At 33.0% G+C, this 576,716-nt stretch overlaps 20 protein-coding genes across 27 annotated transcripts in view; 10 read left to right on the top strand and 10 right to left on the bottom strand.

The window, feature by feature from the left end:
- The first annotated feature begins 11,721 nt into the window (after window positions 1-11,721).
- LOC133184414 (nuclear inhibitor of protein phosphatase 1-like) lies at window positions 11,722-18,964 on the top strand. 2 transcript variants are annotated; one of them, XR_009720813.1, is made up of 8 exons: window positions 11,722-11,798; window positions 12,170-12,230; window positions 14,418-14,571; window positions 14,749-14,966; window positions 16,058-16,202; window positions 16,418-16,482; window positions 16,589-17,807; window positions 18,386-18,964. XR_009720813.1 is itself a non-coding variant. In XM_061319484.1 (7 exons), the coding sequence occupies exons 1-7, from the start codon at window positions 11,749-11,751 to the stop codon at window positions 16,913-16,915; spliced, it is 1,020 nt and encodes a 339-aa protein (XP_061175468.1). In that variant the 5' UTR covers window positions 11,722-11,748; the 3' UTR covers window positions 16,916-18,964. The 2 variants fall into 2 exon arrangements, 1 of the variants encoding a protein (XP_061175468.1); XM_061319484.1 differs by having other exon boundaries at window positions 16,589-18,964.
- Window positions 18,965-23,901: 4,937 nt separating this feature from the next.
- On the top strand, window positions 23,902-29,002 carry LOC133184743 (uncharacterized). The gene is made up of 2 exons (XM_061319815.1): window positions 23,902-24,043; window positions 26,311-29,002. The coding sequence occupies exon 2, from the start codon at window positions 26,746-26,748 to the stop codon at window positions 28,906-28,908; it is 2,163 nt and encodes a 720-aa protein (XP_061175799.1). The 5' UTR covers window positions 23,902-24,043; window positions 26,311-26,745; the 3' UTR covers window positions 28,909-29,002.
- A 42,869-nt stretch (window positions 29,003-71,871) lies between these two features.
- LOC133184428 (phospholipid phosphatase 1-like) lies at window positions 71,872-253,170 on the bottom strand. 3 transcript variants are annotated; one of them, XM_061319501.1, is made up of 7 exons: window positions 81,845-81,969; window positions 79,595-79,746; window positions 77,820-78,103; window positions 76,452-76,509; window positions 76,097-76,273; window positions 75,627-75,734; window positions 71,872-71,961 (listed from the first exon to the last, which is right to left on the bottom strand). In XM_061319501.1, the coding sequence occupies exons 1-7, from the start codon at window positions 81,897-81,899 to the stop codon at window positions 71,914-71,916; spliced, it is 882 nt and encodes a 293-aa protein (XP_061175485.1). In that variant the 5' UTR covers window positions 81,900-81,969; the 3' UTR covers window positions 71,872-71,913. The 3 variants fall into 3 exon arrangements, with proteins under 3 accessions (XP_061175485.1, XP_061175484.1, XP_061175483.1); XM_061319500.1 differs by lacking the exon at window positions 71,872-71,961 and adding an exon at window positions 253,154-253,170 and having other exon boundaries at window positions 73,580-75,734; window positions 81,845-81,928; XM_061319499.1 differs by lacking the exon at window positions 71,872-71,961 and having other exon boundaries at window positions 73,580-75,734.
- LOC133184744 (adenosine 5'-monophosphoramidase HINT3-like) lies at window positions 82,026-109,508 on the top strand. The gene is made up of 5 exons (XM_061319816.1): window positions 82,026-82,110; window positions 82,853-82,970; window positions 83,319-83,385; window positions 108,865-108,991; window positions 109,087-109,508. Exons 1-5 carry the CDS (start codon window positions 82,033-82,035, stop codon window positions 109,162-109,164), a joined length of 468 nt encoding a protein of 155 aa, XP_061175800.1. The 5' UTR covers window positions 82,026-82,032; the 3' UTR covers window positions 109,165-109,508.
- Window positions 153,544-158,223, top strand: LOC133184746 (growth/differentiation factor 8-like). Its single transcript, XM_061319817.1, has 2 exons — window positions 153,544-154,039; window positions 156,806-158,223. The coding sequence occupies exons 1-2, from the start codon at window positions 153,703-153,705 to the stop codon at window positions 157,621-157,623; spliced, it is 1,155 nt and encodes a 384-aa protein (XP_061175801.1). The 5' UTR covers window positions 153,544-153,702; the 3' UTR covers window positions 157,624-158,223.
- Window positions 191,513-233,702, top strand: LOC133184415 (coiled-coil and C2 domain-containing protein 2A-like). The gene is made up of 40 exons (XM_061319485.1): window positions 191,513-191,593; window positions 195,285-195,360; window positions 196,377-196,427; window positions 198,407-198,481; window positions 206,700-206,976; window positions 207,575-207,744; window positions 211,010-211,117; window positions 214,341-214,424; window positions 219,045-219,218; window positions 219,600-219,627; window positions 219,733-219,867; window positions 220,411-220,553; window positions 220,805-221,137; window positions 221,333-221,389; window positions 221,774-221,841; window positions 221,986-222,126; window positions 222,293-222,449; window positions 223,166-223,276; window positions 223,456-223,655; window positions 224,079-224,171; window positions 224,576-224,660; window positions 224,914-225,067; window positions 225,289-225,436; window positions 225,767-225,905; window positions 225,980-226,189; window positions 226,323-226,415; window positions 226,530-226,621; window positions 227,071-227,229; window positions 228,986-229,046; window positions 229,224-229,333; window positions 229,505-229,601; window positions 229,787-229,885; window positions 229,988-230,152; window positions 230,347-230,547; window positions 231,100-231,189; window positions 231,498-231,594; window positions 232,012-232,163; window positions 232,258-232,380; window positions 232,737-232,897; window positions 233,217-233,702. Exons 1-40 carry the CDS (start codon window positions 191,589-191,591, stop codon window positions 233,479-233,481), a joined length of 5,187 nt encoding a protein of 1,728 aa, XP_061175469.1. The 5' UTR covers window positions 191,513-191,588; the 3' UTR covers window positions 233,482-233,702.
- Window positions 235,978-237,765, top strand: LOC133184429 (uncharacterized). The gene has a single exon (XM_061319503.1). It carries the CDS (start codon window positions 236,378-236,380, stop codon window positions 237,263-237,265), a length of 888 nt encoding a protein of 295 aa, XP_061175487.1. The 5' UTR covers window positions 235,978-236,377; the 3' UTR covers window positions 237,266-237,765.
- LOC133184419 (lethal(3)malignant brain tumor-like protein 3) lies at window positions 247,160-270,995 on the bottom strand. The gene is made up of 22 exons (XM_061319488.1): window positions 270,981-270,995; window positions 269,876-270,084; window positions 261,702-261,800; window positions 261,307-261,401; window positions 260,859-261,026; window positions 260,317-260,623; window positions 257,147-258,318; window positions 256,123-256,297; window positions 254,389-254,527; window positions 254,069-254,194; window positions 253,845-253,923; window positions 253,382-253,616; window positions 252,217-252,311; window positions 251,764-251,992; window positions 251,457-251,539; window positions 251,114-251,339; window positions 250,827-250,923; window positions 250,575-250,742; window positions 248,938-249,102; window positions 248,641-248,714; window positions 248,302-248,546; window positions 247,160-248,012 (listed from the first exon to the last, which is right to left on the bottom strand). Exons 2-22 carry the CDS (start codon window positions 270,063-270,065, stop codon window positions 247,884-247,886), a joined length of 4,296 nt encoding a protein of 1,431 aa, XP_061175472.1. The 5' UTR covers window positions 270,066-270,084; window positions 270,981-270,995; the 3' UTR covers window positions 247,160-247,883.
- A 272-nt stretch (window positions 270,996-271,267) lies between these two features.
- Window positions 271,268-278,645, top strand: LOC133184432 (protein-L-isoaspartate O-methyltransferase domain-containing protein 1-like). Of its 2 annotated transcripts, none has more exons than XM_061319509.1 (5): window positions 271,268-271,348; window positions 273,864-274,180; window positions 275,161-275,435; window positions 275,548-275,665; window positions 276,082-278,645. In XM_061319509.1, exons 2-5 carry the CDS (start codon window positions 273,874-273,876, stop codon window positions 277,260-277,262), a joined length of 1,881 nt encoding a protein of 626 aa, XP_061175493.1. In that variant the 5' UTR covers window positions 271,268-271,348; window positions 273,864-273,873; the 3' UTR covers window positions 277,263-278,645. The 2 variants fall into 2 exon arrangements, with proteins under 2 accessions (XP_061175493.1, XP_061175494.1); XM_061319510.1 differs by lacking the exon at window positions 271,268-271,348 and adding an exon at window positions 271,455-271,512.
- A 10,710-nt stretch (window positions 278,646-289,355) lies between these two features.
- Window positions 289,356-308,959, bottom strand: LOC133184433 (myelin transcription factor 1-like). Its single transcript, XM_061319512.1, has 20 exons — window positions 308,844-308,959; window positions 307,276-307,370; window positions 302,085-302,127; window positions 299,495-299,523; window positions 299,243-299,264; window positions 298,128-298,520; window positions 297,742-297,811; window positions 297,602-297,642; window positions 297,467-297,494; window positions 297,293-297,355; window positions 297,027-297,097; window positions 296,603-296,719; window positions 293,923-294,268; window positions 293,242-293,265; window positions 292,462-292,647; window positions 291,787-291,927; window positions 291,560-291,622; window positions 291,048-291,158; window positions 290,493-290,653; window positions 289,356-289,916 (listed from the first exon to the last, which is right to left on the bottom strand). The coding sequence occupies exons 2-20, from the start codon at window positions 307,366-307,368 to the stop codon at window positions 289,531-289,533; spliced, it is 2,388 nt and encodes a 795-aa protein (XP_061175496.1). The 5' UTR covers window positions 307,369-307,370; window positions 308,844-308,959; the 3' UTR covers window positions 289,356-289,530.
- A 2,037-nt stretch (window positions 308,960-310,996) lies between these two features.
- On the bottom strand, window positions 310,997-322,491 carry LOC133184435 (EARP and GARP complex-interacting protein 1-like). Its single transcript, XM_061319514.1, has 9 exons — window positions 322,417-322,491; window positions 318,666-318,749; window positions 318,389-318,521; window positions 318,084-318,219; window positions 315,404-315,503; window positions 315,018-315,154; window positions 314,415-314,582; window positions 314,164-314,319; window positions 310,997-311,363 (listed from the first exon to the last, which is right to left on the bottom strand). The coding sequence occupies exons 1-9, from the start codon at window positions 322,456-322,458 to the stop codon at window positions 311,189-311,191; spliced, it is 1,131 nt and encodes a 376-aa protein (XP_061175498.1). The 5' UTR covers window positions 322,459-322,491; the 3' UTR covers window positions 310,997-311,188.
- A 1,619-nt stretch (window positions 322,492-324,110) lies between these two features.
- LOC133184434 (trafficking protein particle complex subunit 12-like) lies at window positions 324,111-329,514 on the top strand. The gene is made up of 12 exons (XM_061319513.1): window positions 324,111-325,102; window positions 325,269-325,531; window positions 325,823-325,939; window positions 326,111-326,224; window positions 326,929-327,067; window positions 327,144-327,256; window positions 327,407-327,479; window positions 327,630-327,703; window positions 328,117-328,215; window positions 328,325-328,422; window positions 328,986-329,073; window positions 329,163-329,514. The coding sequence occupies exons 1-12, from the start codon at window positions 324,115-324,117 to the stop codon at window positions 329,403-329,405; spliced, it is 2,409 nt and encodes an 802-aa protein (XP_061175497.1). The 5' UTR covers window positions 324,111-324,114; the 3' UTR covers window positions 329,406-329,514.
- A 2,607-nt stretch (window positions 329,515-332,121) lies between these two features.
- Window positions 332,122-338,202, bottom strand: LOC133184436 (uncharacterized protein C8orf76-like). Of its 2 annotated transcripts, none has more exons than XM_061319515.1 (9): window positions 338,152-338,202; window positions 337,386-337,515; window positions 336,265-336,388; window positions 335,277-335,389; window positions 334,966-335,050; window positions 333,475-333,643; window positions 332,884-332,956; window positions 332,484-332,543; window positions 332,122-332,391 (listed from the first exon to the last, which is right to left on the bottom strand). In XM_061319515.1, the coding sequence occupies exons 2-9, from the start codon at window positions 337,491-337,493 to the stop codon at window positions 332,272-332,274; spliced, it is 852 nt and encodes a 283-aa protein (XP_061175499.1). In that variant the 5' UTR covers window positions 337,494-337,515; window positions 338,152-338,202; the 3' UTR covers window positions 332,122-332,271. The 2 variants fall into 2 exon arrangements, with proteins under 2 accessions (XP_061175499.1, XP_061175500.1); XM_061319516.1 differs by having other exon boundaries at window positions 338,144-338,196.
- An 8,964-nt stretch (window positions 338,203-347,166) lies between these two features.
- On the bottom strand, window positions 347,167-401,296 carry LOC133184437 (laminin subunit alpha lam-3-like). The gene is made up of 63 exons (XM_061319517.1): window positions 401,108-401,296; window positions 394,905-395,194; window positions 385,606-385,848; window positions 385,082-385,141; window positions 383,954-384,076; window positions 382,819-382,908; window positions 382,547-382,658; window positions 381,785-381,903; window positions 381,537-381,701; window positions 379,717-379,872; window positions 379,348-379,488; window positions 378,522-378,533; window positions 377,091-377,288; window positions 376,842-376,943; window positions 376,479-376,699; window positions 374,790-374,901; window positions 374,449-374,562; window positions 373,698-373,924; window positions 373,281-373,489; window positions 372,781-372,887; window positions 372,332-372,509; window positions 371,949-372,058; window positions 371,078-371,261; window positions 370,541-370,680; window positions 370,192-370,425; window positions 369,053-369,193; window positions 367,625-367,798; window positions 367,322-367,504; window positions 367,038-367,156; window positions 366,628-366,742; window positions 364,821-364,961; window positions 364,415-364,536; window positions 364,121-364,204; window positions 362,582-362,772; window positions 362,193-362,335; window positions 361,897-361,989; window positions 361,072-361,183; window positions 360,692-360,848; window positions 360,023-360,218; window positions 359,769-359,885; window positions 359,322-359,479; window positions 359,013-359,151; window positions 358,437-358,533; window positions 357,769-357,885; window positions 357,251-357,430; window positions 357,006-357,160; window positions 356,698-356,847; window positions 356,290-356,441; window positions 355,810-355,960; window positions 355,570-355,700; window positions 355,280-355,445; window positions 354,481-354,628; window positions 352,319-352,454; window positions 351,883-352,000; window positions 351,576-351,722; window positions 351,296-351,435; window positions 350,446-350,628; window positions 350,033-350,323; window positions 349,436-349,781; window positions 348,959-349,112; window positions 348,645-348,769; window positions 348,263-348,476; window positions 347,167-348,125 (listed from the first exon to the last, which is right to left on the bottom strand). The coding sequence occupies exons 1-63, from the start codon at window positions 401,172-401,174 to the stop codon at window positions 347,968-347,970; spliced, it is 9,558 nt and encodes a 3,185-aa protein (XP_061175501.1). The 5' UTR covers window positions 401,175-401,296; the 3' UTR covers window positions 347,167-347,967.
- A 48,902-nt stretch (window positions 401,297-450,198) lies between these two features.
- Window positions 450,199-451,008, bottom strand: LOC133184558 (uncharacterized protein PF3D7_1120000-like). The gene has a single exon (XM_061319646.1). The coding sequence runs from the start codon at window positions 451,006-451,008 to the stop codon at window positions 450,205-450,207; it is 804 nt and encodes a 267-aa protein (XP_061175630.1). The 3' UTR covers window positions 450,199-450,204.
- Window positions 451,009-461,086: 10,078 nt separating this feature from the next.
- On the bottom strand, window positions 461,087-461,896 carry LOC133184559 (TNFAIP3-interacting protein 1-like). The gene has a single exon (XM_061319647.1). It carries the CDS (start codon window positions 461,894-461,896, stop codon window positions 461,093-461,095), a length of 804 nt encoding a protein of 267 aa, XP_061175631.1. The 3' UTR covers window positions 461,087-461,092.
- A 20,446-nt stretch (window positions 461,897-482,342) lies between these two features.
- Window positions 482,343-516,581, bottom strand: LOC133184438 (cadherin-23-like). Of its 3 annotated transcripts, XM_061319518.1 has the most exons (41): window positions 516,536-516,581; window positions 514,965-515,000; window positions 514,664-514,756; window positions 510,687-510,823; window positions 510,144-510,221; window positions 509,869-509,958; window positions 508,253-508,363; window positions 507,434-507,568; window positions 506,574-506,714; window positions 506,258-506,333; window positions 502,123-502,256; window positions 501,107-501,313; window positions 500,691-500,855; window positions 500,095-500,259; window positions 499,604-499,671; window positions 499,262-499,505; window positions 497,321-497,469; window positions 496,985-497,063; window positions 496,798-496,870; window positions 496,340-496,515; window positions 495,392-495,518; window positions 494,297-494,445; window positions 493,972-494,110; window positions 493,473-493,712; window positions 492,537-492,700; window positions 492,265-492,411; window positions 492,073-492,090; window positions 491,144-491,272; window positions 490,720-490,912; window positions 488,638-488,885; window positions 488,316-488,501; window positions 487,946-488,065; window positions 486,921-487,059; window positions 486,428-486,700; window positions 485,743-486,029; window positions 485,473-485,564; window positions 485,123-485,209; window positions 484,355-484,472; window positions 484,020-484,150; window positions 483,800-483,828; window positions 482,343-483,671 (listed from the first exon to the last, which is right to left on the bottom strand). In XM_061319518.1, the coding sequence occupies exons 1-41, from the start codon at window positions 516,558-516,560 to the stop codon at window positions 483,652-483,654; spliced, it is 5,418 nt and encodes a 1,805-aa protein (XP_061175502.1). In that variant the 5' UTR covers window positions 516,561-516,581; the 3' UTR covers window positions 482,343-483,651. The 3 variants fall into 3 exon arrangements, with proteins under 3 accessions (XP_061175502.1, XP_061175504.1, XP_061175505.1); XM_061319520.1 differs by lacking the exon at window positions 492,073-492,090; XM_061319521.1 differs by lacking the exons at window positions 482,343-483,671; window positions 483,800-483,828; window positions 492,073-492,090 and having other exon boundaries at window positions 484,016-484,150.
- Window positions 516,582-519,134: 2,553 nt separating this feature from the next.
- Window positions 519,135-550,455, top strand: LOC133184439 (cadherin-23-like). The gene is made up of 39 exons (XM_061319522.1): window positions 519,135-519,191; window positions 519,383-519,454; window positions 520,285-520,418; window positions 521,162-521,215; window positions 521,489-521,578; window positions 523,386-523,499; window positions 523,609-523,743; window positions 524,079-524,192; window positions 524,376-524,454; window positions 526,285-526,287; window positions 531,442-531,554; window positions 532,129-532,335; window positions 532,574-532,729; window positions 533,044-533,211; window positions 533,914-533,987; window positions 534,108-534,316; window positions 534,620-534,821; window positions 535,390-535,459; window positions 535,911-536,168; window positions 536,729-536,855; window positions 537,214-537,356; window positions 537,827-538,157; window positions 538,423-538,580; window positions 538,890-539,039; window positions 539,128-539,250; window positions 539,677-539,863; window positions 540,284-540,504; window positions 540,828-541,022; window positions 541,161-541,271; window positions 541,467-541,611; window positions 541,949-542,197; window positions 542,644-542,885; window positions 544,516-544,604; window positions 545,364-545,468; window positions 546,980-547,127; window positions 547,370-547,494; window positions 548,542-548,567; window positions 548,851-548,888; window positions 549,188-550,455. The coding sequence occupies exons 1-39, from the start codon at window positions 519,137-519,139 to the stop codon at window positions 549,455-549,457; spliced, it is 5,490 nt and encodes a 1,829-aa protein (XP_061175506.1). The 5' UTR covers window positions 519,135-519,136; the 3' UTR covers window positions 549,458-550,455.
- A 2,632-nt stretch (window positions 550,456-553,087) lies between these two features.
- LOC133184440 (GTP-binding protein 1-like) lies at window positions 553,088-571,131 on the top strand. Its single transcript, XM_061319523.1, has 11 exons — window positions 553,088-553,232; window positions 555,936-556,078; window positions 556,256-556,364; window positions 558,702-558,882; window positions 559,266-559,512; window positions 559,720-559,815; window positions 559,931-560,169; window positions 561,755-561,899; window positions 562,263-562,445; window positions 564,870-565,005; window positions 570,148-571,131. Exons 2-11 carry the CDS (start codon window positions 555,989-555,991, stop codon window positions 570,543-570,545), a joined length of 1,824 nt encoding a protein of 607 aa, XP_061175507.1. The 5' UTR covers window positions 553,088-553,232; window positions 555,936-555,988; the 3' UTR covers window positions 570,546-571,131.
- Window positions 571,132-575,132: 4,001 nt separating this feature from the next.
- Window positions 575,133-576,716, bottom strand: part of LOC133184441 (4-aminobutyrate aminotransferase, mitochondrial-like) — an 11,988-nt gene continuing 10,404 nt past the window's right edge. Inside the window, exons 10-13 of the mRNA XM_061319524.1 lie at window positions 576,582-576,716; window positions 576,299-576,445; window positions 576,063-576,174; window positions 575,133-575,815 (exon numbers count right to left, since the gene is read on the bottom strand). The exon at window positions 576,582-576,716 is cut by the window's right edge and continues 33 nt beyond it. Of these exons, the coding sequence (XP_061175508.1) occupies window positions 575,691-575,815; window positions 576,063-576,174; window positions 576,299-576,445; window positions 576,582-576,716 (519 nt within the window). The 3' untranslated portion in view covers window positions 575,133-575,690. The remainder of the gene's footprint in view (window positions 575,816-576,062; window positions 576,175-576,298; window positions 576,446-576,581) is intronic.

The raw sequence follows: 576,716 nt of genomic DNA on the forward strand, positions 1-576,716 counted from the left end.
CTTTTGATATCCTTGAAATTTTATCATCAACTTATTTATCAACAGCTTGCCTCACTTTAGAAATCGATTCTAGGTAGAACATACTCTTGCGTATCGAATCAACTGGGAGGCATAAGCTTCATATGGGTGATTTAAAAAAAAACATACACATAATCACAAGCTTGCACTAAAAATCACGCTATATGAATAAAAAGTAATAGCTCAGCATGTGTCTTTTGATACTGGTTAAATGATATGCCTGCTAGTATCTCATTGATATCTTAAGACACAAAAAATTATGCCCAAAAATGATGCTAAAAATGTCAAAAGTGCAACACCTCTGTGTTACATTTTGAAAATTTCATATAACGCGCATCATGATAAATATGCCGGCGTGAAGCGTCGTAGTTCATGTACCTCATGAATCTTCAAAAATTAAATTCATTTCTTAAAAATATTTTTAACAAATATTTGTTACATAAGCAAATTAGCATGATTTGAAGTCTAGAAAATATGAAAACATTTCCATAAATATGTAAAAATAGCAACTACAAACTGCTTTACAAAATTTGAGATATTGTGTGTTAAAAATTTTCATACGATGTTTAATAAAAAACATAATAGATATCAGAAGTTCAACAAAATAAGGTAAAATAGAATCACTTTATATTCTAGTTTTTTTTTTTTTATTTATCCAAACTTACTTTATTAAACTTCTTTTGGGGGGGGGGGGGGCTAAGATTTGAAGAATTAACTAAATTCATTAAAAGGTATTGTCTGGGAAACTTGTTGCATCGTATTTCTTTTTTTACAATGAAAACTTTTCAAACCAGAATTGACACAATTTATTTTAAATAATAATCAAAATGTGTGTTTTTTTTATACAAGTGAAGAAACTCAATAAAGGTTTAGACCTAATCCTTTACATCCCTGACCCAAGTCTAAAAGATAATAAAAAACAACAATTTCCTTAAACTTGATTATGTATTTCAGAATATAGTAATGTTTTCTTTTTCAAACGAAGTTCTACAAATAAAAATTCTGAAACTTTTTTACGCATTTGTCAATTTTATTGTCACTGCAAAATTTTAACTAGAATGTAACTACAATATGATGTTATAAATGAAAAATATTTTATGGTCAGTTGATTTTTTTCCCCAGAAAACATTTCAATTTGTTGGTTATTATTTTTGTCATCACATTTATCATGAAGTATTGTTGTTAGTTTGCCATAAGTGTCTTTCTCTAGTATAATATCCAAATATTTATAATAGATCTAAACACATGCTATACTGTTATACATTTCAACTGCGTGTTCGTCCCGTGTTCGTCAGAAAAAAACACACAAGAGAATTACTCGTTGAGACCCAAACCTTGGCATCAATCGCCTCTTTTAAACTTTGTATCTCTCTGTTGGGATGGGGGTCATTTTTCAACGGTGGTCAATTTCTTATAGGTTGCATTGGTAAAAAAAACTGACCCCTAGGGTTCTTTTTCTACAAAAAATTACATTTTTCTATGGCGGGGGGCCATTTTTCAACGTCGAAAACTGAAAAAGTGTTTCGTTTAGGGATTCTAAGCAAAATGATTACATCTCATTTGGTGACATTGATCAACGAGAAATAGTTCTTGATGAAAATACTGGTGACCGATTTATTTGATTAGATGCGGTTTACGTCCATCAAACATCTTTCTCGGGCAATGCATACAATTTTCCCAATATTCCAAATGCCTCAAACCACTCTCATTTATTTCTCTGTTTTGCTTTTTAATCTGACTATATAGGTTGTTCGTCATGGCTCCATTGTAATGTCTTTGCGTTACTCCGTAAATATTTACAGATTTGGGGGTTAAATCCCTCTAGCCATCAACTATATTGTCTTTTCTGATGGGAAAATCATTTATTTATTTATATTGGTACATTAGAAGATTATAATTTCCCCCCACTTTTTGTTAACCTTTATGTATCGAATTACAATGCTACGGTAGTGTGCCACCCGGTAAATTCAAAATTTACAACATGACAGTAGCTTAATATATTTCCATTATACTTGGAATGAAATCTTTCCTTTGTTATGTTGGTTCTGAAAATAGCTTAATATACCAATTGGCCTAAATTATAGTGCATTTACAAACATCCACAATATTTTATGCTATTAAGGAGAACCGACCCTCTGATAAGATAGATAACTTATCAAGTCAAAAAAATCCTAATACTACTCATAGTTTATTTACCCAGAGTTCAATAATGGAGACTTTCTAGGAGTCAATTCAATGAAAACCAACTTGTCCTGGAACCATTAATTTCTATTTCCTTTTACCTATATTGTTCAAATTGTTTTATTATACGTGCATGGTATAAAACATTTACATTCCAGTTTTAAAACCCTTACAAATTGAATAAATTCCATACTTTTATGAACCATTTTAAAAATGCTTTAATGTATCATGTACCATATTAGAATTTTTATTAGCATTACATTCTTCCCCGTGAAAAAATGTTTTGAAGAGAGACAACTCTTGCCAATGGAAGTACCGGTTTTCATTTTTTTTTTTACAAGAACATATAAACATTGTGATATTCTGACTTAGGAAGCAGCGCTTTATTTTGTTTTCTAATATGAATTTAATAGGTATGACACTAAATATAATTTTCATCTACACTTCATATTTTTAATTTTATGCTGTGATAATAAATTAATACTTTTCTTTTCTCTGTGTTAAAATTTCCTCATATCATGATTAATTTCTGAAAAAAATAAGCAGCGCTTCATACCTCATACTATTTTATTTCATCTGAATCTAATGCTACAGTTCTTGATGAAAATCGATGTTGGGAAGTTTAAGAAAATTGTGAAAATTAGAGCAGAGGGTCTTTAGTCCTTGAGTAAATCTACTTATAAACAAATACAAATTATACCTGTACCTGGCAAAAATTAATTATCTCAGACAAGAGCACTGAAATTTATAGAATTTGCATGAGATATATGAAGATATATTGAGTGGGTATTGAAAAATACAGATTTGCCTATTTGAACCAACTTAAACCAGAGAAATCTTTAATGTGTTCCATGTACGTTCTTTTGATATCATAGTATACTGATATATAGAATCTTTTTGATTTTACTTGGTCTTTATATTATAAAGCTACCGTAGCATTGTAACTCGATACATAAAAGTTAACAAAAAGTGGGGGGGGGGGGATTATAATCTTCTAATGTACCAATATGACTTTATACTATACTGTAAAAGCAGAAATATTCGTTGGAGATTAAATTTCATTTATTTCGTTGTAAACAATTATCAACGAAATTAAATCCCACACGAATTTTTTATATTACTATATATTAAAGAGGGTTATTTTCGTAACACGGAACCTTCTTAGGTGACTAATCCACGAAATTTTATCGCCACAAAATTTGTGCTTCTACGTTTCTAATTTCTCAATGGAGTGCGTAGCCTAATGGTGTACGCTGAACTGTTTTCGTGTTTTGGGTCTCCGTCCCCCCCCCCCCCCCTCCAAGTTCCATGGGTTTTTGTATTAATCATGGTTACAAGTATTTATAATCTCCGTTTGACACAAAATTAGTAAAGCAAATATACAGCTACTGTTAAAAGGAGAACAATAGACAAGCATGCGCTGACCATGTATAAAGTCAGTAAAAAAAGTGGGCGTCCTATTGTCGTACGGAGATTCAAGAAATTGTGATGACCCCCGCCTTTGAAAACAGATTCGTACTTCGTGAATACATACTTTTATTTAAAGTCATTACTTTAAGTTGTAGATTAGATGTTTACCCTTCCTGCAATTAAAAGAAAAATGCTTGTTTTGAAAGTTTATTTTGAAGCAAATTTCGCATGTCCTTAAGTGTAGTCATCCTTTGCAGCCTTCCATCGGCAATTGGTGGCGTCTACATAAAAGTGAACAATTCTCGAGAGGGACGTTAAACAACAAAAAATATTTAATTTTTAATCATCGTAAATTCCAAATAATATACACATCAGAAACAAACATATAGATCTATATATTATTGTTCCAGTCTGTTTGCTTACCATATGCATTTGAATTTAATGTTACCTGGACTAAAAAAACTTGAGATTTTCGACTATTTTGGAAAGAAGAGACACATAAAGATAAAAAGTGGTTACGATACTTAAGATGCAGCAGTATTTCCCGATACGAACATGGTGATCTAGACCTTTATGAAAACAAATAACTTAAACACAGTCAAGAAAATAATCTTGATAAATAATTCTGTAAAATGTCTTTTTTTATTTTTATTATTATTTAATATTATTAATTTTTCACTTATCATTTTTATTAATTGTATGAAAAAAATGTTTGATTTAATTATGTTGATATATAAAGAGAGGCTGCTGGTTCTGAAGTAATGAAAGAGAAATATATCGTATGTACTTTAAAAAAGTGTTTCTCGTGAACAGAGCATGAGTTTACGAAGAAATCTTTTAAATGATATACATAGAAGCAGTTCTGTATGCAAAGTAAATCTATTAATAGTAATAGGTACTTTCCTTTATATTATACCTCTTCAAAATCTTAGATCTCGTATAAGGAAAAGGGGGGAAATCAGTTTGGCCGCTCGACACCTCCAGAATAAAAACGTAAACGAAGTTCTTTTTATGCGACCGAAAAACATGTTGTCAAGAAAGTTTCAGTGGTCGATGTATGACAGACGACGTACACACAAGGGTTGTTGGGAAAGTTCGTGGACTAGCGCTATAAAATTAAAACAGCTTAAGATACATCAATGAATTTTTTTAACGTTTAATTAGCATCATCTTTTTTGTTTATATAATAAACTATACATCATTAGTTTTATTTTTTAATAAATTGTTGATGTTTTTGAAAGCAATGGTATGTCCAGGCGGCGCAACCTCGAAGATTACGTTTTTTCTACCTAAGTGTAACTGAGAAAAACTCTTTTTTATATGAGTATTTGTCATTCAAAATCCAGTTAATTCACTTATGTGGTATGACTAAATTGTACCGTAGAATTTGCAATTTTTACCCCATTCTGTAAGTTCTATGAAATTTTATCATAACTTTTATATGAAATGTCCAAACAATTATGGGGTTGTAATGACGTCAGAAAGGGGGTGGGTTTCTTTTTCCAATATTCTATAAAGTTTCACCCTCTTGGAAAACTGACATAGACCTAGGAAATATTTAAATGGGCTACTGAAAAATAAAATGCATTCATAGTACTTGTTTTTAAACGCCGAAAAGATTAGAGAGAAGAGAGATGTAAAAGTTAATGTCGATTTGTAGTAAGGGTGTTCAAAGATTGTCACGTCGAAAAGTGACGTTGATCATGTGTGATAGATGTTGAACTCCGACAAGCAAATATGCTGTTATAATCAAGTGAGGATTTTTCAGGCTCATTTACAATATTATATGCATTGAAATCAGCTGTTTGTGACATTGTAAAATCATATAAACAAGACGGGTTTAAATCTTTACTTAACTCCAAGGAAACTCATCAAGACAAGTGTATGAGGTAGAGAATGCGGACATTGAAAAACAATGACGTCATGAAACTAGATGGCGACAGCGCCGGGTGATCATATAATGACTTTTTCATTTTATGATAATTTGGTAAATATTCAAGGTATCAAGCTAGAATTTTCAACCTTTCGTTAACTTTTGTTGTTTTATGTTCATTAAAAATTTTGTAAGCATAGACTACATAGTATTGATTTTATCGCATCAGTCCACGAACTTTTCGAACAACCCTCTTGTACGAGGCGCCGTTTTAGTAGTTATTACCATTAAGTGATATCACCCTATTCGAATAGGTGATATCACATATTATAACAAGATATCACTCATTCAAATTGAATTGGAGATACATGTATCACCTATGTGAATATGGTAATATCATTATTTGAAAAGTTGATATCTCCAGTTCGAATAGGTGATATCACCAATTGAATATGTGATATCACCTTTTTGAATACGTGATATCAAATCAATTAATGGCAGTGAATACCAATACAGCCCCTCATAATCTAGACTCTATCAAACGAACATGGGATTTGATACTTTTTGAAATGCACCTAATAAATGTATTTGTGCATGCAACGCCTTTGCCGCCTTTGACCTGGGGATCGTTCAAGATCTTAGCGACTACGCGATTTTGAACGATTTGCTAGTCTAGCAGCTATGCAGGGAGAACTACATGTAGCATAAATATTTTATGCTAAGCACCAAAATCCACGATGACTTCCTTAGTAAACGCTTCGCATCATACGAGATACTAATAAAAGGTGTAGTTGTTTCTCCATCTTATCAAATTAAAAGTAAATTGACATGTACATTTTTGCTTGCGTTCACTTTGTTCCAAAAATTAGCTATTACTGACATATTTTATCCAAAATGTGACACCATATAGCTTAATATCTACCACCAAGCTGCTATGATTTTGAAAGCACCCCTGGAAGCGAAAAAAGGTGAGTTCGGGTGACATACGTTTTTGATTGCAAAAGTATATAAGTTTCTAGTTTCCTTACGTTATTTCAGACTGTAGGAGATTTTATTGTTATTTTTTTTGTTAGTTAACTACGTGTGTCTCAGCATTCATAAAAATTATATGCATGAGCATATTCTAGTTTGTACCCAAAGCTTGATTTACAGTAGGGTCCTTTCCGCTGAAATTCAGGGAAAGAATAAGACTTTAAAAATACAAGTCAGGGGCCTTAGTTTTGGGAAAGAACATGTTCTCAGGAAAACTTTTGTTTGTACATATGTCGAATGAATGAATTCAATGCACAATGTTTATTCGTACATATATGTAATGTAAATGAAAGCTTTAATTCATGTTTATGATCAGGGGCACAGATCCTTCCCCTCCCAACCAATCAAAATATGCATATGGACATTCCCCCCAAAAGTTACCTCTTTTTCGAAATTTTTACTATAAATATGATTGTATGAAATTATACTCATCTCTTAATTTTATCAAATTTTAATACCCTGTATATATGTCTTTTATTTTTGAAGAGAACGGTGACACTTCTCATGTTTTAACTTCATCGAAAATGGAACAGTTCTGCAGTTGAGCAATGCTTTATTATCAGCTTTGTTGTTTTGCATATGTTATTGAAAAACACAAAAAATATCATATCCAATAGCAAGAGGAAAAAATCGGGAAAGCATATCTATAAAACAATATTTCATCATAACAAAGCACTTTTTTACTCGTCTTAATGAAAGGAATCACTCCACCTAAATGTAGAAAGAGAGATGATGCTACTCTGTTCACTTTGACGACGAGTATCGAACATTCGTCCAGAACACTTTAATCTCATTTCCAAGCACTTTCGGTATAGAGTTTGAAATCGAAATACGTTTATTATGAAAATTACCGGATGTATGGTATGATTTACAAGAATGAGAGATGTTCCAATGTGATGCAAAACAAAGAACCATGGATTTGTGATGAAGCAAACAAAAACCTGAATGATTTCCTTCAAGTTGTTTGGAGTCGTCGTTAGTATGTACACCACTATAACAACTGAAATGGTACGAGATACTGTTCGGTTTGAATAACTTAGAAGTCCAAGTCCTCTGGCCGAGTCGCTCTCGCACCTGGGCGTAAGGGATTTCAATACTTGTAGCAATCCGAGCATTGTGACCGGGAAAATGAATACTAAAACGCTATAAGTTTTAACAGTTGCTTCTTTTGCCGAAACATCTCCTTTCCACAGTATAAACATATACGGAATTCCTGTTCCAAATGCGGCACTCCATGCTAGCAAAGATGTTAACAATATTCGTTTATGAGTCAACCATAGTTTATATTGTAGAGGATACGCAATCATGACGGCTTGTTGGACTGAAAGCAAGATAATGAATAAATACGAGCTGATGTATGCAGTTGTCAGCATGGTGTAAAGAATAAACCTGGTCACTTCAGTTGAGGCTTTCAAATAGCTGCGGAATTCAGCATCGATAAATTTGATCACAAGAAATATGAAATCAGAGATTGAAAGCATTATGAAACCCAAAATATTAGGTTTTCGAAAACGATCTCCAAAGAAAACGAGGATAAAAAGTAGCAAATTTAGCATAGATCCGATTAAGGCTAAACATTTCAAAAACATGAGCATGGTATCGCATTGATAATTACTCAAACAGGAATGCTGATCAAATTCCGCTAGTACACAGGAATACCAAGTTTGGTCATCTCCTGCTATATTCTGTGTTGTTGAATTAGACATTGTAGTATTGTACATAGAAATTGACACGTTCACTTTAGAGTTATGCCAATACGAAGTCTGAGTTATAAACATTTACACTGACTTGATGGAGCATCTGTCCACCAGCAACGTTAAACCAGAAAAGTAAGGTGTTCCGTTGGGGCCACTCACACCTTCGCACTCTCGCCTTTAGGGCGAAGATGCGAGAATGCGAAGTTACGAAGGCGAAAGTGCGAAGTTGCGAAGGCGAAGGAGCGATACTAGTATCGCGCCTTCGCTACTTCGCATTTTCGCCCTCGCACCTTCGCACTTTCGCCTTGCCTTTTTTGTGGAGTTCTCTATCATTTGAAGATAATTTTATTTATAAAAATGGCGTCTGCAGAAGAAGATGAACTGTTCAGTCTGTTGCGAAAATATATCCAGCAAGGATTTTCGCATAAGGAAATTCGAATGTTATTGTATTTAAACCACGGTATTGAATTAAGGTATGCTATTTAAGAAAGGTGACAGGAGTCTTGAAGTGCACACACATATAGTGGGCATTACGTTTTAAAATAGTTACATAATCTGGATAATGTTCAAGCCTAGTTGTACACTGGTTAACAGGTTAAAAGATATGTCAGATAACCCTGTAAAATATCAATGAATTTTTAATAATTAATTGATAGTAAGCACGACGCCTAATTTTTACAACTGTTTAGTCTCACCATCCATTTTGGCGCCGTCACACTAATCTAGCGCATGCGTACCAATAACATCCAAGAGCCCACTAAAATTAACTCATAACGATAAAGAGCTCCACAGAAGTAAAATGCGAAGGCGAAAGTGCGAAGTTGCGAAGGCGAAAATGCGATATTAGTATCGCTCCTTCGCCTTCGCACTCTCGCCTTCGCAACTTCGCACTTTCGTCTTCGCAAGGCGAAGGTGCGAGTGGCCCCAACGGAACACCATAAAAAATTTATCAGTCATCCATATTGTATCAATGTACGTGATTCGGTTGTCAACAATACATCAGTTTCATGTTTATGCGTGTTAATTTTCACTGTATTGTGGTGACTTTCCCTTTATGCCTCTAGTGCACGGGCACTTATTGTAATAATATTATACTTTCGTGTAAATTAGTTGAATCTGATTCGTCGAGCATCATATAATTATATATATATATATATATATATATATATATATATATATATATATATATATATATATATATATATATATATATATATATAAAACACTGAAAATTACCAGCCCAAGAAAACCGTTGTCTACCGCCTCAGTTTATAATTGTTTTCTTGAGGTGAAAATTTTCAATTGCCCTCAATAAAAGCAATATTTATATACTGTTCAAAAAAGAAAAACATAAAAGAAATAATGAATAATACCCTTAATAATCTAAAATAGTTTTGTCATATGTGATTCATTTGAGTAAAATACATTATTTGTTAACGCTTTTGTTAAATTTACAGCCATTCTACAAAACTGACAGACAAAAAACCTGATTTTGCAACATGCTAAAATTTGGTCTTTTTACACTTTTCATTTGTTGGTTTCTTATTTACAGTCTTCGGGTACAAAAGGGCTATCAAAAACTTTTTAAAAAACTATTTAAAAATGCTGCATCTGAATGTCACATAAAAAAGGAAATTGGGCGACTGGAAGTAGGTTGCCAGAGTCTTCAATTGCGCAATGTTTTAATGTTGCACAAAGCACCATATCTAACCTAAAAACAGATACATGTACCAACAGCAAGGTACAACAAATGATCGCAAACAATATCTGAATATAATAGATCACACGTGACATCAGCAGCACAGGATCGCAGTGGTTTGCGTAATTTTCATCAACATTTCGCAATGATGTCTACAGCATTAGATATCCTTGAACTATATACAGAATATCTAACAAGACCGTTTGCAATTGACTACAGATGCTGCAATTATCACCAGAGGACTTATTCATGCCATTGTCCTGACCCCACAACACCGCAAATATCGACTTCAAATGTCTCAGACCAACAGAGTCTGGCCACAGCACCACGGCAAAACAGTTTCATGGCCGTAGGAACCGGGGGCACGGGGGCCGTGCCCTCCCCCAATAATTTTGCCGATATATAGAATACTATAGAAAACTTAGCTGCTGTATGCTTGTGCCCCCTCAATAATAATGTCTGATGACCTTTTTTTTTTTTTTGGCTTGTCAAGGAATTTTCGTAGTACCTAGTGCCCCCCCCCCCCCCAACTGAAAATGTATGGTTGTGCCCCCTCAAAGTGATATTGCTTCCTACAGACCTGAGTTTGGTTTAGCTACTAATCTGTTTCTTACAAAGCCTGTTGTAAGAGTCGGAGTGCATATAAGCTTCGCAATAAGCGTTTTACAAAAAAAATTGCCTTCGGGAGGTTGATAGATTTGGTGTTGGTAGTGTAATATGTGGAAAAACAGTATTATATATAAGTAAGACTGTCTTGGTTCATTTTCGAAGGACTAACGGAAAAAAGTACTCTGACTATGTCCTACCTGCACACGTATTTCCAATAATGCAGCATCATGGAGCCGTATTTTAATCTGACAATACACAGCCATATATGGCTTCTTTGTCATGCGCATTCTTGCAAAGCCACAGCATCCTGTTCTGCCAGCAGCCTGGGCAATCTAAATCGTTAGATTTAAACTCCATTGAACATGGATTGTACAAAATGGATAAGCATATCCGCCAAAGACAATCGCATCCCCAGACTCTGCAATAGCTGACCAAAGCTCTACATTTAAAGTGGGATAGCCTTTCCATACAGTTTTAATGCACTCATTTGCGTCCAATGGGATGCCGTTTTAGGCTATCATTGGTGTCTGTGGGGGCATACCAGATATTGATCTTTGATGACCTTGAACAATCTATGATCGTAAAATTCTTGGGTATAATTATGACATTTAGATTGTATGTCTATAATTGTTTACCTTTAATTATGATATTTAAATTGCAGACCTATTATTTATTATTTGTTATGACATTTAGATTGTAGACCTGCATACATTGTTTACCACATTTCTATATTATCAATACATGTACATTATTATTCCAAATAATCTTTATGTTCAATGTGTCACTAAAATTTTATTGTAATCCTTTTTTTAAAGAGGATTTTTTGCATTATTGGAAATCTGAATGTGTGTTCAAGAGAAACAAAACATTCGAATTCCGAATAGCCATATACTTTGGCGGACAGACGGATTTGATCGCCGGTGGCCAGATAGCTTAGTTGGTAGAGCACCTGGCTGGAAATTCAGGGGGTCCGAATTCGAATCCCGGTAAGATCCGTCGCATTTTCTCCTCTCCCGTTACATTTGGTGCCGTGACCAGGATTTGGAATTGACAGATGAAAGACCTGCCCCTCTGACCAGTTTTCATAATTTTCGGCTAGACAGTCAAAAAATTTCCGCATGTTACGTTACCCTGCGTTTCTTTTTCCTTGTAGTTATTATTTTCATCGGGCTCGGAATTCAATAAATATATATTGAACCTTATTTACAGATGGCGCTCATGAGCTGAAAATGTCCAGCACAGTTGGACCACTTGTGAACAATTTTGAGGTCCCTTCGTGGTAAAAATTTTGTTTTTTGCTTCATTTGTTTGTAAACTAATTATATGCTCTTGTAAACTGTGACATATGAATTGTATATACCCTTGTTTTTGACAAACATGATGAATGCTCTGCAAGTCGGGCACGGTGCAACTTCAAGTCATGCATTCATCATGTTCATACGACATTGTTTTCTGATTCCTGATTATTTTCTTTCTCTCGCCAATATACATATTATTTATTAAATTTGCATATGTACTGATAGCTATAAAATCATTGGTGATATTAGATGAAACAGCTTAATTTGGCGACATTGATGAATCAGCTAACATAAACATGTAACAAGGCACTTGTATTATTTTAAAGATGTGTTTACTATTTTTTAAAATTAGGGCTGGAAAGCCTCCACCAGGACTACATTTGGATTGTATGAAGGATGGCAAAATGATTCAGGTAGACTTATTTTCATCAATTTGCAAATAAGGGTTATATTCCAAAAGTTCACCCAAGCAGGTTATATTTCATATCTATTAGACTAAGAGAAGTTATTATTACCCAGACAGGAAATATGAAAATATCTTAAACTGGTTATTTGTTAATCTTGCAGTAGATAAGTCCAGCGCAATCTCTTGATTTAGCTATGTAGCTTAATTTAGCTATACAGCATTATCAAGCTATTCAGAATACTTTATAAAGCTATTTTTTCACAAAAATGTTTTTTGTAAGAAATATACAAAATGTTGCAAATATTTGACTATTCATATATCTATGATGGACTATCAAAAAAGCAGGCATGTTTTTTTCCTCTTTAAAGCGGAATTTCGCTATTCCGATTTGCTCAATCATCTTAAAACTTCGTATTCCGCTTTTTTTAGTATCTCAATATTTTCCGAATATACCGTTTTAGTCTGTTTTTGGTTCACTTTATTCCTACTTTATTGATTAAATGTAATGTGCTATTTCATTGGTTCTTGGATTTTAGAAACATTAATTCAACCAATCGTTGGAAGTTTTACTAGAAGCATCCATCGCGGTAATGGATATGAAAATTGTACAATGTGAATAAAGTCTAGAGAATCAAATTGTTAAAGATGTTGTTCAAAGTATTTATTCAGCAAGTTGTTTTAAGATTTATTGGAAATGTTGAATGTTGTAACAGATGAAATTGATGAAATAACAGATGAAAGATGAAGTGAATTGATAATCCAAAGTGTCAAAGACAGTGACTATGGTAAAACGTTGGTAATAAGTAACATTTGTAATTTATTTTCCTTAAAAAGAAGATAATTTCAGAGTGAAAACTAAGTGCCAGGAAATGCTCAGAATGCAGGATTTTGCACCATTTACCCCAGAGCTTCTGGGGGCCTAGGTGGCCCCCAGAACCCCAGCCTATTTGGGGTCATCTATAAATCCGCTTTTTTCATTTGACTTCAGAATCATGTCTGAAAAAGCAATCAAAATCTAAGATAGTTCTAACATTTCAGCTTTTGAATACTTTTAAGCAAAGATGCATTTCTTTTGTTTGATAACTGTACACCACTTTGTGTGTGTGGAGGCGTGGATAAGTATGATATCTTCACATTGTGCTGAATTATTACCAATAATTTATTTTGTTGACCAGAACTGACCTCCTTCATAATTTCATTGTAGAATTAGGTAACTGTGTGGTCATAAATCAATTGCTTTATATATACATGTATCCAAAGAGGAGACACAATTTGATGAGATATTTTTACATGCATTGTTTTCAGAAGAGATCAAAGTTGAATACTATCACTGCACCAAGGTAAACTTTATGAACATGCTGAAAAAATACCACATTTAAGAAAAAAAGTGTGATAAAATAGCTAAATCAAGCTATTCTGAATAGCGTAATAATGCTTTATAGCTAATTCAAGTTACATGTACAGTATATAGCTTAATAAAGAGATTGTGCCAGACCTGGTATATCTGAATTACACAATCAAATAGAGGGATCTCAACTGGACACTAATCTTGATTATATTTGTATATAATGTACTTTGGGAGAAACAAATTAGACATTAGAGGATATGAATATGTGTTGAAACATTTCTTCTCATACTCCCTAAGAACTGGGCAGTTGCCTGTCAATGGTCACTTAGATGTTACATGTACAGTGTATTGGACAATTTTATTGATGTTGCAACCACTGGGGTGAGTGCAGTGTATTTATTACAGAATACCATCAAAAACCTTTTTATACACCATTAAATCTGGAGAGGAGGAGATCAGAAATACTTGACTGGCAAAGATGTTAAAAGATTGGATTTGCAGATAAAAATTGCACTTGGACAGTTGCATTGCTGTTGAATACATGGCAGCTAGTGCTTTTACACGAGTGCAACATTACATTGATATCGTATCAGCACATTCTGTTTTTAAGATTTAACAATGTGCTATAATATTATCTTACAAAACAAAAAGCAGTATTAATACAAAAAAGTAGGGTTATTTTGAGAATTGGAGTCATTTCCTCTGTTTTGACTTTACTTAATTAATCATACTTTATGCTTGAACATGTTAATATTTCTGAAGACTTGGTTCTTATTATGCAATTTAAATTTGTACAATTCTGAATTAAATTTAGTCACCATACACATTTTAAGACATGTTTTGTAGAAACTAATGATAGATGAGAAGAAGTGCTACTTTTTTGGGAGGAACAAACAGCTCTGCGACTTCTGCATCGACCACCAATCATGTTCTCGAGTTCATGCTGCTCTTGTTTGGCACAAACACTTATCACGACCCTTCATTGTAGACTTAGGAAGCAGTAAGTCATTTAGACAACAACAACAAATGTTCTCGAAATGTATTTTTTAAGTATATAGAAATAATTTATCATAAATTCCAATTAGCTTCTTGTAAAATATTGCTAGATGCAGTAAAGTTATATACAGTAAGCTATAAGTGAAAGTGAATGTTATGCAAGTTTCACATTTTTTTTCAGCTCATGGTACACATATTGGACATATTAGACTGGAAAGTAGGAAACCACAACAAGTTCCTATTGACAGCGAAATTCATTTTGGGGCATCAACTAGAATCTACATTATACGAGAACGACCTCAGGTCATCACAGGGCAGATATCTGATGACAAGGAGAAACGACGGGAGGACCTAGAAGGGGGACTCCTGGGATTACCGGAGACGGAAACGGAGCTTGACGTAATCAACTGATTTTATTTTATGGATATGAGACATCTTAGTTTTACATTATCTGCTATTTGTTCAGTATAAGAGATGGCAGATTAGATATGATATTGTTATTCTAGTTTATTTTGATATAATATTTCCAACAATATGAATAATTTCACAGTGTTGGATAGTTTATATAAATTGTTGGAAGATTTGATTAAAGCAGTTTAAGAGTGGTAAATAGTTTATTAATTGTTGAAGGTTACATAACATTTGTTGATAGCAAGTTAAAGCCACAAATATTTGTGAAAACTGTAGCAGAAGATTTATCACTACAAGTTAACATTTTATTTTTATTCCCTGACCCTGAAATGGCTGGGGCATATAGTATTACCCCTTTCTGTCCTTCATTCCGTCATTGTCATTCCACCATAGTTAATTTTCAAGACTTTTTTTTGCTGTAGTTGTATATAATGAACTGATTTTGGTTTATCTCTTGATGATGATGACTTACTAACAGATCAAGTTTGAGTTTCATGCTGATTGACACACTTTTACAAAAGTTATGGCCGTAAGACTTTGATAATTTCGTATAATTCACTGTTTTCCAGACTTTTTTATGCTACATTATATTCTTGTAGATATAATGAACTGATTTTTGGTATTTCTTTTGATATTTATGAAATACTGTTATTGATCAAGTTTGTGTTTGGTGTTGATATTTATGACATTCACATATTTAAAACTTGCAAGGGGGGGGGGGGGGGAGGCATTCCTGTCATACTGACACATCTAGTTTATAGCTAATTCTGGTTTTGTCATTTTCTCTACAAATTTGCAGGGCCAATGAGTTCTCAAGAATAAAAATGTCTAGATTTTTTTTAAATCAAATGTTTATCATACAGAATGGAGAGAAAAATCCAAAGAAACTTAAATAATTAAACTCCTAACCTAATTAAAAATTTCTTATGTTGTAGGTCTAGCAGTTTGGTGTTCATATGTATATTCTCTCTGACTTTTGATTATGCTCACTCTCTTTATACAGAACTGTATTTAAATGGCATTTTGAACAAAACAGAAACAGTAGTTAATTGCCTAGTATATGTTAATATTTTTTTCAGAATTTAACTGAATTCAATACTGCCCACAACAGACGCATATCCTCAATGGTAGACATTGGATCAGACAAAGGACCTAACCCAATGAAGAGGAAACACAGAAACCACCATGTCAATTTTGGGGAGGAAGATGACATCATCAACCCAGGTATGCAGTGCAAGATCACATGTTTTTTTTTAATGTCATTTTAATTTTTTGTTCAGTAGATTTTTAAGAATTTCAATTACTTAAAAGAGGTAAAGTATTATTGGTGTAGACCAATTCTAGTTTGCCATAATTGGGTAGTTTAAGAAGATATTATAATTTGTATAGTTTTGTGATTTATATGTAACTGTCTGAATTTTTTTGTTTGATTTCTACAGAAGACATAGATCCCTCAGTAGGACGATTTAGAAATATGATTCAGACAACAGTTATCCCTAACAAGGTAAGCGGATCTCATTATAAGGCTTTCTAATGCTTAAAGTGCACTTAATTATCGTAAAGTATTAAAATCTTGGTGATTTTAATACAATTTTATTTGTTTTTCACAGCGTCAAAAAATGGACACCGGTTTAGTTCAAAATACAACAATGACAGACAACATTACAAAGAGATTACAAAGCTTCTCTTATCAAACACCAAGTTTGTATGGTGATTTGACATCTGCTCCAAACACTTACAGTATAGCTGCTAAAATGGGACTTCATGTGCCCAATTTGGCTCCTGACATTGTACCAGACGAACCAGTGGCACCAGTTGTCACAGCTCATCCACCAGTGGTGTTTAATGTGGAAGAGGTCTCAAAAGAACCGAAGAAAAAGAAATATGCCAAGGAAATGTGGCCCGGCAAAAAACCTGTTCACTCACTTCTTGTTTAGCCCCCCCTCCCCCCTCCTTCTGCCGTCGCTGCTTTTGTTTTTTCTAAGAGGTCTATGTTTTGGAAAGTTCATTTTTTTCCATCATTTTTAGCTGAATTTTAATAACCAGTATCCTTACTATTATATCAGTCTAAATTTGTCAAAATAAGGCAGTAGATTTTAAGCATAACCATAATGCTTAATAGAACATGATTTGTTTTTAAAATTACTGTAGCTTCTTGATACATTACCTGTAGGTGGGCTTTTTGTATATTAGAGAAGTGTCTTGAAAGTTTTATTCACATTTTGTATGTTAGTTACATTGTGGCAAGACATTGTTGTTAAAAGTTGTGTGTGTTTGCAAAGAAAAAAAAAACAGGTTTAACTTGATAAATTTATGTGCATCTGGTTATTCTGCCAGAACAAAATTCAACTAAGGTTTTATCAGAATGTAATGGTAATTAAATATAAACATGTATTACTGTTCACTACCATCATAACAAATTCAATTTAAGTTTTATCAGAAATTATATAAACTTGATTTTCAGCATCTCGAACATGGATATCTTGAATACAATGGATATGTTGAAGTCATTTTGAAGTCCCAACTACTTATTCCTTAAGTATTTCACCCTGGATATCTCGAATCCTCTGTTATCTCGAAGTGTTTTCTCGGTCCCTTCAAGTTTGAGATAACGAGTTTTGACTGTATAAAGATATTGATAATAATTATGATGCTTGGGTGATGAATACTACAGGTATGTACATGTACCAGGTATATATTTTCTTTTTGTCATCATTGAATGTACAGTCTTGAAACAGTTTACTTCAGCATTGAAACTTTTTTGGGCACTATATTTAAATTCTTTCATTAGACAAAATTTATTATGTAATCTTGCATGTAAAGAAGAAGGTACGGTTTTGGCTTTATTGGGCCTAAAAATTTAATGTTTTCAAAAAGTTTTGAAATTGGCATTAATATGAGTTGAGTATATGAGTGTTATAATTCATGAAAGAATATGGCAAGAAGGAGGACCATTCTGCAAATATGGTGTCATTAATGTCGTATTTTTCTAAGTTTTAAGCAGAAAAGGGCTCAAAATGACTCATTTCAGGGGGTATTTTCCTTGAGAAAAATAGTGTCCACAGCCGTCGCCCACTTCAATATTCTGATATGTTGTGTAAAATTCTTTGAAAAATCATATTTCTCAAAATCTTTGTGGGCGATGCATGTGGTCTATATTATCTGAAAGAAAATTTCACTGAAAATTGATGTCTTCTGCAACTTTGTAAGAAAATACGGAAAAATGCACAAGTTTATGATGTCACAATTAGCATTAGGAAGTCAAATGAGAAAAACGATTTGTTTGATCATATTGCATGGAGTTTCAACATTTCAGAAAGCATGAATTTTAATTTCTTTCATCACTTTCATATTTTGGAAAAATACAGGGCCAGATTTGTATTGAAACTGTACCTGGTTCTTTACAGCAAAAAGTGAGTTTATTCTGTGTGTGTTCTGATTTTTTTTTCTTTAAAGGATACTGTAGGTTTTAAAACTAGGTTTCCATACAAAAATAATTACTCGACCAAGTAAAATACTTTCTGAATCTTTGTTTACAGAGAAAACCTATTCAAAAAATTTATAACAGTTCTTTGATACAATAATATGATCCTATGAATCATAAATTGTCCAACTACTCATTTCTTAATGTATTCAGATAAAAATCTAAATGTGAAAAATATACACATGCAATTAAAAAAATGGTGAAATACGCAGGAATTTTTTAACTGACATTCTTAATGTTATTTCAGATGATCTGCTTGTCTTTTAACACTCTTTTTGGGTATTTTGTTTGTAATTCTTCATGCAGCAATGTATATCAGTTTCAAACATGTTTATGGGAAATATGGTACATGAATGTGAAAATTCCATTTGTACATGTATGCATGAGAAAGTGAAAGTTTTGCTAAAACAAAGTCTAGAAATTGTAAAATTTTTGTTTGTAAATTTTCAAAATGATATAATTAGTCGTATGTATTCTGTAATAAAATGATTGGCGTATTTTTAGTTTTGAGTAGTTTTTGAATCGTTTAGCAGATATTTTTTGAAAGATGTTCAGTATATTATTTTTGCTATTAAAATGGCAGGATGTGACAGAGGTTGCTGTAAGTTTTATGTCCTTGGGTTGCGGTCGATTGATGGGGATCAGAGCAATTTTATTGCTAGTAGTGTTCCGCCTGTTGTTGACCTGACAAGTTAAAGATGGAGAGTATTGCCAGATTATTTGGCGTTAATTTGTTTGAAATTATCGATGGATAGCTGCAAGCTTCGACAGACGTCACAATGTTTTAATAAGTCTTCGTGTTGTCGTTTGTTGAATCGTCATAATCGTTTAAATTATTTTTACCGAGAGTTGTACGAGAGTTAACTCTCTTAGCATCATAATATACGGGTACCTCAGCCCTTTCTTTTCGGCAAAATTTCTACGAAGCATTTTAAAGCCTGTCGTTGAGAGCTCCAAGCACCACACATCGACACAAGCCATGGGTTTTCATGTCCATTTTATTTCCACACATGGGTTTGAGACGGTACTGATACTAATAAATCGTAGAAAGGAATTTACATTTGTTCAAATGAAAGGGCACTTTTTACCAAAGGAGCTACATGTAATTGGGAAATCTTATTCAGTATATGTGTACATGTTAATTATTAATTGTACTGGTATAGATGGGCTATGATATAGAAATATATAGGGGGGGGGGGGTATAAATGTTTTCTTCGACAAAGCCACACTGTGGGTAAATGAAGAATACTATTAGAGAAAAAGAAACCAGCAATTGCTTGAGGAAATATTTTGGGTGATATTATTCACAAAGATAAAATCTATTTTGAAAAAAAAAATCATCCTGAAAAGTATTGCAGTATACATCTTTTGATGTCACGTTTGTTTCAAAATATATACAAAGTTAATGTATACTTTTTAAAATTGTGGCCGACATTGTTTCTGTAAACTAAAACAACCAACAACCAATCAAACAACCCGTTCACTATCAGAATAAGGAAAAGAAATCGTAGTGTAGAAGACTGCAGTTATCAGCGCGGGGACTGTCACTTAAATTCAAAAACTCTCTTAATCTTATTATTATAGGAGAACCCTCTAATTAAGCACAGTTATTTGCATTGTAAACACATGTATATATTTTTACCACGTATAATGTAAAACTATATCTAGTGGAGAACTTTGCTTATCATTGAGAGTGCATATACAGTGTATACATTACTTTTAATTGGATTCAATCGTTGGTTTAATAAATGTGTAACAAAGGAATGCAGAGATCGACAGTTCATTGTTACATAACCCACAACTCTGTGAAAAAAACCTTCAGGTAGGTTGTTTCCAGTTAAGTTTATTTTTCGTTCAGACACTATTTCTTATCGATTTTAAATCTGTTCTCTATCTTAGGAGATAAATGAGAATAATATCCTATAACTGTCTCATTTATCTTGAGGACCAATCAGTTTTAGTTATGATTAAATGTATATTCTAATTGAAAGTAAGAGTATGTCAATATTTAAATTTTTAAATTCTTTCAATTTTTTTTCACTTGGGTATCCCGAATTGCACTTTACCGAGTGGCCAGCCAAACTAGTCTATTCTGTGTTGATCATTCAGAGAGAAGAATTTTTCCTATTCGTTTATATTGTCAAGGTGAAGAGAGTGGAAATGTACTTGGTCTGGATTTTCTATTTAAATTTAAAAAGAATCTACTTTGTAATTTTATTTGTGAGCAATTATTAATTGAAATTAATTTGATTTAAGTTTGTTGCAAACTAAATAACCCGGCATTTGAGAATTCATTCTATCAAGGACCTTCTCATTCTGTGCCTTGAGCTAGAGTCTCTTTCTATAGACACTCCAAACCATCTTCTTTCCCTTTGATCTTTTGTTGTTTCTACCTGAGACGAATTCTGGTCGTGTTCCTTACAAAACTAGCCAGATCCAACCCCCAAAATACACCATATTTTGACAAGTACTTGTGATACAAATAGAATTGGATTTCAACTTCTACTTACATTGGAACTGTAATAAGGGCTATTTAATACTTTATGAAAATATAAAAATATTAATTTTTCCATCCTGTCCTCATTTTTATCTACTTTAGATCAGATTTGAACACTAGCATGCTGAAATGTCGCGTCAAGTTTTAATAATTAATCTTAGACTGCACTTTTTCGTTTAAGATATTCAGGACTCTAAAGAATTTTCATTCCACGGAGTGTTCGATGCTGCAAATAATGCTTGATAGAGTTGCATGACACTTCATTTGGACAATTTGTCAATGTACTTTTATAAAAAGGTATCCTTCCAAGCTTTGCTTTTCTACTTGTCAAGAAATCGGGATAATTAATCATTGATCTAATCACATCAAAATTCCCGTGTGGCAGACAGTAAGATCAGAATAGAATCTCAGTTCTTCGGCTATACCGGAATGCATTTAAAGAATAGCAGTGGCGAAGAAATTTACACAAGGAAATTCCCATAGTTTGAATGGGGACCTGGTTCAGCTTTATCCGTCAATAATTCGACAAAACAACAAAACTAGCCAATATCTCCATACAACAGCAACATTCTATTTAAACTCGTATTCGGGCCGTATAGTTTATAAGATTTCGTTTGATCCTATGGGTAAATATTAATCTTCTTAAACAGGGTCTATCGCTCCTTGAATGGTATACACCGTAAGATTTCATTTATGAGTAAGATTGTTAAAAAATAAACTATAAGTTAACGTTCAATGGCTCGTGTTTGCAATATTTAACACGATATATGTAATACAGACCCCATTATTAAAATCAATAGTTTTTCTTGTTGATATTTGTAATCGGCGTGTCAACATGGACGAACTATACCAAACTTTTATGCTTTGTTAATAGCCTCACTTTTCATACAAACGATAAAGTTCGGCGGCTTTAGCAACGTCAGTGGTCCTTACTTTTGTCACATTTTCATCAGACGACCTCAGAGGAAGCAGACGTTACTTGTACAGAGGAAGCAGACGTTACTTGTAGAGGTAAGGTAGATTTTTATATGCATGTTAGCACAGATGTGCATTAAGTAAAAGCCGATTAATCCATATTATGCAGAAGATCAAAGAGCAAGAAACTGATATATAGGTGTGGAATGTCGCTGAATTTAAGATTTATGTGAGCCCGAACAATATTTGTAACAAAACGTTTCAAATGATGCAGTGACTAGTATATACTTGACATGTTACAAGTCATCACTGTGAATAAAGTAAAAGGACCACCCTCTGGCATTTATATTTGACAAAGATAAAAAAGAATCATTAATTTATGTATTTTAATCCTGAGTGAATTTGATGTCGCAAATACACTAAATTTGCACGAATCCTTTGATTGGTATTATAAGAGATTTAAGTGAAGACTGTGTCACGTCGTGATCTCACAACAAGTTCAATATTTAACTTCGATTAAAAGGAAAAACGTAGAGCGGTTTTACAAGCCTGTGTCAACTTTACATTCTTAGATTCTTGATACTTTTCATTAAAATAATTAGTGAAGATATTTTATAGTTTGATTTCTCGAGTAACAACTTTGTTGGACAGGTCATGAATGGAAAAGTTTTTGTCACTGAAGGCTCCCTGTGCAGTAATTCAGCACCCTTCTCTTGTGTTGAACACAATGACAGGGCAAATTTTCGAAAGGAATCTTATTTATATTTCCAATTTGTATTTGATTTGTTCACTCTGACAGGTCTTTGTTTGGTTGAGGGCATACACTAGAAAAAAAAAAAACTTAATTTCACTCAGACAGAAGTACAAAGAGTTGGGAATAAAATAAAAAAAAACTTTTCATACCCTCCTGACTGATAGAATACATAGATTCGGTCTTTTTATACCATCATTTCATTTTTAAGAGCATGGCTGGTTACCAGATAATAATGAAGTGGCCAGGAGGGCCAGAACGAAGTAAACAGATAAACAAAATATTCAAAAGCTGGGAAGAATGCCACCCATTGTATTAAAACTTATGGCACAAACAGACCCATTCGGGTCATCTTAAAGTTCCATCCGTCTGAGAGAGTCCCTGTAGACCAAATCCTGCAGAGAAGAAAGATAGAGTGGGGTAGATAAGTATGTATTGTCTATCAGTTATCATAGTTAATCATCATCAATAACAAGCCATCCGTTGAATTATGTCTGTGTTGAAGATCTTATTTCTATGGAGGAAATATAGCTTGGATTGATAACCTACATGTATTGATTTCATTGTTTAAGATTCACGTGGAATTTAAACTAACTCTACCCTTGATTTACGATATGGAATTAAAAAATCTTTATTGAAATGAGAGGAGCGTTCTATTTGTTTTATATTTTACTAGTCTAATGTAACAAGGAACCAGAAGATTTCAGCAAACTGGTTTGTAATGGACGTCTGTTGGCGCCTTATGGCGATTTGTTTGTTCACAATTAGTCTGCACTACCCTCTTCCTCTCGGTTTGGATTTTAAAAATCTATTACAAAATATTATCACGGTTTGTTATCTTTTCTTTTTCAAAGGATGAAAGAAAGATATCGGAGATTGGTCGATACGTGCTAGGTCACGTGATTTATGATGGAAAGTGTCACCAAATTTTCTCGAACCGAAAATTAAAATTCGATACAAAATGAAACATATGTAAAGTTCTTTTCATCTCTTTGAAATGTGGAAACAATAACAGTGTGAGAAAATTTTTACAAGTAACATATTTCTAGCTGCTTTTCTATTCTTGCAAACAATTCAAAAAACGTACTTAACAAAGAGTCTGAAATCTCAAGTGTCATCGATTGTGTGATAGATAGGCCGACTGCACGTTTTTCATACTGATAGATAAAGTAGCTATACGATAAAACAGTACTTTTTAAAAAAAGAAATAATCTATGATCTTTGTTACCCGAAAGACATAATAGCATTGGGTATTTGGCGCAAAAACAAGTTTTTGTGATAAAAAGCAGTCCGCTTCAGTAACTCTTCTTTGCCTTTCCAGATACCTTTCAAACCGGTGACTGACATGAAGATATTCAATCCGACATTCTTTTGTTGAGGACAATCTCTTTACAGACTTGCAGTACTTGGAAAGTTCGGTAAGATGTAATTATGCTTTTATCAGTTAATTAATTATATCGGTATTAGGAAAATATTAACATATACAACACGGTAATTACATTTAGACAACGCACTGAGATTCTTTATTGAAAGATTTGAAGGGTATACCAGCTATATTAAATAAATACTACATATCCTTTTTTTATTTGCTTGACAAATAAATCTCTTTAAATTCTTTAATCCCTAGTGTATGTTTTAATTTTAAACGCTGTTATACCTAGATTAGATGAATAACTCCCAGGTGTTAAAATTGAATGGTCCTTATTAGGAAACAGAGACCCGGGAATCTGTATAATAAAACAGCCATAGATAGACTGTGGAGCGATTACATTTTGGTAGTGATTCACTGGCCATGTTTGTAAATAATCGTCTTAGGTCTGTACAACATTGAACCAAACTGTCGCCAATAACCTCTTTATACGAGCACTAAGCCTTAGCAAGACTCGGTTGGGGTTCACAATTTGAGTTCTGATTGACATTTTTTACTTATTAAACTTGAGGTACACATGGTGTATAGACACTAATCCTTGGTCAACAAGAGGGGAAGTAAGAAGCAATTACTGGCATTTTAAAATACATGTGACATTAAATCTTGATTCATATAAGTAAAGTTGTTAATATCGTACGGTTCAAAGGCTTCAGTATTTACAGTTCTTTGTGGACAGTGTTGTGTTCGATTTGATGGTATTGATATGGAAATTTTATGGGGAAATTTTCGGTAATGTTAGTACAGATCTTTTGTATTGATGATATATCATATTTTTATGTCTTCGATTTTTATATACAACTTTTTATTTTCCATATTTATTGAAAATGGTAATTTCCTGGTCCTTGCATTGTTTTATTTTATTTATTTCATAAATGACGTTTGAAAATACGTTTTGAAAGAGTAAAAAAAGCTCCTTCCGTAAAGAAAACCCCAATCCTATATTATAGATACAGTTCTTAAAGTGCAGCTAAACTTGGTGTGGGAGAGCTGTAACAGACCACTTTTACCAACGCCCTGTATTATCTAGTAAAAGGAAAACTTAGAAAGCGACGGTCCCTTCTCAAATTCTTAAAGTTCTCAAATTCAGTATTAAGATGCTATCTTACTATTAGCATGCGTAATTCGGATTTGACGCTTAAAATAGGTTACATGACTTCTCTCTTTAAATTGAGCTATTTATTATCAAATTTAATGTGCCTCTCTCCTGCTGACACTTTACAAATAAAACTCTATAAAATTTACAGAAATGTTTATTTTTTGAATTTTTGTATTTCGAGTTCATACATAAAAGTAAGTTTTATTGACTTAAGGATTGTCCCTATACATACCATCACTTGCTAGAAACAAATTTGTAATTGTGTTGAATTACACGATGGTATCTGTCAAATATCGGCATCAGAGTTCATAATCATTAGGTTTTTTTCTTATCCTTTCGATTTTCAAATTCTGTGATATTTATCAAAACTAGCATATAAAATAGTAAAAACAGTTTTTTTTAATAACTAGCATATAATATAGTAATACCAGTTTATTGCTTTTAAAGGAATATATTTTCATAATTAACTGTCTCCTCTTGATCCCATTTACACTCTGAATATAAATGTTGCAATTAACCAAACAGCTATCCAGCATAACAAAGGCGATCTCGGGTAAGAGAGAAAGGGTACGTACCTGTTTTGTATTGTGACGTGCAGGGAATATATTTAGGAGAATGCGAAGTGATTATGTGATAATTGGCTTTCAACATAGGCATAAATCTTGGCTCACTGCTTAGAAAAGGTCGCGAATAGATATCCGATTTTTTCCGAATTACCATAGGTAATTATAGACTCCATAGATTCAAAATATATCTAAATCTTTTCCATACAAAAGTCAGTTTAAAAAGAAAGAGATTGTTATTTAGACTGTGTATCAAATTGAAGGGACTTGCAGTGCATGAACTTCTGTATCGGGTAAAAACTCAGACCTAGGACTATTTACATAGGCATAAATATCAGTACTTTTGTGTGGACATCACACGAAATGTCATTAAACCACTGAAAATAGATCCCGGATCGCAAGCCTCATTTTGATTTAACGCTTCATAAGAACGGAAAAGATGTTTTTATCTGATTCGATTCAATACCTCCCTGCACAACGTATGCGAATTTTGTCTACTCTTGCATTAAATTTAATGGTGTTATACTTTAAAATTTACATTGTTTAGATACGTATGCGGCTTAAAGAGTACACTTTTTGACTTCTTTCAATTTACAGGTTTACGAACTGGATCTCCCACAGGACTGGAGGATATGATTAATTCTTCGAGCAACTGACCAGCGAACCAGCAATGCATCACCAGATCAAAGATCTAAACGCTTCCATTTTATAGACAAAGACTTTAAAGACGCTACACCTGTTTGTAGTTTTAATCTTTGGATTTATCATGTAGGACTGCAAAGAAAGTTCCGAGCTCCCTCGCTAATTGATACGGGAGATGTTATCTGATTTCACTTTGCTGGATATGTTTTTTTAAATGAAAGTTGAAGTTGACAATAGAAGAGGAGTTGATTGAGAAATACAACACTATTGTCTGTGGACTATCAAGATTCCCCAGAAGGATTTACGAGTCTCCATGAATTTTTAATTTTTTTTCAAGGATTGTAACGTTGGAGCTATGGCACAATAATATGCTGTCTTCGGCGTGGAAATATGGGAATCGTAATTTCTCTTCTGAGCATGACGTCTTATATTGTGGAAACATCACTTCAAGTTAACGATGCTGCGACAAGCGAGGACTTGTGGAGGTCCGTGCTGGTTGCCACCATTATTGTGGCAGGGTTCGTTGTTACAAACATTTTATCTGCAGTATTGGTGTCCAGGACCATGGATTTCTCCGGGAAATCTTGTGGGAGGTTTATCTGTATTCTCATGCACTGTGGACAGATTGGTCTTCTATGGAGGTACCTCAAACTATTTATGTTGTATGACGAACACGACTGGAAAGAATTTGTTTTCTTAAGGACTATACAGACGATGATTCAAACAATACCCTATATTCTCTTAAAGGGAAATACTATGTTATACATGGCAGATTTCTCGGCCATATCTGTGACAGCTTTTTGTGTTTCTATAATCTCCTCTGGTTTTGTGTTTACAATGTTCAATCTCGGTAACTTACTTTTTGAATCAGATGAGTTTCTGGACCGGGATCGTCGAATCAAGAAACCATGTGGGACATTTTCACTTGTGATGGGAACGATTTTTATGTTAAGTTCCCGTTGTGGTGCTATTGTGGTGATGTCTTCTGTGTTAACGTTTTGGATCAGCATTCCCATTGGACTTCATTTCATAACACTTATACTGATACTCTCAATCAAAGCAAAGTGCAATAATCAATGTTCAGTATTTGAAATAATGAAAGTTTTAGGACTGTCTCTTTTGTGCACTTTTGATGCAATCGTACAGAAATTCAAAGTGATACATTGTACAGAAGTACTGTATTACAGTGCAATTCTTGTGGAAAATATCATCATGGTGGCTACCTGGGTGTTACTGTCCAGCCAAAGCTATGTCTTTAAATTATTCAGTGTTGTTGTTATATTGTGTAATTTTGTATTCGGTGTAATCCTAAAATCTTGTAGCTGTGGTTATATAGAAGAAAACGAAGACGATAATTTCTCGTCATCAGATGTTTTCGATTTTGAACAGACTACTCTGAAAATAGAGAGTTCAAATAAATATTCAAAGAAGAGGAAAACTGGAGATGTTAACCATCTTTCAAGTAATACGGCGTCTGAAATTAAGATAGAATCCATTTTTACGCCAATATCTGAATCCATGAGAATTCAGAAAAAGCTGTCAAAGAGTCAGTCAAGTAAAAGCTCTGGAAAAGGAAGTCTCGCAGTGGGCGAGAGTAACGGAGATTTAAACTCGAGTAACAGCAGAAACACGAATACACTGAATGTGAGTAAAAGAAGCAACAAACAGAATAAAAGTAAAGAAACAGATCTGGAACAATACAATGAACGTGCACGGATGTCAGCTATAACGATCGAAATGAAATCGCCAAAAGCGAAACAAAAACAGTCTCTTCAAGTCAGTGATACAAAAAATACAAACATAGCTTCTAAATCGCCACAAATAAAGAAATACTCAATGGGAAAGAAGCTTGATATACCTTTGTTTCCACAAGAATGCAACAATATAATAGGCAGCAAGGAATTTGGTTCTCCCAAACCCAAGCATATTTTAAGCAACTCTGTTGCAGAATACACGATGGACGATTCTTCGTCAGACTCATCGTACTCGGAATACCTCAGTTATAGTAGCTATTATGTAGATTCCACTGATTGGTCTTCTATGTCATGTGACTCAGATGGCGCGATGACATGGCCGCCATCAAATCCAATAACTCTTGTGAACATACACAGTTTACCAAAAGAAAAGTTAGAGACTACTGATAGTGTTCGTGTGTGGCTAAGTCGCTTAGACGAATGGGAACCTAGCTACGATACAACTCTCCCAGATTCTTGGGACGAAGCAGGAACCCCCGATGCAACACGTAGTGTGCATAGTATGGAAACAGAACACCACAACACTGAAATATTCAAAAGAAGCAGCTCTGTTCCTGAACCAAAGCATCATACCAATATAAGAAACAATAAAAGTTCACACAGTTTCGAAGGAGAAAATTCGCATGATCATTCATATATAAACCATGTGGATATTGCTGGAGAACAAATAAGTGTAGGATTACCTCACACTTCACAAACTATAGCTAGTAGTTGTGTTCAGGACGACAAAGAGACGTTTCTAGTCTGGCATGATGACTCCTTGAGTGCTCCAGATGTGGTCCAGGAGTCGGTTGTCTGACAGTGTTTCTTTAAATCTTCAGGAATTCCCACGTGCCAAATTTCATATTTTATGTAAAGAACATATTTTGAACGTTTTTGTTTCATTCCATTGAAAGCATCGTTGATAAATTTAACTTGTGTAAGAATAATAAACTTATAATAGTCATCAATGTTCATGCTAAATAAGTAAAGCACCAGAATGTGTTATTGGAGTTTTTATACAGGTATTTGTAATAAATGTATATGATAGGCCAGTAGTACTTGTATTTCAATTGATATCAGAAATGAGTTTAAAAAAAATCAATGCATGAAAATATCTTCAAGTGATTTGTGAAGCTTTTAAATGGATTTGTTTTTCTTAACACTCAATTTTTCACCTACTGTTTCTCAACTTATTTTTTCTGTACGTGATTTTGTTCACCTTTGTCAGTTAAAAGTCAATTTCAACTCCCATAATGTTTTACATACGATGTAAGAAAAAATAACTTGATATATTGTATAGTAATCTGATATAAAAATAAATTTATTGCTGTAAGTAAAGCAGACTAAGTAATTCTTTGTGTATTTTGAATTTCTACAGAAGGATCCAAATCTTTTGACAAAGCCGATGACATGACTTTGGTATTGACTTTATGGTACACTTTCTACCCTTCAGTACTTGAATCATCCGTAATCTAGTTGGTGGGAGACGGAGTCAATATTAGCTTATAATTGATCTGGTAACCAAACTGTATATGTTGAGGCTTCCTTACTACAAAGTCAACACACTTAGTGTCTTTATTGTCACGTACTGAGTACATTAGGTAATCAGTCTTTCAATGCAACACTCTAAGTGTAGAAGTGAATAAACTGATTAGAATGTGTAGGTATAAGTGACAAGTACTGAAAAATCTAGCTAAGATAACAGAACATTGTACTCGATAGTTCATTGTGTCTCCATTGCTGCGAGATTCTCGTAGAGAGATAACACAAAAGGAGAGGAAAGGAAAACTCTCGTGTTCACCATATCATTAGAGAAATCTTTTACTTTACCTTTGAATATAGAGTGAATAAATACTTTTTTTTCATACAAGTAAATCCAACAATGCTGCATGTATCCATTACAGGTTGGATTACAAACTTTCCGATTCGTTGATAAACTTGGTCAAGTACGTTTCACACAATGCAAGAGGGCTGCATGATAATGCAGATAGCAGTAGGATATCAGCTGAATTTATCATTTATTTCTAAATGTTGATGGACTCCACTCATCAATTAAAAAAACAATATACATGTTCAAGCATAAAAAGAAATTGCAATCAAAATATTTATTTTAAGCAACTATATGCCATTCAACAAACGTGTCGAATTTATTATCTTTGGGTGTAGAAATATATATGTCAAGAGTTTAAATATATTAAAAAATACACATTTTTTTCTGAAATATTAGGTAATTTATCGTTGACGATGAATAGTTAAAGATTTTTATTTTATCAATGAAGTGATAAAACCTAAACCAAGATTTGTGTAAATTAATGTTCTGCTTTTGTTTCATAACAAAAACCCATGCGATATAGTATCCATAGGCGTCTCATTTTTGACATTTTAATTATGCCTGCTTGTCAGGGATATGTGATATCCATTTTGTTAAATTTTTATAGTCTCTTAAATATATAGTAAAAACAACCTTATTAGACCTGTATGAGATCTTTAAATGGGTCGGAAAATGTGGATTTTACTTGATTGTAAATTAAGAATTACCATTGTTCAAAATCTAATTTGAAAAATTGGGCGTGATTTTTGATAACATTGAAATTCAGAATAATGTTTGATTATTAATATATTCTGCTGGCATCAAATACGGATATTGCAATTAAATTGCTGCCTCAGAGTTTTACGTCATGCAGGATGATGGTACATTTAAAAGACTGTATATGAGCCTACTCCAATTAACATAAAAGACAAAATTGTGAACTAAAGGATATTAAGTCGAAGTCGAGAGTTTTTAAGATAGTTACCAATTTTGCATACGATGTTAAATAAAAAAAAAACTTAGGCCTACAGATAGGGATCTTGTATGATAAACGCTAAACTAGGAGAACATTTGAAGTTGTATGATCAGGTCAATAAATTTTCATGTGGCCTGATCTCTTTTTCTTTCACCCGATGTTTTAATATGTAATCAAATTTTTTTTGTTCAACAAATTGTTCATATGATTTGTAATAATATAATCATGATAATTGATTGATTGATTGTATGTTGTTTTACTTCCCGTTTGAGAGACGTCACCATATACCGGTTCAAATTTAGACCTTTACTCGGCACTCAGGACCAACGTATCGTGCCAACGCCTGCCGTGACACGGGGCTCGGTTTTTAAGGTCTCACCCGAAGGACCCGCAACTTTCACTTCAAAGTGCCAAGCGCTTGGCGAAGGAACAGTATTTACCTATTTTTTGTCGACTTCGGTCAGTCGCTGTCAGGGCTCGAACCAAGGAAATTCCGATCATGGAGCGAGCGCTTTACCTACTCCGAATGAGCTACCGTGACGGTGTGTAAAAGAATAAGAAAAACTGTTGTGGAAAGAACATGTCGACCATTTAGTGTGCGAGGGTCATTCAATAATTAATGCAACAAACAGTTTATCATAATAAATGTAGAAGTATTTAATTTTATTTTTTAACAGTTGAAAAATTCTAGTAAGGTACTTCTAATCATAGAAAACTCCATGTAAGCATGGTCGCTACACTGAGCTGATAACTGTTTAAAAATGACCTCTGCCAAAAAGATGAAAATGAGGGCTTATGTGAAAACTGTGCTTTATTACATTGATAGCTGAAGAACCAATATCAAAGATATGATTTTAATATGTAGAAAGACTATAATCTTTCACGCTGAATAGTTTCCAGATGGATTCGGAAATTAAAAAGTAAAAAAGTACAAGTAAAAGATCGCAGACAAACTGGTCAATCGAAATCTGTAGGGGCACCAAAAATATCAATTTTATGAGAAACATGATATCTGAAAATGCCAGATTTACTTTGATAGATATTGCTAAGACGCTAAACATTTCATTGTCACAACAGTTTATAGAGTTCTGACATATGAAATAAATCTAACAATAATTCTATCAGATGGGTGCCTTATTTCCTTACAAATGCTTAAGTGAAAAACACACGTTAAATGACCCAATGGTTTATTTAAAAATGAACATTTTTACAAAAAAGAAGATTTGATAAACTTGAGTGATAGATGTCGTAACATGGGTATAGTTTTTAGGGCTGAGAAGGAAGATCAAGAATAAAATGTGGAATCAAAGAGGAAGCTTTCGTCCTATTATTGCAAAGAGAAGCAAGGTCTCCAAATATGTTTTATAAATTTTCTTTTTATTCAAGAGGTTCAGTAAAACACGTACATACAACCAAGGATGGACTATCAACGGTAACTTTTATGTTAAAGTTTCACTCAGGAAAGTTAAGCATATTTCCTGCAAAGCAAGTCCAAATACCGGTCCTCGGGGTATTTTTCTGTACCTGACAACGCTGCTGCAAATAAGCATAGAGAAATAAATTAAATTTTTGAGGAAAAGTAAGTTTACAAAGCTTAGCCATCCCCCATATTCCCTATATCTGATCATGAGCCATTATGAGATCTTTTTATTTCAAAAACGTATGAAAACAATCAAAGGAAGACTACAGTTTTGAGTATATCATGGAAAATGCTATTTATCAGTGTCTTTAAGGTACCCCTAAAGATGAGTTTGCTGAAGTCCCCTGGTCATTGGAACAAAGACTTTAGACATGTGTAAATGTTAACAGGGAATGCTTTTAGGGATTGAAAGTATTAAAAATCTGCTTTACGCGCTTTCCCTATTTTTAGTTGACATTATACATTTATTGACTGGGTTCAAGGGCAACATGCGTTCTGTCGGACCCAAGAATCAAACCGTTTGCCTGAGGCCGAAGGCAAATAGTTTGGATCGAGGGGTCGACAAAACGCATTTTACTCGAGAACCCATTCAATAAATGTTTTGTTATACCTTTTATTTATTTAATTATTTTTTGTTATACATGTATCTTTCGCTGGCTTCCATACCAACGAATGCAAATGAGATTTAGCTGACCCCGCTTACACTGTGACGTAAGCGGTCCAATATCTCGTCCACAGGTCCAATATCTCACTCTGCGGTCAAACATCGGTTTTTTTATGACCGCTCAGTAAAACATTAGAAATGTTTGACTTTTTAAAGTATAGATTTACATAGGAACTAATTTTTAAAGGTAAAACAATTTGCATTATTTACTGAACGACCCTGGTATGTGTGTGAACTCTAGTGGAAAAGAAGAGTAACAGCTTTAGCATCCGCCTTGATCCCTCTGTATTGAAGAGGTAAACGGAATAATCCTTAGTTAAATTATTAGTATTAAAACAATGACCGAAAAATAAGTGTGGATCATGGCATTCAAAATATAACAAGTATATTGTATTTGCAAACAATGTCATCATAACGACCATAGAATTCGCAAAATGCAGACTTGAATGGAGATTGTAGAGATCACTATGATAACAACAACTTATTTGTGAGTAGCCTGCATCGGTTTACAAACATGTTTTTGCGTACCGAATCACTTGAGAAACATTACACTGAAACACCATATGCAACTGATATAGGAATATTATTACATAAATAGGGGGCGTTGGAAAATTTGAAGTCACCCTGTTTGTCGTATGGTTTATCAAAATGTCTAAAGTCATTAAAACACCCAAATATGAAATATGTGACAGACGATCTGCTGTCTCTTACTTCGAGTTCAGTGGGATATATCGCATCAAAATATAAATGAACTATTATGAACTGATAAAATGCCGTCGATATATATCTAAATATCGAATTGAGGACCACATCAATACATTTCTCATGTAGGATATTTGAAAAAAATTCTGTATCATAAGAATATAAAAACAGGTCGACCAATAAAAGAAATGCAGATAGTGCCCATATCTTGATTCCAGACTGATTGTTAGAAGACCTGACCTACAAAGACTACAAAGATAATGTCAAGGAGGAAAGTCAGCATCTTTAAATATCACTTTCAGAGTACTTATTTGTATAATCAAAATGGTTTCTATCAAAATGATTTATAGATGACCAGACTGATTGTTAGAAGACCTGACCTACAAAGACTACAAAGATAATGTCAAGGAGGAAAGTCAGCATCTTTAAATATCACTTTCAGAGTACGTACCCATGACAGACGGCACAATTAAAATGTCAAAACTGAGACGCATATCGTATGGATTGTTTTCCAACAGAAATGGATTAATCGAATATGTTTATCACTTTATCAATAACAAAAATCTTCAAATTTTCATCTTTATTTCATTGTTTGTTTGTTTCTTTTTCTTTCTTTTTCTTTTTCTTTTTTTTTGCATAAACAAACGATTAATAACATAGATGAAACAAGCCATCCAACATGTTCTGCAATGGGTTGCCCATGTGTTTTCCCAGTATATGTTGTCTAACTTGTTAAGGGGGATAGCGCCCCCATAGGGGTATTTATCACTAGTACTTGTTGTGATATAACTATATATAATATTAATCATCTATGTCTAGTCTGTGAGTATGATATGCTAGTCATACAAGTTTGATGACGTAGAGCATTGCATTTTTGCCTTTTGATGATGTACAGTTACATTTTTTTCCATAGAACTGTAGGTAACTTGACTTAAGTATTTTGACATGGGTAAATTTGCATTATATGTCCTTTTGTATATATGTTTTTCTGATCACGTTATAAAACTGCTTTTACTTTTTCATGTACTCTACTTTGCAGTTGTGTTTATCATTGTTTTTACAGGGGATACTATTTCTATTTGTGTATATTTTCTCTGTCATTTGTTTTGTAATATTTTTAAATGGAAAATAAATGACATTCATCTCTCTGATGATATTATTTTCTATGGGTGAGAGGCAGTCATACATAAAAACGATTAATAATATAGATGAATTTTGGTGCATTAAAACTTTTGCTCAGATTTATATAAAAACTGTTTTGGTTTGTATGTTTAGTCACATGACTATCTTAAATTTCAAATTTAAATTTAAAATCTCAAAAATGAGATGAATTCGTGAAATTCAGGTATAAAAAACATACATACGCAAAAGCATATTTTAAAAAATGATATAATAGTTGGCCCTTGTCATAATTATATTATTAACATAATCGTCGATTTAAAAAAAATAAATAGAAACAAGATATAGTTGTATCAAAGTAATTAGCTTATTACTGGCACGCCAATTTTAACAGTGAATAAATTATAAGTAGATACCTTTTTAAATTAGTTTTATTGGTTGAAGGAGGTAATTAACGAAGCGTCAAAATACAGTTAACAAAATTAATCTACAGTGTCTACTTATAAATCCAAGTAATAATTTAGTTTATGTTTGTTTAGTAACGTCCCTTCGAGAAATTTTCACTCATATTGAGCCGCCACCACTTGCCATTAGAGGACTGCAAATTTAGACTTGTACTCGGCAGTTAGGGCCTTTGAACAGTGAGGGATCTTTTTCGTGCCAGCAACTACTGCGACACAGGACCTCGGTTGATACGGTCTCATCAGAAGAACCGGTCAACCCCTTAAGTAATAATTTGGTTGAATAAACAATAATTCTATTTTTTGTATCGGAAATATCTATTTATTTATAAACCAAGAACTCACAACTCTCATCTGTAAGGTCCATGACGAAAAGTTATTGATTAAAATCATAGTTAAGACACCCCCCCCCCCAAGTTACACTTCTTAAACTGTATTCTTCTATTCAGTAAAGAAGTACCTCTAATTTATCAATGCAAGTCCATATTTTATTATCAGTCCGCACAGACAGGCTCCATTAATCTGTATCATTACATATTAACGTGGTGTCTGTTTTTTTTTTGTTTGTTTTTTTTTTTGTTTTGTTTTTTTTTGTAAAGATTTGTACTGAGCTATGCAGCTGTAATTTGGAGATGGCGGAAGGCCAAAAATGTTGAAAAAAGTACACTTATATCTTTTGTGTAAAAGAGTGCATATGTATAGACAGAGTACATATAATCGTATCGTATGGATGAACAGGTAAATTTCCTTGTAAGAAAAAGAAAATCCTTTAATTATTGGTTAAAACTATAAGAAATAATGATTACTTTATTCTTAATGCGTATTTTATAATTAACATATTTAGCAGAACATGTAGTCTTTCTGAATTTCATTTTGTATTAAATTACTCACAATATAAGATATAAGAAAAATATACATACAAAGTTACTACTCCCGAGGTTATATTGGTATATTACTTAGTACACATAGAATTGTGTAATTAAGGAAAAAATGTACATACATTATAGCAAATGCAAGAAAAACAGTTTCTTTAAAAAATTCATAAATTACTGAAATTTTTATTATGTGATAATGTAATTAAATGCATATGTATGTAAATATTGTTATATTGTCTTTAAGATGTATGTCTTTAGACTCAAATAAACTAAACTGTTTTTGTTTTTAATGAAATATGGAGATAACGAAAAGTATTCAGGCTCAAAGTCCATTAAAACAATACAAATCGGGAGCAGAGCAAACACGGACCTCCAAAAACATCAGAGGTGGGATCAGGTGCCATGGAGGAGTGATCATCCCCTCCCGACCTGTCACACCCGCTGTGTGCTCCTTGTCATGATCGGGAAATAGCGGGAAATTCCTGGATTTCCAAGTGTAAAGTTAAAGCCAAGTTCTTCTAAAGTTCATCTTGAGACTTACAAAAATCTACAAGCATAAAATTACAAGCCTTTTCAGCTGGACCAATACCTATTATATAGGCAGTCCTTGTTATTCTTTTTTCACTTCCAGTATACTGAAAATGCGTGGAAGGATAGATGGTATGTTCTTTGCCTTTTTATTGTTAAATACGATTCTTGAATATAATTCTTAAACAATTCATTCTGACAAGGTGTTGAGATATTCTCCATCATATTTAGCCCATCCTCGACGGAATTCATGAAAGAAATGAAGTTCTGTCGCCATTTGAAAGATCAGGGCTCCTTGAATTTTGGACCTTTTAAAATGATTGCTTTCAGATTCTCACTTACTTCCAGAAATGATGTGTCCAGGAGGACTTTGGTTAAAAAGAGGAAGACTTGGAAGCATCTTGCTTAAGGTGGTCATTATCTAGGCATTGTAGGATTTGCTTATAATTTAAAAATTTGGATGATGGGCAAGGGAATATCTGTAGGAAATGCAGGGGGAAGAATTCAACTTAAAATATGACTGAATGCAAAACTGAACTTTTTATGATTAGAAATGTTACTTATCTTTGCAGCATCTATATGTTAATCGGCATATTAGTAAACAACAGTGATTTGGTGTTATTATCCCCATTAGATAATGCTAAAATCTTCGAATAGTTCAAAGTTTCAAATATTACATATGTTTGACATTCCACTCTATTTGCCGATTTTTTTTTATCTTCTCCATAATACATCTCCATGTATCTTATAAGAAGATAGAAAGAAAGGTAAGCGAGCTAACTCCATTATGCTATACGAGAATCAAACACTGTTACTTTTTTTACCTTTACTGCCCATGACCATGTCGTATGTTTCTTATTATATGCTGCAGCTCACGATTCAGCCCAGCCTTTCCTTTCTTGTTTTTTTAACCTAGCAGTTGTTTCTTATATGTTTTTGTTTTTAAACTCGCCTTTACATTTTCTTCCCTCACTGCTCAAAGGCCGCAAGTGCCAAGAACAGGTCTAAATATGCAGGCCTCCACCGGCAAGTGGTGGCGTCCCAGCTTGGGTGAAAAATTCTCAAAGAGACATTAAACAAATAAACAAATCTATCATCTTCTCTCTTTTTTTCTCGCTTTGTTAAAGTTTTAATCCACATACGCTGTTGTTTTTTTTTTATTTACACTCATATCTCATTGCAGTCTCCTAGATGTCTCTGTTACAATTGTCGATATGAGCCATCAATTATTAAGGCAGTGTGACTTCTATTATTTACAGAAATATAATTCAATAAAATATTCAAAATCATTGTGCAGTTTTATCAGAATTTGAAAAAACTAGAATTATGTCTACTATAACACATAATCTATATATTGACTATAACTATGATGCACCAATTTCAGCAGTTCTTCAACCCATCTACATGTACTCTAGTATACTAGTATAAAATTTCATAATTTTACCAGAAAAAGACGTTAATGGTAATCTAACAACAAAGCTTTATGAAAAATGTGATGACTTTAACTTTTCAATCGTCAACTTCCTTTACTTATGCAGCAATATAGAATTATCATCTGCATATGGGGTGTATATCTCTCAGTTGATTCGATACGCAAGAGCATGCTCTACGTATGAACAGTCTAAAAGATGTAAGTTATTGACAAACAAGTTGATGAAACAAGAATATCAACAGTCTTGTTTAAAGTCATCATTTCGTAAGTTCTATGGTTGTCAGCAAATACAATCTCTAAGTCATATGCTGACTGAAGTTTTTCATACTAATTGTTAGGCCATTATTTACGAACTGAATTGTCGCAGGAATTTCCCGCTATTTCCCGATCATGACAAGGAGCACACAGCGGGTGTGACAGGTCGGGAGGGGATGATCACTCCTCCATGGCACCTGATCCCACCTCTGATGTTTTTGGAGGTCCGTGTTTGCTCTGCTCCCGATTTGTATTGTTTTAATGGACTTTGAGCCTGAATACTTTTCGTTATCTCCATATTTCATTAAAAACAAAAACAGTTTAGTTTATTTGAGTCTAAAGACATACATCTTAAAGACAATATAACAATATTTACATACATATGCATTTAATTACATTATCACATAATAAAAATTTCAGTAATTTATGAATTTTTTAAAGAAACTGTTTTTCTTGCATTTGCTATAATGTATGTACATTTTTTCCTTAATTACACAATTCTATGTGTACTAAGTAATATACCAATATAACCTCGGGAGTAGTAACTTTGTATGTATATTTTTCTTATATCTTATATTGTGAGTATTTTAATACAAAATGAAATTCAGAAAGACTACATGTTCTGCTAAATATGTTAATTATAAAATACGCATTAAGAATAAAGTAATCATTATTTCTTATAGTTTTAACCAATAATTAAAGGATTTTCTTTTTCTTACAAGGAAATTTACCTGTTCATCCATACGATACGATTATATGTACTCTGTCTATACATATGCACTCTTTTACACAAAAGATATAAGTGTACTTTTTTCAACATTTTTGGCCTTCCGCCATCTCCAAATTACAGCTGCATAGCTCAGTACAAATCTTTACCAAAAAAAAAAAAAAAAAAAAAAAAAAAAAAAAAAAAAAAAAAAAACAAACAAACAAACAAAAAAACAGACACCACGTTAATATGTAATGATACAGATTAATGGAGCCTGTCTGTGCGGACTGATAATAAAATATGGACTTGCATTGATAAATTAGAGGTACTTCTTTACTGAATAGAAGAATACAGTTTAAGAAGTGTAACTTGGGGGGGGGGGTCTTAACTATGATTTTAATCAATAACTTTTCGTCATGGACCTTACAGATGAGAGTTGTGAGTTCTTGGTTTATAAATAAATAGATATTTCCGATACAAAAAATAGAATTATTGTTTATTCAACCAAATTATTACTTAAGGGGTTGACCGGTTCTTCTGATGAGACCGTATCAACCGAGGTCCTGTGTCGCAGTAGTTGCTGGCACGAAAAAGATCCCTCACTGTTCAAAGGCCCTAACTGCCGAGTACAAGTCTAAATTTGCAGTCCTCTAATGGCAAGTGGTGGCGGCTCAATATGAGTGAAAATTTTCTCGAAGGGACGTTACTAAACAAACATAAACTAAATTATTACTTGGATTTATAAGTAGACACTGTAGATTAATTTTGTTAACTGTATTTTGACGCTTCGTTAATTACCTCCTTCAACCAATAAAACTAATTTAAAAAGGTATCTACTTATAATTTATTCACTGTTAAAATTGGCGTGCCAGTAATAAGCTAATTACTTTGATACAACTATATCTTGTTTCTATTTATTTTTTTTTTAAATCGACGATTATGTTAATAATATAATTATGACAAGGGCCAACTATTATATCATTTTTTAAAATATGCTTTTGCGTATGTATGTTTTTTACACCTGAATTTCACGAATTCATCTCATTTTTGAGATTTTAAATTTAAATTTGAAATTTAAGATAGTCATGTGACTAAATATACAAACCAAAACAGTTTTTATATAAATCTGAGCAAAAGTTTTAATGCACCAAAATTCATCTATATTATTAATCGTTTTTATGTATGACTGCCTCTCACCCATAGAAAATAATATCATCAGAGAGATGAATGTCATTTATTTTCCATTTAAAAATATTACAAAACAAATGACAGAGAAAATATACACAAATAGAAATAGTATCCCCTGTAAAAACAATGATAAACACAACTGCAAAGTAGAGTACATGAAAAAGTAAAAGCAGTTTTATAACGTGATCAGAAAAACATATATACAAAAGGACATATAATGCAAATTTACCCATGTCAAAATACTTAAGTCAAGTTACCTACAGTTCTATGGAAAAAAATGTAACTGTACATCATCAAAAGGCAAAAATGCAATGCTCTACGTCATCAAACTTGTATGACTAGCATATCATACTCACAGACTAGACATAGATGATTAATATTATATATAGTTATATCACAACAAGTACTAGTGATAAATACCCCTATGGGGGCGCTATCCCCCTTAACAAGTTAGACAACATATACTGGGAAAACACATGGGCAACCCATTGCAGAACATGTTGGATGGCTTGTTTCATCTATGTTATTAATCGTTTGTTTATGCAAAAAAAAAAAAAGAAAAAGAAAGAAAAAGAAACAAACAAACAATGAAATAAAGATGAAAATTTGAAGATTTTTGTTATTGATAAAGTGATAAACATATTCGATTAATCCATTTCTGTTGGAAAACAAACCATACGATATGCGTCTCAGTTTTGACATTTTAATTGTGCCGTCTGTCATGGGTACGTGATATGCTTATTGTCCATTTTTATAATCTCCTTAATATATGGTAAAAGCAACCTTATTTTTGATATGATTTCTGTTAATGACGTAAATGGTTTAGAAATGGGTGGATCTCATTTGATTGTAAATTGAGATTAACCATTGAAATCCTTTTCTTTAAAATGTGATATTAAATTCAGAATGGTGTCTGGTAAACTAATAATTATTCTGTTGGCATCAATTTCGGTTGATGCAATGTAAAATTAGTTTACTTTTCCATGATTTCTACGTTTTACAAGATTATAATACATCTTCTTACTCCAGCACAAAAGATAATGACATAATTAATGTACACATTAAGCTGAGAGTTCTTTAGGGAGTTACCGATTTAGTAGACCTTATTGAATCCAGATATGTACATGATTGCTTAAACACGTGAAACAAGGATAAAAACAAAGTTGAATTCTATTCCCTTGGAAAGATTGCTTTTCTTCTTCTTCAGAAAATGTAGTATAGGCACTCATAAGGATACATAATGAGTAAAATTATTTATCATGAAGGAGAGTATACTAGTATGTCATACCATTATATTTCATGTGATATATGTTTGTTAATGTTTGTAATTACTTTCTTGACAGATTTACATGTAGTTATAATATATTTTAAATTATAGGGCTCAATCATCAATATGATATATTACAATGTAAAAAACATGTGAACCCTCACAGTGTCTTAATATTATTGGGCCTGTAACACGTTTTTCATACCAATTGTTAGGCCTTTGATTTGGCCACGGAATGTTCCGTCTACCTTATCAATACACAGTGCTCACAGCGGGTGTGACCGGTCAACGGGAGATCCCACCTCTGGAATTCCCAGGGGTCCGTGTTTTACGCCCTGATCAATGATTTGTATTGGGTTTTTTTTTATCACTATTCGTTATCTTCACCTTTTCATTCATACGTCATAGTGGCTATTCGTTAAAGCTATTATTATGTCGTCCAGATCTTAAGGCAGGACGACATATTGTAATCATTAGACCTAATATTTTGTCCGAGCATTTTTCTAGGAGATGACTTGGACAAACTTAATGAATCTTTTCAGAAATGACGATCAGCAACTTTAAATGTTCATTAAATATTTTCATTTTTCAATGACACCGTTGTCAAGGAAACGAAAAAGACAAATTTTGTCAACGAATGTTCTCACGGTTGGCTTGGACAATCTTTATGAAACTTTACAAATGCATTTACATTTAAGATTTTTAAAATTGTTTCCATTGCCATGGAAAAGGTTGAACCAACTTTTTCACACAACAAAAGAATTACATGTAACTAACGTGTACAGTTCGAGTTTTTTCTTTCGGATGGTAGAAAATCTGCCGTCACTTAATCATTATGAATGGATGTACATGTATGTACATATACACTGTTTAAATCGTTGAATTTAAAAACAGACACTTAAGACGCAACTTAATTAACTGGTAGATAGACATCACAAACAAAACATTTACTTCGTTATACAAGAGCTTGTCAATTTCTAAATCGAGGCAGGCTACTGAAAAATAAGTTGATTTTACAAGGGGTACCACAAATTTCGTTTAAAGTCAACATTTTGCAAATTCTTTGGTCGACACAATGACCTCGTTTGCAAATAGAACATACCTTTAGGTAGAATGTTGACTGACGATTTTAATACAAATTTAGGACATTACTTCTATACTAAACTATATACGGATTACTCCGTTTATCCGATCAAGACAAAGAGGGTATGACCAGTCGACAGGGTATGTTTACTCTTCCATGGTACCTGATCACACCTTTCATTTTTTCAGGGGTTCCTGGTCGCTCTGCTCTCAGTTTGTAAGGTTTTGTTGGACTTTTGAGCATGATTACTGTTTTTTATCTTCACATTTCATGCAAAAAAAAAATTATTTGTTTTCTGTATAATGTTCAGAAAATAATCTTTTATACAAATGAACATTTCGATCATTTAATTGTGTTTGTATGCAGTCTATGAGTGGAGAAATGATAACTTTTACAAAATACAAAAAAGAGTCTTCACTACTGTAAACTCAAGAAGAATTCCTATTTCGAAGCTATACTTGTACTGTGTATAAAGTTTTGTCAAATGAAGTTTTCGAAACATACCGAATAGTTTCTTTTTTCACAAAAGAGATCGACTTCTATCTCGCTATCATTTTTTATTTATTGTAGAAATGCTTCTATTGTTACATTCAAAATATAAATTTAAAAGATGTTATACTGACCGATATTTTATTTCCTATTTTATATAAAGTTTTACTCAAAGGGAAGCGAGTTAACTCAAACATGCTAATAGAGAATCGGACAATATTTTTTAACTTATTTTTACTCCCCATGAGCATTTCACTCCATACACACATATCTTCTTTTTGTTGTTCTTCTATAGCTCTCGCTAGAGCCAAATATATTCTGACTTATGCCACAGTTTTCTTTATTATGTCTTTCTGATTTTATTTCCTTTTCTTTTTTCCTATTGATTGCTATGTAATTTTAATGCATATATACTAATTCTTCTTATCTATGCCTTGTATATAGGACTGCACTTTTTATATAACAGTCTTCGTGAAAAGAAGATGAGTTTTGCCGAGAATATATTTTCACTGTGAAAATAATACGTCTGTGGAAATATTAATTTTGCTCAATTGATAAATTACAGTATTTTATGTGTTGAGAATGAAATAATTATATATTCAATTCAAATCATTTCAATTCTTTATTGACACTAAAGCACATTATAATACAAGAGTGTGTTGTAAGCCATGTACATTGTTTAATACACATTGCAAAAAAAAAAAAGAATATCATAATTTTACCAAGGTTTTGTTTCTACATTTAATGCGCATCATGATGCGCATTGAAGCGGTAAAATTTATCGTTTGAATAAAACGTTTTGAGCTTTCTTTTATTAAACGTTGGTCATTAAAAAATGAAACACACCCATTTCTTCAGAAAGAAAAAAAAGGTTTATTGCAGAGGAGAGTGGGTGGGGCAACGCAGGTCTGCGATGAGAAAGAGACCCCTCGTTTATTGTAATTTTTTTCACATGCTTTATTTGAATACCTGTATTTGTATTCCATAAATACAATTGCCATTGAGATTGACAGTCTACATAACCACGTCTTCGATCGATACACGTGTTGTGATAACTTCAATTATAATCAAACATGAAATTATGTACATATTCGTTGCAATACATGAGTTATACAGAAACGGGAGTCTCTCACTTTCTTCCTCAACTTCATAAAAAAAAACCCAATTTCAGCAAAACTGACATTGCTACTCTCAGAGAATGGTATTTCTTAAAATATTGCGACGAATATTGGTTCCTCCATTCTAAAGAAATGGGCGTGTCATTGTGTAACAATTTACGTTCGATAAGAAAGACCCAAACGTTCCATTCAAACGAAAATTTTACCACTTCAATGCGTATCATTGTGAGATTCGAATTCCATTGAACTCGAACGTAAAGACACCGCAGAGTCTGGCACATCCGTTGTATATCTGAATGTTTAAATAGGAAAAACCGTTAATGGCAAACTAACAACTAAACCTTATGAGAAACATGATGACTTCAACTTTTCTGTTGTCAATTCCCCTTACTTATGTAGCAATAAAACTCAATCAACTACATCTGAGTTTCTGTCTCCCATTTGATTCTGTTTACGAATGATTTTTAAACCGAGACAGGCTTCTGCCAAAGAAGTTGATATAACGAAAGTATAACAATTTTGTTTAAAGACAACACTTCTCCATGATTGATCCCACCTCTGCTGTTTTCAGAGGTCCATGTTTGCACTGCTCTCACTTTATATTGTTTAATTGGACTTTTCAGCAAGATAACTGTTCAGTATATATCTTCTAATTTCATGTTCAATTACAAGACAATCAAATAAAAAGATTTTTTTAATCTTTGACAATAGTTTTATAAAGGTAATAAAATCTTTCTTCCTCTTTAGGAATGACAGGATTGCAATAGTCCAATACAATCCACACTTTGCAAAACTTATTTCCCTTTGCGGGGTCAACAAAAAGATCAATAGGAAAAAAAACAACACTTCTAAACATTTGGGAACGCCGTGATAAATTCAAAGTGTTTAATTTTTTTCTTTCGATGTCTTATTGTCCCATTTCAGGGCAATCAAAATATAAGATCTAACGATTATTTTTAAGTCAAATTTCAAAGTTACAAACGTGAAATATCGAAGTCTAGTGTGAGATTCTATGGGTTTTCCCCTAAAGATGTCGGACAAGGGTGAAATATGATGAAAACGAACGGTAATCAAGCTCACAACTCCATTGAAACAATGCAAATTTGGAGCAGAGCAAACACGGATATCTTAAAGCATCAGAGGTCGGATCAGGTGTCGTGGAGGAGTAAGCATCCTCTGCCAACCGGCCACACTCGCCGAGTGATCATTATCATAATTTGGAAAACACAACTTATCCGAAGACAAGTCAGTGTGAAAATAATGATCTAACAATTTGCATGAAAAACATCAGTCAACATTCGACTTAATGATAAGTTATATTTGCTGACAAGGTCATTGTATTGACCAAAGAATTTGCGAAATGTTGACTTATTAGAAGACTGTTCATATCCTTGTATCATCAATTCTTCGTACCTAGAACATGCTCTTGTGTATCGAATCAACTGGGAGACATTATATCCGTATGCAGGTGATAATGGTATATTGCTGCATATATAAATATGAGAAGTTGATGATAGATAAGTTTATAATAAAGTTTTGTTGTAAGTTTCTATACATGTCTTTCCCTAATAAAATATCCAAACATGAAGCAGATGTTTCGGACTCTGTGGTGTCTATTATTTTGATTTCAAAGGGATAAATCGAATCAACCTAGGAATGAAAATTAATATTATTAATTGATAAAACGTCGTCGATATATCTAAATTTGAATTGAAGACCAAGCAAGAGACGACTTCTTTTCATGTAGAAGTATTTTATATAAATTCTGCTTCATATGAATGCAAAAATAGGTCTACTGATAACGAGGCGCAATTAATACCCAATGGGAATTCCAACAAATTGTTGGAAGATTGTATCTCCAAAAACTACAGAGATATCAGAAACTCAAGAATCTTTTTAATATCAACTTTGGAGTGTGTGTGTGCAATCAGATTTTTTAAACAAAATAACTTTGTAGAAGACCAATGACTTTGTGTTCCTTTTTTATTGAAAAAAAGCAGCTATCTATGATGTTTAAAAAACATGGACTGGAGTTTGTCGTAGGGGGTGGTTGTATGAAGTGTTATAAAATCGTGCGTTTTGATGTTATTGACCTCAGTAAAATTTTGTGATTTCAAATTTTCTCTGGAGTTTTTGAGTATTCCCATCTGATTAACACCACTTCTCAAAAATGTTGTACAGTGCTCCTGAAGTCTATTTCTGCTGTGAATATTTTGGTGAGTTTGGTAGAACATTTACTAAGACCCGCTATGCATCTTTGTAAGGATTTTTATGTAGTTTAGGAATCTAGTATGGGAATGGTAACTTGAGGTGACCTAAAATGTTACTATAGGCGGAAATTCTGTAGGGAAAAATTAGGTTATGGTGAAAAGAAAGGAAAATAAATAAGCGCCTCTATGTATTGTACAGTCTGTAATTATAATTATATTGAAGACAATTTCAACGTGTTTGAGTATTATATAAATGATTTTAACATTCCCCATTCAATCGCCTTTGTTTTTTACAATAACTAGACACGAATGTTAATGTTATTTGCAAACAACTGTAACTTGGGAAATAAAATAGCATTATAAAAGTCTACAATTTCAGACCAGAGAAAATGTATCATATACCAGTCATTCATGAAGTCTCAAATAGTTATCTATGTATATCAAGAGAGTTAACTCTTATTTGCCTTGACTGAGTATGAGGGTAACGATGGATTTGTTGGATCTGAAGATAAACATCTTGTCAGAAGACAGTAATGCTTTATTACACGATCAACTAACGAGCTGGTTGACAAACATCATCTATGTATTCAGGGTCAACGCGTGTGCATGGTCAATAATTTTTATGTTGGCCCGATATAGGAATCATAACTGGCCCAGTATCAAAATTGTTTGACTGTTCCTCTCACCATTGAATAATTGGACTCTTTATATGTACATATAGTATCTTTATAGTGAAATGTTTATAAGAGTATAACATACACATATAAGTGTGAGGAGCCGTTTTTTATTAACTGCCATTAAGAGATATACCTATTTGAATTGGTGATATTACTTATTCGAATAGGCGATATCACCTATTCAGTTTTTGATTTGGTGATATCACCTGTATATATTATATGTAGGGACTGTTTCTTCACCAAGGGCCCGGCATCAGAACTGAAAGTCTTTCGGTTGAGACCTAAAAAACCGAGGTCCCGTGTCACGGTAGGCGTTAGCACGATAAAGAACCCTCGCTGCTCACTGGCCCTCTGTGCCGAGTATAGATCTAAATTTGAAGCCATTCACTGGTATGTGGTGACGTCTCTATATGAGTGAAAAATTCTCGAATGGGACCTAAAACACCATACAATCAATCAATCAAGGGGAAGGGCAACCGAATTTGCCCAGGGTCAATCGAAATGCAATTTGTCATTTGAAAAATCGGGTTGTTCTATGGAATCTTTTCCTTTTCTGTGCATATAACATACCAATTGTTCATTGTTTCCCATGTGTGACGAAATAGAGACGTTTTCTTTATAACAGCGTATCTTCAACTTATTTGATCAATCAATGTCGAAATAGAAGAAGAAGTGGTTCAAATTAAGTTCAGCAAGACCAGAGAGTCTTTTATAATCTTTTTTGTAAATCTTAAAAAGTTACGCAATCAACATTATCATTTTTTCAGCAACAATAAGAAAATAATATCACTTTTTAAACGCTTTTTAAAATGTCATCCTTTGCTTTGGCGGCCACCGTATTTCTTTTTATGTAAGATGTCTTGAAGAAGGGACATTTTGTTATTTTATGTACTAAGAAATGCAAATAGATGATATCCCTCATTCGAATACGTGATACCACCAATTCAAAACAAATAGGTGATATCTATGGTGGCATATTTCTGCCCCCTAAATGCAAGATAAATTATGTTAACATGCAACATAATTATGTCAACATGCAAAATAATTATGTTGACATACAAGTTATCATTCTCTTCAGAGAATCTAATTTTAATGTTGGTAAACTTACTTACTAACGTTATTATATGACATCTTACAAGCAAGATACAACAGGATTATGGAGATATGCCACTTAATTATGTTAACATGCTAGATAATTATGTAGACATGCGATTTATTTGTGTCAACATGCAAGATAATTATGTTAACATGCGAGTTAATTATGTCATCATGCGAGATATGTATGTTAACATGCAACTTTTTATCTTGCATGTTGACATAAATACCTTGCATGTTAAAATATAACTCACATGTTGACATAAATAACTTGCATGTTAACATAAATAAGTTGCATGTTAACATAATTATCTTGCATGTTGACAGAAATAAGTTGCATGTCTACATAATTATTTAGCATGTTAACATAAATAAGTCGCACGTTGTCAAATTAAATATCTTTCATGTTAACATAATTATCTTGCATGTTAACATAAATAAGTTGCATGTCAACATATTTCTGTTGCAGCTTGCTCGTATGGTGTCATATACTGGCGTTAGTAAGTAATTTTACCAACATTAACATTAGATTCAAAAAGATGGGTAACATGCATGTCAACATAATTAGTTTGCATGTTGACATAATCATCTTGCATGTTGACATACTTTTCTTGCATGTTAACATAATTTATCTTGCATGTAGGGGGCAGAAATATGCCATCATAGATATCACCTACTCGAATAGGTGATATCACCTATTTGTTTCGAATAAGTGATATTACCCATTTGAATATATGACATCACTTAGGTGATTTTACATATTCAATTTGAATAGGTGACATCACTCATTTGAATAAGTGCTATCACCTATTTGAATAAGTGATATCACCTATTTGAATAAGTGATATCACTATTTGAATAGGTTATATTACCTATTTGAATAGGTGATATCACTTAATGACAAGTGATACCAAAACGGCGCCTCATACAAATGATTTTTCAGGCAGTAATCATCTATGAGGTTTCTTTGTCCACAATAAATCTCACATCTATAATTAGTTATCTTGATAGACTTTGCTGTGGAGACTTAAGAAACACACAGTTGACTTTAAGATAATAGTTACAATGAACCTCTAAGAATACTGCAGTAATGTAATTCTTTTATGCTTATTGAAATATCTCATATGCCTGTTGATTTAATATTAGAAAACTACACAGTACATAACAAACGTGCAATATCTATATTTCATTCGTACAGATTTTCTCCTCCAAAACAAAAATTAATAAGTGTTGGAAATGATAATTACATGCAGGAGCTGAATGACAATAATTAAATAGAAAGTCTTCAAAGAGGTTGGCTGTCTACGACTATCTATTAATAGATACACTCTGTAGAAAATAGAGAGGTCTTTAAATTGCAATACAATCATATTTTAATAGGGTCTAAATATGAATTATTTAATTTCATATATCTACATTTACCCATGTCTTGTCATTAATACATGCCCTTGAAATTCGGGTTTATATCTTCATAACTGCATGCACTGCATGTGACATGTTAACATTTTCTTTATAACCTTATTTGATAATCATTACGCCTGAAGGCGTGTTATATTCAAATTAGATCTATTATATGCCAGAAGGTGAAATGTGATTAAAATAAATAGTTTTATAGTAGTTCTGTAAAGAATATCAAGTTTGAGCCAGATAGGGTTTTTTACAATATAAAGTGTACATAAAAGTGCCTCATTTCTTGGTGAATATGAAGATTATAACCAACCTGGAAGCTGATGTTAATATTTTTTACATTCGTGATGTCAACACTTCTGCGAATCTTCACTGGTCAATCATCACATGCACGCCAAAAATGAGACTAATCCTGGAACATCTAAATTCAAAAGATTTATTCTTGTATATAAATAATTAAATTTCACTATAAAAACAGTGTTAATAAAATTTCATCATTTGAACTTTGCTGTCAATATTTTTTTTCTTAATTGATTAGTATTTTAACGTTTTCCTGTTTCAAGCATATTCATATTTTTGTAACATAATGGTTTATCCTGCTTTGATTGACTGGGCCATTTTTATAAATTACCTTTAAGACTGCTTTGACAAATCAAATTAGACTGATATACAGAGTATACTGACTCCTCACTTTTAATTGAAATAAATAGATACGATGTGTTTTACTTCACGCAATATATATTCAAAAAATCTGAATTGACTGGGCTATGTTTAAAAATACCCTTTCGATAAAGATATACAATGTACGAACCTCATTATCGCGAACTCGATGGGGTCGAGAAAAAAAATCGAGATATCCGGGGATTCGAGATAGCGAGGGTAAAATATTTATAGAATAAGTGGTTGGGACTTACAAATCACTTCGAAATATCCATGGTATTCGAGATATTGGTGTTCGAGATACCGAAGTTCAACTGTATATTGAATAATCATACAAGATTACAAATCCAAGGAATCCGTTGTGAGTGTTGTAGACCACCGGACTTTTTTTTAAAAATACGTTTTTACATAAAGAAAATCATAACAAGTTACCTTAATTTAATGTCATTCAGTTGTACTATATATACTGTACATGTAAAACACTGAGCATTTTTTTTTTATTTCTCCTATACATCAGTATTCATGTATAAATAATTATTCAGTTTTTTATTGTTAATTTAAATAATTAAACAGGTTTTAAAAATTTTGCTTGCCCTGATCAGCATTGAATTTTATTTTTAAATTTTCTAATGCTTTTATTAAATTTTGATGAACGTTCTTTATTCATCAGGTTTTAAAGGAAGTTTTATCTGGTCGATGTTTTATCAAAATCTATTGGTTTTATTTGAACATTGGATTAAATTTCTTTTTAGATGCGTTCAGTATCAATTGAAAACGAGGAAAAAGACTGATTATTCCACTACAGTTATTTCACGTTTATTCAACACGCCCACAATACATATGCAAAACGGGACCATACACAATTATGCAATCTTAATAAAGCAGGAAAATCTGATAATTCTAAAAGTGAAGAATTCGAAACGGTTAAGAGGGACAGCGTTTGAATGTGAACGAAATGAAAATAAGGTAGTGTTATTCTATATTGCACTCGAATTTAATTGGTAAACCTTACTCCAATTATCCAAATCAAGTGAAGCTTGAAAGAGTGTACCTACACTCGCTGCTTTTTATAGAAAGTTACCCAGAACGAGCCCTCACATAGGTTTGAAGGAAAATAAATATTTGAAAGTTGACCACTTATTTGTACAGCGAATTAAGGTTGTGTCGAAACAAGCCTAAGCGCTGAACGATTCAAATGCAATTAAAATGGTCGACCAGCTAACATTCATGGATATTCGAGATCCTTGATGCTGATCGTTCTATACAGTGGATAAAGCAAGAGAGGTAAAGAAATACAAAAAGCATGTGCAGGTAAGAATCATACTTATCATAATCAAATTTTAAGAATCTCAAAGACATCTATGTAATCAACACGTATAAAATTTAAAGTACACATATCTAAAGTTTAAAATTATTATTTAATAATTTCCTTTCCATGATATTATATATATTGAAAATATAAAGATCTGGACTAATGAGAATCTTTCAGTTTTTCTTCAAAAAGTTTGATAATTAGACTGAAGAGTAAAGTCTTTAACATGTATTGACGCGTAAATATATTCATTTTAATTGAGGTATGTAGGAGTGACATATAAAATATACATCCTTTATGAAAACATTCACTCTGGACTGAAAAGAAGTGAATGCTTTAAACTTCTGGTGTCATTTTAAAATCTTTACCGCTGATTATCCCAAGACTAAGGCAAAAATTCAACAGAGCGGTGTTGACATAGCTCAGTGAAGCAGTAAACACCCCATTTACACCAACATCCATCATTTATATAATTGAGTATAAAGTTACAATAAAAAGATTTCTCTCATCAAATTTCTGATGCAATCAATTCAATAATCATGTTTTTATGGAGAGCTGAGAAACTGAAAAGAAAATTAAAAATGAATGAATATGTTAGGAGCATAAAAAGATCTTCAAATCTTTTCTTTTTTTCAGATGGACATTCATGTCCAAGGTATTTTATATGTAAATTCTGTACCAGTATACTCCATTTCTCTTTAATTCTCCCCCAGATTGTACCAATAGTAAAAATGCAATACATACACTCAGCAAAACTATTCAATGGTTCATGAATTCATTTGAATTTAAAAAGAAAATTTTTTAAAGAATATTAGTTTAGGTCTTCAATTGCATGCGTGATTTTTATAACCTTGAAAAATAGCAATTTTCGTATCTCATTTCTGATTGATTTAAAAAGTTAAATGTGGAGATAGTTTAGCCATCAATGCTCTCATATTTCTATTGGGTAGAGGGTCTCACATTGTAACACTGTTATTTATAGATGTTATCACGCGAGTCTACTTTCAAAATTATGTATAGGACCCTCCGCTTATCCTGGAGATTGTGCCATGAAGAGAGGATCCGTTTTATTACCACATTTCCTATTTTTCTCTCTTGTTTCTTGCTTAAATCTAGGTGGTAATTTATTTTTTTTTTTTTGGTCAAACGTTCAATCTCTTGCTGTGGGAGGTGTGTAGTTGCATTTTTGCACTATATAGTATATGCACAGTTTTGCCACATTGTATGATTTTTTTTTAACCTCGAGCAACCTCAATCTTTAGATTCTCTAAACCTTTAGAGTCTCTAAATAAAGCAACGAGTATAGAATTTTTCCACCATCTAATTTCTGGTTCTAAAGAAACTATAGTTTTTCAAAATTATTGTATAGAGTTTTAATCAACATTTTTTACAACTCCTTTATCGTCACTCTCTACATTACACACAACGTGTATTTAGCATTGTTTGCCTTGCAATCTTTTATCAACAATTATTCAAAATATAAATCGCCAATATATTTCTTTAAATATATGAATTTTTAATTTGTGCGACCTTACATACATAAACTCGAAAGCAAATAATTTATAACCGATTTCTTCTATTTTGATCCATCTTTCTCCTCATTTTATGCTGATCATTTTTTTTAATGTTTTTATTTTTTCTAAAGTGAACAGATATATAATTTTGGTGAAGTGGAAATAGCTTTTTCTGCATTTCAAATAAATAGCTCAAATGAAAGAATTTTAATTCAAATTTACATGGTTAATAGTTTTTTAAGAGGATTTTTTTCAAAATAAATTACATAATACATGTACTTATAAAAATAAATTGCTGAACGAAAGGCCACGTTTGATATTTTTATGACATCTATCAACTTCTTTTTATAGACATGTTCCAACATAAAATTGCAAGTTTGCTTTGCCCGTTTTGTCTTTTTACTTTAAGGTTGTGCGTTCTCTAAGAACTAGTGTCAACATCGAAGGTTTTCAGAACGGTCCCACGTTAATCCATTGGCTATATTTGGACGACTAATGGAGTCCAACATGAAAACCGGTTATATGTTAGAACAAGCATTTCATACTTTAACAAATATTGACTTTTTCATTCAGGAGAATCATTTACACAAGTTAAAGGACGCCATTTATGAAGAAAAACGTTGCTGTGTTAGAAGTTTGGGGGTCTTTCGGCCATATTAGTCTCTATTGGTGGCGGTATGATTTAATGGCCGGTTCGGGTAACGATCATCAGAAGACAACCTCCTTGAGCATTGTGAGTATAATAGCAGTCAGCAGATGTCACGTTCAGAGTCGTTAACCCTTTACCACGTGGCAATAACCGCCTCATCAATTTCACCTCTGTATTTTGGTCTCTTTTGTATTGTAAATCTATTTTACGCATTGTGTTACACGGATTTATGTTACCAGAACGAAGTCTTCAGTTCGGGAATTGGAATACATCATAACATCATAACATTTTTACATGATTATTTTTTTTCTTTTGAGCTTGATTTGTTAATCATCATATTAAAAATAAATCAAATATCGAAAATCTGACCGATTTTTTTTTTTCAAATTCAAATATGTTTGTAAATTTGTAAATTATGTATCTATATGACTAGACGTCATTTTTAACACAGATAAAAATTTGCAATTAAGCAGTGCCGATTTCTCATTATTGACATGGGTATTGCTTTACTTAGTTGATCGAACATATGAATCGATGTTGAATAATTTACATTTTGTTTTGTGATTGTTTAGCAAGGGTCGGACTCCCCGCTTTTCACAAGACCCATTTAAATACTTTTATTGATGTATATTGAATTATGACAAGTGACGTCACCAAATGTTGTATAGACATTTTTTGAAACTCGATATCTCCAATTTTTCCTATTGAAAAGCAAAGCCATCAATAGCTTGAATAAAGCGAGTAGTTTAACACATGTGTAAAAGATCGATTATGGCACAAAATCGAGCAAATAAGAGATGTTTAAAGAATTTTCTTTCTGTACAATAATTAGCTAGAAATGTTGTAATTATGTTTGGGGTGTTCGGGACGGTCTTTGAATCGAGTACTTTCAAAACCTATTCAAACCTCAACAAATGAAGGGCTCTAAAGACGTTGCAGCTTTGCACCGGCTCATTGGACATTTTAATACCTTGTTAAATGATTTCCAAGTTACGGATAACGCCGTCTATTTTGCATGTTTTGTAGGCAATTATGAGTGTGATGTTTGAAGAGAATTTTGATCCAGACCAGGCAAGATGTTGGCATAGCTGATGATTTCTCTCAGCTCTGTCACATGCTGCCATTTCTGGGTCATCCCTAGCAACACCAGAGCAAAAAGAACCAGGCGGCTTAAAACGGTAAGCTAGTTTTTGTCTGAGGCCAGACTGCACCGGAAATACCTGTTTTTCACTTTATTCCTTTTCTTAGAGTTTTTATGCAAAAGTACTCGTAAAATTGCTTACTGTTAGTAAAAGCAAAAGTAGTACTTCCTGTTAGTGAAAGTAAAAATAGCTTACTATAAAACTATTAATCTATTTTTTAAATTTAATCTTTCTAATTTGTGAATTTAATTAAACAATTTCACAATAACAATATTTTGATCTGTGTAAAATCCTTATCTTTGAATGCCTCTTTCTGAGCTAGCTATGTACATTCTTGTGGCTTTAACTTCAATTTAACATTGGCAACACATGGAGATGTCTATCCATTACATGTACACGATAATTTGGTATGTTGTTTTCTACTCAGATTTAGATACAAATCCACATATTATCGTAGTATTGGAGTGATATTTCTTTGGAAAAACGAAATTTTCCATTTAAAAAAAATGGCAGATATGAATTGTAATGAGATAGTGAAATCAAGAAGACAAAATTAATGGAGCTTTTACCAATTGTCGACTTATCATATGTATATTTTTTTTTTTACATCTATTTCTTGATCGTACTATACTTTCGTATTGATTTAAATGCAGTTTACACAGTTTTTTATTCAGTATTTGAATTTTGACACCGATAATATCAGTTTTCTATGAATATGACATGTAGGTCAAAATCCGCTCGCTTGATTTTCTGCTGTTTGCTAGCAACCAAGGCATGCATAAACAGGAATGGATTCTTGCACGAAATATAAGTACTTGTGTAAATTTACAATTATTTGAAATCCAAACAAAAATCTGTCGTTTTCAATATCATAGGTTTTTGATTTAAGTAAGTTGTCAAGGTGAAACTGGAAGTTGATACGAATTCATCTCAACGCCTCGCAGATTTTTTTTTTTTCTTTTAAAAAGAAAACGCCTTGCTTCACTGTAGGCGGAGAACGGGAAAAAATTTCGAAATCTGTTTTTTAAAAATTCTTTTCATGAAGATTACTGATTCTTTATGCGGGTGTCCCAATTAAAGACGGGACAGAGATTAGAATCTAGTATCGTCTGTCTCGTTCATGACCAAAGATACCACATTTATCTTTGTCAGAAAAGGCACATTTCCCCATTCAGGTTCTGCAATAAAATTTCATACCTACATTTCTAGTTCTGGTTTTCTTTCGAAAATTTTCAATAGCCGATACCAGTAGAACTACTCGTTCTAAACAAACAAAACCCTGTCATAGCTTACTCTATAGGATTTTGTGAAAGTTCACATTTTTGCTAAGTCAACAATCTATACAGTTAGCGGCAGTTTTTACTAGCAAGCACAAACATTGTGTGCTTTATGTCTCTAAACGATTATAACGGGTTTAAGTGAATCTATTGACTGTTTAATAGGGTAGAATTTACAGAACTCGGTCATTTAAAAAGAGACTGTATCGAAAACTTTCAAAATTATACATTTATGTACCTAGTCTAGCTGACTATGTTTAAGCATGGCCAGCATTTCTTTCTATTTTTTGTACTATATCAAATACAAGGCAGGCCACAACTTTTATATACTCATACATTGTAGACAAAAAAGGACCATGAAGGCACGCGAATGGAAGGCATGAAAGTTTTAAATGAAGTATTGAAACAAAGGCATTGCAAATCCCAAACCAGGGACTGGCTATAAATAATACTGTACATATATTCTCTAATTGACCAGCAACTGCCAGCGAGCATATTTGCATATTGTAAAATTTGTTTTATTCAAGTTGAAAAAAAAAAAACATTTATACAATGTGCTTGTGTCATGTCGTTGTGATTAAGATTCAACATCAAACATCTCAAGTTTAGCCTTTTTAGCCGACTATTGGTCTTCAAAAATATTACTAGCAAAAAATATTTTCTATAAGTATATGAAAAACATTTGTTGTTGTTTTTTGTTGTTGCTTTATTTATTTATTTATTTTTTTTTTTTGGTTGACATTTTGCAAATGAAGGACAAAGCTTTCAGTAGGATATACATATTTATATAAAAAAAAGTTAGACTCCAAACTCTGAACGACCAGAATTTCAAAATGTGTACAATTTATTAATAGATAGTATTAAAGAAGGCAACCAATTGTATTTATGTATAACACACTTCTGATTAATCTAAATGACACAAAATAATCCTTGTAGCAAAAAGTTGATTTTTAGGTATCTTTGTGTTTTTTCACCGTATCTGTATTGAATTTAAAGTACCACTGGCATGGAAGAAATTAATTAAAAGAAAATTATACCTAAATTTATACTTTTACTTGCACAAAATTGCAAATCTCTGATTATTATTAAATAGAAAAAGAGAATTTGTATATATAAGTGTTGAAATGAGGCTCTTAAATGCCCATCTCTTTCGTCATGTGTATTATATGAAAATGATACTTGAAATAAAAAAAGAAGACAAATTCCATTTATTTAGCATTTGGAATAAAAAATACTAAAACAAATTCGATCAGAAATAAAAATGTTTTATGTCAAGCAGTCTCCGAATAAGATGGTTGGCCTCATAAATGAATTCTCAAAAGCATAAATATGTTCATTTTGTTAAACTTTTTCTTTTTGGACAATGAGTGTACATTTTTAAGATGTGTGTATTCCTAATTTAAAACAAAAAATTAATTAAGATTCCATTTCACGTCATAATGCCTTTGCATGGTTTGTTTAGGAAATTATTCTGTCCTCATCATGTTCCGATAATCATGATGCATTTGTGACATCTGTTTAAGCATTTTCCAAAATTTCCATCCAAATGATGTGAAGAGAAATATTAAGATATTAATGCTTTCTAAAGAACTAAGCTTCAAACAGATAAATAGATCTTACATATCTATGTAGTAGACATGGTGTAACAATTCTCAAATTAACCAACAGAACTTTCAAGAGGAAAGAAAACATTTTGCATTGTTATACCTTTAAAAATTAGTTCCTATATAAATCTATACTTTAAAAAGTCTAACATTCCTAATGTTTTACTGAGCGGTCATAAAAAAAAATCGATGTTTGACCGCAGAGTGAGATATTGGACCTGTGGACGAGATATTGGACCGCTTACGTCACACTGTGGGCGGGATTAGCTCAATCTTATTTGTATTCGTTGGTATGGAAGCCAGCGGCAAAAGAAACATGAATTATAAAATATAAATAAATAAATATAATGTATAACAAAACATTTATTGACTGTGTTTTCGGGCAAATGCGTTTTGTCGACCCCTCGAACCAAACTGTTTGCCTTCGGCCTAACGGCCTCAGGCAAACAGTTTGGTTCTTGGGTCCAACAAAACGCATGTTGCCCTCGAACCCTCAATAAATGTTGTCAATTAAGAAATAGAGCTAGTAGTTTAAATGCAGTCTTATTTGATCATTTTTCAACAGATGATGCGTCATGTAAAAGCGGTGGCTATTTTTTTGAGAATAATTTACATTATTTTTATCAACTATCTACTATATTATGAACAAAGACAATATCTGTCAGTAACTTTACAAAATTTTATGCTCCTTTTGACTCTGTTGTATTGAGTAGACAATTGTGATTTAAGGAGGTTGGATCCTGCTATCAAATGTGTTGAGAATTTTTTTTATCAAGTACATTTTTAGAATCTACATACATAGCTCAATTAAAAATCAGAACACAAAATGGGGGTTAATGCGCTTCTTTTGGCCCTACGGAGCGTTTAATATGACCTTTTTGCACTGTAATTACGTCTAACATATAAATTTTTCAAAGTTTTTCCTTCAATATTTTTTATTCAAATAAATTATCGGAATAAACACAGTCTCATTTCATCTTAAATAGACACATTAATATTCGTGACAACAAAAAAGTTTCAAATTACTTTGCATATTCAATTATTTGACCTTTCTGCACTCAAAAAAATGTCATTAAAAAAATAAAATAAAATTTAACAAGCAATAAAATCATTTGAAAGTAATGTCATTTTACTGAATTTAAGCAGAATTGTTAAAATTATCATATATATTCAGAAAAGAAAATTAAAAGTGGGGTCTAGGATGTTAATTTTTAGATATCACAAATAAAGTGTTAATTTTAAGCTTAATTTGGGGCTGTTTTTTTTTTCCTGGACTTTTACAATATATTTGCTATATTTGTCAAATATGATACAGAATTCATGACAGTTAAGTTAATATGTAATTTAGGACCAGTATAAAACAGTTCACTGCACAAATAACTAGGTGTGCAACTGCATGGAAAAATAGGAATCCAAACGTAACAATACAGTAACTGTAAATACTTGGAAAGAGAAAAATTAATCAATTTCTTTTTAAAAAAATCTTCCGCCACAAAATACAGTTTTGGTATGGAATTTAATCATGGGGTTTTAATTATTGTTTTAATGGACTTTGAGCTTGAATACTGTTCGTTATCTCCATATATTTCATTGAATATATTTTAATTTGCATTGTAGAATCCAAATTTATTATAAGACCGAAAACATTACGCAAATTTCTTAAATAGAGGTCAAGACAAAAATCTGCTAAAAAGCTCAGGAACGAACCTCTTTAATTCTAACACAGACATATTTGGTGCTTTCCTCTTTCTATTTTAAAAAATAAGAAAAGGTTGAAGTAACGTATTAGGTATTTATATTTCATTGCACATTTTTTCAGTATATATATCTGAGATAGATATTAACATACGTTTTAGATTGTATGCAATTTTTCTTTTTTGTTTTGTTTTGTTTATGTTTTTTTTAATTACTTGTTCTCCTTTCAATGTTACTTATTATTTTCAGATGATTTTTAAAATTTATAAATGACCTTATACCAAGGGAGAGGACTCCGATTAACATTTTGCCTGCTGTTCAATCCCTTGCCAATTATTTGAATTAAATTAACTCTGTTTTGTGATATAAAATTAAAACTAGTCCTTATTATACAGAATTTGTTCTTCGTTCAATTTAATATTAGCTTTGTGTATAATTATACATTGGTTACTGTTATTTCGTCACGTAGACATTTCATTTACATCTTTCGGGTACAGATTTTTTTTTTTTACATTTTAAACAGACATTTGCTAAGTATTGCTCAGTATTTTGCCTCTACAGTAAACATTAAAGATGTGAATCAACAATTGATAATATATATGTAATGTTGCATTAATCAGTGGATGTCTTGAACAAAACAATTGTATCATTAATCAACCATCATGCATACATATATTAACCACCAAAGATAGAGTCCACTGAAGATCCAAATTACATGTATATGAAAAGTGATGTAATGAAAGATATGAAATTCGTTTTACATACGTAAATTGCGTCCACAGTCATTCCACTAATAATTACAGTTATATAAATTTTCGTAAATGGAGGCGAAGTCATCCAGTGATGCTGCATTATATAATTAACGTGTATTTTTTTGGAATATAAGTGGTTACTACACGAACATGCACGCCCCCTTCACTGAACAGGTAACAGTGAGTTCATACATGATTAAAGGCGGAGTCAGATGATGTTATGTTTTGTTATATGTCTTGACTTCCAAGAAAATTTTGCAAAAGAAAATGAAAAATAAAAACGGTTTTTTTAACCAAAAGGACAACAGAATGGAGATAAGAACCACACACACACATACCCTCACACACACACACACACACCCTCCCTCTCACACCCACACACACACAAATGTCATTATTCATTCATTTCGAAGAAAATGCATCATAGAGAAGTGAATGAATATTCCTGCCTGGTACATGGTTAACAATTCAAATCATTAGCGTATAGGTAATACAACTGCCCTGACAGACAATTTGGGACATCATATATATGATCAAGATTTTAGACAATTTCTGAACATGAAACTAGATGCTGACATAAGACACTTAAACCCGCGCATAAGTGTTTGCTTCTAAATGGATTATTCTTCATACCTGAGTAACCAGTAAAGAAGCCACAGTAATTATCTACAATAATTTTCAATAATTTCCACAATAATTTGCATAAATGTGTCAAATTGAGCATAAAATGCTTGGGTGAGCTTGTGGTCCATGGGTCTTTTATGTTAGAATTTCGTATAATAAATTCATTACCAGTCTAAAATTAAATGAAACATAAATTCTGTTTCAAACGGAGTTTTGGAAAGAGGATTTTGTTTAAAAAATCGTTTTTAATTTTCAGCCCCCACCGGCCTCCAATATCTTACTGCACATCATAAGGAACTACCAATCATATTCCAGAAGATTATTGACTTCTGGGGAAAACTAAGAGGAATTCTGGGAACATAGTTTTTGTAGAAAAACATCGTTTTCCAGCCGCAACTGGACACCTGTTGAAAATAAAAAATTCTGAAATTGCACATCTACAAAACACTCCCTTATAGATCCGAGAGAGAAATGGCTCCTGCGTAATATGTAAAGAGTTCTGTGAACCAGATTATTATTTTTTTTAGAAAAACGCCATTTTGCAACAACCAATTGGCCTCCATGATGAAAATAAAAAAATTTTGAAATTGCACATCTACAGAACACCCCCAATTAGATTCGAGGGAGATGTGGCTATTGCGTAAAATGTGAAATGTAAGTTCATGTGTAAACCAAATTTTTGTAGAAAAAATTCCATTTTTTGACAACCATGTGGCCCCCATGATGAAAATGAAAATCCTGAAACCTTATTGCAGTTTTTTTTAGAAAGTGTTGGTATAAAAAATAGTCATTCAATTTCTAAACTTAATGAATACATATATTTTGCAGTTGGCTAAAAGTCGAAAGATTTACGCAACAAAATACAAAGCCAGAAACAAACCACCTTATCTATTGGTAGTCATCTAAAACCTGAGTTTCAATCAATCAGGCACTTATATTTGTGGGATTCTGACCTAAATATGTTGCTTTGCGTGGTTACAATCACTTCAGGTTTGTTGAATAATGAATTGATAATTTGATTAAATATTCAATGACAACTGAGTCAGACGAACAGTGCTATATTACCATGATAGCAATATTTTGCAGGCATCTGCTTCAAAATCTCAGAAATCTTTGAATTTCCCGCTAAAGGTAGTGATTAATCAAACAGTTTGGATATACTCGAGGCAAGAGGAGGGAAGCCTATTTGCATCCTGAGATTACCAATTATTAAAACAAACAAAAGATGAGATAACCGAGTAAGTAACTCTATGAAATTGCTGTTCATATCGTTCAGATATTATTGTCTTATTTTTAGTGGGGATTCACCGGAGGACTGTATAAAAAATGAATCTGTGCATATATTCTCAATTTGTCTAGCAACTGCAAGCGAGTGTTTTGCAATTTTAGATTAAAAAATATTTCTTTTATTCGGAGAAATTTACATAAATTGAAAAAGATATGTACATAGACAATGTACATGTGTCATGACGTTGTGGTTAAGTTTAAACCTCAATCAACTTTAGCAAAAAATTGGTCTTCAAAGTTATTAAGCAAAAGATTTTTCCGTAAATGTCTCAAAACATGTTTTTTCTCATACCGGTATTACAATGCAGATTTTGCAACTGAAGGGTAGAGCTTTCAGTAGGATAATACATACTATATAAAAATTTTAAGACAAACTTTAAACGATCAGAATTTCAAAATGTGCACACTTAATTTTTAAAACTTAACAGAGTATTAAAGAAGGCAACCAACTGTATTTACACACACTTCAATCTGATTAATCTAAATGACCAGTTGATTTTTAGGTATCTTTGTTTTTGTCAATACATCTGTATTGAATTAAAAGCGCCACTAGTATGAAAGAAATTAATTAAAAGAAAAATATACATATATCTCTACTTTTACTGGCACAAAATTGCAAATCTCTGATTATTATTTAATAGAAAAAGAGAATTTGGACGTATAGTTGTTCAAATGAGGCCCTAATTGTCCATCTCTTTTGTAATCTATCATATCAGAATGATGGTTGAAATTAAAAAAAAAAATAAAATTTCAATACTTCAGCGTTTTGGAAGAAAAAATACTAGAATACATTCGTTCGGAAACGAAAACATTTCATATCAAGCAGCCTAAATATTAGATGTTCGGCTTCATAAACGGAACTTCTCAAAAGCATGTACATGTATGCTACATTATGTGAATCTTTTTACATGGGACATTAAGTATTTTGCGTAGTTAAAATTAAATAAAAAAAAAATCCTGTTATTATGCCTTTACATGGTTTATGTAGGAAATATTTTGTCTTCATCTTGGCCTGTTTATCATGATGCATTTGTGTTACTAGTATCTGTTTAAGCATTTTCCAAACATTTTAGATCCAAATGATATGCAGAGAGAGATACATGTGTTAAGATATTAATTTTTTCTAGAGAACTAAGCCTCAAACAGACATGGAAAATATGTGATCATAATATACTGAAGTCTTATTTGATTATTTTAACAGTAAAAGTTGAAGATAATGAACAGTGATTGATCTAAAAAAAAAATGCAAACAATACAAATCTGTTAACAGGATAGAAAGCACGGACCCCCGAAATTCCAGAGGTGGGATAAGGTGCCTAGAAGGAGTAAGCATCCCCTGGCGATCGGTCACACATGCCGCGAGCCCTATGTATTGATCAGGTAGGCGGAATATTCCGTAGACAAATTTAGTAAAAAAAAAAAAAAAAAACCAGAGGCCTAACAATTGGTATAAAATGTATCAGTCAAAATACGATCCAGTGATAGGTTATATTTGCTAACAATGCCATTATAAATGACCATTGAATTTACGAAATGCTGACTATAAACGAGGTTGTTGAAATCCCTGTAACATTAACTTATCTGTCAGTAGCCTGTCTCGGGTTAAAAATTGATCGCACTTAGAGCATGCTCTTGAGTATCGAATAAGTTGGAGAGGTAAACACCATGTGCCAGTGATAGCTGAATATTACTACTTAAATAAAGAAAGTTGACGATGGAAAAGCTGAGGTCATCTCGTTTGTCATACAACTTAGCTGTAAGTTGGTCCTTCTCGTCTATAGTCAGTAAAACATCCAAATATGAAACGAATGTAGCAGACTCTGAGGTGTTTTAATTTCGAGTTCACTGGCATATTCCGATTCGACATATGAATGGAAGTAACCATTGTTAATTGAAAAAACGTCGTCGATATATCTGAATGTCCAGTTGAAGGCCACAGCAAGTGTTTTCTTCCTCTCATGTAGAAGTGTTTACTGCTTCATACGAATATAAAAACAGGTCGGCTAATAAAGGAGCACAAACAGTCCCCAGCGAAATTCTAGCAGTTTGTTGGAAGACCTGGTATCCAAAGACTATGTAGGTGTTATCAATGTGGAACTCCGACATCTTTTTAGGTCAGACGACATGTTCCTCAAATATACGTTTCGTAACTCTGGTATCATATAAAAAATTATTCATATATGTCATTCTCTTGTGATTTCTAAATTGTTCTCAAGACGTTTTAAAAAATAAGTACACAAAAAATTGTGACATTGCCAATTCAAAAGATTGCCCATAAGGATTATACAAGAAATACACCCTCTGGAATCTTGCTTAAATGCCTGGTAAGATACCTCAAATGTTTGTGAGGAAACTATTTAAAGTAGCAATACTTCAGTGACAAATTCTTGGGGAAAATTATATATTTTCGAGGAACGTGTCGTCTGACCGTAATTTTGTTGATTGACCAATCACAATACATGATAATTTCCAATTTCCATTTTTTTAAAGAAGCATTTGTCTATGATATAAAAAAGTTAAGTCTTTTATTTATCGTGAGAAGTAGTTGTATAAAGTGTAGAAAAGTCATACGTTTTAATGTCACTTACTTTTGAAAATTTTTGTGATTTTGAATTTTCTAAAAGTTCTTAGGGGTTTTTGAAAATCCACTTTTGATTTACACCACTTCTCGAATATGCAGTAGCACAGTACGTCTGAAAACCCTACTTTATAGCAGTTACTTTTTTGTGAGGAGTAAGGATAGGGCTAGGTAGAGCATTTACTGCACTCGTCAATGTATCTTTGTTGTAAGGACTTTATTAAGTTTAGGAATCCAGTATATGGTAGGTCGAACTCACCTTCGTTGACTGGAATGTTAAAAGTATTAAAAACTTAAATGTGATTTTTAGAGTTTCATCCTTAAAAAGTGAACTCAAGTATAAGTTGGATTTCCAGATGTAGAATTAAGGATTATAAAAAACTCAAACAAACTTTTTTTTAGAAATCAGCAACACTTTGCATAGATTTATTTCCCTATGGGTAACCTGAATCTACATGTAATTTGCCATGTAAAGTGGAAGAATTTTGTAAGTTTTTGTAACAATATTAAAATTCCTTTGCAAAAGTTTGTATAGAATAACAAAGAATACCATACAACGTCGCAAATCTACGCACGAAAGAAAACTTATGATTTCTTTATATTTTAGGGATTTATGATTTATGTCATTTCTATCCAGAATCAGTCAAAATATATATATATCAATCCATGCATCAGATTTTTGTTTGTACTATGTATCCTTAAAACCAATTGCAAGTTCTTCTCTAATACAGTTATATTAATGAGCCTTACAAACAAAAGCGATATTGTTGCAAGCCATGTCTGCTGGAACCCATAAAACATCTGTCATGTAAGAGCTTTGGCTATATTTCTATGAGGATACTTTACAGTATCTTTTTCAGTTGTCTACTAAATTATTAAAAAAAAGACAATTTTCTGCCAATAACTTAACAATATTTTTATGTTTCTCTTGACATCAAGACCCTGTTGTATGGAGTAGACAACTGAGATTTGATGTTAACACAAAAATATTTGATGCTGTTCATTTTTTTATTTAAAAAAACATGAAAGGATTGAAGTGATAAAAGAATGTTTTGGGTATTATTTATATTTTACTGCACATTCACCCCCCCAAATATATATATATATATATATATATATATATATATATATATATATATATATATATATATATATATATATATATATATATATATATATATATATATATATATATATACTATAATGAAAATGTGGGTTGTTATTATAGTACGGAGAATTTTTTGTCCCCCGCTTTCACTGAAAGTGGGGGATATTAATTTGGGTCTGTCCGTCCGTCCGTCTGTATTTCTGTCTGTCTGTAACACTTTCGTTTCCGCGCGATATCTCCAGAACCCTTTGAGCTTTCGCAATAAAATTTTGCATAGCAACTCCCTATGGCCTAAAGAAGAACCCTCTTGATTTTGAGGTTAAAAGGTCAAAGGTCAAGGTCATAAATTAACAATAAATTCTCTCTGTTTTAACACTTTCGTTTCCGCGCGATATCTCGAGAATCCTTTGAGCTTTTGCAATGAAATTTTACATAACCACTCCCTGTGGCTTAACGAAGACCCCTATTGATTTTTAGGTCAAAAGGTCAAAGTTGAAGGTCGTAAATTCAAACACTCCGTCTGTGTGTAACATTTTCGTTTCCGGGCGATATCTCAAGAAGCTTTTGAGCTTTTGCAATGAAATTTATATCATAACTCCCTATGGCCTCTTTCACCCCTCTCAAAGTGTCCCGCCCCCCTTTTTTATTTTTGTATTAAAAGTCGCTTGGCAGTATTTTTAGCATAGGGGCATGAGGAGAGTTATTACGTATAATACAGATTGTCGGCGGACTATATATTCTAATTACATCTATTAGAACTGTTTAGTAAAGGCTAAATTAGACACCATGTATTGTGTAAAATTTTGACAATATCGAACGTGAATACAAACATTATATGTGACCTAGTGTTTGCATTTAATTTGTTGTATAATCAAGTACCTCCGTGGTTTAGGAGTATGACTCTCGCTTAGCATATGAGAGGCCCCGGGTTCAAATCCCGGTCGTTCCTTTTTTTTTGGATTTTTTTTGGGGGGGGGGGATTTTTTTTTTTTTGCTATATAAATGATAGTATTCAGCATGTGAAATGAAAAAGTTATGACGTATGGCTTGTACAAACTCATAAAATCATTATTACAGTGTGATAAATATTCTATACAAAAAAGAATTTTCTATACACATATTAAAGAATAAGCAATCAAATCTTTATATTTTTTTATTTGCTTCAATATACATGTATACATTTAATAATTCTACAAATCAAGGGGGGGGGGGCGACCCCCCCCCCCGAACTGCGCATGCTCTTCTTTTTTCCCTAAGCGGGGAACACAAATTCTCTGAATTAGCTTGTTTTATTCAAGAGAAATATTTAAATGTCAAATGGGATTTTGAGAGAAAAACCAAAAAAGGTACTGGCGTAAATAATGTGAAATGAAATATATGGAGATAACGAACAGTATTCAAGCTCAAAAGTCCATTATACAATACGAAATAGGAGCAGAGCAAACACGGACCTCCAAACATCAGAGGTGGGATCAGGTGCCATGGAGGAGTGAGCATCCCCTGCCCACCGGTCACACCCGCCGTGTGCTCCTTGTCATGATCGGGAAATAACGGAAAAATCCGTCGACAATTCAGTGTGTAAATAATGGCCTAACAATTAGTATGAAAAACATCAGTCAGCATTTGACTCAATGATAAATTGTATTTGCTGACAAGGTCATTGTATCGACCATAGAACTTACGAAATGATGACTTTAAACGAGACAGCTGATATTCTTGTTTCATCAACTTATTTGTCAATAATTTACCTCGTTTTAGAAATTGTACATACATAGAGCATGCTCTTGCGTATCGAATCAACTGAGAGATATATACCCCGTGTGCAGGTGATGAAGGTATATTGCTGCATAAGTAAGGGAAGTTGACGATTGAAAAGTTAAAGTCATCACGTTTATCATAAAGCTTGGTTGTTAGATTACCATTAACGTCTTTTTCAAGTAAAATATCCAAATATGAAACAGATGTGTCAGACTCTGTGGTATCTTTTATCTCAAGTTCACCAGGATATATCGTATCGACATAAGAATGAAAATAGCCATTGTTAATTGACAATACGTCGTCGATATATCTAAATGTCGAGTTGAACGCCACAGCAAGTGTTTTCTTCTTTTCACGTACAAGATTTTGGACAAATTCTGCTTCATATGAATACAAAAAAAGGTCTGCTAATAACGGGGCGCAATTGGTACCCATAGATATTCCAATAGATTGTTGGAAGACCTGGTCTCCAAAAACCACATAGATATTGTCAATCAGAAACTCAAGCATCTTTTTAATGTCAACTTCAGAGTACTTGTGTGTACAATCAGAATGTTTTTAACGAAATAATTTTGCAAATGACCAATGACAAGGTAAGTATATTTACGAGTTCCATTTTTATTGAAAAAGCAGCTGTCAATGATATCAAAAAGCCTGGACTTTAATTTATCGTGGGGAATGGTTGTGTATAAATTTGAAAAGTCGTAAGTTTTTAAGCAGTTGATTTTGGTAAAATCTTGTGATTTCAAATTTTCCAAAAGTTCCTTGGAATTTTTAAGTATCCACATCTGATTTACACCACTTCTCGAATATATTGTTGCACAGTACTCTTGAAGTTAAAAATAAATTGTAAAAGATCTAGACATGATTTATAATTTCAGATCGACGATACATATGCAATCGATAGTGCTTAAATTTTCATTCGCATGTACTCCGGTGTTTGCACTTTTCCACGGAAAGTAGGCATAGTTGTGTTATCATAAATAATGTCCAGTGTAGAGTTGTCGTTCTTTCAGATGCGAGTTTGCTTTAGAATGAGTTAACATAAACTTCCTGCCATTTCGAATTTGTTCCAGATTACTTTCATCATTACGTATTTACGAAATATGTAATATAAAAAAGCCAATATGAAATTTTCATAGTTCAGATTAATATTTTTGATTAAAAAATGGGAAGTTGGAAATTTGAAGTGTTGAAGGTAAGTTAAAACAAGAGATTTTGTCGTAGGTTTTGAGAGACAAATTTCAGAAGGTTAAATATTGCTGAAACACCTGTCAACAAAATTCCAAACGTATGCCAAAATATATGAACGAAAATCAAGTAGTTAGTACTGACCATTTTGACATTAAATACCGACTTCCAACATTTATACTGTGCTATATGCAGCTGTTAACCGGAATTATATACAATGTTGCAACAACAAAATTATCCATTACGTAAAAATTATCTAATGTCATTAACTGGTTAGGTAACTTTCAGATCACTTTCCTTAAAAGACCATTTGTCATCTTGCTTTTAATAAACTTTTTCATGTTGTTTTGGATAAGATTTGCTTTTACATACACTATAGTGTATAAATAAATATGTATTACTTTTATGAAACAAAGTTTCCTACTTATGTAATGTTATAATCCTTAAACATTTTTTAGTCATGCAACATGACTTATCTGGCTTTTTTAGTATTTTCATCAGTATTGAATATTATAACAAGCTTTTTTTTTTTAAAATGCCCAACAAATGTGGTCATGTTAGTAGGCAGTTTTTTGTGTTTGAATTGGGGAAGGGGATGGGGGTCTGTATTGAGATTAAAATCATCAGTATGCTTATAACCCTCTCACTGCTTTTTTTCTAGACCGCGTGCTATGTGGGATTTCCAATCGCCATTGTTGTGATGCAGAACTTGAATCTGACAGAAAAATTTGTCATCCAAGATCTTATTGTAAGTAAATGCAAGGTGACAATACAGGCCAAATATTTACTTGCTACATACTGTATTACAGTTATATTATAAAATTTATTTTAAATTATATATTGAACTACTTTATATTATATTAAAGTAATAATTTAATACAAGTGAGTGGGACTGAGGAACACTTGATCAGGGGTCTTATCCCCCATTTAGACTCCTTGAGAGTCATTATTGCTAAAAATGTTATAATTATATGTTATTATAAACTGATGGGTTGTATTGCCCAAAGTTATATTCTGAATAAACTATACTCAAAGAAATTCTCCATTTTGACAGTCAATACCTTTAATGATTATTTTCCTTATAGTTATATCAATCTGTATTGTAATGCCAGTTGACAAATGTTGTTTATCATACATGGGAATAAGCCATGATGTAACCACAATGTCAAAATATTTCTAAGTTTTCATTACAAAGGAGAAGGGCATGTGTAATAGGAAAAGAGGAATGAACAAGCACATTTACGCATTGAAAAAATTTATGACTGGACCAGGGATCAAATCTGGGAACCCTATATTACTATATTGGTGCTCTAATCACTGAGCTATCCAGATCAATATCCACAATCTATATAGCCCAAGTTGAAATATATATGAAATGAATATGTTTGGGAACTTCTTGCACTTGCATTAATTTATTATTACATGAAATGGATAACAATCCACCTCTAAAGACCGAAAAAAAGATAATGTGTAAATAGAATTAGTACTGGTTAGAGTAATAATATGACTGCAGTCAAACAATTTCGCAAATTTCTTTCTTGAAGGAGTATTTTTTTTAAAATGCATAATTGGCATATTTTTTAATGGACTGATCATTACCTTTTTTGCAGGCTGAAGTTCAACAAAAAGATTTAAGAGGTGTAAGTAGGTGCAGCTTTAATTCCTAAAATATTATCATCTTGAAGTTCTTTTGACACATTTTCACCAATTAAGAATGGTGCCATTTCTAGGATTTTGTTGATTAAATTGGCAGCAATCCCCCCCCCCCCCTTCCATCTTTTACCTTATGATTACTTACGTAGTTATATCTTTTTGTAATAGGAAAAATAGGTAACTTCAAGTGCCTGTGTATTAAATATACCAAATTTTGACAAACTTTTGTAAATCAATAATACAAGCAATTCTGTTTAAAAGCTTAATATTTCTTCAAGAAATATGTTGACTTGATATGTTAAATATTTTTTATAATTTTATAGGAAAAAGTAATTCGGGAGAAGAAAAAAGAAATTTTGCTGAAGGACAAACAATACTGGGACTCATTGGCATCAAAAGCATAAACCATAGACTCTGTACAAAGCTGACAAACTTGTAAATAGTGTTCTTGTATGAGTGTTCAGAGTGACTGTGATTGACTATAAAAATAAATAAATCATGTAAAAAATGCCTAGTCATTTTATTATTCATCTGAGGCTTTTTTAGATTTGATCTTTATGTAGTGTTGTTGTCTCTACTATGCCCCACTTATGTTGAAGTACAGTGTAATAAAACATATTAAACTTAGCTATGAGAGATTGCATTAGGTCATATTGCTTATAAAGTTCATATTGTGGTCACGACTTCGAAGAAATACCAGTCAATTTATTTACTTTTTAAATGATCAGGAATATTTATGCTCTAGCTGTGATTAGTCTAGACTCCCTTTCCCAAGAACCTCAGAGCGAGTTTGTCTCAAAATGAGGTTTATTTGGGTTTTCCCCCCTTGAACAAACATAGATTTGCTGGGTACATTTTTTTTCAACCAATCAAATTGCTGATTTGTGTCGGTGTAAATGTAAACATGGTAGATCCCAGTACTGAAGAGACTTAACTCGTTTATAAATAAGTATTTTTTTTATTGTATTGTTTTCCACCATCAAGCTTTTGTTAAAATGATGAAATATAATTTGTTACACTACACATTATGTGTGTTTTATACTTGTTGGAGACAAGAACTTAGATGTCAAAAATGTTGTAAAATTCCTGATTATTAAATAAAATGGTTGTTGAATTTTTAATTTGGTCTATACTTGCGACTATGCAGACCTGGTCAGGTATTATTGGTTAATTATTTTGGCCTTCACTTCGGTCAATCAAAACCTGGTCAAAAGTAGATGTTATCAAAATTAAGTCAATAATTGTATAATATATGATCACATAGGAAATTAATTAAGACAACTTCATCATTATTTTGTTCATCTCCCTAGATTACATATAATCTTTAATAGGTCCAAATAGGGTTATAAACATTTGAAATTTTAGATTAAATGTACAGCCATCTTTATATTCATTGATTAAAAAAATGCAGACTGTTGTGTCCCATTGGAAAAATACACTGATAAAATAAAAAAAAAAAAAAAAGAAAATCCATAAGATCAAGAGACAAATAGTTCAACAAATTTTATTATCAACTTGTAAGCAAACATATATTATTGCTCCTGCAGAATACCAGTATACTCCAGTGTATTATCTGGCAACTAGAAAAAAAGGAAAGCACCTGTTAATTACTGAGAAGAAAATAATATACAAGAGGATTTAACATGAATAGTATAATTAACAATTTCAAATAATAATTTCTTTTCACTTCATTATCCAGAGTCCAAGGTATATATTATGTATAGTATAAACTATAAAGTATAAAAATTATAATAAATCAGAAACTTAAGTGCATCAGAGGATAAGGATTAAATGTTTATATAGTTGTAGAAAGCGGATTTTATATGTGCATTTTCATGAGTTCGAAGCATGTGTGACAATATTTTAAAAATCGTGTTTCAAAAAATAATGTCCACAGATCCTGATGCATTAACCAGCTAGTAAACATTGAACTTTTGATTCATTCTATCAAAAACTAATAAAGAGCCCAAAAATTATTAACTTCATATAACAATATATACAGTGTCATAAGAAACAGAATCTAAAAAAACAGTTTACCATATTTGGAATCAAGAAGGTATAGCAAGAGCAGAGCTGCTTTGTACTTAGTAAAAATGTGCATAAAAATTCGGATGTATAAGCATAAGATATAAAATTAAACACCTCAACAAATCAATGATAGATACTGAATTAAAAAATATCATGTTTTCTATGGTGTAATGTAGACTATCAGACTTGAGTTACATACAACCCTACACCAGCTAATACTGAAACCATTACATCTTGGTAAACTAGGTCTGTATGCTGAGAAAATGCACAATAGCAAAGGACACACAGTATAAATTAATTTGATTAAATTTAATTGCCATTTAAGTTTTTAGCCAGACCCCTTTTCGGAATTTTCATTATTATTAAACAGTATAACAAGTTTATAACAAACATGTTTTGCGTGCATGAATTATAACAGTCATTTTTACATGTATTTTATGACATATATCAACAAAATTTTTGCAGAGCAGAAGTAATTTGGTTGTTTTAAGTAATTTTTTATTTGTGTATATATCAGTGTTTTATTATAGTGAACTGAAAATGACATTGAAACCAACCACCCCTGGAAACCTTTTAGAAAAGAAAATTATATAAATTGAAACTATACACCCTCATTTAAAATTGCTTTATGTTATTCATTCAATGAGACGATAACAAATTCAACTTTCAAAATGTGAATTTTTGCAAATCTTTGTGTGAAACATGCACAGGTACCTAGCTACTAATATGTGAACCTTGTTTTGTCATAATACAATTGCATTTATGCCTGCACATCTGTGCACTCAACTACAAACCCTATAATTATGAAGGAGTAAAAAGATTTGCCGCTATTGTGACGTCAAACACCTGCTCTGACGTCGATCGACGTAGGTCTCCCCTGCTATTGAACAAATTACTGGAACTACTATATTGCTGCTAATCATTAAACCAGCTCTCTTGATTACATGTATTTCTATAACAGCTACGCTTATAAGCAGTGTCTGTATGGAAAAGCATGTGCCTATATACCATTTGAACAGTTTGTACTATGCCATGAACTGGTGCTTCTTGTGTAGAATTAGTTAATACTCATGCTCTGTTTTTGAAGAGACTGAAAATAGATTTTATAAACAAAAAAAAAAGTTTTGTTTTTTTTTAATATTACAAATTACAAAAAAATTAATTTCTCATCGTAAAATCATTTACAGTTTATTATTCATATTACCCAATCTAATTAAAATTATATGTGACCACATGGTACATTTGTAAAATTGTAAATGTCAGAAGGAAAAATTATAAACATAAATAAGTACATGTATTTCACACATTAATTCCTCTTAAATTAGAGCTGAGATTTGTGTCTCACTCCTACACATTATGCATAATAGAACAATTCCAGACACTAGGGCATGTACACATACCATATCTGCCAGAATTATTAGATATAAATACAGATAAAATTTACCATATACTGAATTCTATAACAAATAAACCTTAATTATATTGAATTTTCTGCTACTCCTAGATTGCATTGTATAAAACATAGACCCTAACTTTTAAAAAAAAAATTTAGTGCATAATTTCATTGTACAATGTATTGAAAAAGCGGGAGCTTAAACTTTGCTGTTGGGAAATAAATTTAACTCCCTGACTGATTTTTTCCTCTCTTATAAGATCAACTGCAGGAGTAGTTGAGATTAAATCTTAGTATTAATGACTTCATTGCTAAGTTCCTTAAAAGTATGGTTATTCTGTATAAATGACAAAACCTTGTGCTTACACACATGAAAACTATTTGAAATATTAGAAAACACCAGAAAAAATGTAATCCAGTTAGGCAAATCATGAACAATTTTTCATGGTTTATAAAAAAAAAGTGTTGTATGTTTATTTAGATGTAAAATGCTGGTCACAACAATAAAACAAGAGACCATCTGCTACATTGCTCACCTGAGTCACTTGGCCCTCCTGTTCTTCATCACAAGATTAAAAAAAATATTTTCAAACTTTAATCACATGAAAAATTCTTAACCCTATTGTGGCCTTACCCTAGTCCTCAAGGATTATGACATGACCTAACTATTTTAAATCAACACATCCTGGGGATTTTGAAAAAAAAAATGAATCAACAAAAATATGGAATATTTCCATGTGAAATCTCAGAATTTTTGTTTCAATTTCCTTTTAAAATATTCATCTCCTATTGTGGCCCACCCTACCCCAGGAGGGCTGTGATTTGTACCAACTTGAATCTTCATTACCTCAAAATGCTTGCTTGTTACCATAATATCAGAAATCATGACCTAGTTATACTTGAAAAAGATGATGGTTTTTAAACATGTTTCCTATATATTCCAAATGTAAATCTGAGATCCCCTATTGTTGCCCTAGCCTTCCCCATGGGGCCATGATTTGAACAAATTTGAATCTGCACTATCTGAAGATGATTGCATATTACATGTATTAATATCACTGATCATGGCCTGGTTGTTCTTGAGAAGAATAAGTGGTGGTTCTTGAGAAGAAGATTTTTAAATGACCCACCCAAATTTACATTATTTCTTAATTATCTAAATCCCATTTTCCCAAGAAAAATGGAAAATGTGGCAAGTTTGGTTGAAATTGGCCCAGTGGTTATTGAGAAGACGTCAAAAATGTTTAAAAGTTTACAGACGGACAGACAGATAAGTGGACAGACAGACATATTCTGAACAAAATGTGATCAGAAAAGTTCACTTGAACTTTCAGCTCAGCTGAGGTAAAAGGTCTTGAGAATAACATTTTGTTAATAAAATAAATAAAGCAAAATATTAATTTACAGTTCAGTGATATAAGATTTCTCATTCCTTGCTGTAGATGATTAGCTTGCCCTATGTGTATTGTTATATATGATATGTGCTTAGATATCTCATTATTAAGCTGTAAAGATTATCAGTATAATATATATCAGGGGTACCAACAGGCTAAAGCCTTTGGATTACAAAGATATAACAGGAGTAAATAAAGAATTGGAAGGATATATAACAAACAATAAATTTTAACATAAATAGAAAGAAATGTTGTTAACAGAAACACAAAACGCCAGCATTAAGCACTGTGCAATTAGTGGCCACAAGTACAACACGCGTAACTGCAAGAGGTCAAACTGCAAGAGGTCAAAAGGTGAAGATCAAGGTTGAGGTGAAGCAACATGACTGCCACCCCCAGTAGATAATTGTAAATCATTTGAATGTTTTACACTTAGCCGGTCTTCATCTGAATGTACGTTGTAGAGAGGAATGCTGGGATTACTGGCACTGCTCCGACAACACGCTACATCTGCCATTACATCTGACACAAAAAAGATCTGAAAAAAAAATAATGAATCAGAATGGGTTTCAAAGAATATGTAACTAATGAATGGGTTGTTCTGTCCCCAAAGAAGATTCAATATGCCATGTAGCATAAATCCATCTTAATAAAAATGCACTTACAGCATAAAATATAACAGATTTTTCTTGAAATAAGATTAGATTAAATCAAAACACATCAGATGAATTAACGATACATATATTCTCTTTATCGCTAACACATGTATTAACAAGTGTGTTAGATGTAAGTTATAATCTGAATGCAGTCATGAAGTATATTTACTTTAAAAGTGTAAATACATGTAAGCTATGAAAAAACTGATACATGTACATGACAAAAAAAAATTCAGACACTGACCACAAGAATGGCTACTGCAACTCCAAGAACAGACCCCCCTAACACATCACTCCAGTGGTGCATGTAGTCTGAGATCCTTGAGATAGAAGTGTAGTATGCAAATATAAACAGGACCATTTGTATCACTGGCCTCAGTAACCAACACTTTCTCCATGTCATTCTATTCTGGAGGTACATCTGTAAAACAGGTCAGAAGTACTGTCACTCTTAAATTTGAGCTTAGTCGTTGATATGAATTATCATGTTCTCTGGATTATGTGTGCTTAGTAAGTCACTGGTTTTGGCCTTTGGAGAAAACAGTGAAAAGTGACTGCATGGTTTATGAAAATGGATGAATAAACTGACGTATACTTACAATCGCAAAGAACATACAATACATTGTAATGGAACTGTGCCCAGATGGAAAAGACAATCTATAAAATAAAAGAGGGTGCCTGCAGCTAATTGTAACAGAAATACCTAATCTTATTCAGGTTAGCAATAAAAAGTTATTTTTTAAATGCTAAACTGGGTTAATACCTGTACCCATGGCACTATGTAAACTGCAATACTCAAAATATGGCAAAAATTGCATTCCTGTTAAAGCTCAACAGACAACTTTTGAACAAGCATTCTGAAAGTATTGCATTAGCAATACTAGTCCCCTACCGGCAAGTGTAATGTGGTTCCCGTTAAGAATTGAAAATGCCATAATTCCGTCAAAAATCAATGAAGCGGGGCAAAATGCAAACTTGATCTATAACTAATCAAGATAAAGTCACATACCAAAAATCAGTTCAATATCTGAAAGCGTTTAGAAGAAAATTGCGGAAAACCCCTAAAAATTGAAAAGGCCGTAATTCCGTCAAAAATCAATGAAGCGGAACGAAATGCGAACTTGATCTGTAACTCATCAAGATACACTCACATACCAAAAATCAGCTCAATATCTGCAAGCGTTTAGGAAAAAAGTGCGGAAAAACAAGTGGGACAGACTGACAGACAGACAGAGGGACAGACAGACAGACAGATGGACAGACAGACAGACAGACGGACGGACAGTCTCAGAGGAAACCTATAGTCCCCTCCGGTTTCACCGGTAGGGGACTAATAACAATTGTCTGTGACCTTCTAATGCCCTTGAATCAAGGTAATGATGTACATTGAATATTCTATGATGTACATGTATTAGGTTATTTTGTTCTCCAGTACAAAGTATACCTATGAAACACACATTTTACTCTTTGCTTCCTGTCAAGTTGACTTTCTTCAAATGATCTTAATTGTTTCAATAAAAAAAACACACCTTTGGTCATTTACTACCTTTATGGAGAGTATAAGCTAAAAAAAGATCTCCATTACAAAGTTATGAATTGGGTACCAATTCTATACTCCCATTTTCTTCTTCAAAATATGAACCAAAGGTGAATTTTACCATTATATTCCATGTGACCTTGACTTTCATCAAGTAACCTTTAATATCAAAATTCAGGACATATTCTTAGGTTCTACACAATCTTTGTGGCAAGAAGAGATTACAAAGTTTCTTTCCTTTTTTTAAAGTTACAGTGAGTTACAGACAGACAGACTGATACACATGATGATTTTTTTTATATACATGTAGATGGTTACACCCAAACTTTGTTTGCAAGGAGCATAAGTATTTGTTTTACACCATAAAGAGTCTGAATGTTCTTAAATAACCATTCAGTAATAAGTATACAATGTTTAAATAACTGAGTACCTAGCTTCTTTAATAGCTTCCAGGTCAGTCCCTGTACAGACATAATCTTCTATATAGCCTGTGTTCCAGGTACAATTCTGGATACTTGGTTTACATACACTGTAGAAATGAGGTCTCAGTCGTCCAATGCTATACTTGGCAATATCTGTCAACATCTGAGTAATTGCAGCCCCAAATAAAAAGGAACTCAGAGTTCTGTACACCGAAATCACAAACTTTCTTTTTGTTACATCAAGGAAATTTCTTTTGGAAACTGAAAACCTTGAAGCCTCTATAACAATAATCTACAATTAAAATGACTCTTTCAATTTAATTCTTTATTCTCTCCAAACCAGACCACTGGTACAAGAGGTACATATATACAATCAAAAATAACATTCAAGGGTCAAAAATAGACAAGTATATAAAGAAAAAAGAAAAGAATAAAGTAAAAATTATATTCAGTGTTATATTTGGAGGATTCAAGAAGGACAGACAATTTTTAAAATTTTCTTAATAAATTTTGACAATAATTTTTGTATTTCTACACTATTTGTGTTCACAAGTTCATTAAATTTAAAATGTTAGGATTTTTATAATATCTATTTTGGAGAAATATTTTTCTGTCTTTCAAAAGGTTCTTGCATTCCACATAACATAATGAAATTCATTTTATAGTCACAAATGGTACATCTTCTTAAATTTCTATCAGTATTATTCTACCTGTTTCAATTGGCAAATGATGATTACATGTCTGTAGTTTTGCAAGTGTAATTCTTAAATCTTTTGGTAAATTCAGCAAATAATTAAGACCAAAGTTTGTTTTAAAAATTCTATAATTAATACATTTGGATGTACTATCAAAAACGCTTCTCCATTCTTGTACAAATTGATTTTTCAAAGTTTCTTTAATAATTGACTTAGCCAGTTAAAGCTATAAAATGTTTGATTTGTCCATACATAATAATTCAGGATATCAGTTTTCTTGTATACATTTTATCCATGGGTGTACAAAAGACCCATCGATTATAAGACTTATAAAAATATGAATAAATCACATTCTTATAATTTTTTAATTATAAGATAATACAAGACCAAAGCATGAATTTTATCTTAATATTTTTTTTTTCAAAACACTTACATAAATCTTATCTTGCATGTCCATATCTGTTTCCCACAGGGCTATACATGCACATGTATTAAATAAAATATTGCTGACATACATGCACTTACTAAATTATGTGACTGCATGGTTTTGTTGAGTAATTTTCAACATTAATTTTGTTCCTTTTAATTTTATTGTATTTGCATAATCAGTTTATAAATATTAATTTACTAAAAAAAAATATACTAGGTTGAAAAAAAAAGCTGTGTCCTGTTTCCTTATCTATAATGAGTTTCCTGATAACAAGGGTGACAGGATCTTCATGCACAGTTATGCTACATTTCCTTTTTAAAAATATATACTCCTAATATTTGCCCCGCAAATCACTGAAAATAAATACAAATTATACATGTATGTGGAAAAAAGTTTAAAACTATTCAAAATCACATACCATAAATTAAGATATATTTAATATTTTATAAATATATAGAAAAGGTCATAACTTTATTTGATATAGCAAAAAAATGCATATGTTTACTTTAATTGAAACAATATTGCTTTGCAATGCAATTTGCAAGTAACTCAATAATTCTATCATTTGAAATATCATTGTATTCTAAAAATGCCATATTAGAGGTACTATGAGTTAAGAAAGCAGAACTTAAACTAGAAATAAGCAACAAAAACTTACAAACAATATAGGAATAGTTAAGCCAACAAATGAAGCAACCCACGTGGGAATTGTGTTAGGTTTATGTGGATGTTTAATACTTTCATCATCACAGTAGAACCCACGATGAAATGATTTTCCCAGAAGATACAAAATTAAACTAGGCAAGGCCACTACAACAGAAGCAATTTATATTCAAACTTACAGAATAAGTGTTTAAGACAGTAAGATAAAATAACATATTAAGATTGTATGTACTATTAGTAAGATACAAAAAAATAATGCATACATATTTATATAAACTTATCACATTTACTCCTTGATACAGTGGATATCATAGTATATGCATATTAACAGTTGTAACATGACAATTAGTGGTTTTTGTGTAAAAATGATGAAGTAAATTAAATAACATGTGATATAAAGAATATCCCATGGTTTGTGTCCAACTCTCATTTTCTATAACCAAGACTCAGGGATAGAAAACATACAACTTGTTGGATAAAAATCATATCCAACCACAAACAATGGGAGATCCTATCTATAATACACTGTACATGTATATAGTATACACTTATAAAAAAAAATTAAACTACGCTTTTGAAATTATTTTGATTATTTTAGGAATGACTCTAATTCTTGGACAATTTATTCGAGTATAACCTGGTTTGGGTCAGTTTACGCTTTATAATCCGCGAAGCAGATTATAAAACAGCATAAACTGACCCAAACCAGGTTATACTCGAATAATTTGGCCAAGAATTAGAGTCATTCCTTATAATTTAATTTTAAAATTATTAAATAACTATGGGACTAAAATTACGTTGCTTTTTATTAGTTCAAATTTGCCGCTCAATAATACAACCATAGTAACGGAAGTGATGGGAAGCGAGGGGAGGTAAAAACTGATACATAGGCCTAGCAGCCTTGTTGTTTGTTTACATGTGGTAAGATCGAATTATTGTTTGAAGTTAAAGGTACATTTATTGAATCTGGAATTTTCCATGAATCCCGAGGACTGGAAATGAGAGGATTGTATGGATACAGATGATTCAGCTGGTTGTCAGGGGGGAGTGTCCCCATACCAAACCAGGTTACACAGAAATAATTTGTGTTCCTTTTTGGATATTATTAACCAATCAGAGGCTAGAATACAAACAAAATTAAATTATTTAAAGATGACTTTTCTGAACTCAAAATATAATCTTTTCTCTATTTTTTAGGTATGCTACAGCTAGTTAGTTTATATTACATGAATTAGACATATAGTTTCAAAAAATATATGCATAAAATATGTAATTCATAGAATAAGCATGCTTACAGAAAAAAAAGTTACTAGCTCTTACAGAGTGGCTTAAGTTGACAACATTTGTTCATTACAAGTAAGAAATTTACATGTATTAGAACATAAAATACTTTTATAAGCTGTTTAATATCTATCATGACTACAGACTGAATGAAATGGATATTTTTATCTCCATATTTACAAAAATTAATTCATGCAAATGTTTTGTGAATTCCAGAGAAAAATGAAATTGATAAATATATAGTTGTGTGAACTTGTGAACTACCTCGTGTATTAATTCCTTACTATGAAGCTCTGTAACATACTACCCTATGCCTCAGGGCTTGGCGATCAATCAAATGTTCGAGGTCAAAGTAAAGCTGGGAAGTGAACATCCTTAATTTATGTCAAGTGGAAGGAAGTTTATGGGATAGTGTTTTTATGTATACAACTAAGAAAATATGTTTTAAAAAAACAAAGAGCTCGGTGTATTCTGCTATTGTTTATCATAATTTCAATGAATAATACATGTTTTCTGATTTCTCTTCTTCATATATTGCAATCATATGTATTATAAATGCACTGTACTAGCTTAATTACAGCTGTAATTTGGGAATTCAACAAATTTTATGCTCTTCATACAGTACCATAATAAATCTAAGTGGTAATAATTGTATATTGTGTGCATTTTCATTTTTATATTTGATATGACTCGCTGCGCATAATACTTGCACTCGCAGAAGTATATTGAATTTAAGGTTATATCAAAGTACAATTGTAGCATATATAACCAATATTTGATACAGTCAGCATTGCCCCAGATTCAAAGGCAATCATATCGAACTAGTCTTAAAACTGTAAAAAGAAGAGCAGAAATTAAATAAGACAAACTTTATCTCTCGAGAGCTTACATGTTTACCGGATTACTTTGTGGATGAAATGTTAATTATTTGTAAAAGTTAAAAAAAAATAAGATTAAAAAAAACCTGCTGTCAGACAGACTGCGTCAATAACCACCCTGTACACAATCTTCCGTATCATGTTGCCAATCTCTTTCAGAATACACACTACTTGTTCATTCTCACATGCCTCGATGTCCAAATTGTCAATAAGTCGTTATGTTACGCACTTACTTCCGGTTAAAGTGAAAGTAGTGTAGATACATTCATTCAGAATGTCAAAATCTGACAACAGATGTGTATTTTGTAGGATTGCCAATTTACAAGACCCTTACACAAGAATTTTGTTTCAGGTATTGTTAATTTTGCTTTCTTCACGAACAGAAAACCTATAAATGCTATATGCTCATCCAAAGACTTACAGTTGATCAGTAAAAAATAATGAAAATATACACATACAATTCAAGATACATGTATATATTTATTATGTTATTTAACTAAAGTTAAAACACGTACGACAAACAATCTAACTGCATTAAATTATAAAATTTTACCAGCGTACTCAATCGTTCTCTAGCGTACTCTGTTTAGTACTAGCAGGACCGGTTGATATAGTTAATTCGCAGTGGCACAGGATTCTTTATAATTATATTCTTTATTATAGTTTTAGTTTCACTAAGACATTAAAGACTAGTGCTGTTCTGTTTATTAAAATCTCTTAACCATCTTGTTCGGTTCATTTTGCCGTTATTTATGTAGATAGAATTATTCTGAAACACATGATTATTCTAAAGATATGGCTTAATCGCTTTTTTGGTTAAAATTAATTAATACATCGTTAGATAAAAGTTTTCCTAATTTCATTTGAGTCAATTTTTCAATGTCAGAGTAGAACCAGCTTTTTTCTATTTATTTGAGGTGGTTAGTGCTGGTTGAATAGTCATAAAACTGAGAATATTCATGAGCATTTTAAAATTATTAATCTTACTAAATCAAATGAAACAAACTAGATATTCTCATGAATTGATTTACCCTCTAATTCAGAGTTAAATTGAAATTCTGTCCATTTATATATTTATTCCTGTGCATTTTCAGGATGAGGAGTTTGTTGCATTCCGTGACATCAGACCTGCAGCAGATCATCATTACCTTATTGTAACTAAACAACATATAAAGAATCCCAAACAACTGAAGGCAGAGGACCTAGAAATGTGTATGTGCGTAAATAAAAAAAAATTTAAAAAGGAATAACTTCTTTCATCTCTCTTAGCTGTGCCTTAGTACTTGTACATAGTAAATTAACATTTCCAGAATTAATATTTCAAATTACTAAGTTGTATATTATTATTATTATTTATTTTTTTTACTATTATTTGCGGTTGTATGAAGTAAATTATCACAGTAGTGTACCAGGCTTTAAACTGAGTTACTTTATATTAGACAGTTTTTTTTTCTATTAGGAAATGTAATGTGACATACAAAGTAAAATTATTTCATTTTGATTTATAACTTATGTATATAATTAAAGAAAAATTTCTTTAGAGCTCGTATTTGTTTACAGTTGAACGACTAATTGCGACGGGAGAGAAGGTGTTGGAGAATGCTGGAGGGAAATATGAAGAGGCCAGGTAATTCTCTGTTTGACCTATGCCCACAGGTAACACTTTACCTGTAATCATCCATTTAGAGTTATTAAAGGTTACTGCATTCTGTGTAATCCTCCTGTTCAGTGTTTAGAGCTGAAACGAATGTTCGAATATTCGCGAATGAATAGTAAATGACGAATATTCGAATGGAAATTTAGCGTTCGAATATTCGGTCAAATGATTTGTACTTCAATTTTTTCTTTGTTGATAAAATTATATTGGTATTATAACGATGAAAACTTTTAGTATTAATAAGATTTAGAGCTACTTTATCCTATCAGTGCTCCAACTGCACTATTGACTACCTCTCAGGATTTTATTACTGTTAGAAAGTACTGGAAATATGATTAGAAATTTAAACAAAGAATGCAAATATTTTTTCTCAGTGTGAATCCCATTGAATATATGCTCAAGATATTTCATTTTCATATGGAGTGTTATTCACGCTACCAATTTCATCACTGATCGTATGCGTGGCCCCGCAATTCCCATGCGTTTTTCTATTACAGGTGTTACTTAATCACGCAAATGTGTTTGTTTTAAAAAGAGATAATTTTAAAAACTAATCACTGACTTTATTTTTTTTGAAACACGATTGTTTACAGATTGATCTCTGAAACAAGTGTCATGTTAGTACCATGTTTAGCAATGCGCAACGTGAATATACCGATAACGCACGTGGACTTTCACTTTTCTGCAGCATGTGTCATTGTAACTATCAAACTGTGACAACTTTTCTGTATTTTCCATGCATTAAATTTTATAATTTTTAGCATGTTAAGATGGCTTCCTATTTTAATATGTTAATTTACACATTTTGGGCAAATTTCTAACCTTTCGTCATAAAAAATAAAAAATGTCTATACTGCGTCATCAAATATATATATATATATATATATATATATATATATATATATATATATATATATATATATATATATATATATATATATCGTCAGTTTTTCATTTGGTACGAGGAAAAGCTGCATGCCTAACTTAAACAATGGGCAGTTTAACGTCAAATAACTATATCGAAATGAATTATATACGTATACAGAATTTTTATGGTCTGCAAATGTATCATAGCAAGATATACTTTAAATGTAACAACGACGAATATTCGAATACGAATAGAACAGTAGTCCCGAATTCGTTTGTACGATTAAGAAATTCGTTTGAACGATTTTTTAAAGTCGTTTGAACGATTTTTTAAAGTCGTTTGAACAATTTAGAAATTCGTTCGAACGATTTAGAAATTTGTTTGTACAATATTTTAGAATCGTTTGTGCGACTTAGAAAATCATTTGTACTATTTACAAAAACAAAGGAAATACATTGATCTGCAAATGAATATGCAATTCTCACACGACCTATTTTGAAACAATTGAAATTGATATAGACAGAACACTTTTTTGGCCAATTATGATTTATCTCCAAAGTAGAACACTTTTTTGGCCAATTATAATTAATCTCCAAAGTAGAAGTTTGAAAGTTCTCCCACTCGTACAAATGATTTGAAAAATCGTACAAACGATCGAAGAAATCATACAATAGAATTTCTGATTTCTACAAACGAATTTCTAAATCGTTCTAACGATTTAAAAAATCGTAAAAACGAATTTCTAAATCGTACAAACGATTTTAAAAACCCGTACAAACGATCTAAAAATCGTACAAACGAATTTCTAAATCATACTAACATTTCTTTAAATCTTTCAAGCGAATTTCTTAATTGTACAAACGAATTTGTTAATCATTATGACTTCGCCATTATGCACATATGGAAGTTGAGTTATTATTTTGTGAGTACAGTGCTCACAGTACTTCTAGTTTTGTATTACACTCAAGAAACTTTTTAAACAAATTGAAAATCATGGAGTGATTTATGGAAAGTAAGCCCTGCATTTGTATATAAAAGAGACAAAGAGAGTTTCTAAATGTTGAAAACAATATTTTATTAGATCTAGAGATCTAGAAGTGAATAAGATTGGGCAGCTGGCTCAGCTTATTTTAGCCCTCTCCCTACATCAGTCAAGGTGATTAAAAAAAATGTTTGCAAACATGTTTGCAAACTACTAGTAAGTGTCGAGCTCGAGTGTTATGGAGTTGTTTTTAATATATGGGTAAGATGCTACAGACCATGTGAAAAATGAAAGGGGTGGGGGGGGGGGGGGGGTAATGTTAAGAAACGTTCAAAACGCGATATTTTTAAGAGTATTCAGGGCGACAAAACATTGATTTCAAAATTAAATATCATGAGTTAAATTTAATTAAATGCAATGGCACTTTACAAATTAACAATCTAAATCTTTTTAAATGTGAAAATCTGTTGATCCTGTTAATAAATTTTGTAAAATAAAATTACGAAGCAGGTCTGTAGCAAAGGTTTTAAAAATGGGGTGGGGGGTTAAAAATATGACAAGCTTTCAAAAAGTGTCCAAACTCAAAAATCCTATTTTGTGTGTGTGTGTGTTGGGGGGGGGGGGGGTGTTCTTTTACTTTTTGTTGCATTTTTTTTAATCCTGGAATTTGCCAGTACTTGACCTTACAGAAACGAAAAGCATTTGTGAGTGGAAAGTTGGGGGTGTGGGTGTGTGCAGCATCTAAATGAAAATTTACCATAGCAAAAATCTATACTCAGAAAAAAAAGCTGGGGGGTGAAGGCTCACCGCGTTCTACGGGGCTGCGAGGAGTGACATTGTCCACGTATTTTTTTTTTAATGACCCTCGTATTTTCCATCGTATTTCTGTCTGTGTCATTTTGGTTGTTCTTTGTCAACATTCACAACATACAATATTGCTCCTTGTAATTAGTAGCCTCAAAAAAATTCAATATAACTTAAAATCTGGAATCACTTGGAATTTTTGTTTTATTCTTTACACGACTTTAATTTGAAATGCGTAGTAAAAATAAATTACTAAACTAGAAATAATGATATATATACATTTACAGATAACTGAACATTAAATATGTCTTGGAAATATTGATGATAATTTTATTCAGAAATCAGCTGGAAGAATCACTGTACTTGCAGCATGACTTCATTTAATTAAGTAATTACTTATTGGACAGAACTTCTTGTAAGTTTTATGGAATTTGAATTAACGTAGTTTTTGAAGTCTTCAGTTGGACCATTGAGAATGCAGTAACACTTCTCTGAAAGGATTTTTTAATCACCCACGACCTCTTTTGATTAGTTGAAAATTATTGAAGTGTTTTTATGCAATAAACTGTTGACTGATTTGAAGTTCTTCCTTCAGAAAACATGACTTAATTATTATGATTTTTGTCTTTTAATTCTGTGAATCCCAACTGCAATGTATCACCAGGAAAAATAAGTTTAATATATAAAATGTACAAAAATTTTGGAAAAACCAAAAATAAGGTTCGTATTACAGTAAGTAATGTACTTGGTATTCCTAATTTTGTATTATCAGAAGGAGGACACTTTCAGCAGTGATTGCGACAAATAAATTTGTAAGAAGTGGTTGATAATGTGGACTGGTCGTGCAACACTAGTACTTTCCGAGGACTCACTACTTATTGGCATTTTCATGAGATAATTACGAATTCTCCCTTTCTTTCATAAAAACACAGACATTTAGTTAGCTACATTGTATTCTAAAAATGCTTTAAGAATTGTAATGCATTATTCATAAACTTTGAAGAAAATATAACGGTCAATTAAAATAGTGAGTTGTAAGGTGTCAGATGAGGTACGTGTACTTGTAGATCTGTGGTGAGATGTAAAAATGAAAGAAAAAAAACCATATTGTTTTTTTCTTGTGAATGTAACGTCCTTACATGTAGGTTGACTGACCGCTGTTGACAATATGAGGCGTAAAAATAACGAGAAATATTGAAGCTAATGATACATATGGTGACCCCAATAAAATGATTTTGTTTTTCTATATTTCTTTATTATGGTAGGATCTGTAACAAACAAGACTAGAGGTTTTATGTCTCTTACATTCAAATAAATTGTTCCATACATGAAAGAGTACGCAACATGAGTTGTGAGTTGTATGTGATAATTTTCCCATCATTGAGTGCCTTGGACTGGAGGTTATACATGTAAAATATACAGAAAGCAGTTTTTAGAAATTAAAACACTATTGAAATAAATTTTCATCAATTAAAATCTTTAATTTTAAAATTTGTTTTGGTTATTAATATGAAAAACATTTACTGTTAATATATTTAAATCTGTGGATGAAGTCTTCAAAAACATTTTAGTTGTAGAAAAGAAATGTGAAATTATATTTTTTTAAAAATTGAAATGAAAAAACGAAATTCAAGAAAAATTGTTAATTTTCAAATTTAAAGTTACCACGATCAAAATTAAAATTAATTTTAATTAATTAAAAAAATTATATAAAGTGGAAATATTTAATATTTTCACAAAAATATTAGAATGCATGTCTGTAATATAGCTTATAAACTAAGCAAATTGATTTGTCGGGGGCAATTACAAAAGGTAGATGATTTGTTGATTTTTTAAATTTTGCATTGATTTTTGATTTCAATGGGGATTACATGTTGTAAATTGGGTAATTGGCAATTTATCTTATATTTCAATTTCTTTTTAAAATGTAATTGTTTTATATTGATTTTCTCATTTAAAATGTTTCTTGAAGATTTAATCCACATATTAAAAATGTTAACTAATAATGTTTTTCATATTCATTAATTTTTTTTAATTGAAAAAATAAAATGTCTACAAAACTCTTCTTGACAAGTTTTATTGGATATTCATATGCATTAATTAAAAATAAATTTTAAGCTCCGGGGTGTTTTATTTGCAACCAAAACAATTCCATTTTCTCTGGAAAATAAACCCCCCTCTCGTCCCTTTCCCAAATGAGCTTATATATATAGTGCAAATTCAACACTGTTCAAATCGTAACCCGGGGATTGAGTGGAGCCACAAGGTTTTACGTGGAAATATATAGGAAAAGTCTTTGAAAAATCTTTTCAAGAAGAACTGGACTATGATTAGTCAAATCAATATTTAAGCGTCCTTAGGTAATACGGATTCAATTTTGTTGAAATCTTTGCCCATGGGGTAAGGTTGGGCCACAATATGGGATCAAAGTTTTACATGGGAAAATTTGTGAAAAAAAACTGTCAAAAACTTCTCCAAAACAGCAAGACCATGATAAGCCATCTCAATATGCAAGTGTCCCCGAGTAATACAGATTCAGATTTGTTCAACTCATGTCCTCGGGAGTAGGATAGAGGCTCAGTTGGGGATTAAACTTTTGGATATATAGAAAATTGATAAATTCTCATCAAGAGCAGGAGAGCCACACTAATTCAAGTTTGTTCAAATTAATCACCTGAGGATATGTTGGGATATAGTCGGGGATCAAAATTTGCCTAGTGCATGTCTACAGAAAAGAAAAACCTTAGTAAATCTTTTCAGTAACAACAAGGCCATATTTTAATCAAATTGATATTGAAGCATCCCCATGACGTTTGGATTCGTTTGGTTGTCTTAGCCCCTTAGGGCCATAATTTAGAGGGTAAAAATGTTTCATGGGAATAGGGTGGAAAAAATCTTGAGTACGTTTTGTTCTCCCTGTTAACTTTATTTGTAGCATGGTCCCTGTAAAAAAAGAATCACTGGAAAGTGATGTTGATTATTTGAATACTCTGAATTGTAAATAGATTAAAGATAAGATCAGTAATTGAGGCATTTTTTTAAAATACATCTGGCATAATTGGAAGCTCGAACAAAAAGTCTAGTTTGATGGTCACTAAGGAGTTATCGCTCTTTTCACAGATTTAATTCATCTTCTGTAAGGTGCACCTCAAAAATATCTAAAAATTGTGCCTTAAAACAATAAATGCCTAATTTATGCAGGTTTTATCTCAATGTGGAAATAATTCCACAGCATTTAATATTCGTTTAAACTAATTGTTTTATGTAAGTTACTGGTTTATCGCATTTTATCTTACAATATGTCATTTATGTGTCTTAGTATTTATAATTTCGTACAAACTAAACCATATAATCAATCTTTTGAGAAAATATTCTATAAACTTCTTTTTATTCATTGAAAAAAAATTAAAATAATTCATACAAAAAGGACATTAATTTAATGAATGTTGATGAAGTTACTGTATAATCCTTTTTCACTCTAGTGTGGCATTGTGCGTTGTTCGTAAACTTCTGAAATTTTTCAGTTTTTTTCTCTGAATAAATTGAAACAGCTTCAATTAATTTATTTTGTGGCATCTATGAATAAAGTGGAATAAAATATAAGAATTTTATCATCCCAGTTTCCTAACAACCCATGGGGCATAACGGGTGGGTCCCAAAAATCAAAAATCTTAGAAATAAATTATACCCCTAAACAGCCAGCAGGCGAACTGTACGTGTGATTAGAATGAGCAGCTAGCCTCTACCAAAATTGAGAAATTCGTGTCTCCTAGGTCAATTAATCGTTACCAAATGGTTAGGTAAGTTGGTTATATTTGAATTATTTATTATAAGTGTATCTTTGAAAATCCTCTTGACTTTTTAACGTTTAGCAAGCAAATGGTATGCATGATGGCAGTTGTCTATTAGCCATATACCAAATTGTAAAAGTATTCCAAGGGCATAGGGCCCAGGGTTATTCATACATTTTAAATGTATATTAGTTGAAAAAAATATCTCCTGAGCTTATAGTTTAGGCTTTATGAATTTGATAATGAACATAGAGTCCTCATCAAAATTGTAAATAGCATGTCACGTGAGACCAGAGTAGAACTTACAGATGGGACTAAGTTGGTCGTACCCTGTAAAACTGATGATACTCATGTGAAAGTTAAGGCCCAGGGGCCTCTTGTTTAATTTGCACATTAAATACTACTTAACATTAAATAATGAAAAGTTATGTAAATTATATGACGTACAAATACCAACATGTTAATCAAAAATTCATTTACGTGTACATTATAACTGAATATCTAGTAGCGTCATTTAACATTTTCTCGTAGTTTTAGGCACAAATCATTGCAATATTTCTGCAAAAAAAAATAAAGCAATTCTCAATGTTTGTATGTGGGAGACGATCATCACAAATCCCCCCTACTTGGAAGTCTACCGGTATATATATCTGTTTTTCGAATGTTTGTACAAAGAAAATTTCTCCTCTTTGCCTCCTTTTTTCTATCCTACCCACGTTCTTTAATATTCAAATTTATAATGTTGATCTTTGGTTATTTATGAGGAATGGGTCTTGTAAAATAACTGCATATGCAATTCCGACTTTATACATACATCCCTACAAAAGTTAGAGAGCGGAAACTGAAAGTTTCTTATTATTTTCTAAGTTCAAGAGGGATATCTCTGTCAAAATTCATCGGACCATGACCAAATTCGAACTCCTGTATTTTTAGGTCACCTGAGGTCTAGGATGGGGCTGTATAGATCATATAGTGAAAGTGCATTATTTCTATGAAAATCTTCTTCTCTGCTCCTGGGTATTAAATAAACTAACTAAGTACATAGTTATGATGAGCAAGAGTGCCTCTTCCAAAATTGTGAATTTCATGGCCCCAGGGTCAGGGGTTCTGGTGTTTTCGCGAGGTTCTATTGATTATATAGTGAAAATGTATTAATTCTTTGAAAATCTTCTTCTCTGCTCCTGGGTATTAAATAAACTACATGTAAGTACATAGTTATGATGAGCAAGAGTGCCTCTTCCAAAATTGTGAATTTCATGGCCCCAGGGTCAGGGGTTCTGGTGTTAGGACGGAACTCTATTGATTATATAGTGAAAATGCATTAATTCTTTGAAAATCTTCTTCTCTGCTCCTGGGTATTAAATAAACTAAGTGCATAGTTATGATGAGCATGGTTGCCTCTTCCAGAATTGTGAATTTCATGGCCCCTGGGTCAAGGGTTCAGGTGTTAGGGCGGGGCTCTATTGATTACATAATAAAATTGCATTAATTCTTCGAAAAATCTTCTTCTCTGCTCCTGGGTATTAAATAAGTGCATAACTAAGTGCATAGTTATGACGAGCATGGTTGCCTCTTCCAAAATTGTGAATTGCATGACACTTTGGTCAGGGGTTCTGGTGTTGGGGCGGGGCTCTATTGATATATATATAGGGAAAATGCATTAATTCTTTGAAAATCTTCTTCTCTGCTCCTGGATATTAAATAAACTAAGTACAAAGTTATGATGAGCATGGCTGCCTCCTCAGAAATTATGAATTTCATGGCCCCCGGGTCAGGGTTTCTGGTGTTAGGGCAGGGCTCTATCAATTATATAGGGAAAATGCATAAATTCTTTCAAAATCTTCTTCTCTGCTCCTGGGTATTTTTCAAACAAAGAAATTGCATGGTTATGATAAGGAAGAATGCCTCATCCAAAATCGTGAAATTCATGGCCCCTGGGTCAGGGGTTCTGGTGAAGGAGGGGGGGGGGGGAGGCTCTATTGATTATATAGTGAAAATGCATAATTTCTTGCAAAATATTTTTTTTCTACTACTGGTTATAAAGCAAAGAAACAAGTGTATAGTTATGATGAGCAAGGGTACTTCTTCCAGAATTGTGAGTTCATGGCCAATGGATCAGATGTTTTGGTGTAAGGATGGGGCTTTATTTATTTAATAATATAGTGAAAATGCATTTCTTTGACTATCTTTTATGCTTCGGGGCATATTCGAGGCAAACAGTAAAAGTTTTAATATGCAAGGGTATATTTACCAGAATTTTGAACACCTGGACCATTTAGTCAAGTGTTCTGGTCCTGGCCAGGGCTCTGTTAACTTTTATTCTGCTGAGCAAAGTTATTCCCCTTTGCCAATCACCTTTGATAATAAATCAAGTGCTGTAAATAATGTATTTGAAAGGTTAATAGTATAAGAGAATTATGCAAGAATATTTATTGTATAATACAAAAAGTACTTTCATAGTTTTAATGATCAGGTAGACTTGGAAATAATAAATGAATAAAACGAGACAAAAATAACTTATCTTTTTAAATGTTCTTCAGGGGCCAAGAATGGCCGATGTGAGAAGTAATAATATGGGGTTAAAATAGACATTATGTTAATAGTCTGCATGGTAATAGTGATAAATGGGGGACAGATAGATAACTAGACCAATTATTTTGTTGATGCTAATCATACTATTTTTCTTGCTTTTGGGCAACAAAGCTTCATTTATCAGTTTATGGATCCTCTAAATTGTTGTATTGTACTCAGTTGACCGTTAAGGCCCATGGGCCTCTTGTTAGCTCTTCTGAGCCAAAGGCTTTAAGAGATAATGCTATGGCCATTTGTGCGGTGTGCATAATTTTTTTTTTAGAATATGGGCTATATCTCAAGAACCCCTTGGCCAATTTTTGTCAAATTTGTCACAGAGTATCCTTAGCCCAAGGGCTCTCATTTATCCTAAAACTAGGAATGTGACTCTTAAAAAGGGGTAGAAAATTAGGAAAATAAAAACAAAAGTACTGGTTGCTAAAAAATCTTTTTCTCAAGAACCACTGGGCAGATTATCACTAAACTTGCATAAGGATGAGAATATTATTGTAGATTAAAAATTGTTCAAGACAACACCCTGGGACAAAAGACATAGTCTGAAGTTCACTTCAAAGTTGACATTAATTGATGTTTTGTTAAAACTTTGCTATTTTATCCACGATAAGGCCTAGGATAATCAGATCTTGTTAGTTGATGCATCTAAGGACCTCTTGTTTTTAAACTGAAAAGTAGGTTATGATGATCTACTTTTTGAATTTTTCTGGTATTCATTTTCAAATTGATTTTGATGCATATCTTGAGTACTTTGAAGCATATGATCATCAAAACTTGTCAGTTGATGCATTATGGGACCTTAAAGTATACTACTAAAAGAAGTTAAGCGTGACCTTCTTTCTAAATTTCATGACTAATCATTTTCAAAACATTAAGTTCATTATATAGTGAGAGGTTTAGAATCATAGAAGCATGTAAGTTGATGCATCTTGGGGCCTTCGAATGACTTTTAGAGGAGACTTTACAAACCGAGGTGTCGTGTCATGGAAGGTGTTGGCACGATAAAGATCCCGTACTGCTCAATGGCCCAGAGGACCGAGTAAAGGTCTACATTGAAAGTCCTGGTATATGGTAACGTCATTATATAAAGTGAAAAATTCTTCAACGGGACGTAAAACAACATACAATGAATCAGTCAGTTGAATATATTTGAGAAAAAAAAATAGGTCACTGTGACCTACTATTTTAGGTCACCTGAGTCACTCGTAGGATGTTTTCAAAAAATGTAGGTCACAGTTTACTTTTTTTTTTAATTTCAAGGCTATAACTAAATACCGGGTATTTTGAATATTTTGACTTAGGAACGTCAGACTTTGTCAGTTGGTGCATCTTGGATTCTCACCAAAAAGTAATACAATATGACTTACATTGTATTTATGGAATTTCACACGTTTGTTTCAATATTTAAGACAAAAAAGTTTAAAATAATCAAATTTTGTTAGTTGGTTCATATTGGGTTCTTGGGATGTTTCTACCAAAGGTAGGTTGCTTTGTCCTATTATATGGAATTTCATAATTACCTCACTTTTATTATTTAGGATGAGACGTATTAGCAAACTTTGTCAGTTGATGCATCTTGGGCTCTCGGAGTGTGTTAAGAAAAGGTAGGTCACCGTGACCTATTTTTGGAATTTCAGACTTTTATCTAAATATTTAGGATAATTAGACGCTAAAAATATCAATCTTGGATATATAAGCTCTAATAGAATTGAAATTTTTACGATATCTTTTGTTTTTGTGTTTTAAGTTTCAATATTTCCTTCCAAAAATGTGCAATTAAATTGTTCACAAAAGCATGTTAGGTTAAACATTTTTTAGGTATATGAAAGAAGGAAATTTATTAATGAAATATTTATTTCGCTTATAAATTATTTGATTTTTCTATTTGAATAAAAAATTTAAAAATATATAATTCTAGTTATTGTAAGTGAAGGAATAGTCCCTTAGCAAATTCGAATGGCTAAATCTTTGTGCTATTTTCGTACTATGTTAACGTAAAGAATTAAATTAAGACATAAAAATCAAACAGAAATTTAAAATATGCGGAAGGGAGGCTATAAATTATTCAGCATCTATGAGGAAGATGTGACAATCATTGTAAATCGTTTGTAGTAAGGTGTCAGATGCGGTAGATCTGCGGTAAGATCAACAAAATGACAGAGACAGAAACAAAACCGCTTCAGAGCGCGCGAGTATGACTGCATTAAGATGATTGACAACATGGCTAAGTGAAATAGACACCAAGGCGAGGTAATAGCGTCCAATTGCTTAGGTATTATTACTGATTTATCTAGTGTTGATATTACGTCACAACAATAAATGACTTAATTTCTGATTTATGAGAGAGAGAGAGAGAGAGAGAGAGATTAGAAAACTATTTATTTTCCAAGCATCTGCTGTCATCTGATGTAGTTACACAAAAAATGATACAAACTAAAATAGTTGAATTGCACTTTTTTAAGGTCACCTGAGTCATCTGTTCAACTCTTTCAACTTCTTCTCTGAATCTGAAATAAGAAAGCATACGAAAAAGAAGCTAGCTACAAAACTAGTATTCTCTTCCAAAGACAAGACAAACTGTTAATGTTAATAAGTTGAAGGACCACTCCCCAAAATTGAGAAATCAATGACCTTTGAGTACCTTTGAGTAAAAGTTTACTTCCCTGGGGTGATGCATGGTTGAACTTTTATTGAAAATTCAGTGTTTTGGATTTCTTGACTTTTTCTTTTAATTCTGTCTTTACTCTTTCTGTATCCAATTAACTCAGTGAAATATTTATTGAAATGTAACACTGCTCCAATTATTTCAATTCTAAACTTTTTGTATTAAAATATGTAGGATGAATAAGAAATTGTAGAAGTTGAGCAAATTTTAGTTATTTTCCATCTAGGGTGACATTTTTTGCCGAATTCTGGTGGTGCATTGTCTGTTTCTGAAATTTCTATCCGTTCTCAGCCTTGACTAGTGTATCGTTCTTTCGGCTCTGCATTTCTTGGTTTTTAGCTCTACTGGTTAGAGACCAGAAGAGCTTTTGCATTAGTAAGGGTTCCGTCGTCCGTCCATCCATCCGTCTGCTTGTCTTTATAATTTTTTTTTCAAAACGGTACTCCTTTTGAAAAAGATAACGAACAGTGATCTATCTCAAAAAAGCATTAAGCAATATAAATTTGTGAAAAGAGAATAAAACACGAACCCCTGGCAATTCCAGAGGTGTGTCAAGTGTCTAGGAGGAGAAAGCATCCCCTCTATCGGTCACAATCGCCGCGAGCCCTATGTATATCTGATTTTAATAGGACTTGATATATAAAATAGGCTTTGTTACAACGCACTTTGAAAAATTATGGACTTTGGAAAAAAAATTCAAAGTGCGTTGAATTTGGGACCAAGTTAACGCACTTTGAAATAAAAATATTTCTTTTCAAAGTGCGCACTTTGAAAAATATGTGCACGGCTTGGTCAATATTCTTGCAAATTTTAGGTATGATAAATTATTTGAACCTGTTTGGATAACTTTTCGGTGATGACGTCACTTCAGGATCTGAGATATAGACGTTTTAAAGATTGTTATGGGTTGCCTAGTTCCCAAAGGTTCTCGTAAATGTAATAAAAGGGAAATGGGTCTTTAGTAATAATGGAGGAATGTTTGTTTAGTAGCACGATTTCGTTTCTTTTTTATTTACAGTCTTTAAAGCATCGCATTTCTCTGAGAAAAAAGGGAGCAATTATGATTTTTCCATTGAAAATAATTTTCCTGCAGAATATGATGGTCCTTTATAGTTATTTGATAAGTATTTAGAAGATGAAACAATTGTTTATTCCTGCACAACATGAGGGTCTTTTTTTTTTTTTTTTTTTTTTTTTTTTTTTTTTTACAGTTCTTTGATAAGTATTAAAAGGTATGAAGGAAATGTAACAAAATAATGCTGTCTATTACTTAAATCTAAGTCCAGAATTTTTGTTTTATACATATTTTTTATATATTTTTGTGTGTTAAGTGTCTCTATGGTAAAAAATGTTGATGAACACTCTTAACGCACTTTAAAAAAAATTTCAAAGTGCGTTGATTTTGTCCAAAATTTAACGCACTTTGAAAAAGTTTTTCAAAGTGCGTTGATTCTGTCCCAATTTTAACGCACTTTGAAATTTTTTTTCAAAGTACGTAATTTTTTCAAAGTGCGTTGCCACAAGGCTTTATAAGGATACATAATTCTGTATATTGGTTTTTGATTTCAACAAACGATGTTTACATGGTTTCTAGAAATAGAAATTTGTCTGAATTTTTTTCAAAATGCTACTACAGTTTTGGCCCGATTTCAGTAAGACTAAAAAAAGAAAGGTTTCTGAAATTCTTTCAAAATTCTATTCATACAGTTTCAGTTAAGATAAACCATTCCGTATTGGTTTTTGGTTTTAACAGTGGTAACAAAAATTAGAAATTTCTTTGAAAACGCTACTATTTAAAGAAAACTTACAAAACAGACATTTTTGGTCATATTGCTTGGTACAAAATGTAAACTATACCAAGATACATACGTAATTCTGCATGTTTATTGGGTTTTGATTTAGATGTACAGTTTTGCAATATTTAAGAATTATCGAAAAATTCCTTTCAACTCTATACTCCTCCTACCTTTTTAATAAACATTGTATACATCTGACCAAGGCTCGTACTAGTAATTCTTACTTATTTGTGTTAACATAGCTATTGTTTCAATTCCAGCTGTTATAACTATAGTCTTCAGACAATTTCACAGACTGTCTTTTCAGATATTAGTTTTGGAGAATTTTTTCTCAATTTTCCCATAGTTATTTCTTAATTTTGAAACTACAGAGTATTTTCAGCTAGTTCTATTACTACATGTAAATAGAATTAAAATAATAACATAAGAAATAGTGAAAAAATGCCTGCAAATTTATAACAAGTTCAAGCAACTATAACTACCCTTTGCAAAACAATTTATTTTACATTCTTTGACATTAATTACAGAAACAAATTGTCAAAACGCTTGACAATTGACGCAAAATGATTCATTTGAAATCTATGTATACAGCGTTAAAAATACAAATACTGAAGAGACGAGAAGACTGGAGTTATAGCGGAAGCCCGACAGGGAAGCAGGTTGTAAATACTCGCCATTATAGCACCGGTTTCCTTGTTGCTTTTTTGGATTCTTGTTTCCCAGTCAATGAAATACAACAAAGGGTTGTGGTTTTACATGATAATTGACTATAGAACTGACTTTTATGGCGCAATGTGTTGATTTATGTCAATCTGAAAATTTATATCCACCTAACAGCCCTCCCAAAGAAAATCACACTTGCTAACAAACGTATCAATGACTTAATAATATTACCAATGATAAATTACAGCATCAGTCAGTCTGATGATTGCATGGCAGTTTCAGGGAAATAGTAAATAAGATGACGCGTTGATAATAAGAAAATTACGTATTTTCGTATTTTTTTTTTTTTTTTTTTTTTTTTTTTTTTTTTTTTTTTGCAAGTTGAAGGTTTTTTTTTTTCCGAACATCTACAATTTTCTTGATCACTAATACTTTATGGATCGTTATCTTCTGAAACAGTTATGTTTATGTTGTATGTATGAAAAAAAATAGTGACATATAAAAAAATATTAAAAAATAACAGAAGTAGAACTTTACGAGGAAATAAAGCACATTTAAGTCGATTAAATGATTTTTAACAAATTATTGATGCAATATATATCTGTGTATTATGAGGATTAACAGTTATCTCTCTTTAAGTAGGGTAATTGGATTTATAGCTGATGGAGAAACTTAAGGGAATAAATTGAATATATACATATATACGATGGTTATTTAAAATTTCGCAGACTTTTGTCATAACTTTTTTACTTAACTTCAAATTTTAACCAAATTTGTTACACCTAAATTAACAATAGATTCAAATAATTTGAACAAAAAAAAATGGAATATATTTTTATAATAATATGAATTATCAAAGACTGAAGACAGAAAAAATAAGGACACGGAGCAGGGTCAAAATTGAATTATTTACTAATTATACACTTTATAATGTCTACAGACATATCTCTAATAAATCGTGCTTAAAAGAAATACAATTTTAATGTTCAAATTTAGTATTGTTCTATTACTTCAGATGCTAAAATGTAATATAATTCATCGCTTCGTTTAAAAGATATCAATTTCTTAAGACAGAGAGACTTCAAAAAAAAAAAAAGCAAAAAAACAAAAAAACAAAAAAACAAAAAAAAAAAAAAAAAACCATGACCTCGACGGACGTCACGGAGCAGCGAGTAGCGATAAAACTTCGCTTTGCATTCGGAAAACCTCTAAAACAAACACTGAAAATGCTGGAGGAACCAGGAAATGTATCCAAATTGAGCCGTGCATTTGTATATACATGGAAAAGACAGTTTTTGAATGGTAGAGACTTTGAATCGGACGATGGACGGTCTGCGAAGAAACAGATTATAAAAAGTTAGTAACGTCATGACCGTTCACGGTAGCTCAGTCGGTAGAGCGCTCGCTCCGTGATCGGGAGGTCGTGAGTTCGAATCTCGGCCGCGACTGACCTAAGTCGATAAAAAAAATGGGTAGCAACTGTTCCTTCGCCATGCGCTCGGCACTTTGAAGTGAAAGTTGCGGGTCCTTCGGATGAAACCTAAATACCGAGGCCCCGTATCACGGCAGGCGTTGGCACGATAAAGATCTCTCACTGCTCAATGGCCCTGAGTGCCGAGTAAAGGTCAAAATTTGAAGCCTTTCACCGGTATATGGTGACGTCTCTATATGAGTGAAAAATTCTCGAATGGGACGTAAAACAACATTCAATCAATCAGTCAGTAACGCCATGAAACGTGATGTGCACTTCATTGTTTCGGAACTTGTGAAAGCTGAGTTACGCGATAAAGAATTTGAAAACACTGACAATCTAACTGAATGTACTCTAACAATTGTAAGTAATCTAGGTTTCTAGTGTTATGGATACTTTTTTTTTCATTTTATTTTATTTTTTTTAATGGGTAAGACTCAACAAATCCTTTGTGAAATGAAAAGGCAGAGTAATTTTGAGATACTTTCAAGACGTTGTTTTTGACGTTACAATGTTTTTAAGCGTGCTCCATGGTGACAAAGCATGTTGCTTTTAAAATTGAGTAACAGGGTTCCATTTAATCAAATGAAATGAAACTTCACACATAGACAATATAAATGGTTTTACGTATCTTAAATTTTGTAAAAATACAATGTCGTAATATGATGAGGGACATTGTCTACGAATATATATATATATATATATATATATTCTCAGAGCAGAACCTGGATGCCATCTGATGTAATTTTCAGAAATATTTTTTCTCAGTAAGACAATTGGCTAGGAATGTCGAAATAAAATGTCATTGTAAATATTTTGTCAGAATTTTTAATCTCCTATGCTTCAGTGTTGCATATATATTGTCAACCATTAATTCAAAAATTAGCATTCGAAATTCAAAAAAAGTAAGTTCAATTACAGACTTGAACATACACGGAAGAACAATTGTAAATTTAAAAAAACAAAAACGTAAGATAGGACATTTCAGAAAAGTTATGTCAGTTTTGTGTTTAAGGACCTTTAGCACTTATGTTTGATTTTTTGGTTTCACGCCATCAATTTGATTGACAATCTGACAATAAGGTTCCGTACAGAAATGCCATGATTCAGTTATCATTATCTATCATTCGATCCTTATTTGCTGTAATCTACATCAATGCGGTTACTATGTCATGATGACGAGGACAACGCCGATTGTGGTAGAAATATCTTTCTGATCGATTTTACAGTTATTTCTTGAAATTTGTTTGGGGGTCTGTTTACAATAAAATCTTGTAAAATTTTCTCGAATCAGTTGCACACGCACACACATATAAATAAATAAATAAATAAATAAATAAATATATATATATATATATATATATATATATATATATATATATGGTGCTTAAGGTATTAAAAAATATATAAAAAATTGAAATTGTAACGTAAAATTGACCAATTATTCAATGGAAGAACTTCAATCCATTATAATATGAATATAAGAATATTTGATGAAATAAATTTCTTTAATGATCAACTCATGGATTTTGTCTTAATGAATGTTAAAAATGTAACTTTTTTTTAAAAAAAAGAAATCTTTATATTGCACAAATTAAAAATTTAAATAAATTATTTTATTCGTTAAAAAAGTATGATTTTGTACTTAGTAAAACATATTTCACTGAAAGAACCTTTGATTTAAAATAATTCAAAGTATTTCAAGGACATAAAAGATACCATTATATTTTTCCTAAGAATAATAGAATTTTAGGAATCTAAAAGATACGATGGATCTCTTTTAAAAAAAATTGTAGTTCTCTAAATGTACTGTATGAATACAAATTAAGAATCAAACGTTCAGACCATTCTTTAATCTTTAGGCATAGATGAATTGAAATATAGGTTTAAGGTTTTTTTAAAGCCTTTTTATAGAGTAAGTCTTAGAAAATCCCTTTCTTAAATAGCTATGGATCATTTAAAGTACATGTGATATAGATTCATATTTATCACAGTTTCATGGAAGCCAGGGTTTAGATTTCAAAAGGGGTTCTACGTTTTATCATAGGAGATTAAATTCTTGCTTGTCTGCACCAAAGCCTGAAGCAGACTCTCCTGTCTGTCACACATCGGTCAGTAGTTTGTCTCTGTTTTATTCACATTCTCATCATATCCACTTTTCAACTTTATTTAGGGAATATTGAGTAAAATTTTATTCAAATGAATGTTACCTTCCAATATAAGAATCAGCAAGAAACAATGAATTGTGTGTGAAACCGTTTGAAAATTATTCTTTTTTATTCTTAAAGCCTAGCTTAAAGCCTTCTTTATGAAATAGCTTTCAATCAGTTCCTTTACAGGGCTAGGAAAGATCGCAGTGTGGAAAAATGGTTTACCATAGGTATACTGTGTAAAGGAGACTTATTCTAGTTTAGAGACGAAGAAAATTTCTCATAGTAACATGTTCATGTCAGGAGATGACATCTAGATTCTTTGCATTATAAAAAAAATGTTTAAAACACAACACAACATTTTCATTATGAAATGTATAGATAACCAACAGTAATCATACACAAACTCCTATTAAACAAAACAATTTGTGAGCAATCAAAAATGAATCAGCTATGGCAATTTCGAATTTAATGTAGAAGAATTTGATGTAAGAGAATTTGGCAGTCTGTCTGTCTGTCCATCAATACTTTTTGTTGTTACACAATAACTCAGACAGTTTTCACCGTGTTTAAAGTTTGAACATAAAATCTCTATAATAAATGAAAGACACACATAATTTTTGGGTCATATTGCTAAAGCAGTTCTCAACGTTACAATTTCATATTTTAAACAGAAAGAGTTGATTATGAGTGAGACACCCCTTAAAATTTGATGTAATATCTTTTTGTTTGTATTTATATCTGTAAGTTATTATGTTTAGATATAAGTAATTTTAACAAATATACATGTACATATGTACGTGATTTTACCATGAGCAGAATGTTTTATTCCAAAAATTACTGTATCAAGTAAAATTAAATGCCACCTCCTGTGACAGCCCTCAGCGGAACCCTCAATTACTCTGTCAGTTTTCTTGTTTAAATTAACCTACTCTAGTGTTACATGTAGAGCCAAAATTCAAAGTTTTACATAAAAAAGGAAAAAAAATATTTTTAAAAAAACCTTCAAGTATGTTTTTTCTCAGGAACAAGGAGGGCAATGTAGATTCAAAATTTTTCAAGCCATGGCTCCAAGCGGACGCTGCGGTAGGTTGGACAACAACATGGGTACATGTATCAATAGGAAAAGATCTTTTAGACGTTTACTCCCCAACAACTGGGCCATGATAACTAATATGAATGTGCAGGCATCCTCAGCTAGTACAGATTAAAGTTTGTTAAAATCTTTGATGCGGAGGAAGGGTGGGCCACAATAGAAAACGTTTTTCATGGAAATATACAGGAAAAAACTTGAAAGTCGCAAGAACAGCAAACCATGATGACTATGTTTTAAAATATAAATATCCAGAGATCTTCTCAAAAGAGCTTGGCCAATATTAATCTTGCTGCTACGTATCTAATCCGATCAATTTTAGAATAAATTTGCCATTATTGACACACATGAAATTATCAGTTCTTGAACTAACCATGCACACAGAATACAAAAGAAAAAAATATTCAATCTCACATTTTAATACATTACTATGAGACCGTATAAACCGAGGTTCTTTGTCGCAGTAGGTGCTAGCACGAAAAAAGATCCCTCACTGCTCAATGGCCCTGAGTGCCGAGTATAGGTCAAATTTTGCAGCTCTCCACCGGCAAGTGGTGGCGTCTTAATATGAGTGTAAAATTCTCGAGAGGGACGTTAATAAACAAACAAACAATACAGTACTATGGCGGAAAACAGGTATCAATATGAAAAAATCTTCCAGTGCATAGGTTATCGAATGAAAACAAAATATGTGTAAAAATTGTCATCTTCCTGCACACAACCCAGCTTAAATTATCATTTACCATTAAAATATAAATTGTCTAAACTCTTACATTTCAAAGAAGATGGGTGCACATGACGAGCGAAAAGCCTATAGTGTGACAAACATGAAGGTGAAAAATTAAATTATATCCAAAATTTTCTTGATACTTCATCTAACATTAAAATAAATTTTACGTAAAATCTCTACAATTTGCAAAAATCTCACAAAGATTAAAATTATTTCCTTATGAAATATTATACACACACTAAAGAGGGCAAAAAGAGTCATTTTTTCACACTATAACACTATTTTCCGATATGAGTGGGTTTTCGCTCCATTTTTTTGAAAGTTAATCCTTAAAGTTTGCATAAAAATATACATTTTTTGGTTTCCAAAAATATGGAGCAAAGACCCACTATACCTTAAAAATATACTTTTATGACATAACATTCGCATCTTTTCGAGAAATACTTTAAGTCCATTAAGTCAAGGGTCATATCACAAACATGATTTAAATGCCACTATTCATCAGGACTTGTGTAGTCTAGTGGTTAGCGTGCTAGTCTCGAAAGAAAATGATACTCAGGATTTTTATTGCTAGGGTTCGAACCCCACGAATAGCACATTATTTTTTTAATAAAAGAATAAATTTTGCTGAGAAATTTTCCTCAGAAAAGTTTTGTTTATCATAATTTCATAAATTTCAATAATGAGAACTTTACTCTTAATACTAAATTCACAAATTGAAATGATTTTTTTTTATATATGAAGCTATAGGCCTTCTGCACGCTATGTTCACCCATCTCTTTATCAAAGAAAAAATAAAATGAAATATTACATGTAGATAGATTAGTTTTCTAAATAGTTATTTGCCAGTTCCAGATATGCTTGTTTACTTTGCCAAAAGCTTGCATATATATACATTGTACATGGAAATAATTTTAAATAGATACTAGATACTAACTATTATTGTACATAAGCACTGTTTGATATTCTTTCTATTGTATACTGTTAGGAACAAGAGTTGTGTGATATTTAAAAACAGGAGACGTTTTAAAAGGTAGCAAGAAGATACAGACTGTTAATTAAATGGGCCTCAGGTGTGAAAAAAAAACATAAGCTTACATGACAAAACATTTTAAAATGATGTCTTTACCAGATTAGAAAAAAACGTGACTTGATGTCATGGAAACTGTATTTTTAAGCTTACATGGCAAAAAAATTCCTGAGGTCCTGTATCCACTTTTGGGGACTCACCCATTATTATGACATACATTTAAAATTTTCAAGATTTTTTTTCCAGGTTAGGAGAACACGTGCTTTGATGCCATGGACACTGTATTTTAAGGTTTTCAGGGCAAATACGAACAAAAAGTATCGCGATCTATTTGCTGAAATCACAACTTCAAAATATGTACGTCTGTTATGTTACAGACTGCATCATCATTGGACGAGGAAATGAGCAAATGCGCTACTAATAAGTCATTTGGATTTCTATCTTTTATTAAAAACCAACACAATTTTTTGACTCCACGTCTTTACAACATAGGCACATGCTATAGGATAACTGTGGTCAACCAATGCATGCGTTTGTATGTCATCGTCAGCTTGAGCAAGCATTTGCAACGACAACCGACGTCTTCGATTACTACACCGTAATGACACAATTGCATATCATCTCCGTATGAAGTCATTATAGGTCATTATACTGTATGGCATGGTTTAATGACGAACACGAGATTGAAATCTAATGTGTATTCGTGTTTTTGACATTAATGTGGTGTGTGAGTGTTTGAATGTGAATGTGTACGTTTCTTTGTGTGTTTCCCTAAACTTATGCTGCAGTTTGCTCTGTGGACAGAGCTGTCTTGGGTAAAATTGGATCACGGATTCCTATCACTAGTTACTTCGAAAGAATTGGGTGTATTCTTAAAGCCATGCATGTAACAGCAGAGCCCTCTTGCTGGCCCTATGGAATTTTATTAATTAACTGGGATAAATTTGTTAAGCCCTTGCTATGATTTATAAATGTAAAAATTTTCAAGCCTTGAAGGGAGTGTTATTATTATTATACCCCCCCCCAACCACCCCTTGAAAGGCGGGTGGTATATAGTTATTAATCAATGAGTCTTTGGTTTTTATGCCCCGTATGGAAGATTCGGGGGTATATAGTTTTTGTTATGCCCTCGTATCGAAGATTCGGGGGTATATAGTTTTTGCCCTGTCCGTCCCTCTGTCTGTCTGTTTGTCTGTTTGTCCCCAAAAACTTTAACCTTGCCCATAACTTTTGATCTTTTGGAGCTATGACTTTCATATATTTCACATGTGTATTCCTTGTGACAAGACCTTTCTTTGGGTACCATCATATTGACCTTTTGACCTTGGAGTATAACCCACTTTCGCAAATTTTTTTGAAACTTTAACCTTGCCTATAACTTTTGAACAGTTGGCGCTTGGGGTTTCAAACTTCACTTATGTATTCCTTGTGACAAGACCTTCCTTTGGATACCAACAACTTTGACCTTTTGACCTTGACCTTGGAGTTTGACCTACTTTTGAAAAACTTTAACCTTGGCCGTAACTTTTGAACGGTTGGTGCTTGGGGTTTCAAACTTCACATGTGTCATCCTTATGACAAGACCTTTCTTTGGATACCAACAACTTTGACCCTTTGACCTTGACCTAGGAGTTTGACCTACTTTTGAAAAACTTTAACCTTGGCCATAACTTTTGAATGGTTAGTGCTAGGGCTTTCATACTTCACATATGTAATTCTTGTGACAAGACCTTCCTTTGGATACCAACCACTTTGACCCTTTGACCTTGACCTTGACCTAGGAGTTTGACCAACTTATGAAAAACTTTAACCTTGGCCATAACTTTTGAATGGTTGGTGTTAGGAGTTTCATACTTCACATATGTAATCCTTGTGACAAGGCCTTCCTTTGGATACCAACCACTTTGACCTTGACCTTGGAGTTTGACCTACTTTTGAAAACCTTTAATCTTTGTCATACTTTTTAAACATTTGGTGCTACGCTTTCATACTTCACATGTGCATTCCTTGGGACAAGACTTTCCTTTAGATACCAATAATTTTGGCATTGACCTTGACCTTGGAGCTTGACCTACTTTTAAAAAACTTTAACCTTGACCATAACATGTGAACGTTTGGCTCTAGGACTTTAACATTTCACGAACTTGTGACAAGACCTTCCCTTGGGGCCCCATTTGACTTTTAACTTTAACCTTAACCATAACTTTTGAACAGTTGGATCCAGGGCTTTCAAATTTCACAGGTATATTCCTCGAGACAGGACCTTTCTTTGGATACCAACATTTTTGATCTCTTAACCTGGAGTTTGACTTGCATTTGAGAAACTTTAAGCTTCGCCATAAGCTGCCATACGGGGGCATCAGTGTTTCACAATCAAATCTTGTTTTACAAGTTTAAAAAACCTCATTTTTAAAATCAAAATCACTTGTGATACGAGTGTTAGATATCTTACTGTTTTCTTGAAGCTCAGCTGAGCTTTTCTAAACAAACTTAAGACGGTGTGTGTCTGTGTGCCTACTGGTATGTATGCTTGGTTTGAACGTTTTGCATTCTCATCTTGTCCATAACCATTTATCCAGCTAATTTCAACCAAACTTGCCAAGAAGAAAAAATACATGAAGGGGCATAAAATTTTGTTCAAACTGAAGACAAAGCCTTTCCAAGAAATAATGTAAAAAGGTCACAAAATCTACTCAGGAACCGTCAGAAACGTGACAACTCATGTAAAAGCTTTTTAGTGCAGATCCAGTGTCCCTCCCCTGCTAGGGTTCGAATAGGGCAACAATAGAAATCAAGGTATGACATATATATTGGGGGGAGGTTATAATAAAATTTATCTTCTGTAGCACAGCAAGGTTCAGATAAGAGGTTCAAAGTTTTACAAATGTAGAAATATATGAAACATATCTTAAGATATATTCTTCTACAGGACATCAGGGATATGTATGTAATGAGTCAAGTTAGTATGCATGCATACATGTGCACTGTAGATTTAAGTTTGTTTAGTCGAGACAACCGGTGCTTGGGTGGGACCACAATAGAGGTTCAGTGTTTTACAAAGGTATAACAAGTGTAAAGTGTTTTAAATCTTCGTCTGCAGAGTAACAAGGCTGTAATTCTTCTCTTAAGAATAACGTGATGGGGGTGATCACTTCTCAGTTCGAAAGTTGGAAGGTATCGTTTGTCCCTTATCCCTATCTTTGAAAATATCTTGATGCAAGCATATACAAACTAATAATGTGTTCACTATTTATCTGATATACTTGTATATTGTTAAATGCATTCCCATTAACACAAATTTTAAGAAACACTTTTGAAATCTCCCTTGGTATATTTCAGTTTTTATTAAATATATAAATGTACTCATTTATCTGCAAACGTCCTTACTGTACTCATCTATAGCAGTTCTCCTTATTTCATAAGACAGCAGTAATTCCAGGTGCTCTCAAAGATGTGATTTAATTTACTTTGGGCTGTAAAACGACACGTCATATTCTCTCTCTCTCTCTCTCTCTCTCTCTCTCTCTAAATAGAAGAATCTGACAGTTCAAATTATACATGATATAAGAAAAAAGCATTTATTATATAGAACTATATCTTACTTGTATACGACTACTTTGCAAGAAAATTTGTTCAAAGAATGTGTAGAGAATGGTAAACCGTTATAAGATGCATTTTTTTAAAGTCTCGATTTTTTTCTTTATTTTCTTTTATTTCATAATCTGCAGTTGAGTTTTCTTCAACTTTCTTTTTATCGTACATGTGTGTCTTTTTTTTAAGAATACACCAACGTTTCTTTGTTCAAATAAAGGCAAAACAGTTAAACTCAACGTAATTTTATTAATTAATTCTTATATTTTCTATACCCGTACTTTCTAAAGCAAGTTTGAGTATATTGTCGTAACCCTGTTCTGTCCATCCGTCTATCACACTATCTTCTTCCTCTAACTACTCCTACATTTAAACAGCAGTCTTCTCATCTTTTGGAAAATGATTGTATGTCCCCTGTACATGTGAAAATAGATTTTGGAATTTCGCTATTCGCCCTGGGGATGCAAAAAAGCATGTATTTCTATAAAACCCCGGTTCCATTAATTCCTCTTACATTTTTCGTAGTAGCCCATTCATATTTTGGAATTTAATCAGGTATGTCCTGTAGATGTGCATTAAGGTTTCAGAATTTTCACCCTGGGGGCAATTGGGGATCAAACGCATTTTTTCTACAAAAACATTGTTCCTTTGACCCCTCTTAAATTTTTGCAGTAGCCAATTCATAATTTAGAATATTATTGGGAGCGTCCTGTAGATGTGCAATAAAGTTTCAAAGTTTTAATTTCCACCCTGGGGCGGATTGGGGGTTTAAAAACTTTTTCTACAAAAAAAAGTGGTTCTCTTAACTCTTCTTACATTTTTCTCAGTAGCCCATTGATAATTTAAAATGACTGGGAGTGTTTTGTAGATGTGCAATAAGGTTTCAGAATTTCGATTTCGCAAACACCTTTGCAGTTAACCTTTTAAAGTTTTTGCGTGCAAAGTATTAAGCATAAAAAAAGTTTGTAGCTGTAAGAATTTATCTTTTGTTCAATGCGAAATATGTTTTTTTTTTTTTTTTGTATTTTTTTTTAAATGAGACTGTTTTAGAGATGACTGTAAATACTGGCCCTTCTCCTATAATTGAGTTGTTTAAGTCTGACATTTCTAATATTGTTTTATATGAAATTCTACGTCAAACTGACCCTTGTCAAAATATGAAGTAATATCTATCTATAATGAAATTCTTTTCTGATCATAAATCAAGTATAAATATTTCTTTTTAATAGGTTTGGATTTCACTGGCCACCTTTTACGTCCGTGAACCACCTGCATTTACATGTTATATCCCCTGTATTGTCCATGAACTTTTTATCAAGACTAATATTCCGTGAAAATTCCTACTGGTTTGTGACGGTAAATAAGTCAATTAAATCGTCAAATTATTCCAAATTTTAATCAAAATTTAAATTTGATATTCAAAAGACTTTATAAACTTTTGGTATTTGCAGGCTAATTGGATGAGTAATCGGCTGAAAACAATGAAAAACGAATCGGCTGATAGGACCAAGGACCAGTCGAACCTATAGAAGACGTAAGTGTGAAGAACATTAATCAAGGCCTTAGGAATTCGATAGATCCCCTGTGACCTTCAGAATGTGTCAAACTTTAATACCAAGTTCAATTAGCTTCGAACACGAATGAAATGTCAATGATATTATCTAAAAATTACGTGATTATGAAGAATAAGAAGTACAGTGTATTCGGTCCTTAAGTATAGGAGTTTCGCTGCTGAAGACTTCTTTTGTTAATGTCAGGAATGATTGTTATATATTGTACTTTAAATTGATTATATTTTAAGTTGTTTTATTGTATGAACTATATAGTGAACGTTGATGTATATGCAAGTAAATTAATAAATGAAACAACGGAATCTTGGTTTTGTTGGGCAAACAAGATTAATGATAACTGAAGTCCCATAACAGGGACTTCTAAAAAGGAAGCAGAACCAAAAACCTAAAATTCTAGAGGGAAAAAGCATGTCGTATGAATAAAGTTATGACATCCCAGATAGTAAGGTATTTATCTTAAGTTCTAAGCAAAATCTTATCCACAGTTCTAACAAAATCTTATCCACAACTACATGTATAATATCTACTTGTAAGTTTTGTCGAATACATATCTCAAATTATTTTATATATTTAGACAGACTTGAAATATTTTAAGTTCTTGAGTGAAGAAAGTGGTTTGATGATAGGAAATTAGTAAAATTTGCGGTCCACCATCGTAAAGTGAATTAAATGTTTTGCGTACTTTATATAGCACGAAAGGAAAACAAATTGGAAAGGTCACAGAAATAAAGTGAAACAAAAGAAGATCATAGACGGAAGAAATATTCTTTGTATTTACCATGTATACATGTATAATTGATGAACAGAAAAAGCTCAATCTTAGACTTTTATCATGTAAATTAGGGATGGAACCTTTGTGTGTACTTTTTGTCAGGAAAGGTCTGTTGTTGCTTTTGTTTAAGCTCATCTACGTCTGAGGGATCGTTGATTAATGTGCAGATTTATTTTTGAATTCTTTTAGTTCTGAAGAAATACTAAAGGAATCATCTCTCTAGACATAGTAGCCTCTTAATGTGGGCGAAATCATCTCTAGGTTAACCATTGTCAAGGCTTGCCATGCTATATACTTTACATTCACATTAGAATGATTTACCACGAATTTTACACAACAGAAACGCTTGTCTATGTGTAAAATTGGCAGGTAGTCGTTTTGGAGTAACAAAAAAGTTTGTCTCTTTAAAGTTAGGGAATTGCAACTCCTTTGATTTTTGACATCTTCTTGATTGAGTAATACGGGAATTTACTAGAGAATGGACACCAGAGTTCGTACCTGCCACAGGGTATTTGCCACATTCCTTCAAAATGATGTAGAACTAGACAGTTCAAACGCCCTATCTGATAAGGTAGTCATTATTTCCACGCGCATTTTAAACATCTAGAAAAAAAGATGACCAGGTACGTAACCTGCAATGTTCTCAAACCGTGGTTTTATTTCTACTTATTTTCACATACTGATAATCTTGATTTATCATCTAGATTATTTAATAGAGTAGAGTTAATTAGTTATCCTAAATGAGAAAAATTCCATATTAAACAATTTAAACTTATTACCAGTGCAGTTTTAGATATCCATTGATTAAGAGATATGCTGTAAATTTTTCATGTTTTGTTCTTTCTTCTCAAAATTAATTTTATTTGAATTTATTTAATTTTACATTTTTTGTTAAAATAATTGGATTAGGCAGCAAGCATTACCTGTATGAGTATTTTCTTTAAAATTAAAATTACTGGAACAGTATTCACAATACTTGTTTTTGATAACAAAGATGCAGTAAGCAATTGTGGATGCTTGTTTCAGGAGCTCAGACATGACGTCAGTAAGTTCAAATTATATAACCAATGTAAATATTAAGAACTTATTTAACCCATGAATGACAAACTACTTTTTGCATCTTTTCCCTCTATGCAACCGCAAACTAATGGCTTTAATCAAGTACAGATACAGGATAATATAACTTTATGATAAACGTGACTTCACTTTTCCTATTGTCAACTCCCGTTATTTATGTACCAATATATCATAATGATTATCACTTGCATATGGAGTTCATGTCTCCCAGTCGATTTGATACGCAAGAACATGCTCTACGTTAGAACAATTTTTAAAACGAGGCAAGCTATTGACAACTAAATTGATGGTACAAAGATATCACCTGTCTCGTTTAAAGTCAACATTTCGGAAATTCTATGGTCGATACAAAGACCTTGTCAGCAAATACAATCAGTCGTAAAAATTGAATGTTGACCGACTTTTTCATACAACTTTTTAGGCCATTATTTTCATACTGAATTGTCTACGGATTTTTCCGTTTGCCCGATTATGACAAGGAGCACACGGCGGGTGTAACCGGTCGACAGGGGATGCACCTGATCCCACCTCTGAAGTTTTTCTTGAGGTCCGTGTTTGCTCTGCTCCCAATGTGTATTGTTTCAATGACTTTTGATTTTTTTTTTGACTTTTTGTTCGTTATCTTCATAGATCACTCCTATCACAAAATGTGCTTTAAGACAGAGAAATTTATGTAGTCTTGTTTTATTGTCAGAATACCAATTTTCACTATACCGTCTATGATTTTGTTGACAAAGACAGGGTATATGTACATTTCAAAATTTTTTTTAACCTTACATGCTTTTATGAACAAATTCTGGAGGTTGAATCATATTATCAAAAGTATTGAGAATTTTTTTTATCAAATTTATTTTTAGAATCTTTACACATAGCTTAATTAAAAATAAAAAAAAAATGGGGGTCAATGCGCTTCTTTTGGTCATACAGAGCATTTTAAAATATGACCTTTTTGCCTGTAATTACGTCTTACACATAAACCAATTTTTCAAAGTTTTTCCTCCTATTTTTTATCCAAATAAATCACGTGAACAAACACAGTTTTTTTTTTCATCTTAATAGTCACATTAAAATTTCTGACAACAAAAAAGTTTCATATTTCTACGCATAGTCAAATATTTGACCTTTTTGCACTCAAAAAATAAATTGGGCTATTTTTCCCCTGGACTCTCACAATATATTTGCTATATTTGTAAAATATCATGATGGAATTCATGACAGTTAATTTGATATATGATTTAGGACCAGCATAAAATATTTCACTGCACAAAATAATTCTGTGCAGTCTGCGTGTAAAAATAGGAATTCAAACTTAACAATACTGTAATTACTTCGAAAGAGAAAAATTGTTTATGTTCTTCTAAATAACCTTCAGCCACAAAATACATTGCCTCACTTAATTCTTTCGGTATGGAATTTAATCATGGGGTCTTAATTGAATATAAACATCTAGTTTAATTAGCATTGTAGAATCCAAATATTGTAAGAACTACAACATTATGCAGAATTTTTTAAAACAAGAGGTCAAATCAAAAATCTGCTCAAAAGCTCAGGAACGAACCTCTAAAAATGCTTATTTTTGAAGGAAACATAATGCCTCTAAACAAAAAGACAAACAAAAGATATGGTAAATTTTGCAAAATTATAGATTTTATTTTCATGATTGATATTTTTAGTTTGTAATACTTAGATACCCCCCCCCCCCCCCCCACTTGGCACGAATAACAGCCTTGATGCGACTAGTCATGTGGTGGGTTAAGTTTGACAGAGAATATTTGAAATTGAGTATCATTCCTGCTGGATTGCCTCCTACATATTATTTTAGTCGATTGCATGTTCTGAGCCAGAGTCTTCTTTATTCAAATCAAGACTATTTCCTGACCACGAAAGGGTAGAACCTGCATCGTGTTTTAGAAATTCTCTGTGCTTTATGAGTTATGGCACTGTGCCAAGTTCTGTTGAAATACAAATAATTATCTGGAAACTAACAGGTACTAAGCAAAAACATGATAGTAGCATCTTTCAGAATCTAATTCTGACGAAAGTTGAAAATAACAAATAAATAAGGACATACGCAACGTAGTTTGAACTTTACTGTCTTTTTCCCTGGAGTTGAAGAGTTCCAATACTTAAAGGAACTGTGTGCTACATTTTATTGTCTATATATGCTATTGTGCACTTCTTCTAGAACAAGTTTGGATAAACAAAACATCTAAAATATATGTTTAATAATTTTTGTAAATTTTTCTCTGAATTATACAAGAATTTCCATCATTTGATATCTTTTCAAAAACCCTGGTAATGCATTCTGATTTTATGTCTACAAACATCTGATGGCACTATTATCTGAAATTAAGAATATCTTGAAAAATTATCAGCAGGTAAAGTACGTTGCGTATGTCCTCACAAGTATATACTGAAGCAAACAAAAAAAATGACTTTGGAACCCACCCACCCCCCTAGAAAACGTAGACCCCACCATCACCACCACGAAAGAGGTGTTTTTCACGGTTGGGAAATGATATTTACGTTTTTAAACGTAAAATTTAAATTTAAATTTTTGGGTTGGAGTTTTTTTCACTGGGAGTGGATTCCTCCTGGAAGAAAATCCTGGTCCGCGCCTGTAGCATGCCTAGTTGCATTAAAGCTTTGGGGGCAAACAGGGAGTAACCATTTATTACAAAGTTATCAATCATGACTATAAAATTTATAATAATTTTGCAAAATTTATAATAGCTTTTATTTGTCTTTGTTTAGAAGCATTATATTTCTTTCAAAAATGTGCATCTTATTTGTTCACAAAAAACTTGTAAGGTTACAAAGATTTTGGAGCTGTGCAGTCCGTAAAGGTAAAAAGCGAACTATGGTAATGTTTAGGTTTGAAAAGTATAACAAAGTTGTATCAAATGGATATTTAAGGTACATTTTGTAGCAAAAACAATACCCAAAAGTTATATATATATATATATATATATATATATATATATATATATATATATATATATATATAGTAAAAATATCTTTTATGCTGAAGAAAACCCATTTTTTAAATCTTAAGACCACGCCTATTTAGTAGAGATAATTTAATATTATTATATCAATGTTTAAAAGTCCATGGGAGTAAGGCATTCTGATATTTCCAAATATTGCACAAGTGTCTTGACGCAAAAAGGTTGTAAACTACATTTAAAAAAAACCTTAGGTGCATCCGATAGTCATTTTTTTAACGTCATTCTTCTTCTTTTTTACTGCATAGTGAATAAACAGTGCTGGGGTCTCATTGTAAGAACTAGGACTATTAATTTGGAATGGAAGGTTGTGAGAGAATGATTGATGATAATTAATGTAACGTCTCAACATCGTCATCATTACATGAAACCCAAAAGGAAGTGCCGTGTCGTACCAACAGAAGTCCCTCGATCCTTTGACATGTAGCTTAACCTTCCATGGAACCCCGTGTGAACCATCAGCGAGTATATAGCAGAAAACAAGTGCTTTCAAATATTTTTTTATGCATGGAAAATTTTGATTAGCTATTTGAAAAAATAACATTTTCATTTCAGTCAAATTTTTCAGAATTTGACTGTTGAGTGTTCACTTGTATCACTTAGAAATTAAATATTTTCCACAGAATGGCATGCTGGAAAGTAATGCTTTCTTCCTCTTTCCGCATAACTTTACAACTAAAAAGAGGTTGTTTGTTTTCTTTATGTTGTATTTTAGAATCTAAATATGGATATTTGTAACAATACAAAAATAGTCTAAAATGATAGAGCACCAGAACACTTGCAGATTGTTAATTACAATATTAATTTCTTTATTTTTTCACACCCATAATCAATCATTTATTATTTTATGTATAATTAAGACATACGAACAAATAAAAAAGATTTCTAAATTATGTAATTTCATCGGCCAATAGAGAAAAATAATCCATGCTACGAGACTAACCCAGCGCAAGCATGATTCTTTCAAAACGTATCCTTAACGTTGATTTATATCGTGCCGCTCTATTGCTCTCACCAAACTTCCGGGCTCTACCTAGGTCCAAGTGACACAACCTTAAGTTGATGAATAGTATATACATATCTTTTAATCCCAACGTATTTTTTACTATATTGAGATTTATGTTTCTTGCCAGAATGAGAGTTTTAGCTCTTTTATCAAGTAGTTAATTTGTAAATTAGCATCTTCATTAAGGGCAGACACACATCAGCTGGTTTGCCAATCACACTGAAGAAGTTCACATCTGCATAAGGAACAAAACAAGAACGCTTATCTGCACTTAAATGTACTTCTGTATTCCTTATATATTTTTTTTTTGAGAGGAGGTGGGGGGGGGGTCTTGGATCACTTAGTTACAGATTACGCCATATCATTCTCTTTCTCTTTAAAACACTTTTTTCAAAAGGCCCTCCACAGTTTTGGTAGGATTCTTTAAAAAATTGCTAACAATAAATCTAACTACATACTACATCAATGTGCACATTTCTGTTTATTACTATTGTTTACTATAAACATTGTTACCGCTGTTGCAAACAAAAATTACAAATCTTTTAGATTAATTCAAAATTTCACTCAGACTGTTGTTTTTGGCCGATTTTGATAAGTTCTGGAAAACAGTGTACATAATTTAGTGCTAGTATATCATTTCTTGATTTCGATAAACGTTGTTGCCATTTTTATTGATAACTACTAAAAAAGTTAATCTATAGAAATGCTACAGTTGTACTCTTCTTTGAGGTTTTGTCTATGATTATAAATCATAGAGCAAAGCAAATATCGAGTACATACACGTTTGCTGTGATACATATTTTCTAATTCGCTTTAAAATTAGATTTCGATGAATTGTTGTGTCTGTAAATGAAATATAATTATCTTTTATTAAAATTTTAAGGCCATATTCCTCCTACAGTTCTTGTTTAATTTAAATAAAAACTAGTACTCTTGTACTTTTGAGAAAAATAAAAGCTTTAAAAGAAACATTATGTTAATTTTGCATATTTTCTCCTTGACTATTTTAAGTTCAACCATTAGGAGCTAATATCATCGGAGCCTTTTTTAATTTTGATTTGTAAAGGATCAACATAAGAAAATGTGTTTTCCTTTACTTGTAAATGCTTTTATTGCTCAGTTTCGATGTGCATTTTACATTATAAACTCAACAAATGAAGTCATATTAAAAGAACTAGTTTATAAGAGAGAGATGAGAGATTCTTCCGTTATTTCCCGAACATGACAAGGAGAACACGGCGGGTGTGACTGATCGGCAGGGGATGCTCACTCCCCCCCATGGCACCGGATCCCACCTCTGATGTTTTTGCAGGTCCATGTTTGCTCTGCTATCGATCTGTATTGTTTTAATGGACTTTGAGCTTAAAAACGTCGTTATCTCAATATTTCATGCAAGGAATAGGAAGTCCATCCTCAATTATATTCCTTTTATTTCAGGAAAAATATAAATATTCAGGAAAATAAATAAGAATGGAACCAGTACCTGAAACACTGCAAGGTAGCTAACCAATGCAAATACGTATATATTTTTGATTTTCAATACATGTTAAAACAAGTGTCCCATGGGCCTTGATTGTCACCTGAGTATCATGAGTTTTCAGGCCATGACAGCTTTGGATTCACCGAAAACTGGTATGAACTTATAAAACAAAAAAAAAAACACTGTTTGAAGAGGATCATAATCATGCACCTAGTCTCCTAGAAGTTCAGGAGCAAAGAAAAAAACGGTTCATTATTTCATAAATTTCAATGCAAAATCTGACCTATCCAATAGAGATTTTCAAAGGTGTAATGTATTTACAACATACAAACATAGCCACACACTGGGCTAAAACGCTGAACCCAAGAGGCATAAATATTATGATTTTTATTAAAGCCCAGATGTTTGTTATAATCATGCAAATAATATAATAAGTTTGCTCATTAGATGTCATTTTAGGCTCTAGAGAGGATTTTTTCAGAGTTTTAAAGTATGATCGGGTTTTCAAAAAATTCTGTTAATCAATTTTTATTTCATTTAAATAACTAAAACAACTTATAAGCTAACAAAAAAACCATAAAAGACACACAACACCATGGTTATTTTCATTCAATATGTCTAGGCTTACAAACCCTTCAAAATTAAACAACCAATTTTTAACACAGATAAAAAATATTAACAATAGGTCACCTGAATTTCTCATTTGACCTACAATAACATATGTACTATAATCTGAATCTGAGGATTAATGTTCACATTTTTTTCATTCTCCTTTCTCACTCAAAAGATAGTGTTCTTATATCACAATACACATACGTGTACATGTATATGCCACCTTTAGAATAAAATTTTGACCGCATATGTATTTGGTTGTTCGTCGTAGGATGCGTTACTGACGCACATTCACAATGTATACTTGTATCACTAAAGAACAAGCATATGAGAAAGGGAGTCGGAACACCTGTTAGCGCTGTAATTACTTGAAGACATTTTAGTCATTTGAAGACTTTCTAAAGATGTTGGTTCTCCTCAGTAGTTGGGGAAATCGATTGAGGACAAAATTAAAGAGGCGCCTTTTGCCCCTATACATCCTGTATAGAAAAAAATTTCAGGGTTAGCGGAAGTGTCATCATATATTCCAAAATAGGAATAGTTGTCTTAATTTATTGGAGAGAACATGCTAATGACGGATAATGAGATAGTTTGATGTACATCTAATACTAAAATTAACAATTGCAGACGAATATATTTTGATTTTATTGTTTACTAAGTCCAGCTGTTAAACGTACATCAAATAAAAACATAGAAACAAAAAAAAAATCAATGGAATATATATATATATATATATATATATATATATATATATATATATATATATATATATATATATATATATATATATATATATATATATATATATATATATATATATATTACATAGCATTTTTAAGGTATGTCAAGATACATTTAGTATTGTAATATCTAAATATTAATTCTTGTTTTAATTTTGTAATGTATCAGAATTAATATCATTAATATCGAAGCTCTAGAAGTATCTCCATTTATGCAAAAATCGTTTACATTATTTAACGAGCCTGATTCAGAAAATGAATTGTGCGTGAATGTAGCAGATTAAAACACATACTAACATTAACTTTTGTTCTATACATAAATCGAAGAACATACATATATTTATTATCTCTTTTATTCAAAGTTTGCTTTCAATAAAAGTAGGCATAGTTTTAAATTTGGCCCCTCTTTTAAAGGAATTTTCCTCATTGCTTGAACATTTTGAATGGACTATTTGAAATTTGAAGGAGCTAAAGCAAGTCCATACTTTGATTCGTTAACGTCAGTTACAAGCTAGTGTTCGTGATTATGGAAGTTACCCAGCACAGGCTCTTTTAGCACCATGTACATAAATGTCGGAAGATATTAATTTCGATTTAGCCCGTAGGTTCCTTAAAATGAATGCCAACAAAGGAATAGACGCTGTGAACAGTACTAACATTCTTAATCATAAAAAAGTTTAGACTTGCATTCCACCATATTTAAAGTTGAAATCTACACCCTGCATTTCCTACAGATATTCCCAAACTGTTTCTTCCAAACTTTTCAATTATAACTACTACCTTGTATTGCCTAGTTATTGAACATCTAAAACAAATTCCTCTAAGTGTTCTTGCTCTTCTTCGTTTTTCAACTATAGTCCCATTGGTGATGTAAATTTAATTGAAAATGACGACCTAAAAGATACCATTTTTAAAAGGTCCTAAATACACGGAGCCCCAATCTTTCATTTGTGAATTCTGTCGAGGATTTTGTCAGAGGATAGGCGAAACATAAAGAGGAAGACCTAAATACTTTGCCACAATGCATTACTAGTAAGTCTTTTAGAAATATTTTAAAGAATCATATCAGGAAGTTAAAAGGCATAATGCAAACCAAATATCCTTCCGTTTTCACTACATCGGAAGTGATAAAAGAATAAGAAAGACTACATGTACAATATGTTATGGTTCCAGCAGGAAAGACTTGTAACAATATCGTCTTTGTTTGTAAGACTCGTTATTACAACTGTATTTTTGAAGGACTTAGATTAAATTTTAAATGTGGAAATCCAATCTATAGTTCCCTTTCTAATGATGATTTCCTAGACAACTGCTTCTTCAATAAAACTGATTTAAATTTTACATGTTGAAATCCAACCTATAGTTCACTTTCGAAGGATGAAATTCTTTAAAATCATATTTCAGTCTACACTCCAGTCAAGGAGTGATTTCAATCTACCCTACTTATATTGGATTTCTAAACTTCATAAAAATCATGAAAAAATACACTGAGGCGCCTATATTTTCTCTTCACAAAAATATTAACTGCTGTAAAGGAGAGACTTCAGACATACAGTGCTATAGCATATCCGAGAAGAGGTGTAAATCAGATGTGGATTCTCAAAAATGTCAAAGAACTTTTAGAAAATTTAAAATCGCAAAACTTTTAAAAAGTCAATAATATCAAAACACGACTTTCCGATACTTTATATAACTATTTCTCATGATAAATTAAAAACTAGGCTTTTTGATATCCTAGACAACTGCTTCTTCAATAAAAACTGGAACTCTGAAATTATTCATATCTTGTGAGAGGTCATCTAAAAATTAACTTTGTAAAAATTCACTTTCATGCTATACGTCAATACTCTGAGGTGATATTAAAAGGATGTCGAAGTTCATTGCAAACCTCTGTGTAGTCTTTGGAAACTGGGCTCAGGGGCCATATATAAACTTAGATGAGCTCACTTTTGAGGTCGGTCTCAATTTTTCACTATGAATTTCTTTTGTGAAAGCAAGACAGATGTTATACTTAGATCGGCTAAGTTTTATAGGCCCGGAACCAGGATTTCCAACAATCTGTTGGAATTGCAGTGGACATTAATTGTGCTCCTTTAATAGCCGACCTGTTTTATATTCCTGTTAAGCAGATTTTATTCCAGAAACTTTTACATGAGATGAAGGAAACACGCTGTGGCATTCAACGCGACATTAAGATAATTTCGACGGTGTTTTATCAATTAATGATACTTATCGACTCGATATATCCCAGTATCTCGAAATTAAAGACACCACAGAGTCTACCACATCTGATCATATCTGGATGTTTTACTGACTTATAACTAGACTGTACGCTAACCAGATGACTTCATCTTTCCCATCGTCATCTTTCCTTATTTATGTAGTAATATTCAATTTTCACTTGCATATGGGGTTTCCGTCTCCCAACTTAATCTATATTCAAAGGCTGCTCTGAGTGCGATCAAGTTTTAAACCGAGACCAGGCAGGGGGTCAATTAGAATAGGAAAGTAAATAATTAAATTACAATTACTTGCTCAAAACCTTCAATTAAATTACCATTACAAGGATTTTGAAGTGTAATTAACCAAATTACAATACTTTGCAAATGTAATTGATTAAATTACAAATTACATTTTAAGAAAACACTTAAATAGATAGTCATGAACGTTCCTTCATATTCATATCAGACTCAATTACTCAGACTCAGTTACAACATTTTTTTTACCTAAACATTATTTAAATGTTTATGAATTGTTCAAATATTGTGTCCCCTAACCTATACATCTTTAACATTTGAAGATTTTCTTGAAGATACTTTCCACTGGGGCATTTGTGAAAGGAATAAATAGATAATGACTAGTAGCAAATTTACTCATGTTTGTACCGTGATCCATATGTGTTACAAAATTTGATGTTATTTTTAGCTTTATGATATATTTATGTAAAATAATGGATGCATTTTGCTTTGGTGTTTCCTTTTTTCAGCATTCTAACGTATATCTCAAACTGTTGGTATTTGACCTATTATGTGTCAAACTATCATTAGGCAAAGTCGAAATAAGATATCTATTAAAATTCAGTGTACAACTGTCAACTAAGACCACTAAATTAACACTTGTTAATCACTTCTAACACAAGCTGTAAAGAAAGGATTAGAAGCTGGACTAAGTGTTTTAATTGTCAATTCATAATCAATTTAATCAAAATTATTTATTCTATATATACATTATACACAGGAAAATTATTTTGATTTAAAAAAAAAATTTAAAGAGGAAACAACAATTCATTAAAAAGGGGAAATATGTAAATTCCCTTAAAAAATTAACCATCAGTTTTGTCCAAAAGATCAGTAAGGACAGATAATACAATCAAACTTCTTCAAAAAATCATGAAAATAACAACGTTAGTCATACATGTATTTATATAAGTAAAATGAATAAGTCTAACTACATAAATTTTACTTTTCATTCAAATTTTCACAATAATGTTCTGTAAAGTTATGAAATTTTGCACAGATTTATAAAGGTAATGGCAAAAAGGTAAAATTTTAAACATTAGAGAAGGTTTACAATTTCTTAATATTTCAGAAATGTGATATTTGGTTCATTTACAACCAAAATATGTCCAAAGACATGTATCAATCCAGGCATCGATTTGTTTGTTTGTATCATCTGTCCGTAAGCTGTCTTCAAAAGTGTGTATGGGGGGAGGGGTGGCTTCTCTTTCATTCATTGAGCATCAGCGTAATTGAATGTGATTGAAAAGTCATTGTGAATCACATGCCTTTTCTCAAAAGTATTGTAATTGATTAAATTAAAATCACATGTATATGAAAATTTGGCAAATTACACATTACTTTCAAATACGTCGACATTTGTAATTAATTACTGTCAATTACACATTACCATTACGCCAGCCAGGACCGAGACAGGCTACTGACAAATAAGTTGATCTTACAAGGATTTAAACAATCTCGAATTAAGTTAGCATTTTTTAAATTCTGTGGTCGTTATAATATTACCTAGCATTGGGTTGAATTTGACTGACATATAACATGTACATGTATATACCAATTGTTAGTCCTTTTATTTTATACTGAATTTGACTACGGATTATTCACCTGATCAGGACGGCTCACGACGGATGTGACCGGTCGACAGGGGATGCTTACTCCTCATTGGCACCTGATCTCTCCTCTGAAATTTCCAGGGGTCCATGTTTTATGCCCTGTTTATATATTTGTTTTGTTTGTAGTTGTTGTTTTTTTTTAGATCTATCACTGCTCGTTGTCTTCACCTATTTCATTATTTTTATTACGAGTTTATTTTGTCGTTGTTGTTTGCTTTTCCACAGGAAATAGAAATATGATTTTGATTGATCGATTATATGCTGTTTTAAGTCCCATTCGAAACGTTTTCACTTATATAGAGAGGTCACCATACACAGTTGAAGGGCTTTAAATTTATACCTTTACTCGGCACTCATGGCCATTGAGCAGTGAGAGATCTTTATCGTGCCAACGCCTGTGGTGACACGGGGCCTTCTGTTATTAAGGTCTTATCTGAAAGACCCGCGACTTTCACTTCAAAGTTCCAAGCACTTAGCAAAGGAACACTTAATAACTACTAGTATTTTTTATCGATTTAGGTCAGTCATGGCCCGGGTTTGAACCCACAAACTTCCGATCACGGAGCAAGTGCTTTAAATACTGAGCTACCGTGACGGTAAAATATATTTCTAACAAATACGGGTTAATCTTTTGTTTTTCATCTCAAAAGTGCGATCCTAATTCAAATAACGAGAAGTAATAAAAACAATAAAAAGCTTTATTTTTTTAGTTTCTTTAAGCAAAATGTGAAGGAAAAAGGGGAAAAACACAACATTAGAAACGCGGAAAAATTAATTTTCTTTTTCAAATATCTTATTTTGATTGATACTTTTAGTAGGAGTGTCAGCAAGAATTAGTTGGGTTTTTTTTACTCTACTTCCAAAAACTGGAGGATGCCTTTATATTACATTTAGATTAATACCATTTATATTTTTGTGTCATTACATTTAGATTAATACCATTCATATTTTTGTCATTTTTATCTTCTCTTTTTTAGTATTACTTTAGACGCCTTAAATATTTTTAAACAAATGTCGATATACCCACATCACAGATTCTAACTAAGCATCTAACAGATGCAGATATTAGAATCGACTAAACACGAAGTCTTTCTCTTGAATTACGAAATAGTCCATACGTCAAAATTACTGGATGCATTTATATAGTTTTTCAAAATAAAAAAAAATGAATGTCTGGAAAGGAAGTCTGTCTAGGCAGTGTTAAAATAGATCTGCAGCTACCTAAATATTTCGCAATGAGTCATCAGAATTTCTTACCCTTGTGGTCAAAAGATATTTCTGATCAGACATACCGAAAGAACAAAGTCAAATACGAAAGATTTTCTTTTTCTTGTCATTGTGTATCAAGGTTGGAGTAAAAATTATCATATTTTTAATTCCTGATATACTAGGTCGTCATTTGCAAAATTTCGAGTGTCTGCGTCTGGAAAATTCAAGGAATTTAAGTGGGGCTTATCCAACCTTTTTAGCAAAGATGAAACTTGACGTTGCTTTAGAGATTTTGACGTCATCATCCGTGTGCCGTAAGCCGATACCACGCATAATATAAAATCCCATATTTTGTTTATTTGAGCATATAAAACTTTGAAATTTGCCATGTATATTGATGAAATTTTATAGATCTATTTTTTTATGGTTTTATACCTGTAGGAAGCTGATATTAATAATGGTGTTTTGAAAATCATGTTTTATTGAATTGCTATAGAATTTTTTTTCTATATTTGTGTTTGGAATCCGGATACTATCCTTTTTTTAATGATTTAGTAAAAATGTAGTAAAGATTACCCCATAGTTATGGAATCTTTCCTGTAATTTACAAAAAGGACAAAGGAAATTATTTGAACATGTGGAGACAAATCAATTTTAGGTGAAAGACGCTATTAACTGTCGGTTTTGACAATTAGTAAATCATGTTATGAAGATGTACGTATTGCTTACAGATAAATCATCGTATGAATTGCAAACCAACTACGTTACTGTTTTTTTTAATGAAAAGAGCTCGGTGCTAATTCAGTGCTGGGTTATTACATTAAAAACTAAAAAAAAATATATAAAATAGCCAAAGATGTTTCATTCGTATATTTAATTCGATATCAATTGTATGTATGCTATTATAAACACATTGCAACACCGTCATCCATTTATTATCCTGTTTTTTCCCCTTTTATTCGACAATACCATGAAAGTTTCAGAATTTTATGTTGCAATCAATACATGTATGTCTGTTATGTCAAGGGCGTAATACATCAGAAATTTATAAGATTATTTATAGATGTAATCTCTTTTGATATTGACCGTGAAACACAAAAACTGGAGCACACTTGTAAGTATCTGTAGGAAAAAAATTGGAACGCACAGACTCTATACTTGACCCTAGAACTACTAAGATTGTTATCAGAGACTTCTTTTGCACTGTTACTGCCCGATATCACTGACCTTGAGATCTAAGAGAATGGATTATGATAGAAGTATTTCATTTAACCCTGTCAATATTGTCAGAAAATTGATGCTGAATTGAGTAAAGTCAGATTATCTTTGCATAAAACATGGAGTGTCGAGGGTGGGATTCAAGATTTCTTCAAGTAAAGAGTTCTTATTGGGAGAAATAGAAATGAGCGGCCAAGAGAAGCATAAAGATTTCAATGAGAAATAGCAATGGGAAGAGAAGCATAAAAATAACAATGGGAAATAGCAATGGGAAGAGTAGCATACAAATTTTGACATTTTATCTTAAACATTCTTCACACACATCCGAACTGAATCCATTCATATGGTGCTTGGAAATAAGACAAGCTTGTGTTAATTTGTCCTATAATGGTCCTGCATTACTACACAACATTGGTTTACTTCTGCAATGTTCACCGTACACTTCGAAATGTATGATAGGGGGTATCTTTTAACAAGAGCCACAAACTGCTAGCATGATTATAATAAGCAAATATAATACGTTAACTAAACTATGAAACTCAGGTGAAATTCCAGATTGGAGCTAATGTCTTAATATATTGGAAATGCATTACACCTTTAAAATTCTTCTCTTTCTCATATATATTGACGACGTTTTATCAATTAACCATTGTTATTTCTATTCAAATGTCGACTCGATATGTTCCAGTGAAATAAAAATAAAGGACACCACAGAGTCTGCAACATCTGTATAATATTTGGATGTTTCACTGACCATAGACAACAAGGGCCAATTAACAACTAAATTGTATGACAAACGAGGCTGTTGAAATCCCTGTAACATAAACTTATCAGTAAGTAGCCTGCCTCGCTTTAAAAATGGATCGTACTCAGAGCAAGATCTTGAGTGGCGAATAAGTTGGGAGACATAAACACCATATGCGGGTGATAGTGGAATATTACTACATAAATAGGAAAGTTGACGATGGAAAAGCTATGTCATCTCCTTTGTCATACAGTTTAGTTGTTCATTGTCCTCTATCGTCTATAGTCAGTAAAATATCTAAATATGAAGTAGAAGTGACAGACTCTGTGGTGTCTGTTATTTCAAGTTCACTTGGATATATCGATTCGGCATACGAATGAAAATAACTGTTGTTAATTGATAAAATATTTCGATATATCTGAATGTCAAATTGAAGGACACAGCTAGTGTTTTCTTCTTCTCATGTACAGGTTTTTGAATAAATTCTGCTTCATAAGAATATAAAAACAGGTCAGCTAATAAAGGAGCACAATTAGTGGCCATCAAAATTCCAACAGTTTGGTAGAAAACTTGGTCTCCGAAGGCTCCATAAATGTTGTCAATGAGGAACTCCAGCATCCTTTTAATATCAACTTCGGGGTACTTGTGTGTACAATCAGAGTGGTTTTTAACGAAGTAATTTTGTTGATGACCGATCACAAGATGTGAAAATTTCCGAGTTCTTTTTTTATTTAAGAAGTAGTTGTCAATGATATCAAAAAGTCTAGATTTTAATTTATCGTGAGGAATGGTTGTATAAAGTGTAGAAAAGTCGTAAGTTTTGAGTCTAAAAGTTTGATATGTTTCGTATGGAGTTATATATCTTGTCGTATTCTTAACTTATATGAAGTTTTTAAGAACCTTGTATTAAGTTTTTAATTCAAACCAAACAAAGTAGGAGGGTATTTGAAAGATTTTTAAACAAAGCAACATTACGAAAATCAAAATCAATATGCAGAATGACGTGCTTTATTAAATTAAGTCTACCTGTGTACTAAAATTAATTGAAATAAATGATGCAAAATGTGGGAGGCATAGCATTTTGAAAGATTTTCACACATTACACTGGTCATTGCATCCATAGCAACACAAAACTTATTGAAAACGTACACCTACAATTAGAATGATGTATGTTGATATTGTCAATGTATGTTCCAGGTTTTATTTAAACTAAGCCAAAACTACAGAAGGAGTTAATTTACAAAATACATTCTATTTTTAGTTACATGTATTAAGGTAACATAGTTTATTGAAAATAAAAATCTCAGAAGTGTGTAACTTTATTTTTTTTATTTCAAAACTTGGACCAATTTTTATTTAAATCAAATCACAACTGTAGGAGAAGTAGCATTTTGAAAGATTTTGACAGATTATTCTATAATTATCTACTGTACAAGTTTCATTGAAATTAGTGCAAAAGCTATTGAAAAGAATTTTACTCGTTCTTTTGTAACATTGACAACACCTTCCATAACAAAACGATAAATAGATACTATCGTACCTACACTGGATTCCAAATCTCCATAAAAATCCTTACAAACAAAGATGCATAGCGGGTTCCAGTAAATTTTCTACCAAGCCTCTTTCTTTACTCCTCACTAAAATATTTACAGCAGTGAAGGAAAAACTTCAGGAGTACTGTACAACAGTATATTCGAGAGGTGTTGTAAATCAGATGTTGATACTTAAAAATTCCAAGGAACTTTTAGAAAATTTAGAAAATTTGAAATCACAAAATTTCAACAAAATAAATAATATCAAAATGTTCGACTTTTCAACACTTTATACAACCATTCCCCACGAAAAGATAAAGTTCAGGCTTTTTGACATCATGGGCAGCTGTTTGGTTTTTTTTTTTTTTTTTTTTTTTTTTTTTTTTTTGTTTGTTTGTTTGTTTGTTTGTTTTTTTTTTTTTTGGTCTTTTTTTTTTTTTTTTTTTTTATCAATAAAAATGGAACTCGTAAATACACTTTCCTTGTCATTGGTCATTTGCAAAATTATTTTGTTCAAAAACATTCTGATTATACAAACAAGTACTCCGAAGTTGATGTTAAAAAGATGCTTGAGTTCTGTTGACAATATCTACAGGTGTATGTAGTTTATGGCTTGAATTTCTGATTGACAATATCAATGTAGTTTTTCAAGATCAGGTCTTCCAACAATCTGTTGGAATTCCAATGCATATCAATTGCGCCCCGTTATTAGCAGACCTATTTTTGTATTCAGATGAAGCAGAATTTATTAAAAAAAACTTCTACATGAGACGAAGAATATACTTGTCGTGGCCTTCAACTCGACTTTTAGCGACGACTTATTATCAATTAACAAGAGTTACTTCCATCCATATGTCAACTCGATATATCCCAGTGAGCTTGAAATAAAAGATAACACAAGGTCAGACACTTCTATTTCATATTTGGACATTTTAATAGAAAAAGACTTTAATGGTTACCTTACAACAAAGCTTTATGATAAACGTGATGACTTCAATTTTTCAAACGACAACTTTCCTTACTTATGTAGCGATATACCCTTATCACCTGCATATGTTGTTTTTGTCTCCCAGTTGAATCGATACGCAAGAGCATGCTCTACGTATGAACAATTTTAAAACAAGACAGCTATTGACAATCAAGTTGATTAATCAAAGATATCAACATTCTCGTTTGAAGTCATCATTTTGCAAGTGTTATGGTCGATACAATGACCATGTCAGCAAAATCAACCTATCATTAAGTCAAATGCTGACTGACTTTTTTCATTCTAATTATTAGGCCTTTATTTACACACTGAATTGTCTTCGGATTTTTCCGTTTTCCCGGTCATGACAAGGAGCACAAGGCGGGTGTGACCGGTCTGTAGGGGATGCTCAGTCCTCCATGGCACCTGATCCCACCTCTGATGTTTTTGGAGGTCCGTGTTTGCTCTGCTCCCGATTTGTATTGTTTAAATGGGCTTTGAGCATGAATGCTGTTCGTTATCTCCATATTTCATACTCCAATTAATTACCAAGTCCTGAAATCAGATCATAACTGTAGGAAAACATTTTAAAAATAATTTAACCGAAATCTCTGTTTTTATTGAATGTGCCATCATCTGTCTACTGAATTATGTATTGTGGTGTACTTCACTTGAGCATTTTTTTTTTAAATTTAAAAAAAAAAGCTGTAGAAGACAGTATTTTGAAAGCATATTCTATTTTGCCAACGATGATATCATCAATCATTGAAATCAAAAATGGGTATACGAATTATGTATCATGGTGTCCTTTCATTGTACATAGATTTAATGAAATAACAAAAAACAAAAAAGGGAGGTAATGTTTTGAAAGAATTCCACAGTTTTCTATTTTCAGTAATGGCAACACCATTTATCGAAATTAAAAAAAACAGAATCTTTGTCAACTCTACTTGTGAATATCAAGTTTTATTTAAGGCATACCGAAACTATAAGAGTAGTAGTATTTTGAACGAATTTTATTGAATATTATTTATTAGTAACCATGGTAACACTATCGGAATCAAGAATCAATGAACAGCGTTTATCTACTTTACTTATGGCATCTTCTTTTCTCTAATCATGGAGTTCAAAGTCACTAATGGTATTATTTAACTTTATAGATTATTTTGCATCCATTATAATATTCTCTACACATGGAAATTTTCGCTCCTTTCACCCTACTTAAAGGTGGGCGAATTTAAAACGGGGCGAATTCAAAAAACACAGTATAATTTCTTGAACAGAACTGTGTTTGGGCGAATTTAAGATGGGCAAAATTATTTTCAGGTGTGAAAGAGCGAAAATAACACGGGGTGAAAATAATCCTGTATACATTATCTTTATCATATTCTTCATTATAAGACGAAATCATAGTAATTTAAAACAATTTTCTGATCATTAATAGCCATGGATTCTACATTTTTATCCATATATCATCATGGACGTCGCTTCATTGGAGCTTACGTTACGGTTGATAAATGATACAATTCTGCCATTACTAAATACAAATGTCATCAACAAATGCTACATTATTTCACAAATGCTATGTTAAGTGATTACGTATCTTATATCATTACTTAATACGGAACTAATTAGCATTTCGTCATCTGTGACGTACAGTTTTGGGTCAAAATTATTCGTAACAAGAGGCCCATGGGCCACATCGCTCATCTGAGCACTTTGGCTAGGAAAAAGCAAAATTCAGTTTCGTATTAAAAAACTGAACTACATAAGTAGTCAGGGGGGAGAGATAATTTGAACAAACTTGAATCTATACTACCTGAGGATGCTTCCATATTTCTTTGACTAATCATGGCTTAAGTAGTTCTTTCAAGACTGTGATTGATCTACTGTGGCTTTGCCCTACCCCCGGGTATGTGTTTTGAACACACTTGAAACTATACTACCTGAACATGCTTCTGAATTAATTTGACTAATCATGGCCTTGCTGTTACATGTAATATGGAGAAAGTATATTTATGTCTTCTAATGCTAGGCAAGCTCACCGCAGCTAGTTTTTGCTAAATTTGTAAAAATCAAATAAAACACAATCATAGAGATGAATTATGTCATTTATTTAAATGACGGTATAAATGTAAACAATTTAACACACAAGAAGGGGATCAGGCTCACAAGCTCTGATTGTAAGTTACGTAAAATATGATAATGTCTGGTCCCCCCAAAAAACGAGTAGAAAAAAGTACATGTACATATAAAACAAGACAAACAAAACATCACAAGAAAAAGTTAGCAAAAAGATGGCACATCAAAACAAAATGGGCCAAGTACCTATAAGAAGACAATCAAAACTATCAAAAATATAGGGGAAAAAAAGAACATTAAGATGGCATATTAAAACAAAATGGCACATATAATATATTAATCATTAAAAGCGGGGTAGGATTGAAGGGGTGGTGGTGGGTCTTCAAATTAGACGTGCCTCGTGTAAACGGTGGTCAGCGTGTGGGTATCAAAATACAACTGACTCGCTAAGCTGACCACGTGACGTTATACCATCCTTGGCTAGGCGAAATTAATTAGTACATTGGCCAAGGCGTGGATCTAAATATTTTTACAATAAAGGAAGTTTACAAGCATTTAAGTCTTATAGAATCCTCTACATAAATACCCGCATTAAATACATAAATACAATTATTATTCTAATAATCGTTGTTTTATTGATATTGTATAGCTTTGGTCACCTTTTGTGGTCCCTCTCTACTCCTAGGGGTAATGATTTGAACAAATTTGAACCTACAACATCTGAGGATGCTTCTATATTAACACGATAAAGATTTTTCCTATGTATTCCTCTGTAAAATTTTGATCGCCCATTGTGGCCCAAACTTACCCCAGGGGATCATGATTTGAACAAACTTGAACCACACTACCTGAGGATGCCTCCAAACAAACATAATGAATATGACAAATCATGGCTTTGCTGTTCTTAATTAGAAGATTTTTTAAAAGATTTCCCTATGTATTCTAATGTAAAACTTTGATTGCTCATTGTGGCCCCACCCTACCCCCGGGGATTCATAATTTGAACAAACTTAATTCTACATTACCTGAGAATGATTCCATATAAATATGACAAATCATGTTTGCTGTTCTTGAAAAGAAGATTTTTCCTATGTAAAACTTTGATAACCGATTGTGGCCCCAACCTACCCCCGGGGGCCATGATTTGAACAAATTTGATTCTACAATACCCTAGGATGTTACCATATAAATATGATAAATCAGGGATTTGCTGTTCTTGAGAAGAATTTCCAAGATTTTTCCTATGTGTTCCTATGTAAAACTTGATCACCCATTGTGGCCCCACCCTTCCCCCGAGGTACCTGATATGAACAAATTTGGATCTACAGTGTACACTACCTGAGGATGCTTTCATATAAATATGACCAATCATGGCTTAGATGATCTTGAGAAGAAGTTTTTAAAGATTTTTTTCTATGTATTCTTATGTAAAACTTATAGCTTAGATTTGTGGCCCCACCCTACCCCAGGGGGTCATGATTTGAACAAACTTGAATCTACACTACCTGAGGGTGATTCCACGTAAGGTTCATATTTTCTAACCCATTGGTTCTTGAGAAGAAGAGTTTTTAAAGATGACATTAATTTTTCACTAATTCATAATTATCTCCCGTTGGAAGAGGGCGTGGCCCTTCATTTGAGCAAATTGGAATTTTCCTTACCCAAGGATACTTTGTGGCAAGTTTCGTTGAAATTGGCCCAGTGGTTCTTGAAAAGAAGTCGAAAATATAAAAAGTTTACAGACAGACGGACGCTGGACAAAATGTGATCAGAAAAGCTCACTCGAGCCTTCGGCTCAAGTGAACTAAAAATCATTAAAGGTTAATATTTTCAATATAACAGAGCTCGCACCCTGTTTACAAACACAGATGTTTCACGTGATGATATGAAGAATTTCCTTGTCATTGAATTTTAGGATATTTCATGTACGTTAAATTCATTCAACTAAAATTATTTTTAAATAAAGATAGAAAATTAAAATTGTAAACAAAACAGCAATATGCAACTGTGTCCAGGCGCCTTTAAAGTATAAGGGTTGTCTAGCGGAATATAAAGGTAAATGCAAGTTTTATTTAGATGTTAATCTTGATGATACAAAGCTTATAATACCGCTATTTTGATTCTTCAAATAATCATATGACCCGAGACTGAACGTTTGATCTGATGACGTCACGAAATCGATACCTTATTGATTTTGCATAAAACAAGAATTTTTAACCACTTTGTTAGTTACACCAATGCAAGGTATCGATGATAAAAAGGCATCGGATTTTCACGTTTATTTAGAATTGCCTCTAAAATTAATTAATATATGTATCACTCTCTTAGACCACCGTGCCAGGCCGCCCCTTTTGTCACGACACAAGGTTATATAACACTTCCTGGAGATGATTTACACTGTCTAGATTTCGCCACCAAAACATAAGCCAATTGTGTGTTTGGTAAGAAAATTATCATGCATGTACCTTATTCTTAATTAATTACAATTAATTTTTATTTCTATAGACTGAGATTCTCAATTCACATTGAAACAACTCCATTTTGGATTACCTACATAAAACACTAAGTAATATTTCGTGCAATTTTTACATAAGAATATGAGATCTTTCAAATCAGAGACATTTCTGTTTTGTTGTTTTGTTTTGTGTGTGTGAGAGAGAGAGAGGGTGTGAGTGTGTTTTCTTTCTTTCCTTTTTTATTATAATTGTTGTTGTTTTCTTTTTTCTTCTTTTTTTTTTTACTTTACAGGTATTTTTTATTACTTTTATTATTTTTTATGGGGGGGGGGGGGGATTGTTTTCCTTCTTATTCGGTTATTAATGTGTGTTTGTTTGTTTAACGAATTACAAATTGAATTTGCTTCTCGTCACGTACAGCATTTATACTGATATTATTTCAAATATATTATTTTTCTCATGCAGCTCTTCCACAAGTTTACAAATTCGACGTAAATATTTTATATATGTAGTTTTAGACTACAAGCTTAACATGACACGTTGTAGCAAATTCGACAAATCATTTTTCAATATGAACCACATATTAAATACACATGTAAGATCTCTGCATCTTTCATACATTTTTGAACATCTTGATACGCAGTTTAGCGTGACGCCATTTTCTTTACTTGTTGCTTACGAGGATTAGGGACAAGTATCTCTCTTGCCTGTACATAATTGGATACTTCTTATGTATAAAAACGACAATAAATATTGTATAATTTTTCTGTCATATATAAATTACGGTTTTTATACATAATATAATATGATATAATATAATAATATGATATAATAAAAAATGGAAAGGGTTTTAAATATTCATCCGCCATTAAAAAACACTCTAAAGACAATACCTTTACTAATTATCATGTTTTAAGGAGTTTGAAATACAGAGTTTGTTCACTGATAAATTTAAGAAAGGAGAAGTGCACTTTAATTCATCGCATTTCTCTGATCTAGACACAACTAACGTTTTTTTCTGCAAATGATTGCTGATAAAGACCTTGTGAATTATCTGAAAATGAAGTTAGATTGTCGTAGTCTCTTGTAGTTATTCGAAGAGTCCCCTCCTTGATCTCTTATGGGACGTTTAATTTAATTATTTGCTTTCTTATGTCCCCGTAATCGAAGAGTCGGGGGCATAATATTTATGATCTGTCCGTCCGTCTGTCTGTCTAGCTGCCTGTTTGTCCGCAAAAACTTTAATATGGCCCATAACTTTTGATTGGTTGGAGCTATGGCTTCTATATTTCACCTGTGCATCCTTGTGATAAGACCTTCCTTTGGGTACCAACATATTTGACAACTTGAAGTTTGACCCACTTTTGCAAAAAATTACCAAACTTGAACCTTTGTTATAACTTTCGAACAGTTGAAGCCAGGGCTTTCATATTTCACATGTATATTCAAGACCTTTCCATGGGTGTGAATATTTTTGACCTTGACCTTAATGTTTGACCCATTTAAAAAAAAACTTTAACCTTTGCCATAACTTTTGAACAGTTAGAACTAGGGTTTTTAAATTTCACAGGTATATTCCTTGTAACAAGGCCTTCCTTTGGTTACCAACAATTTAGACCTTTTGACCTTGACCTTGGAGTTTGACCTACTTTTGAAAAACTTTATCCTTTACCATAACGTTTGAACAGTTGGTGCTAGAGCTTTTATATTTTGCATGTGTATTTCTTATGATAAAGGTTTTTTCCTGCATACCATTAATTTTGACCCTTGGAGTTTGACCCACTTTTAGAAAACATTAACCTTGACTATAACTTTTGAATGGTTGGTGCTTGGGCTTTCATATTTTCCACGTATATCCATTGACACAAGTCCTTCATTTGGGAAACATTTTTGATCTTTTGGCCTTGACCTTGGAGTTTGATTTGCGTTTGAGAAACTTTATCATTCGCCTTAAGTTGCCATACAGAGGCATCAGTGTTTCACAAACACATCTCGTTTCCTTTGCAAATGAAAATAGGCTAAAAACAAATATCCTGAAAGTGTTAAATGTTTGATTTAACAAATGGTTTCCATAGAGTTTGAAGCTTACTAGGTTATAGATTATAACTAAACTTTGAAGTCGATATTACTTCTTGATAAATACGTGTTTATACTTGAGATTTTTACAGACTATTTTGAATTTCGACTACAAAAATATGTGCGGGTAATACTTGTTTGCACTAAAAATATCATGCGTTTCCAATAGATAATATAACAATGATATCACAATTTATTCACTTCGTTGCACTAAATTATTATATCAGTATTACTCGAAATCTAGGACATTTATTGTTTATACCTTAACCACAAAGCTCAATCCACTGCATATGGTGCTACAGAAAAAGAAAATATATAACCACATATTCAATTAAAAATGCATATAAAACATTTGAACCCGTTAAGTAAAAATTCACTCTTATGTCACACAGCCTTTCTGTAAATTAACGGAAATCCAGCAAGAAATTTATAAGAGAATTAAAGAAATACAAATCTTTTCAAACTTGACAGAAAAACATTGAAGATATGTACAACAGCAAGATGATCACGTTTGAACTATCAAATTAATTCGTTCAGTCGACACAGAAATTTATTGAGGTTGTATCTTTTTACGTCTGCCTTGTTTCCCGCAGTAACCTTGGCATCGATGCAGATTTTTAAGATACAATCTGTTTTGTTTGCTGGGCTTTTCTCCGGAAAATATATCCGCCATCTAATTGTACATTTTCAACACTTTTATTACTTTAAATTGCTTTTCGCAATTTATAAAAACGATGTTCTTTGCACGCTGTCTTCACAATAGACACAACATCCAAACGAAACATGCATAACGCTATAAAACCAACTCCTTCCTTAATTCTTGCATAAAAGAAATTGTTTTGCATGTTCGCCATGCCTTTCTTTAAGACGTTACCTTCATCAAACAGTTGACCTTCATTATGTTTCCTTCAGCGTATTTATCAAATGTTATTAGATTTTGATAGCAATTTTTTTTATTGCCTTTTGTACATGAGACAGTAATATTTCTAAATTTAAAAAAAATGTATTTTCATCCAACAGTGGCCGAATTGGAAGGTTCTTGAACAACCAATCAAAAAACGGACCATAAGAAGACGCTCTTTAGCTTAAAAACATTCTCACCTGGAATGCCTTCAATAGTTCTTTTTGAAGAAATGCTTACGTCCGATACATGGATCTGTAAAATATAAGATACGTATTATTTGTGCAAATAATTTTATGCTCTGAAATCATATGATATTCATTGAATTTTTTTTAACTCACTGATCACTAAAAATAACAAAATGTGTTTATGAAACACTGATGCCCCCTTATTGCAACTTATAGCGTTAAACTTTCTCACAGGCACATCAAATATGTTGGTACCCAAAGTAAGATGAATATAACTATGAAATATGAATGCCCTAGCAGAAACCATTGAAAAGATATGGAAAAGGTTAAAGTTTTTCAAAACTAAGTCAAACATCAAGGTCAAATGGTCAAATTTAATGGTGTCCAAAGAAAAACCTTCTCACAAGAAATATGCACGTGAAATATGAAAGTCCTAGCACCAACCGTTCAAAAGTTAATTAAGGCCAAGTTTAAGTTTTTCAAAAGTAGGTTAAACTCCAAGGTCAAAGTTGTTGGTATCCAAAGTAAGGTCTTGTCACAAGGATTACATATGTGAAGTATGAAAGTCCTTGCAACAAATGTTCAAAAGTAATGACCAAGTTCAAAGTTTTCCAAAAGTAGGTCAAACTACAAGGTCAATGGGCCATAATTGTTGGTTATTGTTGGTATCCAAAGGAAGATTTCGATACCTCACGATAAATCAAAAACTAGACTGTTTGTTCATAGATAACTGCTTCTTCAATGAAACTGGAAGTCGGAAATTTTTCTATCTTGTGATTAATATTGGTCACCAACAAAATTGTTAAAATCACTCTGATCACTCTGATTCTACACACAAGTACTCTGAAGTTGATATTAAAAGGATGCTGGAGTTCCTTATTGACAACATTTATTTATTCTTCGGAGACCAGAACTTCCAACAAACTGTTGGAATTTCGATGGACACTTACTGTGCTCCTTTATTAGCCGACCTGTTTTTAAATTCCTATGAATCAGATTTTATTCAAAAAATTCTACATGAGAGGATGAAATCGCTTGCTGTGGCCTTCAACTCGACATTTAGATATATCGACGATGTGTTATCAATTAACAATAGTAACCTTCATTCATATGGGTACAGTCCACTAATTGTTTTCCCATAGGCGGCAATGTTAACGTTTCTTCACACAGCAATGTCCCTAATTTTCGTTCAGCAGTGAGTGACCCCTCAAATCAAAGCACATCAAGTTGTCTTTCCTTGGTTAAAATCTCGAGGTGGCATGTCAGATTCGTTTTCCGGCAAAATGCGTCTGTCTGCGTTAACCTCTGAAAATGAAAGTGAAAGTAGGGGAATTCCAGACTTCTCACTGGTGTTATAATACATAAAATAATTCTGCCGATCTTATTGATAAATTACATCTGCCAAGCTTTTTTGCAAGGGAACATACTCCTTATCAACAAGTATGAGGCTCAGTTTAATACATTATCACAGTTTTTTTTATTCAGGTCTGCAAATTAAGGAACTTGTAATTTTTTCTGCACTACTTTCTTCCCCTACCGATTCTATAAATAATTAGAGCTATGTACCCATATGTCGATTCGATATATCCAAGTGAACTTGAAATAAAAGACACCACAAAGTCTGCCAAATCCGTTTCAAACTCCCCTTATTTATATTATTGTAGCAATATCCAGCTATCACCTGCATATAAAGTTTACATTTCCCAACTTATTGAATACTCAAGAGCATGCTTCGAGTACGACCAAATTTAAAACGGCAGGCTACTGACAAAGTGGAAGTTACATGAATTTCAACAACATCGATTGAAGTCAGTATTTTGTAAATTTTATGGTCGTTTTAATGACCTTGTATTTTGGCTGACTTGTTTAATACCAACTATTAGGCCTTTCTTTTTATACTGAATTTGACTACGGAATGTTCCGTCTACCTGATAAATACATACGGCTCACGGCAGATGTGACCGGTCAAAAGGTTATATACTTACTGACCCACCTCTGGAATTTCCAGGGGTCCGTGTTTTATGCCCTCTTCACAGAATTGTATTGTTTATAGATTTTTTTTTTAGATTGATTACTGTTTTTTATCTTCACATTTTCTTTCTGGACGATCGATTCCTGAACAAGTGATTCCCTTAATTTTAATCATCTCTCTTTAAAGATTACAGAACCCTTCGTTATTGCAAACTTCATAAAACTTTGCGATAGACGACTTGAAGCCACGTTTGGTTGAATTTCGTGTAGTGGTTCCAGTGAAAAATATGAATAGTGTACAAATGACAGATGCAACTTCTTGCATCAAAGCTCACTCTAGTACCGGCTCGAGGGGAACTAAAAAGTCTGTATGCTTGATGTTCAGAACTAAAGCTATAATATCGAGGTATGACCCCTCTTACCGGGAGACGTGATTTACAATTTACAAAGGCCTATTATGATGAAGCGTGTGTGTTGTATGTAATTGATTAAAGGGGGAAGGTATCTAAAGGATTTTTTTTTGATATACAAATTTATCTACCCCTAGACTGAAATCCATAAAAGATCCCGGATTTAATACTTTAGGGTTGAAAATAAATTATTATCTTTTTGGTATGAATTTAGACCTATGAATGAAATGGGGCATAAGATCCTACATAATAAAGAGTCTACTCCAGGATGAACAACAATCTGAGTGGAAAATAAACAATGCGTCGATTTCGTTCAAAAATTCCTGTAACTAAGAAACCAGTAATCCGTTGGCATTTTTTTCTCTCAAAATTTTAAGCATTTTTTGAGAGTTAATGCTTGTTGATGGAAACTGTAAGGGATAAATCGTCATTTTTTTTTTTCTTTTCCTTGTTTTTGTGTTTAATTTCGACATTGCAATCGCTTCAGTGGAACAGTGGAAGTTTAATTTAAAAGACTTAGACAAAACCGCATCACCATCAAAGATGTTAAGCATACTTTATACTGTATTGCGATTCAAGGTAAGGATTATAATACTAAGTATATATTTATATCACTTAGGGTTGTGGAAAAGGAGAATCATGATACTCAGTAAGTCACCTTTGAAAACCTTTAAAGCATTCAAATCTATCGTGAATACCAGCTTAATACATCTATTTGTATTACTACTAATAGTATGAATGATATTCCACCATATTTTAAGTTGAAGTCCACACCTTGTAATTCTTACAAATTATACATCGACAATTGCTTTCAAACCTTTTCAATCATTAAAAAAAAAACTCTGCCGTGCCTAGATATCGAGCATACATAATCCTCCAACGTGTTTATGTTCTTCACTCTGCAACTATAGTCCTGCTGGACACGTCATTACTGGTGGCGTAAATATATTTAATAATGAGGACCTTAAATCACTTATTATAAGAGGGTCAAAGTTTGAGGATCCCCAATCTTTCAACTGAAGAAGACTTTAATGATAACCTAACAACAAAGCTTTATGATAAACGTGATGGCTTCAATGTTTCAATCGTCAACTTCCCTTACTTATGTAGCAATATACCCTTATCTCCTGCAAATGGGGTGTTTGTTTCCCCGTTGATTCGATACGCAAAAGCATGCTCTACGGAAGAACAATTTTTAAAACAAGGCAAGCTATTGACAAACAAGTTCATGATACAAGAATATCAACAGTATCGTTTGAAGTCATCATTTTGCACGTTTTATGGTCGATACAATGACCTTGTCAGCAAATACAATATATCATAAAGTTAAATGCTGACTAACGTTTTTTCATACTTATAATGAGTTATTGTTAGGCCATTATTTACACACTGAAATTGTCTACGGAAATTTCCGTTTTTCACGATCATAACAAGGAGCAGACTGCGGATGTGACCGGCGGCAGGGGATGCTCACTCCTCCATGGCAGCTGCTCTCACCACTGGTGTTTTTGGAGGTTCGTGTTTGCTCTGCTGCTGATTTGTATGGTCTAAATTTATTTGAGCTTGAATACTGTTCGTTATCTTCTTATTTCATTAATGTCCATCCATTTGCAGCGATTTTTGTTTTTAGTGTTTTTTCAGATTATAACAATTTAAAATGATTTTTTATACTTCACGAAGACGATACTAACCACTAGTTACAGTGATTTAACTATAAAATCATTTCTTAAGTTACAGTGATTTAACTATAAAATCATTTCTTAAGGAATAATATCGTCGTATTGTCTCCTTAATGTTCTATAACTTATTTAAATACAGCAACTCGCCCTAGGCTGCCCCAAGACACCTAAAGCGTTTTCTTTTACTTTTGTAACTACATGTAGATGAATACTAGTAATTACAAACTGTCAAACTATAGTAAACTCTTTGAATTTTATTTAAAGCCTTTTGGTCGGATGTTTATCGTAACAAACTTAGAATTACCTGAATCGATTTCTGTCTACAGTATATTTAAACAAAATGTTGGCGATGTGTTAGACAGGATGTGAATAACTTGTGAATAACAAATAACTTGATAATTATGAGATGACGATTAAATGTGATAATTTCATCAGCCTAAGTACAATACCACAAGTATTTCTGCTCTTCCCGTAGTATTTCATCCTACGTGAATATACAGCTCAAAAATCTTTTTTTACCAAACATGCGTTTGTGATCAAATTGAATGCACATTTTTGAAAGAAATGCATTTCATCTAAACAATGATGCAAACAAAAGTTATTCTGAATTTTGCAATATTATCATGAGAGATATTTTTGTTTTTAGTAGTCAGTTGCTCCCCCTTTTGTGCGAATAACAGCTTTGAAAGGACTATTTGAAGGAATATTTGAAAGGCTTATTCATAGCTTAATGATGACATTCGGGGTCAAAGGTCCTTGCTCAAACAGGACACTTCTAAAATATTAAGTGGAGGCAAACAGCGGGAATCAAAAAAAGGATTCTGTAAAAACATTATTCATAAAACACCTAATAACTTTAAAGCTGTTTTTCATGCAAAAGGTAAAACAACTATATACGAAAAAAATATCAACCATGAATATAAAAACTATGATAAAATTGCAAAATTCATCATATCTTTTCCCCCTCTCTGTTTAGTAGCAATACATATCTTTCCAAAATGTGCATGAAATCTATTTCAGGTGTGCTAAGAAAAGAAAGGAGTAATTCTCTGCTGTCCAACTGTCAAGACAAATCTGGAAATAAGAACTGGATTTTCATCACCTTGCAATAAGACGCTTATTCTTTACTGGTGGTCCTGATCAGGGTCTTGGTCTTGCTGCAGAATTTATTATGATATTTACAGCTTAGCCTAAAGTCTTGCTGCAGAATTTATTATGATATTTACACCTTACCCTAAAGTCTTGCTGCAGAATTTATTATGATATTTACACCTTACCCTAAAGTCTTGTTGCAGAATTTATCAGGATATTTACACCTTACCCTAAAGTCTTGTTGCAGAATTTATCAGGATATTTACACCTTACCCTAAAGTCTTGTTGCAGAATTTATCAGGATATTTACACCTTACCATAAGGTCTTGTTGCAGAATTTATCAGGATATTTACACCTTACCCTAAGGTCTTGATGCAGGATTTATCTGGATATTTACAGCTTACCCTAAGGTCTTGATGCAGAATTTATCAGGATATTTACAGCTTACCTTACACAGCACTTATGTATCTTAATGTATTCTAGCTGTGTACAACAATTTTATTGAACAATATAGGGGAGCTAACATTTTAATAGAATTTAAAACATGTATATTTATTTTGTTGTTAATTTTTTAAAAGTCAATAAACAATATAATGTAACTGGATGACGTCTAATCTGTACCAGGTTTTAATTGAAATCAGACAGAATCAGTAGGAATAACATATACGAGAACTTGACAGATTATTTCTATTTGACTAGCCATGACAACAACCATAATCGAAATCATATGTATTTTATGTGTTTTCTAATTTATCTATTTAAGTAACCATGGCAACATCTGCATTAGAATTAAATGATATACGACAACTTACTAAACGAAAATATTTCTTTTTTAACAGTTTACAGTACAAGTGTGTATATAATTGACTTTGAAAGTACTTAAATACTTTTGGATTTAGAGAGCAATTAAACTTTAGAAGGATAATTAGTTTCATTTGCATTAAAAAAAATTATAATAATAAAAGTATAATTATATGCATGTTAAATAAATACTAATTACATAATATAAACATGTAATTGGAATACTTCAAGAAGCAAGATTTGAACAGACTCCAAATGACAACTCATGTATTCAGAAAATCATACATAAAGTTACGTTTAGAAATAGGAATGCGAAGAATATGAAACCAATGCTCAGAGGCGTTTCTAAAACATTTGCTGAACTGTTCAGAAAAGAACATTTTAGTATAAATTTGAAATGTTATTTGATACTGAGAATAAAAGTAAATAAAAACAATTTCATTGATATAGCTCCAGAGGGATTATAATCTCGTTCAGAAAAATAAGTGTCTGTTTTTTTTTAATTGATTTTTAGCTCTACTGGTCAGAGACCAGAAGAGCTTATGTGATAGTAAGGTGTCCGTCGTCCGTCTGTCTGTCTGTCTAGCTGTCCGTCCGTCTGTAAACAATTTTTCAAAATGCTACTCCTCCTACAGTTTTGGTCTGATTTCAATATAACTGGCACACAAGTAGACTACACTAAGTTACATAATTCTCTTTATCGGTTTTTGATTTCGATGAACGGTGTTGCCATGGTTACTAAAAATAGAAATTTCTGTGAAATACTTTCAAAATGCTACTCCTCCTACACTTTTTGTCTGATTTCAGTATAATGTGGCATACAAGTAGACTACAGAGATACATAATTGGTGTTATTGTTTTTTGATTTTGTTGAATGATGTTGCCATGGTTACTTAAATCAAAATTTCTGTAAAATTGTTTTAAAAGGCTACTCCTCCTACAGTTTTAGTCATATATAATAATAAATCTTGCCACAAAAGAGACTAAACCAAGAATCATTATTCTATTTATTGCTGTTGCAAAGTTTCAAGTCCAAGTGCTACTTTTATCTTCCTTTATAAATACAACCAGTAGAGCTACAGTCTCGTCAGAGACTTCTGGTTTTTCAAGGGGTGTGTTAAATCAATGAAATGTGTAAAACACATAAATAAATAAATAAAATTATTTATATTTTAATGCAACGATAAATATAAAAAAGAAGTAAGGTTTTTAATAAAAACAAGAAGAACTGCTTTAATGCTTACAATGTAAGAGGAGATCTTGAAACGAGTTTTTTCGGCCACAATTGGCCTCCCAGATGAAAATGAAAATTCATAAACCTTATTGCACATCTTATCATATTCCATAACCTAATGGCTAATGCGTTAAATGTAAGAGGGGTTTTTGGAACATTGGTTTGTAGAGAGAAAAAAAAGTCATTTTTTTTCGATCCCAATTGGCCCCAAGGATTAAAATGAAAATTCCAAATTTTGAAACCTTGCACTTCTAAAAGGCACCGCCATTCAAATTCTAAGGCAAAATTTGGCTACTGCATAAAATGTAAGAACAGCTCTTTGAAAAAAAATAGTTTTTGAATCTCCGGGATAAAAATTCCGAAACCTTACTGCACACCTGCAAAACACCACCAATTAATTCCAACAGATGACATGGCTACTGCCTAAAATGTAAGCGCACTTCTGGTAAACAGTTTTTAGAGAGAAAAAATTTCGACCCTCAAGCTAAAAATGACTAGATACTAGATACAGTCATAAGACAGTACTATCCGCAAGTGTTTGCCTCTTAATGTAAGCTAGCTCCCTTGTACTTAGGTAACCAAGAAACCATAATAGTTTATTCTATAATTTACATGAAATACATTATATATATATATATATATATATATATATATATATATATATATATATATATATATATATATATATATATATATATATATATATATATATATATATATATATATATATATATATATATATAAAATTCATTACCAGTTTGCAATTAAAGACTGTAATGAAGTAAATTCGATTTCTAAAAAAAGGAGTTACGGAAAGAATGCTTTTCTGTAAACAAAAAAGCAAAAAAAGGAAGAAATCGACCTAAAATTGGAAATTGATGATTTTTTTGTCCAAATTACCATTTAATAATTTTTTCAATGAATGGCATTTCTCGATCAAATCGAATATTTTAGAAATCGAAATGACATTTTTTTCGAAAATGAATTACATGAACTCAAACTTATATTGAAAGGGGGCTTTTAAAACTCACCCGGGTGATCTCGAATGACTTTGGAATCAAGCAAACCAACCTTTATCACCATTTCACAATTTATCTGTTTTCCTGCCACATTTGCCTCCTTGGAAAATTTCTACAGGATACCATCAAATTACCTTCCAAAAGAAAATGTATGAGGGGTCTGGGAACCGGGTTTCTGAAAAACAACGACCCTCATTTGACCCCTATGGTGAAAATGAAAATTCCGAAACCTTATTGTTTATTTACAGGACACCAACTATCATATTTCAAAAGATGAATTGGTTACTGCTTAAATTGTAAGAGAAGTTTGAACAAGAAGAAAGTGTGACAGATGGATACACGGACCAGGATAACAACAATATACCGAACTTTCTTTTTGAAAGGGCAGGTATAAGAATGGTTGAGATTTCAACCCTTAAACAAAAATATTCCTGCTGTACATGACAATGCACTAAGCACCAGGTGTTGTACATCGTTTTCGATCCCCAGTTGGCCCTAGGGTGAAAATGAAATTTCCGAAACCTTATTGCACATCTACAGGACACCAGCAAACATCTTCTAAAAGATAATTTGGCTGCTGCTTTAAATGGAGGAGGAGTTCTCGGAACTAGGGGATTTTTTTTAAGAAAAAAGTCATTTTTCGACCCCTATATGGCACCTAGGTTGAAAATGAAAATTCTGAAACCTTAACTGCACATCTACAGGACACCACCAATCGCCTTCCAAAAAGATGATTTGCCTTTTGCATTAAATGTAAGAGGGGTTCCGGAAAAACCAGGGGGGGGGGGGGGTTTAAGAAAAAATGAAATTGGCCCCCTAGGATGAACATGAAAATTTCGAAAGCTTATTGCATATCCACAGGACATCGCCAATCATCTTCCAAAAAATGTTTAAGTTACTGTGTTAAATGTAAAAAGTCTTTGAAAATCAGGGGGGTTGTAGAAAGTAAATTTTTGACCCCCGTTTATCCCTCAAGGTAAACTTGAAAACTTGAAAATTCAGAAACCTTATTACACGTCAATAGGACACCACCTATCATATTCCAAAAGATTAATTGGTTACTGCTTAAAACAAAAGAGGGGTTTGAGGAAGAAGAAAGCGTGACGGACGGACGTTCCGACGGATGGATTGACCAGGGTAACAACAATATACCCGAACTTTCTTTTGCCACCAATACGGCAGAATTGAACTTGGCAATTTACATAGCTAACACGTCGTCTTAAACCTTTGTTTAAAATATTTTCTTTCTTGTAAGAACTTTCCACCTTGTCCTTTTTTATGATCTTTGAAAAAAAGTTGTCACAGGAGCTGCTGAATTCAAATCAAGAAAACCTTAAAGTTTGCCTTTCACATCATTATCTTCTAAAAAGGAACTCACAAAAACATTGATGTCCATTTGCGACCATCATCAGAACATTGTCGCCCGCGTGGCGCAGTGGTTAGAGCGTCTGCTCTAGAGTCGTGGTGTAAGGAGTTGATCCTTACGTCGCGGGTTCGAATCCCACTGTGGGATGTGGAGACCGGTCCTTCGGATGAGACCGTATAAACCGAGGTCCCGTGTCGCAGTAGGTGCTGGCAGATCCCTCACTGCTCAATGGCCGTAAGTGCCGAGTATAGGACAAAATTTGCAGCTCTCCACCGGCAAGTGGTGGCGTCTCCATATGAGTGAAAAATTCTCGAGAGGGACGTTAAACAACATACAATCAATCAATCAATCATTATAACATTACTTATTCTATATGTGAAAGAGATAAAGATGATTATTGGGGTCTTTTTAATATTGTAATACATTTTGGAGTCTCTTGAAAAGGACATTCTCTATAATTCAAAAAAAAGGGCATTGGAAATAATAAGATGATTAAGTCCTTAGAGAATTTAAACCTTTAAAAGATTCCTCAAATGACAAGAAAGTGTCGTATATGTGCAGTAGAAATATTAAAAAGGCCCTAGTCTTGATTTTTAACGGAAATCAAAAAATAAGATTCATTCGTATCTGTTGGGATGCATAATTTTAGTACTGTATATTTATTAATCTTTATATCAAACCACACATTATAGTTGTTGAATGTTGTAACACTCTTGCGAGTCACAGCTGGCTTCACCGACTTTGTTCCAAAGAAAAAAAAGTTTACACTCCCAAATATAAATAAAGAAAACATTTTTATAACGCTTTTCTAACCAACATGACACTCCTAGAGAGGACCAAAAAATTAACGAAAAAAAAAATGTGACCTTTCCCCACCACAAATAACAAATCGTCGCGGACAGACCAATAGATATATTAAACTCATGAGTAAAAATGACCGGGATTCATTTGCAGATAAACCCTGTATAGATGTACCGACAAACGCGTATACCGGGTTATGTTAATTAAATATATGTAAGATCGGAACTATCTTTTGAATACCAGTCTTTATTTTTTCTTTTACAAAGTGTATCGTCTAATATGAGTTGTCTTGAATTGGATACAAGTGTTTAACTTGAATAGTTCAGAACTGTTACCACCTCAAGTGAATTTCAACTGATGTGAAAATAACTGAAAAAGAGAAAAATAAATGTCTGGGAAATTGTATTATTGACCATTTTTCCATCTTTTTTACAGATAATGACACAAGAAACTTTCGTGTGACAAAAATTAAAAAAAAAAAGAAAGTTTCATAACCATTAAGTATTGAGGACTTTTATCATAAATGTATAAAATATTTTTTGCCACGAATCCATTCCTTCTGAGGATTAATATGATTAATAATGGTAATTACAATGAAAATAATAGATTAGTGGCAATTTAATGCACTTTTTAAGATCTAAAAATTGAATCTTGCAATATGCATATTTCAAGAGAGAATCGGAGTCTGTGACGTCATATGGCGACTCCCTGGAAAAAGTAGTAGGAAAACTGGGAAATTTGTTTTCATAACGATTTTTAATTATTCGGCTTGCTTAAATGTCATACTTTTCTGCAATGATAATTATCTAATCAAGTAAGAATCTAATAAAAGATGAAAAACATTTACCCTCCAGCATCGTACTGTTGTTATTTGTCCTCATTTAAAGTAATGGATATGCTTAAGTCTCAAAGCCAAGTTGTTTTTTTTTTCAATATGCATGTACATAGTACTAGATGTGTATACAGTGGCGCCGCGGTAATCCGGACGCCAATAATCCGGACGTTTCACCTTCCGGACGATATTTTTTGGGAACCGATTTTTTCCACGTTATTCTGTCTCATTAATCCGGAAATTCGCGTTCCGGATCCGGACGGTTAATTTCTACTACAAAACGCAATATTTCATTTAAAAATGACTCGTTTATCCGGACGGTAATTTTTCGAGGAACGACTTTTCACATCTTTCTTGCAGTAGTGATAATTATTGTAAAAACATTGTCCGTGGAGTCAGTTTCAAGGCGGTTACCTGTGACCTCTAAACAATAGCGTCTATAATTAGCGTGTGTTTACCTCAGCTAAAACACACCTCTTTTATATTATAAAGCCCGAAGAATTTAGCTTATACTGTGCATTAATTAAATTGCTAACGTATATAAATTTATGAGAATTTTGGAGAGTTGTAAATAAAATTTTTACTGAATAATAAATCACGAGATTTCGTTGTGGTATCGAGTTACGTAAGTTTATCAAAATACGATCGTACATTATTTGAAACTTTTTTTTCTTTTCATAAGACAATTTATTATGATACTAATTCAAGAAAATATATTTCTATTAATGCACTAAGAAATACGTAACTGGCGTTAGTTATAAATGCCGATCACGTCTTTTTAAGATATACAACTTAGAGTTTATAGAAAAAGTATTGATAATCCTGAATATGGCTTGTGTTTTCGTTGAATGTTTGCAATACGTACTCTGATTGCAGTATTTAGTTACTTACTTCCCTATGTAGTGAATATACGCGGTTAATCATTTGAACATTCTCAATGGTGATAATGAACAGTTCTACTTAATATGAGCTTGAATAAATATAAAAAAAAAATTGCCGAAATAAAACTGTAGCAGATCAAAATTCGGTCAGCCCATGTAACTACATGTCAAATAGAGGGCGAATAAAGTTTCCTGTGTTAGAAAAGGAAGTCTCAACATAAAACTGCCTATCCATTTTTCATCGTGTAAATTACATTTTAATTTTTTTCTTTTTTTAAATATCTATCATTTCTTTTAAACTATAAAAATAAAATCAATAAGTCAAGGTAAAATGAAGGTGTTTTCTTTGCCTTCACATTTGATACCACTATGTTCATATGTATATGATTTAAGAGGGTACGCCTTTTAAGAAGTGATTCACGTATCCGGACGATTCATTTATCCGGACGATTTCGTTGGGGACGGAGGCGTCCGGATTAACGAGGCGCCACTGTATACAAATAAAAACTAGAGAGGGGGAAAATTCTCATTATACTGGATTGTGTCTCAGAGCATACAAAGCTTTTCTTTATATAACATGCAGAGGACACTTTCCACAAAGCATTTGTTAAAAAAGGAGCGACAAGCTGGTACATAATATTCTACAATTTATATATTTGAACAAGACATATTGACACTAACTAATGGTTTTAATCGTTATGTACGTTGTGGCAATGATGAAGCAAAAATGTATGGAGATTTTATGAACTGGTGTTTGTGTAAAGTTGAATTCAAAAATTGGTGTTATTTTGTGAAAGAGACAAGCCCTTTCTGTATTCGAAGCTTTGGTCCGTTATTTTTAAGTATATCAAAAACCAATTTTAAAGAGTACTTTCAGAATTCCAATATTTCATTATTTGAATGCTATCATTGAATTGGTTTGTGTCATTTCTTAGCATGAAATTCTGTTCAATCAAAATTTCACCAATATCAATCATCTTTAACTCAGACTTATATAAATTGTGTGTAGTTTTACGTTCCCGAATAGAACTGAAATGTCGTAGCTTGTGCCAAAGTAAGCCTCGGTTGCTTAAGGTTTCTTCTGAAAACAATTGTCAATTTACCTCTCAAAGAAGCTCTAAACAAATGAATTTTTTTTTTTTGGACTTTGAGAAAATTGTATCATTTAAAGGTGTACATTCTGAGTTGATCTAGTTCATTTTCAACATAGAGTACATGTATCTGCCATATTTCTCCAGGAAAAACGTTCAAAGACAATGAAGTATAAAGAACAGAAATCACTGTTGTTTACTTACATCGGGAAAATACATTCAAGTAATGCTCTTTAATTACTCTATCTTGGTCTAATATACTGTTAGGAATACAATTATCTGTTTCAAATCGTGTCATTTACTGAGATTTCCACATTTCTTTGTTCAATAAAGGGCAGATCACTCTAACTGCAAAATACTCCCATGTAAATAGAAACTCCAGTTAGCAGTGTTTAGAGCTTCCTTAACGAAAAGCGTTTGGCAAAGAAACAGTTACCTTAAATCAGACACAACCAGAGTTGAACCGACTAATTTTCACACTTTCACCATTTGGCTAAAACGACTTACACTTTGGTCAACCTTTCCAATTTTGTTTTTTTTTTTAATTGCATTAGGGTGTTTCTTTTTAATCCTGAAATTAGACTGCGTGTCTTCTATCGAATTTCGTCGTGATAAAAAAAAAATTAAAGAAAATGTGGAGAAAAAAGAATTGTTCGTGTCTTTCACAGGAAACTGGAAATTGAGATGAGACATATGCGGAAAAAAGATCTTATAATATTGATTTTCTAACATCATGTATGACCTTCAGGTGATTATTTGCTGTTCTGATTTTGACAAATCGCCATTCCACGATGAAGGCCAAATCCAGTTCTTAAAATACTCCCCAAGTCCACTTCATAGCCTCTGTTATTTCCTCAATATCTCTTAGCCAAATAAACAATGCATTAAATTCTCATCAAAAGGCTTTTCCGTATCCTCTAGTCATATTAAATCAGGTGAAACTTTTTGTTCCTTCATGGCCTAATCATGCTATATTACACTACAGGTCATGGTTATCCATATATTTAAACATCTATCTAAGTATACGAAATAATGCGTTTATTCCGGGAGCACTTTCATTTATAAATCTCTCCACTATGTGTCGTGTTGTACTTAAATTCGAAATCGTTTAATTTGATTGTATATTTATAATTACATTGTATGAATATGTATAAATCATCACATATTTTATATAAAAGGGAATCTTGAAGTGTTACAAATCATAAACAAATTTACTAAATTTTCTATCAAATTTTACTTAATTCTAATATTTGACAAAATATTAGCACATAAGTAATTAAGTATTCAAGTTTCAGTTTTATGTTATAAAAGTTGGATAGTCTTAAACAGTAGAGTAAAAGAGAATAATAATACCCTTCTGTATTAGCCCGAGACACCAATATCAGCCAGAGGGCCGAAGGCCCGAGTTCTAATATTGGTTGAGGGATGATAGAAGATGTGATGTGGAAAAGAGTATGTTTTATTATGTTTATTACATACTTAGTAATAAAATAAAGCAAACATTTACTTGAGCAAATACAAATAAATAATCAATGACTACCTTCTTATATCAAAGAACAGTAATGAATATCAAGTAAATGTGAACCCAAAAATAGGTGTATTATCAAAAGTACTGTTTTTAAAGGTTTAATCTACAGGGGACGTGATATAAATCTGTAGCAGCCCTGCAAATCCATATCAGCCCTGCAGATCCATATCAGTCCTTGAAGGTGATACAGCTATTGTGACGTCAGGCATATCGCATATGCACAAAAAAGTGTATTTATTACTAAGTTGTAATAAATCAGTTTATCCAATCAATACAAATTTATATTTAGTTTCAGGACATACCTCTGAAATCCTATCTAAGACTCATCTACCAAATCCATCGCTTAACTGGTATTATGTGTCAGTCACTGCAATTCGCATGGCCTTCATGTCTTTTTGTAGGTGAGTCTGCAATTACAATAAAAAGCAGAAAATTATAATTAAAGAAAGAAAACAGTGCAAAAAAGGTAAAAATTGATCAAAATCAACAGAGCTGCATTTCTTCGAAGCTTCGCGGAAAATAATGCCACGTCTGTATTTTAAGGAAGCTCTAAACACTAACAAAAAGTGTTTTTTGGACTTGGAGAAAAATATATGATATAAAGATGTGCATATTAAGACTATTTACTTTATTTTCAACATAGGGTACCTGCCTTATTTCCACAGGAAAAAAGGTTCAAAAAATATTCGTGAACAGAAATCACTGTTGTTTACTTATTTACATTGGGAAAATTAATGGAAATAATGATTTCATTTTTTTTCCTTCTTCTTCTAATATGATGCTAAGAATATTTTAATCTATTATAAACTGTAAATATCCATTTTTTCTATCTTACTTTTATGGGCAGATCACTCTAACTGCATAAAACTACCCTACAAGTAGAACTCTTTAGTGTGCAGTGTTTAGAGCTTCCTTAAAGCTACAATAAATATAAATAAACACAGCCATGACGATACAGTTGACCATTTACCGTTCTGAAACACTTCCACAGAGTGACTCCTAGTTATCATTTGTAGGGCTGGGCAACAATACAAAATCTCTAGCCAATACCCAGCCCTAATCATTTGTATTTTGTTGTAGTTTTTTTCCCAATTGTGCGAGTCTCATACTCTAGTTTGAACCGTAAAAGATAATGCTGCGATATTAAAATTTCGTCTAATTATCATAAATCCACTTCAAAAATATTTTTGTCGCTGACATCATGGCCTTGACCCCACGTTTTATTAAAGTATTTCTTTCAGAAATTTTATATCATTGAACCAAGAGAGACAGAGGTTTAATATAGAATCTGAATATTGCTAGTGGCAGTGTTTGTTTTAAGACACTTTAATAACAGACCTCATATCCTTGACCTTTCTGAAAAATCGAATATTGTCTTAAATTTAACTCTCTTAAATAGAGCTTTGGTATATCGTATGTTTTATTTGACATAAAACCTTTAGAAAATTCCATAGTTACCGGCCAGCATGTGATTTTGATCTTTCACCTAATCTTTCATAGTACAAGAAAATCAATGTATTGTACTCTTTATTCATTTAAACTATACCAGAGGGGATCTAGATCTATATTTCTATTTATTCACTGTGATCGTTCTTTATTTTTAAAAATTATTATTTTTATTTATTTATTTATTTCGTCTTTGTAAGATTATAGTAAATGTTACTATCAGTCTTTACATGGGAATTGTATTTTTTCATGAGACAATACATTTATGAAATTATTTATATTTATCCATTTTCCAAGTGTTTGCCTATCAAAATTAATTATGAAACATTATCTTATTTCTAAATGATACTTTCTAGAAATGTTTACATATTCACTTTTTTGGATCCCAACGTAGAATATATTTTATTTTGGTGTGTTTAGCGGAAATCACTGTTTTTGTAAGAAATGATGAATGTATGTAATCAGACAAAACTTCCATTGTCCACTCGTCCCACTGCGGTTTGGACAAAGTAAGTGTCCTCCCACGAATTTTAATTTCAAAACATACTTTTTGTTATGTCTACTTTATTCAAAACATTATCTTTTTTCTTATCTTTTAATTAAAATGTTTTTAAAATTTATATAATACTATAAAAATATACTGAAATGATGATTAAGATACATGTCTTTATTTTGTAGAAATATTTTACTATTTGTTCCTTTAATAGATAATGACGTTGATATATTTTCAGTCCCTCTTGCACACAATACAATTGAATTATAAACGTTAACAATTATCCGAAGTCGCTTGGACTTTTTTTTATTTTCCCGTAAATGCACAATATGACAAGTCAAAAGACAAGCGTGTATATATAAAGTCTCTTGTTTACGTTAAGGAACCTAGTTAATGTCCCTGTTTTGAAAGGCCACAAACTCTTTTTATTTGACAACCTTTAAATAGCTTCGAGTGTTAAATATAACATTAGACCCTCTAAAATAGAACTTCTGAATTGATTTTTTGCAGAATTTCATCAAGTCACTAAAGATATTTAAAATCCAATCTAGTGTTTCATCAAACAGTATGACGAGATTAGATCTTTATCAGAGGTGACGGGTATTTCTGGGTACGGTACGTATAGGTTTCGAATATTAAGCATCGTATAATATTTGATTTAAATTCATGTCTTATAAAATAGATAAATGGTCGAACATTGAGCCGAGCGCCTCTCCAAACTAGGCTTTAGAAGGCGATGTTCTTATGTTTTGTACATCGTAATCCCACTGTAAACATGTAGGGAGGATGAAATGAATGTGCAATTTGACTGTCTGTATACTGTCTGTATATAAGATAATATATGTCGTCATAAATCGCCATTATGTCAATTAACTACTGAATGCAGGGCGTGACTGCGCTTAACACAGAGAGAAACTCTGGAAGGGTTCCTGTCGTTAAAATAGTTTTAAATACTTAAGTGAACCACTAATCCACAGATTTAATGAGTGAGCTATCCAGTCTGGATATTAATAACATTTTTTTTTTACATAAATCATATTATGCATGTAATAAAACATAAGTAGTGAAATATGAATATAACGGCGTTAACCTAACCTTGAATTTTTTAAAAGTACATTGAAATGTTAATGCCAGACAATTTTATTATTACTAATTACGCATTTTTCAAGAGAGTAGTGCGGCGATAGTTACTCGAATCCATAATCTGACCCATATTTCAACAGCATTTTTTTCTATATTGGCACACAGTGTATCACTGCAGACAGATTCAGAAGAATTACATATCAATCAGCGGTTTCTTAAAGAGTGTAAATGAATGAAATGACGTCAATTTCTACATCGACCAATGATTATTCATTTTTCAAGTATAAAGTTACAATCATATCAGAATATTTATTGGGCAACAAGTATAAACATTTCCACGTGGTCGGAGGCGGGGCCAAATCAACCTACAAAATAATATTCAATGAACAGAACAACCCAGAGTTAAAAATCAGGCTATGTGTGTATATATATATCGTTTCAAACAAACTATTGTTCAAATACCTATCCGAAATTATAACATTTTATTATGACAAACTGTCTGTTGTTTGCTCAGAAACTTGACTACTGCTCTGGAAACAGACACGGATCATTAGAAGGGCTTTGCTACACGCTATGAAATTTTACTATGATTGTACTTTTCCAACGGTGTTGATTACGATGATGCAGTTGACCACACTGGTTGCCGCTAAGCCAGCCTCAATGTCCATTCCCGTTGATACTGACCAGCAAATTCATTTACAGCGACTTGAACTTTTTAAACAAAAAATTCTTGATGGTTTGCAGTATAAAAGTGCGCCTAGAGTGACTGCATTTAATGAAACTATCGCAGAGAAAAGGAAGTTAATACAAATGTATAGGAATTATATGCGAAAAAAGGACAGGAATTACCACCAGGAGTCCGAGCCTATTGAAGGCACCACCAAGATGTACCGTTATTTAATTAAGCCAGGTAAGATACTCCGGTGACTGCGTTTTACGACTTGGGGCTTCCGACATCAATGAGGACACTAGACAACTTCTAGAGTACGCGACTGGGCATTTATTGGTTTAAATAGAGTTTCAGGCATTTGAAAAATGAAGGCTATGCTAGATATTCCATATCAAATTTTATCACCTTGTACTTTCACTTTTAATGGCACATCATAACAATGACATCTCATAAATGTTTGTAATAAAAATCTAAAATTTTAGCAGATATTCAATCAAGCTAACCGTGCGTATAATATCCACGCGTCGAAGCTGACAAAATCGCGTGGAGAGAGTATTGCTTGTCATCTCCTTGAGTGTTATGAATATTGAATAAAGCTGTTAAAGAGATCAAGTCTATGTCGCTAAAGCGTCGAAATGTTTATTGGAATACCTGTGCATGTAAATAACTAAAATACCAACGGCCAACTGAGAATTAAGCATTTCACTTGAATTATTTCATTGCACGATAATCGGCGGCGCATTAAATAATGTAAAAGATCTTACACTCTCGTATAGTTCAGGTTTATCGAAGAAAAGAGTAAGCTCCTACAAATTGATTTTTGCCAGATCCTCTATTGTTATTCGAATGCCTATTTTTTTTACTCGCTTTAAAGTACATAATATACTGACTGGAATTCTGATCGTGTGAGATTGTAACCTAAAGAAAATGAACGCATAGAAGATGAATTTGACAGGATACACAGTTTTTTCAGTTAAATACACTCTAGATATTTATTTTTATCCCAGATTTCTTAACAATCCAAAAATGCGTCTAGGTAATAAACAACATATTCTGGACCATCGATAAAGAACAAGGACATCGTGTTGATGACTGAAATCGTAAATTTTGTCTTTTTAAGAACAGATCTTTTAATGTCTAATTCTCAATGAGCATAAATAAAATGCTAATTTCAAGGTTTAAATGACGAAGATGAATTTTGGAATGCTTAAAGGAAAAACAGGATAATAAACTTCGGCGATAAGTCTGCAAATTTTTTTTTAAATCAGTAGATAATGCACGAAAAGTATTTTTCGAAGTGTATATGCCTTGTATGGCACATACATGTAAAGTTTAATTCTATTCTTGTCAAATTATCGCTAAAGTATGTTATAAATATCAAGTGCTAGACATCTTACTTTTCATGATAGCTTGATACCCTTTATATGGCACCTGTTAGAAGACATTTGCTGTTCATGAATGTATGTTGGCAATACGGACGATTTCTTAACAGACAAGACTAGTAGCTTCAATTGGATGTAGTTCTTATTGACTGTTCTTTGGTCCTAAAGAACGGCACGGGTTTCTGACAGATAAAACACTTTAACAAGTACAATTCCGCTACAACAATTCATAATCGTTAGAAATGCCGAGCAGAGGTACGCAACAAACCCCAATTTATTCATTTCTTGTTAAGAATTTCAATCAGTCCAAAATGTATCAATCCACGCTGTAGTGGTGAAATATTATTTGAATAGTTGTTCTAAATGGCAAACGAGAATTGAAAATGATGTTTGAATTGAATTAACAATGCGTTTGACATTTAATAATGGAAAACCGACATTCGAATATTCTTTCAAATTTTTTTGTATATTTCTCTATACATCAATCAACACTATTTGTATTGCTTCGAATCACGCGGAAATTTTCTTTAAACTTGAATAATAAAACCGCCCTCAATATTTTCATGTAGTATATGTAAACAAGTTCGAAAACTGTTCAGATGTTGAAAAAGACTTAAAAAGTAAACATTTTCAATATATCTTCATTGCAATCAGCATAAATCCTCCACAAAAGCTATTATGATTTTTTTTTCTTCAAATGATTAGAATTAAAAAGCCCCGTGTTCTTCACATCTGATTTCTGAAGTCATTGTTATCCAAAAAAAAAATTAATAAAAATTCAACATTAAAAAAAATAAAATAATGAAATAAAAATTTTGCATGGATTCTGGACAGAAGCAGTCAGCGTACATGATGCCTTACATGTGATGCTAGAATGTGTGATATTGCCACAGCTCGTTCACTTCCGTCTTATTGAACCCAACTGACCCTGGAATTTATTTCACAGGGTCTTGGAGTGTTTTTGATGAGGTTCGTGACGGCCCGAACGTCGCGGTCCCATATTTCGCACCTCTTGTTATCAGTCTAGCTGTTAGTAGAACCATGTAAAATCGTGCGAAAAGTACCGATGAATTCCTTCCCATGATAAGATTCACGAAGTCCTTTCTCTAAATAATATAAAGTTTTTATAACATTTTTAAAATCGTCTATGGATATACCACTGTTCGCGAAATCATAGAGAACTATTTTTAATTGTAGGACTAGAATAGCTTATGCCCGTAAATCAATTATGATAAATGAGATACAGGTCCCACGAATGTCTGCCATATTTACAAACATTCCAAGTTTTGGGTCATCGCGTTCATAAGATTTCAGCCAAATATTTTAAATACTTAGATTAAGTCAAGAGATTTTTAGAAACAATAGCTTATCTACCCATGTACAGCACAGAGTTATGATTGCAAAACATGTCAGAGGTCTTCGACTGGAAATAAATCATTTGTTCCCTTCTACTTTGCATTAAACAAGTTATGTCTTACATTCTAACTTTATTTTCAAAGTAAAAGCTCCTGTAACACTTATTATTTATTTACCAGTTTTGTGATCTATGATACAATTTTAAAGATTTTCTGAAATGAATATTTTGTCTGAGAAGTTAATTTTTGGTGTTTTTTGTAATTTGCAGATAACAAAAAGGCAGAAGAGAGAAGACTGAGATTTTTCATTCAACCGGAAGTTAGCCATTCGGAAGACCACATGACAGAAGTAGCCGTATCTAGTGCAAAATTGAAACTATTCAAACATTCTTCATTGACGTCAACTCCTACGAATGAAGCTGAATTAAAAATTTTCATCAATAATCAAGTTTTGGAAACGTTAATCGAATCTAGAACTATTGATGTGAGTAGGGACGGTTGGGAAATATTCGACATTACCAAGGTTGTTCAAGACTGGATAGATGATCCAGAATTAAATTACGGAGTAGAAATTTATGCAGATGGCCTCGATACTGGTCAGTTAGTTTTCCCTTCTCTAGACATTACAGAAAGGAAGAGCTCAAAATTCAATACAACATCAACAAAAGACAATATTGTGGTTCCAATTCTAGAAATAAGAACGCATGAACGTTCAATATTAAAACGTGTCAAACGGCGAAATAATTTAGAAAGAAGAGACTGCGTCAAAGGAGATGGAGAAAGTAGGTGCTGTCGCTTCACAACGACCATAGCTTTCAGTGATTTGCACTGGGACGATTGGATAATTGCACCGCCCGAATACGAAGCCCATTACTGTGATGGAAGTTGTCCAGATCGCTTTAAAATGGCCAACACATTCGCAGGAATACAGGCGAGACTGCATACTTTATATCCTAACAAATTTCCCAAACCGTGCTGCGTTCCATCAAAGCTTAGTCCACTAACAATTCTTCATAAAGACAGTGATGGAAAATATCAGTTCACGGATTATCCAGACATGATCGTAGAGGACTGCAAGTGCGCATGACAGGAACTTAACGCTTATTTATTAATTATCCTCTTGTGTTCAAAAAGTAAGCGAATAAAACGCTCCCCATTTTCCACAGCTGTGCATCAGAGTTGCTGCTCAACTGAAGTGTTTGGACTCAAAAACGCCAGTTACTGCAAACTCACTTGCACTGAATTTAGCCATTTGAGAATTACAGTTTAGAATTGCAATGAGAAAAAAACTACTCAATGCTTTTTTTTATTTTGTTAATCTGCTTGTTTTTTTAAATACCTTTTGGTTACATGTATGTAGTCTCATAACAATGCAAGCACACTCAGAAGCAACCATCCTTCTTTGTAAGGCAGTCATTTTTTTTAAACAAGCCGCTTGGTAGTGGTTCTTCGTATACCTCTTTTGCAAATGTAATTCTTTAATGTGTTCAAAAGTTCCACCATCTGTCCACACTACTGCTCTCGGAGCAGTAAAAGTTTGCGTTTAGGGGACAACTTTCGGAGACTGTGAAGAGAATCTCATACAAATAGTATCTGTGATGAAGATGTGCTTGTATTTATATGTGTAAATGCTATATGAATGCTACTTGTATGTTCAGTTGTTAACTTATTAAAATCGTTATTGTTACAGAAATCTTATAACTGGTTTTACTTGTTTTCTTTATTTTTTTTTTATTTACACGCATTGATAATTTAAAGAAAAAAACAGACAAAAAATTAAAATATTCTGAAATATATTAAACTGAATATCATGAAAATATTTTGTATATACAAATGAACATGTTATTGAAAAACATCTCAACTTTTTTTTATAGATGTATAAAATTAATTGCCCATTTACAATTCAAATCATGAAAATCCTTGATTACCTGTAAACATTTTCTTGATACAAATATCTAAATTTCAAATACCCCAATAGGAAAAATACCTAAATATAAAATGTTCTACATTATACATATTGATTTTGTTCAAGGTCAGATGCGTGGAGCGATAGATGTATGGACTATCGATAATTCATATAAAATATTTAGGTTAGAAGGCAAAACGCAACGTTAAGGTTTCTCTTTTAAATCACGTTATTGTTGCGCATTATCATCATGTGTCACGCTGTCTTCCAGTCATATCGGGTATTGCACGCTAAGAAATAAACCTTGAATTAGCAGCTACTCTGCTGCTTATTGAAATAGTCAAAATTGTCCGCTCTGGGGAGTTTTGGTTATTTCTAGATTTCTCAAGATATATTTGGCATTGTTTGCACTTCTGTAACTTTTTAAAGATGGGAAACATCTTGTTTTTATCTGAATCGCCAAATGTAGGAGAAAACATAAAAAATGACAAGACTACAGGAGTTACTATATAAATGTAAATTCTAATGAGCTAAATCGGTAGTGTGTTCAGTTGGGTCACAAAGTCAGGAAATTTGAATTTAAGCGATGATAGGACGCTTACAATACACTGACAGGAAAGATGGGAATGCTATATTACATTCAAGGACAAGAATTCGATACTTGGTATTAAAATTTCTGTGTATAAATTGTTCCATTTTTATTACTAGTTTGTAATATGCTAAGTCACCCTCTGCTCAGTGTGTGTAACGTGTATATATGTATAGTGAGAGGAGGATAGGAATTATCATTCATTCTCAAAATAATTACTTCCATTTTAAAAAACTTTTACAATGCATCAATTGTGCAAGTTTGATTAAATGTTAGATTCCCAATTGTTCACTTCTCAAAATGTCATAAAGGTAAATAAGAGAGCTTAATATCCAGTCTTTGTGAACTCTATTACGAATAAACTAGGGACTCCTAAGCGGACAATATTCTCTACACCATTATAGTAATCAGGTTCTGGATTACTGCATTCAAATTCACAGATACGTAACGCAAGAGAACCTGGTTCACTATCAACTAATTATCAATGATGTATAATGAAATACGTTAACAGCCAAATATTTAACAAGGGCATTGGCCCTTTATTGCAGTTTTAAATCAAACCCAATGAAAAATGTTTATAAGCCCTTTTTATGTTTCTTTTAAAAGGGAGTAAGTAATGTAGAAACACCCCAGGTTTTTTTTTACACTGTAGCTTTATTTTGTGATTAACTTTTCTGTTATAAAAGAGAACTCTAATCTAGTTATATGGAGCAACCAGTTTTGATTTTAAAAGACTATTAGAATTACAAAAATGTATAATATCCATCAGTTGCCTAATTTTTAGCGTTTTTGACCCGTTATGATCGAGTCAAACTTTTAAATTGATTTGAAAAATTTAAATGGGGAATTTGTATGTAACATAACTTTTTGTATGTGTTTGCTTTGGATCACGCAAATTAAAGATTCCATTATATATATATATATATATATATATATATATATATATATATATATATATATATATATATATATATATATATATATATATATATATAACATTCAAACCGCCATTTTTGCAGTTCTGAAAAAAAAATAAGCACCGTCATATTCTAAGACGATCGTCTGGTACTTTTTATTGTGACCCCTATACTATCTTCGTTGGTAATCGTTCGTTTTTTTTAATTACCAAATAGTTCGTAAAAATTCCAGTATAGATATTTGTACAAGTTATATGTATAATAAAATAGCTTCATTGGCATTAGACTCCGCAAAAATGGCTGAACAGGACAAGCCAACTTCTTTGAAAATATTACCCAATCTTCTTTCCGAGCTGTTCTCAAACTTAGTTAACAATTACGTTGGCCTTTTAGATTTGATAATATTGGAGGTTTTTTACGCAATTAGTCTTTTGTCTTGTAGTCTCGTTACATCGGTCTTCTACAATTATGTTGGCTAGAACCTATCTGTTATGGCTCTGATGCCCGGTGGCGTGGGAGTGTCATTTCAACACATTGCAGGATTCTCCTCTGCTTTATTGTATTACTCAAAAACACTCTTCAACCAAACATCAATTTTTCATGATTTCTTGTAATTTCTGTGTCCTACCTTCTACTGATCAAAATTTCATCTCATATGCTTTTTTTAAGCCTCTAAGACAAAATCCGAATGTCACTTCTTCCTAGGATATATTTGGCCGAGTTTTTTAATGATTTGTACGTTATGTGGAGGGGAAAATCCGTGCCTCCTTCTTCTTCATCATGCAGGGTGGCATCTCTTAAAAGGGATAATTCTCCGTAATTAACCTATAACAATGGCCCTATCCCACGTTTTCCGACCTCCAGCGATACAGATGTCCATTTTCTTATGACTCACAATGGTACTGTAGATGGCACGGGTAACATAACACCGTAACATCGTGTGTGTTAGGACCCTCCGGTGAAAATCTTGAGATGTGATTTGTAAGTATGTATTTTTATAAATCAAAGCGTGAAAAATGTTTCTGAAACAGAGTCAACCCCAGTGTGTTTCTTAGCTGATAAGTGTGTGTGGCATTTTCCGTAAAATATCGGTAATAATATTTACATGTAACACGTATAGCTTTGAGTACAGGGTGAAACTAACTCTAGTTTTATTGTAGCTGTCACCCGTTTCACACCTCTTAAACTGACCTGTGGTTGAAAGCTGACACACGTCGTCTTATTCCAACAGATCACCATGGCATTTGACTTTGTGTAAATAAATTAGCAACCCATGCGACAAAACTGACACTTTGGACTGCAATGTACTGAAACAGATCTTATCACAGACAATGCAAATCAATCTTTGCCTAGGATAACACATGAAAGCAACATAAAACTTGCTTATTTCCAATGGGGTACTAAGATGTGACAAGACTTATAAAGTTACTTTTCAAGTTTAGATAATCTTTGCTGATAGTTTAGGGAAAACATTCTATATACATGTACATATTATGTACCCACAACTTGCATATAATTTCGATCCACTAAAGATTTACATGTAATATGACAAGCATAATCTAAAAAGCATCACTTATCAGAGTGAACCTCATGTTCAATTTATCTACAATATCTTTGCATAAAAGTTTCTGTAGCGCAGAAAATGAACTCATTTCTAACTAAAATGAGACACAGTGCAAGTCTCCTTAAGTCAGATCTTTTTAAAGTTAGGCTTTTAGATAACACTCGGTGTTCTTGTGGATATAGTAACAGAAAACACTGAACACCTCTTCCTGTATTGTAAAAAAAAATATGCTGAAATAAGAACAGAATTATTTCACACCATAAGAATGAACACAGGAGTAATAGACCTGGACACAATTCTATTTGGGAACACCCAAACTTTGGTTTACAAAATTAAAGCCATGCACAAATATATTTTAAAAAACTAAAAGAATTTTATAAATAACCAGCGTAACAATTCTGTATCTATTACAATCCCTCCCCATTCTTACCTACTTTTCCCCTTCCTTTCTCATTTCCCTGTACTTTTTTTGTATTGTACATTTGTTGGTTGTACATCACGTGTATATATTTATGTACATGCATATGTCATTTTATTTTTGTTGGAGAGGACAATCTAAGTTGGTAAGACTTGTGTCCAATCCTATTGATTATTTTCAATAGAATATGTTTAAATATGACTGATTGCACATTTCTACATTTTTTAATGATTATGGTCTTAACTTGTTAATATTGAGCACTCTCTCTCTCACTTTCCGACCTCTGGTTACCCAATACAGAGACCTGTTAAATGGACCGTTAATGACGACTTAATAGTATTACATTTAAGAAGTCAATGTATTAATTATATGTGCATTTAAATCAAGAGAACATGTAATTTGAATCGTCTTTGCTTTGTCCATTTCGTGGCCTAATAAATGAATGAAATTTTATATACGAGTTCATTGCAGGGGTACGGTTTTTTCTTTCGTCGTTTTTAAGGACTGGATAAACGAGATAAAATATTGCACATTTTAGAGGCATAAAGATTGTCCAAGCTTAGATTAGATAATTTCAAATCAATTTAAAATCAATACAATATAAGACTAGCACAATTGACTTTGTACATTCCAAAATTTAGAGTTGCATTTTTTACTGATTTCTCCGTCATCAAGACTGGAAATGAGCTAAAGGACTACTTAATACATCAGCAGTTACTGCTTTCAAATCTAAATCAGGATGAGGAAAGAAAATTCAAAACTGTTAATTAAGGAACAGAGCTAGCCTATTAAGAAATTCAATAACATTACAAAATCTGATTTATTTTTTTTTAAACAAGACATTTTGGTAAGGAGCAAATGGTTGTAATTATGATCTCAGTTACAGAAACGTCTGATGATTGTGCATCGATATATAAAATAAATATTATTTGAATTTAAATTTTATTTTCATGTATGAATGGAAATTACGCTGTGCTTGTTTCGAACGGAAAAATAATTCAATTATGTAGGTAAAATTTGGACTTTTTTTAGCACCAAGTAAGTCCAGAACCTTGGAGTAATAGAATTGTGCTAAAATGTTCTGTTTGAAAAAAGTTCGCAATCCCTATTTGATAATTATTAGAAACAATTCGCGCGCCCAACAAGAATGAGGTGTCACTATACCATAAATGAAAATGTCAAAGAAGTGTCTATTCCGAGTCTTTTGGCACATTGTAGGACTTTCTTTGTGCACTTTTCTTTTTATGGTGGATGAGTTTATAATTCGAAAACCACACGATTGTTTACTGACGTAACGATATCTAACTCAGCACTCTAAAGAGGGTCGTTAACGCCTATCAAAACACTTTCTTATCAGAAGTTACCATATTAAGCTATTAGTTCACTTAAAAAATTTTAAGAAATGCGTAGAAATTGTTTTCAACTCGACATATTTTGATGTGTGAAAACATCGATAAAACAAGAGCATTTTAAGATCCATAATGATACTTATGGGTCACAGGGCTCACCTATAAGTCACAATTTTCATTGGCAAATCGGATTTATGGGGGGCGCACCCGGCGCGTGCGCCCCATGAAATTGTCAAAATTAGAGTAAATCAGTTTCGTCGAGAAAATGTAAAAATGTCTACTCGGTAGACCTCAATTTAACACAACAAAATCTCTAGAATCCAGGAGCTTCCGGGGGCTTCGCCCCCCTGGATCCACTGGGGGCCTCAAGACAGCCCCCAGACCCCCTGCCTACTTTTTGCACCCCCTAACTTCAAATCCTGGATCCGCGCCTGCAAATTAATCTGAAATACAGTCCCACCCATTTGGTGTTAGCACAGAGCCATGCATATGATGTCTAATGATTTTACAGGATATGAAGATCCTTACAAAAAAGTCTGATAAATTATAGATTATCTTCAAGATGTTTCTACATTCTGTTGTTAAGCATTAAACACTATGCATGGCCATTTCCTGTTCTCTGGGAAGATGATTTGAAAACCGAATTTTGCAATATCTTACCGCATTTTTAACAAATGCATACTTCTTGGTGAATTCCCGTCTCATGGGTAAAGTTTGCAAACATCATTTGATCGACATAATCAGGCAGTTCCTGATTCTATTGCACAAGATGGTGAAACAAATTATGAACTATTATAATTGAAAATTTAATTTGTTTTACATTTTATTCCAGCGACCCTTTAGTGACGCTCCCCTAACAAAAAGTGCTATAGGTAACTAAAGTATCAAAGTTTTTACCATAGTAAATCAACGTTTTTACCATGGTTAATCAAAGTTTTTACTTTAGTAAATAAAAATATTTTTACTATGCATTTTATAATTAGATTGTTATATTGTAAGTTTTCCAATTCATACATGCTCATTTCTGACATTAAATGGAAATATTATTTGTATATTCAAATATAATTTTCATATTTATCATTATTGGTATTTAATTCAAGAGATTTTAAGTTTTGAAATCGCAAAAAAACCCTCTAAAGTTTCATAGTAAATCAAAGTATCAAAATATTTACCATAGTTAATTATAGTAAATTTTTGTTAGGGTCACGCTGACAATATTCAGTCATTTTTGAGCGCAAAATTTTATAAGGATTATAGTTTTGGGGAATTTTTCCTTTAGAAACAATACGAATCTGTTGTTTACCGGTGTTATAGAGTAGGATCTCCCCCATTGCCACTTTTCCCCCGGAAACTCTACTCAAAAGTTGGATTTCCCTTCGGGGGGAAATCACACACCAGAGCCAAATTTCCCCCTCTGTCTTTCCAAGAGTAGGATTTCCCCTACCCTGTACATAAATAAATTATATATATTACCCTCTGACAACTAAAGTATTTTGGCTAAATCTTGAAATGAAAGTTAACAGTTGTATTACATGGAAAAAAATCAATTATAATGTGAATTTTAAAAAAATATTTCGAACCATGTAGTTTCAACCCAAAATTTTTAGGAGTAGTACACACCAAAAGTTTACTTACGGGACATTCATTTTGTAAACATCTCTTTTAAATTGTGATTTCAGCATTGAAGACCGAGATAAGCTCTTATCATTATTTCTTTTTATTATTATCATCATTTTTAATATTTTATTCTTCGGGGAAAATGTAAATATAGATTTGCAGCAAATAAGACACTAAAAAACTTAAAATTTGCTGTTAATTTATTCATAATATAAATATCTCAATAAACATGCCAAGAAAAATCAGATGTACATCTTGCTTTTTTTTTTCAAATTAGAAATTAATAAGGGAAATTGATTAAACATTTGTGAGTGTTTATTTATCAAATAAATGCCAGTAAAAGCAAAGAAATATCTAACACATTTAAAAAGAAATTAAATTAAATTGCTAGATTTATAAGAGATATAATTATAATTATTACTTTCTAAATTTGAATTTTTATCCAATCCGGTTAGAAAGAAAAATAATTGAATTTATGCCTAAAAGCAATTTGCAACAGATAATCAAATATCAAAGTACATGTATTCTAAGTGGATGAAAACTGGCTCTGGGGGAAATCGCACTCTGTATATTACTACCAAACAGAGCAGGATTTCCCCCCGGAAAATTGAATCTGGTGTGGGATTTCTGTAGAGGAAATTCTACTCGAGTCATTTTTTCGTGGGGGAAATCCTACTCTGGAGCCAATTTTCCGGGGAGAAATCCTGCTCTAGATACAGTTTTCCGGGGGGGGGAGAGATTTTAGAGAGGAAAGCCTATACATGTACTCTACAAGACCGTTAATGTCATTCTGTGCAAAGTTTGGTGTTTGTGGAAAAGAATTTGAAAATGAAAAAGTGATAACACTAATCAAAAACAAACAATAAGATAGACATCGGAGCTACTCTGAACTTTAACCTCCGGCACAGGCGAGCTAAAATAGAATTGTACAACAGTTTCTTTAAATAGTCATACTGTTTTATATGCAGAGACCAATTGAGTTTCGGTTTTAATTTGGTGCCACGCATTCTAATCGGTTATCACGTATGCCTTCAGTTGTATAGCATGTCTACATGACACAGGACAGCGCCTCGCAGAAGTTGTGGTCTTGTGGGAGAGGAAATGACGACAAAGTGTCTCTTTCTACACACTGCAATTATTACATTTATGTCCCTCATTTTATGATAAATATTAATTTCTTTGATTAAATTCGCTTTAGACCTGTTATCAAAGTCCAGGCATGTGTAAATTTGAATTCCAGTATTCTGTACTTTATGCAATGAATTTCAGTTAATACTCTATATTTGAAATTCCTCATAAATAAAATTCGTACATTCCTATTTTTCTTTTCTCAGAAATAACAATATTATCTTAAACAACCGAAAAAGGGTTCTATAAAATATTTTTAAAACTATATATCAAAATATTTAATCTTTATTCAAAGGAATTGAGTTTTATTACTTAACTTTTATCATCAAATGTATTATCTAATTCATGCATTTTTTATAAATAATTGAATATTTGTCTTTCAATATAAGTCCTTTAATATTTTGGATATTTACCTATCCAAGTATTTGGTTTATGAAATATTTGAAACATGTTTCCATATTACTGACCATCTCATTTTCTACTGTTGCTTTTTTTTTCTTTTGTTTTGTTTTCCTTTTTCTTTTAAAGATTAGGATAGAAACAATGTTACAGTAATATGCTACTGTTCATAGCACCCAGTGTCATTGTATCTCTCAAACCTATACTGGCACATTTTATCGGATCCCATCCTTCTTTAAAGTGCTTAAGTCTGTGTCCAACAATCTAAAACTTTATATATGTACTGTTGATTGGGCTTGTGTTTAATAATGCCAACATAGATAAAAGATTAAAAAACCATTGTTAAAATATTGTGCATGAAAACTAACTTAAAGTAGCGAAACATATCCTGTATCTACCTGGCATTATTTTGGAAAATACTGTTATTAGACTTATTGCTTTTTTGACGGAAACCGAAAGGATAAATATGTAGAAGTTATTTTGGTAGATATTCTGATGCCCTGCTTGACACGGCCATTAATGGAACAGCCACTGATTTCAGTTTCTCGCTATATAGAAAATCTAAACCTCTGCTGGTACACTGCCCCGATTATTTAAATACCTTTAGCCAATTTCTTCAATATATCTGTAGCTTCAAAATCTTCAATAAAGATTGATGGAATTACACTTGATGAATGTTGGTATAGACAATAATATACATGCCTCATTGGTGGAGCACTTCAGGACTTTGTCAGGTATTATAAAAGAGATAATTTGCTACTTCCCTAATATTAATACATTCCCCAATAAAGAAAAAATATATACCTTAAAATACAAACGAGATATCGAGAAGCTTAGGCGATAACAGTGTCAAAAGTGGTAAATGAATTGCATGTTTAGGAAGTGATCACTTGTGATTATATATAAATATTGCTAGGTAGGCCGAGTTAAATTAGGACGAAGTTTTAAAAATGTCTTATAATGCCCCCGACTCTATAGGCTCTTCAGGATATTAAATGATGAAGTTTCAGAAATCTTTATCATTAACCCGTCTAGATGGAATGTTCGGGGGGTTTCAAAAATAAGGTCAATTTTTGGCACATTCCTGTTAAACTATAGTAAGGCAATATATTCATGGCCAATGCGAACTCTAGCGTTCAATTTAAATTAAGTTTTAAGAATAAAGAATTGTAGAATCGTAAAATCATATTTTCTTTTATCGCCCATACTGCCTTTATTTGTACACTGTAAATAAATTGGTCTTCCGATCTATTTTATATATGACTTTTCAACTCAAAATCAATTTCTATATTTCCATATCTGGACTGGTATGAAGGTGGATAATCGAAATTAAGTAAAAAAAAAAAAAGGAAGATAAAATATTTATCACAAATGATAATCACCAATAATACAGCTAAAAAATTGAACCAGAAGCATATTTTAAAGATGTTCATGTTGAGACGTCTATTATACATACAAATTTATATATATATATATATATATATATATATATATATATATATATATATATATATATATATATATATATATATATATATATATATATATATATATATATATATATATGCCACTCTGTTTAGTGTTTTCGATAATACATGTATTTACAAGTAGACCATAACTGAGTAAATTTTTAAAAATCAAAACAATATACGATAACTTACGAGGTTATCAGTATACACAGACTGCACTGTCCTGTCCGACGTTGCGCTAGATTGATATAATGAATAGGGATATCCTATTTTCATCCAACACTTCTTGTGTTTCTAAAAATGTATATACCGTTGAACAATCGTATATACCAATGTCAAATCAATAAACTAAATTTATTCCAATATTTTTCAGTTGTTTGTATAAATAGTTTGTCTCTGACGTCGTTTCAACTATATTAATTAAAACATGATTTTGTGATTGGACTATGTTCCATTCGGATGGCCGACGTTGCTTTTTCTGTCAATTTTTGAAACGTATTTCTTGCTTTTTTTCTTAATATCACTATCTGTACAATAAGCGATACTAAAGATATCAGAAAATGACGACAACCACTTTATTTGAGACTTATTTCATTTTTATTAAGTTTTGGCTTGTTTTAAAAAAAATAAACATTTTAATCCGAAAACTTTATTTCAAGGTTTATGACATTTTAACCCTGGGCGTGCGCAATTTCTGCGACCATTAAAGGCCGCAATTTTAAGAAAAATGTTTAGTTCAAACAACCAAAATGAAACGATTCTAACTTGAATTTTCATAAGAAATATTTTGATATACATTAAGTATATCTAGGACCATTCAGTGTAACAAAGAAGTCATTGTCCATGATCCTTATGGACAACCCTCGTATATATATATTGTAATTTGATAATGGGACGACTCTTTGTCCCAATTTCTCAAAAAAAAAAAAAAAAAAAAAAAAAAAAAAAAAAAAAAAAAACCAGAAAAAAAGAATGCTGTGTTTACAACGCAGCACTTCGAAAAATTACACACTTTGAAAAAAAGCGCGTTAAGGTATGTCACTCGTCAGCCTTTTAGAAAATTTCAGTCAGAACCTCTTACTTACAAACTATTTATTACAATTCAAACTTTATAACATATTGAAATTAAACAATGTAAAATGTTCAACATTCCATTAAAAAACTGCTCAAAAATTCACAAAGAAGCAAGATTTATAAGGGACTATTTCTTGTGGCGGAAGGATATTTAGCAGAAAATTCTGCAAATTTACACATTTATTAAATTTAATATCTTGGAACTTTAGCCTCACATACTTTTACTCAGAGAATATTTTCCATTATGATATGCCTGGAATATTAAATATAGGTCTCAATTTATATTTTTATAACAAAATTTACACCTTCGCTCAACAAACATTGCCAAGAAATGAACATATATTAAGGAAGTCGAGATAAAATTTACACAGTTTTTTGCCTGAAAATCGCATATTTTGACCAATATTTCAAAATTTACATCACTGACCCCAACTTTTTCTTTCATTATTTTAAACTACTCGATACTTTGGACCGATCAGCACTTAAGTCGTTAAAAGTTTGATACATGAAAATATTCTATTGCCTATTTAGATTTTTAATACCCCAAATATGAGACTTTTTAGTGCAAAAAGGTCACACAATAATTTACGCGCATTAATTTGCATGATTTGTTCAATGATAAATATTATTCAAACTATTTTACGTAAAATAAGATTATGTTTATTTCCATGGTTACATCTTATAAAATATGATAACGGTTAAAGTGATTAACCAAAGAGTTACAATTTAAGTGCAAAAAGGTCAACTTAATTGTACCGTACCTCAGTTAGATGCACACTGACCCCCCATTTTCTCTGCAATTTTGAGCCATACTATATGAGTACTTATCCAAAATATACTTCTCAAAAAATCCTTGATATAACAAATTTCACGAGTGACATACCTTAAATGTGGGACCAAGTTAACGCACTTTGAAAAAGAAATATCTCTTTTCAAAGTGCGTTGATATCGACCATATTAACGCACTTTGAAAAAAATGTGACAATATGAAACAATGGTTGACTCTTTTTCTGATAGTAGTACTCGCTCGACTGACTTTTTCATTAATAACTTTTACTAAAAAATTCTTCTCCTCGTTCTTGAAGAGGGTTGATCAATCCATCAGCGTCTGAAAGAAAAATAACAAAATAATGCAGTCTATTACTAAAATCTAAATCCAGATTTTTTGTTTTATACATTTTTTTTTCAAATTGCGTTAAATAAGTGTCTCCATGGTAAAAATGTTGATGAACACACTTAACGCACTTTGAAAAAAAAAATTCAAAGTGCGTAATTTTTTCAAAGTGCATTGCCACAATGCTTACTGACTCACTTTAAATGAAAAGACAGTGTTGAACAATGTGCATGTACTTCTTCACATGCACAATCAAAAACATGTAACACTGTGGAATTTGACCCATGTATTCCGAAATAAAAATTATTTGCCAATGCCTGATTAGACGGGTTTCACTAATTTCATGTATGTTAAAAGAATCGTCAAAATCGATTTCCAAGGGATGTTGGACTGATATGATCTGACATAGTGAAAACTAGTTTATATTGCCCTTTACATTAAAGAATCTCATTGTTAATTAAGGTAGAAGTTAATTGTCCACTTTTTTAAAAAAAGTTATTCAGATAAGCGGAATGGGGAGGCGGTCGTTTCTCTGCAGATTCCGATTTTTGGAAACAATTAGACAGTACAATATGAGTAATTATTTAAAATATCCATCCTTAATTGCAGATTGTGAAATGTCAGTGAGCAGATATGATGCGCAGTTTTAACAATGTGGTTTTGGAGAGCTCATGCACTGCATGAAGATTTTTGCCTTTGCTACCTATGGACGAGGTAAAGTGAGAGTTCTCATGTACTAAGTATAATATTATTCTCATTCCAAAAATTGCGAGGAAGACACACACACCTTGCAAATTGATGAAAATTATGAAAATGGTCTAATATTTGTAATACAAAAAGAAGAGTTGAATGCTGAAGCAGCTGTTTTATAAATAATTTTGAAGATGTGAACAAAATCTGGAGCAGATGTTGATTTTTTTATGAGAGACGCTGTGAGGTAGGTGATACTAATCGCCCATCGTTCAGATTTTGATTCCTAATTGCAGGAGACGATGGGTATAATTATGTCTTCATTGTTTAAAGAAATGTCTGCCTTTAGTTAAGGATTCGCCTAAAAAAAAGATGATATGGAATATGCTTATAATAATTTTACAGTTTGTCTTGCTAAGTATCTTATTCAAAATTTTTTGAAGAATACCTACATGCCAGGTCAAAACAGATAAGCGAAATAGATTTATTTAAGTGGCCTGTTAACCATTGTCTTCCATACATACTAGTATCTAGAATTGTTTGCTTTTGTTTTTATTCTTCAATCCATAGTTGCCTGATATTTGTTAATGAATCCGAAGGCTATAAAATGTTAGTTCGATGACTATTTTTAATTTATGAAGTTTTTGAATGCAATTTATTATTAAATTAATACTAGATTCCTTTGTGTCAAATTGATTACTTATTTTAAAAACAGTTCAAAATGTTTCTATGGCATGAATTGAATTTCATCAATGCATTTTGAATATTTACCCGTGAGATGTTTTAAATGTGCACTGAAGCAACCCTTGTTCGAACTTCGTACACTTTAGAAAAGCAAAATAATACAATGCAAATTTTAAGGGATTAGCCTCAAAATTCACGACATAAACAAAGTGACCTTATATACGTTAGATATGTGAATAGGATCCGGAGGATGATATGTAAAATGTGAAGATAACAAACAGTGATCAATCTCATAAAAACAGTAAAGAATACAAATAGTGAAGAAGACAAGAACACGGACCCTGGAAACGCTAGATCAGGTGCCTAGGAGGAGTAAGCATCCCCTGTTGACCGGTGACACCTGCCGTGAGCCCTATGTATTGATCAGTTACTGTATGTAGTTATTCTGTACATTTTTCATTCGCGATTGTAACAATTAAAATACTGAGTCTGTATGTACACCCATATTATGATTGATTGATTGATTGATTGTATGTTGTTTAACGTCCCGTTCGAGAATTTTTCACCATATAAAGACGTCACCATATACCAGTGCGCGATCGTGATTTGAACACACGACCTTCCGATCACGGAGCGCATCCATATTATGATATTAAAGGTAACACTGGTCATATTGATGCGAATACGCAGTAACGATTTCATGTATGACGTTTGCGGACTCATTTTGCATCCATTATGATATGATTGTACAATTTATATATCTCCATGCTAACTAATAGTGTAGTGATATAACTTCCAACATATAATATTTTTAGATAGCGATGTCATCCAGTACTAATAGGAGTTTTCCGTGCAATGATATGATAAAAATATATCATTATTGATGCAAATTCGATCACTAATGTTTGTGAAACACTGATGCCCCGTATGGCAGCTCACGGCAACGGCTACGGTTAAAGCTAAGTCAGATTTTATGGTTAAGAGGTCAAAATTGTTGGTACCCAAAGAAAGGACTTGTTACAAGGAATACAGAATTGAAATTTGAAAGCCCTAGCATCAACTTCTCAGAAGTTATGACAAAAATCTTTCAAAAGTAAACCAATCTCTTAGGTCAAAGTCATGAGGTCAAAAATGTTGATATTAAAAAAAAGTCTTTTCAGAGAGAATACAGGTGTGAAATATGAAAGCAGGGGTAATGACCATGGTTAATATCTTTCAAAAGGAGATCAAACTCCAAGATCAAGTCAAGAGATCAAAAATATTGGCACCCAAAGAAAGGTCTTGTCAGAAAAAATACACATATGAAAGCCCTAGCACAAACATTTCAAACATTATGGCTATATGATTAAATTTTTCGCGGACAATCTGACTGACAGGCAGACGGACAGACCAAAAACTATATGTCCCCAAATCGTCGATTACGGGTATATAAAATTCATTTGGATTAAAAATTCAATCCCAAAGTTTACCTATTGCATGCAGTTAATAAATATAATTTTTACGTTTTATTTTGAATAAATACATCACGACATTTTTCCAGTTTAATTTTTGAAACCGTCTTTTAGCCAGTAAAAATCTAACTTCATATTCTGCACATGCCAGAGATGAGTATATAGTACAATGTATATTGAGTGACCACGACAGTGCATGGTAGTAACACAATGTGACACTGAATTGTTCGATATGCCTATTATTGTCACAGCTTCCGTCTGGTATGAACTGAAGCAGGTTTCTGACATATACTAGTAAGATATTATTACAGGAATTTCAACAATCTCATTTAAAGTCAGCATTTCGTAATTTCTTTAGTCGTTATAATGACCTTGTTAGCTAATATAACCCATCATTGGGTCGTATTTTGACTGACATATTTCATACCAATTGTTAGGGATTTGTTTTAATATTACATTTGAGTACGGAATGTTGCTTCTTCCTGATCAATACACAGGACTCACGGCGGATGTGACCGGTCGACAAGGAATGCTTACTCCTCCTAGGCACCTGATCCCATCTCTGGAATTTCCGGGGCTCCGTGTTTCATGCCCTGTTCACAGATTTGTATTGTTTGTAGGTTTTCTGAGATCGATCACCTTTCGTTATATTCACTTTTTAGATGTAAGAACATCTAAACATGTCTGTTCGAGTACTAGATTTGTACCCTACAGCTTAAAAAATCAATCCTGGCAATTTTGTGTGTCGGGTATTTTGCATATTCTTTACAGAGAATGTCAAGTTGGTCTTTGTCGTTCTACACGTTTACAATATGCTTCAAAAAAATAACTAAAACTGAAAGTTCTTTTAAAAATTACTAGCATATATCTGAGATATGGGAAGAAATTCTTTAAAACCACAAATAAAACAAATGGTTAAAATTAATTCTACGTTTAACGTCACCTTAAAACTTTAAAACCTACTAGAGAGGGAGCAAAAATTAAACAAACAAAAAATTCAAACAAATGAGTATTTACTCATTTACAGGAATCTAAATACTGTTAATATTTGTTCATCATGTAGGCTTATTGTTTTATGATCATTTTTAGTCAATCTGTCAGTAGAAATGATACATATCTCAAATATACCTCATACAGGGCCCAAATGTTGTCTTTTCTTATGGAATGCAGTTTTCAGTTGCTAAAAGTCAAAGCAAACCGAAACTCAAACTTAAAAAATACCGATTTGTTTGTTTGTTTGTTTTTTCCCCACAATTTCCCACGCGCGCGGGTGACTTTAAATATAAAACTAACTTTGGACGATATTCATTTGTATAGTTTTTATATTGAATGTATTAAAAAGTGCTATAACATTTGATAAAAATATATGAAAATTTTCCAGATATTTATGGGTGTCTGTGACGACAAACTTCACAAGTGTCTTGAGGCATTCTTATATTATATATAAATATTGTGCTTTAAAATGAAAATGTTTTGCAAACATTTTTTATTGAGTCATGCTGAACAGAAGACGGTGACTATATTGATATATATTTTAATTATTTTTACTTACTGTGTGGCTAAAATTAAATTTAAAAAATCATTCCGTTGCACTGCAGTACCGGTATTTCATTACAGTTGAACTCTTCACTGAATTACACAAGAAATTAATTTACGATATGCACACAAATTCATACATTAGCAGGCCAACTTTTTAAAATGGATAATTTGAAAATTCCACAGGTCATTTCAGTTCTAATCTAACCATAAAATGGAGAAAATAATTTGGTCAAAATTCTTTAGTACAGAAAAGTTTAATCATCTTTTGATTTATGTTTATTAAGTAAGAATTTAATAATATTAAAACTATATATACCATGTAGATAGATGAATTTTTCCCGAAATATACATTACTAGTCTTCATTATGCAAAATACTAAAGCATTTTTGTGCATAAAATTCGTCAAAACACACAAAATAACATTGTACTGTTTCGAAAAACACATAAATCAAAAAAATTCTGTTTCCTCTTCAAACCATTTAATATTTAGATGACCATATGGCCTGTATATAATTATCCTAGCTTACAAGTACTGCTTTTCTTTTTATTTTACATTTTGGCACATCTTCATAAAAGTTTTCTGTAGGATACGTATCAGAATAAATGCTACAGGGTTTGATTTAAAATAAGCATTCAATTTCAAAATGAAAATTAAAAAATTATGCGATGTAAATATACTGGCTTAAACTGTTAAAAGCCATGGTATTTTGCATAATATTTTTTTTCAAGTTGCAAAGATTTTATATATATATATATATATATATATATATATATATATATATATATATATATATATATATATATATATATATATATATATATATATATGTATATATAAAATTGAAAAAAAACAGACATACATACCTACATACATACATACATACATATATATATATATATATATATATATATATATATATATATATATATATATATATATATATATATATATATATATATATATATATATATATATATATATATATGTAATTGTCATTTACCGATTCATAGGAGTTCTCCAAGCACGAAGAAAAAACAGATGCTGAATTTTGATTTTCCTCCTAATACCTATAGGTCTTAAGGGAACTTAAATAAATATGAAATGCATAATTTTGTTACTTCTACCCGTGTATTTACGACAAGGAATATTTTGAAATAATTGAAATCAAGTAGTTTCAAAAATATTCAGCTGATAAAATGCTTTTTCCTGCTGTACATGTAGATATTGAGCCATTGAGCTTTCTTCTATTTTTAGTACATATTTCATAGAATTAGTGCACATTGTAGCGTTTTTTGTTTGTTTTTTTTGTTTTGTTTTTTGTTTTTTCTTGAAATTGTATCTCTGATAAATATTAAGGTCTGACGTTCCTCAAATATCTGTTTTGTTTCTCCTTATAATATTTAAGAAATATTCATTTTGTGATTTCTAATCTGTTTTCAAAATGTCTTAGAAATAAATACAATAAAAATTGTGATATTGACAATTCAAGTGATTTCAAATAGGATTATATAGGAAACACCCTCTGGTATCTTGTGCAAATGCCTGGTACGGTACCTCAATTTTTTGTGAGGAAACTTGTTAAGGTAGCAGTACTTCAATGACAAATTCTTTGAAAAAAATATATATTATTGAGGAAAGTGTCATCTGACCTTAAGATTGTATAGAATATTTCAGGATTATTAATTTTCTGATATCTTTCTAAGTACACCTGTAGACCACATCTCAAAAGAAACGGTGCATGCTTTCTGCAAAGACGTAAATATGTAAAAGTGAGCATGGTAATATTTTGTCCTTGATGGGTCGTCTTGTTAATTTGAATTTGAATTTACTATTAAGTTGTTAATTCAAGCTTTACGGGTTTCATTTTATTATAATTTTAAAAAAGCAAACACAACAAACAAGTCAAACAGGGAAAATGTATTTCAAAAAATGCACTCGTTTCAATATCTCTTAGGCGTGATACTTTGTAGTAAGGATTCTTATGTTTTAAAGATTGTTTTTTAAAGATTTTCTAACTACATTGACCTTGCATTCAAGTTCCAAGTTAATCTTTAATCTTGAATGAATAAGGGAAGGAATTTCATTTTTGATTTAAAAAAAATGATTCGTATATAAATAAAATAATAGCAATTTGTTTATGTTTATTATGAAAATAAAACATACAAGGTAAAGATGTATTGCTTATGCCTGAGTTAACCGATGTATGTAATTTATAAGCCATAAATAACGCTGAAAGATACAGATATAATTCATTATACAAGTATTTAATTTTATTATACAGCGTGTGGTTTTTATCTCCTCAAAGACATAAAGACTTAAGGTGTTGTTTAAAGGAGAAAAGACATATTTTTGGTCAGGAAACTAACTTAACTTTTTGTCAGAAAACTAACCAATAGAATTCATGCGTTACTTTGAATATTCTAAGTTTATTGACATTGAAATAAACCATTTTCTTTTCTTGGTCAATGTTTTTTTAAACATCTTTACAATTTATAGATGCAAGTTTTATAACCGGAAAGTGTCAAAATCGGAGCTTTTATATACCTGTGAATTCCCAAATAGATTTTGTGTATAATCTCTGCATAATGTAATAACGCACATGTATAATATGATATTCAGATTTTCTTGTATATTTGCGGACGGCAATGGTATACATGTAATGCTGATCGCCTTCTGTAAAATGTAGTTCGCGCTTACATGTACTAGAGGTCCTGATACTAATTTTTTTAATGAGGACTTATTTTAATTCTGATCTCATCATTAAATTACAATAATCATGATGTCACAGGCACAATCTGAATGATTAATCTTGAAGAGGGATGACATTATTTAACATTAAGTGATGATATTTGAACAATTTTTGGATTTTATCTATTTATTTAAATTTATCCAAGGGTTGACTCAAATCTGAGGAAATTCTGAAGCAACCACAAACTTATTTCAGCGACATTGCAAGAAATGTCACCCTCACCTCTGTGTATATTGCATTTTTTGAATAGCAAGTAATGTAGTTATTTAGTGATTGGTCTCCATTTCAACAGAAATTTAGTTACCATTTGTATTGGATTCATAAATGAAGATTATCTTTTTTAAAAAAAAAAAGATAACATATACATGTATATGGATTGGAAAAATGAAAGCTTAGCCTCATAAATCGTGCATCAAGAAACCGATATCATTAATACTACATACAATACATAAACCGGTCGACAGGGCTGGTTACTCCTCCATGGCACCTGATCCCACCTCTATGTTTTTAGAGGTCCATGTTTGCTATGCTCCCTATTTGTGTTGTTCCAATAGACGTTTCAGCTTGATTACTGTTCGCTACCCTCATATTTCATATGTATTTAGCAAGAAAAAACTTTTCTGTGAATTACTTTTTTCTGCCTTAAAAAGTGTTTGATAACATTTTAAAAGAGTAAATAATTGACCATCTGCTTATCTTTAAAACGTTTGGGAAGGCTTTTTTTATATACATATTATCCTTTCAATTTTAGTTCACCTATTTTCAATAACTGTAGTATCATAGGACATGTTTGGTTTTATGCTCTTTTTTATTAATTTGAAAATTAAAAAAAGCACACCTGCAGTTATATATGCCACTAGTCGTTTTTTTTTAAATAAGTAAACGACACATACAAGTTGATGAAACAAGGACATCAACAGTCTCGTTTGAAATCATCATTTTGCAAGTTTTATGGTCGATGCAATGACCTTGTCAGCAAATACAACCTATCATTAAGTCAAACGCTGACTGACGTTTTATATACTAATTGTTAGGCCATTATTTACACACTGAATTGTCTACGGATTTTTCCGTTTTTCCCGATCATGACAAGGAGCACACGGCGGGTGTGACCGGTCGGCAGGGGATGCTCACTCCTCCATGGCACCTGATCCACCTCTGATGTTTTTTGGAGGTCCGTGTTTGCTCTGCTCCCGATTTGTATTGTTTAAATGGACTTTGAGCTTGAATACTGTTCGTTATCTCCATATTTCAAGCACAATACTAGTTCAAAGACAAAATTTGCTGGGATTAATTATTCAAAAATTTGACAATTACTTTAGTACATGAAATAATTAAAAAGCTATCACCGGAGGTGCTCTTTCCTTCCTCACATGTGAATAAAAACCCCATACTGTTGGTCCAAGTCTAGTGCTTGTTTTCAACTTATCTAATTTACAGTGTGTTGATTGATTTCAGACTTACATATTCTAGTCTTGTTATAAATGATAAAATCTTTATATATAATTTATACACCCTCTCCCCTACGTTTGACGCTGTGGTTCAGATGAGCTAAAGGTGTTCAAAATAAATAGTACACAGATTCTTATTTTAGTAGTTTGCTTCCTTGTTGCAATTCTTCTAAACTGAGGAAGATGGATTGTGTCTAAATTTTATTCATATAAAAAAGAAGGAACCAAGAGTTTCCGTTGACGATTTAGTCTGAGGTAGGGGGAGTAATGATGAATGATGGGACACCCTTGTCCATATCGATCGGAAGTCGCCCACCATTGATGACTGTTACTCTTAAGAATACTGATTAATACTCGCGAACTCATTTACATGAATAAACTTTCTTTTCAATTTGTATACCAATGATTTTTTCCCTTTTAAAGCTATACTTTTCTCCCGCTACTTTATTAAATGATTTATCATGCCTCATAAATCAATAAATGTTAACAAGTTTCTTCATATCCTGCGTGGGATTAAGGAAGGAAGATAGAAAATTTAGAGGCAAAATGAATGTCTGCTGCTGCGATTGTGAATTTAAAACACAATTTTAACAGAAATAAGAGAAATTATAAAGTTATGGTGTGACGATTGTGCACTTCATTCCCTCGCTCGAGAATCGACGAAGAAAGTCGCCCTATCATTACATTATTAAAAGTTCCTTTGACTGCAGAGTAAAAATGTATTCGATTTTTCAAAATAAAAGTATTTTCAGCAAATGCCAAGTTGAATCTGCAGTAGAAATTACAAGTAACATGCCAACATGACGTGTTTATGATGCCGATGCTCATCTCACGGACAAGCAACGCACGGTATATTGCGTTATCCAGTGCTAACCCTTATGTTATATGCAGTCTCACAAAGACCAAGAAAAGAAGACCAAGATGATCAAATAAGTCGAACTGAGTACAACATTTTGTAGAAGAGCAATTATAAGCACATTTTACCATTAATTATTAACCTTTAACAATGCACTTTTGTTCCCCGATACGATACTTTTATCAATGATTATATTCTGGTTTCTATAGCAAAGGCTCTCCCTGTTGCAAAAATTCCCCGGGGAAGATTTGCAATATAGCAGCCCTTCATCAGATTTGCTATATAGCAACCCTTCCCCCTGGATAATTTACAATATAGCAAATCTTCCCCCACGGAAGAACATGCAGGTCATGGTAGTCTAGTGGTAGTGCGCTCGCTTCGTGATCGTGAGGCCCGGGTTCGATTCTCGTTCGCCGCGCCGCGTCAAACCTAAGACGTAAATGTTCCTTCGCCAAGCGCCCGGCACTAGAAGTGAAAGTCACGGGTCTATCGGTAAGTTTTAAAAACCGAGGTCCCGTGCCACGGTAGGCTTTGGCACGATAAAGAACCCTCACTGCTCAATGTCCCTGAGTTCCGAGTATAGCCCTTCACCGGCATACGGTGACGTCTCTATATGAGTGAAAAATTCTCAAATGGGACGTCAAACAACATTCAATCAATCAAGCCCCTACGGAAGAAATGCTATATTGCAAATCTTCTCCCTAGGTATAATTGCTATATATATATATATATATACAGAAAATTTTCCCCTATTTGTTACATCCCGATATATATAGTAAATGTTCCACCAATTTTGTCACAGGCGCCTGAAAAGTGGACCGATACCCCACCCCACCCCCCTTTTTAATTAAAAAAATATAAGAGCTTATATTTTCTCAAAAATATAAAAAAAATTTCCTCATCAATCACATCCATATTTCGTTCTATGCAAGCAGATTGTACTTTTTCTAAAGTTTAGAGAATGACCTTGTATAGAACGACATATATGGATGTAATTAACGGGGAAATTTTAAATGTTAGAGAAATTATAAGCAAGAGGGGGTGGAGGGGGGCTATAGATCCATACTTCAGGCGCCTGTGATTTAGTATCCGGATTATGATTATTCCGATTTTTAAAAATTGTGTCATACGATCGAATTTTTTCTGAGTTATTCCCGGTTTTTAATGTTTAAAACATTTTATTTGTAAACAAAAAATCACTATAAACCGTGTTTAATGTGACATGAGATGCATTTTCATGACAGTTAACATTAAGATTTTGGTCTGTTGGAAATACCCAATGTAATGCATTTTAAACAATGAAAATGGAAGTTAAAAATAAAAAAAAATCGTGGGTTAAGCCAATCTGGCTATGTCCCTTTAATTAATTGTACATGTAAAATCAGAACCGATATGTAAATGTAGGAAGATCGGCTATGCGGAATCCTTGCTACTAGTATGTAGCAGAACTTCGTCCATTGGGAAGAATTTGTTATAATTATAACAATTCATCCAGGGGATTCTTTGCTCTGTAATAATTGTTTAATATAGGCAGTTTTTTTTTCAAACATCTGTCAAGAAAGCCTTCGATCTTTCTCTTCGTGTTCTCCAGCTTTCCGCACTTAAAAAAAAATGACAATCCCAAAACAGGTAAGAATTAACTTTAATCTAGAGATAACCTTATTTCATTTTTTTGTGTTTCACGTGTAAATCACGTACGTTAAGTTCCCAAAACAAAAACGTATTTTTAATCCGCTCTTGTGAAATATCTTGGTATTTACAGATAAATATGAAAGTTAGCAAAGGAATCAAAACAAATAATAAAGAAAAAAATTCAGTTAAAATCTGTTGGAGACTTTAAAAAAAATCGATCCTTTTGTCGGTGATATGCATATACCGTGTGTTGTGGATAGAGTAATTTCTATGAATGGCACGGAAAAAAGTTAAGACCTAGAACACGCTCAAATATTTGCACTTTGAGATACATGTACTGGCTTAGGACAAGCTCGAATTTAAAAAAAAAAAACTCTAGTAACCTTAATATATAATTATGAAAATGTTGGGGATATAATGTTTTTTTTTTTTTAAATTTTGTACCCATGAACCCTTTTGCCTGTACATATAGTCTGATCACATTTACATTTCAGAGAGAGAGAGAGAGAGAGAGCTGTCAAAACGGCCAATTCAGCTGGTCTAGGGTTCTTTGGGTTAAGTAAATTATATATATACATAACCTAGTCAATTGACTATACTTTATTCAAACAGTTTTTGGTAGAATTAACTAAATAACTGGGTGTGAGGACAATTACTCTGAATCCGTTTTAATCTTGATTTATGTACAGGGGGTTTGGACTTGTATATTGAATGTTTACATACAATAAAGAGGTATTCATTACCACCAGTGCGCTGCTGGACTCGTTACCAACGACAGATGGAAGGCAATGTCGGGTGGTTCCTGTACATATTTACAGATTTTTAACAAGAGAGTGTACCTCTTAGACTGTCGAACTTGCAGAAACCATTATTTTTCTTTTTCATATTTAGTTTATCAATATATTTATGTACACGCTTATTAACATAATTCAAGTGACTTACCCTTAGAATCTAATGGTCATTCAACGGTAGATGCAATTTGAAAATGTTTAATGTTTATTTTGTGTAGGTCTCAAAAGGCTTTATTAAGGGAAAAGCGGGGCACCAAAAAAGTAACAGTTACACTTACGTAATTGTTTCAGTTTACCTAATCATTTTATTATTGCATGAGTCAAAAATAAAACACCCTGTTACGATAATTAATTAAGCAGGAAAATCATGTCTTTTGTTTTATTTTGAATCCCTCGTTAGAAGACCAATATAATTCATTACTAATGGACGTTTTCAGTTTTCGTTACTGAACTGCAGTACTTATGATCCATGGAGCCATTTTGTTTTTCTGGTTAGTTCTCCAGGTACATTTGAACTAGGTCAGTCGCGACCATGATTCAAACACACGACCTTCCGATCACTGAGCGTGCTCTCTACCGACTGAGCTACCGTGACCCCCCCCCCCCCCCCTTTAAGTCGATACTCAATGGTACGATAATGAACTACATGGTCCTATTCGGATTCCATAAAAATATCTTTTGGAAAATTGTTGGAAACACGTTGAGTTCATGATACAGTACTTTGAAACTTTATGATATTCAGTTAATGATATTCAGTTACCACACAAACTTATATTTAAATACTATGAAAATACATGTACATCGGGATTGGTATTCCAAAATGGACCGTGTAGACTGACAATTGCAGTAAAGACAGAGTGAAATCTCTTTTGGAGGATTGTTGTAAACACGTATTAATAAATTGGAAAATATTTATTTATAATTATTCATTTGAGGGTTACGGAACCATATTTTCTTTGATTGTCAGATTCTATCGCAATCATACTATCCATGGATGCCATTATTTCTTCGCAGGCAAATGCATGAACTAAGGACATGTACATGCTAATAATAAATAAATAGTTTACCACTCTTAAATTTATTTCCATCTACAAGCTATATAGTCCTGGGTGAATGTTGAAAAACTTTTTTATAGTGATACACAACACGAGTCTCTTTGTGTTTACTTAACAAATTATGGACAGTATTTAAGTTCCAGACAGACAGACCAATTAATATATGCCATCAATTTTCGACCTTGGAATATAAAGAAAACTTATAGAGTACAGATAAGTTTGTCTTCCAATTGATGACAAGACATTTTTGTCTCTTTATGTCTGCTGACGATTCTTTTAATTCATTTGTTATAAGCAAGATCACTATTTTGAAAGCTAGGAAACAAAGCCCGAAGACTGAAATAAAAACAATGTCTATGAAGCTCGTTTAACATCTTCAAAGATGTCTCGTTCATACTGATGCTCTGATTTTTTTCTTTGAAATCTTGATCAGGTCTAGAAAAAAACTGGGTTGCAGATATCTTTTTTTAACTTCAATTACTTCCTATATTTCGTGATCCATAGTTATTTAAGTAAAGAAGATCCGATATTGTAATGCAATCAATGTGTTTCAAATATTATTTTGACAGAGGACTAATAAGTAGATGGGTGTTTTCAATTCTATACTGATTTACGTTATGATCTGTTACGATCTTAAAATATTTCTGTCTACCCGTAAAAGGGCATGAAATATTATCCATACAAACTGCTGGTTTATCACATATCGTTTGAGCTGCTATGTCGCACCCTAGTTATAAATATGATAATCACAGCTCGTTACAAAAACGCCTTTGGAATAGCACTATACATTCTTGTGCGGGGGAGACAGTGCAATAACCGAGGTATGAACACGATATATGGTCGGAAAATTGGGCTGAAGAATTGTAAAATTATTCTCTAAATGGGTGTTTGCTTATCATTTGATATGCGTTTATAAACTGACAAATCCCCTTTTTTTCATTTAACAGGGATAGAGTCGCATTACTTTTTGATAAGGGAACTTCAAAAGGAATTCAGTCTGGTTTGCCTTGCATCGTAAGGTGCTCTCCATACGAGCGGAAAAATCATCAGCATAAAAATAATAAATTTCACAATTACATGATATTAAAACGTCTACTTTGCGATGTGTTTATATATAGAAAGTTATGGCATATTTACATAAGTGCAGGGAATACATTTAGAATTGAAAATACCTTCATTTATAAGGGCAAAATTTGGCAAATTACGAACAATGAAACTCAATGTCGTAACGTTAAGCTCCTGCAGCAAAAATCTCGTTGAAAATAATACAACACTCAGCACGAGAGAAAGTGCTGATCAAGCTTTTAAAAGGAGATACAGATGTTAGAAATGGAGAACCGACGTCACAGTTATACTGGTCATTTCTGCAGATTCCTGAGACCAATTTCTGTGATTTGATGCAAAGCATGAATAATGCAAGAAATACTGTACCCAATAAATCACGTTAAGTATTATTTTTTCAGTAATATGAAGTAATAATACATGGATTGATCCTCTATTCTTGGTTGGTTTTTGTTAATTTTTCTCTATATAGAACACAGGTGGTGTGTCATGCTGTGATATCCAAAAAAAAAAAAAAAAGACCACGTGGGTATGAAATTTGTCTTGAATGATTTCGTCAATTTGCTAACAAAACTCCTCTGAATATATGTCATATTTAGTAAGATGTAGACATTGAACGTAAAATTCGTTATTAGGTGTGATATTTGAATTACAAAGTTCACTCTCTATCAGCTGTAAAGCAACTGAGTAATGGGAGGCAGGTGTGATCAAGGTGATTCATGTCACGTATTCACTTAAACAATTATTCATCGATTATTGAAAATAATCACTGATTGATCTGTGGTTGAATTTTCATACCTGTTCGTCAATGAAGTTATCCATTACTAGTATCTGATTCTCATTATATATATATATATATATATATATATATATATATATATATATATATATATATATATATATATATATATATATATATATATTAATTTTCAAGTGTCAGTTTATAATGAATATACATTTTATGAATGACTCAAATTTTGACTCAAGTTTAAGGCTGTTTCATGTGGGCCTGATTTATTTATTAAAAATTAATATTTTATATATATATATATATATATATATATATATATATATATATATATATATATATATATATATATATATATATATATATATATATATATATATATATATATGCTATAAACTAATGTCTAATAAGTGACACAATTAAAATGATTTATATTTTACTACCGAAACAGCCAGAATTGAGGTATCAAAGAGGTACGTGAGGTGCATCGTACTATCGGGGGAAGGGGGACCTGTTATAAGAGATTCCATGATTGGTGATTTTCGGTCTTCTATCGATCTTTCCCATTTGATCTTTACCGTGGTTACCGGGTTAGTTTGACAAGTTCTTGACATTTACTTATATATAATTGTAGTCTTTTTGATTTATCTACGTTTTCCTTCTTTCCTAAATACACATGTACATGTAAATCAACTACTAAATTGGTACTTCTCTCAACTTTTCATCAACACTGACTTCTACTTCTAATACGTTGCACTTAAAATCAGTTCCTCTGCACAATAAGCTGGAGTCAAAAAAGTCGAAGAAACTTCGAGTGCGATACACTTCTTCAAGAATTCATCGTTTATATATATGTATCTCCACATGTCTCACTGACATTTGGGGTGGTTTTGTTGATAAACTGATACTTTGATAGGAGGGCAATAAATATATCAAACATTATGAACATTGTATAAAGATCGTTTATTCATTTAAAGCCGTTTCCTCGCCGTTTATTTGTTTTGAAATACTTGTTGGAAGAGATTGAAATTGTTGAACATCCTTTGCATTCCAGAGACAATTGTAATAGGAGAATTCCGGACATTTTTAGACGCAGTGTACCAAGCCATGAAGTCTTTCCAGGACCGGAATGTCGTATTTACACAATCCCGAAATCTTAACGATTTTCGTGGATCTTATTCCACTATAGAGTCGTGGATACGTCCTCGGGTTGACGTTGCATAAACAGAGACTGGCAGTTTTTGTGCTATTTTTGTCTGTATAGTACACCGCCTTTCAAGTGTCTGCATGGTACCATCAGTGTTATATAAAAGATCCCATAGGTAAAATGTATTAGTTCGTAAGTAATATTAAAGATTTCAAAAAAAATTTCCTTGTGTTACATATTCAGATATTTTTCATCGTTGTTCTCAGTTGAAATTGCAATTATTTGGAGACAAAGTTAATATACATGTAGTGGTATTGCAGTGACGTCTATATCGATTTTGAAGACAATACTAGGGGGGAAAACAAAACAAAAAAATCAGAGCAAAAAACAAAGCAAAACAAAAACACAAACAAACAAACAAAAAATGGGAGAGGACTATCCAAGTTTTTAGAACTTGTGTCCAATCCCTTTGACATATTGTCAATAAAATATTTCAAAACAAACAAACAAAACAATAAAAAGGGGGAAAACACAAAACGTTAACAAAAACAAAAAAAAATATTTGTGTGATTTTGATGATTTAGTTGCACAATCTATTATTTCTCAAAAAATATATAACTAAGCTATGAAAAATATTAAAATATAAGTAAAGAAATCAAACCCTAATGATAATTTCATAAACAAGCATATGGTTTAGAACCTTCTCGATGAATAGAGGTATAGTGGTTGTTCTATGAAGCTGAAATTTGAACCTTTTCATGCAAAAAAAAAAAAGAGCTAACTTTTTGTAACTTATAACTTTTTTAGAAGGGTCTTTATTAATTTAGCAATTATTATAGCGCCATGATTAATTGGTCGCTAATTTTCTATTGTACCTCTGATGCCAAAGAAAGATACTTTTTATCAAATGTATACAAGGGTCGACGATTTTCAATCATGGCCAACTTGTAAATCAGTCGTGAACACGATATCTTGAATGGAGGTTAATTGTGACTATTTTCCCAGGACTCTTGATGTACGATCTCGTTGATGTGTATGATTCCGCCTTTCAGTAAAAGACCCGTGCCAGAAACGTGCGTGATGTCAGGGTCATGTGACATTCCTTCTTGTCGGTAACAAATCAGAATCGTCCAATTCGGGGTACGACCTAACACACGCTTCTGAGATGGTTATCGCTCGGTTATCACAGTCGCAGACTAACAGTATATCAAAAACAATCTCGGGCTACAACCTTTGCCTCGAAGACCAAACTACGGTCGCCATTGATGAAATCCTGAGCCGGAGATCATTTCTAAATCCGTAAATTATTAAATTATAATCTATTTGTCTCCGATCAGATATTTACAAATACATTACACATTTTCAGCGTATTGATACAAGGAGAAAAAAGCATACCGGGCCAAATAACAGAGATCAACCGATGTATTGACAAGAGCGAAGAAGATTAATTGCATAGATAAAACGACTCAATGTGACACCAAAGTTTGTATTGAATATTGTAAAACATTGTAACTCCTTACTTATCACATTGCTCCACATATATCAAATTGCGGTCAGTGGAAGTTCGATTAATTGATCCAAACCTAATTAAATAAAATGTGTATAACTATTTTCTTATCGACTGAAGTTAAAGATAAGTTCCGATACACATGTAAATAATTGAAGAACTTGTCGATTTCTCTTGTTCTGGATAAAAAAAAATCAAGTATTTGCACAGCAGGATAGCTTTTTACATAAACCTATTCAGATCCGAATGTGACATTGTACAAGTTTTCAAATAAATAGTATCATTTTTCACAGGTGAATTGTTTAAGACAGTGAGAGGAATAACGGAACGCTCGCATGCAATAAATGATTTATATTAGACTTGAGAATTGTATTTTAAAATGTGTTAAGTTATCGATGTAAACGAAAAAAAGTACACTTATTATTCATATGTGTCAGAACTGTGTCTTTTATTACTTAAGAGGTAACCTTGACTTTTGTCGCTTAGAATTCTTAACTTTTGAATTAAAATTTAATGATTATATTAATTATGAAATTAAAATAAAAAATTTAAATATCAGTGTTAAAGTCATGTACCTGATTATGGCACTCGTACCTACATGACTTTAGAATTTTATGTCTTTTGGTGGACTTTTATATGTATTACTCGTCAAACTGTAATGAAATAATATCATAAAAGTAAACTAAATATTTGAAAATGATGAATCTCATACGGTAGCAGAGGGCATCATAAGTGCATGAATTTTCATCTGCCTGTATTCTCGGCGACTGGTAGATGGACTAATACGGACAGATCTTTAAAAGAATATGGCATGTTTTCAGTAATACTCTATTATTTTGTAATAATGACGCTTCCTAATTTGACTTTGTACTCTGTATATATGTAAATATGTTCATATACCTCATATACCATTGTATGGTCTGAGCGTAGTGAACAAACAAGCGACTGTGCAGTTTCATCAAATCTATAGCACACATTATTTTATCACATTATTCAATCGTAAAATTTAATTTACCGAGTGATAGTATATTTTGATTTACTGGGTGATGATGTGTTTTGAATTTACTGGATGGAATATATTTTGTTTTTTCCTTCCACTCAGTCAATATAAAATTAATTACATGTATAAACAGTATAGCGTACGAATTTTATGGAGATATCTGTATCACAATCGTTTGATTGTCCTTTGAATGCAACATTCTGAATTTTCTTTTTTCTGAAGTTGGAGAAAATTCAAGGAATATTTGTCTTTTTTGTTTGCAAAGTCATTGAGAATTACTTCTACAATAATTTTTTTTTACTTAAAATCAAAATTGGAATTCATTTTATTCGAGTTCTGGTTGTCTATGATTTTCCATAGAGATTAAATTTCATGCAACAAAACTAGATTTTATGAGAGTAGTTTTAATTTTACTCAGAAATAGATGCAAGTACCGTCTCAGAGACTTCTATGTAAATGAATACATACGTATGTTTTTTCTTCCAAAAGCTGTTGACGTAAGACTGATGAAACTTTACTGGCCATCTTTCTGTAAAAATTCATTTTCTAATTTGTAAACTTTAGTAATATTTGCGGTTTGCATCATCATTATTATTTTTTTTTTTTTCATGAAATTTTTGAAAATCTTATTTTACTGTCATCAGAAAAAATTGAATTGTTTTGGAATTAAACGTACAAATTTTGAATTTCATGATTTAAAATTTGCACATGACTATTTTGTGCGAGAATGTGAACGAAAACAAACATGTTACGTGCATACGCGTATCTAGCGTGTGGGGAACGGGTCCTGACCCCCTTCCCTTTCTGGACTTTCAGAGTTTTCAAATTTGCACAGTAAAGTAAGGAAAACTTGATCTTGCGCCTCCCCCCTTAGAAAACACGGACCTCGGGTAAAATGGACAGGGGTCAGCAGAAATATATGAAGGGAAACAATTTGTCCTAACCCCCACCCCCCACCCCCGCCCCAATGTCCGCGAAATAGGTTTTTCGGATTTGACAAGTTGTTTACGTTTTTTGTTTTTGTTTGATTTTTTAGTGGGTATGCCCACACCATCCATTGGAGAAAATTCCTGGATCGGCGCATGAGGTGAAGACTTAAAAATTCTGTACAGGTATATACAATTTTAACCGTCCAAGAAAAAAAAAATTAAAAATGAGTATTCGTTTTTATTTACCATTTGTCTAAATATATGTTACAATAGCATCCTTTAAAGAACTTGAAACATTTTGAAAAATATATTCAATTCTTTTTACATGACGAATTTTCTAGTTCTCGTTGGGTTATCTGTGTCCTAGTTTAAAATTCAAAGACCTTAAAAGACTATCTATTATTGTATATCCTCTGTCACCATGGTGGACAGAGCACGATATGGCTCCATTTTGTACAGTTTATGACTGGGTGTGATAGTTTATTAATGGATAGATTCCGACGAGGAGTTAGATATGCTTGAAGATTTATTAATTTGATAAACACGCCCTTGTAATTTTTTTTTATTGATGAATATCTTCTTTGCAGATTAAATATGATATCCCGTCTTCAGATCCTAATCGGAGCCCCTCACATCATTAATTTTAGGTCTTTTGTTTAAGAAGATATCGGTTAGCTGAAAATAAACACAGGGGTCTATTTTGGGCGAGACACAGATTCAGAGACTATTGATTAGTGGGGACCTGAGAGGAACTGTTCCTGACAGCAAGTTATTTGAACTGTTTACACAAGTCTAAAACATCTCATCACCACCTGCTATTTCAAAGTGCAAGAATTCTCATGAAAATGGACGTACTCTAGTGTATACAAAGTATTAAAAAAAGAAGAATTCGTCTATATGTTTTGTTATTTATTCCCTAGACTAAAGAAATAAATTTTGTAAAATTCGTCTCACACCCACCCACCTCATTTTCAATTCCCGTCAAAAAATGAGAGAGAGAATTGACTGGTTTCAAATGACAGACTACTTAGATTTAGATACGTGGATTTTCTTTGATGATGTATGTTACAGTGCATCGATATCATACAATTATCAATAGTTATTCATTTGTAGTCTTCACTTAAGAAACCCTATATATGGGGAAACCCTATAAACAACTTCATATCGTACATTATATTGTAATTGGGCGTTGGTCTGTATTCAAAACTTACAAAGTACAATGAAATAAATGTTTGCATAATAAAAATTTTATCTGCAGAGTTAAAAAAGTGCATTAAGTTCAGTTTAAAAAAAATCAAGTATGTGATAATCTTCTTTCAATTAAATTTCTTTAAAGTTGAACATGGATGGCATTTACCTATGTGTCATTGTAAAATATCAATCTGATTTATTGCAGGTATCGAGGAATACGCCTTGATTTTATCAAAACATTTCACAAAAAGATTAATAAAAGACCATGAACTTAAAAGAGCACGCACAACAATGACATGTCCATCAGCGAGGCAAGTTTAGTTCTGATATTGACAAGTTTTTGTCAGATAGTGTAGTCACACATCCTGATGATTCACGAATTAACAAAGCGAAAATAATATTAAAATTTGTAATATTTTTCTAACATCACCAATAAAACAAAAAATTAACGTTAAAATTTGTAATATTTTTCGAACAATACCTTTTCCATATCTGAGTCAAATGAATGATATTATTTTAGTTTGCAGGAAAATTATCATTTGTTAGTAATTTTTATTTCAAGACTCATAACGACTTTCAAGGTCTAAAATATACCTTTACTGTTAGAAATCAATTACCCCGATTCGGGAAGCGGGGAAGGATGAAGAGGTGGACAATCATTTGCTTTCATTAAATAGATGAAGTAAATATGTACGGAAATTTAAAATCTTTAAAAAAAAAAAAAAAAAACAAATCAGATTTAACCGAATTATAATAAGTACGACCTGTTAAAAAAAATTAAGCACTCTTTCGTGTACGGAGATTCATTTGGACCCGCTTATTTTGGGTTCAAGTTTTGTCTTGTGAAAAAATGATAAACATTGGATATTGTATGAAAATGAAAGGATAAAATTGATTTTTTGTAAGAATATTTATCAGAAGTATTTGTAAACTCCATCTGACATTTACGTTAATTGTTGAAGATCTGGGGAAAAACGACATCAGTAGTTGCTACGAACGCTCCATGAAATTTTGGGTATACTGAGATGGCGTAAGTACCTGGTTTTTAAGTTGTAATTTGTTTGTTTTGAATTATTAAACTATTTTTATCCTTTTTTATGCAAAGATACATATCAATATCATAAGAGAGCGTCTTCCTGGTCGTTAAGATAAATGAATAAAAATTGAATACTTTTATTTAAGTCACCAGGTCCAGTACAATCAGTACATTTAGCTATTTAGCTAAAATTTTCTGCACTTTCTGGTAAAAATGCTAATTTAAGAAATAATTTTGATCTAGTAGCTAAATCAAGCTACTTCAGGTAAGTAAATAAAGCTATGTAGGTAATTCAAGCTACGTAGCCATGGTCAGGTCTAGGAAAATCACTATATTTAGCTATATAGCTAAATCTACCTATATAGCTTTATTTACCTATAAATATAGCTTTATTTAGCTATTTCAGAGTAAATTTCTGTTTTATGAAAAGCAGACGAAAAGTCGCATAATGAGGCAGTATTAGTTTTCAACTTTGAAATGGACTGAAAACAATTCACCAAAAACCCACTTTTAAAAATGTTTCTCCTTTTGTGCAATTGCAAAGATCTAAAAGTTTTGGGGCTATGTATAACAGTTAATCTGTGAATAAGCAGCTACTTTAACAAAGAAAAGCAGTTTTGGTCAACAAGATAATTGATTGGTAACAATTCAGCACAATGCAAGGCAATCACACTTAGTCATGCCTCATCGCACTTCCAGTAATGGACAGCTATCCAAACAATAGAGATGCATTTTTTGGTTAAAAAGTGTTTAAAAGAGGCAATGTTTTTACTATCTATGCCTTAGGTTGTTTTTATCAAACCTTTTTAAAAAAATATCAGCCATAATTTTCATGCGACTTTTTGTTTGCTTTTCATAAAACAGAAACTTATTCTAAAATAGCTAAATAAAGCTATATTATAAAGCTATATAGGTAAATTAAGCTATATAGCTAAATATAGTGATTTTCCTGGACCTGATGGTAGCTAAATCTAGTGATTTTACCAGACCAGGTCACTTAAAAAGTTGATTTAACAGGTTGGGCGCAATTCTCTTCTTTAGTAACTGTTACACTAAAAGGGAATTCTTCCTCTTTTCAGTAATAAAAAAACATTACTGTATAAAGTGTGTAAACATTGTGAGTATTCTTGCAACAGGTGTGAATTTTTCCCTTGGAAGTATATTATTATTATTTATTCAAAAACGTAAAATTTCAGAGCTTGGCTTCATGGAGGTGACATTTTTTGAACATGCATAGAAATTTAAACTCATACGCAACAGTAATCCACAACTTTTACTTTAATTTTCTCCATTGAGAAATGATTTGAAAAATTTGGGATCTTTTAAGGGCATTCATTCTAAAACCATCTTTGAATAAATATCTTTTAATATTTAAAATAATAATTTGCGTCTGTAAAAGAAGAAGTGGTATTGGAAAAATATTTTTACAGTGTCTTTGAAAGAAATGATACATATATATAATGAAATTAGAATGAATTAATTTATTTCATGTATGAGTAAGCAAGTGCTGTACGAATTCAATCTTACATTTTTAGCACCGATAGGCTTCCGTAAGAAATATATATCGTAGAAATATTTTATCACTCATTTTCAGTGTTTTGCAGTGGTAAATATTGCAGTTTTAAGCATACATACACTTAATAGACTATAAATATTTAGAGGATGTGAAAATATTCTTGCACTTAATCTTTTACTCAAAGCAAACACAAGAATAGAGGGGAAACTAGTGAAAATTCCCTTATACAGTTATGTTTTTTATTACTGAAAAGAGAAACAATTCCCTTTTAGCGTAACAGTTACTAAAGAAGGGAATTGTGCCCAACCTGTTTAAGAAAGATGTTGACACATTCATACCCGTATTCACACCTATGATAATGTCTTAATGTAGGTTTATTAAGTAAGCCACCATCAAGTAAACTGGGTTTAAACCCACTTGAGCTGAGTTGATGTAATCCTCACTTGTGTTTCTACTGAAAATAAAAAAAAAGTTCTACCTAAATTGCAAGAATCTTGTGTTTTTGACAGCATTTAATATAATAATGATCAGAGAAACAACAGTAGACACAGGGTAAATGCGAAGACAAATTTTAGCAGAAAAAGTTTTGTTCTGAACGTGTTCTTCATTACAATCATCTTTATTCAATATGACAAAGGCTACTCCACTTACTGCATAATTAAGTTTTCTAAGATTACAAAAGACCCAACAGAGAGTTTTCCATTGAAGCAATTGAAGCAGGAGTTATTTCCCTATGGCCGCCATATTGTAGGTCAACATGCCCAGATTCCTTCATTATTCAACCAAGTTAAACTTGTTGTGCTGGATGCTGAGGTGAAGAAAACACTGTTTTTCTTATGAATATATGTTTGTAAAACATTTTTTAATTCCTGATTTTAATATTGTTAAGATTTTTCCCCATATATTTTACGGATACATGTTTAAAATTGGTTGCTCAAAGAGGAAAATCCACTACTTTGCCCTACAAGATGGCGGCCAAGGGGAATAACTTCAGGGCAAAATAGGACATCATAGGAAAACTATATCTATTCAGGGACCTATATACTATATAGGTCCCTGATCTATTCAAGAACAGATTCATGAATTTTCTTAATTTTGTGGGCAGGGGCATACCTAGTCCGAAATATCTGATTTTTTCCTGGCTTTTTTATGATTTTGATATTTTACGTGCCAGGAAAACGTCGGAACCGGTGCCATTATGAAAACTGGAAATTTCGCCTTCTCCAACCGGAGTTGATTTTCGATACTTGCAAACCAAATTAAACGCCGAACTCACAATTTATTGATAACACAATGCTTCTAGTACTCGCCAATATCGATAAAAAGAAAACATCACTCCGCATTTCGATAAAGGACTTGCAAGATTTTAAAATGCATGAAATGAAAACAAATCTCAACAGTCAGATAAAATGTTTTCATCGGATTGTATATTTTATAAACGAACCATAAAAACAATGTTGGTGAGTACTAAAAGTATTGTACTATCGATGAGTTGTGAGTTTGACATTTAATTCGGTTCACAAGGATCAAAAATCAACCTGTTGGAGGCAGCGAATTCCCAGTTTTCATAATGGCGCCGGTTCTGACGTTTTGCTGGCACGTAAAATATCGAATTCGTAAAAAAGCCAGAAAAACGTCAGATATTTTGGACTAGGGCATGCATGTACCAGGTCAAAAAAACAAAAAAAAAAAAAAAGGAATGCAAAAAAGAAAAAGAAAACATCTTCCAATTCAATATTCTTTTCAAAGGAATAAAAAGCATATCAGCACTATTGCCTATTTTGTCACTTTCATTTTACATGTACATGTATATGCATGGCTTCCTATCAACTTAGGGCCAGTTTATAGGGGAGGGATGGGTGTCTGTGTTTCCTGAGGGGATTGAAAATCATTTTTGGGTTACTTAAATTTATATGAATTTTATGAAATTGAAAGTCTTAGTGGGGTTCAGATCCTGAGTGACCCTCCCTCCCCCCTCCACAACTCGTCTTTGCAATTAAATGCAAAACTCTCTAAATTGATCTGGAGATTGCAAAACTTTTGATTAGCCTATGAGTAAAATATGAATTAGAAGAATGAGTTCCAAATGGAAACAAACAAAATTTTAACTCAGTGCTTTGTGTTTATTGCTTCTTGGATTTATTTTTTATCTCTCTTTTTGCTGTTAAGTGACAAAAAGAAGAAAAAGAAAGCTTTGATAGATAATACAGAAGATGAGGAACGGGGTCTTGTCAATCCAAGTATGGTGAGTTTTATACAGTCTGTTGTTAAATAACGTCATCTACTTGTAAAAATGTATAAGACCTAACAGGTATGCAAATTTTTACTTTTTCTCTGTGCAACTAAGAAAATCAGCCCGAGTCAACAAATTAATTACTGTTTTTTATCCAGTTAAGCAATTTTTTCATCAATACTAAAAATGTATCTGTAAGGCTCTCAGACAACTTTATGAGACTGGGACCAGGGCTGATAAAATTGGGGAAATTATAGACCTTTTTGGGAATTTGTGGAAAAATATGCTATCAAATAAATTTCTGTTTTTCTGTACAAAAGAACAGGATTAGCAAGTTTACTTGTAGTTATTATATGTATACCCAAACACATTTCTCTAACATTTTGGTGAGTAATGATGTCGGAAAAATTAATACATTCAGTTGGGGGAAAAATATTGTGAATGGGTGCTTTTCACAGCCCCAATTAGAGACAATACTTAATATCGCAATTACTAAACTTAACAAAACTCTTTCGCGTTGGAGGTAAGAAATATGAATTACTGGGGGCAATGTGTTGTTCAATACATTACGATATCAATCACTGTAGATATTTAAATGATATAAAAGAAAGAAGTCCTGGTGAAATATCTTGCTAAATACTCAGTGCACCAGCTGAAAAAATTTAGGATATGCTAGTTCTCTTGGATTACATATTTGCGATTGTCACTAGCGTAATTAATACATTATGCCCCTTAAATGACGTGAGATTTGGAGCTTTCTTGACTTTATTGTGAAAAATTGGCAGTAAGTTAGATAGCACAAGGTTAAAGCGATACCAAGTATTGAGAGCCATCTTCACTAAAACAGCAATTGCTAGAAGGAATGAAAATTTTCTCTATATTTATACAGATATAAAAAAAAAATGAGCATTTGATGCAGAAATAAAACATTAAGACTAACTGCAAACTATAAAAAAAATGCATACATGATAACCCCCTGAAAACATTTTTTGGATCATTATTATTGTGTGAATGGTTTGATATTTTAGGATGAAGGATCTGACACACAGCAGCACAGTGGAGGTGAATCTTCAGTGGAGGTAATATTTTCTTTTCTTTCCCTAAAAAAAAACTTTCTATATACAATAAAACTTTGGTTTTGTTAGATATGTAAGTATATAAAGTTTAGGCTTGTTTGTTATAAATCATTTTGCCATATTCTTCAGAATTTAATCAACTTCAGGTTTTTTTTACTCCATAGCAAGGATTTTTATGCCCCCGTATCGAAGATTCGGAGGTATATAGTTTTTGCCCTGTCCGTCCGTCTGTCTAGCTGTTTGTCTGTTTATCTGTTTGTCTGTTTGTCCGCAAAAACTTTAACATTGCCCATAACTTTTGATTGGTTGGAGCTATGGCTTTCATATTTCACAGGTGTATTCCTTGTGAGAAGACCTTTCTTTGGGTACCAGCATATTTGACCTTTTGACCTTGACCTTGGAGTTTGACCCAGTTTTACAAAATTTTACCTAACATTAACCTTGACCATAACTTTTGAACAGTTGGTGCTGGGGCTTTCATATTTTACAAGTGTAATCCTTGTGACAAGACCTTCCTTTGGATACCAACAACTTTGACCCTTTGACCTTGACCTAGGAATTTGACATACTTTTGAAAAACTTTAATCTTGTCCATGACTTTTGAATGGTTGGTGTGAGGGCTTTCATACTTCACATGTGTAATCTTTGTGACAAGACCTTCCTTTGGATGCCAACATTTTTTACCCTTTTACCTTGGCCTTGGAGTTTGACCTACTTTTGGAAAACTTTAACCTTGGCCATAACTTTTGAACATTTGATGCTACAGCTTTCATACATCACATATGTAATCCTTGTGACAAGACCTTACTTTGAATACCAAAAACTTTGACCTTTTGACCTTGACCTTGGAGTTTGACATACTTTTGATAAACTTTAAACTTGGCCATATCTTTTGTACGGTTGGGATTGTAGGGATTTTATATATCACGTGTATTTCTTGTGAGAAGGCCTTTCCTTGGGCACCATTAATTTTGACCATTTGACCTTGACCTTGATGTTTGACTTACCTTTGAAAATTTTTAACCTTTTCCATATCTATTAAATGGTTGCTGCTAGGGCTTTCATATTTCACAGGTATATTCCCTTGGACAAGAACTGACTTTGGGTACCAACATATTTGATTTGCATTTGAGAAAGTTTAACCTTCGCTATAAGTTGCCATACGGGGGCATCAGTGTTTCACAAACACATCTTGTTTTAAGCTCATCTTGTCATTCCTATTTATTTGTTATTCTCCCTCTTTTATCCTGTTATGTATATGTAAATACCTCTGTCTCTTGAAACTTTTCTAATGATATATTACTAATATGACTAATATATAAAACCATAATGCTACAGTTCTGCAGCTATGTCCCACCCATCTTAAGTCTGGTATCTTATTTCATGGAGAAACTCTTACTGTCTTATGGATGTCACAATTGTTATTAAGTTTATACTCTACTTATTGAATAAAATAATAATGAAAATAAATAAAAGAGCAAAGTAAACCTGATTTTAGTCTTTACCTGGGAATTTTACTTTTTGGAAAATCAGTAGATGGCAAATGAAAATGGTAGTGAGGGGGCATTCATTATTTTCAGTAAAAATTGCAGTAGAGTGTGCTTAAAGGGCATTGGAGCTTATTAAGGTGAATATGATGTGTGTAAAAGTAAGTGAAATGATTGGTTGAATTGATTAATAAAAATGAAATCTGAGTTATAACATCAGATTATATGAATGTCAATTGCTCAGAGTACCAAATGCTATCACACCTATGATAAAAACAAGTATTGTGGCCTGTGGACCTCTTTTAAAATCTTGTCTCCACACTGGATTAAATGAGCATTGTTGCCCTAAGTTGGCTTTCTCTGAAACTTTTCTCTCACACTGGCTGTTCAAAGCATGGATATGAAACTATTGTCCTTGAACACTGAATTATTCAAGATAATGTTATATGTATACATGAGTATTTTTATTTTGAATATTTTATTATTTTAATAAAGCAGGTGGATGAAACTCAGGAGGCTGAATCTCTCATTAAAGACTTAAAAACAAAGCATCTAAGCAAACAGAAAGAGGTAAGCAATCAATTGTTTGTACATAATTGCTTAAAGTAAGTGTTTATGTATATATATTTTTTATCAATCTGATTAAAATTGATCCTTGATGCTTCTTTTTTTTTAATGATATATCGCTTTGAGCATCAAGGATCTGATTTTAATCAGATTGATTTTTTATAAAGTGCCGGTAATATGGAAATGAACAATTGGTGCATCAAATGATTTTGTCTATTCATGATTTATTTTGTTGTATTTTTTTTTTATGCCCAACCATGAATATGGTTGGGACTCTATATTGGGGATATAGTGTTTGTCTTGTCTGTCTTCTATTCATCTGTTTGTCTGACCATCACACTGTGCATTTCTCAGTTTCAAAGAAACTGTTTAAGATATTTTAACAAAAAATCATACGCTGATACATATTGGTGAAAGCTATTTAACTTTGGCATAATTTTCTGACCTTATAAATTCTCTCTTTGTTCCTACTTTGCCTCTATCTGCTTTTCAAAGTAACTATAAAAGGTACATATATGAAAAATCATATACTGATATATATTGGTGTGAACTACTCAGCTTGTGTCATTTTTTTTACCTTGATATCACTATTCTCGTTTTGCATTTATCCTTGTTTCAAAGAAACTGTTCAAGATTTTTTCATCAAACTTCATACAAATATACAGATTGATGAGAGCTATTCAACTGTGTCAGAATTTTCTGACCATGGCCTTCCTATCACATGAATTAATTGTTTGCATCTAGCACAGTTTAAAAGAAACTGTTCTTAATATTTTCATCAAACTTCACACATTAATACAAAGTGTGAGAGCCGTTCAATTGTGGCATTATTTTCTGACTTTAGGTCTTCCCTATGACCTGAACTTCCTTTTTGAAGATATTTAATGAAATGTATAACAAGTTTACATGTTGGTTAGAGCAATTAAACTGTCAGAATTTTCTGACCTTGACAAGACTGACTTTTCCATGATCTTGAACATCAGTTTTGAAGATTTTTTTAATCAATCTTTATGCAAAGATGCATATTGGTGAGAACAATTTAACTGTGTCAGAATTTTCTTACTTTGACCATTCATAGACTTTGAAGCCACTTTTCCTTCAATTTTCAATTACCTAAGTTTAAAAAAAGTGATCTAGATATTTCATCAAATTTTGTATACTTATACAAATTGGTGATAACAATTAAAATGTTGGATAATTTTCTTTCCTTGGCCTTTCCAATGACCTTGAATTTAACTTTTTCCTCATTTTGCTCTTAGTCAGAGTTATCCATAAGAATTAAAATAGCAGGGGACATTTAAAAAGTAGAAGGGGGTCAAGGGTTCCTTCATTAACAGGGTGATGGTGGAGAATACCAGAGTAACTGGGGGATTACGTCATGATAGGCGGGGAAGATGTTAGGGACAACCCTGTTAGTTCATCTTATTTAATTCCACAAAGGATTACTTCATCAAACTCCATACACAGATAAATTGTTTAAGATCATTTTAACTTTACATGCTAAATTACTTAAGATATCATTTATAATTTCGCTAAGTATGAGAAAATGAACTCCAAACAAAGAGACTTCATTTAGTTTTTAAATGCCTTCATTTTCCTGTTAAATTATAGATGGGATGAACCAACACTTTATTCCATGCTATAAAGGACACTACTTTACTGAAGGGGTCAGTACTGTATCTAGAAAAAATATGAAAATTATTCTTTCCTTCATTGTATTTTACTATTAGCTCAGACCAGAAAAGCAAAGTTGTAATACAAATGTACATTGGATGAGCATTCATGTCCTATGGACATTTTTTTTTTGTTCCTTGTACCTGATTTTCAACTGGGTAAGAGATGTTTTATTTTTTCTAGCATATAGGAAATTATAAGTGGTACAGAAACTTCATAATAACTGTTGATACTGAAGAAATTTGCTTCTTTTATTTCATCTTTTAGTCTTACAAAGTAGTTTTGGATCAGAGTTAAAAGTGAAATTTTATGGTCATGAAAAATTTTTTTTCAGTCTTTTACAACAGCAAAATATCAAAAGAAAATCTCATTGGACAGAGCTGACACAATTAGGTGCATTGATTACCCCAAAGCTTTACTTTAGTGTTTAATTGTTTACTTTCAAAAGTACATGTTCATAGTTGGAAATGTCAAATACTAGAAATTTGAAAATTATCTTTCACAATGTATTAAATATAAAACAAACATTATTTGTTTTTATCTGTGGGAAATTAGCAAGTCTTAATTTATTTCATTTTCAATGCAGTTAATGTTATTATTCAAGACCATCTTAGTATTTATATTATTATATCACCTGAGCCAAAGGCTCAAGTGAGCTTTTCTGATCAAAATTTGTCTGTCATTGTTGGCGCTGTTGTCAAAAACCTTTTACAATTTCGTTTTTTTCTTAGAACCACTGGGCCTATTTCAACCAAACTTGGCACAGAGTATCCTTGGGTAAAGGGGATTCAAATTTGTTCAAATGAAGTGCCACACCCTCTTCCAAGGGTAGATAATTAAGAAAAAGTAAAAAAAAATTGGTTGGGATCATTTTAAAATCGTCTTATCAAGAACCACTGGGCCAGAAAAGATGAAACTTATGTGAAAGCTTCCAGACAAAGTGTAGATTTAAATTTGTTCAAATCATGGCCCCTGGGGTAGGATGTGGCCACTGTGGGCATCAAAGTTGAATATGAAAAAAACTTTAGAAATCTTCTTCCCAAGAACAGCAAAGCCCTGATTAGTCATATCTTCAGGTAGTGTCGATTCAAGTCAGTTCACATCATGACCCCTGGGGATAGGATGGGGCCACAATGGTCGATCAAAGTTTTACATAGGAATACATAGGAAAAATCTTTAACACATCTTCTCAAGAATAACAAAGTCATGATTGGTCATTTTTATGTGGCAGCATCCTCAGGTAGTGTAGAATCAAGTTTGTTCAAATCATGACCCCCGGATGTAGAATGCAGGTCCACAATGAGCGATTTTTTTACTCAGGAATACATAGGAAAAATCTTTAAAAATCTTCTTATTTATGAAGAACAGCAAAGCTATGATTAGTTATATTGAAGCACCTTCAGGTAGTGAAGATTTAAGTTTGTTCAAATCATGACCCCTGGGGGTAGGGTGAGGCCAAAATGGTTGATCAAAGTTTTACATAGGAATACAAAGGAAAAATCTTTAAAAATCTTCCTCTCAAGAACAGCAAAACCATGATTGGTCATATTTATATGGAAGCACCCTCATGTTGTGTAGAATCAAATTTGTTGAAATCATTACTCCCAGAGGTAGGGTGAGGCCACAGTGAGTGATCAAAGTTTTACATGAATTGAACATGATTTGAACAAATTTGAATTTGAATTACCTGAGGATGCTTCTATATTAATATGCCTAAACATGGCTTTGTTGTTCTTGAGAAAAAGATTTTGAAGGATTTTTCCTATGTATTCCTATTTTTCCTACCACTTTTATATTTAAACTTTTCGATATTTAACTAATTTCTGCTTTTTCCTAGCAAAAGTGCTCGGGTGATCAATGTGGCCCATGGGCCACTTGTTTTTCTTGTAAGCATGGTAGATCAGTTAAATAGTGCAGCCAATGTTATGACTGTTAAATAATTTTGTTTTATTTTGTATCTGTGATCAAAATTCACCAGGTGGTATGACAATCATAATCAATGCTAAAAAGCTTTCATGCTCAAGGTCCTTGTGTAAATGATCTATGCCGTTTAATTTTGATCCTGTAAATCATGCATTTTGACATCTAATTGACTTATGAAATTTGCTACTATAGTGCAGTTTCGTAAGTTTAACCCTGGAATATTTAACTCCAAGGGGGTAATTGTGTTACATTGCACAAATCTCTTTGTTCTAATTTTGATATCCTTTCTAATAGACCAACACTTATTATTTGAGAATATATATTTAGTATAAATGGCACGTTTCATAGCATTATAATAGATGCCTCAAAGGCAATATTTATACTTCTTTAAATAGCTATCCTGGTATTTTTAAACCAATGTTAACCACTCGGTAAATTTCTGGTAATATATTTGGTTAATTAAAGCTTACATATGAGAGAAGGTCAGTTTTTGAATGGAATTGACTTGATTTTATGAAAAATATTTGGTATGTTTTATAATACATGTATATTACAAAAGTCTGGCAAATGACACAGAATTGATTTGGATTGGAGGATATTATTAATATTTGGAATAAAAACAAGTTAATAGAATGATAAATTATCAGAATTGCACAAGTTCCTTTCCTTGAAAATTGAATTTCAAATTTAATTTGAATATTAAAGTTTTATTTGCTAAATGAACAGGAAGTTTAGCAAATTTAACCTATTTTAGTTTTCAGAAGTGACAAGGTCAGTCATAAATTACATGTACTAGCATGTACATTCAAAAACCTAGGTTTGAATCACATATATGTAATATTCATTTGCATTATTCATTTGCATTGATTATAAATTGGTATGTTCAGAATGGGGGGGGGGGGGAGGGGTGGAGGGGGGGGGAGGTGATATATAATAAGTTGTAAAATAGATTAAAAATATAAAGAAATTTTTGCACTTTGTTTTTTGTTTGTTTTTTTTTGAAAGTCTAATTTGTTACTTTTGGTAGATTAAATGAACCAATTAATATGTGAGAAAATTTTGTTTTATCTCCCGATTAGTGCAGCTATTTATAATTATTAGTCTTTTGAAAGAAATAATATGTACAACTTATGAGAAAAAAATTATATTACTTGAATTTTGAAATTTTATTCAGTCAGAAGAAAATGATAACCATTTTCAATGTAATTGTAATTTCAGTGAGACTGAATTGAGACTGAAATACATGTATTGGCAATTACATACCTCCTAAAGTGATGCTCAACATTCCCCCCCCCCCCCCCCCCCATTAGTAATGTAATGATTGTCGCTGACTTTTGATTAGCAGTCATTAGAAATAAATGATATGAATAATAAATTGTTATTTTCATAATCGAAAATTGTTGACGTCAGTAATTTTTCATTGTACAAACTAACCTTTACTTTTTTTACCTTGCCTTAACAAAAAACAAAAATGGCTGATGAAGATAGTCTGTCTGGGACAGATAAAACAATAGTGAAAGTCAGAAATGACAGATCTATCCTTTTATGAAAATTCAAATTAAAAACATGACACTCTCTTTGTTGTAACAAGAAAAATGATAAACCTGCATTAAAACAGACGTTAGATATGAGACAATTGTCTGTAGATAATATGGAATAACGCAATCAAGGTTCATTGTACTTACTTATCTGGCCCTCTGTCTGTAGCTAATATCAGATAAATAATGCAACCAAAGTTCTTGTACTTACTTGTCTGTCCCTCTGTCTGTAGCTAATATGGGATAAACAATACAACCAAGGTTCATTGTACCTACTTGTCTGTCCCACTGTCTGTAGCTAATATGGGATAAACAATACAACCAAGGTTCATTGTACCTATTTGTCTATCCCTCTGTCTGTAGCTAATATGGGATAAACAATACAACCAAGGTTCATTGTACTTACTTGTCTGTCCCTCTGTAGCTAATATGCGATAAACAACACAACCAAGGTTCATTGTACTTACTTGTCTGTCCCACTTTCTGTAGCTAATATGGGATAAACAACGCTACCAAGATTCATTGTACTTGCTTGTCTGTCCCTCTGTCTGTAGCTAATATGGGATAAACAACACAACCAAAGTTCATTGCACTTGCTTGTCTGGCCCTCTGTCTGTAGCTAATATGGGATAAACAACGCTACCAAGATTCATTGTACTTGCTTGTCTGTCCCTCTGTCTGTAGCTAATATGGGATAAACAACACAACCAAAGTTCATTGTACTTGCTTGTCTGTCCCACTGTCTGTAGCTAATATGGGATAAAAAAAACACAACCAAAGTTCATTGCACTTGTTTGTCTGTCCCTCTGTCTGTAGCTAATATGGGATAAACAACACAGCCAAAGTTCATTGTACTTACTTGTCTGTCCCTCTGTCTGTAGCTAATATGGGATAAACAACACAACCAAGGTTCATTGTACCTACTTGTCTGTCCATCTGTCTGTAGCTAACATTGGATAAGCAATGCTACCAAGGTTCATTGTACTTACTTGTCTGTCCCTCTGTCTGTATGCCTGCAGATGCAAGGATTAGCTCATATTTTCTAAGCTTATCATACACTATATTGTTAGTCCATCACACTTTGCATAAAGCTCAGTTTCAAAGAAATTGTTGAAGCCAAAATTCATATACTGATACATTTTGGTGAAAGCTTTTTAACTATGGCATAATTTTCGTACCTTGACCTTCCCTGTGACCTTGACCTCAGTAATTCCCTTTTCTTCTTTCATTTTGAAGTTACCTAAGTTTAAAGAATATTATATTTTCGATAATTTCCTGATATTTTTATGCGTATACAAAATTGCTCAGTGCAATTAAAGTGTGGCTTAATTTCTTACCTTGACTTTTCCTATGACCCTGAATTTAACATTTTGCTCTGAGTTCATCTTATTTAATTCCATAAAGAATGGACTTGAAACAGTGGGACTTCATTTAGCTGTTACATAATAAGATGAGATGAATTAATATCAGACCAAAGAAGCATTTAAGGTATATTTCTTATCATGTTGCAATATAAATATATCTACCTTGGGTGGGGAATTCATCATCTATGGACATATTTCTAGTTCTAACTTACCACTAATGGCATCATTATTAATTTCCTCTTTTGACGTGTTGATAAAAGTGTTGATATATGCAGGATTTGAAATGAAATAAACCGTTTTTTTATTTTGCCCTGGCAATATGTTATTACAATGAGACTGTTCTTGATTTAACGTGTTTAATGAACAGGCACTACAAAGTAAATCAGTATGCATTGATTATATAGTAAAGGAATGTACTGAAGTAAAATAAAAGCTTTTCAATGGAAGCTCTTTATTTTATTATGCCATCCATGATTTTAAAAGTATGTGTAATTTTTAATTTCATGAACTTTTGTTTCCGCATTCATATGAACTATTTTTGAATCATGAAATGAAAAAGGAGATGAAATATAAGACCTCTCTTTGACAGAATGTCACATTGAGCATGGCCTTGCATTTGTCTTCAAAATAATTCTAAACATTCATTTTTGTGTACTTTATTGGTTCACTAATCAATATGAATTCGTCAAATGAAATGCCAAAATGAGATTCCTTTTCATGTATGATGTTTGAAATCTATGACAAAATAACAACTGATAGTTACAACTAATTTTAGCCCAATATTATTCGATTTTGTTCAATTTAATTTGCATGCTGCTGTCTTTATTTGGTAGATATGTAAAGTTTTGAGCACAGGTAGTTACAAGATAAAAATCATTATGAACTAATGTGTCCCACAGAAGTCAGTGTTAAACAAAAGTTTAATTACATCAATTCTCGGTACTTTATGTGAAATTCAAATCTCCAACCATGCTTTTGACCAGGTTTTCTTTTTTTAAAGTCCATACTTTACACAAAGATAACTTATGACCTGAGGGTGTGTCAAGACCTTGACCCAATGTAATTTGTACAAGTTCAAAGTCACTGGCATTATCTTGTAATGGAGAAACATTGTGAGCTCAAACAAAAGATTGCATATCAATCAATGTTGTTCTGTGACCTTGACCCAAGGTCTTTGGTTTAGTTTAAGGTCACTTGCAGAAAAAGTCTTAAAAAATTGTTTGGTCCATATTTTTGTAATAGAGAATTATTGAAGGTTCTTATATTAATTAAAGATTGGTTTTGGCCTGAAGGTATTTCATGATGATCTTTTCAAATTCAAGGTTACTAGTACAAAAATGGTTAAATTCTTGATTGTTCCACAACTTTGTAACAGAAAACCATTTGAAACCCATCCCTAGAGTTATTGATACAAAGAATGCTTTTGACTTGGGGGCTTGTCATTCTCTTCACCCAAGGTCATTTGGACTAGTTTAAGGTCATTGATAGAAAAATAAAATGCCACAATATCTTTAATTCAATTTTGAAGAAAAAAAAATTCTACCAGCAACTACACTTTATATTAAAAAATTGGAGGTAAGGGTATCATTTTGTGAGTTTGCTCGTAATATCTCTAGTTCAGCCTGTTAATTCATATCTAATTTTGACCCTGTTACAAATATGAAAGGGATGATACTGCATATATAATGTGTCATAAACTTACAATGAATTCTTGCAATTTAGCTTTCAAAAGTGAAGTCACCAAAAGATGACCTTGCTAAAGAACTACGCACCATTAAGAAGAAGAGTAAAGAAAAAGTGGATGAGACTATCAGACAGGAAGAGGCGGAGTTATCTGCAGCTGAGGATGGAACGGTTCCCATGCCAACAGAGGAGGAGGAGTTGGCAGAGACCCAACTTGGAGAGTCAGTAGTAACTTTTGCTGAAGAAGAATTACAACCAGAGGAAGATGCAGTGAAGAAGCTGAAGAGGAAGAAAGAAAAGGTGGAAGAGGAGGAGGGTAAACAAAATTATTCTTGTAAATAAATTGAAAGAATTCAAAATTATATTAGTTAAATACATTGGAATAAGAATTAAAACCCAAAATATATTATCTTATATTTACATTTGCTATGTTTTTCTATTAAGCCAACTGTGAAATTGATTTGAATGTCATTTTCATGTATACTCATGCGTAGAAGTATGCACAGAGAAACTCACGCTAAAGTGACGTCACAATGAGCTACAGAGACATTTATGAAAATGTAACGATATAGGGCAGCGAATGATTCAAACATTGAATGTATCTTTGGTGCTTTTGAACATGTAAAATGTAAATATAAGGAATATTTTTAAGTTTAGTGTGAATTATTGGTGTGTAAATCACACAGACTTCACAGCGCTTCATGAAATATGGCTACGTGACAAGTCTGTGTGATTTAAACCCCAAAAACTCACACAAAACTTAAAAACATTTCTTAAATATTAAGAAAGTATAAAGCATAAATATGTTTAATTTTGATATTGATAGCTGATAGAGTTTACAAATATTTGTGAATTTTATTCCCAAGTTTTTAAAGAGAGAACAGAAAGAGTTTGTTTTTATTTTTATTTTACAGTTGTTCCAATAAAAGATGAAGCAGAGGAAACAGTTAAAAAAGAGGAAGAGGCCCCTCCCCCTACCCAGCCCTCTTCCCCTCCCCCAGAGGAGACACCAAAAACTCTTCCTCGGGAGGAAGTGAAAACTCCTAGAGGACTCAGCATGAAGGCTCGACTCAAAAAAGCCAAGGTAATATCACCAAGATTTGCCTGAAAAAATAATAAAATATGATTTTATATTAAACTTTAGACACATTTATGTTAAACATTAGACATGTTTTTATGTTAAACATTAACCATACATTCATGTTAAACATTTAACATACATTTTTTATAAACTTTAGACATGCTTTTATGTTAAACATTAAACATGCTTTTGTGTTGAGCATTAGACACAGGGATTTATCAGTACCTTCTCAGGGGCCGAAATTCGGCCCCATTCCCAATTGAAAATGAGCTCACTTTTTTCCAATTTGGTTGTATTTTTTCCCAATTGGTGAACAATGCTTTTATATTCAATTTTCTTGGAAAAACACAGAGTAAAATTGTCAGATTGTCTGTAATTTTCATCTATTTAACTCATTTAGCAAAGCTACAGTCATAACACATGTTTAACAACACTGTAAAAACATCGCCAGTTTTTAATCCGAATTTCCTCCGTTTTTCTGAAAATGGTGATATTGTGTAATTGTATAGATTTATTAAGTTATTTCCATCTACTCAAATGATCTACGAATGAATGGTAAGGACTGTAGGCATTATTTCAGATAGAAAAATATATTTCAATGTTTTAATGCGTATTAATAGAGGATTTTGAGAAAATTTGTACTTTAGTATAATTTTTTGCAGGAGGTTTATTTTTTCCAGAAACAGATTCTATAATGACCTAAATTGAAATCTCATACACACATGTACTACCCTAAGTTGTATAAATACTTTACACTCACTGAAGTAAATTTTACTTTTATTAGTCTATTATTCATAATTGATCTTGTATGATGAAGTTGGATCATATTTAATTGTCTCTTTGGTTGTCCAAATTAGAGTTCATGCTGAAATGTTAAATGATTTACACTTGAATACATGATTTAAGTAACATTTTTAATTTTTCCCAATTTCATCAAATAGCCGATAATTTTTTCTCAATTCCCCAAAAATGGCATTTCCCATAACAGCCTGATAAATCCCTGAGACATACTTGTACGGTAAACCATAGACATGCTTATGTGTTAAGAGCCATTCTCTGTAATGACTTAAACTTTTATATAGGAGCTGTGGCATGCATAGTCTTAGAATTTCTCCAAACTCTCTATAATAAATGTCTTTGATACTGTAACCTCAAATCAGGCAAAAATTGGTTGCTACAGGTCATGGTTACCATAGCAACATGTCCTAAAGTTTGAAAAATGTCAGTTTTTTACATGTTCAGAGTCCCACAGTTAACGTTTGCAGCAAAGCAAACAAGTAGCAATGACTGTTTTTGAAAGTTGAAGGCCTGATGTCTTAAATGCATGATAAACATGTTTGGTAAATCAACTGTTATATATGTTACTATGGAAACAAAGTATTCAAAAGTAATAATTTTGTTCATTTAATTTTAAAAAGTCATACCCATAAGAATTAAAAACAAGTATAGATTGAAATGCAAACAAATAATAGACAAAAGATCCTTGTAACATAAACCAAGGACAAGATATGATATTTATTATAGGTTGGCAATGGTTGCCATGGTTTTAATACCACGAAGGGATTTTAAATTTACACTCTTGGTGTTTCAATCTTATCCTATCTTTTTAAAGAGCATATTTCTATATAACTTATGATCAATTTTTAAAGACGTTGGTGTGACCCTAATTTTCACTTTTCAAAAAAATTCTAATTCAGTTCTTTAAATAGAGCATTGCTATGGAAATTAGCCGAAAAAATATGCATAAAAATCTGAAAAATATTCTGTTTCCTTGGATACGTACCTTTGTATGTAGATTCCCAAAACTTTTATGATTGATATATATGAACAACTAACCTGACTTTCAATTTTGACTACCACCCAATCTCTAACTGGATGCAAAAAGCTGGTACATAGGGTTTAATATTAATGTGAAATTAACAAAATTGAACATTTTCACTTCTTGGTAACCATAGCAACAGTGTTGTATTTTTCAACAAACTTTAGCAATATATGATATTCAACTTTAGTTCTACAAGATAAGTACTATTCAAGGTGAGTCAAATAATATGTTTCCTGATTAAAAGGTAAGTAAATTCCTAAGGCAGTAAAAAATATCACTTTTAACAACTGGACATTGTTTCCATGGTTACACTGCCAAGTAGCAATTTATCCCAATTTTTCTTATGTTGTGGGTGTTGCAAGGTCCTAAGGATGTATATGTGCCAGTCATGAAGTTTATTGTTTTTCCTCAAGATAGTAGCATTAACCCAATCTTAGCAACAGATTTTGCATGGTTACACTGTGTTACCATGGCAACCATGAAAGTTATTTTTAGAATAATATTGCCAAAACCTAATTACTTAAGGTCAAATATTTTTATTGTTTTTCTTAGGTTGTTCATTGAGTTTGATCATGTAATACCTATCATTAGTGAATACTGAGCATTTTTCAGCATCTAAAATGTATTCCAAATGTACCCATTGTTACCACTTACTTAGAGATAAATTCAAAATAGTTTCTTTATAGCATAAGTGGCAACAAGGTGTCATGTTTTTGTGAGAATGGTTTGTTTGTTTTTCTTAGTCTTTATTAAGGCTTAATAAAGATTCAAAGTAGCTGAAAATCTCAATTTTTCCAACTTTTCTTGCTGTTACCATGGCAACCAAGACACATAGCAATGAAATTTTATTTGATATATGTTTCTGGTGTCAAGTTGTAATAATGGGCAAAGTTTCTTCAAAATCGGTGACCATGTGTGGCAAAGAAGTTTAATCACTATTAAATGTTTGACATGCTTGTCTTTCATACATTTGACATGCATTAATGTTTAATATTAGACATGCTTTTATTTTATTTTACAACTAGCTTTAGAATGTAGTTCATGATTATTGGCATAATAGCTCATGAACAAGCTTTTTTTTTCCTTTATAAGTGTTTACACTCTTTATTTCACTTGATTTTTGTCAATGGAAAACTTATTTGCAGCCCCTCATCCCCAAATATACCCCGGTAACTGCAGTGTTAATTAAATGGCATTTGGGTATTAAAATACACTAAACTAGTTAAAAACTGCCATTGGAAGATTTCAGCAAAAGAAATACATCTAAAAAGATAATATTGTTAAATTTGATTTATGATCAAATGTAATGGTATTAAAACAAAGGTTTTAAATAATTTTAGACATTGTTTTCTGATGTAATGATGTGTTTAAAATGGATTGATGATATTAAGTGTCATACATGTAGGTTTTGGCTAAATTTGAAAAATGTGAATGGAAATATTTTAGGAAGAGGCAGCTGCCAAGGCTGAAGAAGAAGTAAAAGAAGAGGAGAAGAAGGAGAGACAACTCAAGCGTGACAAGGACAAGAAGAAGACCCGCTTTGATCAGCCTGAGGTAAATTAAATATCACTATCCATTTGGGAAGCCTGAGATGAAATTAGACAAGTCACTCACTCTTATATGATTCTCTTTCATTTATGTTGCTTCATATATTTGATGTCAGTACATCACTGGAAAAAAGGTATTTGTGTATGTGTTTATATTACTCAAAGGTGCAGCAAAGGTTTTGAAATATCACATTGCCTAATGATTGGCAATCCCACCGAAAGAAATTTACAAATGTCAGTCATATATCAATGCAAAGTTGGGTTGATTTATGTAAATCTTGTGTACAAATTGAATTGTGCAGTAGTGTAGAGGAAATGATTCAGAAAATATCATAGATCATTCCTCTAATATGAATTGTCATTCCGAAAATTTAATGCTGGAGTTCCATGTTTAGGAAAGCTTTGTCAGTGATAATTGTCTAAGAGGTTCAGATAGGATATTTTTGATCTAATAAGAACAGAAGTTTTTAATGACTCAGATTTTGATTTGCAGAACAGAGATTTTTCAAATAATTGGAAGTTCATTATACATAATAAAGTAATTACCGATGCAAGAGAAATGAAAGAATAATTCATTTTTTCTTAAATAGTAATGCATTCTTAATGGTGCAAATGCTGATGTTCTCTAAAGACACCATTATACTGAACAATGCACATTCTATGATTTGCTCTCATTCCAAATCTCTTCCATGATGAACTTGTAATTAGGTATTATTTTCATCTCAAAAAAAATTATATTTTTAGCCTATTAAAGATCTAATGATTTTTTTCAGTCCAATCAGATTCTGGGCACTTAAGATTATGTAAATTAAGTTAAAATTACCACCAGACAGTAAAACCTTTGATATAAAGCTTCCATAAATTTAAATTTTTTGAAAGCTTGTAAAGAGAAAAACACACACACTTGATGTACGATTTTTTGGAATATTTTGAGAATAAATATGTAATGAATTTGAAGATGTCGGTAAACTAGTAACTGTCAAGTTGAGACACAGAATTCTTGTCAATTTCACACCAGTACAAAACATTGATTCATCCTCATTTGCATATTCATTTTCTTTTTTTTTTTTCAAAGTCTTTGATGTATTTATTGATGTACATATTCATAAGACATTTACGAGGCATATGATATTTTTGTTAGCCCAATTCTACGACCTTAAATAATTTAACGTGTTTCTTCCTTTCATGGTGGCACTCTCTTGCAGAAAAGGTTACAAAGGATGAGATCGTGTTAGAAATGCAGGGTCTAACCTCACCATTCTTTTGAGTAATATTTCTGTCACTCTGCACTATGAAGTATTTTGTTATTTAATACTCGTTTGTCAATGCTTTACAGAAACATGGTCAGGCAAGGAAATTTAATGAGGTAAAATGGCTCCTCCAGGGGTGTGGGCTGAAGTTATGACTTGGTTCCCTTTGTTATATGATTTACTGTGGGGTTGTTAAATGCATGATTATTAGGCAAATGAGTCGGGAGAGGGAAGATTGCACAGTGTGCGGCATGCAACACCAAAGCACAAAAATACACACAAATTAGGAAACTTGATTTCTTGGGTATTATGTAGCCAACACACAACTCCTTCCTCTATTAAGAAGAAATAGGATATCTTTAAAAAGGAGGGTTATGTTGCCAGTACATAAATTTTATTTTGATGTAAACTTACACAATATTAGAAGTGAACTTTCTGATATGAAATAAGATATCCTTTCAAATATGAATGCAAAATGGAGCATTATGATATCCAGTACACTTGATCACCCTTCTAAATTGTATAATAGATAGTTGTGTTTAAATTGATGATAATTCATCTGTCTGAAATTCGATTTTAGCATACATCCCCACCTAGTAACAGATTAACTGCTACTACCAGTTCTCTGTGGGGAGGGTTGGAGCTTATACTCTGGAACTCTGAAATTTGAAGCAAGGAGTCTCAGACTCTGATAACGTCTTTTATTTTTTCAACTGCCCTAGTATTTCTCTTTAATGACAGTTTGAGTGGAGTGGAGAGCTGCACTTTAAAGGGAGATTTAGTGCAGTAAACCCAAAACATAATTCTGTCATGGAAAGAAACATTTAAAATTGGCTTTTTGTAATTAACCTTATGAAAATTTGACATCAGCGTCTCTAGAGTAATCTGATGTATTGGCAAGATTGTCAGATTTACAGTAAAATAATGCATTTAAACTTACAATAATTGTCATTTAAATACAAAGACAGATTTGAAGTTATTATAAGTGTGAAAATATAAATCAGTAATGTGTCTAGATACTAATTATAAAACGAATGAATAGTTATCACTTTTTTTTCAGTCTCTTGTAGATTAAGAGTGTTTAATTTTTGTTGTTACCAGTCACGATTCCATGTTTTCTGAACTTCATTGTCAAATGCATCTTCGTATGTTTGATGACATTTTGTCAAACGCTAATTAATCAGACTACATAAACTCATGGTTCTTGACATATTTTACATATGTCCTCTAAGTCTGCTAGTAAATAAGGTCAGAGGGGGCACATTTCCTCATTCCCTTAATTTTTATCATAACAAGACCACAAAATATTTTGTCTTGGTTTATTGTGATGGGCTTTTTGGAGTCAAGGAAGAAAAGCAGCCAAGGAAAAGAAGAATTATAAACAAAAACAAGAGAAAATTAAATAAAATTGCTATTAACATCAGTTTGAAGGTTAATTATTTCCTGTTTTTAAGTACATTTTCATTTTCTGAGAGAAATAAAGTAATTTTTGAAAATGAATTTGAAAGAAAAAAATAAAATGTTACATTACAGTGATGAATTATAAATGATCACTGATGCACATAGAGGAATGCATGAAGTCTGTATGTGCACTTTTAAAAGTAGAGGAAATGGCTTGAAAATCACAAATTGCTTGCATTGAATAACAAAGACATCATTGGCCAAAGTCTGCATGCTTTTTATGTTCTAAGGAAGATGGTACCTAGAATCATTGCAAATATATATTTATATGTAATATGCAAATGAAGTTCCAGTTACACTGACTTGTATATGTTAATGTAGATGGGTTTGAGAATTTTTTTGTAGACATATATGCATGCACACATACATATATGATCTTAAAAATCAAAATAATTTCTCCAATACTTTCTTTTTTTTAACATATTACATGTGGTAGTTTATAAATTCTGGTGACCAAATTTTAGACTTTGCAGAGATTTTCATTTTATGTTTCAATCACAGACATTGTGTACTTGACAGGTTGATGAAGCTGAACTAGAGGAAAAAACTCGGGCTTTCCGATCCAGACTGAAGAAGGCAGGCAAACAGCCTCTGGAGGAAAAGGTACAGAAAGGATTGGATTCATTATCATACATTACAATAAGGAGTATGAGGAAATATTTATTTCTGTCCATCTGGAGTAGATTTTCAAAACACTGGTTAGTATGAACCAGTGGTTAAGGATCCTCCACACACCCCCAGCTTATGTTCTCATATTACTGAGCATTACATATAAAAAACATATCAACCTTTAAAAACTTGCCAAGAATTGAAATATAATTTATACTGATTTTTTTTTAATTTTAAGATTTTTCACCACCAAGTTTTGATAAGTAGCACAGCAAATTTTGTTTTTTCCTGGCATATATTATGAAGCTCAGAAAACAACCACAAAAACTTAATTTTATTAGTCAACATATTTTTTAAAGAAATTAATAAAAATTATAAAAAAAAAGAAATATAACTCATTTTATCTAAAATACATGGAGAAAAAAATTAGGGAAGACTCCCAGTAGTATAGAAGAAACATTAATGAATATAATTACAGAAAGAAATTTAATTTTAATCAAATTTATTGATTTAGAAAAAATACAGTCAAACCTTGTTATATCGAACTCATTGGGACCGAAAAAAAACTTCGAGATATCTGAGGATTCGAGATAACCAGGGTAAAATACTTAAAGAATAAGGAGTTGGGACTTCAAAATCACTTTGAGATATCCATGGTATTCGAGATATCAGTGTTCGAGATAGCGAAGTTCAATTGTATTTTCAAAATCTTTGGTATCAAAGTTCCTTTTTAGAGTTATCTTTCCTGTTACCCAGGACTCAAAAACTGGTAAGTTTCCGCATACATTGTCATACTCAAGTTTCTCATTATTAGCAACTGAACTGGACAGATATTTATGAGCAAAACTAGAAATGCACTCTATTTATCAGTATTTTATAAACACACAGTGAGATAGGTATTATTGAAACGCACAAATCAGTGTGCCAAAAATATAAACTTTTCACAACAGACTTTGTTGACGATATCACAATGGATTGATTAGCCTGAAAGTAGAAATAAACTTTATGTATTATCGTAGATATACCTGTTATTTACAAATTATTATGCTACAAAAACTCAAAGATCTGCTGTTCTTTATTGAACATATCTACACCTTTTTCTTTCGGTCACACCATGTCATCATCATGCCATGTGTTCATTGATTATGAATAGGGTGTCACTCTCAGTTTACTGCATATTTTTCCTTTGACAAAAATTTCATCTCTACAGCATTAATAAGACTCTCTTATTAATGCACAAAATCAGCGCACAAACTATATAAAACCGGAAGTAAACTATTTTTTTCTTGATATGCATCACAAGTCATGGGGTGTGGAGGACCCTTAAATCTTAGTGTCAACTTTAACCAGTGACTTGAGCAACCCAGTCCTGTCTATACTTCTGGTAAAAAGTTGTTTATAACTAGATGGCAGCCTCAATCACAAGTCATCTGAAGGTCAAGGTCACAGCAGTGGGATTGTTCTTAGTTTTTGTCTTTACAAGACAGAGGTATTAAAGATATTCCAGAAGTGTTACTTTTGACTAAAGGGTGTGTCATCACATTCAGTCTATTAAGTCATATGGCCAATATCAATGGCACCAAGGTTCTAGGTCTGAACAGGACTTCGCTGACTCAGAGATGGTAGAAATTCCATTAACAATGTTATACAGACAAAGATCATTATATGAGAGCATAGAGATCAAATTTGGACAGTTTTGATTTAATGAAATATTTCTTATTCAATTTCAGTTGTCTTCATTATAAATGCATGAACAGTTATATAACAGATATACATATATAATTTAATTTTGTTTGTATTCTAGCCTCTGATTGGTTAATATCCAAAAAGGAACACAAATTATTTCTGTATAACCTGGTTTGGTATGGGGACACCCCCCCCCCCTTTAAAGTACCTTTAACTTCAAACAATAATTCGATCTTACCACATGTAAACAACAAGGCTGCCAGGCCTATGTATCAGTTTTTACCTCCCCTTGCTTCCCATCACTTCTGTTACTTCCGTTACTATGGTTGTATTATTGAGCGGCAAATTTGAACTAATAAAAAGCAACGAAATTTTACGCCCATAGTTATTCAATGATTTTAAAATTAAATTATAAGGAATGACTCTAATTCTTGGCCAAATTATTCGAGTATAACCTGGTTTGGGTCAGTTAACGCTGTTTTATAATCCGCTTCGCGGATTATAAAGCGTAAACTGACCCAAACCAGGTTATACTCGAATAATTTGGCCAAGAATTAGAGTCATTCCTAAAAATAAGTACATGGTAAGAAGATGGGGAATTGGGGAAATCATGCTTGTTAAATATATTATAAAGCAAAATCTACTAGTCCTGCAATATATTACAATTAAATTGCAAGTATTGTTGTAAATGAACATCAAATGAGAATTTTTGAAAGTTTTTTTTAAATGATCTGGATGAATATTTATGGAATGCTATACAAATGAATTTATAAGACATTCTTTTAATTATGTTGTCAAGATTTTATTAATTTTTTATGTAATTTGCTAATTTAGAGCAGCCAAAATTTTTACAGGTACAAAAAGAGATTGAAGTCTAAAATATACCACATTTTTATAATCAAACTTTGACTTGTTGCAAATTTGAAATGGAAAGGGAAATGCAGCACTGGTTGTATTAGAAATTGATTCTTTGACCTGCAAAAAATAACATGAGAATAAGTAATTTGGTGTTAAGAGTCCTTGTCAAGTGCAAGTCGGCTTCTATATCAAGTTTACCTTTGAATTTTAATCTGTAATGTGTATTGAAGAACTTTGATCCAATTTCATGTCATTGGAATTATTATAGTACAAGTAACCTTGGGAAATATTTTTCTGTCCCTGGACCAAGGGAAAAAAACTACATTTTTCAAACATGTTCAATTAGATTTATTTTTCATTATTTTTATTTATTCATTTTTATATGTTAGATAAACATGACAGAATATTGACCTTATCCAGTAAGTGCCAGAATTAATTTTAGATCCAAACACATGTATCAAATTATTAGAATCTATAAAATAAAAAAACCCAAATAGATTCTATTTACAACCTTAGATACAAACCTGCATGAATTAAACATTGACATTGCTGACATGATCCAAACCACGAATTTAAAGAAGGATTCCAAAATGTTTACCACTTCATTCATTTAAAAAAGAAATAATATGACATTAATGAATAAATATGTGTACGAACATCAATTTTGTGGAGTTGAATATTTCAGAGAAATTGTTAAGATTCTATTGCTTAGAAACTGTCAAGAAAGTTTTTGATGTTAAAATATCAAAAATCATTTTGTCATTTCTACGAATTATTCAGCACAATTGATTAAGGAAGGGTGTGTTATAAAGCTTTATTTATATGACAAATATATCGGCTTATTTCCTAGTGACACTAAACGGTGATAATTTTGTTCAAATTCTCCTTTTTTTAAAAAAAAAAAATGTGGTTTTTCTTGGAATAACAGTATTGATATCGGCACTTAACATTGTGAAAAATTTGGAATTTACAAAGAAATAAATATTTAGCATCATAATATTTTTAAATTTTATAAGGATTTTAACTGGGTATAAAAGCAAATAAAGAGATATAATATGGATTGTAAAATTGTTTTTGACGTTCAAAATAAATAATGTTAATTCAGTGAGATCTTTGACAAACAGTAGCTGCACAAATGGCTAAAATTAATCATCTTTTCATTATTAAATTTTTTGGCTTATATCTTGATGTTTGACATGATACCATATAACAAGGAACTATAATGAAGACACAATTTTTTTTGTACTTTCTTAAATACATACTCATTTGGGCATTAGTTTTACATATTAATGGCCAGATGGAGAAACAAAAGTACAAATGTTGTTGACATTGACAGTGATTTACTTGTCCATAGATGCATTATACCATCATTATGACTAGTGAAGGTGGGATTAAAATAACCAAGGACTTGATTAAAAACTGTCCTCTCTCTCTCTCTCTCTCTCTCTCTCTCTCTCTCTCTCTCTCTGCATATAAATGGGGATATGTTCATTTAATTGTACAAGAATTCATGATTCCATTTCTGAGTAGTTTTGTTTCATGACAGTTACGAATGGATTTACACAGCAAGGTAACAGAGACATGTCTTCTGTCCTCTGTATTTCTATAAATCTCCCCTACACAATATCAGAACCACAGCAGCAGTTTATAGCAGCTTCCCTATCTATTTGCACATCTTTACACAATTGTTCATCAGTCACTGAAATCCCATGTTGTTCTTGTTGTAATGCAAGTTTTAATCATGTATAAAAACAAAGAAATGATCTACCATTTCATGTTCTGCCTGAACTTTCACATTTCTTCTACATTGTGAGACTGCTTTCTTGACTTGCAAAATTGAATGAATTAAAAGCTTTGATCTTCACACAAGGCATTTGAAGTACACAGCCCCTGTACATTAATGTCTTTTTGTAATGAGTTTTACTTTTAATCTTTAACATTTAATACATTTTGATTAAATGCACATGTTAGCAGAAAACTTTAATCTATAAAAAAAAATTCACATCTGTTTAAATGATATATATTATTCTTGTATCAGATTTTGATTATAATGCCTAATTCCTTCTGTAGGGTGTTTTTATGCCAACATCAGAGGAAGCTTTCGATTTTTTCACACATGACTTTGAACCAGAACCTGAGGAGCCAAAAGTTAAAGAGGAGGAGGAGGAGGAGGAAAAGCCTGAAGCTGAGGAGGAGAAAGAGGAGGGTGAGGAGGAAGCAGGACCTAGTGAGGAGGGGGAGGAGGTGAGGGGCTCTGTGTGTGTCAAATAATCAAGCTAATGATATTGTAGGTGTACTTTTTATGTGTACAAAATTCAGAACATTTTGGGATCATACAGTACTGTATGTGTACTTATGTGCACAAAATTTAGGGCATTTTTGTGTCAAGACCTAATCAGCAGAATTATGAAATATCATTTTCAAATGTTACTTTCATCGTTAATATGTTAACTCATAATTGGGTGGTGACCTTTAAGGAGAGCATTATAGACAAAGCATAAGGTGCTTGTATATATGAATCCTGTTGAAAAACAAATGTGAAATACAAATACACTAATTCAGAAGAAAAGATTGTTGATAATCAGTAGTTCGTCATTTTATATTTAATACTATTTTAAGGACAAGAAGAAGAAGAAAAAGGAGAAGGAAGAAGGTAAGGATTTATGTGTTCAGATGAGAAAGAAAGGTCACAAGCACAAATTGTAGAACTCTGTTGGAGAGAATATCATTTAACAGATGTTATGGTGGTGTTTTATAGATGAGGCGTATTTACTTGAGGATGTGGATGAGGAAGGGTACGGATATTACGCAATCAGGAAAACCGAGTATGATGATTCTCCAGAGACAGCCAAAAAGGAGGCAGAAAAACTCTTCTATCCTTCCGTTACTCCAGGTCAATGTTTTTCTATTCTATTATGCAGCTAAAAAAGGAAACATGTTTTATTCATCTGGAAGTTTGATGAAATGTAACCTATTTATTCATCTGGAAGGTCTGGTCAGGTCAAGAATTAAAACCACCGTTCTTGTCAGACTGTACCAAATTTTGTCATAACTTGTTAAACCAGGATTGTCAAATGTAGGACACTGTTTTGTTTTCTTCAAATGATGAGTTTCATATAAGTAAAGGCAAAAAAGAACTTGAGAAATCTAATCTGGCTGCCAAAATATTAAAAGATATTTTTAAAATATTGTTTGAATGTACAAAATGTTAATATTTTTTTCAGTTTAATTATTTCAAGCTCATTCCAGCTCGAGCTAAATGTAAATACCTGTAATGTAAATAATGTAAATAATTAACATGATACATGTAATAAAAATAAACTAAAAACTGTTTTCATACAAGAAGACTTTTACAGCATGAATCAGCACAAAAAAAAATTGTTCTGTAAATGAACGTTTTATGTTATGTGTAATTTTAACACTCCTTTATAAACAGTGACGGCTGAGGACAAATCCAAGATTTTGCATGACCAGCAGCCTCGGTTTCTAGAGGAGGAGGGGTTCTACGTAGGAACGAGGCCAAAAATATCAGGCTGGAATGTCAACAAGATGGAGAACAGACTGATCAAAGAACTCCATGTAATTATTTAATTTCAATTTATATATTGATTCTTACTGATGTAGGCCTTCATTGTTTTTTTTTGGTTTTTTTTGTTTTTTTTTTTACAAATTATATATTTATTATGGATTGTTTTCAAGGGATATAAATCAGAAATTTTTCATTGTTAATATCTAGTGATTTTTACCACTAGAGACCATATTTTTTTATTCTATTAATAACAAGATGTGTATTTACCTTGATGCTTCATCAAATATTTTTTTTTTTTAAGAAAGAAGATTGGTTTGGGGAGGATGGTAGGATGATTGTTCTGCCAAACCCCCTCCGCCCCACCCCCTCTCGGCCGGCTGTACCCGAGGAACAAGAACCTGAGTTGGAGACTCAGTACAGAAAGGCCATCATGCATGAGTATGACAACCGCTACATTGATGGCTCCCTGGATAATGCAGGATTTTACCAGCTGGATGTGGACATTAATTCTCTGACTTTCTCTCATCACCACCTGTTCAGCAGGGAGCATGTGTTGGCAAGAAGATTGACAGAATTGTATGAGGAATATTTGGACAGGCAGAAGAAAAATATGGCAGAGTATCTAACAGAGAAGGTAAGTACATGTAATTCCTGCAGAACAGTTTACAAGAAACAAAATTAGAGTAAAATGTAAATGAATGAACCACAAGTTTAAATGTACAAACAAAAGGAAATGAAGGTGTTATAAACATATTATTAATTTTTTATTAACTTGGGTAAGAGTTCTTTGGCATACAACAATAGCTTATTTATTCCCTTTTCTTTTTAGCTGAAAGCATTAAAATTGTCTGCAGTTCATTTAAGAGACCACATGACTTCTCACAAGGTTTGTAAAACTTTTTATAAGACAGGAATAAAAGTGTTATGGAGGGTAATTTTTTTAGGATAATTAAATAAACTTTTTGATGTTTAAACTTTAAAATGTGTATACAGTTTAGCAAAAAGGTAACATTTTCAAGGAAATCACTGAGGAAAATTAATAAACCCTTGTTGGTATTGGAGTTTTCAGTTAAAGTATACCAATCAAATGCATTAATCTTCAGCACAATTTGGATACAGGGTTTTCCCTTTAAATCACCTTTTTGCTCACATGGTCATGAATATTTCTTTTTAATGAAATAATCAACAAAGTGAGATGCAACGTCTGATAAATGTGTACATGTGGTTTTCGATCACATCGAAAGTCTGAACAACTTTGTTTTTCTTGCAGTCAGAACATGACTATGCAGATCGCTCAAACTTTGAGAGGAGACTCCAAGATTACAAAGATGAAATCAGGTAAATTGATAAAGCATTAAATAATGTAAAATGATTTTCTGTGATTTTTTTTAATTGAATAAATCAAGATATGTCATTTTGGAGAGTTCATTTTTTGTGTACATGTACATGTACTATATGAAGTAAAGATGTTTTACTTTCCAGACGAGCAAGAAACTTGAGGGATAAAGAGGAAAGGACAGATCGTCTGCTTCTAAAAGCCATTATAAAAACGTGGAAAGAAATCAAACAACAGAGAGAGAAGCAGAAGTATGTTAACACCCCTGTTAAGCTTCAGGTCATCACGTAAGTATCAAGTTCAGTGAAGAAGACTTCTAATAGAAGAAATTAATTCAGTCGTAAAATCTAATTAAAAAATCAGCATCAGAACATAGATCTGAAATTTGTGGTATGATTTTGATTATTTAAAAAATGAGACAAACATGAGGATTTTTTGATTGAATGATGACAGAGAGGACACAAACAAAGAAAAGGACACGACCCAGTGGAAGCTGGAGATTGAGGATGAGCTGGAGGAGGTGGAGGAAGAGGCTATGGAGATTTATAAGAAGAAGATGGCAGAATACGAGGAAGCAGTGAAGAAGCAGGCAGAGCAGAGGAAAGCCAAGGTACCTACAGCTAAGTTACTGCACACTATACTAGATATCTCCACACATTCTAAAACAGACAATACGTTCTGAAAGCAGACACAATACACTCGAAACGGATATCACTTACTGTAACAAGACACCACACCAAATATCCCACACACACCATAGGCAGAATACATATTCTGCATATAGACACCACAAACTGTAAGCAATAGTAGCAGAATATAAGCAGACACCACATACTAAAGCAGACACCTGCACACTGTAAGGAAATGCCACACATGTAAACAGAACACCACATGTACACTCTGACCAAAGTTAGAGAGAAACACTGAGTGGATCATATATGCTCTTAAATATTTACATGAAATTACAGTTTGCTATTCTTGAATTTTAAAATCTTGTAGAACTAGACACAAACATTAAATTCCTGGTAGATCAGTGACAAAAGATGAGTAACTCTACATATCCCGTGTCTGATTTTGAAGGAAAAAATGTTTTGTGTAAATGGAATAAAATGTTCTGTATGAAGATTATTTCAATATGTACTTGAATTGGATGTACAGTTAAACTTGCTTAAAGTACATGTATTTGATTATGAGGAATTCTTACATTTAGGAGATAGTTTTGAATTACATGTATATATGTATAATAACTGTAAAAAAAAATTGGCATAATTAACTTAGTTATGAGAAACACTTAGGTTAAGAAATTGATTGGTTTGTATTTTGTAGGAAGAGGCTCGAGTTAGGATACACAAGCGAGGTCGTAAACAATCTAAAGGCTCAAAAGGCTCCATGGGATCCAAAGCTTCACGACTTAGTGCTGAAAATGAACCTAATCCGGTATATGGTTTGAAACTTCCATCGATATGTCATCATTTCAGTTTGTGCAAAATGTTCCTTTAGATGGCTTTACTGAGGAAGTGTCACCCACTTCATTGCTTTTAGGATGTGAGCTAAATTGTGTAAGAGTAAAAAGTGCATGAGTTTTCGTGCAGAAAAGATCTGTTTTCTCTTTCCAGGAGGAAGAAGCTAAGGATCAGGAGATATTAAATGAACCTGAGATTGAGCTCCCAGACAAACCGGACGAATTCAACAGAGAACAGGCCAGGAAAGAAATCATTGCCAAAGTTAAGGAAATCAGGAGGAGGCCAGGGGAACCCAAAATGTACCCCGAGGTGACTAGTACCCAGTCAATCACAGAGGCCAGTAAATGTCCAAGGTAAGGCACAGACTCATCACAATAAAATTACTTAGACTAGTAAATGTCCGGTAAATACAATCCACAAACTCACAGAGGTCAGTTCAGGTCTTAAGTAAGGCAGTCTACCAATCACTTAGGTCAGTTCATGTCTAAAGTAAGGCACCCTGCCAATCAAAGTGGTCAATAAATATCCAAAGTAAGGCAACACACAATCTCAGAGGCCAGTTGTCCTTGGAAAGGCAGCAAGCCAATCACAGAGACACTAAATGTCCAAAGTAAGGCACAAAAACTCTGTAGAGAGGGCAGTAAATAATGATTCTGTAGTTTATATTTGTTGGAATTCTTTCAGAAATTTCCATTAGCTATATGTATATTGAATCAGAAATAAGGCTAAAGTGAAAATGCATCGTTTTGACCACTCATGACATCTTATCATTACAGAGCAGAGCAGCAAAGGCGAGAAGATGTCAGTAAATGTAAAATGTTCCTCAAGGTTTTATTCAACAACAAAGAAGTATCAAGGACTACGGCAAAGTATGTTTGCACATTTTCTTTTACCGGTAAACGATGTTTGTGTAACGTTACAGTCACCCCCATGAATATATTTCCAAATAGTGCTATTATTGGTGAAACAATAAAGTTGCAAAGTGTCATCTGCTCATTCTCTACCATTTTTCTGTGATTACAGTTTTTATTTTGGTCCATACTTGCCAACCTCCAACATGTGAAAATCTGGTCATGACCAGATTTGGAGAGTAAAAAATCTGGTCATAACGTGTAACGACATTCACTACATATTGACCATGATTAAATTATATATATATAAAAGCATTTGTGTATTGAGGATTATTTTATTAAAAAGAAACTTTAAATTACAATTGCAAAATTTGAATATATATATAATTATGCATTTTGCATTGAGAATTTTGTTTTTCTAGACCATTGACACAGGAATTCAAACTAAATTTTGGTCAGATATTCAACTTGAAAATAGTGCAGTGGCCTGAAAGTATCACATATCAGGTAAAGAATATTAAGTTCTGGGTTTTTTTTTTATCTCCCACATATTAATGTTCATACATTTTTTGTAAGACAAAAAAAAAGTTTTAGTCTGCAGAACGTTCATGTAAATCACAAAATCTTGTGTTTTAATTCCATTAAATGTTCTACCTAGAATAAACACATGTACAACGTACATAGAAAGAGATGTTCCATATCAGATAAGTTACATACTGTAATTAATGTTTGGTTCTTAATATCTTTTTATTCTATCAAGGTATATGAGAGCTATGGCTTTGGAGGAGAGATGCTTTGTGAGATAAACTCTAGTATTCCAGACGCTTCTGTTACCTCCCAGAGTGTTCAGCTAGAGAACTTAGACTTCAGCAGTGATCACAAAGTCAGCCATGGACATGAAGGCGTGGGTAGTGGTACGTATACAAAAACAGTTGTGTAATTAATTTTTCAAGTAAAAGCTTTGTCATCTCCATCATTTTACTGTTTTGTTGCTGCACATCAAAAAAGGGTAAAAAGAAAATCATGTACACTTGTATATATACATATAGTTCTCAATTAAGTCGATCAACAAAAAAGCTTCATGAATTACTCTGAAGTTTACACAAGTCTAAATCTAAGGTTTTCCTGTTCACAGGTGTACCTTTTACCTCTGGAGCTAAAAAAGAACTGACAGAGATTCTGTACACCACGGGAGAGCTGAGGAGCTCTGTGGCATGGGCCGTCAATGAGCAGGGGCAGCCCCTGGTACCACCAAGTTCACAGGAACAAAGCAACTTGTTCTAGTAAGTGTCAGGGGCAGTATATGTGTTTTTCATTATCCAGTGGAAAAGCAGTAAATAATGGAGAGAAAAAAACAAAAGAATCAGGTCAAACAAGCTTGCGTCAGTAAAAATTCCATGAATTCAAAATAGAGTGATTAATGAAAAATCATGGAAATCCAAATACATGTACTTTGTACAAGGTTATTTTACAGGATTCAAATTTGCACTTTCTTTGTAAATTATAGGATTTTATTTTAAATGTCATTAAATTTTAATGATTGGCACTTATTAAAAAAAGTATAACATAATATAAAAGTTTTTTTCAAAAAAATTAATCAATCTGTTTTATAGTGCTATGAGGAAGATGGACCCAGTCTCAGCTATTGGAGCCTCCGGAATAGTGGACATCCAGAAACTGGCTAAATGGTTTGAAGAATCCAGACTTGATCCAAATGATCCAGCTAATGCTGATCTTGTATACATGCTTAAGGTACACTTTTTCAAATTCATGCCCCTTTTTAATATCATATCGAGGAGAAAAATATCATTTCAGTTTTATTTTAGCCTAAGGGAGGTGACCCAACCCTGCTTGCACCAAAAGACTACTTTCGTTTGGAACAAATGCAAGAAGAGTTTAATTTCTGTGAAGATGAGGCTATTGAGGAAAGTAAACGATTTAAACTTATCCATCTCAGAGACAGCGAAGTGACAGAGTTCAAGAATTATAAAATGGTGCCACTTCTCGATAGAGATATTCCCAGGGATACATTCACAGTAAGAAAAAAAAAAACTGAAGTTATTCTCCTCCCACTTGTGGGGAAAAATTGTAAAATTCTGTAGACTCCTGAATGTCAATGTGCAATACATGTAACCCAGTAATGTTTCTTAATGAAAATTAATCTTCTAGGAGTATGAGAAGAAGAAAAGGGAGGAAGAAAAATACAAGGAGGATAAAGATATTGAAACTCATAGGGCAGCAGTGTCAAAGTTCATGCAGAGGGTAAGTTACCGTAATTCATATAATAGCTTGGAGACAGATTTGTTGTACACCATCAGGCTAAGACAAATGACATGGTTAAAAATGAGAATGATCCTGGTGAATTGAATGTTTTAGGTAAGGGAGCAGGTGATCAGAAGGTTCCGTCTGCTGGCCCATCAGAGACGTCTGGATGATGTCATCAATGAGGAGGCGGTGCCAAATATAGCGTATGTCATCTTCATTTTTTCATGTTAGCTTGGTCAAACCTCTAAAAATTGTCATGCCTAACACTGGGCATATTATCACTCTTTAATGAGCCTATATGCTTAGAACAAAAATCTTCTCAATTCTAAAAGTGATAGCACAGGAGCGGAAATGGCTTTTAAGAAAAATATTTCTCTGATTAAACAGTTACAGAGTACAGTAAAACACACTTATAGCAAACATGATTATGATGAATTGGCGCTTACAGCAAAGTGATTTTCATTCGTCGTGACTTTGAAACATATTATAAACCTGTAATAAAGTAAAATCGTTTGTCCCTGGCAATTTGTTGTAAGTGCATTTTTGTAGTTCCTTAGTTATACACGTAGAAGCTAATCATGGTGTTGGCTGTTAGCATGTTTTGCTATTTTTGAGTGACAATGATCTTATTTTGTTTGTGATGTTTTTATAGTTTGCTTGGTACAAGTGTACTCAAACTGACGGAGAGAAGAAGACCACTGCGAGTGGAACGAAAGGAAAGGAAAAAAGTAGTCCCCCAAACCATCGAAAATGTCAAGATCCTCGTCAACATCAATCGAGCTGTGTATGTCCCAAGGAGAGTCACAACCAGGTAAAATAAGGGAAATTCTTAAATAATGTTTTAAAAGTGCACAGGACATTTTAGTGGAATTTCTAAAGATGTAAATGGACATTTTAGTGGGAACTTTAGTAGACATTTTAGCAGAAGAATTGATTACATGTAAAAATTCAAAGGACATTTTAACAGAATTTTTTCAAAGATAATTTTAGTTCTTTCTGAACAATCAATGTAAAGTTGGAATAAAATGTCAATGCCTATTTTAAATCTTTTTAAATCTATTTGAAAAAAGTATCCTATAAATCTTCTGCTAAATGTCAACAAATTTTCTGCTTAAACATCCATTTTTTTCCCCCACCAAAACATTCCATCAATCTGCTTAAACGTCCAACACTGATTTTAATGTAAGATTTCTACATGTACTATTCCCTTGTCCAAACTATTCCCTTGTCCAAATATATATCTTTGTCTAGTTGTGTATTAAATCTGATATTAATACCATTTCCTTTGTTTCCTATACATATTGTTAATTATGACATCATTAATAAAAACAGAAAAATCCTCAAATTTATTTTATTTTCTTCCCATGTAATATCTAATTTTTCTGATATTTTTAACTTGATATCCTACCTTTTTTTTATATATATATATTTTTGATGATATTATAAGATTTAATAAATGTTTACTTTTGTTTCTTCCTTCAGACATTCTGGGTATACTTTAGCTAACTGCTTTGAGTTTTATAATATTAAATTAGGCTAGTATAGTATGGTTTCATGGCTTGTTTTTCATTAAATTGTACGTAATTCAACATTTAGTTAGTCTTAAAGAAATGGTTATTGCTTGCATTGAAAGTGTGGATGAAACTCATTCCAACTAAATTAATCAAAATTTAAAAGCAGGACAATCACAAGGCTTTTCAGTTCACTTTACTTCTGCAAGTTAGGAGCAGAAGAATCAATAGGACTAATTATGGCTTAGCTTTTCTCGAAAAGATTTTTCTTTTACACTTTGGTTACCTGTTGTGGCCCCACCCTACTTCTTGGGGGTTATGATTGGAACAAATTTGAATCTACACTACCTGAAGATGCTTCATATCAATATGATTAATCATGCCTCTGCTATCCTTGAGAAGAGGATTTTTTAACGATTTTTTTCTATTATTCCTATGTCAAACTTTGATTGCCTATTGTGGTCCAACCCTACTCCTGGGGGATCAAGATTTGAACAAAACTGAATCTGCAATACCTGAGGATGCTTCTATAATAATATGACTAATCATGGCTTTGTTGTTCTTGAAAAGAAGATTTACAAAGAATTGCACTCATAATTGTCTGTTAATTGTTTTAAAATATTTCATTGACAAAAGAGTGTCATGGTGGTGACTTACATTAAAAAAATAAGTAAATAAAAGATAAATGTCAGATTTTAGATCTTTTTGATATACACTATGAATATAAACCTAGGTGTATAGACTGATTTTTTTTCTTTTCAAACATTAAGTCACAGAAAATATGACAATTTCTCCTCAGGATTTCATTACATGCTTATTTAGTACATATACGTATATTGTAGATAGTGAATGCTGTATAGGAAAATCATATGCTCAAAAGTATTCAGTGCTTCAATAACTGTCCATCATATGTAGTTACAGAACTGCATCTATGAAATAAATTTAGTTAGCAGAAATTTATATTTCCTCATGAATTCTTCTTTTGTTCAACTTTTGATATACATGTATGTTTTCTGTATAAATATTACTTATGATAACTGTTCAATTGTATTGCAGTCAGGGTGGAGCTATGACAGCTCGGGAGCCTGATAAGGGAGTTAAGAACATTATAGGAGAGGTCAGTACAATCAACTCAAAGACAACAGATATACATTGGAACATTTCTCTGGGGTTTTGCTATTATTTAATTCTTGAATCATAATTTTGTGTTATGATTATGATCTATTACTTGTACCTTTTTCTTCAATACTGTGCAAACATGTTCATGTTGTACATGTATAACATAATTTTACAGACCCAGGTGCAGCCTTTTATTGAAGTCATGTTCCAAGATGTATTCCTCCAGACTGAGATTGCAGATGGTCCAAATCCAAGCTTTAATGAAGAACTGGAGATGCCATTTAAGTAAGAAAAACAGAATTTTATGAAAAAGCACATGGGTTTGATTGACTTTTTTTTCACCTGTATACTTTGCAGTATCAAATGACAAAACATTAAGAATTTAGCTTTTAAAAGAAAACTTCTTTGTTTGGTGTTAATAATAAGGTGAAGGGTGACTATGAATCTTTGTTTCAGGGCACCAAACGATGACTACACACCAGGAAATCTGCAGACTGTGACAGATAACATCTACCTTAATCTGTTTGATCAAGTGTTAATAGATATACAGGAGGTAAAAATGATATCAAAAGAAAAAACTAATGTTAAGATATAAAATGAAATTAGTTATACTTTGTTTTAAAGATCCATGCATTGCTGGTATCGTATGTAGATTGTCAGTATGAGTACTTTTGTGACTGTGTAGTGAGATATTTAACTATGGTGAATCATGTATTGGTCCTTTAAATTTGTATGTAGGATGACCGGCAGAGAGGCACCACTGTACATCAGAGGATAGAGAAGAAATGGCTGGGAGGGCTGACCATTCCATTCTCTACTGTCTACTTCAATGGAAAGGTAAAAAAAGGACCATTATTATTTGAAATCATGTATGAAGTTATATTCTATTGCATTGCCAAAAAAAGAGGATCCCTCATAATCTGATTTCTATCCTTGCAGATTGAGGGCACTTTTAAGCTGAACAAGCCCCCCATTTTGTTGGGGTACACACAGGGGCCTGATGAGGATGTAGGGCCATCCAACTCCCATGAGGACAATACTTATGTCAGTATATTTTTGACGATAGAACCCCCTCTACAACCTCCTGAACCAATGAGAGAAAGGGTAAGCCTGTTCATGGATATTGTTAAAGATGTGCCATTAATTCAGTGCTGTGTAAGCTTTGAGTTAGAATATTGTCTTTTAAATTGCCTATTTCAAAGTAACTTATTTTCTCTTACCTTTATAATATCAGTACATGATGCTGGTACTCTTAGAGTTATGGTTCTTTTAACACCATTTTAAAATATTTTGTGTAGTTTGCGACAACAGAAGATGAGAAACTGCTGCAATATGCTGAAAACTGGGAAAAAACACTAAATGCCAAGTTCAAGGACAGAGAATACAAAACAACTGTCATAGATGTCAATGGTAAAACTGTGTTTGTCACTCGATACTTCAAAGCCCTGGAGCCCCCACCAGAGATATTTGAAAACCAAGATACAGAGGTTAAGAAAATGGTAAGAAAGATGATATTGAATATTTCTATTAACTTATCAAAGGTAAATTTTAGCTTAGCTCAGCCTGTGCCTCAAGAAAATTATTCAGATCAAAGTTTGCTTAGCATCTTTCTAGCTGTACATCTGTGAATCTGTCCTTGTCCACTTTTCCAGTGAAATATTGAACAGAAATTTGTGAAATCTAATTTTAAGGTTTTTTTTATTGCTATTTCCTGAACACTGTAATGTCAGTAGTCAGTATTAATGATTTTATATCTAGGGTAACATTTGACTATGTTTTGTATTTATAGGAGATAGTTGCCCGTTATGTGTCTATGATTTTGACTATGTTTTGTATCTATAGGAGATAGTTGCCCGTTATGTGTCTATGATTTTGATTATGTTTTGTATCTATAGGAGATAGTTGCCCATTATGTGTGTATGATTTGGACTATATTTTGTATTACAGGAGATAGTTGCCCATTATGTGTCTATGATTTTGACTATGTTTTGTATTATAGAAGATAGTTGCCCGTTATGTGTCTATGATTTTGACTATGTTTTGTATTATAGGAGATCGTTGCCCGTTATGTGTCTATGATCCCGTCCGTGTCTGACAGTGTGGTGTTTCCAGGACTCTGTGACATCTGGAGCACATGTGATGTAAGTCAATAAATATTTACAATAGGCCTGTACCAAAGAAAGTAATGTGTTACATGTATATACCCTTTAAGTTGGTTTCCAAGGTTAATAGACTATGGTCAGGAGCAGGTGTCCTGTAACTCCCAATACTTACAAGTCATGTCTCGTCCAAGCTGTATTGCAGTGTCCAGTTTATGTAAGAATCGTAAGCACTGGAGAAATATAGGATTTGAGCATGCATGTCAGATGTCACAGGACATGTTACATTAATGTACATGTAATTGACTATAGAGGTTTTAATAGTTTTCCACATTTTCTTTGCCTTCCAGCAATTCCTTCAGATGATGGCTGGAGATGAGGAAGAGCATGCAGTCTTACTGGCCAACTACTTTATGTATATGAAGAAGACAACTTGGCTTATCATTGGTAAACTTCTCCTTACATACCTTTCATTATGATATGTGGAAGAAAAAAAAAAGATATTACAATTGAAAATACAGTCAAACCTCTTCCTGAACTTGATGGGACCAAGAAAACCCTTCAAGAAAACCAAAAATTTAAGATACTGACTTTTCAAGATAAACAAAGATTTAAGATATTGAAATACTGCGGCTAAAATACATAAAGAAAAAATGATTGGGACTTCCAGTCAGATTCTACATATCCATGGTAATCGAGATATCGATGTTGAAAACCTGAAAATTCAACTGTATATACCCAGTGTACTTGTTCTTTACTTGTACAAATTATTGACTATATGTAAAATTTCTGTAATTGATGGCCAATGCTGGTAATGAGATGACCTTTCTAAGTACATGTAATAATTTCTTATTCCTTATTTAGGAAAAGGTATCCCTGAGGGCCCCACAGCATATGTAATGACAGAGCAGGAAAGTGATTATTGGATCTGGAATGCTGGGACTGGCGAACATTTCAGTTACCATGACAGCTACTGTCCTCTACAGTCCATAAGCTGCTTGATCAATGCAGAAAATGTAGGTCAACAGATTTCAAGTATTGAAGGAAAATTTGTTTTATGATTAATTGGGCTACAGATTAAGTAATACTGTATTTGAATATTTGTTTTAGATATGGGGAAATGTTCAACAATATGAAAAACCTGCGCAGATGAACTTTGACCTTTCCCAAGGTTCCTCTTGGAGGCCATTTTTCTCTCGCAGTTTTCCGAACACAGGCATTGCAAGCTACCAGGTGATTATTCCTGTTACAATTCATATGGACAGTTTTCACAAGATAAACTCAGATTTCTATACTGAAGGGTTGCATTATTTCATATATTGACAGGCTAAAACAATTGTGCAAATGAACAAATTTCTATCAAAACTTTGCTACCTTGCTGCTTTATTGGACAAGGGACCCATGGGCCTTCATGGTCATCTAAGCAATATGAAGGACCTTATCTTATGGCACATCTCTATGGCCTTTTTTTTTATATATGATTTTCTGTAAAACTTTCATGTGTCCTTTTCAGCCATGATTGGAACAATTTGAACAAATCTTGAGTTCAAAGTGTACTGGTAATGTTTAAATGAAAACTTTCTTTTCAGCCCGAGAGACTGTACTATAAACCCACTAACAGGAATGCAGTTCTTGACCTTCAAGAGAAAATTGAAATGCTACTGAAAAACAAGATAATGGAGTGGAGGAGTAGGCTAATTACCCGCTGGAACCGACACTGTACCCAGATCATGAGAAAACTCCTCCCTTTGTAAGAATTCTTATTCAGTAATATTCATCTCTTTATCTTTTTGTTTTGTTTTGTTTTTGAAAGGGGGCAGCTTATATAGAAATGAAGATCTTTAGTTTTCAATTAATGAGAGGATTTAATAAAAAATGATTTGGAATAAATTTATGCCCCAATGGACATTGCCTAGTTCTATAATCCACATAGCAAAGAAGAAAGGGGATATGTTTTGTCTTTACTCTGAATTTATGATGTACCAGAATTTTCTCTAAAAGTAAAAGTTTTATGGTGTAATTCCTCCATTTTATAGCAAGAAATCATTTGAAATATTTTCTTGCCACAGTTTGGAGAATAATCTTGGCCGTAACCCAGGTGAGCAACACCTATCGGAGTTAGAATACACATTCTCCTCCTACAAAGTGTCTGGCTTCCCCATCAACATGCCTTACAGTGAGATCACATCTATTGTGGATGCTGTGTTCTCCACTCGAGTTCATGCTCACGAGACCAGTGATGTGGAATTTGCCCTGGCAGTTTACATTCACCCCTACCCTAATGATGTGTTATCTGTGTGGGTCTACGTGGCCTCACTGATTAGAAATCGATGATTGAACCTTTAAAACAGCTGTTTTTGAATGACAAGGAGATATTAGGATTTGTTATCAGACTGTGATATAAAGATTTATAGTGCATTTTATTTAATCATGAGAGAAAGTGTATTTTAGTGAGTAATTTAATTGTTAATGTATGTTTCATATCCGTCCAGTGATATTTGTTTAAGATCATGAATAAATGTGATAAATTCATGAATAAATAGAAGCGATATTTGGCCTTGTCTTTGTTCTCAAGTTCTTCCTGTGTGTTTAAATAGAGAAGGAAACAATTATTTAAGTCGTAGGATTGCTGAGATTACAAGGACTTTGTGCAAGTGCAATTCGGTTCTCATTTTCAAACAGAGCTCTTTTTAGCTCACCTGAACCATAGATTGTCCAATTCATAGCCCCAAGATTCAGAGTTGAGAAAGCAGTTCAAGGAAAACATCTTAATAAGACTTTAGTGGCTGAAATTGAAATGAGAGGAAACTCGAGCGGTGTGTATTTCAGTTTATCTAAAGCATTCACAGGCCTTTGAGGTCTAAAGCAAAAAAAAAAATCCCCATACTATAGTTATTAAAAAGTAAAGGGATTTTTTTATCAATGAAGAGAAAGGTTTAAAACGTCAGTGCATGTGAAAGCACTGCTGTTACCGGAGAAGGAACAGAATATGTTTTACACAAGAATATGTACGGAAAATAACTAGTTTTTTCCCCTCAGTATCAGTACAAGTCATCAGTTTTCTTAATTTGTATCCCTCTTGGCAAGCCTAGTGTCTTTAATTAATTCAATTGCTAAGCACTACATGTAATAATGTTAAAGATCTTTGATTTGTCTTTTCCGTAATTTTTGTTTTCATGACCACAGATAATATGCGACTACCTGTATTTAAATACTTTTTGTTTTAATCCCAGTTGTTACGTTTGGTTGGGTGGTTGGTTGTTATTTTTGTTTTGTTGTTTGGGGGGGGGGGGGTCTTGAAGTTTACCACCCCTTATGTAAAGTTGCAATGGCTGTCTATTCTTACAAGATCAGAGCAAGAACTCATCCGTGGTCTTTTCAGCAGTTTCAGAAATTTTAAATCAGAGAACCAATTGTCAATTTATCAAATCTATTCGACTTGCACCGAAATGTTAATATTTTAGGATTAAACAAAATTTTGACAGACCCTATTTAAACTTTTTTTTTAACGTATAGTGCTTGGTCTTTTAAGGGTGTTTTACATTTTAAAAACTATTCCTTGTTAAAACTCTTCTTCCGCCTCCCTGTGGTCAACAGGAGGCAATAAATATTACCTGGCTTACGGAAGAACTTCCTTTTTAAAAAAAACGCGGAAAAGCAGTTATGTTTTGACGTGGAAAAGCAGAATTTTTTTCGGGGTAGCAGTATATGGATTCGCGGAAAACCACAAACGAGCAACAAGAAATAATTTTTGGAATTGGTAGCAAAAAAAGCTCGTGCATTTGAAAACACATCACGTGCCAACATTGAACCATACAAATTTTGTACTCGTATTTTTTTTTAAGAAAATATTTAAAACCAAATTTCCTTGTTGAAACGCGTTTTCAAATAATGACTCGAGTGAGCGGTGTTTATCATTGGCATGTTATATATTGCCATCCTTATAGATTTTTCATTACGGGTCAATACTTTTTATTTGTTGCAAGAATTTGGTTTATTAACGATTTTTACAACTGTCTGTTGCCTTTGCAAGGATGGCAGTAAAATGCAGAGATAATGTTTTGGAAATCGTCAATGATTCATTGACAGTCCCTTTTAAGAATGGTTTTCTTAAATTCAAAAATATTTTAAAAAAAACAAACAAACAAACAACACAAAACAAAGGAAGACTGAACGAAAATAAACTTTGAACAAACAAAAAAAACAATCTTAAATAAAATAAAATAAAACTGAAGTCCACAAGTTACATAGAAGACGAGGATTGAATTTGTGTATTTTATAATCTTTAAAATCTATATTTGCTAACTGGATTACTGATTGGTTTCTGTATGCCTCAAATAATTTAAACCCTCGTAGAATTTCAATAGTTTTGATTACATGCTTTATGATGAAACACTGACGATTTCATGGTATTCGAAAACAGAAGCAATGGAGAGGAAACTGAAAATCTAGTGCATTGACTTTAAATGAGCAGATTTTGTGTCTAGCCTTTTATCTGCATACATATGCTTCACAGGACTTACGGAGCTTAAATTGTGATTCATTAGATGCGTGGCTACTCGTGTCTGCTTTGTGCCAAAATGGGGGGATTACAAAATTGATTTCTGGCCTCAGAAAAAGTTATTGAAACAATCCACCAATATTTGCTAGCTCATTTAATCTGTTGATTCAACGTTGCTTTCTATAGGTATGCCATTTTAAACTCTTACCCAAACACCGGAAAGACCCTGTGCTTAACATGAATCAATATTAGATATTGAGTTTTTTTGAAGAATGCAGATTGGATCGAATTTCTTTCAAATTTATTTATTTTCCGCTGCATTCGGGTTTAGCCATTTTTATTCATATGGTAATTGATGAGAAATTGATTGAGTTTGAAAAACCGTCATCGTGCTAGGAGACAATACACTCACTACCAAAGTGAACACAGTGACAATTTGTGGCCGTTATATATGGTGTTTTATCCATATTTGATATGTTGTTGAGTTATAAATACATGGTTACGTGCCGATATATGGCCGAGCAATTAACGAACTGATAGGCAGAATGTACCGATCTAATGCGCTCTATCTAGCTGTGATACTCGATACAGATAATTAAACACCCTATTGGGGGTACTTGGGTCGATCACAGCCTTAACGATATTGGAAGGTGTTAATTTGTGGTCGACACTAGAAGAGGAAGAATTAAAATTTAATTTGTCTGGTAATACTTTTAAGGAGTAGGCAAAATGTCCAAATTTATGTTTCATATAAGATTTTCTTGTGAAGAGGATTACCTTCACCAACACGAACTATATGAGATGCTGAGGTCGAGAAATTTATATCAGGTGCAATTTGATTTAAAGAAGAGACTGGAAAAGCGCATTCGGTCCATAGAACAGGCAGAGAAGATGGAAATCGCGACTTCTCAAAGCAAAAAAACTATGTTTCTTCAAACAGTTAAAGAGCGGATAAAGAAACGAAATCGATTTGGAGAAAGATACAAACGCCATTTTTCATTGGGGGATGTTGAGGAGGAAGAGGGTGAGGTATCCAAAACCCCTCGAATGTACCCCAGACAACAAAAAGAAGATCCACCCAGTACAAACGAAAGAGAAATCTCTAGAAGTCAAACTGCGCCGGAAATGGGGGTTCCACAGTCTTCCAAGGATGTAGAGGCCCCACTGGAAGAAGAGATCACGTTATTGAGACGCAACGTCACCTTTTGCGGCAAATCGTTTCCGATGGCAAAAAGCGCAAAACGCCGCCCAAAACCACAATACCTTCAGTCAGTTGAAGAGAATAAAGAAGTTGTAGAATCCACAGAGGATGGCGACAATAGTGGAAGTGATTTACGTTTACCAGACATAAAGCAAGAGACCCCCAAAACCGACGAAGGAAGAAGGGAACGCACTTTGTCTCCCGCCAAGCTGGCTGTTGTGAAAAATATGTCTATGTATGAATCTGGTGTTACAGCACCAGACGGTCGCCTGATACTGTCCAGACAGGACTATGATGAGTTCATTGATCAATACCGTCAGGCACAGAAGAATTGGCTGAAAAAACAGAGACGAAAGAGTGAAAGTCTAGAGGAGAAAATTAAAAACTTTAAAATTGTGGACGAAGAACCGTCGTAACACGGAATTCTTTTAACCTTAAAATCTCATTATGTACCCAAGTGATTATGGCTTTCATTCGAATCATTTGAACAATTTCTTGTGTATTTAGTGTCTTTTACTTTCTTTATAACGGTTGAAGGCCAGACCCTCTTATCGGTGCACTTCATGCCAATTAAAAGGAATTATTCGCAACAGGAATAACAGATACACGGATTTGAAAGTGTTTATATTCACATTAACGATTGATTGAATTTTTTTGTCACGTACTTTGTCTTATTTTATCAAACAGCAAGCTACAATTTGCTGTACATTTGTGAAAGGAGGAACAGGGTTCAAATTTGGCTGAAAGAGAAGTTACAAAACCAATTTATATTCATTTTTCATTATAATTATTATTTTTTATTTATGTATTTACTTTTTGTCAAATTAAATTTGATTTTTTTAAAAAGTCGATAACAGTAGATAATATGCAAATAATAATATTATATTGTGCTGCATTTCATACAAGATCTTGATCCTATTGCCATAATGACAGATGTCAAAATGTCAAAATTAAAGGGAAAAGTTTGTATTGTAATGTTAAAAAAATAAAATGGCAAAATAATTAGCCGTCTATTGTTATAAAATATTTAATGACACAATAAAAGGGGTTAATGACAGACAATTAAAATCAAGATTAAACAGAACAAACGTCAATTTGTTGAACAACTATAGGTAAGCATCTCATTTTAAAAAGAGTTGGAATTAGTTCATTTTCAATAAACAATCATAAACACAATTTTCTTACTCACAGCTAGCTTTGTGTCAATATATTGCTTTTTTATAGCGAAATTTACTCGTAAATATATTACTCATTACATTTTTCTTTGTCGCAATTCACAGCAACAAGGTGGTTGGGGGGAATACAAAATTGCGCCCCCCTTTCCAAACACATACTCAACCAGAGGTTGGTTCTTTTAACAAAGGGGAAAAAATAGCACCCGCACTTGAAACACTTTTTTTTTTAACTTTTTTATTTACAGAATTATGTATCATGCTGTTTCATAAACTTTTGTACCAAGTCTTTGTTGCAATCAATTTTTATCATTTTTAAAAATTTTCACATATTCTTTTTGAGTAGCTATGGTAACACCAAGAAGTACAATTATGTGTCTTAGTTTCGTGTACATGTACTTGCGTTCCAGGTTTAACTGAAATCAGACCAAAACTGAAGGAGGTGTAGAGTTTAAAAGAATTTCACACCATGTTCTATTTTCATGACACTGCAACATTGTTTATCCACATTTTAATGTATGTAAATGGTGAAGATTACATGAGCACATGCATGTACTGTAGTTCCACGTTTTATTGAAATTGGACAAATCTGTAGAAGTAGCGGTTTGAAAGAATTTCATAGAAATTACTTTTTTAGGAACCATGACAACACAGTTTGTCGAAATAAACAAACAATAATTTGTAGAATTGTTTGACATTATATTAGTCTACTTCTATAACAAGTTTTATTGAAATAGGACAAAACTGTAGGAGAAGTAGCGTTTTGAAAGAATTTCACAGACATTCATATCTTTAATAACCATGGCAACACCGTTCGTCGGAATCAAAAACCGATATAATAAATGGATGGATAGATAGATAGATAGACAAAATGATCTACATGCAGTACATGTCATTGTATTTATAGAAGTTGACGATTTATAACACTGTATATGTAAGTAATACTGATGATTGAAATAGTACTACCGTGTATCCTAATGCAAAGTGGGGAGATTCTACAATCCTCGCATTGCAAAAGATACCACGTTGCGATGCAAAAGTACTATTTTTACGATACATAAAGTGTTTTTTTTCTTTTTTACAATTACGTATTTTACATGTACTTAACATTTAAAGAAATGTTGTAATGTGACATTCTCTCCCTAGTATTAGTATTTAATGGCTTGTCTAGCCAGTTCACAAACAGCAGAAAGCACTTCAATATTTTCACAGTTTAGAACCCACAACAACTTATTTTCAGTATTTAAATGAGCAAAATTGATACAGTGTTTTTGTATAATATTCATCATGTTAATTCTCTCTTTCTGTAACATAATTCAAACATTCAAAAAGTGTGTGTTTATCGTCTTCAGTAACATTCATTGAGCATTTAGTACAAAGTCTTTGGTCTCTAGGAATGCCCAAATAACGACCTCTTTCTATTTGTAAATTGTGAGAAGGTGTACACAACCTACATATTACTTTCCTTTGTTCAAATGGTAGGCAAAGTGAATATTTTTCAAGTCCAAAATTTGTTTTGGTGCCCAGGTTACCTTCTTGTGACACTATTATTAAGTTCCACTGATTCAAGTAATATGCAAATAAAATATTTATTTATTTATTTATTTATTTATTTATTTATTTATTTATTTATTTATTTATTTATTGCATTTTGTCTTGAAAATTTGCAATTTATTTAAAAAAAAATCCCTTTTTAAAAACATTTCTACAATCTTACGAAATGTCCCATACCAGGATGGTATATTGTTACTCCAATTAATCTTACTTGGAGATACTTCTCTCAATAATGGAAATGACATGTCTTAGACATTCTAATCTATGGACATACATGTAATTCAAAATACTTTTTATAATATCACAATGAAGAGGGATCCTACCAAGCTCAGATAAGTTCATTACGAGGGGAAGTTTGCACTTTTTCTATGCAGTCCTAATATATTCTTGCCAGTGGCGGATTTAGGGGGGGGGGGCGTCCCCGGCGCCCCCCCCCCCCAAAAAAAAACTCTCAAAGTTAACGTAAATCATAGTTTCATCGAGAAAATGTAAAAATGTCTACTCGGTAGACCTCTTTTTTTACCCTGCAAAATCTCTAAAATCCAGGAGCTTCCGGGAGCTTCGCCCCCTGGGCCCCCACCAGGGCTTCGCCAGACCCCCTGCCTACTTTTTGCGCCCCCCTAACTTCAATTCCTGGATCCGCCCCTGCTTGTAAAATTTAAAGTGTAGATTCGTACACTTTGACTTATCAAAATGTCATACTAGTACACCGAGAGTTTTCAAGTTTTAAGGAAAATAATAGGTCGAATGATGTTCCCCCATATTTCATATCCATAAAGCAAGATGGGTTTTACTGTATGATCAAATACATGAAGGGATGTTTTGACACTTGGCTTCAAGGACAAAAAAACTTTTAGAAGTTTAAAATATGCTTTCAAAGCTTTTTATACAGGTCTTCCTTGGCATATGAGAAAGTTTCGGAGGCACTGGAGAGCACCCCTAAATATCTATAAGAAGACACAGATTCGAACATTTGGTCAAATAGCTTAAATTCTAATAATGTATCTTTTTGAAATCTAATTTTATGTTTAATCGATTAACAATAGTTATTTCTATTCATATGTCGACTTGTTATATCCCAGTGAATACCTTAGAGTCTGCCACATCTGTTTCATAATTGAATGCTTTACTATGGACGACGAGGGCCAACCAACAACAAAACCTTATGAAAAACGAGATAACTTAAGCTTTTCGATCGTCAACTTTCTGTATTTATGTAGTAATATTCCTCTATCACCTGCATATTGTCTTTATGTCGTCCAATTTATGTGATATTCAAGAGCTTGATCCGAGTACGATCAATTTTTAAGCTGATGATACTAACAAATAAGTTTATGTTACAGGGATTTCAGCAATCTCGTTTAAAGTTAGTACGAAATATCTGACGTTTTACAGGCATTTTTGATATTTGACGTGCCAGAAAAACGTAAGAGCCGAAAAGTGGAAATTTGCCACATGGGGCCCATGGTGTGAACAATTTACAATCTATACTACCACAAGAAGCTTTCATCTAATTTTCAGCTTTTCTGGTCCTTCTGAAACATCTTTATCCATATGCGACAATTTAGAATTTACAATACCTCACAAAGCTTTGACATAGGCTTCAGCTTTTCTGGCCCAGTGGTTATTGAGATGTCTTAATGATCCTTCCCTATTTTTACTTTTTCTTGATTATCTCCCCTTGGAAGGGGGCTTGGTTCTTCATTTTAATAATTTAGAATCCCCTTTACCCAGGGATGCTTCTTACCAAGTTTTGTTAAAATTAATGACCAAGTGGTTCTTGAGGAGAAGTTCAAAATGTGAAAAGCTTACAGACGAACGGACAGACGGTCAGACAGACGAACGGCGGACAACGGATGATCAGACATTGTTAGCCGTCGAATAAATATCTGAGCAAATATTTCAATAATTTTTTTTTTCTTTTCAATTTACTACATGTACATGTATTTATATTTAAATACTTGTGTTTATGATTGTTCCTTATTTATATGTAATTATTATCGGACAAAGACAAACTCTGTATTCATACTTCTGAGACTGTAATCATATGGACTGCAATAAGTTAATTTGTATATTTGTATGTATATAATTATATGTATCTGTACTTAATATCTAGAAGGCCCTGGGGAAGAATAGTGCATGCACTAACCAGGTTACCTTCTTTAAATAAAGTATTATTATTATTATTATTATTATTAGAAAAGCCCGGGTTTTCAGCCCATGTGAGCTTAAAAATGTTCACTGGCAAACGAAAGGCCGACGGACACATTAAAAGCTTTTCTTGTCTATGACCAGTAGAGCTAGAATTACATGTACTGGTGCCCTCTTTATGATGAGCCGAAACATCTTTGTCTACATGCGACAACTTCTATTGCAATTTTGTTATTCTTGTCAAAATATTTATATAATATTTCTCCCATCTACTGGGACTCATTTGGAACACCCCTTCGTAGAATAACAGAGCCTACGAATGCAATTGTAAGAAGTAGATCGCAAACGGACCTTCCCCAATTTACCTTCAAATGAATCCAACGGTGAAATATCGGAGGCAAAGCAAAATAAGCAACTACTCAACAAAAAGTCAATCTTCACAAGTCAAGGGTGTCTGATCCACTCTGCTCCTCATAAACGAGGAGCGGAGTGGATCAGAAACCCTGGACTTCGGAAGATGCAAAATTTCAGAAATTTACCCTTTTTGTTTCCATGGCAAAACAGCCATCTTGGAATTTTTATTCCAGAAACGTACGTGGGGAGAACAAGAATTCTTAACAAGCTTAATCAATTGAGCACGATTTTCTTAATTAATTTACATAAAAACATTTTAATTAGTGTAGAAAGGGTTTATAACTATTGTATACAGCTGGGCTTCTTTAGCAAGGAAATATACAAATTTGCAAGTTAATCGATTTGGAAAATCAAGATGCATATGCACTGTGTATTAAATTAATTGTAACAGCGTGACACATTACATTAATTGCAGACATTCTTGGAATGAATAACAAATTTAATATAATTAAAATAAATAAAATAATTGTTTTCTGTTTTCGAAAATATTTGAATATTTTTATGGCGAATTATCGGTAGGTAAAAATGTTTACATCATTAACAATTTTACATGGTACAATATTATTAGGGCGAGGAAATATACAAATTTACAAAATCGATTTGGAAGATACACAAGTCGATGGGACTGAGAAAATACTTCGAGATATCCGAGGATTCGAGATATCCAGGGTAAAATACTTAAGGAATAAGCGTTTGGGACTTCCAAATCACTTCGACATATCCATGGTATTGGAAATATCAGTGTTCGAGATACCGAAGTATGTGGACGATTTTAATAAATTCACCCATTTTTGAAAGAGATAATACAAAATAAATTAAGATTGGTAAAACACGTAAAATATTTCAAATAATTTTTAACGTATTTAATTCATTACTTTGTCTATCATAAAGCCATATTATTTTTCAAACTATCCAGCACTTCGCAAAGAACTCGGAACATCATTGAGTAGTCATACTGGTAACGATTTGGTGATTTTTGCGAGCGAGGGGAGAATTTGCTTTGCAGTGCCAATGTTTTTATTTGCTTGTTTTGCTGTACTTCTTTAACATACAACATATGAAACAATATAATAATGCACTATGCATACAACCAAGTAGAATATATACTTTTTGTAACTAGTCATTTGTAAAATATACACCACATGCAAAACCTGAAATCGTTCTCAAGGACATACTCAATGTAGTTTGAACTTTATAGTCTTTTCCCCTGGAGTTGGAGAGTTCTAATACCTAAAGGAGCTGTGTGTTACATTTTAATGTCTATATATTCTGCTGTACACTTCTAAAGCAAGTGTGGATAAACATCTAGAATATATGTTTAGTAATTTTTGTATATTTGTCTTTGAATTATACAAGAATTTTCATCAATTGATATCTTTTCATGCTGATTTTTTGTCTATGAACATTTGATGGCACTATAATCTTAAATTAAGAATATCTTTAAAAATTATCAGTAGGTAAGGTACCTTGCGTATGTCCTTAAACAAGTACCACTCAAGGGACAAATCTTACTTCTGATGAGAGATATGAAATCAAGATGAATAAAACAAAAAGCATATGCACTGTGTATTAAATTTATTGTAACAGCGTGACACATTAACTGCAGACATTCTTGGAATGAATAACAGACACATGAACAATGTACTTCAAATTTATCATCATAAACCCCCCCCCCCCTTTTCAAAAATCCAGTGATTCGACTCCAAGTACAACTTGCTAGCAGAGACCAAAGAAAACAAGAGGCCCAAGGGCCTTAACGGTCACCTGAGTACAATACAACAATTTAGAGGATCCATAGAGTATTAAAATGAAATGAAAGGTGAAGCTTTGTTGCCCAAAAGCAAGAAAAATAGGGTGACCAGGTTCAACAAAATAATTAGTCTACTATTCATTAACAGTTCATAAATTAGGTTCTAATCTGTTCCCCAATTATCACTATCACCATACAGTATATTACCAAACTATCAGTGCTTTTGTACTATTTTAATTCCTTGTTGTAATCGCTTACATTGGCCTCTCTTGGTCTTTGATGAACATTTAATAAGACAAGTTATTTTTGTCTCATTTTTATTTATCTATTACTTACAAGTCCACATGATCATTAAAACTATGAAAATACTTTTTGTATTATACAATAAAAATTCTTGCATAATTCTCTTATTCTATTAATTTTTCATGTACATTATTTACAATGATTAATTATCAAAAGTAAACGGCAAAGGCAAATAACTCCTCTCAGTAGAATGCAAATTAATTGAGCCCTGGCTAGGACCAGAACACTTGACCAAATGGTCCAGATGTTCAAAAATCTGGTAAAAATACCCTTCCTTATTACAACTTTTACACTTTTTGCGTCTGATATGCCCAAGTGCAGAGAAGATTTTTAAAGAAATAATGCATTTTCACTACAGATTCACTATATTATCAATAGAGCCCCTCCCCCCCCCCCCCTTCACCACCGAGAAACACCAGAGCCTCTCACCCTGGGACCAGAAGTTTCAAGTTTGCTCATCATAAGTAATCACTTTGTTTAACTGCTTAACATTAAGGAGCAGACAGGATCATTTAATAGAATTAATGCATTTTCACTACATTATCAACAGCCCCACCCTTATACCAGCACATCTGACCCAGGGGTCATGCAATTCACTAATCTGGAAGAAGCACTCTTGCTCATCATAACTATATACTTAGCTTCTTTGCTTTTTAACCAGAAGCAGAAAAGAATATTTTCAAAGAAATTTTGATTTTTCACTATATAATCAATAGAGCCCCCCCCCCCCTTTTGACAAGGATCCTTGACCCTGGGGCCATGAGATTCACAATTTTAGAAGAGGCATCCTTGCATATCATAACAATGTACTTAGTTTGTTTAAATAGTACCCAGGGGCAGAGAAGAAGATTTTCAAAGAAATAATTCACCTTCACTGTAGGAGCTATATAGCCCCACCCTAGCACAAGAACCCCTGTACCTGGGGCCATGAATTTCACAATTTTGGAAGAGGTGTCCTTGCTTATCATAATAATGTACTTAGTTTGTTTAAATAATACCCAGAAGCAGAGAAGAAGATTTTTAAAGCATTAATGCATTTTCACTATATAATAAATAGAGCCCCGCCCTTACATCAGAACCCCTGACCCAGGGGCCATGAAATTCACAATTTTGGTAGAGTTACTCTTGCTTATCATAACTATGTATTTAATTTGTTTAAATAATACCCAGGAGTAGAGAAGAAGATTTTCAAAGAAATAATGCACTTTCACTATATGATTTATATAGCCCCCCCCCCCCCCCCCAGCACCAGAACCCCTTACCCTGGGGCTATGAATTTCACAATTTTGGTAGAGTCACTCTTGCTTATCATAACTTTGTATTTAATTTGTTTCAATAATACCAAGGAGTAGAGAAGAAGATTTTTAAAGAAATAATGCACTTTCACTATATGATCTATATACCCCCCCCCCCCCCCCAGCACCAGAACCCTTGACCCTGGGGCCATGAATTTCACAATTTTGGTAGAGTCACCCTTGCTGATCATAACTCTGTATCTAATTTGTTTAAATAATACCCAGGAGTAGAGAAGAAGATTTTCAAAGAAATAATGCACATTCACTATATGATCTATATAGCCCCACCCTAGCACCAGAACCCCTGACCCTGGGGCCATGAATTTCACAATTTTGGTAGAGTCACCCTTGCTTATCATAACTATGTATTCAATTTGTTTCAATAATACCAAGGAGTAGAGAAGAAGATTTTCAAAGAAATAATGCACTTTCACTATATGATCTATATAGCCCCGCCCTAGCACCAGAACCCCTGACCCTGGGGCCATGAATTTCACAACTTTGGTAGAGGGCTCAATGCTTATTACAATCATGTCAACAGTTTGACTGCTTGATGTCCAGGAGTAAAGAAGAAGATTTTTAAAGATTGCATTAATTTTGATGGTTTTAGCCCCACCCCTCAGGCCCCAGGGGGGCAGGGACCATGAAATTCACAAATTTTGTTCCCCTTCACACATAGATGCCATATGCAAAAATTGGCTGAAATTGGTTCAGCGGTTTCAGAGAAGAAGCTGAAAATGTTCAAATGTTAACACACGACGCACGACGGACGATGACGGACGAAAACAGATAGCAATAGGTCACCTGAGTGACTCAGGTGACCTAAAAAATTGAAGAACTAACTTTTTCATATTTACCACCAAACTTTCATTTTAGTACAGTACATGTACCTCTTTCAACACACAATTTCATCATTATTTTGTATGATTTTTTGTTTGTTTGTTTTGAACATTTATTAACATAGATTGTTGGTGTGGCTTATTGTAAAATCCACTTAAATCTCCGTGAGCAGCAAGATTATAAAAGCAATTCAAGACTCAAAAATTTAGGCTAAACATACAATATTTTGCTGTGATTTCTTAAGCCTTGGATTTAATCTTTATATTTAATGATAAAGAAAATCATAGTAATTGTTATGACAGAACACAGCCAAATACATTTACTTTCTTAACAAAGATTAATTCAAAACATAAAATGAAATATTAGCCAGGGCAATAGATAATTTCAAGCAGCTGGTTGAAATACAGGACAATCTGCTATTATGATGACAATTCCATTTACTTTACAAATACTTGCACACAAATACATGTACCAGAATATAAACTTGGTAGAATCAATCCTTAATATTAAATCAAATAATCTATTCTTTTACTAAATAAATGCACCATATGCACTCTCTGTTTACTACAGATGAACAGATGAATTACTCTCTATTGATCAGAAAAGAAGAGTCTTACAAAACATGTACATGTATACATATAATTGTATATCTAACTTTTCCAGTGTTACAATGGATCTTAACCTTGACAAATTCTTGACTAGTGAGAATATCATAAGCTATGGACAATCTAAATGATAACTTCTATTATTTGTATACTTCTATGTTTATCAGGAATTATTTACTAAAATAAAAATAGATTAAGTGAATGATCAAAACAAATTAGAACAAAAGTATTCCATGATACTGGTAATTTTATATGTAATGAAAGCTGTGAAACATCCAAACATAAAATACAATAAAACTTCATTATTTTGAACTCGATGGGACAAGAAAAAAAAATTGAGATATCCTGGATTCAAGATTTGTGGGTTAAAATACATAAAGAAAAAGTGTTTAGGACTTGTATAACTAACTTTGACATATCCATGGTATTTGAGATACCCATGTTCAATGCAAGATACCAAAGTTCAACTTGATTTGTTACTTAAAAAAATCTATTTATTCATATTTGATGGATACTTACTAATTACCATTAAATTTTCCCATTTAATGAACTATAAACTGAAAAAGGACATCATATCTAGCAAACAATAAACAAATTTGATAGATGATTTTAATCCATTATAAAAACCATATAACCAGGTAATAGAGAACTGCATTACATAGACATGCACTGCCAATTATAATGACAAAATTCTCAAAAAATATACCTCTCATACATAAAGAAATAATTATCTACTGCTGCTTCAAGTTGCATTTTTATCTAATTCTTTAAATAAAAATCTAACTAAATGAACACCTGTAAATATTAACAATTAATGAAAGCAAAAAAAGCACTTTTTAAGCAATACTAAGTCATAACAAAAAAAAATTTACAGAATAGATAGCACAATGAGAGTAAATCAGAATGTTTGATCTGACTCGTATCAACGTTTATCACAATAGAGTTGAGTATCACACATCCAGGGAATTTTTGAACACCATTAGGCTGTTATATATCTTGATTGCCGGCCCTAACTTAATGTTTAAAATCTTGACCAGGTCTGCTTGAGAAATCAACAGGAAAGCCTCTCCATCAATTTGCTGTAAAGATATCAAACAAAAAAGGTAATGCATCAAATATGAATGCCCTATCTTCTCTCAATCAAAAGTTATCACCAACGTTCAATTTTTTTGCCCTATCTTTTCTCATTCAAAATTTATGATCAAGGTTAAAGTTTTTGTGACAGACTGAAAGATGAATGAGATTCAATGTCCCTTGGCTTTTGCAAAAGCTGGGGACAATAAGCAAAATTTTGATACGTCTCCCGAACATGTGGAAGAAGAAAGACAACTTAATCAACTTTTATATTCTGGTTTCTTTATGAATTACCTCCTCTTTGAACGTCTTGTAATGTTCCTCACAGCCAGGGAGAGTTTTGACAAATGCTGCCACTTGTTCGATGTTCCATTTTGCTACATCTGACCCCTTCAACCTATGAACACCTGGCAAAAGCTTAACATGTTGTTCCCAGCAGAGAGAGACATTTGGGTTAGGTGTAGTTGCCATGGCTGACTTGAAGACTGAGTTATGCACCCCATTTTGTAAGGTATCTTGTGGACTAGTGACATCTTGACCTAAAAACAAAAAAGGAAAATAATTATTTAATTTGCTGTATTGTTTATAATGCTGATTAACTAATTTTTCACAGTGAAATTCTCCATTAATTACCTCTTTCCTGTTTATATTTCAGTTTGGGAGTTTTTGGAGGAGGTCCTCTCTCTCCCATATTTAGATAGTAACTCCTTGGGAAAAGATAAAGAAATATTATCAGATTGTTTTAAACATATTTTTAAAAACCAAAAATTCATGTTTTAATTCTGTTGAATATAAATATCAATCTTTTAATTTCAAAATCAATCCCTCCCACAGTCATGCCTCATCCCACATTTCTCTTCTATGTTATCAAGTACAATACATAAGATGTAGCATAAGAATTTACATGAATATGTATCTAGAAAAGCTAACCTTGGTTTACGCCCACGTGTGGACTTTTTGGGGACAGTGTTTTCTGCCACTATTGACTGCTGTAACTGATTGCTCTGAGCTTTAGGACAACCTGACAGTTTGTGATGGGCTGAAAACTTCCCGGTCACATGACCCTGTCCATCACAACCTGGAGTCGGGCATTTTCTACAAACCAATATCCCTCTATGTATAAAACAGTTTTAGTATCTAATAAGTTTCCATTACTCTTTTATAATCAATAAACTTAAACTATGAAAACGGTTCTTGTAAGTTTTTAATATACTATTCCTTTCTAATTGGTATTGATAGACCAAGTATACTTCAAATATTAGAGTGTCAATCAGTGCATTTTTTAATGCAATATACCGTATAACGGGTATTTTCTGCTGTTGGAAATTTTTGCGATTTAACCCCTAAAAGATAGCAAATTAATTTCTGCGTTTTCAATTTCTGCGGTTGCATTATACCGCAAAAAATTATTTACTGGGTATGATCACCAATCTCTAAGAATTATGAGATAGCTGCCATGTTTACGTTTTATAAATTCATTGAGACATATTGATCAAAGTTGCATGAGAACTGGTATTAAGCTATTGAGCTTAATTAACTACTATCTTTCAGTTAGTCTTTGTAAAATTATGTTGAGTCCCAATTGAAATGAATTACTGCAGTATCGGTTCACCCAAACAACAATAAAAAATCTTTATTCTACATTGTAACAAACGTTTTATGTGATCTATTAAAATATTTTAATATATAGATAATTAATGCATCCAAGCCATATTCTAAAAAATACACTTTATAGTTAATTGCCATCAAAATTAATCAGGTGTTTATATTTTAAGCTCAAACAAATGCATAATCAAGTAACCTAAAGTTGACCGTGTACAAACACAGGTGCCATGTGCACTGAGGCATAACTAATCCTGTCAGTCGTCTGCATTGTGTAAAATTCACAAGACATTCAAGCCACTTTGTGTATACAAGCAGTAATTATGGTCTCCAGATAAAACACAACACTGAAAAAAGTGTTAAAGAAAGAAAGAAAAGCTACTATGTGTTGTTTGCAGCTATCAGAGTTTGGACTATTAATTGCGAAATCTCCTTTAGTCATTTACATGTATATCCGTATAAAATGAAGTAGGTACAAGAAAAGATGTTTTTGTATAAACTTATTAAATTAATACTATTTACAGCAACGTTTTAATTCAATATGTTTTGGTAAAATCCTGATATCTATAATCTTCAAATTTCGATGACACCCGAATTTTCTTGCTAACGAGGACATACGCACCACTTATCATACTTGCATGTATAAAATATATATCTGAAGAAGTATTGAAAAATATTTTGCAATTGTAATTTTTGCGGATTTGTCCTATCCGCAAAAATTGGACAACCGTAGAAAATACCGGTTATACGGTACATACATTCAAGTGAACCAGCATGTCATAATCTTAATTGTCATATACATAGGTGTTCAAACAAAATCTTTGAAAAGTGATGAGTTTTGACATTTTTGGAGTCACTTCCTTGGCTGCATGTTTTGCTCAATGTCAAAATGTTTTTGGCAATGATAATTAACTAATTACGAACTATTTAATATCTATTAATTTATTTTCATTACAACTACTGACTTGACAATTTCTGGTGAGTCTGGAGGTTCTGATTTGATCATCCTAGAGTCGACAGGAGAGGACGGTGTTGGGGTTTGGACCACCTCCTCAGCTCGCGTGGATCCCAGACGATCCTGCAGGGTAGACTCCCTGTTCATGTTTAAAGGTGAATAGGGACATCCAAAAGCACTAGCAAAAAATATTGTATTATGAAACCTATTCTACTCAAAATATTAGGAATAAAATAGTCACTTCTTTTATCTTATTTATTACCTGTGATGACCTGTATATTTGGCACCTTTGATGTGTCCTATACCTTTACATCCTGGTATAGGACAGCCAGTGGGTCCTGGGACAAGATCAGCTGGTGCTACAACAACAGTCAGTATTAATATCAGACATGCCACAGAACAAGTTCTTGTTCATTTTCAAGTTTTATCATATGAAATTATTTGGTCGTTGATGTTTTGGGTATTTTAAAATTTCAAAGTAAAATTATTTGGACACTGATTTTAAAATGTTTAAACTTTAAAATTATTTAGCAGTCGATGGATACGTACTGGGTGGGGCGGTAAGTGGATGACCTGTTTTATGACACCAGCCTGGAGGGTGGATGTCAGGGCAGTCGTCTTCCACCCAGTAGTCATAGCACTCATCCCACTCATCAAAGTGGAGCTTCAGGAGATGTCCATCCACCTCTGTCACCGTGGCTACCCGGATCAAAACTGGATTTCTCTTATCCACAGCTTCAATCTTCATACCGACCTCAAAGCCAACAGGGGATTGCTGGTAAAGGAAATGAACAAATTTTATCTTTTAAAATCTTTTTTAATGTTTTAATGATATACACATGTACAATTCCTGATATTCAAATTCTCTTATTTTTTTTTTCAAAATACTCACTGGTTTAAATGCTTTCTCTGGCACAGCCTCTGCCTCATTCCTCTCCAAGTACTCCTGCCAGTTGAAGTGAACATTTTCATATTCTGTAACATAAAATTAAAAGCTTACAATAACATCATGGTTTGACTTTGAATAGTTGATTCTATCTTCTTGAACTAGAAATCTGGCAAAATGCTAAACACAGTCAAATGACTGATGTAACTTGTTTTTTCAACAGAAACATACCACCAGTATAGTTTCATCTTGAAATATTTGATTCTATCTTCTTGAGCTAGAAATCTTGCAAAATTTTTCAACAGAAACATACCACCGGGTGGAGAGAGTGTTTTTCCATTTTCCTCACACCAGCCAACAGGATGAATATTCATGGATGTAATGTCACACCAATAATCATAGGTGTCTTCCCAGCCATCAAAATGGATCAGGATTTTGTTTGCCATCACATCATTAACAGTGGAAGCACAGATTAAATTACTATTCTTCTTGTCAACTGACTCCAACTTCTGGCCCACTTTAAATAAGTGAGGGGGAACAGGCTACAAAGATGGGGATTACATTCTATAAGATATCAATGAATGGAAAAAATACAATGATAAAACAGCACATGGAATAAGAACATCACAGATGGAAAACGCACCTTCAGTGCTTTTCCTGCACTTCTTTGCTAATCAAGGGTTTTTGGTCTGCTTTGCTCCCCATAAACAAAGAGACCAAAACCCCTTGGCTAGCGAAGAGATGGAAAACAAACGAATCCACCTACCTCTTGAGGAAGATTATTAAACAAAGACCTTGGAGCAGCAATTGCCTTTGATAACTTCAGATAGTTGAGCCAATGAAATCCATCAGTGGTAAACCCTGTAGATATAAAAGATACAATAGAATAAAATTCTGACAAGATTAAAAGACATATTAAAGTCATTATAAGATAAACACATAGGTAATCAGAGATTACAGAGCTCACCTCAATGAATGTTGTCTTTAAGTAAGGCAAAGTCCCACACTAAACTAATAATCTAGTAGTGTGCATCCCTAGATGCAACATTTATGTAATTTTGGTCTGATAGGGCTTGTAGTTACTTGGGAATGGACATATCTAAAAACTTTAAACTAGTCACTCATCCAGAAAATGTAAGTCAAATCCAGCATCTGAAGCAAGATTGAGAGTGGTCGTCCCTTGATGCATCATCCATGCAAGTTTGGTACAGATAGGCCTCATAGTTACTTGGAAATGAGATCTGCTCCAAAAACTTTAACCTGGTCACTCATCTGGAAAATGTTGGTCAGATCAAGCATCCCAAGCAAGTCCAGTAGTTTGCATTCTTAGACATATCATTCATGCAAGCTTGGGCTTATAGTTACTTGGAAATGAGATCTGCTCCAAAATTTTAACCTGGTCACTCATCTGGAAAATATAGGTCAGATCCAGCATCTGAAGCAAGTTAAGTAGTGTGCATCCTTAGGTCTATCATCCATGCAAGTTTGGTCAATATAGGACTTATAGTTACTTGGAAATGAGATCTGCTCCAATAACTTTAACCTGGTCACTCATCCAGAAAATGTAGGTCAGATCCAGCATCCGAAGCAAGTTCAGTAGTGTGCACCCTTAGATGTATCATCTATGCAAGTTTGGTCAATATAGGGCCTATAGTTACTTGGAAATGAGACCTGCTCCAAAAACTTTAACCTGCTCCAAAAACATTAACCTGGTCATTCTTTAGCTGAAATTGCAGCATCTGAAACCTTGACTGGTACAATGAACCACACTAGAAGCATCCTCCATACATCTCTGATTGATATAGGGCATAGAAGTACTTGAAAAGAAAACTGCTCCAAAAACTTTAACCTGGGATGCCAACACCCAGGGTATTACCTAAGCTCCCCCAACTTCGTTGAGGTGAGCTAAAAATCAAATACTCATTTCTTACCTTTTGGAGGCTGAAGAGTTCTGTTGTTCTCCTCACACCAACCAACCGGAAACAGAAACCCAGAGTCAGCATTTGTCCAGAAATCATAGCACTCTGAATATCCATCAAAGTGAAGCCTGATTCTAAACCCGCAGATTTCTGCGACAGTTAGAACACAAAACAGGGACTGGTGCTTAGGATCAACCCCCTCAAGTTTCATACCCAGCTTAAAGCCATTCTTATACACCGGAAAGGGCTAAAAAAAAAAAAAGAAAAAAGAAAGATAAACAAAATTTTAAAAATCTGTGATTCATTAATGTAGTATTAAAATAAACAGAAAAAAAAAGATTTTTCATGAAAGATTACAAAATTATTCAAAATTAGCTCATCTTTTTTTTCTGTTTCTTAATTTTAAGAGGTTAGGCAGCCAATATAAATATGTGCTGTAAAATGTCTCTTTTTAAATCAACCTCTGGCAACTTACTTCTTTAAACAATCTTAAAGGAGCACCTTGGGCTTTTGTTCTCTCCAAGTATGAAGCCCAGTTATGTAATTTTGGTTTTCTACCTGAAATTACAAATTAATTTTGAAAGAAAAGAAAGTAGTTAAAATCTTGTTTTCAATTTGAAAATGCACTACATTTTTACACTTAATGCTAGGACAAACAACCAACTGCAACCAAAAACAACTAACTCTACCAAGAGCAACTTGCCTGGTCCAGATTTGACAGGGACCCCATCTTCATCTAGGGTTCCTTTCAACAACATCAGCTTCTTTTTCTTCTTCCACATTTTAGACATAAAATGGCTATGTCCTCCTCTCCCTCTCATTTTTCTTCAAAAGACCATTTTTTTAAATAGAATATTTATCAATTCAAAAAGTCTCACAGAGTATGTATTTTTGTAGCTCTTTTTTTTTTCAAACATAAGAACCTAATAATTGAGAACTGTATAGCTTCACTTCTCTTCAGGTGGAGTAAAAATACACAGATTAGTGATTTTAAGAGTTTAGTTGTAAAAATGACCTACTTGGTAGTGAAGGTTGTAGCACAGGATTGGCTACAAAATCGACCAGATTTACAGAATTCACTAGCAAACCCAAACTCTCCACAGTTCATACACTGACAAACTTCATCTCTTACTTCTCCACTGGCATCAGGTAATTTATCTAGGAATAATAAAAAAAAAATGTTTGTTTTAGCTTTTTGCTTCTCTTGGCATCAAGCAAATTGACTTGCAACACTTTAAAGTATGAAATTATTACAGAAACTAGAAATATGTCCATAGGACATGAATGCCCCGCCAAGGGTATATTAGTAATGCAACATTTTAACACAAATTGAGAAAAGTGAGGTCAAGGTCAAAGGAAAGGTCAAGGTCAAAAAATATTGCTGCAGTTGAATAGCTTACATCAGTATGTATCAGCATATGACATTTGATTCAGAAACTAATTTAAGAAAAGTGAGGTCAAGATCAAAGGAAAGATCAAGATCAAAAAATGTTGATGTAGTTGAAAAGGTTACATCAGTATGTATTAGCATATGAAGTTTGATGAAAATATTATGAATGGTTTCTTTAAAACTGAGCTAAACACTAATTTAAGAAAAGTGAGTTCAAGGTCAAAGGAAAGGTCATGGTCAAAAAATATTGATGCAGTTGAATAGCTCTCATCAGTATGTATCAGCATATGAAGTTTGACACTAATTTAAGAAAAGTGAGGTCAAGGTCAAAAAATGTTGATGCAGTTGAAAAGGTTAAATCAGTATGTATTAGCATATGAAGTTTGATGAAAATATTATGAATGGTTTCTTTAAAACTGAGCTAAACACTAATTTAAGAAAAGTGAGTTCAAGGTCAAAGGAAAGGTCAAGGTCAAAAAATATTGATGCAGTTGAATAGCTCTCATCAGTATGTATCAGCATATGAAGTTTGACACTAATTTAAGAAAAGTGAGGTCAAGGTCAAAGGAAAGGTCAAGGTCAAAAAACTTTGCTGCAGTTGAATAGCTCTCATCAGTATGTATCAGCATATGAAGTTTGATAACACTATCTTGAATGGTATCTTTAAAACTGAGCTAAAAACTTATTTAAGAAAAGTGAGGTCAAGGTCAAAGGAAAGGTCAAGGTAAAAAATATTGATGCAGTTGAATAGCTCTCATCAGTATGTATCAGCATATGAAGTTTGTTAAAAATATCTTGAATGGTTTCATTAAAACAGAGCTAAACATTAATTTAAGAAAAGTGAGGTCAAGGTCAAAATAAAGGTCAAGGTCAAAAAAATGTTGATGCAATTGAATAGCTTACATCAGTATGTATCAACATATGAAGTTTGATTACACTATCTTGAATGGTATCTTTAAAACTGAGCTAAACACTAATTTAAGAAAAGTGAGGTCAAGGTCAAAGGAAAGGTCAAGGTCAAAAAATGTTGATGCAGTTGCATAGCCCTCATCAATATCTATCAGCATATGAAGTTTGATAAAAATATCTTGGATAGTTTCTTTGAAACTGAGCTTTGAACAGAGCTAAACGCAAAGTGTGACGGAAGGACAGACGGAAGGACAGAAGGGCGGAAGGACGGACATGACAAACACTATATGCCCCGGCCATATTCATGGCGGGGCATAAAAAGTCAGTTCCCATATAAAGGAAAGCTTGTTGCCATATGTGCAATCATCAATTTTTGATGCTATGCTTTAAAGTGATGCTTGCTGAAAAGGAAATGTAAACAAAAAAGCATACAAGGAAAACCAACAAAGCATACCATCTTTTTTCCTTCCCCCAGATTTTGTCTCTGTGTCACCACTACACCCTGGAGTGGCCTCTGTTTCCTTCTCTTTTGTTTCAGAGTCATCCATTTCAGTGCTGGAGTCCAGAGTCTCATTACATTCCAGCTCATCTGTTATCACTTCTAAAGCTCCAAACTCATTCATCTTAAACTGAAAACAATATACACACTTAAAAAATAATACGTAAATTGAAAATTGTAAATCATCACTGGTATTCACCGTTTTTGTAACTCCGGTGTTTATGAAAATTAAAAGAAAAGAACTAGGTTCACTTTATCCATAAAATGGCCCTGCCCATTTACCAATTAACTGACCAAGTCCCATTGTCCCATTTCAAACATCAATATAAAGAAGAGACTAAGTGCTTTCATTTCCTTTAAAAAAGTTTCCTATGAAAGTCTAGGTATTGAAAAACAGGCTTTGTGAAATTGCAATGTTCTTGAATTTTGAAGAAAATTGGTGTATTCATCTACCTTCAGCAAAGAATTAAAATATGAGCCAAAAGTCAATCCAAAAAATTAAAACACAGATTATAATCTTCTGAAACAGTTCTTTCATTATGTAATTGAACATTTTGGATAAGAGGTTGGGGTCTTTATGCAAATTATTGAAATAAAAATCTAAACTTTTGGGCCATATATGAGGAAAATTTAAGATTTAGGATTATGATGCAATTTATGACTTCATAATACATGGAATAGCAAGAAAATTATGTAATTTTTAATAGATATGCAGTCGCCAAGGGTTCACGTGAAATCTAAATAAATGTATTTTCAACTAAAACTGAGAAGTTTTGATTTTTCAGAAGTTCAAAGGGGAAAAAAAAAAACAAACCCTGAGTGAACCTTGTTTTTAAGAAACTTGATATCTCTTTATTAAACTCCTGTTTTCACTAAATCTCAAGATACCTCAATGTAAGGTAATGGTTCCTCAATGTTCTCCCCAGACTTGTAAACAATGGTACAGAAATACATAATGCATCACAAACAGATGGCTTACTTTAAGACTGCTGCCCTCGAGCTCCCCCACTCCATCCTTCCAGTCCATGGCCCCCACAGGATCAAAGTCCTCCTTCTCTTTCTCAGATCTCTTGCACTCTTTCTCTTTTTCAGATCTTTTGCCCTCAACCTCCTTCTCAGATCTCTTGCCCTCAACCTCCTTTTTCTCCTCTTGTTTTGAGGAGCTACCATCCTTTGGTGTATCTCCTTCCTCAGCCTTTGCCTCCTGTTTGACCTCTGCTGTAAATTTATCCTTCTCTGTGACCTCTGGTTTAGCTTTTTCACTTGCTTTTGTTTCTTTCTTTTCTTTTGGTTTCTTTTTCAAATCATCCTCCAAAGTCTGCACTGTAAGAGGTACCAGGCTTTTATTCTCCTCTTTTTCTGATGATTTCTCCTCCTTCTCTTTTTCTTTTTGAGTATCACTTGTCTTCTTCTTTGTCTGAGATTCACTTTTCAAAGACTTTTTCTCCTTCAAAGAATCTACATCAGCCAAGAAATTTGGCATATTATCCATTGCACTTGTTTCTGTGACCTTTTTTCTCTCAGATTCCTTATTGCTTTCTCCCTGCTTAACACCTTCCTGCTTATTTTCCTCTGTTACTTCACTTTTTTCTGAAGTGTCCATTTCCTCATTCTGACTACCCTGTTTGGACACCTGTTGGATGTTACCAGGATCTTGTTGGGATTCACTTGGTGTAGAGACATTTATTTTGCTAACATTTGGAGCTGGACTTCTCATCAATAATGGTGCACTGGTTGAAGCAGTCATTTGAAATGGCACAGTCATCACTCCAACTTTTGTTAATGCATTAGGAATGATGTGGGTAAATCTCGGGGTAGTTAATGTTCCCACCTGTGTCATTGCTGCAGGCTGAACATGAAAATGACTGCCTTTTTGTACAACAGGGATGGCAGAAGCCATTGATGTGGGAGACTGAGTGGATACTGCCACTGTGGTTGGCTTGGCTGGTAGCCCATTCTGTTGTGGTGTACCTACACTGGCTGTGGTTGTTTGGGATGGCAGATGTTTTGTACCTGTGATAACTTTATCTTTGGCATCTTGTTTTGACAAGTTTGTGGTGTCTGTTGCTACACTCCCTTGAATGCGAATTTTTGTTGGCAAAGCATTGGCAATGTTGCTGTTGGGTGTCATGCTGATAGGGGATACCGGTACTTCAATGTCAAAAATAAAAATTGTTATAGTTCATTTCAAAGAATAAAACTGCTTAAAATAAATGAAAGAAAAAGTGGGTAAGCTCACATACCCAACAATCTCATATTGCTCGACAGTGCTACACATAAAATAAGGTATGGCAATGCTATGTACTAAATACATAAAAAAATTATACACCCTCCCTTTAAACTTTTCCAGATGTTTGTGAAAATCCTAGATAAAAATCAGAATACCCTTTGAATATGCATTAGTGATGGGACATCAGTCAATTTTCATAATCGATCATCGGTTGGAATCGGTTACTGCTTCCGATGCGATTTTACCGATTATAATCGGATTTCATAGTTTTGTATACAAAAAGCAGACTATTACAATTATTTCATATTATTTCTCTACCATGAATACATAAAATGTATGATATATTATTTTCTTTGTTGTTTTGCTTCTTTTACACTTTCTAGGCCTAAAAAATCATGTTTGTTTCCTGTAATATTCCCAAAAAATCAAAGGTCGGTAGGTCGGGATATTTAAAAATTATTATTATTATTATTATATGAATAATGGAGTCAAGCATCCCGGGACTGATTTATCCAGATGTAATATTTACAGTGGCTGCCTAGCGGCAGAAAACGAACTTCAAAAAGTTGTGGGGGAAATTGATTACTCTATATATTTAAGGTAAATGTTGACTAAGTTGCATATTTTATATCTCAAATAAAAGATACAATAAATATTTTTTGAATAATAAAAAAAAATCAGCCGATTGATCAAACCAAAGAGCAAACACAGATTTGGCAGAAAAAAATCCACCCGGGGTAAATTTAATGGGTCGGTGGGGTTACAGGAAACAAACATAATGTTTTTAGGCCCTATATATGCACCTTTTGGTTCTTAATCACTTCTGCTCGTGCTAGTTGGCTAGTATCAGATGCAGACGCCATTTTCTTTCATTAAGAAGAAATAAATTTTAAACCAGAAATGGATAATTCCGGAATGTATTGTATTAGAGGTATGTTTCCAATGATCGATTATGAAAAATTATAATCGATCATCGGAATCGGTAGCATTTTTTCGTCGACAATCGATGTTTTCTGATTATTGGTACAACACTAATATGCATATCTACACAGTATGTCCATATTAACTACAGAGTTACATGAAAGTCTGTTGAGCAGTTTCGGAGGAGTTGCACTGACAAACTGTTTCAATAGTACATTGAATTTTGCTCAAATTTCCTTGCAACAATCTTCTTAAAAAGAGGCAGTAGTCCCAGAAAAAAAAAAAACTGAATCAGAATTTCCTGCAAATACACATATCTACACAGTATGTCCTTATTAACTGAAAAACTTCATGAAATTCTTTTCAGCAGTGTAAGAGGAGGAGTTGCATGGACAAGAATAGGATTGACGGACGACAAACGTCTGAGTTCAAAGGGGCATAACTCTCAGAAAAAATAAATTGAATGAAATTTTTTTGCAAATATGCACATCTCCACTATATGTCCTTATTAACTACAAAGTAATAGAGGAAAAACACAAGGATTTGGGCAAAATGCCGAATTCCCTTCCTAATAACAATGTTGGTAAAAGACTGCTCTCAGTAAAATCTCTTCTATTATATTCCATATACATGTAAGATTTACATGTCTACACAATAATAAAGTGATTGATATGTATACCATGAAGGAATTCTCTAAAACTCTTTAGTTCTTAATTTTGAACTCAATATTTTCAGATATTTTTATTTTTATTTGTAATATTACTTTATATTTAATCTCTTGGAACCATTGGCAACAAAATTTGACAATAGAAATTTCTAAATCTTACTAATGGCTAATGTCTTACTGCCTGCTGCAACAACATATCAAATTTGAATTTAATAGGACTGCCATTAAGTTATATGAAAAAAAATGTGGATGGACAGAGAGACAGGGTGATTACTAAAGGGCACCTGCCAAATCTTTTTTGAACTTAATAGCAAACTTCAGAAAAATTTACCTGGAAATCTCTTCAATGCTGTCATTGTGGTGACCGGAGTCTGTTGCTGGGCCAGAGAGGCAGATTGGGCCAACATAGCAACTGGTTTTCCACCTACATTGTGGATGTGAGAAATGTGGATTTGCTGGTTGGGGATCAGGCTTTTCCCTACATTCAGTGGTTTCACTTGGAAGTTCTGCTGAGGAAGCATTTTGGATACCATCTGAGGTCTCAATTGACCTTGGGCAGTTTGAAGGACATTGCTGGGCTGGCTTACTGATGCCTGTGAGTACTGAGCTAAGGTCACAGGTCCCAATGTTATCTGACCCTGAAAATTTATTTGTTGACATGTTATTGCACAGATAATTTTGTAACTTAATAAAAAGGTGCATGAAAATTCTAGATATTTATTTCATCTTTTTGAATAAAATCATTTCAATACTTCTTTAGGTAATTTATTTGACAGTCATTAATTGTTCTATTACATACAAGGAGAAATAACCGATGCAAAATTCCTCTTGTAAGCTTATACATTTACGAGACCATATTTGGGAATGTCTTACAGATTTTAAGTTTTGCTGCTGGAGTGGTAGAGGGGCTGGTAGTATGTTGGTTTGTCCTGCACCTTTGGACTGCAGGGCCTGAAGTGTTTGTAATGGTAAGGCCTGCTGTGGTACAAGAGTCATGGTTCCTGGTTTGACGGTGACTGACGTACCTGGTGCTTGGGATCCCTACACACATTTGCACAACAGAAAACTATTTTCATACACTTTTTTCTTTTCATTATGTCAAGAGAATATATATATATATATATATATATATATATATATATATATATATATATATATATATATATATATATATATATATACATATATATATATATATATATATATATATATATATATATATATATATATATATATATATATATTCATATTATATATACATGTATATACCTCTAAAAGATTTTATCTTGAAATTAATCTAATGTGTTACACCATTTCTTACCGTTATATTTTGAGCAAAATAAGTGACAGGGTTAGCTCCCCTAAGCTGAACATTTTGACTCTGTAGCTTCATACCAGCTGGATTCACTGGTAATCCTAAAAAAAAATACCATAAACTTTTACACTCAAATATTTTTTTCCCTACCCCCATACAATTAAAACAGTGATACAAAATCTTCAAATTTTCTACTGACATATAGATTGTGCAGTTAAATAAAATGCTGGTGGTGTTTTTTTTTTTGAGCAATGAAATTTTGTTAGGATGCAGAGGAAGGGGAGGAAATAAAATAAAGTATATAAAAGTAAGCATGCATGACATGAAGACAGAAGTCTAAAATGCTTTGGAATTGAAAAGAAAAGAACCACAAAAAATTAAAAGCGAGATGAAATTATTACCCTTGACCACTGACATGGTTCCTGGTTGAAGGCCTGATGTTGGCTTCAAAGAGCCAATCTGGGGTTGTTCCAACTCAGCTGGTTTCACATTGAAAACACCTGTACAAGTGAATTCATGCATGAAGGTAAAGGCTTTCAAAGATTGAATTTCTAGGTCCAAAATCCCCCTGAATCAGTCAGATTGTATTCTAAGACCATTAAAATGTGTATAAAAAGAAGTTGCCTTTGATGAAATGCAGATAGGATATGATATGATGCATGCATAAATTTATATACATATAAGTACAAATGTATCAGTCAAAGGCTGAATAAATTACTTAATTAACGACAATGCTAATTATATAATGTATATTATCTCACATTGAAAAAAAATTCGCTTTTTATACTAATACATGTATAAAAAACTAAAATTTATTAAACAATTCCAGAAAACATCTTTATCCTTTTAAACAGGACTGCATTAGGAAGTAAAGTCTCTGAAATTATATTCTATTTATGTACATCAGAAAAGAGCAACCAATAGGAGGGCTTTTTCCACAGCTGCATTAAATGACACTTTTTATTTATTTTATGGATATGTAACACGCCAGTATGTCACCTACATCAGCTACTCATATTAATTTTTTATAGATTAAGGACAATTAATACAAAAACAAATTATGCTTGGATTGATATAATAGTTGAACTTAGTTATCTCAAACACAGATATCTTGAATACCAGGGATATGGCAAAGTGTTTGGCAGTCCTAACCACTTTTTCCTTACATTTTACCCTCGATATCTCAAAGTTTAATCTTTGTCCTGTCGAGTTCAAGATAAGGAGGTTTGACTGTGAATTTCTAAATTATTAGGAAATTAATTGTGAACTTTCTTTGATGTTCAAAAGTCTACCTTTTTGTCACCAACCTAAAATCTATACTACTTTTTATCACTTTACAGGACATTGATATAAAAATATGTATGAAAAATGAAAATCTATGTTGCCTAATTTTCACTTGTATAAACATAAGTTCAACAGTATCTGTCTGGCATCAGGTAACTTTAAGGACACACACAACGTACCTTACCTGCTGATAATTTTTCAAGATATTCTTAATTTAAGATTATAATGCCATTAGATGTTCGTAGACAAAAATTCAGTATGCATTACCAGGGGTTTTGAAAAGATATCAGTTGATGAAAATTCCTGTATAATTCAAAGAAAAGTATACCAAAAATACTAAACATATATTCTAAATGTTTTGTTTATCCAAACTTGTTTTAGAAGAAGTGTACAGCAGCATGTATAGACATTAAAATTTAGCACACAGTTCCTTTAGGTATTGGAACTCTTCAACTCCAGGGAAAAAGAAAATAAAGTTCAAACTATGTTGCGTATGTCCTTAATTAGTGAAAAAAAAAAACCCAGAAACTTGAATCAATATTACATTGGAATGGTTGCATGAAATTGAATTTTGTGGCAGTCTGTTATTTTTTAGATATTTTTTTAATTTTAAATTCCATGTGATTTATTGTGGCACTGTTTTTTTTTTTATTCAGAATTTTTTTTTTAAATTTCATGTAAAACCTTGAATCCCTTATAATTGTGGTCTTATCCTATACCCATGGGGAATGGTTTGAAATGAAAAAAAAACTTAAAATAACACTGTATGAGGATGCTCTCACTCAACTCTGTGTCCCTGCTGTTCCCCATAAGGAGATTCATCTTTCTTTTTTTCTTTACAATCCTATAATCCTATGTAAAACTTGGGCCTCCTACTGTGGACCATTCCAGGCCCCACCCCCACCCCGTCCAAGATTAATTATGAATCTAATTTAATAAATGTCATTGCTGGGGAAACTTTTATTTTTGTCTCTTTTTTGAGAAAAAAATCTTTTAATGACCCCAGCATATTTTTGCTATCAATTTGCTGCTTAAGAATAGGGTCCATCCCCTCTGTTAAAAAAAAAACAAAACAAAAACAAGAGGCCCAAGGGCCTTAACGGTCACCTGAGTATGATACAACAATTTAAAGGATGCACAGAGTATAATATGAACTAAAAGGTGAAACTTTGTTGCCAAAAAGCAAGAAAAATAGGGTGATCATGATCAACAAAATAATTGGTCTTAATATTCATTAACAGTTTATAAATTATGTTCTATAAATCTGATCCCCATTTATCACTATCACCATACAGTATATTAACAAATTATCAATGCTTCTGTACTATTTTAATCCTTTGTTGAAATTTCTTACATTGGCCTCTCTTGGTCCTTGATGAACATTTAATAAGACAAGTTATTTTTGTCTCATTTTTATTTATCTACTACTTACAAGTCTATCTGATCATTAAAACTATGAAAGTACTTTTTGTATTACACAATAAAAGTTTTTGCATAATTATCTTATTCTATTTACCTTTCAAGTACATTATTTACAGTGATAAATTATCAAAAGTAAATGGCAAAGGGGAATAACTCTTCTCAGTAGAATACAAAATAATAGAGCCCTGGCCAGGACCAAATGGTCCAGATGTTCAAAAATCTGGTAAAAATAATCTTCCTTATTAAAACTTTTACTCTTTTTGCCTCTGATATGCCCAGGTGCAGAGAAGATTTTTAAAGAAATAATGCATTTTTACTACAGATTCACTATATTATCAATAGAGCCCCCCCCCCCCCCCCAACACCAGAGCTTCTGACCCTGGGACCATAAGTTTGCTCATCATAACTAATCACTTTGTTTATCTGCTTAACACCAAGGAGCAAACAGGATTATTTAATAGAATTAATGCATTTTTACTATATTATCAAGAGCCCCACCCTCACACCAGCACATCTGACCCAGGGGTCATGAAATTCACTACTCTGGAAGAAGCACTCTTGCTCGTCATAACTATACACTTAGCTTCATTGCTTTTTTAACCAGAAGCAGAAAGGAATATTTTCAAATAAATTTTGCTTTTTCACTTTATAATCAATAGAAGCCACCCCCCCCCCCCCCCCCCCGAGAACCCTTAAATATGGGGTCATAAAATTCACAATTTTGGAAGAGGCATCCTTGCCTATCATAACAATGTACTTAGTTTGTTTAAACAATACCCAGGGGCAGAGAAGAAGATTTTCAAAGAAATAATTCACCTTCACTACAGGATCTATATAGCCCCACCCTAGCACCAGAACTCCTGTCCCCGGGGCCATGAATTTCACAATTTTGGAAGAGGCATCATTGCTTATCATAACAATGTACTTAGTTTGTTTGAATAATACCCAGGGGCAGAGAAAAAGATTTTTAAAGAATTAAAACATTTTCACATTAAATCAATAGAGCCCCGCTCTAACACCAGAACCCCTGATCCAGGAGCCACGAATTTCACAATTTTGGAAGAGGCATCCTTGCTTATCAAAACTATGTATTTAATTTGTTTCAATAATACCCAGGAGCAGAGAAGTAGATTTTCAAAGAATTAAGGCATTTTCACTACATAATCAATAGAGCCCCGCCCTAACACCAGAACCCCTGCCCCTGGGGCCATAAAATTCATAATTTTGAAAGAGGCACTCTTGCTCATCATAACTATGTACTTAGTTACTTTATTTAATACCCAGGAGCAGAGAAGAAGATTTTCAAAGAATTAGTGCATTTTCACTACATAATCAATAGAGCCCCACCCTAACACCAGAACCCCTGCCCCTGGGGCCATGAAATTCATAATTTTGAAAGAGGCACTCTTGCTCATCATAACTATGTACTTAGTTACTTTATTTAATACCCAGGAGCAGAGAAGAAGATTTTCAAAGAATTAATGCATTTTCACTACATAATCAATAGAGCCCCGCCCTAACACCAGAACCCCTGACCCTGGGGCCATGAAATTCACAATTCTGGAAGAGGCACTCTTGCTCATCATAACTATGTACTTAGTTTCTTTATTTAATACCCAGGAGCAGAGAAGAAGACTTTCAATGAATTAATGCATTTTCACTATATAATCAATAGAGCCCCGCCCTTACACCAGAACCCCTGCCCCTGGGGCCATGAAATTCACAATTTTGAAAGAGGCACTCTTGCTCATCCTAACTATGTACTTAGTTACTTTATTTAATACCCAGGAGCAGAGAAGAAGATTTTCAAAGAACTAATGCATTTTCACTATATAATCAATAGAGCCCCGCCCTAACACCAAAACCCCTGACCCTGGGGCCATGAATTTCACAATTTTGGAAGAGGCACTCTTACTCATCATAACTATATACTTAATTAGTTTATTTAATACCCAGAAGCAGAGAAGAAGATTTTCAAAGAAATAATGCACTTTCACTATATAATCTATATAGCCCCTCCCTAGCACCAGAACCCCTGACCCTGGGGCCATGAATTTCACAATTTTGGTAGAGGGGTCAATGCTTATTACAATCATACCAACAGTTTGACTGCTTGATGTCCAGGAGTAAAGAAGAAGATTTTTAAAGATTGCATTAATTTTGGTGGTTTTAGCCCCACAAGAAAATTTTGCAGACAGGCCACAGAGAGAAGGTGAATAATGGACAAACTCAACATAGCTCACTTAAGTCTCTGGCCCAAGCAAACTGAAACTAATTTCAAAATAAAACACACACCTTTTTATTTCAAGTTTATCATGTGAAGAATCTTTCTACCATCACTGAAAAATTTCAGTCTTGTCTGGGGGTGTTTAATTGGAAGAAGACAAGATTCTATGCCCCAAATGTCCCCCTTTTACAATCCTAACTGAACATCAAAATCACTCCATTGATGTGACTGTATCAGATTATTCTATTTTAAGTTACCAAGGTAATATTGATTATCATAAAAAAAAGATGTAAAGAGTTATGTACCTTGGTGTAGACTACTTGTGTACCAAGTTTCATTGAAATTTGATCAAAGCAATAGAAGGTGTAGCTTTTTAAAAGAATCTGGCCAGTTTGAAATTCAGTAATAAAGTTAACAACATTTATGAAAATTTAATTGTAAAAAAAAAATTAAAAGCTTAAATATCTTGACATCTCATAGGATAAGATTGATTGATTGTTGCTTTATGTCCCTTTTGAGACTTTTCACTCATATGAAAAGTCACCAAATACTGGTTTCAAAATATGATCAAATGTTTGTGCTTTCAAAATGTATAGATAACATTGAATAGTGTATACAAATATCAAAATTTTAGCAAGGAGCATAAAACTACAATCAAAAGGGTCCGAATTAAGCTGGCTCCTCTAGAAGTAAACAAACATGAAGGCTTTCAAAAAATCTAACATATTTTTTAAAGATAAAGAGTTGATTTAAGAACTAAAAGGATTCACTCTAATTTTATTCCATCAATACAACTATATCAATCAATACATAAGCATTGCTTCTTCATAACTTGAACGTAATTTTAGTTTACGCAACGTCCTCAGATTTCTCATCAAAAATTACATCTTCAGCTTGTTTAAAATTCATTCATAGCCATTAAGTATATAATGGTTTACTTGTTTTGACAATAGTTATAAATTAGAAACTTGAAAATAAAATTTCAAATTTTGTAAAATGTTATTTATACAAGTTTTGTTTTAAGAAGTAACCATTTTTGTCCAAGATTTACTGTAATATGCAATGAACTTTGTCTAGTGGGGACAATTACCACAGTGACTAAGTGCTAAGGTACAGCAAATTCCTACGTGATCTTTATATGCTCACTCCCGTAAAAATCAATAAACACTAAACAGAATTATGTGACTCGGTGTGTACCAAGTTTTCTTCAAATTAAACCAAAAAAAGAAGAGTTATGAAGAAAATAATTCAACAGAATTCCTTTTATTCTCAGAAACCATCGCAACACCATTTATTGAAGTTGGGAATTATGTAAATTTATGTACCTAGTCCACCTGTGTACGAAATTTTACTGAGTTTGACAAAAACTGTAGAAGTAGTTGACAGAAATGTCTGTATTTAGTAAAATGGCAACATGGTTTATTGAAATAAAAAACAAATCAATGGAATTATAAATCTCAGTCATGTCTATTTGTATACCAATAACCATGTTCTACTTAAACTGGATAAACACTGTAAGAAGATTAGAATGTAGAAAAATTATTCACCGATCAAAAAAAAAAATTTGAATGTAGAAAAACTATTCACCGATCAAAAAAAAAAAAATTAGAATGTAGAAAAACTATTCACCGATCAACCCCCCCCCCCCCCCCCAAAACCAAAAAAAAACAAAAAAACAAAAACAAGAGGCCCATGGGCCACATCGCTCACCTGAGTAACTTTGGCCATGCTGTTCATTACCAGACTTCCCCCCTTGTAATACCTATTGTGGCCCCGCCCTACCACCGGGGGTCATGATTTGAACAATTTAGAATCTACACTACCCCAGGATACTTCCACATAAGTTTTGGCTTTTCTGGCTCAGTGGTTCTTGAGAAGAAGATTTTTAAAGATTTTTCCTATATATTTCAATGCAAAACTTGTATTCCCTATTGTGGCCCTGCCCTACCCCCGGGGGTCATGATTTGAACAATTTAGAATCTACACTACCTCAGGATGCTTCCACATAAGTTTTGGCTTTTCTGGCTCAGTGGTTCTTGAGAAGAAGATTTTTAAAGATTTTTCCTATATATTTCAATGCAAAACTTGTATTCCCTATTGTGGCCCTGCCCTAACCCCGGGGGTCATGATTTGAACAATTTAGAATCTACACTACCCCAGGATGCTTCCACATAAGTTTTGGCTTTTCTGGCTCAGTGGTTCTTGAGAAGAAGATTTTTAAAGATTTTTCCTACATATTTCAATGCAAAACTTGTATTCCCTATTGTGGCCCTGCCCTAACCCCGGGGGTCATGATTTAAACATTTCAGAATCTACACTGCCCCAGGATGCTTCCACATAAGTTTCAGCTTTTCTGGCTCAGTGGTTCTTGAGAAGAAGATTTTAAAAGATTTTTCCTATATATTTCAATGTAAAACTTGGATTCCCTATTGTGGCCCCGCCCTACCACCGGGGGTCATGATTTGAAAAATTCAGAATCTACACTATCCCAGGATGCTTCCACATAAGTTTCAGCTTTTCTGGCTCAGTGGTTCTTGAGAAGAAGATTTTTAAAGATTTTTCCTATATATTTCAATGTAAAACTTGGATTCCCTATTGTGGCCCCGCCCTACCACCGGGGGTCATGATTTTAACAATTTAGAATCTACACTATCTCAGGATGCTTCCACAAAAGTTTCAGCTTTTCTGGCTCAGTGGTTCTTGAGAAAAAGATTTTTTAATGACCCCACCTTATTTTTGTCTTTTCTTCATTATCTCCCCTTGTAAGGAGACTTGGCCCTTTATTTTAACAATTTAAACTCCCCTTCACCCAAGGGTACTTTGTACCAAGTTTGGTTAAAATTGGCCCAGTGGTTCTTGAGAAGAAGTTGAAAATGTGAAAAGTTTACAGACGGACGGACGGACGACGGACAACGGGTGATCAGAAAAGCTCACTTGAGCTTTTAGCTAAGGTGAGCTAAAAAGCTACGTGGAAAATGGACTCTGTATCATTGATTAAGCTTTTCTTGTCTTACACAACCAGAGCTGAATGTGCAAAATCATGGTGCATATCTGATAATCACTTTTAGTAATAGGAAAGTGTGGTCAAGTGGTTTGATAGACGTCACCCTTGTATATAGACAGTAAGAATCCTATTGTGGTCATTTGATATGACATTTCATTTTTCTTCAAACATTTATTGTCCAACCAGCTGTATTAGTTTAAATAGGGGTCCAACCTACTAAGGACCTGTATACATTTCACTGGGAGGTTATTTTCATGGTCTGTCACCATTTACCATTGAAACTATGTTTATTACTTAATGCCCAAGAGGTGTCATATTTATTATAGTACAAATCACTGATGTAATATATATCTTTTCTAGGGGAAAATAAACTATTCTGTAATAACCATGGATGAATTCATAACAAAAAATAATGTTTCTTCTATGAAAAAGTTAAAATGTTCTTAAACATCATTGTCTTGATGTTAAGAATTTTACTGCAACAAAAGATAAGTTTTGATACTCCATGAGAGAGCTTTTGTTGATGTCTTCTTCTTTTTTTTTGTTTTTGAATAAAGACTATACCAGGGCCATGCAATTCATATGTTAGTAGTGTCAAACAGTAGCTCAAAGGAAATATTTAAAACTTTAAAGCTTACCATTTGAAAATGTAACACTGATAACTGAACCTTGCTGCAAATTGTTATTGCTAGTGACACTGGTCGTCATCAAGGTCACCGGGGTTGCTATGGTAACAGATGTAAAAGGAATGTTTTCACTGGCTGTGACATCTTGCTTTGGCTTTTTAGTGGGTGGTGGATTACCATCCACATTCTGTTGTGAACTCATTTGAATTTTTTAAGAAATCCTGTGAAAATAATTATATAATTAAAACTGAGTAAATTCTAACTATTAAATAAACATTTTTTTTTTACAATGATGCGAAGTTTTTTTTTTAAAGTCATATGTCTTTTTCATGAAAGTCTTGTTCTACAGATTAAAATTTAAAAATATTTTAAAATTCTCAATATATAATAAGAAAATTGACAATTATATATCCAAAAAGTTAACTGAAAAAAACCTTTTTAGGTTCACATATATATCTGTAAAAATCTGCTGACATACAAAAGAGGAAGTTTTTTCTTATTTTTTTCTTTCCTTTTTTTTTTTAAATGAACATATACCATTTATTAAATCCCCTAATTTTCATGATTATATAAAAATGTAGAATAATCAAATAAGTTTTGTTTTTATATAATAAATAAGTTTATAAAATATTCCATGCTGATAAACGTCCCCAAGTGAAAAATTTTAATGTGAAAAATATGCGGATCTAAAGTTTCGTGTTCAATGCCTCGTTTTGGAGAGGAGATTTTATATGCATGACACAGTTCATAATCTACAACAAATATTATACAAAGTAACTTATTGTAAAACCTACGACAAAGTTGAAGTTGTAAATTATGAGACTGCTAAAATAACTAAAAGTTTTTCTATTAGTGCTATTTAAAACTTCCTGCATAATGTTTTAGTTAAGAAACACTGTTATTTTCGATGTCCTATTTCACTTGGAACAGCTCTACAAAACGAAAACGCGATAGTCATATTTCAAAAACATAGTAAAAACAACATGAAAATTAACTTATCTTCCATAAAAACTGTTGTATTAACGAGAACAAATATTTTTCTATTTGTTGAAACTTAAAGTTATGCATACCAAGGCGTTTTCAAAGTGTAAAACACAAAAATTGTAGTATAAAATACCTAAGTTTAGAACGCCATTGCGAGGAGCGCCTGACGGCGGGAGGAAAACATATTCGCTTAAAAGTCCATTCGGATGTTCTCTGAAATTATCGGCAACTTTTATTAGCTAATTTTAGATCGGATAAATTCGTAAATTATAATAATTTAATCCCACTTTAATTTTTTCCATATACATACAAAAAATATATACTTTTTATGATTTCATTGTGAAAATAATTTAAATACGATATTTGTCAATCTCTACTTTTTCAGTAGATATGACGTCACACATGTATGCGAGGAGAAGAAAAACATTGACCATTTTGCTGCAGGTTGAGTTCATAAATTTACTTACTAGAGACTGACAGTCCTGCATAAGATTTTACCAGGTAAAGATGTGTAAGATTCTTACTAAATAAATGTTAAATGAAGTCAAAGAATTTTTCCCTATGTTTATTTGAGCTTTGTTTTGGAGAAATTTTGACGTATTGTGTCATGACAGCTGATCTGAGTTTTGCTTACCCATTCAGGCCATTGTGTAATTGAAGTTGAGGTTATGAGCAAATATTTGCAGATTTGTTATGTTAAAAGTAATGTATTGCCAGCTATTTGTGATGTATAACATGGATGATATCCTTTTCCTTTGACAAGGCCATTGTTATTTCCTAATACGCAGTGCATTTTTTTTTCGTGGTCAATAAGTTGGTGGATCTTAAGGTGGTGGTTGATTATAATGTAGGAACCTTCACTGGTGGATTTAGAGAGAGGCATTGGGAGGGGTGCACCTCCCTAAAAAATCCAAAGATAAGGTTACAATGTATATTTAGGATAGAGCTACTGATTTATAAATAAAGGGGAAGAATAAAGGGGGAAACTTGTCATTATATCAAAAATAGATTAATGATATTTGGTACCCTTGATTAGTCAGTGTTGCATGGATTATACCCAGTACTTGATTTAAAGTGATCAGTTTTACAGGAGAAACGCATGGATTATACCTAGTACTTGATTTTAAGCGATCAGTGTTACTGGAAAAATACAGTTTCCAAAATCGGTCAGACTTTCCAAATTACAAACCTGCTACAGTTACTGACAATACTGAAGTTATAAGCAACTTTACTTGTCTCAGATTTATTTCAATGCCTTCACTATAACCTTCAAAAGTGAAATAGTTTTATTTACAGATAAAAATGGTGATCATTGATTGACAAGAATTTAAATACACCATGAAGTTTCTGTGGCTATGAAATAAATAAAAAGATGAGAATATCATCTTTTTAAAATTTTGATATAAAATACTTTGGTAGGCACTGTTCTAGGAAATTAGGGAGATAAGAGTTAGTCAGAACAAGAGCTTTTTTTCTTTTTATGCCCCCATGAAATTGCCAGGGCGTACAGGGGATGACAAATTCCATTGCCCGATGCCAGGGGCTTGTGAATTTTAAGGGTGGGCAAGTGAAATTTTATCAACCACTTGCCCGTGGACAAGTGACTTTAAATAATTGAATCCATATGTAAGTCATAGAAATAAAGCTAGACACAGGGGCTTGCATGATCTACTCGGTATTTGTCTTCCTATTTTTTGAACTATATATAAATATATACAGTATTAGTTTATGGTCATGATGGTGGGGCAAGCAAATATTCATGTAGGGCAGGTGAATTTTGACCATGCACTTGCCCTTGGACAAGTGCCTAAAAAATCTATTTGTCAGCCCCTGGCATATAGTGTTACCCTGTTCAGTCATTCTGTCATTCCATCATCATTCACTTTCCTTTCATTATCTCTGCAACAGTTGCACACATTCAACTCAAATTTGACATATGGATATGTCATAGGAATATGCAGGTCAAGTTCGAATTTGGTCATGGTCCGCTCATTATTGACAGAGTTATCCCTCTTGAACTTAGAAAAAAAATAAATTTTCAGTTTCAGCTCTCTAACTTTTGCAGGGATGTATGTATAAAGTTGAAATTGCATATTCAGGTATCTTATCAGAAAATACAGGTCATGTTTGAATTTGGTAATGGTCCGATGATTTTTGACAGAGTTATCCCTCTTGAACTTAGAAAAATAAGAAATTTTCAGTTTCTGCTCTCTAACTTTTGTAGGAATGTATGTAAAAGGTTGAAATTGCATATGCAGGTATTTTATCAGAAAATAGTCAGGTCAAGTTTGAATACAAATTTAAACTAAATATTGCATTTGAAATTTTGGCTGCTTGCGGGGCATTCATGGCGTTAACGACACATCCAGTTCATACATATCTTCACCATTTGCACTACAAAGTCTGACTCCAAAATCTTTATATATATATATATATACTTGCAATTTTTTATGCTAAAATTTCCTGAAAATAGTTTCTGTGGAGGCTAATTATTAGGTTTCACTTTACTTATAAAATCTCTAAAATTCAGGAGCATTGGGGTTTGGGGTGGATGGGAGATGTCAAGGCAGCCCCCAGACACATGGCTTCTAAAAGTGTTTTTAAGCCTGATATCCCCATGAAATTCCTGGATCTGCTCATGGTGCCATGTTTATATTTCAGCACAAGAGATTTGAAATATTGCATATTATTCATTTAACATAATGAATATAATGCATCAAGTAACATAAGGAGGATCTCACCCTCCCACAAGGTTATTTGAAATCACTTTTATAGAATAAACTCAAATAAAAATAGTTATTTATTTCTGATTAGTGAAAAAAAAATTGTAAAGGACAAGTAAAATTTCATATTCATTTTTGGTTTTCAGTATGCAGAAATTAGTTTGATAATTATTGTAATGGAGAGAGAGAAAGAGAGAGAGAAGCTTATAATATTAAAAAATATGCCATCACTGCATTTTCATTTTCACTTATAGTGTTACTGAAAGGGAATATTATGAGTTATTTCATTCAAGGTTATTAATAATGGGAGGAGCAGTGAGCACAGGTGAAGACAATGAGGAATTAGTGGATAACTTGGTGGATGCAGAGTATATCAAATCTCCACATGTGGAGAGGGCATTCCGAGCAGTAGATAGAGCTCACTACTACCTGCCAGAACACAGAGGCAATGCCTACAAAGATCTGGCTTGGAAACATGGACACCTACATCTATCTGCTCCTTGTATATACTCTGAAGTGATGGAATGTTTGGATATTAAGTCAGGGTTGTCTTTCCTGAACCTTGGCAGTGGAACTGGATACCTCAGTACCATGGTGGGACTGATATTAGGTACACCTAGAACAGTTCAACCTCTTTTGCATTATCCGTTTGATGGAAGTTCATTTATAAGAGAAATTATATTTTAAACGAAAAAAAGTAATTAGATATAGATAGAAATGGACTGAATTTAACTTTTCATTCAATCCAACATCAGTGGTGTATCTTCAATTATACTCATGTATGCATATCATTTTGTCAAAAAAAAAAAAAATATAAAGATAAATAAATTTAAGGGGGGAATAGAAAGTTAATATTGGAAATTAACAGTCAGTAGTTGGCATAGAAAAGTACAATGACTTTTATTTTATGAATAGTTTTCACATACATTTAGAGTTGGGGTTGCACAATGTATTCAAAAACACACATTTCCTTCTCAGTCATGGAAATTTTTTTTATCACGTGTACATGTAGTTTATATACATTTTTATCCAAATGCACTGATTAATGTATTTGTTTAAATCTCTTCTCAAATCACTCTGTCAACATACTTTAAGCTTGAGGATGAGTGATATGTTAAAGTTTTTACAACAGGTTCAAGCCAAACTTCAAGAATGATGCATACATGGATACTTAATATCTAACTTTTTTTGAGTGTTGCATCTGATTTATATTTTCCAAAATGAATGCCCTATTCAAGATTTAAAGAGAGGTTCATTCCTAAGTAACTGTAAGTTTTGTCTGGAACAATCAGATGTTACACCTGATGATACATATATCAGACTTGCTGCTTATGCTGCATCAGTGATTATTTTTTTTAGAGTAGTAGGTCTCTTTACTAGTACATGTACCTCTAAACCTTACCTGGGCTAAATAAGTCTACTGTAAGTATATTTTCTAGATGCATGTATAACAATCTGAAGTGATAAACTTATATGTATCTTAATGCATCATGAACATTCATTAGATATGAGACTTTGCTTAATGTAGATATTATTCATCAAGATGAACGATGTTATCTTTGATACCTGTATATGTGAATTCCACTATAGGTCCGTATGGAGTAAATCATGGAATTGAGCTTCACTCAGATGTAGTGGAATATGCACAGGAGAGGTTGAGAGAATTTACACACAAATGTAACAACTATGATGGATTTGACTTCTGTCCCCCATCGTTTGTGGTTGGGAACTGCCTCCAACTTCCCTCCAGTTGTAATATGTACGACCGTGTCTATTGTGGAGCATCGTGTCCACCAGAGCACGAAAACTACATGAAGAATCTTATCAAAGTTGGAGGAATACTTGTGATGCCTCTCAATGATCAGGTCTGTTTTTTATCTGAAAGAGATAACTGTGAAGTAAAAATATATAGAATGGTTTTTCAGTTTTAGACTTTTGGCATGGCATTTTTTATAAACTGTGAATTTATCATTATAGCTGGTGTGCATTACTAGGACGTCGGAGACTGTGTGGAGCTCCAAAAGCGTGATGTCTGTCTCATTCGCTACTCTGGTTACTCCAACACAAGCTGAAAATGTCAATGTGGTGGAACTCCGTAAGATATGATCAAGATGGTTTTAAAATAATCATAAAATCTATACATTAAAATTGTAAAAAAAGGAATGCAATGTTGCAAGTGTATTTAGCAATTCCTTTATTAATTGCATAATTATAGAGTTATCTTATTGTGAGGTAATTTCCTACTTATGCAACATTTATTACTTTCATTGAAAGGGAGAGGTCTTAGTCATGATCATGGCTGATGTAACATTTAACCTCTAATTTAAATAAGAGTCGTTGGCAAAAAAGATATTTTTATAATCATTGGTGTTAACTTGTCAAAGATTAAAACAGTATCTAAGCGTTTAAGTGAAAGTCTATTGTATGAGTAAATGAAAAATTGTAAGTGCATGTAATATCAGAGAGATCTTAATATTTTTTGAAACTGCCATTCTGTTTTTTTTTCAACAGCTGAGGTTCATATTCCAGGACTGCAGGATCTATGTCGTGTAGACATTAGGAGAATAATTCGAGAAAACATATATAATGATCATCCCGACTTAAAAACCATCAAAAAAAGAAAACCAAAGAAACCCAAAAAGAGATACTACAGACGTAGACCAAAGAAAATGGATGTGCTGCCCATGAGTATGGGAATGATGATTTTGAATGGTTTTGATGAAAGTGATGAAAGTGAATTAGAGAAAGATGACAATGGAGAAGTGTCTGACAACAGTGATGAAATGGAGGAGGATTCCGCTATAGATGGAGTATCTGATGAGGACTGTGGGTCAGTGGATCAAGCCTCTGCAAAAGGAAAGTCTCTAAAGGTGAAGAAAAATGGCAGACGTGCAAAAACTGACAGCGAAGAGGAACACACAGAGCCAAGAAGGAGGAGAATGGATACCAGACATGACTTTTCTGATCGATCTCTGATTCTTGCCAGCAGACTGCTGGAAGTGATGAACCAGGCACAAGAATTGGCAAGATCGTCTTCATCTAATAATCAGGGGTCATCGTCTGCTTCTGCCCTAGAGGAAATGAGAGAGGAAGAACCCTCCAAGTCTGAACAGAGAGACAGTGATCTGTATGAAGATGAAGATGAGATCTTCAATTCAGAACAAGATATGGAGAGTGATATGCAAGACAAAACTGGGTCACAAATTCCACCAGAAAATGAAAATCAAAGAAATGTTCAGGAAACAAATGACACAAAGCAAAATTTCCCTATGCCAAATGAAGATGATGATAATAGAATTTCTGTGATATCCTCAGACTCTGAACTCGAAAATGATGATGTGCTGGCAAGCATAAATTCCAATCTTGCTGCAAGGGAGAGAAAACAGAGGTGTATCTCATTGACAAGTGTGGACACCACAGCCACCTCAGGGATAGGTTCTCTGTCTGAAGCCTCAGCCCTGGAAGAGAATATGGAATCGGAGATGACAGAAAGTCTCAGTGAGAAGCTTTCTCCAAGTAGCAGTAGTCAGGAGAGTGGCAGAGTCGGCCCTGTGGTAGACAGTGAATCCGAGCCCGAGTCCAGTGTTCTACCACAATCTGAGGACCTTTTGAAGAAGTACATGATTGAGAAGATTGACACCCTCCCCCTGCCTGAGGCATTGAAGCTCTACCTTATGTATTATAGAAATTAAAGAAACCCAAATAAAAGAACATTGATAAATATGTGCCACAGTAGCCACACTAAGGTTTATGGACACAATTCACCTGTTTATGCACCACCTAATTTGTATATTTTGGGACTTATGATAATATGTGCACATATATATTTCAGAGCCTTCCTTGATTAAATATGAATAATCATTGATTCAGCTTGACAAAGCTATTGGAGACATTTATTTATTGTACATTGATAATTGTTGATAAACATGTAGTTGTCCTGCTTTTGGAGGAAGATTCTCATGTTGCTAGATAGACAATGTTTGTGCATTTGATGCTACTCTCACAATTCACTCAGGTTGTTTTTTGTTCATTTACCATTTCTTTTCAGTGCTAAATATTTACAAAAGCATTTTTGTCATAATAAAATTAAGACACATATTTTCAGAAGGAATTTATGTGTACAGTGTATGTTTACATGAGTAAACTGTGACTTACCATCTATACAGCTTATAGAGGGAGGGAGAAGAAAGGGACCTTGAAAGAATCCATTTGTGTGTTTGAGCCCTAACTCAGTTTTGTAAAGGATAGGTTTATTGTATCTTTGTCCACTGACCATATATTTCTTCCACACAATTTTAGTTAACCTGTATAGAAATATAGAAACACAACACACACAGAAAACTGGATGCCAGGCGAATATGTTGTATAAGCATTTAGCTTAGCACAAAGATGGGTTTGAAGTGGTATATAGAATGTTTCTTAAACACTTATAAGATTGGAAATTTGGTGAAGAAAGTACTTAATGTGTGTTGTACTGAGGAACTGATTGCATAAAATCTAGTCATCATCTCTTGTTTGCATGAATAAAACCATATACCAGTCAAAATGCTGTAATGCTATTTATGTATTATCTATTTTTCATTTTCTGTCTCTGATATTTTTTTTTCTCTGCTTGCTCCACTTTGTTTTTCTGTTCTGTCTTGATAAAGACTTAAAAGGTAAATGCAAAGGAAAACTTTCAAACCTTTCTTTATATGATTACTTGTAAATATCGAGTAGCATGAACGGACTCTTTGCATGCATGATTTTGTTTTTTTGTTTCTTTTTCAAAGTTTAATATCTAAACAGACCTTGTATTATTGTGCATTTCGTTAAAGCATGTTATCTAACAATAGTATTTTCTTTGGTAAACTTGATAAGTTAATGTCAATGGTATCAGTGAACTGAAATTTGCTTTAGTGCTACTTTTTTGTTTGTACATTAACCTTATGTAAATGCTTTAACATGAGTAAAAAAGTTCTTCAGAGCATGTTTATTGCTGTCATCTGTATGAAAATTGTAAATACATTAGACTTCATTCAGAGTTCTCAAATTGATATTTATGATAATTAAAGAATAAAGGTTTAAAAATCAAATTGTGCTCTTATTTTATTCCTGAAAGGTAATTTCAGACTAATTGTGTAACAGAAAAGGAGACAAGAGGCCCAAGGGCCTTGAATCGCTCTTCTGATAAACTGTACAACCTATCACTTCGCAGCAATGTTAAGGCTTCCCGAAGCTTTAAAATGCGCTCAAAACATAATATGTCATTGCGAGGTCGGTTTTGGTTTTAATTTATAAGTACTGAACTTTAGTACTTCCAATTTATATAGAGGGTTTCCTCGGCTATATATTAACATATTTGTTATGATATCACATGACTTTGTTGATCATGTGACGGTCATTTATAATTTTTTGAAGTGTTTCAAATAAATCGCTTCGGCGCAGCTGATTAACACAATAATTATTAACATTTTGTTATATAAATAAACTCATCGTATCCTTGTGTATCCGAAATGTGCTTGGGAAAAGTCATAGTATTACTTGGGTACAAAATATTTCCTGAGAAATTCAACTAACCTACAATTTTGAGGATATTTTCCACACAACATCGTAATCTGTATTAAAACAAAGCCAACACACATTTTTCCCATGCAAGATTCATTTAGAGAATAACCTCTTCTTACAGATTTCCACAAAAATTCTCAGATTAATCCTCATTAAACACCTGCGCCAGACTCTTTGATACACACAAAATAAACTCTACCTCCAACCAGGGGTATAAAACAGAGTACATTTCAAAAGTATATTTTTCATAAGCATTTTGAACATGCTGAATTTCAATCAAGAGTAGGTAAGCGGTGTAATTTTAAAATATTCGGACATATAAGACTTAAACAACTTCTAATGACCCGTGAATTTTGCAATAGCTATATAGCATTTTACATGCAGTTTGAAATAAAGTGTAAAGTTCATGACACTCACCCTGTCATAACACCTCATGTTTGCAGTGACTTGACGTCATTTTCCATTATGACGTCATATTTTGGTCGTTCAGAGATGTGAAGGCACAGAGTGCACTGTGATATTCTACGGGAAGCCTTAACCTACCTGTGTTCTATTTGAAGCCTCTAAGTATCCTGTATATTTAGATAAAGCCTTGAAATTCCAAAGGTAGGTCAACATGACCTCCATTTTAGATGAAACACTCTGAGAACCCAAGATGATTCTAAGCCAATTAGTATCTGAGAGTTGGTTATGGTGACCTACTTATCTTTTGTCATTCTCTGAGGACCCAAGATGCATCAACTAAGTTTGATGATTCTAAGCCAATTAATATTTTTAAAATCATAGCCATAAAATTTTAAAAGTAGGTCACAGTGACCTACTTTTCGGATGACATACTTTGAGGACCCAAAATGCATCAACTGACAAGGTTTGATGATTCTAAGCCAATAAGTACCTGATATATTTAAATAAAGCCATAAAATTTCAAAAAAAAGGTCACAGTGACCTCCTTTTCAGTTGCCGTACTCCAAGGACCCAAGATGCATCAACTGACAAAGTTTGATGATTCTACACCAATTAGTACCTGAAATATTTAATTTAAATATTTAATTAAAGCCATAATTTTTCAGAAGTAGGTCACGGTGACCTACTTTTGAGTCGACCTACTCCGAAGACCCAAGATGCATCAACTGACAAAGTTTGATGATTCTTAGCCAATTAGTACCCGAAAATATTTAATTATACTCATATAAATTGAAAAAGTAGGTCACTGTGACCTACTTTTCAGTCGACCTACTGTGAGGACCCAAGATATGTCAACTGACAAATTTTGATGATTCTAAGCCAAATAGTACCAGAAAAATATTAAATACAGCCATAAAATTTCAAAAGTAGGTCAGGATGACCTTCTTTTCAGTTGTCCTACTCCAAGGACCCAAGATGCATCAACTGACAAAGAATGATTCTAAGCCAATTAGTTCCTGAAATATTTTATTAAAGCCATAATTTTTCAATTTTATAGTCATATAAATTGAAAAGTAGGTCACGGTGACCTACTTTTCAGTTGACATTTTTTGAGGACCCAAGATGCATCAATTTACAAAGTTTTATGATCATAGGCCTTAAATTGTCCAAATTATGCCTCTAAAATGCTTTGAAATCAAATGCCCACAAAGTTTAAAAAGTAGGTCACTGTGACCTACTTTTTAATAAATATGTTTTATGGCCCAAAGATGCATAATCTTCCAAGATTTAATGATTCTAAACCTCTCAGTATTTGAATTAATGACCTTAATTGTTTTGAAAAAGATTAGCCATAAAATTCAAAAAGTAGGTCATGGTGACCTACTTTTTAGTCGACGTACTCTGAGGACCCAAGATACATCAACTGACAAAGTTTGATGATCATAGGCCTTAAATTGTTCAAAATATGCCTCTAAATCATTTTGAAAAGAATGGCCGCAAAATTTAAAAAGTAGGTCACCGTGACCTACTTTTGAGTCAACATAATATGAGGTCCTTAGATGCATCAACTAACAAGATTTGATGATCCTAGTCCTTATAGTAAGCAAAATATCAATATTTTAATAAAATGTAATTTTTGGTCAACTTTGAAGTGACCTTGAGACCACGCCCTTTGCCCCAGGGTAAATCCCCATGCAAATTTTAATCTACAACATATCCTCATCCTTTTGTTTAAGTTTGGTGATAATCTGCCCTGTGGTTCTTGAGAAGAAGATTTTTTTGCAACCAGTACTTTTGTTTCTATTTTCCTAATTATCTCCCCTTGTTTAAGGGTCACAACCCTAGTTTTAGTATAAACTGGAGCCCTTGGGCCAAGAATACCCTGTGACAAATTTGACAATAATTGGCCAAGGGGTTCTTGAGTTATGGCCCATATTCTAAAAGGTTTACACACACCACACAAATGGCCATAGCATTAGCTCTTTGAGCCTTTGGCTTAGAAGAGCTAAAAATGTATGGTTGGTCCAGGAATGGAACCTGGGACAACTTTAACACTAGTCAGGTGCTCTACTCTGGTCGATATCCATGGCCCAAACCACTACATTCCTCCTTCCTTAAATTGTCTTCGCTCTCAAAGACACAATCCAAACTCTTATTTTTCCTTGCCATGACTTTCAAGTCCAGGGGTGGTCAACAGTATCAAATCTGTAAAAGGAAAGAACATGTTTGGCTGAACCAGGAATTGAACCTGGTACCCCAATATCACTAGTCAGGTGCTCTACCAACTGAGCTAGCCAGGCCAAACCATTACAATAAAATATGTCCTCCAGATATATGTTAACTTTGAGTCCTCCAGATATATATGTTAACTTTGAGAGATATTGTCTTTGAAGATGTCCAATTGCATCTTTAAAACTTTAATCTCCAAAAATTATATTGCAATGCATTGACTTTTATGAGAAGACACTCTTAATAATGTACATTGCCTTTGAAGTACAGTCCAGCTATAAACAGAATGAATGAAACTTGTCTTTTCAGGGCTAGTATTTTTCCTCGTTATATTTTTTAACAAATGAAACATCTGTATTTTTAGCTCACCCGAGGGGAAGACTCAAGCAAGATCAAAATTTGTCTGTTACCTTTGGTTGTTGTTGTCAACATAAACTATTCACATCTGCATCTTCTTCTCCCGAACCACTGGGCCAATTTCAACCAAACCTGTCACAATTGAAGCATCCCTGGGCAAAGGGGATTCAAATTTGTTCAAATGAAGGGTCATGCCCTCTTTCAAGGGGAGATAATTAGCAAAAATTTAATGGCATCTTTCAAAAATCTTCTTCTCAAGAACTTAATTGGCCAGAAAAGTTGAAACTTGTGAAAAAGCTTCATTACATGGTGTAGATTCAAATTTGTTCAAATCATGAACCCTGGGGGTAAGTTGAGGCCAGAAGAGGTGATCGAAGCTGTACATGGAATATATAGGAAAAAATCTTCTCAAGAACCCCCTGGTCAGAGAAGTTCAAACATATATGTGAATTAGCTTCATTACATAGTGTAAATTCAAGTTTTCTTTTTTGTTCAAATCATGTTCCAAGGGTGCAGGGGTAGGGTTGGGCCACAATATGTGATCAAATTTCACATTTACAGGAAAAGAACATGCAGCTAAGACATGATTTATTAAGTCATTGATATAGAATTATCCTCAGGTAGTGTAGTCTAGATTCTGGTTTGTTCAAATCTTGTTCCCAGGGGTAGGGTTGGGCCACAATATGTGATCAAATTTCACATAGGAATATACAGGAAAAGAACAGCTAAGACATGATTAGTCATCGATATAGAATTATCCTCAGGTAGTTTAGTCTAGATTCAGGTTTGTTCAAATCATGACCCTTGGGAATAAGTTGTGGCCACAATAGTGATCAAAGTTTTACATAAGAATATATAGGAAAAAAAATCTCCTGATGTAGAACAGCAAGGCCATAGTTACTGTATATACTCGCCTATAAGTCAGTTTTTTGGGAGTAAAATTTTGGTCCAAAACTTGATGTCCTACTTATAGGCAAGTCGACATAAAAAGATTTGTATTTTTCTGGATGGTGAAATGTAGAATTTTATAAACATTTCTCACGATTATCATTGAACAAAGTCTGGATATATTATATCATTTATGTACTCTAAAATTATACATAAATTACAATTTAGTATTTACATATTTTAATAACTTTTTTTACCTTAAGTGTACATTATGTATTTTTCTAAATGATTTAAAATTAAATATTGGCATCATTTCTAAAAATATTAATCGATACCAGGTTAAAACATCAGAGCATTGATTTGAAATTGTCAACTGATTCTGGCAAAAAGCTGTACCGACTTATAAGCAAGTCAATTGCAAATCCCTCCAAAATAACCTCAAAAATACAACCGACTTATAGGCAGACCGACTTATAGGTGAGTATATATATGGTACTCAGGTGTTGTGGCCCATGGCTCTCTTGATAGTCTTGAATTACATACATATACTAATGGTATTTGTTTTATAAGTGGTCTTTACTATTATTAAATCAGTGGTTTCTCACTCTTTCTATGATTTAGCTGCTTTGTGCACAAGTCTATAAGACCTGTAAAAAATATTGTTCTACCTAAAAACAAGAAGCCCATTATTGGCCACATCATTTATCTGAGCACATTGGCTAGGAAAAAGCAGTATTGAAAAGATAATGGAGGGGGGGGGGGGGGGGTAGACAAACTTAAAAATTTACACTACCTCAGGAAGGTGTAAAAATTAAGAGATTGATTCAACCATAATTAATGAACATTTTACAAATGATAAAAAAAATTATGGTTTTCATAAGAAAGAAAGAAAATATTCAGTGGATGTAAATATATCATCTCTACTGATTCATCTATTTATTATCTTGATAATTTCCCATTTTGTTTAACTTGACAATAGACATTGAAATACCATGCATCCAGGAAATCTGTGCAGTTTTTTGAGACATGGCTTTAAGAAATGGAAGGCTCTGGATTAGGTTGCAATTAAAATTCCCCCAAATTTTCTTAATTCTATTTTAACAAGATGCCCTTGGGCCTTACCAGTCACCTGAGTAACTGCATCCTCTGTTGTCCAATGTATTTTTGGCATTTTGTAAGCACAAGACTTGAAGCAAGAGAATATTTGCATCCCCTCCCCCCCAAACTTAATCTCCTAAATGCTCAATTCCTAGTAAAGAAGATGATTTTTAAAGATGAAATACATTTTCATTATCATCTGCATTTAGAAACCATGACCTGTTAATGGCAGGGGTAATAAAATTCAATTGAAGTTGAAGTAACTAATTTCATCACTTATTAATAGATGATTATTTTTGAATATGAATTTCAATTTCCACAATAATCTACAAATACCGTACCTCCATGCTATAGCCTGAGCAACTTCAGCATATTTACCATTATATGGGTTATAAATTTCTCAATTTATATCGAGGCACACTTTTCTTGTAATAGCCATTACTGACTACGATAAAATTGTGATGAATCGGACCAGGATTTAAAGCCGGGCCCCCGAGGTCAGATGCTCTACTAACTGAGCTATCACGGGCAATCAAACCTGCCTGACCATCAAATCCCTTCCTCTGTAAAGGTCTTCTTCCCCAAAGACAACCCAGTTTCTTCCCTGATGCACCCTGAGGCCTGAATCCTCATGCAGGGGTTATGAAGTTTATAATTTATATTGAGGTCACCTGTATAATGTATATTATTGCTATATGCACTCTGCCTTGAACCTTCAGACATGGGTCAAGAATTTATCAATTATGTTAAGACTACCTTGCTTCTTATTGCTATTTACTCAATTTGACTCCTAGACAAGTAAAGGGGAGGACTCTTAACATGAAATACATATTACAATATACATGTACTGCATATAGCCTAAATCTGGAGCCTGAAACCTTAGGACTCTTAACATGAAATACTCATCACAATATACATGTACTGCATATAGCCTAACTCTAGAGCCTGAAACCTTAGGACTCTTAACATGAAATACATCATCACAATATACATGTACTGCATATAGCCTAACTCTAGAGCCTGAAACCTTAAGACTCTTAACATGAAATACATCCTCACAATATACATGTACAGCACATAGCCTAACTCTGGAGCCTAAAACCTTAAGAAAGGCATCATAAATTATATTTACTTGTTATACCATAACTATGCACTTGGTGTCTCCTCCATGGCCATAAGTGAGTCATAATTTCATTTTTACACTACATGTATATATTTCATTGAATAAACAATTTTTAATAAAAACTTATTGTGATGTCAATTTTAGCCAAATTTCCATTGGTTTTTCATTTCATCAGACTTGTTATTTTTTTTCTTCTTGTCTTATGCTGCTAAGCGAAATGATACACTAATAACTGAAAATAGATTATAAAATTCATTAAGGCAATTTTTCTTATCTCAAATTACAATGATTTCTTAACAAATTTGAATCATAAAATTGCAGTTTCGCCTCTGAAGTGTGATTACACCTTCAAGCCTACAGATAAAATTACTTTGAAATTGTGAAGAAAATGCAAGAGATACTGCATTTCATGATGCCATGGTCATAAAAAATGAAGCTGCAATGATTATCTGGAAAAAGGCAGTTTTCAATAAAATATGTTATTATAATAGCCAAAAAAAATAAATAAATAAATAAAATAAAAATTGTTTAATCATTGCAGTTTTACTGCCATTTTCTGCCCATCCCAGTGTTGGGGGGGGGGGGGGGGGGGGGTCATGGTATTCAAAAAGTACAAGACAAACTTTTCATCATGTGTCATCAATTTTATCCATGTGTTATTGAATGATTGGAATATGTTTTCAAGCACTTATATTACACAAGCATTATGTAACTCTCTATGTCCCATTAAATCAAGTCTAGTTCCTAATTAACTCAACATAAGCCCATAGGGAAATACAATTAAGTTTAATGTTTATTAAAAATATTGCACAATGTACACAAAATATAAAATTGATGCTGGTTTCAAATGTAAATATCAAAGCCACACATGACATGAATCTGAGCTTTTGGCAATAAGTACCAGTGTTTCTACATATAAAAATTAACTGAACAATAATGAACTCTTTTGATGAAAAAGAAATAACCTTGAATAGATACTGTATACAAATTTCATATCCCTTATTAATTTACATTTTTTTTTATTAGAGAAAATTCATGGTTTTTTGTTCCTATAATTTCTTGGTGAAATAAATATTTCTATAAAAAATTACCTGAAAACAGTAAAAATAAAACAATAGCAAAAAGAAAGTTGTACATAGTAATTGCAAAAGCTAAAGCTATTCACGCATTGTAAAAACAAACAAAGTTGTAAATACATTATCTGCATGCTCTCTGCTTTTACGGGGCTGAGTTTAATTACAAATGTATATTTTTTGTTCAGTGTCAAAGTACATTTGCACATTTGAAAGGTTCCATTTCAAACTCGGAGGAAATTGTTTTATGTAAACCATGGAGACTACTAGTATTTTATTTATATGAGCAGCTGAAATGTACCGATTGACTACAATCATGACAATACAAGCACCTGTTGAGGGATGATGAAAATGAAAACTAGTTCTAAATTAAATCTGGAATGTCCATGTATGCACAGTGTTTTAAGATAAAGCAATTAACAGGAATGTGCTTCTACAGAATAAGTGTAATTTAGCACCTCTATATTAATGTAATAAATAAAACTAAAATGTAACAATTAAATTACACACCCTGCATTATAATAAGGAAAGGAATGTTCATTATTGTAAACTATCTTAAAGAAATAAATAAAAAATGAAAACAGTCAAATCTTGTTATCTCGAACTTGATGAGACTGAGAAAAAACTTCAAGATATCCATGGGTTCGAGATATTGAGGGTAAAATCCTTAAAGAACAAGAGGCCCATGGGCCACATCGCTCACCTGAGTAACTTTGGCCATGCTGTTCTTTACCAGATTTCCCCCTTGTAATACATGTATACCTATTGTGGCCCCGCCCTACCCCCGGGGGTCAAAATTTGAACAATTTAAAATTTACACTACCTCAGGATGCTTCCAAATATGTCTCAGCTTTATTGGTCCAGATGTTCTTGAAAAGAAGATTTTTAAAGATTTTTCTTATATATTTCAATGTAAAACTTGGATTCCCTATTGTGTCCTGCTCTACCCCCGGGGGTCAAGATTTGAACAATTTATAATCTACACTACCCCAGGATGCTTTCACATAAGTTTCAGCTTTTCTGGCCCAGTGGTTCTTAGGAAGATTTGTAAAGATTTTTCTTATGTATTTCAATGTAAAACTTGGATTCCCTATTGTGTCCCGCCCTACCCCCGGGGGTCAAGATTTGAACAATTTATAATCTACACTACCCCAGGATGCTTCCACATAAGTTTCAGCTTTTCTGCCCAGTGGTTCTTGAGAAGAAGATTTGTAAAGATTTTTCTTATGTATTTCAATGTAAAACTTGGATTCCCTATTGTGGCCCCGCCCTACCCCGGGGGGTCATGATTTGAACAATTTAGAATCTACACTATCCCAGGATGCTTCCACATAAGTATTAGCTTTTCTGGCCCAGTGGTTCTTGAGAAGAAGATTTTTTAATTACCCCGCCCTATTTTTGTCTTTTCTTGATTATCTCCCCTTGTAAGGGGACTTGGCCCTTTATTTTAACAATTTACACTCCCCTTTCCAAGGATACTTTGTACCAAGTTTGGTTAAAATTGGCCCAGTGGTTCTTGAGAAGAAGTTGAAAATGTGAAAAGTTTACAGACGGACGGACGACGGACAACGGGTGATCAGAATAGCTCACTTGAGCTTTCAGCTCAGGTGAGCTAAAAAGGGCTTGGGACTTTCCAATCACTTTGACATATCCATTGTATTCAAGATATCCGTGTTTGAGATACTGAAGTTCAACTGTGTAAATACATATATATATATATATATATATATATATATATATATATATATATATATATATATATATATATATATATTTAAAACATTGCTGTGACGTCATGCCTTTGTTCTTGCAGTCTAAAAATTTACCTGTAGCCGTCCGATAATAATTAGCAGTCCAATAATATATTATCGGACGGCAGTGATAACAAAATCGGACAGTAGTTAAAAAACAACAACTAGAGTGAAATCAAGGTTTAATTTGTCCAGAAACCCCAAAAAAAGTTAGGGAGAAAAAAATCAGGGAAAGCGAACGCGAGGAAATTAAGTTGTTAAAAATAGCAAATCCAAGACGAAACTGGAGTTTTAACCTTCCTCAAAAGTAACACTTTCCATTCGGTTTTTTGCAAAGCGTTTTCGATACAGCACTGTGAATAAGCGAATTTAAATCCATTTCTGTTAAAGAAACAGGCTGCGAATCTCTTCATTTAACAAGGTTTGTTCGCCAATGACCGCACTTTTAAACCCAAGATTTTCATTATATCATCGAATCAAAATTTTAGATAAAAATCCGTGTTTTTACGCTAAATTCATTTTGAAGATATCATCCAACATTGTATCTGTATCAATGTCAAACGCACTTAATAAAAAAAATATATTCCGAATCATAAAAAAAAAACCTTCATCACCTGACCACTGTCCATAGTTCCTGCTAAGCCAAACGACTGCCACTGAATGAATGAAACAAAAGAGTTCACTCACTGATTTTACTGTCTAAAGAAAAAAAAACTTTCTCTTTTCTTTTGTCTACTTATTAGATGGTTTCAGGTAGAAAACTATTGATGCCTGAACTCCTATTGTGTAATTATCGGACTCCTCCAGGTAACTTTTGGACATTTAAATAGCAATGTTTTAAGTAAGATATATGCCTCATACAATTCTATATGTAAAATTATCAGACCGTTTTCGGCCCTAACGGGCCTCAAACAGTCTGATAATTTTACATATAGAACAGTATTCGGCATATATCCATTACATACACATAGTCAAACCTCGTTATCTCCAACTCAATGGGACCGAGAAAAAACTTTGAGATATCCAAGGGTTCGAGATAACGAGGGTAAAATACTTAAGAAATACGTGGTTAGGACTACCCAATCACTTCTACATATCCATGGTATTTGAGATATCCATGTTCGAGATACCAAAGTTCAACTGAAGTATATATATATATATATAACAATCTGACAATCAATTAAGGAATGCAGTGAATAAATAATGCATTTATGTGTACCTGGATTTAGTGTAAAGCAGATAAAATACATAAATATAATACTATGCCAAAAAAAAAAAAACTAACATAAAATAATATCAACAAATTATAAAAATTACAAGCAACAAATTAAAATAAATATATTCAATGAAATATTAGAGTAAATAAATATGAGACAGAACATGTACATGGAAACATTTTCCAGATACAACAAAATTCAGATTACTGACCACTACTAACATAAATTGCACTTTTCACAGAAGAGGCATTACATAATAAGCATTTAAACACTCAAGCTACTTGGATTTCTGATGCCCCTATACTAACAGCACTGTAATAACTGCTTCCATTATCACTCTGACTTGAGCATAATTTTTGAATTTGCTGGATGCAGGCCTCCAGATTTTCATCTGTGACCAATGCTGGGTTGAAGTGAGGTATGTTGAGCTTTGACAGGAGGGTTATGGATTCTTTCTTCAGAACATCCAAGTAGTTTTCTAGATGTTTATTTTGTTCTTCTATCTCATTGTTCTCTTTTTCCTTCTGAAGTACATGGTTTTCGAGAGAGGACACTTCAGACCTCATCTTAATCATTTCCGACTCCAGATCAGTGTTTGTTTTCTTGAGGTCCTGAATATCTGTTTCAATTTGAAGCAATTCCTCATCATTTTCCAAATCTACAAAAAAATCAATTATATAAAAAGAAGATACAGTAAAACATGCTTATAAGGAAGTGCCAGGGACAGGCGATTTTGCTTCATTATAAACATAATTTGTTATATCTTTATAGCTTAACAATACATTTAAAACCAATGGGAAATGAAAATCACTTTGCTATAAGAGTCTATTCATTATAAGCGTGTTCGCTATAAGCGTGTTTTACTGTACATGTGTATCACAATAATATATCTATCTGAAAAATATGAAATAAATAAATGTTTCACACTGACCTAATTCATGTGATAAAAAGAAAAGGTTGCTATTTTATAGTCATCTTTTGAAAATAAATAACCACATTCAATAAACAAAAACAAAACAAAACAATTCACCATATGACTCAGAAAAGTTGATGTTTATCAGGTATGCATACACAAATACCTAGCACAGAAAAATGTTCCCTTTCATGCAAATCCATTTGACAAAGTGTACCATATAGTCTCATCGAAATAAATTATGTAAATACAACTCTCCTAGCTCATCAGAGATTAGACCTAAAACCTAGTCTACATTTCCTAATTCTATAATGTATTTACCTTCTCCATTTTGTAGTTTACAATGAATGTTGGTGAGCTCTGCTGGACTGAGTTTAGCCTTCTTCATGGCTGAGGTTGCCCTTGGGCACCCAGAGAGGCTCCTGTGGGATAGGAAGCTTCCATTGGAGTGACCTGATCCATCACAGCCAGGGGTAGGGCACCTGTCAAAGAAACACCAATCAGAAAACTCCTCTTATAATATGCAAAAATTGAAACACATATCATCGATAGGCACATACTTCTTTGTGTATACTTGTTTATCTCTGCCAAGTTATTCACATACATGTAACTGTTCAAAGTTGACCTGTTGTTTTTTGTTTTTTTGTTTGGCAAGGCTGTTATGGCATATATTGTTTCCCTGCATAAATTGTCACTAGTGATGTACATGTATGCAGCCTTTTCTTATTATCACTCTTTGGAATATAATGTTGCTAGGATTCCCTTATTTTCCTGTTTGTAACTCATCAATGAGCAAATGGTTATACATGTATAAACCTTAAAATGAGACTTAATGGGTGTCTTTTTGAAAATCTACAACAATAAAGTCATTCTTACACAACTCCATCCATTTTGAGAGATTTTGCTAGATCTGGATCTTGTCCATCCAAGCTGGCAAGAAGCTGTCGTTGTATTTTGTGTTTGTTGGCAAGAGGGCATCCTGATGCACTAAATAAGGAAACAATCATGAATGGGGAAAATTAATTCAAATCTGAAATAGCTTTTAAAAGGAACCTTATCCAATAGTTTCTTTATAAAAATTAAAACATACTACAGTGTATTTCAAATTTAATAAAATTTACTCTAACTTCCTATTTTTCTTCACTGAATCTTATATATATCTCATGCAAACAAAATCTGTGAAGCACAACAAGTACAAAAAAAAGATAAAATAATTTAAATCCCCCTTTATCATTTGAACAGTATTCTTGAAAGCTACATAAATGATGCAGATATGCAATTACTGAAACTATCTCCCAAATTGCTTATAATGAAGAAAATATATATCAAGTACATATAAAAAGTTATAAAATACACAATTACACACAACATTTTACACCAACAATTACCTGCGATGAGACAGGTATTTTCCAGTTACATGACCTGTCCCATCACATCCAGGAATAGGACAGCTACAATCAAATTGACCAATCAAATAATTTAGTCTATAAACCCACACCTTAAACTTCTACAGCAAAAATTTAAGAACCATTCTAAGAAGAAACTTCCCAGAGAATATTATTATAGAAACTTATGAAGGGAATATTATTTTACATTAAATTCTATGATTTCCTACCGTAATGTCTCTTCTTCCATTCCACTCTCCCTCCCAATGACTCTTTTCAGCTTTGCAGCTCTGGGACATCCAGACAAGCTTCTGTGTGATGCATAGTTTCCTGTCACATGACCTGAACCATCACAGCCTGGAGTTGGGCATCTATTTGTTTCCATCAATCCAAAATTTATTCAATTTCAATTATATCAAATAGCTTTATGCAACACAAAACACTTCAATGAAACTGGAATCACTCGGTTTTGATTTACCATAGGCTTATCACAGAAACGCAATTTTCCACATAATATGAAAAGCATATTATTCAACATGTAAAAAGATATCTACCTGACAGACTTGTATTTATTTCTTTAAGTTTTATTCATCAGACTGTAACATGTTAAAGTCATCTATCTGAAGGACAACTTCTCTCTACTTCTTTAAGGTTTATTTATGTGATTGTAAAGATTAAAATATACAAAGATAAAAAGAAAGACAAAGAATACTACACTGAAGGCTCTTCTCATGCATGCAATATCTCAACTGGGAAAAAAAAACCCCTTGAACCAACAAATAATCAATAAAGAAAAAAAATCCACCTCACAACATCAAGAGAAGCTTGCAAAACAAATAAAGAAAAGAGTTTGGACAGTTTCAGTTACAATGGCAGGCATCTTAGCTGTGAGTCACATGACTTACTTCATTTCAACCTGATTGGCTTGCACAGTGGCTCTATCAGCCAATGGGCAACCAGAGAGACTTCGGTGGGAAGTGTAATTTCCAGTCACATGACCGGACCCATCACAACCTGGGTAGGGGCAGTTAGATGAATTTTTCCCCTCTGTCTCTGAACTAACTGATTCTATGTCTGCACTATCTCTGGAACTAAGTAGGGTAGAAATTTGCAGTGAATAATCAGGTTGTGCTTCAATATAATTTCTGGATGAGAAAAGGATAAAAGCTTGATTTTCCTTTAAATCAACAAGACAACAGAAACGCAGATATACCTTGGGTAAAATTAATCTATATAAAGCTAACAAAAATTAAATTAAGAAAGATTTTGTTTTTTATTTTCAGATTTTATGTACAAAAATATACAACAATGCAGAAGTGTCCTGCATAACAAGAGTACAAATTACTAAATCAAACCATGTTTTGCCAAATTCAATTTGATGTTAATAATAAAATGTGAAGAAATTTATCTTATTCCCATCTTATCTCTTTTTACAAGTTAACATATAGTGTACTCATTTGAACTCAACCATTATCTTATTTTACTAAGTTCATGAAACATCTGCAATCAATACTACTTTATTCAAGTTAATTAATCTGAGAATAAACCTTTATCAAAACATATGTGCTTCCCCTACATAACTAAGAATTTGGTGAAACTGGTTGAATTTGGTAAATCTATGAACATAACAGGTGATAAAACATTTTAACTCAATGACAGCAAGATAAAACAAAAAAAAAATTTACCTTTCAGCACTTAAGTCCCCCAATCTGGAATAAACAATATCTCATTAAACCTTTTGCTTCTTTAATTTCAAAAACATTGAAAACAAAAGTTACAGCCTTATCTGTGAATTTTTGGATGAATTTTAGGGACTTAAATGCTGAAATGAAGAAAAGCATTCATTTATTACAGTGTATCATTATGCAAACTTGCTTTAAAAAATGAACCAATTGAATATCAACACTTAATTCAAGAATCCCACTTTCATCATCTTAATTCATAAGCAGAAGGAAATTCATTTATTTTAATTTTGAACTACAATAAATTTATAATTACACTTCTTATTAAATCTTACATTTAACAAATTCATACAAACGAACGATCATTATTAAAAGTCAGCATGAGCATTCATGTAATATTGTGCTTCTAAAAAAAAAAAATTGTACATTCATGTAGATTTTTTAAATGCGTGTCACTGGAGTTCAAAATTGTAATTACTACAAATTTATTCAATATGCAAAATTCTGAGATGATGCTAGACTGACTTTCTAGTATTGACTTGAATATGTTTTCCATCAGGCCCAACAAAAACTGTGATGGGCTTGGTGTTCGATTTGTTGGCAGGAGTCAAAATGGTGCCATGACGTACTTGTGAGACCGGTTTGGACATCAAAGGATTGGGGATTGTCAAAGTAGTTACCGACCTGGTAAAACTCAGCTGTCTGGCGCCCTTACGATTCAGTATGTTGGGTGAAGTGGAGCTTCCTTCATCAGATGTGGACGGTTTGGATTCGCTTTTTTTATAAGTAGGTCGCCTCAGGATGCTTGGCCTGACTGGTTCTCGCTTGGGAACCTTGACAACCGGTGCAGCAGCTGGTTCCCTCTCCTCTCCCTTTGAACCAGAAAAACTTCCAGAGTCTAATTGGTTGTACTTTTCTAACTCCTTGGCAAGATTATTGCGAGGGGTTTGTTGGGATACCAGTGAAGACAAATCAGAACCCAGCTCCAACTGTTTTGTGAGGATCATGGGGCGTAAAACCCGGTCAGAATCTGTTCAGATAAAAGCAACCAATGAGAAATTTCTAAATGGGATTTGAAAACATAAAAATAATGTAAAAAAAATAAAAAACAAAACAAGGTAATCATAATTATATTTAAGAGATTTATCAACACATGTATCAATCTAAATTATCTACCGGTAATTATGTGCTTTATAGATGTAATTTCTTTTTTCCAGAGGCAAAAGAAATCTAAAACAAATACTGAAATTTCGGATATGATTTTTTCAACAGCAAATACCATGAAATTCTAAAATTGCATCTTTTATTATAACTTGAAAAAATATCCGAAATTTTTTCTTGCTAATTGGTACATGTTCTGTGATTTTTTTCTCCTGTGAGAATATACAGTCAAACTTCGTTGGGACGAAAATAATTTTGAGATATCCGAGGATTCAAGATGTTGAAAGTAAAATACTTAGAGAACAAATGGTTGAGACTTCCAAATCAGTGTGATATATCCATGGTATTTGGGATATCAGTGTTCGAGATACTGAAGTACAACTGTACATGTATTCAAGACATTCAAATAAGATTACTGACTTGTCATTGAAAGTACAAGATGATTTAATTTACACAAGATGTTGAATTTTCACAGAAAAGTCATTTACTTAGATCTGAAATTTACCTATCTTGAACATTTACTTCTTCAAACATTTTTCTTTCTTATATTCAATCTACAGGTAAGCCCTGAGGTGTTGACACAATTTTTCTTGCCAACTTATATAATACTAGTAAAATATAACTCTACTGTGACAGAGCTCAAATTATATCCCTCCCCAACTTGTACATATGATCTTGGTTCAAGGTCATGGCACATTCGTAGGTCATAAATAATCTTTGTATGAAGTATCAACTTCCATTGTTTCTCCACTGGAAAGTTATGGACCGGGCACAATTTTTTTTTTATATTTTTGCCAGTGACCTTAAACTTGCAAAAAGGACTTTAAGTTAAGGTCTTGACACACTCTCAGGTAATAAGCAATTTATTTGCCTTGTATGGAACTCTCTGTTTCCCCATTATAAAGATATGGCCTGGACACTATTGCAAACTACTGGACAGAGAGACTAAGAGACAGGTGTTCACGTTGATTCCTACATATCCCACAAACAGGGGATATAATTATAAACAGTAGGTAGAAATAAGACTTGAAGATAAAATTGGAAATTACATGTAATGGTAAACTTAAAAAACATGTCAAAGGATAGAGTTGTGTACATGTAAGTCTAAATGCAATAAAATTTCATACTACAAAACCTACTTTAACTTAATTAAGCTACTTTAATAATTTTCTGAAAGATTTGCAATATTTATATGCTTTCAATTCTTAATAATTTTCAATTTTTTGTACTCTTGATGAATAAGGTCTCAGAAATTCCTGTATATTCTGTGGTTTCATTAATATTTTCGTTGGCATTAATTTTCGTGGATTTAGTAAAAATCACTTTTTCGAGGATACGTAAATTCATGGATAATGATCATAAGAAAAAAAAAATTCAACTTTTCATTTTTTTTTTTTTTACTCTCTATATGCTTCAGCAGAAATCCCCACGCCATTTACAATTTTAAGAGTATGCTAATATTTTAAAACAACAAAGTAACGAAAGTTGAAATAGGCTTTTTCAAGGTTTATCATAAATCCAAATGGAGGCACCAAACTTCGACAAACATTTGATTTTGTGGATCTACTCAACAACGAACTCCATGAAAATCGGTGTTCCATGAATAAAGATGAAACCACAGTAGTAACTCACGATTTGAGTTACATGCTTAACTTCACTGCTGTGAATAAAAATTGGTACACAGTTTAAACAACTCAACAAACAGAAATTCAATCTTCAACTCAACAATATTCAACTCAACAGGAAAAAATGAACTAGTCTCTACTCACATTTATACAGCTACCATTCTACACAACGAGTAATCCAATCCAGAGCTGATTACATGCATATACTAATTGTAATTCTGTTAACTAACTCTGATAATTTTAACAATTCTGATTCATTCTACACTACAGAAATACAGAAAACATTACTTTTTAATAGGAATCTCAATCAAAAAATATCTACATGTTTGCTGGAAATCTCATCATACTGAATATATTTTTCTATAATACTCAACTTTGCATGTTTTTCTTTTTTTCCTGGACCTTGGAACAATTTAATAATAATTGCTTGAAACAATAGTTTTTACCATGTATTTTTTACATATTCTATCTTCCTAGGAAGATTAACTTTAAACAATGATGAGATTTTTTTTTAGCTCGATAATTATTACAACACTGATTCTGAATAAAGAAGCAAAAGGAATGGAGGAAGTACCAACCATTTTCTGCGGAGGTACATTTTTGTGCAGCCAGTCTGATGAGCTCTTTCTCATTGCAAGCGGCTAACACAGCTTTGGAGGGGTCGTCATCTTTTGGGAGCAAAACAAGGTGCAGACCTAACAGAAGAAAATCAAAAGAACAGCAAATAAAAATGTTATAAAGCTGGCATGAGCATGCACAACTAATTTTCATACATTCAAGGATCAACATAAGGCACTCTATAGCACAATTTCTGCCTTTTCTTCCCTATACACTGCATCAGATTTAAATATCATTTCAGTGTTATTTTTATCAATCATAGTACAAAATATTTTCTTTACTTGAATGGCAAAAAAAGCCAATATGTATACTACATTCAAACAAAAAAATTCTTAAAATTCAATTTGTCAAGTTTTCCTGATCACCTATGAGCTTGAGACTGACCTGATTTCTTTGCCGTTTGCTGTGTTGTTTGTACGAGTTTTCCCATAGCAGCTATGGGGCATCCTGATAAACTAAAATAAGACATGGTCAGCAATGTCTATGAGGTGAAGAAAAAATTCAAAATATGCAACAACAAAAAAAATTGACGAGAAATTATCAATCATTTGTTACCTTCAAAAAAGAGTTATAAAGAGTTATAGTTTCACAGTATACCGTAACTTTACAAACTGTTTAAAACAAATTAAGTTTTACGAATATCCTGTTACCTCCTATGAGTGGTTCTGTTTGCATTCACATGACCTTTGCCTGTACAACCAGGGGTAGGGCACCTGTAAACACGTGCACTTCCAATGATAAATAATGATTATGAATGAACAGTGAAATTCATTTTCTTTTTGTCTTAAGAATTAGTTTAGAGTCAAATTGAATTTTACACTAACCTGGCTAAATTTTCATGCATAGCCACAACTGAAAGACACAAAATTGTAATGATTAACACAGTCATTTAGTATATATCAACCATACTGACAGCAAATAATCCAATTTCATATTTTGACAGAAGTACCAGTACTTACTTTCTGGGGGAACCGTGCCCTTTTTTGGACATCCAGACAAACTGTAAGATTGATTTTCATTAGATAAAACACATCATTCTCTCTGTTACATTCTTATACAATCAGTTGTACAGATTTCTAATAAAAATGTCACAAATTACCTTCTGTGATGTGAATACAGCCCTGTTACGTGTCCAGAACCATCGCATCCAGGAGTTGGACACTTCATATCTGTAAAAAAAAATTTTCTTCAAATAATGAAGTTTATCATTTATTAAACAAACTTTGTGAAATTTTTTATTATCTTAACTTTGCTCAAAACTATTTAACCTTGTAATCTAAATATAAATTAACAATAAATTGGAAGATGTTTTACAAAAAGAACAAACATGTTCAACTAAACAGAGCCCAGTTCTTTATTTACTAGTTCTATGAAGAAAACCGTAAGTAGCGATGTACCCTGTGTTTATTAGCAGAAATAAAAAAGAAAGATGCACTTAAGCACTTGGAGTTAATGGGAAAAACATGTTACAATGTATGTTTTTACCTAGGCCAGACAAGTTTTCATCACTTCTCTGAGATTCATCTGCAATTTCTTTGTCTCTATTTTCATCTGATGACTTCCACTCGGCCACAACATGAAAATCATCATCTTCCTCGTCTTCATCCTTTATTTCCACTTTGACCTCTACTCCGTCTTTGTTAGCAGTATCTGGATGGCTACTACCCATCACCTCTTCCTTGATTTCCACATTGTCAGCACTCTTTAATACCACAGAGTATGCCACAGTCTCACTGTTTTCTGATTCTAATTTTATATCTGGCTTGTTGTCCCTTTCCTCAATAGCCTGATCTTCACCATCATCTTCAATCTTCAGAACCTTAGCTGGTTTTCCATTTCCTACATCCGCTCCTAGCTTCCTTTTTGGAGCAACTGTCTCTACCATAAAATAAAAAAGATGGGGATCCATCCAATTTGTTACCAGATCTTATGTTTTTTTCCTCCCAGAAATAACAATACATTTTTCTCCCTTCCCTTAGAAATCTGGCCAGAGGAAGAAATAAACCATTTTTTTGCAATGAAAAGGCTTTCTCCCCGTTCAGAATCATTATCCTCTGACCACGAATTTATAAAATATCCTTCATAAAATAGTGTTTTCTAAGGAATTCATGCAGTAAGAACATGAAGAAGTCACAAGAATTAGTATGACATTAATAAAAGTGAACTGTATCATTAAAGAAGAGAAAATTGTGTTATCTGATATTCACTATTAGAACAGATAAAGGATATTAGGAATTTAATTGAATATCAAAATACTGATATTCTGAATTAAGAATACTTAAATTACTTATATGGTAACTTAAATTAAATATGAAGATTAAATTAAATAAATGGATATGGATAACTGTATTTACTGTGTACCAGTATATGAATTTTGAAGTTATGTGGTACATGAAATTATTAAAAATTTCAGATGTGGACATCATTATTAAAAACATGCAATTTCAGATATTCTAGTAGCATGTGTATTGCTGGCCTGGCCTGACAATTAAATCCAAAGATATTCTTTATTGTATGATAGACAAGATGTATGATATTATTCTCATATCAGTTATATCAACATAAAGTTGGGGCTTATAGAGTACATTCATTATACTAACCCAGCTCTCCATATTCTGGTGTCTGAAAAACAAATGCATAAAAAGTTTTATCAGCAGATCACATGCTTCTTTTTCCTATATATATTAAGAATTTGTTCACTACTAGTAATGAAATAAAACTAGAACATTGTGGTTACACCCAAAATTGGAATCTACATCTTCTTAAACAAATAATTTAATTTCCTTAGAAATACTTCCTTTTTTTGACATTTTTTTCATATGAAATATATAAATATTGCATTAAAAAGTTACCTGTGTCATTTTAACATTTGTTTCAATGTCTGAAAAATAAAAGAGTACTAATTACTAGACCATTAAAAAAAAAAAATATTTTATAAGGCAAAATAATCCACACAATCCAAGTAATTTATGGAAACAAAGTATGAACATAATCTAAGCTTTACTAACATGGGGGTGGGTGAAAAAATGAAATATTATTTTAAAAGGTTTATTCAAATGCACACGAATGGTATTCTTCTTTATATACATATCAAAATAAATCAGAAGATCACTGCAAAAAAAAAATTTAGATTTCATGTAATATTTTTTTGGATCAATTAATATGTTGTCTCTCAACATCAACTTTTGTAATACCATGTGACTCTCAGTTTGTCAAATACTGAAAATAATGGCACCTAGTCTATTTTGAAGCCAATTTTGACTTTGTTATAAAACATAGTGGGGGTCAGAGAATTAGGAAGCATTTTACATGATGGAATATGCACTTGTGCATATAGAGATTGTAGTTCTTTGCTTTTACCGGTATATGAATATTCATTGTGTGGATAAGGCATTTATATTGTATAGGCATTGCCTGTTACCCCACTCCTATCAGATTTTTTTGAATAAATATTGTGAATACATGTAGCATCATTCATGAGAAAACCCAGGCATTCTGATTCAGTATGACAGAGGTTTTATAAAATCATTTTAGATGCCGAGTTCTCTACGTCTGTCTCCCTTAGGGATGACACATACTGGTTTTGGCATATGGTTGTCTGTCCAAAAAAAAATGTGTCTGGGTCAAAACCATGGAATACTTCCTCAAATTAATTGAAATTTTGTTGTTGTTGTCCACAAGCCTTAAGGCATACTGTCACTTTGTCTCAAGGTCATATCTTAAAGGTCAAAATACTAGAGTTGGGACTGTTGGGTCAGGGAATGTCAGAGGTAAACATCTGTTTAAAAGAAATCTAATGAAAAAAATCAATTTATGCCAACCAGGAAAGAAGTCCAACTAATTGTCACATAATATTAAGAATGAATTAGAAGGGGGGGGGGGGGGGCAATTCTAAGCAAATATTCTGCTAAAAATTTTTATTGGCAGTGCAGAAATACATTTGAAGCATCCACATTTATTTGCTAGCATCAGTTCTCAATACAGTAGTTCTTAGACTAAAGAACAACTTGATACAATACTGCGTGTAAACAACTGATATGACCAACAAGAGGACTTCTCCTTGTCATTAGTTTCCAGTATCTACTCATTGAGATGACAGACAAATATGATTGGACAAATAGTAATGAAGGCATCATCCTGGATCAATATTGCAGCTCCCCAATTATACATGTACATCTGATAACTGATTATTATTAACTTGAGATCTGCTATGAACTTGCCAGAGACAGGTATACCTCCACTGCATGACTGTGTACTTAATAACAAAATAAAATCAATCTCGCTAAATAAGCTTATTGCCCTGTTCATTTCTGACATCTTAAATTAATTTCTGTCAACCATACACAGATATTTATATTAATATATATTGATTCTGCAAGAGTTACACATTTTAATGAGATCAATCAATAAAAATATCTTATTTCAAATTTCCAAACAATCTGCAATTTGGTGATCTTTTTAACATTTATGAATTCTTCTGATTCATAGCTTTTATTCACTTTTTTCTAGGTTCCTTATAGGGATGAAGATGACCACACCCTTTTCCTACCTGATATCCTATTAACTGACAATCACAAGCCTCTTCAAGTTACCAGTGCTTTATACTTGTAAAGCATTTTCCTTTTTTTTTTTTTGGTTTGGAAGTTCAAAAAATAAAGCTTTGTAACTGATCTTCATTTTTTTTTTTCTTTCTTTATAGAAACTTTACTCTCGATATCACTGGAAATTCCATTTTTTCCCCTAGTCACTTGTGACTTAAGTACATACTAGAAGTGTTATTATACCTGCACTCTGTAGAGAATGCTCAGGTATATTATCCATTTTTCTGTCTGTCAGATTTTTTTTAATAAAATTTGGACACAATACTAAAGATATGTGTATATGTAAGAACTTCCTTCTTACTTTTTTTAAGTGGTCATCATTCCAAGTTACTGGAAGTGTGATATTTTATCACATATATAGTCAATGCTAAGAGACAATCTCTCCAGTCACATAACTTAATCGCAGTACTTTTTTTTTTTTTACTTATCTTATAAAATATATAAACATCATGTATCTGAAGATAGATTATTTGATAACCTGTTAAAATTAAGCTGCATTTTGTTATTGAAACCATTCAACTGTAACATCCAACAAGGTGACAAAACATGGCTTGTTGACTGTAGGTACCCAATAGCTTTTTAATACCCAGCACCTGTCTCTTCAAAATTTACCTTTTGTTAAGCACATCTGTCTCAGTCCCATATCATATATTCATTATTCAAAATAGTAAATTATGTATTCTGTGTATATGCAAACTTTCACCCCCCCCCTTTTTTTTTTAAATTAAGTTTCAAAGTTTCACCTCTATTATTAAAAATTTCAAACTTATTTTTATTTTCATAATATATATATGGCACTAGCTGAAAATGTATGAAAAGGAAGAATAAAAAAGAAACTTACTTAATTTTGAAGCAATGGTCTCATGAGATGGAAACTTGGTATCCTACAAAATAGAAGCACCCTCTTCTATAGAATATGTAATTATTATATAACTTTTAAAAAATTTGATTTAACCTAAAAGAATTAACTCCTATAAGTAAAGTGTACTTTCAGACATCTTTCATTCCGTACTCAACAAGTTTGGAAAAGTCAGCCATCTTGGATTCAGTGGGCACATTATCATAAAACTTTCCCTGATTCCTATTTCAGAATACAAATATCTGATTTTGCTTATTTTTGGAAGCTAAATCAATACATATTCATCATTAAATAATCATGTATCACTTTAAATCCCCAAACTACATGTGCAATCAACTTTGCAATTTCATACTTTGTTTGCTAATTAGACCCCATGACATCCTCCAGTTACTTACTTTTAGATTGTTGATATTCTTTAAAGCAAGCTTTCAAAAACTTTGTTAACTTTCCTCAACATTATCAATCTTCATAAAACTTGGTCCTAGGTTGTTTAAACTTCATATCTAACACAGTCATTTTCCAGTATTTCACTTTTTCAGCAGTTCTGGCAAAGTTTGCTGAGTTAGTTCCTCCAGAATTTACAAGAGGACTGCTTTATGATAATGCTTGCCATCTGTCTCATTATGCAGGCAACTGACATTATTCCCTATTTGGCCTTTGTCCTTCTTTTTGCAAGCATTTGATTGGTCCTCACAAGTTTTTGTTTGGATTTATAATCAGTTCCTATTATCAACTACTGTGAATTATTGAACACCCAAAAGCAGCTGGCTCTTGTCTAATTAGTAATGTGTACGTAAAACTAAAATAGATTCACTTGTCAAACTTCTCAGATGCTCATATATATTTTTCTTTATTCAGAATAATGGGGGAAAAACATTGTGTTAGTTATATTGCATAGAGAGGTTTAGCATAAACTACTGCTTTTCTAAGATGTTAAATAATGCCCATGGCCAACTCAATACATAAATGACAATATACTCATAAGTTATTAACTATTCTAAATACAATAAACAGATCCACACAACTAAAGATAATGTAGAAGTTTGAAAGTAAACCAAAGTATTGATTTTCTAAGACACACACTAGCAGTTTCTGAGGATGCTTGTAGCCTGGGTAGTTATGGAGATCTGGTCTATTGATTTTTGTCAGGAAAACTTTTACAAGTTTCCAACAGCTTAGGTACTGTCAACCTTACAAATAAAAATAGATCATTATATATTATTAAATTGTCAATACAAAAAATATCTCAAGTTTCTGAGCTTTTAGAGAGTTTAAACCAGAAATCAACAAAGTACAATGAAGGTGACAGAAAAATGAACATGTTTTGTTTGTCACAGAGATGTAGTGTCATAATGCCTGGCTTCCAATGCACCTGTTGTCTCCATGGCAACAAAAAAGTGCGAGGCAGATTAATCTCACAGTTAACAGGGATAATAACTAAAAATCTGATCAAAAGTCACTGATACCCATAACTTTATGTCTAAATAGGTGTATATAGATAATCAACAATCACATGACTTAACTTTAACTCTACATAAACTGCTGTTGCCCTGATTAACTTTAAAAGATAGAATTTCAAATCCTCCAAGTTGCAAAATAGTTTTTAGTGTGCATAATGTACGAAATTCTACCTCAACGAATAACCTTTTATTTTTATTCCTTTTGTACTTTGTTTGCTGTTCAGTGATTAATTTAGCAACGAAACGTATAGTTTTGACCTTCAAAGTTAGGAAATCTTAAATAATTTTAAACTAAAATTTTAAATTAAAAAATAAAACTTATATCCCCCCCCCCCTTTTCCTTTCTCGGTTCAAAATCTTTTTTGGACATTTATTAAAATAACTGCACTTCAGCCTATCAGATGGAAGGGAAATATTTAGTATTCAAAGTTCAATACTATCTTGACTTCTAAACAAACTCAATACTTCATTAACAGGTTGTATATATTGATTTTTCTCTGAGCTGAGGCACAGTTATACATTATGTTGATGGAGAATCAATAAGATTGGATCCAAACTCCTGAACTTTTCATATTTATTATATATACCATGAGTTGTGTTGCTGGAGACACCTCTGGACACTTTATGCCACATACATGGCTGCTATCCAATTAATTGTCATTACTGTGTAGCTGTGTGCAACAAATGCAACTTGCCCATTATTTAGCTGCATTTTATTAGTCCCCTGAAATTTCTACAGTAACAGGGCCTACAGGTTTCATCACTTAGTTGATTAATTTTGAATACAAAACACTGGAACTCCCTTGTGTAAGATTAAGATCAAATTAAGGAGGTGACAGATATGATAGTTTGATCTTGCAAACTGAATCTAAGTCAATGTTATACCAGTAATTAAAAAACAAAAACAAACAATTTTTGTTGAAACTTTTATCAAAAATAAAACAAAACAAGAGGCCCATGGGCCACAATGCTCATCTGATTAACATGGCCCTGCTGTTCTTCGTTAGCTGATTTTCCTCCCTATCTATTCCTACGTAATTTGTAAAACTTTGATCACATATTGTGGCCCCGTCCAACACCTGAGGTCATGATTTGAACAAACCTGATTCTATAAAACCTGAGGATAACTAATCATGACTTTGCTGTTCTTGAGAAGAGTTTTAAAGATTTTTCCTAAGTATTACTTCGATCACCATTGTGGCAACATTCTACCCCCAGGGATCATGATGTAAACAACCCTATCCATGCAGGGTCATGATCTGAACAAACTTGAACTACACTACCTGAGGATGCTTCAATATGAATAATCATGGCTTTGCTGTTCTTGAGAAGATTTTTTAAAGATTTTCCCTATATATATATTCCTATGTAAATATTTTATCATCCACTGGGGCCCCACCCTACCACCTAGGGTTATGATTTGAACTTGCATGAATCTACACTATATAATGAAGCTTTTACTAAAGTTTCATCTTATCTTAACCAATAGTTCTTGAGAAGAAGATTTTTGAAAAGATGCCATTTAATTTCTACTTATTCTTAATTATCTCTCATTGAAAGAGGGTACAGCCTTTTATTTGATTAAATATAAACCTTCTACACTCAAGTCTGCTATTTGGCAAGTTTGATTGAAATTGGCCCAGTGGTTCTTGAGAAGAAGTTGATAAAGTGGAAAGTTTACAATAAGAAGGACAGACAAACAGCCACAGCAGATGGATACCAAACTAAATGTGATCAGAAAAGCCCACTTGAGCTTTCAGCTCAGGTGAGCTAAAAACTTTACAAAAGATACTTAATCAACTGCTTAATAAAGGGTAATTCAAAATTTCCTTACAGAGTACAGGGCTCATTGTTAACTCTTGTCAGCTTGTCCGGTACCAGTGAAAAAAAATTATGGACAAGTGAATATTGCTGGGCACTTGTCTGATTGGACAAGTGCATTTTAATGTAAAGAAGTCTCTAAATTTTAAAAAGAACAACTGTTAAAAGTTTACTGGTACTTTAAAGATGGAAACAGTACATAAAACCAAACTTAGATCCTGATATGGATCGCTATGTAATTGAGTTCACACTCGATTGGGATCGAAGTTCACTAATTGCACACTACTGCAAAGGCATGGAACTTACCCATTACCGTCTTGCGAAGTTTGGATTCTGTTTTATTTTGACAGCATTTATATTGTCAGGACAGAAAGTCTAGAATTTGTTTTAGAAATTTTGTTTTATGTTTTTTGTTGTATTTTATATTTTTAGTTTTCCAGTTGACAGTATTAGATCTGTATTGAAAAATTTTCGGACAAGTGAAGTTGAAGTTCAGACAAGTTATTGCCTTTGTCACTTGTCCAAATGGACAAGTACGAAAAAAGTTAATGTTGAGCCCTGGAGTATGAAGAGTACATTAAGAGTCAAACACTTGCGTGCAGGAATTATTGTCTTATGGCAGCATCTATTTTTTTTTTGAGAGGGGTATTTAGTCAAAAATAGTCGAACAGGACCAAGACATATTCTCAAAGGAAAAGCCTAATGACGATACCGGTAATTATGGACTTTTAACCTTCTCTCTCTGAAAAAGGAGAGTTTTTTCCTTAAATATATTCCCTGCAAGTAAAACTGGAAGGCACCATAGGTTTCCTCTTTACAGTAGTAGTAGCTCTTACATTTTTAGGTCAAAGGTTGCTCATTCCATAGAATTTGTAATCACCATGAGTCAAGGTCATATGGATGAGGTAATGAAGTATTTCTCTTTTTCAATGACTTTCATAGACCATATAATGAAATTCAAAGATCTGTGCAAAAGACATGAACTATGAGTAAATCTGAATTACTCTGCATAATGCATATCCTAATGTTTCAATACTGTAATTCAGGGTTGCAAATAACATTTTAAACTTAGTGGCCATGCGGCCCCCCCAACTTCACAAGTTTTACTAGCATGCATTGATATTTTGGGGCCCACTATTTTCTATTCACTTGGTACCGGTAAAAAAAAAATCATTTCTTATGATAATCTCAAATACTTTCCTGTCCACAGTCTTTCAATTTTTCTTGGGATTTCAAAACCACTTGTATGAAGTTCAATGATTTCATTAATTCACTTCAAATTATGATTTTCAAATTGAAAGAAATGTTTCTACAGAAAAGATAATATTTTACCAACTTTCAAAGTTCATAGCTTGAAACATTTTTACCCACAGTAGCAGAAAAAAATTTAAAAACATTTTTATTTCAGGAGGAAAATAAATGAATACAGCTGCTGTGAATAATAAACACTGCAGCTTGATAGGAAAAGGACAAAAACCAGCTACTGTTGAGACATAAAAGGAAAATTTTTAAATAAATGTTGAAGGAATTTTCATGCTTTTAAGGAAGCGTTTTGTCGACACGATTCTGGATCCTTACAATGTTTTTATGGGAAGAAAACAGTGAAAATGAAAGTGCATTTAATAGTGGAACCAAGCCATGATCAGCTTCCGGAAAATGTCTGATAAAAATCTTACTGCCATGTGGGCGATAATATCCTCCAGAGTTGTTCGCCCACAGGCAAGAGTACTCACATTTGCGAGTGGTTATTTGCAACCCTGATATTTAAATTGATGTTGAATTTCTTTTTCTCTGTGTTAATTAAGTCATGTCTGTAATTTTTATGTAGTCCTGCTGATGTCAAGATACCACAGTTTAACTGCACGGTACTATTGTTATATAAATTGTCTTACCTCAATAACAACAACATGATCAACAGGCTCTTCCTTGATATCCTGTGATGTCAAATGAACTTCATACTCCAGAATTTCACATGGAGCGGACATCCCTACAAAAATTTGGAAACAATGTAATTTTAACAAAAAACAGGAAAATTTACCCACTGATTGTAAAGCAGAAAGATGATTAGTAATGAGTTGTGTAAGGTTGCACCATAAATAATCATTTTTTCATTCTCTTTTTATTGATGTTGGGCTTCAATCTTGTATATTATCAGGGACTTATATACAACTCCTTCAGTTAGTATATAAGTCTGTGATATATAGTATGCATAATTTCATTTAAATTACCCAAGAATAAAGTTAGGTATGAAACACTTATATACAGATCAGTATGTTGTATGTAAATATATATGCACTTGATCAATGAAACTGTCAAACTTATTTTTAAAAGATTTCATAACTAGTTAGGCCATGTCCTGCAATCTCTGTGGATATATAAATCCTTGCAATCAATGCCAAATAGCACTGCATGGCTTTCCAAAAAAAAATTTAAATAGAAACAATGGGTTCTTTTATAAAAATAGGTGATTTTTTAATTGAATATGTTATGGAATTTTTCCCCATCGAATATAATTTGGCCACTGCAATCATGATTTCCGCTGGGTAAAAGTACCTGCTAAGTATTGGCACTGATTTGAAAGGCCTAGCTGATGTAGAGAGGCCAGAGGACAAGGATTTGATAGTATGATCAACACATCTGCATTTCACAACCACTGGGAAAGACTGATAAAGCTTACAATCAAAAATTTTATTCAAAATATACAAACCATTCAGATTCCTTAATGTCCTTATAACCTGAATATAATTTTTCTTTCTTGAATATCAAATTCTAATTTATTTTCAGTTTTCCTCATTTATTTTACATCTTATTATTTTTAAAATGATATATTCAATAGAGTCAGCAAAATCATTTTTTTTTCATTAATCAGAGAAATCCCTATGAAAAAGAGAATTTTTCAACATATAACGTTATACAGGTACTGGCAGTCCCAACACACTGCAAGGAGTAAACATGCGAGTTATTTCCCTTCGTACAAGATGAGCAAAGCGTAAACATGCCTCGTTAGTTTCATGCTCGCAAGTGATTGTTTGCAATATAAGCTGATATGAATTAAAACGAACAAAGGTATCAATTTCCAATGTTAATATACGTGCAGATTGTCTGATCCGAGTCTGCAGTAACTCCACACTCTGATCAGACAGTAATAATATTCGTCCATGAGACGATCGACGACGAACTCGAAGAGTTCAACATGGCGGGAGTTTTAGCATTTCTGGACAATATCGCAACTAAAATGTTACAAAATGTATTCCCTTACTGTCGCAGAAGAATATGATAGAGTAATTTCACTCACTGATAGACTGTCAACATGGCAAATAACTTATGAAAGCATGTTATTTCTTTTGTTTACAACCATGCATGTGCAGTAGTTTTACTAACCGTTTACAATAAAAATATAGCCCAGCCTTTGCGCTCAAGTGCAACATAATCGATAAATACTATATTACCAAATGCTTACCTCCTCTAAATAGTCACACTTCAGTAAAGTTCAAAATGAATCGATTAAATTTAATTTCCAACTCAAACCACTTGTTTTCTTGTGCCTTGTAAACTTCGATATCCCAGACTGCATTACATTTGCTCAATACGCATGCGTGACTTCGTCAAGTTTAATGGCCGGCTTTGTTTAAAATGAGGCGGGATTCTTTATGTTTATGAATATTGTTTATATCTGTTAAGTTTTTTGGGTTTATGAAAACTTATATAAATTTATGAGCATGTGGTTACTTGCTTAAAGAATTCCAAATGAATTATAACGTAAATCTACTCTTGCTTGGAAAAAGCCAAAACCAAGAGTTGAGTTTCAATAAAATGACTTTTTAACTGTCAAGTAAATTTTCTGACTAAGCCAGATTTTTTTTTAATGTAAGAAATTTAACATTCTTAAGTACATAAAAAAAAACACTCAAGAATATGACATGATTGTATTCAAGTCATACAGAGTGTATATCCCCTACTACCCAAATATCCGTGTACATTATAATACGTCCAATGAACCCTAACTCCATCACCTAACAATATGCTATCATATTAATTAGAAATTTTTTTCCAGTGTAGTTTTTTCTCCATTCATCTTAAACTTGTAAACATAGAAAGTTTTGAAGATTTAAAATAGGAGTTAGGGGGGTTTGGAGATATAAGTTCATAAAATGGTACTCTTTCATTTGAAATTTATCCCTGTTGGGCTCTTTTATTTTTTTTTTCCGTATTTTCATGCCCCAGTAATCGAAGATTCAGGGGTACATAGTTTTTGTCCATCCATCATTCTAGCTGTCTGTTTGTCCGCAAAAACTTTAACCTTGCCCTTAACTTTTAATTGGTTTGAGATATCAATAGCTTTCATATTTCACATGTGTATTCCTTGTGACAAGACCTTCTTTTGGGTACCAACTTATTTGACCTCTTGACCTTGGAGTTTGACTCACTTTCGCAAAAATTTACCTAACTTTAACCTTAGCCATAACTTTTCAACAGTTGGTGCTAGGACTTTCATATTTCATATGTGTATTCATCGTGCCAAGACCTTTCCATGGGTGTAAATATTTTTGACCTTGACCTTAGAGATTAACCCACCTTAAAAATAACTTTAACCTTGGCCATAGTATATTCCTTGTGACAAGACCTTCCTTTGGATGCCAGCAATTTTTATCTTTTGACCCTGATCTTGGAGTTTGACCTACTTTTGAAAAACTTTAACCTTGGCCATAACTTTTGAACAGTTGGTGCTCGGGCTTTTATATTTTGCATATGTGTATTTCTGATGACAATGTTTTCCACTGTGTACCATTAATTTTGACCTTTGGCCTTGACCTTGGAGTTTGACCTACTTTTAGAAAACAATACCCTTGACTATAACTGTTGAATGATTGGTGCTTGGGCTTTCATAATTAAGATTTAAGCTGTTATTGGATACTGTTAATAACTCGCTGAAACAAACTCTGTTGTTGCTTTTGAATTAGATCTATAAAGATCAAGAGTACCTAAATTTAAAACACAGGAGCTGGCCACAATATTTTGTGATGCAGGGGCAAGGAGATATTCAGTTTAAATCACTTATTAAGAACTGGTTCCTATAAGAGATATTGCTCAGCCCGAAAACATCACAAACTTTTACTTTCAGTGAAAATAGAATTAAATAAAATTTGGTCCAGTTATTAAACTCCATTAATGTTTATTGTCTGCACAGATCTATTAGTTCTGAAGCTGACAAATTAAAATTAACATATGGAGCGCATTTATAATGTAATATCATGGTACAGTGCAACAGGTTAAATGAATGAGAGTTTTCAAATCACTATCTTGTATGGACATGATGTACTGGTATATAGAATCTTGATAAATAGAATTTTGGTAAATGGCACAGGGAAGGTGAAATGATATTCCTCCTATTAGAGAAGTCTGGTACAAAGACTGTAAATGGAGTACAAATCTATCAATAAGTAGTCACAACCAATCAGTTCATCATGATAGTTTTGCTGTATGGTGGAAATTCAGCAAAATATTAAATAAATTTTGCAGAAAGACTCTAAAGTTCTGAAAGATCAATCAATACTCTTTAGAACAGTGCCAAAATCTTGAGACACTTAAAAAATGCATTGTTGAACACGAGCATAAAATATGTACATTTTATTAATTTAATCTTAAAATTAAATAGGCATACAGTTGCATGTATATTGCACTTATCATTCATGCATACAAGTAAATGTTTGCACTTATGGGTATTGTAAAGTCCTTACACTGCCCTTACAGGAAATAAACAAAGTATCAAATATCTGAATAAAAGTTATTTTAAATGAGATAACATCATAAAAGAATTTTGTATTTTTCTGCACGAGGGACCCTGTTAATCACAAGACGACCATCGTAACTCAAGGAGGCAAATACCCAGGGATCAGCCGTGGACCAACAGGAGGCATAAACACTATCCTCATGCTCCTCGTAAGTTGCAATCACCCCGTCCTTTGGTGGCTCTGCTGACCTGACAATGAGAACAAGAGGCCCAAGGTCCTTAACGGTCACCTGAGTATAATACAACAATTTAGAAGTTAAATACACTGACAGATGAAGCTTTGTTGCCCTAAAGCAAGAGAAGTAGGAAGATCAGGATCAACAAAATAATTAGTCTAGTATTCAGTATCAACTCATAACTTAAGTTCTAATCTGTCCCCCACTTAATATTATCACCATGCAGACTATTAACAAACTATTAGTGCTTCTGTACTATTTTTAAACCCATATTAAGACCTCTAGCATTGACCTCTCTTATGGTCTTTGAAGAACTTTTAATAAGATAAGTTATTTTTGTCTCATTTTTATTTATCTATTACTTACAGGTCTGCCTGATTATTAAAACTAAGAAAGTACTTTTTGAATTATACGATAAACATTTTTGCATAATTATCTTATTCTATTAGTCTTTCAAATACATTATTTACAGTGATTAATTATCAAAGGTGAATGGAAAAGGGGAATAACTTCTCTCAGTAGAATACAAATTAATAGAGCCCTGTCCAGGACCAGACTGCTTAATAGACAAATTGTCCAGATGTTCAAAAATCTGGTAGAAATACACTTACTTATATCATTTAAACTTTTACTCAGTTTGCTTTCGAGAAGAATTTCACAGGTACAATGCATTTTCACTACAGATTCAACAAAGCCTTACCCTAACACCAGAACCCAAGACCAAAGGTCAAGAAATTTACAAATTTGGAAGAGTTACCCTCAGCATCATAACTATGGACTTCAAAGAATTAACACTTTTCCACTATATCATCAAAGCCCCCCCCCCCCCCTTCCTCGTTATGCCAGAACCCCTGACCCTAGGACCACAAGATTTAAAAATTCTGTTCGAAGCTCCCATCTTCATCATAGCTAAGCAATTTATTTATCAGCTCAACACTAAGGAGCAGACAGGATTACTTAATGATTAATTAATAGAATTAATGCATTTTCACTATATAATCAATAGAGCCCCCCTCCTCAAGAACCCCAAAAACTGAAGCCATGTATTTAAAAATTTTGGAAGAGGCATCCTTGCCTATCATAATCATGCACTTAGTTTGTTTAAATAATCTCCAGTAGCAAAGAAGAAGATTTTCATAGAATCAATGCATTTTCACTATATAATCAATAGAGCCCCGCCCTAACACAGGAACCCCTGACCCTGGGGCCATGAAATTCACAATTTTTAAAAAGGCATCCTTATGCATCATAACCATGCACTTAGTTTGTTTAAATAATACCCAGGAGCAGAGAAGAAGATTTTCAAAGAATTAATGCATTTTCACTATATAATCAATAGAGCCCTGCCCTAACACCAGAACCCCTGACCCAGGGGCCATGGCTTTCACAATTCTGGAAGGGGCCCACCTCCTCATCATAACTATGTACTTAGTTTATCACCTTAATGCCCAGGAGCAGAGGAGAAGATTTTCAAAGAATTAATGCATTTTCACTATATAGTCGATAGAACCCCGCCCTAACACCAGAACCCCTGACCCTGGGGCCATGAAATTCACAATGTGGGAAGAGGCTCTCTTGCTCATCATAACTATGTACTTAGTTACTTAATTTAATACCCAGGAGCAGAGAAGATTTTCAAAGAATTAATGCATTTTCACTAGATAGTTGATAGAGCCCCGCCCTAACACCAGAACCCCTGACCCTGGGGCCATGACATTCACAATTTTGGAAGATGCACTCTTGCTCATCATAACTATGTACTTAGTTACTTTACTTAATACCCAGGGGCAGAGAAGAAGATTTTCAAAGAATTAATGCTTTTTCACTATATAATCTATAGAGCCCCGCCCTAACACCAGAACCCCTGACCCTGGGGCCATGAATTTCACAATTTTGAAAGAGGCACTCTTGCTCATCATAACTATGTACTTAGTTACTTTATTTAATACCCAGGAGCAGAGAAGAAGATTTTCAAAGAATTAATGCATTTTCACTATATAATCAATAGAGCCCCGCCCTTACACCAGAACCCCTAACCCCGGGGCCATGAATTTCACAATTTTGGAAGAGGCACTCTTGCTCTTCATAACTATGTACATAATTACCTTATTTAATACCCAGGAGCAGAGAAGAAGATTTTCAAAGAAATAATGCACTTTCACTATATGATCTATATAGCCCAACCCTGGGGCCAGAACCCCTGACCTTGGGGCCATGAATTTCACAATTTTGGTAGAGGGCTCAATGCTTATTACAATCATGCCAACAGTTTCACTGCTTGATGTCCAGGAGTAAAGAAGAAGATTTTTAAAGATTGCATTATTTTTGGTGGTTTTAGCCCCACCCCTCAGGCCCCAGGGGGGCAGGGACCATGAAATTCAAAATTTTTGTTCCCCTTCACCCATAGATGCTATATGCCAAATTTGGTTGAAATTGGTTAAGCGGTTTCAGAGAAGAAGCTAAAAATGTTCAAATGTTAACGCACGAGAACGGATAGCAATAGGTCACCTGAGTGACTCAGGTGACCTAAAAACACCATCAATTTATTTTTTTCTTTAAACACATGCAAGTAGAAATTTTGTCTACTTCAATAGATCTGCTGGATAGTTTTATCTATATTTTAGTTATCAGTTGGCCTATAGACAACTACACTTGATGCCATGAAGATTTGCACATATCCAATGCATATACACATGTAATCTGTAACAAGTAATTGCTTTAACTGTAAATATTACAGAAATTAATGGAAAGTTTTGCTTTAAACTACATCTAACTGTCACATGTACAAGTAATATGAAAAAAATGGACGTTACTTGTCTTCGGCATCTTCATCGCTATCCTCATTTTCTGCGAGGTGACCATAAGGCTCTGAGGAGAGGGACACCACACTGTGTAAGATCACCCGACTGTCACTACTGGAACTTAATAACAGCTGATCATGAAAGTGGTTGTACTTCACAGACCACACCCTGACAAAAACATAGGGAAACATGCATGAAATTCATGTGTTAGACAAAGATGTGTGATCACGCATGTGTCATAAAGAGAGGGTGCAAATACTTACCAATGTGAATGCTCAGAAAGAACTTTAAGAGGCTCTGTTGGGTTTCTTGTGTCCCAGAATTTTATTTTACAGTCATCACCACAACTCACTAAGTAATATTGCTTATTGGGATTAAAGTCCATATCCCTCACTAACTGTCCATGAGCATTTTCTATGTTGTATACTTGTCTGTAAAGAAAGGAATTTCACTGTGATTATCAATTCTACAAATTGAATAAAAAATTCATTAGTTTTATTATTCTTTTCACCTAATACATGTACGGAATTACTTCAAATCACCAAAACATTCAATTATTTTCAGGATAATCCGTGTCTTTTTGGCCATTTCAAGCTCAACGTATTTAAGATATACCATCACAAAATAAAAAGATTTACTCATAAATAAACTTAACTTTCTGTGAACTTTTAAATACAGTACCAAAAAAAAAAAAAAAAAAGCTGCAAATCTGGTAAAACGGGGTGAGCAATGGTTGTCCATCACAATTTTGCCATACCAGAGAGCTATACAGAAAAATGTATGGTAAAAATATACTTAAACTGTACATTTATACCACTTAATTTAAAATAAATCTGCATCTTAGGTTGAATTCTGTGACTACTTACTTCATGGATCTTATGTCCCAGCCCCTAATGCAGGAATCATTAGCCGTGGCTACCTGTGTACAGTTGTGATGGGGGTTCCATCTCGCACAGGTGAATTTTGGCTGACCCTTACTTTCGAGGCCAGTAGATTCCTTAATCTTAAAAACATTTAAATGTTATGAATACCATCATTTTAGTTTCAAGTGGAAATATGTGAATGATATTTTTGTAAATGTATTTGGTTCCGTTTATTTTACATTTGATCTGAATCTGGAGATGGAAGAAATGAGGATTGGGAGATGTCTTAGGTATGGAAGAAATTTGTGTTTTTTCAACTATCGTTTAAAATCATTTATTGAAAGTAATCCATATTTAAATTTTTGTTATTTAAGGACAAGAATACTCACCTTGGCTACAGAGGATGAAGCATCAAAGTCCCAGGTGAGTAAATGACTGTCTGAGATACCGACTAGTGTAGTGGTATCACCTGTTGGGTGCCATAACACACTGAAAATACACAATATCAAGAAAATGTTGCTATTGTCTCTCAAAATGGCTAGTTTCAAACAAGAGGCCCATGGGCCATATCACTCACCTGAGCACTGCAGCTAGGAAAAAAACAAAAATCAGTTAAGTATTGAAAAGCTTACATGCATAATTGTTCTGACCTACCCCTAGCAAAGAGGGGGGGGGGGGGGATGGGGTTCATGATTTGAACGAAATTGAATCTACATTAACTAAGGATGCTTACATATTTCTTTGACTAACTGTGGCTTTTTTTCCTACAAGTTTGAACTTTCACTGTGGCCCAACCCTACCCCTGGGGGACATGATTTGAACAAACTTGAATCTATATGACCTAAGGATGCTTCCATATAGATATGAGCAATCACGGCTTTGCTGTCCTTGAGAAAAAGATTTTTAAAGATTTTTTCTATATACTCCTATGTTAAACTTTGATGTCCATTGTGGCCCAACCCTACCCCCGGGTGGTCATGATTTGAACAACTTGAATCCACACTACCTGAGGATGCTTCCATATAAATATGACCAATCATAGCTTTGCTGTTCTTGAGAAGAAGATTTTTAAAGATTTTTCTTATATATTCCTATGTAAAACTTTGATTGTCCATTGTGGCCCCACCCTATCCCCGGGGGTCATGCTTTGAACAAATTTGAATCTGCACTACCTGACAATGATTCCACATGAGTTTCATCTTTCCTGGACCATTTGTTCTTGAGAAGAAGATTTTTTAAAGATGCCATTAATTTTTCACTAATTTGTAATTATCTCCCCTTGGAAGAGGACTTGGCCCTTCATTTGAACAAACTTGAATCCCCTTGACCCAGGCATACTCTGTGCCAAGTTTGGTTGAAATTGGCCCAGTGGTTCTGGAGAAGAAGATGAAACTGTGAAAAGTTAACGACAACAACGACAACAGACAAATTTTGATCAGAGAAGCTCACTTGAGCCTTTGGCTCAGGTGAGCTAAAAATGTGAACTTACTGATACTTTAAATATAAATACTTGTACTTGGTTTTAGCATAGAGAATTACCTAGAAAGCTAACTAGCTATATTTGATTTTGGATTTGCAACATTCAAGCAAAGAAAGAATATCCTTACATATTAAGAAAACTAGAAATGTGTTCATGGGACATGAATGCCCTACCCAGGGTTCATTGGTAATGTAACATAAAGTAACATAAAAATCTGTATTGGTATATGAAGTTTGATGAAAATAACTTGAATACTTTCTTTAAAACTGAGTTTCATACAAAATAAATAGTAAGGGCAAAGGTCATTGGGAAGGTCAACATAAAAAAATTGGACATAGTTGATGAATTCTCTCATCAAAATATGTATCAGTGCATAAGCTTTCATAAAAATACCTTGAATAGTTTCTTTGAAACTGAGCTAATGAGCTTAATACAAATTTAAGAAAAGTAAGGTCAAGGTCAATGGAAAGGCCAAGGACAAAAAATGTTGATGCAGTTCAATAGAACTCATCAAAATATATCAGCAAATGAAGACTGATAAAATATTTTGATTTGTTTCTTAAAACTGAGCTAAACACAAATTAAAAGATCAGGGTAAAAATGTTGATAAAAAGTGAGATCAAAGTCAAAGGAAAGGTCATGGTAAAAAAATGTTGATGAAGTTGATTAGCTCTCAACAATACATATCAGCAAATAGTTTGATAAAAAAAAAAAACTTTCTTTGAAACTTAGCTAAACACAAATTAAAGAAAAGTGAGGTCAAGGTCAGAAGAAAGGTCAAGGTAAAAAAAAAATTGATAAAGTTGAATACTTCTCATCAATACATATCAGCACATAAGGTTTAATAAAATATATCAAATAGGAGCTGCAGAACTGTAGCATTATGGTTTATATTTTAGTCTTTGACCATAACACTACAGATCCTGTGATGTAAATAAAGCGCAATTTACGGCACAAGATTTTCTGCACACTTTGGGGATGTATTTCGCCACTTTCCAGCATTGGTCAATCAACGACCTTTAGTCCCCTAATTCTACACATATTGTATGACCAACCTGTATATTTTATCCACCTCCTAACCCTATATAGTCTCTACAGACCAATAAACTCGCTTGTTGTGACTTTGTTGTCGGACGGCATAAAAATTTTATTGGTCTGTAGAGACGACTATAAACACTGATAAATGGTTAATTAGGAGGTGGATAAAATATACAGGTTGGTTATAGAATATGTCTAGAATTAGGGGATGAAAGGTTGTTGATTGACCAAAAATGGAAAGTGGCGAAATACATCCCCAAAATGCATAGAAAATCTTGTGCCGTAAATTGCACTTTATTTACATAACAGGATCTGTAGCGTTATGGCCAACAACTAAAATATAAAACCATAATGCTACAGTTCTGCAGCTAATCAAATAGTTCATTTGAAACTGGTTCAAACAATAATATAAGAAAAGTGAGGTCAAGGTAAAAGGAAAGGTCAAGGTAAAAAAATAAAGGTGCTTTGCTATAAGAGTGTTTTACTGTATATACATGCAAAGAATGCATAACTAATTTGTGTATGAAGTAAATTCAAACTGATTCAGTAACCTCTTCATGTCACCGTAATCTGCATTGTTAAGATGGCAGACAAGTTCTAGACAGGAATGAGAACTGTCATCTGAATTATCCAAATCACATGGTATCCTCCATAGGGCAGCCTTCATTTCTGCCTTGGATTCTGAAGCTAGAATAATACTTTTCATTTAAGTACGAACACTGATATATGTACATACATTTAGTAGCATGGTTTGTACAGTATAAACATAATGAAAAGTTTACTTTTAAAATACCCTAACTGCAGAAGAAACTCATCATCACACACACATTTATTTTCAATTATTCTGCACTCTTACTTTTATTGTAGCATGTTGTCAGTAAATTCTTGTCAACAGTTGATGCGGTAAGATTCCATATCTCTCCTTCACGGTGTAGAAAAATATTTTTATTGAGAACATTGTTTTCATCATCAAAGTCAATATGATGAACCTAAAACATAGATAAATCATTGTTATTGAGATATACATTTGTATTTAAAAATACTGTACAGTAATACAGTGTTTTTACTGCAAACTTTTAAGTGGAGGTTGGCATTTCAGTAATTCTATAAAAGGTTAATTTAAGTATGGATACCTGATTCTCAGATCGAAGAGATTGTGTCCCAACCAGAAATCGTATCTGCTCTGTCTCAGCTGACTGTGCGGAGATTGATCTTGCCTGAAAATCAATAAAATATGTTCAATCTATAAACTAATGAGTATACATTGTATTGTTTGTTCTACATCATTAATTGAGGAAATACTTCTGAAAAAATCTGATGGTACACTAAATAGTTCTATCATTAAAATGATAATGACCAGGTTTAATGATACAATTCCATCTGTGTGTATGCAATATTTCTATGCATATGCTATGAACAATCCAGAAAGTTTCAAATGTCAACATGGCATGTATTTGAATGAGAAAAAAATGCTGAAAGATTTCAAAATGCTGATTTTTTTCTTTAATAATTATATGGATTTTTTTTAGGGTAGATGACATACACAAGCTCAAAAAGGTTTATGATTAATTTGATAGTTATTTTAAGTGCAATTCCTTTTGTATTTTGTATTCTTCAAAATCACGCCGCAGCAAATCTGCTTTGATTTGCTACATTGCAACTATGCAGACTTGTCGAAAATTGTCCATCCTATTGGTAAGGCCGGTAAAAATTTGCCTGGACTGGTAACTTACAAGAAAACGTCAGTCCAAATGACCGTTTGAAAAAATCGAGACGAAAATCTTAAAGATTAATTGGGATTGGGATGCACAGGTGAAGGTCACGAAAACAGAAGAGATGGAAGTGTGGAGATGATGGTCAATTAAATTTGTTAAAGCAAAGACATAAAACATGTCATTTATGTCTCTGATTAAAGACTCTCTATCCTAAGAAAAGAAACTTGTGAGATTGAAGACTGTTGAAAATATTAAGGACATTGGCAAGTCAGGGCTTTCCAGAGAAAAAAGGTTTAATACATGGGTTTTTTCACTTGTAAAATAGTGATTGAGAGTGATCTCCCGTGTAGAATTCTCTAAGCGGTGAAAACCAGTAAAGCGTATGTTACAGAGGTAAACAAAAGCACGTGTACTTCCTTCAACAGGTAGAATCATCTATACAGCAAGAAAGAAAAGTAGTAATGGCTTTGTTGTACATTGTATTCAGGGACAAAGACCAAACAGGTCATCATTTACCATAGTTATGCTCAGTATGCTGGGAAGGGCAAAGATGTGACATATGCTGAAAGGTAGGTCGACCATGCCCACTGAGAACAGTTCTTAGGTCGTGTGAAGGAATCAGCATTTAGTAATTACGAATAAAAGTTAAAAATAAATCCATGCTAATATTTTTATGACAATGTATTTCAATCAGTTCAGTCAATTACATGATAAAAACAATCAACCAGTCACTTGACCAATTTTAGCTGTTAAGGGACGCAACTCAAAAATGATGATCGGTGCTGGTATATCCATGTCTTTTTTCTATATATACATTTTCAACCAAAATATCTAGAAGTCATAGGAAATGAAGTTACAATAATGTATATAATACAAAAACTGTATGAAATAAATGGGTTTTGAAGAAATATTATGGTGAAAAATTATGTAGGTCCCTTTTATCAACATTTTACATAGAAAATGCATTAAGAATTGTAAAAACACTAATTTGACAAAATCTAAAAAAGAATGCTGGATTGGTAGGTAAAACGATCCAGAATATAGCATATTTAGTCCACTTAAACCTACTCAAATGTTCTTGAAAATTCTATACAATAACCAGGAACCTTGCCAATGTCCTTATATGGCATTTTGGTGCAGTTATTTATTTTCCTTTCTCAGTGTTAAAAAAGGGTACACGTATCTGGTCTGACAAAACTTCATCCAGTCCAACAGAACATTTGACTTTGTCAGACCAAATGTCTGAAAGTGATTTCAAAATTTCGACAAGTCTGACTATGGGACGTATTCTGCCTGTAGTTTGGGTTTGTCCCAAGATAGCTGCAGAACTGTAGCTCTCTGGTTGAGAAAATTCAGAAAGACAAACCAGAGAGCTACAATACTTGGCCATAAATGAGTCATAACTTTATTTTTCCACTACATACGTATTTCAATGAAAAATGCATTTTTCTAAAATATAATTGCAGTGTTATTTGTTGCTCATTTTTTATGACTAAAACATCATTAAATGTACAATTCTTTGCTGCTTCTTCACATAATTTAAAAATAATTCTATCTTTTGGAATTTTTGTGATATCACATGTCAAATGCAAAATAAAAAAAAATAAAGCTAAATACGGCGTATCTGAGATAAAAAATAAAAATAAGAGATTGAGTGAAGATAAACATGATATATGTTATTTATGTTCAAATTAAAATTCCCACCGATTTTGAACTTGAATAACCTCATGTTTCCACAGTTAGATTGATTTTAAATTGTCTGCTAATTAAATGCGGAGTCGGTAAGTAAATCGGTTATAATGTTTTAAATTTCTAATATCTTTGAAATGTGATTTATTTAAACTGTGTAATTAAATACTGTGCAGTATATGACCATAAGTGAGTCATAATGTCACATGGCTTCATACTTGTCAGTAGATAGAATGTTCTATCGTTAAAATGATATTGTCCTACGGACCCGGTTTAACGATAGAATTCGTTCCGTGTATTGGCAATGTTGCAAAATAAACACGGGCGATAACTCGAACTCTGTGCATTTTCTATGAACAATCTAGAGAGTTCCGAATGTAAACATTGCATTAAATTTAAAGCGAGGAAAAAACGTTGAGAAAATGAGTTGAATTTTCGTATTTATATGGATTATTTTTTAGGTTAAAAGGCATATACAATCTCAAAAAGGTTTGTTATCATTAATTTGGTAGATATTTTCAGTGCAACTCCTTTTATATTCTTCAAAATCATTTCGGAGTGGTTAGCTATATTTAGCTATATAGCTTAATTTACCTATATAGCTTTATTTACCTATATAATATAGCTTTATTTAGCTATTTTAGAATAAGTTTCTGTTTTATGAAAAGCAAACAAAAAGTCGCATGAAAATTATGGCTGATATTTTTTTAAAAAGGTTTGATAAAAACAACCTAGGGCATAGATAGTAAAAACATTGCCTCTTTTAAACACTTTTTAACCAAAAAATGCATCTCTATTGTTTGGATAGCTGTCCGTTACTGGAAGTGCGATGAGGCATGACTAAGTGTGATTGCCTTGCATTGTGCTGAATTATTACCAATCAATTATCTTGTTGACCAAAACTGCTTTTCTTTGTTAAAGTAGCTGCTTATTCACAGATTAACTGTTATACATAGCCCCAAAACTTTTAGATCTTTGATTGCAATTGCACAAAAGGAGAAACATTTTTAAAAGTGGGTTTTTGGTGAATTGTTTTCAGTCCATTTCAAAGTTGAAAACTAATACTGCTGCATTATGCGACTTTTTGTCTGCTTTTCATAAAACAGAAATTTACTCTGAAATAGCTAAATAAAGCTATATTATATAGGTAAATAAAGCTATATAGGTAGATTTAGCTATATAGCTAAATATAGTGATTTTCCTAGACCTGATATATATAACAATGTTACGCATTTAATACAAAAAATAATAGTCGAAGCGAGCAACAAAAGAGCAGCGGTGTAAATCGAGAGTTTTTACAATACTCGGATCGGTTTGTCTGTCCGAATTTTCTCAACTAGAGAGTTACAGTTCTGCAGCTAGTCCCAAGACAGTTATAACATTTTAGTTAAGCTGAACATTTTAATCAGGTAGTTGTAAGCAAAATACGTTTCATCTGATAAATAATGACATGAGCTTATATCAGATTAATGAGAAGTACTTGAAATTCTAATCCATAGATGACAGGAGCCTCATCTTCCATGGTGTTCAGTCTTTGATTGTCGTAATTTTCTCTCCTTCTCTTTAAAAGAAATATTGGGAACATTTTTAAAATAAAGCAATAAACAGAACAGATAGCGTATTTAAAAAATCATTTCAATGACTTTTCCTTTTAAAATTAAAATAAATGGGGACATCAAATTTTACGACATATGTCACAAAATATCACCTCAAGAAGTTCACAGTTTGAAGTTTCAGTACCAAGGCTGAAGGCAAGGTAAAGTGGTATGCTTTATGTAATATTTGGCTTATTTTGGTGCAGATTTTTACAGACGATTTTTTTTAATGCAAAACTGTGGAAATGATCATGTTATTTTGTCCGCTTTTCATGTCATTATCTCTGCTGGGACAGTAAACATGATAAAGTGAATCAATGTTGAATGAAAATGAAGTAGGCTTCCTTGAGCAGTCTAGACGAACTCTAAAAACGGCGTGAACTCCGAAAACGAAGTCTTTGGCTCCATCATGCATTGCGGCAAAATGGCGTCCGATGTAAATAAACGATGGATTGTCGTTCGCTTTCTCCAAATATACGGCTGCATAATGGCTGTATTTAGTGCATTGTGACTTTATTTTAATTTTTGTTGAAAGGATAATTATATTTATTAAATTATTTTGTGGATATTGACTTATTTATTGCTTCAAACTCTTGCATAGTAGTAAATTGGATATACGACAGTCACATCGAATTCAATACTGCCGGTAAGAATTATTTTCTTATTTGATTTATTGTCTCCTTGATTTAAATTTTATGTTGTTCCTACAATAAATGTGCTTTTATTTGTTTTTGAAGACACCCAGCTTATATTTATTTTAATTAAAAAATGCGTATTTCTCACCACAGAGGAGAGATATTCACAGGTTCATTTTTAGAAGACATGTTATGACCTTAATTTCTAGAAGAGTGGTTTTTAAAGATATCATATTGATAGCTAATAGTTTTAAAAATGTTTTTAGAATAATATCTGTTCGTATGTGATAAAAAATCGGTAAATAACGATTGTAAGAACTTACGCGTTCAATTCAGATGTCGTACACAAATAAAAATACCGGAATGCTAATTTATGTGTAAAATTCAGTAAAGTTTTTAACAGTTACAATATATATTGTCCCATTTTGCATATATATCCCTTTTATTATGCATATTTACTTCTCAAACGTATCATTTTCTCTGTAATTGACCTGACTTCAAACGTCAACTTTGAAAGTAAATATCTCCTTTTTTGCAAATAAAATCAAAAATCTGACAAATACGATCTCTTCCGAAGTCTTTTATTTAGCATTTCTGAGTACTGGCATAATTGCCATGCTTTCCAAAACTTTGCACAGACAGTTTTTGTAGACCCATCATTTTTGCCGAAAAATCGCCATTTTTTGTGCATGTGCGCATGCGCGGACTCTATTTTCGGAGTCTTTTTCAGTCTCAATTTCTTACTTCCGGAAACGCTGTTTTTGGAGTTCGTCTAGACTGTTGAGGTTTGAGTCAAAACATGATCAAGTCAAAATATCCCCATCCAGATTTAGACATTTCTGCACTAGTATAGTATTTCCCCAGAAGCTCATTTTTAATTATCACTACATGTGTAACAATTTTGGTAAGGATATGTAAGAAATTTTGTTCTTTTTATCATCTTAATAGATGTCAGGTGACAAGATTATTGATGTATTAGAAGATGAATTTCTTGACGATAGCCAGTTTGATGACAGCCTTCTCTCACCTGAAGTCACAAATCGGATTGTGCACTCGGCCACTTCAGACACCTTGGACTCTGTTGCGTTAGGACCAATGACTGATGAATTATCTCTACTGGAAGATCTCGGTGGCAGCAATCCAAGTATTGCAGAGGATGAAAGGTATGAAGATACTGGGATAGAGATATCAGGTTCAGGAGTGAAGGAAACAATCACAGAGAACCAAAGTACAGAGGTACCAATAAATTTAGACACAACCTCTGTAGAAACATTGGAAGAAAAGCTGTTTGGTAGTCCTGTTAAAGATCAAATCAATATAAGTAGCTACTTTACTAGTGACAGTCAGGAAAATGATCCATTTAGTGCACTAAGCAGTGGACAAAGTCAGGAGGAGGTTATACTGAGCTCACCACAAGCAGAGGAAACAGAGCAACCACAAGCAGTGGAAGTGAAACAACAAGATCTTTTCAATCAAACCAATGACCAACAATCTGAGACAAGAGATAGTGGTGAAATAGTAGTTCACCATGATATGTTAGAAAGGAGACTCTCTAAAGATGAGCCAGAAAGTGTTGATTTTGAAGCTGTTCCTGAGAATGATTTAAATGTTATGGAGGCCTCCATGCAGTTGATAGATGATAAAGAAGATTTTGAATCTTTCACTGCTGAGAGTGGCCCAGCAGACATTGACCAAGCAATTGGAGGAATAACAGATATCCATCTGAATGAAAGACATAGAACCACTTCAGAAACAATGCATCAAGACTACAATACACAATTATCCATATCCAGTCAGCATTCCCAGGGTGCAATACCAACTCCTCCCATAATTCCTTCTCCTGTCAATCAGCCATTCAGTGGACACCCTCTGTCGGCTGTAAATGTTGCACCATTATTGACACCAAGCACACCAGTCTTTCCAACACATGTTAATGGTAAGTTGAAAATTTGATTTATATTCCTACAAAGGATTATATGTAATCTTAAGTATACTTGACATTTTAGAACTTCGACTTTTCTCCTGGTTATTTTTGCTTTTCATCTTCAAGTATGGACATGTTTACTATGTGTACTATGGGGCTCTTTATTTATCTTTTGTAGAAGAAAAAGAGGCTGCAGTGCAGGGAACATTAGATTTGGAGAGTAGTGCTACTAACACATTCCAGTCTTTACCAAATGTAGATACCACAGATCCATTTACAACAAGCTTACAAATGAGCGAGTCTGACAGACAGCATGATGCCTGGATTCCAGCTGATGGCACCAGACAAACTCTACTGACAATAGCAACAAGTGTACCTGGTACTTACACCCCTTCCCTGGAGGAGCTGAGTACTCCTGGCATTGTGGTTGATGAACCACAGGTATTTAATATCTTTGAAACTTCATAAAAATGAGTTTTAATGACCAAAAAATGATTTAATAAAATTTTTATTATTTTTAAACTTTATAAAAGTGTGTTTTAATTTGAAAAAAAAAAAAGAATAAATAAAGTAAAATAGATAAATAAAATTGTTTTTACATAATTTGAATCACAAAAGTTGATTGCATGGCACTTGTTTTTCCTGTGCATGTCCAATAACATTGGATTTGAGCTTTATGTAAAGTTCTAAATTAAGATTAAATATATACATGTACATGTATCTGTATCATAGGGTGATCCTGTGAGAGATTTAGTGTACAGATATATGGGAGAACAGGAAGCTATCAAAAGACAAATTCTGACTGTAGACAGTGTGACACAGGATGTGGAGGGACTTAAAGCTCTCATTGTAAGAAAATGCAGCATTGGTCATATGTAAAAGGGACCAAATCAAAGCGTAATGTTACTAAAAAAAAGTTATGGCTTCCTTTCAACTAAAAAAGGAAACTCATTATTTTACCTTATCTATTATTCTTGTTGTGTTTCTATTGAATGTTTCTGTGGCATTTCATCATTGCAGAAAGGTGGTTGTTATCGATCAGCTATAGACATGTGCAGAAGGTTGTTAACAGCAGCGGGCCAGGGCCCTGGTAAAGCTGGTGAAATTACCCAGCATACAGTGCATACAATACAGGTAAATTTTTTTCCTCTTTTTGCACATTGTAACAGCTAATGTTGCAATTACCAATAGGGTTATTTCAAATAGGGGCTTTTAGCAACAGATATTGCACTAGTATACATGTATATACTGTTTAATCATAAGCCTAGCATGATATGTTTTACCCAAAATATCTTTTTATGAGAAAATTCAGCTTGAGAACTTTTGAGTTTTGATATAGAGTCTTTTGGTCATAGTAGATGTTCACATGTAGTAATCTTTTAATAATCTGTAAATGTACATTGTATATGTCATGTACTCTTTAGCAATGTTCAGTTGAAGGATTTTAATAGGACTCTAATTTGCATTATAATTTGCAATAAAGAGATAATCCATTAACCAGTGCTAGTTGATATGTAGTATACTACGCACAATTTTACAGCTTCGAAATGTACATGCACAGTGAAACTTGTGTAATCCAAATGTTGTGATTTGGAAAACTTGTCTAATACATGTACGATGTAAACTTTAAGTCCATTTCAGTAAATTCAATTGTTAGAAATGTCTAATCTGGAATGTTGTCTCAATTATCCTGCCAATTTTTATGAAACTGGTGGTGTCTGGATTAGAAAAGTTTTACTGTGTATTCATCTTATTAGTCCTCCACACATTAATATCCTGTAGTAACATACTTAGTAGTTCAAATGTGCAGTGCCCACTCTGTGTTCTATTCTTTACAGTTATGGTTTTGTCGTTTTACCCTTCTACTGAAACTAAGACTGTACAGTGTGGCAGAGTCAGAGATGCAGGCTTTCCAAAATCTAGACACCCCAGACCTCTACTTTGAATTTTATCCACACATTTATCCAGGTCGCAAAGGTTAGAACTTTTTCAATAGTTTCATACTTTATAAAAATTGCTTGAAGAACATTTGCATGTATTTATTTTGTTGTAGGATCCATGGTACCATTTGGGATGAGGATTTTACATGCTGAGATTCCACATTACATGGGAAGATCACAGGAGACAATAGACAGGCTTTACTACATACTGGCCGTCACTCAAAAGGTGTGTCATCCAAACTGTGTCAAAAACAGTTGCTCAAGTGAAAGTGTGTTTAATTTAACTGGTCCATAACTTTAAAGAATGCAAACTACTTCAATGATGGCAGGTTGTGCTTTTAATATATTAAAATGTAGACCATTTCTGTCATTGCAGATACTTAAAAACCTTCAAGAAGGATATGCAGAAGATGGAAGTGCAATACAGCTTAGTGATGGAAGCAGGAAAGGTATATATTGTGTGGAAAAAAGATTTTAAGCTTAACATTGGTTCTGTAAAATCTTAGATTGATAGCACTTAGATAATTGATTATGTTAAATTTTCCTTATCTCATTCATTAAATACATGTACATGTATATGTGCAATGCTTCCTTTTCAGGATCTTTGGAGATTTGGAAGGAACGTGAGAGACAAGTTTTATATGTCATTGGAAATACCTTCCTTGCATTAAGAGTAAGATCTCGTTTTGTACACACAATAATGCATAAAATAAATTTTTCAGCTTCTTTGTTAGAGTTGAAAGCTATTTACTAAGCAGCATTATCACTGTAGGACATACCCTTAAATTAAGCAGAATTTTCAGGAAGACTTGATATGTTTCAGCAAACTCTTCTTATTTTTGTCTTCAGGTTAAATAAACAAAAAATGTCACTTAGAATGAATATTGGAAAGATAAATCTCACCTACTGGATTTCTTATGCTATTTGTGATAAATCTTGATAGTTTAGAATTTTTTGTTTTAATATACCGGGGTAGTTTCATTAAAGATTCACGTTCAATAAAGGAAGATTTTAAAGTCCTCCAAGTCTTCTCATTCAAATGTTTGCTTCCTAGCTTGTTGCTCAATGTATTTTTACCTATTACAGGATTATGAAGCTGCCATGACCACATACAATAGTCTACTAGAGAAAGACCCCACAAGGAAGGCAGGACTACTCAGTGGAATGGGTCGTATTTACTTACAGGTAAACATAATGTATTGCAGGTGAAATGTGCTTGAAGCCTTATTACTACATAGTATGGATTACATGTATGGCAATGTTTTATGTTTGTTTTTGTTCTTTTTTTGTGCAGATGGGGAACGTTGACAAAGCCCAAGAGTGCTTTAAGCATTCAGAGGTGATCTCTAACAGTAGCGACAAATCTATACAATGTAGAAATGCTATCAACAGGTAATTTACACAGTTTTAACTTTCTAGCAGTAACAGCAATGATCTATCCGTATAGTGTAGGAATGCTATCATATATTCAATTTTAACACAATAGTAGTAACAGTAACAACAAATCAGTACAGTGAAGAAATGCTATCAATAGGTAGTTAATACAATTTTTGCTCACTAGTGAATCAATACAGTGTAAGAATGCTATCAAAAAGTAATTTACACAGTTTTTAACACACTGTTATATTGTATTTCCATTTATTATGAATATAATTTGCTTTAGTCAAACAACAGAATTGAACAGATATGTTATTTTACACGTTTCATAAATGGATTTCTTTAGTCAGTGTATGATCTATGATCAAGAAATTACGAGGGATGAATGTATGGAAATTTATTTCATGAATTTTATATACTCCCTGTTGAATAAAGCACAGTTTTACAATTTTGTGACTTTACATTTGCTTTCTTCAAATTATTGAAATAATAAATGTTTGCTCAGGGATATTTACATGTATCTTTTATATTGCATTTATTACATGTACATGCACGTGACTGTATCTTTTATATTGCAGGGGATTAGAGGCTATGTGTACGAACAATTTCTCAGATGCATATCAAAACTTCAAACAAGCCGTGGAAGCAGATCCTTCTAACACCTCTGTAAGATCATAGAATGACAAATATTGTTAATTTTAATACAAATCAGAGAAGCTTTTGAGTAAATATCTCCCCCTTCTTTCTTTTTACAGGCCGTCAACAATATGGCAGCTTGTTCACTTTATATGGGCAAACTGATGGATGCACTGAAGACGTTAGAAGTTTTGGTGCATGAAGACCCAGTAAGGAATCTTCATGAAGGAGTTTTATTCAATCTGTGTACATTGTATGAACTTGAGTCATCACGTGCTCTTCATAAGAAGCAGGCTTTACTGGACCTGGTCAGTCGACACAAAGGAGATGGTTTCCCAGCAGCTTGTCTTAAAATGGCTTAATAAACTGTAAATTTCTGTGGCATAGTGCAATAATTATTGATTACATGTACAGTATATTTGCATACATATATGCAGGACAAAGTTTTATTGAATAAATGTGTAAAATGTCTTGTGTTATTTATTGTGTTAAATGTTCGACAACCTTATTTAACAACTGCTATCAGAATCAGCAGCAGTAAATTGTAAACTTCAATGAAGTACTAGTATTCATGTCTCCCTTAAAAGTCACTCAGGTGACCTACATGTATTGCTAACTAGTCTCGTCTGTCGTCATGTGTTGCGGTCATTCGTAAACTTTTGAACACTACTACTTCTTCTCTTGAACTACTACAATTTTGGCATATTATAGCATCTATGTGTTATGGAGAACAAAACTTTTGACTTTCATGGTTCCCCCTGCTGGGCCTGAGGGCTAGGAAAATTCATGAAATATTCAACAAGAGGCCCAAGGGCCTTGAATCGCTCTTCTGATAAACTGTACAACCTATCACTTCTATTTGAAGCCTCTAAGTATCCTGTATATTTAGGTAAACCCTTGAAATTCCAATTCAAATTCTGAGAACCCAAGATGATTCTAAGCCAACTAGTACCTGAGAGTTGGTCAGGTGACCTACTTATCACTTGTCATTCTCTGAAGACCCATCAACTAAGTTTGATGATTCTAAGCCAATTAATACCTAAAATATTTTTTTAAATTATAACCATAAAATTTTATAGGTAGGTCAAAGTGACCTACTTTTCAGTTGTTGTACTCTAAGGACCCAAGATGCATCAACTGACAAAATTTGATGATTCTAAGCCAATTAGTACCCGAAATATTTAATTAAAGCCATAAATTTTCAAAAGTAGGTCACGGTGACCTACTTTTCAGTCAACCTAGTCCGAGGACCCAAGATGCATCAACTGACAAATTTTGATGATTCTAAGCCAAATAGTACCCGAAAATATTAAATACAGCCATAAAATTTCAAAAGTAGGTCACGGTGACCTACTTTTCAGTTGTTGTACTCCGAGGACCCAAGATGCATCAACTGACAAAGTTTGATGATTCTATGCCAATTAGTACCCAAAATATTTAATTAAAGCCATAAATTTTCAAAAGTAGGTCACGGTGACCTACTTTTCAGTTGTTGTACACCAAGGACCCAAGATGCATCCACTGACAAAGTTTGATGATTCTAAGCCAATTAGTACCTGAAATATTTAATTAAAGCCATAAATTTTTTAAAAAGTAGGTCACGGTGACCTACTTTTCAGTTGTTGTACTCCAAGGACCCAAGATGCATCAACTGACAAAGGTTGATGATTCTAAGCCAATTAGTACCCGAAATATTTAATTAAAGCCATAAATTTTCAAAAGTAGGTCATGGTGACCTACTTTTCAGTTGACGTTTTTTAAGGACCCAAGATGCATCAACACAAAGTTTTATGATCATAGGCTTTAAAATGTCCAAATTATGCCTCTAAAACGCTTTGAAATCCAATGCCTGCAAAGTTCAAAAAGTAGGTCACTGTGACCTACTTTTTAATAAATATGTTTTATGGCCCCAAAATGCATCATCTTACAAGGTTTAATGATTCTAAACCTCTCGTATTCAAATTAATGACCTACTTTTTAGTTGACGTACTTCGAGGACCCAAGATGCATCAACTGACAAAGTTTGATGATTATAGGCCTTAAGGACCCTTTCTACACTAGTACTGCACCCTATTTTCAGGGTACTTTTGTGTAATTAGACTGACCCACCATTTGACACATATGGATAGAATAAATTGTAATCTGAACTGTATTACATAATTTGAAATAAATCAAAGTATTCTAAGCATTTTATTAGACCAAAATAGAGCATTTGAAAACATTATTTACATGTATTTTATCCATTTGAGTAAGCAAAGGCAATTTTTCTTCATTATTACTTCATTGTCTTTGAAGATTTTTCCTGAATAAAAAAGGCACGCTCCCTATATTAAAAATGGGTTAATTAATTTCAAAATAACCTCCTTTACGCTATATAGTTTTCTCAAAGTCCAAAAAACATTTTTCATCGGTGTATAGAGGGTCCTTAAATTGTTCAAAATATGCCTCTAAATCATTTTGATAAAGAATGGCAGCAAAATTTAAAAAGTAGGTCACCGTGACCTACTTTTGAGTCAACATGATTTGAGGTCCTTAGATGCATCAACTGACAAGATTTGATGATCCTAGTCCTTATAGTAAGCAAAATATCAACATTTTAATAAAATGTAATATTTGGTCAACTTTGAAGTGACCTTGAGACCACGCCCTATGCCCCAGGGTAAATCCCCGTGCAAATTTTAATCTACAACATATCCTCATCCTTTTGTGTAAGTTTGGTAATAATCTGCCCAGTGTTTCTTGAGAAGAAGATTTTTTAGCAACCAGTAAATTTGTTTCTATTTTCCTAATTATCTCCCCTTGTTAAAGGGTCACAACCCTAGTTTTAGTACAAAAGGGAGCCCTTGGGCCAAGGATACCCTGTGACAAATTTGACAATAATTGGCCAAGGGGTTCTTGAGTTATGGCCCATATTCTAAAAAGTTTACGCACACCGCACAAATGGCCATAGCATTAGCTCTTTGAGCCTTTGGCTCAGAAGAGCTAAAAATGTATACAAACAGTGTGTCACTGTTTTTGAAGCCTTTGAGTCCAGAGTCTGGCAACATTTCCACTAACCAATAAAGAATAAGATCAGGAAAAATTATAAAGTTCATTATATACATGTAGTTCAATTTATGCAATGACTCTTTTTATTTTAAATGACAAATTGTCATATGATGTATCCTTTATTTTCCTAATGCAATTAGAAGCGAAACAAAATTGAAATGTTCTACAAAACATTAAATGCTATAAATTCCATTTAAACCAGCGATCTTCAAAGTCTAGATAATCCACATTTGGATTTTGTTCTGGTTCTTTGACGTCTTCCTCAGCATTGTCAAGTTTAAAGATGTCCTCACCCAAATGCTGCAGAAGTGAAGAAAAATATCACTAAAGATCAAAATGTATGAGGATTTCACAAGAAACCAAGCATGAACCATCACAAGTTATCGGTTTACCTTTTTGGCTGCTGATAAACATGACTCCGAAGGCTGTAATTTTTCTAAGTCTGCTTCCACCTGTGAATTGGAAATTTATAAATTGGAAAGAAATGTACTGAAAAAGGAGATTGCATAGCCATGCAATTCTTAGTGTAAATTATCTAAGATACAGAGTTAATTCAATAAACTGTTGAGGTAAAGTTCAAAACCATATACAGTAAAACATGGTTATAGCAAAATACATTTTAAATATAATGAATTCAAGCTTAAAGTGAAGTGATTCTTATTTTCTGTAGTTTTAAGACATATTATGAACTTAATGAATGTAATGAGCTACATTTATAATGAATCAAAATTGTCGTCCCTGGTACTTTGCTAAAATCAAGTTTCACTGTATTACTTCAATATACAATCTTACTTGTTTCATTAGGTGTTGATGCCTCTCCTTAACAAAGGAAACAACGGATGTTCTTACACTTCTAATAAGTAATCTGAAAATGGATATATACAGGAAGTTGTCGTAAATGCTGTTGAATCTTAAGCAAATAACTATGTAAATGACAACCATAAATGTTCAACTGATACAGAAAATATAATTGACAATTGAACAGATAAAACAGAACAAGTTTAAACTTTCTTAATAATACAGTGTAATGGTTAAGGCATTAAAATTTTTCCTCAACTGGTGACACACTATTTTGATATATGTGTACAACGTACATGTAGATGCATGTGTAGGTACATGGAAGTACCAGTACATTTTTTTCTGTCCCTCTAAAATATTGTTCGTTTGAATGTATCATTTATTTTGGACTCAGACAAGAAGAAAAAGAATTATTTTTTGATTCTGTGTATTTTTGGTGTTAAGTTCAAAAAAGGAAGAAATTTGTGATTTTTTGGCCTTAATAAGTGGGACTGATTTCTGCTTAACAAAAAAGACTCCCTGCAGAAATTAACATCAAAGTAAAAACTGTATATATGCTGATACATGTCTCAGAATACTTGATACCTAGCTCTGACGAGACAGGTGAGTAGTTTTGTGTACTCTTGGCTGTGTGGTTCACATTTCACAGAGTCATCACACCAGAATCTCGTCCAGTAACTATGTTTTAACATCAGCCAAAATTCTACATTAAAGGGATGTAAGTTGATCAGCTGTTTCAGTGTCGTTTCCTCATCTGTAAATGAAGAGACTAAAGATAAGTCAAAGTCAATTTATTTAAGGTTTTACTCTACATTTTCTATTAAAACATACATGTATTTTAATAATTTTACCCTGTATCAAAAAGAAAGAGTCTCTGTTCTAAATCTGACATGCTAGACTTGATTTTCAAGTCATCAAATACATGACTTTGACAGAAACATAAAGTTTTTCAAATTCCTCATTAATACTAGGATTGACTAAAACAGTAATTAAACAAGAGGCCTATGGGACACATCGCTCACCTAAGCACTTTGGCTAGGAAAAAGCAGAAATCAGTTCAGTATTGAAAAGTTTAAATATAAAAGTATGATTTGAACAAACCTGAATCTACACTACCTAAGGATGATTTTAAATTAAAATGACTAATAATGGCTTTGCTGTTCTTAAGAAGAAAATTTTTATTGATACATCTATATCCTTTATATTCCTTTGTATAAATTTGATTCCTTGTTATGGCCAATCATGGTTTTGCTGTTCTTGAGAAGATTTTTAAAGATTTTCCCATTGTATTCCTATGTAAATCTTTGATCCCCCATTGTGGCCCCACCCTACCCCAGAGGTTTGAACAAATTTGAATCTACACTACCTTCATGATGATTCCACATAAGTTTCATATTTTCTAGCACAGTGGTTCTTGAGAAGAAGATTTTCAAATGTGGCCATTAATTTTTCACAAATTCATAATTATCTCCCCTTGGAGAAAGGTGTGGCCCTTCATTTGAATAAACTTGAATCCACTTTACCAAAGGATACTTTGTGGCAAGTTGGTTGAGACTGGCCCAGTGGTTCTTGAGAAGAAGATGAAATGTGAAAAACTTACATTGACGACAGACAAATTTTGATCAGAAAAGCTCACTTGAGTCTTCGGCTCAGGTGAGCTAAAATGCAAGAAAGAAAGAATTGCAATGTCATGTGCACAAAAAGACTTTCTTATGAAAATTGTGCACCTATTCAATGATTAAAGCACATCAATCAGGTAACTTCAATAGAATATACTAGTAAATAAAATTATTTCATGGTCAATTCAATAAAGAGATTAAACAAAGATAAGTGAACTAGAGACACTATAAACCAGCTCATAATCAATAAAATAATACCCTCACAGCATTTTAAAAACTTGGAAAATAACCTTTGGTCAAGGTTAAAAAAATGAGCCTTCAATGTTTCTCCATTATGAAATTATGGGTCAGACATGATTGCATGGATAGACAGACAGCTAGATGGATTGAGACAGATGGAAAAAGAGATTCCTAGATACCACTCAAACTTCATTTGTTGGAGGTAGAAATCAAGTACCTTCTAAATGACATAGCCTGTGTTGTATCTGCTGTAGAAGAACATGAGTCTGTGTCCTTTGGTCTATATTTGTGCAACTGTTTATCTACAAGATAAATAGAGATTAGTAAATCTGAGGTTTACCTCTACAAGGTGTCCATTCAAATCATTACTTATCTGTTAAATCATATCTATTTGTGAAGTTCTTCCTAATATTATATAGACTCTAAAGCTTCAAATATGACACAGATACTGAAAACTTTGAGCGTAATAATATTTGACTGATTTCATTGTAAATAAGCTGATTTAATTAAAAATAAGCAAGCCGATACCAGACTTTGAGTAAGATCAAGAGCCTCAGCTGTTTTGTCAAGGGCAACATAGCACCTGGCTAGTGACTCATTTAAATCATGTCTCATACATCTGTTTGACAAAGGTAGGTTTTCTGTAAAATGGAAAATAAAGAAATTTTACTGTAAAAAATTCTAAAAATAAACTTTGAAAAAAATTTACAGACTCAATGGGGAAGACGTTTCCCTTTACTTTTTTTTTTATTTTTTTTCTTTAAACAAACCGAGTTTTACCATAATTCTCCAATTGCACAATGAAACAGACTTAAACTGTACCGAGGCTACTGAAAGTTTTAGATGGTTTCTAATGCTATACAGTAGACAATAACTGCAGGTTAACCAACAGGCAAAATGCTTAATTAACAGGGTATGCATTACAAAAAAGAGGCCTATGCGCCACAATGCTCATTTAAGTCCTCTTGACCATCCTGTTCTTCACAAGAATAAAAGAAAAAATATGCATCTGTATTTGCATGAAAATTCATATCCCATATTGTGGCCCCATCCTAAGCCTAAAGGATCATGACATAACATACTGTAAAATCAAATATTTTTGTGGGGGTCAAATTTTCTTGGTTTGAGGAAAACTATGGGTTTGTGGGGGAATTGATATCGTGAAAGAAGATTTGTTGAGTAGTTATAAACAAAATTTTACATTTCATAGTGGACATGATTTCGTGGGTCTCTTCATACCCTAAAAAACAATGAAAATTACCCCCCCCCCCCTTTTCAAAAATTAGCAATTTCACAGTAAATATAATAGAAAAATTTTCAGGGTCAGCTCATTTAATTTAGAGTTGGTCAGGAAACACAAAACACACTATTTATTTACATATCTACATATCTAGGCCTAAATATGTTTAAAAAGCAAGTTTACATCCTCTCTGTAAGAAATGCCCTTCTATGTGTATTTATTAGCTCATTTGCATTAACTCACCCATACCAAGCTTTAATGAACTTGTGTACCTACCCAATGCCTTTTTATAGCACGACACTGCTTCTTCATACTGTTTGTTGTAGTATCGCTGGTCTCCCCTGAATTTATAAATGTTGGCTGCTGTTTCTGAGTCTGACACTTCAGCATCTTCAAACCACTGCAAATTAAATATGCAAAAAGAGCCATAGCTGCCTTGTTGATGACAAGGCAGACTCAAGAATTTAAAAGGAAAGGAAATCACCTGTTTCTATTCGTAGATATATCTTTTCAATTCAAAATCAACCAATGTAATATCATTCGTACACAGGTGTTATATTTTCATAGGTGCAAGTATGTCATATAACAATCGTTTTACATGTTCATCACTCTAATTTTCAAACAAAAGGAAAGAAAATCAGTAAAAAATAAAACTAGTACCTATGAATTTGCAAAATTTAATTAGTTCAGAACTGTCTTTTCCCAGGATACTTTCATAGTGTAACAATTATATTATGACTTTTTGAAATTATGTTTATTACAAAAAATAATTAAGAAAACAAAGAAAAGATACACAAAAAAAAAAAAAAATAAATAAATAAATAAAAATAAAAAGGCATAAACGAAAAATGTTGGGCTCAAACTTGGAATCACCACATTTATATTCCAGCAACCATACATCTGTGCTACAAAATCATTGATGTCCACTCAATAAATCTAAGACAATTACTAAATCTTTATTGAATATGAGAAGGAAAATTGAGTATATATTTTCATCATTTTCAATATGAAGACCACTTTTAACCAAGCTAATCTAATTTTAATGAAATAAAGACATATTCAAAGAAAATTATTCAAATGTTGGTTTTCTTTGACAACAGTTTGTCTTTGTTTAGGTGGAAACTTCAATATTTACTATATACTTCATACAAACTCGCTGATTTTCACATGTATCATAAAAGGGAACTATTAAAAATTAAATTAAATATCATTATTTTCTAATTTGAGTTTACACATGTTTAAGCTGATTGCATAACAAAATTTTGGTTAAAAAAATGACTACTTAAGAAGGCAAAAATGCCTAATCAAGTGCACTATGGCTCTTTAATGTCCAAATTCATTAATTCATCATAACAATTTTCAGTCACAGACAGAACTTTGTGAATTATGAAACATACCATTGGACCACAGACTTTAGCATTATATGATCTGAGCTTTGACTCTTTCACATTTGTCCTCTTTTCTTCGATGAAGTCAGTATCCTCAAAATCCAATCCTAACTCCATCTTCCTTTGTTACAATATAGACCTGCATAATTATAATGAACATACATTTGTTTCACGTCTTGATATTGAAGGGCCTTTGATAACATGAACATGATGGGTTTTTTTACCACAATGCTCTTGTAATGCATATATCTTTGGAAAGTGAGACACAACATAATTTTCCTAAGATTTTTTTTCAAAGAAACCCATACCATCTTCACATATATAGTCAAAAAATACAAAATTAGAGACCAAGGATATCACCTAGTAATATTTAAACAAGATGAATACATGGTATATGAATGACCTGCTACACTGTATATGCAACATCTTGCTGATATTTTTTCAATCAACAATATTAGCTGAGCTTTTTGTTGATTGAAAAATCAAATCATGGTACAAATAAGAAGAGTCCACAATAATAAAACTGTAATAACGATGGCGGTGTGTAACCTCTACTGCATTACCACTGTCACTAGACTATACTTTCTTTACAGAAAGCTGGACAGGCACACGCACCTTTCACTTGTCAATAGCTGGGACATATCATAACGAAAAGAGGATTGTCGCATTCCTATCAATCTTAGGAATGTATGACATTAATAAAAATGAAAATTTACATCTTGATTTACAATTGCACTTTCTAAAATTAAAAAAGTAACAGACTGTACAGTCATACAGTGCAGTGTAGTCACAGTCGTGAGTGCCTTGTGTGCCTCTTGTGCTCTTGGAGGTATAATATGTATGCTTTTTTGGATCTCGTAACCAGCCTCTATAACCAGGCAGAGCGCATGCGCGCAATAAATTTCCATCGAGATCGGAAAACGGGAAGAGGAAATTCGGAATAAATAATGGAAACTAGTAATGCAGACTGATACTATAGTCAGATGCAGAAATTTATGCATAATTCGATCAACTTTTATTTAAAAAGCAGAAGAATAAATGAATCAACTTTACAGTTAGTTTTTATTTTAATTATTTATTTATTTATTTATTTATTTATTTATTTATTTATTTATTTATTTATTTATTTATTTATTTATTTATTTATTTATTTATTTATCTTTTTAATAATTATATAAGTAACTGATTAATTTATTAAAAAATGTATTTATGTATTTTTTTTAATTTATTACATTCTTTCCTTCATTTATTAATTATTCCATCCATTAATTAATTATTTATTAATTAATTCATTGATTTATTAATTTGTATGGTTGTTAGTTTATTTATCTATTTATTTATTTATTATTCTTATAATTAAATAATTAAGTAATTGATTAATTCATTAGGAAGTTCATTTATTTTTTTATTTATTTATTACATTCATTCCATCGTTTATTTCTTATTCTATTAATTAATTGATTAGTTTATTTATTTATTTATTTATTTATTTATTTATTTATTTATTTATTTATTTATTTATGTATTTATTTATTTATTCATTCATTCATGCATGCATTTATTTATTGATTTATTTATGCATCTATCATATATTACTTTTATAAATTAATTGTGTTTACAGGGTTTGTATACTTATTACCAGGGTCTGTTTATATATTGCCATAGTTTGTATTATGTATCACCAGGGTCGGTATTATCTATCACCAGGGTCTGTATACCTATCACCAGGGTCTGTATACCCATCACCAGGGTCTGTATACCCATCACCAGGGTCGGTATTATCTATCACCAGGGTCTATATACCCATCACCAGGGCCTGTATACCAATCACCAAGGTCTATATACCCATCACCAGGGTCTGTATAATCTATCACCAGGGGCTATATACCCATCACCAGGGTCTGTATACCCATCATTAGGGTCTGTATACCCATCACAAGGGTCTGTTTACCTATCACCAGGGTCTGTTTACCCATCACCAGGGTCTGTATACCTATTACCAGGGTCTGTATTATCTATCACCAGGGTCTATATACCCATTACCAGGGTCTGTATACCAATCACCAGGGTCTGTATACTCATCACCAGGGTCTGTATAATCTATCACCAGGGACTATATACCCATCACCAGGGTCTGTATACCTATCACCAGGGTATGTATACCTATCACCAGGGTCTGTATACCCATAACCAGGGTCTGAATTATCTATCACCAGGGTCTGTTTACCCATCACCAGGGTCTGTATACCTATTACCAGGGTCTGTATTATCTATCACCAGGGTCTATATACCCATCACCAGGGTCTGTATACCTATCACCAGGGTCTGTATACCTATCACCAGGGTCTGTATACCCATCACCAGGGTCTTTATACCCACCACCTTGATCTGTATATCCATCACCAGGGTCTGTATACCCATCACCTGTTTGTGTGACAAAAAAACTTGCCCATTACTTTTGATTGGTTGGATCTATGGTTTTCATATGTCACATGTGTATTTCTTGTGATAAAGCCTTTGTTTGGTTTCTAACGTATTTGACCTTTTGACCTTGATCTTGGAGTTTTGCCCACCTTTGCAAGAATTTACCAAACTTTAACCTTGGCTATAACTTTTGAACAGTTGGTGCAAGGGCTTTCATACTTTACATGTGTATTCCTTTCAACGGATATTTTCTAAAAAATTGACCTTGACCTTTGAGTTTTACCCATTTTTAAAAAAATTAACCTTGAGGAGTAAGTATCAGGGCCTTTATTTTCCACATGTGTATTCCTTGTGACAAATCCTTTCTTTGTGTTCCAACATATTTGAAATTTTGACCTTTATCTTGGAATAAGACCTACTTTTGAAAAACTTTAATCTTGGCCATATATTTTGGACAGTTGGTGCTAATGCTTTAAAGTTTTACATGTGTATTTCTTATGACAAGGCCTTACCCTGGGTACCTTTAATTTGACCCTTTGACCATGACCTTGCAGTTTGACCTACATTTAAAAAAACTTTAACCTGGGCTAAATCTTTTGAATGGTTAGTGCTTGGAATTTCACATTTCTCATATATTCGTGTATTCACTGAGAGTCCTTTCTTTGGGTAACAACATTTTTCAGCTATTAATATTTGAGTTTGAGTTGCATTTGAGAAACTTTAACCATTAGCCGAAAGCTGCCATACAGGGACATCAGTGTTTCACAAACACATCTTGTTTTAATTTGAAATACCAAACAAAATTAAATTGAAATATTCGATAAGAACCATTATAGTTTTTAAATAATTTTGTTCACTAAAGAAGAGAAAGTTCTTTGCTGTAAAGTTAGGTTTATTTGTACGTTTGTTTGTTCAATAATTTGTTTATTTATTTTTGGCCTGAAATGACCATGTTATTGACCATTCGAGAAATTAATATCAATACGATATGTTCTTTGATATCAAACATATAAAACTTTCATGAATACTTAGCTTTGAAGTCTGCATTTGGTCTGTGCGACTTTGTAAATATATTTTTTAATGAACGCTTGCACTGAAAATTTAAGTTTAATTTTAAATTTAAATTTAAGGAGGTATAACCTACCGATTACATGTATTTTTATTGGGGGAGGTGGGTTAAACTCACTATTTATAACAAGGTGTCGTCAGTCTAACTATCATGATAAATAAATAAGAATGACTAAATAATTGTCTGGAATGTGTTGCTTGGAATTTATTTCAAGGCCTAAACATATAGATCAAGGTGTAGGGAAAGGTAGACCAATAATAACGACCTCACTATAGATTTTCAATCCACCTTCTTCGGTGTAAATACTACAATTTTATTTATTTCATTTGTATTTACAATTCATCAAATTATAAATTCAGATTAACAATTTGTTATTACAATTTGTTATCTTTTATAAAACAAGTTAACTTTTTATAATTGAAAATTATTGATTAGTTGTTAAAGTGTTGTATAAATGTTTTCCATCCTGCTGGGTTAATGTTAAAGTATGAATTTGAATTCCCCCAATACTGATGTACAAAAATCACCGTTACAGAAAAAAATGCGAATAAAGCGTTAGATTAATTTATCTTATCCAAATAAAGAATTGAGAACGCTTAAACTGTTGCAAATTGTACATGTAGTCTAATACAGGAAAAATCTATGAAATATTTTGTTTATAAAACAAGTAAAATCAACAGTTAACACATTAATCACAGATTGTGTTTGTCTGCACATGATTAGAAAAATCGGCTTTCTAAGAAATTGCCCCAAAATGTACGATACATGGGAGAATTATTTGAAATCACAAAGATATAGTCAGATAGGAAACAAACTCACTCAATCTTGTAATTCATATTCGATTATCTTGTGATTTATTTTTGAAGGTTGTGAATACTTTATAATTATATTTAAAAAAAACCCTGTGATTCATATTTAATTATGCGATAATCTTGTGACTTATATGCGAAAAGTTCATATTCGAAATCTTGTTACTGTGTATTTTTTTTTAGGTGTGTCAAAATATTTATTTTCCTTAGTCGACTATTCGATAACATTATTCGAACGATAGTCGAATATTCGGAACATTTTCTTAAAATAAAATTTTAATATTTCAAACCTCACTTGTAAATGCAGGAGGTATTTATAACCAAAAAAACTTTTTACCTCATATATACAAAAAAGTAACATTAATTGCCTCTGTTGCACACAGATGTTTACAGGCACCTAACGTTTGGGCAGTGTGTTTAGATGAAATAAATTTAGACCGTAAATTATTCATATATCAGTTTTTATTTTAGCAAGCATTAAAAAAATTGCCAGCATGATATTTTTTAAAGTTTACAAAAATAAAGAGGGGGTGGGGGTGGGGGGTTAATACACACTATCTACACGTCTTACTCTGAATATATGTATTGTTAATAAAATTAATTTGGAAAGATATACATGTAAATATCATTACTTCAAATAAAACGTTTTATCATAATTATCATTTTATATTTAATGGAATTTTATTCAATTATTCTCCATTGCTAAAGCAAATTCGCCGGGACAGTCTATGTGTTTGTTCATCACAAAAACTTGAACATTCGTCATAATTTTTTGTTTAGTTTATCAATTTCAAGAAATATTCATCTAATAGAAAATGTATAATAATTTTGAAAAGATCAGACTCTCATATTCCACATATGAATTACGAATTACAGAATCTTTCTAATTTATTATTTTTTTTATCTTATGACCTTGTGAAATTTGATATACTTATAAAAAAATAACCCTGACCTAAGCTTAGTATGGAATGAGATATATGTTTTCATAATTCACATGTGCAATGCCCGTGACAAAACTATAACAAGTCAATGGAAAGTATGATCTTTGACCTTGACATTTGACCTTCTTTACAAAACTTTTAATTCTGGCCAAAGCTTTGCACCTGATGAGACAGGACTTTTATATTTTCATGTACATGTACATAGCTGTAACAAGACCCTCCAAATATACTCTGATTTTTAACCTCATAAACTTGACCTTGAAGTTTGACTTTCAAGTCATAACTCAATCCTTGGTCCAAAGCTTTTAAACAGAACATCCCACTTTAAAAATATATAATAATTTTAAATATGATGAGCTACCACGACAGTCACAATAAAAAAAAAAAAAAAAAAAAAAAGATTAAAGACATTACATATCATTTCCCTGTAGTGAAATACACTGGGTTTCCTTCTTGACAACATGACAGCTAGGGTTTGTAGAACACATATATTTTGGCACTATTATCCTACTGTTCTACTGTCATGAACATAGAAGAAATTTGAACTTTGTGCTGGTTGCTTTTCTTTTATGATATTTTTTTTTCATTTCACACTTTATTGATTAATTATGTAGATATGTATATGTTCACATTTTCTGAGGAACAAGTAAACAACATAACGGAATTTTAAGATTTCTCTCGATTTATGCAATAGAGGAATCAGGATACATTGACATTTACAATGTAAAGATATTTCCACACAAATTTAAATCTTTGTCCATTGTTATAAATTTCTATATCCTTTGCTTCCTCCTTGACAGGCTTACACTACAAAATAAAAAGTAAATAAGATCAATATAACATTAGAGTTAAGGCATCTTCTCCACAAGATGTTACGTTTATGACTAGAAACATGCAAAGAGACACCCTAAAAAGTAATTAAATTGGATTCCATTTTCATAATGCAAACTTGGTTGAAGGACACCCTACTAAAAAGATGGCTTTTAAACCCTGCGAGAGGGAAAGATAAACTGTGGTGATGGGTATATAGACCCTGGTGATGGGTATACAGACCCTGGTGATGGGTATACAGACCCTGGTGATGGGTATATAGACCCTGGTGATAGATTATACAGACCTTGGTGATAGGTATACAGACTTTGGTGATGGGTATAGAGACCCTGGTGATGGGTTTACATACCCTGGTGATGGGTATATATACCCTGGTGATAGATAATTCAGACCCTGGTGATGGGTATACAGACCCTGGTGATAGATAATACAGACCCTGGTGATGGGTATACAGACCCTGGTGATGGGTATATAGACCCTGGTGATAGACAATACGATCCTGGTGATAGGTATACAGACCCTGGTGATGGGTATACAGACCCTGGTGATGGGTATATAGACCCTGGTGATAGATTATACAGACCTTGGTGATAGGTATACAGACTTTGGTGATGGGTATAGAGACCCTGGTGATGGGTTTACATACCCTGGTGATGGGTATATATACCCTGGTGATAGATAATTCAGACCCTGGTGATGGGTATACAGACCCTGGTGATAGATAATACAGACCCTGGTGATGGGTATACAGACCCTGGTGATGGGTATATAGACCCTGGTGATAGACAATACGACCCTGGTGATAGGTATACAGACCCTGGTGATAGGTATACAGACCCTGGTGATGGGTATACAGACCCTGGTGATAGATTATACAGACCCTGGTGATGGGTATACAGACCCTGGTGATGGCTATACAGACCCTGGTGATGGGTATACAGACCCTGGTGGTGGGTTTACAGACCCTGGTGATGGGTATATATACCCTGGTGATATATAATTCAGACCCTGATGATGGGTATAAAGACCCTGGTGATGGGTATACAGACCCTGGTGATGGGTATATAGACCCTGGTGATAGATAATTCAGACCCTGGTGATGGGTATGCAGACCCTGGTGAGGGGTATACAGACCCTGCTGATAGGTATATATACCCTGGTGATAGGTATACAGACCCTGGTGATGGGTATATAGACCCTGGTGATAGACAATCCAGACCCTGGTGATAGGTATACAGACCCTGGTGATGGGTATACAGACCCTGGTGATAGGTATACAGACCCTGGTGATGGGTATATAGACCCTGGTGATAGACAATACGACCCTGGTGATAGGTATACAGACCCTGGTGATGGGTATACAGACCCTGGTGATAGGTATACAGACCCTAGTGATGGGTATACAGACCCTGGTGATAGATTATACAGACCCTGGTGATGGGTATACAGACCCTGGTGATGGGTATACAGACCCTGGTGATGGGTTTACAGACCCTGGTGATGGTTATACATGTATATACCCTGGTGATAGATAATTCAGACCCTGATGATGGGTATACAGACCCTGGTGATGGGTATACAGACCCTGGTGAAAGATATACAGACCCTGGTGATGGGTATACAGACCCTGGTGATGGGTTTACAGACCCTGGTGATGGGTATATATACCCTGGTGATAGATAATTCAGACCCTGGTGATGGGTATACAGACCCTGGTGAGGGGTATACAGACACTGGTGATGGGTATATAGACCCTGGTGATAGACAATACAGACCCTGGTGATAGGTATACAGACCCTGGTGATGGGTATACAGACCCTGGTGATAGGTATACAGACCCTGGTGATAGATAATACCGACCCTGGTGATACATAATACAAACTATGGCAATATATAAACAGACCCTGGTAATAAGTATACAAACCCTGTAAACACAATTAATTTATAAAAGAAATATATGATAAATGCATAAATAAATCAATAAATAAATGCATGCATGAATGAATGAATAAATAAATAAATAAATAAATAAATAAATAAATAAACTAATTAATTAATTAATAGAATAAGAAATAAACGAAGGAATGAATGTAATAAATAAATAAACAAATAAATGAACTTCCTAATGAATTAATCAATTACTTAATTATTTAATTATAAGAATGATAAATAAATGAATAGATAAATAAACTAACAACCATACAAATTAATAAATCAATGAATAAATAAATAAATAAAATAAATAATGGATGGAATAATTAATAAATGAAGGAAAGAATGCAATAAATAAAAAAAATACATAAATACATTTTTTAATAAATTAATCAGTTACTTATATAATTATTAGAAAGATAAATAAATAAATAAATTAAATGAATTATATAAATAAATAAATAAATGAAATAAATAAAAACTAACTGTAAAGTTGATTCATTTATTCTTCTGCTTTTTAAATTAAAGTTGATCGAATTATGGATAAATTTCTGCATCTGACTATAGTATCAGTCTGCATTACTAGTTTCCATTATTTATTCCGAATTTCCTCCTCCCGTTTTCCGATCTCGATAGAAATTTATTGCGCGCATGCGCTCTGCCTGGTTATAGAGGCTGGTTATGAGATCCAAAAAAGCATACATATCATACCTCGCTCTTGTGCGTTATGGAAACGAGAAGTCTATAAACGTCACTAATATTAAAACCAAATGCGTACATTTACAGAATCCGGAAAAAGCCACAGTTTTAATGAGAGAAAAGAGATGGTTTGCAATACAATTTAGTTTGTAGAAAAAAATACCATATATATATATATATTTATATTGTTACTGAAGCCAGGGGAAATAACTCTTTAAATAAATGTCTAACCTAATCCAAGTCTGTCACATGATCCTGTGCACTGGGGTCCCTAGTGATCATGGGACAAGTCCTACCTAGACTCAAAAGAAAAAAAATCTCCTTAAGGAGATATGCAACGTAGTTCGAACTTTATTGTCTTTTCCCCTGCAGTTGAAGAGTTCCAATACTTAAAGGAACTGTGTGCTACATTTTATTGTTTATGTATGCTGTTGAACACTTCTTCTAGAACAATTTTGGATGAACAAAAGATCTAGAATATATGTTAAGTAATTTTTGTAAATTTTCTTTGAATTATACAAGAATTTTCATCATTTGATATCTTTTTAAAACCCCTGGTAATGCATGCTGATTTTTGTCTACAAACATCTGATGGCACTATAATCTTAAATTAAGAATATCTTGAAAAATTATCAGTAGGTAAGGTACATTGCGTATATCCTTAATGTCTATGTCTGAAAAATTTGGACATTTCTTTTTAATTAATTCTTCAGTAGTGGCCAAGATATTATATCCTAAACTTTTCATATTACATGCAATTGAGGAACTCAGGTGAACCTGCCTAGATCCATGAACAAACTTAAATACATCCCCAACCATTCATTATAATAACTGCTAGTTTTACACTGAGTCTATAGAATTAGCAATTTTTCTGCACACTTTGCTACCTGGACATTGTTTCATTGGGGAAAATATTCTGCAATGTGGTCTTTGGATCATACATTGCATTTTTTTAATACTTTCCATTCAACCATTGTATGAGCACAATATTTTCTCCTTTTCCTCTTCAGTGACATGTTTCTAACTGAAATGTGCATGAATAATAAGAAACAATTGGTCATGTAGTATACATATGTAGACTCAATTTTATTAATTAAAGCATTTATTGTATACAAAGAGCACAACACTGCTCAATATCAACCTGCAATTCTTTTAAAAACAAAAGAATTTTTTTACTGTATAAATTAAAGATAATTAATTTACAATAAAGTCATCAAACTTATTCACTTAGAACATATTGTGTGAGTCAAAAATCAACACAGGGATTTAACTGACATTTACAGTATATCATAATTCATGCATAATCATACAAATTCATAAACAGACCGAAACGCTCCATTAAATAAGTAATTACCGGTATACACAGGTATACAAAAATGGACATGACACTTATAACACTCTCATTTCATAAACATTTAGAGATCACAATAAATCGAATCACAACAATTAAACACAGCTATAAATTACGTACAGAATCACAAATGTTGTACAAAATTAGCACCATTAAAATACATTGCATTTCAGATCCAGCAAATGTAAGATCTCATAAAGCCTGACATGTGCTCTTAATGATATTTAAAATGGTATGTAGTATGTAAAAAAATATATGGCTATTTGCCTTTTATACTGAAGTGGTGCAAATCAGCATTTCAATGAAATATCCATTGTAAAAACTGCTCAACAAACATTTCAGGATACATATTCGATTGTCACATCTTGATTTATAGTAAAATTACACCTGAAGTTATCCAATCATTAATAGATATAAATGGAATCCAAGTAGGTATTTAGCACTATTAAAGACACCTACCTATAGAGAGGGTATAAAGGGCTGAGGTAAAAGTTTATTTAAAATACAAAAATAATATAAGCTTAATTCCAAAACTTTAATAAGGACATCCAGTTCGCTGAATGTTTTCCTGTTCTACTAAAGAGAACCAGTCTACAGGCGTGGAGTTTATTTTGAAATTACGTAGACAGCCCTCAAATCCTTCTGGTGCTCCATCTTTCTGGTTGAAAGAGGCAATCTGTGTCACTGCATAATCTGAAACAAAAAAAAATATCATATAAAGTAGAAAAGGAATTCATTGAGAATCACAAATTGTGATAATAGTTAAAAAAAATTATGAGTAAGATATAAATTTAACATATCTCTAATATGTACTATTCAGGTAAACTTACCTGGTACCCCTCCCACATACAAAGCAGAGGAAGTGGTCACATTCCTGAATGTATCCTGGCTGCTCCCATACTGAGGGTCGCCACCATCCAGGACCAGCTTCACCACATTTCCAATCAGTGTGGCCTCCAGGGAGTGCCACTGGTCATTACAAATATTTACTGAATCTTCAGACTCTGCTGTGAATAGGGCCACATTAAACACAGAGAACTTCACCTGTCAACAAATGTAAAATTTTATAAATGGCTATCAACCTGAATCAGAATGAAAGGATTCTTAAGTTTAAATATAAACTTTTAAGTTCCATTTGAAATTTAGAGTAAATACAAGTAATTTTATAATTATAACTATACTACATGTATATGTGTATGAAGATATAGCTACCTTTCCCTGATGCAGCTCCAGTGTGACTGCGTGGTTATCAGTGATAGACAGAATAATACCATTGGGTTTGTGAGTACGGAATTCTAACTCAATCTTCATTTCTCGACCAACTACAAACTTACTGGCTATAGAAAAATATAATTGAAAGAAACGTAAGAGAGCATATGAAGTATTTCTTTACCAGTAGTATAATGAAATATTTATTTACCGTACTTATTTTTTTTTAATTTATTGTTTTGCTTACTGAAAAGTCAAGTGTATAATAAAACGATTAATAAAACTTGATATGCTTTTGATCTCCAATTGGAACCTACCTATGATTCCATATGAGTTTTCCTCCAGGAACACCCCAGGTTCCATATTGATGTAACAAGTTGTGATACCTTGTACATGAGTGGCATCAGCTATCATTATACTCCGAGTGTTTACAATGAAGTTCCTTAAACAGCCCCTCAGACTGTGCTTTACCTGAATTTTTTTTTTTAAAAAAACATGAATGTCTGATTTCTGTTTTATTACAATTCTTTTACTGTAGATATACTTATTTTAGCTGTGATCATATTTTAGCATTTATAGTGCTGTTTCTTGTCTGTTAATTCATGTACATGCTAATATATGATTAAATGAAATACATTTAGATGCTTCTTCCAGATATATTATTTGCTGATCAGTTGATGAGGAAGATTGCTCTAAATTTTGAGTAAGCTAATTCATATACCTTTACAGTACAAAACAAACATGATTTGCTCAATAATGCAAAAGAAATTCAGCTTATTGTACTCCGTACTTACCAAGTCCTTATTATTGACAGAAGTATAATTCACAATGGTTCCCACAATGAGAGGAGAGGTTATGGATAATTTCTTGGTGATCTTCCGTCTGTCCATTTCCACCTTGTCATCCACCTCCAGACTGATGCGGCGGCGGTCTTTTGAAACAACAGCTGTGTGCCACTTTCCATCTGTCACCACTTTAGAGGAGACAAATTTTTTGGCCTTTCCTCCATTATTTGTCCAGAACACGACAACAGATCCACCTTTTATTTGTGCTGCCACATACTCTGTGTAGTTTTTATTGGTCAATAGAAATACCGCTCCTTCATCATAAAATGTACGAAAGTCGAAGGAGATCTGAAACCTAAAAACAACGACATATGTTAGTCAAACATTTGCTAAGAAAAGGAAAACTTTATGAGGTCAACAATGCAATATTTTAGATGTCATTTTTGACCTGTACATGTACCTAAAAAAAACAAAACATTTCTGATACTCAGTACATGTATAAAAATGTATTTTTTTTCCACTATTGCATGCCCTGAAATCATTTGAATTTATGTTATGGAAGGTTTTGTATGGTGTGTACCTTTAACATAAGAAAACATGACTTACGATTCCTGAACCTCTGCTGGATCAAGTATCACTTTCCCATGACTGTTCTCTGAATTCCCAAATATCAGAGACAGAAGATTTTGCTGTAAATCTGGAGTCTTTGCACAGGAATTTGGAGAAATAGTTGAGGTGACAGCTTTGATGGTTGTGATGGCTGCCTTAGTTGTGGTGGTGGGTGGTGATTTTGTGGTTTGTGTATCTTGAATGCCTTGTGGATTTTGATTGGTTGAGAATCTACACCTTCCTATATCTGCTCTTTCAAACTGGAGAGGTGTGTTCAAGTTCAAAATTCTGTTTAAGAGAGACAAAAATAGTCATGCTGAAATCTTTCCCTCAGAAATACAAACAGGATAACATAATATTTAGGCATTCAGTAAGTTAATATGTAATTATGCAAGATCTGATGGACGTACTCTTGATTGATGATAATATCACTGACACATCCCTCCAGCCCCTGAGTGGTGGCTACCATAGCCTGCCCCTGAGGAAAGTTGAAGTTGATGATTCCTCCTACATACAGATGATCTACATTGATTTCATTCCTAATTAGTATGACTTCATCTAACTGGGCCTCATCATCTATGTACATGGTAATCCTGTGATCAACAGAAAAAAAGTGTATTCTGTAACTTGCAGTTGATATGCACCAAAATACCTCAAAGTATGACACAGATAAAAGAAATCTGATCTAACTAGATCTGTTTACTGGGACATATACCTTCTGCAGACAACCACTCAAAACTGCATAAGAGAAGTCATAAACTAAATTATTTTTACATTGTAAATTTACAAGACCTACAAAATAAGTTTAAGCTAGGGCCTTGGCACAACTTTCAGCCATAAACAATGTCTTTGGTCAAAATTGATCTTTTAATTTTTTTTTCTAGCATGACATTTTGAGGTGGACATGAAATTATACATTTCCAATTCCATAACTTTAACCTTGTCTGAATGATTTTAGGATCAAGTTCATGACATATTGTCTCTGTGACCTTGATATTGAAATGATCCTGCTCAAGGTCATGGGACATTCTCTGGTCAAAAGCTACCATTTAATTACATATAAAGTATCAACGTTGCTTATTCCAAAAGTAATGAGCAAAGTAAAGATGCAGGCAGATAAAAGAGACAGAGAAAAAAAATTGAATATTCTATTTCCCAAAATTTTCAATCTCTTGGGTGGGTTTTGCAACTTGATGGTGAACAAGGCATTATAAATGGCAAATGTAAAAACAAGTGCAAGTACTTTTAAAAGAAATTTACCTATCTCCAACTTTCTGGATGGCTACATTGTGCAAATGTCCATCATTAAAAGTTTTGGATGTTGTAATTTTTTTGGGAAGACTGTTGGTACTAAAACTTCCTTCAACTTTACCATTAGTCAGTACTATAGAGTAGAAGTTCTGAAAATTAAATTATACTTAATAAAATTAGAAAATAAATGAATGCCTTTTAAACATATGTATATTCTAAACTGCAAAATGGAAGAAAAAAATAGGAAGGAAATTGAAAAGTTAATCAAGAATTGCTGTTGAATACAAACCCTTTGATCATTATCATAGGCTAGCAAGAGAAGGGCATTTTTTTCCAATGTTTTAAAGGACAGAGAAAGATCAGCTTTATCTGTTGACAAGCTAGCTGCCTTATACTTTGCAAATCCATCTCCATAAAATGCAATCGTTTTGTAACCCTGAAAAACAAGAATTGCAGGATGTATAATTTCACAAAACTTTGAAATCACATGTCTTATTAACATGTGGTGATATATAAAGTTACTAATTTCCAATTCCAAAACATAATGTCTGTCCCAATCTCTAAGTGAGACAGTTAGAAGTAAACAAAATACACACCTCTGCTGGACACCCACTGGTGACCCCTACAGTTTCTCCAGTCAGAAGATCCTGGTTATCAATATCCATCTGGACTCGGCGAAGGCAGCCTAAAAGTCCAGTTCTCTTAATACTTCCCCTGTAGTAAAACAAGTGATGCCCTGATTTTATTATGAGAAATAATTGCACAAGATTTCTATATAAAACCTTTCTTAAAAAAATAATTTTTTACACTGCATTCTAAATCTCTTTAATGAGGGCCACAATGGATTTAAGTCAAATTGCTCTATTTTACTAGCAAATTTCAGAATAGAAAAAAAACCCCAGCTCATTTGATAAAAAACCTATCAAAGCACAATATATGTATATCCTTGGCATTTCTTGGTGGTGATAGATCATTTAATATAGCAGGCAATTCAAAATTGAGCTAAAATAATTCATTATAAATAGTAATCACCATTTCAAAAAAGGTTGTAGATCATAACTTTCAGGAATTCCTCCAAAATATAGTCTCTTCCCTTTCAACTCTAACCCTGTGTTACTTCCTGGAGCTGTCAAGAGCTGCATGTCTGAATTGTCAATCTGAAGGGAAGCTAAAATACACAAGGTATTCACATTACTAAATACACTAAGTACAATTCTACATATAATTTTTCCTTTAATTTTTTTTTTTAGTGTTGCTTTGCAAATACTTTATTCTTCAATAAATACTTTCTTTATTGACTTGACTAAATCTTTGTCAGAGTGCAAATTAAATTAATATTATTTTGTGTCCATATTCATTGTATATATATTAAAAAGTGTTTATTAATTACATTGAAGTGTTAGTATGCTAAGGATATAAATTTCACACACAAACCACATAAGTACAATGTATAGCACAAATACAAGTGTTGATAACTGCTAATTTAACTTTCACACAAGGTTTGTTTAGAGCATGCATGTACAGGTGAAGTATGTATAACTTTTCACTCATATCTACAATTCTAAATAAGCTATGTATTAGTTCGCCCATGGTGTGGCATAAATTAGTTCTACGGGGACAGGGAGTATAGCTACAGTTAAAAGTTACTAGTAATTAACGTTCTTGCTGAACTAAGCGAGGGTTTAATACAGTTAACAGCAAATTGAAGAAGCAATTTGTTACATATATCATTCCAAATATGAGTCGAAGTTTACATGTGGCTCAAACAGTGCATTAGTTGGTCTCCAACAATATACATATTAAATAAAGGAGCTTCTTTCACTTTTTCTTGATTCAAAATGCATGTCCAGTCTTACTTCCTACTTCACATTCAAGGCCAATGGCAACATAAGAATACTTTTTGCATTGAATAAAATAAAGTTTCAAGGTTGTTATAAGCCAGAGGCCATAATCTTCTCTTTGGAGTAGGTGAAAACTTAGGCTTGCAATAATGGTTGATGCACAGAACACAGTTTTGATAGTCCTTCTAGTGTGCAAGAAACATGTTCATGGTTAATATTTTGTGGTTCTTGGATGTGCTGGTAATTTTTTTTTGTGCTTTAATCAGCAGTGAATTCTTTCATACCTTAGCACTGAGTAATGAGAAAAAGCACTAAAGCATGATTTGAGCAGACTTAAGAACCCTCTATACACTGCACATTGAAGAGTTCTGATTCTGTGGAATTTATAAGCAGTTAGAGTAATTTGCCCTTAGATCTAAAATAAAATAAATTGAAATCTACACTGTATTACTCAATTTCTTATCAATTCAAGCAATTTCTTATCAATTCAAGCATTTTCTTAGGCCAAGATAAATAAATTGAACCCTTCATTTGTGTGTATTTTCCACATGTACGTAAACAACATTTATTTCCATTCATCAATTCATACTTGATTGTCTTTGAATAAAATTCTTGGGGGTAAATGCCAAATACCCCATGTTGAAAATGTAATAGATAAGCTTGTAATAGATAAGCTTTATATTTACACTTTTATACATATATATTTTCTAAATGTCTAAAAAACATTTTGATTCAGTGTATAGGGGTTCTTAATTAGATGTTTTCTTCTAGTATGTGTTGCATATTCTGTCTGGATAGTATCAAGTAAAAATACTTGCTTTTTACAGGGAAATTAGAAGTCAATGTAAAAAGATTACATATTTTGGGGGGAGAGGTGAAATTGTGTAAACATTACACCAAGGCAATCATTATCAATATCCAGTGAAAAATGAAAGTCACATTTGTTTGGTTGCCTATGACCTTCAAAATTCCTGTAAGTTTGTATGTGAATTAAGTGAAAGGCTAATCCCGAAGATGCTCCATGCAGTTTTTAAGACGATTTAACCAACTAATATCTTGTTTGATTGCCAAGTGATAATTTGTAACAGTTAGTACCCTGTAACCCACTTCTCTCAGCCTGTATTCGAACCCATGTATTGTTAGCGTAAGTTTTATTGGATTCCAAACGTGCAAAACTAACACCGCCAAGGTAAAACTTCAAAACCACTCGCTTATTTTCAAGCGTAAGTGATAAAAAATCACCCTGTAAGTATAAATTAATAGTGTGTTACTAAATGATCTGTATTAACAATGCATTAGTCTGTGGTGGATAGGTTAGCAGCAGCTTGTTAACGGCTGCCTGTGATTCTGTACCCGTCAGGAGTTGTCTCTGGGCTACGATGTTATGCCATTTGTTATCGTTATACGAGAAATTGCTGGAAATTGACAGAAAACTCTCGCCACCAGTATAGATCTGCAGAACCACTTTCTGATCTTGTAAACCAACATATAGAAAATCTCCCTGGAATCACAGTCAAGAAAATCATACATACATATTGAAAACAGATAAATCTGAAACAAAAAAATCTATATAGAGAAATTAAATATTTCATATATTTTCACAGGAAAACAAGTAACAGAACACTATTAGTAATTTGCTGAAAAATGACACATTATGAGGTATATATTTAAGTTACCGTACTAATTGTTATTTTAATTAACCCTCAGATATTACTTGAATACTCAAGCTGGTTAATGGCCAGTTAAAGCATGGTATAGATAGCTAAAAAGATGCGGTTAAAATTCCATGTCCTTGACAGTAAAGCAAAAATCAACAAGGACAATTGAAATTGTTTCATTTTATCCATAATTTGTTATATCCTTAATTTCTTAGTATGCAGTCTTAGGGGAGAGAATATTTTGTTTAAAACTTAAATTCCCTATAAACCCACTCTTTTTACTGTATTCTAAAAGCAACTTTTTATGAAGCCAGCCCTTGCTGAAAATGTGAACATCCAACCCCCCCCAGAAACTAAACCTTTTGACCCTGTGACCCTAAAATTTATCCACAGGAAATTAATGTCATCTACAATCCTACATTTAGTTAATATGAATCCAAATCCCAATGAATAGACATTGCTATCATACATGTATATGAACTGCTCTCACTTACAGTTTTGTTATTTCCAGTGAACAGTAAAATGGCATCCCTCCAGAACGTCTTAAACTCCATTTTGACGTAAAACTCGGTACTTCTGTAGTTCCTTATCTGAGGTTTGGCTGAATAACCCAAACCATTGAAGTGAAAGGTGCTAGCCCCTACCACAGTAACTGTAGGCCTGTGAAAAAGAGGCAATATGTGAAAAAGACTTGAGAAAAAAAATTACATAAACTTAACATTTTAAAGCTGAATTAATGATTAAGTGACAAAAGAATCCATCTTCAAACTGTAAAACTACTGACACATTCCTGCAGCCTCCACAACCTTGCTGACTGTTTGTCTTGAAGTTATGAAGTCCTATTTTCTGATCATCAATGTACATTTCATTCATACACCCAGAGAAGTTTGCTGTGCTTCCCAGTTCTTCTGACCTCTGAAATAGTGGCAATTTTTATCAATTAGCACAATGCCAGGTGTGCAGGTTTGAAACATGACATTTTCTTATCTTATACTCATTAACTTAAAAAGAATGATATACTTACATTTATGCCATATGGCAAACCAGCCACATAAAGCTCTGAGTTTTCATCCAGCTTCAGAAAAGAGCGACCAACAGGAGAGAATCCCTTCATTGTTTTCACAGTCTTCCCATTGGACAGTTTACTGACCTCCAATGTCCCTATATGACCACGTCTGAAACAAATTTATTGGTAATGATGACTTATTTTGTTACATACTATGAAATCTCTGGCCATAAAATTCTTTGGAATGATTTTAAATCATGCAGGCCAATTTAAGTGAACTGTTAAAAATCTGTAAGTTGGTACAGACATAACTACATGGTTCAACACCTTGTTATAAAACACATCACCTATATTGCAATCGATGAGATTGTAGACTTGTATGCAAGGGTTATTCACAAAAATTGAAGTCCCTATGAAATACATGTATACATAATGATTCAACAATATATACATGTACAAATACTTGATATCTGTACTTTTTTTCTGAACTTTCCCTACCTTTCAGCTTTGACATGGTACCACTTGTCTACAGTTTTGATAAAGTTGGCCTCATTCTGAATGGGAAGATCACTTGTGACACTACCAATGCCTGCTCCAACATTCCATAAAAATCGGATCTTTGCACTGATCATCTCCACTGCAAGGAACTCCTACACAGAGATAGATAGTTACACCCAATGGGAACAGTACACATGTTATTCAAATATGAATATAGCATTCTACTAAAACAGCCAACAGTATTTAATGGTAGCCTTTAATCAGTCTATTTTACTTGAAATGCAAAGCCAACATGAGAAAATCAATCCGATAATTCATTCACAAATGTCCAGAGTTTACTTCAATCATTGAAACTTGCCATATGACTAAATAAATGTAAATATAGATGAATCTATGAATGACACATACTGTGGGAGACTTTTGCAGCAACACAAAGATCTGGTTGTTTGTCGCTTTGTTTGTCTTAAAGGAAAAGGTAATTTTATTGGTGACACCAGCAGTGGACTTGGAGAAATAGGATCTCACACACTGCCCATTGGAAGAGAGTGACACCTTCACCTGTAGATAAATACAAATCATCTGAACAAGCCAAAAACATAAATTTTTTTTTGCTAAAACCAGCAGAATGGACTTCTCTCAAACAAGACGGCATGCAGTCTGAACATTCATTACGGGAATTATTCAACAGATCTTTTGTGCATCTTAACTGAACATACCTTCTCAGCTTGAGCACGAGCTTGTTTGATGTTATCTCTCAGCATCTTGAGTTTATCGTTGAGTCTGGACTCGGCAGTCATGGTTCTGTTAGCAGCTGACTCAACCCCATCAACAATGGCACTTATTTGCTGTATGTTTGCCTTTGCTGTGTCAACTTCAAGAAACAACATGAATTCATCAGCATCTTAACCTGTGTCTATATTGAAAATAATCTGAATAAAACCTTTTAAATGCTGGAACTCACTTGAATTCTCTATGTTTTCAAATATGCCATCAAACTGCACATCTTGAATTTGGTTTAGCTTTGGAATAAGATCTTTCTTTATGTTGCTGTCAATATTTCCTACAGTTTCCTCCAGAGATTCTAATTCCTCTGATGTCTTGTCAGTATCTTTAGAAATCTTCATAGCTCTGTCACTGAGGTCTGTCATGTAGTTAGAGGTAAAAATGAGTAACAATTCTAATTCTGGCATTGTTTGACTTACGCAAAAAGCAAGAATGAAAATAAAATTCAAAAAACAAGAACAACAACAACAAAAATACAGTGAAACCTGTCTTATCGACATGATTGGGAGCCAATTTTTGTCTCGGAATAGACAGGTGTTGGATTACACAGTGTAAAGAACATGGAAAATAGTAAAATGGGAATGAAAATGAATGTCAGAATTCCCAGTGAAACAGATTACACAGTTGTCAGATTAAACAGTTTTCACTGTATTGTTAATAAAAATATAAAATGAGATGCTGATTTTAAGATCTAACCTTTAGGTAGCTGTCTTAGAGCATCCTTGATATCAGATTGGCCTTGTCTGATTTTGCTTTGTTCTTCTTCCACGTGAAGCAAATCCTCATTCAAAACACTCAAATGCTTGTCCAAACCTAAAACGGGCAGTATAATCAACTTTTATCAAAATCATATCATCAATTCTTGCAGCTTTTTAGAGTAACTTCAAACTCTTGAAAACTCTAATGGAATTGGTAATCCCCAAAAGAGAAAAATTTTTATTACCAACTTTAAGGTCAAGGCTAAGCTAAACTTTACAGCATTAAAAATATCCTCCAGATTTACTTATTGAGTGATGTTAGAGGATCTGAAGAGGCAGCCCTCAACAGAGATATATGTTTTTCCATTTCCTAATATGAAAGGTCAAAGCAAAGGTCTACAGTGTATAAATCTAAAAGAGATTGCATGATGACCCAAATTCTATACCAATGTATAAACTAAGCTTATACTATGTTAAGACCAGCCATGAAGAACTAAATGCCACAGTTAAACAAAATTTTTGACTCAGACACTGTCTAAAGATTGCAATCCAGCCAAAGAAAAAATATGGCTTAGACACCACAGTGAAAGAAGGTTTAGAGATTTTAGAGTTAAACAATATCTCCATTTGTCTTAGCTAGACATAATAAATACATGTTTGACATACCTGGGACTTTACTCAGTGTTTTATTGGCTTGTCTTTGCAGTTCTCTGCTCCTGTTAAGTGAGCGCGACACCTCATCTGTGATGTTCTTCACCCCTGCCTGTACAAAAAATGTTCTTTTGTTTCATAAAGTAGACAAAACTTTTCCAGTTTGAGAACAAAATTAAAACAAGCAAGATTTTATTCCATTTGTGAAAGACATGAATTTGTGGCTTGAAGATTAATTGAATTTGTGGGTTGTTTAAAGATTGCTATGAGGGAAAAATTGCAGCAACTTCCATAAAAGATATGCTTTAATTAATAAACACACCCATAGAGTGGTATATTTCTTAAATCATGCAAAAATTACTTCTACTGATTACAGCTTGCACTTTTGAAATGCATTGACTGTATGAATGAATTAGATCAAGGGTTTTCCTGTGTCAAATGTAAAATGCAAGCATAATATCACTATTACACTGGAATGCTATTTTAGAGGTATATAGGTTTTTGCCACCTAAAACTAAATTATATAAGCCATAAAGTCCTTGACTTATTTCTTCACTTGTACCACCTTTATAAAACTGAACCAAAACCTACAATTTTGATTGATTCCTCTGCGGCTTTGATGGCTCGTTTGGCTGCTTCCTCTGCCTCATTGACAGCCTTTACAATATTGCCGTAAACCTGAGCAGCCTTCAGAGGGTCAGCTGCATCTGCCTTCGTTTTCTCAAACTCCCTAAAGATAAATTAATTTACAGATTAAATTAAATAATATCAAAGTGCATGTGCACTTTGATTTAATAGTAAACAGCTTTATCTTTATTCTGTTAAATACTGTATGACTTGTACTCTAAACACTGCAATCATTGATTTAATTAAGAAATATTCCTAGAAGAAAATTCTTACCTTTCCAGCTGTTCAGCATACTTTGACAGGTCTCTTGCATGACTTTCTGCTGCTCTGACTTTGGCCTCAGTCCCAGGAAGCTGACTTCTTGTGTTATTGACTTTTGATCTAAGTTCTGGCAAAATTTGGTCAAAGATGCTTGCTTTTCTTTCTACATCCTGAGGCATATAAAAAATCATTAAAAAATATGTCAAGTGGGTTGAATGTACTTTCAAACTAACTGCTCAATGGATTGAATGAAATACTGTAGATACACTTTTTTCCTGCGTGGGATTAATTAATTATTTATGCTATGTACGTGGAGCCATTTTTTTGTGGAAATCTGTCACCCACTGATTGAAAAGAAATTGTGATTCCGTGGAATTATGACCCCAATGAAAAAAAGTATGTTTACAGCATATAATTCCTGGGAGACAATTTTAGATACAATGGGAAAAAGAATTGTACTTTGATGTTTTCCTTGGCTTTGTCTAGTACCCCTGCTGATTCAATGTTGAGTTGATGGCCGTCTCCCAAAATTTTAACTGTATCATCATGGACTAGGTCTACATCAACCAACACATCCTGAAATAAATACATATAGGACACATATTCATTTTCCTGAAATAAAATTGACTCACATACATGCATATTCTAAATTTTTTTTTTCAATTTCTTTTCCAATATACATTTTAGCTTCTTTTTTTTTCTTTTTTTTTTACCTCTGTTTTATTTTGAATTCTGAGAATGTTACTCAACATTCTAAACACTTCATCTGACTGCCTGTGAGATTCATTAGAATGTTTCTGAAGGTCTTGAAGTTTATCCATTATGGCCTGAATTTCCTCCATAACTCCCGATGTGTTCACAAGTTTGTTCCTCATTTCCAACACTTCCTCTGATAATTTCTCAGCCAGTCTGAAAAGTGTGTTGTGATAAAGACTAACATTACAAATACAATATGAACAGGTATTTTCCAAATAATACACTGTACTTGACATGAGATACTCTTTTTTTTTCAAACTATCTCCACCATCGCTTTTTCTACATTATTACATCAACTGAATGCAAATACAGTTGAACTTCGGTATCTCGAACACTGATATATCAAAAACCATGGATATGTTGAAGTTATTTGGAAGTCCCAACCCCTTATTCTTTAAGTATTTTACCCTGGATATCTCGGATCCTCGGATATCTCGAAGTTTTTTTTCTCTGTCCCATTGGGTTCGAGATAATGAGGTTTGACTGTACTGTAATTCATCAAAAATGAAGCAGCCAGTATGTTTTTATTTAACATTTGTAACATTTACTGTATACATGCAAGCATTTCAAAATCCAAAGCCCCAAATACAAATAATAAAGCACTACAAAAAAAAAATTTCACTTACTTATTCTCTCTGAGTGCCCTCTCCAGGTTCCCTGAAAAATTTCTGCCTTTGATGTCCTTTAAAATGGCCCTCACTTTCTCCAAGGCATCAGTGACATTTATTCCACTTTTGTTATGGACAAGACCCTGAACAACATCCACTAGCTTATCCACAAATTCTGAAAATATGTCACTTATTTTACACAAAAAAAGCAGTCCATTTAGTGGTAGACCAACATTCAAACCTTCACATAGTGAAAGAATAAAATAGACAATCAATAAAAGATACATGTAGATAACTTTAAAAATCTGACAGCTTATAAATCATAACACTTAAAATAGTAAGGAATACATAACTGTCATTCATCAGTTAAGTTAAGAAATATCTTTGTTAGTTCTCACCTTTCATGTCCCTGACTGTGTCATTAAGATCTGCCTCCAGGTCTGTAGCATTCTTCTTCAGGGTAGCAGCTCTATCCTCCAGTGGGGCAGCTTTAAGCTTAGCTCTCCTGGACTAAAACATGTAACATCTAGCTTTAAAATATATGTCATATTCATGTGTTCAAATCCTCAAGATGATAAAAAGATAAACATGAATTTGTACTTGTATCACTTCTGTTTTACTTTACAAGAGACATTATTCTACATTAACAGGATAATCTACAGAGAAAAGCAAAGTGACTCAAAACAGATGTATAAAATATTGCTGAAAATTCCAGTTTAGCAGATGTGAATGATGGCAATATTCAAACACCAAATAGCGAGTTACAGATTATACTCTTAAGGAAAAAATCATTGTCACAACTTAGAGTTTGTAAAAAATAAATATTTAGTATATAGATGGATAAAAAAGAAATATAATCAAACTGTGTTATCTCGAACCTGATGGGGCCAAGAAAAACTTCAAGATATCTGAGCATTCAAGATATTGAAGGTAAAATACATAAAGAATAAGTGGTTGGGACTTCCAGATCACTTCGACATATCCATTGTATTCGAGATACCAAAGTTCAACTGTATATATGTCTTCTAAAAATGATGAAATGAGAAGCTATCTGCAGCTATTAGCAGTACAATCACACACACACCAAGAACATTGTGCAGATGGGCTACAGAGAGATTAATGCAAGCATTCTTTACATACAGTAATAGGACATACAGCATACAAGACTACAACATTACAGAACACATAATATACAAGGACTACACACAACCCTTAACACTCACTCTGGTGAGTAAGTCCTGTGAATCCCTCACAAGGTCATTTGTCTGATTCCTCAAATGATCCAGCTCTGCATTCCTTATCGTCTCCAACTCATCCTGTTGGTATTTATTCATACACAAGACTTATCATCACTCCTCTCATGACATTTTAAACATGTATGATTCCTTAATATTCTTACTGCTGGCAACTTTTTTTAAAAATTAAAGCAATCACTTCTTTTCCCACTCAGTTTATAATATGTGAAACTTTTCAGCATACAGAAAATGTTGCAAGGTTTCAACTTTTGAATTGTACATACCTTGAGTAATTCTGTTTCATTCTTGATTTTCCAGAGCTGGGTCCATGGGACAGGGAGCTTTCCAGTTAAGTTCACTTGACTGGTCATGTTTTCTAGGTCATCTAGTTCCCTCATCAGGTCAGCCGTGCAGCCCTCATCACATGCTGTAAGATCACATAACATAGAGATGACATTTTTAATCCTTTTTTTTTCAAAAAGAAATGTTTTCACATTTCTGGGAGCATCTCATCAAGTTGTAAACAGAAAAAAAAAAATAAATACTGCATTAACTTTCTTAATGTAATTACTTTTATTTGAGGATTAAAACGTTAACAGGATATTCTATGGAATACGTTTAATTGATGCCTTTTGTTCATATGTCAATGTATCTCAAGACATTAAACACTCACAAACACATTTCCCATCTTCTACAGCATATCTTGGCTGACATCCATCACATTTCTCCCCTGTTATTCCAGGAAGACACTGACATTGTCCACGAGCATTACATAAGGAAGATACGGATCCCTCCGGATTACAGTCACATGGCCGACACTTACCCCCTGTCTGTCGTGGGTTTCCATAGTAACCTTCTGCACATCTGCAAAAACATGTTCATCATTAAGCAAAGTAAAATTAAAGATACAATGTACATATATATATCAAGCAATAAATTTCAAAAGCTCTTTGGTTTGGCAGTTTATTAGATTTTTATAGGTATATTGTATAATTAATTTAGAAAATTAGTAGTGATTTTTTCCAATTTTTTTTCTTTGGGGGGGGGGGGGGGGGTTAAAAAAAAAAGCAAAACAATGTGAAAAGTATATAAATCAAGTAAGAAATTTATATAATCTCCAAATTTTTTTTCCTACATGTTTTTCCCTACATGTAATAGAATAAATTGTAACATATTATACATTTACAGGAACTTTTTTAACATATGTCTAACTTTTAGAAGAGAAAAAAATCACATAATTAAAAAGGAAAAATGAAAATCTTCTTTACAAATTTCATTTAGGACACAACCATTTAAAAAGAGTATTACCCATTAATACTCCTTGCATAAGCACCATCAAGCAGCATTAAAATGCACAGCAATAAGTACATGTTTTAAAACAAATTCCTTCTCACTGAATGACCCAATATCTCCTTCAGATGACAATGTCTATGAATTTAAATTTATGACAAGTGGAAAGGTGAATGATTTCTCAAAATGACAGATTAAAATTCAATGGAGAAAAATGTGCATTGTGTGAGGGTTGGTAATTGGTGTGGGATAATTAAGGTCTTATGACAACACTGTCTCAGGCCTGTCACTCATTATTGGGTATAATAACATGTAAATAATGGCTTATTATCCACTTATACAAATGTTGATTTAAACCATCATTATATTTTATGCTTCTCTTAATTTGATTTTACATACAATAGAGTGTATTTAAATTTTTAAAAGTATCAACATTTCTTAAGTCTTTTAAACAAATGAAAAAGTTTGCTCAAAGGAGTTGCATGTAAATATGGATTATCTATAACAACATTTAAACCAGGTATTAAACCTTTTAAGCATTTTTTTTTCTGGTGTGGCAATGCTTGACCATTAAAGAAATGTAACAAGTACTTCAAGCTTTTCATGTTTTTAATTTAAAATACATGTATTTGTGCACTAACATTCCCATTGTATTTAAATATACATGGATGCTGTGATAAATACTTTCAATTATAACATACATTTGTATTGTTTTAACATTGAAGTTAAACCCTGGATTATAGAGAAAAATATTTCTTAGAAGAAAAAATGTCGGTTCAATAAAATTGCTAAATACTAGCTGCCACCCTTACCACACAACACCTGAAGACTATGTACAACCTAAACAATATCATGATTTCTACAATATGGAAGTATCTATAATCTATTTTGCTATTAAGAAAAAAACTCAGAAAATACATACGATTCACATCTTGTACCAATATATCCTTCAGTGCAATTTGTGCAGTAAAGTTGGCCTCGGCGAATTTCACAGGTGCTGCTGAAACTGAACAGATTTTGGTACTGTCATTACATTTTTTCTACAAAACTAATACTTGAGGGGTTGTACATCTAAATTGACATCAAGGTTAATGCACATAAAAACCTTTAAGTTTTAACACAGAAAAACATAATTACTTCTTGTTGATGCTAGGACAGACATTAAGGTTAATATACATGAAAACCCTTAAGTTTTGTCACTGAGAAGCATTATTACTTGTTGTCAATGCTAGGACAGATGCAGGGTTGACAGTCAACAGGTGAACCTCTGGTCGCATCACCATAGAAACCAGGCAAGCATCTCTCACACTGACTTCCTGTTGTGTTATGCTGACAATTCTAGAATTGGTTTGTGATAATTATTCATCATAATCAATGTAAACTGGTTGATTACTGGTAATCCTTAACAAGTGTTTTATTAAACATAATCTTAATGCACACCTTTCCAGATTTTGTTTTACATGTACATGTATTTATATTTCATGAAATTCTATACATTAAACATCATCCACAAATCCTTAATTAATGAAAACATGTATCAAGATTATTTAGTCATAAATTTTAAGTATAAAATTGTTTCCATCCTTTACCATGATTAGCCCCCAGTATAAAATTGTTTGTACCTTACACACTCCTGTATTCCTGTCACAGATGTCCGAGTGCCTGTGGCAGTTACAAGGTACCACCTCTCCGATTACACGGATTGGATAAGACAGATCTATGGTGGAATTGTGCTTCAGTCTATAGTAGCCCTCTGCTGGATCCTGTCATAACAAAGGAGTCCATTTTTAAATTCTCTGAACACTTAAAGGGTTTTTATCACCTCTCAGAATTTTTTGATATGACAAAGTTTACACGCTATTAAAATCATATATTTAAAAATCTTTGCTAGAAAATTAATATTTTTAATGTTTCAGCGATTCAAAGTTTGATTTTCTCAATATGCATATTTTGATCGCCGATGTTACACGCCATTGCTCTGATGTCATAGGTGTCAATCCTGGTCAAGCGAAGTACTTATTGTGTATACAAAAGGGCTCAATGGTTGTGTCTATTAAAACTGTTAGAAAATAATTAAGTGATAATTGGATAATTGACAGCTAGTAAGGTATAATTTATTGCTTGAGGATTCACAAATGTGCACAAGAAAGGTTTTAGGAAGGTTTTTTCCCCCACATTTCTTGGACTTGGTCGAGAGATGAAAGGGGGGCCCTTTTCTGCAAATGCGATGGCTTTTATCTCCATTATAAACAATCGTTTATGCCCGAACGATCACAATTTTTTTTTCTGTCCTATAAAATATCTTAAGGAAAGATATCTTTAAAAAAATAATAAATGACAAACACGCATTTTTTAAAAGTCGCACAGAATCTAGTAGGAATGTTGTGAACTGTGTAATGGCGTATGGCACCACTGAAGAAATGTCATTTCTAGTACATGATATTCACTGCTAGAACAGATAGAAGATATACAGGATTTATTAATATATGATTAATTAAAATAATAATGAAAGAGAATTTTAAATTCCCATATTTATATATGTTTACGAAGTTAAACTTTAGTAATTCTTTCTATTTAGTTGAAGTCCCGAGTTGTCAACGGCTTCGTCTTCGGTGACCTCTCTCCAATTGTCAGCTTATTTTCTGGATATTTCTCTCTGCTAGATGTTCATACATAAAAGATTGACCGCCCATAACCAAAGGAATATAGTTAATGTCAAAATTTCAACCGGCCATATTGTGTATTCTATTTATTTAGCGTAAAAATCTATTCAATATATTTTTTTCTTACGATAAGCTTTACGAGTTCTGTGACCACTGACACCCACGATGTTTCATGACCACGTGACCCCTATCTAATTAGTGGAGATTTTTACTTCGAGGACCCTATATTACGGGCGTTTTATCGTCTAATTACGGCCGTTTTCAACATTATTTCATAATGAAACGATAATTATATGTTTCAAGAATATAATAATAGTGTTTCATTTTAAAGAAATTTAGATATGTGATAAAAACCCTTTAAATTCTGCTACACTAAAAATGATGAAAATGTGTTAAGGAGATACTGAAAATGACTTTTTATTTGTGAGAACTTTATTTTTGCGTAATTAATTGAAACTATCTGCTCATGAAATTTTTATTCTTGCATATATTTTTTTCATAAAGATTATATACAGCAATAACCACAATTCATGTTAATTTTGTCTCACTTAACTTGTAAATATCAAATAGCTATCTTGCAAAAATAAGGTGTCACGAAAATTTGTCAATTTACAGTTCATGAAAAGATTAAGATTATACAGTAATTCTTCTTAAAACATAAAACTATGAAATTGAAATGAAAAATCAATTGGGATAACAATTTTTTGACTGAGAAAAGAACATTTTTCGATCATTGTATCTTTATTTTTCACAGAAACTTCAATACCTGACAAGAAAGTCCCGAGTACTGTTGTGGACACTGACAAATCTCCACTCCTAATGCTGGGTTTTCTGTACTACCATTCCCTGGCTGGGCACTGTCCAGTGATACAGAAGTCAACCTGAAAGAAAAACAAAATTCTGGAGCAAAACACAACATAGAACACAGTAAAAACCTTAACTTTTCAGCAAGTAGTATGAAACAATGAATTATCTAGTATGAGAGATAAAACGAAGCAAGTTTTGCCCTAGTAGAAGGTTAAAAGTAAACATTTTTGTCCTTTTTGAATATCATGTTTTCAATTTACATAGATCATTGGAGCTAACTGACACATTTAGACAGCACCTAAAGACCATGATCTCTGAAGTGTGGTACTACCTCTACTATAAAAGAACACATATATAGTATTTCCTTACACAGCAGATCTAGCTTGGTCATCCTGAGTGGCCTTTATATAAATATCTGTAACATTCTGCAGCACAATCATCATCAAACTTCTGGTGGCATTACCAAAACCAACCACTCTCCATAAAGTCTAGAAACAAATTTACAAAATGTGTGGAAACTACTCTGAATATCAACAAACTCATTACATTTCTCTTATGAAAGTCATCTCAGTTAATAAATTTCAACTTCTAGTATGTTATGGTAAATTATTCTGCCTATGATTGGTATAGGTAAGGCTTCAGTATCCACTTACTGGGTGGAACTTGACGGAGATGGACCTCTCTCCTCTAGGTGACCATGGTGTACCAGTGTTATGAGTCATCTGGAACCTATTTCCCACCACTACAATGTCCGGACTTTCATCTACTCGAGTTGGAGGTCCACTGTCTGATCTGAACTGAGCACTAAACCTCATCTTCCCATTGTAAGACAAGGTCTGCAATAAAATATACTTTTTCAAATCACAGTATTCAAATCTGTTATCATTTGGAATATACTCACTCTAAAACATGCATTAACTTGTTCAAAGGTCTATGTATGTATTAAATTCACTCACCAAATCACCTAGATAACTAGCTGGCAGGCTCCAGTAAATTGGTTTGGTTGCTAGGGATTCTGGTACAGCAGCCCAGGTGGAGTTTTGTGGGATAACAACATGGGATTTATATTTTAAAGTGACCTTGTTTGTGACCCGAGGATCAAATGACACACTGTTTTCTGGAATTTCCATCTAGAATAAAGAGTACAGTAACATTAAAGATGTAGAACCACACTTTGTAACTTTCTTTAATTTTTGTACTGTACAGCACTAATATCATACTCATCTGGATAACAAAACATGAATATCATACATGAGGCTCATTTTCCCTGATAGTTACTTGAATAATGTTTACTTACTCATATAAAGACTTAAGCCACCATAGTGGCTCGTGCCCTTCAAAACTTTAAGGTAACTCTTAAATTAAGATACATGTACTTGCAAAGTATTTCTACATATTAGAACATTTTGAAAATCTTTTCATTTACTGATCTGAGGTACCATTATTTTAGAAAAATCAATCATCCAAATGATTTCACTGTTGGAAGCACTAATTTTAGAAAGTTTTTACTCTATCACGATTAGGGGTGCAACGATCCACCAACCTCACAATACGATACGTATCACCGTATTCAGTTCATGATACGATACGTATCACGATACATGACAAGGTTAAAAAGTCTTTCAAGTTTATCATCATAATTTTTTTTTTAAACTTGACAGGGTTATATCAAATGTTCATATTTTTTGATAATAATTAAAATATCATTTTGTTAACTTGAACTGGATCGATAGGTAGATCTTTGAGTTGTGACAATATTCTAAACCAGTGATGAACATTTACAGGGAACTATGGGACCTTACCTAATAATCTTTCTTTTAAATTGGAATAAAAAAGGAAGACATTGATTCTTTTATTCCTTTTATTTACGAAGAAAACCAGTTGTCATATTTCTTGTGTTAACACGTTTTAGTCAACAAGACAGCGAATTTTCATCGAAATACAATGCGTGATGAGATATCGTGTATTACCAAAGAATATGTTTAGATCTCAAGAGTTTATAATATGTCTTAACATCTTTAACTTTTAAGCATATTAAGTCCTTCTCTGTGTTAAATCTGACGTCTTTAAGATGCTGGAAATGAGTTTAACTGCCGTTAATGTGTTATCGTTGACCTCGAGTTTTGTGCAAAAGCCATTTTGAAATTGTAAACAAGGAAACAAAACAGACGATTCTGATAATTCTGGACCGATTGAACCGAACTGTGGTATCAATTAAGCGTATGGTGAGTTGAACCATGGAAAAATATACCGTGATATACCGACAAACAGTTTATCGTTGCACTCTTAATCAAGATTACACATATTATCCACGTATGATAAGTCATATACATATATTTACAATTACACATTTAATGTCCGTCAGTCTTCATTATACCGAGTACCTTATTCCAGATATAGGGCACCTGCTCACACCTATTTGACCGCTCGAAACAGAAGCAATCAGTGCAGCCATAAGGATTCGCTTTGTGCAGACTAAAGGATCCTGGTCTACATCGACCACATGTACGAGTTTCTACATTTTCCTGATAAAATGATGGAAATATTTCAATATACACATGTTAAATCATTAAATTTTCTACATTTATTTAGTAAATTTTAAATTTCAAAGTAATTTGATTTGAGACACTTTCTCAGCAATACTAAGTATATGCTGTCAATTTTTTTTTCCCATTGGATAGTGACATCTAGATGCTTTATGCAGTGAAACAAGTATAACCACATCAAGTCATTCTCCTAAACACATTTCTAATGTTTGAATACAAATTATTTGCTTACCAAAGCCTAGAATTGTCCAGTCTACATCAATTATGTACATAGATGACTATCAGACAAACAAACCATACAATGATGCAGTCATCTGCTATACCTCAAACAGACACATAGACACTGTCCACTGTTGTCAAACAGATAGACATACCTACGTTGTCATACTAACCGACATATCTTACATTTTCACTGTCCCCTGATGACAGATAGACATATCTTGCACTGAAACCACTCCCTACTGTCATTGAAAATACACTAGAGGTAGACCATACGATGACTATGTGCACCTAGCTATCAAACTGAGAGACTCATACTCATACCTTATACTGACACAATTCTCTGGAAAGTTCTTCATGTAATAATCATGCAGAAACCTCTATGCTGACAGTGTTCCACATCATCATACTAAAATACAGACAGACAGACTTACCTTACACTGACAGTGTCCTCTATTGTCACACTGACAGTCTGACAGACACCTGTAGAGTTGTCACAACTGCTCAGTTCTGTACTGTCAGTACTACACAGACTGACAGACTTACCTTACACAGACACTGTCCACTGTTGTCACACTGACAGACACCTGTAGAGTTGTCACAACTGCTCAGTTCTGTACTGTCAGTACTACACACACAGACAGACTTACCTTACACTGACACTGTCCTCTATTGTCACACTGACAGACACCTGTAGAGTTGTCACAACTGCTCAGTTCCGTACTGTCAGTACAACACACACAGACAGACACACTTACCTTACACTGACACTGTCCTCTATTGTCACACTGACAGACACCTGTAGAGTTGTCACAACTGTTCGGCTCTGTACCATCAGCACTACACAGACAGAGCTGACAGTTAGGATGGTTGTAGAATCCAGTTAGGCACTTGTCACACCTGTCACCTGTGAAGTCAGCCTTACAGGTACACTTTCCAGTATTTCTATCACACTGTCTGGATTCTGAGGTCTGGAGATTACAGTTGCAGGGCTGTAAAGAGACCTTAAAGCTTACAAAGTATGTCAAGTCTTGTTATTTTTTTGGAGGTTGCATTATTACTGATTCCACTTTGTTACCAAAAAAAAAAAATATGAGACAAAGTAACCTTGCATCCTTTGATGCTGTCATAGCCCCAGGTATTGGGTTGACATTCACCACACTGTGGTCCAGTAGTAAGGGGTGGACAGACACACTGACCAGTAATGGGATCACATACATGCCCTGCTTTATTACAGGGCTGACATCCTGTCAATAATTTACAAGTAATTCAATCATAATTTTTGACTGCACACACACCTTTTTTTTAATTATAACTTTGGTTTTACAAGTGACAGTAACACATACATGCACATATGAGTAAAAACCTTTCCCAGAGTAAATAAGCATGTTTTAGCATTCTGATAAAAACTATTTGGGAAAGAAATGAATTAACAAGATTTCATAAGCTTTATCAGAAATATTAAACACAAGTATATCCCAACGTTTATATAGGATTAATTGTTGTAACAATAAAATTTCTTTTTCCCAACTAGCTTTTTACACTTATCAGTTTGGTTGGGTTTTGAAAATTGACCAGCAATTGCTGCATTCTCTCATGCTCATCTGTCCATTCAACTAAATAAGTGAGATTAAAATGTCTTACGTTTGCAGCCGTTGATGGAGAATCCGTAATACCCTGGTTTACATTTCCCACACTGTTTTCCCTCCACTCCGGTTCTACAGGTACACTGACCGGTTCTCTGGTCACACTGTTGGTACACTGCCCCAAGTCTGTCACATTCACAAGGGGAGCAGCCATTACCTGTAGCCAGACCCCAGTAATTCTCCTATATAATATATGTCATACAATTCAATGATCATGAAATTTCATCATATTTGAAATGTTTTTTTTTTTTTCAAATTTGTTCTGAAATCATTTTTTAACCAAGATCATATCTCCATCTAGATTATTGGTAAATCTAATTGCCTATCTACTAAGTATAAGCAATTCTATTAAAGATATTCTACAAGTGCTGAATTATCTACTTGTTATGAAACAGCAGAAATATATAGGGAAACAAAAAAATATAAGCTAAATGCAATGAAAGACAAGATCATTTCTAGGAAAGCAGATGTAATAACTAAACACTTCATCAAGAACATGATACCCATGATTACTGCAAAGACACCTTGTAGAGAGTTGAAGCAACAGATTGCTTTGAGAAGTATATACAGTATAGACAGAAATATGTTATTTGTAGGCCTAAAAAGGTTAACTATTATGTTTACTACTCAAATGTTAAATAAAAGCACTATATTATACACAGGAAGAACACCATACTGTATGGTGAGCCAAGACAACCTTTTTTTTCCTTTTTGAAAATAAATACAGCTCATGCTGATACAAAGTACATGTACCGTTAATATATACATGGAATCTAGCCAGTTCTAACCCCTTAGATTCTGAGCAAAACAAAGCAAGGATCAGAAGCCCTACAGAGGGAAAAGAGAACTACCAGAAATTTCAGCATCACCTTGCACATATTGCAGCGAGATCCTGTGACATTGGGGAGACAGTTACAGACCCCTGTGACATCATCACAAAGGGCTGTCTGATTTGTTCCTTCATTGTTACAGCGGCAGTCTGGGAATGCATAATCTAATTTAGAGACTTGCAACCAACTTTTTAAAATTTCAAGGCAAAAATTGTACCCTCATGAAAAATAAAATGTAGTTTACATAAATTGATAAATAACTTTTCAATAGCTGTCTTCCCATTTTTTTTTTAACTGGGCATCAAATAATTCCAATACATGTATTTCAATAATCTATGAACCAAACATAGCAAATTTGGCATATCTATATTTCAAAAAATCAAAGTAACTACCGATCCCATTTTCTGTTACCTCCAACCTACCCTTGCAGCCTCTGGCTGAAAATCCATAAAATCCAGGCTGACATTTGTCACACCTCCTACCAGTAATGCCTATATTACAGAAGCATTGTCCACTAAAACTGTCACAGACTGATCCCCGTGATCCCTGGGGGTCACAATCACATGGCACACAACCCTCCTCAACATTGCCATAACCAGGCTACAACAAAGTGCTCCCTCAATTTATCCCACATGAAGGTGCATTAAATTTAATTGCACGATTTGAGAACTATATGCTTGTTAATATAAAATATCACGTCTTTTGCTGTTATTGCAAACATTCAATACAACTATCGGTGCAGAATTAGTTAACATTCATGATTTCTGCTATGAATAATTAGTGAAAAGTCAAATAAAACACAACTACGAACAGAAACAAATCACTCACACGATGTTAAATTTTGGTCAGTACTATAACACCTGCCAATTACCTGACACTGGTCACAGCGCCTCCCATAAAACCTGTCCTTACAAACACACCTCCCAGAATACTGCTCACAAGAACCATTTACTGAACCATTCAGATCACAACTGCATGCTGTAATCAAACCAGGTTAACTTTATATGACAATGGTCATTTGCTATTCCCCACCAAAACAGATTTTCTGGTATAGTCTTCAATTATTTTAAATTTATTTTTATACAAATTTTCATTGGTATGGCTCCTTTTCTATTCTGAATAGTTATAGAAAAATATTTGCATACACTGCACTCCCTTTAGAAGAAGAAATATTCCGATTCAGCCAACAACAGCAAACAGTTTAAGAAAATTAATAATTTATCACTTTAAAGAGGAAAGAATTTCAATCCCCTTCTTTCCCCAATCGCTGAGCAAAAAGGGAGAGGAGTGAACCATAGCTCTAGTTATTGTTTAATAACTAGGCTGTAATTATAACTGTGCAGTAATTATCTAAATCAGCTGATGACCTACCTGTACAGTCCCCATTAATAGCTGTACCATAGAAGCCATCCTTACACCTGTGACAGGTTGGTCCTTCCGTGTTGTTCAGACACTTCAAACATTCCCCCGTCTTTCTGTCACAGCTTGTAGGATTGCTGGTGTCGATGTTTCCCCCACAGGTACATGGCCGACAGAGTCCACCTACTTCAGTGGGATCCCCATAGTACCCAGGAGCACATCTACATGTAGTTTGATAGCAGTTCATTATTTAATAAATCAGTTAGTCAACTAGTCAAATAAATCAATTCATTGAATCAATGTTAAGTATTCCACATCAAAGTTTGTCAAAAGTTCAAATATCTATCTTAATCTAGATTTAATTATGTGCATGATGCAGACTTTTTTAATAAGATAAAAATGGAAAAGAAACCATATTTGACCTCTGACCTTTCACATCTGTCTCCCGTGTAGCCGACAGCACACTTGTCACACCTGTAATTGTCATAGTTTCCCACCTGCGGGATCAGCTGACAGGTAGGAGAGAACTGATTGGTTGGTTCTCTAAGTGGGCAGGCACATGGTTTACAATCCTCCTCTGTTCCTCGGCGGGGGTCTCCATAGTAACCAGGCAGACACTGATCACAGTTTTCTCCCATTGTAAAATGCAGACAGTTCTACATAAATAAATATACATACTTATAGGTTTTTTAATAAATAATATATTTTGGTATTCAAAGGAAACATTATTAATTATTCTAAAAATTTCCAATATGCAGCAAGCTACCAACATACAATCATTCTGTGGGAATAAAACATACAATGTAGCATAGCAAGAGACTTATTATAAATAATTGCAAGCTTAAGCTGTGTATAAATATTTGGTTTCCAGTACTATGAATCATTTTTATTCATGAGAATTTTATTTTTGTGTAATTACTTGACACAGTCTGCTTGCCAAAAATTTTGTTCTCATGTATGTTTTCATTAGTATAGATTACATACAGCAATATCAAGAATTCATGAAAAATTTGCCTGCCAATAAAGCCCAAATACCAATCTCGTCAAAAAAATTTAGTGATCTACAGTATTTAATGGGCACTAGATTTGATCCAAAAACTAATCTAAAATGACAAAGCCAAAATACATTTAGATACAGTCAACACAACCTAAAAATGAACAAGACAATATAAACACTCACAATACACTTTCCTGTGGTGATGTCACAGCGTTCTGCATGGTTGTTACAGTTACAAGGTAAACACATTCCTCCATAGAGCTTGTTACCCACTCTTCTGTACCCTGACTCACATTCCTTAAAAAAAAAAAAGAACTAATTGTCTTTAAACTGCACATTTGAATTCAGTCTAATATGTGAGTGCACATAAATTTGAGTTTCCTGATAAACACGATCAAGTATTTTTTTCATTGTTACATGAAGTTTTATTCTCAATTGAACTCAAAAAATTTCTCAATTTCAGGTTCAAAGGGAAATTACATGTATCTAAATAAATTTCTGAATGACCTGAGAGTTTGCCTTACTTCACAGGAGAGACCCTGGAATCCCCGGGGACAGGAACACTTCTCTACTGTCTTCAGGGTCTGGGTCTTATTGGACAAGGCACTCACTGCATCCAGAGTCACCTCCCGTAAGCTACAACAAAACAAATGTATAGTGCTAAAAAACAAAAAAGAAACAACACATATTTGGCCCTACTGTTCTTCTCCAGATGTTCTCCCTTATAATACTTATTGTGGCTCCACACCTACCCCTGGGGGTCATGTCTTAAACTATTTAGAACATACAATACCTCAGAAGGCTTCCACATAAATTTCACCTTTTCTGGCTCAGTGGTTCTTCAGAAGATTTTTTAAAGATTTTTCCTGTATATTTCAATGTAAAACTTTGATTCCCTTTTGTGTCCCCACCCCCACGGACTGACGGATGACGAACAACGGGTGATCAGAAAAGCTCACTTGAGCTTTCAGCTCAGGTGAGCTAAAAAGCAGAGGCAAACAAGCATTCTGAGAGTATTGCATTAGCAATACTAGTCCCCTACCGGCAAGTGTAATCTGGTTCCCGTTAAAAATTGAAAATGCCATAATTCCGTCAAAAATCAATGAAGCAGGACGAAATGCAAACTTGATCTATAACTAATCAAGGTAAAGTCACATACCAAAAATCAGCTCAATATTCGAAAGCGTTTAGAAGAAAATTGCGGAAAACCCTTAGAAATTGAAAAGGCCGTAATTCCGTCAAAAATCAATGAAGCGGAACGAAATGCAAACTTGATCTGTAACTCATCAAGATACACTTACATACCAAAAATCAGCTCAATATCTCCAAGCGTTTAGAAGAAAAGTGTGGAAAACCAAGTGGGACAGACTGACAGACAGACAGAGGGACAGACGGACAGACAGACAGACAGACAGACGGACGGACAGACTCAGAGGAAACCTATAGTCCCCTCCGGTTTCACCGGTAGGGGACTAATAAATTAAACACATCATGAATATTTGTATGGGTATTTCGTGAAATTTGTAAGACTGTGCAATGCAAACATTTTTCATTTATATTAGTACATGTACTTATTACATTCTTGAGGCTATTGTGCTAACACTTGATACTTTAGTCATCTTTTATTTATCTGTTCTCTAAAACAATTTACAAAAGTGTATTTTAACAAGCATTCTGAGAGTATTGCATTAGCAATACTAGTCCCCTACCAGCAAGTGTAATCTGGATCCCGTTAAGAATTGAAAATGCCATAATTCCGTCAAAAATCAATGAAGCGGGACGAAATGCAAACTTGATCTATAACTAATCAAGGTAAAGTCACATACCAAAAATCAGCTCAATATCTACAAGCGTTTAGAAGAAAATTGCGGAAAACCCATAAAAATTGAAAAGGCCGTACTTCCGTCAAAAATCAATGAAGCGGAACGAAATGCAAACTTGATCTGTAACTCATCAAGATACACTCACATACCAAAAATCAGCTCAATATCTGCAAGCGTTTAGGAAAAAAAGTGTGGAAAATCAAGTGGGACAGACTGACAGACAGACAGAGGGACAGACAGACAGACAGACAGACAGACGGACAGACAGACAGACAGACGGACGGACAGACTCATAGGAAACCTATAGTCCCCTCCGGTTTTACTGGTAGGGGACTAATAATATCTTATCAGTAAACACTCAATATACAAGTGTCCCCAAAATGCACTTACTATACAGCATTTTGTGCTGAGTGGTATGTAGCTCGTATTAGAAGCCTTTCTATGTTGAATAGGAGGAGCATGAATTCTTTCTTTGTGATTGGCTGGAGAGTCTCGTAACGGTCACTTTTCACCAATTGAAACCAACTTGACTCATTCAGTGTCACAGTTCTCTCCTCTTGAATATTTTCTCGCAGGTAACTCTTGCCGTTCACAATTGTCATGTTGCCACTCTATTGTTGGTCAAATGATGGTATCAATTTTAGACAAAATATTACAAAACAAATTTTTACAGCTTGTTATATTATTTATTACGTATCCTTAACATGCACTCTTACAATTTAATTTTAAAACCTTTGAAGATTAGAACCTCACCTGTATAATGACATCTACTCCATACATGTGTCTTTGGTAAGGTGCAGTACGATCAGTTTCATACTTCACTGTGTATTTCAGATTTCCTCCATATGATGTCAACTGGAATAATTTGAAGAATTCAAGTATATAATTTTAAGGTATAATTTTACCTTTATTCTCGGCATACTGCAGAATATCAGAGATACTTCATCACTGAATTAACTGAGTCTACATTTATTGGATTGTTTTGTAATTTAACTGCCTTACCCGATTGCCTAGGTATTTAAGCGGTGCCTGCCAGTAATACACCACCAGATCCTCGGCTGGATTTAGAGAGTTCTGACTGGCAGGGTAGGCCCTGTAAACTAACCATCCCTCCTCATCTTTTTGTATAAAATATGTGAAGCCACTGATGTCTACTGAGGTTACAGCCCAGCCACTCATTCCATCAGACATATCACTCACCTACAATTAATCAATCAATCAATACTGAACATGCATGCCTTTTCATATTTTATTGAGGTCAATAGCATGTTTTTAATAGTTTTTTTTTTTTAGGTTTGTTTGTTTGGGGTTTTTTTTTTTTTGGTCATAAAGCAGTACTTTAAACAAACTGCTATACAAGAACATACTGAAAAAATCTTGCTTTGCAGAAAGTATAAGCAGAAAGAGGTATTTTCTTTTTTGGTATTACATGTAATATATTTACATTGTGAACCTATCAGGTATATGTCACCTGATATACAATCATTTTAAAGTCACTTAGTCAAATTGTTCTGGTTTTTCCTAAAAAATAATTCTCCATGAAAAAATTTCCACTTGAGTAAAAAATTACATCCTAGAATTTGGTTTCTTTTAAAAGATATTAATTTCTAATTTTAAAATGTAATTTTTTCCAGTAAAAAATAGAGAATGCAAAGCTTTAGCAGTGACCTTGTAAACAAATTGTATGACGGAAATTAAACAAACCTGTGGTCATCCAAAACCTTTAACTGACTTTGGGTAAAAAGAAGAGACCCAAACAGGAAAAAAGACTGGAAAGCAACATATTTCTATATAATGTACATGAAAGAGAGCAAACGACGATGTGACTGCAGAAACTGCTTGGGCAGAACTCGAATCTAGAACATAATGCAAATGTTGCCAAAGGGTTTGTTTAGCTCTTGAAAGTGGTATAAAATATTCATAGCTTCTTGTCAGCAACATGGTTTTTGACCAAGATTTTCCTTATAAATATTTTTGTAACCCCTCCCCCCCAGTCCCATAATATATTTTTTTTTGCATATTCTATGTATAGTTGTACATTTATTGTGTCAGAAAACTATGCATCTCAATCGGACCAAGTGACTTTAAGTACAAAATATAGTACCAAAAGCCATTTCAGTAAGTAACATGTCATAGCAGACTTAACAAGAAGTTTAATTCTGCAAAAAAAAAAAACAAAAAAAAAAAAAAAACAAGGAATTAAAACCTTTTACTCGTGTCACCACAAAAACAATGTGAATACATGCTGTACTGTGTAAAGACAGAGTGTCATGTGACAGAAATGCTGCAGTGATATAACCTTAAAGCTTGGAAATAATCCATTGCTGTTGTTACACATTTAATTAAAAGCCTAAAAGTAATAGTCAAGACTTGGAAGAAGAGAAAAAGCATATAATTACAATAAAGGATTAAATTATCACATGTAATTCTTACCCCTTCTCCAATCTAATGAAAAATACCATACATTTCTGTAAGCTTCAATGTCTTTCAAATGCTTAAAGTATGTCAACTCTATGAACTCCTTTAATATACTAGCATTTTATATTCATAAGGTTATAATGTGCTAAATAATTCTCAAAAATAAATTTTTACAGGAGGACTCCAAATTTATGTACCGGTAGTTTAATGGGGAAAATTATAAGAAATTGATTCTATAACACTTGATTAAATGCAAATAATGACAAAGGATTGATAATCCTTAGAGTATGCATGACACATTATATAACCCCAAAATAATTTTAGTAATATGATATAGGTATGAATTTTCCAAAAATGGGCCATCTAATTTTAGGTCATGACACAACTCTCTGCATCATCTAACAAAGTTTCAAGATCCTAGGCCTGGAGAGCTAAATACAACCTGGATGTGATTTGAGCATGCATGCATAGCCATATAATTTAAAATGAAGTCGGTGACTTTTGTTGGGTTGCAACCCCCTCCTATTTCAAGACGAATCATCTGATGATCATAAGTCTTAAAAACAAATATGACCTACACAAAATAAAGCCAACAGACAGACTGATAAATTGATACATGGATGGACAAACAGAGGATGGGTAAAAAATACCATACCATAATAAGATGAATCAATAAACTACATATAATTAACTTTTACAAATTTAAGGAAATGTGATTCAATTAATATTCAAAATGTGAGACAAAAGAGTGAAAAATATTGTATGTTGAAATGTAAATGTTGATTGGTGTTTTGACACAGTTCACAAAATTTGTGCTATAAACACAATTGAATATCCTTACCTTGATCAAGCCCAGATTAGATGCCTGGCAGACAGATGACACCCCAAAACAAAAACATGACATACAGCCTACAGGGTTGTCCTTGTGGAGGTTAAAAAATCCCCTCTTACACCGGTCACACTTGAAGCCTTCAACATTCTCCTGAAAACCAAGTTTTTTAACAACTTGAATAAAGATTTCATATTTATACTTTGGTGTAATTATTAAATCACATCTTTCATATGAATTTTGTGGGAAAAACCTCATAAAGACTTTGACACAAGATTTTTCAAAGATGTTATTTCTACCTAATCTTCCCTCATTCATTTTTTTTAAAATTTATTTGTAAATAAAAAGGACCATGTCAATAAAGTTTTAACAGCTTATCACCTTGCACACACAATTTCCACTGCACTGCTGTGAATTCAGTGTTCCAGCACTGTTACATGGACATGGCTTACAGTATGGGTAACCATAGTAGCCGTACGCACACTCCTGACATGTTGGTCCCCCATAGCCTTCATTACACAAACAGTCTCCAGGTCTCTAAAAGAAAACCAAAACAATGGGGTAGTTACGTAACTTAATTTTGCAAATCTTTTCCTCTTAATTCTGCACAACTAAAAATATGTATTTTGTATATCACTAAAGACAAACCTAGGTAATCAAAGATTACAGAGCTCACCTTAATGAATGCCATCTATAAGTAAGATAATTCTCACATCAAATATTTTCTAGTTAATGTACATCCTGAGATCAATATTCATGCAAGTTTGGTTTAAGTAGGATTTATAGTTACTTGGGAATAGACCTGGGCTGGGATTCATAAAACTTCTTAGTATAATCTTAAGTTTAAAAAATCACTCAAGTTTTATATTTTATACTTAAGTCCCCTAAGTATTACTTAAATTTGGTAGAAATACTTAAGTGTAATTCATAAACATATTTAGTGCTTAAGTATTGACTTAAAGTTAAGTGTCCTCAGGAGGTGTCTTAAGTAGATAAGAAATACTTAAGTTTTCTTTATCAAAATAAAAATAATGCTTTACAGAAGACATTTTACTCTTTCAGTAAGAAACCATGCTATTACACCCAACTAGAAACTTGTTTTGACTTTGAGATGTTTATCAACTGGTAAGATGCAGTATAGTGCAATGTTGATGACAAAGTTGTATCAGTTGTGAAGTAATACACATGGAACTAAATACCTCCATCACAAAAGAGTGCACATTTTGTTCGAGAAATTGTATGCGTTGCTAGGGTGACCTAACTTAAGTGCTCTAATTTTCTCAGAATTAAACTTAGCTAAGAATTGCACTTAGAATTTATATGAATATGACTTAAGAATTTTTTCTTAGCTAAGAATTTATTTTATACTTAAGTGTGAAACTTAGCACAAATCTTAAGTATGTTTATGAATCCCAGCCCTGTTCCAAAAGCTTTAACCTGTTCACTCATCTGGAAAATGTAGGTCAGATCCAGTACGTCGGATAATATACATCCCTAGATGCATCATCAATGCAAGTTTAGTTCACGTAGGGATAATATTCACTCATCTGGAAATTGTAGGTCAGATCCAGCATCTGAAGCAAGTCTGGTAGTGTCCATCCCTATATGCATCAACCATGAAAGTTTATTCCAGGTAGGGCTTATAGTTACTTGGGAATGGACAGACTCTTAAAACTTTAACCTGGATACTAATGCCAGCGCTGGGGGTATAGCATAAGCTTATTTTGACTTTGTCGAGGTGAGGTAAATTTACATGAGGCCAAAAAAAATAATAGTCTTGTTTCCTGCTACCAGCCTGAAAAAAATAGGGTAGGTAGGTAGGAAAATTATTTTATTTTATATTTTTATTTTATTTTTTTCTGACAGCATTTTTTGGATATGAACTAATATAAGATCAAACTAAACATGTCACAGGTCAATATTGTCTTTTAAAAATTAAATTTCATGTCTTTTTATGCAGTGGGATTTTATGAAAGCCCATATTTAAAAGAAGAATTTCATGAAATGCTTGTTTTGTGTTAATACGGAAACCGATTACGGTGACAGAACAATGAAATTCCGGAAATTCCTGATTTTTTTTCTTCCAAAACTTAAAAAAAACTTTAGGGTCGGGTGCAAAAAACTAGGGTAGGTCGGGTAGCAGGAAACAAGACTATTATTTTTTTTGGCCTGAGAGTAAGTAAGTATATGATAAGATTTACCTTTCCTTCATTCAACAGACTGTCATCTTGAATACATTTTCCTGTTGACCCCAATGTGACCTCACATCGACAAGGTCGGCAAGGAAAGCGAGAGTTTGGTGTTTCCCCTAGGGGACGATAATATCCCTCTAAACACTTCTCACAATTGATTCCAGTGGTATAGTCCTATCACAAAAATTCAGAGGTGTCAATTACTGTTCTTCACTGTATTCTATTATTCAAATTTGTAAAGATGACCTTGACCTGACCTTGCAGTCTATACAGACACCACCTCCATCATACTCCCCAGCTGTGTTCAGACTCAGTTTCAAGGCATCCACTGTGGCATTATACACACACTCAGTAGAGTGTCCATGACAATTACATCCTGTAAAAGCAAACATAAATTCACTTTTCATATCATCATTTTATTCACTTTTTCAAATTTCATTAAAAAGTATGAAGTATTTTTTGTAACATAGAATTAAGAAATATGGGGCTTATTTCAAATGCTTTTTTCCTGAAAAATATATAGGTAAAACCTTTCAACATGGTCACAAATCAGCAAAATTATTCACTTTTATCATCTTTTATCTTAAGTATAATTTATGAAGTATATATAGCTGATCTTCTGGGACATAACTTGAACATTTTTTTTTTCCTGCACGAATCACGACTGCATATCACTTTCATATATTGCGACTTTGTTGATCAAAAGATGCTTAAAAAGAAACTCATGGGCCACAACACTCATAGAAGTCATATTTTGGGGTTTCAAACTTCAAGCCCTTTCTGTAACTGCAAGAGAAATAGGAGTTTGAAAGAAATTATTTCTATTTTAGTAACCGTGGCTACAGCATTCATCAGAATCAAAAACTGATACACTAAATTATGCATCTTGATGTAGCCTACTTTTGAGTTAGATAAACAGACAGACATGCTAGATGGATGGACAAACACTTTTCCAGCTGAAAGCTTTTTTGTTTGAATGTTCCTTGACCAGTAGAGCTATAAATGACTAAAGGTCCTACTTTCACATTTAAGGCCACTGTTTCCTGGTTGCCATGGTTTTTGGTAGTAGAATTCACAGCACTTCTCACAGTTATTGCCACAGGTATTGTGCTTACATTCACAATACAGTCTCTACAATATAGCAAATGAAATGCTATTAACATTTGAAATTCACTTCACCATTTTTTCATTTAATGACATGTCTATAACAATCATAAAACACAATCATGTATTGCTATATGAATATTTATATTACAGGAGTACACGGAATTATTTAGAGATATATACTTACATCAGTATTGGGTCTGGGTGAACAAGTTGCTGCATGACCATAGCATATACACTGCCCTCCTATAGAAATATCTTTTATTGAGTAAAAGTACTGAAATGAGAAAATTGAAGAAAAAAACCTTATATCTGAAACATTAGAAAACATACACTAGAAACCTCTGCAATGACTGTGTACATTATGCATGATATGGAAGTATTTTTCTAGTTCTAAACATATGCTGGTACACCTTAAACATAATTTTACTTTACATAACAAAAATGAATAAACTATAACAAGGGACCTTAGGACCTTTATGGTCACCTGAGAATCATGCAGCATTTTTTTCTATACCATCCATATCATATAGGCTACTTTACCTTTAAAAAACATGTAAACTTGTCATGTCTTTTTCTTACAATATCTGATCTGCACAAATTTTTTTAATACTTTTTCTCAATGATCTTGATATTAAGCCTCGGGTGAGGCAAATTAATTCTTAACCGATTCTCCTTACTCCTGAAAATCTTAGCATAAAACCTATTTCCTTGATTATACTGAAGCATGATCTCAGGTCTTTATTATTTTGTTATATCTGTTTCCTTGACTGACTCCAGAGTCAGAGCTTGAGATTCATTGGAAAACTTCTTTGTCTTAGAAGATGGGTCATATTTATTATTATCACCATGCAACTTCTTCATGCCCAGGAAAAAGGTTTCTGAAGATTTCCTTTATTTTGTAGGTTTATGGTTTCAGAGAGGAAGCTTACGAAAATGTTCAAAACTTTACAACCAGCAGATACTCGTATGAATGATGATGAAGCTAGACAAAATTAGCACTAAGGTCACATGACTCAGGTGAGCGAATATCAGCAGATAAAAAAAAAATCTGGATTGAAATACTTATCCATCTTTGCAAACAAAAGTTTCCAATCAAACACCTCTTTACACCTCTCTAAGTGAGAGTAGAGTTTGGATTGGAAACCATCATAATTATAGCCTTGAATTGAAAACCTTTTCTGTATTTTCAACTAATTTAAAATCCTAATTGACTGTATTGCAGACTATTTGGATTTTTCCATTAAAGTGCACACCAATAAATGGTGAATGTTCCTTAAAGTACATAAAAACCAAATGCTATCCTAAAAGAATAAGCTTACCCTTCTGGTAACAAATGGATCTATGAACTTGAGGTCACTGGTTGACCTAAAGGTCATAAGGTCAGCATTGAGTGTCCTTATCTTCTGTAATCTCAGTCTGATATAGCGGGCTGATGTAAACTCCTGTTACAATTTAAAATACCCACATATATCAATTATATCAATTACACCTCATAAATCTGAAGTAAGAAAGGAGGTATGATTGAAAATGACAGAAGAAATCTTTGTAAACCCTAAATGATGTTACAGAAATGCTGCATCATAACTGATTAAAAATGAGAGAGGATTGAATCAAAAGCCAACACTTTCAATTGAAGGCTTGATGTGTTAACCATTACTGGTTATTAGGGTGTAAGGAATGAAAGGTAATATTAATGTAGCTCTTCCCCTCTTCATGTGGATCACAACAACTGAATTTGAAAACTGGGTATTAACTTCACTAAAGTCCTCTTTTTTAAAAATTATTTTTGGCAATATATAATTATTTTCATTTTTTTAATCTATAGATGTAATCAAAAGGACTTTATATCAATGACATATCTCTAAGACACATGTACCGGTATATGTAAAATATCAAACAAGGTTAAGTTTCTTACATGTCAGTGGGACCATTAAAAAAATTCTGATATCAAGTTAATTTTTTAGAAAATTAACCTGTATCATCAAGTTTCTTGGTTTTTTTTTTTTTCACCCCACCAAACATGCTTCCCATAAAACACTGATGGAGTCATTTAGTGGAAACCTGAGTTTACCGAGGGAGACCTGATCTGCTCATGCATCTCTGATTAAACAGCTAAGTCCATGTTTATTAGAAGGGATTAGAAAGGAATTTTTGAGACATAAAACCTCCTGCATTTTACGATCAGTTGTGGATCATCTAAAAGAGTAATCAAGCCTCGTACCTTTACTTTGAAGTCTGTATCAGATTAAAGCATTCATAAAACAAGAGAACCCCATCAACCTGACAAAACAGCTAATGCCAGAAATTTATCTTCACACCAAGAACCATGTTTACATAGTAAATATACTATGTGGAAAATTAGCTTAATTTATGGGAAATCATACATGCTAATGTTAAATGAATTTGAAAGAACAAAACTTAATACTGTATAAGAGATGTAATCTTACAAGTAATGTCGGGCTGGGTTTCTTTACTCCTGGTCTTCCATTGACAAGCGATATGAAAATCTACAAAAAAGTATGAATTAAGGTACATTGCTTTTACACGCATATTAACAGGTAAAGGTAGCAGATTCATCACTTAAAATGACGTACACATAAAATAAAATCAAACACAGATATTTTTTTTCATTCATTTATAAATAACTCCATACTGAAACCAGTTCTATTGAAAAATGTCAACATTTTTGAAAAGATAGCTCACTTTGTAAACAAAATTAAACCATGCAGTTTATATTACTGATATTACATCTCATTATTTATATAATGTTGTGTTTTGCAAACAAAACATAAATATATAGCATTAAGCTGGCAGTCCTATATGAATGTTCTCTACATATTTAAATATATGATCATGTACATTCTTATTTGATCTCCTGGTGATATCTTGCAAAAATGAACTACTGCCTGATATTCTATATACATTTACTTCTTGTCCACAAATGAATTTTAAAAAATGGTTCAAATCCTACTTCTCCATTTTCCAGTGGGTAGATTTTTGAGTATTTTGTTGTGCAGATGACTTCATCATCTCTGAGGTAGGTTGGGATTTTGCGACTAGCCTTCAGACCGTATCTTTTTTTACAGTCACGATTACGGATTCCGAAGTATTGCCATGGCTGGTAATTGATACCATCAATAGATCTCTCTAAAATCCAGTTTCCTGGTCTAGGGGAGTTGGCTGATTTCACTATGACATAAGCTACCTGATAAACCTGGAATCAGAATAGCAAACTTTAATTCAATATTCTCATGGTGGGTATACCAATCAAAATACCTTATTATCATAAATTACAGAAGCAAAATTCAAATTAAAAAAAATTGAGATTGTATCAACATAATAAAGGTACTGTTAACTTTGAAGTAAATCAAATTAAATAAACATAATCCCTCTCAACATGGAAACCTCAGGGCAAAAAGTGCCTCTCATTGAAATCATTCACTTAAAATGCATCAATAAAAATTTCAGGTCTATTCTCATTGTGAGTGGTTATTAAATATTTTACGATAATGGTTATTATGTATCTCATAGAACCTTTTCTTATTGTAGTCAGGCACCTGTGTAGTTTTCCCATACTCTGTTTCACCAAATTCAACTATGATCGAACCAGGAGAAATTTCCCATATATACTTTTACACCGAGACAGGATATTTTTATAATTTATTAATATATACTTAATTTCCTAAGATTTGATGTAATTTGTAGTAATAAATTCTTTTGACATGTCAGCTACAATTTCAATAGCTCTTGATCATGACCTGCAACTCTATAAAGAAAAAAACATTAAAATCCTTGTCAGAAACACTTTGTCCTCTTGTGGGGTAATAAATCCTCATTTTCCTCTTACTTAGAAAAACATTACATTGTTCCATTAAAATTTAAGCAAATCAGGCATGAGAGATTTTAACTGATTGAAATTCCAAAACCTTTCTTCAATACAAGCATTGTTACAATTTGATTTTTAACTTTGATTCTCTAAGCTGATAGTAAGTGGACATTGTTTGGAAGAAAAAACACTTAAAAATAAGCATTTAAATCTTCTTCTTTTTTTTCTTAAATTTCAGACCAAGAACTGTTAAATTTTGTGCTCTTTATTCATAACATCTTTTAATATACAAACACTGCAGGTATATTACACATCCACACCATTCAAAAAATTTATTAAGCATATAATATACATAAGCTAACAGTATATATGCACTCAATGTATAAATATGAAAAAGTTATGCATAAAATTGTATATTCTCCCTACTTAAACTAATGATCATATATAATAATAAAACTACCAACATTATAAGTAAAATTTTATTCTTTTAAAAGAACCAGTGACTGTGGTCATTGACATTCATCAGCGTAATTCAAATATCTGTAGTGGACAGAGCGGTGGTCAGAAGTGACATTTATGTGACACTGTTTATGTCCCTACTGACACATAAATGACTTGATTGAATTATCTTGTAAATATATTACTGGTCTGCCATTTCTAGCACATTATACTTCAGTATGGTGTCTCTTGGTGGTAGGAGGAAGGTATCCAGCCATATATAAATCTGAACTGACTCCTACAACTTAAGCTCTCTTCAATGCTCAGAAACATCTTAATGTATTTCATATTAGTTATGCTTATGAAATGAGCAGCTCCTTCATGGAAGAAGGACAGGACTCTGTTCTACATGTCACCTGAATTATTTTCCCCTTACCCATTCATTTTTAAGTACACATTAAACACATTTCATGCTGTTTAAAGTTATATGGCTATATTTTACAGTTGTGACACACTTACATCTTAGTCAATGTATAGAAGCACCAACTTTAACAGGCCTACCTCCACTGAGAATTCAAGAGGTAAAAATAATTCATCTCTTCGACTCTATGTAGTGGCCAGCCACTTGAAGAAGGAATTTATGACCAGGGTGCATCCCTGTATCAACATTTCCTTTCAAAGAGTTAGTAATTAAATCTCTTCTATCAGATAGATCAAAAGTGTTACCTATTTCTTACAATATCTCAGACACCCCCTGCAAAGAAATCTTTTAGAAGAAATGAACATGCAAACCATTAATCAGGTGTTTAACTTCAATACAAAAGTTAGTTCACTGTTTGTACTCCTTGTTCAAATCAGTGTTATGAATATTAGATCATCCCTATATCATATCGACCAATTGTGTTTGCTTAACAAATAATAAAACTGCATGTAACATGACATAATCCCAAGCAATAAAGCTAAATCTATATATTTTCCAGGTGAGTTGAACTTTGACCTTTATCAGCTGTTAAACATAACCTGTCTCCAAAACTATAGTCCGTTTCCCTTTGTGTGAGCTCTTGGGATTTCAAAGGCTTAAATCTGCTAGTAAATCATCTTTATCGTCCTTATTTTCAATTTGGCAAGTGTTAATGGCTAAAAGCTTTTATTATTGGTTCTAATTTGCACCTGCCACCAAAGATAGAAATGGGTCACTCAATCCCAGACTAACTGGTAATTATATTAGATTGGCTTAAACAAATGTGTAATCCAAATTTTCATCTGGTATCATATCCTTTGTAAAATTATTGAATTAAAAATCCTAAATCCAGACGTGCATTTAGCTTTGCTCTAAGTATGAATATAATACTTAACAGTGGAAACCTAGTAGGACCTACATTTATCATTCTATATTTCAGACAATCAAGATTATCTATTGGCAAAAAGGATATAGTCAAATCTCATTATCTCGAACTCAATGGGACTGAGAAAAAACTTCGAGACATCCGAGGATTCGAGATTTCCTGGGTAAAATACTTAAAAAATAAGTGGTTGGGTCTTCAAAATCACTTTGTCATATCCAGAGGGTAAAAAGAAAAAAACTTTAGAAAAAAATGTGCAAATATAGTTTACAAATGGAGGGTTCAAATAACCCCACAAAAATGAAAGAAGCGTGACACTTTGTGAGAGACTTTTTTTAATCACTAGTACAAAAAATTAAATGGCAAAATAAAATGCATGAAACATGATAGTAATATTGCATATATATATTTGCCAGAAAATATAAATACTTTGTACTCTTTCAACAATATACACTTAAAAGATGTTTGATACAAGATCAAAGAGTTGAGATCTTTGTGATTCTATACACAGTCACCTGCCTGAAGAATGAACAAAATTGACCTGATTAAGATCCAGAATTCAGAGGCTTCATACATGACAACCCCTTGTCCCCAAGAACTGATGATATATCAAACAACAAAACAAACATTTTACAGGCATTTACAATGTCTCTTTCAACACTTAAATCCCTGCAAATATTGGACACTGATAATATTAAGATAAATCGAGGGGGTTCTTATCTCCCTTGAAGTACCCAGTTCCCAATACCACGTACTCTAGTTTGGCATGACCAGCGCACACTAAAATTTATTAATTTCATTAGAAGTCCTAATTTTACTCTTTTAGAAAGAAGTGCCTTTATTGGTAAAATTCTTTCAAGTTAATGTAGCTAGCTTTACGTATTTTTCAAGTTTATCACAAAAAAATCAGAGAACATCCTGTTCATGATCATGTACAGCAAATTGTGGTTTCAAGAAACCGTGCCTGACTCAGCCCCTTTAAAATTCACCTTGAAAATAATTGTATTTTGTGTGTGCAGTGCTTTTACAAACTAGAGATTTTAGGCACGAGTTCATTAGCTTGCAAGGTGTGGGATAGGGTAATTACGGGGTAGGTGGCTGTTATTTCGACCCACCACACTCAAGAAAATTAATGGGACCCTTTGCACTGCATTGTACCAGAATTATGCCTTAAAGCACTCTGCAATTTGAAAGCCCTGTTTACTTTTCTTTCTTGCCACATGCATACACTTGCTTTGGTCACGCAAGTCGAATATGCTACATCACTTTGAAATTCTTCAACCAAGTCAAAATTCTGCATGACTTAAGTTATACCAGTTTGTGTGTATGTGCTATACAAGCCTAAATTCTATCATCACTTATGACTCATTACATAGATTATAATTTTTTGTAATGACTAATAATAAAGAATTCCTAAAATTTGACATTAAAGCCCTAAAGTAAAGACATATTGGCAGACATCTAAACTATATTTTACTACCTTGCAGGGATAACTTAGCAGGCCAACCATCAATAATGCTATATGGTGGTCTTTTTTATTGCCATTTTTAAACATAACGAAGTTAAAATATCTAATTATTCAGGGGGAATAACCAGCTGGATTCAGTCTTGCATAAAATATGTGTAATTCTTAATCATTCTTGACAGAGTAATTGTTAAAGCCACATTTCCATTTCATTTGATCCAGTGTATTGAATAACTTTAATTTCTTACAATATTTTTTTTTAAAACTCATTTCATCAACAAATTCCAAGTCTTTTACAGGTGTAGTGTTCTAACAGAAAAACTAAACCCAGACAACAAAGCAAACAAGCTCATAAATAACAAATCAGATGAAGTGTAAGGTCTTTACAAACCTTGTTAAACCCTTTCACGGTCAATTGAGGACCAAATCACGCAGAATTGACATTTGTACTTTTAAATATATGAGTTTTTGTAAAGATAATAAACTCCAAACTTCCTTAATTTGCCTATGTCAGGATATTGTCAGATTAAAGTCTTATGTACAAAGGTATAGCTGATGTATCAGAGGTGTGTTGATTCCTCAGCTTCTTGTATTAATTACCAATCTCCTTCAGAAGTACAACTAAGGATTATCTGACACTAATGAATGCTGTCTTTTAAACTCCAAACTTCACTGTTACAACAAAAAAACAATTAAGAAAAAGAAAGGAAACTCATGTATTCACTCAATGCTCCAGTCAAAGGCAGGATAAGTATTTCATCTGCGTAACTGACCTTTTCTGAAGAGAACAGACATTGAAGTACTGAATAAGATATATCTATCTGTAAAAATTTAGAACAAAAGGAATTTTCATCTCACAGCACACAGTATACTACTATTCATCAATGTATTGGGTCAAATGAAAGGTAATTGTGTGTGACTCTGAATTTTTTACTGCTAATATCAAATGTGCTTATGTTCAATTTATTGTAATTACTAAATCATATGGAGACAGATATTTTATCCAGTACTCAAATTTTAGGTCTTTACATTTTATAATACCTTTGTAGGTGTAGGAGAAATGTAGAACTCAACCTACCCCCCCCCCCCCCAACTCCTTTTCATTTTGAATGTATAGACATCTAATTATTGACTACAGCTTTAAAAAACATTGTTTTTCACTATACTGTGCAACACACAATTGCCAAGATTAGATAACTTTTAGATATGCAATTAATCTGCCCTTTGAAAAGGGTTTCAAGAGTTGAAAGTAACTTTTTCTGTTAAGTGGTGCAAGAATTGCTACTGCACTTTACTTCATTCCTGATATTTTCTAAGTGAAGTGTGTTTGAATGGTTTTTTGTTTTCTCTAAAGTGTACTGCAAAGTTAAAAAGATTAATCATGTAAATATTCCCTAAACTTCAATTCCCACTGTTAAATGAACTTTTTCTGTATGTTTCATTTAATTCAACTATTAAACCTTGGGCATCAGGGTGAAGATAGGATCTAATTTATCAAATACTTTTGGATATCTGGGTGGTCAAATCAAGTGGTCAGTATTAGAAAGTATATCCAACACCTTGTGAAACTGATAATATTACACAGTTCACAATTTTTCAGCCACAACTACCAGTACATACATTAATTAGTTAAACTGAACTACCAGTACATACAGTTAGTTAAAGTGAAAAACTTGTGAAAAAGATTTCTTGGTAACCTGAATGTATGATCTGTCTTACACATTTTATAAGTTCTGAATTTATTGCCCCTTAGGTTTTAACTCCTGCGTTATAATTGTAATCAAGCTTACATTGGCAGATCCCTTTACTATCATTGCTGATTTTAGACTTCAATTTTAAAGCTAAGAGGATTATTTCTTATGACTAATCACGTTAAATGCATCTGGACATTGTGATTCTTTAATCAACAGTCACATTTTAATCTGCCCTCGTGCAATAGAACATAATTAACATAAGGTAGAGTGAGTCAACAATGGATTCTGTTTCTTCTGATTTTAATCCCCTTCCCTTTTCCACCCCCGTGTTTGCTGGGCATGCATCTCTTTGTCACTCATGGAAACATTAGATGATCCAGTGCAGATTTATAATGAGAAAAGTGCATAACATTAGCATAATTAGTCATTAGATTTTCAAAGACTTAAAATAGCTGTGCAAAGGCAGAGATACCTGTATTTAAAAAAAGAACTTCAGTGCATGTACTGAATAGTAATAAACATTTTGCTGTAGTTAAAATAAAAAAGTGCAAAACAGAATAGTGGTGTCAGAAATGTAAGTGCACTGTTATTTGTTATTAAATCATCTTAATGAAATAAAGAAGATACTGATAAGACTTGTTTAATGTTGTGCTCAAGAAGTATTTCATCCTTTCCAGCCCCCTCCCTTCCAACATGAGTTTGAGAATAGGATTGCGTCTTTCACACTGGGTTATTTGCTATCTAAATAGCGCCCTTTCACAAAGAATGATAGTCTCAACTTTTTTAAATCAATGACTAATAATTATTAGATGATAAAAGTCGAAACAGAAAGTACAACTACACAGTTTTATAATACAGAACTTATTATGAACAACCCAACATTGTACATTAGAATTTTTACAGCAAAATGAATTCCACAGCACCAGTTTTGTCACCTGACAAGAACTATTTCAGACCAAATCATGTTACTGATCAACAATACATCTGAAATACAAATCATCTTTGATCTCTTTCCTCATCAAGCAAAATATCTCCAGTCTGCTAAAGCACTATTCTTTATAATATTCCTCCACACTTTTTGTCTACATTTCAAAGGATTTTTAAGAGGGCATCAGAAGCATGCGAGAACAAGATTTCAATCTTTTAAAGGTCCTGCAAACCTTCTAGTTCATACTCTGAAAATTTTTAAAACTGAAAAAAAAAAATCTTGAAGAAGAAGTGGTGATCATATTTCTTATGCAAATACCCTCACAATGAAAGCATTACCGAACCACAAGAACATGTTCCAAAGTGACTCTGGAGAAATATGATTATATGAACTAGATATTAATTAGGTTAAAATAAAAAAAAAAAATAATAATAGTAATGGCTCAACCCATTACAAACTTGTGAAATTGAAAACATGGAAGACACATACAGAAGGTAAATGTCCAATTTCAAAATTACATGAATTTGTGCAGGGGTGGGGGAGGGTGGTTTGACTTCTTAACAGGGCTTTTAACCACTTTTTGGTATTGGGTAAAGTTACAATTGGTAGAACTTGAAGCATTATGGGGAAAATATTTAAAAATATTTTGACTTGACAATCAACATCAATTTATCATTACTATTGACAATTGGGTATTAACTTCATTCAGTTTGGGGAAAATGTTAACTATTTAGCATTAGGAACAGAATTGTTTCTCAGCCCCAGTCATAGACAATTGAGAGTCCAGTCCCAAGGATCATGTTGCAGTTTCAGATTTAAGTCAGATTTTTTTCACTGTTTCCCTTTCATCTGTTCATCTTCCTTTTCCTGTATCAATTTATAATAATAATCATTTCATGTTACAAATCTGAGACTGTTATCATCACCCTAATGCCTGGACTTAGTGGATTAACATTCGATTTTTGCAGTACCAAACTTGAAAGGATATAGGTTACTGTTGGATTTACAACACTTTATTCTTATCAAAAAATAAATGACTTCAAGTATTTGAAGATGATTCTAGCATTCTCCTTTTAAGTGACAAACGATAATATACTTTGGAAATTTATTTCTTTGAACCAGTGATTTTGAGTGATTACTGTATACAGGGAAATTTTGGCCCCCCCCTTTTTTTTGTCCGTTTCGCCCTGCTCAGAGGACGGCAAATTAAAATGGGGCGAATTCAAAAAACACAGTATAATTTCTTAAACAGACCTGTGATTGGGTGAATTTAAAGCGGGGCAAAATTATTTGAAAGTGTGAAAGGGCGAAAATAACCATATATATACATTATTTTTCAATATTAAAACATATTAAATAGGGAAATCTACTAAGGAACAAGAAACACTCAATGTGAGGTTTCTTTCACACAAATACACAAGAAAAATTCAGTTATACTACATTTTACTTTTCTTATGATGTTTTCTGGTCAATATTTCAAAATTGTCCTGATTTCTTTCCTCACAGATACTATTTGATACCACAATGTAAAAAGTCTCAGCAAGGGGACATTTTTGTCAAATCTTTTAAACTCCTTACCCCTTTAAACCTTTGCAGATCTATATATCATATGTGTGTGATAACACTTTAATGATGTATTTTTGGGGAAAAAGAGTTCATGAGGTCAATCAAATGTTATTCAAACAAGATCAGAGTCACCTATATACATGTGTGCCTTTTATGTTTGCACATCAAACTTTTAGTGTCAGTGTGAACATAGGTCTCTATACATAGATATTAACCTGATCTATATGCATGTATACTCAAAGTATACATTATGGTAAGCTTAGATAAATGATGTTCATTTTTATAAAGGGAATGGTTTTGTATGTTTAAGTAGATTGAATAGCATGCACGAGAGAGAGGGGGAATCTAAAACATACTTTAATCATATTAATAGAATTTGCAGACAGGAGATATTTAGTTACAACAAAAAAAAAAGAGTTCTAAGGATGTTCAACCATGACTTTCAAATAGTCATGATAATGAAACAAAAAGCATTCTACTTATTTAAAGGAACTTTCACATCCCCTGCAGGCATGGATCCAGGAATTGAAGTTAGAGGGGGCGCCAAAAGTAGGTAGGGGGTCTGGGGGCCGCCTTGAGGCCTCCAGTGGGTCCAGGGCAAAGCCCTGGTGGGGGCCCAGGGGGCGAAGCCCTCGGAAGCTCCTGGATTTTAGAGATTTTGTGGGGTAAAAATGAGGTCTACCGAGTAGACATTTTTACATTTTCTCGACGAAACTATGATTTACGCTAGCTATGACAATTTTAGGGGGGGGGGTGCGCGCCGGGTGCGCCCCCCCCCCCCCCTTTAAATCCGCCACTGCCCTGTATCAAATTTTCACAAGCACTTCATCTATGATGTGAAAAATTTATAGACAGATTTTTTTTTGTTTTAATCCTTTATTTCATATGTAAAATACTTCGTAGAGAAAAAAAATATCATAGTAATATGTTTCTGTATTGTACATAATTAAGAAAATGCATATTGAACTTGAATGTCTTTCAAGACTTCTCATATTTGCATACTAATTTACCTGTTTGAGGTCCAATGTAATTGTTACATAATTATACAGGGCTCCATTGGTTAGTGTTGGACTTTGCCACCATGAGTTCCTCCCATTAATGGCGTTAGTGATGGGATGACGGCGTCTTTCATCTCGACTCCTTGCATCACAGATGTCACAGTGTGAGTTCTTGTATGGGAAAATTTTAACATGGTCCACAAGCTTACAGAAAACCTCACTCTTTTCTTCTCCACAAGTAGCATTTACAGTTATGGTAGACCTTGTTGCTAAATTCAGGATATTTGGAAATAACCCTACATCTGAAAATAAAAACAGTACTTTTTATACTTATGCAGAAGACAATTCTTTGAAACTTTAATTACAATAAAATAAATAATGACTAGTATATCCATAGGACATGAATGCCACGACCAGGCTTCATTAGTAATACAGATGAAAATTTGTATTAGTGTATGAAGTTTGATGAGAATATCTTGAATAGTTTCTTTAAAATTAAAATCTAACAAAATGGATATAGATGATAAATTCTCACCAAATTATGTATAAATGCAAAAGCTTACATTTAAAAAAAAATCTTAAATGGTTTCTTTAAAACTAATTAAAATGCAAATTTAAGAAAAGTGAGGTAAATGTCACAGGAAAGGTCAAGGTCAACAGTTTTTGATGCATTAAATAGCTCTCACTAATATGTATCAGCATGTTAAGTTTGCTGAAATTATCTTCAATATTTTATTTTAAACAGAGCTAAACACTAATTTAAGAAAAGTGAGGTCAAGGTCAAAGGAAAGGTCAAGATCAAAAAATATTGATGCAGTTGAAAAGCTTACATTAGTATATATATTATATGTGAAGTTTGAAAAAAAGAACATGAATGGTTTCTTCGAAACTGAGCTAAACACAATTTAAGTAAAGTAATGTAAAGGTCAAAAGAAAGTTCAAGGTCAAAAAATGTTAATGCAGTTGAATCGCTCACAGCAGTATGTATCAACATATGAAGTTTGATTACACTATCATGAATGGTTACTCTAAAACTGAGCTAAACACTAATTTAAGAAAAGTGAGGTCAAGGTCAAAGGAAAGGTCAAGGTCAAAAATTGTTGATGCAATTGAATAGCTTACTTCAGTATGTATCAGCATATGAAGTTTAATAACACTATCTTAAATGGTTTCTTCAAAACTGAGCTAAACATTTATTAAAGAAAAGTGAGGTCAAGGTCAAAAGAAAGGTCAACATCAAAAAATCATGATGCAGTTGAATAGCTCTCATCAATATGTATCAGCTTATGAAGTTTGATAAAATTATCTTGAATAGTTTCTTTGAAACTGAGCTAATTGCAATGCATGACAGAAGGACAGAGAAATGGAAGATGGACATGACCTGCCATATTCATGGTAGGACATAAAAAATCTGGCTCAGAGGGGGTACCCCTCCCAGACCCTCAGTGCATCCCCCTTTCAAAACATCTGTTGATGGCCCTAAATATGCAATACAAATGTACATTCATTAACAGGTTGGGACCAAGCTCCCAAATGGGATATAATAGCCTGTTCAGGATAAAGTATTCCAACTGGTATATAAAACACTGCAAAAAATTAATATTTTTCATATAACTAAAAATGTTATAAATTTACATCAAAATGCTTCAAAATCAATAACTTTTGATGTATTCCCACTCTTTAGAAGATTGATCCCTTGGAAGTTCCTTAACTTCTTGGGGATCATAATCTCAGTGAGATTCATAGAGACTAAAAATATTGGTCTGGCGCCTCTTCATTCATGGAGACATCAGACCAAAATTTTTAGTCTCTATGAATCTCGCTGAGATTAAGGGATCAAACTTCCAAACATATGGGTTATAGAAAAAACTTGCTTGCCAAAAGTTGCATTCAATTTTATTTCATATTTATGCAGATTTACTCTTTTTATGGCCAAAATGAATTATTATATCCAAACTGTTAAATATCATATGATAACAGAGTTTTTGAAAACCATCCAGCCCCAAGACCATAAACTGAGAACAGACTTAAGTCAACATTTCAAACCAATATAACTTTTGAAATAATTTTGATATTGAAACAAAATTTTCATCATATATTTTAATTTAAATGTTATGTGAAATTGCAAATTTTTAAGCAAATACATTAAGGAAAACTCAAGATATCAAAAATCAAAATTTTGACTTAAGTCTATTCTCAGTTTATGGTCTTGGGGCCTGTCCTACCAGCAAAACTGACAGAAAATTGAAATGTTCGATGCAATTCGTTATACAGGGTTCGAAATTCACTATATACAACTCGCAAAATGCGAGTTAAAATTCCCAAATTGCGAGTTAAAAATTAGGTAACTCGCAAAAACTTGCAAGTCGATTTTTTTTGCATTGAAACTGTAGCAAAATTATATAATATGACAGAACACAATGCTTTTGATTTAAATCAGCAATTCAAATAAAAGCCACACTGTAGTTGTATTTTGTGTATTGTACAATAGTTACTTTTTCCTTAAGTTACATGTTTATATAATTTATATTTAATTTATATAAATTCAACTTTATATGAAAATTGCAAGTAGTCTTGTAAAATTGCGAGTTCACTTTCTTGGTACTCGCAATTATTTGCGAGTTGTAATTTTAGGGAGTTTCTAACCCTGTTATATCACCGGTCCACATGACCGATCATTTTCTGTTTACAATTCATTGTTTTTTTGTTTTTTTTGTACCCGTAAAGTTTTGTATTTTCATGGTAATCTTAAAAACCCTTTAGCAAGTTACTTTCCAGCAATATATCCAAAAAAAAAAAAAACTGGGGCAGATAATTCTAAGGCCATCCATTCCTTAAAAAATTGTTTGTTTGGAATTGCCGCTTGGGAGGTTTCAGACCCAGGAGGGAGGGAGGGAATTTTTTTTTTTTTTCAAAATTAAAGTTAAATTAAAAATTGATGATAAAAATCTCAATAAGGAATGAACACATTATTTTCTGCCTTTTTGTAAAGGGCATCTCCCATCAACCAGGAATCCAGTTTTGCTTAGATCCTACACTTATTAAGTGATTGGGTGGCACATATGGTAACTCATGAATTGATTGAATAAAAAAATCTACTTATTTTTGGTCAATAAAATTTTTCCAGTAATTACTCCAGTACAACTCCTTTTGTATTCTTCAATCTCCTTTTTGAGAAGATACACTCTGATTTGCTACATTTCAACTAGCAATATATGGGACATATTCTAACTGTGGTGAGGGCTTGCTTGTCTCGAGACATATTAGATTATTTTAATTAATTGTACCCTAGCTGATCTATTGCATTAATTGTCTCACAACTGGAGTTGTTACGATCAGCAGAATCATTCACACTAAATCTGGGTACTTCCAAGGTGCAGTTAGGTTGGCATTGATGTTCTGCAGCAATTTGATGTGTACTTTCAGGTGAAATGAAATGACCAGTCCCCACCAATGTCATATTCTTTTGAATTACATCATGAATTATACTAGAATTTATTCGGAGTTCGGACTGATAGAATTTGCTTCGGACTGGTAGAACATATTAAGTCATCAGTCCGAATGACTGATAGAAAATATTTGGTTTTTTTCGGAAACTCTGATAAGACGAGTTTTTAATAATCCCATTTGGGCGATTCGTCCCAATTAATTAACCTCGATCATGCTGATTAATACATCTTCAATCTTTTCGTATACTTCAATGTTATACTACAAGTATACCTAAATTTTCCTATTCATTTGTCATTAACTGATTATCCTCACCTGGTTTGAAATAATAATAAAAAAAAAAGGTGATGGAGCAGTCATCGATCCATCCCAAATTCTTCAGACCAGTTCACTACAAATCTCGCTGAGATTACACTTACCACCATTCGTAAAATGGATGGCTGTATTATTAGTATGTTTATTTTGAACACCATAACAATTTGCCACTGAAACGAAGCTATAAATTCTTAAAATCTGAAAAAATATCACTTCTGAGTCTGAAATAGTATATTTGCTTTTCCCTCCAATAAGTCAATGGTTAAATCGTTCTTCATATAATTCGATTTTCATCTACAGTACAGCCTATTAGCGAGTTAACCCACACTCGACGGGTACTTACTGACTCAGTCTCTGTTCTTATTCTGTTCTTATTTCCACGTGTAGACGTACTCATTTTGAAATATTCTGGAAGATATAACGTTAGAAACTACATTGCGTCTACTTTAGGGTTAGCTGCAGATCTGTAGAGTTCTCGCTGGTCTGAAAAAATTGGGATGGATCGATGACTGCTCCATCACCTTTTTTTTTTTATTATTATTTCAAACCAGGTGAGGATAATCAGTTAATGATAAGTTAACAAGAATCGTCCATCCCATTTTTTTTTCAGTCCAGCGAGCTACAGATCTGCAGCTACTTTAGGGTGGGGTGGGGGATGAAGTAGTACAAATCAAGTTGGACATGACAATGGTTATAGTTTCAACAAGCTCATAAACGCAACATAGATAAATTCAAAATAGTTCGCAAATTAAGATCAACGGAATCGATGTTTTAATGAATCGAGATATTACTGCGGCTGAAATGTGGGGGGGGGGGGGGGGGGGGGGGGGGTTGATGACGGGGAAGAGGAACTGTCTTGGTCAGCTTTACACTTAATCCTTGTCTCCGTAATTTTTTTTTTTTTTGTTAATATGTACAGGCTTATTTAAGAAAAAATATCAGACATTCTGTAGTTGACCATTTAAACAGTATAAAGTTTAGCTTAGAAAGCTTTATTCCAATTTCTGAATAATAGATATATAGTTGCACATTGCTCCAAAAATAAAACTACTAGGTGACTTAGCAAGATATGAGGTTATCCGAAAATCTAAGGCTAATGTGATAAAAACGATTCATATATTAAGAAAAAAACATATGCAACAAGATAGTTGTGAAACTAGATAAGATCTCATTAACGCTATTGGTGTTTAAGCCACTTTAATCCGAGGCCTGTATGTTTCTCATCAACAATGAAGAGGGGGAACTCTACGTCAAAATATTCACCTTAATCGACACACACTGGAGCTCATCTGGGCTCTCGTGAATGTCCTCACATTAAAAGGGAACAAATAGTTTAATTACAGAAATCAAACAAGAATTTCTACATGGAAGGGGGACTTCACACAAACTTCTTTTATCTGCAATTTCTACCGTAACAGCGTTTATGCCTTAAACCAATAAAACGACAATTCCTCGACCTATAATGTCCACAGATCTCATTCAAGGTGTTGACTGGTGCTGTTATCTGAATAAGTAAAATACGCTGCCTTATCGTAACATATTCTGAATAGCTTTGACATCAAATAAAAAAGCTCAAAGTACGAAAACGTTACCCAAACGCTTTCTGTAGAAATGCGAACAATTTTTCAGGTATAATACCTTGTACATCTCTTACTTGTTATGTCATATGTATTATAGGCACTTGCACCCACTAACTAAAACACTGGGAAGACAGCTAAAATTTTGAAACCGGTAGGTTAATTAAATGGGCGAACATTTTTTAGCACTTTGAGGAAAGTGCATGCGAAAGCTGTAAGATGGTACATTAAACCCTAAACATGTCCGGGAAAGAACCGTTAAATGATTTTACCCCCTGACGTAGTTTTTGTTTGATTCTATCAAAATCTAAAGCAACAGTTGGAGGCGACGATTAACTCATTAGCTCCCAATCTTTACAGCCTCATATCATCGAATTATCAGATGATCAGACTATAAAATGAGGAAGTGATGTTAGTTTCGTGTTAAAACACATTGCATATTAATGTAAATTAAATGTTTAAATATTTTTTTTACTGAACATGTCAACTGTCGCAAGAATAAAATTTATGTGCAACAGAGGAATATAACAACAGTCATTCTATTATTAAAATAGGTAAACCTTTCTGACACTGCAAAAATTTTAATTTAAGTTATACTCTGGGCAAATGATTCCCTTATAAAGTTAATCTGTTAATTCTCCAAAGATTATTGGAATTAGCTTCGAAAGTGCCCCAGTATGTCGATTACAGGTGCAAGAAATACGAAGTAACTAAAATACTGCTGACATTTTAACATTTTCCGTTCCTATAAATATATGTTCCATTAGATAAGATGAAATCCCGTTTTAATCAAGGTAAATATAAAAATCGAATTTAGTTCAAACCGCAACCTTAGATAAGATTGTATCACACACTCTTTCCGACAGGTAGACTTACCTTGGCATTTGATTACAGGTAAAATTAACATCCAAAAGACAAACACAAACCAGGTGACTTCATTCATTTTTCAATATTATTCATAAAAATATACCCATTTGTATAAAAATCATTTTATCCGATTTCTGACTTCACTACACCTATGGAGAAAGCAGACGCTCTCTAAATTTCCCGGCCCGTCACGCATGGGAGCCCACACTCTGACCGTAAAAATACCACTATAGTCTGTTTCCGGCCTAACAGCGTACCTGTGGAAGTTTTGCAGAGAAAGCAGAATTTCCTCCACTGGCATAACTAATGAATGAATGCCGTTACTGATAACAATCTACATGTATATAATGTACTTTTGTCGATTGGTCTGATAGATTTTAATCAAAATGCATAGAACATCCTGATTGGAGAGAACAAAACAATACTATTAATTGTTGGATCATCACCCCCCCCCCCCCCTTAAAGTTTCGTAGATCGTATAGAGGAGTTATAAGATATATATTCAAATTTACCTTATCCAAAATCAAAGAATGAAAAGCATAATAAAAACTTTTTAACATAATAAATGCTTTTTTAGGTGAACTTTTATTACATGTATTTTGAAAATGATCATGATTCAAATTGTTAAAAGTGAATATGTTAAAACAATTCATGTGCTAATTGAATATGTATTACATGTATATATACAGTTCATATATTCCGACCCAGAAAGTAAACTCGGGTAAAGAATCAACGAAAGCACTATTCTATGTAATTTTAAGACAGAATGCCGTGGAATGGAGGAGTTATTCCTCTTATCTCAAACCCTAAATGCTTGGTTTGAGTGAGAGAGAGAGAGAGAGACTCAGAGAGGTAGAGAGAGAGAGAGAGTTCCTTCTATATACAACGGAAATGGTGACAGTATCGAAAAAGAATTCATCCTCATTGGAAGAGGTACCATTTATAGTGGTTTAATCGAAATGGTAAATAAATTCAGAAGTTTTTACAGTAGAGCTCCTTTATGTCAGCGAACGTTAACTCTAACCAAACTATCAAACCAATCATACAACAAAAAACTGGCAAACGTTATAGACGCAAAATCCATTTGATATATATCAGTTAACTTTTATGATGCGTTTTCTTGACCTACTACTTAGCTTGACGGTAATACTATATATGTAGTGATTTTTCACATGGTATGAATTAATTCTGAATTAATTCATTAACATTTGCTTAAGCACCAAATCTTACTATTGCCCCTCCAATAGAGATCTTATATTCATATTAAAGGTCCATCTTTGATATCTCATATTTGCCAGTCAGAAATATTGTAGATGGAGCTAGATTTCATCTTCGCTAGCAGATCGTTTGTCAAAAGACGATCAGGAGCAATCTCCCTTGCAGGAGTGTCGTTCGTTCCTCTCTGAATGTAATAATGAGCCGGGAGCTTTGATCAAGCATACTGAGACAATTCGTACGAAAGCCCATTGAGCTCAGTTTCGTAGGTTGAAAAAAAAATCGCATTATAACGCAAAAGTTTCGCGTTTATTCGCGAAAGTTACGAGTAATAACGCGAAAGTTTCGCGTTTATTCGCGGAAGTTTCGATTATTTTATTTATATTATTTTTTTTACCTACGAAAATGAGTTAAATGGGCTTTTGTAAGTTCGTGAGTTAGCAAAATTATAGTTTTCTTTGATCAGACTTATCTCCTTAAAACTCGTTAATTACGACATAAGAAAGTCGTAACCAAAAGTCAACAAGACGTTAAATATCGTAATAACGAGAAAAAATTGACTTAATTTAATTTTAACTATACCGTAGTTCTCGCATTTATATCTAACGAATTTTTGTCTAAGTAATATCTAATTCTTATTTCTTTTTTATTATTATTATTTAGTGATGACGATCAGCTTTTTTAAGCTCACCTGAGCCGAAAGCTCAAGTGAGCTTTTCTTATCGAAGGGTGTCCGGTGCCCGTTTGTCGTCTGTAAACTTCTCACATTATCGACTTCTTCTCATGAACCAATGGACCAATTTCAACCGAACATGCCACAAAAGCATCCTCGGGAGGAAATTCATGTATCTTCAAATAAGGACTACATCCTCTTTCAAGGGGAGATAATACAGAATTAATGAAAATTTTATGACATCTATTGAAAGGGACATAGACACAGATTTGAAGTTAATATTTTCTCAAATTTTCTGTATAATATCATGACTTAAATGTTGCTATAGCATTTCACATGGAAATAGAATAAAAATCTTATTTTATCTGGATATTATTGAAACTACGAATTTCGGGACTCGTTTGATTGGCACATCCTTGCACTTTTACAAAGTAGACTTTATCCTTAATTCTTTATTGCATAATACACCCATATGGGTCAAGCAATACAATTCATAATAAGAAAAAAAAAACAAAGAACAATGAATGTATTTATACAATAGGCGCAATTTAAGTAATTTACTCCTTATATGTTACACCGATGTGGACCTTTTATTTCTTAATTCTAATGATTGTTTTATAAAAGTGAAAACAGCCGGTATAACTTGAATAGTTGGGCTAAGTATATATTCAAGTTTCTGTTTGGGTGATTTGAGATAGAATGAGGAACAATTATCTAACAGGGTTTTTATAAGTATATTCCTTGCTTGTATATTCAAATTACATTGTAAAAAGAAATGAAATTCATCATCAATAGCATTACATGAAGTGCATAATCTTTGTTGTCGAGGTATTTTGTTATGTCTACCAGTTTCAATCAGTAGGCAGTGGTCACTTGTTCGAAACTTAGTTAGTAATTGTCTATACTTGAAACTATATTCAAGCATAAGATATTCTTTCATATTAAGATTGTGTTTTATTTTACTGTACAAATATAGTTTGGAGTTTTCTGTGAATTTGGATACTTTTTCCATAGTCTTGCCTTGATAATTATCTAGTACTATTTTCTTCAACTTCTTTTTAACCGAATTTCGAATGTTGTCAAATTTTTCATTTTTTCCTGTAGTCATTGCTATTTAAATCATTTTCTTTAAATATAGACAGTGCGAGGGTATGCCACGAGTAAAATCCCTCTTCATGCAAAGACATATTGATATTTTTGATTCTTCAATCATGTGGTTTACATTCTGAGAGTTTAGTCGTACAAAGTACATGAACATCATAACTTGAGTTTTAATAAAAGAAGAAACTGGAAGTCTACCTAGTTCACACCATGATGAAATGTTGCATGCTGTTTTGTTGAGTCCTAGAACTGTTTTACAATATCTAGCATGTACTTTTTCATAGACAGATTTTTCCTGTAAAGCGAGATTATCACACGAGTTGTTATTTTTCATTGCTCTAAGTATTACTCTGTATGAAGGAAGATAATCATCCATAAACCAGATTTCACTATTAAAGCATAAAATAGGGCGAATAAGAGTGTCAAATAATTTACAAGACAAATTCACAGGTAATTGTGTGAAATTGGAGAAGATTTTTCTTAGGGAGAATATTACTTTTAAGCCTTTCTTAGACAGCTCTAGTACTCCTTTGTTTAAACTACCTTTGTGATCAATTATTGTTCCAAGGAAATTATATTCTTTTACTTCTTCAAGAGGGTGATTATCATAATAAAAAACATAAGTTGGTTTATATATTTTTTGAAAAGTTGAAACTTTTGTTTTTGTAGTATTAACAGTTAGTTGCCAATTTAAGCAATAATTCTGCAATTTGTGCAGTGTATTCTGTAAACCAGTATGGGACTCTGAGAGCAGAACAAGGTCATCTGCAAAGCTTAAACTAGATACATGTGTGTGTTCAAGTATGAGTGGATCACATGACATATCAAATGTGTTATGTAGGTCATTAATAAAACAGTTGAATAATGTTGGACTTAGACTATCTCCTTGTTTAACCCCTCTATCAAGTTTAAAATAATTAAAATGAGTGTTTTCGAATTTAACAGCTGATTCACATGATCTGTACATACTTTGAATAACTTAAAAGAATTTTTTTGACCAATTTGATTGTTCATTAATTTGTATAAAAGGCCATTATGCCAAACAGTGTCAAATGCTTTGCGCAGATCTACAAAGCATGCATATATTTTTGTTTTATTTCGAACAATATATTTTGTTATTAAAGTTTTAAGAACAAAAAGGCTGTCTGTTGTTCTGTGATCTGTTCTAAAGCCAAATTGTTGTTTTGAGAATAATTTATCATAATGTAGCATTAATCTTTTATTAAGTGTAGCACTAAAAAGTTTTGCTACGCAGTTCTGAAGTGAGATACCTCTATAATTATTTAGGTCATTCTTATCTCCAGATTTATAGATTAGAACAATAAATGATTTTCTCCATGCAGATGGGTATTCTCCAGTATGCAATATTAAGTTAAATAGTTTAACTATAGATTTACAAGTAACCACTGAGCTATGTTTTAATATTTCATTTGGAATAAGATCTGGTCCTGCACTTTTATTGATTATAAGCTTATGAATTAAGTTCTTAAATTCAGTGATGGTAAATGGTTGGTCAGTAATTTGGTTTTCTTCTAAAAAAGTTTTATACAGAGTTGCATGATCTTCAATCCTTTTCTGAAATTCTTTATTGTTTTTTTTACATATACATTGAGTCTTACAATGGTATATAACTTTATTGATGTTAACTAATATGTCTGCTGTATTATTAGAGCTTTTATTTCCTTTGAGAGAATTAAGCACTTCCCAGTATTGTTTGGGGTTTGTTTCTTTCCAATTCAATAATTTATCATATAATTCTTTCTAGAATAAATACTTTTTTTGTTTTTCCATTTTTTTTCATTTTTTTACAGTGAATAAAATAATCATGCCTAATTTTTGAATTAAAAGGTTCATTTTTCATCTTAGTTCCTAACATTATCACATTTTTTTTTTCAAATCTTTAAGCTGAGTGTCAAACCATGTTTTTTTTTTCTTAGCCTTTTTTTCTTACAATTGATGATTTTACAAGATTTTATTGCTAAATCTTGTAAAATTGAATTCAGTGCTTCTGTAGCTTTATCTATACCTTCTGCATTGTGTTCATAATTTGTATTTTCATAAGATAAAATTTGTTCTAATAATTTAGGATCAGACATAGCGTCTAATAATTTAGTTTTTGAAATATTTTCCCATTTATACGAGCATTTCAGAAATTTCAACTGTAAAGCTCTTGAGCTAGAAGCAACTTCACTATTTAGCTTATTGCACTGAATATACACAGATATTTGTGCATGATCTGATAAATATGTGGGATCAGATACTTGAAAAAAATTTATATTATTTAAAAGGTCCACATCGGCCAAAGCTTAGTCAACAGTACTAACTCCATTAGGTTTATAACAAGTAGAATTACCCACAGAATCGCCAACAAATCGACCATTCAAAATACGAACCTGGGAGGCAATGCAAAAATCTAGTAATTGTCTATCCCGAGCATTAAAGACTCCGTCTACCGAGTATCTAGGAATATCATGATCAACATTATAGTTATCTGGTAATAGGTCTTCTAAGTTTGTAGATAAGCAATTATCATTAATAATACAGTCAACATGATATGAAATTCGTGCATTTAAATCTCCAAGAATAAGAATATTGCAATTATTTTTAGATAATACTTTTGATACTTCAATTTCTTAATGCTTAAGAAAAGCAGAGATTTTGTTGTGTATTAATGAAAAAACTAAAGATATAATCCAGAAAATTCAGAGTAGAAATGTGAGAAAGCAAAACCAACTCACCAGTATTGTCAGTCCGTGCTCAATGATGTGTGCAGAATTTGATAAAGTGAATACACCCGGTGAAACGTAAACATCAACAATAACAGAGCTCGTGTCGTGATTACAAAACAGTTTACGTTCCACCGGGTGTGTTCAATTTGTTAAACTCTGCATAAGCATACTTCTATGTTCAGTTTTGGAGAACACTGCTGGACACAGTAACCCTCTAAAAATCACAAAATCGCAAAAATCATGATTAACGTCGCTCTCGAGAATTTTTCATTCATATGGAGACGCCACCACTTGCCGGTGGAGGGCTACAAATTTATACCTATACTCGGCACTCAGGGCCATTAAGAGTGAGGGATCTTTTTCGTGCCAACACCAACTGCGACACGGGACCCGGTTTATACGGTCTCATCCGAAGAAACGGTCTCCACGCCCCGCAGTGGCAGGAATGTATAGGAAATATCTTTAAAAATCTTTCTTTTCAAGAACAGCTAAGCCATCATTAGACATATTACTACAGAAGTATCCTCAGATAGTGTAGATTCAAGTTTGTTCAAATCATGACCCCTGGGGGTAGGGCGGGGCCACAAAAGTGGGCCAAGGTTTACATAGAAATATATAGGTGTAATGATTAAGGGGCATTTGAGTAAAACGCATTAAAGACTATAATATTTAACGGTGCCAACGTTCAACAATCAGATAAAATATTAGAGAGATAAAACATTTAAACTGTTTAAAGTTTTCATAACATTTTAGTAAATCACGCATGTACATAAACTATATAAACGATATCAGTTTTAACTAACTTTCTCAGTGATAAAAACATTCTCTGCCGGTTATAAAAAGAGAAGAAAAAAACGTCCAGTTAATATTGAATTACATACAATATAGAAAACAATAAAAACATTCTCTACCAGGTATAAGAAGAAATAAAACGTCTAGTTAATATTGAATTAAAACACAATTTAAAACATTGGTTCACATGTCACATTTCTTATACACGAGAGTAAGTTCCTCTTTAACAACCTGACTTTTACTCAAAATATCGACGCAATATACACCTTTTTCTCTGTAAATCATGGAAATGTTGAATATACGTCATTTTCCTGACGTCATATCTAACATGTGACGTCATGGCTGATGAAAATATTTAATGCTTTGTTTGTGTGTTTGTTGTGTAACGTCCCTCTCGAGAATTTTTCACTCATATGGAGACGCCACCACTTGCCGGTGGAGGGCCTATACTCGGCACTCAGGGCTATTGAGGGATCTTTTTCGTGCCAGCACCTGCTGCGACACGGTACCTCGGTTTATACGGTACCATCCGAAGGACTGGTCTCCACGTTCCACAGTGGGATTCGAACCCGCGACGTAAGGATCAACTCCTTACTCCGCGACTCTAGAGCGAACGCTCTAACCACTGCGCAACGCCGGCGAATGCTTTGAAGTTTGCAGATATCCCTCTGATTAAGAACATAAAATTTTATAGATTTCTCCATCAAAATTTGAGTTTGGGGGCAAATTTTGGTAATTATCAAAGATAGTCCTTTGCTAAAAATTTATCCACAGTAAAAATTTCCAGGTTTACGGTAGGACAAAATCTTTAAAAAAGAGTTGCAAGATCACTCTAAATCTTGTTTTATACAAAATAGACATCCGGGAACTTTTGCATATTGTATTGAAATTATGCTGTAAAGTTAAAATACAATGTTTTATTTTATGAGAGAAAGTGAAAGGGTAATGAGAAGCATTCAAAATTTAATTCAAAGCAATACAATCATGCTATTAGAATGTTAGAAAAATTTTTGCTCCGTTTCATTATCTAAGTATGCAGCTGTATTGTTCATGTAAGATGAGATTAAGATGTACGAGGGGTGATCAGAAAGTTCGCGAACTATCTCTATATTTACAAAACCAAAATTCAGATCAGAATATGTAGTCATACACGTGTTCTATAAATAGCAGATGTTATACATGTATTATGTTTAGCTCCAGGTTTGTGACGTCACAATGTGAAAATGACGTCAATATGTAGGTGACTTGTGACAAAAAATGGCTGACTCAGTCGTACTCGAGCAACGAACGGCTGAAAAGTTTAACGTATATCTAGGAAATTCCTTTGTAGTAGTATACAATAATTTGTACAAGTTTTATGAAGACCAAAGACTTGCCAGAAGTTCAATTATTAATTGGATTGATTGTTTTAGTGAAGGAAGGGAGATGGTTAAAAATGATGTTTGTTCTGTTGCCCAGTGAAAGCAAGCTGGGGAAGACATGTGTCTTTAGTTAAGCAATATGTAATGAAAGATCGCCAAGTTAAAGTTAGAAATATAGTTGAATATCTTAGCAATAATATGATTATTAAATCTCTACAATATCGTTTTCTTTAGACTTTAAACATATCAGATATGATAAAAAGAAGGCGCCCATCCTTTATCCACGCTGGATAAACGACGCTTCCAAGACAGCGGATTCGGATTGTGATGGTCCCCATGCTAATTATTGGAAAGGATATCCTTATCCACCCATCCTATTACCGAGATTTGGCCATTTCTGATAAATGGACTGTTCTTGTTATAAAAAAATAACTTGCATGGTAAGAAATATAAGACTCGGAAAAATCTTTCAGCTTCTGTGAACAGAACGCCAAGCGGCATGTCACGTGACTGCCTGTATCACGTGATTCGCGCATGGGCAGAACGGTGGCAAATATGCATTAAAATCGGAGAGGACTACTTTAAAAAATAATGAACACTGAAATCTAATTTTATTTCTTTTATGAAAGTAATTCAATTAGTTCGCGAACTTTTTGATCACCCCTCGTAATGTTCACCATGATAATTTTATGTGGGATATTCTATAAACTAGCAAGAAGGGTGTTTTGTAAAGGAACTTCAAGACTTCGGTTGAAAAGGGCATTGTTTTCTTTTTAGCTCACCTGAGCTGAAAGCTCAAGTGAGCTTTTCTGATCACCCGTTGTCCGTTGTCCGTCCGTCTATCTGTCCGTCCGTCCGTCCGTCCGTCTGTAAACTTTTCACATTTTCAACTTCTTCTCAAGAACCACTGGGCTAATTTTAACCAAACTTGGTACAAAGTATCCTTGGGTAAAGGGGAGTTTAAATTGTTAAAATAAAGGGCCAAGTCCCTTACAAGGGGAGATAATCAAGAAAAGACAAAAATAGGGTGGGGTCATTAAAAAATCTTCTTCTCAAGAACCACTGGGCCATAAATGTTGAAACTTATATGGAAGCATCCTGGGATAGTGTAGATTCTAAATTGTTAAAATCAGGACCCCCGGGGGTAGGGCGGGGCCACAGTAGGGAATCCAAGTTTTACATTGATATATATAGGAAAAATCTTTGAAAATCTTCTTCTCAAGAACCACTGGGCTAGAAAAGCTGAAACTTATATGGAAGCATCCTGGGGTAGTGTAGATTCTAAATTGTTCAAATCATGACCCCCGGGGGTAGGGCGGGGTCACAATAGGGAATCCAAGTTTTACATTGATATATATTGGAAAAATCTTTAAAAATCTTCTTTTCAAGAACCACTGGGCCAGAAAAGCTGAAACTTATATGGAAGCATGCTGGGGTAGTGTAGATTCTAAATTGTTAAAAACATGACCCCCGGGGGTAGGACGGGGTCACAATAGGGAGTACAAGTTTTACATTGAAATGTATTGGAAAAATCTTTAAAAATCTTCTCCTCAAGAACCACTGGGCCAGAAAAGCTGAAACTGAAGTTGGAGAATCCTCAGGTAGTGTAGATTCTAAATTGTTAAAATCATGACCCCCGGGGGTAGGGCGGGGCCACAATAGGAAATCCAAATTTTACATTGATATATATAGGAAAAATCTTTGAAAATCTTCTTCTCAAGAACCACTGGGCCAGAAAAGCTGAAACTTATGTGGAAGCATCCTGGGGTAGTAAAGATTCTAAATTGTTAAAATCATGACCCGGGGGGGGGGGGAGGGCGGGGCCACAATAGGGAATCCAAGTTTTACATTGAAATATATAGGAAAAATCTTTAAAAATCTTCTCCTCAAGAACCACTGGGCCAGAAAAGCTGAAACGTATGTGGAAGCATCCTGGGGTAGTGTAGATTCTAAATTGTTCAAATCAGGACCCCGGGGGTAGGGCGGGGCCACAATAGGTATTACATGGGGGGAAATCTGGTAAAGAACAGCAAGGCCAAAGGTACTCAGTTGAGCGATGTGGCCCATGGGCCTCTTGTTTACTAAAAAAATTGCTTTTGCTTTTAACATCGGGTAATAAATCCTAGTTTAAACCATTTTTTTTAGAATTACAAGCATAATGAATAAACATACACTTGACAAAGATTAAACGAGATTTGGAAACAATTTAAAAGCATATTTATCCGTCTCCTTATTACTGAGTATTTGATTTTGTAAATAAACACTTCCTTTTTTTTGTTATTCAGAACAAGGTTGAAACTATGAATAAAAGCTTTTTTTTATTTTATAGGCCTTTGTAAGATTTTTTTTTTTGGGGGGGGGGGATTTCAAGGGGAAAGAATACGATATATAACTGTTTATGAATATCTGGGTTTTTTTTCTTTGGAGGGAGGTTACGAATTAAAAGATTTTAAAAATAAATACACATAGTATAGTATAAACTAATACATGATGAAGAGAATATCCCAAAATGGGTCCCAAAAGGTCATGTGTGTTTGTTTGTAAACAAGGTGTTAATCGTTTTTCTGTATACTAATCTTGTGACTAAAATTGGAAAATGAATGTCAAAATCATGAACACCTATATTTAGAACATGAGAGAACAGCACCCTCAACTATATGTGCCCCCCCCCCTCCCCTTTACATATCTGCTGGTTGCAATTGTAATCTACGTGCACTTTTTTGTGAAATGTCAATGGCTTAATTCATTTTACTGACAACGGGAGAGCGAGGGGATTACAAAATTATTACACACTTATTTGGTTCTTATCTATTTATTTCTTAAATGAAATTTTCACTCTTCTTTTTTTCAACAAATCCTGACTGTGTTCCTTTAAAATCGGGGTTAATTGTAATAGTATTTTGGTGGGAAAATGAATTCCTTGGGTTTTGAAAGCGAAGACATTAAAGATTTCTTCAATTTTTTGAGGTAACGTTAATAGACAGAGAATTCTTGTATCATTTAGACTCTGCTCAAAGCAACAGTTTTCTATGCGACTTTTTTAGCAGGCACATACACTACAGCACAATGTTACTGCGACTCTTTAAGGCCAAAATTACCCAATATATATTTGAGCTCGATGACATTTACATATAATTCCACAACAGAGTATTTGTGCATACATGTATTTACAGGGACCTATATACTAGTATATAGGTCCCTGGTATTTACATGCGTTTGTAAAGTCTTTAAACATGATACAGATACCACGACAAAAAGTAAAATACGCAGAGTAACTCTAATTCTTCGTAATTTATAGATTTCATGTAAGCTCATATGGTTTATTATAGAAAATCCAAAAAATGCCAAAAAAAAAAAAAAAAAAAAAAACTAGCATTTTAAATCCAATCATATTTTTTCAGTACATATATATACAGAACATGTAAAATCTCTGGCTCAATGTTATCCTTTGAAAATGTACTATTTATGTACATGTAAAGTTCAGTAATGGACGTGTGCGTTGGGTCATACCCAGCGGTCCCGCGCGAGGTATATGTTGCGATTTCATTGCCATGGAGAAACATAGACAGAATATGAAACCAGCCTCTGGTCTTAACATCTTACATGTAATATGCAGCATGCACGGAATTTGCCGGATCCTGGATACGCACCTGTGCAGATGTCATAAAAAGCCAGAGATTCATGCCTGTAAGATTTCTTAATTTTAAGTGTACTTAAATAAACTGTATTTAGTATCTGACAATATATGGTTCCTCGAATAGGATTTTGGGTCGTGTTGCGAAGATAGAACTTGCTCTGCCCATCAGTCTATCAAGAAAATATAACAGGATCAGGTATGTGATAATTTCTTGAAATATTCGACGGGGGAAGGGGAGGGGGTTCGACGTAATGTGGGTAAACATACGTATTGTCGTGTTCTAAATTTACCACCCGGTAAATTCAAAATTTAGAACATGACAGTATGTCGGGGAAATGGGTTGATAGTGTGCGGATAATAAAAATCATTCACACACCCTTTTCCAATGTCGGACAGATTAAGTAGAAATAAAAAATGACAATATTTTGTAATTTTTAGAAAAGGAAAATTATAATACTAAAAGATAACGTTATTTTTGGCTCTCGATGTCGGGGGGGGGGGGGGTATTTTCACTTGATCTGTATAGGAAATGTTATAAAAACATTTTATTAGTATAACTTGACAACTTTTAAAATAATAATATTTTATAAAGGACTTTTACGTATATTCTATTTTCACAGTTACAATAATATGAAAAAGTATTTCGATTGCGCATTTAAGAATTAATCACATGCATGGAAAAAAATACATGTGCATATAATATAATGATTAAATAAATGTCTTACTGACTAATTTAACTAACATTTAAACGAAAATGCTTTTAAATTATTCAATCTTTTTATCAAAAAATGCTGTGAAAATGTAAAAATAATAAAAAAAAAAATCGCAATAAAAATAGAGAGAAATCACGCCGCAACATTTATGACGTCGCCAGGGACATATATGTCCCTCCCGCAGCGAACGGTAAAAGGACATATATGTCCTTCCCGCAGCCAGAGGGTTAATAAGCAAAGCATACTGTATTAAGTAGGTTCTTTTTTTATATTACTATCCCTGGAGTTAGAGTTGAACTGATATCAGAAGTCCGAATTTTACATAATTTAAAGAAGAACAAATCTTTTTTTTTAAAACAACATGTTGGTTGTATTGGTATCGAGGCATCCCAATGGTACGTTGATTTAACTTAGAATATTTACATTTCCAAATATTTTTCCTTAAGATTCTTTGCAAATTAGAAGACTGTTCATTTTCTCATGAACTACCATGGATGAGCATGTATATCTCCATTGTTACATCATAATACCGCACTCGACGTCAAAACTATAGTGCAAACTGTTTTGCTTAAAAAATGATAGTTGAATAGGGTAATTTATGGCGACATATCAGAAAAACAATGCAAATATAAGAAATGAATTTAATTTTTGAAGATTCATGAGGTACATGAACTACAACGCTTCACGCCGGCATATTTATCATGAAGCGCTTACGCACTTCATGAAATATGCCGTCGTGAAGCGTCGTAGTTTATGTCCTCATGAATCTTCAAAAATTAAATTCATTTCTTAAATAAATCTGAACTCCTTTAAGCCCAGGTGAGCGTTTTTTTTTTTTTTTTTTTTTTTTTTTTTTTTTTTTTTTTTTTGCCTAGCCAAACTAGTCATTCGATTTAAAAAAAAAACATTAACACGTAACTTTGCGAAAGTTCTTCGACTAAATTACCGAGTGTTAATTTTGATTCATATAAGAGAAAACAAATATTTAAGAATATGGGAATAAAAGAAATGCTCTCTAGTCTAGATCTTTTTTGAAACCTTTTTTTAAGCATAAAATGGAAAAAAAGTGTGTGTATTCAATCAGTTCTTAAATTCAATTAAGAAAAAAAAAATTGACTAAGTTAATTTTGATTGGACAATTTGACAGGCATCACAATGTATGGCTCTGTATTGCAGCAGTGTGAAGTATGGTGCAATTCTACTTGCGCATATCCAAACTAGTAATTCGATTAAAAAAAAACAGCATCACGTAACTTTGCGAAAGTCCTTCGACTTAATTACTGATTGTTAATTTTGATTCATATCAAAGAAAACAAATATTTAAGAATGTGAGAATAAAAGAATTGCTCTCTAGTCTGTTTATGAAACCGTTTTTTAAAGCATAAAAAAAAAGAGTGTGTGTATTCAATCAGTTTTATAAATTTAACACAATTTGGCAGGCTTCACAATGTATCGCACTGTATTGCAGCAGTGTGAAGTATGGTGCAATTCTACTTGTATTTAAACAAGTACTTACAAGTCAATGTATTAGAAATATCCCCCACCATCCACCCTCCAAAGACAGCTTTTATATACAATTTGTCCTTGTGATTGAATGTTTATTTGGAAATTTGCATAATGGAAGTTTTGTTTCAAAGTTCGATAACTCAAATTATGTCCCTTTGAACAACGTAGACAAAACGATCATTGATTTCTGCTTTATTTAATGTAAATGTTTAAGCAATGCTAACGAGTAACAGGCTTGTATACTATATATAAGAGGTTAGGGAGACATTCACAAATGACCATGTGTTAAAGTCTGAGTAAATAACGGTAATGTCGCGTGTAAAGGACTTAGTGTGAGCTTATCTCACTAAACAAGTACTGCTAAGCAGTATTGAAAAGCGCCTTGATTGGTCTACAAAGTCATCGGCGCTTTGTTTGAGTCTCAAAATATTCACTCATCAGTCAAACAGGAAAGTTTATTTTTTTTCACTGTTTTGCCTAATAATAAAAATTGACCAAGTATGTTTTAATTAGACAGCACATCAAGCATCACAATGCAATGTATTGTGGGACATTTATATTTTTATTTAACAGCAAAATTAATTAGCTTGCAATTAAAGAACTTCACTCGACACTCCAATTTTCCTCGGGATGTTTCGCATATATCCATATCAGTCTTTCAATTAAAAAGAAAAAACCCCAGCAAAAGTAACTGTTCTTTGATGAGAACTTAGCTCTAAGTACTGTTATCAGAATATATTCTGTTTATCCTTCCTGGTGCTTATCTGCATCACTCTCAAAATTTACACTCATCAGTCAAACATGAGATTTCTCTCTTTTTCAATCTTTCATATACCCAAACTAGGCGTTGCATAAAATAATAAACAGCAATGAAAAAAATTGTCCAAAAATCCTTCAACATTATTACTGCATTGTTAATTTAGATTCATATGAAAGAGAAGAATCATATAAGAAAATGTGAATGAAAATATTCCATCCAGTCTGTTTTTCAAAACTTTTTCAAAAATAAAAATATACTAGAAAATATGTTGATTTACACCTTTTTTTCAATACCATAATGTAAAACAGAAATGGACTTCATGTTATTGGTTGACATTGTATTGTAGTGCAGTGCAATAAAATGCAGTTAAATTCTTATTATGGTAAACAGTATAAATTCTCTTGCAAACAAAAAGATCCACTTATCAGTCAGAAAGAAGTGTTAATTTCTTTTGGATCTTTTGCGCATACCAAAACTAGTCATTCGATAAAAAAAAAAGGGCGTGTATCCAATCAGTTTTTCAATTCAATTAAGAAAAAAAAAATTGACTAAGTTGATTTTGTTTGGACAATTTGGCAGGCATCACAATGTATGGCATTTTATTGCAGCAGTGTGCAGTATGGTGCAAATCTACTTGCGCATACCCAAACTAGTCATTCGATAAAAAAAACAGCAACACGTAACTTTGCGAAAGTCCTTCAACTTAATTACTGATTGTTAATTTTGATTCATATCAAAGAAAACAAATATTTAAGAATATGGGAATAAAAGAAATGCTCTCTAGTCTAGCTCTTTTTTTGAAACCTTTTTTTAAAAGCATAAAATGAAAAAAGTGTGTGTATCCAATCAGTTTTTCAATTCAATTAAGAAAAAAAAAAATTGACTAAGTTGATTTTGTTTGGACAATTTGGCAGGCATCACAATGTATGGCATTTTATTGCAGCAGTGTGCAGTATGGTGCAAATCTACTTGCGCATACCCAAACTAGTCATTTGATAAAAAAAACAGCAACACGTAACTTTGCGAAAGTCCTTCAACTTAATTACTGATTGTTAATTTTGATTCATATCAAAGAAAACAAATATTTAAGAATATGGGAATCAAAGAAATGCTCTCTAGTCTAGCTCTTTTTTTGAAACCTTTTTTTAAAAGCATAAAATGAAAAAAGTGTGTGTATTCAATCAGTTTTTCAATTCAATTAAGAAAAAAAAAATTGACTAAGTTAATTTTGATTGGACAATTTGGCAGGCATCACAATGTATGGCATTTTATTGCAGCAGTGTGCAGTATGGTGCAAATCTACTTGCGCATACCCAAACTAGTCATTCGATTAAAAAAAACAGCAACACGTAACTTTGCGAAAGTCCTTCGACTTAATTACTGATTGTTAATTTTGACTCATATCAAAGAAAACAAATATTTAAGAATGTGAGAATAAAAAAAAGAAATGCTCTCTAGTCTGTTTATGAAACCGTTTTTTAAAGCATAAAATGAAAAAAAAAAGTGTGTGTATTCAGTCAGTTTTATAAATTCAACACAATTTGGCAGGCTTCACAATGTATCGCACTGTATTGCAGCAGTGTGAAGTATGGTGCAATTCTACTTGTATTTAAACAAGTACAATTATTTTACTTACAAGTCAATGTATTAGAAATATCCCCCACCATCCACCCTCCAAAGACAGCTTTTATATACAATTTGTCCTTGTGATTGAATGTTTATTTGGAAATTTGCATAATGGAAGTTTTGTTTCAAAGTTCGATAACTCAAATTATGTCCCTTTGAACAACGTAGACAAAACGATCATTGATTTCTGCTTTATTTAATGTAAATGTTTAAGCAATGCTAACGAGTAACAGGCTTGTATACTATATATAAGAGGTTAGGGAGACATTCACAAATGACCATGTGTTAAATTCTGAGTAAATAACGGTAATGTCGCGTGTAAAGGACTTAGTGTGAGCTTATCTCACTAAACAAGTACTGCTAAGCAGTATTGAAAAGCGTCTTGATTGGTCTACAAAGTCATCGGCGCTTTGTTTGAGTCTCAAAATATTCACTCATCAGTCAAACAGGAAAGTTTATTTTTTTTCACTGTTTTGCCTAATAATAAAAATTGACCAAGTATGTTTTAATTAGACAGCACATCAAGCATCACAATGCAATGTATTGTGGGACATTTATATTTTTATTTAACAGCAAAATTAATTAGCTTGCAATTAAAGAACTTCACTCGACACTCCAATTTTCCTCGGGATGTTTCGCATATATCCATATCAGTCTTTCAATTAAAAAGAAAAAACCCCAGCAAAAGTAACTGTTCTTTGATGAGAACTTAGCTCTAAGTACTGTTATCAGAATATATTCTGTTTATCCTTCCTGGTGCTTATCTGCATCACTCTCAAAATTTACACTCATCAGTCAAACATGAGATTTCTCTCTTTTTCAATCTTTCATATACCCAAACTAGGCGTTGCATAAAATAATAAACAGCAATGAAAAAAATTGTCCAAAAATCCTTCAACATTATTACTGCATTGTTAATTTAGATTCATATGAAAGAGAAGAATCATATAAGAAAATGTGAATGAAAATATTCCATCCAGTCTGTTTTTCAAAACTTTTTCAAAAATAAAAATATACTAGAAAATATGTTGATTTACACCTTTTTTTCAATACCATAATGTAAAACAGAAATGGACTTCATGTTATTGGTTGACATTGTATTGTAGTGCAGTGCAATAAAATGCAGTTAAATTCTTATTATGGTAAACAGTATAAATTCTCTTGCAAACAAAAAGATCCACTTATCAGTCAGAAAGAAGTGTTAATTTCTTTTGGATCTTTTGCGCATACCAAAACTAGTCATTCGATAAAAAAAAAAAGGGCGTGTATCCAATCAGTTTTTCAATTCAATTAAGAAAAAAAAAATTGACTAAGTTGATTTTGTTTGGACAATTTGGCAGGCATCACAATGTATGGCATTTTATTGCAGCAGTGTGCAGTATGGTGCAAATCTACTTGCGCATACCCAAACTAGTCATTTGATAAAAAAAACAGCAACACGTAACTTTGCGAAAGTCCTTCAACTTAATTACTGATTGTTAATTTTGACTCATATCAAAGAAAACAAATATTTAAGAATGTGAGAATAAAAAAAAGAAATGCTCTCTAGTCTAGCTCTTTTTTTGAAACCTTTTTTTAAAAGCATAAAATGAAAAAAGTGTGTGTATCCAATCAGTTTTTCAATTCAATTAAGAAAAAAAAAATTGACTAAGTTGATTTTGTTTGGACAATTTGGCAGGCATCACAATGTATGGCATTTTATTGCAGCAGTGTGCAGTATGGTGCAAATCTACTTGCGCATACCCAAACTAGTCATTTGATAAAAAAAACAGCAACACGTAACTTTGCGAAAGTCCTTCAACTTAATTACTGATTGTTAATTTTGACTCATATCAAAGAAAACAAATATTTAAGAATGTGAGAATAAAAAAAAGAAATGCTCTCTAGTCTGTTTATGAAACCGTTTTTTAAAGCATAAAATGAAAAAAAAAAGTGTGTGTATTCAGTCAGTTTTATAAATTCAGCACAATTTGGCAGGCTTCACAATGTATCGCACTGTATTGCAGCAGTGTGAAGTATGGTGCAATTCTACTTGTATTTAAACATGTACAATTATTTTACTTACAAGTCAATGTATTAGAAATATTCCCCACCATCCACCCTCCAAAGACAGCTTTTATATACAATTTGTCCTTGTGATTGAATGTTTATTTGGAAATTTGCATAATGGAAGTTTTGTTTCAAAGTTCGATAACTCAAATTATGTCCCTTTGAACAACGTAGACAAAACGATCATTGATTTCTGCTTTATTTAATGTAAATGTTTAAGCAATGCTAACGAGTAACAGGCTTGTATACTATATATAAGAGGTTAGGGAGACATTCACAAATGACCATGTGTTAAAGTCTGAGTAAATAACGGTAATGTCGCGTGTAAAGGACTTAGTGTGAGCTTATCTCACTAAACAAGTACTGCTAAGCAGTATTGAAAAGCGTCTTGATTGGTCTACAAAGTCATCGGCGCTTTGTTTGAGTCTCAAAATATTCACTCATCAGTCAAACAGGAAAGTTTATTTTTTTTCACTGTTTTGCCTAATAATAAAAATTGACCAAGTATGTTTTAATTAGACAGCACATCAAGCATCACAATGCAATGTATTGTGGGACATTTATATTTTTATTTAACAGCAAAATTAATTAGCTTGCAATTAAAGAACTTCACTCGACACTCCAATTTTCCTCGGGATGTTTCGCATATATCCATATCAGTCTTTCAATTAAAAAGAAAAAAACCCAGCAAAAGTAACTGTTCTTTGATGAGAACTTAGCTCTAAGTACTGTTATCAGAATATATTCTGTTTATCCTTCCTGGTGCTTATCTGCATCACTCTCAAAATTTACACTCATCAGTCAAACATGAGATTTCTCTCTTTTTCAATCTTTCATATACCCAAACTAGGCGTTGCATAAAATAATAAACAGCAATGAAAAAAATTGTCCAAAAATCCTTCAACATTATTACTGCATTGTTAATTTAGATTCATATGAAAGAGAAGAATCATATAAGAAAATGTGAATGAAAATATTCCATCCAGTCTGTTTTTCAAAACTTTTTCAAAAATAAAAATATACTAGAAAATATGTTGATTTACACCTTTTTTTCAATACCATAATGTAAAACAGAAATGGACTTCATGTTATTGGTTGACATTGTATTGTAGTGCAGTGCAATAAAATGCAGTTAAATTCTTATTATGGTAAACAGTATAAATTCTCTTGCAAACAAAAAGATCCACTTATCAGTCAGAAAGAAGTGTTAATTTCTTTTGGATCTTTTGCGCATACCAAAACTAGTCATTCGATAAAAAAAAAAAGGGCGTGTATCCAATCAGTTTTTCAATTCAATTAAGAAAAAAAAAATTGACTAAGTTGATTTTGTTTGGACAATTTGGCAGGCATCACAATGTATGGCATTTTATTGCAGCAGTGTGCAGTATGGTGCAAATCTACTTGCGCATACCCAAACTAGTCATTCGATAAAAAAAACAGCAACACGTAACTTTGCGAAAGTCCTTCAACTTAATTACTGATTGTTAATTTTGATTCATATCAAAGAAAACAAATATTTAAGAATATGGGAATAAAAGAAATGCTCTCTAGTCTAGCTCTTTTTTTGAAACCTTTTTTTAAAAGCATAAAATGAAAAAAGTGTGTGTATCCAATCAGTTTTTCAATTCAATTAAGAAAAAAAAAATTGACTAAGTTGATTTTGTTTGGACAATTTGGCAGGCATCACAATGTATGGCATTTTATTGCAGCAGTGTGCAGTATGGTGCAAATCTACTTGCGCATACCCAAACTAGTCATTTGATAAAAAAAACAGCAACACGTAACTTTGCGAAAGTCCTTCAACTTAATTACTGATTGTTAATTTTGACTCATAATCAAAGAAAACAAATATTTAAGAATGTGAGAATAAAAAAAAGAAATGCTCTCTAGTCTGTTTATGAAACCGTTTTTTAAAGCATAAAATGAAAAAAAAAGTGTGTGTATTCAGTCAGTTTTATAAATTCAACACAATTTGGCAGGCTTCACAATGTATCGCACTGTATTGCAGCAGTGTGAAGTATGGTGCAATTCTACTTGTATTTAAACAAGTACAATTATTTTACTTACAAGTCAATTGGCCGGTTGCGTACCTATGGCTCAGATAAGTACGGCTCAGCCGCTGATCCGCGGATCACGTAAGCCGGGTTTAAACCCCAGTTGAGTCGGGTTTACTTGAGACGTACTTCTGTTGCACGCTATAAAACTGAGTAAGGCTTACCTAATCTTGACTTACTCAAATGAAACTGTTGAAGGCTAGTAAGTTTCCTAATTTTACAGCTCTTCAAACATTTTTTGATAAATCTCGAAAGGATATATTTAAAAACAAAGATATATATTGATGGTAAATTGTTAATTAAAATGCAGAAAAAACTGCAATACAATTTAATTCAAACCACAGGATCTGTCATCGAAACTCAAACCATAAGAAAATATGAAATGGTAAACATAATACAGCTTTTCCAAAAGACAGAAGAGAGGAAAAACTGGGAGGGGGGTCTTGGGAATTAGTAACAATAGAAACAATACCAAAACTTAAGACAGAGGTAGGAACAATGTATATATTTAAATTTTCAATTTAATATCAAATGATACCTTTTCTGTAGATATCAAGCCATTAGTACTTAGTTGTTTAGAATGTTTAGTTTGATATACAACTAATGTAACAAAGAGATTATTTGGGCATTATTCATATAGCCAGCAATCCAGTGAAACATTCAATTCGGTACAAGTATTGATAAATGTGAGTTTGTTATCATGTTCTCAAGGATCAGGCCGTAAGCATTTTCAGTTGGGGGGGGGGGGGGGGCACAGCCAAACATTTTTAGTTGTGGGACCCAAATATCCTTGACAGGCAAATTAAAAAAAAAAGTCATCATACGTTATTATTGAGAAGCACAATCATACATTAGCTATATTTTCTAGAGTATTCTATATATCGGCAAAATTATTAAGGCTGGGCAGCCCCCCCCCCCCCCGGTCCTACGGCCATGTGGATAGCCTACACAAAGATAAAAAATAAACTTTTAATTTCTAAGAAATTCGGTTCGACATTATTAGAAACTATTAAAATGTGTATCACCAGCTGTTTGCATTGTTTGAAAGTGTGAAATTCGTAATTTGATTTAAATTTGGCATATGAGAAAGTTTATATAACTTTTTTTGTTATTTTACATTTGTGTACCCGAATAAATTCCCATTTAAAAATTTCTAGTAACTTTAGACTTCAGCTGCATCAGTGTTATTTAAAACGACACATTGAAGAAATGTGCCCAAAAAAAAATTCAATATGACCATAAAAAATTTCTAACTTGTAGAATAGCCTTTTTGATATGGCGAAATCTTTCAATACAATCATTGTCACCATAAAACATTTCTGGAACATCAAAACAGTTCGAAATTTCAAAATATTCTACCAAAAATCCATGGACACGATATCAAGCTGGGTTTAAACCACCCCTATACCAGGTTCAGAATTTACCGTAATTCTGAGCTGTACTCAGCCAAGCCTTACCTGTGTGCAACGTGTAAACTTGGATTTAAACCTGGAATCATTGATCGGAGGTTTAAATCCGAGATACGCAACCGGCCAAATGTATTAGAAATATTCCCCACCATCCACCCTCCAAAGACAGCTTTTATATACAATTTGTCCTTGTGATTGAATGTTTATTTGGAAATTTGCATAATGGAAGTTTTGTTTCAAAGTTCGATAACTCAAATTATGTCCCTTTGAACAACGTAGACAAAACGATCATTGATTTCTGCTTTATTTAATGTAAATGTTTAAGCAATGCTAACGAGTAACAGGCTTGTATACTATATATAAGAGGTTAGGGAGACATTCACAAATGACCATGTGTTAAAGTCTGAGTAAATAACGGTAATGTCGCGTGTAAAGGACTTAGTGTGAGCTTATCTCACTAAACAAGTACTGCTAAGCAGTATTGAAAAGCGTCTTGATTGGTCTACAAAGTCATCGGCGCTTTGTTTGAGTCTCAAAATATTCACTCATCAGTCAAACAGGAAAGTTTATTTTTTTTCACTGTTTTGCCTAATAATAAAAATTGACCAAGTATGTTTTAATTAGACAGCACATCAAGCATCACAATGCAATGTATTGTGGGACATTTATATTTTTATTTAACAGCAAAATTAATTAGCTTGCAATTAAAGAACTTCACTCGACACTCCAATTTTCCTCGGGATGTTTCGCATATATCCATATCAGTCTTTCAATTAAAAAGAAAAAAACCCAGCAAAAGTAACTGTTCTTTGATGAGAACTTAGCTCTAAGTACTGTTATCAGAATATATTCTGTTTATCCTTCCTGGTGCTTATCTGCATCACTCTCAAAATTTACACTCATCAGTCAAACATGAGATTTCTCTCTTTTTCAATCTTTCATATACCCAAACTAGGCGTTGCATAAAATAATAAACAGCAATGAAAAAAATTGTCCAAAAATCCTTCAACATTATTACTGCATTGTTAATTTAGATTCATATGAAAGAGAAGAATCATATAAGAAAATGTGAATGAAAATATTCCATCCAGTCTGTTTTTCAAAACTTTTTCAAAAATAAAAATATACTAGAAAATATGTTGATTTACACCTTTTTTTCAATACCATAATGTAAAACAGAAATGGACTTCATGTTATTGGTTGACATTGTATTGTAGTGCAGTGCAATAAAATGCAGTTAAATTCTTATTATGGTAAACAGTATAAATTCTCTTGCAAACAAAAAGATCCACTTATCAGTCAGAAAGAAGTGTTAATTTCTTTTGGATCTTTTGCGCATACCAAAACTAGTCATTCGATAAAAAAAAAAAAAGGGTGTGTATCCAATCAGTTTTTCAATTCAATTAAGAAAAAAAAAATTGACTAAGTTGATTTTGTTTGGACAATTTGGCAGGCATCACAATGTATGGCATTTTATTGCAGCAGTGTGCAGTATGGTGCAAATCTACTTGCGCATACCCAAACTAGTCATTCGATAAAAAAAACAGCAACAACGTAGACAAAACGATCATTGATTTCTGCTTTATTTAATGTAAATGTTTAAGCAATGCTAACGAGTAACAGGCTTGTATACTATATATAAGAGGTTAGGGAAACATTCACAAATGACCATGTGTTAAAGTCTGAGTAAATAACGGTAATGTCGCGTGTAAAGGAATTAGTGTGAGCATTATTGAAAAGCGTCTTGATTGGTCTACAAAGTCATCGGCGCTTTGTTTGAGTCTCAAAATATTCACTCATCAGTCAAACAGGAAAGTTTTTATTTTTTCACTGTTTTGCCTAATAATAAAAATTGACCAAGTATGTTTTAATTAGACAGCACATCAAGCATCACAATGCAATGTATTGTGGGACATTTATATTTTTGCGCATACTCAAACTAGTCATTCGATAATAAAAAAAAAGAGTAACACGTAACTTTGCGAAAGTCCTTCGACTTAATTACTGATTGTTAATTTTGATTCATATCAAAGAAAACAAACTGCAAGCAAATCGAAACCGATTCAATTCGGCTGTTGTCTTAAACAGGGACATTTGCAGCACACATGGTGTAAACATTTCCAATCAAACTTGCAGGAATAGGCTTCATGAAGCTAACCTGAAAGCAAGACATACTACACGCCCAGTTTTGACTGCAGACCACAGAGTAAGAAGAGACTTGAGTTGCAAGAGATCGTGCAAATTGGCAGATCCGTCACTTGACATCCGTACTCCCTAGAGACGAATCCAAATTCTGTGTAGATTTTAAAGATGGAAGGCGCCGGGTGTGGAGACAGAAGAATGAGTGTTTCAATGACTGCTGTGTGGTTCAACGCGATCGCTTTGGTGGAGGTTCTGTTATGGTGTGTGGTGGTATTTCTATTCAAGGGTCCACGGAGTTGTACATTATCAGAAATGGAGCACTGACCGGTATCAGATACTAGTATAGAAATGAGATTCTTCACCCAATCATAAGACCATTAGCCGGGTCAAAAGGTACAAAATTCGTTTTGATAGATGATAACGCCAGGCCACACAGAGTAAACATCGTGAACAAGTACCTTGAGGCAGAGACTATCGAGAGAATGGAATGGCCTTCGATCTCACCAGACGGCAATCCTATTAAACATGTCTGGGATGTTGTACAGAGGCAGATTCAGCAACGGGATTCTGCTCCATCCTATACTAATGAACTTGAAGTTGCTCTGTTTGATTGATTGATTTTATGTTGCTTTACGTCCCATTCGAGAATTTTTCACTCATATAGAGACGTCACCATATACCGGTGAAGGGCTTCAAATTTTGACCTTTACTCTGCACTCGGGGCCATTGAGCAGTGAGGGATCCTTATCGTGCCAACGCCTGCCGTGACACTGGGCCTCGATTTTTAAGATCTCACGCGAAGGACCCGCAACTTTCACTTCAAAGTGCCGAGCGCATGGCGAAGGAACAGTTGCTACCCATTTTTTATCGACTTAGGTCAGTCGCGGCCGAACTCACGACCTCCCGATCACGAAGCGAGTGCTCTACCGACTGATCTACCGTGAACGGTAAGTAGCTCTGTTAAAGAAATGGGATCGCATTTCCTAAAGGACCATCCGTTCACTCATTCGAAGTTTCCCAAGTCGATGCAGGGCTGTTATTCAGGTAAACGGAGGCCACACAAAGCATTTACATTTGTTTGATCAATGGTCCTTTTTGAATTTAACAAATTATGCTGGATATGGAAATTCACTCTGATTAGGAGGGTGTCTAAAATTGTTAGTCTTGTTCTGCCCAAGTGAACATTTACCATTAGTTTTTTTTTTATCAAATGTGTTGTTACTTTACATAACAACTTTGTGATTTATTTTGATCATGATTAACTTACCCTTAACCTTTTTTGTTGAGTATATATACATTACCTGTAGCAAAACCTTTCCAAAATACTACAGTTTTTGACCCAGTACCTTGACCTCGAAGTTTAACCTGCTTTTAAAACATTTAATCTTTGCTTATAACTTTTGGTTTAGAAAAGATAGAACCTTCATATTTGACATGTGCATTACCTGTGAGAATGCCATGGTTTTTGATCCCTTGACCGTCACCTTCATGTTTGACTTAATTTAAAAAAAAGCTTTGGTGATTACTTTTGAATGAAATATGATAGGGCGTTCATATTTGACAGTTGCATTACCTGTGTCAAAATGTTTCCGAATGTGATATGATGCTTGACCCCGTGACCTTAACCTTCAAGTTTGACCTAATTTTCAAACATTTTATCAGTGTTGCTAAATTTTAAAGGAGGGAAGATTGGGCATTCATATTTTACTCTTGCATTTCCTGTGAAAAGAATTCCCAAATGTACTATGATTTTTAACCCCTTGACCTTGAAGTTTGACCTAATTTTTCAACAAATTTAACATTTCTGATAACTTTTGATTGAGATAAGATATGACATTTACATTTGACATATGCATTATCTGTTTCAAAGCCTTTCCGATTTTATACTCTGGTTTTTGATATTTTTTTTATACTAGTGCATTACCTGTAACAAGACCTTTCGAATTGTAGTAAGATAGTTGACCTCATGATCTTGAAGTTTTATGTAGTTTTGAAAAGCTATAATCTTTGCCATAACTGTTATTAATTCAATAATTTATGTCTCTTTTGTATGATCCGCAGACAAAATAGGACACACAAAGAAGATAGTTACAAGATGCCATGAATAACGGCATCCCAAGCGGTTGACCACAATTCATTGAATTTGCTTGTTTCTAGTTTGTTCTCTGGCATGAAATTTATAACTTCGATCGATACTAGTATTTGATCTTTATACTATAGTACCAAATTCCTTCTTAATCCACACTAGATTTCTTGTCTTTCTATCCCTCTTTCCAATCTTTAGTTGCTCGGGTTAATCTTATCAGCCTTCAAACAACATAATATACAAGGTAAAAGTAGCGAACTGTGATTAATCTCATAAACCCAGTAAAGAAGACGAATCTGAACAGGACAAAAACACGGACCCCTGGAAACACCAGACTGAGAGTTTGGATCAGGTGTCTGGGAGGAGAAAGCATCCCCTGTCGACGGGTCACACCGCCCTAAGTAGTATGTATTCATCAGGTTGAGTGATCCAGTATAAAAAAATCACTTAACAATTGGTACATATGAAACATGTCAGGAAAAATATGACCCAATGATAGGTTAAATTGTATTTGTAACGACCAAGGGGACAAAAACGTTTTACAATTTATGGAAAGGATTCAGAGATCCAAATGTAAGAATGCTCATTGGTGGTGATTCAAGCTTGTTCAAACTATGCTTCCAGGGGCAAAAATGAGATTATAAAATGTTCAGAATTTTATTTTTTAAAAAGTTTAGATACCGCGAAAAAAAAGATGTTTTAGTGAAACTTTTATGCCCGTGTATGACAGCTCATGACAAAAGGTTAAAATTTCCTAAAGGCAAGTCAAACTCCAAGGTCAAGAGATCAAAAATGTTGGTACCCAAAAGAAAGGTTTTATCACAAGGAATACATCTGTGAAATGTGAAAGCCTCAGCAAAAAGCGTTCAAAAGTTATGGCCAAAGTTAAAGTTTTTCAAAAATTGGGTTAAACCCAAAGGTCAAGATCAAATAGGTCAATATTGTTGGCACCCAAGGGAACGTCTTGTAGCAAGGAATACACTTCTATTATTTGAAAGCCCTAGACAGACAGAGAGACAGACAGAGCAAAAACTTTGTCCCCCCGAATCTTCGATTATTGGGGACATAAAAGTGTAAGTGGAGTTCAGGAAACCAGGTTTTTGTAGAAAAATGTCGTTTTTGACCCCCAATGGCCCCACGGTGACAATCGAAATTCCAAAACTTTATTGTACAACTACAGGACACTTCCAAACACATTCCAATATGTGAATTGACTATTTCGAAAAATGTGTGAGGATTTCGGGGAACAAGGTTTTTTTTTTTTGCAGAAAAAAATTGATCCCCAATTACCAAAAAGGTGAAAACCGAAATTCTAAAAGCTTATTGCCATCGACAGGACGCCACCAATTTTATTCCAAAATATTTACTGCAATAAAATGTATGACGACTTCAAGAAACCAGTTTTTTTTAAAAAAGAAAAACGTCGTTTTTTGACCCTAATCGCCCCCGAGTGAAAATCGAAAATCCGAAACCTTATCACACATCTTCAGGACACTCCCAATTAGATTCCAAAATATTAATTGGCTACTGCGAAAAATGTAAGAGGAGTTTAGGGAACTATGTTTTTTGTAGAAAAAATGACGTTTTTTGACCCCCAAATCTCCCCCAGGGAGAAAACTGTAATTCGGAAACCTTATTGCACATCTACAAGACACCACAAATCATATTCCATAAGATGAACTAGTTACTGCAAGAAATGTTAAGGAGTTCAGGGAACCAGATTTTTGCATGAAAAGGTCGTTTTTGACCCCCAATTGCCCCCCCCCCCGGATGAAAATCGAAATTCCAAAACCTTATTGCACATCTACAAGATTCTCCCAATCACATTCCAAACATGAATTGGCTACGGCAAAAATGTAAGAGGAGTTCAGGGGACCAGGTTTTTGTAGAAAAACACTGGTTTTTTTAGACCCCCGTTTGGCCACCTAGGTGAAAATGAAAATTTCAAAATCTTTTTGTACATGTTCAAAGCACCAACAATTATATTCCAAAAGATGAGTTGGGTACTGCTTAATATGAAAGAGGAAGAAGACGGACAGACGGACGCTTCAGGATAACAACACTTTTTTCTAAAGTGCGGGTATTAAAATTCGTTTAACCTTAAGTTTTTGTAGGCTCATGGGCAATTGTTTAATTTTTTTCTTTATCATGTTTAACCCCAAGTTTATATTTCTTAAGAAAATTACAGAAAAATATACAAATCATTCAAGATCTTTTATGCTTAAACATTGAGACCTTTAATATCGTCTTATTCAGATCTTTGGACAGAAATGGTGCGAGAGCACAATATCAACGTATCTTTGACACAATCAGCCATGTTTAGATTGGAAACGTAGTATATATACAGCACTCAGTTAAAAAAAGAACATTGACGTCATTTTAGAATTCGAATTCTTCGACAGGTGACAAAACTGAGATAAACCTTACAGACTTCTAAGTAGAAATTGGCACCGGGACTTGTTTTCATTCTTGCTGATAAAAAAGGAAATAGAAGAGAATTTCAAATGAAACACAAAGCTTACTCGAATAAAATAAATCTTACTGGATTGCTAGTAAAGTTTGCAAGTTTCTAAATTTCAAGAATTCCCATGATTAACTTACTCTGAACATATCAATTTTTAGATACGTAAAATTAATTTTCATTGCCGATCTTTGTTTATGATAATTGAAATTTAAAGCAAATTTCTAAGTCTTATGTACTTAATCAAATTTTGCTTTTTAATTTGAAAAAGTGGTCATACTTTAGAATATAGTTCTTAAAGCTTGTAATTGTCCTACTAGTAATTAAACAAAACATTATCACATGGGGTCTGAATTATAAACACTGGATGATTATATTTTTGAAAATTTGAACATATTGGGGACTAAATTTATTTTTCTTTTTTTTCAAATCTATTGAAAAAAAAACCATGTTAATCAATTCAACATGTTAACCAAACACAAAAAAGTATATAACTTGCATGTGATATGATAAAAATCAATACATCTATTGAATTATAACACAGAATTACAAACGTCAATCAAGTTTTTGTGGCAAGAGGATTTCACAGAGAGCCATTCAGAATGAGATGGACACTAAAAAGTGTCTTAAAACACATTATTTCCATGTTTATAAACTAACAAAAAAAGAGCATGAATTATCGCCTGTCCTTTTGAAAAATGTCTATCCATCCATTTCTTTATTGACTACGGCTGAGGCACTACTCGAATGTTTTCTCCGCCGTTTTGAGTTGTAAATTTTGGGTCTGGTAGAAAACTGACAATTTTGACGGATATTTTATCCACGTATCCATTTTCCTTCAGTTTTTTATAAACCCAGAGAGTTTTGTTGTTCAGAGAGTACCATTTTTCTCCAATACGGCAAACTTCGATAGATCCCAAGCTTGAAATTTCACTTGGACTTTCCTGACATTTGTCCAGGATTTCGGATATAGTTTTTCCATGTCTGAAATGAGTTTTGATGGTATCCTGGGAGTAGTAAATTTCATTTGGATCAAGCTCCTCGGATTTCATTTTACCGGAAGTGTAATGAAGAGTTATTCACGACAAAAAATTCTGTTTTCCTTTTTCGGTCAAATGTTTTTACAGAAACGAAAATGCATATTGCTTATTCAACAATATGTGTATTTCGTATTCTTAAAAGGTTGTCTTGTATGCGCTTTGAGAATATCTTTCAAAAAAGGTCAACTATAGAGATATCTGACATTATGATAAGGTTTAAATGTCTATTTAATTTTGAGATAGGATACAGTCATGTACCTTGTAAGATATTCAAATAGGCAAAACAAATCAAAAAGAATATATTTAAATTCAACACGTTCAAATCTTCCGTGAAAATCTGCATGCAGATAACGTGGTATGTATAAATGTAACAATCGAATAAAAAAAAAACACCCTCCGCCACCAAAAAAAAGACTTTCTAGCATAAATTTAAGAATCTAAACAAATTATTTTTTTACATAGATAAATGCATTTCTTTTAATGAAGTCTCTAACTACTTCACCTTTTTTATTGCGATATTTATGGTGTATTTACTGACTAGATTGAAATGATCTAAAATTAATTGATCATCATATTGTACGGAAGAAAATACTGCTCAAACAACCCGTTTGTTCCTTAAACTTCAATTTGCCAACAAAGGTATTGACGCAGTTAATATAAGTAATAGTCTTAGTCACAAAAGGGTCCAGTCTTCTATTCAACCATATTTCCATTTGAAGTCCACACCTTGTATTTCTTACAAATATACATCGACTTTTAAATCCCTGGATTTAATTCAATACGCAAGGGCAAGTTCTACGTCCGAACAATTTCTATAAGGAGGCAAGCTATTGACAAACAAATTGATGAAACAAGGATAACAACAGTCTCGTTTGAAGTCAACATTTTGCATAGCTGAAGAACTGTAGCGTTATGATTTATATTTTAGTCTTTGACCATAACGCTACAGGTCCCGTAATGCAAATATTGTGCAATTTTCTGCGCACGGTTGGGGAGAATTTCTCCTCTTTCCAGCATTGGTCAATCAACTACCTCTCACTCCCTAATTCTAGACACATTCTTTAACTAACATGTGTATTTTATCTACCTCCTTACCCTTTATAGTCGTCTCTACAAGCCAGTGAACTCGCTTGTTTTGAATTTTTGTCGGATGGCAGAAAATTGAAAGCAAACGAGTTTATTGGTCTGTAGAGATGACTATAAAGGGTTATATATGTTATTCACCTGTGGTAAGTAATCCTGTAAATAAAGTAAAGGGTCAATTGTCAAAGGGTCAGTAACGTAAAGGTCAACTGAATAAGAAAATTATCCAAGACTTTTTATAATATATACTACTAAAAGTACTTTCATGGTTTTTAATGGTCTGGTACCCCTTACAAAAAATTTTCTATAATTAACTATAGTTTAGTGTACTAGTAGTTAACTAAAATACCGTATATTTGAGTTCGTCTCACAATTTGCGTCGTTATCAAAGCTCTACCCTGTTATGGTTCCCCTGTTATATACAGATACCTGTACTGATTATTTTCACACTGAATTATCGACGGATTTTCCCGTTATTTCCCGATCATGACAAGGAGCATACGGCGGATGTGACCGGTCGGCAGGAGATGCTCACTCCTCCATGGCACCTGATCCCATCTATATGTTTTAGAGGTGTTTGCTTTGCTCCAAGGTTTCTATTGTTTAATGGACTTTTGAGCTTGAATGTTGTTTGTTATCTCCATATATTTCATACAAAAAGCATAATTGTCATAGGCGTCGGAAGCAAATTGAAAGGGGGGGGGGGTAATTGAAAGAGAAAAAAATTCAAACCTGAAAAAACTTGATAAACAAAAAAAAAAAGGAAAACTGAAAATTGTCTGTAATCAATATTTTGAGCTAGACCAATTGAACATGGTAATGTTGATTATATCCACCCTATATATTTTATTACAGTTGTCACCTCTGCAGATTATTATCGTAGCTTGTTTTAACATATATATATATTTGTGTCTTACGTAATATACGAGGGTTGTTCGATAAATTCGTAGACGATCGCGATATATTTAGATTGCGTAATAGTACCCTTTCAATATTCTATCAATGAAATCTCTAAGAAAACTGTAATCGATATTTACAATATAAATAAAATGTTTGAAATAAAAACTAACTCAAATATCATTTAATTCTATGATATGACTCCTTGCGGTGCAGTAGGTAAAATGCACTACTTTAAAATTTAAATACTCAAATTGATAGGCAATAGATTTTTTTTTATTATGACGTTCAATATATTGCCACTCAGGTATTATCTTCAATGACGAAATGATGTCATATTTTCAAATTTTCGTACGGACACTTTGTTATAAAGAAACAGGTGATTCTAAAAGCCATCAAAATGAATATTGACGGTTCAATACAACGTCGGGAACAACAGGCTGCTATCAAAATCTGTTTCTACCTAGGGAAGACACTACAAGAACCTATCCAGATGATGGACATGGCCTATCATGTTTCCCTGGCGGTAGCTTACAAGTGGCATAAACGATTTAGGGAAGGAAGAGAATCCGTAGAAGATGATGAAAGACCTCAGGAAATTGACGCTACCGTATTGGCGTCATACGCGACGCAGTAAATGATGAAAGAATAACAATAGAAGACTTACAATGTATAGTTAGTAAATTGCTCAATTTCAACTGTTCAATTGATTTTTTACAAGAAAACATCAAGATGGAAAGAATATGCACTATTTAAACTCGAAATAAAAGCAGGTTTTACTCCGTATACCAAAAATAAGTTTAAAACTTCAGAGATGTATTTACCTAGAAGGTGTGTACTTTGAAAAAGAGTAGAAAATAATTGACGTCAACTTCGACGTTATTGAAAGTGATTTAACTGCGCCGCTTATCGATGCTATGCATCATAAATTTGTTTGGCGTTTCTATATTCTTTGATTTTTTTTCAAATTTTATGCGTTTTATCTTACCTAATACATTGACATTAAAAATAAATATATGTACATAAAGATGGTAAAATAGTGAAACTACGAATACGAACCTCGTATAGGGTTAATTTATGAAATTAAAAGATATCTTACCTTTCACTCTTTGAAACTCAGATTTTTGCTGCAAACTCACCAGCAATTATACTTTATTGCTGGTGTACCTTTTAAATAATTGTGATCAAACTCTGCGTCCAAAAGTTAAGGAGGAGTCAATCAATGCATATAGGAAATATTTCATGTTCATTTTTTTTAATCTGGTGGACAAAAGTAAAAAGTGTAGGTATAATGTAAAAGAGAAGGTATAATATAAAACAGTAGCAATAAAATAGATAGCCCTAATGCTATTAACATCGTGGCATACTTAGTATCAGTACTTAATTATAATATGTAAAGTTCTATTGACAGGCCCTAGTACAGTAATGTTAAAAACAAAATGTAGCACAGGAAGGTGACATATAACAAAAACTCATATGTGAGAATTATAAATATCTTAAGTATCATAGGACATACATATATACATACATACAAACACTTACAAAAAGACAAAACTATATGATCACAAAATTTATATGGGTCTTTTTCAAATAATAAACTCCGACGATGAAAAAAAAATGAAATTCTAACAATGAAAGTTTTTGAACGAAAAATATACATTTAGACAAACAGTGAGAGAGGCAAAGGGATAAAACAAAAAATACTAGTGTCTATTTCTACTCATAAAGTATTTATGTACAAAATTTGAAACTGATAGGTTGAAAACTATCTCCATTATAGTGCCACAATAAAAATCTTGACGGACAAACAGACCTCAAAACTATGAGTATCTTCCTCTTCTGGTCACCTCTCTCTGTGTTAAATGTGCTATATTTTTAAAATTTGTAAAATAGTTATGACCAAAACGTCATTGTCCTGATGGATATACATTCAGGCATACATAATATGGCCCTGAAATTTATAGGTGCCTTCCTCTTATAGTAGAGTACTTCTATTATCCTATCATAAAAAAATTCATGTACACATATACATTCATATATATCAACTCTTTCTTAAGCTTTGCCACCTCCGTCATTCCTTTTTTCCTTTCCTCAGATTGTTCAACTTTATTCCTCAGAAGTTCTTTGTTGGTTTCTTGAAGAACAGCTATGCCCTCTTCGGCTTTTTGAATACTTTTTTCGAGCTCGTCAATTTGCTTGATTTTTTTTGTGAATTTCTCTTTTTTGTTGTATCTGGATTTCTGTTATTTCTTCCTCCCTATATTGAAAAGACTCCTTCAACTCTTTTATTTTTTGGCTTGCCTCATGACGAATTTGTTCATTTTCTTCTTGAAATTTTTGAGCATCTAGTCGTATTTTAGTACGTAGCGCAAATATGATGTCTTCCATTTTTTGGTTATCATTGATTGTTTCTTCGTCTTCTTCTGAATCACTAGAAAGAGGAGTGGCTGATCTCGAAGATACAGAGTAACCTCTAGAATAACCTTTTCCTTTGAGACCCATTTCCAAAATCTGAAAGTTTTAAACATATGCACACGAAGTTTTAAGGATTAGCAACAGTCATACCATTTTGCTTATTCATTGTCTCAAAATGATGAGTTGATTATACAAATTCATTAAAATCATTAAGAAATATTTTTATCATAAGCAATTCAAGTAATCTTGCTTTAGAGATAACAATTCGTAATACCATATATTGTTCGATAAGAAATATATAAATGTATATATGTAAGTCTTAGATATATTTAGCCAGTGGTTTTGTATTCAGAAATCTTTATCCCCCCTCCCCCAAATTTTTTGTCTGAACTATAAACATTCTCTTATCAACTCAGATTGAGAAACGTGCAATACACCTGTAATTCGTACACGATTTATGTTAATAAATAAAAGACTTTATTTTGAAAACAGTGATTTCACTTCATCCCACACAGTTGAAGGCATATACATTTTCTGCCATTCTAGATTTCCTGATGTACATTTTGATAAAATGTGCTAAAAGTCGTATTCTGTTTCTGATGAAATTGGAAAATTATAACATTAGGAGCGAAGTATTTTGACAAAGAAAAACTGCTTTGCAGCAGAAAAAAACATTGTGATTTTTAATGTACCAAGAATATACAAGGATTTTACACGATTTTTTTTTTTTTTTTTTTTTTTTTTTGCTGTTTTATATAATATCACCTTTCTCACTCCCCTCAATAATTGCATATCCATTAAACCCTCAAATTCCTTATGTTAAAGATATTTTAGAAATATTTGAGACTGCAGAAAATTATTTGTTTGACTATGAAAATTTGCTGATTTGATCTCTATTTTAATGCAGCAAAATGAGAAAAAATGACGTTTAAAGTTTTTTTTTCAATTTTTTAAAAAAAAAGTTTAAAAGTTTAACATACTTCCCTTTCCCTTTGATAGCTGTCTGAGTCCGTGATTTCGCCATTTTGTTTGTAAGGCTAACACTAGACCTCCGCGATGCAAATCAACATTGTTAGTTTTTTTAAAATCAAAATCAGATTCGAAAAATCACGTGTTTCTAACATAGCAACAACAAAACAAAGTTTATTGGGATAGGAAGTAAACTGAAGTTTGGCTTCGTTTGTTGTCTAAGGCGTAACAAATGTTAATATTGAAGGTGCTAGTTTATCAAGAAGAATTTGTTAATTAAAATACCAAGATACAAATAATGTTTACATTATTGGCCCCCGCAATTAAGTGATCTAAGTGCTTATCGTAAAATATACCCGTGCTAAAAATGGAAAAAATCTATAACAGGGTCTTAATACAGAATTTAAACAAGGGCACAACAAGGCGGAGCATCCTTCTCAAGAGAGCAAATCCATCCTGATATAAATTATAGTATGAGATCTTTCGTTACTCACGCACGCACTCACCTACCCTAACACAAGCGCGTTACTATATCTCCAATTTCGTTGCGAAGGGATAACAATTGAATTAGTATCAGAATTTTGGAGAGAAGAACGAAGTATTGAAAATCAATAGTAAAAGACTTGAAAAATAATGGTTGTTTCTATAATAAAGAAGTTATAACCATAAACTACATGTATTACAATGCAATTTTTCTTTTCTATCTTTTTTCCCCTTAATTAACTGGCTTTTCTATTGGTTCTGGATTGCTGATCAGTTGCTTTGTGGCAACATTCTGGTTTTTTTTTGAGACTTTTCACTTTCTTCTTTTGTCGTTACACAGACACATTAATTTCTTTTTGCCAAATGGATTAATAAGAAATAAAAATTTCAGATTGCTCAGAATGAAATTTAGTTTCTCTAAAAATCGCAGGGTTTATAACCTTTTTAATGAAATATGGAGACAAGGAACAGTATTCAAGCCCAAAGTCCATTTAAACAATACAAATCGGAAGCAGAGCAAACACGGATCTCCAAAAACATCAGAGGTCGGATCAGGTGCCATGGAGGAGTGGAGCATCCCCTGCCGATCGGTCACACCCGCTGTGTGCTCCTTGTAATTAGAAATCAGTGGAGCTTTAGTCAGCCCTTTATATGAATATATGGAAAGAGAAAAACATTTCATCTCCACAAACTCCTCTCTTTGGACTGCATTTGTAGATTAAGAGTTTTTGATAAGTAAACCCATATTCTTACATCCGAGAAATATTCACACCCAATGCATGGCCATCTGTCAAGGGTGCGTGGAGAGCACAGTTGACGAGGGAACACGCCAACTCCTTTGAAAAAATTAATATTATGATGATGACTTGTTCCATATTTTAGAAAATTTTGCATAAAGTTTTGAGACAAAGTGCCTGTAGAAAGTGCATTTCATATTGTCCAACAGAATATGATGGTATGTGTATTGCACGCCGATTGCTTCAAAATTATTTTCTGCACGACCTTAAACAAAAATTACACGAGTAAGTAAAAACTTAATGAAAAAGTTAATGAAATTTACACAAACTATAGAAAAACTGCACAATCAACAAAATATTTATACGACATAGTGAGGAAATTACACAAACGTAAAAACGAAAACTGCACAAGTGAGAATACAACATCGACATACACTGTAATATGCTACGCATCCTCATTACGCACATTTTATTAATATTCATTAGAGAACAGCTCAATGTGGCTTTGATGCTTGAAACATATTATAAATACAAAAGGAGGAGTAATGTGTTAGTAATCTTTTTAAAAAAGATTCTTTTAAAATTCCGCTAGACTCTCAAGAATATGTACAACGTATATTATGTAGATAAATTGACTGGCACACAATCTTAAACTTGTAGTATATGAACACCCCCGAATAAAAGCATTCTACACAGAATACATGTATAGATAACGTAAAAAGGGGGTTGCATATTACCAGTTGTGTGTTTAATTGTTGGATTTTTGAAAGTATGTCATTCCTCTGTATAGCAATTTCTTTTGAAAGTTTAAAACAATGACATATAGGCCTAAATAAAAATAACATGTGATATAATACAGCCTGGGAGAGTTAACAACAAATCAAAACTCTTCTCCTCCACCACCCACTGAGTGTACTTTTTGTAATAATCAAGGATGTACATGCGTGACCTTTTCATACAGAGATCCCTCCCTGCTGGTTCTGGAACGAAATACACCTGTACGCTAATCGATTTATAGCTATTTGACACACCTATAATACCTTTTGATTAAAGATTATATTACTAGCTATTCATACAAAGATTTTGAAGCAATGTTGCGATCATCTGGGTTGTGGAATTTGACCAAAAACTTTTTGGGAGTCAACAGTAAAGAAAATCGAGCAAATAATAGTGCAACTTAAATTTTAATATTGAAACGCATATCTCACTTTTTGATATATGTATGTAATAAAGTACATGTAGTCTTAACTTTTGAGCAACGTGTGGTGATTTCATAAAACTCCACGAAAATGTAGAAAAATTATACAGTCGTTTTACTTATGTGAGTTAAAGCTTAATTTATGTTGTTTTTAATGTACCGGCGGTAGTCTATTTTGAATAGTTAAAATGCATATACAGGAGTTAAGAAAATTTAAAATTATAAAATACAGGCACGTAGTATCGTTTTTGAAAGGGATGGGGGCAGCCAGATGTTTTTTGACAACCTACCTACTTGGCTACACATGCATATTTATTTTCAATGCAGATTTTGACAACAATAAATTTGCACACGGTAATAAAACAAAGATTTCTTGAGGTTTATATTCATCACATGTTTTCTTATATTTATTTGTAGTCATGCTCGAAGTAAAACAATTTAAGACCTGGTTGATGCCATTGATACACATGTACAATATTGTTATAAAGCAAACTTTTTAATTACTTGTACATGTATACGTACAAAATACAAATTGCATAGATTAGGCTTTTTAACTCATAATCTGAATTTTCAAAAACGTTAGATATGCACATGAATGATGTTTTAAAAAGGGGATCTTGTATCAAATATGTTCCTTGAATGTTATTGAAGATTATTTTCATTTTATAATTATACAGTCATGTTCTTGTTATAATGATTATTGGGTAAAAAAGTGTTATTACAAAAACTTAGTGTTCGGAAAATAATTAAAATTTTATGCATACGAATTCGAAATGTGAAGAGAAATTGTTATCTTGGAAAATATTTGTCAAACCTCGAGCTCCATAAAGAACATGATTTATTTGCATTATTTAAGAGTGATAAAACACATTCTATATTCTTTCTATTTATTATAATATCCATTCCCATTTTCTTATTTGTAACACTGTGCGTAAATGTATTTAGTAATTCACTATGTTTTTAAAATTTCTGGTGTGTCATTATGGTCCAACGATTTGAAACTTTAAAAAATACATAAATTCAGATGTTGAGACTCCAATCAATCCACGAACCAGATCCGCCACTGATGGTATGTTTTACCAGTGCCAGGATCATTTGAGCAGCTTTTTGTTATTTTTAAGTAACAAAACACAAAACCGCATGTACTACAGCACATAGAGTATATATATTTTCCCTTTATCTGGTCCTTTTTATTAAAAGTGAAAAAAATTATCAAGTAATCGCCATTACGAATGAGGGTAACGCTTACCCTTAGGAATGTCTTGTTTTTTATTGAGTAGTTAATGACTGAAAATATGCGGTATCACGGAAGGAATTCATAATAGTGTAGGCTGATATCCTCATATTTTATAAGTAAAGATACGTTAATAATTAGAAATAATATATTTTTGTTTAGGTAATCCCCACTTTTTAATCTTTTTGAAAATTAAAAAAAAATAATAATGAATAATTTCCTGTTCCTAAATGAAAAAAAAAATCTGCCCATATGAATTCATAATTAGTACAAATGAGAAGTACCAAAATAAATTATAATCAGAAGTAATTCTGCCATCATTTTCATGAAGAATCCACTTTATTAATCATTTTATTATGCATGTGTTAATTTTATTTTATACAAGTACTTTCCGTTAAAGTTGTATCTATCAATTAGAGATTTTTAAAAGACCATAGAGCGTATATTTAAAAAAAAACTAAATAATTCTATCATTTTTTAAAAAGCAAGATATGTTTATCGTTAGGTATTTAGAGTTTGCTGTGTATTACTTTTAGTTCGAAGTCGAGTGCATCATATGCAATGGTACTTTTTTCCCCCGCATTCACACAAACATGCGATTCCTTTCCTGCCACAATTTATGTCCGGCATCATACAATACCTCCATATTTTGGCTAGGATCTAAGTCAATATAAGAAAAATATGATATCTCCGAACAACTTTTAATTTTTTTTCACACACTTCACAAGAAAACACTTCATCCGTTCGATTGGCATTAGCTAGAAATCAGACTGAGTTTTAGCAAAGAAATAATTAAGATAAAGACGCAAATAAACATGCATATCATCGTCAACGCCATTTTCTCTCGATTACGTCCAGCATTCATGAAGAGATAAAGAGTACAGAAAACCAAGAACACAATGAATATTCTATATGCATAATAATGATATGCGCAGCTGTATGCGCAGTAAAATTGTTTGTGTAATTTTTAGTTTCCTCTGCTCGTGCAGTTTTTGATTTTACGTTTGTGCATTTTATACCCCTTAATCGTGTAAAAAATTTCGGATTGGTGTATTTTTCGTTTTGTTTGTGTAAAAATCTTTCAAACTATGTGCAATTTTTACCGATACGTGCATTTTTATTTTACTCGTGTATATTTTTCATCAAGCTCGTGTATAAAATCATGATCGTTGTGCAGAAAATAATTTTGACGCAATCGGCGTGCCATAGTATGTGCATCAAATATAAACTGAAAGGAAAAAGAAACGCAGGGTAACATAATTAACGGAATATTTTTGATTCTGTGGCCGAAAATTATGAAAACTGGTCAAAAGTGTTTATTGGTAACTGGACGATTTCCAAATATGGAAGTCAAGAACGATAACTGAAAGTTGCTATAAATATACTTCATATAGACGTAAAATTTTTTTTTTGACCAATTCGGAAAACAGCATTTTTATACACCCCAAAACAGATTTCAAAGTAACAAAAGAGAACACGTGCTTTTGTTTTTTCCTCAAAAAGATTTTTTTTTGACAAAATATCTTTAGAAATAAGATGAACTGTTTGGAAGAATAGTGTATTCCCCACATATTTACCGTGAACAAACTTGATATTTTAATCTCGGGGAGAAAAAAAATTAATGCCTGTAACATGCGCTCTTTTACGGAAGAAAAGACATCGTCAAATTATTAATTTTCAATTACAATTATAACGTTTACCAGACAATGTTCTATGTTAGTAAATGTAATTTTGTTTAGCCGTCCGATTTTCATCGATAGCGTTAACTTTCCATCCGTATAGAAATGTTCATCGACTAGTTGTAAAATGTCACGTGTGTCATGAGTGCGGGCTGGACACCTTGTTAAATAATACACTTTAAACTTCCATAAAGAAAAATGTAAAATATGGGGAATAGGGAATGAAGATGCATGTTTTTTTATGATCATTTACCACGCATACCAGAAAATGGATGATTTTGTTATACAAAGGAAACAATAAAGACTTGTATCCCAAATATCAAAATATCTTTATGCCGGGCTCTAAAAACTGAAAATCTGAGGTATTTATATCAAATTTCTTAACGCAAGTTAACTATTTGAGTTTGCTACCTCATAGTGACAAATATTAATCCCACTTAAAATTTATTCCAAGCTTTTCAAGTCTTGTTTGTTCACGGTAGATATATATACTGTTTTATTTATAAATATGCCAGCCTTTAAAGTTTACAAAGGTTTGTTCTAAAAACTCTTTTGAACAAAAAAGTTTAAAACTACGTGTTTTATTCATTTTCTCATGGGTTTGTCTAAATGCCGTTATCTGATTGGTCAGAAGCATTGGCAGTTTGTTTGTAATGAGTATTTATAGCAAGTGACAGTGACAGTTATCATTATTGACTTCCATATTTGGAAATCGTCCAGACCTGGACATATCGTGGTACAGTTGCAACTGTTAGATGTATATTTCGGCTGCATTTCTTTCTTTTTCAATTGTTCTTCTCAAAGTGGCTTAAGGCCTTCCTAAAGCTGGTCTTATGAGTTTTTAAAAAGATGTACATTTGTTCTTCTTCCTAATCTTTTTATGTTCCATATTCTCCCTTTGCATTCTGTAGCATTTTATGAATATCTTTGTCTCCACGATCTTCTTTATTAAATACAACATATAAATTGGTTTACGTTTTCTATTGTTTCGTAAACTTTTTTTTTTTATAGAAATATGTCGTTTTTTTGACCCAATGACCTAAACCATAAAATTGAAAATGCTGAAACCTCATTGCGCTTCTATAGGATACCACCAATCATATCTCTAAAGATGATTTGGGTACTGTATAAGATACAAAAGAAGTTCTGGGAACCAGGTTTTCTTGTAAAAACGTCGTATTTCGACCCCCCCCCCAAAAAAAAAAAAAAAACAGTGTGGATTTGAAAATTCCAAAACCTTTTTGCACATCTCAGGGCATCACAATCATCCAAAGGATGATTTTGGTACGGTGTAAAATATTAGACGAGTTTTTTTTTGTAGAAAACGTCGTTCCTCGACCCCTAATTGGCCCCCAGAGTGAACATGAAAATTCCAAAACATCTATAGGTCAACATCAATCATATTCAGACCAGGATACCAACAATATATCCGAACATTCTTTAGTATTAAGCTCAATGTCCATTTAAATAATACAAATCAGGAGCAAAGCAGACACGGACCTTCAAAAACATCAGAGATGGGATCAAGTTTTATGGAGGAGTGAGCATCCCCTGCCGTGTGCTCCTTGTCATGATCGGGGAAACCCGAAAAATCCGTAGACAATTCGGTGTGGAAATAATGGTCTTACATCATTTGACTTAATGAATGGTTGTATTTGCTGACAAGGTCATTGTAACGACCATAAAACTTGCGAAATGATGACTTAAAACGAATCTGTTGATATCCTTGTTTTATCAACTTGCTTGTCAATAGCTTGCCTCGTTTTAGAAAATGTTCATACGTAGAGCATGCTCTTGCGTATCGAATCAACTAGGAGGGGGAAAAATCATTAGCAGGTGATAAGGGTATATTGCTACATAAGTAAGAGAAGTTGACGATTGAAAAATCTAAGCGGAAAAATAGTGGATAGAAAGACAATACTCAGTAGTGGAAGAAGTTATCAATGACCTTTATGGCACAGCAATTTTCAGCAAGCCTTACCTCTAAACTGCATACCACCATTTGAAACTTAAGAAACAGTGCAGATATATCAGCACATTTGACACACATTTAGGACTGTTCAGGTACAAACTAATGAACTTTTGTATCTCATCAGCCTAAGGAATATTTCAAGAGACAAAAAAATGCATCACATAAAATGTCAGACACGCAAAGAACACATCATAGTGTACAGAAAGACCCAGCAAGAATACGACTGTGCACTTGAAGCTACACATTTGGCACCGCAGAAAAGTTGATTTACAGTAAACAGTAACAAGTTAGAGCTTAACATGGACAAAATAACATTCTTTGGCATATAGTATTCTCCAAAGACGGAATCTTGCAAGACCCGAGAAAGGTCCAAGCTGTGAAGGATGCAATATCTCCATCAAATGTCGCAGAATTACGCAGTTTCTTAGGGATGCCAAACTACTCATCACGATTTATTTAAAACTATGATTCCATCTCCAAACCACTTCAAAATCTTTCTCGTCAATCCTATAAAGCAGAATTTACTCAAAAACTTCTCGAGAAGATTCAAAAATAAAAATCTTCCTGTGGCCTTCAGCTAAATATTAAGATATATCGAGGCGTTTTATCAATTGAAAAATTGATTCCATTCATATATCGACCTGGTGAAGTCGAACTAAAAGACATCGCAGAGTCTGACATATCTGTTTCATATTTGGATGTTTTATGGACTACAGACGATATGGGAAACTACTTTTTTAAATTTTTGTTGCAATATTACAATGTCACCTGCATAGTGTTTATTACTCCCAAATGATATGTTACTCAAGACCATGCTCTGAATACGATGAATTTTTAAACAGCGGCAATCCAATGACAAATAAGTTGATGTTTCAAGGATTTCAACAATCCTATTTAATGTCAGCTTCTCGCAAATTCTATATGTTCCAATTCAAGAAAAACAAGGACACACACACGAAGAGCCACACAATCGTTGCCGAATACTATATCTATGCTAGTCATGGAGGAGTTTCAAATATATAGAAGCATACAAGATGAACTAGTAATACACTGCTCTACTATACTGTTTTGCTTCGAAAAAAAAAATAATTATGCCAAAAACCTTCAGAGACCAGCCTATAAAATTGCGCACGAGGGACACCAAGGTCTTGCAAAAATGGAGGCATTTCTAAGATTCAAGGTCTGGTTTCCAGGAACAGAGTAGACATCTTGTCCAAGGACTGCTTGGCTTGTCAATAACCCAGTGAAGACAAGCGATAACACAAAAAATGTTAGAATCAACCCCCGGAACCTCAAAATGCTCTCACTGCCGATATCTATGGACCACTACACCTGTTTGTCATTATGGATGAATACTCAAGATACCCTGTGGTGGAAATCGTCAAATCTGTATCAGCCCACAGTGCGATACCTGTACTGGAAAGGTATTATCTACTTATGGAATCCCAGAAGTCATCAAGATAGACAACGGAAGTCTGTTTACTTGAAATTAATTGGATAGTATGCTAGCAATACCACGGCCAGGAACCGGTTAAGTTCTTTACAATACTGCTGTCAGAGACTTTTAAAGTTAAACACTAAAATGGTTTTTCATGACCGCACAGGTGTCATTTAAAAGATACAAGAATTTTCACTCAATGTTTTAAAATTTGTGTTTTTGTTTAATTCCAGGAATAAACTTAAATATTGGGGAACAGATACAACATTTAGCATTCACGACAAACATTTACGTCTTTGGTATCCGTATGAAAATAACAAATTTAAGCATATGATAATAGCAATAAACATCAGTTTTGCTGGTTGTCTGGAAGCAGCTCAAAATTCCAATAAATAAAAGAAACTGTGCAATAAAGTAAATTCCAATTGAATTTCTATGAGGTACGTGCATGTTTTTTTGGTGTGCATTCACGTCCATTGGTACAATACAAACAGGGAGTAGAGCAACCAGGGATCTCTGAAAACATCAAAGGTGGGATCAGGTGCCATGGAGGAGTAGGCATCTCCTGTCGATCGGTCACACCCGCCGCGTGCTACTTGTCATTATCGGGCAAACGAATTTTTTTGTATGTGCTAATAATGTCATTGTATCGACCATAGAATTTGCCAAATATTGAATTAAAACGGTATTCTTGATATCCTTGAATCATCAACTTAAATGTCAATAGCTTGTTTTGTTTGAGAAATCGTCAGTAGGTAGAACATGCATTCCATATGCAGGCGATAAAGGTTCGAGTTATTTCGAGTTCAAAGGGATATATCAAATCAACGTAGAAATGAAAATGAATATTATAAAGTTTTCGATATATCTAAATGTTGAATTGAAGGCCACAGCAAGAGACTTGATATTTTCACATAGAAGTTTTTGAGCAAATTCTGCTTCATATGAATAAAAACATAGGTCTGCTAATAACGGGGAGCAATTAGAACCAAGGGGAATTCCATCAGATTATGGGAAGACTTGAACTCCAAAACTACAAAGATATTGTCAATCAGTAACTCAAGCATCTTTTTAATATCAACTTCGGAGTACTTGTGTGTACAATCAGAATGTTTTTTAACAAACTAATTTTGCAAATGACCAATGACACGGTGTGTATATTTACAAGTTCCATTTTTATTGAAAAAGCAGCTGTCTTTGATGTAAGAAAGTCTGGACTTTAATTTATCATGGGAGATGATTGTATAAAGCATTGAAAAGTCGTATGTTTTAATGTTATTGTAAAATTTTGTGATTTTTAAAAAAAAAAATTTAAAAAGTTTCTTGGAATTTTTAAAGTATTCACATCTGATTTACACCACATTTCGAATAAACTGTTGTACAATACTCCTAAATTTTCTCCTTCACTGCTGTTAATGTTCAGTGAGGAGTAAAAGAAGAGGCTTGGTAGAATATTTAATGGAACCTGTTACGTATCTTTGTTTGTAAGGATTTTTATGTAGCTTAGGAATCCACTATAGGTATGGTAATTCAATTTCAATTTGATTGTTAGGAATATTAAAAACTGACATTTTTTTTTTTTGAAGAATTTCCTCCTTAGAAAGGGAACTATGAGTAAAAGTTGGATTACCACTTGAGAAACAAGTTTCGGTGATGAAACACAACACAACCTGTTTAGGGTTCTACACGAGACTTTATTGCCTGATTATTACTATCAATCAGTCAGAACCCTGCAATATTAACAATGTAACTCCTGTAAACATTAAGCATAATATTAAGCATAAACATAGCACACAATGATGATTGTCAAGGGACATAATTCCTTATACAAATAAGATATAAATTTCTCCAAAATTAAGGAACAATCAATTCTCGTCATAAAAACTTTACAATAATTATTATTATTATAATGTACATAAATAGTATGATAAATTATTTAACAGTCATAAAATTATTATATACCATTCAGTGAGAGTAAGTTTGTTATTGCATGTAGTTCACACATACAGACTCATGTCAATACAAAGTAATCTGTAAATTAAATAACTTCTTAATAATACATACCAGATCATAAAAATGTGGCCTTTAAAAATTATATAACAATGAGATCTTTCTATTTACATCATGTTTTAGAATATCATTCTCGCTGATCTCATTTACTCGGGAAAATGGTTTGGGAATATATAATGTATGCATTATTACAGTTTTGACATTTAATGAATCACAGAATAATGAATCACTTTTAAGTTTAGTCACATTAGAGAATGACATGACGATATGAAATGTATAAATGACATCATATCTTTAGTTTCGATTGATCGGTTTCCCTCTCTTTCAATTTTTCCCTCTATTTTGGTGGTATTTTTGATAAATAAAATGCATTAAACAGTAGCAGATCGTTCATTTATATCTAGGGTGTATACAGTACAATTCTGACAACGGACCGATGACAATGGACTGAGTTTTTGTAACTTAATTAAAGACAACGGACATAATTTGAATTAAAGCAACATTTTCAGTTTTCCTTTTGCTTTGATTTTTATTTCAGAGGCTTACAATACTTCACAATATTATCTGCACCTAGTGTTGGTTATTGCTTATGATATAAAAGAAAAATATATATTCATTTCAAAGATAAATTAACAAAACCAAAATCTATTTAAGCAGGGTGATGTATCGCCAACGCAAAATACTATAATATACTAGTAACCTATTAATATCGGATATGGTTCATGCAGCATCAAAACATAATTTCAGTTCTGTTCCCTATTGAGATTTGAGAAATTGTAGTCAATTAACTCGAAAACTGAAATAAATCTAATACAGTGAAACTTGTCGACTGGTTCCATAGAAATTGGCCAGATTTGACAACATTCCAGATTAGACAACATTTTAATCAATTGAATTTAATGAAATGGACTTAAACTAAATATCGAATTGGGCAAGATTTAAAAAATACACAACATCCGAATTACAGAGTTTTACTGTATTAGTTTTCTAGTTATGACACTGGACGAACACTGGACGAACATCATCTAAGCCCCACCTGTGTTGGTATGACAACGGTACTTAAAGGAACTTAACGTGTTTCTGGCTGTGAATATAGGATTCACTCAAAGAAAAAGTAGTCAGAGAAGGCTTCGAGCAAATGCTCAAGCAGAGGCATTTAACAAACCATTGATGAAAAACATCAAGCAGCTGGAATAGAGAGAAGAAACAGGAAACAGTCCATGTTCCAATTTCTCAGATAATACAGAACAACTTAGCAGAATTGAAATACTATTTAACAGAGAAGTAAAGACAGAGTTTACGTCTATCTCAAGGAAAGAAACCAGGAATGCTGGACTTGTAAATCAAATTGATGAAATCTCAAAAACATCGATGAAATTCAGTGCTAAGAAAGGATAAAAAACAAGAGAAAATAACGTTCAGAATGGAGCTCATGTACTTCTAATAAACGAGTTTAAGGATTCTAAGATCACATCATCGTACGATCCGGTCCCTCACATTGTGATTAGGAAAATAGGAAGTATGATAACCAAAAAGCAGGGAGATAGGAATGTTATACCAGTACATTCTTCTTCAAGAAAACGAGGTATGGACAGGAAACAGCAGAAACACTTGATTAAAAAGAGATAGACATCCCGACACAGAGGAAGGACTTTACAACTCTTCAGGGTCAAACACTGCGCCCTACAAGACAACGCAAGCAGCCATACTAAGAAGATTATGGGACGCGTGTGTTTGTGATCAATCAGTGAGTGGTATTATAATTATCTGCAGTGTTCATTGTTTTTGTTCTTGTTTGCCCAGCAATATGTCATGTATTAAGTGTTTTATTTTGTACCTGGGACATATTTATTTATGTGTATCGATGAACATTCATAAGAACTACTATTATACAATCATATATTAATGAAAATTTAAAAGGAAATTCTAGTCAGACATTTTATTAATATTTTATCAAAAGTTTGTTTAAATAATTTTAAATGTTCGATTGATAAAATTTCAAAACCAGAGAAGGGAGAGATGTAATATCCTACAATTTGTATTGCTCTCTGTATCGTCAATTAGTGCCAACCGTAGTTGTATGTTTCATTTTTGTATTGATTTTGTATTTTACATCGTGCACACTTTCAGGAATAAATAAGGTAAACGCGCCAACTGAGCCTTTCCTCAAACAAAGTCTGTGTACAAAATTTGAAAATATGATAGGTTGAAAATTGTCTACGTTATAGCACCACAATAAAAGTCTTGATGGACAGACGGACCTCAAAATTTACAGGCATGTTCCACTTATATATTTTCTGTGTAAAGAAGAAAGTACAGTTTTAGCTTTATTGTGTCCTAAAACTTTAATGTTTTTAAAAAGTTTTGAAACTGGCTTAAATATTAGTTGAGTATATGACTGTGAAAAATCAAGAAACAATATGGCATGAAGGAGTACCATTCTGGAAATTTGATGCATTTCTCTATTTCAAACAGAAAATGCCTCAAAACGACCCATTTCAAGGGTTATTTTCCTTAAGAAAATAATGTCCACAGCCATCGCCTACTTTAATTTTCGGATATGTTGTGTAAAATTCTTTGAAAAATCACATATCTCAAAATCTTTGTGGGCGATAGACAATATTATCTGAAAGAAAATTCCATTGAAAATTGGTGTCTTCTGCAACTTTTAAGAAAATACGGGAAAATGCACAAGTTTATGACGTCACAATTAGCATTTAGAAGGTCATGTGAGAAAAATGATTTGTATGATCTTTCTGTATGTAAGTTAAATGATTCAGAAAGCATGAGTTTTAATTTTTTTATTACATCACTTTCATTTTTAAGAAAAACACAGGGCAAGATTTGTATTGAAACTGTACCTTGTTCTTTAAAATGGTTATTACAAAAACTATTTTGAGTTACTGAGTCCTGATGACACTCAGACATACAAACAGACAGACAAAGTAATATGAGCCTGGAATGTTTAGTATCTTTCTCTTATAGTAAAGTACTTCTATACAAAATTTCAAAATGTAACGTTGAAAACCATTCGAGTTATTGCGTCATAACAAAACCTGTCGACAGATATACATACAGACAGACAGGCAAATTGATCTTGGTATATAGGTGTCTTGCTCTTATAGTTCTGTACATATCTTGAAAAAAAAATTATAGTGGAAAACTGTGAGATATTGCTTCAGTACAAAATTTTAAAAAAACAAAATTGTACAAACAGAAAAAGTAATTTGACCTAAAATTCTGTAGTTGTCTTGCTCTTAAAAAATTGAAAACATTTCGTTGAAAACTGGTTGAGTTATCGTTTCACAACGAAAGTGTTGACGGACAGACAGTTACAGGGACAGACCATGTGATTCCAATAGGGCTTCCGCATTTCATGCGAGGCCCTAACAATTAGGCCGATGTTACATAATCGTCTCTGAAACAGCGATTAAATGCAATTGCACCTCAGTTACCCTCTCTTTGCATGCCCATAAGATAATTCAAAATGCACTGAATTAGTTTCAATGACATCTTTTAAAGGCTTTATTATAGTCTTTTCTTGATATGACGATAACTTTAGAAGTTCTTTAGAATTAAGATTCTGTATATTCAGTGAATGGTTTTATATACGTTTATTTATGTATTATATTCATTGTCACTTTTTATTTCCCTGTGGCATCTTAAATTCCTTGACTTCTTTCACTTCTTTGCGCATTTCTTTCATTTCTGCCAGTAGCTGGCTCATGTCGCTTTTGAGACCATCATTTTGTGACTTTATTTTCTTATATTGTTCACGAACTTTTTGTATTTCTTTAGAATGTGACTGAATCAGTCTGTTGATTTCAGAATTTGCTTTCAATAAATCAGCTTCCAACATTTCCATTCTGCTATCACTGGTTCTTTCCTTTAGTTTAGATTCCTCCAGGTCATTTTTTGATATTTCTGCTGAGCTCTGCATGTCATTCATTTCTTTCTTCATTTGTTCAAGGCTTTGATAAACATCACTCAACTCTTTCTTAAGCTTTGCCACCTCCGTCATTCCTTTTTTCCTTTCCTCAGATTGTTCAGTTTTATTCTTCAAAAGTTCTTTGTTGGTTTCCTGAAGAACAGATATACCTTCTTCGGCTTTTTTAATGTTATTTTCGAGCTCTTCAATTTGCTTGATTTTTTCGCGAATTTCTCTTTTGTGTTTTTTCTGGATTTCTGTTATTTCATCCTCCCTATCTTGTAAAGATTCTTTCAACTCTTTTATTTTTCGGCTTGCCTCATGACGAATTTGTTCATTTTCTTCTTGAAATTTTTGAGCATCTAATCGTATTTTAGTACGTAGCGCAAATATGATGTCTTCCATTTTTTGATTATCATTGGTTTTCTCCGTGTCTTCCTCTGATTCACTAGAAAGAGGAGTGGCTGATCCCGAAGAATAACCTTTAGAATAACCTTTTCCTTTGAGCTCCATTTCCAAACTCTGCAATATTTAAATATATGCACAAGACGTGTTTTCGAAAGCGGCAGCATAATTAGCAACAGTCATTCCATTTTGATTATTCACTGTCTCAAAATGCTGGCTGGATTAATCAAAGGCATTAAAAAAATCATAAAGACATTTTTTCATTACAAACAAATCTCTCTCTCTCTCTCTCTCTCTCTCTCTCTCTCTCTCTCTCTCTCTCTCTCTCTCTATATATATATATATATATCAGCAGTCTCGTTTAAAGTCATCATTTCGTAAATTCTATGGTCGATACAATGACCTTGTCAGCAAATACAATCTATCATTAAATCAAATGCTGACTGGTTTTTTCATACTAATTGTTAGGTCACTGAATTGTCAACGGATTTTTCCGTTATTTCCCGATCATGACAAGGAGCACACGGCGGGTATGACCGGTCGGCAGGGGATGCTCACTCCTCCATGGCACCTGATCCCACCTCCGATGTCTTACTTAGAGGTCCGTGTTTGCTCTGATCTTATTTTGTAATGTTTAATGGACTTTTGAACCCGAATACTGTTCGTTATTTCCACATATTTCATATATATATATATATATATATATATATATATATATATATATATATATATATATATATATATATATATATATATATATATATATATATATACAAATATTTAGCAGGTGGTTCAGCATTCAAAATTTTTATTTTTTTCCCAGAAAACATCTTTTTCAACTCAGATCGAGTAAACACGTGTGATTCGTACCCGATTTAAAGATTGCCTAACTGATGAACATTTTGATAAATTGCGGAAAAAGTCTTATTCTGTATTTGATTGTAAAAAAATATAACATTATAAGCAAATTATTTTGACAAAGAAAAACTGCGTTGCAGTAGGACAAGCATATTGTGTTTTTTTTTTAATATAAAATGAATATACGAGAATTTTACATAAATGGATTCATTTTGCTGTTGTTTTTTTTTTTTAATATAATTTCACCCTTCTCTCTCCCTTCTCGCATTTTTTTTTTGTTTGACTAAGATGAATATATTATTTTATAATCAAAATATGATAATTTTTTTAAATATATTTTTCTCGAATCTTTGCTAATATGATCTTGATTTAAATGTAGCAAAATTAAAAAAAATTGTCGTTTAAAGTATTTTTAAATTTGGAGGAAAAAAGTTTAAAAACTTTACATACTTCCCTTTTCCCTTTGGTAGCTGTTTGGGTCTGTGATGTCGCCATCTTGTTTGTAAGGCTTACATTAGACCTCCGCGATGCAAATCAATTTATTTTAAAAATCAAAATTAGATTTGAAAAATCACGTGTTTCTAGCATAGCAACAACAAAACAAAGTTTACTGGAATAGGAAGTAAATTGACGCTCCGCTCCGTTTGTTGTCTACGATTAACAAAATGTCATTAAATATTGAATGTGCTAGTTTATCAAGAAGAATTAGTAAATCAAAATACTAAGACACAGAAAACCTTTATACTATTGATCACCAGCAACTGAGCGCTTATACATGGTGGCATGTTTTATAAGAATGGAATTATCGACCTAAGTCGATACAAAATAGGTAGCAACTGTTCCTTCGCCAAGCGCTTGGCACTTTGAAGTGAAAGTTGCGGGTCCTTGGGATGAGACATTAAAAACCGAGGCCCCGTGTCACGGTAAGCGTTGGCACGATAAAGAACCCTCACTGCTCAATGACCCGGAGTGCCGAGTGAAGGTCTAAATTAGAAGCCCTTCACCGGTATATGGTGACGTATAGAGTGAGTGAACATTTCAATCGTTTCCTTTTCTTTATAATATGCAACTTTTTGAAACGAAGTTGTTCACTAACATCAATATGTAGAGGTTATCACTTTCCAATACAAGAGGACAATGTTTTCATACTACTGTTTATAAATATGTTTCTGTGGCTAAAAAAGTCAATTCAGCTAAGTAATTTGACATGTATACTTGATTCTGCAAATAAAGATGTGCCCTATTAAAGAATGAGGCAGACAAAGAACAAAAAATGTTATTGTTTGCATTCGGTTGAGAAATTTTACAATTTTAGAACTACGACATTTTGTGTGTCTTGCGGTCACCTGAGTTACTAACATCTGTTTTTGTCCGTCGTCGTTCATCGTGCCTTGTAAGTTAACATTTGAACATTTTCAGCTTTTTCTCTGGAATCGATTTTACTTATTCCAACCAATTTTTGCATACAGCAACTACATTGACCTAAACTTCTGTAGTTGCTAAAGTTTTGGGTTTTCTGTTTACTTTCTTTTTTTCTGTCTTACTTTATCCTTCGCCTTTACTTTTCTCATGGTTCTGGATTGCTGATCAGTTGCTTTGTCTATCTTCGTGTGGCAACATTCTAATTTCTTTTTATTATTTTTTTTAGGGTAGGGGTTTCTTGACAGCTTATATTTGTCTGCTTCATAGTCGTCTTGCCATCTTTGACAACATTTTCACCAATGAAGAGGTAGTATGTCATTGACGTTTTCATTTTCAATATTAACTGATCGATAGACTTATTTTTTACTTGAGACACTTTCTTCTTTTTTCGTTACGCGGATAATTGTCCATTTCATTTTGCCAAATAGCCTAATCAGTATCAGAAATAAGGATTCCAGATTGCTCAAAAGAATGTAATTTCGTTTCTCTAAAAATTGCAGGGTTTATAACCTTTTCAATTTTCTCAGATTTTGACATACATTTTTTTAAAGATTATTTTAAAGTACAGATTTCTCTTATATTCATGTGGAGATTTTAAGCTTTGCTTGATACTGTTCTGTAAATAGACCTGTTGTTAACTTATGAATTCTCCAACTGACCGAAATTACCAAAAGGTGTACTATGTTTTGTTTTCTATCCAATGCCACGTCCTTTAATTTCCATCTTTTACTTTCTAAGTTTCACTGGCTTGAATCTTGATATATGTTAATGTTTATGCTTGCATAAACAAAGTTTGTGTCGGCAATCAACCTCCGGAATCTACGATTCCACAGTCCAAGTTTTAATCATAGTTTCTGTCTCTTGATTGGTCAATATAAATTGTCATCTATTGTTTTAGCGTCATTTGATCTGTGTACATGTTATCCGCCTCCCCCCCCCCCCCCCCTCACCGTTATTCTTGTAACCAATTCTCTTTAGGAATACCTAGCATGCAAGATGCAGATATGCCTTAGGCAAGTTTTTCTTATTCGTATTTGGGTATTTTTACATGTTGTACCTCAACATGCCAAAAAATTTTACCCCAAAATTTCAGGAAACAGACTCCATACTGTTCCAGCGGGCAGGTCATTTGCTTTGCTAAGCTAATGTGAACACGAGGCTCCCGAGTATATCAGTTTGACACCTCAAACTCCTCATACTTCACGAGTCCAGGAGCATGCCAGCTGGCTCTCCACCGACATGACCAGACCTATTTCTCAGCTCAACTTCCGGTTACCGCAGCACTGTTTGACACCTCAAACACCACAAACCGAGTTGTTGAGCCCTTCATCAGAACATACAGCATACTACCACTTGGTAGTATAGCACACCTCCCTGTTTTGTTTCAGGTGGACCTCTAGTCTGCGACATGGTTCTGATGCCTCTGTGTATCTTGCATAGCTGGGTTTTCCCCTTCGCCAAGTATATTTGTTTTAATTGTCAGTTGTATATAATCTGTGATATGTTTGTACATATGTTTTTATATTGCATAATATACTTTAAAACTCAAACTGTTTCAGTTGTTTGTCGAAACAAACTATATGCATAAATGTATACATGTATAACCTCTTTCTAATAAAGCAATGATGTAATGTTTTAAATTTTCCCTAATGGTGACGTTTAATAAAGCATTTGAAGGCCCGCTTGAAGCATTTATATCTAGTCCTGCTTAATGTAAATCTGCCTACAGGAATTTGGGTTTAATCATAATTACGAAACACCACAGCAGAAAAGAACGACACTAACTGTACTAAATACTAAGGATCAGGCCGATGAACGATTTGTCTAAGTGCTTCTTTCTGCATTTGCAATGCGGTTCTGATTTGAAAAAAAAATTAATAAATATTTTTTTCTTTGTATCCGTGAGGTTTTGTTGCTGTGTGTGTTTTGTGGTGGGATCATAGTTGCAACTTACTAGGAATTTATGTAAAAATAAAAGAAAAGAAAAGAAAAAAAGAATTAAAAAAAAACAAACAACTGATCACCGGGTGTTAGCTTGAATTGATTGGGTACGTATAGCTCCGCTCCTTCTATAACACGGTGAACGCAGTTTTTATTATAACATTCGTGACATCCTCTCTAAAATAACACCATACCTAAGCATAAAAACCCCTTCATACAGCGGTGTAGCTATGAGTAGCATAAACACAGTATGAATTTAGCTATTCAGTTATTTAGTATTATGACCAAATAAAATAAAAATTCTATTAAAAAAATTGATATACCATCGATTCTGAATTCTAAAACATTTTAAAGTGCAGAACTATAAAATCAAAATTAACAATATAAAATCCAATTAAATACAACATATTGAGATCCATGTAAATATAATTTAGTAATTTTATCACAAAACTGCCTTGGCGAATCGCAATAACATATTTCTGTCAAGTATATCATGGTACAGTTACGACTGTCAGATGTACGTTTCATCAGCTATATCAACGTCGTCCACAAAGTCGGTCATCATGGTCATAGAATCTTTTCGAGCAACTACAAGAATACAAATTGTGTAAGATTTTAAGTACTAAAATGACAGTAATATATTTGAAAGGCTGTTGATATAATACCTTTCAAATTCTACAGAATTAAATATTCTTTATACACTGTTTATTTATAAAGAAATCTGTTTCAAAAGGGTAAAATGAAGAATATTCTCACTACGTTTACTAAACATTATTTGCTTTGACGCACAATACCTTTTGCTCCTGTACTGGATCGTTTTTTCTTTTTAGAATTTTTGCCAACGATCTCCACTGAGAGGCCACCGTTTTTTGTGGTTAATTTCTCTTCTGGAATTCTTTCTTCAACTTTTACAGTTATCGCTTTCACTTTCAATTCTTTGAAAAGCCATAGTCTTCGATTGTCAAGTGTGTACCACTTTTCATCAACTTTACAGACTCCAATTTTAGGAATTCTACCTATTTCACTAGGATCCCTCTGACATTTATGTAGGGAGGAGTAAATACTTTTCCCGTCTTGGAAACATCTGTAAATTGTGTCTTGGGAGTAAAAGATTTCATCAAGTGATAAATATATCTCATTTGAAGTGTATTGAGCCATTTTCCTGACATGAAAGTAACAACGTCATACTCTGTTGAACTGTTGATTTTAACATTCGGGAAACCTCAGTCGTTGTTTGAATGTACGAAGAGAAAGGAATCTGCAGAAGATTACCGATTGATCTATATGTCAAGTTAACTGAATGGACGTGATATATATATATATATATATATATATATATATATATATATATATATATATATATATATATATATATATATATATATATATATATATATATATATTATATACATATATATATAATAATATATATATATATATATATATATATATATATATATATATATATATATATATATATATATATATATATATATATATATATATATATATATATATATATATATATATATATATATATATATATATATATATATATATATATATATATATATATATATATATAATTCTGCAAGTGGTGATTCACCTTATACTCATAGTTCCCTTTCTAAGGGGGAATTTCTTCAAAATTATATGTCAGTTTTAAATATTTTAATATTCCCAACAATCAAATTGAATTTGAATTACCATACCTAAACTGGATTCCTAAATTATATAAAAATCCTTTCAAACAAAGACATAGCGAGTTCCAGTAAATGTTCTACCAAGCCTCTTTCTTTACTCCTCACTTAAATACTAGTATTAACAGCAATAAAGGAGAAACTTCAGAAGTACTGTACAAGAATATATTTGAAAAGTGATGTAAATCAGACGTAGATACTAAAAAATTCCAAGGAACCTTTAAAAAATTTGAAATCTCAAAATTTTACTAAAGTCAATATAATCAAAACGTACGACTTTTCAACACTTTATTTAATCAATTAAAGTCCAGGCTTTTTGACATCATAGACAGCTGTTTTTTTGAAGAAAAAAACGGAACTCGTAAATTTACTTACCTTGTCATTGGTTATTTGCAAAATTATTTCGTTTAAAAACATTTTGATTTTACATACAAGTACTCCAAAGTTGATATTAAAAAGATGCTTTAGTTTCTGATTATCAATATCTAATTATTTTTTGGAGATCAGGTCTTCCAACAATCTGTTGGAATATCCACGGGTACTAATTGCGCTCTGTGATTAGCAGACCTATATCTGTATTCATATGAAGCAAAATTTATTAAAAAACTCCAACGTGAAAAGAAGAAGTCTCTGTGGCCTTCAATTCAATATTTAGATATATCGACGCCATTTTATCAATTAACAATATTCATATTCATTCCTACATTGATTCGATATATCCCTATGAATTCGAAATAAAAGATACCACCACAGAGTCTGACACATCTGTTTCATATTTGGATATTTTACTAGAAAAAGACGTTAATGGTTACCTTACAAAAAAACTTTAGTATAAACGTGATGACCAACTTTTCTTTCGTCAACTTCCCTTATTTTCTGTAGCAATATATCATTTTCACATGCATATGGAGTTTCTCCCAGTTAATTCGATACCAAGAGCATGCTCTATGTACGAACAATTTCTAAAACAAAGCAAGCTATTGACAAATAAGTTGGAACAAGGATATCAACAGTCTCGTTTAAAGTCAACATTTCGCAGATTCTATGGTCGATTGTCAGTAAATACAACTGATCATTTAGTCGAATGATGACTGACGTTTTTCATACCAATGGCTACGCCATTATTTTCACACTGAATAGTCTACGGAATTTTTCCGTTTGCCCGATCATGACAAGGAGCACACGGCGGGCGTGGCAGGCTGACAGGGAATGCTTACTCTTCCATAGCACCTGATCCTACCTCTGATGTTTTAAAAGTTCGTGTTTGCTCTGCTCCCAGTATGTTTTGTTTCCTCCCTTCCCCTCAACGATGCTATGCGCATTCCTGTATGTCGATAATTTATGGAGCTAAAAGGTATCAAATATACACACATTGTATAATAAATTTTGAATTAATATAAGTACATGAAATAAAGTACTTGTGTACATAGAAAAAAATACTTAAAAAAGGCTTCTGCTGGGAAAGTTGTGCTTGGGATAAACGCACGTATCTTAGTGCTTGCAGTTCTTCTAAATTTTGTTAAAGATAAATATTGTACAATTCTGTAAAAAGAAAAAAATGTATTTTATTTTTATGGGAAATAATATCATTTCACTATAGAATGAGGAACTAAATTTGTTTATCACTGAAATTCACATTAAAATGACCATACATTTACTCTCTTTCATGGCTTGGTGCGAAACTGCAAGTCACTACAAGACAAAAGTGATTCATATGTGCTGCTCTGGTCTGCAGGCGACATAAAAATTTATTTCACATTTGAAAATCTTTTCCTTCCTACTTTGAAAAAAGCAGTCAAACTACATGTATTTGCATGGGTATAATGAACAATTAGCTTTCAAACAAAATTGTGAAATCTATGATCCTTGGTCCAGGTGTCTAGCTGGCATCAGAGAAGGACTAAGTTGGTTTAACATTGAAAATATATTACACATTTAAAAATATGTCTTCCTTGACATCTAACTACAAACTGTTTTAAACTATTTTTAGAGCAATTAACACTATACCAATGTGTGAAATTTATGCCCCTTTCAACCCCCGGATATAAATAAGAAAGTCAAGAACGATAATCGTCACTTGCTATAAAAACTGATGCTTCTGACCAATCAGATAACGGCATTTAGACAAACCCATGAGAAAATAAATAAAACACGTGGTTTAAAACTTTTTTTGCTCAAAGGATTTTTTTTCAAAACAAACTTTTCGTAAACTTTATGCATATTTAGGAATAATACAGTATATATAACAATTCTACCGTGAACAAACACGACTTGATTGATTGATTAATTGTATGTTGTTTTACGTCCCATTCGAGAATTTTTCACTCATATAGAGACGTCACCTTATACCGGTGAAGGGCTTCAAATTTTGACCTTTCCTCGGCACTCAGGGCCATTGAGCAGTGAGGGATCTTTATCGTGCCAACGCCTGTCGTGACACTGGGCCTCGGTTTTTAAGGTCTCATCCGAAGGACCCGCAACTTTCACTTGCCGAGCGCATGGCGAAGGAACAGTTGCTACCCATTTATCGACTTAGGTCAGTCGCGGCTGAGATTCGAACTCACGACCTCCCGATCACGGAGCGAGCGCTCTACCGACTGAGCTACCGTGAACGGTTAAACACGACTTGAAAAGCTTAGAATAAATTTTAATTGGGATTAATATCTGTCACTATGAGGTAGCAATCCCAAATGGTTAACTTGCGTTAAGAAATTTGATAGAGTCACTTCAGATTTTCGGTTGTTTGAGCCCGGCAAAAAGATATTTTGATATTTGGGATATAACAGTCTTTATTATTTCCTTTGCAAAATAAAATCATCCAGTTTCTGGTATGCGTTGGAAGTTAGGATGTTAAAATACATTCATCTTCATTCCCTTTCCCCCACATTTTACCCCTTTCCTTAGCAAGTTTAAAATGTATTTATTATATAACATGGTATTTATCCCGCACTCATGAAACTCGTGATCTTTTAAAACTAGTCTATACGATGAACACTTGCGTGCTGCATATCTATACGCATGGAAAGTTCACGTTATCGATGAAAATCGGACGGCTAAGCAAAATTATATTTACCAACATAAAACATTTTCTGATAAACGTTATACATGTAATTGTAATTGATAATAATTTGATGGTGTGATCTATTCCATCATAACATATCGCATTTTGTTACACAGTTTAATGCATTCACTTAAAATGTCAAAGTTTGTTCACGGAAATTATGTAGGGAATATTTTATTCTTCCAAACTTTTTATCTTACTTTAAAGATATATTGTAAAAAAATCTTTTGAGGAAAAAAACCCAAAAAGCACGTGCTTTCTTCTGTTCCATTGAAATCTGTTTTGGGGTGTGTAAAAATGCTGTTTCCTGATTGGGCAAAAAAAAAAATTACGTTCATATGAAGTATATTTATAGCAACTCTCAGTTATCGCTCTTGACTCCCATATTTGGAAATCGCCCAAACCTGTTACAGCCAAACTTTATTGCAATAGTTTTAACAAAAACTACTTTGAGTTATGGTGTCCTGATGGATATGCATTCAGACATACATAGAGACAGACAAAGTGATATGACCCTGGAATGTTTAGGTCTCTTCCTCTTATAGCAAAGTACTTCTGTACAAAATTTCAATGATTTTTTTAATGATGTTACGTAGAAAACTATTTGAGTTATTGAATTATGATAAAAGTATCGAAAGATATACATTTTCATACATATATACAGACAGACAGGCAAAGTGATTTTATAGATTCTTGCTCTTATAGTTATGTACTTTTGTACATAAAACATTACGCTGAAAACTGTTTGAGTTATTGCGTCACAACAAAATTGTCATGGATATACATTCAGACACACACAGAGAGACAAAGTGATATGACCCAAAAGTCTTTTAGTCTTTAGTAGTCTTATAGGAACAAAATTGAAAACATTTCGTTGAAAACAAGTTATCGCATCACAACGAAAGAGTTGACGAACAGACAGCTACACGAACAGACTATGTGATTTCTATAGGGACCCTAACCTAACAATTAGGCCGATGTTACGTGATCGTCTCTGAAACAGATTATACATGCAATTGTACTTTAGAACCCTCTCTTTATACATTAATAAGATAATTCAAAATGCAATGAATGGATTTCAATGACAACTTTTAAATGCAATATTATAGTCTTTTCTTTATGTGACGATAATTTTAGAAGCTCTTGAAAATTCAGATCCTGGACATTCAGTGAATGGTTTTGCATACTTTTATATCTATTATGTTTATTGTCAATTTTTATTTCCCTGTGGCATTTGGAATTCCTTGACTTCTTTCACTTCTTTGCGCATTTCTTTCATTTCTGTTAGTAGCTCGCTAATGTCGCTTTTGAGACCATCATTTTGTGACTTTATTTTCTTATATTGTTCACGAACTTTTTGTATTTCTTTAGAATGTAATTTAATCAGTCTGTCAATTTCAGAATTTGCTTTCAATAAATCAGCTCCCAACATTTCGATTCTGCTATCACTGGATCCTTCCTTTGGTTTAGATTCCTTCAGGTCAGATTTTGATTGTTCACTGGAGCTCTGCATATCATTCATTTCTTTCTTCATTTGTTCAAGACTTTTGTAGACATCATTCAATTCCTCCTTAAGCATCGCCACCTCCGTCATTACTTTTTCCCTTTCCTCAGATTGTTCAGCTTTATTCTTCAGAAGTTCTTTGTTGGTCTCTTGAAGAACAGATATACCTTTTTCGGCTTTTTGAATATTTCTTTCGAGCTCGTCAATTTGCTTGATTTTTTCGCGAATTTCTCTTTTGTGTTTTATCTGGATTTCTGTTATTTCATCCTCCCTATCTTGTAAAGATTCTTTCAACTCTGTTATTTTTTGGCTTGCCTCATTACGAATTTTTTCATTTTCTTCTTGAAAATTTTTAGCATCTAATCGTATTTTAGTACGTAGTGCAAATATGATGTCTTCCATTTTTTGGTTATCATTGTTTTTTATCGCGTCTTCTTCTGAATCACTAGAAAGAGGAGTGGCTGTTCCCGAAGAATGACCCGCAGAATAACCTTTTCCTTTGAGCTCCATTTCCAAATTCTGCAATATATATATATATATATATATATATATATATATATATATATATATATATATATATATATATATATATATATATATATATATATATATATATATATATATATATATATATACAGTGAATGTGTGTGTAAATGTGAACAGTTGGTGTTAGGGTTTTCATACATGTACACTGAACCAAACTTCTAAGTGTTCACCTAACAATTTTTAAGTTTTAAAAAGCAAATGCATACAATAAATAATTTCTTTAATTCATGGTTAATGATGCATATTTCAGTTCGATGTTGCGTAAATTTCGTGTAAGTATCTCGTCAGAATTTTAAGCAAAGTGTCAAGGACATGATGTACCCTCAAAATGAAAATTCACATAAAATAATCTCTAAGGAATAAGACCACCACTCGCTTAAATTACTGCAAGGCATATTCTTTTCTCATGGATACCATGTACCCCTGAATAGGATATTGACCCATCTGCTGCCACACCTACTGCATGGATCTTTCTAAACCGTTGAAATTGTGGGGGGGGGGGGGTGCTTTGACATTCCTTACAAAAATCCCAAACGTATTCAATAGGATTCAGATCCGGGAATTTGACAGGGCATCATCACAGATACCTTTTGGTCAATATTCTTGGCCGTTTCGCACGTAAGTGTACCTCTTTAAGGATGATTCAGACTGTTTGAGATGATATTAGACTGCCACCAGCACCAATTTCTTATCATTTTCTTACCATTTAAGTCGTTTGTTTTAATGTTTCTAAAATTGTTCAGGACAATGTAACAAACTTTTAACCTAGTTGTGATGCAAAACGTTGACCTCAGACGAAGATCAAGATCACTTCCGGTTTGATGAAATTTTGTCCAAAACTTTCAAATTGAGACAAGCTGGCGATGAAAATGACGCAGAACCTATAGAAAAATGTGTTTAAATGGGTTTTTATACTTGTTGTTAATTTTTAAAAGTAATATCAAGGACAATTTAAACACTAAAATAAAAGTGAGTAAAACATGGTGCAAGGATGATCCGGTTAACAACATTCCAACGGCTCTCCCTCCTTTCTCAATGGTCATTTTGCCAATGTTTTGTGTTTTTTAGTTAAACCAGTTTTCAAAAATTGAAAATGGTCACAAAAAGATGCTGATCACACAAAACACTTGTCGCAAAGTACAGATTTATTGTTTTTACGCTTCGTCACGGTACATTGGTTTTCTTCGGTGATAATTGATTTTCTTTCAACAATTGTTGAGAAGACTCGTTGGTAATAATAATTTGAAAATATCATACCATTCTATCTTGTAGTTTTTAAATAAATACTTTTATTAGAGTGAACACTTAGAAGTTTTGTTAAGTGTATATTCCTTTTGACAAGACCTTCCTTTGGATACCAACAATCTTGGCATTGACCTTGGGGTTTCGACTACTTTAAAAAAAAAATAACCTTGGCCATTACATTTGGTTCTAGGGCTTTCACATGTCAGAATGATGTGTATCGCTTTAGACAAGACCTTCCCTTGGGCACCATTTTACCTTGACCTTGCCATTTTACTTACTTTGAAAAAACTTTAACCTTCGCCATAACTTTTCAACGGTTTGTACTAGGGCTTTCATATTTCACAGGTATATTTCTTGAGACAAGACCTTTCTTTGGGTACCAACATTTTTGATCTCTTGACCTGGAGTTTGACTTGCATTATCCATCTTGGCTATGCATTTTTTCCATTATTAAATGCTTTACTGATGTACATTTTGATAAATTGTGCAAAAATTCATATTCGTATTTGATTACATACATAAAATTTATTTAAACAATAAAATGCATTTTTTGAATGTCTGTATGGGAATAAACGCATAAGCGAGCTATGTAATTTTTTTCTGCAGAATGGAAGTGTTGGAAGCTGATTTATTGAAACAAATTCTCAAATTGACAGACTGATTTAGTTACTACATTCTTAAGAAATGCAGAAAGTTTGTGAAAAATACGTTTGTTGTTTATTTTTATTTCTCATTAAATAGTCAATTAAAGTAGAAATAAGTATGTGAAATATTATTATATTATTGAAATGTACGTCTTTGTATACATCATTAATGGAAGAGAAACAGCTTAAGCAGTCTATGCAGGTGGCTTGCTTAACCTGTGTGTTTGAACCTTTTAGGTTTCTGTGTTCAGCAAATTACAATACCGAGGAGTACAAAGAAGCTTTGGCGAGATTTAGTGAGACTACAGCGAAACTGCTAAAGGAACAGGTATATAATTCACAGAAGTAAAGTTAGGAAGTGACTAGTTTTTACCACTATGTATCAGTATCAGTGGAAATCTACCTCTTCTTCATGCTATTCTTTTGCAATTGTCTAATAAACTTTCCGTTTGAACAAACATGCTTGCACCATGCAGAAATTTTCTGGCGTCAGAATAAATTAACATGCTAAATGACCTAGGAAACCTACAGTCCCCTCCGGTTTCACTGGTAGGGGACTAATAAAAGTAGAATTTTAGTTTTCTCTACTCCATTTTATTAGGCGTTTTGCGTCTGTTTTCCTTTATTGTACTATGGGTTAATACATATGCCTTGTGGATTTTTAGCTTAAGACAAAAGACACGGGTTTGATCTCAATGTCAAATGTCAAAAAGCCCTTTGAGAGCCATTGTAAAGTTTGAAATGTAGAAGAGATGCTATGGTGCAAAGTTTTACTCATTCTTCTTATCATTAAAGCAAAGATGTTTCTGAACATGGCAAATACTACCTTTTATTATGTACATTGTATAAAATTTACGCTTAATCCCTATAGTAAACAAAGTAAAGAATAAATAACAAGATGTGTTTGTGAAACACTGATGCCCCCGTTTGGCAACTTATAGCGAAGGTTAAACTTTCTCAAATGCAAATCAAATATGTTGTTACGCAAAGTAAGGTCTTGTTCCGAAGAAAATACCTGTGAAATATGAAAGCCCTAGCAGCAATCATTGAAAAATATGGAAAAGGTTAAAGTTTTTCAAAAGTGAGTCAAACATCAAAGTCACGGTCAAAATTAATGGTGCCCAAGGAAAGGCCATATCACAAGAAATACACATGTGAGATATGAAAGCCTTAGCACCACCAATTCAAAAGTTATGGCCTAGGTTAAAGTTTTTCAAAAGTAGGTCAACCTCTAAGGTCAAAAGGTCAAAGTTGTTGGTATCCAAAGTAAGGTCTTGTCACAAGGATTACATATGTGAAGTATGAAAGCCCTAGAAACAACTGTTTAAAAGTTATGGCCAAGGTTAATGTTGGGTAAAATTTTGCAAAACTGGGTCAAACTCCAAGGTTAAGGTCAAAAGGTCAAATATGATGGTACCCAAAGAAAGGTCTTGTCACAAGGAATACACATGTGAAATATAAAAGCCATAGCTCCAACCAATCAAAAGTTATGGGCAAGGTTAAAGTTTTTGCGGACAAACAGACAGACAGCTAGACATACAGACGGACGGACAGGGCAAAAACTCTATGCCCCCGAATCTTCGATTACGGGAGCATAACAAAAGTATCACAAACACATTTATATCAACTTTATATCAAATTCTGATGTGAAGGTTTTGTTATGGGTATTTCAAAACACTATTTAACACGGAAAAGCCTTCGTTTCTTATAAAAGAAAACAGAAAAAAATATTTTAATTTTTTTTCTTTTTTGGCCGTCCGTTTAATATTTCATCTAGACTAACCTAAACCACATGTTTTAAAGAAAATGTAGTAGCCCAGCATACTTTGCTATTCGCGGACAGGACAATTGTTCTTCGGAAGAACCTCTGTGTCAATGTTTTACTAAATATTTTATTCATTAAACATGAATTGGACCGAATAGCAAACTTCATACCTATAATCATTCTGTGTGCTCAATAATAACAATAGCCATATAAGGTAAAAGAAGGCTTGTCATTGCTGTAGATATAATACACATTTACTGAGGTGAAATAGTCTCAGTTGAGCTCCAAACTTCGTTGTATATTATCACAAAAGGGATGTTTAAATCGCATTACAATCATTCTTTTTAAATCATGAAAATCTTTTCCAAAGTATTTCAAAGAAAAAAGAAACAAATTATGGCAATCTCCTGTTAGCTGCCACTTTATTTCAAGAGTCTGGTTATATACACTACAACCTTTGAGTAGGTCAACCAAGATCACGTGTGTTGAATATATGTCACAATAAGATTAGTAGGAATAGTTGCATAGCGGTGTTAAATTATTTCAAGTATTAAACGACCGTGATTTTCATGAGAAATAAAGGAGATAATATACAGTGGATGTCAATATAACAGTTTGTTATATCTATATTATATCTCTATTGAAAAAACTCAAATTTAATTGGCTTATTAGAAGGCTTTAAAACCCAATAATGCCTCCAAAAAGTGCTGTTCACAGCAATAATGGCTTAGGAATCATTGCAAACTGTGGGATATAATGACCCGATCATTATAACTAATGACGGCTCAATAATGACCTGTTAATCAAAATTCCATTCAAATTAAACTTTACGCAAACAGTAATGATTGTATATTGAAAAATCATGCCGCTATAAAATATGCATTGCCTGTTTATGATACAGAATACGATAGGCCTAGATATGTCATAAAATTTATCGTTTATTCATTGAAAATTTCGTTACAATGTCGAATTCAATGAATGCAGACTTGGTTCTTTTTATGAAGTTGAAACCTGGGCCAGATTTTCATTGTACTCGGGAATGGTAATTTTGAATTTATAAAATGCATGTTACTGAGAATCACGGGTTATGCATTTTTTCTGCAGCAGCTGCAACATTAATTCCCAAACGAAGTATTTTGACAAAGGAAAACTGCATTGGAGAAGAATTGAGAAATCGTCTTTTTTTAATTCAAATACATCTATAAGATATAAAGATTTTACATGAATGTATTAATTAATGCTTATTAATATAATTTCACCCTTCTCTCTCCATTCCCTTAATAACCACATACCACACTCCTATATCAAGGTATTTTATAGAAATATCCAATTCAGCAAATTCTATTTGTTTGACATGATGCAAATATTATTCTTAAATTTGATTATATTACTATTATTTTTTTAAATAAAATATTTTTCTCGAATCTTTTCTAGACTGATTGCACAAACATAATCTTAATTTGAATGCAGCAAAATGAGAAAAAAGGCATTTAAAGTATTTTTAAAATTTAAAAAAATTTAACATACTTCCCTTTTCCCTTTGATAGCTGTCTGAGCCTGTGAAGTCGCCATCTTGTTTTAAGGTTACATTAGACCCCTGCGATGCAGATCAACATTGTTACATATATTTAAATCAAAATTAGATTTGAAGAGTCACGTGTTTCTAGCAAAGCAACAACATAGAAACAACAAAACAGGGTTTATTGGGATAGGAAGTAATTTGAAGTTCGACTCCATTTTTTGGCTACAAAGGAAAACTAATCTCATCAATTAAATGTTAAATATCGAAGGTGCTAATTTATTCACGAAGAATTAGACTAAGTCTAAAATACACAATGTAAGTTAAAATACAAAGATCCTGAAAACATTTATACTATTGGCCACACAATTAAACGATGGTAAAATATACCATGATAAGAATGGAAAAATCTACGACAGGGTCATATTACAGAATTTAAATAATATCAATGGTATAAGAATTTCGGAGGGAGGAAATTGTTATTTAAAAACAATTGTTAAAGAAATTGCTAATAAAAGGACATAAAATTTACTTCTTCGTGCTGAAAATGTTCTCTGTCTACATGGGGTGGAACTAGTAAAGATTTAATTGAATGCTTGATAATAAAAACATGGACCTGTTGGCAACTCCTAAAAAGGAATTATAAGTGTTGGGTCATGGAGGAGTAAGAATCCCCTGTTGACAGGTCACATCCGCCGTGAGTCCTCTGTCATGAAACAGAGAAAACGGAGAAATCCGTAGTCAATTCAGTATGAAACTGGCCTAACAATTTGTTTGAAAGAGGTCAATTCGACCTAAAGACGGAATGTATTTTGTAAACTAGTCATTGTATCAGCCATAAAATTTGCGATATGTTGACTTTAAAGGAGATAATAGATACCCGGTATCATCAACTTTTTTGTCAGTAGACTGTCCCATTTTTTAGAAATTGTTAGTACAAAGACCATGTTCTTGCGTATCGAATCAACTTGGGAGGCATACCGGGGTTAAGTCCGATATATGCAGGTGATAATGGTATTTTCTACATAAATTAGAGAAGATGACGATAGAAAAGTTGAAATTCATCAAGTTTATCACAACGTTTAGTTGTTAGTTTGCCATCAATTCTTTCTCTAGTAAAATACCCAAATATGAAGCAGATATGCAAGACTTCGTGGAATCTCTCTTATTTTGGTTCCAAAGGCTTGTAGAAACTAGAAATATGTCCATAGGATATGAATATCCTGCCCAGGGTCCATAAGTAATGCAAAATGAAAATTTGTATTAGTGTGTGAAGTTTGATGAAAATATCTTGAATAGTTTCTTTGAAACTGAGTTTAATGCACAATAAATAGTAATGTCAAAGGTCATTGTGAAGGTCAAGGTAAAACAAAAAAAATCAGACAGTCAATAATTTCTCACCAAATAATGTATCAATGCATGAGCTTACATAAAATATCTTGAATAGTTTCTTTGAAACAGTGCTAAACACAAATTAGAGAAGAGTTAGATTAAGGTCAAAGGAAAGGTCAAGGACAAAAAAATTGCTGAAGTTGTATAGTTCTTTTCAATATGTATCAGAATATGAAGTTTGATAACAATATCTTGATTTGTTTCTGGGAAACTTAGCTAAACAAAAATTTGAGAAAAGTCAGGTCAAGTTAAAAGAAGAGGGCATGGTTATAAATGTTGATGTAATTGATTAGCTGTTATTAGTATGTATAAGCATATGAAGTTTGATGAATATATCTTTTATTTTTTTTATCAAATTTGAAGTCAAGGTCAAAGGAAAGGTAAAGGTAAAAAATATTGATGCAGTTGAATAGCTCTCACCAGTATGCATCTGCATATCAGGTTTGATAAAAATATCTTAAGGTTTCTTTGAAAATGATCAGTAATTAAAGAAAGCAAGGTCAAGGTAAAAGGAAAGACCAAGGTAAAAACTGGTGAAGCAGTTAAATAGCTCTCATCAATACGTATCAGCATACGAAATTTGATAAAAATATCTTGAATAGTTTCTGTGAAACTAAGCTAAACACAAACTTAAGAAAAGTGAAGTCAAAGGCAAAGGAAAGGTCAAGGTAAAAAAATTTGATGAAGTTGAATAGTTTTCATCAGTATCTGTCAGCATATAAGATTTGATAAAAATATCTTGAATAATTTTTTTGATTGATTGATTATAAATAATGTAAGTTTACCTCCCATTCGAGAATTTCTCACTCATATAGAGACGTTACCATATACCGATAAGGGCTTAGAATTTAGTCCTATACTTGACACTCAGCTAATGAGCAGTGAGTGTTTTTTTTTATTGTGCCAACGCCTACCATGACACGGGACCACGGTTTTTAAGGTTTCTTCCGAAAGACCCGTGACTTTCACTTCTAATGCCGGTGTCGCATAATATTTGGTCAAATATTATGCGACACCGGGCGCTTGGCGAAGGAACAGTGACTACCTATGTTTACGTCTTAGGTTTGACGCGGCGCGGCGCACAATAATCAACCCGGGCCCCCCGATCATGATGCAAACGTCCTACAACTAGGCTACCGTGAACAGTTAGTTCTTTTGAAAATTGAGCGAAACACTAATTTAAGAAAAGTATGGTCAATGTTACAGGGGAGGTCAAAAGATGCTGATGCAGTTGAATAGCTCTCATCAATATGTATCAGCATATGAAGTTTGATAAAAATATCTTGAATAGTTTCTTTGAAACTGAGTTAAACGCAAAGTGTGACGGAAAGACAGAAGGAAGGACGGAAAGCTGACAGGATAAACACTATATACCACGGCCATATTCATGACGGAGCATAAAAATCAATAAAATCGGGAATACACTTATTTCAAAATTTATTATAAGTTTTATCCTTTATTTCAAATAATTACACTGTAAAGGATCCACAGAAGTATAAAATAAAGCGAAATAAACAGATAAGTGCTTAGCACTAATAGTGAACCCATCTCATTCCCTCTCACATTGGCTTCTTTTGTTCTTTGAAGATCATTTAATGTACAAAGATAAGGTATTTTTGTCTCATTTTTATTTATCTATTATTTCCAAGTCTATGTGACCATTAAAAGCAAATGAAAGTACTTTTGTATTAAATTCTTGTATAATTCTCTTATTCAGTTGACCTTTAATGCATTCTTTGGTGATTACTAGTATATAAAATCGGTGATGAGTAAACGTTGGTCAAATCCAGTATCTGAAGCAACTCTGGTAGTGTGCACATCATGTTGCATCATCCGTGCAAGTTTGGCTCCGATAGGCCCTATAGTTCTTTGGTAATGGACCTGCTCCAAAAACTTGTCACTCATCCGAAAAATGTAGGTCAGATCCAGCATCCGAAGCAATTCCTCAGTGCTTTAGCTATATCATCCTTGTCTACAAAACCATCATCATTGTAAAAGCCAACTTACGCTTTTGAAGACTGTTCAGAACTTGACACTGCATGCGAATTAAAGTGAGTTTTTAACAAAATGTAGGAAGGATGTGGTCCTAATTTAAACTTTCTATCGAGAACCAAAATCATAGATCGAAGCACTTGCAACTGGATTTATCCATACTCAAAATATTTAAGTCACTTAAATATAAGAACTGCAAAATATTTTTAGGAGGAGATACCAACCTAGGCGACATCAACTGGACAATGGGTTGTAGAGCACAGGGAGCCAAAGATAAATCACACTGTGAAAAAAACAAACAAACCAAAAAAAAAAAAAACAAAACAAAAAAAAAAACAAAAAACAAAACATATATCTATACTGAACTGTTATAGGCTGGACCAAGTCAACACATTACAACACTTCTTTATAACATCACAGCCAACCCTTGTAGAAAAGGTTTATACCTGTCTACCAATTGAAATGAGCGACTAGCCATCCAAACATCAATCAAACAAATGAAGTCTACCAAGATCACTCGAACAATGGCTCCAAACATCAATCAAACAAATGAAGTCTACAAAGATCACTCGAACAGTTTACAACTTTTACTCTATATAAAAAATGTTAACTGGGAGATAGCAAAAATCAGCATGAGCTAAGTTGTCAGTGGAGGAAAACTAGAACTACTTTACGGATGCTGTTTTCAAAGTTATGGACACACGAATTCTCAAAAAGACAGTAAAGAAAAAGGGCGATATACTGTGGACGACAAGGGAAATGAGGTGAATCATACACAAAAAATGGATGTACTAGCATGCTTTGAAACATGAAAAACACATTGTTGCATCAGGAAGAACACACCACATCGAAAAACTTCTGGATGTATCTTAAGATACTATGGGGATTGAAACACTGAAAGAAAGGAGAGGGATAGCAGAAATACAATAAGAAAATGCTAACATATTAAATAAACAAGTTACATCAGTATTTATCAAGGAAGACGCACAAAAAACATTGCATAATAGGGATCATTGTCATTCACTTCGATGAGCAATATCATCATCGCAGACTCGGGAGTTAGAAAGAGTATCCAGATCCTAAACGGAAAAAAGCAAGTGGACCAGGTAAGATATCCATCACATTCTTGAAACATACAGCTGACATCATAACACGAGAATTATCTTTTATATTCCAAAAATCATTGGACCTAGTAGAAATACCAACAGACTGGAAAGATGCGAACAAAGTGCCAATTTACAAGAAAGGAGATAGAACAACACAGGCATACTAAAAACCAGAATCACTCAGTAGTTTTATAGAAAATGCTAGAACACGTAGTGGTCTCTCAGTTCATGGACCATCTAGATAGAGGAAACATCTTGCATGAAAATCAATATGGATTTCGAGCTAGACGATCATCCCAGCTGCTGATAACTGATGCCATCGCCAAACATCTAGACCAAGGATTGCAAGTTGATAGGAATGATGGACTTTTCAAACCTTCGACAAAGTTTGACACATACGTCTGTCCAAGAAACTCTAGTATTACAGGATACAGGGAACAACACAGAGATGGAATAACAATTTCTAGAAAGACCGTCATCAACAGTCGACAACGCTACATCTAGAACGACACCAGTAACATCCGGGGTTCCGACGGGAACTGTGCATGCTTATTCGAAACTATTTCTCATCTTTATTAACGACATTGCAGACAATATCATTTTTTCTATCCAGTTATTCGTGGGTGACTGTGCTATCTACTACTAGAACATTCTACCGGAATCAGTTGTAATATTACTATCGTTGGAAGAATTCAAAACATCCATCCAGAAGCTCCAACCCTGGTCCACACATTCTGCATACTAAATACAAACAGTGACATGTGCAGTATATATATGTTATGGTTTAACCATTTTTACATCTGGACACTGCCATTTCACTGCGCGCATATAATAAATAGTTTCTTCATCATTAAATGTCGGATTTTGATTAGTATCTGCGTTGAAGCTGAAGTTTAAAGTCGATCTTCATGGCCATAGAATATTTAAAAGCAACTACAATTTGCAGACTGTTTAGAAAAATATAGGGGACAATTAAATTACTAAGCTACGTAGACATTTCATCTACACAACTGTACTCTTTATACCTTTACAAGAGGCCCAAGGACCTTAACGTTCACCTGAGTATAATTCACAGAATTATGAAATACATACAACAAACTGATAGATAAAGCTATGTTGCTGTCATGACGTTGTCATGTTCTAAATTTTGTATTTACTCCCACCCGGTAAATTCAAAATTTAGTTGTCATGTTCTAAATTTTGTAGTTACTTCCAACCGGTAATTCAAAATTTAGAACAAGAACATTGCCCAAAAGCAAGAGAAATATAATGATTCGGGATCAACGAAATACTAGGTATAGTACTCCTTAACTTATCTGTTCCTGACCCAATTTTTCACAATTATTTTGTAAACTAATGAAAACAGTAGTGCTTGAGCACTATTGGTAAACCCATCTCATTCCCTGTCACATTGGCTTCTCTTGCTCTATGAAGAACATTTAATGTACAGACATTAAGGGTTTTGTTTCATTTTTATTTATCTATAATAAACAAGTCTACTTGACCATTAAGAACTATGGAAGTGCTTTTTGTATTATATATTATAAAAACCCTTGTATAAATCTCTTAATAAATTTGGCCTTTCATTTACAGTATTTAGTAATTAATTATCATAGGGTGAATAGCTGAAAATGTTCAAAAGTTTAAGACCAACGATCGACGCATGACGACGGACGAAAACAGATAGCAACAGGTCACCTGAGTGACCTAATGAAAAGCAAATAGGGAAAAATAACTGAAAAAGAGAACATTCTCACTGCATTAACACACACACCCTCTCTCTCACACACACACACCCTCACACACACCAATAAAACCCTTTCGGCTCCTGTACTGGATTGGTTTTTGGTCGCCCGAGTTACTCGGGTGACATATTGCTATCCGTTTTTGTATGTCGTGTCCTCGCTAAACCAATTTCAACCAATTTTGGCATACAGCAAGTATGGGTGAAAGAGAACAAAAATTATGAATTTTATGATCCCTCCCCCCAGGTCCTGAGGGATGGGGCTAAAACCACCAAACTAAATTTAATCCTTAAAATTCTTCTTCTTTACTCTTTGACATCAAGCAGTCAAACTCTTTAGCATGATTGTGATAAGCATTGAGCCCTCTACCAAAATTGTGAATTTCATGGCTCCCGAGTCAGGGGTTCTGGTGTTAGGGCAGGGATGTATTGATTATATAGTGAAAATGCATTAATTCTTTGAAAATCTTCTTCTCTGTTCCTGGGTATTATTTGACCAAACTAAGTACATGGTTATCATAAGCAAGGATGCCTCTTCCAAAATTGTGAAATTCATTATGGTCCCAGGGTTGGGGGTTCTGGTGAAAGGAGGCAGGGTCTATTGATTAAATAGTGAAAAAGCATAATTTCTTTGAAAATATTCTTTTCTGGTCCTGGTTATAAAGCAAAGAAAACTTAGTGTTTACTTACTAAGTATAGTATATACTATAGTATAGTTAATATAGTGAAAATGCATTATTTCTTAAATAATTTTGTCTGCTCCTTAGTGTTGAGCAGATAAACAAAGTGTATAGTTATGATGAACTAGGGTACTTCTTACGAAATTTTAAAATTTGTGGTCCCAGGGTCAGGAGTTATGGTGTTTCGGGGTGGGGGGGGGGGCTGTATTGATAATATAGTGAAAATGTGTTAATTCGTTGAAAATTTTCAACTAAGTGCATAGTTTGTGAATTTTATGACCCTGGGTCATGGGTTCTGGTGTTAGGGAAGGGCTGTGTTGAATCTGTGGGGAAAATGCATTATTTCTTTGAAATCTTGGCATTTTCGGAGGCAAACAGAGTAAAAATTTTAATAATCAAGGGTATTTTTACCTGATTTCTGAACATCTGGTCAAGTGTTCTTGTCCTGGCCAGGGCTCTATTAATTTGTTTTCTACTAAGAGATGTTATTCCCCTTTGCCAGTCACTTTTGATAATTATTTACTGTAAATAATGTATTTGAAAGGTTAATAAAATAAGATATTACGCAAGAATTTTTATTGTATAACACAAAAAGTACTTTCATAGTTTTGATGTCCAGACTTGTAAATAATAGATAAATAAAGATGAGACAAAAATAACTTATTAAATGTTCTTGAAAGACCAAGAGAGGCCAGTGTGAGAAGTCATAACATGGGTGGCCGCAGTGGTTAGAGTGTTCGCTCTAGAGTCGAGGAGTAATGAGTTGATCCTTACGTCGCGGGTTCGAATCCCACTGTGGAACGTGGAGACCGGTCCTTCGGATGAGACTGTACCGTGTCGCAGTAGGTGCTGGCACGAAAAAGATCCCTCACTGCTCAATAGCCCTGAGTGCCGAGTATAGGTCAAAATTTTCAGCCCTCCACCGGCAAGTGGTGGCGTCTCCATATGAGTGAAAAATTCTCGAGAGGGACGTTAAACAATGAACAAACGAACATAATATGGGGTTAAAAATAGCACAGACGCACTATTAGTTTGTTAATAGGCTGCATGGTGATAGAGATAAATTGGGGACAAAATAGAACTTAATATATGATCGAGTTGTTACTGAATCCTAGACTAATTTTTTTTTTTTATCCTGATCTCTATGGATCCTCTAAATTGTTGCATTAAACTCATGTGACCGTTGAGGACCTTGGGCCTCTTGTTCCTTTATAAACAAAGGGTGAACCTACACCATCCAGTGAACTAAACAGTGACTGAAAGGTCTTGAAAGGTCACTGAATGGCAGAGCTCTGCCATTCAGTCATCTTTCAATAGGCTTTCAGTTACCTTTCAGTTAACAGAATGGCAAGAGTTTCATCCTGTAAAAATTATAAAAATAACTGAAAAAAAGAGAACGTTCTCTCCGCATGAACCCCCCCCCCCCACTCCAATAAAACCCTTTCGGCTCCTGTAATGAATCGTTTGTCCTTTATAAAATTTTTGCCTACAATCTTCACCGAGAGGCCCCCGTGTATTTGTCGTTTTCTTCCGGAATGCTTTCTTCAACATATACAGTTATCGTTTCACTTTCATTTCTTTGAAAAGTCAGTCCTCGATTGTCGAGTGTGTACTTTTCAGCATTTTTTCTGACCCCAATATGAGGTATTTTATCTTTTTCACTAGGATCCCTCCATATTTTTGTAGAGAGGTGGGCTAATCTTTTACCTTCAAAACAACTCGTGTAGATTCAGATTGTGTATTGGGATTAAAAAGTTGCATTATAGGTGATACCTGTATCGCATTTGTATGGAACGCTAAATTATAACATATATTGAAATATTTGAACGTCTTCAAATATTTGTACCTACTAGTATCTTGTCGCCTGCGTGGCGCAGTGGTAAGAGCTTCTGCTCTAGAGTCGTGGAGTAAGGAGTTGATCCTTACGTTGCGGGTTCGAATCCCACTGTGGGACGTGGAGACCGGTCCTTCGGATGAGGTCCCATATCGCAGTAGGTGCTAGCAAGGAAAATATCCCTCAGTGCTCAATGGCCCTGAGCGCCGAGCATACGTCACAAAATTTGCAGCTCTCCACCGGCAAGTAGTGGCGTCTCCATTCTCGAGAGGAACGTTAAATAACAAACAAAACCTACTAGTATCTTCAAATAATTGAACTTATCTTCAAGTGAAATGAAGATAGGTACAATTGAATGAAAGATAGGTCTAAATGAATTAAATATAGGTCTAAATAAATTAAAGATAGGTGTAAATACCGGTACTTGAACCCAGGTTTAAATGAATTAAATCTATCTTTAATTTCATTACCAATATATTCAATTCAATTGAATTATACCTATTTTTAAATGCCACCTTACATATACATGTATATGTGTTCCAATTTTTGGGAAAAACATGTATATTATACGTTAATTCTGAGTAATATGTTATTTCCTTAAAGGAAGTTATTAAAACATGATAGAATAATATTCTCTCCGACCATTAAACAAAGAACCAATGATAAAGCTCATTACAATTATGAAAAGAATATATATATATATATATATATATATATATATATATATATATATATATATATATATATATATATATATATATATATATATATATACTTTCCATCACTTATTAATTAATGTTTATACAATATACATGTAATCCTTTGTTTGCACAAGTTTTGCACCTACACTGTAAAAAATAAGTGTTTTAAAAATAAACACCAAATTGCCACAGATAATAAACACTTCAACACGTTTAAAATTTAAACATCTCATGAAGTGTTTAAGAAATAAACACGTTAGAATGTTTAAATTCTAAACACATGAGGTTTAATATTTAAATACTTTTTTCTCATTCTGTTTAAATACTAAACACTTCAAAAACACAATATGTTTAAAGATTAAACACTGAATAAACACAAAGAGTTTACTAAATAAACACCGTACGTGTTTAAAATTTAAACATTTCATGTTTTAATAAATAAACACATTCAACCTAAACACTTAAACACTTAAACATGTTTATTCCATGCAACAGATAATAATCACTTAAACATGTTTATACGTCAATTTTTAAACACTTCAACGTGTTTAATTTACCAAATTAATAAACACTTAAAAGTGTTTATTAGTTTTCAAATTTTTATTTGAAACAAACATAAAATAGTACAAAACACACGGTGCTTGATGATGAACATGTACATAAAGCTTAATTAATAAATGAATTAATGTTGAATAGGTATTCAAACTTTATAAATAATTATAACATTAATCAATGCATTTGCTAACACATAGATACATAATTCAATTCAAGTTGAAAAACAGAATTATGATATCAAAACAGACTAGCATGAACATGTAAAACCTGCATATCAACTAAAATCCAATAAAATTGGTGGCGGGAAGGGGGAGGGGGGGTCTTTGAAATAGGAAAAAAACCCATACATTATCGCTTAGTAAAATGAAATATTTTTCAAGAGTAAAATTTTGAAACATTATTTAAAAAGGGCCAAGTCGTCCTTTACATCCTTTTGTTTTTTAAATAAAACAAACAAATTTATAAATAAATATAATTCAAAAAGACTGAAAATGTTATTTGTTGTCTGGGTACGGGATATATATGTATTACACTAATAAATCCAGTTGTAAATGCTACAAGTTTACTTTCATTGATATTCAGAGTTTTAACCAAATGAAGAAATTTTCCAATTTTGACCTATAAAGGACTAATTCATTAAATATTCTTGCAACTAGACAGGAGCTGCCGGGTATCACTCACTAAATTTCATATAATATTCTAACCAAATTAAACAGTCTAGCTCTTCTGGTTGTGTGAAAAATTCAGATTCTTCTGCAACGGATGATGATCTCTAGCTTTTCATTCTCCAAAACTGTATTCACCCAAGTAGTTTTAGTTCCTTATTCTCATCAGAAATATCCTGAAAAATAGAAAGATGAAAAAATATTCACTATGCAAATTCAGAAAATTATCTGTAAAAGAATACATTGAGAAAAAAAAAATGTTCATGTACCTGCAGGAGCAGCCCAACGGCAACAATTAAGGGGGGGGGGGGGGGCTACTCAAGGCGTTTTCTATCATGTAAACAAGACACACCCCAAAAATGTAAAGTTTCCTTAAAGAATACATGTACGGCGCGGGCTGGAGGTGAAAATTATTGTTGGTATATATGCGCGATTATAGTATCATTGCATGTTGTTAACGTTTATGTGTTGTGTATGGTCAGCAAATAATCATAACAATGCGTGATGGGGAGCATAAGGTTTACCAAAGGCGGGTAATTCGATTACATTTACTTACCAGGAATCAATGGTGTTTGTGTATGTGTGTGTGTGTGTGGGGGGGGGGGGGTTGGGGGGTTGACCCCTTTTCTTTGAAATGCTCTTTAAACTCACCTCTCAAGGTTAAGTATGATCTTCGTTTAAAATCCCTTTCCTTTAGCAGGTAATGTATGCTTCTCAGGATTCACAATAACAGATAAATGTCCCTGCAAATTAATTAGATATCACAAAGTATTAAAAAGACTACAGTATTTTATCGTCTATACAGCTGCGCATGGCCGTATTGCACTCAGACGATTACTAATTAACGATAGGAAACAATCCTGCATTTCATAGATGAAAAGCATGATTATAGATCTCTAATGTATTTAACATTCTTTTTTATCAGATTTTATATAAAGAAATGTATAAATACCTCCTGTTTCCTTGTTAGATATGGTGTTTCTTGTCAGTATATGCGTGATTCTACATCTTCTGCGTTCAAATGGCATTTTATGACATAATCAACTGCGTCATTTTCTATCATAACGTTTTAAACACTGGTGTTTAATTTGCAACTTCTATATAAATACCATGCGTTTAATTTATAAATATATATGGTTAAGAAATGAACACTCGTGTTGAACACCGGTGATTAAAATATTGATACAATTATAAAAATCATCATGATATTTGTTTCTCTTTCCCCTTTAACAGTTTATAAACAAATTGAATTCTTGGCACAAAATTACTGTAAATTAATGTTAATTGTAATTGCTCTAAGTATGATCTAAAGTCAACATATTGCCTGGCTATTCGTATTTTTTTCTGTGTCGAAAAATATCTACTATTATGTGCGGAATTACTTCATAAATTAAGAAATTGTACAAATGGCAAATGCACACAGATAATACTGAGAAGCAACACCTAATTTATTTCTTGATTTGATGCATATGAACATTACGTGTTTAAGATGGATGATTAAACATCCTGCTTATTGAACACCAGTTTAAATAGTCGTGTTTATATGTTAAACGCTAATGTTTTGTGTTTAAACACACTATGTTTAATTGTAAAACACGACTGTTTAAAAATTAAACACAAGTTAAACATCATTTTTTACAGTGTACTCCAACATGGGTTTTTACCTTTCGTTACCTGATTTTTAAAAAGTGGGAATAGGTGGATAAACCGAATGAACAGTTGAAATTGCGATAATGAGGAACACACCGACATAATGTGTGTTATTATACCTCTACTGATTTTTCCCTATATAACATTAGATCGTTAGGTGTGACTTATTCCCTAGAAATTGTTATGAATGGACTAATCCCCGTGCGTTAGTCAAGTGAGCTAATCCCTTCTTCGAAAGCTAATTCCCGGTTATCCGTAATCCTCTAGATTTTGCTTTTACATTGGTATGATACGTGAATGGACTAATCCCCGTGTGTTAGTTCAGTGAGCTAATCCCTGCTTTGAAATCACGCTATCTGAATCCTCTAAATTTTAGGATTGTATCGGTATTATAAAACAGTTAAAAGTATATCATCACGGGAGTTAGCAAGCTTTGCCTCGGGAAATAGTCCCGAGGCCTGTTCAACAGAGCGAGCGCTCGCGAACATTTCTGTTGGAGGGATAAGAAATTTTGGCGAGCGCTCGCGAACATTCGCTCTGTTGAACAGGCCTCTGGCCTTGGGGAACTGGAATCTTGCTAACTCCCTAAATGATATACTTTAACTGTATATTAAACGTATGTTGAATACTTTCCGTAAAAGAATAACAGTGAGTGAGTAGAGGATCACAACAATTTTTATTTCTAACAAAAACTTTAAAAAATAAATATAAATTATTTAAATAGCTAACACAAACATATAAAATTTTCAGCATAATTAAACGATACATATAAAACAAAAGTTTAACCTTTCTTGTAGCTTAAATACATACTGTACAAAATAAATAACAATCACCAATAACAAAAGTAGTACTTATACCAGTAATTCAAACTTTCTCTTGTCCATATTAAAACTTTTAGGTTTAAAATTATGAAAAAGTTCTAAAAGCTTGCAAAAAACTTTTTAAAATGTTCACTTCACAATTTTCTATGAATCGAAACGAAGAATCACTGCACAGGTGAACTGAAAACACTCTTCAGAGGTCCCAATAGTCATCCTCTTCTATAGGAAACGGTGAAGAAAGTCATAATGTTCTGTTGACATGGAAACTCCAAAAAGGATAGAAAAAAATGTTCTTCAAAAAAAGCCTTATATGGCTGGCTATCACCATCTCAGTATTTGGACGGACGTCCCTCCATTCTGGGTGGTGTACTTGCAGTCAGGTATGGAATCGGACTGATACACGGAGATCCTAGACAACCTACCCCTGGACTCCAATTGTTTGAACACCCACAGACGTCTATTGTCCAGCGTGAACCATCTACCGTCCCTCCTACACACGGTTATATTTGGAATTGTATCCATCACATTTATGTCATCCATACATTCTTGTAGAGTTTCATATATAGTACGTACACCCCTCCTAAAATGATCTTTGATTGTGGCCTGGGAAAAATAGATCTCACTTGGTCTCAGTTTCAAAGTCATGATGTTTGAAAACTCGGCTTTTTACCCCTTTACGTTCTGTTGGTGCACCACAAAATAGCAGATGGGTATTTTGTTGTTATTTATATATTAAACGTTACTATTTTTAAGCATTACATAATGATTTTTTCAAATTAAAATTTCTAAGAAGATAAAGTGAAAGTACTGGTACATGCAATGGACATTATATGTACGGAGAGAGTTTCCGTGACAAAGTAATTCTATTCTTGTTATGTACACGCTTTAGAGATAAAGCAAAAGATAAATTAATGATGGCTAATTCCAGTTACAAGGATTTGATGTAACAAAAGAGAAGGGGGAGGCCAAATGGTTGGATTATTGAGAGAGGGAGGAATACAACTCTTTATAAATGGGTTCTTGGTAACATTAGCCGTGCATGAAGTAATATATAATTTTTCGTTTAAACCGATGGTTAATGTTGACATGTAATTCAAAAAGTAAACTTTCAAAACATTCCCAAAGTCAGGCTCGTAATGTGCACCCGGGCATGGGGGTGGGGTGGTCGCTCTATGGTTTTGTATCGAAAAATTTAGTCAATTCTACCCCCTTCCCCACAATTTTTGTTTGTCAGCCACCAAGTAATTTAATCCAGAAAGGGGGGAGGGGTGGCACACTGACACTGATTGAAGAAAAAGGTTCCATTTCCTTACAAAATAAATGTATGTTACATAAAGAGCTAGGTTCACTTTATGCATAAAATGGCCCAGTAGATATACCAATTTATTGACTGACACCCTCTGTACCATTTTCAACATTAATATAAAGTAGAGACTTGGTGCTTTCAGTTTATATAACAGAATTGCCCTGGAAGAGTCCAGGCATTAAAAAACAGGTTGTGTGAAATTGCAATGTTATTGAATTTTGCAGAAAACAGGTGTCTTCGAGAACCTTCAGCAAAGAATTAAAATATGAGCACACCCCTCGATCCAAAAATTAAAATATATCTTATAATCTTCATTAACAGTTCTTTTATAATATATTTATACATCTTGGATCGGAGAATGTGCTGTATATGAAATATTAAAAAATGGCATCATCTTTTGGCAATTTTTGTAGAAATATTAAGGATATGTGAATAATGACACAATTCATGATGTCATAATGCATTTACTAGCAAGAAAATTACGTCATTTTCAATAGATATTCATTAACCAGGTGTTCAAGTATTATATATTGCCTTATCAACTAAAACTATGCAGTTTTAAATTTTCAGAAATTGACAGGGCCAAAAAAGGCCCTAAGTGGCTCTTGCTCTTTGGATAAACATGCTAAAAATTCTAGTACTTGTAATTTATAAGTACATGATAGAACAGATTGCTGCTGTAATATTTGATAAGATGATCCTTAAAATTCATTTCTGCACCCATTCATTTGGCTGCTTGGACAAGCTCCTACACCAGCTTTCATCAGAGAAAAAAGCACACCACCTTCCAATTGAATAAAAATATTTTATCAAAATTGCATCATAGTACAAAAATATGTATAAATAATATAAAAATATATGAAAATACACATCACTAACCGAGACAAAGATTAACAATAACAACCTTATCCTGCTCTCAATAAATGAATAATTTTCTTAAAGGGGCCTGGACAAAGATTTGAAGTTAATATTTTCACAAATTTTCTGTATAATATCATGGCTAATATGTTGCTATAGCATTTCATTTGGAAATATAATAAAAGTGTGTTCAGAAATGTTTTTTTATCTAGAAATAATTGATACTACGAATTTCGGGACACGTTTGATTGACACATCCTTGCACTTTCACAAAGTAAACTTTATCCTTAATACTTAAGGAAAGTAGAAATTTTGTTATGCATTAATGAAAAATATTAAAACTATAATCCAAAAATTCAGAGTAGAAATGTGAGAAAGCAAAACCAACTCACCAGTATTGTTAGTCCATACTCAGTGATGTGTGCAGAGTTTAACAAATTGAACACACCCCATGAAAAGCAAACATTAACATAACAGAGCTTGTGCCCTGTTTTCAAACACAGATGATTGACATGATGTAAAGAAGAATGTTGTCATTGAATCTTAGAATATTCATGCAAGTTCAATTCATTTAACGGGTTTTATTTTTTTTAATAAGCATAGAAATATAAAAGATAAACAATGCAACTGTGTCCAGACCCCTTTAAAAAGATTAATCTTTGTTAGAATTTTCAAAAAAAAAATTTCCAAAGCAGGCCTTGGAATATTACTTCAAAAAACTGGAATGTTTGTATATCTCGATATTCAGATAATTGTTATTGCTTTCACACAAATGAAAAGGTAACTCATTGTTTATAATTTTAGTGAGTAATAACCCTGAAGTGTCCTCATCAGCATATTTTCTAACACTTTCTTTTCCGCAATCAAGCAGCACTTTTCACTCTCCTCACACACTGAAAGACATTCATTCAGAATATTTCCTAAGTTATGGCAAGTTACTATATATGTTCATATAAAAAAATGACACTTTTCTCTCTTTGCCAGATGTGAAAACTCTCAGTAAAATCATGACTGTTACAAAATATTTTAACTTTCCTTTTTACAAAGATTAAGATTTCTTATACAGTTTCTTGTTAACTGAAAATTATCTTTTTCTCATTAAATGTTTCTCTATGTGCTGTGATATTTGTAAGCCTGGATCATGAAGCTATGTGGAGACAAGGATTTCCAGTAAAGTCAAGATTCTGAAGACTCTCCTCATGCACTCTTAAGAATTTAATTCCATCATCACTCTTTTTCCATCTAGTGAACTATATGCACAGCTGAAACGCATAAGAATTGTGATTAAGTTTGTATAATAAAGTTAAAGAAAAGATTTGTTACAATTCATGAACATCTTTACAGACTTTTAATTAACACTTGCCAACGATTAGATAGAAATCACACTTACTTGTTCTTGCTTGCATTGAATCTTTGTAACTGAAAAAGTAAAAATTATAATAAAGGAATGTGCATGATGCTTCATAAAGTTTCTGAATTCAAAACAGTTCATCTGAATATGTTATTTTTTGAATAACTATGAAAAGATATTTTGATTTAGCATTGCACAAATACAGAAAAAAATGTTTCCATTCTTCAATATGCAAATTTTTCGGAAATTCTTGACTTACTCATTATAAAGGACGATGACAGCGAAAATCAGGATGACAATGATGACAAACATGAAAATGGCAAAGGCTACCAGGACCCACCAGAAAGCAGACCACCCCTCTAATGTCTTAGTGGTGGCTGGCTCACAGGGCTGGAAGAGGAAACGACAGTTCTTAGTTCACTGGCCACATAAATCAAACTTCAAAGTTTTCAAATGCTGTTTTATAAAAAGCACTATGGGAAAGCTAATGAATGTTATAAAATCAAAGACTTGTCCAGCAGATATATGAATTTTTAATAAAAGCACATAGTTGACCAGTGCATTTGTAAATCGAGCAATGTAAACTAGACCTACCCCTGGACTATAGACATTCTTGGAAGTAAGTATTGACTGAACATCACCTAAAGCTGCCGTACCATCATAAGAATCCACAACACGGTTATTTCTCACAACAAAGAAACAGATATCTATCCTGAGGGAATAACAACATTTTTTAATACTATTGTAAATTTTCTTCACATGTGTATGAAGTTATACAACAGCTTAAATTATCTTTAATGCTGGAATGAAGCTAAGTCTCCGATGAGTCTCTACCTCTACTGGTTTGAACTTAAAAGAGTGTGGGAGAAAAGTAAAGCTTAGCCTTGTAATTAGTTTACATTTTACATAACAATTACTGGTATGTACAAAGTTGAAAACGGACAAACACAGGAAAAGTTGCATTTTTAAAGAATTTCACAGATTATTCTTTGTGGCCACCATAGTAAAATGTTCATCAAAATCTTAAAATGATACACAGAATAAAATATCTTGATAATAAGACTTGTGTCCAAACTTTAAGTGTATTAAAGTAGGCATGTTTCAATTTTTAAAAAATGTTGACAAACAGAAAACGGACACTTTACCGCTGCATAAGCTTTTCTTGACTAGCTTTGTCCAGTACAGCAAATAACTGTTAACATCTGAATTACTGTATACTTCACTTACATGTACATGTTATACTTTTAATTTCTGGAGAATTTTGGGTAAGATTTCCATCAATCAACATTTTTTCTGGGGGTAAAGGGAGATAACTGACATATCAAACATTAAATATGAGTACATTGATAAATGTTATCTTACTGATTAGCACTGGTGCCTGTGGCTGTAACATGGTAGCGAGTGTCTGTAGGAATATACAGCACAGAATCAGGACTGCCATTTAAACTCCTGAAAAATCACATACTAAAATTTTACATATTTCAAATTCCTAAATTATATATACATATATAAATATATATATATTAATACTCATCAAACATTTGATTTTACAGCCCTGAAGAAATGTAGAGGATAAGCAAAGGAAATAGTAAAACTGATTTCATCCTTTACAGTGAATAATATACATGTAAAGATCTCATTGACACTTTCAGAAACAGCAATAAACGAATAGGTTATTTTTCTTGGGAAAATATTGTGTGCACTGTACTTACCGTTCCAGATCATCAACAAACTGCTGCTGGTTACGACTTGAATCTGAAGCCATCACAACTCGAACTTGACTTGATTTTTCACCAATGTAAATCTAAACAGGATAGACAAATCATACAAATTTCACAGACTAAGAGAACATTATTAAATAAAGTTTTTATTTAAAAACTAAAATTCATGCATTTAAAAAAAAAGTCCATGCAAGGGCAAGAAAGTTCAGAATGTTTTCTCCTTTCTAAATAAATAGAAGTCTCTTTGTTAAGCATTTTTACCTTTAACTTGTATGTACTGTACATCTCAGATCTGAGGTAGTCTTCCCCTTTAATTGTCAGTTCAAAATATCCTCCAATGAAATATTTATAGGCTTGGAAGCCAACTGAGATCTGACCAGTTTCAGTGTTTATCTTGAATGCATCAAACACTGAAATGTTCCTCCTCTTGGCTGTGTTGATATACTGGGACTGAATGATGCTATATCGAACTCGACCTTTGTCCCCAATGTCAGGGTCACTAGCGGTTAGCTGATAAACATTGTCCTTTGTGGGATAGGCAAAAATATCTTTAAAAAATAAATGCATCAAATATCAACTGTCTGTAGAAAAAATTAATATCAAAATGATTTTAATTCTGAATTCCTATATGAACCATACAGAAAATCATTTTTGAAAGACAACAGCAGTGAGGACATAGTAAAAAGAAAGGTCAAGGTCATAAAAACTTGACACAGTTGACTTTCTCTCAACAGTATCTAGGTACAAAATTTGATGAAAAAATCTTGCATAACTCTAATTCTTTGAAACTGAGCTTTCTGCAAAGTGGCACATAACAGTTGAAAGGACAGAAAAACAGAGGACATACATGACAAACACTCTACATCCTTGCCAATACATGCTTAGGCATGTTAACTGTTACTTGACATTTTCACTATAATCAACCTAAGCATGACTGTTAACTTACAAGTATAGTCGCTGGTTAAGGAGAATGTTGGTTTATTGTCATTAACATCTGAAACAGACACCAGGAGAAACAGAACATCATCACCGGTGTACTGCTGAAGTTTTGTCTCCAGCTCCTGTTTACTGGGAAGTTCTCGTTTCCTACGTGTGCCAGGTTTTTTGGCTTGGACACAGATGAGGTAGGTACCCTGAGATTCTCTGTCAAGAACTTGATTTGTGGTGATTACTCCAGTTGAGGCATCAACTCTAAAACTCTGGGAGATGTTTGAGAAACCTGAAAATACAATCATTTTTTATTTTCTTTAATTTTTTGGGGGGTCAAAAATCACAATTGAATCATCTCTGCAAAGTTTATGCATTAATTATATAAAAGGGGGAGGAGTAAACCATTTATTTTTTCCTCAATTTCCTCTCTTGCATTTTTTAAATTCATTTATAAACTTTAAAGAAATGCCCTCTCCACTAAAGAATTCCCTGGAAAACAGATAACTTACAGTATAAGCTGTCATCGGTGAAGAAGCTGTACTGGACTGAGTTGTATGGAGACAGATCCAGATCACATGCTCTAGCTGTGTACACTACTGTCCCCACCGGCTCACTCTCACGAACAGAGGTCTCTGTTGGAATGTCATACTGAAAACACATCAAATCAAAGTTACTTTGTGAAATCACTTAGGAGTAATTGATTCATGTCATGGCTTTACCATAATGAGAGCAATAGAAATCTTTAAAAATATTATACCTGGTTAAACTGGTATTGTAAATGTAGTTATATTGAAGGGTTGAGAGTTTGATGATTTCTGTATTTTAGAAATATGATGAGTGAAAATGTTAAGGATCTACTAGTACATTGTATTTAAGATTGCTTTTTGTAAAGGATGAGAAAGCTGGATACTCTGACTTATCAATTTCGTTCATGTTTCTACAGTTTCCTTGTTTACAATATTACACTGAAATTTGTGTAGTCTGGAGAAAACACAACCCAGAAATACATGAATTGAGTAATTTTTTCTCATTACTGATTACCTTTGATATAAACAATTATCCTCAGATGTTATCATCAAATTAAATTTGTAGATTTAACCATTCTCCTTAACCCTATGGAAATTCTTCAAAACTGCCTCTAGGCCAGTAATAACTTTTGTACATTTGAACATCAGTGTATTACTATACCATAATATTTTAAATAAAATTAGCTCATATCTAGAAATGTTTTATGTTGTGTATAGAAGTTACAATGTCTTTTATGGTTCTTACTTCCCAGGGAGATTGTGTCAAGAATTTTTCTTCCTTTGGGAATTCATGTATAAAAATTTATTATTTTGCATTGTTGCACGTCTATAAACCACAAATTTTGTATACAGTGTAATAACCTTACAAGAGATCATAAAGAGGGATAAAACTGGTAAACAGTAACTTCGGTTTATCTGTTAGCCAGACCAGTTGACTTCTTTGTTGCAATTCTTTCTCCGTCTATATGTTAGCCAGACCAGTTGACTTATTCCACTTTTGTATTTACCTGTCTATCTGGACAGTTCTTAAAGGAAGGGTCTTCATCATTTATGTCCTGTAGTTTAATGGACAGAAGTCGAGTGCTCTGCAGAGTTCTGTTTAATGTATCAGTTGCAAGCAAGATCAACTGAAAATAAAAAAAATTACATGTATAGAACTTTTTTCAAACTATTGAAGAGAGATACTTTTAATGGCTTAAAAATTGTCCTTATCTTTGACAAGGATCAGAATGGCACTTAAATATATTTTAATGCTTTACATGTACACGCTCTTAAATATTTTTTCCAGCTGAAATTGTTTAATGTAAATGTGCCATCTCATTTAAATTTTGTCTTTCCTTATCTGAATTTAAAAGCTAATGGTTAATTATGACTTGCATCATGTGTCTCTTGTTTTTCTCTGTCCAGTGTGCGGTTACGGGCCACTGTGACAATCCCTGTGTCCTTGTCAATCACAAACTCGGACACATCCTCATTATCACTGAGGATTGAGTACTCAATAGATGCTCCTGGAGTACGGGGCACAGCTAGGGCTCGGATCACAGCAGTTCCAAGATCAGCATGCTGAAAACAATGAACCCCCAATTTTAAGAAGAAAGCAAAACAATTCTGTATAAACTTTTTAAAAAGAACATATGATGATGCATTAATTTAACCCTATTTTACTATAGACAGTGATTATCAAAAGATGGGATCTTACCTCAGTTATGTTCATAATAGTTACAACATTGGAGTCCCCAAAACGAGGTGAGATCCAGATAGGTTTTCCATTGTCCAGTTGTCCACTACTAACATTGATATTTACAATACATGAACTAATTAGGACAGGGATGCCACGGTCCTGGGCCTGGATCACCAGTCTGTATGGGGATTTGGCAGATGCTCCTCTAAGGGAGTTTTTGCTGTACAACATGCCACTTTCTGATGAAATTCCAAAGTAGTCCTCCTCTAAAAATAACCAAATAATTTAGTCAGGATTGTATTTTGAAGCAAAAGCAAGTCTGTTCTGTTAATTTTTAGCCAGGCTCCATAGCGTAAGCTATGGCCTGGCTTACGGGATCACCGATCTGCATGGATTAATCACAGGATGGTAACCCAACAACTGCCAATGTAAACATTATGCTTTTCAAATTAAATCAGTTACCATTCTCAGAAAATTCATGTTAATGATGCTGGGGTAAACGTTTTTAAATTTTCAAATATCAGAAATTTAGCTTTTCTCACGTCAGACAAGCTTTTAAGGAGAGCTAATACCTTTGTGAGAGTGAACATAACCTGAACACACAGGCCACATGTGACACACAATCAAGATAGTGACAATCTCTATTTATAGAATGACGGAAAACTTCACTGCTTCATTAGTGTGCATAGTAATGCGTACTTGTATGTCAAGCAGCCAACCTTGTTAGGTAAATGTTGTGATGTTTAGCATGTTAAATTAAAATAAAAAAAAATAATAATAAGAGGAAAAAATAATCAAAGATGACAATAAATGAAGTGATAGTATTGCGAATTGTGCGTTAAAAATATTGAACAAAATAATCTGGAGAATCCATTGGCAATTAAACGAAATGCACGTAATGTAATATGATATCCTGAAACTGAGGTTTAATACACAGTGTTATAAAGACTGAGGTGATTAAAAACCTGCTTTCCCTGTTTTTTAAAAACTTTTTAAATACATGTAATAAAATATTTGCCAAATAATATTTTCTGAACTTCTTACATAACAGTTATTTCATGTATGTTTTATGTAAAACGGTACTGGTCACTGCTCTATAAATGAGCCCAGCTCTATGTACTTCTGAGTACTTTTATTTTACACTAGCCGTAATTTAAAAAGTTTTTACCTACACTTCACTCATCAACTTTGATATAACAACAACATAATAATACGGTATTGCATTGATCTCCATTTTGAATATGAGAGTTTCAAGGTCGGTAAGAAACCATAGCAAAACAAATTTTCTGAATATATGTATAAAAATTATACATATATTCAGAAAATTTGTTTTGCTTTTTGTATTTCTTCCTCTTTTTTTCTAAAAATACTCTAAGTATTGTTTTTGTTGAGCATTATAACATATAAAGACCCATATTGGAGGGTGACCTGGCCCTCGATACTAATTACAGCAGGAGTGATGGACTCATTTTCTTTTTTTTTTTATTAGAAATTCCCACTGTAACAAGGGTCATGTTTGTATATGTGTATGTGATATTACTATTGTTATAAAAAGAAAAAATTTAAACAATCAATTACATATGCATAAAATTTCCTTTTTTCCAAATGTTTCTTCATTTTCTGAGGTTTATGTATCTATTACTGTGTATTGTGCATATATACATATATGGTTTATACAGATGTTGGTGGCATTATTAATAATTTATTCCTTATTGAATATAGTAGTATAAACAGTTGAATTGTGATGGAAGAGTAATACGCCCTGTGTACTAAACAATGTTAATTAACGTATCATTTTAGATTGATATTATTTATCAGTTGATTAAGTGTATTGTCATATTATCTTGGAACTGTCTGTGTATATTATATAATATTATACAAATGAATACATATTTAATAAAAAAACAAAAAACAAAAAAAAAAAAACAAAAAACCATAGACAGATGTTTCTACCAACTACATGTACAGAAGAAGGAACTTGACCTATAAAAATTCTGACATATTTTTCAAAATCTCCATATCTGATATATCCATTTGAAATAAAATGATTCAGCTGCTAAATCTGTCAAAGAAAAGAAGAGATGAATGAATTTTTCAAACCTGGTGTTCTTGGAGCAGGCTCTACTGATACTATGGTATAATCTATCTCTCCATTGACCCCACTGTCAAGGTCAGTGGCGCGTACCTCTCCAATGTTGGTGTTGAGATCATAGCTCTCTACGGTCAGGAAAGAATACTCACTGCTGGAGAACACTGGGGGGTTGTCATTTATATCTGTTACTTTTATGGTCAACTGCAAATTAACAAATCAAAGTCTGATCATGCACTGGAACATTTAAATGAATGAAAAATTGATGAAACTTTTAGTGAATTACACAGTATACACTACTATTTAACTGGACTATAAATGATGTGTTGTTTTCAAGCCCATGTTTTTTGACATGTATTTATGTGCAAATCATTTGAGCTTTGCTTTTTTTTCACAATCTAGTTAGATTACTGGTAGATGGTTTTGTATACATACAGGTACTGATGACCTCTGTCGGACTTCTGAGGACTGTGCTGATGGATTGTCTTGGGCAGTTAACAGTAGGTTGTACTCTGGGGTTGTCTCATGGTCCAAAATTGTTCCGTCACCGATCAAAATCAGTCCCTAAAAATAGGTTCTTAGATTAAGTTTACTCGTAAAGAAATCATGAAGAATAAGAGCAAAGCATGAATTACAAATGCTCTATTCCACACCTTATAGTACTGCCCAGAGTAAAATCATTTCTACAAGTCATAATATGATAGTGAGTTCTTGTGATGTGACAATAAATATAACTGTCAACTTGTGAAAGTATTCAGACAATGTGCTTCTTTGGCATCTTTCCTGCATTCACCATCAGCTGATTCAGTGATATATCAGACACATTCTCAGGCCGGTGCCATGGGCAAAAAGCAACCCCACTAGCAATGCTTTTCTTCAAACATAATTCCTTTCCCTTCTTGTATCAAATAACCCAGCTCTATCATAGGTGCATGCAAACATACAATTTTGAAACAAAATGTAAACAAGTTTTTTTTCACCTCATCCTCTGCTCTGGTCTACAAAAGCCAACCACATAGAAAGCTTACTTCATGCAGTTCAATGTATGTTATGCCTACTGTCTGATATATGTTTTGCACAGCAGTAACTTATATTTTGTTGACAAGAAAACAAATTCTGTATCATATGCATACTTGACAATTAATCAGATCTAAGGATCTAAAGTAGGTACCTATGCTCAAAATACTAGCTATAAGACACTGTCATAATAGCATGCTGCTATAAAAAATTTCAAACATTCATAATTATTTTTTTTCTTAATTTTCTAATGGAGTAATGTATGTATGCATATAAAATGTAAGAGCCATGCATCTGCACATTTCTCTCATTATCAGCTTCATTCTTAGACTGATACTGATACTTACAACTCCAACTTCATTAGTCTGAAATACAGGTGCTTTTCAAAGTCATTTACATGTCAAGTCTTTATTTAAATAATCACCCTGATTTGAAACAGCTTTTCTTTCTGCTATCTGATGGAAAAACAGTTTTAATAATTTTCTTGGTATTTGTATACTTATAAGCAAGAAAAAAAGAAAAGAAAAAAGATTACATACTGATTTTAGGATCATGAATTTGTCAAAGCCTTGTCCACTGAGCGAGTACTCGATCTCGGAATAACTTCCACTGTCTCTATCTCGAGCAAACACTGTGGCAATCTGATACGGATAAACTCGGTCCTCTGATACAGTGACTGTATATTTCTGAAGTAAAAAATATCAGATTAACTTTTCTTGTTCCATAATGAAATTTAGAGCTAAATACTTATGTTAATACCATAAACAAATTGCAAAACTGAAATCTCTGTTTTTTAAACTAAATGGCTTACTGCTTGTGTGAATTCTGGGACATTATCATTGATGTCCTGAACTTGAATGGTGATGTTAGCATCCACACTGCGGGTGCCATCTCGAGAAAATGCTCGTACACGGAATCTGACCAGTTTGGAGTTCAAGTTCTCATAATCCAAACGTCTATTTACTTTAATCTGCCCTGTAATAGTCAATGACTCAAGGTTAAAATAATAATTAAATTTCATATTGAATTGGACAAAAATGAATGTCAGACTGAAATAAATATTCCATGGTCATTATGGAACAGTTTTACCTGTAATAAGGGACTTTCTGTCACATGTTAACCTAACACATATTCTTCCCTATAGTTTTCCTTATACAATAACTAGCATTAAGCAATTATTTCTGTCTGATAGAGTTATTGGCCTTACTTTCACTGTCCTCAATGCACAAACCCTTTGTTTATTGACTTTAGTCCGCTATTTATGCTACATACTGTAAACCACTTTTTATTCATGAGAGCTTTACACGTAATTACACAAGACTGACCTCATGTGAAAATTTTATTCTTGGGTACATTTGTTTTATAATGAATTATACACAACAATGATCAAAATTCATGAAAATATTGTCTTGCTTATAAAACCCAAATAAAAATTTCCTAAAATAAGGTGTTGCAAAAATTTGGTGATCTACAGTCTTTATTTACTATTGTAAGCATGTTTTTTTTTTTTAAAGATGTAGTTACTGTTGCCTCTGATACTGTAACCAGACTCACTGTTTTTTTTTAATCTGGTTTTCTTGGAACTATTAAATCAAGAAAAATTCCTATGGTAAAATTACCACACATCAGTAACCTGTTTGAAGCCAAATCCTTTCATGCATGACATTTTTAAGACTCTTGATAGGGCACAACAAACAAAAAAGACTAATTATGGCTGAGAAACACTACAGTAATAGATACATTGTACCTGTTGTTTGATTGACAGAGAAGTAATCCCCTACATCGCCCATGTTAGGTTCTGCTACTTCCTGGAAGTTAGTGATTTGGAATGGTCCTTTGGGGTCTGTGGCTATAAGGGTAGATGTGACTGTACCAATGGCCACTTCCTCAGGCAGAGTGTAATAATATGTAGGGTTTGTTACAGTCCATGGAGGGGCAAAGTAGGGGGTAAGATCAGCTGAACCCAGAATTGTTATCAACACGAGGGCTAAAAATAAGATAATAAAACAATTATTGTTCATGTGCAATATATCTATACAAGATTTTGAAGAAATTCAACTTCAGATATACAGTGTATAATGTCAGTACATGTATTTCAAAAATAGCAGATATTTACAATTTCTAGAAAAACACTGATACAACTTTTGTAACGCAGTGCATTAACATTATTTTTCATACATAAATGTGAATTGTTTATCCATGGTTATTTAATATAAATTTCTTCACAAAAAATGTTTTTTTTTAACCTTTGGCTGTTTGTTCCTTATTATTTTCAGCATTTACATCCTTAACAATAACATTGAAATCTATTTCAGCTGCACTGTCACGACTAAGGGCTGATTTCACCTTAATCACACCAGATGTAGGCTCTATTTCAAAGGCTTCCTATAGGATACAAAAATACATATCAGCATCATAATTTCCTTGTAAATATTACAGAATTTTTCATTTTGATATTTTAAAATAAATATATATGTAAAAGAAGTGCCACTGTTTTCTAACCAAATGTACCTTTAAAAAAAAAAAATATGCTTGGTTAATCTAACAAAATTTCAAAGATTCCAGATATACCCTGAAGTCATAAGGATAATATGTTCGAATCTGTGTTCCATCTGTACTTTTTGCAATAATGGAAAGTCTGTCTATGGAATACTGAAGTGACTTGGTGCTGTCGGTGTCATTAGCCCTCACTTGTATTACAGATGTCCCGATAGAAACAGCTATAAAATAGTCCACAGAAGGCTTATAAAGAGACACAAAACTGCCAAAATTGACTAAACCAGAATTTTTGCATGGCCCATGCAAAAACTGTTCAATTCTAAGGTATAAAATTTCATACAATTCTGGGTTTTAGTACCTAAAAATCTCCTTTAATGGAGAATTTTTTTTTGTCTGATCCAAGTTGAAAATATAGCTTCACACCTCCCTTCTTATTATACATGTGCAGAAAAATTGAACACGTTACAATGGTCTCAAATCCAAAGAAATGGGATTTGGTAGACCAAGGATTTTGATACAATCTTAGAAAAAGATAATCATGACATTTTCCTTACCTTTTCATGCTCAATTCAATGTTGTTAACAAGTTTTATATATTATAATTAAAAATGGCATGACCTTCATATGGAAGGATTATAACGATGCAGTAAATACCTTTGCTTTTCTGGCACTTACACTTTGCACTCTTTGGTTGCTTTACAGGGGTTGGGTATGTAAAAACTTAACAATGCTCATATTTTTTTATTTATCTTTTGATTTATGATAAATATCACAATTTCAACTCATTATGATGCTTTAATGCAAAATTAAGACAATTTGCATTTAAAATACCAACTATATAATGATTTATGATATCTTTTAAATATTTTCACTTTTTTTTTTTTTTTTTTTTTTTTTTTTTTTTACATTAAATCATTTGGAAAATCTTATTAAATATAAAGCCTTACAAAGCTGAATTATAGAAACAAAATTTAAAGTAAGGTACACATATTTTAATATGTCATGTTACATTAAATAACTATTAAGCCTATTAGACAATAGAACATCAAAGAGCTCTACATTCTATGACATTTATACACCTAAACTACACAGATTATGTCATGATTTCATTTATCATCATCTATTTTATGGAGATACCCTAGATGATGTGCCAAGTGAAGGTACTTACTTTCTTGTACTGATCCAATGTACACTTGTTTTGAAAAGAATGGATCTTTGTTGTTGGAATCTGTGAGAGTCACAATGAGGGTGGTGGATCCAGTCCTGGGAGGACTGCCCTTGTCTCGGGCATGGATCTAAAACAGAATAAAAGTCCCAAAGTTACACTGGATAATTAAAACAGAGCACAGATCACTAGGTAAAAAGACATATGGAATACACTTTAATTAAGGAAGATATATGTGTATGTATCAAATCAAGATAAAAATAAACCCAGTCTGTAGTTCCCCTCTACTCTCCCAAACATAAATCGAAATACTTTAGTCAGTATACAAAGTGTAAATATTTCTGGTTTAAATTTTTTTTTAAAATAATTAAGCATATCTTTCATAATACATGTATTAGTTATCACACAGCCTCTGTTATAGTGAAAATGACCATTTACTGTCATGGTGTTGTCGTAATTCCTGACCACTTACTGTGATGTCATATCTCCTGACATCTGACCACTTACTGTGATGTCATATCTCCTGACATTTTCTGACCACTTACTGTGATGTCATATCTCCTGACATTGTCTGGCCACTTACTGTGATGTCACATCTCCTAACATCTGACCACTTACTGTGACACCATATCTCCTGACATTTTCTGACCACTTACTATGATGTCATATCTCCTGACATTTTCTGACCACTTACTGTGATGTCATATCTCCTGACATTGTCTGGCCACTTACTGTGATGTCACATCTCCTGACATCTGACCACTTACTGTGATATCATATCTCCTGACATTTTCTGACCACTTACTGTGATGTCATACCTCCTGACATCTGACCACTTACTGTGATGTCATATCTCCTGACATTGTCTGACCACTTACTGTGATGTCACATCTCCTGACATCTGACCACTTACTGTGATGTCATATTTCCTAACATTGTCTGACCACTTACTGTGATGTCATATCTCCTGACATTGTCCACATCTAAGGCTGCCCCACCACTAACTGTGACCTGTCCCTGTTGGTCAATGGTGAAGTGGTCCAGCCCTCCACTCCAGATATAATAAGAAATATTTCCATTGGATCCAAAGTCCTGATCAGTAGCTGACACAGTCTTTACAAAGGATCCTGATAATTAACATAATAATCTTTCATGAACTGATTGCTGAAAGCATTGAAAACTTTTTTTTTGGTTTTGTTTTCAACAAAATACATTCTTTTTTAAATACTAAATTCCTTCAACAGCCTTTTTTACAAGTATAAATGAATGAATATGCCAATATTAAATGAGTAAATGACTGTGCTTCAAAAGAATTGACATGTGCACCATATAAATTAATGTGTGCAATAATTAAACTGATTTATGCCTATTCTCATGACAGTAAAATACCCTGAAATCTTGGCATATACCTGGAGCAGATCCCTCACTGATCTGAGCTGTGTACTGAGACTGTAAAAATTGTGGGTCATGGTTGTTCTTGTCCTATTGTAAAATAAACAAAAGTCAAAGATCAAAAATAGCAAACACCTAGCTCTCAGAAGTTAACATATGATTCTGTACTCATCTACAAGAGCATTAGCTGTGTCTGACACTTACAATGATTAAGACATCTATAGTTGTGTTAGCAGACTGTGGGGGGACATCAGCATCGGTTGCTTGTACAATCAGTCTGAAACTGTCGAAAGAGAAAATACTCCATAAAAATAGGTCTTAATAAAATGTCCAATCAAAAATCACAATGTGCACGTATACATGTAAACTGTTTGACACTGTCCAATCAAAACAATCAAAGAGGATATATAAAGTCTGACACTATCCAATCAAAACTTTCAAACTGACTTGATCATAGTTCTACTCTACAAGAATAAAACCTTTGGAGATATTGATGTAAGTTTGCAATAAATGTCTTCCTAATGAACATATGTTTCTTACTATCCCCTCCTCTGGGGGGTCTCTTCATAGTTAAGTCCCCTGGACAGGGAGAGTACTCCCGTTCTACTGTTTAGAATAAAGGCATTATCAACAGTGTTTCCAGCAACAATAGTGTAGGTAATGTCATCCAGAGATTCTCTGTCTCGAGCCTACAAAGAAACGTTTTAATTATTAAGTGCTTGCAAACTAGGATCATCCCCGTTATTAGACAGATTTGTGAGCTCTTGGGATTTACTATTTTTGTGTTTTGTCTGCTGGGAACAGACCTGGGTATATGTTTCTATAGTTTGTGTCCCTGAGACTACCCAGGACAAAGATGTTTCCCCTGGCTATTGCTCTGTTATATTGATGCTAATACAAGGAGCTTCTGAATTAATACATCTAACAAATTTTGTCTATCTGAAACAGAATTATGACTTTCATTATTTTCAGATTTATTTGAATGCAGAATCGGAGGAAATGCAGATAAGAGCCAGGTTTGATTTTCAGTTTATGTTCCAGACATCAGACTGAAAAAGTCTCTCCCTAATGCATGCTAGGATCTGAAGCCCTCTTAATTATCGTGGTTATCTCCTAGACCCAGCCCTTAGTAGTTTTATTGCATACCCTTCAGGGAGTTGTCCTCCAAGGACCATCCTTGAGTACAGCTTATTGCAAGCTTGGATCAGCCCAGACTCTGTCAGGTTTGCATATACATGAATGTCTTTTGTAAAATGTGTTGTTTTTTATGTTTATTCAAACGTATGCAGTTTTTCAAGTTAGTGTGAGCATAATTTTTTTTGACTATTTGAAAATAATAATGATGATGTAACAAATAAACTCCTTATATCTGCCTTGGATGTGTATAGATGCACTTATTAGTACAATGAATACTATGGAAATCTGTCATATACACTATTCCAAATGTTTTATTGGAATAAATCATATTTTATATAATATATTTCACACCAGGGTTGGCCGGGAAATACCAGTGGTGGGAATTACCAGTGGTAAATACCGGTATTTCCCGTCCCGGGAAATACTACAAATTTTCTCTAAACTGGGAAATATTGGGAAATACTGGGAAATACAAAGTTAAAGATTTTTATTTCTTTAATTCATTCAATCTTATACAAAATTCAAAAATAAAATTAACATAAAAACAGGAGATGAATAATATTGAATATGTCTCAAATTGCAATTTAACATATTCAGAATGTATCATTACTCCAGGTCCCATACCCATAAGCATTCTGAAACATTTCCCTGCCTGTATGAAACTGAAGTTTTCCAATTCAAGTTTCTTTTCGGTTTTGAAAAATTATTATGTATAATATTAATTATAAATCCAAGAACAAAACAAACTCATTTTAATCCTTCTATAAACACTGGAGTTATTACAATCAATCATGTTGTTTTAACAAATTGCTCTGCACAGTTTTGTGCTCAATGAGTGTTCAAATACTAGTATGCATGCTTTTAAATTAGCACTACATATTTTTTATAAAGCTGAAATTCGTCATAGATTAATTTCTGGTTCTGGGATCTTTGGGTTCATTTCATCATTACATCTGACTCAAGCATGAAACAAATGACACTCATGACTGGTATATGAATATACTATTTTATAATTATACAAATGAATTACTTGGAAACCAGAATTTTTTAAATCAAGGACAGTGATACCAGTTAGATATCTTAGCCAATAAAAGGGTACTACATGTCAATGAAATGTTTAGCTATTTCTTATTTCCCAGTATTTCCTGAGAAATACCAGTAATTCCCGGTAATTACCAGTATTTCCCACCATCCTGGGAAATATGAGTATTTCCCAGTTTTTTGCCAACCCTGTTTCACACTCCAGTTTTCTTTTACAAATTCTTAACTAGTTACAAAAAACATTGAAATTCAGCAACTCATTCTCAAAGAAAATCTTACAACTTTGGATACTCTTATCCTTACCTTCACAATAACGGGGATCAAAATGTTGGTTTCTCCTTCATTCACAGAGGTTTGATAAGAATCAGGACTGAAGATTGGTCCAAAATCATTATAGTTGAGAACAGAAATTGTCAGGCTAACAGCAGACTCACGACTGGGGCTTCCCTTATCCTGGGCCCTAAATAACAGCTGATAGGATGTTGTGTCCTCATAATCTAGTGCCTGGGCTAGAGTAACAAGACCTGTGGATGGGTTGACATTGAACCTAGGTGCAGAAATATTAATTTACATAAATTGTATGGAATCTAATACAAACTTTCATAGAAAACATAAGAGATGCATATACATTATGATACTACTTGCTTTTCTAATCCTGTGCCACGAAGTGAATACTCTAAACGTCCATTTTCTCCACTGTCTCTATCTGAACCCTGAATGGAAAAAGCTCAGTTTACAAATTGACTTGGCACTGCATCAGGATGTACAAATTTGCCTAATTACTGACTGTTCTAAGTAAAGAGGTCTTGAATTTTTCTACTCATTCCTGTGAAACACTGCATGCCTGGCTCTATCAGTAATAACTTGAAAAACTTTAAACACCAGCATTACTTTGGAACACTTGCTATTTGCTTATATGTAAAACTGTAAATTTTAAATTTCTTTATCTATAGAGGAAGCAGACTACATGACTTAGAAATTGTTAAGTAATCTAGTACTTGGTGACATCCCTAAAATTGTTCAGATTTATTATCATTTACATCTATTGTTTATAATTAATAATCAAATAAAAGTCACAGTGACTATAAAGTTTAATTAAAGTGTTTAAAGTGCGATATTGTTCTGTTTTTGCATACAGTGATGGTGATGATGGAGCTGCCGACAGCTCGGTCTTCTCTCACTGAGGCAGAGTACTCAGAGGCTTGAAATACTGGCGTATTATCATTACTATCCTCCAAATTAATGATCACCGTTGTAGTGGACGAATGGTTAATGGGATTGTTGACATCTTGAGCTAACAACTGCAACATACAAGCATTAAAACATATCACACACAAATGTTGACATGTAACAAGCAGAGTTAATAAGACCTTTTTTCACATATTTTTGCAACTTCATGTATTTGTGAAGTGAAAGAAGCTTAAATACATACACAAAAAAAAAAAATAATAATAACTGAACACACAGATGAAAAGTCTCCTGAATACAGAGGTGACTCCTCATTGAAAATTTCAACACAAAAATGTTGGGTTTCACAAATTAAAATCATTGCCTTTTAATTTTTTGGAATTTGAACTCATTTGCTACAATTGACTTCACCATTCAACTTGGCATTATTTTGTTTCATGAACTTTACAAACACTTCATTTCAGTAAAACTTTCACCTGTATAGTTTAAAATCAGATACTTAAACCCAGCATGTGAAATTATTAAACAGAGAAATGTAACTTACCAAGATCTGTTGTGTGCGGACATTTGGGTTCTCGTAATCCAGTTGTTTGGCGTCAGTGACAATGAGAGAGGCTTGTGCCAGTTGTGAAGCCTGAGTGGGAGTCACTCTGAAGAGTCCTGGTACTGGCTGACTCAAGATGGATATGTTGAACAAGGCATTACTTGCCTAAAAACACAATACAAAGGAAAAAGTAAAAATTGCAGTGGTGGGGGGTTCACGTAATACAAAGTAAAAATTCATTGTAAATTTAGCATCAAGTCTTAAAATATTACATAGCAGTGAGATTATGTTCTAAAATTGTTGATGACAGTTTAGGGGATTGTGAATGTAACAAGATTCTACCTAACATACACAAGTACAATGTAAATATTAAAACTGGAAAAAAAAACATTTCACTCTAATTTCTGAACACTCACATCATCTGGGTCAGAGACTTTCACAGTAAGGCCTGGTAATGGAGTGGTTGAATTTGCGATGGAACTACTGCTGTCCATTTCTAACACTGACACATTATAAACAGGATGCTCAAATTTCGGGATGTTGTCGTCTTCATCCAGAATAGTTACAATGACCTTGGTTGTGACCCGCTGATCAGTTTCCACACCATTCTCCATCTCTATTGCCTAAAATATTTTACCAAATGAACACGAAGCTCAAAATGTTTGATCAGGAGACTAACAGAACTGATATTGACAGGAAATTCAAAAAAAAACTAAAACATGCCTATCATATTCAATCTGATTTGTGTTTTTATTCAGTAACAAAATACAGTAGAATCATTATTGTTCGTGGGGGACCAATACCATTGTTCTCGGATTTCATGGGTCATTCTTACACATGAATTTACACAAACATGAACTTTGTCAATGATTTGGATCATTTAATCCTTAGTACGTACGAGTTATCCATGGAAATTACCAGTATGTCCTCATGAAATAGTAAAATTCTGGTTGCCAACATTGACCCCCACAAATTAAAAAGATAATCCACAGCATTCAAATACAGTCAAGTCTCATTATCTCAAACTCGATGGAACAAAGAAAAAACTTTGAGATGTCCAAGACATTGAGATTTTGGGATTAAAATGCATAAAGAAAAAGTGTTTAGGACTTCCAACTCACTTTGACATATTCATGGTATTCGAGATATTAGGGTCCGAGATACCAAAGTTCAGGAATGCTCAAGTTTGTTCAAGTCTAACTATACTAAGGCATCAAAATAATTGGTTTTGAAACTTGGTTAAATATAACATTTATATCAAATTGGAATCCAGCTCTTTTTTGAAAACAGACAGATCCATAAACATATTTTTTTCCAGTATGAGTTGAGATTACCTTCAACTCATTCAAGATAACTTCTAATTCTTAATAGGGTTTCAATAACTATGGTAAAACATCAATGTACTAGTATTCAATGAGACTTTGACCCTTACCTCAACATCAAAATCATATCTGGCGAGTTGGGTTTCTCTGTCAATGTTCCCCAGGACCCTGATTTGGGACATGTAGCGAAGGTTTGAGCTGTCTATTGACTCCGCTGGAGTAATGAGGAACAGGTTGGAAGGGTCTTAATAAAATATAAAATAAAATAATAAACGTCTTTCCTAAAAGAATTTTATGTGTTTTTGACATCCCTATTTTTTCAATTACTATGTATACATACATATATATATATATTAATTGTAAATGCTATGATGTCAAAATTTTGCTTTATGATAACAAATATGTATTAGGATGTTAAACCAGAAGTCTCTGATGAGACTGTAGCTCTACTGGTCTGTTTGTATAACAAAAGAAAATTAGCACTTGGATTTGAAACATTGCAACATGCAACAATAAATAGAATTATGTATCTTAATGTAGTCTACTTTTGTGACAAGTTATATTGAAATCAAATGAAAACTAGGAAGAGTAGCGTTTTGAAAGTATTTCACGGAAATTTCTATTTTTAGTACCGGTAACCATGACAACACCATTCACCCAAATAAAAAAAACAGAAATACATATTATGTATCGTAGTGTATTCTAACTGTGTGCCAAATTAGATTGAAATCAGACCAAAATTGTAGGAGGAGTAACGTTTTAAAGGAATTTCACAGAAATTTCTATTTTAAGTAACCATGGCAACACTATTCATCGAATTCAAAAACCAATGCAATAAATTATGTATCTTAGTATAGTCTTCTTGTATGCCTAATTATATTAGAAGCAGACTAAAACTGTAGCAGGAGTAGTGTTTTAAAGGAATTTCACAGAAATTTCTATTTTTAGTAACCATGGCAACACCGTCCATTGAATTCAAAAACCGATGCAATCAATTATGCATCTTAGTGTAGTGTACTTGTGTGCCAAGTTATATTGAAATCGGACCAAAACTGTAGGAGGAGTAGCGTTTTAAAGGAATTTCACAGAAATTTCTATTTTTAGTAACCATGGCATCACCGTCCATCGAAATCAAAAACCGATGCACTTAATTATGTATCTTAGTGTAGTCTATTTGTGTGCCAAGTTATATTGAAATCGGACCAAAACTGTAGGAGGAGTAGCGTTTTAAAGGAATTTCACAGAAATTTCTATTTTTAGTGACCATGGCAACAACGTCCATCGAAAATCAAAAACCGATGCACTAAATTATGTATCTTAGTGTAGTCTACTTGTGTGCCAAGTTATATTGAAATCGTACCAAAACTGTAGGAGGAGTAGCGTTTTAAAGGAATTTCACAGAAATTTCTATTTTTAGTAACCATGGCAACACCGTCCATCGAAATCAAAAACCGATGCTCTAAATTATGTATCTTAGTGTAGTCTACTTGTGTGCCAAGTTATATTGAAATCGGACCAAAACTGTAGGAGGAGTAGCGTTTTAAAGGAATTTCACAGAAATTTCTATTTTTAGTAACCATGGCAACACCGTCCATCGAAATCAAAAACCGATGCACTAAATTATGTATCTTAGTGTAGTCTACTTGTGTGCCAAGTTATATTGAAATCGGACCAAAACTTTAGGAGGAGTAGCGTTTTAAAGGAATTTCACAGAAATTTATATTTTTAGTAACCATGGCAACACCGTCCATCGAAATCAAAAACCGATGCACTAAATTTTGTATCTTAGTGTAGTCTACTTGTGTGCCAAGTTATATTGAAATCGGACCAAAACTGTAGGAGGAGTAGCGTTTTGAAAAATTGTTTACAGACAGACGGACAGACAGACAGACAGACAGACAGACGGACGGACGGACGACGGACACCTTACTATCGCATAAGCTCTTCTGGTCTCTGACCAGTAGAGCTAAAAATGAACTGGATGCAGTATTCAGCATATCGACCACACCGTGAAAAATAAACACCTGTGCTTACCAAACAGTAAATTAAAATGATTGTATGGTAGACACACACAATAAAATGCACTTTCTGTGCACATTTATATTGAATTTTTTGTATAGAAACTTATTATGTTTCACATTAGTGAAAAATACATAGCTGCATCATGCACATCTAATATATACCTATCTTTAAGCTTCTGCTTCTAATTTTTTCTTAGAAAAAATAAAAAATATATCTATGCATGCAGGTCCACACTTTCGTTTTCTTTATTTTACATAACAAACATTAACATGCATTACAGTTACTTGAAGCATTCTAAGATAACTCTTCTTGAAAGAACAAACCTCTGACCCATTCAACTCTTTTATCCTCTCAAGATTAAAAGTTTGAGTTGAGTTTTAGCATTCTTTGCTGATGGTATATCCTGGGACTGACAATATAAATGTGATTACAAAGAATAATGCTTAAAATATCTATACTGTGATGTATGAGCATTCCTTAATTAAATGTGTACATATGCAATGTTATGCTTTTTACTGTTTATACATCATACAAATATAATGTTCTCTCTTTTTAATGTTTATACAATAATACATAGGCCCATAGTATGTTTGCTCTTTTATAATTTTTTTCCTTCTTTTTTCTTTTACAGATAAGCGTTAGATAAGAAAATACTCTCCAGATATTTATATCAAAGAATATTAATTTAAGATATCAGACTATGAACTGCAATTCATTGTATCATATATGTTCGTTGTGACTTTACACTCTGCCATTAATAATTTTTTCAGCATGCTTATATCTCATCTAATTACCATGCATCAATTAACTGCAGTATCCTTTCTATATAGATATACATTATAATCTGTTATCTAGATAAATTGCATGACAACTTGTGGTCAAAAAAAAAAAATAAATAAAAAATAAATTAATTAATTATAAATAAACATGAAACCGAGCTGCATAAATAGGAGACATTACATTTACTGTACATGTACTATTTAAAATCATCCAAATAAAATTCACTTGTGCAAATTCAAAACTCATTTAAGATATTTGAATCTTAGCAACTTAGGTGATATTAGAATTTCAGTAATAAGAAAGTTTTTAAGCCAGGACAACATGCAGGTAACTTTCATACATCAAATACATGTATATGCTTCAACATAAGAATGATCGCTGCCCCAACTATGCATTCTATACGTTCTAATTCAATTATCTTTAGGAATACCCACTCCTAGGAAAACATGTGTGACAAGCATCACATAACTACATGACCTTGATGACATAAGAACAACTATGCAAGTCTGAAAGTTGGGGAAAAAAGGTATGAGCCTATCCCCCCCCCCCTCTCAACTTTAAAAAAATAAAAATAAAAATTGTATTCCTCTTGAACAAAGAAAAATAAAATAATGATATAAAATAAATACAACCATTCCTTATAAATATGAAATTCGATCTGCAAATTTTTGGCAACTCGGCTGAAACAAATATTGCATGCAATAAAATATGAGATATCACTTTAAAGCTGTCATATTAAGAGGCCTACAATATTGAGCTTACCTCCCATTGCTTCAGCAACAAGACAATAAATAACGGCACATGAGTCAATTACATGTATATATAACATGCACATATACCAACATCTTTCCCATTCTTTACTATAACAAATACAGTTTATATATGTAATATTTATTGAAACAATAAAAAAAAAATAATTAAGATTTATTTCAGGGGGACAATTATAGTTTAGATATTTAGCAAGAACTACTATTTTCTGAAAAATAAAAATTGATACTTTACAGTAAAGCATGGTTACAGCAAACATGCTTCTACTGAATTCACACTTAGAGGGAAGTAATCTTCAATTCGTGTAGTTTTCAAAAGCATTATGAACTTTATAGATAAAACAAATCAAAATTATTTGTCCCTGGCACTTCACTAAAAGCATGTTTTACTGTATATTGATAGGAAATATTTATTATTTCAAATAATATGATTATCTTCTTTATTCATTCATTTAACTTAAAGACTGTCAATTTTTAAGAGTTTTGATTTTTAAATATTAGAGTACATGTATTGTGAATTTTAAATCTTTGAAAAATATCAGTTTTTAAGATTTTCCTCTTGAGATATCATAACCAAACTAAAACTCAGAGAAGCTAAATCTGACAGACAGAAATAAAAAGTAAAGAAAGAGAGAAAATATATATTAAAAAAATGCAGTATTGTAAATCTGTTTACCTTTATTGACTATTTTGATTGGTCGAGGGCTTCCTTCATCTCCATCTTGTGCAGTGATGGCACCTAATCTTGTACCCTTCAATACAGAATCAGGATTTAATCAAAAAGTAAAGAATAAAATTAATTTAATCAAACAAGTGATCCTTCAAAATCTCAACAATTTTGATACTGCCATGTGTGATCTGGAAAAATTATTTCATTTTTGGACTTGGAAGCATTATAAATAGCACATGAAATAAATTTTTAGTCAATTTACATGAAACTGTGTAAAGTTTATCTTAAAAATACTTGTCTTCTACATATTCAGAGAGCTTACATTTGGAGTATTTTCATACACAGTAACTGTGACTGGGGTATTGAGGAATCGGGGAGGAGAATCTTGTTGGTCAATCACTTCTATCAGAATGTTGATTGTCGAGCTCAGCTGTGAGCCACCTCCAAGTCGAGAAGGGTTGTCCTTCAAGGAAACATTGAATCATTGTGTTATCAATTACGCAATTAAATATTATACAAATATTTACATGTCTAATATCAAAAGCAAACATCTTATTGAAATACTGTAGATCACTTTTTATTCATGAGAACTTTATTTTCACGAAAATTTAATTCAACTTAATTTAATTTATATTTGTGGTACAAAAGATTATATAAAACAATAATCAGAGTTCGTGAAAATTATGTCTTGCTTATACATGTAAATACCAAATGGCCATCTCACAAAATTAAAGTGTCGCCAAAATTTGGTGATCTACAGTACTTGTCCTCAATAATTTTAGTCACATGCATATACTGTAAATGTACTTTTTAATTAACGTTCTGTATGCAGTCACAATTTTTCCATGGAACTTTGTCATAGCATACAAGTGCATTCAGGACATATAATGAGAATCCAAGATATCTGTGTAAATTTCTGCTGACAGGTTGAAAAGAAATTGTGATTCACCAGAATTATGACTCAAAGAAAAAAAGTATGTCAACAGTATATATATGTAGTTTTAAATCTAGTTTGAATATCAAAAAAAATATTTGCAAAAAATTACTTTATCCTGACATACTGCGCAATTTTTACTAGTCATTCTTAACAGCCATCTCTTACTGCTAGAAATCATATAGGAAATTATGGTGTTCAGCTGACTTCAAAACAATGATCCAGATACAGAGAAAACTAGCACTTACAATGGATTTGATGGTCATTGTGTATCCTTTCTTAACTTCATAATCCACTGTTCTCTTGAGATACACAAATCCTGTGTAGTTACCCTGGGAGTTCTGTCGTGTGTTTAATCCAAAAGTGTCGCAGGCTGACTGGCTCTGGAACACAGAGAAATGTAAATATCATCCACACGTTCAATTCTTATGGAACATAAAATCCTGCTGATTATAAAGAAAGGTATATTCTACAAATGCTACCAAGGGATTCCAAATGCAAAAACAATGTCAGTCATGTACATATTGCTGTGCATTGCAGTGCATGTTAACGGTTAAATTGACAAGTACATTGGTATACATTTATGTGCAAATGTAGCATCAGAATTTTTTTCAGGTGGCTCATTATGCAAAATTTAAAGTAGTGTATCTGGTCTCACTTTTTCTTATCATATTTACCAGTTTACAGTAATAAAGCAATTTTTTTCTTCTTTCCTAATTTTGGACAACATAGTTTGAGATCACTTGCCCAAAGGCCAAGTTAATATGAAAGTTAGTCTATCCCTGAATTGCTAATCCTCTTATTGATAAAATGTAGCAATAACGCACATCTGAAATCAAGGTGAAAAGTAGTGGGAGTGAGTTGTACTTTCTTGAAATGTAGGGGTAATGTGTCCCCCCCCCCCCCTTCAAGTATAGAGGCTACACAGAAACAGTATTCAAAATTTCAATTTCTCTCTGATCTGTGTCAAATATATATACTTCTTTATTCCTTATATTTCCTACTGAATCTCAAATGCAGGTGTAATCTATACATACTCGTAGTTGGTTTTTCCTTTGTTTTCTTACCTCTTGATTGTCTGGAATGACATAACAGGAGAGTTGGATCTCGGAATAGTAACCAACATCTAGATCTCGCACTAGAATGGAACTGTACAAAGTTGTTCCAATCAAAGCATTCTGTTACAAAATACAAGTGTAATATTACATTACATGTAATAGGTTAAATGTACATTAAAATCCCATCATAATATATAGGATGTAAGTAATAATAAATACAGAATGTTACAGCACCCTCATTTTATATGGGTTGTCCCCAGAGCTCCCACTGGAGCGAAAATATTTTTGGCCACTTTTCGCGATGAAAGGAATCACATTTTTACATCTCGTCTCGACATGTGTACAGTGTTAAACACTCCACTAATAGCACTATTTCAATTTGTTTATATCACAGGCATTGTCTTAAAATTGTAAAATTTAGAGTTGTATCCACTTACAAAACTGATATAGGAATTATTTCTACATTTATACAATTAATTTGATACTGATATTAGCCAACTCTTGACAGTAGATGTCCTCTTGTTCATAACTTTTTAGCCTGGGGAGGGGGGTTACAGACTTAGTAAAGATATATGACATTTTTTTTAAAAATGAAAAAATAATATAATAGGCGAAAATTTTAATCATATCAACAATTTACTGTGAAAAGAAGTAATTAAAATGAGGTTTAAAACTTGGCTTAATTTAACAACTTGGACACTGGGTGTATATGCATTTAAATTCATATAACTGAAAATAATTCAGTGTAATTGACAAAAGTATTGTTTTGTTTCCAAGCCAGTATCTCTTTCACTCTTTGTCAGTTTATGGTATAATGAACACACTATTTTGACTTTAATCAGGTAAAATTAGCAGCCATGCTCTGCAATTTTCGTCATGTTTTCCTACTTTCGGTTTAAAAAAACAATCTATATAGATCCAGATTTTATTGATTAAAATCTTTTATTAACTAACTTCATCTCCCAAAAACACTTCGTCTTTCTTTGTTTAATCCATCTTATATTATTTCAAGTAATTTTGTATCCCCTTACTGCTCCAGGCTAAAGTTACCTACTAAATCAGCTGTGTGCGTTCAAGCGAGACGTAATTTCCTACATGTACATTGCTTTGTTAATTTCATGGAGTTTTCACACCCTGAATTCACACGTCTGCTTGCATTAAATAAACAAAGGGGCTAATATGTATACATTGAATAAACAAAGGAGATAGCCAGGAGTACACACACTTTTGTATGGAATATCTAAAAAAAATTTCTTTTTCGCCACTTTTGAATTTCTTTTCGCCACTTTTGGAAAAAATTCGCAATTGGCGCAAATGGCAAATCACAGCTCGAGCCCTGGTTGTCCCTAAGACCCGAGGGTTTGGGAATTTCTCTGCCTAAAATGACATAATCCCCTGGCTATTTTGGTATTCTCCCTTAACCCCTTGTTAGGGGAGGAACCCCAGACCCCCTTCTACTTTTTAATTCCCCCTGCTATTTCAATTCTTAGGGACAACCCTGACTTCATCTACATGTTACATTATGGCACAGCCACTTGTCATAAAATACAGAGTATAACAATAGCATCTATTTGATCAAGATATATTAAATTGAATTCCTTTATCATCTGTTTCATGATATTTACCTCTGCTACTTTTGCATTGTATGGTAAATTTTGAAAAGTTGGTACTTCATCATTGACATCCAGAACTGTGATAGTAATGGAGGTATCAGCCTAAAAGAGTCAATTCATATAATTATTCCAAATCAGTCTCAAAGCATTTAAAGTCCGAGACACTCATTAAAAAGGAGAGTATGACATAAACACAACAGAATTACTTAGAGTTAATTTATTTTCCAATGATTTTTAGGGAAAAAAACTTTCAAATATTGTTACATTGTACTACTTTTGATACTTACAGACAGTCTAACTCCCTGGTTTGTGATATAGTAAGCCACAAATATCACCTTCAAATTATTTCCTGTTGAAGAAGCTGCCTATAAAAGACAAAATATTACCTGTAACCAGTAATGAATATTTACAAAATGACATCTTACTCTGGCCATGTCATGGCTCTACAGCCCATGGGTCAAAATGTTTTCACCTGCTTCATACTGGCTGTAACTTTATACAAATCAGAAAAGCATAGCACATCAGATACCCACAGGTCATCTTGTCTTGTAAGTCATCAGTATAAAGAGACATACAAAATATCAGCACATTATCTACAAGCTCAGCAAAAATTGTCTGAACTTAGTAGGTTTAACTATGATTGATGTAATGGATGGAAAGGGGAATATGTCCTAGCCATTTCATTCATGGTGTGGGCATAAAAATCACCTTACTTTTTGTTAAAAAAAAAAAAAAATACCCTATGTAAAACCCTTAAAGTTTGTAAAATTTCTGCCTCTAGTAGTTCCCTCAAAAGTCCCATGGTCAAAACATATTTTAAATCAACCAACCTCTCTATCCAATGGCCTGGCAAGCAAGACGGATCCATCCTGTTTGACATCCAAAGTCTGCTGGCTTAAAGCTTCATATAGTACTACTGCATTAGGATTTTGGGGAACATGGGCTTTCAATTTTCCAAGTTCTGTTCCTAATAATGATATGAAGAAATTAATGTACAGTGAAAAAGTTTTAGCTACCTTTGAGACAGGTTTACAAAATTTATAATTAAATAATGAAGGCAGACAGTTGTGAAAATTTAATTTCCTCTGAGGAAAAAGAAACAAGACTCCCATGGCCCAAAACATCACCTGAGTCACTCTTCCTGACAGATGAATATACAGTCAAACCTCATTATCTCGAACTCGAAGGGACCAAGAAGAAACTTCGAGATATCCGAGGATTCAAGATATCGAGGGTAAAATACTTAAAGAATAAGTGGTTGGGACATGCAAATCACTTCGATATATCCATGGTATTCGAGATATCAGTGTTCGAGATAACAAAGTTCAACTGTATTAGTAAATTACTCATTATTGTAACCATCAACTTTAATTCCATGATTTCAACAAATTAAATTTACAATATATTTACTAAGTGAGGTGAAGTTTACAAACAATACCCCTTTTCTTCTTGCAATTTGTATATTTTGTGTAAAACTTTTTGACCCTTTATTGTGAGCCCACAGGGCTCCAAGACCATTACTTGAGCCAGGTCTTGATAAGCCCTCTTAGGGACAGGGTCTTGTATCCTTTCATTCTAGAATATAAGAGAAATTAACGTAGGTCGCGGGTTTGCTGACGTCGTTAAAACTGGGTACGCAATTTGTATGATTTGGGCGACTTTCTTGTGCACATTTGATTATGACGTCACAATGAAAAAGAAATCTGCGATGATTTTTGTTTAATTAAATTCTTCAGTATATCATTATTTAGCTATAACTTTTCTTGGAATTGGTAGTTTAGTGTTATATTATTTAAGCAACAACTTATCACAAATAATGAAGGCTTTTTACGATTTGTATAGTCGATACAATACTAAGATAAAACTTTTGTTGGAATTGGTAATTTAGTGAAGAAGGTTTATTCGAATGATCAACACTGGAAATATTAAAAAAAGTTTAATTATTTATTAATCAATCGCATCTTCTCGGGCCTTTCCTGCAATCTTGGAAAAACCAGTGGTTGTTTTTTGGCTCGTCGGAAAGGCCCGAGAAATTGAGATTGATTTGTTTTCACTTGGTATCGCGAAACGATATGGACACAAGGTTCAACTGACCTTTTTTTCCCTTGACCGTATTTGAATTATCAGTTTGTTTTATTAAGAAAGAAGCCATTATCTAAAAAAAATAATCGCAAATACACCTGTTATACATCAAAAGATTAAATTTTATTTTTAAACAGGTTATTTTTTAAAATATATAGATGTACAAGTTTATCATAAATTAAATACTGCTAAGGTACGATGAAACATTGAGACAATTTTTTAGCGACACTGACCTCCTGTTAGGGGACAACTATTTGTTTCTGAGGGAGAGGTTGGGGGGGGAGGGGGGAATTTTACCGAGTCAGATTGTTTATTTTCATGTCGGTGAAGGACAGATTATTTATTTCCAAAAAAAAACAAGGACAGATTATTTATTTCTTCTTCACTAAAAAAAGTCTGACAAGCAAAAAACAAAACAAAACAAAACAAAACAAAACAAAACAAAACAAAGTTGAAAACTCCCAGAGGGGGGTGGGTCTAGATGTCGTCTTTGACAGATTATTTATTTTCTTGCCCAGTCGAGGACAGATTATTTATTTTCAACATTTTCGAGTACAGATTATTTATTTCCAAAATCTGTAAGCCCCCTCCCCCCTGAAATGATCATCCCCTAAGCAACAGCTTGCAATGCTGTAACCTACAGATTTTATTCGCTACTTTGCTTTCCATGTCCAACAAGTAGATTAATGTTATTAAAAAAAATTGGCTGTTGATTACGTCAATAAAATTAATTTTTAAATCCTTGTCCCATTTACCCCTCTGAAAATGTGGTATGTAAAAATAAATATTTTGTTTTAATATATACTGGAAAAATATTGTATTTAGTCGGGACGATATTTGGCAGAAATTCGTAGATTTGAGCGCCTTCCTGAATGGTCAAAATAAAAACATTTTATATACTTGAATTACTTGAATTAAAGGATACCGTTTTCTGCCAGCACGCTTGAAAAGAAAAATACACAGCCAAATGTAAGGATACGTCTAATCAACGAAAAAAAGCAAAACAAACAGAAAACAATACATAAAGAAAGTAAATTGGAAGAAAGAAACTAAAGGATTGATTGTTGTTTTACGTCCCTTGCGAGAATTTTCACTAATATAAGACGTACAAAAACCCTAATCTGAAGAGAAACATGTCTAACAATCATTTCATTGATATAAAATTATGATGATACGATTCAAGGGTCACTTGAAAGCAGATAGATGTGAATTTCTTTTTTTTAAAAAATTATTTTAGCTTATTTTTCTGCACTGAATACCGGATAGATATTCACGACATCAAGCATGACGTCGCGATATTTTATGACGTCGTTCTTAAAAATGTTACATTTTGCGATATAAAAGCAATTATCCACATTTAAATTACGCGAAAACTAACCCGAAGACATATTAATTTTTTCACATTGTTTTATTTCAAATCAATCCTTTGTTAAAATACCAAAGGGAAAACAATTTCGTCTGCACCATTTAAAAGTTATTGATATTTTTTGAAACAAAATCTTGCCTCAAAATGAGCCGAAAATGACGTTTTTCTTATATAATTCAATAGAATAACGTCAAAAATGTAACGACAACAATGGCATGTTTGGGATTTAATTACACAAAAAGGATGCAGATGAATTTTATAAAATTTTCAGAGAATATAAAACGAAGGTAGAGGATTCATATAACTAATTTTCATGGTATGTTTTCGGACACTTTTAAATGGCCCGCAAACCCGCGACCTACGTTAAGAAATTAAGGGATGTATTTTTTGTGAAACCTCTTATTAATTTAAAATCAAATTTGAGATTGACCATTGGGAGACAAAAAACCCACTCAATCCATTATTTATGGAAGCAATAAATTTACATGGAAAATAATGTCTTAAATTTGGGGGAGGGGGGGGGGGGAGGGAATCTGACAATTTCCAAATGGGACCAGGTTCTTTCACAGGACCCAGGTGTGGAGCATATTAACCGCTGTAAACAAGCTAGAGTCTACACTGCAAAAAAATGCTTACATTTTACTGTAATTGTGACCATTCTGTTCTTGAAAAGAATAAGTGTAAAAACTCTATCCAATAAATTTCCATGTAAAATTTCCTACTATGACCCCACCCAAGTACAAGGGGTCATGATCTGCTAAACTTGAGAGGAAACTTTCAAATTTAAGTTGTTTTTTTCTTGAGAATAAGTTTCTAAAATGATCTTTTCAGTATTTCTTAATCATCTCCCCTTGAAAAATGGCAATTGCTTTCATTTAAAGAAACTTGAATATCAGTTACCAATCAATGCTTTTGGTTGATATTGGTCAAGTGGTTATGGAGATCACTCTAAAACATATCTGACTTTCAGCAACACTCCCTACAACACCTATGACCTTACCTACTGTGAAACTCTCTACAACACCTGTAACCTTATCTACTGTGACACTCTCTACAACACCTGTGACCTTACCTACTGTGACACTCTCTACAACACCTGTGACCTTATTTACAGGTGACACTCTCTACAATACCTGTGACCTTAACTTACTGTGACACTCTCTACAATACCTATGACCTTAACTTACTGTGACACCCACTGAAACAACTACTGACACTCTAAACATCTGAGGACCTACATGCTGTATTTGATCTGGATCATACTTTTTTCCTTACATAAATATACTGCTAGCAGTTTGACAGCAGGCTATTCTAGCCCACTAGTGTATATGACACTTTTTACAGCATTTGTAAACTTACCTATTGCAACACTCTCCAGAACACCCTGTGTGACAAGTCTTTGTCGCAAGTCTCCATCTATACCTGTTGTATTGACAGTGTCGAATACTGGAGCTGTAAAAAGCAATGTCAATTTCTGTACAAGGACATCTGCCCCCGATAATATATGGACAATAATGGAAATACCCAATAGTTAACTGATGCTAATTGTAGATTTTTTTTAAACTTCGAAATATTTAAAAGCATGTCAGACATTTATAAACAGACAATTTTAATAAATATCTCTATCAGTCAAACAAACATGAAAATACATCTTTCTTACCATAATTAACTTGTCCATTTGCTACTACAAACAGTCCTGTGAATACAAAGTTATAAACAAGTTAATGTTAAATATCATTATATACTTTATTATACACAATTTTTAAATTTACATATTCCTATCACTGTATCAATAGGAATATGAATAGGCAATGATTAACATAGCCATTTGCACTTCAGCTACATTGTATCTAAGCTTTCTTTTTGAAAACTGCACCAGCATTTAATAATGCTATTTAAAGCAATATGAGCTGCATTTTTGAAAATTTAATTTTGCTGTTAAAATGTGCTGTTATGATAAATCTGTATGTAATTTTACCTTTTATGATCAAATAGACTAAAATAAAGTAGTAATTTTTTTCAGAAGAAAGATTTCTGTTCAATGAAATGTATCAGAAATCAATATTGTACAGGACGACAATAATGTAATTTTGCTTCAATCAAAGCTTATAAATAGTTCTTCCATTGCAAACATGAACAACGAAAGTTTATAAGCATTCTTTTTTTTTTTTTTGTCATTGAAATAGTTAATTACAATATTGCAACAAATATTTCCGACATCAAAGTTGCAGCTCATATTGCTAGTGTCTACAGGAAACATGGACCCCGCCATTACTTTATCAAGTGCTCTAACCACTGAACTATTCAGATCATAGGTGCTTGGTTTCAGAACCTTTAAAAAAAGTCTAGAAAGGTCAGAAACATTCAAACTGCTCCAAACTTGTTCTCTCTAGACTTTCCGATCATAGGTGCTTGGTTTCAGAACCTTTAAAAAAAGTCTAGAAAGGTCAGAAACTGCTCCAAACTTGTTCTCTCTAGACTTTCCGTGTAATTCTGGGATGTTTCTACATTTTACATAGTCAGAAATCGTCACTTCTGTTGCTTTCAGTTTCAGTGCTAGATATCGAGGATGTTTTAATTTACTGCATGTTTTATATGGCAAGTTCAAATCAGCAGACGATAGAAAGGCATTATTTAATCATTTTTGAAGCTAGATCTCACCTGACACTGGTAGGAAAAGTGAAGATATTGATTAAAATCAAGTGTGAACTGAGGCACCCCTTTAAATCCAAGATGGCAACTGTCATACCTTCACTCTTTTTATATACAGTTATGTTATTTTTTTTATTAGGTGCTAATTTCAGCAATTTTTGATTTTTAATTTACAGAGTGTATTCAGACACACCTAGCAAAACACATAATACACAAAACCATCCTGAAACCAAGTGCCTATGATTATAAGACTGATGCATGCCAACAGTCCATAGGGTAGGGTGGTGTAATTTTGAACGATTATTTTTTTTTGTACTTAAGTTTTGTTCAAGAGTGTCACTGTCTGTGTATATGCTAGAGCCATAATTACTGGACATTTTTTTTCCTTTGGAATATACATTGTTTTTATGTATTTATCATCATAATGTGAAATAATATGAAATAAATATGTTCGATTTACATGATTTGTGTGTTGGATAATTCCAAGCATTAATTAAGCATGCATATATAGACTTTATAAATCTAATGAACAATGTAAAACACCAATACTGGCAGATTTGAGTGAATAAATGTCTTTACCAGCAACCAGGAGGAGCATCTCCATGTCTTCCCGACAATGTCGACTCTATAAGATAAAAAAACACGATGTTTAATTTTGCCATGTTTAATTAATAATTATTATTATTAAAGGTGAGTTGAAATATGCGACTGTAGTTTATATTCAATAAATGTACTGATTGATCAGTATAAAATGTTAACATACTTTACTTTATACCCATTTATTTGGGTGTTCATGTTCTAAATGAGACATGTGTTCTCTAGTATCGTGAGATGTGAAACTGTGACGAATATTAATACATCCAATCCAAAGAAATAAGTAATTTCTGCATTTTGTGATATCGTCAACTGATTCTACGAGCTTACCTCTAATTGGTGTCAACTTCACACCCGATGATGAAAATCTTAGAGAAGTCCTGTGTATTGACCAGGTAAGAAAAACCGGTTTTTCAAGTTTAAATATAGCCCCGTTGTTATTATTTTCATTCATCCCGCCTACATTGAAAATGTAATAATTTCAGATGAAGAATTATAATTTTATCAAAACGAAATAGATTAACTTTTTTGTAATAATAAGTCATAATAAAATTTATTGCACTCAAAAATATATTAAACTTATTTTTTGTAGATAAGATGATGTTTAATTTTTATTGATTCCAATTTTGTTTGATGAGATACTTATTATCACATTCTTCGTTTTGGTAGAGAAAACTCCTATAAACAATTATCAGGTAAGAGGGCACATGTCATGTATATTCATTAAGTTACAGGTAGATACGCCTTTGTAAACCAGTCTTGAGGATAAAAATAGAAATCCTAAAGCATGTCTACAGGGCGGTGAGCATAAATATACTGGGTAAGTACACTACATGTATTTCATACATCTTTTCATGTATTTTGTAAATTCAGAAACGGCTGGGTTTTTTTTTACCCCATTTCCAAGAGAATTAAATTGCTGCTGATTCAGTGATCCTTTGAGCTGCTTAATAAGAGACCTAGCTACTCCCAGTATGCAGGTTAGATTATTTCAAATGAAGACTTATAAACATGTATATCAGTTCAAATGAACACTTATTTACAGCTATATCAGTTAAATTGTTTAATTTTGTCAGTGAAGTGATGTCTGTGTAATTAAAGGCAGGTATAGGTGGTATCAATTAAGTCAATTTGTGACCTGACAGACTCATAACCAAGTCATAACCAAGTCAACTCGAAGCACAAACCAAACACATCAACTCGCAACCAAACAGCAAAGTCAACTTGTATATAAAAATATAGGCTTTTATAGCAAGACCCTAGTTACGAGTTCATAGTTGGTTTTTGTGGGGATCGAGAAGTCAAGTTGTACCCTTAGATAGAGGCAAAATTATCATGTCTCCTGTCTGGTTTTGAGTTGACTGTAGAGTTTTGAAGTGTTTTATATTGTTATCATAGTTTAACTAACATAAGATTTTCATATGAAATAAATATTGGAAATATAGATCTACTTTTAATGTAATTGTGAGTTATAGCACAAAAAATATGTACTTGCAGATTTCTTGCATGAAAAACTTGAAACATCCCCCCTTTTTTTTCTTCTTTTTTAAAGGTTTTCGGTCATTTATGACAAATTATATTGTTTCTCCATGCTTTCTCAGGTTTATTTAACATTTTCATTTATACAAATAAGTAATCATGTTTAATATCAATGTGCATTTGTTAAATGTATATAATTGAAATATATCATTTACACTAAGTTATGAATCATTGTAATGTTCTATGAAGGAGTCAACTTGTAAGCAGTCTTCATGGTTACAAGTTCAACAGACTTTTGCCTTTTGGTTAGGAGTTGATGTATTGGTTTGCAGTGACTGTCAGAAATGTATATTAAAATCTGTGTCCAGTTTAATTGTAGCTTTTTGATAGATAAATATTGGAAGTTGAAACTCCAAAGAAAGGTTGTTTTGTCATAACTTTGACCCAAAGTTATTTTCAGGCAAGTTCAAGGTCACACACGAAAAATGTGTAAAATTGATGATCAATTAAGAACTTTGTAATAGAAGAACATAGGAAGTTCATACTTTACCCAAAATTAATTATGATGAGAATGTATGTCATTTTGTTGAACCAAAGTTATATGGACACTTTAAATTAATTGCAGCAGGGTAATTAATTTTTACCCTCACAGTACCTCTAGATTTGAAATATTGATTGAAATATTTGATTTGAAATATCAATTGAAATAATAGTACTCAAACAATGGGAGAATATTAAGTTTTTAATTATATAATTTAATTTATTTTTATGTCATATATTAATTGAAACTTCTGATAATTTTTTATATACTTTTAAAATAAAAGGTGTTTATTCATTTACATTGTTACATAATGGCCCTTCACAACTGGGAAAGACAAACATGTGTTAATAAGCAACAATAAGACTGTTGCTGCTTAACTAAAATTTGCTCATGCATATTAAAAATTAGATGCTCTAAAGCTGCAATAATCACAGTTTAATTTAAGCAGAGAAAGTATATCATATATTATGTATCTGCTAAAATATTTGTTGAGAATCTCACAGCATGCAATATGCCTTTTGCACTTCATTTCTTTGTTTTTTCAGGGCAGAAAACTGAAAAACAGGATGTGGCTATCATTGGTGATTGGTCTCTGCACCATTAGTGCCCTTGCTATGTTGGGTATACATGTTTTTTTTGAATATGATATTTATGATAAGATTTAACTTTTAGGGTTATGTGTAAATTCAATCTGAATACTTATTACTTTTTGTCAAGGAAGTCGTTTTAGTATGATCTAACGGATAATTTTAAAGAAGAACCACAAGTCAGATGCATTTTGTTATGCTTATTTATTTATTAAACTATTGCAGTAAGAGGTCAGGAACCTCCCACATGGATCAATGACATGAATGCATTAAGAATCGAAGAGAATACAGCAGTGGGTAAGTAATGGTACAAGCCATGCAGGTTGTACTGTCAACTGTGTCAAAACAATGTTTACTTAATATATAATTTTTTAAGTTTCTGCTCCATTTTTTACATAGTAAGAATATTGTTTTTTTTGAAAGAGGATGAAAAATTGTACAGTAACTGATATTGTGAGGGAAATTACCATTTTAACCATGTATAGTTTGAACATGAAAGAATATGTTGTAGCAACCATTTTCCTATGATTTTAAAATTAGCAAATTTAAAAGTTTCATCAATAATTTTGTTTAGATGTTAGATCATGGTGTTTGAATTAAACCTTATATTTTATGATGTAAATAATGTCTTATAAAACACTTTAATTGTAAATTATTTGGCAATTAATTCTGGAAGACAGGAAGAACTTACTTTCAAAACCATGGAAGATATATTGCTTTCTTTGCAAATCTGATAGTGAAGACAGATTTCAGTCTTAGGCAGTAATCGTGTAAATCAACTATTTATTTGGATAAATATATTTTTAAAAAGGGCTTTAAGATTAGAAATTGTGATTTGATTTTAATTCAGATTTTCCACATTTGATGTATTCACTCATAAACATGTACAAACACAAATCAACCGACCTATTTGCTTCTAAATTTCACTGACATTTTACATACCAAATATTTTTGATTTATTTAATATATTAGTAAAAATCAATTTGTCAATTTTCTTTGGCATGTACTGATATTGATATTTTTTGTGCAGGGATGGAGGATGAATAATTATGTATGTATAAGATTTAAGTCTTTTGCTGTAAGTGAGATGAAATTGACTATTAATTTTTCTGTATATGTGTTAATAGGAACTGTTGTATATACACTATTGGCCCAGGGAGGGGGACCTGATGGTATCACCTATGATATGCTAGAAACAGATAAATTCATTGTCAACAGAGCAACAGGTGAAGTAACATTGAGGAGGCTGCTGGACTATGAGGTAATTTAAATGTATTTTAATTTCATATGCCCTTTTGGGGGGTCAGAGGTCAAGGTCAGAATTTATGTATTGTATGTAATGGTCTCTATATGATAACTTCGATTCGATTTGAGCTTATGCAATGAATTTTTATATCATAAGTTAACTTTGTATGAGTTAATAAAGTAGACCCCATTGATTTTGAGGCTAAAAAATCAAGGTAAGAAATAAAGAAGGTAATAAGAAAGGGGATGCTTACTCCTCCATGGTACCTGATCCCATCTCTGATGTTTTAGAGGTCAGTATTTGCTCTGCTCCCAATTTATATTGTTTCAATGGACCTGTGAGCTTGATTACTGTTCATAATCTCCATATTTCATTCATATATATTGAATCGAATGGTTTTCAGATGATAAGAAGTTCTCTGTGACTTTTCACAATCAAACTGAAGTGGTAACTCTCTTTAGCTTAAAAAGGGACCTCTATCAAATTTGAGGTCAAAAGATTAAAGGTCAAGGTCATTCCTTCAATTCTTTTTAGGTCTTCCAGCCACTTACTCTGTCCCTTAGTAGTGAACATAAATTCATGGAATAATCTTGTTGAATTTTACAGTCAATTCAAAATGAAGATCCATTTTGTGGATTTTTTTTTCAATAGAATGAATTAATGATTTGTTTATATGGAATTCAAACCCATGTGATTGAGATAGTTAGAATAGAAATTGATTTTATGTACATAAAATGGTATATCCTTATGTATTGTAGACAAACCCAACTTTACTAGTTACAGTGAAAGCCACTGGCAGCAATGGATTAGTGGTAATTAATAAGTCTTTAAAAATTATGATAGTTGTAACCTGTAACTACTAAATAAATATTTTTTTAAGGTAACAAATACTTGTACCAATACATGTATCAGTATCTTAATGTGACTTAAAATTTGTATGCCTGACAAAGACTAACACACATTGAAAAAAAATAATATGATTGAAGAAAGTTTAAGAAAGAAAAGTAGGATAAATGAAAAAGCTTGTGTTCAGGTAGTTTGATTATTATCAATTAATGATTTGTGGTGATTGTCTTCAATTATAGGCTCAAAGGCAGTCCAGAGTCGTTATCATTGATGCTAATGATGAACCACCCGTATTTGCTAGAGACACACTGACAGCACAAGTGTCTGAGGTGAGTTATGATTTTCAAATGCATGTAGAATATTACTCAATAAGCATGAAACTTAACTGATTTTTTGATATGGCGGAATCATTGATTTAAAAATATAAATGATATTGAATGAGCTAACAAAATTTCATCCAGATTTACCAGACATACTGGTAATTGTATGCTCCCTTTTTTTAATTTTGGAAATTACATAAATTTAAGCAACTACAGCTAAACTTCGAAATCTCGAACATGGATATCTCGAATACCCTGGATATGTCGAAGTAAGGCCACGGTCCCGACGAAATTTGCTTTATAAATGATTAAATAAACCCCTCTATGTCGAACACGGTAATGTCGAACACCCCGGTTATCTCGAAGTAAAATTGTGTACCCATTCATTAAAATCACATGCGTTATCTCGAAGTCAGGACAATTTTCCGCTCTGATGATCAAGTCCGTTAGGTAAACTGAACGCGTTATTGATAATACCTACCTGTCTGTCACGCTCGGGTTACCTGTGTTCCTGTGATCAACAGATAATAGCGCATTAATTATACGAAGTGTATGTATGGCTTACCTTGATTGTAATTATGCAAGCCAAAGGTTGTGTGTATTAGTCTAATGCATACGCGTGGATGACACGTTAATTGTTTTGTGGCTTGGGTACGTTTATCTTGATAATCGCTATTTAATGCTATGTGAAATAGACGTGCATACATAGTTTATGGATATGAAAGTGAAAATTATAAACATCGAAGTAAAACAAAATTTTGTAATTTAATGCAATTAGAATTTATTTTCCCTATATGAGCGTGCAGAATTTACAATCATCTGTACACACCACCATGTGAGCATGTGTTGCAGTGAAAACTTGTGCTATAGTGCCCTGTGATTCAGTGTTGTTCTGTTGTTAGACAAAAGTGCATGATTCTTCTTTTGCATTTGATTTTATTATGGTAAAATAATTTTCTTTTAACTGATTTTACATGTGTGAACATGTTTTTCCAATAAAAGAAAATGTATATTTCGTTTGCTAGAGGTTGACTTGCCGCGTTGGTAGAAGGATTATACTTCTGTGCATATTATACAAGCCTTTTATTTTGTAAATCATAAAGAGGATGTAATTTTTTTTTGGATTGCTAAATACATGTACATGTATATTAAAGAAATCGTATACAGAATTTCGAACAAGAAGGAATTTGACATGTTCTTACTATTAAGTACATGTTCATTGCACTAAGTTTATTTGAAGTTCATTTGAATTATAACCCTCGATATGTCGAACCCCCGGATATCTCGAAGTTCATCAACGGTCCCGTCAACTTCGAGATAACGAAGTTTAACTGTATTGATAAAAAATATAAATAATTACATGTATTATACAGTTTAATAACACTTAAAAATTATAAGTTAAAAATTCATTATATGGTATTTGTGATATAGATGTAGGCCATAACCTTTAATAAATTAACCCCCTATCCCCACCCCTTTTCGATGGGATTACTGACAACACTTTACAGGTAAAGAACATCTAAGCTGAAAAATAACAGTAGCTGAACCAGTCATGGTGTAAACACAGTTGCAGTTAGTACTGTATTCAAAACCTGCAGTTACACAGAAAGGATTAACAAACCATGTAGGGGATGTGGTCTAATAACTGTACTGTACCTCAACCATCACCTCAGGGTCATTGGTGGGGTTGGTATTGCATGGGGTTACGTGTATATAGTTGATAGCTGCAGAATTTCATGGCTATGCTAAGGTCCATAAATCTTATTTTACATGTCTGTTTTGCTCAGATTTTGAAGAAGTATTTTTTTAATCTTAGGATGCAGGAATTGGTACAACAGTGTATATCAACCTCCGAGTCACTGATGTTGACACATCTAACACTGGTACAATTACGGTGAATTGTAATGTTACCAAAGCGTTAGCTAGTCCTGTAAGTATGCATTATCATGTAGGAAGATTATAAGGTACATGTACTTGATTTTTTGTTAATATAAGAATTTTGAGATTTTTCTTTTTTTTTTTTTCATTTGTTTTTCTAGTACGTTGATGTTTGTAACAAGTTTAAACTAAGTCGTCAGACATCTTCCAACAAGGATTGGAATGGATTTATTTATTTAGATGGAACTCTGGATTATGAAACTAGACCATTTTACCAGATGCCTCTAACAGCTTTTGTAAGTACTTGATGACATTCACCGTAAACTACAGGGCCTTAAAATACTACCACATTTGTCTCCCCTGACAGCTCATGATTTTTTCTATGCTCAGATGAAGGATGATGGGACTTTTTCCTGACCCCCAAAAAGTGAATGACATCTTAAGGGTTGGTCCAGTAAAAATAAAAGGAGATGAAACACTTAGAATAGCTAGATAAAAAAAAAAACATTTATGAACTTGACCTTTGAAGAACCCCACCCTCATAAGTTAAACCCTAATTTTGAATGGAAGAGCCCAAACCTAATCTTGAATAAAAGAAATATTAGATTGTTTTTGTTTTCTTCTTTGCTAGGATGGTGTACACTACACAGACAGAAGTTTAGAAATAACAGTGTTGAATGTCCAGGATGCCCCACCCAGATTTATTATAGCCAATGATGTTAACAAACCAGAAGGATTACCAGCGGTAAACTTACCTCCCTTCTCATTTAATAGTTTTACAAGAAATGTTTGTCAAGAAATTTATGTATGCAGATCATTCAAAGTTCTTCAAAGATCAAAGATTCAAAATATCTGCAAAATATTTAAAATAATCAGATTATAAACTACATGTATCACTGGTTTAAATGCTTGCTGTTTGTGATGACAGGGCACTAATTTGAACTATGTGAAAGCAGTAGATGGAGACACAAGCAATCCAAGAGACATTCAATATTATTTTACAAGAAGTAAGTTTTACAATAAATTAAATAATTTGAATATTTGAACCAGCATGCATTGATTTATATTTTCACTCAGTGATTGGAAGTATTTTATATTGTGTTTTGTTATTGCAATACTTTTTCTCTTCAAGGACATATGAAATGCATTTTTGTTTTTTAGTTTTATAAGTTGTGCAGAATTAAGAGGAAAAGATGTTCATAATTGAGGTACATAATTAGCCCTTTCCTATGGAAGGAAAAGTCCTGAATGATAATTGGGATCCCATGCCAAGGGGGGTGCCCTAAAATTATCAGCCGATCTGTCTGTCAGTCCATCTGTTAACATTTATGTAAAATGATAACTTGAGCACTTGTTAACCTACAGACTTCATATTTGCTATATTTACATAGCTGAAGGATAATTAGTGGATGACAAAGTTTTTAGGTTACTTAAGTAGTCAAAGATCAGGGTAAAAGTCAAAATAGTATATCTTAGAGACTTCATACATGCTACAGTAACATATATTGAGGCAAAGAATGTTAGTGAAAGACACCTGTAGTTTTTGGGTCACTTGGTCAGAGCTCAAGGATATTGATATGATGCAATAACTTGGACATTTCGTAATATAAATATTTCAAATTTAGTGTTTAGATGGGGAAGGAGATGTAGTTTTTGGGATCGCTTGGTCAAGGTCAAGATTATTCATGATCATTGTGTTGCAATATCCAAAATATTTTGTAATCAACAGACTGTGAAGGTGGGAGAATGATGAGAGAAAAGAATCTAGAGATTTTGAGGTCACTGCCAAAGGTTAAGGTCAATGTATGAAGATTATTGGTATTATCTTTGTGATGTAAGGCCAAAGGGCCAAGACCATTGATACTGTTATTTCTTATTTAAGTGATTCAGTATACTAAATATGGAATTTTTAAAAAAAATAATGTAAACCACTTTGACCTTTGAATGAATAACTTACAATATTTTAAAGTTTATTCCTCTGACCATTATTTACCAATGTAGAGTCATCCAAAGGTCAAAGTGGTTTATACTCACATGACCACATTTTGATATGATTAAAATTTTTATTATATTCCAACATGCAGGCTTCTTATTCATGAATAAAAAATAGAAACCTTTACTGATTCTTGGGTATATTGGTAAAAAAATTAAGATTATTAATTTAAATAACCTTGTTTGACTTTGTCAGTTATCTAAAACTTTAACCAAACTTTAACTTTGGTCATAACTTTCGAACAGTTGGTGCTAGGGCTTTCATACTTCACATTTGTATTTCTTGTGACAAGACCTTTTCTTGCGCACCATTAATTTTGACCTTGACCTCGACATTTGACTTACTTTTGAAAAACTTTAACCTTGGTCATAGCTTTCGAACAGTTGGTGCTAGGGCTTTCATATCTCACAGGTTTACTCCTTGAGACAAGACTTTTCTTTGGTTATCAACATTTTCAATCTCTTGACCTTGACTTTAAAGTTTGATTTGTATTTGAGAAACTCTCATCTTCACCATACGCTGCTATATGGGGGCATCATTGTTTCACAAACACATCTTGTTTTAAGCTAAAAAACTGATAATGATATAATTTAAATGCATCTGGTTTCGCAAAACAGAAAGAGAGGAAGACTTTCCCAGAGTCTTTCCATTATTTTAATTGTGCACAGTGAACATTGATTTATATATTTTACCATTTTAAGTTGGTATATTATGTTTTGATTCATTTCTTTTTGTTTGTTTGTTGTTTGTTTATTCATGTAGTTATTTACATTGTTTATTAAATTATTTTTTTGATATTTAGTTCAATGATTTTTTCTTTTCACAATTTTCACTTCATTTACAGATGGTAAGTGTACAGCACATTACAGTTTTCTCCCCTTTTAAGTTCTAGAAATTGCACCACAGTAAGCTTAATTTAACATTAATGGCCAATTTTTTTTTACCTTATAATTACTAAAAATAATTGCAGTGGTAAGGAGAAGGAATAAATATTGAACAACTCTTATGTTTTCAAGAGTTGGTCTGCCTAAACTTTCTAAGTGTTAAGTTTTCGGGGTTTGTTGGTTTGGTAAAATGGAATGTAGTTTATTTAGACTGCTAATTTTCTTTGACCTTTGGATTTTTGTGTATTTTTTCAGTGTTGTGTGCTCATATTTTCTTATGAAAATGAGTCTTTGTTGTCAGATATAACATTGCACATTTATTTATAAATATTGTTTATTCTTACAGTAAAATTAATACCTCAAATTATCTTATAAACTAATATTTATTAATTACTTTTTTATTTCTGTTATATACAATATTACATGTATAGGATCTTTAGAGAATTTGAAACTGTTTATTTTGCCAAAGACAAGAATTTAAGAGTTTATGCAAATGGTAAAGTAATGATCCATTGTCCAACCTGTATGATCTCTCTGTCTATTTCTTTATTTATAGAAACAATTTTTCAAAATTTTGTCCAATGTAAAGAAAACTAGGTTTACTACTAAAAGATACATGACTCTTGTTATTATTTTTTTTTTTAAATTTCAATAAATGATGCTATCAGTGAAAACCACCTACTTCTACAAGTTTTGTAAGATTTCAGTACATTTTGGTATTAAATGATACAAGCTATATACATGTATTTAAAAAAAAGATCAAAGGTTTAGTCAGGATCATTTGTTAAATTAATTCAAATTTAACTTCTCCGTCAATATTTGTCTGATTTTATTAGGCAATATTTCTGCAAGTGTCACCTTTTTTATTTCAAGAAAAATAATTCTTTGAATTAATTTTGGAATATGATTGTGAGAATGTTATTTAAGGTAGACTTCAGTAAAACAGGCTATATAACAGCTCACAGACAGCTAAATCTAAAAAATAAAATAATAGCACATTCAAAATTATCTATTTTTAATTTCATTTTACACCAAGAGAACATAATTATTTGATCACATGAGATTTTATTGACAAATCTCTAAGATTTAAGGTACCAGCTAGTAGTTTCCTTTTTCAACCATACCTAACAGTGTAGATAAGGGGATACATGTATACATACTTTTTTAGCTCACCTGAGCTGAAAGCTCAAGTGAGCTTTTCTGATCACCCGTTGTCCGTCGTCCGTCCGTCCGTCTGTCCGTCCGTCCGTTTGTAAAGTTTTCACATTTTCAACTTCTTCTCAAGAACCACTGGGCCAATTTTAACCAAACTTGGTACAAAGTACCCTTGGGTGAAGGGGAGTTTAAATTGTTAAAATAAAGGGCCAAGTCCCCTTACAAGGGGAGATAATCAAGAAAAGACAAAAATAGGGTGGGGTCATTAAAAAATCTTCTTCTCAAGAACCACTGGGCCAGAAAAGCTGAAACTTAAGTGGAAGCATCCTGGGATAGTGTAGATTCTAAATTGTTAAAATCATTACCCCCGGGGGTAGGGCGGGGCCACAATAGGGAATCCAAGTTTTACATTGAAATATATAGGGAAAATCTTTAAAAATCTTCTTCTCAAGAACCACTGAGCCAGAAAAGCTGAAACTTAGGTGGAAGCATCCTTGGATAGTGTAGGTTCTAAATTGTTCAAATCATGACCTGCGGGGGTAGGGCGGGGCCACAATAGGGAATCCAAGTTTTACATTGAAATATATAGGGAAAATCTTTAAAAATCTTCTTCTCAAGAACCACTGGGCCAGAAAAGCTGAAACTTAGGTGGAAGCATCCTTGGATAGTGTAGGTTCTAAATTGTTCAAATCATGACCCCCGGGGGTAGGGCGGGGCCACAATAGGGAATCCAAGTTTTACATTGAAATATATAGGAAAAATCTTTAAAAATCTTCTCAAGAACCACTGAGCCAGAAAAGCTGAAACTTATGTGGAAGCATCCTGGGGTAGTGTAGATTCTAAATTGTTGAAATCTCGACCCCCGAGGGTAGGGCAGGGCCACAATAGGGAATACAAGTTTTGCATTGAAATATATAGGAAAAAACTTTAAAAATCTTCTTCTCAAGAACTGTTGAGCCAGAAAAGCTGAAACTTATGTGGAAGCATCCTGGGGTAGTGTAGATTTTAAATTGTTCAAATCATGACCCCCGGGGGTAGGGCAGGGCCACAATAGGGAATACAAGTTTTACATTGAAATATATAGGAAGAATCTTTAAAAATCTTCTTCTCAAGAACCACTGAGCCAGAAAAGCTGAAACTTATGTGGAAGCATCCTGGGGTAGTGTAGATTCTAAATTGTTAAAATTATGACCCCCGGGGGTAGGGCGGGGCCACAATAGGGAATACAAGTTTTACATTGAAATATATAGGAAGAATCTTTAAAAATCTTCTTCTCAAGAACCACTGGGCCAGAAAAGCTGAAACTTAAGTGGAAGCATCCTGGGGTAATGTAGATTCTAAATTGTCAAAATCATGACCTGCGGGGGTAGGGCGGGGCCACAATAGGGAATACAAGTTTTACATTAAAATATATAGGAAGAATCTTTAAGAATCTTCTTCTCAAGAACCGCTGAGCCAGAAAAACTGAAACTTATGTGGAAGCATCCTGGGGTAGTGTAGATTCTAAATTGTTCAAATCATGACCCCGGGGGTAGGGTGGGGCCACAATAGGGAAACATTGAAATATATAGGAAAAATCTTTAAAAATCTTCTCAAGAACCACTGGACCAGAAAAACTGAAACTTATGTGGAAGCATCCTGGGGTAGTGTAGATTCTAAATTGTTCAAATCATGGCCCCCGGGGGTAGGGCGGGGCCACAATAGGTATTACAAGGGGGGAAGTCTGGTAATGAACAGCATGGCCAAATTTACTCAGGTGAGTGATGTGGCCCATGGGCCTCTTGTTTGTTTTCCATAACCTCTTTTTAAAAACCATAACCAGTAGAGCTTCAGTCTTGGTTTTTGGTTTTTGTTATATTAATTCTGTGTAATATTTTATTATGCTTAAACAATGCTTCCTTTTATGTATATTATTTAATATTTTTTAAAAGCACAAATTATTACTTTTCAGTGTAGGATTTTTAGCTCATATGTGCTGAAGGTTCATTTGAGCTTTTCTAATCAAAATTTGTCTGTTGTCTGTCATTGACAATATAAACTTTTCACAACATCATCTTCTCCAAAATACTGGGCCAATTTCAACCAAAATTTCCACAAGGCATCCTTGAGTGAAGGGGATTCAAGTTTTTGTATGAAGGCCACATCCTTTTTCAAGAGGAGATAATTAAGAATTAGTGAAAATTTAATGGCACCTTTCAAAAGTCTTCTTCTCAAGAAACATTAGGCCAGAAGAGTTTAAACTTATTTGAAAGCTTTATTACAAAATCTACATTCAGGTTTGTTCAAATCATGAGCCCCAGGGGTAGGATGGGGCAATAATAGTTGATCAAAGTTTTACATACTGGTATGCATAGAAAAAAAATCTTTAAAAATCTTTTCTCAAGAAAGGTAAAGCCAGGAATAGACATATTAATACTGAAGTATCCTCAGGTAGCGTAGATTTAAGTACTCAAGTACCCCAAGGGGTAGGGTTGGGCCACAATAAGCAATCAGAGTTTTACATAGGATATAGGGGAAAAGGTCTTTAAAAATCCTCTTCTCAAGAACAGCAAATGCATGATTTAAGTCATATTGATATGGAAGAATCTTCAGGTAGTGTAGATCCAAGTTTGTTCAAATTATGACTTCCCAGGTAGTTGCTGGCCACAATAATGATCAAAGTTTTACTTAGGAATGTATACATGATAAAGGAAAAAGGTCTTTAAAAATCTTCTCAAGAACAGCCAAGGCATGATTAGTCATATTGATACTAAATCAGCCTCAAGTAGTGTAGATGATTTTTTTTTCAGATCATGACCCCTTTGAGTAGATTAGGGCCACAATAGGCAATCAGAGTTTTACATAGGAATATATATTGGGAAAAAATCTGCTGTTGAAGAACAATAAGTTATATATAAATAGGACTTAGGTGAGCATTGTAGCCAAAGAGCCACTTGTTTTTTTACCCTCTTTTCATCATTTTTTTTAGAGTAAAGTCAGCTTAAATAGGTCTTCATCTGTATGATTTACTTAATTACCAGTTATTATAACAGTTTTACAAATTCAACTCAAACTACATATGACACATCATAATGGTTTCTTAAATACATTCTTCATTTGACGAACCTTTCATTTTTATAGGATATGGAATAAGAACTGCTTTTTTTAGTCTCATTCCTATTTACTCAAAGTGCTGTGTGAAGGAGACTTACATGTTGAGCTTTCATAAATGTTCTTTCTCTCTCCAATGCATTATTTTCAGTCTTGAGTGTACATAGTATATCAGATAATTTAAGACTGATTTTTTTTAGAACACATGAATACAAAGTACAGTGTATTTACAATAAAATAGATAGGAAACTTATAATACTTATTGCTGGTTAAGGAGTAAATATCATCAGTTGATTTCTATCTGAGTAATCTAGATTATATTCATTTGTTAGGTGTAGTGGATATGGTTTGACAATTTTTCTTGCAATTTTAATTCGGAACACGATTTTTGCATGCTGCGACAAGGTTTGCAGACTGCATATTGCTTTAGTTAGTTGAACGCTTTTAGAATAACAGAGCTTTATCAAATTAAATAAAAAAAATTTTTTTGAAAAGCATAAAAATTGAAATTAAAAATCACAGAAAAAAAAAAATGCAAGCAATGAAAGTATGTACTTGAAACTGTCATGCAAGCTGAATGGTGAATATACATGTACTGTTTTTAATGGTCAGTTTCTAAAAAGCTTTAAAAAAAAAATAAAAATTATAAAAGCAGATTTATTTCAAAAACAAGCAAGTACTCTTCTTAAAATCAATTGCCTTGGTAGTTAAGTAAAAAATATAATTAAGAATCTGTTAAAATGAATTAAAAATGAATTTGATGTCTGACAATTTACATACCTCATGATAAGAAATGTTGAAAAAAAACCTTAATTGTTTTAGATATCCATTGTCTAATAAGCTAACAATGTCATTTATATTTTTTCTTGCAGCTACTGGAACCAAATTTGCAATTGATCCCATAACTGGAAATATAACTAATACAATCCCTTTGGATCGGGAAAGTCCAGAATTTTCCAGGGGTCATGAAGATTTGGGCATCATTGTAAGTAATAGAATACCGGTATACTGTTGTGTAAGATGATTTCATGTTACAATTAACCAACTCCAACCAATTCAGCAACGGCACAAAAATTCTTGTCTTTTATTTATGCGTTTCAATTTGAAATAAAAGTCCTTACCTCAAAGATGTCAATCTCTCATTTTTTGAATATCTGTGGGAAAGATTTACATATTTTACATTTGTGTGATGTTCAAAAATTCAATTCCAAATGCCTTTTTTTAGAGAAGTCTGTTCTCTACTTAAAACTTATCATCCTTTTTATTTTTCATTTATTTTCAATTATGGTAATACATAAAGTCAACATTCCTACAATTGATTGAAATGATATAGTATGAATTCTTGTCAGTTATGTCACCTTAATTTGTTCATAACTAAAAGACAACCAACCATATGAATGTAATTGCTCAGTTCCCACTACCAATAAAAAAAAATATATGAAGTGATGTCCAACCCTCCAATACACTTTTTTCAGGAATAGACCTCATGCTTATGTTTTAATTTTCATTATATTTATTGCTAGTCTTGTACAGGTTAATGCTCATCAAAATATTTTTAGGCACGTGAAGTCATCAGTTTAAACCCACTGGTGCTGGGAGATGATGATCAAACAACAGCTAGAACTACAGTTCGCATCAACATTTACGATATCAACGACCAGGCACCAACCTTTAACCCTGTCAACTACCAAGTATCCATTCCTGAGGATACCCCAAACAAAACCCCCCTGCCTAACCTGAGTCTGAGTGTTACTGATTTAGATGTCGTAAGTTTTCATCAAATTCTGTCCTTAGATTCTAGCAAATAATCTTGCAAATATGGATTTAAAATTCTTCAAAGTAAGTGTATTACATACTTCTTTTTATTTTCTTTTGAGAAATGATATTTGATTGTCAGTTTTTGTTCTGTGTTTAATTATTCATAATAACTTATATAGATTTTGATATTTAAAAATTTGATGTCATGTACTCATTAATAATCATACATGTGATTGTATTGGACAGGGACCCAATGGTGTGTACACTCTGACCATGGACCAGTACACAGCTGAGTTTGAAGTCTCCCCTTCTGTTGGACAAGGAAGCACGCCAGCCATTATTCTTGTCAGGAATACCTCCCTCATAGATTACGAAAGGGGACCAAGACAGTACATCATGAGGGTAAGGTGGAATGTGATAAAGAGAAGGGGTCCACTAAAATATATTTGGAGTGAAAGTTAAAACTAAAAACCTCTTGGCAGCCTCTGCAGCTAGCTTAGTCTTATGTTAGATCTTTGGTTGTAGGGGCTGCATGTTCAAATTCTTGTGATTTTCCAGTTCCAATAAGCATTATGTCATTGATTACTCAAAAGGTTATAAATTCTCTCTGATTAATAATGAAGAAAAAAAATCACCATAAACGGTAGGTATTTACTATTTTAGAATTGTTTCCTACAGGTATGTTTTAATGTATGTTGTATTCTTTGTGGAATTAGGTGGTTGCTATTGAGACTCAAAACCAAACAACTAAACAATCAGGAACAGCCACAGTTACTGTGAATATTCTAGATGTCAACGACAATCTGCCACAATTCAATCAACCCAGCTACAGCGAGAACATTCTGGAGACTGCCCCAGGTGGCACCAGTGTCACCAAAATACAGGTATTACCTCCCCTTACTATAAGTGCCAATTGTCTGGAATTTTTCGTTGTGTGATAGAAATTAATGTTTTTTTTGTTAGATATACTTGTTATAGGTGGCTGTTACCTATCAGTTTGTTTCTCTTAAAATTTATTTTTCAATGTTGCTCAATCATTTTTTTTCACTCATCTCAACAAAACTTGGGTATAAGTGTGGACAGCATCAAGATACTTAATTCTATTTACTGATTTTTGATTTTGATAAACAGTGCTGCCATTGGTATTAAAAATAATGTGTGACAGTTTGTCAAAATGCTCCTTTTCCTACAGTTTGGCCTGATTTCATTAAGATTTGGCACATTGGTAGACTACATATATATTATTTTATTTATTGAATTTCAGTTTCATCGAACCTAATTCTTTATATTGGTTTTTGATTTTTGATGAATGATTTGCCATAGTAAAGTAATTAAAGAATAATTTGTCAATTTTTTTTCCCAAATACATGTACTACTTCTCTTATCATTTTGGTCCGATTCTTAAAAAAAAAAATTATTTTCAAGCATTCTATAAATTTATTTTAAAAATAGACATACTAATGATTGATTGTTAATTGCATTAAATGTTGTTTCCATGATAACTAGAAATAAAAATTTTCCTATTGAATAACATAAAATATTGTATCATTGTGTGAGACAATACTGTATCACATTGACTTTTTCAGGCAACAGATCCTGATTCAGGCATTCGTGGCACCAATGGTATTCGGTTTGGCCTGATTGGTGATGGCACAAATCTGTAAGAATTTATATGAAAGGCAATTTAACATGAAGTCCGTATAAAAGATAGAATTTATTGATTCTGTTTGTCAGCTTATTGTTAAAATATATAATTGCCATTCAAATGTTTTGACTTCAGGTTTCGAATCGATCCCTCTTCTGGAGTTGTATTTGTGGAAAACTGTCCCACCCCTGGTGACGGAAATTGTATTGACTACGAGAAAAAGCGACGTTATGATCTGACTGTGACGGCTCGAGACGAAGAAGGATCAGGACAAGCAGTTACTATCAACCTCATCATCAACATCTTGGATGTCAATGACAATGCCCCAGAATTCACAACTGCAGGTATGCTTTGTATGCTTAATCAGTTGAATTAAGTCATAAAAAAGAATGCTTTCCAATTTCCTGCAAATCTTGTAGTCTAGCATACGCAAAGGTACACTCGTCGAACCTTGATTTTGATAGAAAAAAAGACATGATTTCAGTGTAAGTGTATCTTTATTCAGACCACTACAAGTGGACCACATTTTTGTTAGAGATATTTTGTTTTTTGATGCAGAAGTTTACTAAAACATGCATGTTCAAAAAGAATTCACATAATTTTGTTCAGTTACCAATATATAAGAAATGTTCTTATTTTTTCTACAGAATATACCAGTTACATTGAAGAGAGCAAGACAGAGCCTAACCCAGTTGTCATAGTAACAGCCAATGATCCTGATTCTAACAGTGCGGTCACACATTCTGTGGTTTCTGACACTACCAACCTGTGGCAGATTGATCGAAACAGTGGTAAAGTCACAGCTAAACGACCCATTTATTACAGTGACACCCCATCAAACCAAGGATTGTAAGTAACCTTCAATGATTTGGGGGGAAAGGGGAGGTAAGTTACAGCTATTAACAATAGGGTGGTGTGCGGTAGCAGATGGTGGTCTTTCTTATGAAAACTAGGATAGAATCAAATACAAAAGGTAACTCAGTTTGAAGATAAACTGCCAGCTTTTAAATTGGTCTAAACATTTGTTGAAAACTTATGTCAGCTTATTCAACTCATTCTGATTTTACTTTTATAGAATACTGTAAAAGCAGAAATATTTGATGGGGACGGGGATTAAATTTAATATATTTCGTTGTTAACAATTATCAAGAAATTAAATCCCACATAAAATATTTATATGACCATAAATTAAATAGGGTTATTTTTGAAACAACGAAATTTAATGCCCATGAAAGCTTTTTAGAGGACAAATCCCTACGAAAATATGGACTTCTACAGTATAGTATTAAATCAGGGTTGAAACTAGAAGTGAAAATTAGAGTTTTGATTAAGTTTTTGCCAAAGTGAATGCAGTACATGTAAAGAAGTCAAGTTTCTGGTTGAGAAATCAGATTTAGGATCTCATTTTACCTTTCAGCTTTATCATCACTGTACAAGCAACTGATGGAAAATTCAACCCTACTGCAAATGTGCGGATTTATGTCATAGTAAGTTTTTACAGTGTTTGACTTGCGTAGGCATTTTTCAGTCATCTATCTATCATTTATAGTGAAACTGGCTCTAGGCACACACAGAAAAATCTGTTCAAAAGAAGAGTCTTACATAGAGTAACATGTTGTGTTGTAATATTATTTAAATATGGTTACTCAGGTGAGAGTTAAAGCCCTTTGACCTTTCTTTAAGTATTTTCAAGCAGTGAATTCTGCTTATGCAATGTAATTTAGACTCGCTAACTATTTCTGTACCTTTAAAAGAGGAAAGTGCAGAACTGTGAACAAGAATATTTTACTTGATGGAAGTTGATGCAGAATTTGCAAAAAAAGAAAAATGTTGAATGACTATATTGAAGAAGATAGTAGTTGCCAAGGACAGGTGGTTTACAGTATTTTGATCTGGAATACATTTACAAGTTTTATTAAAATTGTTCTTTTCATACAGGATATAAATGATAATGCTCCAATATTTGAAGCCAGCAATTACCGAGAAGTGATCAGTGAAACAACACTAGGAAATGTATATGTACTGACCGTCAAAGCTAATGACAGAGATTCCCCTACAACGGGTGCTGGAATCATCGATTACAGCATTGAAGTCGGAGCCAGCGGTAAATTTGTCATCAATGGGACATCAGGTGTTATCACGACATCACCAGATGCCACCTTTGATTATGATTTGGCCCGCATGTATAACATGACTGTAAGTACATGTATTTATTTTGGCAACAAAATTTCCTGCTTAATTCCCGGAGCCTTTGCCTTGAATTTTCATTTTTTTTTCCCTATATGATATTAGTAGATTCATACTTGAATACCTTGGTTATGTTCAATTGAGCCAGAGGTCTGGAAAGTATAAGGAACTAGCTCTTCAACTTTCATGTCTCAAACAGAAAGTAGAAGTCTATCTTTCTATCAATCCTAACACCATTGGGGATATTAAGAGTTCACTGTTTTTGTAAAAAAAAAAAAGGGGGGGTGGGGAGGGGGAAGGTGGTTTATTATTGTGGATGCTAGCTGTCACTGAGATTAAAACATAATTCATTTAGTAAATTAATTCCTCTTCACCATCCATTTCATTGACAACTGTATAACTCAGAAAACATACTAGCAAACCTCCAGATATAGATTGCATCACTATAACTGATATCTTTCATTTTCATAAAGTTATCATTTTTAAAAATCCTTTTGGTTTAAAGACAGAACTTTCTTATAATGAAATACTGTGGTACTCATTTCACACCCTTTGACCTTTTTCTGCAGGTGAAGGCCAGGGACAGAGGTCGTCCACAGCAGACAGGCACCTGCTTTGTGACTATAGACATCATAGACACAAACAATAAGGATCCTTTCTTCACTCCTTCAACACAAAGAGCAGATGTCTATGAAAGTAACTACATATTACCTCCCTTCCTAGATCATGCAATGAAGGCTAATATAAAGACAGTTTTTGACTGTGTTTTCAGTAAAATGATGTTTGGAAGAATGGATGCAATATTTTACAATTTGAAAATAACCTGTTCAACAGGCAACCAAATTTTGGCAATTAGAATTATTTTACATGTATTTCACAGAAAATACATGTTCAACAGAAATCTGAATGTTTATTCATTGTATTTGTGAATCCTGCATTTTTTTAATGTTAAAAGTTCCTTTCCACCTGTACTTTTATGCCTGTAGCTGTTATAACCTTGTTTGTAGCTGTTATAAGGTTGACTGATTTGATCACAGATATAACTTTGTTCCAGATGTCCCCGTGGGATTCAGTGTTCATAAGATGTTGGCTACTGATCCAGATGACCAATCTCAGCTGAACTTTTTCATTGTTGAACCTATAACTGCAATCACTCCAGATGGAGTCCTCGTAGATAGAAACCTGTATGATATCACGGTAAGTAGACAGTAGAACTCTAGAATATCTCTGAAAGTATACAGTAATATCACAGACTGGAAATCTACTTTTATAGATAACTAATTTTTCTCAAGATAAATCTTTGCTTATTAGTGAGGAAAAAAATTCAAGAGTTTTAGTTATTGTATGTTTAACCTAATAATAACAAATATGCGTTAGAATGAAATTTTTGTGAGAAGATGTTTTCACGTTTTTATTTGAAAATAAAGTTTTCGAAAATAAAAAGTGACTGAATTACAGTATACTATCATGGGTGACTTTCCCTTTATTATTTATGTATAAAATATGTCCCTGTATATTTTACTCTGTTTACTCTGAAGTGAAAAGAATATGTCAGTTGGTTTTGGAAGTCTGTCGTCAATTTATGTCGCTAAATTTTATCTGAAGTGCTATTCTATTAATGTACATATACGTGTATATTTTCTAAATTTTCAAATTCTTTTATACAGCAACTGTTCTCTATAGAACAGCAGACTGGGAACGTGAACACGAAGAGTAAGCTAGACCGAGATCGTGCCTCCGTAGTGACCCTGACCATGAATGTTGTAGACATAACTGCAAGTCCACGGCAGACAGGAACAGGGCAACTTATCATCAACATTCTGGAGTACAATGACCAGCGACCAGAGTTTCTACCCTACAGAAATGTGACAATTGATGAAGAACAACCCATAGGAACTTTTGTGATGGCATTACTGGCCACTGATCAGGATGATCCCATCGCAGAGTACCAGATTATCAATAATCCAAATGGCTTCTTTGCCATTGGTTACCAGACTGGTAAAGTGCTAATTTTTGAAAATTAAAAATTTAGTTTTATAATTTGTACTTTAAAGCCAGTGTGAGTGATACTGAGTATTTGGGCATTTATTAAAAATAGGTTCCGAGGTGTATTCTAGTTTATCCATATCCATTCTTTCAAATAATGACTTGAAAAGAGAGAACAAAATTATTTAATTTATGATTGTTCTTAATTTTTTTCTTTATAATTTTTAAGTTTTATAATCATCAGTTATGTTACTGTGAGATGATTTGTAATTTATAGGTGTGGTGAGCATCAGTAGTCGTATAGATTTTGAGTTGGTCGAATCCTCCTCCTTCACCGCCCAGGTGTGGGACAGTGGTACCCCCCGCCTTGACAACACAGCCACCGTATATGTCACCATCAACAACATCAACGACAATTCACCGATATTTGATAAGGTAACTATAGAGAACCTTGTCATTCATTTATATTCAAAAGCACACAGTTTTCAAAAATTAAAGTTCAAATTATATATCAGTGTCCATCAAAAATAAAAATAAAATGTCTAAACACATTGAATTTTATATGAAATTATTGAGAAACATCCTATAGAAGTATGTACTAAATCTGCATAGGATGAATTAGATTCTTGTCATTCGGTATTAATATATTAACAAGCAAATTTAATGATTAAAAAAAAAAGAAATCAGATGCTTTATCTACTTTCTTTTACAAGTATTCATACAGAATGTTGTTAATTATTACAGGGTGCTTACCCAGTCAGGATCCCAGAAAACTCACAAGGGGGTAGATTTGTGACAAATGTCAGGGCGGAAGACAAGGATAAAGGGGATTATGGTGTGGTGCGATATTCCCTCGATCCACAAGAGACCAGGTTTACCATCGACAGTGTCTCAGTAAGTTAATTTTTATTGACTGATACTTTTAAAGTTTTTGCTTCTTTAACTATGATGTACACAATTTGTTCTTATTTTCCTTGTGCAGGGAGAGATAAGAGTAGCACCAGGGGCAAAACTAGATCGTGAAGAACTGAGTGACATTAGTATTCAGGTCACAGCCTCAGATAGCCCCTTGGATGCTGTTGTTCGCAGATACTCCACTGTAACGGTAAATAAGAATTTGCAAATTAGTGAGTAAATATTTAATTAAAATATCTTTGAAGATAATTAAATGCTGTAGATGATATTAACATCTGTTGTTTGCATTAGTCAATTATGAAAGCAATATAAAGTACTTTATAGAGTCACATATTATACATGTATTCATTTTAACCTCTAGAAAAATTTAGCACAATTTTGTATCATGCATTCTTTGGTGTATTCATTCTTTTGTGTATTCATGACTTAGTGCTGTCAGGGCTTCAGCATGGTATACTTCAAAGATTTATTTTTATTTTAATGTTGATCAATGAAAGGCACATTCCTGGTTGTGCTAAATGTACCAGAATTTGAATTCAGCGAAAATGAGAGCAGAAATTCAGTCTGTTGATTTAAAAAAAATGCCAGTACACAATTTCTTTGAAATTATTTTTAGGTTTATATCACCCTGGAGGATGAGAATGACAACCCCCCTATTTTCAATCAGCTAGAGTACCGTCAACAGATCATTGAGACCATCCCTATATATACCCACGTTCTGCAGGTGTTTGCTAATGATGCAGATGCTGGAAACAATGCTAGGTTACTATTCTCTAAGGTTCCCAACTCAGGAGACCCTGACAGTAAGTACTAGAAGGTCAAAATTTAGTGCATTTTTCCTCTTCAGTAGATTAGTATAATCATAAATTAAAGCACATTAGTCTTTTAAATTACATTGAGTAGTTTTTAATAATTTTTTGTATAGTATGAATTAGCAGACAAAAACTGTGACAAATGTGATTACTGTTTAAATAAGTACATTTATAGGATGTTTGAATAATGACTAATTATGCCAATTTTCAATCCATGAATTCCAACTACTTGATGTACTTAAAATGTTAAACAATTGTGTTTATTACATTAAGCAAACATAGATGCTAAAGCAGTTTGATGTTGTTTCTACGAATGTCCTGTATTTATGGTAATACTGATAGAGAAACCATTTAAATAAGTGACACACAAAAGATACTAGGACTTATTATTTCTTTAACACTTTTTTTCAGATTTCTTTGCAATTCAACCATCAAATGGAAGAATCAGTGTAAACAAAAGCTTGTTGAGGAACTCGGGGACATATGTGTTCTATGTCATGGCACGTGATGAGAATGGCAGTGGACCATTTAACAGCACAGCCAAAGTGACTATCATTGTATTAGAAGCCACAAACTCGCCTCCAGAATGGACAATTCCACCTCTGGATAACATGACAATCAGTGTTTTAGAGGTAAGTCACAATGTACATGTGTTGAGAGGTAGAAAAGATTATACTGTCATTTTGTTGACTATTAATTAACCTTTTGATTATACACATGTTAAGTGAAATCATTGGTGGCTTCTTAGTGTTGATGCACACATTAAATAGTCTTTACGCTGGTCAATTGCTGTGCCACAATAAAAGCAAAATTTTAAGTCAATACAGCCTAGGTGTAGTATACACTTAATTGCAATACATGTAAAACTTACCAAATAAACTTCCCCCCTATCTTTGTTTCATCATAAAATTGAGATTCTTGAAGTTTCTTGAGCAAGTCATTTATTGAACCACAGGAGCAATATCTTGGAATGTTGGTATATGATGTGGAAGCAGAAGATGCTGATCGTAATGACAATGGAATTGTGGACTACGGATTCTACGTAAATGGTGTGTATACCACCACCACTAACGAATTCCGCATCAACTCCATCACAGGAGTCATCAGGGCTGAAAAGGTCTATGACAGGGAAACCAGAGATCGCTACCTGGTAAGGAAAACATCTTAATAAGAAGATTATCATTTATTTGTGTTGTCTTTTTGTGTAAGTAGATACTTGTATTTGAACATGTTTTGTATCATTATGCAACTTAATTGACTTAACGTATTTGATGTGAATTATTTACAGCTCCTCCTGGTGGCACGCGACCGCGGTGACCCATATCTTGAAACTACTCGATATTTATCAGTCAAAATTCTGGACGTCAATGATAATGTTCCCAAGTTCCCAACCAATTCTGTAAGTCTTCTGTATCCTTAAAAAAGCTATCCATTTTTTCTCTCCACTAAATCAAGAAAATGAAAAAATATATTTTACACATGTAAATGTATTTTGTGTATTTCCCAGTGGAGATTTGTAAAGTTTCTCAGTTTCTTTGGAATAAAATCTCAAGACCCAATATATCTGAACATGATGCTTTGATTTCAATCTTAGAATGGTGAGACTAAACAAATCCAGTTTGAAGATGTAGATGAGAATAAACCAGTCAATTCTTCCCTCGGAAGACTAAAGGGAAGCAGCTTTGAAGCCAAGGACATTGATGATGCTCAGTATGCCAAAGTCTATTATTACATCATCAGTAAGTAGTATTTTATTTTGTAGCTTTTTTATTTAAAATATAAAGGTGAAGCATGGGAAATAAACTGCACAATGTTTTTTTTTTTTTGTTTAGTGCAGGGTTTGGCTATAAATTTTTTAAAACAAGGACACTGTTTTTACTTAGTTTATGAAGGTCTAAAATGCCTGTAATGTAATAGATGGTTCACTAATAAAATCTACAATCAACTAAAAACAAATTTAGGAATCCATTATCCTTCAAGCTATGTCAACATCCATGCAAATGTAAAGTTGTAGCTCCTGTGTTAGTTTGTGAATTCCTGAATATTTACTTATATATTTGATTTTACTGTTATCAGGTGGAAATGAGAAGGGCTATTTCAGTTTGGTCCCAGAAACTGGAGAATTAATCTTAGCCAAAAGACTGGATAGAGAAGTGCAAAGTGTGTATCTCCTGGACATCCAGGCCACAAACAATATCAGTGATTATACTGTTATCCGGAATAGACGTAAGCGAGCCCTGGATCCAAGTATAGCCACATGGAGGATCCAGATCAAAAATGCCAATGACGTACGACCTGACTTTACCAAAAATCTGTATCATGGCTGTAAGTAGAGTCTTTCTTTCATTGACACGATGTATATTAAGATATATTGGTACAAACTCTCTTATATACTGTACACATTAGATACATTTGAAATAGGTTCATTCATTGCTTTGGTACTGATTGCATAAATGTATGATACAAAATACATGTATGTCAGATTATTATTTATCCTGTTGTATCCTGCAGGGAGCATAGCAATATATAAGTGTTATTAACATACTTGGTTTTAGAAGCAAATACATAAAGTCACATCTTGTCTCAAATGCAACACAATGGTAATCAAATTTTAGCTGGCTATAATGAAGTATGGATAGAATGAAGCATTTTGTTGGTGGACCTCAGAGATTGGCTTTAAATGTGTTAAAGTATTATGCTCAAGTCTTCTTTCCATGTATATTAGATGTATCAATATCACACTGTAGTTTTTTTTTTCTTTTATAAATCAGGTATCTCAGTCCGCTCCTCTCTGGGTCAAAGCATAATGAAGGTAGAGGCTGTGGATGCTGATTCTGTAGGCTCCGTAACTTACTCCATACAGCAGGGAAACAGAGACAATGCTATCGGAATCGACTCTGTCACAGGCGTTCTGTATAATGCCATTCTGATGAATAACTATGGAGGCAGTACCTTTGACCTGAAGCTTAGAGCTACTGACCAAGGGACATTGTACCATAATACCACTGCCCTGGTAGGTCATGTTTAAGAAAAATATATGAAAGTCAGATGTCATATTTTTGCCCTTTGCCAAACACCAGTGGATTAGCCAGTCAAAATGCACTTTACAAAACAGTTGCATGAGAATATCTATCTTTTGAATAGAGCATATCATGCTGATTTTCTGCCATACTCATTCCACGTATACTGTAAAAGTGGTTATTTACGTGTGGGGGGAAATTTACACTACTTACACGGTAAGCTTAGAACCGCGTAAAATACCCCACACGTAAGGTCACAAAATTTCAAAATTCTGGAATCATTCTAGACTAATCCTAATACTGTTTGACCGGTCGAACCAGTCGTATATTAATCGTGGTTTTGAACGCATGTGAGTAGATAAATACATCACAAACAGTGATGAAAACATAACTGTTCTTTTTTTTTTAATTGTGCAATGAAAAATGCATCTTCATATTAAATATTTTAAAGCAATGTCGCGCAATTAAAGCTTCAAAACATCGATACTCATTTTCATTTCCTTTGTATGTATGTGTACGTCCCTCTTAATTTCAATTAATCAGTCCAAAATATTACACAAACTCGGTCACTACAAACATACCTATTGAATTAATTGTCAAAACTTGCAACACAGATCCCACTTAGAAGTTTGAACTTGCGTAAATAATTGCAATACGGCGTACACCAGTTGTTCACACTTCACCGCTTTTGACTGTGCAGATTGTCGTTATCATTATAAATCCAAGGAACATGCACATATGGATGACCAGTATAAATTCTTTTTGTTTTGTTTTGTTTGTTTATAATTATTTCTAAATTATTCTTTTCTATTCATTCATGTAAACTACTTGACCTTTTCAAAGGGGAACAACTAGATGTAAGTAATGATGGTCGCACAATTTTTTCTCAGTAATTTGTGCGACTGCGTATATTTCACCAATGCATAATGTTTGACGGTCACAAACCAGTGTAAATAAGCACTTTTACAGTATGTAGCAATATACATGTATTAGGAGAAAACATTGATACTTAGCAGGTCACCATTCCATTAACCTTTTTATTACCTTTTAATTATTGATCCTTCTGAGCAAGAAAGTAAGGATATCATAGATTCCTATTTACAAATATGTTCTAGCATCAGTGTGTGCAAAATTTCAGTTTGGGAGTGCAGAATTTTTTTTTTTGATGAAATGACACAGACATGCAGATCAATGATGAGACTACTCTCAACATATTGCAAATCTACAGTATTTCAGGCAGTCCTCTACTTACCTGGTTCATACTATGCTTATACAGTATGTGGAGGAAATCATACCACATGCATTACAAAAATGCCAGTGGTAAAACACATATACATGTATTGCAATTTTATAGCAAGAGGAGTATTTGGAGCTTAGCAAATAAGTACAGGATTCAAAATACAGTATAACACCGTTATAGCAAACACGCTTATAATGAATTCATGTTTACGGCAAAGTGATTTTCAATCCCTGTGGTTTTCAAACGTATTCTTAACGGATATAATGAAATATGTTTATAACGAATCGAAATTGCATGTCCCTGGCACTTCACTTTAAGCGTGTTTTACAGTATTTGGATTTTAATGATTGTAATGACATGTTAATAACAACATCTTTTGGTAGGTTTTTGTTACGGAACCAAGTCGGGAAGTCAAGTTGGTTGTAAAACAGCCAGCTACAGAAGTCAGACAGTTCTTTGAACAGATTAAAAAGTAAGTCTTCTAGAAAGTAGCATGTGTATGCAGATGTTGTTTATAATTGTATACTTCAAGAAGTCCGGCTGCAGTATCTAAGATATTTATCATTATGGTGGATTTTATAATGATTATAGTTGAGTAAAAATTAAGAACAGATATATGAATGTGAATAAACAGTAAAACCTCATTATCTCGAACTCAATGTGACCAAGTAAAAATTTTGAGATATCCAAGGATCTGAGATATCCAGGGTAAAGTACTTAAAGAATAAGGGATTGGGACTTCCAGATCACTTTGACATATGCATGGTACTCCAGATATCAGTGTTCAAGATACCAAAGTTCAACTGTAGATATAATGAAATACAAGGCTACTGTCATGAAATGTAAGCGATATTTGGCCGAGGGTAAGAAAACGTGATAGAGGGCGAGGCTTGCCGAGCCCTCTATCACGTTTTCGACCCGAGCTCAAATCACTTATATTTCAAGACAGTATTTATGTATTTTGTTTATTCTGCAATATATTTTTACATCAGACCTCCAAAACTAGCTATTTTTCAACCGATTTAGGTACATCTCTGCAGTTGTAACTAAGACGCAATGGCGTAAACATTGCAACGTGTACGATGTCACAATGCTTTTAGAACGTCGGAATACATGCACAAGGTTTTATTAGGGCATTGACCGAATAAAGCTTTGGTTTATTAGGTTACCTTTATTGGGTCAATGCAAGGGGTAGTTGCAGGATAAATGACCATATGTATTTCTTTACTAGGTCTCTTCAGAAGTCTAACCAAGAAGGCAATGTGGTATTTGACTTTATATGTTCTACCAAGATTGTTGACCATGTTCTAGATGATGGACAGACGACTTCCTTGTGGTATGTTAAAGTGAATAAATTTAGATTAGTCATATATAAAATGGCATTAAATATCAAAATCTTTGTTTAAGGACTTATTGGCATAATTAGAAATAATCCAATCAGCATTGTAATTCATTATACATGTACTTGCTTTATATTTAGCTCACCTGAGCTGAAAGCTCCGGTGAGCTTTTCTGATCACCCATTGCCCGGCGTCCGGCCATCTGTGTGTCCGTCTGTCTGTAAACTTTTCACATTTTTGACTTCTTCTCATATACCACTCGGCCAATTTTAACCAAAGTTGGTACAAAGCAAATTATTTAAATGGAGGGCCAAGTCCCCTTCCAAGGGGAGATAATCAAAAAAGGCAAAAATATGGTGGTGGTCATTAAAAATTAAAAATTTTCTTCACAAGAACTACTGGACCAGAAAAGCTAAAACTTATGTGGAAGCTTTCTTCGGTAGTGTTAATTCAAAACTTTTCACATCATGTCTCCTGAGGTAGGATGAGGCCACAAAAGGGAATCAAAATTTGAGATTGAAACATATAAGAAAAATCTTTAAAAATCTTCTCGTGAAGATCCACTAGACCAGAAAAGCTGAAACTTAAGTGAAAGCTTTCGGAAGTAGTTTAGATTGTAAAATCTTCAAAATCATGTTCACCAGGATTAAGATGGGTTCACAATAGAGAATCAAGGTTTAACATTGAAAAATATAGGAAAAATTTTAAAAATCTTCTTCTCAAGAACTCATGGACCAGAGAAGATTGAAATTTAGTTAAAAGCTTTCTGAGGTTGTGTAGATGGAAATCTTCTTCTCAAGAACCCATGGACCAGAGAAGATTGAAATTTAGTTAAAAGCTTTCTGAGGTTGTGTAGATGGTAAATTGTTCAGATCATAGTCCCCGGGGGTAGGGTGGGGCACAATAGGGATTATAGAAGCAAAATCTTTAAAACTCCTCAAGAAAAAATCCATGATAAATTATATTAATGCCAAAGCATCCTCTGGTAATGAAGATCCATTTTTGTTCAAATTACAGCCCCTGTGTATAGGCTGGGGCCACAAAAGGTGATCAAAAATATGGAGGAATACATGTATTTGGGTGGGGGGGGGGATCTAATGCAGAACAGCAAATCAAAAGTGACTCAGGTGAGCTTTGTGCCACATGAGCCTCTTTTAAACACAGTCAAAAACACTAAAATATATAATGACGTGCTGGTGTAGTTCAGTACTGGATTAAAATACATGTTTTGTGACTCAAGTGTGTGAAATATTTTTGTTTGCAGGTTAGGGAATAAGTTAAGGTGAAGGATCAATGTCAAGTACTCTCACCTTAATTAATATGATATGCACTTTTTTTTCATTGAACCACTTGTGTGAAATGCTGTGATTAAAATGCTTGCAAGAGAACTGCATTGTAAACTGCTAAAAAAAAATCATTTATTATTTTTCCAAAAAAAACTTGGAAGTATAAAATACACAGTTCTAATAAAATGCAGTTGTAAGATTGATGTTGTATTTATGTTTAGGTCTGATGTGTACATCTCAGCTGTGTGTCGTAACTGTTATAATTCCCCGTACTATATCTACCCTGGTGAAACATTACTCAGTCTACTCAACCAACAAAGAAATGCAAACAGGGATCAGTTTGAAATGTTATACATTGAAAGCATGGAGGTTAGACAATTTTAAAAATAATTCTTATTTTGGAGGTCTATACATTTTCCCCATTGATACACTAACAGTAATTTTACCTGTTTTCACACTTAGGTATAAAGTGCAAATTCTACTTGTATCTGAGTAATTTTAGTAAACTTGTCATGACAGTTATAATAAAGGAACTACATAAACACTGTAAAAGGGGAAAAATTCTTATCAAACACATAAAACAGATTTTCATTACTTTTGGGTTTTTTTAGCGAGGTGATGTGGAAAAGGAGTATCTGGACCGCACTCCCACCCTAGTGGTGATGATCCTTGTCATCATCCTCATAATCCTCGCTCTCCTCTTCCTCCTGCTGGCATGCTGCTTTATCAGAAACAAGTAAGTTATTAAATGTCCCCTCCCACCCACCACAACCATCCAATGGTGATCTTTGTCATCATCCTCATAATTCTTGCTCTCCTCTTCCTCCTGCAAACCTGTTGTTTTATCAGAAACAGGTAAGTGAAGTCATTCATTGCCCCACCCTAGTGGTGATGATCCTTGTGAAGACACTCATTGTCCCACCCTAGATGTGATGATCTTTGGGAAGTCATTCATTGTCCCACCCTAATGGTGATGATCCTTGTGAAGTCATTCATTGCACCACCCTAGTTGTGATGATCCTTGTGAAGACACTCATTGTCCCATCCTGGTGGTGATGATCCTTGTGAAGACACTCATTGTCCCACCCTAGTGGTGATGATCCTTGTGAAGACACTCATTGTCCCACCCTAGTGGTGATGATCGTTGTGAAGTCATTCATTGTCCCACCCTAGTGGTGATGATCCTTGTGAAGACACTCATTGTCCCACCCTAGTTGTGATGATCCTTGTGAAGACACTCATTGTCCCACCCTAGTGGTGATGATCCTTGTTAAGACATTCATTGCCCCACCCCAGTAGTGATGATCCTTGTGAAGTCATTCATTGTCCCACCCTAGTGGTGATGATCCATAGGAAGTCATTTATTGTCCCATCCTAGTGGTGATGATCCTCGTCATCCTCATAATCCTCACTCTCCTCTGCCTCCTGTTGGCACACTGGTTCATCAGAAAAAGGCAAGTGAAATCAACATTGTGACTGTAAATACTGTAAAACTTTGTTCTGTTGTTGTGTACAATTTAAGTTCCTTATGTTTAAATTAAAGTTACCATAACATAAAGTTTTGAATACTATCTTCTATTTGAAAAGCTTCAAAACTTTAACAAAATATCTACTGAACTTCAACATTTTGATTCCAAGAGAAGATCAGGCTTGTACAGTATATGCATATAAAGTACATTTTTTATGTTGAAGAATTCAGATAAAAGATATGCATATATTCTTTTTATTCCAAAAAAAAATGTACAATAGTGCAAAATCTTAATATTATATTTTATTTTTCCAGAAACAAGAGAAAGGAAGAGAGATTACGTAAGTTAATTATTATTTTTAGATATAAATACAGTAAAGAATGCCTATAGTTAAGTGCCAGGGATGAACAATTTTGATTCATTACTAAAAATAATTCATTATATTTGATAAATTCAAAACAGGTTTTAAAACTACAGTGAATGAAAATTAGTTTGCTGTAAGCATGAATTAATTTTAAGTATGTCTGCAATAACTGTGTTTTACTATACCAGTATATGATTGAAGTTTATACTTGTAAATTTTATATTTATTTGCTTTTAATGAAAACTGAACTTCTTTGAAGGCTACAAGAGCAGTTATAGAGCACCACCATATGATTCAGTAAGTCAGTGTCTGAACACTCTGATTTTTCTGATTCTTTAATCAATAAATCACAGGAATTGCAAAGAAGCTGGTCATGGAAAACCACAAAATGGGATACTCATGTTGAATCAGAACTTTCAATTAAAATTCTGGATCAAATGTGTGAAGGAAATAAATAACAATACAGAACATCTTATAAGTAAAAGAAAAAGGTTTATATTAAAACAATTTTGAAATCTATATCTTTTAATTGAGATTTTGTTGTTGTTGTTGTAATACCAAGGTATTAATATTTCATTATTGTGTACTCTTTATAGTCATTTCAACAAGTAGATCAGTTTGCGGCATATGATAATCGAGGATACGAGCCAACAGAGGCTGCCCCTCGAGAACCAATGTATGCCAAAGTTTCCAAAGATCCTGTCAGTCGAGCACCTGAGCCCATTCCTCAGCAGACAGAGGAAATTAATGTAATAATGAAGGATGACGATAGTCCAGAAACCAGCCCCCCAGCCAGCCCTAAAGAGACACCCCGCCTCTCAGATCCAGCAGAGGAAGATTATAGGATAGAGACAGAGGTCATGTGACCTAGCAGTGATTGGACAATTTTAAGATAGAAATGATTGGTCAATTGTAGCCTAGCAGTGATTGGACAATTGTATTAAGCTAGCAGCCAGAGGAAACCATTTAAAATGCTAGAAAATCAAGAGGGTTGTTTTAAATGTCACTTGCCATGTAAAGATATACAATACAACTGATTATTCAATTCTTTTGATATTTTCATGTGTTAATTCTAAGGTTGTGATATTTTGCTTAATTAAAGAGAAATTTTGAGACCTGAGGTAGTAATTGTTATCTACCGTTATCATTTCGAGCAATTCTGATTAGGATTGTTAATTATCCTGCGACAATTTTGTGTAGCTTGTTAACTATTATTTGTTAAAAAATAATGTTTGGCAAATTACGGTTAGGGGTAAATGACACTTTTTTAAAGGGATAATCTCATGACTTCTTTCTCTACTATATAAGTTAATGTTTTTCATTGCAAAGCAAAACAGATGGGTACAATTCAGATACTGTTAAAGAATACATGCTAGACTTTGTACATGTTTTCATTATTATTTTTCAAATAAGGGTAGCACAGCACTTAGTAGTATTTTAATGTGATAGGTGATATACACATACATGTATAATGCTTTCTTCCTCTCAAATTACAATATTAAGTAAATATGACAACATTCCGATTTTAGGGTAAGAAAAAAAAACATTTATTTATAGAACAGAAATTGTGATATTCTTCTATTGCAGTAATGAGAGTACAGAGTGAAGAATGATCGTGAAGTTTCAGTAATTTACATTTTGTCACATATATTGTTTACTAAGTGCTAAAATGTTAACGACTTGAAAGTAATAGAAATTCCAGTGGACATTTTACTGTATCTTTGACAGAAGAGAATCTCATTGTTTCATAGTGAGTGTGAATGCATGAATATTTTGAAGAACTGTGTGCTATTTTACATTCCTGTAACCTTTTTGATACAAATATATTTTTTTTATGAAGATGTATTAAAGTCTATATGATTAACGTTAAAATGTTTGTTTATTTTTTAGCTCTACTGGTCAGAGACCAGAAGAGCTTGTGATAGTAAGGTGTCCGTCGTCTGTCTGTAAACAATTTTTCAAAATGCTACTCCTCATACAGTTTTGATTTGATTTCAATATAACTTGACACACAAGTAGACTACACTAAGATACATAATTTTGTGTAGGCCTATCGTTTTTTTTTTTTATTTCAATGAACAGTGTTGCCATGGTTACTGAAAATAGAAATTTCTGTGAAATTCTTTTAAAAGGCTACTCCTCCTACAATTTTATTCTGATTGCAATCTTGCCACAAAAAGAGACTAAATCAAGGACCATTATTCTATTTATTGCTGTTGCAAAGTTTTAAGTCCAAGTGTTCCTTTAATTTTTTTCTTCCTTTGTTTTAAGTACAAACCAGTAGAGCTACAGTCTCGACAGAGATTTCTGGGTTTTTTTTTTCCATTTTCCTGATATCAATTAAAGAACTAAGGTAACTATTATCAACTGTTTGAAAGGACTTCATTCTAAATACAAGATAATTTTCACACATACCCTTTATTTTTGCCCTAATTGTCTAAGGAAAGGATTTTAATAGTAATTCTGAAAGTCATTCTAAATACATGTACATGAAAATCCCCCCCCCCCCCTTTATTTTTGCCCTGTTTGTCAAAAGGAAAGGCCTTTAATGAAATTCTAAAGGACATTTTTAAATACATGACCCCCTCCCCCTTTTCATTTTCACCCTCATTGTCAAAAGGAAAAGACTTTAATAGAAATTCTAAAAGTCATTCTAAATACAGGAAAATTGAGTGACTCCCCTTTATTTTGCCCACATTGTTGATAGGAAAAGACTTAAATAGAAATTTTAAAAGTCATTCTAAATATAAAAAATCCCCCCTTTTATTTTTACCCTCATCATCAATAGGAAAGGACTTTGATAGAAATTCCAAAAGTCATTTTAAATACAAGAAAATTCCTTCCCCTTTTATTTTTGCCCTTATTGTCGATAGGCAAATTCAAAACAGCTTATTCAAACAGAGCTCTCTCTCTTTTATCACTACTGTATGAAAATTTAAAAATGGATGAAGTGTAATAGGGTGAAATTATGCTACAAGTAAGTGGTAAATGAAACTGAATAGGAATGCATCCAGTTTCAATGTATTGGTTTACTGGGGACAAGTCCCATATTCATTGTTCAGGTCTTCTAGATCACTAATGGGTCCTATTTCTATCTTTTTCTCTTCCAACAGGCCTATATATGGTCATGCAAATACCCGATACTGAATTTTTGAAAATCTTCTTTCACTAATGGACATTTAGAAGTAAATTAATTGAATAATTATAATCAGTATTTATAACCCTTTATCAAAATAATGAAATTCATGTCCCCTGGGCCAGCTGTCCAGATCCAGGTTGGGGCAATAGTCCATCATGCTGTAATTTAATTACAAGGTTCAATTTTATTAACTGGCAAATTTAGCAATTTAGTCTTTAAAAGTGTGCATTTATTATTAGCATTATTTATTTTTAAGTGATTCAATAATTAACTCAAATATTGTATGGTGAATTAATTAATTATTAGCATCTTTTTAGCACTGCCAGAGTCATTGCTAATAATGCCAAAATTAGATGCTAAAAAATATTTGATTTTTTTAATGATTTGTTCAAGTTCAAAGTCTATAAACAATACTCTTTGAAAATTCTATAATTTACATGATATATATATTACTGAAAAATCAAAACACCTTATGACTTTTGAGGGTGCAAAATTATTTTTAAGTCGTAATTCACTAAAACCCAGAAGTTTTTTGAAGAGTCTTTTAAACATACCAATATAATAGCCCTGCATCATATATATGGCTCAAAAAAGAGATGAAGTTGAATTTCTTATAAGAAGGTCAAAGATCAACAAGGTCACAAGGTCTGCAAGTAAATTCATAAGTTAATGATCTGTTAAAAAGTGTAAATATATGTGTGCTAAATATAAAAGCCATATTATAAATTTGTCAATTTAAAGAATTTCATTATAATACTTTTTTTTTAATTTAAAGGTCAAGATCAAGGTCACAAGGTTTGGTGGATTTACAAAGAGACTAATGTGCCAAACAATGCATTATGCAAAATCAGCCTCATAACACAGACTTTATACAGATGGCGGGCAAAGTGATGAGTGTAATTCAATCTGTTTTGACAGGCATAACCCCCCCCCCCCCCAAAAAAAAAAAAAAAAACAAAAAACATATTTGTATTTATGAGATCTGCATGTGTATTTTTAGCTGCACTTTAAACCATAGTTACATGAAGTATGAAGTGTAAGTAGAAATCAGATATTCATTCTTAAATTCACATAAGGTCAATATTCATTTGTTAGCAGTTCTCAACCTATGCCATTAGCAGCTAGATTATAAGTTTGATGGAGAGACTTTTTTCTTTTGTCTCTTCAAAAATTAGTTTTTCTGCCTCAAGTCATGAAGCATTTGTCTATTTAAGGATCAGATGAAACTGATCAAAATAGGTAAAGTATCAAAGCTAATATTTAGTTTTTGTGTTTTCATCATCTACCCTTTGAAGGAGATAGTATGCAAGTTTCTACTTTTACCCCGTGCCTCATCCGGATTTATTGGACATTGACGATTCGAAAATTAGACTTTGCTGATGACATGGTGGTGCAACTACAATCTAACGAAAGCAAAATATTTATTGGAATCTGGCCATATTCACCGAATTTCGACGCTATTGCATCATATATTTGAATGCATATAAAGTATATGTAGAAAGGTACGATGTAATTTTTCGCACTACTTAGAATGCATCTGTTCAAAGTAGGGGTTTATCTGTTTTTCCTTCCAAAGTTTCATTGGAGTCGAATTAAACTCTTCAAAAGAAATTTCATAACATAAGGCACATAATGTGATAAAAGCGGATTAATTAATTGAAAGTGATCAGGGACCCAGGCGAGGATAAACGAATCTGTGGTTCTTTTTCCTCGTTTCTATACAAACTGTTCAGTACCGGTGAGTTACACTTAATTTGCGTGATATATTATCATGATTATAGTTAGAATACTCTAGACAAACCCTCACCACAGTGAAAATACGTACCATATAGTTGCAATGTAGCAAAATAGAGTGGATCTTCGTATTTCAAATACAAAGAAAAAAATTATTTTGTGTTTGAAGAATACAAAAGGAGTTATACTAAAAATAAGGCCACAATTAAAATATTGTTGGTTTGGCGTTGCCGACTTAGTCTTTATACGTTTGGGTCGGTAGGTAGGGAAAATATTTTTTTTAATTTAAATTTCAGAAATGGTACATGTTGTTAGTATCCGAACGCCGTGGGTTTCCGATAGTTTAACAACAACCACAGTCCGAATTGATTTTCAGATTTGTCATTGATTTTCAAACCCTATTAGATTTAAACCTTTAATATACGTAGTATTAAAAATCACTGACATTAAATTTTTGTAAATTCGAATCATGTGCACGAATCCAAGCATGGCAGCTAGACTAGCAAATTGGACAGGACATTGTACCATGAAATTTCTATTTCGAAGTGGTATATCTTATTCATCAGTTTACTTTTAAAAACCACATTACCACAGAGAGTCATGCCATCAACTTCTGTTATACCGAGTTTACATTTTACCGCTTTCGACAGCCATGCTTGGATTCGTGATACGCATTAATTCAACATCACATAGACGCTTATAAATGAAAACTGTTTGATCAATCAAGCGTTTACATGATTCTTTCCCATTCTGTTTATATTACACAAACGTACAAACACCTAAATCCGGATGAATATAACGAAATAAAAATTATGATCAGTATCTGTTGAAAAAATTCTTCGGACCGCACCGATTTATGTGAGTCGGCCGGCAACGCCAAACAAAGCTAATTTTATTTTTGGCCTAAGTACCAATTTTTTATGAGCTTGTACATGTTATATGTATATGCCTTCTACCCTAAAAAATAATACAAATAAAAATAAAAAGTAGGAGGTATCGTTTGGGCTTTATTGTGCCCCAAAAATTCAATGTTTTCAAAAAAGATATAAAATTGGCTTCAATATGAGTTGAGAATATGAATGTGATGAATCAGGAAAGAATACGGCATGAAGGAGAACCATTCTGGAAATATGATGTCACTATTTTGGTAAATTCTAAGTTTTAAATGGAAAAAACCCTCAAAATGACTCATTTCTAAGGTTATTTTTCTTAAAAATAGTGTCCACAGTCGTCACCCACTTTAATTTCAAATATGTTGTGTAAAATCCTTTGAAAAACCACATTTCTCAAAATCTTTGGGGTGATACATTCTCACTATTATCTGAAAGAAAAGGCCACTGAAAATTTTTGTCTTAAATTCTGCATGTTCAAATACAAAAGTTCACAACGTTAAAATTAGCATGTAGGAGGTCATATGAGAAAAACAATTTGTATGTTCTAACTGCAAGGAATTTCATCAGAAAAGCATTAGTTTTTATTTCTTACATCACTTTCATATTTTAAAAAAATACAGGGCTAGATTTGTATGGAAACAGGACCTTGTTCTTCAACTCATTTTCTCAACATTTTTTTGTTTCTGACTTCAGCACCAATATGAATTTAACTGTAGATCAAAATACACAACCTAAAGAGTACTGATATAGGATAATGCCAGGGACTGTTACATACTTATATAAATAAATATATTAAAGGCGGAGTTGGGAATCTCTCTTATTTATGTCTCTGATGTTTCAGGAGTATTGATCGTAACAATTACATGTTATACAATACACAGTAACACTTGTATACAATACACAGTAACACTTGTATACTGTACGAACATAATTATATACTAAATGTTGCATAGCACACAGGTTGGGGACCGTTTGCAATTTGGGCAAAATCATGAATAAGTGCTATCAGTATTTATGCATTATATCTGTATAGAATTGGATTTTGATGGTATTCATAAGCTAGACGTGAACAAAGGAATCAAAGTTTAAAACAAAAAAAATTAATCCTGTTGAAATTAGTACATAGGCAGTATTTGTATTCCACAATTTCTTTGTAGTGTACGTTGGTTATGAAATTTTGCATTTCCTGTAACAGTGAAAGACAATGAAATGACTTCACAGTGATCAACTGTTTGAGAAATTCAAAATATACATACATTGAAAATGAATTTCAAAGATCAATTTAAAATGCATGTTTCAAGCTAAAAAAGAATTCAAGTGTAAGCTTTTAGAATGTTAGTAATAGTCTTGCATACATTTTTTCATTATCTGCAAATTTGATGCACATGTGCCTAGTGTAATATTATGATACCAGTGCAATTTGAAAAATCCTTTATTGGTTCAAAAGCAGGATGTAGTACGATGTATTAGTATGGCCTATTACTGAAGCTGCATCTCATGTAGTACATAGGAAAAGATATGACTGCTGAAATTAGATGTACCTTTAGTATTTACTTACTCAAGGTTTTGATATTACAGAATAACCTGTACAGCTTAAGTCATTGACTGTTAAGGAGATAAAGATCTGTAAAATGGCAGCCAGAGTGGAGATGGAGAATGGGGAGAATTTATTTTCTCCGGAGGAAGAAAAAGATGTGGATATGTCCTCTGTTGTTGGCAAGGTTAGTTACCGGCACTTTGTTTGTGCTGATTTGCAGATAAGCTATCTCATAATTTTAATTGGCTTATTTTAAAAGTTTTTTACTTCTTGCTTTGAAGTTTTGCCTTTATTGTATAATATGATGACATGTTTGAAACTGTTAAATTCATTTTTTTTAAATTGAAACATTTTTCTAAAGGCACATTTAGTAAGTCCAAACAACGAGGAATATGACATCATTGTGGACACAATTAAAGAAAGACTTGATGAAGGACAGGGAGAAACTATCTATGAAATTGGGACTGGAGGTAAAATTGGTTAAGACTTGTTTTTAGCTCACCTGAGCTGAAAGCTCAAGTGAGCTTTTCTGATCACCTGTTCTCCATCGTCTGTCTGTCCATCTGTAAACTTTTCACATTTTCAACTTCTTCTCAAGAACCACTGGGCCAATTAAAACCAAAGTTGTTACAAAGCATCCTTGGGTGAAGAGGAGTTGTTAAGATGAAGGGCCAAGTCCCCTTCCAAGGGGAGATATCAAGGAAAGACAAAAATAGGATGGGGTCATTAAAAAATCTTCTTCTCAAGAACCACTGGGCCAGAAAAGCTGAAACTTATGTGGAAGCCTCCTGAGGTAGTGTAGATTCTAAATTGTTCAAATCATCATCATCCCCCCCCCCCCCCCCCCCCCCCCGGTAGGGTGGAGCCAAAATAGGGAACCAACGTTTTACATTGAAATGTATAGGAAAAATCTTTTTCTCAAGAACCACTTGGCAAAAAAAAGCTGAAACTTATATGAAAGCCTACTGAGGTAGTGTAGTCAAGTTTTGCATCAAATATATAGGAAAAATCTTTAAAAATCTTCTTTTCAAGACCACTGGGCCAGAAAAGCTGAAACTTATGTGGAGGCTTTCTTAGGTAGTGTAGATTCTAAATTGTTCAAATCCTAGATCCCGGGGTTAGGGTGGGGCCAAAATAGGGAATCAAAAGTTTTACATTGAAATACATGTATATAGGAAAAATCTTTAAAAATCTTCTTTTCAAGAACTACTGGGCCAGAGAAGCTGCAATTTATGTGGAAGCCTCCTGAGCTAGTGTAGATTCTAAATTGTTCAATTCATAGCCCCGGGGGTAGGATGGTGCCACAATAGCAATCGAAGTTTTACATTTACCATTTTGTAAGCTCAGTGCTCAGAGTACCTATAGTTCTATTTAAAATGGTACCAGGCTTATTGCTTTAATTAAATGTTGTTTCCCCTGAAATCTTCAACTCTGTTAACAATAACTTGTACTGGGATAAATCCTGATGCTATGAAAGTAAATTGATGACTGTTTAAAATATATATATATGTATATGCACCCAATTACAAATTTTGTTACTTATTAGACAACTATGTTTAGGTTACTTTGAGCAACTGAGGCATTTACTGAAATTTATAATAAACAACAAGAAATTCAGATTTAAAAATTTATGCTTGAATATTGTCCTTTTGTTACAAGGTATATAATTATTTTATAGTTATAAATTGATAACATTGTAACAAAACTGATTTTTTTTTTTCAAGCGTTGAACTGAAATTTACTGAATGCTCCCTTTTATTCAGTAGATGTAGTAACTGAGACAGTAACAATCAGATTTTAATGACATCAGTGAAAAAGAAAATGTGGATTACTTTTTATTACACAGACATTTTCTAACTCAAAAGCAGTCTATATCTTAAGGACATTGGCAAGGTTCCTGGTTATCGTATAGAATTTTTCAAGAACTCTTGAGTAGGTTTAATTGTACTAAACAGGCTATATTCTGGATCGTTTAACCTATGAAGCCAACCTTCTTTTTTAAATTTTGTCAAATCAGTGGTTTTACAATTCTCAATGCATTTCCTATGTAAAATGTTGATAAAAGGGACCTACATAATTTTTCACGATAATATTTCTCCAAAACCCACTTATTTCATATAGTTTTTGTATCATATACATTATTGTATCTTCATTTCCTATGAATTCTAGATATTTTGGCTGAAAATGTATATAAAGAAACAAGACATGGACATACCTGCAGCGATCATGTATTTTTGAGTTGCTTCCCTTAACAGCTAAAATTGGTCAAGAGACTGGTTCGTTGTTTCTGTGATGTAATTGACTGAATTGATGAAACACATTGTCATAAAAATATTTGCATTTTTTTTTTAACTTTTTTATTCGTAGTTTCTAAACGTTGCTACCTTCACACCTAAGAACTGTTCTCACTCGGCCTACCTTTCAGATGTCACATCTTTGCCCTTCCCAGTATACGCGCTGAGCATAACTATGGTAAATGATGACCTGTTGACTCTTTGTCCCTGAATACAATGTACAACAACGCCTTTATTACTTTTCTTTCTTGCTGTGTAGATGATTCTACCCGTTGACGGAGGTAAACGTGCTTTTGTTTACCTCTGTAAACATACGCTTTATTGGTTTTCACCGCTTATAGAATTCTACACGGGAGATCACTCTCAATCACTATTTTATAAGTGAACAAACCCATGTATTAAACCTTTTTTCTCCAGAAAACCCTGACTTGCCAATGTCCTTAAACTTGAAGTTCAGAACTGAAATGTTGTTTCTGCTTTAATTCTCCTTTAACTGTATTTTGTGACTTGCAGAGGGGGATTCTCCAGGTCTCTCACCAGAGGACATGCAGGCATCCATAGCTACACTTAAAAGCATAGCAGAATCTCTAAACTTAGAAATGGTGCAGCTACGTGAGAGAAAAGAGGGAGAGGGGCTGGTGACTGAGTATTTACTGAGAAAGACATTAGATAATGATGACTTCATGGAAGTCAGGTAAGAGTTGTTTCCCTTAAAAATCTTAGTAAAGAGTAGAAAGATGTCAAGACATCCATTGAATCATATCTTATTGTTGATTTTATGCAGAGTTGTTTCTTTTATGGGTGCATTTATATTTATTACTGATAATGAATCAGGCAAACAATGTATGAATCATAGAACCAAACAAGTTGCAATTTGTAGCGGGGGCACCATTTTAGATTCATTTGCAATAGATCTATCTGCCATCCTGGGTAGTATGTGACTCGCATGGATATAAGCTCTGGTCTTTCGTGAATGATCTGAATTTTTTAATAGGATTTCCACATTCAAAATCTTTCTAAAATTCATCGCCAAGATTTCTTTAAAGTACAATCTCCGTATTCATGTTTGTTTTATAGGGTGGCAGTTGTTGGCAATGTAGATGCAGGAAAAAGTACATTACTGGGAGTTTTGACTCATGGTGACCTTGACAATGGACGTGGCATGGCCAGACAGAGACTCTTTCGACACAAACATGAGATGGAATCAGGGCGTACCAGCAGTGTGGGCAATGATATTCTGGGATTTGATGCAGCTGGACATGTTGTAAACAAACCTGATCATGGAAACCTAGACTGGATCAAAATTTGTGAAAAGTCTTCAAAGGTAATAATGCTTCATTAAATAACTCTGTTATATTGAACTGTAAACTTTACAATCAAGCAATGCAATAAAATCTTATGCACAAGTTTTATGCATTCAACATTTACATCTTTTAAGAATTATTTCTTTGTTCAAAAATTATATTGAAGACAGCATATGTTTATGAAATTATGAAATGGATTTAAGTTTATGGTGTCGGTTAAATTACAGGTAATCACATTTATTGACTTAGCGGGTCATGAAAAGTATCTAAAGACCACAGTGTTTGGGATGACAGGACATGCACCAGACTTTGCCATGTTAATGGTTAGTACGCGTATTTTGAGAAGTGTTGAACCAGTGCATTGTGTTTGTGTTGAAGAGTTTTTGCTTAGTGCACATAAAGGGATGCCTGTACTAATAACTGCTGGTTGATTTGCAGGTTGGATCCAATGCTGGTGTCATAGGAATGACCAAGGAGCACCTGGGTCTGGCTCTGGCCTTAAATGTCCCTGTATTTGTTGTTGTGACAAAAATTGACATGTGTCCTCCAAATGTACTACAGGAGACTTTAAAAATGTTACAGAGGATTCTCAAGTCCCCGGGGTGCAGGAAGATCCCAGTTATTGTACAAAACACAGATGATGTTGTATGTTCAGCAACTAATTTCACATCTGAAAGGTATGTCATGAAAAGAAATGTCAGTTTTCCTGAAATTTAACTGTTTTCATATGCATATCTTTTTTAAGTATGAAGGTAATCCAGTGTAGTTTTGCATTGAAGTGAAAGTATGGTAGAAACTGTATCTCAAGTAGTTTATTTGCATTATCCTTCACAAGGCCACCATGATAAATTTTAAATGATAGAATTGTGGTCTGCCTCTTTTGAGGTCTCATTGGTTATTGTGCAGTTATTTATGGCATATTGTAGCTGTCTTGTGTGTCCTGTTTTGTCTATCCATCATACATACATGTAAAAGATTTTAATTTTTGAATTTATAAAAGTTGCAGTCATGAATAAAGTTTCTAAAAACTTTATCAAACTTCAAGGTTATTAAGGTCATGAGGTCAAAAGTCATAAAACATTCTGAAAGGTTAAGTGTGAAATTCTTATCTCCTCTTGTTCAAAGCTGTTACGAATACATGTATTAAAATTGTTTAAAAGTAGATCAAACTTCAACGTCAAATGATACATTTGGAAAGATCTTGTCATATGTAGTTCACAAGGTTATGTCCAATGTTAAAGTTTTTGAAAAAGACGGACAGATGGATGGACAGATTGACAGAGAAATGATATTTAATGTCCCAAAGACAAATATGAATAGCTGTTTTGGAATCTATACGAACTTCTCCTCTGGGTAATAATTTGTAAAATTTTAATTTTCTTTAGTATTTCTTCATGTACTGTATAGGGGATTAATTTCACGGGTTGTAATTTTCACATTTTTCTCACCTCTGACATGATCGCGGTTTGTTGAATTCACGGAATTATATAATATTATATGTAATAAATGTTACCTCCCTTGTCTATATCCGTTTAATCCATAGCGTAGCTAGAACGATCATTGTTATGTATTCAGTTCACGAACAACAGGGTAAATTTATATAGAATAGTAAAATTTAATAATTAATTGATGATTAATTAAAACAAGTGCAGTGATTAAAATTCCTTGACTATAAATGTCGAATGACTTTCCTATATGCTATTACGTTGGGTGCATATATACACCCCACGATCTTCTTTCCATAGGGAAAAAACACTGGACCGTAATAAATGTGTTAATGTAAGTCGACGAAATAATATCCTTCCACATCTTCAGCAAGTTCGATAGTTATTTGAATGATTTTTTTTAACCAAAATGCCGATAATGCAGGTAACAAATACACATGGTAACATTAGTTACGCACGGATAATCAAAACCCATGACCCACGTGTTTTGATCGATGAAACATGTAGCGTTGGCTATTAAAACAGCTTTTTAACAAATACAGGTTATTATTTTCTGATTTGAATTAAAGTAAAGCGTGATGATTAAAATAATTGAATGACAAGTACTACTCGTAAGTACTGAAGGACCATGTACTGCACGTATATATATACCTATCGTAGTATATTCTCAAATTTCCAAATGAAACATCCGCAGTTACTGAAAACTTATTCACTGTTTCTTGAATTCACGGATTTATTAACACCGTGAATGTAGTGAATATTAATACTGCGAGTTATTTTCCCCCATACAGTACATTACACAAATTTTTTATTTCAGAATGTGTCCAATATTTCAAGTGTCAAATGTAACAGGAGAAAACCTTGATTTGTTAAAAATGTTCCTTAATCTGTTATCGACACGATTAAAATCTGAAACCTCAGCACCAGCAGAATTCCAAATAGATGACACATTCTCAGTACCGGTGGGTATTGTGTGAATTTAAGACTGAGTTAAGATGTACATGTAATGTACTTTACCCATAGCTACTTAATTCTGTACAGTATATTTCATAATTTAATCAATTGATTAGTCAAAATGATTCAAGTTTATGCAGATATTTTAGCATATTAGGGAAAGTTTTTCCTTACGAAAATCTGATATTGAATTAAGTTGTTAATTTATGAGAGAACAACCTACTAAGGAATTACAGAAATAAATTCTCTTGTTTTTTACCTGTTGAATACATATACCTACAGTTCACAGTAAATAAAAAATTCCACATATGTATTTATCATTTTTATTTGTTGAAGTTTGAAAGAAATCTAATTGCTTGACTCTGTAACAGGGTGTTGGAACCGTTGTATCAGGGACTCTACTTCAGGGTATGATTAAATTGAATGACACCTTACTACTGGGACCTGATGCCCTTGGGCATTTTCAGCCAATCACTGTCAAGAGCATTCATCGTAAACGTATGCCAGTAAGAGAGGTCAAAGGAGGTCAAACAGCATCATTCTCACTTAAAAAGGTAAGAAGTAATCATTATAGAATATAATCATAAGAAATACAAAATTTGCATGGATTAATTGAAGTGTTTATGTCATTACAGTGAAACCTGTCTGACATTCACTAGATCAAAAATATTTTGTGCCGCAATGGACAGGTGTCTGATTGCACAGTGTAAAGAACATAGAAAATACTAGTAGTTAAGTGGGAATAAAAATGAAGGTTGGACTGTACAGTGTAATGGATTGCAGAGTGTCAGATTAGACAGTTTTTAGCTCACCTCAACGAAGATGGGGGAGCTTATGTAATACCCTCGGCGTCGGCGTCCTAGGTTAAGGTTTTTGGAGCAGTTTTCTTTTCAAGTACTTCTATAGCCTATATTAGTCAGAGATGCATGGAGGATACTTCTAGTGTGTTTTATTGTACCAGTCAAGGTTTCAGATGCTGCAATTTCAGCTAAAGAATGACCAGGTTAATGTTTTTGGAGCAGGATAAAGTTTTTGGAGCAGGTCTCATTTCCAAGTAACTATAAGCCCTATATTGACCAAACTTGCATGGATGATACATCTAAGGATGCACACTACTGAACTTGCTTCGGATGCTGGATCTGACCTACATTTTCTGGATGAGTGACTAGGTTAAAGTTTTTGGAGTAGATTTCATTTCCAAGTAACTATAAGCCCTATATTGACCAAACTTGCATGGATGATACATCTAAGGATGCACACTACTTGACTTGCTTCGGATGCTGGATCTGACCTATATTTTCTGGATGAGTGACTAGGTTAAGGTTTTTGGAGCAGATCTCATTTCCAAGTAACTATAAGCCCTATACTGACCAAACTTGCATGGATGATACATCTAAGGATGCACACTACTGGACTTGCTTCGGATGCTGAATCTGAACTATATTTTATGGATGAGTGACCAGGTTAAACTTTTGAGAGCAGATTTCATTTCCAAGTAACTATAAGCCCTATATTGACCAAACTTGCATGGATGATACATCTAAGGATGCACACTACTTGACTTGCTTCGGATGCTGGATCTGACCTATATTTTCTGGATGAGTGACTAGGTTAAGGTTTTTGGAGCAGATCTCATTTCCAAGTAACTATAAGCCCTATATTGACCAATCTTGCATGGATGATACATCTAAGGATGCACACTACTGGACTTGCTTCGGATGCTGAATCTGACCTATATTTTATGGATGAGTGACCAGGTTAAAGTTTTTAGAGCAGATGTCATTTCCAAGTATCTATAAGCCCTATATTGACCAAACTTGCATGGATGATACATCTAAGGATGTACACTACTGGACTTGCTTCGGATGCTGGATCTGACCTACATTTTCCAGATGAGTGACTAGGTTAAAGTTTTTGGAGTAGATCTCATTTCCAAGTAACTATAAGCCCTATATTGACCAAACTTGCATGGATGATACATCTAAGGATGCACACTACTGGACTTGCTTCGGATGCTGGATCTGACCTACATTTTCGGGATGAGTGACTAGATTAAAGTTTTTGGAGCAGATGTCATTTCCAAGTATCTATAAACCCTATATTGACCAAACTTGCATGGATGATACATCTAAGGATGTACACTACTGGACTTGCTTCGGATGCTGGATCTGACCTATATTTTACGGATGAGTAACCAGGTTGAAGTTTTTGGAGCAGATCTCATTTCCAAGTAACTGCAAGCCCTATATTGACTAAACTTGCATGGATGATACATCTAAGGATGTACACTACTGGATTTGCTTCGGATGCTGAATCTGACCTATATTTTATGGATGAGTGACCAGGTTAAAGTTTTTGGAGCAGATGTCATTTCCAAGTAACTATAAACCCTATATTGACCAAACTTGCATGGATGATACATCTAAGGATGCACACTACTGGATTTGCTTCGGATGCTGGATCTGAGTTACATTTGAGTTACATTGAGTGACCAGGTTAAGGTTTTTGGAGCAGATCTCATTTCCAAGTAACTATAAGGCCTATCTGAACCAAACTTGCATGGATGATGCATCAAGGGACGAACAATCTCAAAACTTGCCTCGGATGCTGGATTTGACTTACATTTTCTGGATGAGTGACTAGTTTTAAGTTTTCAGATAAGTCTATTCCCAAGTAACTGCAAGCCCTATCAGACCAAAATTGCATAAATGTTATACTAGGGATGCACACTCCTAGATTATTAGTTTAGTGTGGGACTTTACCTTACTTAAAGACAACATTCGTTGAGGTGAGCTCTGTAATTTCTGATTACCTATGTTTACTCTGTTGATTTCTTTTCTGACTAAAGAATAACATTTGTTACAAATATGGTGAAAGAATTTCATAAGAATTGGAAAATTTTATTTAAAAGATGTCAAATTGTCTTATGTTTTAAAAATGTGCAGTCTTTATTATTAATTTTTATGTGTTTTGTCCAGGTAAAAAGGTCATCAATACGAAAAGGAATGGTGATGGTTTCTCAAAAACTAGAACCAAAGGCTTGCTGGGAGTTTGAAGGAGAGATTTTAGTTTTACATCATCCGACAACAATAAGTGTGCGGTACCAGGCTATGGGTAAGATTTTATCTCAGCTACTGACCAGGGTACAAAATTCCTGTCCAAGATTAGTTCCACTTTATTTACATTACAGGATATGTAGCATTATGGTCAAAGACTAAAATATAAAACCATAATGCTACAGTTCTGCAGCTATATTTATATGTAAGCATCTTCAGGTAGTCATTTAAGTTTAGTCAAATAATGACCCCCAGGGATGGGTTGGGGCCACAATGGGCAATGTTATACATAGGAATACATAGGATTTTTTAGCCGGGCTTTGCTGAAAGCAAAGTCCTGGCTGTAGGCATCCTGATCGACTGCCTTACTATAAATAGCACAGTTTAGAAAAGTAAACAAAAAGCCGAACAGCATCAAAGCAGACGCTTCCGATAAACAAAATAGTCACAATGAGAGATGATACGGTACTTAAACAAATATTTTTAACATCTCAATCTTTGAAAATGTTAATTGATCAATATTTTTGTTTGAAAATTAAATTGAAAGAGGAATTAGATATTTACTTTATTAGGGTAATCGTGATATACATGTAACAATTTGTGTACATGCGCTACGTTATACTGAATGCATATTGTAAGCGAACTATTTTCAATAGCGCGGGCTTTTCAACATGTTTCTATATTGAATTGTTGAAGAATTTCACATCGTTTTCGTCGATGCTGTGCGAGTGGTTATATTCTCTGTTTTATTTTTTATCAAAATAATAGATAAGTGAATTGGAATTTGAAGAATTAATATGAGTTATGCCTGAAGTCGCTTTTCAATGTATCAGTGTATCTACATGTAGTTGGCGATAAAAGTACTGTTTGTTTGAAACTAAAAGAATATCTCTAAAAATATGCGCATTACTTTAACTATTCTAAGACTGAATTGCTAGGTCAATTTTAAGTTATGAGAAAAAATTCTTATTGAATAGAAAATATGCGAGAAATCCTTGGAAATACATGTATAATTTATTAAATTTTAAAATCATAAAATATCTGCACATGTATGTTAAATGATTACCTAGTATTTTGAAATTCTTGACAATGACCATGTAAGAAAGTTCAGCTAAAACATTTAAATTGAAAAGAAATTCAGAGAAATTTTATTTTCAAAGTCTACCATGAAATTATTTCTTGACATGTAAATTATATCTTATGATTGAGTTGTCTTTTTAAAAAGCTGACACTTTAAAAAAGAGAGCGAAAATTAATTTACTTGCATTTAAGCATTTCGTTATATATTAAGAGCAATCTTGGACTTGTTCATCTTTGAATTCAGATTATTATGGAGAGGCCTGAACGTTGAATTTCCTTAGATTTGAACATTTTTAAAAGATTGGAATTAAAAAAAATATTTTCCTATGTTAGAATTATAATGATGTTTGTATGTAAATATTCCCAGGATTATTCTTACAGTCGTAATACTGGCAATGATTTCAATATATTACTCTAATAAATTAAAATTTGAATGCGTTTAAAGAAAAGGGTTTGAAAATACGGTATTGCTTCAATAATTCTGAATGCAATTAACATAACTTTCTCCTTTTAAATATAATTTCGAACAAAAATCGTTATGATGGTTAATATCTTGTGTAAAGGTGATTTAAATAAAGTTCACAATGCAATTCCATTTGGTTAATATTTTTATTAAAAACTTTTAATTTAGATGACTGGGTTAAAGATTTATATTCTGTGAGCATGTAATATGAAATAAATAAAAATGTAAATATAGAAATTTCATGTGAATATGTGTATGTATATATTGATTATTTATATCCATAAATGATCAATCAGTTAAGCATTGAAAATTTCTTTGCTTACAAATTCTGATAAATTTTTTGACAAAAGCTACATGCTTTGTTTTGTGAAAATTTTGTGGAGACTTCTCCACTTGGATTTATCTCGCATGTGCTCCCAGAGCACTTAACAGTATATTGAGCGTGCGCGCGCTTTTCAATAGAAAGTGTCTAAAAACACATACAAGCTCCCAATGGTGCTGGGAAATAAAAAAGTCGTTCATGTAAATAAATAATTTTAAAAAAATACATATAAATAAATACATATAAAAATGTTTATTAGTCTTTATCTAAGTATAACACAATATTTTTAGAAATCGTTGGTTAGTCTTTGCTTCAAAATTTCCTGTTCAGAATGAAGAGCCGACTATGAACAAGCCATAAAGACATGAATATATCATGATTTTCTCAGGCAATGACCATTTTGGTCAAACATGGAACTAGAACTAGACTCATACATGAATTCATGTCATAAAAATAGATAATTATCAATTCCGTGTAGCTGGTTTCCTAGAGGTCCAGAAATAAAGAATATTTTTCACTGATAAATACAGGCATGTAGATCGTTTTTAAAGAAGAAAAAAAAAAGGAAAACTGCCCTATTCCTTGCGAGAAGGGGTAGGGTTGGGTTCCAACTTACGTTCACATTTCGAATTTTATCAATACATTACCAAATTATCGTAATTTTAATATGCTACAGCAAAATGAAGGGTACAATCTAATTAACGATAGACCATCCATTTTGCTTTTAGTAAACCTGTCAGTCGCTCGTGACAAATACCCGGTAAATTTACGAAGAGTGAGATAAGAAGTCTAATTTAAATTCGATTGCAAAGAGTCAATCAACCTTTCAATGTTCATTTTCCGTTGTAAAAGTTTATGTTTGAAAAATGGTGACGCCCATAGCTCCCCCCCATACTATGTGCCTGTATTAATCAGCAAAACCACTCAAAGTGCACTGTCACCATGTATACCCATTGTGAGCTTAATTTTCAGAAAGGTATAAATGTATTTTCATTAAAAATATGACCAACTAAGTCCTATCTTGATTCTAAACCGTTGGGTTCTGGACCATTAATTTTAATATTGGTAGATGGGTTATTGTTAATCATAATCCTACAAACTCTACCTGTAAAATATAAATGGCCAGAAAGAAAGATTTTTAAATGTGTACTAATTTCGGAATAGATAATATACTCGAATAATTAAAGCCCGGCTTTCAGTACTTTCAGTACTTTGATTTTTAGCTCACCTGAGCTGAAAGCTCAAGTGAGCTTTTCTGATCACCCGTTGTCCGTCCGTCCGTCTGTCCGTCTGTCCGTCCGTCCGTCCGTCCGTCTGTCCGTCCGTCTGTAAACTTTTCACATTTTCAACTTCTTCTCAAGAACCACTGGGCCAATTTTAACCAAACTTGGTACAAAGTATCCTTTGGTGAAGGGGAGTGTAAATTGTTAAAATAAAGGGCCAAGTCCCCTTACAAGGGGAGATAATCAAGAAAAGACAAAAATAGGGTGGGGTCATTAAAAAATCTTCTTCTTAAGAACCACTGGGCCAGAAAAACTGAAACTTATGTGGAAACATCCTGGGGTAGTGTAGATTTTAAATTGTTAAAATCATGACCCCCGGGGGTAGGGCGGGGCCACAATAGGGAATCCAAGTTTTACATTGAAATACATAAGAAAAATCTTAAAAAATCTTCTTCTCAAGAACCACTGGGCCAGAAAAGCTGAAACTTATATGGAAGCATCCTGAGGTAGTGTAGATTCTAAATTATTCAAATCATGACCCCCGGGGGAAGGGCGGGGCCACAATAGGGAATCCAAGTTTGACATTGAAATATATAGGAAAAATCTTAAAAAATCTTCTTCTCAAGAACCACTGGGCCAGAAAAGCTGAAACTTAAATGGAAGCATCCTGAGGTAGTGTAGAATCTAAATTGTTCAAATCATGACCCCCGGGGGTAAGGCGGGGCCACAATAGGGAATCCAAGTTTGATATTGAAATATATAGGAAAAATCTTAAAAAATCTTCTTCTCCAGAACCACTGGGCCAGAAATACTGAAACTTATATGGAAGCATCCTGGGGTAGTGTAGAATCTAAATTGTTCAAATCATGACCCCCGGGGGTAGGGCGGGGCCACAGTAGGGAATCCAAGTTTGACATTGAAATATATAGGAAAAATCTTAAAAAATCTTCTTCTCAAGAACCACTAGGCCAGAAAAAGTGAAACTTATATGGAAGCATCCTGAGGTAGTGTAGATTCTAAATTGTTTAAATCATGACCCCCGGGGGTAGGGCGGGGACATAATAGGGAATTCAAGTTTTACATTGATATACAGAAGAAAAATCTTTAAAAATCTTCTTCTCAAGAACCACTGGGCCAGAAAAGCTGAAACTTATAAGGAAGCATCCTGGGGTAGTGTAGATTCTAAATTATTCAAATCTTGACCCCCGGGGGTAGGGCGGGACACAATAGGGAATCCAAGTTTTACATTGAAATATATAAGAAAAATCTTAAAAAATCTTCTTTTCAAGAACCACTGGACCAATAAAGCTGAGACATATTTGGAAGCATCCAGAGGTAGTGTAGATTCTAAATTGTTCAAATTTTGTTCCCCTGGGGTAGGGCGGGGCCACAATAGGTATATTAAAAGGGGGGAAATCTGGTAAAGAACAGCATGGCCAAAGTTACTCAGGTGAGCGATGTGGCCCATGGGCCTCTTGTTTTTAAATCTTCTTCTCAAGAACAGCAAACAGGTGAATGAGTCATATTTACATGTCTGTGGAAACATCTCTGGTAGTGTAGATTCAAATTTGTTCAAATCATGACCTCCCAGGGTAGGGTAGGGTGACAGTGGGCAATCATAATTTTACATAGTGAATATATAGGAAAAAATATTTAAAATCTTCTCAAGAACAGCAAACCCATTATTAGTTCCCTAAACGCTTGCAGATATTGAGCTGATTTTTGGTATATGAGTGTATCTTGATGAGTTACAGATCAAATTTGCATTTTGTTCCGCTTCATTGACTTTTGACAGAATTATGTCATTTTCAATTTTTAACAGGAACCAGATTACACTTGCTGGTAGGGGACTAGTATTGCTAATGCAATACTTTCCGAATGCTAGTTAGTCATATTAATGTAGAGTCATCCTCAGGTATTGTTGAAGCAAGTTTGTTCAAATCCTGTGGGGTAGGGTTGGACCACAATAGTGATTTAAGTTTTACATAACAAATTATAGGGAAAATAATTTGCTGATGAGAAACAAAAAGGCCAATGTTACTCAGGTGAGTCTTGTGGCCCATGGGCCTCACGTTTTTCAGTTCTTTATTTTATGTCAATTTTCCTTTACAGTACATGTAGGAAGTGTTCGACAAACTGCCACCATAATGAGCATGACCAAAGAACACCTACGAACAGGTGACAAGTCAATTGTGAGATTCCGCTTCATAAAGAATCCGGAGTATTTAAAGACTGACATGCGTATGGTGTTCCGAGAAGGAAGAACAAAGGCCATTGGCAACATAACAAAACTATACCCACATGTCAGTGCAGTTGCTCAGAACACTCGACAACAGCGGGCAGCCAAGAAAGCGCAGGAAGCAAACCACCAGGTCCATCCTCAAAATGAACCGCAGAAACCCAGTAAAAAACGCAGAACACGGAACAGCAGCAAAAACCTAGACATGGAGGAATCCAAAGAGAATGTTCCATCATCAAGTTCTGTTCAGGAAGTGACAGTTCAGTCATGAATCAAAACTTAGTGGGTATTCTTTTAGGTCATGTTTCTGTAAGGCAGTTAACACACCTGAAAATGCCAGAATTTCCAATATCATTTTTGCATGCTTTTGTCTTATGGCATTCATTAAGTGTTGGAGCCAAAAAAATCTTCATAAGTGAAAGACTTGCAGCTAAGCATTGTTTTTAGATTTATATCAAATCAAATTTTTATACTGCAAGATTAATCTAAGATTTTTTAAATTCATCAGTGCAATGTTTGTTATTTTTAAAGTAAGTCTGAAAGTCTAAGATGAAAATAATTTGAATGGCTTAATGTATATATGAGTTGTTTACATCAGTATTTCAGTATTTTAGTTGGTATTAAGAATTCAACTCTTTAGATTGCAAACACAGTTCTAAAATTATTCTAGATGAGTATTGAATAGAAATGTGTTTTGCATGAAATTACCTAAAACATAAGGCAGAGGATAAGTAAAGAATACAATAAAATACCTGGAATAAATTGAATTCACACTTTTCAAAATGTTAGTGTTTTTAACCTATTTTAAAAGAAGGCTGAATTTTTTAGTGGGTTTGTTAATAAAAAGATAAATCTGTTGTGTGTTGTTATGAGTAAAACTTGACATGTTGCATTGTTCAATAGACACACATTTAATTGAACTCTGGAGACCTGGGTTTGGCTTGTAGATTATGTAAAAGGGAAATCCCGGCAGTAAAAGGAATGTATGATATGGGTACTTTTTAATTCACATCAATATTATCAAAAACAACCGACTCTGAAATTAATATAAAAACATAATAAAATCAGTAGATACACATATAGCACACTTGATTGTGATAGAATTCGGCCGAGCCGAACCAAGCCGGGTAAACCCCGGTACACTCTTAGAATCAAGTGAACAGGCTCATGTAAAATGATAAAATATTGTATTTCTATCGTAAAACATTTTCTAGCATAGAAAAGGACTACACTTTTTGCAGATATGTTCATTTCACAAGCGTACCTCAATCAAAAGCTTCACGTCTTAAAACAAACAACTTTCAACACTACTATCCCCAAGGATGCCATGTTGAAGCCGCCCGAGCCTATCATATTTTTCCAGCTCAATCGGCTCACCTGGCTTGATGCGTCCGCAATACCAGCTCAGAATCAAGTGTGTTGTCGGTCATCGCCGGTTTACCCGGGCGCACTGGATAGTCAGAATCAAGTATGCTAATAGAAATCATTATTCAAATGGTGTCTAAATAACACACTACCTAGAAATTACCTATGCATTATAATGCATAAGGGATATAACTCTTACTCATTAATTACTTAATTTCACAATTGTGAAGAGTTATCTTTGAAATAATGTAATTATTCATACCAGTGTATTGAACCAAGTCCAATGACAAAGATAAAATAGTCTATGCACATGATTTTACCAATGTAACAAATTCTTCATTAAACATATAAGATAAAATATTCTTTATTTCCTCCAAATTAATGGAGAGAGTTTGTATAATCAAATAATTTACTCATGTGATAACAAAATGCAAAAAAAGGAAACATATTTTGATTAAAAGATCAAAATATTAGTACTTACATGTCTGTGTCCAGGGAAATAAAGTTCTTTGTCAGAAATATAATATGGATTGAAATACATGTATTTTATTTTTTTAGTTAACCATAGCACAACTTTCTAGATGTTTTAGACAAAAAATGAAATTTGGGATTCTACAATGTATGTGTTTGAAACAATTTTTCACAGACTATAATGCAGTGATCTTGCAAAATGTAAGTTCCTTAATATGATCCAAAGTTTTGGACAAAGTCTACAATCTTAGGAACAGAAATCAAAGATTACCAGGTACTCAGCTCTGAACTTCCAGGCCAATCTTAATATGGTCAAGGTAGACAGGGTTTTTTTTTTATTGCTGTACATTTTGGGACTGAGTAGCATGAAGAAATTATCACATAAGGGAGGCTTTTGTGACATGGAGCATGTGGAGCTATCTTTGATACATGTACCAAATGACCATCTAGGTCCATGGCCGTTGTTATTGTCCCCTGCCTTAACATAGAGTTAAACTATTGTGATGAAAAAGAGGGAGGTTCAGACCTTAAAAGAGGTAGCATTGTGCGCATTGCTTTACGCATCAATTTAAAGGTGTATATATGGCCTAAAATGACCACAGCAATAATTAAACTCAAATATCAACTGCAATAATTTGACATAAATTATACAAATATAAATATTTCTCATGCTCATCATTTTGGCTTTCATTGGCTGCTTAGTCTTTTTGAAATCTGTGTAAACATTGGTTAAAAAAGCATTTGTATGCTCCCAGTTCAAACCACACAATATCTTTACGAGATTTTATGATGAGTGGCTTCAAATATGGCTACCCAAGCGAACCAAAAATGGATTTTGTAGAAAAGCGATAGATTTACGAATAAAAGCGGTAGGCGGAAGATGGAGTAAAAATCGGTAAACTTCTGCCTAAAGTAGTAGAGTTAACATGTATGCCTTTAGCAAATGCGAAGGGACATTCAATCTCATTTATCTTTTTGTCACATAAACTTTACCTTGGTTACCATAACTTCTGAATGAGAGAAGATAGGGCTTTTACATTTCACTTGCATTACCTGTGACAAGACCTTTTAGAATCTGTTTGAATTTTTTACCTCTAGATCTTGATGTTAGACCTATTTTTTTTCAAATATTTATGCCCCGCCATGAATCTGGCCGGGGCATATCGTGTTTGTCATGTCCATCTTCTGTCCTTTCATCACACTTTAACTCAGTTTCAAAGAAACTACATGTATTAAATATATTTTTATCAAACTTCATATGCTGATACATATTGATGAGAGCTATTCAACTGCATCAATATTTTTTTTTACCTTGACCTTCCCTCTAACCTTAAGCTTACTTTTTAGTAAGTGAAACCGGAGGTGACTATAGGTTTCCTCTGCATCTGTCTGTCTAGTTGTCTGTCTGTCCCACTTGGTTTTCCGCACTTTTTCCTAAATGCTTGCAGATATTGAGCTGATTTTTGGTATGTGAGTGTATCTTGATGAGTTACAGATCAAGTTTGCATTTTGTTCCGCTTCATTGATTTTTGAAGGAATTACGACCTTTTCAATTTTTAAGGGTTTTCCACAATTTTTTTCTAAACATTTGCAGATATTGAGCTGATTTTTAGTAGGTGACTACCTTGATTAGTTATAGATCAAATTCACATTTCGTTCCACTTCAATGATTTTTGACGGAATTATGGCATTTTCAACTTTTAACTGGAACCTGATTACACTTGCCGGTAGGGGACTAGTATTGCTAATGCAATACTCTTAGAATGCTTGTCTTGATCAGTGATTAGCTCATTTTAAATAAACTATTCAAGATATTTTTATAAAACCATATATGCTGATACAAACTGTTGAGAACTACTCAACCTCATAAGCATTTTTTTACCTTGACCTTCCCTTTGACCTTGACTACGCTTTTCTTAAATTTGTGTTTAACTCAAATATAAAGAAACTATTCAAGATATTTTTTTTTCAAACTTCATATGCTCATACATATTGATGAGAGCTATTCAACTGCATCAACATTTTTGATCTTGACCGTTCCTTTGACCTTGACCTAACTGTTCTCAAATTTGTGTTAGCTCACTTTGAAGGAAACTATTCCTGTGAATATTTTTTTATGTAAGCTTATGCACAGATGAATTATTTGTGAGAATTCTTCAACCTTGTCCAATTTATTTTTACCTTGACCTTCCAAATGACCTTTGAATTTACTGGTAATATATTGTGTATAGAACTCAATGCAGTCGTAAAACTTTATTCAGTCATACAAATCTTCATGTCTCATTACTAATGAACTCTGGGTGGGGCAGTCCTGTCCTATGGACATATTTCTAGTTTGACTTAATAAATTTTGAAAGAAGATAGGGCTTACATATTTCATACCTGTGACAAGCCCTTTACAGAAGGTACTCATGATTTTTGTCCCAATGACATTTTGACCTACATGTATACTTTTGAAAAGTTGAAGTTTTGCACAAAAGGAGACGAGGCTTTCACATTTTTAAGACGTTCATTACCAGTGATAAGAGCTTTCTGATTGTACTTTGAATTTTGACCTTATGACCTAGATTTTAAAGTTTACTAAAAACTTAAATCTTGGCAGCAACTTTTTCAGAAATAATTTTTTTTTTTTAGCATTATTGACAGACAAGACAGATAACATGTTATAGATCATATTGCACCCCCGACCAACAAGACCCAAAAGCAGGGGATTAAATTCTTTGAACTTGCTCGTTTCCTGAAATGGAAATTGTTTTTGGTCAGTGTTCACTTGTTTTGCCAATGGAAGGATAATCTGGCATATCCAGGTCCTTGTTATGACTGCTGAAGCCAATATACCAGTCAAAAACCACAGTTATTATATGGTGTGAGAGAAAATCTTTTGTTTTGGAGAACAAAGTTTTGTTCATATGTCTTGCATAAGGCACACTTACACATCAAGTAGAGTCTTCTTTTCTATTAATGGTAATGTTCACTGCATTGTTACATCAGTACATTCAAAATGTAAATTAATAAAACAAAAGATCGTAGATTTTTTTAATAAAAACTGTTTATGCATACTGTACATTACTAGTCCATAAAACGGACGCAAATTATAAACAGACATGTAAATTAAAAATGTCCACATCTAATTATAAAGGTCTATCTGTATAATAATTTTTTTTTTCTTGAAAAAGAGATCTAAGTGTTTCCTCAAAACAATATCATTCATTCATCAGCAATTCATTTGTAAGTTTAATACTTTCAGCAAAAGTCCACGTCTTTTTTAAACACTCATATTTAATGAATGTTATCTGAGTATCTAAAATTAGCCTCACACACACATACGAAAAATGAATTACATTTCCACATGATCACAATCACACAACAACAAAACATTTTGCATAAGGTAATAGATCTAAATGCTACAAGATTGCGTTGAATGGTAAAGGTTTGTTCAACAAATGTAAGTTTACAATTACAAAAAAAAACAACAAAAAACTGGCACTAACCAGACCCCGAATCAGAGTATATCAAAAAGTACTGTACACTGTTAACATAATGAGACATTAGTTGTCAACATTATAATATGGCAGATTTTTCACTGGCTGCTCTCCTGAAGAGTTTTCTCGAATGCATCAAAAAATATGTCAGCATGATGCTTTTGGAAAATCAGTGTTGGACGGAATCGCATGGATCTGTCTCCACAGGCACCAGCATGAACACCTACAACACATCAACAAAAGTAGGGCTATCATCAAACACAGATTTCTTATTTTTCAAAATGGCATGCCGCTCTATACTGTGAAGAAAATGGCTTGCCACTCAATACTATGAAGAAACCAGACAATTTTCTTAAGAAAAACTTTTTTTTCTGCAGCATACAAGACAGGTATTTTTATTCAGTAATCACCTATAGATGCATTATCTTATGATTATAGTATCACTTGTTACCAAAGTTAAACAAATTTACCTCTGTTTCTTAGTTTCATAATAACGCCGTCTCGGAATGCTGCATCAGGGAAGTCTACAGAGCAAAATGTGCCCAGACCTCTCACATTAGAAACGCAGTGAGGGAATTTTTTCTGAAAAGAAATGATGGCTTAATTAAATGATTTCTGTAAAGAAAAGATAATTTAATGAAATGGTTATGTAATAATTTTAATACTGAGACTTTTATAAAGATGTCAAGTTATCTCCCTTATTTACCTCCATTTCATGAAGTCCATTCTGAAGATACTGTCCAGTCTCCTTGACGTTGTCCAGCAGATTATACTTCTTAATTGTGTTAATTACAGCCTCCAACAGCAGAACCTTGGAGGAGTCACCAACCCACGTGTTAAAGATGCGGAAAGCCTGAAACAACAAACTCAAATATATAGCTTAATCTGTGAATATATATGGCTTTTCCAAAGAATGCTATGTTAACTTTCCCAATTTTTTTTTAATTTTAAATGATTTTAAATTACATTGAAAATACCACAAAACCCACCTCTTTTGGTCTGAGATCTTCTTTGTAGTAGAAGCCTCCAGTCAACATTTTCTTGCTGAAGGCCACAATATCTGGGGCCTCAGGAAGGTCAAAGTGTTCATGTGCCCAGAATTTCCCGGTGGACCCACAGCCTGT

The sequence above is a fragment of the Saccostrea echinata genome, unplaced genomic scaffold (genome assembly GCF_033153115.1).
Source record: "Saccostrea echinata isolate AGI-Se365-2 ecotype Australia unplaced genomic scaffold, CSIRO_AGI_Sech_v1 ptg000010l, whole genome shotgun sequence".
Classification (NCBI taxonomy): domain Eukaryota; kingdom Metazoa; phylum Mollusca; class Bivalvia; order Ostreida; family Ostreidae; genus Saccostrea; species Saccostrea echinata.

Bases quoted from the DNA above. Each gene is read 5' to 3' on its own strand.
- LOC133184743 (XM_061319815.1), top strand. From the start codon at position 26,746: ATGGGAATCGTAATTTCTCTTCTGAGCATGACGTCTTATATTGTGGAA.
- LOC133184440 (XM_061319523.1), top strand. From the start codon at position 555,989: ATGGCAGCCAGAGTGGAGATGGAGAATGGGGAGAATTTATTTTCTCCG. The intron at 559,513-559,719 runs GTAATAATGCTT...GTTAAATTACAG, and splicing joins TTTGTGAAAAGTCTTCAAAG to GTAATCACATTTATTGACTT. The intron at 565,006-570,147 runs GTAAGATTTTAT...TTTCCTTTACAG, and splicing joins TGTGCGGTACCAGGCTATGG to TACATGTAGGAAGTGTTCGA.
- LOC133184432 (XM_061319509.1), top strand. From the start codon at position 273,874: ATGGGAGGAGCAGTGAGCACAGGTGAAGACAATGAGGAATTAGTGGAT. The intron at 275,436-275,547 runs GTCTGTTTTTTA...TTATCATTATAG, and splicing joins TGATGCCTCTCAATGATCAG to CTGGTGTGCATTACTAGGAC. The intron at 275,666-276,081 runs GTAAGATATGAT...TTTTTTCAACAG, and splicing joins TGTCAATGTGGTGGAACTCC to CTGAGGTTCATATTCCAGGA.
- LOC133184435 (XM_061319514.1), bottom strand. From the start codon at position 322,458: ATGGAAGATGAGGCTCCTGTCATCTATGGATTAGAATTTCAA. The intron at 315,504-318,083 runs GTTACTGAATCA...GTGTATTTTCAG, and splicing joins GATTACGGTGACATGAAGAG to TGTGTTATGGCACCCAACAG. The intron at 315,155-315,403 runs GTGAGTATTCTT...AATGTTTTTAAG, and splicing joins CTTCATCCTCTGTAGCCAAG to ATTAAGGAATCTACTGGCCT.
- LOC133184438 (XM_061319518.1), bottom strand. From the start codon at position 516,560: ATGGAGATGCTCCTCCTGGTTGCTG. The intron at 488,886-490,719 runs GTTTGAAAAATT...GGTTATTTTTAG, and splicing joins GCCTGCTCCAAGAACACCAG to AGGAGGACTACTTTGGAATT. The intron at 484,473-485,122 runs GTAAGATAACAT...TTATTCCCTCAG, and splicing joins ACAGGCACCAGTGCTAATCA to GATAGATATCTGTTTCTTTG.
- LOC133184429 (XM_061319503.1), top strand. From the start codon at position 236,378: ATGTCCAAATTTATGTTTCATATAAGATTTTCTTGTGAAGAGGATTAC.
- LOC133184414 (XM_061319484.1), top strand. From the start codon at position 11,749: ATGTCCAGCACAGTTGGACCACTTGTGAACAATTTTGAGGTCCCTTCG. The intron at 14,967-16,057 runs GTAATCAACTGA...TATTTTTTTCAG, and splicing joins AGACGGAAACGGAGCTTGAC to AATTTAACTGAATTCAATAC. The intron at 16,483-16,588 runs GTAAGCGGATCT...TGTTTTTCACAG, and splicing joins CAACAGTTATCCCTAACAAG to CGTCAAAAAATGGACACCGG.
- LOC133184437 (XM_061319517.1), bottom strand. From the start codon at position 401,174: ATGAATGAAGTCACCTGGTTTGTGTTTGTCTTTTGGATGTTAATTTTA. The intron at 357,886-358,436 runs GTATGTCAAACA...TGCCCGTTTTAG, and splicing joins AACACTGAGTAAAGTCCCAG to GTTTGGACAAGCATTTGAGT. The intron at 356,848-357,005 runs GTATGTTCAGTT...ATTTATCTACAG, and splicing joins CTCGTGCTCAAGCTGAGAAG to GTGAAGGTGTCACTCTCTTC.
- LOC133184434 (XM_061319513.1), top strand. From the start codon at position 324,115: ATGTCAGGTGACAAGATTATTGATGTATTAGAAGATGAATTTCTTGAC. The intron at 325,103-325,268 runs GTAAGTTGAAAA...TATCTTTTGTAG, and splicing joins CTTTCCAACACATGTTAATG to AAGAAAAAGAGGCTGCAGTG. The intron at 325,532-325,822 runs GTATTTAATATC...TCTGTATCATAG, and splicing joins TTGTGGTTGATGAACCACAG to GGTGATCCTGTGAGAGATTT.
- LOC133184436 (XM_061319515.1), bottom strand. From the start codon at position 337,493: ATGGAGTTAGGATTGGATTTTGAGGATACTGACTTCATCGAAGAAAAG. The intron at 333,644-334,965 runs GTACTTGATTTC...CTTCATTTACAG, and splicing joins CAGGCTATGTCATTTAGAAG to ATGAGGAAACGACACTGAAA. The intron at 332,957-333,474 runs GTATCAAGTATT...ATCCATTTTCAG, and splicing joins ACCTGTCTCGTCAGAGCTAG to ATTACTTATTAGAAGTGTAA.
- LOC133184415 (XM_061319485.1), top strand. The intron at 214,425-219,044 runs GTACAGAAAGGA...TTCCTTCTGTAG, and splicing joins AACAGCCTCTGGAGGAAAAG to GGTGTTTTTATGCCAACATC. The intron at 221,138-221,332 runs GTAAGTACATGT...TTTTCTTTTTAG, and splicing joins CAGAGTATCTAACAGAGAAG to CTGAAAGCATTAAAATTGTC.
- LOC133184744 (XM_061319816.1), top strand. From the start codon at position 82,033: ATGTCAAAATCTGACAACAGATGTGTATTTTGTAGGATTGCCAATTTA. The intron at 82,111-82,852 runs GTATTGTTAATT...GTGCATTTTCAG, and splicing joins ACACAAGAATTTTGTTTCAG to GATGAGGAGTTTGTTGCATT. The intron at 83,386-108,864 runs GTAATTCTCTGT...TCTTTTTAATAG, and splicing joins GGGAAATATGAAGAGGCCAG to GTTTGGATTTCACTGGCCAC.
- LOC133184428 (XM_061319500.1), bottom strand. From the start codon at position 81,899: ATGATACGGAAGATTGTGTACAGGGTGGTTATTGACGCAGTCTGTCTG. The intron at 79,747-81,844 runs GTTTTTTTTAAT...CTTCTGTTGTAG, and splicing joins CGCAGTCTGTCTGACAGCAG to TGGCCTTGCCTAGTTTAATT. The intron at 78,104-79,594 runs GTAAGTTTTTGT...TTTTAATTGTAG, and splicing joins TAACTATTCCTATATTGTTT to ATTATTGTTATAGAGGCTTC.
- LOC133184439 (XM_061319522.1), top strand. From the start codon at position 519,137: ATGTGGCTATCATTGGTGATTGGTCTCTGCACCATTAGTGCCCTTGCT. The intron at 533,212-533,913 runs GTATTACCTCCC...TGACTTTTTCAG, and splicing joins CCAGTGTCACCAAAATACAG to GCAACAGATCCTGATTCAGG. The intron at 533,988-534,107 runs GTAAGAATTTAT...TTTTGACTTCAG, and splicing joins ATTGGTGATGGCACAAATCT to GTTTCGAATCGATCCCTCTT.
- LOC133184559 (XM_061319647.1), bottom strand. From the start codon at position 461,896: ATGGAGCTCAAAGGAAAAGGTTATTCTGCGGGTCATTCTTCGGGAACA.
- LOC133184433 (XM_061319512.1), bottom strand. From the start codon at position 307,368: ATGTCCGCTCCATGTGAAATTCTGGAGTATGAAGTTCATTTGACATCA. The intron at 297,643-297,741 runs GTAATTTGTGAC...TCAATCTTACAG, and splicing joins CTGTATTCACATCACAGAAG to TTTGTCTGGATGTCCAAAAA. The intron at 293,266-293,922 runs GTCGGTAACTAC...TGTTTATTCCAG, and splicing joins AGACAGCTGAGTTTTACCAG to ATTGGGGGACTTAAGTGCTG.
- LOC133184746 (XM_061319817.1), top strand. From the start codon at position 153,703: ATGAAATTTTACTATGATTGTACTTTTCCAACGGTGTTGATTACGATG. The intron at 154,040-156,805 runs GTAAGATACTCC...TGTAATTTGCAG, and splicing joins CCGTTATTTAATTAAGCCAG to ATAACAAAAAGGCAGAAGAG.
- LOC133184419 (XM_061319488.1), bottom strand. From the start codon at position 270,065: ATGAGTTCACAACAGAATGTGGATGGTAATCCACCACCCACTAAAAAG. The intron at 252,312-253,381 runs GTAAGAAATGAG...TTATATCTACAG, and splicing joins AACTCTTCAGCCTCCAAAAG to GGTTTACCACTGATGGATTT. The intron at 249,103-250,574 runs GTCAGTAGTTGT...ATTGGTTTGTAG, and splicing joins GACTCACCAGAAATTGTCAA to AAAATGCCCGACTCCAGGTT.
- LOC133184558 (XM_061319646.1), bottom strand. From the start codon at position 451,008: ATGGAGCTCAAAGGAAAAGGTTATTCTAAAGGTTATTCTTCGGGATCA.